The following is a 450562-nucleotide window of genomic DNA, read 5'->3' on the forward strand; positions in this document are numbered from 1 at the left end:
CAGAAAATAGTTGAGTTTCACGTCAGAAAACGTAAAAAAAAAAAAATGGTCAGCTACATCACCACATGTTATTTCTCCACAGGTGTTCTCTAACCACATCAGGCATTATAGGAGAATACCTAGAGCTGTTAAACTGGCAAATAGAGGTTTCAAAAAGCATTGAATAAAAGGATGCTGTCAATTTTGGCCAATGTGTATTTGAGAAAAACATTTATTTCATAATGATTTTTCTTCCCATTTTAAATGTTATTATCCATTGAAAGGTCAAATAAATAAAAGATCAAAAGGATTAACACTGCAGATTAATTTTCACAGCCTTCTTTGATCACATTTACCAAGGGTGCCAATAATTCTGACCACGACAGTATATTCAAATATAAAATTATACTTTTTTTTTCTTGTAATAAATTGTAATATTGTAATACAAATTATTTACCGTTAATGAATGACATTTAAAGGATATTTTCATCCAAATACAAAAACTAAAAGAAAAAACAGAGAAAAAAAAAGAAATATTTAACTGAATTAATTCAGTGGATTACGCAAGCTTATTTAATTAAATGTTACATTACATTTTACTTAAGAGGCGATTCTTAATAAATAATATCCAATTAGTGACCTGTTGTGTGACACCCAGATCTACGTTTAAATCAGACCGTTTCCACGCTAAGTCTTAATCTGTCGTGGTGTGTGGCAGAGGGTTAAACACTTTGGATATTGTAATTAGGGGATTTACATAGAAATGAGGAAAAGGTCATCCAAATGACAGACCCTAAATGAGAGTTTTTTTAGACAGAGGGCGAACGGTTTTGCAAATGTGTCTCAAAGTCAATATTTGAGTCCGCTGATATAGTCCTTCGCCTCTCTGCTTCCATTGTGGGCCTGTCAGACACCGTCGCTTTGTTTATGATGTCTCAATTCAACATCATTTGAAAAGCAATGTGGCACTATAGCAGCCATTTACCTCTGAAAGGAGACGTTTATACGTTACTATTTCGTCTTCGCTTTAACCACTGACTGAAAATTAATCAGCTTCAGCTGTTTCTTTGAATAAACGTTACCTGGACGCTTTTTGCTTACTAATGCAAGTGCTCCCGCGTTAAGGATACTATATAGATCTACACAGAAAATCCATTTCTCCTCAATGAAATCTGAAATATTAATGCTATCCGTCCCCAGAGAGCGCTTTATATGCTCAAAGTGTGAAAATCTTTACTCTGTTCTGAAACAGTCTGGGTTTTCTGCCTTTGTGAGGGATTATTTCTTTATTTATTCTGACTCGCTACATGGCCGCGTCCTGTCGTTCTTGCCAAATTGCTCGAGAAATTTATAAACATTTTCTGAAAGCCTGTGTGCACATTCGAACTGTCAAGTCTCTGAGTATTTCTGGTGCTGAGGCTCTAAAAATACACCCGGGCAGACTGGAGAGACTTCAGCCCCTCGCAGAGCCGACGTCTGCCTTGACTGGAAGCTCCGGAAACCCAAAGAAAGATGTGAACGAGACAGATGACTACCATAGTCCGACCGTGAGTGAGAGGCCTGTACGTGTGTGACGTAACAGTGTAGAGATATCCAACTATCAAGGAGGTGTTTGGAAGGGGCTGTCAGTGCTTGAGTATGCAGACTGAGCCGAAGGGAAAAACATTTCAGAGATGGTGAGTTCTGTGTGTGTGTGTATGTGTGTGTGTGTGTGTGTGCTGTGTTGTATGTGGGTGGTTATTTGTTCGGAGCTGTATGCAATACATATGCAACTGAAAACAAAACCTTAGAGCTGCGGCCTAGTGTGCGCAAATGGAGCAAGTGGGAATGGTGAGTTTGAATCGGACTTTTCTCGCTCGTCATTACTAATTAAAGTAACACAACAGCTAAAAATGTAACAAACAATAGAACAAAAAGGATACGAGTTCATAATGACTTGTGAGTTGATGCAGGTATCGTGAACTTCTGACTTTTCCTCCTGATCATTTCCTGTCTTCTCTTCGCTGTTGTTATAAATAAAAGTGACAGCCGAAAAAGTAAAGATGAGTGTGGCAAGATGAATGCAATGCTTATGTAATTGGAAAACAAAGGAGCCGTGGCCTAGTGGCTTGCACGCGTTTTGAGCTCATATGGGAAATGTGACTTTGAATTGGACTTTTCCACCTTATCGTTTCCTATTTTCCCTTCGAAAAAGTGACAAGTCTAAAAAAAAACATAATACATTTTCTTCTCATCTTTTCATGTCTTCTTTCTCTAAAAAAAGTGGGGGAATGATAGAAGACAGAAGAAGAGGGTGGGAAGATGAATGTAGTATATATATATATATATATATATATATATATATATATATATATATATATATAAAATCAAGAAAATCATCAATAATTACAATAATTACAAAGAAAAGATAAGTAACACATTGAATTAAAGAAGAAACATACACACACATGCACATAAAGGTAAAATAATAATAATAATAATAATAATAATAATAATAATAATAATAATAATAATAATAATAATGGAGGAAGAAGAAACCATGTTTACATTGCTGCACTTTCAGTAATGCATCATTTACTATTTTTAATAATTTTATCCCTCGTGGGGAATGTAAGCCAGTCCCCACAATGTCAAAAGTTCAGGTTTTACTATCTTTGTGGGTACATTTGGTCTCCACAATGTAGCATAAACAAGTACACACACACACACACACACACACACACACACACACACACATTGATTCCACGGAGCTGATTTAATGTTAAAATCTGATCATTTATTCCAGTCCTCTCTCTAATGTTATTAGAAATAACACTAAACGAAGCAAAAAAATAAATAAAACTCAAAAAAGAAAATAAAAGTGGGTGCAGGCTGTAGTAGATCGCTGCGTACTGTATGACATCACAGTGGTATTGTGAGTGTGTATGTGTGGATAAAACGGTGTGTCTGCCCCTGTATGTGAGTTAATACGCCTTATCAGGATCACTGGGAGGAAAGGGAGGACAGCGTACGGCCAATTTAACACATGAAGGCACACACTCACCGCTGGAATGGGTACAGATAGAAGAGATGAGAGATCAGTCTGTTTGTTAGCCCCTTTTACTGCACCTGCATGGTATGTGTGTGTGAGTGTGTGTGTGTGTGTGTGTGGTCGGGGGTTACTGTGGCCTCAGCAATACAATAGACAGCGGGGCACGGTCAAGCCGTTTAGTTCAGCAGTGCAAACACAGCAAGACATAATGGATAGATAATAAACACACGGCTACAGAAAATAAGCATCAGCGTACACACTAACACAACTATTATTTTAATCCGTTCTCACTCTCTTTCTCTGTCCTTCTCTTTATTACAACATTCCTTTACATCGTTTAGCCCATTTGAGTAGCTATGTTACACAGGTTGACTCCCTAGGTTCGTCTTTTTTTTTCTTTTTTTTTTATCGATTCCAAGCCGCTTGCCTTCTAGTCTCCCTATTTGTCCAGATTTATGCTCCCTCTTTCTTTCTGTCCCTCACTCTCTCCCCCGCTCGCTCTCTATGTTCTCCAAGAAGAATAATCCTTCCTCAGTAAAATCTTTAAAAGCCCTCACTGTCCCTTATTGAATTACTGTCATCTGTCTGTCTATGGGGAAGTTTATGTGCAGATGGTTTTTATGCCTACTAAAGATTTTATAACTAAGCATAAGGCCTACTGTGAATTATAAACAGGCTAAATCATTTTGTAATATTATTCTTTTACTCAAATGGATGGAAGATGCCATTGCATTCATGCATGTTTTGAGGAAAAATGTACTTGAGTTCATATCTTCAGTTTCCTTTTGTGATTTCCTCCTTGTATTTTTTATGTAAAATTCATCATTAACCTTTTTATCTTCTTAGCTAATTACAGATGGGATTTCTTGTTCGTTTAATAATTGAATTTAAAAAGTCACATTAATTTAGTAAACATTGATTTGAGGATAAACAAATGTTAATGAATATTCAATGACTAACAATTGTGTTTTTATTTACTTTCAAGGTAATTGTCATGGTAATAGACACTTTTGCATAAAAATGATTAATTAAATTTACATTTAACAAATGCTTTTATCCAAAGGAAAGTATACATTTTGATCAGTTCTTGTTTTCTTTAGGAATCAAACTCATGATCCTGTCATTTTTAGTGATCCTGTTCTACTGTTTGATCTACAGGAATTTAATAAAAACCATCCTCATATGGCACAAAATGGCCACAAAAATAAAGAAAAAATTAGAAAATATTTTCTTATTTTAGTTAAATTGTTTAACTCAAACTAAATATTAACACACAGTCACAATTTACTTTAAATGAGTTTCTTTTTTTGTGTGTTTGTTTGTTCGTCTGGCCCCAAAGGCTTCGTTCTCGTGGGTACACAAATAATTTATTGTAAGGAAATGGAAATTATACTTTAGTTTTATATACTAACTACCCATAAGCTAGTTTAACAGACCCTAAATGTGCTGAACTAGTATTGTGCCGCAAGCATTTAAATATTTAAGCCATTGCCATTTTTCAGAGCAATCGCGCCTCCTTTTATGTAAAATAGGCTTATTATAAATTGGCTTATTTACAATAGTCAGTGTTGTTTGCCTGCTGTAACGAATGTTCCACTATTAAGCAACCAGTAATTTTTGCATACATTTTCAACACAGCAAAAAAAAAAAAAAAAAAACATGTACGCTTGTTTTCAGTACCTGGATTGATGCCAGGGGAAATATTTCTTTTCTCCGCTTGGACACAATGTCAAAACATCTCTCTGTCTCCTCGGTGTCATCCCCAGTACACGAGCGAGCGCCTGACCTCCACATCACCCCGTTCACCTGCTCAGGTGTGCCGAGTTACAAGGTACATCGCAAGGCTGTGTGGACAGCTCTAACAAGACAAGAAAAAAGAGCCATCACTCCTTCCCAAACAGGGTTGAGATGTCAAAGGTCACCCTGCACTTCTTCCCCAGGCTGATTACGTCATCCCATCCACGTCGTTTTTTTCTCTCTTTCCCCAACCCTCTCCTATTTTCTCTAATGGCATTTATGTAAACACAGCTGTGTTCTTAACATTAAAGGGCCTTGTTCTTTTGAACCCCTCTGAAATATTTGCAGCCCTCTCACTACATCAGAGAACACATGCGTCTCCCTCCCATCCGATAAAACAACCACAAGTGCAACTGTATCTGCTTGAACTGCAGGTGCCGTTTTTCATGTTCCGCACGGCATCAAATAAACACATATTGCACCGTTACGAGGGGATCGAGAGGGCCGTTAGCGCTCGTTGCACACAACTGTCATGTGGCCGCCAGTAAACAGCAATCAGGCAAGCGAGGATGCCAGCAAGCCGATCGTTGCGGTGAGACGTACACGTAAATTGAGAGTCAAAGTAATCAGGAGCTTCTCAGCCAAGCATACAGGCTCAAATTTTACCAATGAGGGAAAAAAGAAGATTTGTGGATTAAAAAGGGCAAAGAAAAAAAAGCATCAACAAAAAGTGCTTGCGAAAGAAGTTCAAACACAATAGATGGGTTGCTGTGGGGCCCCCTGGTGTAGACTTTCCCCAGGCTGTTTGACTCATTAGGGACTGTATTGATTAATAACATCCCTGGAAACCAACGGTATTAGCCGAATTAGGGGACCAGGGGGAATTGAGAGGGAAGAGAGGAGGGGATAACCTTGCACCAGCCCAGGGCTCTGTCTCGCGGTATTTCCCTTCTCGTACGATGAATGAAATCAAGCCTGCTAGGCACCCGGTCTCTGAACCCTAATCCAATATCATTAGTATTCTCATGTTTGGCTTGGCAATGCCTGACGTGATTAATGTGGCCATGGAGTTGACAGAGAGAGATCATGAGTTGTGTTGATGGTCCGCTTCACATAATCAGATGTGGGTTTGTGATTGATTCTTTCGTTAATTCGCACACCCTCCCTCCACCGCTCACTTTTCTTCCTGTGATTTTGTCATTTTCTTTTTTTCGTCGGCTACTGTGTCATATTATCTGGCTCATTCACAGTGAAATGCGCTCCAGTTGTTTATGCGCTTGTGTTCTGAGAGTGGAAGTCTAGGGAAGTTTTTATTTCTGTAGAAGCATCTATCTATCTATCTATCTATCTATCTATCTATCTATCTATCTATCTATCTATCTATCTATCTATCTATCTATCTATCTATCTATCTATCTATCTTTTTGTCTGTCTGTTTCTTGGTCTATTTATCTATCTATCTGTCTATGCCCTCATTGTTTCAGCAAGTCGTGCAGCAGATAGCAACTTCTAAAACAATAGAAATAACACTACATTTCATTACATTACATTACTTTTCATTTTTAAAGTGCTCTACTATGTAGAGTGCAGCAGTTTGGTTGCTGTTTAAAAACTTTTTTTTTTATTTGCCAATTAATTAATTAATTAATTATCTCTTTCCTTTTCGAATCAAATTGTGGCTTGTTTAATTTACTTTAGAAGAGAATAACACAACACTGTTTTTGTCAGAATATATTTAATGCTATTTAGTCAGATTACCTAATCAGTTTGAATAATTTGCTTTCTTTACATTGAACTGGATAAGGAAAGTAAATGTATAAATAAAGCTTAGTTTTTTATGTAGTCAAACTAATATGACTAATCATTTAGCATGATAGTTTGTGCTTAGTTAAGTAAGCTAATAGTGAAAAATGAAGCTCTTTTATTTTGACATGCAGGTATATTTAGGTTTGCTTCATTCAGATACACAAAGATCTTGAGCTGAATTAATATGTTAATGTAATGCTAAGAAAATGAATCCATTGTCAATTACTCATTGAATAAATATTTACTAATAAATAAATAATTATTTTATTGTATCATATTTTATTTTATTTTAAAAAATCCCCCAAAACACAAAGCACAGAAGATGTAGAAATCTTGTTTTGGTGTTATTAAGAAGATCTTTCTTACCGGCTGTGATCGGATATTTAAGACTTTCATATTTAACTATACAAGGAATATTCATTAAGCACATTTTTAAATTCATTTCCCAGTATGCATCTCTCATGAGTGCGGCAGAACTTTAAAATTGTGGACTGAGCTGAATATCTGTGGACTTATTAGGTTAGGTATGAGGGCCAGCTGTTTCGGCCGAGTGGGTCTGCTGAGTGGACGCTGATGAATCTAGTCTGATAATGAGCGCTAAGCATGCTGAGAATCCACACACATTTCAATCATTACAACACAACCTCCAGGGAGAGGGGAATGCAGAAAGAGAGAAAATGAAGGGGGATGTCGAGGCAGGAAAACACACAAAGGACCTCCACCACAGAGCGAAAATCTTCATTTTTCTTCTACAGCTTCAACACTTCGAGTCTTGGCGTACACAAACGCCAGGTATCACTTTCTTCCAAGCCTGGCCCAACGCCGTCGCTGCTCTTTACGCACGAAGGAAACGCTTAAAGAAGCTGATGTCTGTGTACGTGTGTGTTTACTCGCTGAAGTAAATCCAGAACCGGAAGTTCCTCAAAGGAGAACCGGATCCAGTCTCATCTAGGGCTATTGAGGGACCCGGACGCGGGGTTGCAAGAACGTAATAATGACGGATGGTGCTGATTGGACATCTTGTGTGAATTAAACCGCGTCTGACTCTGCTTCGTGTCCCTGTGTGCGGCAGATTGGATAACAAAGCTAGGCTTGTGAAGGTAAACCGATCCTATCACCAGACTCCGTTCGGCAGCTCCACGGGTCTGTCCGCAGAAAAGTTTCTCTGTTTCTTTGCGCTGAAAGAGGAGAGCAGTGGATACACACACACACACACAGACAAAAAAGCACCTACATGCTTTGGACACACACAGATATGCTTTTTTGCTTCACACACACATTCAACAGCCGTGAAATGGGGCCTTATCAGGCTGACGGCAAATGAGATGTAAAAGGTCTTTTCAGGTATGCACATTCCTGTCTGTCATCCTCAAGAGCATCATTCATCTTAGTTTCCAGTACAGAAAACTCCACATGATTTCTTTTACATTTTGTCCTTGAGGTACAGTAAAAACCCTGTACGGTAAGCTCTCTGTTCATCAACACTAGTTATAAATCCATTTACACGGTCAGTTAAACCTGTGTAGTCATTTTAAAGTCATTTTAATTATGTATAATACTCATGTAAAGGTAGGATGTCCGTTAATCTATTAAATTACAACACATATCAATTTTGTCTATGCTACTAAATTTGCATTGTATTGTACAATGCTGTTATTTTATAGTATATCGTACTTTATTGTACTATACTGGACTGTGCTCTGCTTTATCATAACGTACTTTACTGTGCCGCATTACATAACTGTTCAAAAATAAAGCGTATGCATATATTCATTGCATACACTTTAATATTTGAGTGTATAATATTTAAGAAAAATATTGAAATGTGACCCTTGGACCACAAAACCTTAAGTCGCTGGGGTATATTTGTTTCAAATTGTTGTATCTCAATCAAATATTGTCTTATCCAAACAAAATTGACAATTATGACTGGTTTTGTGGTCCAGGGTCACAAATATATATATTTTTTTGTGTATAATATTAAAATGCAAAAGATAAATATATAAATGTATACGCGTGTAAATATTTCCAAAATATATATTTTATGCATGTATATATAGATAATAAATATATACATACATATATTATATAAACAAAAACTTTATTTTAGATATGATTAATCTCGATTAATGGTTCGACAGCACACATTTTTCAAATGTAATTTATTTCTGTGATGACAAGCTGAATTTATTCCACTCTTCAGATCAAACAATCCTTCAGAAATCATTCTGATATGAAGATTTGTTACTTAAGATACAATTGATATTAATGAATAAGTATGAAAATAGTTGTGTGGTTTACACAAAATATTAAACAGCAGCTGCTTAATATTTTTTTATGGAAGACATTATTGCATTATACATGTACATCCTTGATGAATAAAAGTAATAATTTCTTCACTACATAATAAATCTTACTGTCCCAAAACATTTGATCTGTATTACACTACTGTACTGTATTATACCATACACTTAACTTTTCTTCTTGTATTTTCCAATAAAACAAGGACACATTTGTTTGAGGAGCATTTTATAAGACTTGTGTTCAGAGTAAATTTCTTGAATTCAGTTTATTTTTGTACCCCCCGGCAAATACTCTTTTCTTATGGTAAGCATAAAACTTACATAATTTTCTTAGATACATGCTTTAAAAAAGAAAAAGCTCCTTTGCCAATTGGGTAAGAAAAGCAAACTTTCAGTCTATCAACCCTCATCTTTACAAATTTTATAAAGTGTAAAATATTCCACCGCTCTGAGCAATTTATGCAGACCGTAACAGCATTCTTGCACAGGAAACATTTTAAGCAAACAACAAAGCAATCTGCTGAACATTCTGACCTTCTTCCAGACCTGCTGCAATATATGACAGTCAATATTCTAGATGTTTCTGCCTTATCGATAAACCAGAATAACAGAATGAACGTAGCGCGCGTCAAGCGGAGAGAAGGATTCACTTGGTAATGCAAATAAATGCTCCGTCAGCGCTTACATTACACATAGAATGAACTAATCCTGCAGCCAGCAGAGCACTCAAGATGGCTGGCATTCTTGGGAGGCCATCGTGTCAACCGAGCTGCTCTCGAAGCAGAAGAGGAGTGCAATTCGATGCTCGGTTCATTCGGACGCACTCACACCATGGTTGCTCTCGTGTCTGTTTCATATTCATTTCTCAGTCGGAGAGGGATTGTGTGGGTGGATCTGGAGGAACAGGGTTGAGAAGCTCACAACTGTAAATACTGCAGAAGATTTAAGTCTCGACGATCATTTTTACATTAGCGCATTAAGAAAATGCATTCTATCTTCATTCTTTGAGTTATATCTGTAGATATAAGTGTCAATAGGGAGATACGATTTTATTATTACTGAATGTTGCGTATTTGGCAAGGGATATGAGATTTTTTTTAGCTTGTTCATTTTTATTGCGCTTTCTTCCCTCCTTCAACTCGTTTGTTTAACGAGCTTAATCTTCATACTGTAGGGTTTTTTTGGGTTTTTTTACAGAACAAGTCTCCAGGTATCTATTGCATAAATCCGCATAATTTGTGTGTGTGAAAAAGAAAGAGACTGTGTGTGTAAAGTCCTCAGCCAACATCATCAGCATCGTGTGATGGATGTGGGAATGAAAGATCACATCTGTGTATTTTCCATTCACCAGTGAAGAATCAACACATGTGGTTATTAATTATGGCCAATTTCAGAAAGCTCTATACTAATACCAGACTGCTTTCAGGAAAGTGCTGTGTGTCTTGGCGCTGTTGTCCTTACTGAAGATATGAGCTGGATAAAGAGCTACACTTTTGATTGGTTGTTGATCAACTCCAACACACAAGTCAAAACATATAGCACTTTGTCTTAATCTAGGGCTGTCAGTCGGCTATAAATGTATTCCAATTATTCAACAATATGCTGATTAACTAAAATTTTAGTTCTAATATCATTTTCTTTGAATTTCTTTTCTGTTATTGTTCTTTGAACACTTAAAATATCTGGTTTCATAATGTTTAAGAATGTTTTTCTTTGGATATACAAATTTTAGAATAATATTATCAAAAGGTTTTATCATATTTTAATGCATTTGATGCCAAAACCATTAATTTAAGATAAGTCCAAGATATTATATTATTTTGGAAGATGGATAAATCACTAAATCAATAGACAAGAACTGGCTAATTTGTTTATCAATATTTTGTATGTTTTGCTTATTTATGTTCACAGTGATCAAACACACTGTAAAATATGGTGTTGCGTTTATGGGTCTTAAAGTAGAATTAAATTTGATGATATGCTGCTTAACCCAGCTTCTGATGTCATTGTCTTAAAGAGGTCATGAGATGCCCATTTTATATTTTTGTTGATTTGATACTGAAAGAGTCTATAACATACTTTGATTAACATTTCTCAATGGGAGTATAAAAACACCTTTACCCTTGTCAAAATCAACTCTGTTTTTATCAAGCCATTCTAGTCCATGTTGATTTAAATGCTAATGAGCTCTGCTGACCCCGCCCCTCTCTTCTGTGAAGTGATGAGCAGGCAGTAAGCTTCAGCCGCGACGCTGGCTAACTAGCACATGATAAGGAAAGGTGATTTGTAAAGTTTCAGAAAAACCCTTAAATTCACTTCTTCTGTAGATAAATCTGGCTCACAAATGATTTTTAAAATTCCCATTAAAATGAAAGTAACGTTAATCCTCTGCATCATCAGCAGCTCAGATGTCGGGAGTAAAAGACCACTGCTGTATTCATTATCACATCCAACAACAAAACGCCTCAATTGCGTAATCTGAGTCATTCTTGTGTTTCTCTGCACCGATGTGGCCACAGGGATGGGCTGGTGACAGCTGACTGAGGGCGGAGCTAATGTAAGAAGGTCTTGTCAATCAACTATCGTGGGAGGGGCTTGTGCAGATCTACTCATTCTGCCAGGAATCTGACCTGCCTGATTTAAAAATTTGGATTTTTTAAAAAGCCATTATAAGATGGATTTGTAGACTGAGTTATACTAACTAATAATATATTACACAATTGTGGCATATTCAGATCACTCAATAAACAAAAATTTTGAATAGGCATGTTTTGTTCCATTTCATTCTATTACTGGCCAACAGTTCACAATGATCCATTTAGCTAATTAAATCCAAATACACAAGTTAAAATATTGCAACATTTATAGGGCTGTCAGTTGTTTAAAATGTAAGTATATAAATTTAGTAATATGCTGATTGACCCAGTATACAATTGTAATGTAAAGACATTTCTCTTAAAGTTCCCATTTGAGAATGTTCTGTGAAAATTAAAAATTTCCATTTCACTGAACATAAGTCTGTTACTGGCATTGGTCCACAACAATCCATTTTGCAATCACTCTCTGAGGTCAACTTATACTGGTAGGAAAATTCATTATTATAGTATTCGCTTACGGGTCAGAGGGCATAAATGTATTGTTTATACTATTAATTAACTACATGAACACATTAAATTGACAGGGCAAATTTTAATACAAAGTCAAATGGACAAGCATAACGGCTGCCAGCGTATATAGTCTTCAGTTCAATCTTTCGTTGAGCAGGAAGTTGTTCCCGGTCCTCGCTGTCCTGGTCTGGACGGCACAGCTGCAGATCATAAGAGCGGCGTTATTTACAGTTCAGGATTGTTCTGACGAGGGCAAAGAAAGGCAATAAATCTCCCTGCGTGCTGTCCGTCCATGGGCCAGCATAACAACAGCAAAAGAGAACTTAACGGGAATCGCTGTCACATTCTGAACCCAAAATATTTTCATTCCTGAGACGAGGACACCGCGTCCAGCTCAAGGGTCATTTGCCCCCTCCCGTCCCCCACACGCAGACACTGGCGAACACAAGCTCAGAAATTGCATATATCGTTTCTAAACGTGTTGTAGGTCTTTTTTTGGAAGACTTCTCGCGTTTTCCGTCACTCTCGCCCCCTGTGAGAAAGCGAGACCCTCCACCCCCTCCGTGTCCAGGCCAGACTCCCTGGCATTTCCCACTTCGCTGTGGCCAGTTGTTGTCGGTGGACTGAAAACCGGAGGAAAATAAAGAGATCTAAATGTCAGCAGGGAAGTGCAGTGCATTCCGCGCCCCTGCATCTCCTGAGCGGTCACCTAGAACAGCGTGTGATCCCGAGACAAAGCTGCCCACGGCGGAAGGTGGGGGTGGAAGTGGAGACATTACCCAGAATGCAAGCCTGCGGGATTGTCACCGAGTCCAGCAGAATATCTCTCTGGTCCATCTCTACCTGCAGGGGCTGGGCCACTTTTTCCATTTAGATTCTTTTACGGGATATTGCGTTTTTCTGGGTCGGGTCGAGGTGACGGGGGACCGGTGGTGACATAAATGGAGAAATCTTGAAAGGAAGAGCTGTACCTGATCCAACGGAAGCCTCCGACACACATAAATGCGCATGCGGCACTATTCTTTTCAGGCACACACACACAGCGTATGGACACATAATGAAAATACATGGAAGGACTACACGGAGGTTTAGAGGTGTGTACTGTACACTGCGGGACATTTTCTTCTCCTCTCCTTCCTTCCCAAGCCCTTTTTTTCCCTCAAAGGTGTTTTCAGCGGAAACATGAAAGATGCATGAGGAAGAGAAAGGTCACCGCTGAAAATAAAAAAAATAAAGGCCTTTTTGTCGCAGCACGAGCGAAAGAGAATGGTAATTTTATTTAGTCTTTTATTTCTTTTTTGTCTCTCTGACAGTTTGTTGGCAAGGAAAGACGTCGAGCCGTAAAAAGGGACCCTTCGACTTGGCAGTTCATCGAGCGGCACGTCACTTTCGAATTAGCTTTGTTTCTTAAACGCTCTAGTAAGAGAACGCCACACTCTCCGTGCCATTGAAAGCTCCAAAGATCATGAATCCCTTGTTTATGTGAACTTGAAAAGATGCTGCCGCATATTACTGGAAGGCGATATTTACATACAGCGTTGCATGGCCGTGCATTTGATTTAGTCACCCAACTGATCTCCGTCCAAAAACACGCTCTCAGCCTCTACTGCCGTCTCATGGAATACATTATTCTATTTTACTCTATATTAGGTTTACCTCAAATGCAACACCAGTCAGTCGGTGCTGGATCTCTGAGCATGTGCAGAATATTATGTGGCCTCGTTTGACTAAAGCTCAGAGTTTTGACTGAAGAATTCAGCTAACCGCAAATGGGGAAAAAAAAATAACATTTACTGCTACTGTGGATGTTTTCAGTTATTCTGCGCAGACCTTTCCCTGTGGGGACCTCACAAAAAAAGACTGCAAATATCTGTAGCCTGGTTGAATTAATTAAAGGGTCACCAGGAAAAAAAAAATTAACTATACAGCATCAGCAAGACATGACATGTTTTGCAAAGTCCAGTCGTAAAGGGAAAGTTCACCTAAAAACAAAAATATTTGCAAGCAGATATTTCGGCACAGGTCACTTGTGCGATTTTGTACGGTTTGTCTAAAACCCCAGTGACGGGTAGCTTTAGGGCCGGGTTTAGGTGTAGGTCAATCTTACAGCTTCATATGAATTGGCAACTTGGAAAATACATACGAATTCGTACGAACTAGCCACCTCATAAATTTTTTTATGAATTGATGTGAGATCGGGCTGGTCATATCCCCCTGGGGCCTTTCAAAACTTGAAAAAATTTGTTTTGTATGCACTATAGTCCATGTCTTACAGTAATATAATATCATACAGGACTCAAATACAGGTCATTCGTTAACTTTAATCTCCCCCTTCACTGGATCACTAAATTTTAGAAATTAATCCACAATTTTGTGAATTAATCATTTAGATCAATTTTGTGAACTAATCAACTGAAGAATTCAAAAGAACTAATTCTTTCATGAATTGAACTTCTGGTCCAGTTCTCTCTATAGTTGGTTATTAACCTATAATCTAATAACATATTGGCTGTTTATTAGTATATATTCTACATTCCTAATCCTACCCAATACCAACAACTACCATACTAACTATTAATAAGCAGCAAATAATTTTATTAAAGAGCAGTGAATGTCAATGGTTGTCAATGGTTTGTTAGCAACAACAATTAGACCTTAAAATAACTGTTTTCTTGAAAAACTATAATGAGTATAAGGATTTTTAGTCAATTAAGATCAAATTTGGATCTGTTTCCCAAACTAATCATATCAAATCAAGATTACGTTTAAGCAGCAATTTATGATGGTTTTTTGGTACCTTTGTGTGTTTTTTTGAAGCTTGAAAGTTTCTTTTTCCATTCAATTGTATGAAAAGTGTAATTACATTCAAATTTCTGTCAAAGAAAAAAAATATAGATTTTTGAACAACACAAGTAAATGATTGCAGAGTTTTTATTTTTAAGAGCATATTGCATGTGTCTCGTTGGGTTGGGTAATGTGTCTAAATCGTGAGCTTGTACTCCCCTTCTCTTTGTCTCTTTCTGGGTTATCTCTCTCTCTCTCTCTCTCTCTCTCTCTCTCTCTCTGTTTCAATTGTCCATCTGTATTTTCTGGTAACTGAAAGCTTGACCAACCAGCCTGGTCTCACTGTTTCTTCTGTCCTGGATCATTTGCTGGCCAACACTTGATACCTGATACATCTTGCAGCCCTACAGCCTAGCTAATCTGGCCTTGCCAAATGGCCACAGACCACCAGTTCTGAAGGTATCCATTGTGGATTAGCTGAACCTTATTCAGGAGCAAGGTCCCTCTAATTAACCCCATATGCTTGTACAAAGTCCACATCCCACCCGCAGGCCAACAGTGTGATTTAGTACAAAAAAAATGTAAAATAAATCTGCTTTAATATGAATGTCACAAGCATCAACCCTTTGCAATTAGAAAACAAAATAGATTTTTTTTCTATTTCTTTAAAAAAAAAAAATAAACAGTAAAATGGTTAGCTCCCTTACATAGCTACATCCTCATTTATTTTTTTAAGACTTAAAAGTAAAATTTAAAAACTACAATTTTCAAGCCATTGTTTTTGTAATGTGATCAAATTAATTAAAAGTAAATTAAAAGTAAATATCACAACATTTAATATATAATTGCCTTTGTACAAAAAAAAATGTGATCATATGTGACCTGGTCCTGAGAACACTCTTCAACTTTCTGTTTAAAATTGAAGTGACTTTAAAAAAATGTAATTGTAGAGGGTTTTGAACTATGTTTGAAACCAATGTCCAAAAAAAATATTCTAGTCAAACTAAGCAGTTGTGTCCTTCGACCCAAAAGTACCTAAAACACAAGTTGATACAACCTATGCATGTGTTTTAATGTGCAACATATGACCGTGTTTATAGTCCAAAAAAGAGGAAGAGAAGACTAGGAGGTTAAAGACAAAAACAAATGGGTAAAGATGAATAAATCAGCAGTGTTTTTACATAAATAGCAGTTTAATGCGTTCTGTGGATTAACAAAGTCACCAGCTTTGGACACGGGTCAGTGTGTGTGAAGACAGCCATCAAAAGCTTGGGCCAGCAAACACAAACCGTTTGGCCTGGCTGCTCTGTCTCTCATTGTGTTGGAAGAGTGATGCTGTGGTTGCAAATTAGCCTTGTGCGATCGAAAAAAAAACCCACTGAGAGTGAGAGACGAGGTGAGGCTGCATGTGGGTCTTAAGGAGTTACAGTATCTCTATATTAAATTCAGAAAAGAGATGAAGAAGGACTACAGTTCAAAGATTCAAGAACTTTGTAAACATAGATGATTCGCATTTACAACATGGTGCTCACACGTGTGTAATTATGTATAATGCTACTTTCTGAATATTAATTTACTTTGATATTCAGCTTCTAAGAAAAATTCAGCACATTTACATCATTAGAATTTCAGCATAATGATGTAATGATGTTTATAAAACAGTTCATTCCAGTCCTTTAATCCCAGAGACTTTCAATCAGTGTGCATGTTATACATGTTCTAATATCGGGGGTAATGAATTACAAGTAATTCGAGTTATGTAATCAGATTACTTTTTTTCTTTTTTTCCCATTTATTGACTGACAAGTCTCCTGTTGGGAGTAATCTGAAGGTCAGAGGCATTGTCTGTGAATATAGTGTAGTTCTAGACTAACCGTGAATGTGCATTAATTCACCTCATTTGCAAAAAAGCAGATGTAGAAACGCAAATGGTGAAACGCAAAAAATAACGCAAATTTGCGATATTTAAATATGGTAACACAAATGTATCTAATCCCATTTTATTAACAAATGTCTTTGCTGCCGAGCTTTGATGATCCAGTTCAATCATATTAATAAGCAAAAATTACTTAAATAAACCAATTGTGCTTCATAGTTTTTTGATTGCTGAAGAGTATTAAACCCTCTTATATTCTACTGCAAAGACGTGAATTAATAAGAAGTTCCATTTATAGCAAATGTAAAAGCCCTTTTACACCAAAAAAGTGTAATGAATAAACCTTGTGCTGAAGGAAAATATTTTTATTTATGTCTGTGCATTGGAATACAGGAAAAGAAGGTTCAATACACTTCAGCAATTAAAAAACAATGAAGCACAATTGTTAGTAAAGTCAAGCCATGCTCATATTTATAAAGTAACATAACGCAAGAGTAATTCAAGTATTACTTTCCATAAAAATTGAGTTACTTTTTTAGGGAGTAACGCAATATTATAACGCATTAGTAAAAGTAACTTTCCCCAACACTGTATGTGTGTGTGTGTGTGTGTGTGTGTGTGATTAAAATATTAAAAATATTGAAAAACTGTAATATTGTAAACATTTATTTTAATATACTTTAATATAGTTTTTAAAGTCTATTTTAATAGACTTTAAAATATAATTTATTCCTAGGATTTTAATCAGCCATTACTTTGGTCTTCTGTGTCATGATAATTCAGAAATCATTTAAATATGCAAATTTTTTATCAATGTTGGAAACAGCTGTGCTGCTTTGTGTGTGTACTAAAATGTTCTAAAAAGTTAAAGAAGAATAGCATAGAAAAAGTTTGAAGGCTTTTCTGAAGGATGTGTTAAAATGATTGCAATTATGACTTATTGTTCAAAAGAAAATAATTTAATCATTGTTTTATATATATATATATATATATATATATATATATATATATATATATATATATATATATATATATATATATATATATATATATATATATAAATAAAATGGAAATACTATATATTCTATTAATATTTTTTATTAATGGATGGATGGATGACGGATGGATGTGTGCATGCATGGACGGACGGAGCGACAGACAAACCTCTGAATCCATTATAACGTCGGTTTATAACAGTGGGTGATCTTTGTAAAGCAGTTTTTTTGGAACATCCTTTTAAAAGACCCATTAAGTGTTGTGGTCTGTAATTAAATGAAATCAGCAGTGTTTTTGTTCATTGTGTGAGGCCAGAGCACACAAAGCAGGATTCCTGACGACAGTGGCTTCAGGGCACAGTGAGGTGGGCCGAAAGCTCATCCGAGCACAGGTGTTGAGTGCCGCTATTTAATGTAACACTTCTCTGTCCTGCTGGCCCGTGAATGGACTCTTCATGCGAGCCTGTCACCGTCACATGAGCAGAGCACTGATGTGGGAAGAGAGGGAACAGACCCTCAGTCACAGCTCATCTCCTGAACTTCCTCCCAGAGGAGGTTATCCGAGGTGAAGGAAAGAGTCACTGGGGAAATCATCAGCAGATTTGTTATTGTTGGATCTTAAAGTGTGTCATTCAGACTCTCCACAGAGCAGTTTGAATACATTAGTTCAGTGTGAGTGTAGGTTTTAATAGTTTAACAGAGCTGTCTGATGTTTCCTCGTTATTGAAACGACTATTTCTTGTTTTGGAAATCATCCATTACTTTTAAAATGTCTGAGGGCAGTTGAAAGACTTCAAAAGTGTTGACAAAATTCACATTAAGCAGATTATCACTGTCGTTCAAAAGTTTGGGGTCATAATTAATACACTTTCACGCCATTTAAAACTAAATGTTTTATATTTGGACATATAGGCTTGAGCTTAAAGCCATTGCTCCAAACAGTGTGACACAATCCTTCAGAAATCACTACAAATTTGATGCTCAAGCGACATTTCTTATTATTGAAACTGTTAAAAACTGTTTCTGCTAAATATTTTTATGGATTCCTTTATGAATTGACACGTTTCCAAACAATAGCTTTTAAGAATTGAAACATTTTGTAACATTACAAATGTTTTACTGTCACTGGATCGATTTAATGTGAACAAAAGTATTAATTTCTTTGAACGATCCATTTAAACACACACAAATACTTGTATGACTCATCCTGTACTACACAGATTTTTGTCCAATCAGACTCACTCTAGAATAAGAACGTCCTGCCCCTTAACCACTGACTAGAAAGTAGCTAGCTTTTAGTTATTTAAAAAATGGAGAAGCCTTTCGATGTCTGTCCAAATGTCACAATATTAAATGCATCAATATAAGAAATAAGTGAAATAAAGTAGCAATTATGAGATAATCAAGTCAAAGAAGTCAAAACTAAAGAACTCATGCTGCTTAACGGGGCATTTAATATTTTATGTATTCGTTTTATTTATTTTTTTACTTTAATTTAATTTAAAAATAAATAAATAAATGCTTTCATTGCTAATGGCCATGATATCTCAACTACGCCGGTCCTCTCCAAAAACCTGAAGATGTACAGATAATCGAATTCGCTTCAGGAAAACTCGCGTAACAAAACTTCTGATTACTCAAGGACTTTGCTGGAAGCTGAAGACAAAGTTAACAAGCATCGGATTTCACATTTCTCGATTTACATGCTATCCGAAGACAAAGAAAACAAAACAAACCACAAAAGAAACAAAAACAGCTTTTCCCACTTGCGCTCCTCTGAGGGAAAGAGGCAGTCCTTATTGTTCTAATTGCCATTGAAACAGCCAAGTAAACAAACGAACGAACTCCATCCGAGCGTTTAAAGACAATAGCGGAGGCTCTGCTCTGAGTCCGGATCTGTGAAATGCTAATCTCCGCGTGTCTTTTGTCCTCTGCCTGGGCCTCACCGAGGGCTGTGACTTCATTCGAATAAGTGGCAGAGGCCTGGCACCTCTCTTTGGGCCGGACTTCATGGAAGGGAGGAGATAGGAGAGAGATCCGTTCGAGTCCATCCAAGCCGCCTGTCAGCTCTGCTTATTGATGCCTGAGCCACCGGCGGCCGGCTGAGTGATTGCTGGACAGGCCTGGGCTGATTGATGTGACGGACGATTGGCCGTTTGTGTGAATGTCACAAACACACACACCAGCACACACTCCTCTCTGAGGTCGTCACAGGAAATACAGAGAGTGACGAGGGGCGTGATTTCATTACACAAAACACTGCCAGTGCGTTGGGGGAGCAGGATGTTCCCCATTGGCTTCCTGACACTCTCGGCTGATTGATAAGGCTGTTTGCTGGATGGATCAGACAGACGTCGTATTCCTACACTTTGTTTATGGTTTAGACAGAAGCAGATGAGCTCTGGGAAAGAGAACGGTTTGAGGGACGAGAACTGACTCATCTCACCGCAGCCTTTGTTGGTCTGAGGAACGACGTGGAGGTTTAGGCCAAAACTAAATAGATTTGTGTTACTGCTGTCGTTAAACGGCGTCGTTGTTAATTAACGCTATTAAAGACTGTTTGTTGAAATAAATAAAATAGACGTATTTTATATATAACGATTCAACTTGAAATACGTTAAGTTTGGGCAAAAGTTTTGTCTTAGTTGAAAACTCAAATCAAATCAAATTCAAATTCAAAATGGAATATATTAAAAGTAAATCTAAATATTTACTAATAATATAAAAAATAGCTAATAATAGCTTAAAAAGCTATAAATACATAATGTTATATTATATAAAGCAACAAAAAAAACAGGTGCATTAATATTTGCATGACATTAGATATTTAGTTTATTCAACTTTGGCCATTTATGATAGAACTGAACATTTGGATAGTATTTCCTTTAAAATAGTGTGTTATCTTTATCTTGTTTTTTGTATTCTAGCTTTACTACTGTTACTACTGTTTAGTACTAATTAAGCACATATTAATGCCTTATTCTACATGACCTTATTCTACATGCCTAACCCTACCCAATGCCTAAACTTAATAACTAATTACTAACCAAATATAAGCAAATTAAGAAGTTTTTAAGAGAAAACTCATAGTTAGTAGTTAACAAGTGTTACCTATTCTAAAGTGTTACCGTATTATTTTTAAACATTTATTTAAAAAAAAAAAAAAAAAAAAAAAAAAAAAAAAGAATTATCATCTCAAGTGAAATAGTCAAATTATTTTAACAAGTTTACTAAATTTAATGACTGTAATATTATTTTTATTTGAGAATTTTTTTATTTTTATTTTATTTTACTTTTTTGTGGCTTGGTCATTTCCACCACAACTATTTTACCCCTCAGGCTTTATAAGACATATTTGACAAAGAGTGTCAGTGAAGATCTTAAAATGAATTGGGGGGAAAATCAAAAACAAAAATTATGGGAAATTATTAACCACTGGCTTTCCGATCATGAAGCTTTTGAAAACACATAAAACACACAATTCCTCTGTGATGCGTGCCATGTACACTACTGGATGTTAGTAGACAAATTACAGAATATGAACAGTTTTTCTAAAAGTCCACAGGGCCGAAAGTGCTCATTTTTGAAGAAACACCCATGTATAGTTGACACTTTGATAGCCGTTCATGTTCTCTTATTTGCTGTGACACTAATAAGACAGTTTAACAGCTACAAAAGACAGGTTTGCTTTTTCAATTATGCTGCAATAAAAAAAGGCCAGAGTAACATAACAAGGTTCTTTCACTCAGTTTCTGACAGAGAAAACCTTTTATTTCTATAGATGAAAATAATGTAAAAGCATCTAAAGAGAAGCAAACTGGCTTTTTTATTTGCTAATGATATTCTGATAAGCCCAGCATGTTTCGACAGATTCTTGATGACCAGCAAAGCCGGTAAGTTTCCATGCATCAAGCATACGCCGGCACCGGTTTAAGGCCTCTAACAGATGTCGGCCATACTGACTAGCATCCATGCCTCATCCATGCAATAAATGAACTCGCTGGATGGATGAAGCTCAAGATGTTGACAGCCTCGACCATCTGGGCCCAGCGTATAGCTCAACTGCCAGAGAGGAGCAAATGTGTGTTGATAAAAGAGAAAGTATGGGATAATTTCGGAGACTTCTCATTAGCAGAGCAGGGCAGGACTATTGGCATTCTGTGGAGTTTTAGTGCTGTTGTATCTCTCTAGATTTCTCTCTCTCTCTCTCTCTATATCCAGCTGGTTTGGTGGGTAATTAGATGGCATGGATGAACTTTGTGCCCATACAGAGGGCAGATGGGTGTCTGGGTCAGAGCCCAGTCACACAGAGTGCCAGCCTTCTCAGTAGTGGCTATAGATCTAAATGAACAAAGTTGAAGGCTCATAACAGCAGGGTTTATTCTATTCAGAGGTGGACACTGATGGTATGTGTGGCAGTAGTTTGTATTATTTGTCGGCACGATAATTGACTAAAAATGTTTAATCGCTTTGATTACAAAAATGCTGCTTATTTTCAAAATATACCTACTTTCTTTTACAGTTTTGCACACTGTAGCTAAATGCAAACCGAGCTGTTATAGTTACATAAAAAACTGGTAGCACTTTAGAATAGGTAACACTTGTTAACTATTAACTACAACTTTTCCCTCAAAATATTCCTAATTTAATGCTCATTAAAAGTTAGTAAGATAATTGATAAAGTTAGGTATTGGGTAGAATTAGGAATGCAGAATAGGTTCATACAGAATAAGGCATTAATGTGTGCTAAATTAGCACTAATAAATGGCTAATATTCTAGTAATATGCATGCTAATAAGAAACCAGTAGGTTTAACTGTAAAATAAAGTGTTACTTTAAAATAAAATAAATAGTAACAAAAAAATGCAATATAAAAAATGAAAATTAGTCTAGTTAAAAGCTAGCTGCCAAGGCAAGATAATTATAATATATATTTATTATTATTATTATTATTATTATTATTATTATTATTATTATTATTATTATTATTATTATTATGGAAACTGCACATAATGAAATTACAAAAAAATTATGAACTTTTACATAAAAAATTAAATAAAAAATACTAATTCAAATCTCAGTTATACTATTTTATGTTTTAGTGAGCTGGTGATGAACTACATCCACCTCACTGAGGTTTAGGGTGGCCTTTTATGCTTATTTTTTACTTATTTGTTTATTTATTTTAAAGCGTACATTGTCGTAGCACACCAATTCAACAAAACTTAACTAGTTCATTTTTCTTGAGATTGGATTCTGTGAGCATCAGTGGAGCTGTGTGTTGTGCGAAGTGCACTGATATTCTTCCTTCAGTTTTAATTTGATCAGTGTTATGCTTTGACAAATTAGATCTTCAGGCAAAGTGAAAATGTATATAAATAAAGCTCATGAATAAAAATTAACTAATGGGATGTTTTAGAGATTTAGGGGGCTGTGTTTATAGAGAGCAAGCAGCTCATTAGGTTGTAGAACAAAGCTGTAGTTAAACAAAATGAAATATCATTAGTATTGTGATTTGTATTGTAAATCCGACTAGTGATACAGTGAGATATACTAGGTGCCTATTCTAAGCATTTCCTTATGTACACATTATAACTAGCTATTTGACCTATATAGTGCAAAGGGACTGAATCAAATTCTCCATGTAAGAGCTGCAGGGAAAAAAATGCACTGAAAATTGTGTGCAAAGGGCAAGAGGCAGCTCTGCGAAACCTCCCTGCAGAAATTTATATCTGACATATCACCAACATCAAGAGGACCTGCAGGAGCCACCTGACAAAGACAAACGTTTCGTTCGAAAGGTTGAAGTAGCAATCCGACGATTCACTCCCTTTATTTTTCAGGGCTCAGGAATCAAAAAGTGAATAAATCAAAAGCAGCCCTGTGACGGATTCAGGTCATAGGCCGAGCAGACACTTAATCACAAGAGACTTGAGAGACATCGAGAGCAATATGTTTGTGTGCAGTTAAGAGTAATGGTGATGGACTGTTATTAAAGACAAGAGTTTATATTAAACTGTTGACAGGGCAAAACCGTGGCATGATTAAATACGCATTACACAAGGTTCCGCAACATTTGCTTAACATGTAAGAGTTCACCAACAGTTGATTTAGATTAAAAGCATAAGTCTGCAGGGGCATCAGGGATGGGAAAACCACTCTGAAAATGTAGCTTGTGATATAGTATAATATAGAAAGTTTTACCAATTATTAACATACTGGCTGTTTAGTATAAAGCACATATTCTGCATGACCGTATTCTACATCCTTACTCCTACCCAATACCTAAACTTAACAACTACCTTGTTATTAATAAGCAGCAAATTTGGAGTTTACTGAGGCAAACGTTGTAGTTAATGTCTTGTTAATAGCGAGAATTGGACCTTAAAATAAAGTGTGACCCAACAAGCTATTTAAAAGCTATTAACATTAAAGCTATAATAATGAGTTATAAATGGACCTCAAATAGCATTAAACAGCTTTTGAACAGTTCAATACACTAAATACCACAGATAAAATGAGAAACGCTATCATTTATATAAATGAGTTCATGTAATATAAAAGAAGATGAGTATAAAATAATTTTGCAATAAGTTAGCGGTCAGTAAAACTTTTGGAAAGAAATTAAATATTTTACTCAGCAACAATGCAGAAAAATATATAACAGTTTTCACAAAAATGTCTGAAGGACTATGTGACACTGAAAAGACAAAATAATGGCATCACAGGAATAAAATCAATTTGTATTAATATATTACCAACAGAAACTTTTTGTATTATATTTTTTATAATATTATAATTATATTTGTTAAAATGTGCATGATATTATTAACTTTTATCTGGAGAATGAGTCAAATTAAGCGATTTATTAAAATGAATCAGTGCTTTTTCCTTTGAGAGATAGAGTGGGAATTTATAAGAGTATGTTCACTTTCTTGTTGTCTGCGAGCACAAAGCACTTGAACGTGCCATACTAATTACGACTTCAGGAGTGGGAAGCAGGATCGCCTGACGTGCACATGAAGGCTGCGTTACTCTTCCTACATTTAAATTAGACTGGATCTGTTGTCACAACTGTCTTCCGGACTCTCTCTCAGCCGTGTCACGTATTTTCAAGTCAATTTGGCTTAGCTGCTCACGCACACTCTTGCATGCATACACACCGTGTCCAGCCTGGGAGATTGGAACAATTGTCTCAGTCCCCTCCCTGCTTGATTCGGGGCAAGCCGTGTGGAGAGCCTGCCCCGGGTGTTATCAGGGACCAGCCAATGAATATACAGTTAAACAAACAGCCATCTAAGTCTAAGACCACCATGGATAACGCTATTATGTCCCGAGTCTGCAGCGGCGTGGGGCGGAAGAAAGAGGCAGGCCCCGTTTGAGAAACTCTTGTGGGGATTTAACCGCAGCAGAATTCTGATCGGGCTTGGAACCGGTCCCAGAAAGCCGAGTTAATAGCCTTTCACTCCATTGAATAATGCTTTGAATCACTAATGTGGCTTGTATGCAGGGCCTGTAGTTTAACGTGCCTTTGAAAAGACTTCATTTCCGACGCCACATTGCCGCAAAGGAGAGAGCAAATGTGTTTGTCAAGGTCAGATTCTGTGCTTACACATGGACACCCAGGGTTGAAAATTAACATCAAGTTTTAAAATGGGTTTTGGTGAGTAAATTGAATGTAACTCGCTAGTGGAAAGTAGACTTATAAGTAACTGCAATGTAGCACATCGTTTGGGTTATAAAAAAAGGCAAATACGGTAGTAAGAATGCTAATCTGTAATGCTAATGCTAATATGTGACTCACTCAAATACAGAAAGAGAAAATATGAACAAAAGTAAATAGGATAGACTACCAAAGTACCAAAAGGCTGAAGGAGAAAACCATTTTTTGTTTGTTTTTGTGCAGTTACACCTTTTATCAATAAACTGATAATACCACAGTTATGCGTTTGTAGCAGTGGTAGCTAAGCTAGCTGACTAATCACCCATTGTTATTCAAAACAGTCTGCTAGTTAGCTTACAAGCTAAATAAAAAAAGTCATAAATCTTCACTTTGACCATTTATAGCTTCTGTTGTGCTCCCTGTTGAAAAAAACAGCATATGCTGGTTGGGTTTTGAAGATTTAGATCTGGGATGCTGGTTAAAGATGGTTTAAGTTGGTCCTTTTGCTGGTTTATGTTGGTCATGTGCTGGCAAAGGACCATCTTAAACCAGCATATCTAACAACCATATGCAGCATTTTTTTAAGCAGCAATATAAGACATAAGTTGTTGTATACATAACAATCACATGCATCTTTAAGAGAATTGCAAGATTTCTAAACAGAGATGTTTTTCAGCAAAGACGATAATCAGGAATGCGTGTAACAAATTTGAGATTATTTGTCTAATTTATGAGCGAAAACATTGTCAAGAGCTATTGAGTACAGATATAGAGAAAATAATCCTCACTCCTGTCTGACCTCTCTGTATTTTTCTCTCACTCCTTTTCTATCTGTGAATATTTCACTCCATTTCTTCAAATGCATCCTTACACAGGCACAAGTCAGAAAAGAATGGTATTCGGGTGCTAAAAGCCTGCCCCATATACCTATAAACCAATCAATAAAACATTTTCCTGCATTTCAGGCTCCAGCACTAAGAAATAAATAAAATCGAAGAATACATTTTTTATTCCTTCATGCTTGGCCAAGGTGCTTGCGCTCAGATACACCCATTAGCAAGATAATGTGATATATTGGGCTAAAGCCTGCTTAACTCTGACTCAATCAACTCACCCATAACACCAGCCCACGTAAACAAGACAATACCGTGATGGAAGGACGCTGAGAACAACAGAGTGCACCCATGATTCAGACAGTAAACAATTGCTTACATAATTGTCACAACGATAGAAAAAAATAATAAGCGTGAATTTTTCACTGGAGCTTATAGGTCCTGTGGATGATGGTGTTTGGAGACGGATGGCTAGAGAGTATTACCAGGCATTCTGCTGAAATGAATGGCTGGGTGAATTCAGAGGCAAGACAAAGCACATGAGCTCAAATAGCTTTCAGACTGACCAGGCCCCTTGTACTAAAACTGCAAAGTCTCAAACCACAAACAATAGATTAATGCTGAACAATAGACATTCATAAGCAGCCCATTTCTCATTTCTGATACTGTATGATTATGAAGTCATTTGTAATTACATAATCCATAAAGAAGTTTACATTTTTACATAATTCTTGAGTGTAGTCAGGTAAACATTTTTTTTTAAAGTCAAAGAAAACCTTTGTAATGGTTCACCCAAAAAAGGCAGAATTATTTTTTTTAGATGAACTACCTCTTTAAGCTTGTCATGATCTTCTATTAACAATTTATGATGAGTCATGGAAACATAAAAAGGAAATGATATCATACAGAGGACCCCACCAGACCCTCATGACTATCGAGGTCAATAAGTATCTTAAAAAGTGTCTTAATTTCACAATTTTATATCAAAGAAAATTCATTGAAGGTATCATATTGTATTGGTATTGATATCGAATTTATTTTAAAATATATATAATTTTTTTGACAGGTACAATGTTGATTATACTGAGACTTTAAATAGGCTATATTGGACAATTTTCATCACATATGTCACATATTAAAAAAAAGTTTCCCACTTGAACAATGTGAGACCACATGCCTTTTCTTGGAAATAATATATATTTTCCAAAAGCATATAAGGCCAACATGAATAAAAGAGAGATTTTCTAACAACTTGGCACATGTGTTTTTAACTAGATTTTTCTGTTCTTTGTTCTAACACTCTCACATGTCATTGACCCATATACAAACGCCGTGATCTCTAGTTGCGCTTTCACATGTGAAAACAAAACTCCTGCACATCCATTTCCATAAACATGGACAAATAAAAACACACTGGAAAATTTTTTTTCGATACTTTTTGTCCTTACGTGGCAGTGGTTACCACACACACAGACACACAAATCCTGTTATGGCAGGTTGTCTTGATTGATGTAGCAGCTCCACTCAGGGTTAATATACGCTCATAAATTATGCATGAGATGATGCCATCTCTCTATTCTCCAGCCCTCCATGGGGTACAACTGAGGCCCAAGTCAAGCCATTTCTCCTGTCTCTGCTCTTCCTCTCTTTATTATGCTCTTCGCACAAAACCGGAGAGGAGGAGGACAGAGGTGGGGGTTTTAGCGGACAGACCTGGTGCATTCTTTTGGTATTTATTATTGAACTGTTGGAAATGGTAGATATCATGAATTAATAACATGTGAATCTTTCTTTGTGTGCCAAAGGGACCCATCCTATTTCACTTTTCATTCTTAACAGGTGCATAAAGAGTGGACAGATTTGTTTGTTTTATTTTTATGTAAGTAATTATATTTCAGGGAGCACTCCGGGTATTGACATTAACCTATTGATTGATTCAGCTGTCACCCGAAGTCCATCTGTTTCCAATAAATTTCTCATTATTAAATATTTCTTAAATAGTTCTTCACTTTAATACAATAAATGAGACTCCTGCCCTTCTAAAACAAAATATACAAATAGCTTAAACCAACCTAAAGGTCCGTTCACATCAAGCACGATAACTATAAAGATAATGATAAAAGTAAAAATGTAAAAATCGTTTTGGTTGATAATGAAAATCGGACTGATATCAGTATTTATCAGTATTTGACACCAATCTTAAATATTTTGACAAATTTTCCTCTAAACAATTTAAAAACAAATACCAACATCTGCTGTCTTTGGTATTCAAGATCAAATGGACATCAAATTAACAGAAATTTAACCAAATCTTTTGAGGTTGTGTGCCAGCTGGGAATTACTTTTCACTCCATTACATTTAATGGTTCCTCATTTTGACCAACTATGTACAAATGAATCCTTTTTTAATGAATCAGTTGGACTGGTTCACATGATTTACTTGTGAACTTGTCTGATTCGATTGCAGTTGACTTTCAAGCCTGATCAGCCGAAAAGTATCCAAAACTTTTAAAAACCATCCACCAAACCAGTCTGAGAGACCAGCTTGTTTTTCCAGCTTAGTTATAAAATAAAACGCACAATAATTTCAAATGGTGTAATGCTACGGAACGATGTCATAAATCAAATGTGGCCTTTGTTAACTGTGAAATACAATTGCAAAAAAAGTTGGAGGTAACGCAGCTCTTAGAGGTTTTGTAGAGAACGTCACCTCTCTATGAACTCTCTGCATTCTCTGATGAGAAGATATCGATTGCTGTCAAAGATAGCTGTAACATTAAATCTTAAATGGTGTATCGCATACAGTACTGATGCATGCCAGGATCCTTGAGGATGAATCAAGGTGGTGCATGTTCATGTGTGTTCACTTAAAGTCGATTATGACTGCTTGCAAAACAGCGTTGAGAAAGGAGGTGTGTCCACACACACATGGAGTGACAGTGGCCACCACTTCTCTAATACCCCCTGGAAGGCGGGACCTATGGCCCGCTGGAATCCCTGATGAGCGTCTTTGACATTGATTGATGAGGCTCAGTTTCATCCAGGGCACAGAAGCCTGGCCCCCTCCTGCTATTTCAGGCCTGTCTTCACGCCGCTCCATTTCTCATAAATGACAATCGTCAAGCTCAGCGGTTTAAAGCTGTCATGATGACCAGTGTTCACATGAGAAAACAATGTTTAAGTTACCATAACAACTGAGAATGAATTAGGGCAACAGGTGCCCATTTTTTAGCAGCAGATGGGCTCAATGTTAAAAAAGAAAAGCTTAAATGGCATGGCTGCTTCGGCAAATACGTTTTTATATCGGTTAGGTTCAGGCTAGTGTAGGTGGTTATTTTCAAATGTGATTTTCCTTTTCGCGTTGCTCACCAGACATTTAGTTTCCCAACTTGAATATATACAAAAAAAAACAGTATATTAAAATGTTTCCAGATTCACATTCCGTTGTTTATGCTAAGACTAAACATAATTTTAACTCCAACAACTGGACAATTGTTATTTGGAATTTTTTTGCAAAATAGAAGCAATATGATAATTTTCAGGAATTGTGTCAAAAGGCACATCAAAAAAAAAAAGACTGGGTTTGACACTTATTGAATTTTAATGACCCTGTGCAAGTGGCTATAGCAGAATATAATACAATTTTATACTTCAATGTACTAAAATAAACGATTGTAGGCCTACTTTACCAATTTCATGATCTATTTTATCTAAATGCCATTTTGACGAACGTGGTGTGAAAGATCACTACAGTTGCCACAGTTCAAATGCAAAAAACTACTAGATAAAGCAAAAAAAAACATTAATGAAAATTAGACGTTATGATGACAGATGCAGTGCAATTTACTGAAATGTATTATGACTTCAGTGGAATTTTCAGTGGTGAAAAGATTCTTGTGAACCCATGACCTAAAAGCCAGGTAATTTCCTTAATAGCGTGCTTGTTAATTCACAAAAAATATATATATATATTTTTTATTAAAGATTTTGTATGTTTGAAATCACCTAACTATCACAAAATGGATTTGGATTGCCACCGTGCTTATATCTTAAAAACAGTTGGAGAAAAATGTAATTACATCCTTAAAAGGCAAAGACGTTTCCTTTTCATAGTGAATAAAACTCTAAATGCGTTTTTGTGTCATAAAATAAAAAGATGGAGCAGGTCACGTTTCCAGCGAGTACAGTCTAATGCAGTGGATTTTCACTGTACTTGGCATGCTGCTTTCACCCAGATTGCCTTGGCAACTCAGAAACGTTTATTGATATGAAATGCATTTGGATAGTTCATTTAAGTGCACCATAAAGGTAATTTGATTTAACACTTCACAACCCTCTGGTCACTCTGTGGTCATCCGTGTTTAACTAACATTTACAGCATTAGTTTTGTGCCAGTGATCATTAACACCCTTAAAACAAAAGCGGAATCATTAATAATCATGTCACATCCCTCTGCCTCCAGTGCTGGACTTGTTTGAGACTTTTATTTCTCACAGATGATGGACTGTGGCCAACTGAATACACTGAGCCAATGCCGCCGGTGCTCACCGAGTGTTGTGCAGTCTGTGTTCAGTAACTGCTCTGGATATTGACATGCATTATAAATCAGGGAGGATGGATGTCAAGCTACTATTTTTACATGCTGTGACCTCTGACCCGCTTGGATAGCTGCATAGATCCTAGTGGGTTGAAAGGCCTCGGTTTGGAGAGAGGAAAGAGATTCTTTGACTGGTTCTGTTGGCTCCAGGCGTGAAAAATAATCAGACTGTTTTTCCGACTGACATTACTGTAGTGGAAGTGTGGTTTGAGCATGCTGGGTGCCGCATTGTTTTGGGTATTGAATTCATAACTCATCCCTCTAAAGAATTGATTTGGTTTTTGAATGGAAGATTCTTGTGCAATCTTACTTTGGAAATTTCATCAAAACCGAAGAAGCATTGAATAGAGCACATTTAATAAGTCGAAGACCGCCTGTAATTTCAAAACAAGGGAATTTCTGAAAATCTCTGGGTCAGGGCAAGCGTTCACATGAATTTAAATGTTCTTAAGTTATTATGAAATAAACTAATGTTATAAATATAATATAGAATGAATTTACATGATCGGAATAATTTTCTGATTTTAATCATTGTTTTATTGTTTCAGTTTTGATAAAAGAAAGTCCATAATATTACAGCAATAGTAAAACGAAGATAATTAAGATTATTAGAATACGTTTTAAAGAGTATGTTTATAAAGACTATAAGAGCATGTTTCATAAGAAAATGCTATTTCAGTTTTTTTTTTCTTCAAAATGTCATGTTTTATTTAGTGTGTTACTTGACATTTCTTTGCAATTATTTTTTAACATACTAACAATTTATGAGTAGAAATAGTACATTTTTGCCAAATACAGAAACTGATTTGCCAAAATAAGCATTCAGTCTCCCATATTTATTTACAGTTCAATTTTATTTGTTTTTTCTGGAGAAATGAGCTATGAAGTTTCAAGTGTTATCCAAACTTTAATAACGGTGAAATTTGCACCGAAACCACAGCTAACCGTGGCGCATAAGCGTCTGACACATACAAAGAATATTTCTAGAAATGGATTAAATCTGAGCACGTTGAGGATCATTCCTCTCAACCCTCCCTCTCTCTGTCAGTTCCCTCCATCAGCTCATTATTCAATGGAAATAAAAAGCAGAACTAAAGTGAGAGAGCTCCCCTCTGTCTGCTGTCATTACGCTCCGTGTTAGCTGCGACGACTTCATTTCCTGAGAGGTGAGCTATGGAACGCGCTGTTGCTCAGTGACGGGAAGAGACAATGGACTGTCACATGTCCGGTCCGATATATTTTATCCACTCATCTATTTTCATTAGCGCCGTCAAGATATACTGTCTTTTTTTTTTTTTTTTTACTGAGCTCTCATAATTTGAACCAGGATAGGAGACAGAAAAGACAGTAAGGAAACAGAATAGCACAAAAAAAAAAAAATGACAGAAAACACTATTTTAGATTTTACACTTGTGTTGTCTTTGGGGTCTCGGAGGCCACGTTAATAGCTAAGAATATTTATCAATTTGAATTAAATGAAAATTCTGTGTTTTCTAAATATTACATATTTTATTGTGATACACTATATATATATATATATATATATATATATATATATATATATATATATATATATATATATATGTGTGTGTGTGTGTGTGTGTGTGTGTGTTAGAGCTGAGATTTTCAGATTCTCTGACTGGTGTAAACTCTGTAGAAATATATTCTTCTGCCACATATATAATTTATTTTATCGTATTTTTCTGCAGTGTCCTTTTTCTGGAGTCAAACACATAATTTACTTTCTATTAATAATAAGGTAGGTTGTTAAATTTAGTTAACCAACGAGTTAATAGCTAGAATTAATCCTTAAGTGATACCACAAATTCAAAAAAAAAAAACCCCAAAAAAACAAGACTTTAATTTTAAACGAAATAATTTTTTTATTTTAAAGATAAAAAAACAGCAGTCAATCTCAACAAAACATGAAAGTTAAGCACTACCGTGTGACACAAAATGAACTGTTTTCTACGATTTTTTTTTCCCCTTCTCTTTTTTTCCCAAACCCACAGCTTCCCAATCAAATGATATAATGCTTCATTAGTGGCCCAGAACTGTCGGCTTTTAGCCCTCTTCTGCATTTGTCATTATCTCAGCTCTATGAGAGAGCGCAAATTGATCTATTCATCATGACTGAAAAATACGAGGAAGAATCTAAAGAGAATGTGGTTCTCCTGAGCGCCGCACATCTACGGTGGGTCGAAGAAATGTCAAATGATACTCCTCCCTGTTATTTATCCATATTTTATTCACCCGGGCTGAATTACAGGAGCATAATATCAGTCTCTGTTCTGACTCTTTGCACCACCGCTGCATATATGCAAACCCACACTGACCCATTGTATTACTACCATAATTGTTACATGGTGCACATTAAAATCCCACCGCTGTGAAGCATCACAAACAGCATCATGGGGCATGTAGACTGTGTGGGCACTCCGGCTTAGATTGACGTGTACAGCACTTTTGGAGGAAAAGATACAGTATATCTTGCAAATTCATGAGACTACTCTGTAAAAGCAATGAAGAAAGGAATGAGAAATCCTTAGCTATTTCAGCCGTTGGTCTGTTGCTGTGGATAAAATTGGGATGAGATGAAGGAATAAATGACATGCGGTGCCGGAGATAATGTTTGTACACTGACAGACAGATGTAAGTCACATCTAATCTAAAAGCTCATCTCCAAATTGTTTGCAAGACTGCTGATATAATCAGATCGTACAGCAAACGTTCTCATATGGCTACAAGAAATAAGTGAGAATGTCGGTCTGTCCTTTAGCTTGAGACAAAAAGAAAGAAGTGCATGGTTTCTGTTTAGTGTACACCGAACAACTGATTCTGATTGGTCAGTGATTGGCGACATTCACTGAATATTTGATAATGCCAGCCAATTTTTTCATTATGCTAGCTTCCCATCTCACATCAAACTGCAGTTTTACATCCAGCTGTAGTCTATTTGTTCAGTAACACTTTAGAATAGGTAACACTTGTTCACTATTAACTATGAATTTTCCATCAATAAATACCTAATTTGCTGCTTATTAATAGTTAGTAAGGTAGTGGTTAAGTTAATTAGGAATAAGGTCATGTAGAATAAGGCATTAATATGTGCTTAATTGCTATTAATAAATAATATTCTAGCAATATGCATGTTAATAAGCAACTAAGTAAGAGACCCTAAAATAAAGTGTTACTATTTATATATATACATATATATATATATATTATATATATATATATATATATATATATATATATATATATACTGTTATAGTACATTATTCATGAATTAGTACAATAACGTAAGATATTAGAGAGGAAAAAGAGGGATGTAAAGTAACAGACAGAATGGTAAAGGAATTAGAAAAAATGTAGAAAATCTCACTCACTCACTCACATAAAACTCACCCAAGTTCACAAAGCAGAAGGAAAACTATGACCCCTTGTGTGTGGAGCAGGTTTTTTAGAAGTACACCACCTAAAAATCCTCAGGACAGTACAAGACATTGTACTGTTTTAATATGCCATAAAAATCATTCAACTGATTGCAAGCCAGACTCAAACTATAAAGTCAAATTATAATGTGCCGGGTTATTAATGCCGTCACTGTATTATCAGCAATCTTTGGCAAAGTCCTGAGCAAAGATGAGTGCAGCATCTGTTGAATTAAATGGCATTGACAACACAGCATCAAAAAAGCTGCATCAATATAACTAACAGATGACTGCTCTCAGCAGAGTTAGATTGGCGAGGAGTTCTCTCAGGGTCACCGCAGGCCTGCCGGTCGACTTTTCTTCCATTAAAATCAATTGTGAAGCTGGCCAGTGTGATGAACCTGAGCATTTGTTTTTCATCATGCATTTCTAGGCCTGTTGTATCTCCTATTTGGAGATATAAGATGAAACCTCTGCTGCAGATGAAATTAAATCAAGCATTCGAAAGCTGAATCTGAAACAAGGCATCTGTTTATGTGTGCATTTTGTTGGTCAGCATGAGGACAACGAACATCGATAAAACAATACGAGTTACGCATAAGAGTACAAGTTTTTTGCATTTTCATAAAACGAAATCCAGTTTCAGCCGTTCCAATGATTTGCCATCTAACGCCGCAAAAAGTGCTGTGCTGTAAAACGGAGCTTGACGCTATTGAGTTACTGTGGTCAAAATGCATAAAACTTTGGAAATGGTACTGACAATCATTTCGGTTGTCTTCACATTGCAATGTTCAGCCCATTATTACAAACACAAAACTGTGTAGTCATGTAATCAAGTTGGCCTCAGGAAGTGGTGACTGATCTATGCCTGTGACGTGTATTGATTTGAAACAAGACATAGTGGGCACAATTATATCTACATTATTTGCTCATTATCTATAACAAGAAAACTAATTGCTTGATCAATAGTCTAAATTAAACAGGCTTGAGTTTTTGCAATGTATGCTGTTCTTTTGCTCCTTCCATGCTGACTGATTGACTGAAACATCGCTCATTGACAAGCAAATTTTCCCCTCTCAAATAGAAATTTGAGCAATAATTAGGAAAATTAGGAAAGATGAGTTTGTTGTGCGTAACAGAAATATACATCAAGGCATTGACACTCGAGTGTTTCACCTTCTGAATGTGCTTTTAAGTAAAATGTTGTAAAATTCAACAATTTAACTCATTCCGGTTGATTTTGACTGTTAACACAGTCTGAGGTGTTATAGCTGAATCTTATCCATCTCAAACTCAGGAAAACCGACGAAAAAAATAGAAAATAAATTAATTAATAAAATCAGGTCAGTGCCGAGCTTCAGTTTAAAATGCGAGCAAACCTGTGTCTGACAGAGTAATATCATGAGTTTGTAAAATCTGAAATAAAACAAAACAAAAAGAATCAATAAAGTAAAATAAACATCATTTGTTTTCCGGCCGATTGAGTGGTTGAAGTTAGGTTGAGTGCACAGCAGTGCTGATTATAGGCTGGTAGGTGGGGCGTTAGCTGACCTTTATGATCATCTCAATTGTTGAAACTATCCCGTGGTTTTCGCAGTTGTTGTTCATCATTAAATCGACAAATCTGCATAGCCAAAGATAAAATATTTATTTGACCTTCTAACAAACCAAAATAAATGCCATTCCAATTTACTTTACAATCAAAACATCCTCAAATTTCCTAAATCAAAGCAGAGTTCATATTCCAGATCAAACTTAAATGTAAAGCCTGCATTTTATATGGAGAAAAAACTAAATCTTGTTTTTAGCAAAAGGATTATTCAAATTGTTTAAGAAGCTACTGCCTCATCTTCTTCTGTTAAATAGTTTTCATTTCATAAAGCGCTAAAGTAAAGTAAAAAGGTACATTTTTTACAGCATCCGTTTTTAATTGCTTTTTTAATAAAAACGTATGGTTGGCCTCATTGTCACAAATGAGAACGATTTCACAGCAGCACAGATTATAGATTGGCAGGAGGGGGATTAGCTGACCTTTCTCATCACATCCAGAACGCCAACTATCTGGAGGTTTTGGAAATGCTGATGACATCAGCGACATGTGGCCCAAAACTAATAATGAAAAAAAAAATCACATATTGAAAATTACATGCTGTACATCTAATTAAAGCTTTAGACATATATGTATGTGTGTGTGTGTGTGTGTGTGTGTGTGTGTGTGTGTGTGTGTGTGTGTGTGTGTGTGTGTGTGTCCCAGGACCACAAAACCACAATTTTTTTTTACATTGAGATTTGAAAATTTTGAATCTGAGGGTGCAAAAAAATCAGTTAAAATACTGAAAAACAATTGTCCAGCTGAGATTTTAGAAATGCATATTACTAATCAGAAATAAGGTTTTACTATATTTACTATAGGAAATTGAAAAAATACCTTCATGGAAAATGATTTTTACTTAATTATTTTTGGCATAAAAGAAAAATCAATCATTTTGACCTATCCGCCTAAAAACTAAAAGCCAGTAAAAGTCGAACAGCATGCAGCAACAAGTCTAAGCCATTTATTTTCAATTCATAGTTCAATATAAGTGATTTCTGGTCAAATTCATAGTAACTGTAGTGTGTAATGTCCCTCACTTTCTGACAGATTTCACTTTCCCTAAAACTATACATAACTGATGATTTTTTTCATGTATTTTTTTTTTTTTTTTTTTTTTTTAAAGAAGTATCTTAAAATTCTGACTAGCCAGCATCTATAAAGCTTCCCGATCATTTTAGCAATATACAGTGTTGCATTTGTATGTGTTTTTTGCATCACTTTTCGTCTCTGTTGAAGAATTCCAGCAATTGACTCGATCATTTTAGCAAATAGTCCCAGTGTTAAATTGCATCTCTCTAATTAGTATTTAAACTGTCTCCTAATAGTATTTAAACTGTTCGCCAGACACCACTGTTGAAAAAAAAAAAAAGCTAAAAAATAAACTTGCAATATTACAGCAGCCTCAAGGGATTACAACTGCATTTTTTTACTGTAGTAATATATATATATATATATTTTTTACTTGCGTGATAAATATTTCAAATAGACTGTAACCACATGCACAATAAGACTAGAAATATGGTTTATACCCTAGATTTGTTTCATGCAAAATATTATTTGTTGCCCGTAGCTAGTTACAAATATAATGCCCATGTGAAGACAGTTTGTCCATTTTTTAATATCTAGCTTTATACACTACAGTAATAATTTTTAAGTGATTTGACTGATTGACTGAAAATTGTATTCTCTATTTCCTTCATAGACTTATACATTTTAAAAGCAGAGGTGCTACTGGAATATTGTAGTCTACGTACATTAGATATCGTTGAGTGAAATTTGTACATATATTTTAATTTGTAATATGCAATATAGATCGCAATTATGTCCTCCAAATTACATTAATTAAGTGAACCAGCGAGCACAAAAAAATCTAAAATCCTCATCGACCAAAAGGACAATTTGAAGCACATGGAGGAGCAGAGCATGTTTACCACAAGCAATACAATCAGTCAGGAGGCTCGAATCAGTTCTGCTTGGGTAAGACAAGACTTCGGTAATGGAGGAGTATTTTGACATTCCAATCAGGTCTTTGCTTAAATTGTGTGGAACTGTGCAAACCCAAATCAATGTTCTAAGTACAATAAGCCTCTCGGCGATGTTATGAATATTTAGTATGGAAGATTACCTTGCGAGATGTACTCTCTGATTAGCATTAGCAGTATTCATTGAGTAAAACTGGCACTTTGCTGGACAGAAATGTGGATGGGGATAAACTAGAGTGTCCTTGCTGAGGACAAGGACCTTGAAAAATAACTAAATGCTACATGGTTTCTGCCAGGTGATACATTTTTTTTTTTTTTTTAAAAAGAAGAATTTTTTTTAGTCTCACATTTATCACATTATCCCCGCAATTGTAAATTTCGAATTGTGAGAGACATACAGTGAGATTTCTGAGCCATAAACTCACAATTCTTGCATTGTTTAGAATTGCAAGATTATTTATTGCTTCAGTGGAAGGCACAAAAAAAGTGCAATATTAACCTATCCACAAGGGATTAACAGCATTTTTTCTTTTGTTGTTTTGGCAGAAAAAAATATTCTCAATTGTCCATATATTGTCCAGATATATTTCATGCACATTATTAAATGCTGCTCTTTAGCTGTTACAAATTTAAATTATATGAGATAATTGTATGTCCCATTTATAATATCTAGCATTATACTTTACAGTAATAAGATTTAAGTGCTTTCATTTATTAATTTACGTCATTTATCACTTTAATCTACTTCATTTACTGCAATCAAACAGCAGTTTATTCCAGTACTGGAATATTGTAATCTATATTACATGCTGTTGTGTGAAAATTATACATATTTTACAAATCTCTTTTTTTATTCATTGCAGTCCTTAGATTAAAGGTTGTACTTGAAACAAACTCTTAACTATGAGAAAACAAATCAGAATTGGGAGATAAAAAAAAGTTCAATTTGTTTTGTTTTGTGAACATTTTTTTTGACATAAACTCAAAAAAGTCAAAAAAAAATTTTCTTTAAGTCTTGCCATTCTGAAAAAAAATTGAGTCCATGTTGTCCATATTATATTAAAGACTAGATATGTTTGATATGCATTACTGCTTTAAAATGTGACGCTAAAGAAAAGCTTAAGTATATTATCTCAAAACTTTTCTTTAAGCTCCGATGTTCGTAACATAAATTATTATGTGCTCCTTTTTAATTCATCAAGATCCGTTTTCAAACTGTCACAACTCCATTGACATCTAAATTGAGAGTGTTTTCACTCCTTCTACCTCCACGGTGCATTGAAAAGCAACCTCACCCACTTTAACTGAGAAACAAGAGAGAGTCGCACTTTTGACAACTCACTGGCGATGACAAGAGTCGCCCTGAGGCATCAACAGGAACTCGAGACTTGAGAAAGATTAATGTCCTTAAACGCACAGTCTGTAGCTGATGTGAATGCTTTCGCTGTCTATCTCAGCGTCTCTCAGCTGAACTTCCCCATGACGTGACAAGGGAGTCGAATGCCAAGTATTACAGACAGATCTGACCTCTGACACCCCGCGATGACACACGGGACCGGTGCATTATAGGACTCGCTGTTTTAGCAAACAAAGCAATTTCCTTCCTCACGCACGCTCTCGCACGCACTGACAGTCTCTTCTCATTTCACTCTCACGGTTTGGATTCCTCGAGAGTGACAGCAGCAGTTGTGCTTGAGATTAAGGATAATAAGAGTCAGACCGCATAAGCTGAAGATGAAACTGAACTCTCCGTCAAACGTCACTAAACGTCCGTGCAACAACAGCTGTCGTGTGTGAAGGATGTTTCCTGGAGGATATTCACACTGATATTAACCCTTCAGTGGACAGATCTTTAGGATGTGATTATTTTTCAGCCGTTAATTGATACTTTGATTCAGGAACAGTGCCTAAAATTGATTTCGAATTTTTTAAGAAACGTTTTAATGTTACAAACGTTTTCTAGTTTTTTTTAAAAAAATCTTTAAAAGGTACAAAACAGATTTCAGTACTTTAATAGGCTGGCATATTAACATTATATCAGTTAATGAAATTATGGCATTTTACTGTAAATTTTAGCTAAAACTGTAAAACCTAAAACGTTGTTACCATATTTTTCCGGCAACTACAGCTTTTTCAGTGTAAATTTTACCTATTTTTTTTACAGTCATTTTGAAAGATAATTGATAGTTGACGCAAGATTTAGGGACACACATTTTTCTAAGACAAAAAAATGTATTTTAAATCATTTCATGTTGTAGAAATAAAATTTCTATAACCTATAACATAACGTACAATGTAATGGTGTTTAAATTATAATGGTTCCTATTTTGTACACAAAGTTTAGAGTTAATTTAACAGGAATAAATTACATTTTCAAACATATGAAAAAGGAAAACGGCTATTTTGACATTTTCATATTTTATTTTATTGTACATTTTTATTGCATTGTACGTCTATTTTCATTGCATTTTGCATGATCATATTAATGAGTAAGAATAAGAAACTTCCCTCAAAATGACAAAACATTTACATTAGTAAAAAATTTGTGAATAAAAATGTACAAAAACACTTAAAAAAACATTATATGCAAACACAAGGGAAGGAGGAGGGTTAAGTTATGCACACAAACAGAAGCTAAGCAGGCTTACACACAAATAAACAAATGCAGGTAAAGCGGGGAGTAACTCCTCATAAAACGCGCTTCTGAGTAACCACAATTTTATGTAGCTTAACAAGCGCCTGAACATCAGTCATGCCTATGTTACATTGGTTTGAAGGATGAAAAAGCGAATGAAATCCTCCAATCCTACAGTAAACACTGCATTATTCCTCAGCTGATGCAAAGCAAACAGATATTTGTCTGAAGTCTGACTCCGACTGTAATGAAAGATATGTGTCAGGACTGAATAGATGAGATTTAGCGCTGTGCAAAGAGGGCTGCGAATTCAGTAAAGCCAGTTAAATCTTTCATCAAATTCTGCTTTTCACCAAAATTATACTGCTGGCACTGTGCTCAAAGCTACAGCACGAGGGCTGAATATGTGCCAAAGACAATTTTTTATGTAATACAATTCATCAGACCTGTAGATTACTAAGAAAATAAAAACAAAATCCCAGCTGAGCCACAACTCCAGAAACACAGAAGCACCTTGACACTTGTTTGTTCACAAAGGTGGGTGGGTGTGTGTGTGTGTGTGTGTGTGTGTGTGTGTGTGTGTGTGTGTGTGTGTCCATGCATGCATGAAGAAAAAGAAAGAATTCAAGATTGACTGATACCACACACGACCTTATTTGACTTCATCACTTAATGAAAACATTCATATTTATTATATTTATAGATGTAAAGAAACTACGGTACTAGCATGTCAAAAGTTTTTTTTGTCAAAATACATTAAAGGTTACAAATAATTTAAATATTTGTAAAAAATCTACAAACATGAGTTTGTGTGTGTGCACATATATATATATATATATATACACACACACACACACACACACACACACACACAAACCCATGTTTATATGCATATATAAATTTATAGATATTTTTGTATTTAGACACTACTTGAATACCAACTGCTACCGGATTTAAATCAGTGTGTAAAGAAATAGCAAATTAGCAGATTTCGCTCTAATAAACTTCAAAGTTTCAGATTGTGCGTCAAAATCTTTGCCGAACAAACATAAATTCATTTTGTGTGTGTGTGTGTGTGTGTGTGAAGCATGGTTATGAAAGAGCATGGTTATTATTACCCAGCTGTGTTTTAGTCAGATCAGGGCGCAGGAATAGCTCTGCAGGAGAGAGAGATGCATGCTGGGAGCTTCCTTCCTTTCCCATTGACAAATGTTACATAAATTATTCACCCTAAAATAAACACCTGGATCATCTCTGCCAGTTCCATGAAAAAGTGTAGTTTGTGTCTTATCTACTCAGTGTTTTAGAGCCAGAGATCACCAAGAGACTGCCGAAAGATGGTATTTCTGCTGTGGGTAAATTACGCCAGCAGGACTGACAAAAGGCTTTTCACATTCAATAAAAATCAGCCGGTTTCATGCATATATAACACCCATAACTTATCATGCTGTGTAATGGATTAGGAGAACAAATTCGAGTTGGAATGGCTAAACACAACTTTTATTTCCGATAATGAAGTACATGTCGGGCAAGAACAGTGAAATATAATTATGTAAAATATAGCTAAATTAATGTGACAATAAAAATTTAATGTAGGGACTCTTAAAGGGGACACATCTCTTATGAGATAAAGATGCTTGAAATAAATAAATCAAAATGTAACTTTCAGAAATTCATTTATTAAGCCACAAAACGGCTCATTCTAAAATAATGCAACAATTGTTCACACTTTCCTCTTGGGTAATAAGAAACTTGACATGCCCAATTACCCTGAGGTAATAAGAAGAAAGCTGAATAGTGTATTTATAAACATTAGTTTACTTGAAGAAACATTATCATTATCATAGAGCACAATTTTTTTTTTTTTTAAACCCACAGCCTGTATATATTTTCAGAATAAAAGTTCCAAATTTCTATGGGCAAAACATAAAAAAAAATCAAAGGCCATAAAGAAGATGCAAAATGTAGTTTTTCAATGTATTTCCATATTTTTATGCCCCTCGTGGAAATATTACATAGCAAAATTAAATATTTAAAAAATGTATAATTGGTCTTTTTTGTCTACAAATGACAAAAACAGACAAAAAAAGAAAAAGAAATTATTTTTTTTTTTATAAAAAAATAACTTAAAAATAAATCAAATAAAAATCAATTTTCCATCAAAAGTCTGATCACAAAAAAACAATGTGAACATCCTGTACAAGTGATTAATGAGCAAATCACAGTTTGTTGTAAGAGCTTTGACAGCCTTTGTTGTTGCAAGAGCAGATGCTTTTTAATTGTGATGCTGTGATGCTTTAGAGCTTTCCTATAAAGTCAGCATGACAACTTGCAAATCAAAGCCTGTTTCAATTGGAAGGCTGACTTCACGCACTGGTGGCGTCCTGCTGGTTTGGTAATGTTTTATTCTCCGGCAAATTTAAAAGCTATACGTGTCAGTCTGTAACCAAAGAGCCTAATTAGTCTGCTTGATCTATGGAAACAACAATGAAATCACTTTATCTCATCAGCTTGGTCTGATTGGCCAATAATTGTTACGTTCCATAAATGTGCATATCACAGCTCAATCATCAGACAAAATAAAAGGAGCCTTATCATGCTTTCGTTTACAGCTAATCATCCTCGGATCACAGTCTTGTGTTTTATGTGTCAGCAGCATTAATGTAGTTGTTTACTCCATAGCATGCTTTGATAATGTTATCAGCAGGCCGAATGCATAGACTAACACGGGTCTGCCTTTGGGAAGGCCATCTTAAATGTCTCCATTAGGAAAACAGTCACAATGATTAGCGAATGTGAAGCATTTTCTTATCTTTGTAATTGTTCTTGCTGCCACTCAACTTGATGCCATAAGCATCGATTTTGACAGGGCTAACTATGAAACACATTTTTGTAATATAAACTCGCAGTCATAACTTTTTGCCAAGATATAAATTAACAATTGTAAGTTAAAATGTCAAAGATACATTTGTTTGAAAAAGATTTGAATAATTGGAAGTTTATAACTCACATTTCTGACTTTATTTCTTGCAACTGTGGGTTTGTACCTCTATGAAAAGTCTTTCATCGTTCCTTTATGAACTATAGTAACTGTGAAGCATCGTAAGGGTTAAAGAAGTCTGTCAACTACACACAGTTCAATAACTTAAAGCTACAGAGCTATTCGAGGACTCCATCGATGGTTAAATCCTTGCACTGATTTATCGATAACAGTAAAAACACTACGCTAGAGTAAATGATAAGTATGTCATATGTTTAATTGATTGACAGCCCTAACTGTAATTTATGACTAACCGTCAAAACTTACATGGTCATGGTTTTATGGATAATTGTCTTAAGAATATGATCTCAGATAGAACAAACAACATCAGTTTGTTTGTATCAAAGAACAGATGATTAATCTGCTAATACATGCGCATGCATTACTCCAGAGATCCTCGAACGCAAAACTTTTGAGTCTCACTTTTGTGCATCATTAAGAAATCAAGCTAAATGACATTCTTTAGCCTAATTTTTGATCGCCGAACACCACAAACCAACAGTGTGGATCTGTCATCTAGATCATAGTTTCTAATAGCTATTTTAAGTTTTAAGCTACAGTAGACATGACACTCTAGCAGGCCGCTGTTTTTCTGCATCAAAAATGAACGTTATGTTTTCGCAGTCTGTTATTTTCTGGCTCAAAAGTGACAAACAGATGACTCAAGAGACGTGCCGCATATAAACACACACTTGCAAATCTGAGTTTATGGGACACAGTACCCATACTTTGATATCCCAGATGTATTTCTACACAAATATTATGTTCGTTTCACTAATTAGACTTAGGAAGGGAATACACTATTTGCAAGATGCAAGTCATATTTTGACGCCACAATATTGTGTTCAGATCCAGTTATACTTGTGTTTCTGCCTAAAATGCTTTCTTATACAGAATATGACACTCCTTATTCCTTAAAAATCTTAAGTACAGTACTTTGTCTGCCGGTCAAAATACCCATGATGCTCTGAGCCAATCAATAGAATTAATTAGACACAAACTGGCACTTGCACTACTGTGATCAATATTTCAACAGCAAGGGGCACGAGAAACAGATCCATTTTTTAAAAACTCAATCTAGAAACAAGATTCATAATAATTGATTCTTCATACTTGGGATGCCTCCATATTGTTGTTCCACTGTGTGTTATCAGTAATGGATTTCATTGCTAATCAGAAGCTCAGAACTCTAACTACAATTCCACACAGTCAACATACTAGCAGCAACACAAAATCAGCTTTATTTACAAAGACAGACTAAATGAAACTCTTCATCAAAACCATTAATCTTGGATTATATCAAATTGCACTTTCATTACCTTCTTTGTATACTCAGTCTTTCCTTCAGCCAAAGTAATTATTCCTTGTGGTCTGCTGCAGGATGTCATCACATTGAACACGTTGAGTGTTTTTTTTCCAAGCTGTATTTGCAAGGTTAGGTTTTGCATTTCATTTTAGAATAATCAGGTGCGCATATCTCCAGACAACTAGATTTGACCTTTTTTTGCCTGATACAAGACATTAAAATAGATAATCAGTGAATGAAAAGTTTTTGAATAATTAGCGCCCATGCAATCCCACAATGCTCTGTGCCGTTGTTCTCTACAACACCAGAAGCTTCGCCTGATAATGTCAAAATCATAATCAGTCGGAATGTTCTTCCAAGTGTGATATGATAATTTTTTTGGCTCCGTTTGCTGAGAGCATCCTATAATATTCTTAATATATTATAGGTTATGGCTTGCTATACCACAGCCTCTCTGCTGTTTTTCAAAACTTCCCTGTGTCAACACAAATAAAGCGTATCAGCTGTAAATTAAAAAAAAGTGCCAACTAAGGAAATACTTATGAAGATAAATGTCTACCTGAGGACAAAGAAAAGAAAAACCAGGCGAAATCAAATGATAAATCTCACGATGCACACTCCAAACCCATTTCTGCCAAATTCTTTAGGGAGATCCTATTGTCTTTCAGAGTAATAAACATGACTAATTGCCCAAACCCAGCTACGTCCCTGGATAGGTGACCTTTAGAGCCTGAAGTATCGTGTGCGAAAGGAGTTTCTTGTTTCTCTGAATTAAGAGCACAAATTCCATCCAGTTATTCTCAACAGAGGCATTACTCATACCAGGCACCTCCACTGACCCCTACGCTGCGGTTTTATTTGCAATTCAGTACCCAAATTAGCTGGAATCAGTTAAGATATAAGCGAAAAGTTTTCTCCCCTGATAATAGAGGCACAGCAGATGATGCTCTACCTACAAAGTCTCTCATTGTTACTATTCACCCTTGTAATTATGGGCAAATCCACAAATACAAATCTCCCTTTAGACTAAAAGGAAAAAAGAATGCATTTCTTGATTTCAGTGCCTATTGTTACGGTGAGGATTAAGAAACGAAGCAAGAAAGCAAGCTGGATGTCACAGACATCCCATTAACTGGCCAGAAGAAAAGTGCCCTTAAAGCTGAGCCCCAAAAGCTGGTCATATTGGGTCCCAGTCTTGCATACCTGCCGTAAGCCAGCCACAATAGGGCGTGCACCCCCTCCCAACCCCTGGACCTGCCAGAGTTTTGTTGTTTTGCATAGGGAGAGTGGGAGATCAGTGCTAAATCCAGTGTAATCTCTCTCTAAGCTACAGAGCAGGCTCAAAAACGCCCTCATGAGCCTGAGAAGCAGGGCCCTGCCTGAGTCTTTGATCCCCGAAGAAACAGATTACATCTGAGGAATGAACCGCCTTTTTAACTGTTACCCCAATTTCATTCAAGTCACATCTGCATTGAGACATCTGAAGGACCCCGGTAACACAGTGGCATAACCTGAAGACATATCAGGAAAACCAGACCTTTCTGTGACTGTGTGCTTGATTTTGCCTGTGGCCTGTGGTCCACAAGGAACCTGAAATCATCCAGATTGTGGACTCCACAAGGAAAATGGCTTCAGCCGAAGGTATACTTTTCTAGCCCATTTTCTGCTCCGGCAGGCTGATTTTTGTGTCCATGTATGTGCAAGTGATTTGAGGGCTTAATAAACATAGATTCACTGGGTAGTGTGCTCCAAAATGTGACTTATGAATGGCTTACGTACAGAAATCAGTGATAGCCTGATATATTACTTAAGACCTACTGTTTAAAAATTATAATGAAACTTTATTTTGAGTATTTCATTATTGCACCACGCACATTTAAAAAAAAAAATGACAGACACAGTGGGCGTGGCGTCAGGCCTCGGAGAGGCTTTTTATTAACAAAAATAGTGTCCTATAATAAATATATATATATATATATATATATATATATATATATATATATATATATATATATATATATATATATATATATATATTAAGCCTAAAATTAGTTTAATGTCAAATGAAGATTGTATGATCTTTGAATAATTTTGGTCTTAGATATTTAAAGTGTACACAAAATACACTTAAATATATCTTTAGTTGGACTTCAGCATTACTTCTGCAGATTTAAAGTGCATTAAATACAAAATCAGTTATTCCAATTTAACAGACTTTAAGTTTACCAGTTAACTATACTAAAAGTACAAGGGCGGGGTATTTTTACTAAGCACATAAATTACATAAATAAAATCGTAGTACTCAGCCTGAAATAAATGTATTTAAAATACATTTAGTATATTTATTGTATACAAAATCTTAAGACTATGTAATTGTTTACTCTCATTTTTTCTAAATTGTTTGACTTTTTAGTATGTAACATTTATATATATATATATATCTGTGTTTGTGTACACAATGTGAGTTGAAAACTCGGGCCGACTTTAGGAAGAAAAAACTAACTGGGTTGTTCATTTGTCCTGAGAGAACCTTTTTCTTTCCTTTAAAAAAAAACAGATTTGGGTCAGTGTCCTCACTGCTGGTCAGAAAAACTAGGGCTATGGCAGAAAAAGTTCAATAGAACTAGCATCAAAATGAATCGGTAACTTCCTGCAAAACAAACATATTCTACAGAGATATTCACTTCCTAAAAGTGTATATGGAGGCAAATGCCATGTATATTGGAAATATCTGTCCTCCAGGAGACATTTCCAGTGTGACCCAATGCTGTATCAGCTGCTTGACTGTTATCCTGTAATATTTAAAAGAAAAAAAATGGAGATGTATCCAGATGATAAAATGGAGTGAAGCTGTTTTTACCTGAGGGCCCACAGTCAAAATCTGACAGAAGCGTAAGACTACAGCCTGTCAGCTTTTACTATGTGTGTGACAGTTTGTGAGTTTTCGAAGTCTCTCGTGATTGAGTGGACTCATCACAAAGCAGACAATCAACAGCTGTTCAAAGGCCAGTGAATTGCGAACTAGACAACATTTCACATCTCAACATTTATAACCATACATAACAACTAACAACTCTCTCTGTATCCTTATAAAAGTTTACAGCCAAACACACACACACACACACACGCGCACACGCAAGCAAACACTCTTCAGGACTCTTGTCTCAACTTTAAACTCTTCAGCTACCTAACACTGTGTTACAATTACTGTCACTCACTCCAACAACGCTTTAGTGGTAACAATTACCCTGTTGTGTCCAATTAGTCCTGTAATCAGGCCTTGGTAATTGCCGCTGCAATTGCAGTTCGTAGTATAAAAGCACATCCGTCACAACACCCTGATTGTCTTCAGGCTCATTGGGCTTCATCTTTAATCTCTATGGAGAAATTCCGCTCCCCCTCCTTTTGCAATAACACTTCCCCATCCCATACCGCCATTTGTCATTTGGATACAATGCATATGTTGCACCAAGGGCAGGTGCACAGTTACTAAAATTAAATAACAAGGTATGAATAATACCTGATAAAAACTGCCCAGTTTTGCATGCAGCACATCTGGTTAGCTGACAAGCTAATGTAATGCTAACACTAAGTGTAGACGACAGATGAAATATTGTTTAGGCATCTCTATGTAGATTTTGAGGCATCTTGGGAAGTAATACTATTTCTATAACCGACTACTGTTGTTTTAGTTTTATAAACGAGTTTTATGAATAAAATGGTTTATGTGGATGATCTATCAACATGTAAAGTCATGTACCTCTTCTTAAACTTTTGTTTTATCAAGGAAAACTTTTGTAAAACTTTGTTTACAAAACATCTTCACAAGGGTTGACTAGGATGAACAATTATTTTTAATCAATAATAATGATTCTACATTTACTTAGTTAACAACATTAGTAAACATGAATTAAGAATGAGCAATAATTATACAGCTTTCATTAATCTTAATTAATGTTAATTTTATAATTTACTAATGCATTTTTAAAATCACAAGTTGTGTTTGTTAACATGAGTTTATGCACTGTGAACTAACAAGAATAAACAATGAACAACTGATTTTTTACATAAACAAACATGAATAAATAGTTATCCGTGGTTTGTTCATGTTAGTTAACACATGAACTAATGTTAACAAATGACACCTCATTGTAAAGTGTTACCAGGAAATCAAACTGTGTTGTTTTACTCATTCAAACAAAAGCCTTTTCCCTTTTATTTTACATAAAGATTACAAAATTAAGATTATAACAATATTAAGCCATGCTTGTTATAAAGAAACTATAAATCGAATGAATTTACATCTAAAAATGGGCTTTTCGTTAAGTTTCGACTAATTTCCGGTTTAAATCCGGTTCTATTAAAAAACAGCTGTAACAAACAGATTGCACTTGCCAAGTTATCAGTGTTTTAATGTACACTCAATTGATTTTCTAGAGGGAACTTCATAAAAGGTATGAAACTGTGAGACAGCTGTCCGCTCTGCTGTCCTTGGCCCTGGGGATGTGCAACCAAGGGGCTACTGACTGGTAACTGGCCAAGGTGTGTGAACACTGTAGTGCGAGCGCCTGTGTGTGTGTGTGTGTGTGTGTGTGTGTGTGTGAGTACTACAGTGAAGCCCAATGGACTGGCAACCATAAAGTTGCATTTTGTCTAGTGCCAAACTTCGGCATGCCAGAAAGAAAATGGCAGAGAAGATACATCTCACTGCGTCTTCAAATGACTGTGTAATATCTATGAATGCCTTCCCGTGGGTTTGAATAGAGCCAATAGGACACCTGCCTCAAATGCTTACCGAAATGGTGAGAATCCAAGAATGCATTTGAGTCCTCACTATTGAGCTAAACCACGTAGCTCGACTAAAAATACCTGAACCAACTGAGGTTCTGTTCCTTTAATGGTTCTCAAAGCATATTTGTCCACCGATATAAACAGAACACAGCACTATGAGCTTATTTTACAAATCAAGTCCAGCCATGCAGTGAGATGACAGAGAACAAATGACTCTCATGAGTCGGTTTCAGTAAATCAAAAGCGTACTGCACAGCTATTAAGGTCCAGCTCCCAAATGAAAGATTATGAGTCAGGTCTTTTCTAATGAATCAAAAATATACAGCATAAACCTCACAGTTTTTAAGTTATTTTATCAATAAGCATTGGAATTGCCTTTTCCCTCAAGTATTTCTTTAAGATATTAATTATCAAATGTCGTACTGGTCCTCGTGTTATTTCACAGAGTTTGAACTGCAAAGGCGGAGGAAAGTCATACGGGTTTGTAAAACACGAGTTGGAGTAATTGATGACAATGTTCATTTTTGAGTAAACTGTCCCTTTAATGGAACAGTTAAGCAAGCAAATTCATTACTATTCCCCTCCAAATCTATTCCCCCTCTGGTTCACATCTGTCACTCTGCGTCCCTCCCTTCCTCATTTGTTTCCTCTTTGTACCTCTTCCTTTCTCTTTATTCACATTCCCACACATAACAGCCTCTCAAAAGAAGAATCTCTGTTGACATCCATCACCCATTTACAAATTTGCAGGGGAATATCATAGCAATTTGCACCCATACGACTCCCCCGCACATTTACTTTTTTTCCTCTTTTACCAGCTTCTCCTAGCAGGAAGTTTTAGTTCTCTTTCTCTCTCTTTCCAGGATGTCACGCAGAGGCCAGATATTTAAAGAGATGAGAGCTGCTTTCTGAAGTAGTGCTTGAGAGAGACGGCAACCTAATTCCACCCGCTAGATGAATGGGAGCTTTTAGTCTGCGTCCCTGTCAATCCGCGAGCTTTGAAGTGTGCCAACTTCACAAGAAAGCGCAACAAAAAGATTGGGGGATGGCGGGTGAGGGAGTAAAGAATGAGGGTGTAAGGTGAAAGAGAGAAAGTTGATGTCTCTATTGAACGAGGGAACACGTTGCGGCTACACGCCACCCTCTCTCAAGCGTCGAAAAGGGAACAAACTGTATAATAAGGGAGACGGATGAAAAATTCCCGTTCCACTGTCATTGGGAAATTAGTGAGCAGATGAAGCTGCAATTCTGATTAGTGCTTTTTCACGTTTCGACAGCTGTTTTAGCAGGCCGTGTGAGAGCTAGCCTACAGCACCCTGACTCACTCGCTCTCTGATAGAAGATTTCTACTAGTAAAGCTCCCAAATCGTGACATGTTTTAACCTTGGGACTATGAGCAGCTAAAGAGACATCGCAGACCCGGCGATGTATACATTTGTAAATAACATCATGTATCTTTATGCATTCATGTGTATAAATGGAGCAGGTCACTATGGAAACTCGCTCTCAGTCTGAACAACATGGCAGTTCTACCTCCTCGATGCATAATGGTCTCACTTTCCATATCAGTACTGCATAAGCAAAAAATGTCCTGACTGACTGACTAATTTGACATTTGTTCAAAGCGGTGGCAGTTGAAGTAGCTGTACAGGAGATTAGTCTAAATCTACCCTGGTAATAGCAGTAGGATTTCTGTAAGGCAGGTATGTCCTGCCGAGCATTTGCATGCTCAGTGTTCCAAATAATTGCCCCTCTGGGACTGTTTTATGTCTGATTGTGAAGAATGTTCCCATTTCACAACAAAAGGAGCACAAGAGGGCTATTATCTGTATCAGGTCCCTTCGCTGATTTAAAATGAGGTTTAGTCTTTTGAGGTGCTTTTTATACATAAAAAGGGCATTTTATCTAAGAAGTCGTGTTCTGAATTATAATTTTAGGCGAAGCATTTTGTTTTGATTTTTTATGTAAAAAGCAAAAAGGTTTATAATATATAAAGATGTTATTTTTACAATTTTGATCACTGAGTAGGACACTCGGACAAATGCCATTTTGGAGGTTCAGTTCAAAAGCCAGGTTGTTTTGAGCCAAACGCAATGTTGTAAATGTCATGTGAATATGATATTGTTCAAACGTTTGGGGTAAGATGTTTATAAGATGCTGAACCCAAAAGTTTGAAGAGTACTATACACATATTTCTAATAATTTAGACGTTAAATATTACGTTATATACTGTGTGATAGACTGGTCGTTCATTCCCTGCTCTGTTAATTGTTTGCCAAGTGGAACAGCAAAAATAACGAAACAATAATTGATCTTGAACAGGTTTTCGAAACACTCATTTTGCTTGCTTAAACAGTTTAGCTCAGCCAAAAGTTGACTGTGAAAGCAAAAAGAGCAATATTTTGAGAGGGCTGCAGAGCTGCAGCCTTCACACTTTTTCAAGTCAACCTAAGAATGGCTTACTTAAAGATGTCTCCGCACATTAAACTAGGTTAGAAGGTATTTCCATTTCGGAAAAAAAATGGCATACTTCACTTGAGTGCCAGACTATGTTTAAGTCGAGATCTGGAAGTCAGAATCATCTTTAATCAGAATGATCTGCGTCAGTCAGATGGATAGCGTGTTCCCATCAGCCTGCAGAGGGATGCTGAGTGACAGTGAGGGGACTCGGGCAGGCATCCTGGCCTAGAGGCAGACCCGAAGGCCATCTGATGATCAACCGACTGTGTGTGTTTAGCTACTGGGTGAGGCACTGTTCACCTTACGGTCATGGTTTGAATCACTGCAGACTGGCAGCCCATTAGTGGTATTTATGTCTCAATATTTGTGAGCTGATTCAACACATTTGGTCTTATTCAATAACAGTATGTACTATATATAAATATATAACAGAACTATTCAAAAAAAAAGTTTGGGGATAGTAGAATTTTTAAAATGAAATCATTTTAATCAAGTATGCATTAGAAGGATTAAATTACAAATAAACTCTGTCATTTTATTCAACCAAACATCATGCAAAAATGCATCACACAATTAAAATTAAAGCAATGGAACTGTTTTAAACTTTGAGAAGATTAAAAAAATACAGCATATTAGAATGTTTTCTGAAGTATTATGTGACACTGAAGACGCTGTCAAAATCTAAATATAAAAAAAGCTACCACATAAACACTGAAATGATCTTATTGGGAGCTAAAATTTCAGCAGACATGTCTGTTCTCTGTTTGGACATTTTTCTTTTAGTTTAGAACAAACCAAAGGGTTAGAAGAGAAGATTATTTTCTACCCCTGGACAGTTGCCATAGAGGGATTATAATGATTTGTAAGGTCCAAACTTCATCTGACCTGACCACAGTCCTACCTACATATCCATTTAAAGACAGAAAGGAGGGTCAAAACATTTGGCTATCCACACAATGATGCCCCTGGAGCAGACAGAGTCTGAAATTTGGTCCAAGGGCCAAAAAAGAAGAAAAAGGAGGATTAAGATAAAACTGTTGGTAACGTGGACTAATGCCAGTTCTTAGTATAAGAAAAAAGGAGTGTGAAAACTGGCAGAGAGCAAATATAGTACGATTTTACTCTATTATTTAAAAGATTAAATATGTTTACGTAAGAGAATGCCAGTCTATTTTTAATGGCCATACATTAGGCAATAAAAGTACATCTTGCAGTGACTGCAACATGACAGGGAAGATATTTAAATGCTTGGTTCAAATCCAAATAAAGACAAAACAGCAGCACTCTAACAAAAATACCATTTGTAAAATCAGTTTACTTTGTTGTCTAATGAAATAATCTGCTTGGGTTGCATCCAAAGATGTCATTACAACCAAAAAATAAATAGCAGATTTGTCAAGCAAAGCGAGTAGTGCATACGAAGAGGCATAAACAGCTAAAATTACATATTCCATTTGGGCAGGGCATTCACATTTATTTCTGGATGGTTTGCATTGTTTATCACACATGGAATTGTGACACTAATGCAAGTGGGGATAATAGACGCAAGAATAGCTCTCAATGGTTGGATTTCCATTGATACAGTCAAACAGTTAAGAGATCGCTCCAGTGGTTTGTTTAAGAATGCACAGCAGTGAATCTTTATGCCTTTGTCTTTAAATGTCTGAATATGAATTATTGTGTGTCATCTTCAGTTGAGTGGCCTAGTGGGAATCCTTGACATCAGAGAGGAGTCCTAGAACCTCCGCGGAGTTTGGCAAGGGGAAAATGATATACTTGAAATGTTCTGTAATAAAGTTAAGCCTGAGAAAGTGCTGTCTTGGGAGCACTAAAGTATACCTTCTGAACTTCTAAGCTGTCATTCCACTCTGAATAAGAATTAAGACCCGTTTTCCCAACTGAGTGTCCAGACAGTTAAACACTGACAGAGAAGCTGAAAGGAGGAGAGGGAAAATCAACAATGCTCCGCCTGTTCCATACAAATAACTTCAAAACACAGGCCGTACAGCTCCAATGGACAGCGCTATTGTTTAATGCATGGACGCCCCTCCTGCCGCAAATTAAGTTTTATGCTTGCTGGATGTTTCTTTGATAGTGTGTGTGTACATGTCTTTTCTGATTTACTGTTGAATCTTGGTCTTTAGAAAAACTAAATACTTGTGGTCTACCTACCTACCACATTTAAGCTTACTGTGCAATATATGCATTATTTATCAGTTGATTAATTGATTGATTTTCTTTTCATAACGGGATTATGAATATATTTATTTATTATTTGATTTTCAGTAGAGGGACTGTTTGTTATGTTTTTCAATTTTTTATTTTCTATAGAGAGATTATTTGTTTTCCAGGATGGATTATTTATTTATTTTACTTTATTTTTATCTCACAGTAACATGGTAACAATGCAAGGACAGAATGGCAATGAAATAATAATGATCGGATGACTTGAATTCTTTATGGTTAGACTACATCCTGGCAGTCATTTTAAGATATTTTCCTGAAAAAATGGCACTTTCTAGTTTTCGTGAGCTACATTCACAAAAGTAAGTAATATTTACATATATAATGGGCTTTTTAATCAAATTAAAAAAGAAAATGCTTAAAATGTGTGCTCTATGTACAAAGACACAAAAAAGATTTTAAAGTGTCCTTGTTAAGCATGTTACATGTACTCACTATTATAATAACAATAAATGATGTGTAATATGCAAGTGACCCAAACCAAACCCTAATCTTTACCCTAATCAAGTACATGAAGCAAATTGTAATTTATTATAAAATAAAGTGCAATCAAAAAGAGGGCTGTGGAATTTCCTTTTGCCAAAAACCTTACCACCTATGCCTGATTGTCTGTGGGCAAGAATATATCATTTCTAAAAAGCTCTGAATCTGTCAAAAGTCCACTATATCGTTCAAGACTTTTGCTGCCAAATAAACTGGGATATCTGGGTGCAGATACAGTAACACAGAGAAAGAGTACATATTGTTCATTTACATAAACTACCGACATTGCAACAATACAAAGGTGGCTGAAAATCGGAGAACTTATCCTCTAAAACCCTGAAGGCAAAAGCGTCATGTTTATAAGCAACAACGATACAGCCAGCACCTCTTTACATTGTACTCAAGCTGAACAAACATGTCAGGCTGTGCTTCCCTGATTCTGAAGGACAGACCTTGCAACTCCCGACAGGGAGAGAATTATTAATCAGGCTGTACCTTTGCCAATGCCTTTTGATACCTGGCAGTATGGAATTAGATTGAATGCCTTAAAATTCCAGTCAGTCGAACAGACAGCTTAGCAACTTGATTTTCTCTCCCACTGACTCTTTCTGTCTCCTCAATTCAGATGTAGTCTACGGGGACAATGAATGGGTTCAATACAGCTAATGAAATAATTTCGCTTCAGTCAATTGTACACTCTCTTTGCTCGACTAATTATTCTCCTGGTGGATCAGTGTGAGGAGTCTCTCAGGCCGATCCTCAGCTGTGAACCCAATCTCACTTCAGACTCGGTGCTTTAAATGTCTCTGTGACAAGCGCGCATGTGCTTATGCAGTGTTTTTGCGCTTAGTGCTTAGTTTATTACATAAACAATTTATACATGTAAAATACTTATATTTTCGATTAATCAAAATATCCACCATTAGCAGCTATTACAGCTTTGTTCCTCCCATAGTAGTTCAATACTGACATGTATATTTTGCCATTATTATGTAATCGAAGTGAAAATTATTATTGCTTCTTGCTGTCAAATTACTTTAATGTACAGTATTTGCACCAAAAAATACTGAATTTACAAAAAATAATACAAAATAAGGATTTATGCTGATATAACCCAAAACCATATATATGTATATATGTATGTGTGTGTGTGTGTGTGTTGGAGTTGTACTGCATTCTGCATGAGCAAATGCATCTTTGCCTTTTTACCTTTGCATAGAGAGTTGTTATTAATTATTATTAGTAGTAGTACTAGTAGTATACAGAGGAGCATGGTCTTTTGTGATTCTGGGTGTCTAATGGTTCCAGTAAGATATTATTATTATTTTTTAATTGGTCTTTTACAACACTACTGACAAAGTGCATAATGTGCATCTTTAACTTGACATATAATCAGACAGATAGCAACCATATTGATAAGGCTCAAAGTTAAGCCACCTTTTCACCATCTTTGTTAAATGACAGACCGGACATACATTTCCAATGGAGAGTGGAATTCTGATCATATATCTATGTACAAATAACTGATCTAATCTGAGTGTCACAGGTGTGGTTTAGTAACAAGTAAAATAAACTTAAACAGATTTAATCCTCTAAACGGGCAAAATAAATAAATATATGCATGCAGGCAGACAGGTAGAACATAAACCACGTATGGACCTCGATGATCGGACAAACTGAATACAAAAACATAGAACTTAAATATACAACGTAATCACTAAATTAACTAGACACAGCTGAAGACAATAATACAATTAATAGGAAGGGAAGGTAGGGCACACAGAGCACATGACAAAAACAACAACAAAAGAGTCCAAAGGCGTGACACTGAGCTTTAGAAATGTTTTAATATATGAACTTTTGTTGCCGCAAGACCAGATGATGTATTACAAACCTAAACTATGAAATATGTACTGCACTGTGCTGTAAAAAAGATGTCTGGAAAAATTATTTTATACTGTTGTAACTGGTGTTTGGCCATATTGGCAGACATTTAATTTTTATACATTCATTTTACCATGGTGAAGCGTAACGGCCAAATTGTTACTAACGCATGTAGTGGAAAATTAACTTTAGTATAGAGTGTTATATTTTTGACCCACTAAAAAAAACTATATGTGCGCTTTTCGATTATGCAGTCTGTTTTTGAAAACAGCAACCAAGCCTATTTTTTAACAGTAACCGTATAATGACACCCTGGTCACACCACTCATTGAACTTTCAGTGAACTTTAAACTGAAACTGTAGACATCATAACTAAAATGTCATATGGTCCAATTTATTTGTTAGTAAATTACAGCATTCAGTGGTTTACCTGCCAAAAGCACCTGTATATAACACAAATCCACATTAAATATCCAGAGAATAGCTGCCATCTGGAGAGCACTCTTTATGAGTTAGTCTTTTCCGTTATTACTGGTACAAAGACTCAGTAAAGCAGTTGGAGTGCCACTCTGTTCTTAATCACTTCCGCTCCCCAGAAGCCTCTCTGAAAGCGATAGGAGGGCTAGAGATGACGTGAGATCTGAAGGGGGCAAGCGAGTGAGCGATTTCTGCTTGTTTTTGTACAAAATATATTTGTGTTAGTTTAGAGTACAGAAAAGGCACAATATTTGCAGTAAATACAAGATGGGTGTGCTGCCTAATGAGGAATATTATTTTTGTGAGCGTGACCTGAATGGCTGGTGCTCGTTTGGTGAAAAATGGTAATCTGAGGTAATTTAATCAGGCAGGCCACAAGCAGGTCAATCTTTTCATTTAGTCAGCATTTTCAGGTGGAAAACTAATGGCGCTAATTAAAGACGAACGTCTAAGTGCTGCGTATAACGCATAAGTTGGTAAAGAACTGATCAAAAAAAAAACATCTGGACGCCTTTGCGACAATGCTCTCTTCACAAAAATGCCAGAAATCAATAGATTTGGCCAACCCTACTCAGTAATGTGAAAATCATATTTCCCCTCTAACTAGACAATCAAGAGTGGACATGTTCATAATTGAAACACTGGAAAGGTGTTATTGAGGGGGGAAAGCATATCTGCAGAAAGACCCTTGAGCATAACACCTTATCTCCTGAGATAATGAGGGGGGAAGGGGATTATGCTATTTTCTTTCTGCTACCCAACTGGGTCAGATGCATGTTAAAATGATTCAGTGCTGAAATGAAGCTGTGGTAAGCCTGGCATCCGTTTAGAAGCACTTAAAAAGAGCGTGTTAATTTAAACCTTAATATTTTCGCTTTTAATCTGGGAAGCAGCGTTTTGGCAGCACTCTCTATGACCCCAGCCTTGAAGCTACTGAGATTATTGCTTAGGAAGTGAAGATCGTAACGCTCGCGGTACAAATGTACAGTACTGTTTTAAAGGATTTTATAAAGTATACATTCGAGGTGAGTTAAACCATCACTTTCGTGTGATAATTACGGTTATCTAAACACTATATGGTTTTAATTAAGTGTTTTCCCAGATAAACACACAGTACAGATAAGCATGATAAGCTTGATGTGTGGGTCGTAAACATAACCAAATTTAATTATTCATAAAGAGTTCTTTAGGAAGACAAATTTCACACCAATATCTTCTTACATCCACGTTGGGGAGTTTAAGACTGGAGTGTAATCACCATCAACAGCCTGTGTTCTCTTTTCCATTCCCCTCTTCTGTTGGGCGACTGTCTCTATAATTATACTTATCATTTTGTTTTTCCTCTAATGAAGACCTTTCATCTCCAAAGCGTAAAAATCAGTAGATATAAAGGCGTCTCAGACAGTACCCCATGGCTCGTCTGACGGAAGCCTTTGAACACACGCAAAGGGAAACGAGACAGATTACTGCCAATGGCACCACCAAAGCAGTTCTCATGCATTTCAAATTAACAAACAACACACTTTTTACATAACAAGCCAGAGGTCATCCAGAGTTCAAGTAAATATTTTGTTGTCCGTTATTGACAGAAGGACACTTAAGAGTTAAATATATAGAGGGTATTATATACACTCTCAGAAATAAAGCTACAAAAGCCACGGCGGTACCTTTTCAAAAGGTACACCTATGTACATATTAGATTCAATATGTACACTTTAAGTACTAATATGTATCCTTAAGGTACCAAAATTGACCCTTTTGGTACAAACATGTACCTTTTGAAAAGGTACTGCCCCAGTGACAGCTTTTGTAGTTTTATTTCTGAAAGTGTTGGTATGTTTGTAAAAAGACATGTATATCCTTATTTAACAAAAACCTAGTCCTGGTTAAATCTAATCCATATCTGGGAAACTGCTCCTAAAAGTTTAAAAGTATAATAGAGGATACAAGGATACATTTTTTTACTTTTTTCACATTAACATGTGTCCTATTTATTTATTTATTTATCCTGAGCAAAAAATAATACTACCTATCATACTCTTTTTTTTTTTTTTTTTTTTTTTACCAGGAATTTTAGAAAGAATCCACTATAATCCCATTCAGTGTAACAATAGTTTTCACTAAAATAATATAATTTAGTATGATCAATTTCTCTTTTATATGTTTTAATAAATACTGGTCATATATATATATATATATATATATATATATATATATATATATATATATATATATATATATATATGACCCTAAGGACCAACTGCAATTTTGACCTATATGCTCTATATAATTTCATTTTTACATACTAACACAATCTTATGCATGACAAACATGAGTCATGACAACATCTATATTGGTGGTAAAAACAATAATAGGAGAGTGATTCTTTTTTTCCTATTTTACCACCAGCATAGAAAGGATCTGCTGTTGCGATTATATCAGCTTCATTGGGCCAGGACAGAACGTCTTCGCCAGGACAAATGTCTTAGTAGAGATTACAACTGAAAGAAGGGAGATTTTAATCAACTATGTCCCCTAAGCCCACATTTATCAGCTCTTAAAGTCTTTGTTTTGCGAGCCAGTGGAACTACATGAATCGGTGCTAAGCTGTGACACTTTTCGCCCTCAACTTTGTTTTGTGTCCCATAAGTCAGTGTGTTTGTCTGAGATCCTTAGTCTCCATCAGCCGGATTTTAAATATGAATCACTTTTAATGCTCTAACTTTAAATAACTTTCTTCATCTTCCGCAGCAATTATCTATAGAGAATGGGATTTATATTCAATTTGGACATCAAACAATTCTTTATTACGCTGTTCTTTGTGAGGACACAAAAAATATATTTAAACGATGTCTCGCTTTGGATGTGCGACTTCAACTTTGATGTATACACTGTGATTAAAGCAAGAAAAGGTTTAACAGCCTAGAGGAGGATGTAGAAAGCGCTTTCCATTTAAATAAGTATGCACATTTTTCAGTGAGTCATAATTGCAAATTAGTCTAATAATGGATAGAATAACAGCAAATGAGCTTCTGGCTATTTGAAATTCTCTTCAGCAAAATTTCATACACTGAAGGCTGCTGGGGTTCACAGCATATTTTATTAATTGGATATGGCATGTAAAGCTGCGTATTCCAAAGTTTGTGTGCATGAATTAAAAAGCTCTGTTTACCTTTAATTCGCTTTCTCTTTTTTACATAAACATGATTCAATATTAGTAAAGCAATCTGTTGTAACAAAGAAATCTTGAGAGGAAGAGCATAGCTTTTATACGGTACAGAACAAGCGCTTCACAAAGAGATTCATTTTTCATGCGTTAATGAGCATGAAACTCCACGCATTGCTTATAAACATCACGAGCACTGCTCGTAACCTCGAAGTGTCTAAAATAATATTGTGAGAATTATTCAAAAAAGAAAAAGGGAAAAAAAAAGCAGCAACCGTGTTCATGTCGTTTGATCAGTTTGCAAAATATGGCCGCAACAGTGCATTAAACATTCCGTTTGATTTAAAAATGCCGATAGATTCACAAACAGGTTTATTCATGATATCTCAATATGTTCGTTTAGAATTTGTAAGGACACAACAGAATTTGTGCGTATTGTTGATTAAAAGATTAGCCTACATCTGTTTGCTGATGGCTGCAGGCGTCAAATGAAGATGCTCTAATTTGCAAATTAAGACATATGAAAATATCTCTGACAGTCCAATCAGTGGCTTGCTTTGGCAGTGGAGCAAAAGCAACGAAAGAAAGTTTGGCAGGAGGAGCAATCCTCAGAGGAACAACCATAATCTCTTTTTCTGCCTCCCAGCCTCTGAAAGACGACTAAATAAATATGACATCAGTAAGAGAGAAAGTGAGAGAGGAGGAAAAACACTCTTTTTCTCCACTATATGCATGGCACATTTCAATGAGAAATGAAAATAGCCATTTTCTCAATGTTGACACAAACGCTAAGCAGATATTATGCAGGAATTGTTTTGTACGGGAGCTTACATTCTATCGCCCATCCGCCTCCTGTATGTGAGAATAGAGCCAACACAACAAAACCAGTTAACACTGAAATCGGGTTTCTCGTCGATGTGTGTGTAAGTGTTTGTGAGAGAGGATTAGCTGATGACTTGCACGAGTGCTGTTCCCCTCTCGAATCTCTCAGCTCACAGTGGCCACAACATGCAGTCAGCTGGTGACAGACACAAGAACAGATGGTGGTAAACTGCAGTTAAAGAAAGTTCACTCGCTTCTGCCACATTCGCCCATGTAAATGCAGCAGATTTTCAGTATTATAAAACTATTATCATATTTAATGTCAGACAGAAAGAAACAAAGAACACTAGATAGATAGATAGATAGATAGATAGATAGATAGATGTCCTGGCACAATACTTTTATCCTTACCGATCCGTCACGATGTTGCTTTCTATCATTTGTGTTTTCTTTTCCGTCAAAAAATGAAGCATATCACAAAAATGAACTGAAACTCATGCAAAGGCTATGTGTACCTTTCCCAATGCTTTTTTGCCCTAGTTTATCTGTTAACTAAATCAAATATATTTCAAGAATGTATTACTTTTTTGTATATATATCTATGTACCGCCGATTATAACATTATAATGTAATATAATATTTTGTATTTTCACAACCAGGTTTATTTTTTACTTTGTACTACTATAAATGAAAAGAAAAACGAGCATAGTATATTTGTTGTTTTCCTGTATCATACTGAACCGTGACCCCCGTACCAAGGTATGAACTGAACTTTGACATTTGTGTATCGTGACACCCCTAATAGATAGATAGATAGATAGATAGATAGATAGATAGATAGATAGATAGATAGATAGATAGATAGATAGATAGATAGATAGATAGATAGCCCCATTAGACTCATTATTTTAAGGATGTATTAAAGATGAACGTTGGTTTATGTTGTAGTTTGAAGTTTTTTGTTTTGAATGATTCTTTGTGAAGGGATTAAAGGATTAAAGCAGCACTGACAGACCTCTCCAGGACAAGCGTGGGTCAGAAGTTCAGCGCTGCCCAGGGGTGTGAGGTTTACACACAGCCAGGCCCAAAACAGGGCTATGATGGGCTGCCAGGGGCGGCCGCCTGGTCTTCCTCACTGCCAGGGACAGCACTCACTGCATAGCAGGAGATTAAGACATCCTGCTGTCTGTCGATAATGGCAGAGGATACTGGTTATGATGCGAGGGCCAAATGTGATCACGTCATCGATGGAGATGCAAAAGTTTAGCATGCAGCCTCAGTGTGAACACCATGTGCAGAAGACCGCCCAGGACAGGACAGCCATGACCTCATACACTAATGCACCGAACTGATGTTTAAGTCTAAACACTTTCTTCAAACTCAGCCACTGGAATTACTGTAGGTTTGAGGTAACTCTGGTACACAATTTAGCTGCTTTAAACGATGACAGCATCACTTCTAACGTTCCCAAGGTGACGTGTCTGTTCTATCATTTGTTGGACCTCATACTGTATAGCACACTAGTGCCTCCTGTCAGTGTCATGTCTGTCAGCGTCCATCTCTCTCCTCAGTCTTTTTTCTGCTCTTGTTTCCTGTCATATGATGAACTGCTAAACCACACAGTGTCACTGAAACAGATAATTTAAAAAAATCTGTAGTTCTTTTTCCAGTAAATGCAAGTAAAACAATATTTATAAACATTTTAATATAACAGGTAGTGTTCATGCTTTGCAAATCTGAATTACTGTACAAGTATAATATGTGAGCTATTTCGAACAGATTTCTGTATCTGCAGAGAAGTAGATTATTTGCTGTCAATATTCCATTGGCAATCCTAATGTTATAAATTGTTTTATACTTTTAAATTATTAAAAGTTTCTTTACTACTGCTATTAATATTACATTTAAAATGCAGCCGTTTTAACTCTATTACGTATATTAATATAATATTTAAAATATATACAGTATATATATAAATAGTTTTTGTTCTGTAAAAATTTGAATTTGCAATGATAATATTTAAAAATGACATAATTTTATTATATTATTTATTAATTAAACGTGGCCTTCATAAAAAAATCAGAAACAAAAAAACCCCTTACTTTTTAACAATAGTTTTGTATAGTTATAAATATCATAATGTTGTACTTAATTCACTTTTTTCAAACAAGACTTCTCTCACATTCTGACCCATTATTTCTCAACAGTGAGGTACAGGCACTGCTATTTTCAAAATCAAGTTTCTTTTCAATAACAATGCTATTTATAGGGCTAATAGCATTGTCGAGCAGAGCTGTTGTTGTTTGTGAAATAATCAGAACTTATTACTTTTGGATGTACAGCAACTCCTAGTGCCTACTGTACATATATTTTCTTCTAATGTGCAACCTGTATCAGAGATTTGCGTGCTATGACTTATTTCAATGCAAGCCTATTATTGTGACCTGCCACTAAAACAGTGCATTAAAAACAAAAGGTGTTACTTTTAGTTTTACTTATCAGTAAGCCAGCCACATCCTGACTATATGGGTGGTTCTTGGCCAGAATAAGCTGCAAAGCAGATTTTATGTTGATAGTCAAAAGTCTGCCACTAATGATCTAAGAGGTCTATTGGGTTTATATCCAATAAGCATATCCGCATTGTTGTTATTATTTGGCCTAGTGGGAACATATACAGATTGAACAGGAGATATGCTAGGATTGAGCCCTGGGGGACTCCACAATAATGTCTAAATAATGCAGAAGAGCCATTTCACGCCTCATGAGGGATATAACAATAACTCGACCGAATGAGATGTTTAGAAGGCCATGACCTAATGGAAATCATTGAAAACTATATCAAGAGCAGCTATGGGTAATGCCAGACTGTGTGAGTGCCCAAGCTTCACACATAATCAAAGACAAGCTATGGTGCCAGCTGACAGTACTCAGCTTGACAAGGTGGAATTGCTCATGCCATGCTCTACAGCATCTGACCTCCATGCTGCCGAGACAACGAAAGCTACATGACACCTGTGAACTGCTCCAGGTGGCTGGACTCAAAGCCACAGAATTCACCTTTGTTCAACAGTATGTTAAGGTAAATGTATGTCACACACCTGTCAAAGCATCACTGCCAACTATCTCAGCTCTCAACTCACAGACTGGAATCTTCTTGTCAGTGGAGTGATGGAACATCCATGCGGTCACTGAGGAACTACCTCTGATTTCTGATTTTTACTATATTTGTGATAAAATATACATACATTTGTTCTTTGTTGTTGTCTTTTTAGAGCCGTTTCTGCTTTTCTTTTTATTGTTTTTTTAGGATTTTCACACATCCTTTCTTATGTGCACATATGATTGAACAGTTCAATAAACTAAAAATTAACATTGAGCAATTTTTAGATATTATCATCATGGTGAAACACACCAAATAGAGAAACTAACAGAACACTGTCTAAGACTTGATGGCTGCTCTTTTAATTCTTCATCATTAATTAGGAACCTAGGTGTGCTGTTTGATTGCAATCTTTCCTTTGCAAACCATGTTTCTAGCATCTGTAAAACTGTGTTTTTCCATCTCAGAAACATATCTAAATTACGATTTATGCTCTCAACGACAAATACAAAAATGTTAATTCATGCATTTATGACCTCGAGGTTAGACTATTAAGGTAAGCCTTTATTGGGTGGTTGTTCTGCACGACTGATAAACAAACTTCAGCTGGTCCAAAAAGCAGCGGCTACAGTCCTTACTAGAACCAGGACGTATGATCATATTAACCAACACTGCTTGTCAACACTGAAATGGCTCCCTATTAAACATCTGATCGTTTTTAAAATATGGTAATAAATTTACTGTGGGCAGCAGATCCTTTACCTTATCAGCACCCAAACACTGGAACAATTTCAATAACCCTGTTCAGGAAGCAGACACACTCTGTGAGTTTAAATCTAGATTAAAGACCCATCTCTTTAACCTGGCTTACATATAACACACTAATACGTTTCTATTATTCAAATCCATTAAAGGATTGTTAGGCTGCATTAATTAGAACAACTGGAACTGGAAACACTCCCCATAGCACATGATGTATTCATTACATTGTAAAAAGAATGGCATCTACACTAATATTAGTCTGTTTCTTTTTTTATTCTGTTCCTCAGTTCGTATCCACATCAGATGGTGGTTTAGCATCAAGAGATGACCTTCATCAGAGACCAGAAAACCTAGATGGGCCAATTGGACAGATCACTAGAACCATACACACACACATGATAAGTACTTTACACAATCAGACATAGCTGCGTTTAAAATTGAACTGGAAATTACGTGCTGGTCGTCCTGCCAGAGGAGAATTGGGCCCCGACTGAGTCTGGTTTCTCCAGAGGTTTTTTTTTTTCTCCATTCTGTGGGATTTTGGTTCCTTGCAGCTATCACCTCTGGCTTTCTTAGGTGGGGAAACTTAATTTCTGGCGATTATCATCAATTTGATTACACAAAATGTCTCTGCATTATTTAATGTTTAATCTTGTCGTTATAAATTACTATCGCTCTATTCTCCTATTTGATGCTGTTCAGTGCTTTGACACAATCTCTATTGTTAAAAGCACTATACAAATAAAAGTGATTGATAGATTGATTGATTACAGATACTAAGTAGCTAAAAAAATAGGAATTTTGATTCTGTTATTTTGAATACTGAAAGAGCATATTACTATTTATCCTCTGTACTTATATGTCGCAAATAGGAAGAATAGTATACTAACATGCTGACCCAAAATTAGTGACTCACTAATTCCTTTTTAAATGAATTGGTTGAATCGTAGGATTACTCACTTAGAGACTTTTCACTTAGTGCCACCTACTGGCGCATCAGATATAATTATGATCCAAAAGCCTATAGATAGCCCACTTTTTTAAAACTTGGATAGAGTAGCTTGACCAGCACTGCCACTAAGCTCTTAACTGATCAGAAATTGCTTAACTACTTAGGTACAGACTGAGAATTAGAGGTATGGGGTTTGAATCTGATCCCTAAGCAGGCTTTAAATGGTTGGCTGAGATAACAAAAAGGTGCTTTTGGGCTTATTGACATGGACAACATCATTGCAATTCTCATAGATTTTTCCATTTGAGGCATCATTGATTAAATCTCATAGCAACTTTTCAATAATCCACTGTTTGACCTCTTACAATGAAACGTGACATTGCGGCTAATATTGTGAATGATTCTAAAGAATGCTTTTGTTTTATCTTGAAAAATGAACACATTGTTTAGTTGGAATTCTGCCTGAATTCATGTCTGAGAAATTTAGAAAACAGGTCAAGGGTTGGATTGTCTCACCCTGGACCTCCCATGTCAAATTAAGTTTCCTGGAAAACAAGAATATTGTTAAGATGATGTAATACTTTAAAACACGACCATGACAGAAAAATATTTTCTTTAAACTATAACATAAATCCCCAGATCAAATCACCTCAGCCAAGCTAATACTCCAGAGAGACACAATTACGTCATGGCTCAAACACAATTTTACTTAAAATACTTTTTAAGATTTCATTTGTCACATTCAGGCTCAAACAATAAGAAATGCAGCTTTACTAAGCCTTCTTTTGAGCCTATAAAAAGCAGACCGAATCTCCTTACCATTCCTCACAGCCAGAGAGGTTATTGAGTTAAGTAGCTGTTTTGACTCAAGAGGGAAACCTCTGAAAAACAGAAGTCACCTGCTGGCCAGCGCAACCCCAGGGCAAGCTCAGGGAGACTTTTTAAACCCCAAAAGCCAATGAGGAGATGCCTTCATATGGTGAATCCAAACAATGTGTCACAGGGATCAAGCATATAATGTTAACGCTCTAAAGCAAATTGTTAGCAGTGCGCTATTTTATTATGTACCCACTGTTACCTCACGCTGAGCTCAAGCACTCACTTAATCTACCCATAAACGCATGAGGTGTGTCCTGAGCTTCATAGGTAGGGGGAATTAGAGCCTGTCCTATGGTTCCACAGTGTGTGTGAAAGATGCTCTGATGCTCATCAAAGAGATGCTTCAGCAGATTAGCATCTGAATCTAAAGAGATGAAGCATGTGGATGGCCGTTTCTCCCTTTGTCTGCTCATACAGGCTCAAACTACTCAGTAAACATGATTTTAATGTAATATTAGCAAGTTTTTGTATGCTTACATGATTCACAGCAAAAACAAGTGGGAAATGCTAGTTGACTGAGAAAAATACACAATTCAAATTTCAAAAAAACAAAACAAAAATACCTTCTGGCTGTCATGTAGATATGTACTCCTGTTCTTTTGGCGGCTTGCATTTTATTTGTTAACAGATCAGCTAAAAGAACTAAACTGTGGAGCATCTGATTAGCACTAGCAGCCCAGCACGCGCTCAAGAGGGTCATATCATGTAATGCAATCAAGGAGCATTCACCGTCAATCTGTTTGATTTAGATCACTTTTACAATACCAAGAGCTGTCTGGGGTGTCTTGATAAGAACTACTGTCACTGCTAATCTGGGTACTGGGTGGCAATCAGTGCTTGAGGTACTCATTATTTGTTCAAAAAATATAATGATAGTTATTAATATAATAATAGTCATTTTAACATTACTTACAATTATATAAATAATGATTTTAGCATTACTCATAATGATTTATTCATTCATTTGATACCTTGGCAAAAACAAGGCACATTTGTTGACGTACTATGAAAAATACATTTTCTACTTTGATTTATGTTAATTTTAACATTTGCTTCTACACATCAAAGCTGTATATGTCTGTCTGTCTGTCTATTTATCTATAAGATCTGATGGGATCTTACTGTAAAGACATGAAAAACAGTCTTACAAAAAAGCGTTAATTTAAAACCAATATAACCATAACTAAAGAAAACGAACTCTCAAGAATAGCACACAGTTACCAAGTTAAAATCCTTTTGACAGCTTCTCCGTGTGACAACCTGCCCCAGTCTCTCCTATATTGACTTTTACAACCAGTGGTGTCGTACACCATGTTATACAGCTCCCTAGCTGATAAAAGTGGATCTGAATAATTAGCTTGTTTCTGATTTGGTTAAAAAACACGTTAAAACATCTGACAGAATCTTGAAGTCGAGTGCAAAGTTACATGTAACCCTCCGCTTCATCACTTGCTAATGAGTGGGTACTTCTCGCAAACATCCAATCTGCTAGTCATAGAGAGCTAAACAGCAGGAGGCTGTTGCTAATGTGTGATACTGGCATGCGTGTCTTACTGTGGAGAGAGATCTAAATATAGATGCGGGTTGGGCGGGGGGAGGGGGGTTGGGGGGTGCTCAGTTACTCTTTCTGGCAAGACTCTGACAGAAAATAGGTATCAGTTAATTCCTCAGAGGGAGCAGGCCCTTCAAATGTCAGGGTAACAGGAAGTTTTTACTCTTTTATGGAGAGGCAGAGCAGACAGTTGATTTCTATACATACCTGTGTGGTTTGTTTCGTTCTATTCTTTTTCTTCAGCTGTAAAGAGTTTGTGGATAAAAGCTTTCCTCAAAAACAACCATAAAATAGCATATTGACGTTAAATATTGAGTCTTGTCTTCTCATCTGCTCGCTTTACATTGTCTGGTTTCTGAAAGACAGAATTGTCACGAAGTTGTGGAAAATGTCTTGTCATGTGTGTTCAACTTCCAGAGGTTACCTGGAGTTCACATGAGTTTAAAAAGTCAAGAGGAATTTACCCCCATATCTCTTCCCGACAATTTGTTCTCATTAATGTCAATTTCACACAAGTGGCCTAAGGGTACAACACACATTAAAGGTACAAGACGAGAGAGGCAACGTGCTGATATGCACCTCTTCAACACAGGATGACTTCCTTTGAGCTATGTTGAACGTGGCATTCTCACTCTCTCCGAGCTCGGGATGATGGGATATAAGCAGTGTTGCTGTTTATTAGCTCTGAACAACATATGTGTTTTATATAGTATTCGAACTGACAGCAAATTGAATGTCTAGTTTAAATTAAACACATTACAGGAGAAAATAGCCACAGCGATTATATGATAATACCGAGTAACTTATGTTATACATTTACAGTTGTATAAATGAATGGTTTAATAGCTCTATTAAATAAATGAATCGATGATCTATTCATAAAGATAGTCAAGTTATTTTTTTTATTCAAGTCAGATGAATTAATGATTCAATGAGTTACTCACTTGTCTTGTTCTGAATTAATTAGCCTTTTGTTGGCACTTATCAACTAACCTGCAGAAATGAGCGAACACAAGCAGATTGATACAAACAATGAAACTGGAAGTGCAAACTACAGTTGTTCTGATAACTCACTTAGGAATTATTAATTATATATATATATATATATATATATATATATATATATGTATATATATATATATATATATATATATATATATATATATATGTGTGTGTGTGTGTGTATATATATATACACACACACACATATATATATTTATTTTTTTTTGTGTGTGTGTGTGTGTGTGTGTGAAACAAGCTTATAAAACATACAGAATAAAATGTTTTGAAAATCTAAAAATGGCAGTAGTTTTCTATAAGGGGTAGGGTTAGGTGTAGAGTTGGTCTATGACAATAATGCATACAGTCTGTAGAGTATAAAAGCCATTACGCTTTATGGAGAGTTACCATAAAACATGGAAACACAACATGTGAAAATCTAATAATGTAAATCTTTCAGTGCTGTCAAATGATTAATCACAATTAACTGCATCCAAAATAAGTTTTTGTTTTCATAATATATGTATGTGTACTGTTTATTTATTATGTGTAAATACACACATAGTATATATTGAAAACATTTTGATGTATATACATGTATATATTTATATTATTATATATTTTTATATATAAATGTTTGTTATTTATAAACATACCATTTTTTAATATATGCATGTATAATATACATATATACATACATAAAAATAAACCGTACACAGTCCTACACTATACAATCAAAAACGTTTATTTTTTGAGATTAATCCCAATTGTTGTAAAACAATTATTAAATAAAAAATAACATGAGGGTATAATTAAATTGACAACCCTGATTAAAATAGGTTAAAATACTACCTTTACTACTTTTATAAATAAATATATGTATAAATGTTTGGTCTACAAAAACAGCTATACTCTATTATAAGCATATCTAAGCACAGTAATTAGGGGTAAAACGACTAAAGATGAGACATCATGGCCTTGACCTCATTTAGTCTCACTGGAATCAGTAAACCAGGGGTGAGTTCAGGGCATGGATCGATTTGTACTTGTGAGAGAGGGTGAAGGTCTGCGTTTTAGAAAAAGCTGACGTTAACCTCACAGCGTCCTTTTTCTGCTTCATTGTTGCTCTACTTATTTTTTTACACATTTTCTTCCCAAGAGCTTTCAGCAGTACCACATATTTTTAGTTTGTAACCCGCTGTGCAATAACACTTGGTTGCCATGGACACGGTAAATTAGAAGAATAGTATGATAGGCTGTCTAGCTCTCATTGTTCCGGAAAAAAAGAAAGTACAACTAAACTTGTCACTCCACGGGGCTATAGGGCGTCCTGACTGCAGTCGTTCAAATGTGCTCTCTGCCTAGAAGAAAAAACACTCAGTGGGGTGAGCTGGTGTTTGTGTGTCATTGTGTGCTGGTGGCCATTTTAGTGCATGACATTGCGTCCACAGCAGGGCTCTTGCGTTGCTCGATGTGGCTGATTGATCTGATGAGTTTTGATCTCATTTTTTGCAAATGAAAGTTTCCCCTCAGCACTGTTGTGTTACACAACAACTTCAATGAAAATGCACACACTGAGCGTTAAAGCAAACACGTGTTCGAGCAACTGTGCTTGTCTATTTTTTCCTCCTCCAGCAGTGTTCATTTTCACAGTTTTTCCTCTCGTAGTTTTTTGTCTTTCGATGAAAATGTCTTAAATATTTCATCATATTGAGTAATTTGTTTAGTAGCAGAAGAAAATAACATTTTAGTTGACAGTTTCTGTCCTAAAACGTCCTTTTTTCAAGTCTGTGCCTAAAGTGAAGCATCCAGGTAAAGGGTTAATTTACCTAAAAATGATAAATCTGTCATTATTTGCCCACCCTTACATCATTCTAGGCCCATGGGGCCCAGTTTTTTCATAAAATATAAAAATAATTTTTACATTCTGTTCCACAATTGAAGCTCCATAAAATTGGAGATTGTCAAACTCCAAAAAGGACAAATACCGTAACCTTTACGAAGACATTATAAAGACAGTCCACATGACATCTGTATTTCTTTGTTTTGTTATATATTTACAGACTAATTTTGACGTATAAAGCTAGTTCAACTTTATGCCTTTATTCCTACTCTTTCCAGGCAGATGGGCTTCAATACAAGTTGTTTCAATACAAGAATATTGTGGGTTCCGAAAATTACAGATTTTTGTTTTTGTCAAAAATAAAGGAAATTTTGATTAATCAGTTCTTAAACCCTTTAATGAGGAGCACAAAAATCTATTATTTTTTAAATAGCATTCACTTTATATTTCTGTTCTATTTTATCCGTACACATACATAGTATTGCTAATACGGTATTATGGTCAGCAGTATGGTCTAATTAAAATCATTAAATTATCATAATGATATTTTTGTCTAGTCTTCATTGCAAACATTTTTAAAAACATATAAAACATATTAAAAACATTTTTAAAAAGGCTAATGAATGTTTTCAAAGTATTACAATGTTTTCAATGTTTTCAAAGGATTCACAGAAACACTAGGAAGCTTATCCAAATGTAAACAAGCTGATTTTTACTTATATGACGAGATCAATGAATGACGGCTTCCTTTTTCTTGCTTTTATTAAATTATTAAAACCTAGGTAGGCCCTATTAGCCCTAATCTAATTCAACTGTGTTTACCCTCTGCTCTCAAAGCAATACCTTCAAGCCTAAGTCATTGTTATGGCTGTATTTACATCACTTTGTATCTAATTGCTTCCTCATGAGGTCCCAGGAAGGGCCTGTGTCCCAGCAGGAAATGCTGTAAATTGCATCCAATATACAAAGCTTTAAAGTGGAAACCTTGGTGGATCCTGTCATGATAGATTGGGAGGAAATCATCTGGAATGGAGTTGCATGGCACGGACTGAAAGCTAATGTGGTCCCTATGTTGATTGATGAGGAAAGAAGTATAAAAAAGGCCTTTTAATTGACATCAGAATGAGCAGGAGACAGGGTTATAATGAACTCGGGCACCAAGCACTGTTGGTAATCACAGGCCCAGCAAAACTCTCCGATTACTTGATTTCAATAGTATATGCCACAGACTTTTTGTGATCAAAGACATAAAAAAAAAAAATAAAACATCTGTCGGGCAGAATTTTACTCTTTAAATAAGCTGACATCTTCAGATCTAATGGGACTTGTATCTGCATCAGTGCAAGAATGCAAAGACATCCGAATCTCCTTTCCTCGCAATATCACCGTGTCTCAAAACTCTGCAGTGGTTTTATGTTTACATAAATATATGCAAAGCAGACTGGGCTCATAACAAGCCATACTGGGACTCTCTGCAAAGAAAAGAGTCGGGCCTGCAATGAATGTGATTGCCGGGCTGCTGTGGGTTTCGTTCTGTTAAATTCTGCTTTGCATTTACTGACCCTGATTCCTGGGTTTGCAGCTATGATTAGGAGCCTCGGGGGGACTGGCTGGGAAGCAGACTGCAGCTAGCAGCACAGGCTTGGGTTTGCTGCTCCTCCCAGGGGCTTTGGAACCTTCTGGGTGTGGAAATAGATTCCAGTCTGGCACAAGTCTGAGTGCTGCTCAAGGTCTCGCACATGTGAGCGTGTCCAATGCACTTGGATCAGAACATTCTCACCCCCCGATCGCCGAGGTACGGCTACGGAGAAACTTTTTGTTTAATGCGCATAGTTTAGAGTCAGCTTAAGGAAATGCAACACTAGAGAAGGGCCATACATCCCGCCATCTCGCTGGGTGCACGGGCCCTCGGAGATCCAGGCTGTTGCTTTTCTGCCCAAACTTCAGAATTATTTAAAAGCCGTACATTGTGAAATGAACTGTCAAACCCCGAAACAAACAAAAAAAATCACCTGGTAAGCACACAGGTAATTAGGCAGGTGGCCAAAGCAAAGTTTTTCATTTCGCCGTTTGCGCCTCGGAGCACAGCTAAAACTTTATTGAAAAAAGGGAGGAAAATCAATCAAAGATTACATTACCTAAACTTGCTGAAGCGGTGCGGTTCATGAACAGCATAGACAGGGGCCACTGAGTGCCCAGTGTAGGAGCTGAACTATGTAGCTGCAAGGGCCTAGGGAAGAATTATGGCATAAAAACGATGCATACAAATCTGGATTAAAAGGCAAATTATTATATTCATGTTAGTTATATGGTTTTGGGGGAAAAAAAATTAAGAAATGTTTCCTAATCACTATTTAAAAAATATTTTTATTTGTTTGTTTGTTTAATAAATTACTAATAAAAATACAGCAGTACTGTTAAAATATTTTTCCTTATGTAACTTCCTAATATGGTTTTCAAGAATTTAATACTTTTAATTAGTTATTTTTCTTCTATACAATCTCTTATGTATCATTCTGAATGCATATGTAAGTGATTAATTATTAATTATCTTATTACTCTGGACCTAGACATTTCTTATGTCACAGGATGTTATTGTTTTAAAATATTAGATTTTTTTTAATGAATTACACATTACATATCACAGCTGCAGATTGCATGACTTTGATTAAGCATTTTTTAATATTAAAAAACATTCAAATTTGTGTGTCACATCATTGGCTCGTTTATTATCAGAATATATATTGGTATATTGGTGCTGTTGTGCTATTTATTTACATTTGAGATAATGAGCAAACTCCAAACATCCAAACAAGTTCACACAGAACAAAACCATCCCATTGTATCTGCGCTGATTCTCTCTCCCTTTACAGGTAGATTAATCGCTGGCCAAGTATGCTATTCTAAACTGAAAGAATAAATCTGGCTGAAGTCATCTACAAACTGCCCTATTTAGTTCCAGTCCCTTGAGTGCAGTATCGTACTATAGGGACATCTTCATTTATGGGCATGTAGATTATACGGGGAGTTTATGACGGGGGGAATGTAGGCGCTAGCCCCGCAAGTTTCTGTCATCAGTGAGTTACACTTCACAAACAGCTTTGTGGTTTGTTTCTACACTTGTCTGCCAGAGAACTCATATAAAAGAGTTACATTTTGAGAACTACCTTTGAGAATCAGGCTGAAGGCTCAGTAAACAAGCCTTTGCTCAGCGTTTCACACCGATTCTGTGACACAGCCCCTGTTTTTTTAATTAGAAGCAGATGGAGGGGAGCTTAACTAATTACGGTGAGATATTAAAGCAGGTTATGCGACTATACAGCCGCACGGAGCGAAATATAATTATTGAGTACTGTTGTATTTATGGAGAAGAAAATAAATGAACGAGAAAGCACAATCAATGTCTCGGAGCGGGGTAACATTTTCAAAGATTCACAAGGTTTTGTGGGCTCGGTAATATTGTTAGCCGTTTTTGGAAATAGGCCAATTGGTAAAAAAAAAAAAATAATCGAGTAACAAAATTACTCGATTTAATGAGGCAGACCTCCATACACACCTTTGTTTAATATTTCTCCAATCAGACCACTGCAGAGACTACAATAAAACATGATAAATGACTGAGGTAATGTGATGAAAAATGAAGCAGAAATGACTTTGGGGAGGACCACTGGGGAGAAATTACTTTTTAATTTGATTTATTGCTATTCCCTCTGAGCATACACCCAAAATAACAATCACGTATGATGTGTAAGGACACAACAGTACTTGCCCACAAACACAAATCCTCTCATGTCCTGCGTTTAAAGCCTAAGGATATTGCAACAGCTGTGTCCGTGCGTGCGTGTGTGTGTGTGTGTGTGTGTGTGTGTGTGCGTGAGAGACTGTGTTTTATCGTCTGTGTGTGAGAGAAAGTGAACATCAAGAGCAGTGTCCCATCAAAAAACTGCAAATTGAACTTGCTTTACATCCACTGCAGAAGACAAAGCTGCTCTCTATTCATGCTGCGCCCAAAGAAATGTGAAGGTGCTGCGTAAACAACGGACAAAAATAAAGATTTATAACAAGAAACATGTTGATAATGTGCTGCACGGAACATAAATATGATCACAAGCCATGATATATGTTACCTCGGTTATAACAGCATACTGACAGAGAGCCTGTTTACTGTTAGGCTGTTTGATTATTAAAGGCATGGTTCAACTTAGAATAAACTATCCTCACCCTCATGTCGCTTCAAACCCGTGTAACTTTCTTTCTTTGTGGAATACAAAAACGGAATTTCTGAAGAACAGCGTAATATTTTAGATTGCTTTGCATTGGTTCAATGAATCAATAAGTTGCTTACAAAACAATGATCTGTTCGTGAATCAAACAGTGCTTCTCTCATTAACTTTTATTTTCGTTTTCATTTAACAACCATGTTCATTTTGGTCCGTTGGCTGTATGACTTAAGAAGAACTCAAATACAAGGAATACAGACCACTTTCGTTATCATTTTTAGGGGCTTTTTACACAAAACGCTTTTAGGCATTACAGCGTAGTTCTGTGTAAAAATCATAAATAATAAAAAAAAAAATGTGGTTGCTTTGTTCTCTATGTGTTTTCGATGTAAAATGTGCTAGACGGTGCGTTTGACAGTCGTGTTTGCATTTTTTACAGTTTCTTCGTGGCATTTTACAAACACGTTGTGCTGTTTTCATGCCACCACCCCATTTCTTACATTTCCTGTTTCTTACTGTTGTTTTCTACGAAAACATGCTAAACAGACCTGACTGTCTGCCAAATCCACATCTCCTGAATGACACAGCATTCTAATAATATGGTGCTCAAGTCAAAAGATGTCTTTTGTAGGTTTTTTTTTATTATTCCACTGCATTGTGCTTTATATTGTGCTCTGTATTTATTACCCTTTGTGGAGTTTTTGTTATTTTACAGCCTGTCATCTGTGGTTTTCATTCACTTTTATAATATTAAAAAGATATTCTTCGTGAATTCATCTTTTATGTTCCACGGAAGAAAGTCAGTCGCACAAGTTTAGAGCGACAGAAGGCTGCGTAAATAACTTTATTTTCCATTTTTAAGTAGCTATTCCTTTAACAACAATCAAAAGTCAATACTTTTCCCCTGCTGCGGTGCCTCTTGGGTCAGAAACGACTCAAACTTTCTCAAAGTGAGGAAGTGCAGTGACTCATCAATGCTCTCAGACGGAGAGCTCTATGAAACTGCAGCGGCTGCATTTTTCGCAGCTTATGTAGACAACCGACATCTTCACCCCGTTCCTATATAACAACAACCCGTCCGATACATTCATGCTTGCATTAACTCCATTTTAAACCAGGCTAGACTGTTTCATTTTCTTCCAGAAAGATAAGCGAAATGGCTGCTGTCTGAGTGACAATGAAAGCCGCGCAGAGTAGCTGCCAAGCCGGCCAGCGAAAATGACGATGGAAAATGGGCCAAAACTGAAAGAACACTAAACACAGACGTACCCAAACAGACAGACACACACACACACACACACACACACACAAATGCAGTATTCCCTGTCCTCTCTCACACACAGCCTTTGATAGAGGGTGCTACAAAGCAATGAGAGAGAGAGAAACTAGCTGTGCATTAATATTTTAAAAAGGGCATCCGCTACTTTTGATGCACAGACCTTTATGTAAATCAGGAGGAAGATACAGGTCCCGGAGGAGCGTGTGCAGCTTTATACTTTGTTCTGGATTTTTCTTTTTTCTTGATGAATCTAAACGAACTTTTCACACTCCCTCTGCAACCTCTGCTCACTGCTGAGGCAAAGTTAAACTCTTTTGCCCACCAGCAGTGTAAGTGTGTAAGCGCACATGACTGCGTGTGTGTGTGTGTTCGGTGCAGTCATGATTCATGTGGGCAGATGTCCCGCTAAATCGCGGACCACGTGGCTCAGCAAAAATATGCATTTGTTTCCTGTTAACATTAATTAAGTCGATGAGAGCTCTGAACAAATTGGAAATAAATGAAAATAGATTGCAGCATTAACAAAAATGGGTTAGAACACAGCTATGCCATTGATCATATTTGACTCAGAGGATCTCAGATTCGGTGTAAAAATTAGATGCTATTATGGGGCCAAATTGTTTTAAAAGGTCTGATTAGTAGTCAAAATTTCTAATTTGACATCTTTTTGTGAAATGTCAAGTCTGTCATTAACATCATTTGTCATCCTACTTCATTTTGTCATTCATAGCTTTGTTAGTGTTTTTTATTATTGTTATATTTCTTGCATAAAATATGCTTTACAAGATAAAGATTCTTCTTCTTATTATTATTATTATTATTATTATTATTATCATTATTATCCCTATTTGCTTGGTACAGGTGGCCAGAAATGGGGAACTAGGGGACCATAACAATTTAAGAAAAACATCGTACAAAATTTGTAATAAAATTATAATATGAATTTCATCTGTTTACCACAATATTTTTACTGAATTTTGCTCACACACACAAACACACAACCACATCGCATTTATAAATCTATTTGTAAAAGTAATTTCATTTTTGATGGGAAAAAAACTCAGTACGGGTCTTTAGGCATGAAAATGCTGCTGAATGGTGCAATTATTTTGCTGTATTAGATTTGCATAGAGCTCAACTTTAGAATAATGCTGTGTTAATTATGCTTAAATTAAAACATCACACTGCTTAAATGCCTGCAATGGGTCCAATAATTTGAAAGTGACTCTCAGCTGGTTTTGAATCTTCATTTTGGCTAATATACCCCTCCTGAGCTTTAAAGGAGATCTCAGGGATGAAATATATCTGCTGAGTGGACAACCGGAGATAATGGGATATAATGTAAATCAGATGTACTGAGAGTTTTTTCAGCCTTGCAGTCATTCAGCTAGACTGATTTTTCCCAACTCTTTCCAGCCACTGAAGGTATAAGACTTGTCTCAGAGGGTTTTTAACTTTTAAACTCCTAGATCTTTAAACCTGTTCTTTTTTTACAGCAGAATATGACTTAACGGATGAAATCTAATGCTTGCTCATGCATAAACATGAGCTGTAAAAATCCACTTTTGCACTTTACCTGTCTGTGTAGTGTTAAAGCCATGAAACCTCCCCATCTGTTTCTGAGGAAGGTGATGGTGTGTCTTACTTCAGCGTATAGAAATTGTCAAACTTTTAATGGCTAAAATGAGGGATAGTGCTACCCAAAGGCTGTTTGCATAGTTGGTTTGCAGTCTTCAAAGGAAATCAGCCTTCCCACACATATCGAGTTTTGCTTCCATTCTCTTTACTTATGTAAGATTTTTGTGTCAGATCTCATTTGAATAATCGACGGAAAAGATTCTTTTCTGTTGTCTACAATACAATCTGAGCAATCTTTTCAATAAACTTCCATTACAATGCAACAGTATCGCGAAATGCTCCGCCAATCAAACAGAAAATTACATAATGTTCTTTTGATGGTGTCCAACATGTGACAGCAATATGTTGCAGCAGACAGAGGTAAAGGCAAATAGATATGCTGCTCTTAGCTGTATTGATACACTGGGTGACAGTGATTAACGATGTCATAAAACCTCACATATTCCGGTCTCCACTGTTTTCAAGACCACGGCTTTTCTGACAGCCCAAGACAGCACTGGGTCAGCATGAGGGGAAGGAGGGTGCAAGTATATTCGCTATCGTGACCATGCGGTTGTTCCAAAACCTGTTTACGGCGTGTGAGAATAGATTGCGTGACACAGCAAGGCGCTTCATAGGTATATTACGCTGCTTTTTGCACATTTCACGGTGAGTGGAGCTAATAGGTTAATGCTTTGTGGTTTGAAAATAACATACCACCTATACTAACCTTAACCTAATGTTAGCAAAAGCAACCATGAGATAAAAAAAAAGCATTCGATGAAGCAACAATCGCAAATGAAGACCATCGCATACCGAAGTGTACCGGGTGAGCTATCAAGCAACTTTACCATTGACGTGATTAAACAAATTAAGCATTTACAAAATGCACTTTGAGAAAAATGTTTTAGGGTAATGATTATATAGTCTGTACAAAAAGAACCATGCAAAAATCTTATTGACCCAGTAATAGTAGTAGAATTTGTAAGAAAAGAAATAAATATCGTTGATGTTTAACTGCCACTATAGATCATTTCAGCAGGATATTGTATGTTACAGTAGTTAAGTTTTGGAGTTTTGCAAAAATATATATAGTGGCACATTTTTACAATAAGTCTATAAATGTAATTCTCACAGGCTAAAGTATAGAGTCTTTATCTCATCCACTGTGTTTTCACATTTTCCCACAGGAGGAAACTAAAACACTCCGCATCAGGCCCCTGCCCTACTGAGGTGCATATTTGGGCCTGCGTAATGGCTGATAAAGGTGTCCAGGCATGGGCATACAACAGATCTTAAATTCTGCATGCTACTAGAGAACAGACTGCCACTCAGACTTAACTGGAGTCTTATTAATTCTGTGTTAGAGTTCATTTTCATCTCAGAGGCCTGAGCGGAAACAGAATGTAAATGACTCACATATGTCAGCTCTGGTCATCTCTCCCTCTCTATCTATTACTTTATATCACTCTTTCACTTACTCTTTTACCTTTTTTTAAAAATCAAGTTGAATTTAGCCGCTTAAGAAAAATGAATATGACATTGGTCTCTGTTGTTTTCAATTTGCAAAACAAATTTTGAAGTTAAGAGCTAAGATTAAGACGGCATCTCAGAAAACATTTGTGGGGACGCCAAAAGGAGTATGAACCGTTCATTTTATTCGAGTAAAATGATTCTGTCAAATTATTTACTAAAAACAGCAATTTTTGAGCGAGTCATTTGAATTATTTACTCAACAGATTTGTTCAAATAACACAATGTCTGTATCTAAGGGTGTATTCAGACCTGTCTTGCTTGGTTCGATTGAAAAAAAATCTAGTTCCTTTCCCCCTTTGGTGGGGACCTTTTGGGCAGCTGTGAATACAGCAATCACACTCTGGTGAGCACCAAACGAACGAACCAAGAACCAGCTAAAGAGGTGGTCTCCAACCTCAATTCAACCCAATTGCAGAAAGCACTGTGCCTGAAATGAGACACATGTGAAAAGCCTGCAATTGTTTTCTTATAAGCGCTCTTTTTGTTAAGTTTCACTTTCTACTTCTTCACACCTAGTCCTTCTTCTGTGCAGTGCCACTATCAGTGTGCCATGTATAAGAGCATGCTCTCTCCGCCGGATTCATATTGCGTTTGTAGGTGATAGCAGAAAATCAGTAAAACAATAACCATTGCGCTACAAAACCAAAAACTTCCTGTTTTGTCCTGCTTGGGAATTTCTAGTTCACTTGCTTTGGTCCGGACCAAATGCAACGTTCGCTTTCAAGACAATCTCATGGCAATTCATACATATTTTATCATTTTTTTGTTAATAAAAAACTATAGAAAATAGCCTCAAATAATACTTATATAAATTAAAATGAATGTAAAAAATAAAAGCAGGACATGTTTGGTTTATAGCCTTAATGGCTGTGGGTTTCATAAAGAATCAATCAAGGTGGAAAATACTGACCTACAAAATCAAATTCACACTCTATCATCCAGACGCCACAGCATCTGTTCACATAAATCATTTCCCTCATATGGTGTGTGGCGTTATACTATATGCAGTAAAATAAGTAAAATAAATAAATATTTAAGCTTTTTTCATTGCTTAACCTCATCTCCAGACATTAGGAGTTCTCCCATGGAAAACCCCAGCTATCTGTCAAGTTGGCTAGAGCGGGCAGCACATGTTCCTGTGGATTCAGATGGCCAGTCAAGGAGATCTCTCAGCAGAGAACCCCTCAGACTGACAGTTGCATGCTGGGACATCACTATGAATCAACCCTCACCAATGCTTTGATGCCACCAAAACACGAAGGAAACTCTTGTTCTTGATAAATTGCCTTAAGGAAAAAAAAAACTTTTTTGACACGTTGTGGAGGAAGAAAAGTCATAGGAAGAAAAATTACAGCCGTAGCATATTATGTTTTACTCTTTTTGCCTCTATGTTCCTGTCACAGGCGTTTGACAGATGTGCTTTTAAACTTGCAAAATTACATTTTGATTTGTGTTTTCCTTCACATACTGTACTGTAGAAGTAATCTCATAACTATGATGTAATTTCTGATACAATAAGGGAAATTGAATCGGTGAGCCAAAATCTATCACTGGTCAGATTCATCTGTTCTCAAAACAGGTATTTAACCAGTGCCGTGGTCTCCACAGGATAGTGTCAAAGATGCTGGTCTAAGTGTGGAACCGGCCGGCCAGTGTCCCCTGGGGCTCCTTTGGTGTAACGGAGCCGATATCTGTTGCTGTGGGCTTCTCTCGCTGTCAGTTAACGGACAGATAAGCTATGGCACGCTGTCCCTGCTGAGGGCAATCAAACCCTGAGTGGCTTCTCGGAATACTTTTGGACCACACCGGGTTGACAGTTTCAGGGGGAAAGAAGAGGAGGAAAGAGATGAAATAAGCTTAAATAAAAGAAAGGGGAAAATGTACTCTTCTCAGACATGTCGGTTTTGCTGAACCTGAGAGCCCTGTCATAAACTGACTATAGCCGGTCCCTATAGAAAACCTGCTGAAGGATAACATAGTTCTCTCAGCTTCTGCACTACAGCTGAGATAGTGTATGGTATACTGACTGTTTTGTGTTCGCTTCAACTTGATATGTTGATTTTGAAAAAATATTTTTGAAAAAACTACTTCAGAGACGTGATATTTTTATCTCATGGCACAGTCACATAGATTTTCCAACATTGGGAAGCAGTGCACCTGATTCATAATTATATCCATTTCTATGTGCGATAAGAAGAGATCGTGTAATCTAGGTTTATCTAATTGCCAAGAGACACAATGTTCAACTAAAGGAACACTGTGTATTTTTCTGCTTGGAGATCAATGCACATATTTTTTAAATGTTTCCAAAAAATGGCTAAAATAGAAAAGTTTTCGAGGCAGTCATTGCGTACAACCTCTAGTTAGTGTTTATGCTTTCTTTGCCCAGTGATTTCAGCACTATTCAGTAGATTATATATTTTTTATGAATGTTAACTTAGACAACATCCCTGATAGCACACGTGCATCTCTGAGACTATTGTCTGCATTTAAATCTGCAAGACGTACTTAGGGGGTTTGCTCATATGCAATACGCCAAGTGGACTTTTCCTTTAAGATGTCAAATAGATGTTTATGTAAAACCGACATCTGTAGACTGCAGATGCTTTCCAGACCAAGAGATCTTTAACAGACATCTTGCAGACGTACCTGAAAATGTCTCAGATAAAATAAGAAAAAAAAGTGAGAAAACAAAAGGTAGCCATTTACATTTGCCAAAACATTAGCATAAGCATGCTATTGCTAGCTGAAAGCAATAGAAAAAGTAATAAAAAAATATTTGCTTACCCTGCCTTTAATATGATGTTTATGCAGTCAAATTGCATAAGTTATCTAAATCAACATTTTAATATAATTGTGAAAAACATGCAAAAAAAGTTCTAAAGTTCTATTAAACTAATCTTTAAGATTATAAATGGATTAACTTACATTTTTGTGAGTTCTGCCAACTGATTAGTGTTTCTGTTAAATCACTTATTATTAGTTTTTCAGAAATGAAGATCATATATAAGGACAGAAGTCACTTTTACTGGCTTCTCGCATACAAAGCCTTAAAAAAAATGTCTTTGTCACATTACTGATGTGTCAATAACTGGGCCCTTCTGGTGAGTCTGTGGGTGTGCGGAAGACAAAAAAGAAATGCTGGACCAGACATAACGGCAGACGTTCATGGTCAAGTGGAGACAGTTATTAAATGAAAGGCTATTCATGACTTCCGACATAGTAAATGACAGCAGCTTTCTCTTTGAGCATGAAAAAAAACGTGAAAAACGAAAACAAATATTCAATTAATACCTGCTATCCCAGGTCTCCTTCCGTAATGCAGCAGCTTCAGGCTAGAAAACAAAATGAATGACTCCAGAAATCAGATTCCCACGCAGACAACCAGGGACAGTTTAAGTCATTTTCTCCTCCACCCATTCACTGCATCTTTCTTGTGACAGGAAAAGTTGTGGTGTTGCTGACCTTAATTTCATCTCCTCATCATGCTGCTATAGATCTCTGTGGAGCGCTTCACCGTGCTAAACAACGACTTCTCCTGCATAACTTATCTCCCTCCCACACGCGCACACACCTCGAGAACACCAGCGTCGGCCTAGCAGCACATTTCTACAACTCAGTGCCTGCCATCAGCATCACTCACAATGAGCTCTATACAGCAGACGACTAGCAATAAAAGGCAGAAAGCTTGACTTCTGGGTAGATGTGGGAGGACAGTAGTACAAGCTGAATGGAAACTCAGATGTGCAACAAATAACCATTTCAACCTCATTAATCATTTCAGCACCATTCGATCTGTCATAATTTGATATATGCATTTAACAGAACGAAGATTATTTATAGATTACATTTTAGATATATTATATATATATCATTTATAAAGTTCATCATTTTTTAATCCGAAATTAATCAGGAGACATTACTATTAATAATAATGCTATTAACATCATTATTGTCAATTGTGTAAATTACAGAAAACTAATTATGTGCTTCTACCCAAACGTCTGATGCTTAATTGGGATGAAAAAAATATCCTAAAACATAAACAATTTATTTACATTTATTATTATTATTATTTCCAAATATGTAAATTACAGAGAAAAATCAATGAAAGTTTGTTCATTGTTAAATTTGAGTTTCTACCCAAAAATAAGTTCTTTAAATACAATAATAATAATAATTTGCTATTTAAATTATTTATTCATATAAATTAAACTGAAGGTAATTATTTATATTATTATAATTATTATTACGGTTAATACTCTTTGTATTAGAGGCACTATAGCTAGATTAGTAAACTGGTACATTTATGCACAATAGAAATCTGACTATTTTGTTATCAATGAATATACTAATTCATTAACTGATTTTTTTTATTAATATAAAATTAAGCATAATGCATACATTATCGTTATTATTATTATAACTAAGTGCATTTTTGTTTTTGACGCTCTGTTTTAGATTAGATTAGTTAACTCCATAGGCCTAATATGCAAATGAAAGTGCAAAAACCAATGAAAGTTATGTGTTTCTACATGCTCTCCTCTGTGATTATATTTCAAAGAGACACCCTCTTAATTTCTAAATCACTGAGAAAACTCGACCTAATTTCTTGAAAGACTGTCTACACATGAAAAAGCCACGGCGGTCTTTGAAGTCTAGAATTAGACGCATGAACTCTTGCCCCTCCTTTAGCGCAATGACGCCTTATCAGTTCTGCTTCTTATTTATTCATAATCTGACTTAATGCTTTTGAGGCATTCAAACAATTGATCCACAGCAAAACACTCCACATGCAGGCGTCTGTAAATGTTAGGACATATATTCAAAGGCAGCGATTAATATTTCATATCAGCCTTCAGGATTAGAAAAAGGGTAACGCAGATGAATTGCCCCAAGACAAAGGTTTCTCACTTTAATGCTGCCGCAGCGTTCCCTTAAATATTTAAGGTAATAAAGTGCCGTTTATTTTCTGTGTCTAGAACAATGGGTTTAGCAGGATAATGAACATCTAAAACAACTTCACCGAATGTAAATCAGTCACACTCAATGGCCACTTTGCTGCCTAACCATACCAGCGAAATAATGTGAAAGCCACCAAGTGTGCCGCGTCTGTAGTCTCCTTCAGGAACGCGCAGGCTACGAAAGCATTTATTCTTTCACTCAGCTCGTGCTCGCAGCTCCTCAGAGGAGACAGCGGGCAGCTGAAGGACTGTAATTAGCACCTGAAGGCTAATTCTCACACGGAGTTTATTTTTCGATTAAGGGAGCATGGTGGTCTTAATGGGTCACAGTGGCCATTCACTGGAAACAGCTCAGGTTAGATTCTTGCACGTGTCCGTACTCTATCACACGCGCGGAAAATTCATTCTCAGTCACAAGCCGTCGATGAAGAAGTCGCTCAAGCTGAAGGCGAAGGTGTCAGAAATGAAGGGAATGGGGGAAAAATTGTGCTGATGTTGGCTCAGTGTTAACACCAATTACATAATTATCTCTAAATGGAGAAAGCTGGGAACACCTAGTAACAGTTTTGCATATGGGTGTTAATGTTCCTTGCCTCTCCAGCTGTTGTGCTCTCACCTGCTTTTGTGCTGCTTGCATTGTTACACTGTGCCTGCAGAGGGAGGCAGATGCATTGCTTATTGTACAGACCACAGACAGTTTCAACTAACGGTTTCAACAATTCCTACGTGAAATTGCAGAATACATATAAAACATCAGCACAGTTTTAAAAAGAACACAGCTGGTAAACATAAGTTATCCTTTCAGTAACACCGCTGACTCCATATACAACCCCCCATAAGTTCAAACTTCAAATGTGAACTATAAATGTATTTGTCTCTTTAAAAGCATGCATTTTCATATGATAAAGGCTGTATCGATGGCTTAACGAAAGCTGTTTTTATTGTAAAATCTTGAGGTCAGACGAACAGCTATATTCTATATACTAACATATTACTCTTTTTCGCTTGCTGAATAATAATTATGGCTTTGAATAGCGCATATTTAAAATGCCACTGTTGACTGAAAACTGCTGTATTACACGACTCTGCAGTTAAGTACATCATTCAGTTTTTGGTTTGTTTTGTTTAGTTTTTTCTAATGCCAATGTATTTCCCCTAAAAGCTTATATTATTGCCATATAGCAAACCATATAGTAGTAGGAAAGTCTTTGTATGTGTGTCTGTGTGTGTTTATAGTAAACATAACATTTTTGTATATGCTATTAAAAACATAGCATTTTTTTGATTGAGAAACTTGAAATAATATTAATATTGCTGTGTCCTGTTAATTCCTCAAGATTATTTAATATTGTAACTATCTCACATGGTGTTCAAATTATGAATTGATCATGTGACGAGTCCATTTTAAGGCCCGTTTACACCAAGAAATCTACACTATAGACAACCATAATAACAATAACTATATTAGTGTTCACACCAACACACAATAAAAATGTTTATAACAGGCACAAGCTGCAGTTTTACCATCTGCCTCTTTAAATTCTTGATCAGGATGTCAATGTTTTTATCGTCCATGAGCTAGAAAAATATATATTCCCTTGATATATTCTTTCTATGCCATTGCTGTTCTAGAACTAACTTTTAAATGGTGAAACTAACAGGCAGAAGCATGTTGTGGTCCATCTGCCAGTGTTGTGCTTGAACAAGGCACTTAACCCAACAACTGGAGTGATGCACAGCAGCTGACTGTGACCTCCTCAGTGTGTGTGTGTGTGTGTGTGTGTGCGTTTCCTGAAGGACATGCACGGCTTTGTTTGTGCTTTCAGTCCAGTGACCAAACTTGTTTTGGTACCTAATGCACGTAAACATTTAATTTCCAACTGCACAATAAAAATAAAATTATACCGTCTTTTTTATTCGCAAAAACTACACTAACATTACTGGCTATGTGTAAAGAAGTGCAGCTCTTATGCCAGATTAATGCCGCGTGAAATCCCAAACCCCATTATTTTAGACCTGGCTGATTTGCTAGAACACAGTGCTAAAGCCTCATAGCATAAGATGTACTATAGTAAACATTTATACACACTCTCTGAGCAGCCCCGATATTACCTGCCAGAAAGCCATTGTTTAGACGCATCAGTGTGTGAGCGGCTCAAATGAAAGAACTCACAGATGGAGAATGAATGTGTTTTGTGTCAGTTTATTATTATTACCAAATGTTTCTTTAGCATAACTGAAACAAGAGTTTATTTCTTTTATCCTTATTCTTTTGTTCACATCACACACTTTCAGGGGACTCTCATCGGGTGGGAGAGTCTGAAATGCATGCGCAGGTATTTCCAATTGTACTTGGAGGAACAGATGGTAAATGAAGTTGATTGAACATTAAAACAACGCTAGCTTATGGTGGCACGCTATAAAAGACGGCAAAAATTAAAAAAGTTCATACGTAACTCACATTTCATGTACGAAAGCCGTGCGACCGGATCTCCTCTCGCAGAGAGAGTGTCCCCTGAAAGCTGCTCGTATTTTATCCACTCTGAGGTGATGGAGGGATATGCCTGGAGGAGAGAAATGAAAAGGATCCGAGTGAAAATTAAATGGCTCCGTCTGGCAGTCAGCTCAGCGGGGGCCTAGGGTTAATCAGAGGGGGTGAGAAAGAGAGAGAGAGAGAGAGAAAGAGAGGGAGAGAAACACTAGGAAGACGACAGTAATGCAGACAGACTGCAAAGCATCAGAGAGACTAAGAGAACAGCGAGTGTGAGACACAGAGTCAAAAACAGACAGGAAGACTCATCAGGATGGAAACTCGCAGGGACAGGAGGCATGTTTAGAGAGACTCGGCTGCCCTCGGAGACCTTTTGAACCCTCCGCAGTGGGTCTGTCTGTGAGTCAGCGCTACACGAGGTGCTGTATGTGTGTGATGTGCATCGGAGAAAACGCAGGTGTTGAGTGTTGAGGAGTGCTACTGCTTCAGTCTCTGTCTCTGTGGAACCACGCCAATGCACGGAGAGACTCATAGTCCTGATTTAAACTTGTATTTGATACTTGAAATGTTGGAACTTATTTGAACCCTGTGTACATGCTAATTCAAGGAATACAGAGATACAATATGCACTTTTTTCCATTAGTGATTAATACAGAAATAGAACAATCGCCTATATTTTGTATTATATATATATATATATATATATATATATATATATATATATATATATATATATATATATATATATATATATATATATATATATATATATAATACAAAAAGCCCTTGAAATAATCAAAATACATTTTTACAACATTTAAAGTACTATTTTATAATTTTATATATATAAAATTTCTTTTTATAAATTATTCACAGTTTATTTATTCTGAAAAATATTATTCCTAACTGTCATATATATTTAATAAAAAAACTGTGAATCTTCCATAATGCAAAACCTAATATTTTATGTCGGAATTTAAGAGGTAGGAACTCAAAAAGACCCGAATTAAATATTAATTTATTATATACTCATTTATTGCTTGTGGAAATAAAGCATAAATATATCTTTTATTCAAAAGCAATATGCATGTTCTTACGGCTTTTGAAACATGGCCAGATTTCTCAGTCTCTTATAATGGAAAATGTCATTTAATTTTTTTTCCCTCGGTTTGAAAATATGCATTCCATATGCTCGTTTTACAAGGATGGGTCAGCATGCATCCATGTGCTTCTGACAGTGTGCTAATCTCAGTCTGGGCAGCTGCTTCTGGTGAAGGCTAAATATCTTCAATGTGATATATATTGAAAGTTCAGCTGAGTAGTCAGAAGCCATTATCAGCAGTTTATCTCTGCACAAGCTTCTGAAGTCAATTATGCTGCATATTATATGCGACTGAAAGCATCCATTTAACGTAAAGTACTTACAGTGTCTATAAAATAGCTGTGCAAATACAGTAATGTCCATTGGCCTAATATATAGGAATATGAGTCAGTCTCGATAAAGAAGCTCACAGAACGATGTTCGAGGCCTCGGGAGAGGAAATCTGCATCACTTGGAAGAAAAGAGTACGTTTTTTAAAAGGCTTTGTCTAACACTTCCTTTTTTGGTGAGGAAATTAAGGAAAGGTGTTTTTATAACAACTTTGAAACTTAGGCGGAGGAGTGTTTTACATTTCCGAAAGAAAAGCAATTTCACGCTTCACTCCAAAATCTGAACACTACCTTGTTGGAATGAACACTATTAAATATCAAGACCAGTAAACTTAGTTTGCACAATTAAAACCCCTTAATTATAAGTATGATAACACGCCATGTTAACAAAACTAGAAGAGTTCGATCTAGCAGCTTCACCAAATATCTAAATTGCCAATTTAAACCGTTTAATTTATACGCATGTCTAAATATCTATTTAGCTTTCGGTGAATTCGTGACTTCAAGCCATGACTTCTCGAATCAACAGCATAATCTAAACAGGTATTTAGTAGGCTATATGTACTTTAGGCCGACTTGCGTGTGCAGGCTTTATGAAGTAGGCCAAAAAAATACAGATATTTTATGAAGTAAATATTTGATACAAACTTTGTCATGGAGTCTCAGCAGGCTAACTTGTCAGTAATACCTCAATCTCAAATTCTGATCGTAACAGCAGGACCTCCAGAAAATAGGCTATTTGAGGAAGACTTACCCAGCAAGTAAATAATTTGTGTCGGATCCCGATCTCATGAAAGTCTGAACTCATATTCTAGGACGAAGAAACGTGTATCCTCCGTGTGAAAAATACATGAGGATGATGATGATGTTCACGCTGTTCAGTTAATCTCTGTCTTCTGCTGTCCTCTAGTGTCTTCACATGAAACTACAAAACAGGCCTATCAGGAATGTCTATGAAAATAGATGGTCCTGCTGTTGTGGATGTAAAGTGTTAATGAGAGGGCAACAACGAAACAAATGAGCCTCAGGTGTTAAACAAAAATACAATTTCTGATATTAAGCCTAAAGAGAAATCATTACTTTCGGCCACGTCAATCTGTTTCCATAACAGCATTCTTAATCATCCAAAGCTAACACCGCTGAGCTAACACACACTTAACGTTTCTTCTGTCCACTAGTTCATGACAAACGCAATATACATCACTTAACACCCTAGTTAAGTATTTACTGAAATCATTCATGCTTTGTCCACCATTTCTAAGATACAGGCCAGAAATTAACTACATTAACTATTAAGAAATTAACTATAATTTGTCTAAAGCAGCAGAAAATGTGTGTTTTTTCCTCACCCTGAATAGGATTTCATGGATGGAAAGATGGATGGATGGATGGATGGATGTTATGTGACCAACATAGCAAGAATTAAAAATTTGTAAAATACAATATGCTTTATGATCAGTAGATGGCAGTCATCAGTCACAAATGTACACAAAGAACAAAATACAAGAGAAAAAATTAAGTTTTTATTGTGCCATTTAAAACAGTATTTCACTAGTAGTAGGATATATATATATATATATATATATATATATATATATATATATATATATATATATATATATATATATATATATATATATATATATATATATAGCTCATATATCTATATCTCTCTTATACAGATACTTGCCAAACTTGATCTACCTTTTTCTCACACAAAACACACGGCACAGTAATTAAACTAGTTTAATAAAGATGAGTCACTGTTTCCACAGTTGTACTATAGTGATATATAAGCACACTGGATGCATAAAGGTCCCAATCTTTCAGACTCAAGGCACCCCACCGTCTACAACAATATTTTAACATCCCATGATCTTCTCAGATGTTTGTGATTGATTGCAAATATTTTTCAATGCAATGAAATATTCAGTGCTTGAGTTTTTAATTGCAAGATTTGTGCAGGCCTAGAAATCACTTTTAAAACGATTCTTTCTCATATGTCGCTAAATAATAGCAGGTATCCTTTGGAAAAACTGTTACCTGTTAAGGCAATTAAAAAGTGAATTAAAATAGTATTATTGCTATTATTGGCTTACTTAACACTTGTTAAGGACCCCTAGGATCCTGAACCCCCCTAGACCTCTAGATGGGCCCCTGGGCCCCTGGCTGAGAGCCACTGCAGGTCATCCTGGTATTCTTCTCATACTATAAATACTGTAGCCTACATTCTAGCATGCGCTCCTTTTCGCATATAATACAAACGAGCTTAAGGCTACGTTTTCGCTTACTTGTGAAGAAATTAATTAGGTTATTAATTGTTTTAATTAAAGCGTATAACCGAGCAAAATAAAACTGCTCGGCGAAGCAGAATTGATCTAAACAACGTTTGTGTCAGTCACCAAACATTTGAGTGAAACACGACACATTGCACGGTTGAACAGTTTATTGTAACGTCGCCGTCGATTCTAATGGCCGTGCGGCAGCTGCTCGATAATAACGCGAGCGTTCTGGTTCCGTCGCGTCGCGCTCGCGGACACGGTGTTCAGCTCTACGCGTCTTTCCACATCAAAGGGAAATCACACAAGTTCCAACAGTTCAGCGGTGGGAGGCTGCCAGCGCTCGAGAGGATCGTTCGCCTCCAATGCACCAAAGCAAACAAACACTCTTGCCCTCGGAAGTTGCATATTTCCATAAACTGCTCTATGGATAAAAAGCGTCATTGAGTGCAGTCGGCGTTGTTTGCGATAAAGCTCGATATGTCTGAGAATCAGCCTCTTTGCGCTCTAGTTTTCCTAACTTCGCTCTTCTGCTCGGCGTGCTCACATGGGACGCGATTCGTTCATTCAGCTTCACTGGATGCGGATGGGAGATACAACGTTAAGTGGGGGTTTGACGAGTCCACGATAACTTTTGAGGTAGAAGTGGAAACGACAGGATATATAGGATTCGGTTTGTCACCGACCGGTGCGATGTCCTCGTCTGATATCGTGATAGGTGGCGTGCTCAACGGAAGTCCATATCTGCTGGTAAGTGTGCACGCACCTTTGGGTTTGAATGCATCTCGCATTCAACGCTGATTATACAGTTAAGAGAACTCTGTCTCACAATTTAAAACCAGTCTGCTGCGCTTGATCTCTGTAAACGTCGGGATGAGTTGATTATTATGATTTCTCTACTGAAGTGGTTCTAGTCATTTGAGTCTTAATTAGTTTGCTTGTTGTTGTTGTTGTTGTTGTTGTTGTTGTTACAAATATGTTTGGGATGGATCGGTTTTGGTCAATATCTTTACCTCCATCCATTTAACTATATAACAATAATTGTAAGAAGAAAAAACGATAGAACAAATAACGTTTTTTTCATTATGCCATAATGCCACTGTGCATTCATCTGAAAGGCAGAATATTTAACTAATAAAGTGATATATAATATATCACTTATATACTAACTTCTCAACATTTTACATTCATTCATTCTCATATGAGCAACACATGGCTTTTTCAACTTAAAAAGAAAGGCCACTACTTTGGATCACAAAGAAATTTGCATTAATACAGCGGATTAAATATAAGTAATTATCAATGTAATTATAATTTGTGTGTGTGCGTCTGTCAATTAAGCAGAAATAAAATGCTTATCTGTATATTGTATTGGCTGTGATCACAAACACTATATCTATATATCTATATATTGTAATTTTTACTAGACCTATATCAATTTTTAACAGTATTTTTACAGAATTTTTATTACAGAGGTTTATTATAAAATTAATGTTAAGAGTGTGAGGCATATTAAAGAGCACTTTCGAACATTTAAATCTGCAGTGATAGCTTTATGTGTCCTAAAATCTGCTGCACTGAGATCATCCACTGACCCACTGACCTGGCTATAATCAACTGCCCTGTTGTGACCTGGATTTCATTCAGATAGTACTCACATAAACACTACTGTTTCAAACGCGAGCAGCGCAATATTTCAATACATCCACACTGCTGTATATTGCCTGCACGCTGTAATCTCCATCCAGCTGACGTATACAGCAGTAGTTTATGATTCGATTTCAACACAGCACTATTCATCAGCAATGTGTAACGAAGGCTCATTTATCTCAATGCATTTCGGTTTTAGTTTTGTAAGCATGAGTCATGACGTCTTTTGTTCCAAAACTTATTCATAATGGTGTCTGAATGCATTGGAAACAAACAGTACGTTTGCCAGTGCAGAAAACCAAGCATTTTGAGCAAAGGTTATCAAACGTGACCACACGCGCATGCATTTACTCACATGATCCCAGCACTCCTTACAAAACAGCTTCTTTTCGAACTCAAACTCGTGAGGGACTAACTTCGTTCCTCCTCACTCTTCTCAGGACTACTACACGGACTCAAACAGAAATGTCCATAAAGATGCGCTGCAGAGCTACCGGCTGCTGTACGCCAGAGAGAATGGCACACATACCGTCCTGGCTTTCAGCAGAAACCTCCAGACCTGCGATGACAACGACAAAGTCATTACGGTACGTTTGACTGCGTGCATTATTACATCCGGCTCTGCAAGAACCGTCAGCGGCAAGGTCTCTTTAATAGATTTTCGAGCCGTTTTCGGATGCAATTTCAACACGCCGCCCTTTGTTCAGGGGAAATAATATCAAGGAGTTAAATAAACTCACTTCCCCGAAATGTTGTCAAATTATTACTTACAAAGAAAGTCTCTTGCACTTAAGTCTGCAATTACCCATAATTTGTCAATGCCCAGGGCAGTACAGTGAGAGTGATCTGGGCGTTCCATGCGGAGGACGTGGGAGTGTCAGGACCGGTCTACCATGGGACGAACAGAGGCAGAAAGAGTCTGAGATTACTCAACCCTGGAACCAGCTCCAGCATCCCAGCAGGAACAGCTTTCTTTGACCTTCAAAACAAGGAGGTGAGGAGAGTGCATTCAGCAGACTGCTGGAGCGTTTGATGAGCTAGGAGTGACAGAGGACGGCTTAGCCCTAGGCAGTGTTATACCTACTGTTTCATCTATTTTTGCATGCTCAGGAATCGAGGTCCTTGCGGTTACATATGAATCCTTTTTAAATACAGACCCTTTCGCTTCCTGATTGGGTCTTTTGAATGAAAACAAGGCCCCTTTTATGCTTGTGGGATACTGCCAAACACCAGATTTTATAAGAGTGTACATATTTACAACCGCATAACAAATACTCAGCATTGAATAGGAAAAAAACAGGAAATGGGATTAATAAAACGTCCATGCTCTCCAGTCCACAATGGAATACTTCTGCTTGTTGCCGTCTCACTGCTGCATTTAACTGTTTTGTGACTGATGCAGATCTTTAATCCATACGTTTGTTAAAATGTTCAAATATTGTAGGTTCCTGTACCTCATAAGGATACAACGTACTGGTGTCAGATATTTGCATTTCCAGAGCTGAAGAAGAAACATCATATAATCAGAGTGAGTAATAAAACTCCTTACATTTCCAAGAGTTCCCATCGTAATCAAATATAACATATATAACATAATTTAATAATATTGTGATATTTTAAATACATGTTTAAATTCATTCAAAAGTCATGTTTTAAACCAAAGAAGATATACAGCGACTATTAATCTAGAAATGCAATCTTAAATATTGTAAATGAAATGCTCCCTGTTGTGAAGAACCTTCTGCTATTTCAGTTTACTTCTTCTATACGTACATTTACAGGCTTTCATGAAGCTTGTGCATTTTCCTGCAGTTTCAAACCGATTCCTGTCAATCGAGTAGTTTAATTAACTGATACGATCTTCACAAATGCCAAGAAAATCTTGATAATATCAGTGTTGGAGCAGCTACTGACTGTTAAGCAGTTAAACTTCAGTCAAACTTCTGTTTTTTAAAAAGTAGCTACATTAAAATACATATTTCCCGGTAAAATAACAATAACTTAAATTGGTGAATCGTTTTTGTCAATCTGTTTCTGGAAGAACAGATTCCCTCAAATGATATGTGAAAGAGGACCACTGCGGACAATTCACAAGACTTAATGAAACGTTACAATCTACAGTATGCTCTGTATATGTATGTTGTTTGACTTAGTTTCCTTTGTTCCTACTTTCCCACCAATAGTTTATCTTTAGTTACCCATTGATTTGATTAGTGTCTGCACCTGTTTAATTGGTTTTGTTTCATTATAAGCCCTTGGGTTTTTTCTGTTCACTGTCTGTTGTCTTTGTGTGTAACCTGGTTCTTCTATTCTGTTCCCGTGTCCAGTTTTGGAGTGTGTGTATATACATCTGAATTGCAGTGTTTAGATCCAATCTCTCAACTTAATTTGCAATTTTTCGTTACTGACGTTGCTCTGCTGAATCGACACATACATAAATTAGATTCATTGTATGGGACTTCATGTCAAAATATGATATGTTTTACCTCGCAGCTGCATTAGATCTCTTTTTGTCTCTCTTTCTCCTTCAGCTTTTTTTTTGTCTCACCTGCTTATTATTGTCTTTTGCAGCTGCTATTTGTAGATCAGACATGTTTCTGAAATTATACTCTCTGACCCAGATGAAAGAGTCTTCCCGTAACTAAGCTTTTCAAGTTTTCCTAATTAGAGGCAGAATTGGTACTTTAATCATATGATAAAATACTACAATTAAGCATCGTCCTTTCAGGCTAATTTTTCAGACGCACTAACCTTTAATTTTAATTTAATTGTTGCAGTCACCCCATGTAAAATGTAGCTGTGGAAGACAGGCATGCATTCATGAATTCATCACTATGGCTACAGATCCACGTTTTTAGCGAAAACATAAGTGCTTGCACATGCAGAAGTGAGCGGCTCGCAGAATGAATGTAACCCATTTAGTTTTTGCTGCAGTGTTCAGTATGTAATGCACCGGATACAAAGACTCTACAGTGAATAGACTTGTGCGTGTTTCACAAAATGATGAAACGTACAGACAAGTGCACACTTGCCACATTCTGACATTCACTAAATGCACTTTAATTGTGGCCTAACTATTGCTTGGGTACCATTTTTGAGTTAGTTATTACAATTACCCTTCGTTTAACCTTTCATTAACATCAACAGAACCCAAACCAGAGAGTGAATAATTATTGTGACCCCTCTTCACCCTCTTTTCCTGTCCTCTCTACATACAGTAGCCTGGTATTCGGAAAGCTCCAAGCTCTGTTAGTCAGATGCCAACAGCTGCCCCATAACCACAGCAGTGTCGGGATGTTTCCTGCTCTGTTCCCACTCAGTTTCATGGAGCAGATGTTGAACTGTCAAACAGGAGCAGATTTTCCAGACACTGTGCTCTCACTGTTTCTATTCAGGCCATATTGTCACTGTCCTTATTCAGTCAAAAACCTCAAGCTAGTGATGCCAGAAGAGGCTGTACTTTATACATTATAGTGCTACTAAGATCCCAAATAAAAGGTACACAAAGGGAAAAAATGGTATAGAATTTATTTTAAAACAATTATCACTCAGTTATTTATAGTAAATTTCACAATAACAAAGAAACACATTGAATTAAGCAAATTTTGAGGTATAAAAGCTTTAAAGGGGCTCTAATAATTTTTTTTTTGTGTGTACTTGATATGAAGGAAAAGCATTACCACAATAACATGCCCATTATTCCCCAAGAGTTAAAAAGTTGAGTTGTACCATTTTTACCATCTGGCGGTGGTACTTTTAGCTATAGCTTAGCATAGATCATTGAATATGATTAGACCATTAGCATCAAGCTCATCAATGCTGGTGCATTTTCAGCAGCCATAGTTAAATTAGCCTACAAAATCACAACTTTTAATTTTCCGTCTGCCTTAGTACACCATTTAACTATAGAAGATTCATGTTTTCAATAGGAAAAATATCGAAACTCTTTGGTAATTTGAGCGAGATGCTAATGGTCTAATCATATTTAACGATTTATGCTAAACTGCCGCTAAAAGTGCTATCGACAGACCTGGGGATCGGCTGAATGGATAAAAAAGGTTAAAGCTCTTTTCTTCAATACAGCCTTTTGTTACATTATAAGTTACATTATTATTTTTTGTGTCAAGTGTCATGTTCCTTTAATCATATTGCAGATGATTTACTACAAATAAATGCGTAAATATGCATACTCACAGTAAATTAGGTTTGTTATCGTGGTAATTTTCACAAACGTTTGTCACCAAGCTCATTTTCTGGGCTCTGTCGTGAGCAATTTAACAGAATACCCCAGTGTGATATTTTTGAATGTTTGTGGGCAATGTTAGTAATATCTCAGTGATAAAATGTTGTTTCATCTTTTAAATCATACTTTTGAGTAACATTGATACAGCCTAATGACAACAGTACAGCATTATAAGGATGGCAAGTTTAGATGGATGGATCTAATCTCATGGATTAGATGGTCATTTGTTAAAAACAACAGAATGCTACTACACAATCTACGTTTATTAGATTTTGGAGCTTCAAAACAAAATGGCTCCCAAAGGGAAAAATAAAGGAGGTGGAAGGGAAATAAAGGAATGTTTGAATATTTATTCAACCACTGTTTGGCCATGGGTCCCACTGCTTCAGACAGAGACCCCTGGATGAGAAGGACACAGTTCACTCTGTTGGAAATGCTTTTATTTAGAATTCCAGTTCCGACAGAAGAAGCCCACTGTGAGGAGAAAAATAATACCAAAATCCCCCACTTCCTATTCCAGAGATATCCAAGCTAGTTTTAGCTCAACAATCCCACACACACACACACACACACACACACACACACACACACACACACAGTTTTCTTGTAGAGGATCAAAATAGAGTGGTTTAAAAAGATAACCTACTTTTATCAAATCTGTATGGTTTATCCCTTTATCAAAGCTTGGAACGGTCTAGTGCAAAGTGTTCTTGTTTTAGATTAAAGAAAATAACTTTTCAGATTCATTAAAGCAAAACTTTTACATGAACATAAACAATATAAACACAAAATGTTTACCACACTGTTTGACATATTTATTGACATTTATGATACAAGTTTCAGATCCAGCCAATAAGTATATAAATGAACTAATATAATAACAATACTGATACTATAATGTTATAATACCACTAATAATGAATAAACATTTCAAAGTCAATTAGTCCTTCATAATAAGAGTTTCTTTACTGCTACAATTTTACTATTTTACCTATTTGAGTTTAATACCATTTAAATTAAATTTTAAACCATTCTGCGTACTATCTAGAATTTGGAAAACAATAAGGCATTCTCAATTTGATTCTGAGACCGCTCAGCGTAGCTATTCATATTCCTCACTGTTTGTTTTCAGATAGAGCCAATGATTCAGAAGGGTCATGAGAATCTGGTTCATCACATTCTGCTCTACCAGTGTGACAGCGATTTGAACAAGAGTGAGATCAACAGAGGACACGAATGCTACCATCCGAATATGCCAGACTCCTTCTTCACCTGTGAAACCGTCCTGTTTGCTTGGGCCATTGGGGGAGAGGTGATATTTCATAACTTCATATTCATTCTAATACCAAAAGGTTTCAGATACTGAATAGAAATTCTTATCCCTTGCAGGGCTTCACCTACCCTCCTCATGTTGGAATGTCTATAGGAACCTCAATAGATCCAGTATACGTACAAATGGAGATTCACTTCGATAACCCATCTTTACAAAGAGGTACTTTATGTTATGATATAGTACAACTAGAGAACCTTACCGTTATTTACTGTAACTTTCAGTAATCAGTATAGTCTCTGTGGTATATTACTGTGATTTTCAAATAAATTATGAGCCTTTCTGTAAGGTTTGAGTCTGATCTTCTCAGAGTTTTGGTCTCGCCACAGGGATAGTGGACAGTTCAGGCCTGCGTTTGTACTACAGCCCCAGCCTGAGGCGATATGATGCTGGGGTCATCGAGACAGGAGTGTGGGTCAGTCTCTACCACATGCTGCCCCCAGGCATGCAGGATTATATTACAGAAGGACACTGTACACAGGAGTGTCTCCAAGAGGTGGGACCACACAAAAAAAACCCAACAGGAATTATTTTGAAACTTTTCTAATCACTGTGAAAGACGCATTAAATTATAGCTAATTGCATTATCACATACCTTATATACAAATGACTATTTATATAAACTGCATTCTAAAAGTCTTTTATGCTCTATTTAATAACATTTTAACATTTAATATTTTTACAATTTAAAATAATAAAACTTTTAATATATCTACTATACTTTACTGTAATTTTTGATCAATTTAATACAAGCTGAATAAAGTTATTTGTTATACATGGTATAAATCTAAAAAAAAATACATTTTTAATAGCGTTATTATTGTTATTATTATTATTATTATATTTACTAAATATATTTACAATTTAAATCACATTACAAGCAATAATTGTCTGCAGAAACAATTACCAACAACATAATTGTCTTGGTAAGTCTTAACATTTGAATGCTAATGCAAGTTTCTAAAAACCCAGATGGAAAAAAAAAGAAGTATAACATGTGTCTCTCTTCCTGTAAGTCATTAGACAGCGAGATGCCCAGTGGAGTTCATGTGTTTGCAGTTCTGCTCCATGCTCACCTGGCAGGACGGGCTATCAGAGCCAGACATTTCCGCCAGCAGGTCGAGCTCCAGCCACTGGCCTCAGACGACGAGTTCGATTTCAACTTCCAGGAGTTCCAGCCGCTCAGCGAGGAGAGGATCGTCCTGCCTGTCAGTCAGAGTCCATTTCAGTTTCATAATCTTCATTGCTCCACCTGAGTGTGAAATTGACGTTGCATTAATCATCAGATAGAGTGAAAGTTTACATTTACCGATTTACGGAAAACCTACAAATAGCAGGGAATTACAAAATGATGAATTCTAGATTTGGAAAAGTAACGGAAAAATCGAATTGTCAGACCTGTCTGAGGGACATGGGTATAGTCTGTTCAATACATCAGAGTGGTGTGTGCCGATAGTGGTTAAACAATTAAATATCTTCCCACAAATTTCCAGGCCTTGTAAGAACTCCAGAAAACATGGTTTATTAAATTTAGACATGAGGGCTTTTATCCATCACAGTCTTGTTTGGGTCAAGGTAAAAATCCTGTTTACTCCGACTAAAGTCTAGATTGTTTTCAGGGCTCCTAGTTTATCGCTGAGTGATTGGTAGCGTTTTAGCAGTTAAGAATAGAGCAGTTATCATTATCTGCTCCAGTGTCTCAGCCCTAGCCAAGCACTTTGCATTACCTAAGAGTAGTGTAATAAATTCAACATGTAAAGAGCACACACACTGTGCATCTGCAGGACTGGTTTGCGTTTAAAAGTGCCCACAGGCGAGAGGTGACTCATGTGTGAGTTGTGACTTGTTATCCTGTTCTGCTGTGTGATAACAATCAGCAAGGTTTTAACAGTTTATACTCAAATGAGTTTCGATGGCCTGTTCTGTTTGGCAAGCCCCCAACAGTGAGCATAATAAATAAGCAAATGATTTTTGTAATTCGCTTTTAATATCTGTGTGTTAACCAACATGTTTTTCTGTCACCAGGGGGATTCTCTAATCACTGAATGTAGATACAACACTAAAGGCAGAATGAACATGACCTGGGTAAGATTAATCACTTGTATGCTTTTACTAACAACAGTATATAGATTCCTGTCATATGGCTTTCTATATGGTTTTCTACAATTACACCAATTATAGAGTTATTCATGAAACTCGGGTTAACAGTAAACTTATTGAAGAATAATACAGCTGTTCTGATTTTGTATGATGTCTGATTTTGTAGGCCATGGTAGAGGCTATTTTAACATGGCTTTCTTATTGGATTTATAAAGGGATTTTAAACTAGTACTTTTTTCTTTCAACTTTCAAAATTAGTTCACCCAAAAATCTTGATTTGCTTGTGCCTTTTTACAAGATGAAATATAAGTCTCAGACGTCCCCCGTCAGTGAGCTCAAAATACCCCACAGATCATTTATAATGCCTATTTTGAGTGGAAGCAGAAACAGGCTATTTTCATGCATGTATTAATGCAAATGCACTGCTGCCTTCTTTTCTGGAATAAGGCTGTGTCTTTACACCTTCTTATAACTGGTCAAAAAAAAACATCTGTTTGGTTTTGATTGTCATGTCTATGATGCAAAAAAGCTTGTTCACAGCAAGCACGATAACTATAAAGATAATAACTGTAACTGTGTTTGAACAGTATCGTCTGTTCATTATAAGCTCAAGTGCATCTGCCGCTCAAGCCGTGATAACATGATTGATTATGATTGGTGGTCAATGATTCTATGGTTCAAAAAAATTTCTCTGTGCCTTTATCGTTAGCTGTAGTGTGGACGTCTTTTTGGTACGTTTCTGTGCATTGATCATGGTAATATCATTGCTGGCTATAGAGGGTGAGAGATCTCTGATTCCATCAAAAATATCTTAATTTGAATTCCAAAGATGAGCGAAGGTCTTATGGTTCAAATATGAATTGTTTACCTTGTACATCTTTAAAAATGTAAGTTGCTGTAAAACAAATGTATTTATTTAATATTAATTAAACATTCTAAAAGCTATTCAGAAGGGACCCACTGCAAGACAGTGCAAATCCTTTTTCACATTATAGGACTACAGACTGAACAGCTCTATTAGAAAAATGCTTTTGAATCTCTTTTTTTCCCTAGCCGGTCTGTGAAAGACTGCATGCTCTTTTGGCTAAACAATGTGTCTGCAAACAGCTGTTGGTCTCTGGAGACAGATCCAGCTGCTGACGTTCTCCCATACACATGCAGCCAGTGAGCCGAACTCCAATAGGCTGAGCTGAGCTGCTTTTTCTCTGTAGACTGTCCACAATCCATAAACATCAGGGCCAAATCACTGGTGTTTTGGATTCATATTAGAGAGATCAAGATATATTTGCTGCACTGTGCATGTCAGTTCAGCTTTGCTCAGTACTGGGCATAATTTGTCACAGGCCTCTGGTTTTAACAGTGATTCAGATGCATTATGTCAGTGTAGCATTTCAAGGTCTTGACCCTAGTAATGTGGATTTTTTGTTTCTACAGGGAGGTCTTAGTACAAGGGATGAGATGTGTTTGTCATATCTGCTGTACTACCCCAGGGTCAACCTAGCCAGGTGTGAAAGTTTACCAGAAATCACCGGCCAGCTTAAATTCATTGGGGTTAAAGAGATCCAGGAGCCTGTTACGTAAGTCGGAGAAACCACTACAGTGAATGCTTTCTTTGTCAGTGGCAAATACACATAGCCTCACGATGAATACGTACATGGTTTATATTATTATTATAAACATCCCTGCATATTTTATGTTACATTCATGTTAAAGCTAGTGTAAGTGATTTAATGCTATGTCAGTCCAGAAATATCTCGATGGCTGTATTAAACATCCAGAAATATCTCTGTGCCTGAAGGCTCATACCCAACGGGACGAATATCACACGTGAATATCGTTACCGTTTTTGCTTTTCATACCGAAGCGATGAACCAACTGCTCCTAGCGAAAAACAAAAATACGGTTTGCGTTTTTATACTTCGGTGTGCACACTCACATTAACGGCCTTTGTTTAACAAGACGTTAAATATCAGCGATATTCGTACGTGATAATCATCCCCGTGAGTACAAGTCTTGAGACTGTGTGAGCTGCAAAATGCGATTTATTTATTGTTTGGTTAAGCAAATTAAAGGACTTTTTTGCACTAATTAGTTGGTCCACAAGGTGGCAACGCTTTCCCAGGCTATTCTTTCAAAGTTTAATAAAAGAAACAGGTGAGATGAAACGACAATAAACTAATGGAGACGGCAAAAACAATCGATGACCATGTTTATAAGCGATTGTGTATTGGTCATAACATTCAGAGAGAAATAACAGACGCAAAGAAAACTTTCTAGCGTGCACATGGAGCATGCATACAAATGGAATATTTTGAAACTATTTTGAAAGCCTCTGCGTTCCACTGTGAAGGTCGAAGTACATTAATGTTATACACAAACACTATGGGTATGCTTACAGTGAGTGTGATGTGAAGTTAGCCTTCACCGCAGTCTACACGCAGCCCGAATTTTGGGTCTAGTAAACCGAAAAGCTATCTGTGCTGCAGACAAGTTTGTTTAAGATTATGATGATAAATGAAAATAATATAACAAATACAATCTGCAATATCGAACAGCATAACAGACTTTTTCTGTACCACTCTTAGGTTAAGCTGGATATTCTGAGTTCTAAGATCACTTACATCTCCTTTAAAATGAAATTTGAAATGACAAAAGGAGGTACAGTAATAAGCAGAAAGCAGAAAACGGAAACATTGGGAGAAGTAAACCAATAAAAAGAAAATTCATGCATGAGAAGATCATTTAAATGAAATCAACTTGAAACAATACTGTGAAATGGGAGACCTTCCAATGACAGCGTAATACCGGTGTCACTATCATAGACCTGTAATAGCTTAACGGTGATTGATTGATGGCTCACTGGATGATTACATGATCAAATGAGGATAAATGTTTTCACTTATCCAAATGTTCTGGTTGTCATGTCAGCACAAGATCTTTATAAGAAGATGTGCCATCTTGCTCCCATCAGAAAGTACAAATTGTTTGTCCAACCCACAGCAACATCTGGAATGGTCATTGTAAAACGTGTTTGTCTCATTCTAAGAGGGCTAAAAAGAAAAGACACTCTAAAACCACAAGCCGCAAGGCTGTCAGACACATGGGAACAAATCTTGTTCATCCCTTTTGCAATTTGAGATAAAACTAAATAAATCCACCAATCTTCAAGACTTCTCTCCTTTCACGTGTTTGTGGATTTTTAGTTAAACATAACATCTGTTATAACACCACTATTGTATAACCCATTATACTAGCAACACATTCAAACACGGGGGTTCTCAGTCGTCTAGGAAGACAAATACATCTTGGCTAGTTTTAGGCGGAACTAGCTCTTTGAGATGTTATCGCAGCCACAGTATAAATCTAAAGATATACTGTATGAGTTTTAAGGAAGGTTCATGTCTCAAAGCAGCTGCGACTCACCGGTTCTGTGGGCGTCTGCTGAGCCGCTGATGTTTTGTACAGATTCCTTTCACTGCATTGTATAGAGAAAGAGAGATGTGTGGTTTGTTATGTCCGCACATGTTTGTTTGTGATTTCGCGTGTGAGCAGGCGAATGTGTGTTTTGGATGGACGTGGGTGTGTGTGTACGTCCATAAATGAGGAACATCTGAAGAGCCCTGCTGGTGGAGTGTGTTTATTCGACCCCCTGAGGCTCAGAGCAGTAATGTGCTCAGATGCTGGAATAAGGGGGATTATAAGGGGATAGACCTGGCAACTCTAAACAGATTTAGTTTCAAAGCTCTGCCCCAAGCGCCCTCTGTCTTTCGATCCCCACACACATGCAGATAAAGCTCATTGAACAGATATAGTTGCCTCAGGAGTATCTTTGATCAGTCTGATGGTTTAATGGCACCATCATATATGTTGTAGGGAAATGGTAGTAATGGTAGTATAATGTAGTAAATGGTACCAAATAAATTTTAAAAATCACATCTATATATTTTAAATTTTAATTTTTAAACAGATGAAGTGCATGTTATTTTAGTAGCAGAAAAGCTAGAAATATTATTACATTTATCTACTATTGCAGATTATTTACTCATTTACATTTAAAAACAAGCTTGAATATACTTACCTAAATTAACTATGATATGTGTGTTAATATGTATAGAGCATAACCTGACTTTCCTATGAAATGCAATTTATGCTGGTAGCTGTTTTCCATGCAGTTATTGTACTGTGTATAAAAATAAGTTTCCAGGATACAACTGATTCGCTTAATATCACAATCTTACCAATAAGGATGCAAAGCATCTGAAAAGTATTATAAATGTGGTTCAAAGTGTCAAATCATTATTCATTTATTTGTTTAAACATATCAATTAGATCCATTTAAAATAATCAGACAACACTTCTTTCATGAGCAAACCAATAAGACGTCATTCAGTAAAATTAAGAATTAAAGAGTAATACGGACATCTTATGGTACTTTTCAGGTGCTTTGCATCCTTATTGGTAAGGTTGTGATAATAGGTAAATCAATCAATGTATGAAGTGAGGTTTTGATATGAAGTAAATTTATACAAACAATTTATTTTGTTCTTTGAAGAACTTGGCCCTTTGTGATTAAGAGTCCAAAGAAATACAGCAACCTCTCCTTCACGGAGGCAATGGATAAATACAAGTGGACAAAGAAGAGAGGGAAAGCGTTCAACGACATTGTACGCAAACTCCCCATGAACGTTCGCTGCTCTAAGATCGGCCAGGATGAGTGGTCGGTGAGTGATTTTGATTACACAGGGGTATACCATATAGTTTTATTTTCTATATATTATGCATAGGCCAATAAATGCATCCTCAGTGAGCATGACAGACTTCTTACTGACCGCAAGGTGGGTAGCTGATTCAACTTCTCTCCGTCTCTATTAGATTCAAGGGGTGATCATCTCTCCTCCGGAGCTGAAGTCAGAGCAGACGTCGGCTGCTGTCGTGGCCTGTAGGAATGTCTCAGAGAATCGATGCGTACGCTCCCTCGCTCTGGTCCTAACTGCGTGTCTCCTGCTCATACTACAGACCTGCTTACACCTCTAATGTCTGCTGTCATCTCAGTCCCCTACTCATAAACATACATACCGCAGGTTTCCCAGAAACTGTGACGCTCAAGATTTAAATCTTACAGATACTATAGAGTAATTGCACTGTGTGGCTCACTCTTACTTTGCCTATGTTTATCACTAACACTGATCACAACTGTGATGCATTCGTGTAGGATGTAGGCATCATGCTTCACATGGAATATCCTTGGTTAGCAGATACTGCGGTCTTGACAGCCTCTCTAACAAAATGTCTCACCATAGTTGTAAATCTTAATAATCTCACCATATGTTTAAAATAGGCTGTCACACTCCGGTACACCACAACTTATGTCTTGTGGGTTAAAGGGATAGTCCACCCCAAAAATTAACATTTTGTCATCATTTACTCACTCTCATGTCATGTATGATGTTCTTCTGTGTTCCACAGAAGAAGAAATTCGAAAACTTGTATTTGTGTTCATTTTTGTGCATTCAAAAAGTCAACGGGTTTCATTATTGTGGTGTACACCATTGACTTTCGTTGTAAGGACAAAAACAGCCAAAACTTCTTTATGAGCACCGTCATGCAAACTTCCTCAGAAGTGGTGTAAATTTTTCAATACACTCAGTCGCACTGGTAGTTTTATTAAAAGTTAAAAAAAAAAAAGTGAAAAATGCTTTTAAAAAGTCACCATCTAACACATGCAAATGCATTCAGTCCAGAGCACTTCGAACTGTGTTTCTCTCATTATAAGCTAAATGTGTGTTTCATAAAGGAATGCTGGCATTATATTCAAAACCATTACATTTTATACGCTGTCTGTGTCTTTTAAAGCAATAAATGTTTATTTCTTATAAATATTTACAGACTTGTTACTGTATTTGTAGCTAGAGTTTTTAATAAAAAGAGTAACAGCATTTTATATAATATATGATAGGTAAGCATGTTTAGTGTGGGGGGTTTTGTATTATTTAATTTAGTTCAGTTGTTTGCTTTTAAGGTTTTGTTTCTTTCGAAAATATAAATTATTCTTCCATGTAATAGAAATTAAGTACATTTTACAAATGTTGAATGTCTTACAAATGTTGAACAGGATCTTCTTCAAGACTAGAACTAGTTTCACACTTAAAGTAGAGATCAAAATTAGAGAACAACCTACAATTTCCTAAATTTTAAGGTCATGCTTAGTCCTATTTGAAGTTATCCTAACAAGAACGGAAGGACATGTTTCATAAATTACTTTTATTCTGAAGCACAGTATAAAAACAATTATTTTATAAATATTTTAAAAAGACCTGATCAAAATTGCAGAACAATTACAGATGCCTACAAATTATTGGTCTAAATCTGGAACCTGTTGCAAATTGCTTCATGACAAACCCTTATAGCATTCCTCTAAGTTTCACTAAGATTGTAAGATGGCAGGCTCCTCTAAGGCTGTAGAGGCCGATGACATGACCCTTTTGGCGCTAATTCATTCAAGCTCCTGAATAAGGCTCGTCTACGAAAAAAAATGAGAAGACAAAACAATGCGGAGAACTGGTTCAACACTGCAGATGAAATGGCTAGTTCAGTGATGAAAAGAGTACAAATCTGTCACATTCAAGAGAATCTGAACTAAAAGCCCACTCTGCAGTGACCAAACCTTTGCTGAGGAGCATGTCGCGTGGCGAGAGAAGAACTCTCCCAAGGAATCTGAAAATCTCTGGAAAAACATTGGGGACAAAGTTACAGTCACTGAACTGTGGAAGAGAGTAGAAGCGTGGACCCAGATCACACTAGAACTGTGTCAGAAACTATGTCACGCGGCTGCAGATGTGCTGACGTCATTCAAAGCAAGGGCCTCTACACTTCCTACTCCTTTCTGACAGCTGTAACCCAATTTCAATTGTAATCTACGCTACAGCGGTTACTATCAATGTAGATCACTGTGTTCTCCTCAAAAATAAAGGCTTTTGTTGAAAAACCTACATTTTGTCAAACATTAGTAGAACAGTGGCATACCTACAGCTGATGCTCCTTTAAAATTTGAGCGATGAAGATCAGCAGTATCTCATGAAAAAAAAAAAAATCAAGAATTTATAAATTGTTCTCTAATTTGATCTCCGCTTTATTTGAGATGGAGAAGCTGAAGCTGAAGGGATGTGATTGTTCTGAAGGCTCGCAGTAGATTTATCCAGTGTTACAGAGGGGTACTGTAAGCCCACTGTTACCGCCTGGGAGTCCCTGGTACAGCAAGGAACATCTCTTGTTAAGGCCTCCAGGCTCTCTCACTCTCGCACACACCAACACGGCAAAAATGTGCCAATGTGTGCTTGAGAATGCCACAGCACGGTGTCCTTCCCTCAGTCTCTCATTCCTAACTTTTTCCAACCAGCCCCAAGATGTTCTTCAAGAGCGGTAAGATTTGTTATTTGTTTACTGTTTCCAGCTTAGCCCACGATGGCTCTAACGAAGGGCTAGTTGTGTTGAAAAGATGACTGTACCACAATTGACAACCTGAGAATGAAAGAGGGAGAGAGAGGAAGTATGATCTCACTTCTTATTCTTTCTCTTCCAAAGAATGCCTTTTATACCTCAAGTCTTTTATGTTGGTGTGTTTAGTCGTATTATAATAGGCATATGGAAAACAGCAGCCAGGCATCATGGGTCTTAATAGTTACCGGCCTTCTATAGGAGGTTGCGGTCATAGCAGAGTTTAGGAGAGGAAGTCACTGATGTAATACAAGTACAATAGCCTTTGGTTTGGGACTACACTTCTTATTCTTGTCAGCTGGAGCCGTGAAAAGAGTTTTTGTGACTGAGACTTTCCAGGCTTTGGTGTGGGGAAAAAAAACGATCTTCATCAGTTTAGCCACATCACAGGAACCACAGATGCTCAGATGGTGTCCAAAATCTCAACTAATGTAAAGAAACAAGGATTAAAGGACAGACTTTTTAAACATGTACAGTATTTGTGGTTGAGTTATTGTTTGTACTGTGGCCTAAACTAAGTTATATAAGGAAGCGAGGATTAGTTGAAAAAGTCGTGTTTGGGAGTCTAACAGTCTGAGCTGAAGTTTAACTGAGGTTTAGATTCTTGTAATGGAACATCGCAGACAGTTGAGAATATGGCAGGGTAACGAGAAAGCTAACACATCCTGTCCTGCCAAGACAACTTCCTGTTGGTTGCGTTTCCATTTCGACTAAGGCTTTATATAAAACTTTGCTGACCTCTATGGTTTTAAAAATGCACGTCCTACCAACTGTTTGGCTTTAAAAAGTTTGCATGTTGTTGATAAATTCTTAATATTTTTAAATTATGTGAATGTCTAAAAAATCTGATATGATATTATTGGCCATTTTGTGCAGTTTCAAGGTTTTTCAGGTCATTCCCATATTAACCAGCAGAGGACAGTGTTTGCAAGGGAAGAAAATTACTGCTTTCTTTATGACACAGATCTCCTAAATGTAGAGAAAAGTGTTTACTAGTGTTTACAGCTCCATGTTTCTAGTATGTTTCACGTATAAACCTATATAGACATGAAACATGTTTTTGGACATGATACCATGGTTTGGACACTTACCCTGACATTTTTTAAGGGGAAAAAAACATGGTAATACTTTAAATTTAAATTTTGGTTTTCTGATATATGCACCTAGTCTGCTTTTTATTAGTTGGTACCATCTGTGTTGTTTATAGCAATTTTTTGTTCCATTCAAAGTGCTTAAGTATGCTTGTAAATGACAAATCCCATCTGCTCCTTTAGTACATTCTGTCCCCCGCTCATGTACTTTTTTATTTTGCCAGTAATTCATGTCACTGAAACTCAGAACAACCAGATAAAAATATTCTATATGTCACTTTAAGGATCAACTATCTTAAAAAAATAGTCAAAGCATTACTGGAATTTGTCCCTGAACGACAAATGACTAATACTTTGCTTAAAATAGATGTCATATTCATTCAACATCCACAAAAGCTTATAACACACCATTAGATTTAGCTAAATACTCTAGGGCTCAGGAATGAGGCGCTTTGAGGCACTGCACATGCTCCAAACTACTGTCGCTGAGGTAAAAACCCACTGTTTGTCTCCCAATCTTGGTTTCCTCATTAGGAGTTTGAGGTCAGCGTTTAAAATGTAACCAGAGTACTGTAGTCTGGGAGCACACTGACCTAAATATTCCTCTACAGGCCTAAAAACCAAACTTTTACTGTTTTCCGGTAAATGGTCCTGTTGAGAAAAAAAACACCAGCCTAATTATCTGCTCAAGCTAGCTTCCCTAGTCCACCAAAATTCTGTCAGAATTATTCAACCTCATGTCTTTCCAAACCTAGAAATTTGTTCATCTTCAGAACACAATTTTTTTTTATTTCCTTCTTATTTGAAAGTTGATGGATGCAAACTGAAACGGTATGAATGACAAGTGGTATGAATACAGTGTTATCTGTACAGATTTGCGAGACAAAGAAAAATGTTGGCACAAAAATTTTTTTGGATTTTCCGTCACAAAAAAATTACACACATTAAGCGGTGCTGTATTAATGGGATTTATTTTTGTTTAAGAATAAGACAAAAACAACAACTTTTTTAGGTGGCTTATAGTCAGGTTGACCTTTGACCTTTAATCCCTTGACCTGTTATTTTCTATATAACTACCCCTCTACAGTCCTACACACAGGATGTACTTCAAAGAATAGAATAGAATAGAATAGAATAGAATGTTGTTTAAAATAAAACATACTCTTAGAAGCATTCGCCTAATTTCTAGGAGACGTGTGACAAACGAATACCACACAATTTTCAGAAATCTGCATACTCTGGCCAAAACCTCTGACTTTGTGAACATTTTATAGAAGTATGGACATTGTTCAAATCAAACATAATTTTATAAAGTACAATATACAAAAAGTATTCTCTTAGCTTTTCAAAATGACAGTTCAACCATTGATGTCACATGTGACTATTTTAACAATGTCCTTGAACATGTCAGTTACGTTGCTGTCTTTGGAGGGTCAGAAAGCTCTCAGATTTCATCAAAATTATCTAAATTTGTGTTCTAAAGATGAGCAATAATGATTAATTAATGACAATATAGTTTTTCTTCATTTTCATCCCTTGTGTCACGTCTAAACCATTTTATCTGTACTGCATTAAAATAATGAAAGTTTTATATTATCAATTTGTATTATTTTTAATGCAGTACACATCCAACAAAGTGCTATTGCAGCATATAAATGATATTAAAACTGAAAAAATAAAAACATAATAAAATAATAAATAAAATAACAACAATAATAATAATAAAACTAATATAGTTTTTCCTTTTTATTGTGGACTTGAAAGCAGAACCCATGCCCAGATTCATTTGTCTTTGATTCCTGTCAGAGTCCCACTGAGAGCTGGGCCAAATGTACCAGAGTGTTCTGCCAGCCATATTTTTAGACACCGTGCCAGCCCACGGGAAATACATTTCTGTATTTATCTTTATCCGGAGGGAAAGGAAATAACTGCAAACCAAAAAGCTACAACTCTAGTTTGAAACGTACATTCCTCTGCTGCCCAATAAAATGGTTCCAGCTAGGATTCGTTTACAGGAGCACCTCCACAACACATTCTGTCAAATTCATCAAAACCTCCACGGAATGCTAACTTTACTTTGGAGCGAAGCCGTTGTCCGTGTTGTAGCAGCTTCATGTGTGCAGATGCTGTGTGTTTGCTCATGAAAGGGCATATTTGAGCTCTGTACAAAATACAGTTCACATCTTGCCTCAGGCCTCAAGCCTTGGTGCTTGAAGGACGGGACCTTTGAGTTAAGTTTAGGACGAGGGGTTAGTCTGCTCCGCAGTGTTTTTGAGTCCGGCAACATGGCCTCGGGATGGTCAGGATTCCTCTCAGGTCTGCAAGGAATGTGGAACATTTGATGTGCCAGCGCTAGTGACGCACACGACTGACGGCAAACATTTCCTTTCACCTGTCCTTTTCCCTTCTGGCCGGAGGCCTGTCCAGAAAAAACATACTGGATGGCATCATTTTATTGTATCTTATTTGGAGGACTCAGCGCTGGAATTTGTCTTGGATTAGGAAGTTAAATGACTCGTGTATTTCATGTTCGGCTGGTTGGACTGCAATACATAGTGCCAGAAGAAATCACGGCAAATTGCGTCAAAGCAAACAGAAAAATGGATTGAAATGAGTGATGTAAATCGGGTACACCCTGCCAAACGAGTGACATCAACTTTGCCAGAGTAAACCATTACGGCCCGAGTTACCATGTCAGCAGACACTGTTTGTTGTTAAAATGGCATGGTGGAAACTCAAAACACAGAGCACTGCTGAGCTGTTGTCCGTGCAAAAACCAGCTTACTTTCCACTTCCAGACAATATCACTTTCAGTCTCAAGACCCAAATGCCCTGAGTTCAGCGCCTTAGGGCAATGTTAACAAATACCACTTTTCCTTTTCCTGTTCTCCATCATGGTAAGAACTGCCACTAACATTAGGCCAGACACAGCACTGCCTTGACCAGGAAAATGCTTTAAAAAGACCATAAATGAAATTGCTGTCATTACTCGCTTGCTCTGATCTTCTTCTATATACTTTTTTTCCATTCATGGAACACAAAAGAAGAAGGTTTGTAAACTATCAGTGCTGCTTTCTTGTTTCTTTCTTCAATGGGTAAAAAAGCATAATAAAAGTTTATAGATGTGCACTATATTCCGTCTTTGAAGCCACACAATAGCTTTCTGAAATAGAAACAGAAATTTAAGTCTAAAAATCATTTTCTTAACTGTATAAAAAAGACGCTTTTTTTTAATTAATCATATAGTTATTTTGGGTAAAATATTCTCTGGGAGACACTATACAACTCTTTATCCGTTTTCTTTTTTCTGTAAGATTTATTTTTTGACATTTTATTATGATAGGACAGATCAGAGCTGACAGGAAGCAAAGTGTGAGCGGATCGGGAAAGGTCATCAAGTTTGGATTTGACAACCTCAGCTCAACACCACTGTATGTCAAATTCAATGACTTTTGGCCTAGATTGTTCTCTCAAGGAGTCAGTGTTAGTTACTGAAAGTCAGAGCTAGTCTACCGGTTTTGGGATGTCAGACTATAATTAGTGTACAATAAGCACAGATTTCTAGCCTCAGACTATGATTCCTTCAAGCCATGTTTGATATTTTGAGCTGATTTTAGAACACACCAACCTCCTATAAATTAGGCAAATACGAGTTAGGTTGGCTTTAAACAACTTAACTTTTCTATTTTATTCTATTCTATGCCTTCATTTACTTCCTGTGTCTACGTATGCACAGGTAGTTATACGGAGAATAACGGACAGACTAAGGGATCAAAAGTCAAAGGTCGGCCTGACACTGAAGCCAGACAGGAAGAAGTTGTTTTCTATGTCCATCTCAGACATATCAGATGCCTCCTATTAAGCTATACTGAACAAATTCTAAACAAAAAATCCCAGTAATAATATAGTCAATAAAAACAGACGCTAAAACTGCTTTGTGAGCCCGGGTAATAACACATATTCATGGTTCCCAGATAGACACACTCTCTCACACTTACACACACAGATTCCCCCACAGCATAGCATTTATTGACTCACAGCATACTGTTACTTTCGTCATGTAACGCCTCCAAACTCACGCAGGCTACTCCGTTTCCGTTTTGTGGTTGTTACCTCCGTCCAGACAGATTAACAGAAGCGCAGACGGGCTAGAGAGATCACAATTGCGTGTCTGAGGAAGTGAGGTGGCATCACGCATGAATTCGACGGGCGAGTGTGCGCGAATACTGTACGTCTCGCTTACATCCTGGGCAAACAGGGATAGATCGCAAAAAATGCTCCCTGGGTTTAGTTGCGAGCGGGGCCTATTTACAGACGCTTCGTTCATTCGCCACAAAGCGTTGTTTCTCCTCGCAAACCAGTTTGAGCCGACCCCACTGCTGGACATAGCTTCAGCATCAAAAGATATTTTTAATAAAGTGGTCAACAGCAGTTGCGCAAACATTCTAAAGTAGCTTACGAAAACAGCCGCTCGAACGGCCGTAGAGAGAGAAGCCTTCTTATGTCCGCTGGAATGTTCGTAGGGCCCCGTTTCACCACCCTCACAGACACAGGGGCTCTTTGTAACCGTTCACTGACCACACGGTACACCAGATCGCTCTGGAATTCTGGGGTTGTTTGTCCTGCAGCATGCAGGGCCTGTTTATTTTCTTTGACATTTTTCAATACAGTATGTACTATTGGAGTTTGTCTAGCTGTCACGGTTAATCCTGTGAACCTTATGAAGTAAAATTAGAAATAGACTTTATCGAGTTTCTGAAGTTAGTTAGGAAAATGTTTGCCTTTAATTTTGAAGTTCAAGTTTAGCTGTAGTGAATACGGCGACCTGCTTTTAACAGCTCCAGAGGTGATGAGGAGAAATCGATGTGGCTTTTCTGAGCTGTTGTGTGTGGTATGAGTAACATTGTGAGATTATTATAGTGGTTTACATTTCCTTAAGACAATGAAGCAGTGTGAGGGGGGGGGGAAACAGTTAACCTTGTGCAGCAAAAAGTGGGTTCTCGGAAACAGAGTGTTTTCTAACCTTTAATGCCCTCATATTTTGAAAAAATCTCCTTTAAATCTTGAACACGAGAAAATGATTAGAGGGCCCCTGTCGGGCCTAATGCGGGTCATTCACTGACGGATAGATTCCGGAAGCTGATGAGATACCAAGAGTTATCTAAGGTGAACGCAATTTATCAAACATACATACATATTTGCATATAATTATGATTTTTAAAAAAACTCAGAATTAACCCTAATTAACCTAACCTGAATTATATTTCATGCATTGAACAAATCTGTGGGTGTATCTGGCATGTTGTAATAAACTAATTATGTTATCTTAGTAGTTTGTGTGTGTGTGTGTGCGTGTGTGTGTGTGTGTGTGTGTATATATATACACATGTAAATAAATAATCCATGGCAATCAATAAGAAATCATAGAAACTGAAAAACATTCATTAAAAGTTTACTTTAAATGTGTGTAGACTTATCTTGAATGTTTTCTTTTGTATGATTTGCATTGATTTTTTTAATGCGTGTAGACTGATTTGATTATATAACTCACAATGAAATCCTATGTATTCAGGAATGTACATAATCTTTCCTAATCCTGATTACTTACGGATCATGACTTCCCAGTTTATTTTCTGTAAATGACTTCAAATCACATGTAAGATGTACTGCTTCTCTGCGCCTTTGAAAATAAAGGCAGACATGTGGCGATGGAATTGTTGCTATCTGAGGCATCTGGGGCAGCGGATAGCTATTGAATGACATCTAAACAGAGTTGCTCTGATGCTAGGCCTGTTTTAAACTTCACCCATGATATACGCCTTAACGTCACATACCTCTCTTCCTCAGTTCATCTTTGGCAGCCTAAACAATTACAATGACTTCACCCCCCTCTCGATTTCTGCCATAATAATAGCAGGGTATGTGTGTGTGAGCGTCTGCACATCCTGGAAGCAGTCTGTTTGTTTTATTTGAACTGCATTAAGTAGGGCTAATACTTGGAACAGTGACTAACCGATCTATGATTAAAGAATGCTGGGCTTTTTTGTCCACGCTGTTACTGTGTGCGCTGCGATGCGGAGAATTATCCCATTTCCCAAGCTTTCCATTCAGCACTGCGCCAAAGACGTTTGAAACAGCACGTACTCTAATCACGGGAGAACCTCGGTTGGGTTTCATTCCACAAAGAGTATGATAAATTAAACCCCTTGATTTATAAAGAAAAAACTAATTCCACAAAAATGTGTTAGCTACTTGTTTTTCATCTGGCCGTGTAATGTACTCCCATCTGGTTTTGTCAGATCAGGGACTACATGTATTTTTCAGGAACTCGGGGTCAAGGGGTTGCAGAGTTACTGAATGCATGGTTATCTCTGGAAACGAACGTGTGGGAGAAAACGTGTTTTTAAGAGATTAAAATAGTCCATAAAAGATCGCTTTTTTCTATTTTCTGCCTATCAGAGAGAGCAGAGGTAAAGTGTCCACACAGGGAGGCTGTAAATCACACTCCCCAAAGGTGGAATGTCCCCTTTCGTGGCAAACAGTACACGCTGTCGTGCAAACAGTCCTGGCATTTACTATGAAGATTTTTACCCCATTGTGCCAAAATGTAAAAAAAAAAGAATTTATCAAGTCAAGAACATACTCAGGCCCTGCATGCTTATGTTTGCCCACTGGGTCCTGTCCTATCTGAGTTTATTCAATATTATTCACACATTCATTACCAAATAGCATAATAAATGCCATATATTATACCAATACCATACTCGGTTGTATGCTGTAGCTCACATATTATAAAATGACAGATTTAGTTTGATTACACACATATTGTAAGGAGTATACTCTTTTTTTTTTTTTTTTTTTGTCTGAAAGAATATACACCTTGTTGTGAATACATTTAGTGAGAGCAGGCCTTCACACTCCAGACTAACTGTAAGTATAATGAGGTTTTTTCATTTTTGCATGCCTGCTGGTCATTTAAAACCTGAGTGAAATGAACAAGTGAATTAACCTGGCAACATAAAAATAAGTCCTTATTTGGACGTTGTTTGTCAGAAGTCTTTTAATGGTTAGCTGAGCGATTTGGCAGTAAAATATAAACCTAAGCATCATGATTTGTTTTCGAAAAGGATTTTTGAGTGTTTTTCACTTAATTTCTGAAACTGGGAGTTTTTCTGTGCCGTAGAAACTCTAACATTGCTGAATGAGGTGCGAGTCCCAGGAGTTCCCAGATGAAAGTTATGTGTTTCAGTAACATAAGGTGGTTTACAAGCTCAGGGATCAGACTATAGGCTTGGAGAATGAGTGGTGGTGAACTCACGGCATAACTGTTTTTATATTCTCACCCTCTTCCCAGGGCTCCAGTTATTAAACTCAAAACGAATGAGACCCAGACCTGACTTCTAGCAGCCTTTTTATCTTGATCCCCAGGCACTGAGATATAAATCTGAAATGCACAAGTCTCAGAGGATGCAGAGAGGGTATTTCCCAAGTTTTCTGCTGACCTCTATTCAAGGTGTGCACCTCTGAAACAATAACTTCAACATGGAGGTGGATACAGACACACACACAAAGTAGTTGTGGAAAAGCCAAAAACATCAAGTCAACCGCTTTTCAGAGATTTTACCCAAGGCCACAGAGATTATGAGAGGTTGGTTTGGATGTTGGGACTGCACAAAACTTATGACGCATATTTTTAATTAAGAATATGTATATTTGCAAACGGCAAAAGCAGCAATAAAAAGAGCAGTACAAATTCAGAGTAATTAAAAAACAGTAGAAACATTTTACCATCATATTTTTAAATTAATAAGATATATGAAATAATTTCAAAAGTACTCCACTTTTTTATACAGACCCCCTTAATTTTTTTTATGTTGCAGCCTGATTGTTTAAATTCATTTTTCCTCTCATTAATCTACACTTTAGACCTCATAATGACACAGAAAAAGAAAAAAACTAATCTGGATTCATTTAAAATACATACTTTATGTAGTACTACATAATTTTTAACTATTATTTATTTGTATTAATACACACACACACACACACACACACACATTATGCCTTAATTAAGAGATATATCACATTTACATAAGTATTCAGAACAATACAATTCATCTTGATATATAACACACACACACAGGTGCTGGTCATATAATTAGATTATCATCAAAAAGTGACAAACATTCAAAAAGTGAAACTTGTATAATATATTCATTCATTACACACAAACTGATGTATTTCAAATGTTTATTTCTTTTCATTTTGATGATTATAACTGAAAACTTTTAATTTTAACTTTAAATTTGATTATTGTGAAAAGGTTCAATATTGAAGACACCTGGAGCCACACTCTAATTAACTCAAAACTAATTAACACCTGCAAAGGCCTTTAAATGGTCTCTCAGTCTAGTTCTGTAGTCTAAACAATCATGGGGAAGACTGCCGACTTGACAGTTGTGCAAAAGACGACCATTGACACCTTACACAAAGAGGACAAGAAAAGATGTGGTAGAAAAAAAAAAGTGGGGATAACCACACCCTGGAGAGGATTGTGAAACAAAACCCATTCAAAAATGTGGGGGAGATTCACAGAGTGGACTGCAGCTGGAGTCAGTGCTTCAAGAACTACTACGCACAGAAATATGGAAGACATGAGTTTCAGCTGTCGCATGTCTTGTGTCAAGCCACTCTTGAACAACAGACAAAAGCGTCAAAAGTGTCTCGCTGGGCTACAGACAAAAAGGACTGAGATCCAAGGTCAACGCAGTCGTATATACCAGGAGGTTTTAGAGCGCTTCATGCTACCTGCTGCTGACCAACTTTATGGAGATGCAGATTTTATTTTCCAACAGGACTTGGCACCTGCACACAATGTCAAAGCTACCAGTACCTGGTTTAAGGACCATGGTATCCCTGTTCTTAATTGGCCAGCAAACTTGCCTGACCTTAACCCCATAAAAAATCTATGGGGTACTGTGAAGAGGAAGATGGGATATGCCAGACCCAACAATGCAGAAGAGCTAAAGGCCATAATCAGAGAAACCTTGGCTCTCATAACACCTGAGCAGTGCCACAGACTCCATGCCACACCACATTGCTGCAGCAATTCAGGCAAAAGGAGCCCCAACTAAGTATTGAGTTCTGTACATGCTTATACTTTTCATGTTCATACTTTTCAGTTGGCCAAGATTTCTAAAAATCCTTTCTTTGTATTAGTATTAAGTAATATTGAAATTTTCTAAGATACTATACATATACTATGCCTTAATTTCCTGTAGGTCAAGTGGTTTATTTGTATTATTTTTAAATGATCTCAAAGTGCTCAAGCATTGTTTACTATATTAATGGTGAAAGTAGACTGATTCGCCTTACTCTGTGACCTGAGCTTTTAAAAACTGCCATTTGTGTTCTTACAGCAAAATCTTTCTTCTGCTCCAGATAGAGGCTGATATACGAACCAAACTAAGTGCCAAACTAAAAACGAGTGCACAGTGCAAAAGAGTAACGTCATTGCATTGCAACGGCTAAGTTCATAAGTTCAAATTGCTATCTGGTCATTCTCTGAATCTGACCTACTTGAGCTCACAAAAAATGCGTGTGTCGTTGCATCATGAGAATCTAAATGTGTTTGAGTGACCCGAAGGCCTGAACTCTTGACACAAAGCAGAATAACCATGACGTAACCCACACACACACCGTGTCTTCGTAATGGCCGTGTTACTAATAACAGCACAGCAGAAACGTACTGGTACAAACAGCTCAAGAAGACCCAACATCTGCACTGCGGCCTGCCCGTGTCCTTGCTTTTGCAAGTGTGTCAGCGAGACGACTACTTTGGTGGTTATTTCCGCCACCCACCGCCGCCGTGTGTGGCTGAGGAGGCCTCAAGACCTCCAGCATGTTCTTGGAAATGTTGCTTAGTAACTTGCGACATGCTTAGAAGAAATAAGTAACTAGAAGGACAGCGTGGTGCTAATATGACAACAGTGGTGGTTTGGCCTACCTGAAGCACCCTTTTTTTATATAAAGTAACTTTAATCTGTTAGTGATGCCAACAAGAGAAATGTTTAAAGACTATTGATTAAACTACAAACTTCCTGCTCAGATCTCTGCGTCATCATACCACACACAGGTTTACATAGATACTAAAAAGCATACTGCTATTAGGCAAAATGACCAACAGACACAAACACTTTTGCCACTAATGTTACGATACATGGTTTTTACCCAAACCCCTGTTATTTTTCAGTCAGTCATGTGTAAAAAAGCCAGACGTGCTCTTTAGTATGCGACCAACTTACCACCAGCAAAGATATATTAATCATTTTGCTGCAGGCTGCTGAAACAGATGGTTACGCATGCACATGCTGCAGCAGACAGAAGCAGACATCTGTTGTGCATCCCCTGTGTGGGCCCATGGTTTCAGGTCAGGTTAGTGATGTAACGGATGTGAGAGCAGGAACTGTTCATTCATAGACAGCTGATGCCTTGGGGTCTTAAGACTCTAAAAATAGCTCTGTTTAGATTCAGCTCACTGACTGAGGAATCTCTTCTTTATTTTTATGAGAGTCTGTTTCGACCTCCCCTGCTGAGTTCCCTCTCTTTTCTTCCGTTCTTGCCCTCATCTGTTTCTAAGACTACGGATGTCCAGCTAAAAATAAAAACAGTTGCACAATATCTTAAATAGGTTTGTGCATTTCTTTATTTAATAACAATGTGTAACTTTGAATTGATTTAGCAAACAGGTTGGAGAGTGTAAATGTAATGAAATAAAATTCATGTTTATGCACAGTTTGACTAAATGAGATAAGTTTGAAAGAAACATGTTTGATGTTGATATTTGAAAGCTTATAGGTTTTATGCATAAAATTAAGAAAACACTGAAAGATGTGGTTGGATGGATGGATATTTACATTATAATAGACAGTGGCAGGCAGGGGATAGATAGATAGATAGATAGATAGATAGATAGATAGATAGATAGATAGAGATAGATAGATAGATAGATAGATAGATAGATAGATGCAATACAAGCAGTCCTCATGTGAGAGACTATGTTATCCCTTCAGGTGTTTACAGATCACAGAAGCAGTCTAAAAGTTTCATCTGTGACCTTTAACCTGTGTTGAAGGTGAGGAAGTGTTGAGTGAATGGTGTGGAAGTGCTCAATGAGGGGTGTGTGAGGAGTGCTGGGTCGTTAAAGCAGTCTAGCCGTACGCCACACAGCTCTAAGCTTCCCATAAGGCAGGAAATTCCTCCTATGGGCCGTTCCACACCTGCACAAACATATCGTGCCATAGCACGAGCGAAACTCTACTACTGACACCCAAACAGGTCATGCAAACCACGCAGATTTAAGATATGTCTGCACTTTATTCTCACTCATGTAAACACATGATTTGGAAGGCCCTAAGAGTGTGAATGTATGCATTTTGTAGAGTAGAGTTTAAGACAATACATTCATCTTATTTGCCATTACTGAATAAATGCTATATATACACATTTTAGCTATATTATGCATAATGGTTCACTGCTGAATTAAAATTCTTGAATTTATTCACCTTGATGTCAAAACCTATATGACTTTTTTTCTTCCATGGAACACAGAAAATTATTTCTATGAATATCCTGCCCATTCTTTTCAATATAATGAAAGTAAATGAGGACTGGGGCTGTCAAGCTTCAAAGTGAATATAACAATAACAATAAATCTATCATAACAATAGATGGCAAAATATCTGTCCTAACTCTCCTAATGTAATAAATAGAGATGCATGATTTATGAACGTATCGTTCTTTAAAAACAGATCTTCTCAATTCAGTTCACAAAACCTGAATGATTTATTCCCAAATTGGATTTGATTTCTCACACAAAGCTATGGTTTAACTTCAGAAGACTTAAAATATATTGTTCAAGTAGTATGCAAGACATTTGTTACTTTTATGTACTTGTATGTCCTTTTTGATTGTTAAAAGCCCCAATCCACCTGCACTGTATTTGGGAAAAATTGGATGTCCTATGGTGTGGCAACAAAAATTAGGGGGGTTTATATTGACTCTTAGAGGTTTTTCTTTAATGTTAGAGAGGGTTTTTTTCTGTCACACCATTGATAAGCCAACTACCAGTAGATTTTTCTAAATATCTTCTTCTGCGTTCCAAAAATGCATATACAGTCTTGATTGACATGATAGTAAGCATTTGAGAACAATTTTAATTTCTGGGCATACTATATCTATAATACCGATATATTTCTATATAAAACTATACCTTTAAAACCTATATAAAAGCATGCAGTCCCTGTGCAAATTAGAAGCAACTTGCAGAATAGAATGCCAACGTTCTTTCTTCTGCTATATATTTAAATTTGACATGTCAGTCAAACCATGACAGTATTGTCTTTGCATCACGTCAAAGGTTAAAATGATAGGCTGTAACACACCAAGATCCTGCTAAATTAGTTTTCAAGTTCTAAAACATAAACACTGCTTGCTATTTTCCTTCATATAATTTGCTATCAGGCCATGCCTCCGTCTCCCTTCTATATCTTTTTTTTCCTGTTATTTTTTTTCCCTGTAGACCCTGCTGTGAGTTATTAAGGCACTTGGGTCTGTCTGGTTTTATTTCCAGAGTCTCGTTTTTCTTCAGCAACAGCAGCTGGAAACAGTGCCGCCTGACACACTGCCAGCTCTCACCGACCGGTTCCTCTGCTTCCTTCTGACAGGAGCGAAGGCTACGGCCCAATGCTTACTCAGATACAGAGACCCTGAGGTACCAGACATAGCGGGATGGAAAGGATATAGGGATTCCAGAAGTGTCTCAAGATCAGGAGACGCAGCAGTATGGACCTAACCCGGGGCTGGAAACCCCACCTTAACCGAACAGCATCAAGTCATATCTACTGTAATACAGAGTGAACGACATGCCGGCTTGGGAAACAAGCACTGCTTCATCATTAAGTAGTGTACAACGTAAGTTAAGATGTTCTTAAGAGCATGATTTGTAATTGTATCGGAAATCCAGCTTAAGTCTTTTATGAACATTCCCTCTGATTCTGTCTGGCCTGTGTGAGTGTGGCAGTGAGTGAGTTTACGGTGAGAGAAGTCAACAGCGAGCTGTGAGAATGAGTGGAGAGCAAACACACATGCAGTGTACTAACATCACTTCAGACGTCATCAGGACCAAACATGAGAAAGCGTAAAAGACCTGTCTCACAAAAATGTCAAAAAGTAAATGGTCTGATAAAGACAAGTTACCTGGGATATTTGAAAAAAGGATTGGAGAATTACAGGCACAACTGTGCGCATTTTTACTGTAAAGCTCATTGAGTTAATCGTATATACCTTGTCAAATAAATCCTAAGGCTGTAACATACATTATATAAAAAAATACACATGAACACATATTTCTTTAACTTCGCTACTTGTCTAAATAAAAAAATGAAGTCTGAAATTGTAGTATTTTATCACTGAAATGTAGGTCTATCGTATAATGTAGAAAAAATGTACACTGTGTAATTTGTAAATTATATATTTTTTAAGTCAAATATAAAACTACTAAGCTTTTTAATTTATTTCTATTTTAGTTGATTTAAGTAATTGTTGATAAATTTTCATATAATATATGAAACATATAAAGTTTCATATAATTACATTATTTTATTCTAGCTTAATTTCAGTTAATGAAAACAAATTTTAATAATTTAGTTAACAAAAATACTAACTGACTAAATCCACTTTTCAAAGCGTAATCTAAGCTTTACTAATATCTTCATCTTCAAATAGCACTGATGTGCAATTAATTGTAATTTGTCTATGGTGCAATTATAATGTGTGATGCAATTGTGAACCGTCAGATTAATCAATCATTCAGAATATAACACAAGTAAATAATTCGTTTTTTACAGCCTTAATAAATTGTACATTTGTCATTTATAATATATCCAGTGATTAAAGTGATAGGCAAGGAACACCAACCTTTAAATTGAAAAAACAAGCATCTTACACAGCATCTTATTTTCCTTCTTTAAAAAAAATAGACATATAGACATTTCAGGAACTTTCCAGAATGTTCAAAAGCAAAGGTGTTGGAATGAATGCCCAGACACAGGGGAATTCTGGGGCTATAGTCAGTGACTACAGTAGGCTCTCAGTAAGGATCCCGAGCAGCAGGACCCCCTGCATCACCATACAATCACATAAATCAACTCAGTATCCAGCAACAAACATTCCCAATCCTCTGTTACAAACAAATCAACTTTCTAGAATATAAACACAACTACCCATAAGGCGCAATGAACAAATCAATGATCTGATTTTAAACGTAGTGCCAATACCTTAAATACTCTTTATTGGTTAATTATTTGCTTAAAAATTTGCCACCATCTATCAAGAACAGGACAAACTGTGTCCAACCCTAAAGCTTCACGTCATTTTGAGCTATTTCCAGAGCATAAATCTCAGGCTTTTAGCACCATTACACATATATGCACGCAAGAAAACAGGCAATTTGATTGAACCATGGGATATCCTAAATAGAAACAGACCTGCTTTTCACAAGCTCACGCAAATTTTACGTAACTCTCACCTAAGTGCCATAGGTTAAATCTTGCTGGAGGGAGAAAAACCCCTTCGTGAGGCCCTAAGATAAAAAAAGCATACTGGTTTTATGAGTTGCTTTTAAATATTAGCTCTACTTGCAGCTCTAGCGCTCAGTTGTGACATCCACTGTATTCACTTTTACTACATAACTTTCTCTCCTGGTTCTTCGCTATTCTCCGCGAGGAAAAGAGCAAGAACATACAGTACTGTAGAGCACAATGATAGATTTTGATGAGACTGTAGGAGGAACTTGAGGGGGGTTTGATTTTTTTGCAGACCACTGACTAGCCCGTGGCGTAGATTTAGTGAAGGTAAAAGCATACTGTTTAGTATGAGTCATGCCCAGACAGACAGTGCAGCACTCAGGGGCTCCTTTACTGACACAGACAATACTGCTCTGCATCCAAATGGGAGTCTGCCAGATAGATCCAGATTCCAAACAGGCCATGTAATCCACCCGCTTATATAATCTTTTTCTTTGTCTCTGGCTTTTGCTGAAAAAGCAACACAAATAATCAAAGCCAAGCTTCATAAATGACATATTCACTTACACGACAGTTTCTAAAATGTATTACACGTATTATTAGTATTATTTACGATTTCATTCAAATGCAATGACACTTTTTGGACTTACTAAATGTGCGCATTTGAATCAATGAATTCTTTTAGAGCACACACACAAAAAGCTTTACACATACATAATTATGAAAAATAATCGTTTTTGCTCAAATAGTTGATTGATTCAATGGTTATGACACTTCTGCCGGGCTTTAACAAACATTTAAGAGAAAGACGTTTTGTCGAGGTCTAAACTCACAGCGTCAGTGGAATGTGCACATAATTATTCAGCTTTGTTTGACTGTGAGGGAAAACGCACCTGTGACTAAACATGACTGACCTCCAAACCCGCGGGTCAAATGATCTATCTCTGTTTGTGATGAACTTTCACTCATCAGATGGAAAGACTCCCTTGAGGCACAATATATTTTAAAGCCTTTCCATTTCAGGAGAAAAATTATAAATAAATTTAAAAAAAAAATCATAAAGAGCAGTGGGGAAACCAATGCTTTAGTCATGAAATCACTCTACTGTTACATAATAACCTATCCACTATTATCTAATATCAGAATTATCCAACTATTTTTTTTTCTTAAAACCCACCTTACCACTATACAATGTTTTTTTTTATTTAAATAACCACATATTGTCCACATGTCTATTTTGGAGGCAAAACAGATGGAGGCAGCCTCCAGAACTAAATTAAAACATGATATCTATAATTTATGTCACACATTTAGAGCTGATGGGGAGTTAATTCTATAACTATCATCTATGTCTATAATTATCTACAATTTTTCAATTACAGATATGATGACATCTCGCATTTTGCATCATTCGTTAGTAATTTGAATAAATTGAATCCCACAAACTGATGTAGGAATCCCAATGTTCGTAGTGCAGCAAGAGTTTGTCCTGAACACACAATTAACATAACTTTCAAAGGTTACATTTACCATTGTTCTGTGAATTTTCACTCAATATTTCAATAGAAATCAATGAGAATGAGAATTTTGCAAGAAGGTGAAAGATTATGAGATTTCTCACAAACAGAAAGCTTCTGCGTGAGATGCGTTTAATGCTTTGCCACAAACTGACAATAAACAATGATACTTTTTGTTGCGGAATGGACCAAAAATTCCGCTAATGTGACCGCACCTCAACTGTTTTGATATCAGGAGCTAAATTATATTTATTTGAGTGTTTCAACTTCTCTGTTTTGCCTTTAAAAATCTTCAAAGTATGCTGATGGTCAATATGAGCTGCAGTTAATCAGACGTTGCCAGGAAGATCTGAGAGGTGATATTACCACTGGAATGAGGGTGTTCAAAACAAAACTATTACAAAGCCCATGAAAAGCCATTTTCCAGCATACTTGGACAATGACTCAAAAACTCAAGGGCGGATCTCTGGGTGTTTGTTATTTTGCCGAAAACGTGCTATGCAATACCATTTTTCAAAGGCTCATGATCAGTCAAGGCTGAGTGACCACACTGCATTAAGACTTTCACCCGGTTACACCCTTAAGACACACAATCAAGCCTGTCTTCTCTTTCCGCAGGTCTGGGTTTTCGGCCTATCACATCTCGTCTGATTCAGCAGCAGTGAGGTGGAGCTCTAATCTGAGCGGTGGCACAAATGCGCAGCATCAGCTAATAAAGTTCAACATCTGAACCAGCATCTGTATCAGATTTGGGTCAGCTGTGTAGACTAAACAGGTGTCGGGTATTCTTGCTCTTTTGATTTTCAGTCTGAGAACGATTCGGAAGGTGTCCAGCGTTATGACTAGTTTCAGATGTTTAACGCTGACATCGCTATTAAAGCACAACGTCATTGTGTAACACTGGGTTGAAGGCCAGCCAAGCTTTAAGCATGATATAACTGAGATTTTTATTGTATTATCTTAACTATGCATGACATAAACAGGAAGCCATAGCAAATGCATGATGTCACTAAAATGAGAGTATCTGTGTACTGTAGATGTCATATGACATTTATCATGTGTTTTTTTTTTCTCACAGTGGCTATATAAAACTATTATGTCAAGTGTCTTGTATATGTGTTTGAAGCTTTACAAGACCTAATTGCTAGTACTTCCATTACTGAAAATAAACATTATGAACGCTTTATGAACAATGACATTAAGGGTTGTTTACAGAGCCGCTCTCATTAACTGTGTCCTCTACAAATGTATCTTTATGGCATGCTCACACTTCCTAATAAAAAGCAAAGCCTCAATTACAGAGTGTAGCTGTTTGATATGAACACACACATCCTGTGAGCCCAAAAAAAGCTTATCTTATGAGGACAGTTGACTCTCAGTTGTAAACTTGCATTCTTCTCTTCCTTTTCTGTTCTTCAATTGATACAAAAAACTCATAAAAAAAATAAATTAATAGAAGAATGGGCTCATTATCTGCAACATTTCAATGCTCCACATATTATTAGTCAATTGATCGCTTGAATTATTTGAAAGAATAATTTGAAGGTGTTAAAAAAACACCAAAAAAAATTGTTGTTTTTTACTGTTAACATACCTGAACGCACTTGAAGTGAGAAGTGAATGTTATTCAAAGTCTGACTGTGACCATTAAGTAAATAAGCCATAACACCTGTAGGTCTTTTTAGGCTGTCAGACTCTGACAGCTCCTTCAGGAAAAGCAAAGCCACATGAATTTACTAGGTGAATGCAATGTTTTGAACTAAATATTCATTGGGGGAAAAAACAACATACCAGGTTCCTTTGATATCTTTGGATCAGGAGCAGTAAAATTGGGAAGGATAGCGGCGTATCACGCTATGAAACACCTGTTTTGGAAAAAATGGTAAAGAAAAACAGTTAAGTCACACTCCCTATGAATGAAACATTTACCTTGGCACATAATGAAACAAAAAAGGTAGATTTGGCCAACAGTACTCAAAGCATTTTCAGGAAATCAGTTAGGAGTACTTGCCAAATTACAACAAGAACGAGAGAGAAAATGGTATTCCTGTTAAATCACCCAAAAGCAAACAGCCGATGTCGGCTTATGAAAGGCGGATAATGACTGTTTGGGTACACTGCTTCCTCGCTTCTAAATGAACGAGGCAAATTACACAAATAAATGAAAGGAAGTCAAGTTTCCGACTTTCTTATTTTCGTGCAGTCTATTGAATGCCAAATGAAGTTAACACCTGGGCAAATTGGAGAACTTGAAAGAAAGAGAGGAAAAAAGTGGTACTGTGGTACTTTTTAGAGCCCAGAACACTGAACGATCATGACCTACTCTGCAACTCAATGTATGAAGGTGGCATGCAAGTAGTTATAGATGACTGAAGACATTGAAAGAAAACAGAGACTGTAGAGTTGACATCTGGCAGGGTAGCGTGCTAGATTGGACATGTTGTTAGTAGGTCAAGACTCGACAGTTGTCTGGAAAATGTCTCTTTTTTGGGCACCTCTGTGGCCTGCTTTAATATTTCTTCTGCTAACATGATTTGCAAGCTATAGCAGCAAGCATAATGATCTAGGTCTGAGCCATCACAAAGACAACTGCTACTGTTTTTTTTCAGTTGCTATTAACTCTTGACGTCACCTTCATATTCAACATTCTGTTTTCATTTGATAATGTCATGCACGGATAACACTGTGTGTCTTCTTTTGTACAGAACGGTAATCCTACCCACGGACCCACATGAATTGCCTTTTAAGGGAAAGTTAAGCACAAAGATGGCCCGAGCTGAATAAGATGCCTTTCCAATGAGGGATTCACCACAAGCAATACTGCTAAAATAAAGACAAAGATTTTTTGTGCACATCCTGTATTTTCAGAACTTGGAATTTCAAAGCAAAACCATTTTGTAACACACAAACTCTGATCTGATTGTGTATAGAAAGTAAACCACAGATCCTTTAGGCATTTTATTGCGCCTATATTGTTTAAACATGACAGAACAAAGCTGGCTCTGAATAAATGAGTGCACTAGCATATAAAACAACAATGAATAATTATGATGAACACATCTTAGACCTCAAATCAGATGTAACAGTTGTGTACTTATATTTACATCATATGTATATTTCATCAAACTCACACATCTTAAAAAATGTAGCCACAAGACTTGTATTTAAATCCATGATGGAAAAAAAAGTTGAAACCATCACAGAAATTCTAATGGTTTCCACTATAAATATCATTACAAACATCATAAACCTTTTTTTCATGGCCTTTTTTCCTAGTTATAACATCAGGCTACATTTTGCCGCTTTTTATTTTGCTCTTGGCTTAAAATGTTGTTATGTAATAATTAAGCTAGCTAACATTTAGCATGTGTGGATAGACATTAACTTGTGTTGAACCCGGAACATTCCTTTACACAAACTGCTGAATGATGCAGTTGAGCCATGAATCATCAGGAAAATGCTGTTGAAGACAGGCCCCAGTGTTGAACGATGGGGCGAGGCGCATTTAAGCAGTTATGTTTGTGAGGATAAGCGCACAGTAGCGGACAGTAAGCTAGCAGTGATAGATTCCTCACCGAATGAGCAGACACTTTCACTCTTTCCTAACCTCACCTCTGCACTGCTCTGACTCATAACATGTCTGTTATTCAGGCTTTCGGCTTGGGGGGAAATACTGGAAAATACTCCTCATTCGCTATGCTACCATTACTAGTCACTATGCTGTTTTGCTAATCTCCATTTTAGACAAAAAGATTTTAAAAGACTACAATGTGTGAGTTTGTAAGCTGTGTTAAATAGACTGTGATGTGTTATTAACTTCATCACATAGTTCTTATTGAGTGATGTGGTGTTATGCCACATGCTACATTGTTTGTTATTTTAACTGTCAGGTACGGATGCATCAGACCTAACTTTGTGGCTGTTTTTGTGTGTGTTGTGTGTCACCCGTCTACTATTTTCACCCTTTTGGGGAAACATTCCTGTTCTGCTTGTGTTGGCACTGAAACTCTGTCCTGTACTGGTCACATGAATCAGAGCTTTTCATGGCTGCTGCCACAGACATCCACCCTTCGCTCTCTGGACACTGTAGAAGGCCAACATTACACATTTAAATAAGGAGATCAACAAAGAGCAATTATATAACAACTAACAGCTAGAAACGGACAGAAAATGCTGTATGTATCAAATCTGTACTTTTTACTGAGCAAGGATGCCTTCAAAAACATAAAACTATTTTTTGTCAAAACATTGAATTAGGAATGTTTCTTGAGCAGTAATTCAGCATATTAGGATGATTTCTGAAGTTTCACGTGACACTGTGAAGTCTAGAGTAATGGCATCACAGATATAAATTACATTTTAAAATATAATAAAATAACACATTTTTCGTATTTAAAAATAATAATACATTTTTACTGTATTTTTGATCCAATAAATGCATCCTTGGTAAGCATGGAGAAAAAATGTTATGTGTATATATTATGTTATACATTTAAGTGTTGTTACAGCATACATACTTTTTAGCCACTAAATATAAATAAGGAATGTCTTAGTCTTTCCTGAAGTTAAAATTTTATTAACCTATACTTACATACAATCTCTTACTTTCCATAAATGCCCAATTACTGTCCAATCAAGAAGACCATAAGAGCGAAGACAGTGAAACAGCCTATAAATGTAGAGTTCACTGGTACAAACTTATCTTCTTGTAAAAGCATCTATCACTCATAAATCTCAGCCTGTTATGACCTTTTAAGTCTCATTGTGGGTGTCTAAATACACATGGCTTGAGACGCCACATACGAACAAAACCATCCTATTTGCATGAGGTCTGCAGAGGCTTCTGCAAACAGCCAATCTCTCTGAGAGATTGAAAATATGGAGCCACATCTATAGAAGGTTCTAGTAACTGCTCTGTGGGGGCAGGAGGAGATGCATACCTTGGCGTTGTCTGGTAAAACAGTAATGTTGGTGTATGTCTAGGGGAATGGGCTGTTCAGAGGCCTATATTTGGAACACTGTTCTTTGTCGTGGCGTTCGAACCACGACCTGAATTGCAGGAGAGGACGCAATAAACTGAGTAAAGTCAGTCAGGCGGCCGTATGGAATATCACTCAGTGTGATTGGTGGAAAGCACAAAATTGTACAGGCTTAGTTCTGTTACTGAGGAGACTTTCTCGCTGTAAATCGTACAAGAACACACAGAAGACCACAACTCTTCCTTAGATGTTCTGTTTTAGTTTGAAAAATACCTTCAAATGTTTACTGACCATGACCATATTTCTTCCAAGAATTCACATTTATCACCATGGCCCAAAGGCCGTTTACCTACTGTAACTACACTGCAGCTATGAGGGGTCATTGTCTTTTTGAAACATAAATATCAAACGATATACAAAATTTGGAAAATAGCTAAGTTATTTGATGTAGTTAAGTTGATAGTGTCTCAAAACTACAAAGTAACTGAACACAAACAGATGGTTACTATAGTCCAAGATATCTAGAAGCAAGAGCTTAGCTGCCACTGTTAAGTTTACGGGCTCCTGTTATCCAGGCTATGAAAAAGAGGGGGAAAACGATCAGATTTTGACCTAAACCCAATGCTTCATTTAGTTGCTGGTAACATTAGACACCTTCAAAACTGGGCTTGTGGCGCAGATGAAATTTAACTGGTTTGCACATATTCCAGCTTCCTCGCTCAGATCAAACCTTTCAACAAATCAACCACTGTTTCCCACCACATTCCATCCTTTAAGTTTCAAACAAAACAAAACACTCAATCCTTGATAGCCTTTTCCACAACCCACCCACCCCATCATGCCCCTTTAGTTGTCTCATAAATCAAGCAACCTATTCTGAGGGACCCAATTTCTACATTTTTTGCTCTCAGACTACCCTAAATGTTCTAATGAGCGGTGTGGGTTTTCGCTTCTAGACATGTGATGTTGTACGGTGGGCTCGGGCCAGTCTGGACTTTGAATCAATGCAGTCTGACCCAGCCGCACCATTTCAAAGGGCCAAAACTGCAGCCCGTAACCACCATTAACTCCGTTTGCCGTGTCTGCCACATGTGGTATTTAAACTGAGGCTGAGGGAGGGTCAGTTTGAAGTTTCAAAGCGCGGAACATTCTTTTAACGGCCAGCCAGAAGCCAATTATAGAGGCAGCCGCTTTAGATGGGAAGGCAAATTGAGGGGCAAATAATCTTTCTTCGAGTTTATTTTATGGTTCAGCACTTATAGCTGCTTGAGCCTTTTGATGATGATAGCTTTTTACACTGAAATATGTGATACCAGTCTAATTTATGTTGTTACATTAAATCCCTCAGCAGCATGGTTTGATCAAGCAGAAGCAATCAAATATGCAAACTGAGGTAGTAATCATGTAATCATCCTAATTTACGATGGTTGATTATTTGGTGTCTGCTGATACTTGCAATATTCAAATCAGTCCACTTACAGTCACCCCACTCTGTTAACAAAAAATATGCTTGTCCCCAGAATTATGATTAATGTTACACTGGAAAATGCTTGTGCAGCAGAGGTGTTAAGTGTGAATTTTATGCCTTCCATATGGTCAATCCAACAGAAGCATTTGTGAATTGTTGTGGTTCAAATACTGTGAGGACGGTTGGAAAATATGGACCATTTTTGGCATTTCTATAAACATAAAGTTAGCATACATCATCGAGGCTTGAAACTTCAACACATGTGAACCCACTGAACCTATAGTAGCCTCTTCTGCAGAAAAGTGTTTCAATCACATATAATATAGGTATATTTAATGAATTTAATGAATGAAATACAATTTTATTAAAAAAATCTCAATTTATCGTCATATTTGTTGACTAGTCATAAGGCTTCCACTATGGCATCATCGCAGATAGGATGGGGGGGGTGGGGGGCTGATGATGTAACTAGAGGAGAAGTGAGAGATGCATGGGCGTGAGGAACGTCAGGAAAATCCCATGAGGAATGCTCCACTGAATCCCACAGGAATGTGGCCGCAAAAACCTCTGCTGCACAACAACCAAGCAACTGAGGGCATCCCTCTACCACCACCTCGCCAGCCAGACATAGGAAGCTCTGAATAGGAAGTGACTTAACAAACCACAACATAGGATTTCCAACTGTTTACTCTTATAAACAGAATTACTCCTTCTTTGTTCCTTGCTAAAGACCATGTCAAAAGCCACAAACCTGAAGACATGTATGACCAAATTGCTTCTGCTGAATAGGAACAATTGTATATAGGAGTGATTATACAGTTTCTGAATTTGATAGGATAGCAAAATTGCAATAGATATCCTATAGAATCTATTATTTTTGAATTTCTTTAGACTGCAGTCACAGCAGGCCTGTTTTCCATCTTTTTAGCCTTCTGTTCAATTAACTTGATACATGAACTCTACACATGTATATTCAAACATACTTGTTTATTGGATGGGTCCAGTCACTTTTCACCAGCCACATTAGACTATACAAAGAGCCAGTCCAAAACAAAGACTTGGTTTGGGTAAAAACACCAGTACTGTATAGAGGCATATTTTGGTTGAACATTGGTAATCCGAGCACTCAAATTAACTGGTCTGGGAGCTGTCCAGACAGAAAGAAAATGGGACCTCGGAATTTTGCAGTGATGGAAAATTGCTTCTGGCAGCCAGAATACAGCTCCGAAGTATTCAAGCTTTGTTCGTTTTTGTCTAGAGAACAATAAACAGACTCCAAATTATGTGCAGAACACCCACCTGCCTCCTAACCCTGACCCTACATGTCTTTGGAGGAAAGTGAAATGAAGTCATGTGACCACACACCCCAGTGACTTCTGTCAACAGGTTTTCATTTCCCTAATGCCTGTCTTTTCCATTACATCATTAGATAGTGACCTTTGACCTTTCTCAGCGACTGATACATGCATACTGTCTTAGTGGGCCAAATTTAGTCCTGTTTGCTGATCGCGTCACTCTTACCAGTTTTAGAACCGGGTCGTCATTTACAGCCACCTTTAACCACCAGTTATTTAGCCCACTCTTTAAACAGTTACCTTTTTCACCTCCCAACATCATCAGCTTTTCCATCATCTTCTTTTAGAGCAGTGTGTCAGCTCGAATAAACTCTATGAGGGGGGTTACAAATATGCCTCTGTTCAAAGAGCTGGCAGAAAGTTGTTTCTGAAATATTCTGTTGGTGGTAAAGTTTCGGTCTTCCTTTATCCTCCTAGGGAGGTAGTAAGCATGACATTAAAGTTTAGCAGAGCTGAAAGTATTTATCTTTGCTTCATTGGGGCAGGAATGTAGCTGCAGGCACTAAAAAAGCTTAATGCAGACTACGAAGGTAAGAACGGGATTCTTACACACACCTGAATTGCGCCACACACAGCTATGTTTATTTAGCCACCAGACTCTGGGCACAGTCCATCCAGCTCAGACACAGAAAAATTTGCACAGACCACCACACGCATAGACCATTGTTAAGGACCAAGACTTAACAGATATTATGCCTGCATTAGAAATACAATATATACGTTAAAAATGTATAAATTGACTGAACATATTATTTCGTTTGATGAAGGTCAAAACCTGAGCCAGGTAACAAATTTAGTATCTCATCGGGGTTCAAGAAAACAAATAACAGTAAAAAACCTTTCTGGCCCATTCAATTCAGTCAAAACTGTAACATAGAAAATACTAAATGCTAATTGTAATTTTTAGCAAATGTCTTTTTATATGTGCCAGAACAAATATCTATTCTCATTAAATATTGTGTTTTATTTCTATCATCAAATTGTTTAAAAAATTGGTCACATAAAAATATGTACCTCTGTGTACTTTTTGCAGAATATCGTTTTTACGACGCAAATGTCCGCTGACTAGAGCTTGAATACAGGCAAATTTTTATTATTTTGATATAACAATGTACTGCTCTGTTCTTATTACGTTGCTTCAGACACATATTGCAACTGTTCAGAATTTAAATATCTGGGTACGGTCGCTAAAAGTTAATGCATGTTGGAAACATGTCGTACAGCAGATCCAGCCCTAGACCCATGCACCCGATAGAGTTAAAAATACAATCTTTTATGCAACCGTGCCATATCAACCTCCTTATATGCTAATTTGAACATAGTTATATGAATAATAGCAAATTGCATTTATAACAAATTTTATGTATTTTTGTTATCAACATTTAGTTGTAGGCCTACATCTCATCTCATCTTTAAGGGGTTTGAAGGGGGGTAGCAGCAGCTTTCAGCCCAGTCAGAATGAGAGGTTGTTGACAGACTGGGTACATTACAATCCTCTACACCGGCAACACTGTTTCCAGACTAGAGGGAAAGAGTGTGGACAAGAGAATGAGCAGGAAGGTGGGGGGGCAACAAGAGCCTAGAGTGAAGATTCCCATATAAGGCAAGTCTTCCTCTGAGACTGTGTGCATGTAGTAACAGTATGTCTGCTGGCAGGGGGATAACATTCCTTCACCTCCCGTTTCTTTGGGAGTTTTTCATTTCCGATTCGCCGGCTGGCAAGAGGCAGTGCTCCCTTTCATAAGAGTGAGGAGGGGAGTCTGGGGATCCTTCTTCTTCTTTTTTTTTGTTAAAAAAAATATACAAACGCTACAGTCTAGCCACTTTCCTGCTGCCTTTCTGTCTGTGCTCTGTCTGCTGTCTGAAGGCGCAAAATAGAATCGCACCTGCACTGTAAAACACACAGCTGACTAAACGTTATTAGCCAGGTGAAAGTATACAATTACAGAAAAACAGTCTGATTAAAGCAATTGGTCAGAATCCAGACAGAAATCCAGTGCCACAAGACAACTTATGTAAGATGTGCAAAAAGGCAAGTTTAATAATAGTAATACATCACAAAGAATTCAAAATAAATGTATATTAGCATTTTGTACATCAAATGATAATTCACCAAGAAATTTTTGTTCTAAACCTGTATGAATTTACTTCTGTGGATCAAAAAAAGAAGATATTTTTCAATAACTAATGCTAATAATGAAAGTCAGTGGGGTCTAACATACAGACCCCAACAACATACAGTAATATGCCACTGACTTTCACTGTATAGCCTATATACAAAAATAAATAAATAAATATATATATATTTATTTCTTATTTAACAAATATATCTTCTTTCTTAAAAAAGAATTTGGAAAAAGCATGAAAGTGACTAAATACTTAAATAATGATGTTCATTTGTTCAATGTTCATTCATAGGTGAACTGTCTTTTAACTGATGCATATCAACCACTAATAAAATGACACTGTCATTATGAGCAACTGTCAATCACCACATAGTTATTTAGGGAACAAAACACTGAAGGCAAAAATCTAGTCTTATTAAATCTGAAAAACATGCAGACATTTAGCAAGACAAATTGCTTAAACTACCACCAAGCAACGCCAATGTAATGCCAAGACTGCACTTTTATTTTGCTATGTGACAGCCCAGGAATGTAGGATGGCAGTGGGTGCAGGTTTAGTGGAGGGGGAGAGGGGAGTGGAGAGTGGAGGGGGGCAGGAAACTAGGAAAGAATGCCAGGAATGCCCATGTTTATCCAGCGTTCCATTGAGGTGGAGGCAGTCCACCGCAGCCCAGCGTGTATAAAGGTAGCTCAGCTGCTGCCGGAGAATCAGAACACTCCAAGTCCTCCAGAGAGAAGCAACAGTCGCTCGACACGGCTCAGCCTAAACTTTATACAGAAGCTAAACTCTAGCTTTCACTCGACACGATCAGGAGGAACTGGAGACTACACAACGAGATCACCTTGATCAAATCTGAAGAGAAGACTGCGTTACAGCGGCAAGACCTTGTAGGATCCCAAAAGAAGATTTTTCTCTTTTTTTAAAGAGATTGAAAAGATCATGTTTTCTGGAATGAATCTAAGAGTAATTTTTCTGCTGTGCCTGACTTTCTGTGGATGGGTAAGTCCTTTTGATGCACTATTATAATAACGAAACTACTATCCTGTTTAAAAGGGATCCAGTCTATTAAGAATTAGCAAGAACAGACTGTAACGTTAGTCTTTTCACAGACATAAACAAAGTTCTCATTTAAACCCATTTTTAAATTCATTGTTGAGCTAATGTTCAATGTCTTACAAGAACATGTGTCTTATTTCTCAGGCTGTGGCTCAGGAGTGCAGTGGACAATGCCAATGCCCTGATGTACCACCCCAGTGTTCGCCCGGTGTGAGCCTGGTGCCGGACACCTGTGGGTGCTGCCGGGTGTGTGCCAAGCAACTGGGCGAACTTTGCACAGAGAGAGACGTTTGCGACCCACACAAAGGCCTTTACTGTGACTACGGCTCCCCAGGCAACCGTCGCATTGGGGTCTGCACAGGTAAGGGTCTTGACCATTGACATACAGATGCTGAATATATAAAATCTACATTTGAATCAGAGTTGTAACCAACTTCTGTCTCCGTCCCACAGCGAGAGACGGTGCCACTTGCGTTTTTAACGGCATGGTGTACCGCAGTGGAGAGTCCTTCCAGAGCAGTTGTAAATACCAGTGCACGTGTCTGGATGGCGCTGTAGGGTGCGTGCCCCTCTGTGGGATGGACATCAGGCTCCCCAGCCCTGACTGCCCAATGCCCCGCAGGGTGAAGGTCCCAGGAAAGTGCTGCGAGGAGTGGGTGTGCGACCCCCCCCACCAGAACACCTTTGTGGGATCAGCTTTGGCAGGTGAGCCTTTCTCAATCTCGAATGTTCCATGAGTCAGAATTGCCAAAGTAGTGATTCAGACATAGTAATGGTTTACGTTAAGGAATGGTGATTGGAATGATATGAACAGTATGATGGCATGGAAGGAATGTGATGAGTAACGTTTTGTCTTGTCTTGTAGCTTACAGAGAGGAGGAAACATATGGACCCGATCCCTCCATGATGAGAGAGAACTGCCTGGTTCAGACCACAGAATGGAGCGCTTGCTCAAAGACCTGCGGATTGGGAATCTCTACCCGTGTCACCAATGACAACCGCGAATGCCGCCTTGAGAAGCAGTCCCGCCTCTGCATGGTCCGCCCTTGCGAGTCACACCTAGAGGAGAAAATCAGGGTAAGGGTATCAGCAACTTACCTCCCTAACCATTGACAGTGCAGCTCCCTCTTGGTTCCACTGGCGCACGATGATGACATGTTGAACTTGAAAGCTAAGTTTTCGTTCTTTGTCTTTACAGAAAGGGAAAAAGTGCATCCGCACCCCACGTGTCTCCAAACCCATGAAGTTTGAGATTTCTGGCTGCACCACTACCAAGTCTTACAGGCCCAAGTTCTGCGGCGTTTGCACGGACGGTCGCTGCTGCACCCCTCACAGAACCGCCACCTTGCCCATGGAGTTCAAGTGCCCTGACGGCCAAGTCATGAAGAAGCAGATGATGTTCATCAAGACCTGCGCGTGCCACTACAACTGCCCTGGGGAGAACGACATCTTTGAGTCCTTGTACTACAAGAAGATGGTCGGTGACATGGCGTAAAGAGAAAGGGGCAATGATGCCAAGGAGTTCCATGCAGTGACTGTCCACTTGAATCGAACAGATATCCATCTCATATCTCAGCACAAAGTACTTGTTTGTCTTTTTATGGTTTGTTGCTTTCATTTTACATCTTTTTGCGTGTATGTGCCTGTATCTTGTACGTGGACTCTGGATTTATGTGCTGTATGTGTATTCATTTGTCAAGGTGGATGTCTAAGGCTAGGGGGTGGGGATTGTAAAATGACCGGGCTCTGTTCGGACGCCCCCTAAAAACAAAACTGCACTATAGTCCGACTCTGTGACGCCCAATGTCACTGATTGGCAGATGACGCCAAGCCCCTCCCCTAAACTGTGGTGGGCCGATTCAGATTCTGAGAGCAAAAATAGTAAGAAACGGAAGGCAGCTTTTAACCCCAGAAGCTAATCGCCTCACCAAGCTGAGAGAAGGCGGAAGAAAGAGACAGAGAGAAACTCATGTGCTCTTATGTTTTAGTTGATTTTGTCAGCTCAGAGTTTGATTGAGCTGAACCGAGACATGAAGTTTGGCCAAGATCTATGAAGGTTAATATAGCACTGAGTGTTTGACTTCGACTGTCTGGCCCCTCCTGATGGGAGAGCGTCAGTAACCCTGTCAAAAAGACTGGATGAATTGTAGCTTCATTCTTTTTTTTTTTTTTTTTATAACAGTATCTATTTTTGAAAGCTGTAAATAATGTACATATTTTGTACAGCTTAAGTTAATTTAAATTCAAAGCATTGTTGTTTTTCTTATTTTCTTGCTTCACCATGTTTAATAATAGCTTCATGTGCTGACTTGACTGTTCTTCTTACGGTTTGTCCAATATTTTATTGAGAAGTGTGACCAAAAAGTTACATGTTTTCACTTTTGTAGTTTGAAATAAAATATTATATTTTTTATATAAACCTTGTCATCTTTTGAGTCATTTTCGACCTGATATAACAGAGTCCCTTCCAATGGCAACTGGGCACCTGATGTCAAGCACACGTTAACACCATGTTTTCACAAAAGGCTTTCATTTTCACACTTACTTCAATGTCATTTTTTTCACCACTGCAAACCACACAGTTACATTGTGTGTGGTCCATCAAGCTCAAGACCACACACAGTAACATCCTGACATATTCATAATCACAGTACATATACAGATAACGTATAAAACAGAAACTAATGTATAGAGACTTTCATGTGCACAGCTATTTCACCGTAACATAAACATATACAACCGATATACACTACCATTCAAGATTTGTGGCCAGTAAGATTTTTTAGAGGTTGAAAGAAACATTGTAATACATACGTAGTATTATTTTTCAAAAAAGTACAAAAAAAAGTATTTAAGTTGAACTTTCAGGAGTTAATCAATGTAATATGCTAATTTGGTGCTTAGGTAAAATATTTTTTTGTGGAAAGGGTTCTTCCGGTAATAGAAAATACAAAAAAAAAAAAGTGCAACGTGCAAATGAGGAAAACAACTAACGAATTATGAAAACACAGAGACTATGTAAACGTTCAGTCAAGTTTACAGTAAGTAGTAAACACGTGATAAGTGGTTTTAGGAAAGGACAAGAACAAAACAGTGGAGGCACTGCTTAAGAGGCTGTAAGTGTTGCAGAGGAGCCTGAGGAGCTCCAATGAACACTGTTAGAGATAAAGCACGCATAGTCGTAGTCATAACACGTGTTGACGAAACAACTCCGCTGGCTAAAAGAAAACGTGCACACGCCTTTTCCAATTTTTCCAATAATAACAACAATATTAATAATGCTATTAATAATAGGTAAATAAACTTACTTAATTGCTTGTTTGGAACGGTTTTCCAAATGACGAGGACGCCCCACAAAGTCAGTTACTCTGTTTTAATGAATTTGCAAACAAACCATTGACGTAGAATGAGCGCCATCTAGTGCATCGACTGTAGTAATACAGTACTCGTGTACAGATAGGATAAACGTACTTGACAGTGAGAAAGTTGGTGAATGGTTTCGCAATGCATAGCTCATCGTCACATATGTTAAGAACATTAAGTGCTCAGTCTTATACTTTTATCTTTTTTTGTTTGCTGGCGTTTTTAATAAAAAGAATTTAGAGCGCATTTGGCTATCAAATATCACGCAGAAGGGTTATTAAAGGTTATTAATGTCTTGTTTTACCTGTGTCTGTGATCCATTTTCTTAGTTGCTGTAGTTTCTGATTAGCATGCTCCTGTTTCTGTTCCTGTTGATTAACTATTTAAAGTTTATTTAAGCCCTTAGTTCTCTTTCTTCTAGGTTGGGCCTTGTTTATAGTAGTGTGTGTATCGCTTTCCTGTTTCTTGTGTTTTATTTCCTGTGTTTATTAAAACTCCTTGTGAACCGTCTTCTTAGTTTTTTTGTTTTGTTTTGCACAAAAAAAAAATTACACAATCAAGCCAAGTCGTAATCAATCCATCTTTATTTTGCTTTTTAATTTGCGTAAAGGAAGGCTTTTTGTGTCAAATATTTCTTTAAATCGTGAAACGTGCTCAATCAAAGTGTTCCTTTTTTTGTTCGTTTAAGCCTTGAAACAAATTAAAAGGAATGGTCCAACGGTGTCCCTCTTCAGGAAATTTTAACGGCCCTGGTAAAAAAAAGAAGACAAAAATCACATATGAGCCTTACAGTTTGTTGAAGTGCATTCGATGAAAGCCTGACACTTTGTAGAGACTATGCAGACTGTGAGTCAGAGTCACTGAATGTGTATGGTTTGATATGGGCACGTTTTCACATCTTAATTGTAGTCTGACACGTAATGACAACTGAGATCCCACAGTGTGGCATGTTTATCATGCTTGTACAGTCTGACAAGCAACAATAAGGACTCTTACTCTCTAAATTGTGCAGTGTGGGTGCTTGTTCTGGGGACCCACCACTTGGCAGATTTCACTGCCTATGTCATGAACCTGATTCAAATCACAAGATCATTAGGCTAATGTGTCAAATATGACATAAATAAAATGTGCAGAGCAGTTGTCCCCAGAACCAGGATTGAAAGCCACTGCTCTAAAACGTTCTGTATGGTGACTGTACCCCTAACATTTCAGTTTAAAAACCTTTTGTCTAACAGTACAGTGAAATAAGCAATAATCATACCTCTCTCCTATGGTTATCTTGTGGTATATTAACATAGCCAATAAGCAGGATGGTGAAATCTTCAAAATCAGCATTCTTGGGGTTGAAATTATCATATCGTAACTTTGAATTATCGTAGAGAATCCATCGATCAAAATGATTTAACCCCACAATCATATGAGTAGGAAGGGATTTCCTCGTCATCAGCAAAAACTGAAGTTCAAAGGCCCTTAAAGAAAAGTGGTTAAAAAGTTTCAGTGGAGGTGTTATGCTCATTAGCAGCTAAAGCAGCAATACAGTGCTGAACCAGAAAAACAACTTGACCAAGAAAATCTGATATAGCAGATGTTGTGGTTCTTGGAATTGACCGTTCGCAAAGACCCGCCCTCCTTAGTTACTGTTGCCATGACTCACAAACAATGCAGCTCTCATACTGCACACGTGTTGTCAAGCAGTGAAAAAAAAATTCCCACCATAATAAGTTTAAACCAACCGTAGTTAATCTACTCTTCTGTGATTAATCTAGTCTTATTTGTGATTGAGGCTAGAAGGGATACAGCAGCGGCTACTTAGCATATTCGTATTTACAAAGTTTCCGAGCCAACAATATAGCGTGAAACATATAAAAATGGTTTTACAAGCACAAGGTGAAGTAGTTTTGCTACTTCTGAGTGTTCCAATGTCTGTCTTTTTGCAATAAAGGACCTGTCATAGGTAGATGCCAGGTCCATGGGTAGATGACATGAAGCGACACGAGGTTATGATGAGCACACATCTGCATAAACATCTCGATTGGGGTGAAGCTCACAGGATTTTGTTCACAGAATGATAGGAGCACACGTTTTAACATATGATTATATATATTATATATAATATATTATATAACATATATAACATCAGCCCTGAAATCCATGCATACAGTGGCAGACATGAGAGGTTTTCTGGTATGTAAAACAAGTACTTTAAAAGAACTGTTCGGCTTATCGCCGTTACTGTGGCAGTCAGAAACAACACAGCTTGACCCTCCACACCCTATTTATATTGAAATTTCTATGAATTTCTATGGGGACCGGCAGTGGATGTCGGTGCAAGATGGAGGATGGCAGCATAATACACACGATCAGATTGGTCAGATAGCCTGTCAATCAAGTTCTTTGCAATCATTCAGTTGTACGATCAGTTTGAGAACAGTGTTACAGCGTTTTTTGCCTTTACCTGCCATAATCGTCATCAATGCATAGAGGTGGCCTTGTATCCATTGCCTGATTTATTTCCACTAGGACCAGCAAAGGATTATGATCACGGAAACCCAGGGCATGCACATTGCCAAGAGATTTAAATGTGCTGGTTAGAGAAAAAAATAAAGCTAAATGATGTGGATCATGTTGGCTCAGAGGTAAGGTAAACTAAAGTTGAGCTTAATATATAAATCTTTTTCAGTTAAATCAACAGTGTGTTCTTATACTGTACACGTTTACATGGTGAAAACATCAAGTATTCCAAAAATACTGATTTCATTTCAGAGGTACTAGTTTAGAAAGGGAAACAATAGCAAATGCAATTACCTTAGTTTGTCGTTGCCGAGTATAAATTCATCAAACATGTGTAAATGGTCCTTTGGGTTACTCCAAGCATCCATTACGTAGTTTTCAGTATTTTCCGTCACAGTAACATTACAGCAAAATAACCAAGATGCTTTAGCTTCATTATACATTCTAGCTCTTAAGAAGACCATAGGTGCCCTCAGTTTTACAAAAGAGTTAAAAAGAGATGCTATATGGTCATACTGAATATAGCAAATAAATAAGGCCATCATAAATGAATCAGGAACGCATGTGTTCACGAATTTAACTGGGCCAAATTCACCATCATCTTTTAAATAGATGGAGTAAATATTGATCCTAGAATCAAACCTGAGGAAAAAGAAAATATTTTAGCATTTTTTTTTTTTTTATGAGATCATGACTGATGCTAACAGAAACTTTTTATCATTTTTATCATTAACATCTCTGACCTTGACACAATCTTCACCAATTCATCGGCTGTTAGAAAAAGGAGAGAGATCATATTTAATATAGAAACTAATTTACATTATTTAGTCCTAACAGCATGCTTATTTGATGAAGCTGGTGTCATTTCATACCTTTTTCTAAGAGTTCATTGTATCTTTTTTGTTTCCAGGAATACAAATCGAATCTATTAGAAAAAACAGACACGGTGTTTACACCTTTTGAAGAAATCAAATAAAAAACCTTTAATAAGAATTTTAGTGGAATGAAAAATCTGTGAATGTTTGTAAAACTTTCTCCTGAGTCTTTATCAGATTAAGAAGTAAAAAGATGGTTCAGTTTTATATTGATAACGAACGTCCATGTTCAGTTGTTTTGACTAGAAGAAACAGCTCTCTATACACTAATCTAGCCGAATACATTGTTTAGTTTGCCCAAGCAATATGTATGATCTTTTCACCGACAAAGCTTTATAATAACAATATAGGATCTGCTATAAGCATCTATTGTTACTTTGACCTTTTAGAAAGGTACTGTTTATGCTTACCTTAACGTCTTCGATTCCATGTCGTAGTGTTTTGCGCTACGTGCCCAAGTGAGTTGCTCCGGAAGTACAACCTTTTTATTTTATCACGTGTAAGGTATGACTCAAACATGTAAAAACATGTATTTACATATTGCATGTAGCATGAGCTGTTCATTGTCTGATTGTTATTGCTGCCTAGTGTTTCATGACATTCATTCTCTGATGAGAAATACAAAAGGCTACTTTATGTCAGGAATTATTGTAACTTAAATCCCTTTCACCTAAGGGACCTAAACCAACAATTCTCAACAATGGGACCAGATGACCACCAGGGGGAGTCAGTAAACCCTTGTGTTTGTGTTGTGGTATGTTGTGGGCTTTGCATAATTCACCAATTAGGCATTAAAGATTACTTCATGATTTTCATTCTTTTTCATTTTGCGGTGAAAGCCTGATTCACAGCTTTGATGGTCCAAGGGGTCCCAGTGCTGCCTCAAAGGTTTCTGCCACAGACACCTGTGTCCCAAAGATCCTGTCAGAGTTGATTCAGTAAACGGGGTGAATACCACCCTAAAGGTTCCGAATGCTCCTGCCCCAGAGCTGGCTGAGGTCAGAGTCACAGGCAGCACAGCGATTACTTGACAGGATGCCTTTCCAGCGCTTGCCTGGTCCCAGAGCTTCCTGTTCCTGTCTGAAGGTTCTTGCTGCTGCAACCCCAGAACCTGCAACAGCTCCAGCGCTCTGTTGTACCAGTGTTTATATCAAAACTTCCCGGGGTTTCAGCCAGTGATGGAGTCCATGGCCGGTCAACCTTTCTGGTCTCAGAGTGTCCTGCTGAAGCCACTCTGGTCCTTGAAGTTTCTTTCTCAACTGCTTTAAAGCATCTTCTCATAGCCCCAGTGTTTCTTGTCAGCGGCGTGATTCCTCTGTACACACCTGGAGCCGTATTAAAACACAAAGTTGGTGAAAATAAAAACAAAATGTGCAGTTTTATCGGGAAAAACTGATGTAACCCCTCTTCTCTGATTACACGAAGTGAAGTATTTCACTAGTGAGAGACCAGATAAACGTTAGAAAGATTTCCTATGGATTTGTAAAGGGCCACATGACAGTTTAATGATAGCCTACAGCAAAATACAGTTTAGAGACAGTTTGGTGATAACTATAAGCAAATATCGAGCCGAAAACAGAGTAGATAAACCTTTAAATGGCTTAAAAGCTAAGACACGCTATGACAATGCCTGCATATCTAAAGGAGCGCGCGCACGGTTCCTCTGAGTTTGAGAGACGTCACCATAGCAACACAAGGGGCGCTCGCTCTGCCGCTAACAGGATCGCTGGGTGCTGCTGCTGCTTCCGCATCGTTTCGACGACGCCGTGAGTATCAACATTAAATATGTGTGCCGATTCATCTTTCATGAGTGTACTAGTAGGGTAAAGTCCACAGATACCCCGTTACTCATTATTAACTTGCTGAGTGACTGAGAGAATCCGTTTGAATACAACTGGCCGTATTAATCCTTTTAAATCTTTAATAAAGCAGTTGTTTTATTGTTGTTTTCAGAGCGATTAAACCTGAAGTTTATCAGACACAATGAGGGAAGCTTGATCTGTTCGTCTAAATCTGTCTGAAGTCTATTTATGGTGGACTGCTCTTGAAGCTGAGTGCAGGCGCTTTGGCTCGAAATTACAATTAAATGTTTGCTTTTCAGTTGCCATTTGGTTAATTGTCCTCTCTAGATAAGTTATGTGCGGGTGGTCCTGCCAGGCGGAGTCTTTCAGCACTGTACAGCTCAGGACTTCATGCACGGATACCCTTTCTTTCTTCCCTGCATGTAGAGAGGTGTCAGGGTGTCCTGTGCTGAAAGCTGCTGGGAACTAGATGCTGCACTTCAGGTTACACTCTCTGAACGCAACTTTCCCGTTATGTCATAGCCTCATTACACCATGGAGACCAGACTTTCACAATACTGAAACCTAATTATTATGAATATGAATTATTATAAACAAATAATAATAATTATTATTATGCTCCCACGGAATAATTATTTTCTAGTATTCTAACATTTGTCGTTCTAATATCATTATGTCAGTGCATTCAGGAGGAAATATTGAGTTGTTCGTTGCAATAAAGATTGGCATATGAAATAATAGATTTTTTTAACTTTTGAATATGCATATGTTTTTAAGCAACATAGCTTTAAAGCAATGGCATCTTTGTAACAGGCTACATAAAAATGCATAAAAATATTATAATTATAATTATCTCTCTCTTTCTCTCTCTCTCTCTCTCTGTCTCTCTCTCTCTCTATATATATATATATGTTATATATTTATATTTATATGTTTCTCCCAATTATGTCTTAGTAATATTTAAATGATTACTTTTTTTGGTCTTAAAGTAAATGTGGTTCTAAATCCTGATGCATCATAATAGATATTTTTTAAATAATGTATGGATAATAAGATAATACTAAAAATATAAATGTTTTTTATGCTTTATAAATTATTTTACTGTAATTCTTTATATGCTGGAATTTCCCAGTTCTCTTCTATTATAAGGCTTTAAATGGTTAAATGCACCAGATTTTCTAACCACAAATGCCAACATATTACTCAACATATTACTTTTAATGTCTGTAAACTGGTTGCTTCTACATCGTAGAGTTGATTTCAGAATATTTATGTATGTTTTTAAATCTCTAAATGGTCTTGCACCCCCATACCTGTCCGAACTTTTAAATCTGAATATGACAGGCAGGTGTCTACTGTCCACAAAATACTTTCTAACTCTACCTCACACACGACAGAAGTCAAGAGGGCATTGTGCATTTGCCGCTGTCATAGCCTTCCCTTTTATCTGAGATCCCTGTCCTCTCATTTTGATCATTTAGAGGCATTGAATATTAAAGCAGGCTTTGAAGGGCACATTCAGCAGAATATTATTCGATTTAGAAGTCAGATGTCAACAAATTAAACTATGTTTATACATAAATTTAGGTGAGTAATGATTGTGGATTGAGACTGTATTCTAAATCTATAAATGTCAGTGTTGTTGCTTTGGTTCTTACAGTGTCTTCAAGCGGCTGTCATCAGTGAACTTGTCAGACTGGAAATTCAAATGCAGTCTCCGACCTACTAGCACAATGACACATACAATTAATGCAGATGACATGCAACATAGTCTTTCTCTCAGCTCCAAAAAACAACTGCAGGTACACCCACATTTGCATACACACCGACCACATATTATATAAATGTTGCAGCAACTCCCTGTTCAACCGCAGGAGCAATTGCATTCTGAACAGCAAGAAGTTGATGCCATTATTCAGCCGCTGCTGGAGACTGAGGCTGGATTCGTAAAGGTAATCTATTTGGCGGCCTTTCAGACGTAAATCTTTTTGTTACCTCAGAATCATTCGTGTTTTTGTGTGTGTAAGTACAGAACCTGGATCGCTACGTCACTCACAGAGGCGCACTGGACCTGAGGAAACGTAAACTGCTCCATAAGCGCTGGACACAGAGTGTGTGGCAGCCGGTACAGCAGAGCATTGAGCAACATTTTACACACCACGGCTACACGGAGACACAGAAGATGAGCTGCATGCATGCACACTACATCAACTACTGCAATGCTAAGGTACAGGTACAGTATCGGAGGCGATGCTGCTCATCAATCTACTTGAAATCTACAAGAAATTATTCCATAAGAGATCAGAACGTCAAATATACAATTTATTATTAGTCAGGTAAAGATTTATCATGCCAATAACATACTCAATTAGAAGCCAATTCAGAATTCATGTCGATATAAAACATTAAATTCCCAAATATTAATCTAAGAGTAAGAGATGCATACAGTGATCTTTTAGAAAAGTGTGAAGTATGGAGACACCCCACACTACGGACTGATCTGGCTATAGAATCACGTCGTCGTGTTTGGTCACTGTCCTTGTATACTCAACTCAAGAGGACAAAGAAATCTTAAAATCTGTTGTAAAACCATAAAAGACCTTTTTGGTATTTGGGTTCCCATGCTCCAGGGTCGGAGATAGATCAACATTCTCAAAGACCCTAACAGAGGACACACCCAACCTACATAATAACTAAATGTATATTGTGTTTTCAGGGTTTTGTGTTTCTAGAGAGTTATGATCCTCTGGAGTACAACCCCTTCCTCCACCATTTCAACACACCACATTATCGCAAAGTAAGTCATCTTTTAACTAAACACAATTCATTAACAGAGGTGTGCAAGTGATTTAGTGAAGGGGGAAAAATCTGCTTTTCTGTGCAAAAACACCCCACCTTTGCAGATTTCCACCCCACCTTTGGAGGATCCCCTGTCTCTTCAGTCACGAGCCAGGATTAAGGAAAAGACAGCAATACTTCGCTGCCAAACAGGTGCTGTCAGCTAATAATTCGTTTTCTTCATCTATTTGCTGTTATTCATGACCAGGCTATTAAACGGCTTTGTGGTTTTCTTTGAGGGAGAATTTATTGAAACACAAGAGGTAAACAAAATGGCTTGCGTTATTACTTTTAAACTGTGTATTCAAGGTCATGCATATCGTCGTCAACAAGTGGAGGAACTTCTTCAGAGTCCACCTGTTTCCCAGCAGAGCTGCAAACAGTCACGGGTCAAAGCCTCCCGAAACACTGCCTCAGAGAGACTTTGGGAGAACCGCGGTCTGTTTAAATCAAGGTACTCGCTTCAGGCTCGATGTTGAGCTGCTTTTGTGTCAATAATATGTTTTTAGCGCTTGTTTTAGTAATACTGAGGTCATTTCTCTGCGTTCAGGAGTACATGCGCTCCATATTGGGCTTTGGCAGAGGAACGGTGCTTTCTCCCTCAGTGCTGGTCCTGTTGCTGATGACATCATTCATTAACTATTTATTGATATGAGTTTGTATGTACACACACAGGTCTTCCTCTATTGAGAATGGTGCTTATTAACATTAAAGTATAATAAATGATCTGGTGTGCAGTGTGTAATTTATCTAGTGCTTATTGAACAATGAATATTCTGTTTTTCCATATAACTGTAAGGTGATCAGATTTTTACAATCAAATGTAGTTTGAGCCATGTTGAACAAAATATATTAGGAATAGTTCCCACTTTAGTTTCACTTTTTAAAAAATGTTTTTCATATTTTTTATTATGTGAAATAAAAACAAAAACCCATTTTATTATAAGCATTAAGTTTTTATTTTTTATTTTTGTCTTTGGTGTATATGAATTGTACCCAAACCCATACAAGAATCTATTCCTATAGATGTTTATACAATTATGCATTAAACAAAGAACAAATAACACACAAACCTTTGACATTCATCATCAACATCCAGATCCAGTCTGTTCATAAAGCAAAATGCTGTTATTAAAATCATCAATGGAAAACCATAAAACCAATATTATACATTCATAAAGAATTAATAAATCTTCCTTAAATTTGTGCAATTTATTTTTAGCATCATTTGTGTTCCATCACACAGTAACATATGAATTTGGTATTTATATAATTAAATATATTAGTGTTTTTTAAAAACTTCAGTATTTAATAATAAAACAATTAAACATGCGCTGAAGGGCTAGGGAACAGGTTAGTGAAATCTACAAATAAATGAATTTCAGCAATTTCAGTGACATAATTTTAGTCCATTTATACATAGGAAGGCTGCGGGTGACTGATAATGCTGAGCTGTGTATTTCAGAGCTGTCTCTACTCTATTGTTACTATCTTTGGCTTTTAAAGAATGAAAAGAAAAGTAAGGCACATTACCAAAGTTTTAAAAAAGGAGTTTTGTTTGAACTAAACGGCCGAAAAGTAGAATATGTTCAGATTACTGATGCGCTTTAAAACCATACAAATTTCAAAGTACAAACCAATTCCTATCCCAAACAAATCATCATGTGATTAATGTTCCCCATTATTCAACATAAAGCCTGTTTGAGAGTAAATACAAGCTTCTATTCCCTGCATGTAAACATCTGTTAAGTGGTTCACCTTTTTCATATCAAAAGTCATTGCTAAACTTTTAAAAATGAACACTAATTAATAAACTTTTATGAAGTGATTTATTAAATGTTGTAGTTCTAATGAAACAGATGTGGTGTTCACGGGTGAGTTGTTTGATCGTAGAGCTGCAGGTCAAGCCGAACTTTGACCTCTCCGGTTGGAACTTCATGAAGCAGCAGACGCCGTGCCAGTGGGCCTTTACCATCTTGATCCTTTTTTATTGTTGCTACGGGAACTTCAGTACGGCCTAGAAAATCTGTGTTGAAAGCACAATCTGTTAAAGAAGTTCATCTGATTGTGTGTATGTATATTTAGTGCGTGTGGAAGCCCACCGTCGGGAGAGAACTGGTCCCTCTCAAAGACGGTGAGGCAGAGGACGTCCTGATACAGGTCTTTGATGAAGAAGTGGCAGTTGAAGTTCCACTTGGGGTTGAGAGTGTCTGGCTGATGACGGGACGTGTAGCACTGAGCGCCCATGGTCAGCTCGCAGTATGGGTTACTCTTCCCTGTAAAATGATCAAAGTTATCTTCAAAACCTAAAACCAAAATGCTTTGATTAACTTTTTTGATCCACTTAAACTTTTTGACTACTGTATACATTATTTTTGAAATATTAAGGTTTACTGAGGCTTAAAATAATAAAAATACTCAGTTTGATATAAATCTCAATAATAAACTGATATATTTGACTTTAAAACGTAATAAAATAAATATACTGTAGCTATTTGTAGTATTCTAGCGATCTATGTAGTATTGTCTAAAACTACAACTGAAAATGTAAATAAATTATAGGGTTGTGCTTTGAAAAATGTAAACATTTTTACATATTGCTAAATAATGAGTGTTAAAAACATAAAAACTACAAAAACTAGAAAACACAAAAAAATAATAATTAAACTACTTTAAAAAACAAACTTAAAATGAGTTTAAACAAAAAAACTTGCAAACTAAAGGCTATATGGTCAGTGATTAATAAAGTAACTCTGGGATGTGAATAGAGCTCAGATTGTGTGTGTGTGTGTGTGTGTGTGTGTTGGTATTTGTGGTTTATGAGGACATAAGTTTGTTTAATGACATGAATGACACATTTATGAGGACATTGCCAATGTTCTCATAATTCAAAAGGCTTAAGAAAACATTGTGCCTATGGAGAGACCCCACAAACTACAAATGTTAGCGTGTGTGTGTGTGTGTGTGTGTGTGTGTTCTAACCGTTTGGTTTGCAGGGCTTTAACTCTGTCCCCTCCAGGACTGTTACCAACAGTCGCCCGATTCCACTGTTCTTCTGCGAACGAGCTAAACAACACACACGGTTTTCACCAGTAAAGCTACATTCAAATCACATTGACTTTGACTCTTAATAGTCATCAAAAAATCCCAACCTTGATATGCCTTTTCTCTTTTCAGCTTCTCAGTCTCTATGAAGTGGTCAGATGCTGCTTTGATCTTCTGTACCCATGTAGTCCTAATTGAACCAGAAAATGATCACTACTGTTCTACAACAGATACTCACTGTAATAAATTAGTATTTCTGTTTCATATCCTAAACTGTGAATGATTTATAGCCTTTATTTTGCTTGACAATTGCAGCTTTAGTTCTTTATCTGAGCATTTCAGCTTTAAAGTTTGTACGCAAGTTGTACCTTTCATTAATAGTGTCAGTCTTAAGAGTGTAAACACGATCGATGTGTGAGATGTGAAAAACAGGATCATCACTGGAAGGGTCAGAGGGCATCTTTACCAAGACCTCATTCAGAAACACTGGCTAGAATAAAAGAGACAGAGAGTTTAACAAAACAGTGTAATGCAGCGAAATACAAGCTCCGGATGGACACCCGTCATGTTGCGTTACCGTTTTATACATCTTGTACTGTGCATTCGAGTTGGGATTGAAGAGTTTGTCAGGCCCAGATGAGAACTGTTTGGAGGTGTAGGTGAGGAGCAGGAAGTCGTTAAACAGGAAGGCCCAAAGCTCCTTGCTGCTCTTGGTCTTGTGTAGTTTGCCGCTGTGCAGCAGTTTTCGAGGGCCCAGGCAGTTCGTCAGAGAGTTAAAAACGAGGTGCTAAAATGAGAATGTTACACAAAACATTTTCATAAATACCATAACACATAGTAAAAGCTGTTGTTTTACACTTAGAGGTCAATACGTAGCACAAAAAGGTCAAGAGCAGCTCTCCTGCAGTGATCTCACCTCGATGAGTCCATCACACAGCACGTGGTTCTGGATCCATTCCAGCCGGTCAGAGTTCTCCTTCTCCCTCACACCCTCGTTCACCTGTGAGCACAACTCCTCGGCCTGCTCCAGGGCCGCCTGCAGGCTGCTTTGATCTGCGTGAGTTGAAGGGGTATTCTCCAGAATCTATACAGTCAGATTACAGAAACAGCAACAAATGATAAATACACGTCATAAAGAATATTTCTGAATTGAATAAAAAAAGGTACATTTTAAAAGATGTTTTTTAATATATTTAGGTTTTTGTTTATAGATTTGTATGTACAGTGTATAAAGATATATATACATATATATATATACATATACATATTCTAAAATGTATTTTTACATTTATAAATTTATATTCATATGATTGACATCACTCATGTTGATATATCACTCGGGTTAATAAACATAATAACACAATATTACTGTATTAATCTTAGCAATAATTAAACTGATCAACACTGTTATTCATTTTAAAGTATTTTACAATATTTGCTGTGCATACTTTTTATTTATTTTTTATTAATTGATGAAAGTTTAAAAGAGCATTTATTTGAAAAATAAATTAACAATGTTGAAGTCCCCTTTGATCAGTTTCAATCTCTGATTTAAAGTGTTTATTTCTTTAAAAATAAATGTCTTCTGGACCCCAAACTTTTGATTTAAATAACAAATATACACACATAGAAAAAAAATTTTATATTATGCTCATCTTTCATAATCTTGTTTTCTATTCTTCAATTTTTAATTTCTTTCCTATTTCCTGTGACTTTCTATAATAGCTATTATTTCTCTCATCATTCTATTATTAAATGTGATCATTGCTTCTCGTACGTTCTTGATCAACAGTGGGTAGCGTGTGATTCTCTGCATGGGTTTCAGGAGGAAGCTGGACAGTGGCATTCCTTTACAGCGGTAATTACTGGCAATTTTCTGTGAAGATAAACAGAATGAAGAGAAGGAAGTGAATCGAATTAATGTCTTATCACTATCAACAGTGAATTCGTCCACAGGGTTCCAAGAGAGAGTAGTAGTAACCAACAGCACCATCTTGTGGACTGCTGTGAAAAATGTACAAAACAACTAGTTTTACTAGTTAGGACACAGCGTAAACAACAAAACAACACTAGACCAAAAATGTATTCAAAATATTTACTGTTATATTATTCGCTTTTGAATACAAACTAGGCTTAGCGCTACACTTGCCTGAAAGTAGTAGAATGTGAAAACTTGCGCTGTTTTACTGTACTCCATTTACCTTCAGGAAGAGTTTGAAGTCAGGCGATTTGTCTGTTTTCTGCTGCAGCAGGGCCGCGGCATTAAGCTGGCAGCTGCAGAGGCGAATGTAGGCCTGCATGTGAGAGAGCTCTGAGGACAGAATATCACCCACCACCTGCACCGGCATCCGCTCTCCAGCCATCTTCTTACGGACACGCAGAGCTCTGAAAAACACACGAGATATCACCTGGAATATGACGCACATATAACATAGACTGAATACATTTGCTCTGGCTTGTCTTGAAATCAAAATGTACTTAGATTCATTATGACTTCAGCCACTCCACTTGTAGATGATACACTAAACATCGTTTTTAGTAATTATTTGTTATACTATGATTATATTATTATCCAATACTTTTTTTAAGTAAAAATAATATCTATGAATAGATTATTTGCAAAATCAAAATGTTCAAAAATCATGTATTTTTTTTATTATTATGATCATGCATTTCTTGTGTTAGCTGAATGAATTTGTTATTTTTACTTTATTAAAATAAACCAAATGCTGTTTGATTAAGATTATTTGAAATCTGAAAAAGTGTGATTTTTGAAAAGCGTAAATAACAGTTATCTGTTTTTTCAAATGTCTCTCTTCATATGTAGTATTGACTTGACAGAAACCTTTTTTCATTTTATTTTTCAGAAGTAATTTTTTTATTTCCATCCATTGGTTCTACTTCATAGTCCTAAGTGTCCCGTAAATGGTTTTCCAAAACATCGAACAGAACTGGAATATGAATGAATTAATCCAAACCAGACGCTGTACATTCAATTCGCTACAGGCTCTAGCAGTCACTGTTAACTCACTTTAGGAGTTTGGTGCTGCACATGATCAGTTCCCGCCAGTTCACAAAGATCATACTCATCTCAGCCTCCGTCAGCCGACCCGACTCTGCCATTGGTTTATAGAAAACCTGAATATTCATAAACACAGCAAACAATTTAACCAGTTGTTACTTTTTTCAAAAGCGAATATAGAATATTGTTAATGCAGCTGTTGGTTCACCTCTAATGCCAGTTCCAGGTCCTCCAGATAGGACTCCTCTGTCTGAATGAGCTCATGGATGTAGCCTTGCCTCTTCCTCTCCTCAGTGCACATAGAGTCTAAACTGAGCAGATCAGCACACCCTACACACACACACACACACACACACACACGCAGGACAAGCCACACGTGCACATGCAATCATCAGCGACCACATCACAACAGCATCTCACAATTAAAAACTTTATTTGTGAAATTCTGCTTTATATAATTGCGAATACTTTCCATACAAAAAATGCATCCAAAGCAAAGGTTACGACATTCAGAGCGAACTCTCTAAAGATCTCTAAGGTCATGACTGTTAGCTGGCTGCATAGCTGGTCAAGTATGAGGACAACACGTGTTGCTGGTCATCAGTTCCTTTGACTACATTTAAACACGCAGAGGCAGACTAACAATCCTGTGATATACAAATATATGATTGTGCTGATGAACAGTGCTGACTTAAAGGGTATAATTCACTTTAAAGGGGCCACGTCATATATGTTTTATTGTTTATCTTTTACCCTGTGGTCCATGTATAATGTTATGTAAGATAGCAGTATTTTTTTGGTTTTTATGTTAAAATTAAACAAGCTGTTTAGATACCGGATATGATCTTTAGCTACGGATGCTATAAAAAGGTTTCTCTGGCACACTGGGATGCACGTTTTCATTTAGGGGTAATAATAAAATCAAAAAAGCGGAAATGCAGAAATTTGTAAAAGGTGAACGAAAAATAAAATAAAAATCCTCACCAGGACTGAGCAGATGATCAAGTTACAGAACAGTAAATCTATAAAATTAATCAATTTATTTAAATATTTTTTTAGATTATAATAACAGCAGAACTTAGGGACTTCATGATAAGTCATTCTTGTATAATATTTAGTTGTCTTTGGGACCGGATAGGACCGTTTAGAATTGGAATTTACAAAATATATAAGAACTTTTATTTAAAATAGATCAAGGAAAGTTCAGTCACTCATGATGTGGCCCCTTTAATTCATGTTACTTAATAAACAGAGAAAAAAGTTTTCCAGATAAAACAAGCAGTAAGAAAGATATGTCCTAAAGCCAGTGGAGGTAAACTCATGGGTTCATTTGTGATTTAAGCCAAGTCTAAACAGAAATAGTAGAAGAGGAGGGGTTAAATCCAAACAAGTCTAGTCAATCTTGAGTCTTGAGGCTGCTTCCTGGACCAGAGGAGTGTTCTCATTGGTCCAGAAAAGAGAGAAGGAAGAGGAAGGAGTGGCCAAAGCTATCGTCCTACAATAAAACACAGATGAGGCAAATGACGTGGAAAAAGGGTGGAACAGAGTAGATAAGGGCAGAGGAGAGAATGAATAATGAAGAGATGGATGGAGAATATATTAGAACTTGTTGAAAAGAGAAAGAAAGAAAGAAAGAAAGAAAGAAAGAAAGAAAGAAAGAAAGAAAGAGACCAAAAAGCCTGTCCATTTCTGTCCATCATCAAAAGTAAAAAAAGTCAAGCATCTTTTTATTTACCTTTTTTAAAAGGTTATTTTACACAATTAATTCCATTTGAGCTTCTATTTTCTCCACCCTTGCCTTATAAACAGACAACTCTCTACTCTGATGTGGAACTGCAAACTTATCAAGTAACTCTCATAGTACTCACATTGCTGGCTGGGATCACATTCTGTGGTCATCTTCACATAATTAGTTGGAAACAGCCCTATGACCCCAGCAACCTCTCCTTTCCACCAGTCAGGGTTGTCCTTGTTGAATACGGTGATCAGCTGACCTTTTTGGAAGCTCATCTCATCCTTATTGGCTGCTTTGTAGTCATACATAGCAATAACCTGACACACTACAGGGGGAAGAGCAGAAAAGACAGAGAGAATGGATGGATGGAGCAGAATGGGCCAGAGGAGGGCAAACAACACATACATACAAACACATACAAAAGAGAGAGTGTGTGTGTATCTTACGTGGTTGAGATGCAGGAGTTATTTTGCCGCTGTTGGCCTCCAGTAATCTGACATTTGAGGAGTGGAACCAGCCCTTTTTACGCTTTTTACCCCGTGCCTACAAACACACGTTGTTTTATAAACTGGTGATTTTCCACTGAGTTCTATTGTTTTTATGCTAAGCTATGAAACTGTCACTTAACATCTGTCTGTCTTTCCATCTATCTATCTATCTATCTATAAATGTAAGCATTTTGAAATGCACTTATATGCACTATAAGCAAATGCTGTCCTGCGGTTAGGTTTACGTCTGGTTATGTGATATACAGTGCTAACCTGTAGTTCACCCAGCCACCAGCTGTTAGCATTCTTATGTAGCACCACGATCAGCTGACCAGGTGTCAGACTCAGTTGTTCCGGTGCTGCGGCGGCACTGGCCGTAGTCACCTGAGCAATCTCTGAAGACCAGTAAAGATGACAAACGAATAATGTCTAAAATGTGAAACAACCAGCCTTGATTTTTGTTTCTGTGTGTTTGTACTCAAATCTCACCTGGTTTTTTAGCAGGAACTCCAGGATTGGCAGTCTGAAATGATAACACAGACACGTCAGATTACACAACAGTCTAAATCTCTTTGAAACAGCAAGTTAGTTTTCTCTGGAAAAGAACAATATACTTATTATAATAATTAACATTAAAGCGTCAAAACAGATGATCTGAATATGCATACGTCAGGCTCTTTGGGTTTAACGTAGTTGGAAGGAAAGAGGCCAGAATGGTCTCCGATGCACCCTCTCCACCATTCTCCTTCCCTCTCTGTTACCAAGACGACATCCTCCGCACAGAACGTCAAGTCCCCTGACTCTGGACTCTCGTATGTGTACAGAGCCACATACTCTAATACAATTAAAACAAACAGAACCATGACAGAAACCTCTGAGATATATCATAATATCTCATCTGGATGACTAGAGATGACTAGAGATGTATAAAATCGTAAACAGACTTCTCACCCTCAAACGGACCAGAATCTGAAAGTTCAATCTCGTCCACTGTAGAATATAATGGCCTAGAAGAGACACAAACCACATTAAAACTTTAGCTAATTAGCATATACTTATTGGCTACTAATTAAATACATAAATGACGCTAAAATGATTTATAACATTAAAAAAATCTGAGCAGGAGAAGTTTCATTTAAACCTTGCATGCAGAGTACTTGAATGAAGTCTACCATCTAAATGTATATTTAGATAAAGGGCAAAGGTATTGAATAAAATATATAAGTTAATTAAATGTTACATTAAATTTCAATCAAATAAAATAATTTAAATTAAAAGTACATATATGGTACTACTAAAGTAGTACCATGTAAAGGTGAAAGCTATTTAAAAGCATTTAAATCATGACAACTCTCCGAACATTTTAGCATGGTAATTGAAATGACAATTTTAACGCATTTGGTCTCTGCAGAACAGATCTGCTACGCTGCTGCTGTTGGTTATCGCTGTAGTTGTAGATTATTGCTGCTGCTGCCAGCATGTACTGGAACTTGCTACTGCCAATGCACACAGCGCTGTATTTAAAACACAAATGGTATATAAAATAATTTGTAGCATATCTTTACTGGTGGAGCTGGGGAAGGTGGAGAGTTTCAGAGAAACTCTAGAAGCACGCTTGCAGCATGAGCCAATCAGCTTGTGCCAAAACGTTTTAACTCTGAATATCATAAGTTACGTTAACAACCCATCAGCCTGCGACATCTAGAGTTTCATGACTGAACTACACCTTTATATGGTACTATTTTAAGCTCTATCAGAAACAATAGAAGTATGATCTTTATTATAGTGTGTTAAATGTGTTAAATGCAGTTTAAATATATATATATATATTCAATATTATATATTATATATAAATATATATTTAAATATATATATATATTTAAATCATCAGTCTTTAATTACACCATAATAATTATTTAATTATGCAAAGTATCCCATTTCTTACTCGGTCTGTGTGTTATTGGTGATAACCATGGAGACATGTGAGCAAGGGAACCAGCCCCGGCTCTCGTTGAGTTCTCCATACCACCAGTTCTCCTGCTTCTCCAGAACCGTAATCACCTCGTCTTTACAGAAGCCCAGGTGACTCTCAGTCTTAGCGCTCCATTCACACAGAGCTACAGCCTATTGCACAAAAACACAGACTAAATTATGTGCAGGGACAACGACTGGAGTACCATAATGATCATTTCCGTGCCAATTATCATATTCTTCCCAGTGATTAAAAAACAATGCTGTTTGTGAGATGTCACATATGGTGTGTGTGTATATTCACATATGCCAACCTGTGAGTGCTGTGTGTTTGAAGACACTGGTGTGTGTGTTGGTGTTGGTCCTTCTATGTCCACCCGAGGAATTCTGGGGGGGAAATAAATGCATTACAATTGTTTAACGTATTGATAAAATATATTGAAGCTAATAAGACAACCCTAAAACATCTTTAAATGCAAGTTAGGCTCAGATCATGTCCCACCAGCTCCACAGCAGTTTAAGGATGTCACACCTACCGAATGTTGCTGAGTCTGACGAAGGTCTTTAACACTCACTGATTAAGAATAGAAGAGGGGTGACAGTCTAAATGACTGCATCTGACTCTTTTTACAGAATGTCTGACACATACTTGTCCTGCTTTTTTGGCAACAAATATAAAACAATATATATATCGCCAAAACAATATGCATGCTAGTAATAGGGCTGGGCAATTAATCAAATATTTACAATATATTTGTGTTAAATATTTTTGTTATATAATGTTATGCAACATTTTGAACGTTGAGACTGTGCCTGTAATATCTTTTTATGTGGCCATTAAATTTGATTAGACTAGTTTTACAATCCTTCTTTGTCTGTTGTAAATTTGATTCATTTCTTCGAATCACTTCAAACGGTATCAGTGAATTGGTTCAAATGTCTAATTGTATGATAAATTGGATCATTACTTTTCATTGAAGTCTCTATGTGAATATTCTAGAGAACAGTGAAATGGCATTAGTAAACATATATTACTGCTTATTGTTATATTTGGTTATGCTGAACATGTTTTTGAGTGTAACTTCAACAATAATATTAATACTTTTTAACCTAATGATCTACTAGATGAAAGATTGAAGGGGACGATTTCTCTGATTAAAAGAAATATTTAAATTTAAATTTAACACCTGTATATTGCAGATGTTAAGCTAAGTTAGTTAGAACCCCTAAAATGCTTTATTAAAAACAGACCAAGTTGGGTTAAATATGGACAAGCCGAGTGATTGGGTAAAATGTTTCATCTACCTGCTGGGTAGTTTTAAAATTACTACTGTTTAAAATTACTCTATTTTTGTTGCTTAAATTAAACCCAAAATAGATTGAAAATTAACATGTATTCACATGTTATTGATGTCTCTAGTAATTAATTAATGGACTTTTAATTTCCAGCCTATCTTGGGTTCATTTTAAGCATTTTAAGTCATATAAATTTTTAAACAACAGTTTACAACAGGTTGGTCGACATCTAACCCAATTGCTGGGTTTGTCCATATTTAAGTTGTTTTTAACCCAGCATTTACTGGAACGATAATGAGAAGTTTTAGTGCCATACCCAGGATAATTGGTAGGGGGAGCTGTGGATTGTGAATCAGCTGCAGTCCGTTCAGTCTGAGTGTCTTTACTGCATCTCTCAGCATAACTCTCTGGAAACCAGCCGCTGTTACCACGGTAACTCCCATAAAGCCAGCCGGTCTCCCTAACTGTTGATTCATCTACCTGTGGATCCGCAGGAAGCCAAATTATATGTATACTTAAATGAGTAAAATTACAACTGCGTGTGCGATTGTATTGACATATGTACAGAACCTGGATGAGACCGTCTGCCTCCAGTGTGAGCTCATCAGAGTTGCGTGCTAGGAAGGGATAGAGAGCTCTGTAGGTGGTGAGGGCAGCTCCTGTAGCTTCAGTAGTCGCCACTGGCTGTAAGCCTGCGTAAAAAAAAACAACAACATTATCACCTTAGAACCATATCACAACCATTGGGCCCATTTACATTTGCACATTTCAACATATTAATACATTTTCAAAAAATAAAGCCCACAGCAAACACAATTTACATAATAACACACAATAAAATCTTACTTATGAAAAAAAAATTCCATTGTTTGTTACAGTTAATTTATTAAATTAATCTACTGAACCAGTTTACAAACTGTGAATGATTCATGTACATATCGGACTGATCCAGCTCTTCTAAGTTTACTTAGAAGTCTATATTAAACCAATAAATAATAAATATGATCAACTTTAATTGCTTAAATTTGAGCCTGTTTGAACAGAATTCAGAAGACTAGCCCACAAACTAATTTGCATGTTTTCTTCTTGCGTTTCAAGTCAATAGAGTGACAAAAAGATGACAGGCTTTTCTATTTTGGGGCGAATTATCCTCAAAGTAACTTTTATAATAAACATAAGACATTGTGTAAATAAGTATTAAAAGAAACCCCAAAATGAGCATTCATTTACTTACCCTCATGCTGTTCCAAACCTGTATACATTACTTTCTCATGTTGAACAGAAAAGAAGATATTTCGAAGAAACAAACAGTTGTCCATCTCCATTGATTTCCATAGTAATGAAAAAAATTCAATAAAAGTCAATGGGGACCATCAACTCTTTGATTACGGTCTACTTTTGTGCTCAATGTAAGTAAGAAACACATACAGGTTTGGAACGGCATGAAGGTGATTAAATGACAACGTTTTCATTTTTTCCGGGGAGAGGTATTCATTTAAGACACAGAACACATTGTGAGTTCAGAGTATTACGTGAAATGAAAATATACATATACATATACTGTATGAAACTCTATATTTAGCAGCCTATTACCTTCCCTCTCTCAAAACACTCACATTCCAAAGGAGTCTGTTATATTACCTCGGATAATTAATGGCAGATAATTAAAGCGAGCCATGAAGCCGGGAGAGTAACGTCATCCTTTATAAAGAATATAATGAAAACATCATATTCATGGCCAAGTGGATGAATACAAGCCATTTTTAAGCTTCGGCAAAGCACCTCACCCACTCTCTCTCTCTCTCACACACACACACACACACACACACACACTCACTTTTGTTCTCTGGGCTATTGTATGTCATGGAAGGCTGAGTGTGTAGAGCCAGTTCATTCCTTTCTCTCTCTTCTCTCTTCTTCTCCTCCCTCTCTCTCTCCTCCGCCCTCCTCTTCTCCTCTTTCTCTCGTGCCTGCTCCTGGGCTTCCTGAAGTCGAGCTTGGGCCTGACGCTGCTGTTCTTCCCTGAGTTTGGCTTCTCGCTCCTGGGCAAGTTTCCTCTGACGCTCCGCTTCCTCCTGCTCCAGACGCTCCTGCTCCAGCTTCGCCTGTCTAATGTACACATGAGCAAAATGTCGAGTGGGTAAAAGAGTGGGTGTTTAATCTTGCTTTTTAAGGGGAGTATTTGATGAAAAATATCACAAGAATCTGCAACAGAAGAAAACTGTACAGAGAAACATGGGTGATAAATAAACGTTTTTGTTTTTTATGAACCTGAACCTATAAAACAAATTAAAATCTAAACTATAAGACTATAATATATTTGCAAATAATAATGTACATGATTTTTTTAAAGCCTATATATCTCAACTACATAACATGTTGTTCAATTATGTGGACACTCTATAGATGGCTTGATAAATATGCAAGTCTGTGTGTTAAATCAAAATTTTACCTGGCAGCCTCCTCCTCTTTCTTCCTCTTCCTCTCCTCCTCCTCTTTCTTCCTCTTCTTCTCCTCCTCCTCTTTCCTGTGTCTCTGTAGCTCTTTGAGTTTCTCAGATCTCACCCTCCTGAGCTGCTCTAGGACATCCTGCTGCTGGCTCTGCCTCTGTCTCAGGTCCTACAATGTTACCCACACACTTATTTAAAACATACATCATATTTATACCAAAACTTAGGATAACATGATGGAGGTTCAAATATACAGTATGAGGCATTGCATTATGTCAGCTTTATGAACTGCTAAAATTAACTTATAGTTATAGTTATACAGAGCTCTTATAAATGATCTGTTTAATTAATGTTATTTCATAAATATATAAATATATCATAAACATGTATGTAAAAATGCATTAAAACAGTAATTTAAAATAAATGTTTTGTATTTTTATACATTTATATATATATATTTATATATATATATATATATATATATATATATATATATATATATATATATATATATATATATGTGTGTGTGTGTGTGTGTGTGTGTGTGTGTGTGTCTGTATGTATAAATATATATGTGTATATATGTTTAGTTGTCTAACATGTTTTCCCAAAGTTAGAAGTAAAAAAAAAAAAGATTTTAGATCCTAGCTATATGCCTAAATTAATTTTTAGTTTCAGTGTAATTTAGTGTAATTAATGACGCCATTATGAGGTGATGAAATGGCAGAGAAACAAAGATGTTATAAGGTCATGCTCGTTTCAGTACACTATGGGTAAAGTGAGACTTCATTCATGGAGAAGAAATAGGGCAAAAGGTGAAATGAATGAAAGGCAGGCGGTTTTGAGATGAGTGTGAGTAAAGGAAATATAAAGACAGGTCAACCTTTATTAGAAGGAAGAGATTGGTTAGGCAGCCCAGCAAAGAGAGAAGTCCTTGAAGCACACAGTCATCCATTTCTACAAACTATAAAGTCAGCCGAGGGAAAAGAGGAAGAGAAGAGAGAAGAGAGACAGTGGGAGGAAAGAAAATGATAAAGTGGGCAAAAAGAAAGAAAAAAAGAAAGGCTTCTAGCAGAAAACATTAGATGTGTACTGAACAATAGACGATTACCACACGTATAATGCTCAGGTTTCCGAGTGTGTTAGTGATAGTGTTTGTGTGTTCAGTTTTCTTTAGTAGTGTGAACTGTGTGAACGTTAGTGTGTTATGAAGTGTTCAATCCTCTGCCTTCAGGGCTGGGAGTTGAGCTGTAGGTTTTAATCACAGGAACATGGAGAACAGTGAACTAGTGAGTCCCTCTCAGGGACATTAAGGTTTAAAATAAATTCGAAGAGAGCAAACCTCCACCCAAAGCCCACATTAGCTTTAATCAAAACACACCACTTTAAATGTTGAGGTTTACACTGGGAATGTAAGAGAAGCCGCTGACCTTAATTTCTCTGTTGTACTGCTCCATTTGTGAGAGTTTGGCAGTGGTCTCTCTCTCCAAAACATCCAGCTGCTCCTTCAGCTTCCGACAGCTCAGATCTTTCTCGCACAAACTCTGTTTTACATCATTTATCAAAGGACCTGAATGAGGCAAAAGATTGAGAGAAAGGAGGACATAAAATTGTCAGTGTTCCCAGGCCTTGAATTCAAAAGAAATGAAATGGACACCGTTGAAATGAGCCATCCACCCGTCCGTCCATTCATAGATGGCTTTAGATATATGCGAGCGCTCACTTGAGTTGTTTTGGGTAAGATGTAGAAGTCTCTCTGTCAGTCGCTGCTTCTCAGGACCAAGATGACTCAGCTGCCTCTGAGTTTCCTGCAAAAACACACGCATAAATACTATTATTCAATTCATTTATTTTAAGAAAAGAAGTCTCTTATTCTGACCGAGGTGGCATTTACAGTATTTGTTTAAAAAGAGAGTAAAAAAAAACTATATTGTGAAATTTATTTCAATTGAGAAATGTTTTCTCCTTGAATCCTTACTCCAGCCTGCATTATCACCAGAAATACATTTCTGCTCAAGAAACAGTTTTTATTATCAACGTTGAAAACAGTACTGCTTAATATTTTTTGTGGACATCATGATTTTTCAGGATTCACTAATAAATAGAAAGTGTAAATGGAAAAAATTAAAACGTTTTTTTGCAACATTCTAAATGTCACTGCTGATTTGAAAAACGCTCAAAATTTGATGCTTTCTATTCATGCAAAAAAAAGAGAAAAAAAACAACTTACCTCAAACTGCAACTGTAGGGAATTGATATCCGTAATACGACTATCTCTCTTCTGATTGATCAGGTCTAGCTCTGTCCTCTGGATCTGCCTCTTACTATTGGCGTCCCGCAGCCTATCAGAGATCTGCTTATGCTTGTTACCCTAGGACACAAAAACACTGAAATGTTTTTAATTTGTAATATAATATAATTAGCATTCCCCTGAGAACAGGGAGTATGAGGCTGAAAAGGGAACAGGTATATGGAAGAAGAAAAATAATCTGACCACGGCCTCCAGCTCCATCTCGAGACTCCTCTTCCTGTCTTTAAGTCTCTGTATGTCACTCTGCTCTTTTTCTTTCTGTGTCTGAAGTTCCACTCGTTTACTCTTCTCCCATTCCATCCGCCTCAGTCGTTCCGCTTCCTGAGAGAGTGATAAAGAGAAGGAGAGGTTAATCAACAGATGTACAGTCTAATCACTCTGGCATCAATATACTACACAATTATGCCCCCCATCATTTTTCCTAGGGTGATGAATCACTCTACTGGTACAGCATATATTAAGGTTAGCCATTACACTTTTAAAGCAATTAACCTAATTTCCTACAGTTACATTCTGTTCTTTATGATTTCTAAAGACCACCAGGACAGGCTATTAACCTACAATTTTGAGAACTCACATTAAACCAATTTTGCTTGTGTAATAAAACATTAGAGAAGCATCAAGCTTTGCATGAAAGAGTACATAAATTTATGACTATAAAATATGATTTCATCATATTATGTATGCAAATTCAGTAAATGTATTAATTTAAATGCATTTATGCTGTTTACCGGCAGCCCAAGTGTACAAACTAGTGACGTCAGATGATTAATGAGGATTAATTGCATTTACACACACAGCGTGTGTTTACTGAGTGTATTTATTATGTATATATAAATGCACACTCATACAGTATATATTTAGAAAATATTTACTTGCATTTAAATGTATATATTTCTATTATATATAAACATATTTCATATAAAAATATATATTTTTTTAAATATATGCATGCATGTGTGTATATCTAGATACGTAATAAAAATGTCAAATGTAAAGGCTTTGCTGTAATATTCTAGTGGTCGTTCAACCTCTGTCTGCCCTTGCATGCTCCACTTGCCTCTCGTCGCTCTAATTCTTTCAGTCTTTCTTCTTCTCTCTGTCGCTCCAGCTCTCTCTGCCTCTCTATTCTCATCTCCTCCTCCCTCTGTCTCCTCAGCTCCATCTCCCGAGCTTCTCTCTCCTTTCGTTCTCTTTCCTCTCTCTCCTTCTGCCGTCTCCTCTCCTCCTCTCGCCTCTCCTCTTCTCTCCTCCTCTCCTCCTCCCTCTTTTGCTCCTCCTGCAGAGCCAAGCGCCGTTTTTCCAGCTCTGCATTTCCTCTCTGGAAATTCTCCTTTAGTTTATCCTCATACGACACTGACAGAGACACAAAGGTGAAGCAAGTGTTATCAACACAATAATATATTTTTATATTATATTACAGAACAGAAAAGCGTATTTAATAAAAGGTAACATCGGAGGGATTTTATCTAACCATAAACTCAAAAAGGAATGGTCAGCTGAATCAGCAATATTTAGAAAGATCATTTATAATACTGTGTAGAAATGAGGACAGTGCTTAGTTTATTTTGCATAATTTATTCAACAAGGATGTAGTAAATCAGAAGTGACAGTGAAGATATTCATAAAGTTACAACAAAACTTAAATATACGCTGTTCTTTTCAACTTTCTATTCATTACATATTCCTAAAATATATCAAGGTTTCCATCAAAATATTAAGCAGCACAATAGTTTAAATATTGATAATAATTATTTCTGAGAACTAAATCAGCATATTAGAATGATTTGTGAAGGATCATGATGATAACTTTCCATATAAATAATTATTTTATATATTATTTTAATGCCGTTGCAATGTGGGCATAATAAAATATGTAAACACATTAGTAAGTTACTAAATGCTTGTTTTTTTTAGATCAAATTTTAAATGGAACAGACTTTTGATTAATAAATGTATCATATAGCTCATATAGCATTATTAAAATGCACTTTAAATATATTATATATATATATGATATAGTAAAGATCTACTGTTAGCCACTAGCATGTATAGTATGTATATGCAAATACCATTACTCTTGCTTTTCTGTGCATGTTCTGGCTCAATCAGCTCAGTGTTAATCAAAGGAACAGGTCCGTTCAGCAGGTCACATGACTTCGCTTGTCTGAAAACAAACACACGCTCACAGAATAAACAGCGTCTCCTCCATAGTTTGCTCATTCCAGCATGGGCGGGTCTGTGTGCGTCTTACCTGAGTGAAGGTGGCACAAGATCAGGAGGTAGAGTCAGAGGTAAGGGCCGCCCAGTCTTGGCCATATCAACCAGGTGCATTGCTAGAATAAACTCTTCGGCTCTCAACTGCCCATCACGATCTACATCAGCAAGAGCCCTGAGGACAGAGATATATGCACATAATGCACCTACGCATAAGCACACACATTTGTGAATAACCTGGAAGCATTTCAAATGTTTAATAGATGAATCAGTTCCTAATTATCCAACTGGCACCTAAACAGCAGAAGCAACACTGTGGAAGTAGGTGTTTAACACACCGCTTCGAGCAATACAGTGCGATCTAGAGTTTAGTATGTGTGCAAGTGATTAATGCCTATTTCACACAATTTTTTATTTAAAAAGTAGGAAATATGTGGCAAACAACACAAAGGGGGAAGGATGTGTATGTAAATAAGGTCATAAAATGCGATTAACGAGTGTTTTATATGATAAGTGCAGTGTTTCTTGAACTCACCATATGGTGGCAAGCTGTGTTTGCGTAAGGTTTGATGCTGTGAGGGCATTTCTGACCTGGGGACCTTCAAATAAACACAAAAGAGTTATTGCATGACACGTATGCAGAGATGCTATCATATGCAAACAAGGCCGCTGCCTACAAACACACACTCACCTGACAGGTATCCGCTCATTAGCTTGTCTAGACTGTTGAACTGCTGACGGTATTTCAGACGAGAAGGCTGAGGCACCGCCCAATCAGATGCATTCATTTTGGGGGAATTACTCGCAAGAGAGGTGGTGGAGGAAGAGTTCGAACTGTGGGAATTTAGAAATGAATGTTTAGTATGCTTTTCTATAAAAGCGATCATTTAATACATAATGCTTTTTTCAATAAATAAACTTACTGAATAAGATTTAAGCTTGCGCCTAATTATTAAATGTATGGTTTGCTCGAATGCATTAACTAATGCTAAATATAGATCGTCTTCATTCCCCAAATCTGCGTGTGTTCAGATAATTCCTGAGAGTTTTCACTTTCACAGCACTCTTGAATCCAGAAATTGCATTTGCATGCCAAATTCTTTTCGATTGAGCTCCATTTAGCAGCTGCTCATTAACACTAATATATATCCTCTCATGAACCAATAACCTAGACCATCATAAAACACAGACAACTGGTCTCAGCCTAGCTGCAAGATCAGCTTTTTCCTGTGACATCACACTTTAAATAAATGATATGTCTGAGCAACATTTGCTGAATCCTTGTTAGTGCAGTAATTATCACTACCGGGACCATTAAAATCATAATTAAAGCTCATTATTATGAGCAATTCCGCAGTATTCTAATTCACTGCTGTCAGTTTACTGATTTTTAAATATTCTTAGATAACACCGGATTCAGCAGCCTTCTGCAGTTCGGCATGGGCTGGAAAGATAGGATGAGAGGTTCAGAAAGCGAGATATCATTCTGGTGACTGCCTAATACACTTACAAACTAACCCAAACATATTTGTGGGTGGACACACAGACAAAATAAGGCTGAGCAGTAGCCAAAAATAAATACTTTTCACTCTTTTGACAGTATTTAGCCCTAGACCCAATAAATAAACCAGACCCGGTAGATTCATGTGGGTAACTTGAATGAATTATTGTGAGGTTTTTATCAGTTTTTTGCATTCTCATTCTGAAGGCACCCTTTCACTGCAGAGGATTCATTAGTTACATATGATGTAATGCTGAATTTATCATAATCTGTTCTGATGAAGAAAGAAACTCATCTACTCATCTTAGACTGGCTATAAGGTATTTGTTTTTTATAATTAATGTTATTAAATAATGTTATACCATAACTAAAAAAACAGTAAAGTTTAAACAGTAAACTTCCAGTAAACGGTAAAGTTCTAGTTCAGAAATTAGTTTATCTAGAGAATAATATTTAGTCATTGTCATTCCTATGCACTGCAACAACACTGCATGAATACAAACATCAATATTTAATATTTAATTAATCAACATATTTTCACTAAATCATTTCTATAAACATTTCTGAGTGAGGACACAAGTGACTTCCTGGTTAATTTTTAAAATGATTCTTTGAAACTGACAAATTTCATTGAAACTGTTAAAACGTTTATGGCTAAATAAAACATGCAGTAAAATGATTGCAACATACATGTGGTTGCTGAAATCGATATTGTCAATATATTTATCCCGAATATATTGTGCATATTAGATATATTGCACAGCCCTAGACCCAAATTCATTTTAAACAGGCACAGAGCAGGAATTAGTGGGTTTATTACAGGCTTCTGTACAACCATGTGGAGGTTGGATGACTCTCAGAGGAACCCTAACAAGATCCTATTAAGATACAAGGAGACAGCTGTGCTATTCAAGCACTCCGTCAGCAAACACACTCTTATTTACTACAAACTTCTAGTGCTGGCAAAATAAGCCCGGAGTAACAGGGTGTCCCAGAGCACAGTTCTAAGAAAATCACTTTCTTTTTTAGCTATCACTGAAACAAACACTCAAACACTTGCATGCAACAGATATTACACCCAATTCTAATACAAACATGGGCATTGAACTTAGTATGCTTGCTTCGCACCTGCTAGAGCCAAGGTCTAAGAGTGAGTGAGATTTACTCAGTCCACTGGAGACTGGAAATGCTGGAAAGATAACACAAGAAAGAGAATTATTTAAGCACTTGCAAATTTTGTAACTGAGTTATAGACTGTGAAATATATCAATGCTTGAGCGTATACGGATTTAATATTACCTGCATATTGAATGCTCGTCTGTGCAAAATGGTGGTTTGCGACTGAATTTAGGATAGAAGGCGTTACAGTACCTGGTGTTGGTGTGAGGAGAGCTGCATTGCCGTTAGGTAAAGCTGGCACGCTGAGAGAGTTGGGCATCTGAGGCAATGGTCCTGACATCAGGGTGGGCACAGGAACCAAAGGGGTCATAGCAGGGGCTGCGGGGATGGGAGTTAGCATGGGCATCACTGACATGGCAGACAGATTTGGCATGGAGCCCATACCTGAAACAAATCAAAGCCAGATAATATAAGATCATTTCTATGTGATATACTGGCACCATATAGATTGTCAGCTGAATATTTTAATAATTTGTATCAATATCACATTTAAGTACATATTGGATATTTAGTCATTTAAACTGTTTTTACATTTATTTTGCTTTTGCCATCATCTAATGCTCAGTTTATAATCACTTTTAAAAAATGACACTAATTTAATGTTTAATTTCTAGATGTTTAAATGGAATTATATCTATTCTTATTTTTATTTATATTTTGTTTAATTTATTTTGTATTTCTATATGGTTATATTTTATTTTTATTTCACTTTCAGTCATTTAAAATTATTAATTTAGGAAAAACATTTTTCATTTTCAAGTTTTTAGTTTAGTTTTTAAGTTTTAAGATTAAGTTTAGCTTTTTCATCTAATATTTATTTATTAAATAGTATTAAACAGACAGACAGACAGACAGACAGACAAGATAGATAGATAGATAGATAGATAGATAGATAGATAGATAGATAGATAGATAGATAGATAGATAGAACATGTTAACAAAGCAAACAAACCTCACATGGCGTTACATAAGCAGCTATTAACTCCTACCAAAGCGTGATGATGATGTCATAGCAGGAGTAGGCGTCTGCTTCATGATGATTGGCAGGCTGGACGGGAGGGGTTGACCCTGCAGCTGCAGTTTAATTAGTTTCATTGCAATGGAGAACTCCAATCTGTCCATCTTCCCATCCTTTCCTATATCCGCCAATGCCCTGAAATAAAGGAAGCAGCCATTCTCATCAAAAGTGGCTTACAGAGCACTAATTGCTAGTAAAATCCCCACGGAAAAACCCAGAAGTTGGTTTGTGATGACTGAGCAGCATTATTATGAGCTCAGAATTTTGTTATGCTGCCATATTTATTTATGAACGAAGAGAATTTTAGAACGAGCTATAAACAACGCTATAAACTCAAATCAGATATTCTGTATCCTGTATCAGTAAATCTACATCCTGTTTGTGGATGGGCGATGTTTACATCAGTAGACTAACCACAGACAGGAAGAGGTTACTTTTGGGAACGCATATAGCTTCAAATGCAACATTGTACCACACACATTCATTTCAAATCTTGTTATGATATATCCAGCCCTGCAATAGCCAACACAACCACACAGTAACATACAGATATCAAAGGGGTCCAAAATACAAAGTGCCACCAGTGAAAATGTTTTTCCAAAAATCGAAAAAAACGAGAAATGGATTAAGTGTGTATGTGTATTAAGGGTGTGTGCCCATGTGTGCACTTACCAGATGTCTGCTAGGACTGCTGTGGGAAGACCAGATTGTAGGAAGAAATTTCGTGCTTGATCTCCTAGAAAGAAAGAAAGTTACTGTACATGCACTGTATATAGAGCATAATTTGCATGTTCATACACTACCTTTCAAAGGTTTTGGGCATTATATATGCGACATAAATACTGCAAAATAACATTACAACATCAGATTGCTATTTTAAAGACATTTTAAACTTCACTTTAATCCTGTGAAGACAAAGCTGATTTTTTTCAGTAGGCTTCAGTTTCACATGATCCCCAGAAATCATTGTAATATCCTGAGTTGCTGCTCAAAAAACTAGATTAAAAAAATGTAATTTTTACTTGTATTTTTTATTTAATTGTCTCTTTACTAAGTAAAACGATATTTTTTTAAGTACACTGTAAAGAATCTTCACATTTTCCTTTTTCTCACATACTAAAAACTCCTATTTTCTTGAAACTATGTAAAAACAATTACCCCAAATGTTGCCCCAACTAGTCAAACACAGTTGTTTGAACAGAGAATTTTATATTGTTGAAATGTTAAGGCTTTGTGATTTCCCACAAAAGTTATTGTTATAAGATTATCGTTTGCTGACTTCATTTAAACATCTTTTGTTGTTGTTTTATCACTATTTTTAGTTATTTGTCGTACTGTGGTGTAAAGGGATCTTCTTTTTTTCAGTCCATGTTTTACACTATATCAAAAATCATACTGATATCAAACATATGAATAATAGTGAATGAACGTGTGTGCTTCTACCTGACAGATAACCCAGAGTGGGAGCCAGAGAGTCAAACTGTTTGTCATGTTTCCCCCTCTCTTCTGGAGAAATAGCCCAAATATTAAAACCACCTGCGACAATGAGAAGGACAGAGAAAGTGAAAGAAATGTTCATTCTTTTGATTATTTTATTCTGTCTTCTCAAATCTCATCCTGGATCAGCTGTTGTTTTTCCTCTTTCTGGGTCTTGAAGTTCCTGCCAGTTCTCAGCGAGATTGTCTGTTTCTTTGACAAAGACTGTTGGCTTGTGTGATCCAGGCATTAGAGATGTCTGGTTGGAGAGAGGCTGCATATTTTACATATTTTAGTGGGATGACAGCGCTATCAATTATTATTTAGAATTTAATGTAAACCATGATGTCTTTTAGAGACAGCAGGCAATGGTCTGATACAACCTGCTAACATGCACAAAATGAGTAAAGCTCAACACAGCTTTCACGCAGAGTGCTGAAGACAAGCCTTTTATCACCTGCTGGTGCTTTGGATCTGTTCTTAATAGATGCGGACAGTACTTGATTTTAAAAATACAGCTGTGTAGCATACTCTGCAGTGTATGGGTGACGTCAGAACGAGAGCTGATAAAAACAGCACAGTAATTCATTGTCCTGTGAATTGAAAAGCTTGGCTTGAGGGAGCATACATTTTCAGCAAATTATAATTCTTGGGTGAACTATTTCTTTAATGAAAGAATGGGGCAAATGTTAACACACCCTCTTGTTCATTCTGTCTTTCTCAGCCTCTCTTTCTCTCTGGGGAGGAAACAAACTACTTTCAGCTCGCGTTTCCTGCATTGTCAGCAGAGCTAAGATTCTGAAAAAGGCCATCATGATTAATTAAGTGCAGGTCTGTGAATTCATGTGATGTCTTTCTTCACAGAAATTTAGCTCATTCAACAAAAGATAAAACTGTTTGACGGTTTGAGCTAATCAGCCTTTACTTCAGGAAAATGGAGCTACTTTTTATGACAAAAAAGCAGCATATAGTCCAACTTTCAACAAACTAGATTAAAAAAGATTGAAGAAAACAATATTACTTTAAATATGTTAAATCACGTTCACTCACATGACTAGTATCAGTAGTTTAATAGTCAGAGGTTTTATTTTTTTACACGAATCATCACCTTCATCGCCAATTTGTTGATGGTGAATCTGAAATGTTCTGAACAACAATTGGAAAACAGATATACTGTCAGCTGATTTTCTAAAACAACTAGCAATAACAAAGCAACAGCTTTTTTCTTCTCTGCAATGTCATTGTGTTGTGAAGAACATATAATACCGGAGGCAGAAACTACAAGGACACTGAGGATACTCGGTGTTAATTCACTGAGCCTAAAAGCGGAACCCAGGACATATTTACAATTTGGTGGAATTGTTGGGACACAGCTCATGAAGCAGAAGCGAGAATACATTTTACACGCGATTCAAGGACAAACGGTTCCACAATCAGGTCTCCTAACATTGAAACGTGGCAACGGACTGTGTCAGTGTGGGAATCGGGGAGTCTGTGTGATGGTGTATTCAGGTGCTCCTTTGGGAAATTTTTATCCCTCCAGGCCACCCAGAGAAGCGTGTACTCAAGGTTTATTACTAATTCAGGCCCAATTAGCTATTAAAGTGGTAAGAGTGAGTGTTCTGAAGATGTAGCATGTTTGTTTTTGTGCTTATTTAGCATTAGCGCTCAGACATAAACAAATACACAAATTTAAGATCCCAACTGATACTTGTAATTTACAGAATCATAGAAAGCATCCAAAAATACCAAACATTACAAGCAGAAAATATCACAGTTCCTCACTGTGCACTTCCAGGTTGATTAAACTGCGAAGAGGCAACCTTTTCCCAAAAGAACTAAGAGGATTAACCATCACACACATATACATAAACAAATGAAGTAGTATTCACTGAGACAAAATAAGCTCACAGACACATTCACATAGAAAACATTCCTAAAAATGTCCAAAATGCTCCTCACAGTGCTGAAATGAGCATTTATTTAGGATGATGTAGCAATTTAGCTTCGGCCTATGTAGCCATTTATATAAATATGGCTTGCGTCAGGAACCAACCACTAATATTTAAACCTGCAACTTCAGCTTTCCTACATTTACCATGCACCACCATGATGCTACCTTCAACAAACGGACCTGAAAATCCCTCCAGGGATTTTCTTAAAGTCAGGAAATTGTAGCTAAAGAATAAATGCTTCAATTGCGCTTTACTTTAAAGTCACACTTCAAAACACACCCAAGATATTAAACAAACTGCACTCACCCTGCCTGCTCACTTTTTAGAGCTTATCTTGGAGTGTAAGATAAATATTTTATTAAAACCTTAGCGAGAGCTGACATGATCCACATCAGACTGTGTCTCAATCAGTACATCTGAAGGCTCCTTCAGATTTCACTCACAAACATATATAACAGATATTAGTTTTTAGAAGCAAATTAATTTTCATTTGTTTGGCGCTTTTATTCAAAATATCTTTCATTGCCTTGTTTTTCTTGTTTTCTACTATTGTACAACTATGACAGTTCCATGTAAAAACAGTGCCATGTAATGACAGTGCCATGTAAAAACTATTAAATTTGAATTTTATAGTAATTCTAATATAGTGATAGTAATTAACACGATGGTATAATCCAAAGCATCATGGTATTACCATGCTTTACCATCACTGCAGAATGTTGCCATGTGGATCTTTTCTCCTGCGTAGATGCATACGTTTGAGTGAAATGGATTATTAAGAAGAAAAAAAAATGTAGGGCAGGGACTTGGCCCAAATCATAGTTGTTTTATTGGACGAAGGCATATTAAAAAGCTTGCAGTTGCTTGTAAGGGGAGGGGTTTATCCAAATGGAATTATTGGAGAAGTCCAACATACGTCACGAGAGACGGGTCTCTCTAACATAAGACAGATCAGTCTAGCACATGCATGGATTATTCATTCATCATAAAATCAATAACTTGAATTTAGAAAAGAGACTAAATATATTCCTTTAAACTACAAACGTGCTCCACGTTGTAACATTCAAATTAATAACTTTATTTTAATATGTCTTGACCATTTTTTACCTTATTTTATTTCATCAAAAATATTAACTTTAGTAAAAATATTACACCTACTAACTTGCAAAAGGTACCTCTTCAAGGTAATTTAAAAAGTATATATTTTTATGAAAGTTTAGCAAATATTAGTCTATCCCTATCTAAATAAGGAAGCAGTCATTAGCAGCTTTCAACTGGGTGTGTTCTGTACAAACCCTGCGCTGAATCTAAAAAATGTGAAAATTCTGATAAGGACATCACTAAGAGTCTGCCCAGCTTTGGAAGATTCTAGAACACATGAACTTTTCATGGTTTTTTTATAGCGCTGAGTCAGATTTTTTTTTCTCTATAGCCTCTTCATCTTTTTAAAGACATAGTTCAACCAAAATTTTATTTCAGCATTGAGCACCCTGTGTTGTTCACCCTATGTTTTTTTGCAGAATAACACAAGATATTTACTAGACTGTCTGAGCTGCTCTCTTCTATAATAAAATTACATGGAGACGAGAAGCTGTCATGGTCCCCCCTAAAAATGCGGTAGCACTTATTTTAAGGTGTCCGTAATTACCTAGTAAGTACTTAGTAGTAGTCATTGTACTTACATGAAGCAAAAATGTTTGTACAGTTTGTAATTATGTTGATGGAACAGACTGCTACTGCTTATGTCACGTATGTGATGAAGACTTTATACAAAGTAATTACAAATTCAAGTGCATAGACTTAAGCTACTTAAAATATCAAGACTGTACTTAAGTGTTCTTCATGTGTATGTATACTGTACACCTTATCAAGCTGCCTTTAGTGCACAGCTTAATTACATGTAATTCCTTTTGTATTACACAGGCATAAGCTACTTAAAAAAAAATGTATCAAGTTTGTACTTAAGTGCAATTACCTGTGTAACAGACTCAATCTGTTACATGTGTAACAGTAGCTGCCTGTTACATCTACGTAATTACAAACTGTAATTACAGACGTTTCCGTAACTTAATTACATGATAAGTACATTTTATTTAATGTACATACAATGGCTACTACTAAGCACCTAATTAGGTAATTACTCTGTATTATGAAAGTGTTACCAAAAATGGTCATAAAAATGGTTCATATGACTATATTCCAAGAAGTATAAAACAATAAGACATATCTCTATAACAAAGTGAAGTGAAATTTAAGTTATGCATTAAAAGTCATGTCTTGGCAGTCATGGTGTGAAGAAAAACAGCTTGAGTATTCTCCTACACATCACCTTTTGTATTTCAGAGAAGATAGAAAACTTTATAGATTTTATAAGATATAAGTAAGGTAATGATCATGGGATTTAAAGAAAGCCAATGCCACTGACACACAAAAGAGCTGTGTTCTTACCATTCATGACTGCAGGTGGGATGTGAGGGACCCTCTACTCGACGGGCTGGCTAATACTCATCTGAAGAAACAGAGAGAGAGAGGATTTTACATGCAGACAAGCAATGATGGGAATAGAAAGAGGTGAAGCGAGAGAGAGAGAGAGACTGTGAACAAGTGAAAAGGATTAAATGGAAAGAAGAGAACAAGTAGAGAGTAATGATGAGAATAGAAAATAGGGCTTTTAAAGGATGGACAAAGGGAGATGCACTTCTTCTCAGGGGCTCTTGAATATTTTGGCCATTGTTTCTATCCATTTTCCTCTTACATTCAATCATGTTGTTTGCCATAGCGCACACACACACACACACGCATACATGCAACAAGCCACATCCCCTGTGCACCATCACGCACTCACACACAAACAGGATATTGATTGTGCCAGAGCATTTTCGCCTAATGCAAAGCGATTGTTCGTCTCTGTCTTTGCTCTAAAGCTCTTTCTGGGAAATCAGCCCTGCGTCTCACAGCTGAATCTAAGTCTGTGCTCCGTGGACAGATTGAACAAACACAAGCGAATCACAAACTCCCATTACAGCTGATGAGGTCTAAGCCCATTTGAACACTTACTGTAAAAATCTAGAAGCCCTGTAAGGCTGAGAGTTGCGGTGGCAACCTGCTACTGGTTGAATGTAGCTGTAATCAGTCCTTAAAGTACTCTAAGTGTAGTAGTCTAAATACTATATAGTCCTTTTTTTCATACACTTTCTTTTTATGTGCTGCATGCATTTTAGTGACAGATGGTAAAGCTTTCAAATTCTCCTGGATTGTTAAAATTAGCGTATGAACTGTTTTCATTTTGCCCTAGCCGAACCTGGATAGACACAGATTCTTCTTAGTTAAACAGTCACCAGTGTGAGAAAGTTTCATGTGTTCTAACACTAAATGTTGGAAGGTGATTTAGTCAGTGACAATATAGGCTAAAATATCTTAAGGTAACGTGTTAAAGTACTTAAAATGAGTTTCTATTATATACTTGACAGTTTACGCAGGCTAATATTAGGCAATATACAGATTTATGAAAGGCAATCCATCAGTTACAATAATTATTAGTATTGACTGCATTTTTGTAGCATTCTAAAAGAAAAAGATATTTAAACAGTTTAGCCAGAGCCTTTCTAACGGTTACTTTAGAGCCATTTTTGCATAGTTGATTTAAGTTCAAATTCCATAACTTATCTTTTGTTTTTAAATGAAAGACATTGGAATGTTTTCAAATGGATTGGCAGTATTTCAACTGAGCCACTGCTATGGGGGAGGCTGTAGTTTGGTGCAGCTCGGTTATTATCCACTCAGAAGTGAGAGACAAAATATCACATCTTTCAGTAACTGCTCTGTTATGCTAGAGTGCATTAGTATACAAATCAGCACGTCTCTGCACTTTAGCTGTCAGCAAATTTTCCTGCAGCATTTGGAGTGTTTGAATCTACTTTTTCAACTTCTAATTAGTCCTGCCTGCCAGTGACTCAAGTAGCGCGCAAACCTCTTCCTGCTCATTTGCTCTAATACCGTTAGATCAGTCTGCTACGTTCAGGCAGCAAATATCTGATTATCAATTGGTTGAGAACATGCTATGCACCAAAAATACTCACTTCTGATGTCCCACAGATCGCTGTATTCAGTATTAACAGTAATGCTCAGTCTCTGAGTCATTAGGCCAATCAAATTCGAAGATAATGATTAGTTCTTGTCTTTGAATTTGATTGGCTTAATGGTTTAGAAATGAGTTGACTAATTTCTAATGAAAAATACCTTCACACAGCTACTATACGAAAAGGCCCACAATCAGTTCATATTGTTTAGAAAGGTTTTCCTGTCAGATCTCTTTACACTGCAACAAACGCTTTTCTTTCACAGTGAGAGTTTCGGTTAACATTTAGCATTAATCACTGATAAAAACAAAAAATGTAGAAATTCATGCTTTTTTGTGATTTTGTTTTTTGCTTGACACAACAGACTTTCAAAACAGCTCTGCATTATTGCATTGCACTGTGTTTTGCTGCTTTTATGGCTCCCAGAAGAATCCGAGCTCCGTAATAGCACTGACTGCTGGATTATCTGTGCTTTTATGCGTAAATCACGTTTTAGATAGCACATGATTTCACACTGTTACAATAGTACAAGGTACTTTTATTACCACTTCACCAGCAGACTGCTATAACAGCAAGTTGCCAAGTCAAAAGTGTCACTCGACTGAACAAACAATAAACTATGCAAAAGAGCATTTATGCATAAAACATTCACAAGGTCTCGACCTTTTTCTGAAGTCGAACTGCCTGATCGGGGTCTCTTCCGAATACTGTTTTCCTCTTCCTTCTCCCATTACTTTGTGTCTAGACTTCATTGTCCTATCTACTAATGTGAATACAGAAGTAAGGCATCATCAGTTTTGCATTAAGCAGTGCCGAGGCTTATGTGCTTAGAGCGATATCTCCGAATATGATTCATGAACACAGTATCATTCATTTCTGCAGACTACAGAGGTTAACAGTATCATTACAGTGTGACTGAAGGGATCAGATACAAAGGCCTTTGTTCATCTCGGGTTTCATTTCATAAAGTCGAATCAAAAGCAGTTTGACCTTAAATCCATCCATCACATGTGCTATAATTGATCTTTTCGCTCATTACAAAACATTTTCAAAGTTAAAAGAATGCTTTATGGCATATCAAACTTACTTTTCAGCAATAATAATAATAATAATAGTAAAAGTTTCACTGTGGTTCATCACCGACTGCAACTAAGCGATAACGTCTTTTTAGCATTCATCTTAATATGCGCTGACACTTTTGAGATTGCCATTTGAGGCAGAAGAGAGGAGAGATGGAGGTAATGAGACTGAAGATGTGACCCAGGGTTTTCGTCGCCTACTAATCTACTGTGTGCAAATAAAGAGTCCATTACAGATCAATAAACGGAGGGTTAATAGACAGATGGATAGATTAAAGAGCTGAAAGCTGAGGCAGACAGGATTGGGTTCTTATACCTTCACACATGCTGAACCTCCAAACCTCCAGGCTGCTGTGATTGCTTTTACTACATAATAATGTTCTTCAGTCTTTTGCTTTGCTGTACTTTGTGTTTCTTATTTTACCTTCTGTCGAAAAACATCACTGAATACCTGCTTTAATTAATGACAACACAAAAAAATTCAATAAAGCATTATTGATAATATTCACTCAATTATCTCTTTTAGTGTTAAAGGGACAGTTCACCCAAATAAATGTAATTGTCATTAATTAGTAACCCTTATGTCTTTCTAAAACCCATGATAAATTTGATAATCTTCATAAGACAAATTAAAAAATCCAAAAGCTTTCTGACCCTGCATACACAATAACGCAACTACCACATTCAAGGTCCAGAAAAGTTGTACGGACATTGTTAAAAGAGTCACATCTGTAGTTCAGTTGTAATTTTATGAAGCTACGGGTAGGATAATAGTAACTCAATACAATAATTATTAATCATTTTTGCGTGAACTATACCTTTAAATATTTATATACATCAAACTAACATGCACAGTTCAACAGGCTTGTCATCAAGCTGAAGTAAAGATGAGAGAAAGATAGACCTCAGTCACAAAAACAAAGTCCTTTAACACACAAACACTTTTCACATTCGATTTGACCCAATTATTTCATTCAGAATCAAAACTGAGATTTTCAGTGGTCAATATCAGTTAATTAAAATGAATATACGCTCCAGTTTCTCTGTTGGCGAAGCTAAAAAAGGGATTTCCAATTTCCATTTATCATTCAACCTAAAATACTTATCTTTAGGAACAAGAGAAAGCCATAATTAAATTTAAAATCCTAGGCTCAGGGTAATATTTGCTGGAAAACGTCCATATGACATATTAGAGAGACTATAAGAGAGATATTAAAACGTAAATTTGATGTTCAAAGCTAAAGCAACTGTTTAACTTTTGTTAAATGTGTAGAAAAAAAACTAAAAAATCCAAAGCACAAAACTAAAGGTCAAAGAAAAAAGATCAAGTCATTTATATGCACATAGTCAATACCTGACATTTGCATGTTATTAGTTGAACAGGGAATATTCTGATTCATTTCTAAATCAGCTTTATATAATCCACCACATAATTTGCATAAAGCCGAACAGACAAACAAATATCATCCACAGTTCATTCAGACACATTGCACATGTTAACTGGAGTGCCGATGCGGATCAGGGAGGGAGTCGTCTCAGTTATTTAATTCTGAAATTTAGCAGCTTGGCAGTGAGGATTTCTAGAGCGACTCGTGCTCTAGAGAGGTTTGGGACGTGGATGAGAGGTTCAGAGGTGTAATGTACCCAGGATGAACTGCTTATTAAAAACTGCTCTCTAAATTCCATTCTCAATTTCACTGTTCTCGTTTAGACTAAACTAGATTGAATATTAAATTGAGTCTCTCCGTCTAATGCTGCAGAGATGAGGTGAGAGAAGAGCAGAGAGGACTTCGTACATCAGTGATCTTATAGCACAGCCTGCAGATCCATGTTTATTAGAGCAATTCCAATATACCTCTCTTGCTTTTTCTGGCCACGTACACACTGCAGCTAAATACACTGTCACTCTTATTCGGAGCGCTTAATCCTATTCTGTGACTGACAACTACATCTACTGTACAAGATCAATCAAATGTTAACACAAGTAACACTGTTAGTTTATTGCCTCGCTCAACAGTAGTTTGCTTAAAAAGTCAGAGTCTGTGATTTGAGGAACGGCTCTTAAAATCCATACGCAGAATGATTATTTGGAGCGAATCCCCACATTCAACTATGCAATGCACTTTCTAACTGGAATTCAAGTCACTGTAAGTCTCACAGTTTTAGTGCAATAAATTTGAGATGGGCAGTAGAAACATTTCTATTTACACCCACACAAATATGTCTCCCAGAAGCTCTGAGAAAACATTACTTGAGATTTGGGCTGTGCTGAAACAGAAACTGATCACTACAAAGACAGAGAAACATGAAGTTAGAAGAAACCGCTCCTTCTCTGAATCAGTAAGTCTGTTTATGACAACCAGAGGGTTTCATTTGATAATACAGACAAGGAGAGGCAGCTACTGTGGATTTTATGACGCATTCAGTAATGCATTGGATTTGCAGCAACCAATAAAACAACCTAAATATACATAGCTGAAATAAAGATTATATCATAAAACTATATATAACAGTTCATGAATAATATATAGTTTAAAACTAATATAGATATTAAAATATGCAAAAATATAAATATGTAGGCTGTCAACAATTATACAAATTTAATTTGTTCATATATATTTACTTGCATATTTCATATGATATATATTCATGTATTTCAAATGCCAGTTCAGAGATGAAGAGAGAGACTTGCTGACTTTTTTACCCACAGCACTGATTGTTCATAAGTAAAGTGTAATAATTAATTACTATAATTCAAGCATGCTAAATAAGATACGTTTGTAGATGTTCTCAAAAGGAGTATTGAATTGTGTATTAAGTCTTACTGTGGGGTACTAGAAAGCCTTTAATTGTCATTTGTTACCTAGAATGCTTCCTCATTTGTGTCACTATGGACAATATCACTATTATGCATGCAGTGTGAATGTGTGTGTGTGTGTGCGAGTCGGCGTTACAAATGCAAACAGAGTCTTAGCCTTCAAACCATGGAACATGATATATAAGCTCTCCTTTACATACACAAACACACTAATACGCCACCCCGCCCAAAATCCTTCAAAACAGCCACATTCAACAAACACTCACGTCAGAAACAACAGGTAACGCTAAATTCTACCAGTCCTCCTAAAAACCTTCCTCTCTCTTTCACTGTGCCAAAGGACTGTGTGTCCCGTCCTTGCATCTTGCATCTTGCAAAGCCACATACAAATGTCCCTTGAAATGTTAGTGATGGACACCTGCGGCACTGGCAAATCAGCATTCAACATATCACTCTCCTCACACAGCACATGTCTGTTCTGAGCGTACTACCCAGCATGCTTTGTGCGAAGAAGGGGAATAAGGACTCCTCTGTCCACACAGGAAACAAGCACATGAAACATGCCAGCAGAGACCACACTAGCCATTCAGAGAGCCGTGCTGAATGATGCTGCAGAGGTGAGAAGGAACAGCAAAACAGCAACACACATTAAAACAGAGCAGCAAATCACTGAATTATATCTGTACGATTAACAGACTCTGACGCTGGCAAAATAAACAGGCAGGTGAAAAGCGAGGCAGCTAAATGAATGCCAATTCCATGAGCGCTAATTAGATGACTATTAATTTAATCTTGCTGAATTTAACGTTGTTGTTGAAAACGAAAAGGTTTCATTTTCAGGATTTCTTTTTTTTTATCCCAAGATGGAAAGTGCATACTTGTCAATTGGGGGCTAATTCGCTAATGGTAGGCTAACCGGCTATGGGTTACCCTTGTGGTTTAAAGACAGGTTTACAAGACTAATTTCACTTTTTAAAAAATATGATGGTTCTTGCTCATTTTGTGAGCAAAGTTAAATATCCAGTGATTGTCACTAAAAGCCTACCATGTATCACGGTGTAAACATAACTTTGTGCACTTTTTAATTGAAACACAAAATACCTACCAACGAGTACACATCACTGCAGTTTCTAAAGAAATGAACAATAGAGGAATTAAAACTCAGACACCTTTTATTACTTTATGATTAATAAGCGTTAATGCATAATAATAAGATTAAATTGCTTGAAGAATATCTTGTCATGACTTGTTACTATGTTGGAATATTTGAAAACTGATGCTTTTGAGCTTCACATATATCCAGCTTTATATCTATGGGTTTTCAAAGATGGTAGGTTTGTTTGGTAGATCAGAGATGTACCTTAGAGGAAAGAGCTCGAAATCCTGTGCAACTACTGTTCAGCAAAACGGTTCTGTGTGAAAGGAAGTTGAAACGGCATGGTTGCATTAACAAATGCGTTTTTATATCAGTTTGGCATTTGTTAACACTATCGGGTAGGTTTTAGGGCTGGATTTGGTGTGGGGAATATTTCCACCATGATAGAGCATTAACTTTTAGCAACAGTCAACAGATATTTTAAGTCTGAACCGCTGCGGTGCACGATAGTAGTAACAACAGAAAACTTGAGACAAAAAACCGAGTTGTTAATACAGAGATGATTTGTACAGTTCTGTACTGAGCATCTCCATTACCCACCTAAAAATAGCTGCCAAATATTATTATCAAGATGGCTGTCAGATGAAATTAACGGATCGGAAGGGAATTTGTCTAAACATGACAGTCGCAAGTACTCCAAGCGTATTTGTGTACACTTTTTTATTCATTGTAATGCATCTTATAAGCTACCTCTCATCTTTTATCACCGACACACATCTAAAGTGGAGTTACCCAAATATCGCTTGTGCTTCAGTTCCCTTTAGCACGCTTTTTCTCACAGTTCACAGCGTACGTGTCTGAATAAACAGTAGCACAGAAGGAGGGGGCCGCGTTCTCTTGAAAAGTGCGCATTCAAGGAACTACTTGTCTTCTCTACTGCACTTCATTTCACTCGAGTCCACCATCCGACTTGCAAACATCTTTTTTTAAGTTGAGAGAGGCACGTCCATTATTCTTATTCCACACAGAATATTTTTTCCCTTAACAGAGGTGCACAACAAGCTCAGAGAAACTTTTCATATTTGAAGGTGAACAAGAACAGTAGGGAAGCTTTGTAACTGTAACTCGGTAACTCGATTGATATTCCCAGTACAAGATCCTGGATGACGCAAGAGAGTTTGACTCTCACAGATTTGATTATATTAAAAAGCGTTTTGAGTACACATTGTCACAACACACCATTTCATTCCTTCTTTATCCCTTTCTCTCCTCTTTATACCTCTCTGGTAAACTCTCACACACACACACAGCTATTGGTATTTAGGGCAGCCAACATCCTCTAGTAGGAAGCAATCCTCTGCGTGTGTGTGACATATAAGGCATATTTCTGGGGCACTCCACCCTGTTCCCACTGGGACATTCGCTCGCGCACACACACACACACACACACACACACATTAGACTGACGACACAACCAGTTTCAGTGTCACATGATTTCAGTGTCTAATTTGGTGTTTGAGAAATAATGTTTTTATTTGTAACCGATAATTTTTCTACTTAACATTTTTGTGTAAATCAAGATTTTTGGTGCACAGCAAGATCAAAAGAACCGCATCCCTGCTGAATAAATGCATTTATCAGTAGTATTCACAAAACGATAACGCACACGGCAATATGATGCACCTTGTATGAACATCACCACTATTAATCTTGCAGGAAATTATGCCATCTTGCCTTGCCTGCATATGCATATGATGTCAGCGCAATTCTGACTTGCAAAGGACTTTCGTTTTCTAAGAACAATCGCAATAGGTTATAAATATACGCTGACATTTACACAAAGATTAGGCCCTCAAAATTCACAGAGAGTGATTTTAACACAGTTTTATTCCAGACCACTGATGCTTTTAAAACAAAATAACTGATCGCCTCCCAAGATCATTATATACGACGTCAAGTCTGTCAGCAAATTAACAACGACTGACGATGATAAATGTAACCATCTTGACGTATTTCACAGTGGTGGATTTATCACCCTGCCGATAAGAGAAAAGAAATGATGGTCAGCATATTTCCCCTGACCAGACTCATCCATTCATCACGCAGGTTATTTACTACTGCGACTGGCCCATGCCCCACATACTGAGAGGATGCAAGAGCCGAAACAGATTGTAGCCTCTGTGCTTTGATTAACAGCGCTAGCCTTGGAGGGAGAGAGTTATGAGAATATATGGCGGTTGGCACGCACTACATAACCTACTTCTACAACAGTCTGTGAATCTAAAAAACTTCAAAGGAAATAGCATGGGTCACACTTCACATTACAAGCTAATCTTATGAGTAAGTTCTGAGTAATACTAATGAACCACATGATGAAACCGACGTTTCTTTTTGACTCACAACTAGGTGTCACAAAGTTGCGTTTGGCCCTCTTGATCCTTTTACATCAGGGTTTTTTTTTTAACAATGCATTAGTTTACATTAATAATGAAAACTCTTTCTAAAGCATTTATGAATCTTTGTTTGTTCATTTCAATATTTACTAATACATTATAGTAATTAAAAACTGTATCTTTTAAGATTATTTAAAGCAGCCGAGATAGCATGAACTAACAAATGCATACTACAAACCCCATAATATTAATATTAGGGGGCAAACAGTGCTGTTTTCAAATGTACAAATGTAATATTTGACGAATAAGCCATTCCTGAATGAGACAATAAAAACAGGAAATGCAAAAATAAGCTAATAAATTAAATAAACGCATCTGTCTACTACAAAATGCCGACAACAGTGGCATGTTTAATATCAGAATTATTTTAATTGACTGAAAAATCTCCTTTTTAAATTACTCATGAAAAAAAAAATCTATCTTTTCTATTTGTTGCTTCACAAGCAAATCTAGTGTTTTACCTCCGCAACATGTGTAACTTAAAGTATATTTTCTACATGAATCGAGTCACTGTAGACGCAGGTATCCTGGAGGCAGGTGCACTTGTGGGACAGGTGTGTTGCATCTGACGACACTTTCAGCGTCCCGCTGGGAAACACTTACAATGATCCAGCTCTTATGTTTCAGCTTATTATAGAGCTTAAACCGGATTGAGTTGCTGTATAAGTTCACAACCTGCACAACAAGTTTGTCCGTTATGCGTTTGAAATCAATGACTGCGATTCCGCTCTTTCTCGAACACGTTACGGGCTCCTGTTCCAAAACTGCGCTCTTTTCTCTCGGACAAAACGACTGTGCTTCTAAAGAAAACGCTCGTTAAACACTGAACATACAGAATATTAAGACGTTTCACGTTAACGGTAGACGGCTACCTTATCGCAAGCATCACAATAGAGTAGCTAACCTACAGGGAACTGCAAAAGATAAGCGCTTACCTTGCATATCGCCAAAAAGAACGACACGGCGTTATTGTGATTTCATGAAAGCACGGCCGGCGCAAGCGGAAATATCCTCGGATAGCGGGCGACGTGTGGTTTCGGTATCCAGGTGAAGGATGGTCTTTACCTGCTCACTGCAGATCGCCGACTGCGGCGACGTTTCACTATCCACAAGTGATAGGGCTGACGTCACGCACAACAGCAGGATGGGCGGAGCTTCGCGCGCGCAGATGTGCGCGAGGATTAGGACGAAGCACCATGTCGCTAAAATAATGTGACAAGTTCCTGCTGCGGATTATAAATATCGAGCGGAGGGCTGGACTGAAGTAGCGCGCCGGGACATTAGATGTCACAGATATAAAAAATAAAATAAAATCTGTGCACCCCTTTGTTTAAGTGGAGTTCATCGAGATCGGGCAGCTATTGTTCTGGAAATTACACTACATTCGTCTAAGGCTGTCCCAGCCTGGGTTTATAGCTTTGGGTTGAAAAGTGCCCAGAAGCACATCGTATCATGCTGCTTTAAATTGTTTCACTCAGCTATTAGCCTATGAATATCAATAATTTTACGCGTTAATAGTCTTTAACCTATAAATATAAAAAAAAAAAAAGCTGTGCATCAATTAATATTATTTCATGCATTCCATTCAATGGAGAAAACTGCCTCCTCCTTTTTATATACATTGGTGTCACCAAGGCCTTATTTATTTGATTTAAAAAAAAAGACAAGGAAAAAAACCTTAAAAACATTAATTTTAGGAAATGCATTTTTCCATTTTAATATATGTAATTTAATAATACATGTACTGCATATCATTACTCTTTTGTTGGTTTTGATTGCTTCCATTGTCTTTGATTGCTTCAGATCAAAGCATTGTCTCATTATGAATTTTAATGATTTTTTGATGAATAAAAAGCATAAAAAGTAAAAAAAAAAAAAAAAAAACCATTTATTTGCAAGCAAAATCTTACGTAACATTATAAATGTGGTTTATTCTAAGTTTATCAGTTTAAAGCATAAAAGCATACTTGCTGAATAAAAGTTTTAATCTTTTTTTAATCTTTCTAATCCCCAACTTTGACTGGTAGCGTAATTTATTTTCAGACTGTAAACAAGCGCAAAATTAGACTATGAAATCTCTTTCAATTTCACTACTTTTGAAAATAGAATTACAGTATAATTATTTAGGATATTTTATTTGCAATTCAAATATCAATTTACATTTTTTTTTTAAGTGTTCTCTGCTGCCCTCTATTGCTCAGAGTGACTAATTGCAAGGTATCACTGCTTGCACAACTGCATATGCAGAAAGTAATGGCACAAATATAAAGATGATAAATAACAGCAAACAAATAATTGCAATTGCTTTAATTTAGGATGGTTATTTGTAGATCAGCAATTGAGCGAGTTCTGATGTATCATACGTAGGCATCTGAATGTATCTCCAAAATCCATTTTGAGGCAAAATCCAGGACCAGAACCACATTGGTATCAGTATCTCTCAAAAGTCTGATCTTTTCAGCATCTTTAGAGGTGTCACCTTACCCTTGTCCCTTCATGTCTCTCATGTCTCTGTCCAGGCTGCAAGTAGTTTCTATGGACTTTTCACTTTGAGATTTTCCTGTACCTCCTTGAAGATCTGCTCCTCTAGTTTGGATGTGTCATACTCCATCAGCATATCATACTGCCTCCACGGTTCTGCCCACTTCTGAGCATGCTCCATCATTTCAGGGGTCAAACATAGGTCAAAGCAGATACCCTTAATGTTAAACTTGGGGCGCTCCCAACGTTTAGACCACGGCTTTGGCTTCATTTTCACTTTTAACTACAAGATAAAGAGAGAAACAGACAGAAAACCTTTCAGTTTAGTGACTAAAAAAAAAGACAGCAGGTGTACAATGTATCATTTCGTAACGTTATAGATGAGAAATATTTTTTACCTGATTGACCGGAACATCTCCTGTTATTTTAGAATAGGCAGGCTGCATGTCAAAGTCGAAGGAGCTGTACTCAGGAAGAGCATCTCTCAAGTATATGAGATTGTCATCCAGCCTCTTCTCCAGCTTCAACACCTCAATCTTACGCATACGTGGACTGTACAATTCGTAGCATATCTCCACTCCTAGAGTGAACAAAAACGCATTTGATAACAAAACGGCAACAAAAGTCAAAAAGCATTAGATTCCATGCATACTGGATATTAAAGTGAAACCAGTACAAATCAGATGAGTTGATGATGACTTGTAATAACTGTATTAAAAGGCACTTGTTATTTTACTATTTTTTATTTAGCTGTTGCGAGAACAGATAATGCAATGAAATTAAAACAAAGTGAAATTAAATGTTACAAGTTTGTTTGTTTTACCTTGGCCATCAACAATGTTCCTAAGTATAAAAGTAGCACCCAATCCTTTTCCAGAGCGTTGAATGCAGATGCCAACAAAGCGATTCAAGTTCCCTTTCACGTGAGGATCAGTCATGTTCACTGCTAAAATACTGCCTAAATGAAACAATACATTTTGAATGTTTGAGGAGAAACAGAGAGGGACACAAACCATCGTAAAACAGAGTAGTCTTGCAGTGCACAAGTATTTCTTACCAACGTAAAACTCTGGAATGTTGAGAACTTTTCGTCTCTGTATCATGTCTTCCCGTTCTGCTGAAAATTTCACAGGGTTTGTGCGCTGACGAGGAGGAATGAACTCTGGACTCAGAAACCTAATCAGACATCATGTAAAACTTTTATGATAATTTTTTTTTTTTTAAAAAGCTGACAGTAAGATCTAATGATGCAAACATTGTCAAATAATGGCATTTTGAATTTAGGCTCTCTTTTAAATGGTTTATATATTTTTTACATATCAGGCATACAACTAAAATTGAATGTTTGCATATTTAAAAAAAAAATACAATCATAATAATCATAATAATAATCAATATATATATATATATATATATATATATATATATATATATATATATATATATATAAACACCATTTAAAAGACAGCCTAAATTTTCCAATTCAAAATACCAACATTTCACAATGTTTGCATCATTAGATATTACTGTCAGCTTTTTACATTTTTTAATCATAAAACTTCATTTGCAAATAACTCAAATAGGCTAGAGTTACTTTTTATGTTTAGTTAACCATTTCTTTATTCCATCAACATACTTACAGGCTTGATAAACATATATATATTCTTGATCATTCATATATCTACATGTTACTATGCAGATTGAGCGACAGGTTCCAATAAACCTTTTCTAATATTCATGTCATACCTCAAAAAGCTGGCAGGAGTAAACTAAAACATAAGCATATACATTCACTCAACAATAACACACATACCGTCGCAGAGACACTTCTTTCTGTGTTTTTTCTAGAATAATAGGTTTGGTTGGAGGAGTGAATTTTGGAGGTCCATCTGACGCTGCAGAGTGCCTCAATACAGACGTTGAAAGAAGTCCTAGGAATAAAACAAACACTGTGTATGTGTACAAATCATGCTAGGAACTAGAACTAGTTATAGTTAACTTGTTCGTTACAACAATTTGTAAAATCTACAAAAGTTAATGCAGAGAAATTCACTTGAGCAGATGATTAGTTAAATTATCGTCTCATTAGTGGGTGTTTTTTTCGTTTATTACCATCTAATGTGAACTCGGTAATGAGGAATATAAAACACAGTAACATACGTTCGTTTTGAGGGAAATATCTTAAAATTCGTAGCAAGCCCATCGTTTCTCGCGTCCTCCTTGCGCACGCCGCCATGTTTGACCTCCGACAAGGGGGAGCGTGTACAAGAAACATTTTGATTGGTTGTCCAACCTTAACAACGACGACTGTGACTGGATGGATGATGTGAAAAATTCGAACGTTTCATACAACGTGAATTATTATTTTAAGTAAAATCTTTGGCGCGCTCAAAACATGAGTAAAATGAATTTGGCACATCTGAAAATATATTGTGTGACTATAATATATGTATTGTGTGACTGTAATATTTTTTAAAACGTTAGAACCGTCCCAACACAAACGAATTGAGCTGTAATAAAGTATTCTCAAAGGTTAATATAGTGTATACTAAAAGGACAAAAGTGTCAAAGACGTGCTAGTGCCCAACTACCCACCCTCATATATGACGAATATATGAAACCCTTTTTTTATTTGAATAGGTCTAAATTAATATCTTAAATGATTAGCTCTGAATTATCAGTATGTTCATCTATTGTCTCGATTCAGATGACATACAGTCAGTAATATTTCTGGTACTACCTAATCGAGCACATATCAGCGCATGCGCAGAAAGCCTGGTCCTTGTGGCGGAAGGTTCGTGTTTAATTCACAGACACACGTGGGTCTGAGTGGTGTCTGCAGTGGTCAACATCACGCATCTGACGACTCTACCTGAAGTCAACTCGAGCAGCCGTCAAGTAAGATGCTTGCTTACCATTTTAATGCAAAGAGAAGTTATAAACATACTTGTTTTGCTAAGTTACCACTACAGTATTTATTCTAATGCCTGTCATATAATATGCACCGACAAGTTTGTCTTTAACTCGCAGGCTGTTAGTTGCATCTCGACAAACTTCTCAGTGTTCGGTTAGTACTTTAAAAGTATATGAATTATTATTGTTTACAGTTCGTAGTTTAAGGGTGTTTGTCGTTGTATTATTCATTTATTCGTGCCATTCAAGTTAAGTTGACCTTTCAATCAAACCCAGTAACACTACTTTTAACAGAATAAGAGACCTCTGACTAGGCTGTGATTGCCTTGTGATGCAACCCACAAATTATTTGTCTGACCCCTGACTTAGTTCATTCCCCATAGAAGCCAATCATTACTAACAGTCTACAACATTTCTCCTTGAAATAAATGGACTACTTTGAAATAAATGGTGAAATAAATGTATAAACTGAGTTGTATTGTTATTAATATTATTATTAAATGCTGATAAATTTAAGGTAAGTCAGGAAATGTTTTCTCTATTGTGCCCCAGTACGCACAGTAAAGAAAGCATGCAGCACTAGTTATAAAAGTCTTTCTTTCAGGATAATGCCTGTCGCTCGGCTCTACAGAAGAGAGGAGGTCGGGGAGGGTCGTGTTGTACAAAGAATTGCACAACTTTATCCAGATGTCACAATAACAACAGAGCTTTGCTACAACGTAGATCTGGACGGTGAGAGAATACTGCATAGAAATAGCAATACGTTTAAATTACAATTATTATTTATTTATATTGCATTTTACAATAAAGATTGTTTCAAAGTCAGTGATAGAAGCAAAACAATAATATTCATGTTGCATATTGAAGTTCTTCAATAGTAAAATGAAAAGATTTCCAGCTGTAAAACAGCTCTAAAAAGACAATAGTCATTATTGAACTTACTTATAAAGCAGATCTGCTTCAGCTGAAGTCAGTTCAGTGTTGATGCAGGTTCAGTAACTATCGTCGTTGCAGAGTTGATCAATTATGAAACAAATTAAATTCATCTATAAAGCAGATCTAAACAAAGCAATGATGTCATCCTGTGGCTCGGTTTTGTGTTGTTTTCATCCAGTAGTGTCTTTCTTCATGTTTGCCATCTCATCACCTTCTGTTTCTCCCCCAGGGTCTGACTCTTTGAGCGTGGAGCAGAAAGGTATTTTGCGCTGGTTGTTCAGTCCTCCTTATTCTGTCAGTCTTTCCGAGGAGCCTACTTTAAAACCAGAGCATGGGGCAAGACTGGTGGAGATCGGACCCAGGTAACCTCCACCACTGTATTATCGTGACGATATGTCATTATGATCTTTATTATAACTCGCATCACACGTTTCAATTATATCTTGACCTTTGTAGGTTGAACTTCTCCACTGCTTGGTCCACCAATGCAGTGTCCATCTGCCGAAGCGCAGGTCTGAGCCGGGTGACGAGAGTGGAGCTCTCCCGCAGGCATTTAATCAAGGTCAGGAGAATAGCTTTTAAATAGCTTTACATTTTAAAGGTTTTTTTTTTTTTTTTTTTTTGCCCATTTTGATTAAACACTCTCTTTTTCATCACCATCTAGCCCCAGGAAGGGCATAACGACATACTGCAGGACGGCGAGATGGATAGACTGATTAGCTGCTTGTATGACACTATGACCGAATGCGTTTACTCCCAGCCAATCACTTCGTTTGCTGTTGATGTTCGGCCACAGGAAGTATTTGATGTGGACATTCTAGGAAAAGGTCGTGTTGCTTTAGAGAAGGCCAATGATGAACTTGGTAAGAGATGTTTTTGGAGTCTGAACAGCAGTTTATTTGATGCACTATCCACATCATCCCATTGGCAAATTAACAGTAGTGGAAAAATATCTGTATCTTTTAAGTATTATTATAAACATCTGAAGCTGTGGTCTTGCGATTTTACCAGTTATATTATGAGTACAAGGTTATAAAACCAGTAGCATGAATGACATGAAATACATTATTGTTAAAGACTAAAGCGAGTGAAATATTTGAAAAATGATTCAATCAACTGCTTTAAGAGCTGTGTGTGTTGGCAGTATTTAGTGATGAGATCTGCAACTCTTCTACAAATAATGATCCAGTATTTTAAGGTCACATACGACTTAACATGATTAGAGGAAGAGTAGATGTCACAAGACGAGAGGGGCCTGTGTGATTAGATCACGAGGTGTGTGAAAGGAAAGAATGAAGGGCTGTATGAGAGACAGTAAGATGGTGAGTTACACCTAAACTCACTGTTTCTACGTCTCAGATTAATGAAGGCCTGCTGGATTAGAAATAAAACAACCACGTGACATCCTTAACAGTCTATTAAAATGTAAATGTATTTCTGTTTTGAGAATAAGTCAGAATATTTTTGCCCCTCGGTTTGACAAGGTTTTGTTCTTTGATTTTGTACACTAATGTTTATAAGTTTGGGGTTGGTTAGATTTATTGTCGTACTTGTATTCAGCAAAGAGTCAAGGCCTTGGTAAAATTACAATTGTTTTCAGCATTGATAATAATAAGAAATGCTCCTTTAAAAACTATTTAGCAAATTAGAGTGATTTCTAAAGCATATAACACTGAAGACTGGAGTACTGGCTGCTAAAAATTCAGATTTACCTTCACAAAAAAAATTATTAAATAAAAAAATGTATTCAAATACAAGTATCTTTTAAATTGTCATTCACTTCCAGCTATTTTTGTTTTACTGCTTGAATTTTCAAACTGGTGTGTCTTTATTATATTATTTTAAAGTATTTTCTTAATTATGAACAAATTAGTTTGTAGTTATTTTTCATGTTATTTCCTGACCGCAGCTAATTCACAGAAAACGGCTCACTTATTCATTTAAAAGAAAAATGGTGGACAGGATGTTCTGTAAAACATATCTGAATAAGCAGCAGGTTAAAGTGAGGAGGTGCTTAGCAATAACCTCATATTTTTTGCTTCTTGTTTGTCTGTCTCTGTTTCTGCACGTACGAGCAGGATTGGCGTTTGACTCTTGGGATCTGGACTACTACGCTGCACTCTTCCAGAGGGTGAAAAGAAATCCCACCAGTGTAGAATGCTTTGATCTTGCTCAGTCCAACAGGTGCTCTCTAGAGAATGAACACCAAAGGAAGCATGTTATCTGCAGTAACATGTACAATGACAATCTTGTGCTGTCTCTGTCCTACAGTGAGCACAGCCGCCACTGGTTCTTCCGAGGGCGAATGATCATTGATGGAGAAGAGCAGAAGGAGACGCTCTTTAGTCTTATTATGGGCACTCAGCACCATAGCAACCAGAACAATGTCATCAAATTCTGTGACAACAGCAGGTTAGATGCTTCTCTGTGAAAGTCAACCCATTTGAACAGTGCTTGGGAAGGATGTCTCAATATGTGGTTCTTGCATGTTTGTAGTGGCATTAAAGGCTTGGAGATGGAGTGCATGTATCCCATAAACCCTGCGCAGGCCAGTCCATATAAAACCCGACATGTTACCAGACACGTCATCTTCACTGCAGAGACACACAACTTCCCCACTGGTCTGATCCTAAATTCATTTAACCTGCTTGCTAAATTCATTCTGATGAGAATTAAAATAGTTTTTACTGTTTTACTGAAAGCATGGTAAATAAGCAGAATATTTTAGTTAATATTTCAACAACATAAGGCATATAATGTGTTTTAGTACACGTTTTATACTATTACAGGATTCAGCTAGAATTAGCTTTTATATATTTTCAGTTTATTTTAATTTCTTAAAGTAGGTTCAGCTAAGCTTTCATAATTTAGTGCTATTTTCGCATAAATGTATTTTATTCATTAAGGTATCATATTTTATTTTAGCTTTATTTCACCTAATGAATTTTTCTTTCGTTCACAATAAAATTTTACAACAATAATGTATATTTGAGTCCTCTTTATTATGCCCAGGTGTTGCTCCATTCAGCGGAGCCACCACAGGCACCGGCGGGCGAATCAGAGATGTGCAGAGCGCTGGAAAGGGTGGTCATGTGATCGCAGGAACTGCTGGATACTGCTTCGGCAACCTGCATATCCCAGGTAAGCCCAAAAGCTCAATACATTCTTTGTTTTGTAAGCAAACCTTCCATTATCTGAATCTTTTCTCTTCTCAGGGTTTGTTCTCCCATGGGAGGAGGATGGTTGGGAGTACCCGTCCAGCTTTGCTCCTCCGCTCCAGGTGGCCATAGAGGCCAGTGATGGAGCCTCAGACTACGGAAATAAATTTGGGGAGCCAGTTCTAGCAGGTGAAATATCTGCCATTTATTTGCTTGTATTTACAGTTGTTAACCGCCATCATGCCTTGCGTACCAAACTAACTGATGTCTAACTGATTTAAAAAAATGTATCACCTGAATGTATTTTAGAATTTTTGGAATACATAAATACACAGTTGTTTACTTAATGTTTTTTGCCCATTAAGGCTTTGCTCGATCCTTTGGGATGCGCTTGGCTAACGGTGAACGACGGGAGTGGATCAAGCCGATCATGTTCAGTGGTGGGTTAGGATCTATTGAGGATCAGCATGTGAAGAAAGAACAGGCTTCACCAGGTACACAAGGAAAAATGTACACCTAAATCACCGTAATTTGTTTTAGAATTTTCATTTAGAAATTGATTTACTTCTGTGGTGGCAAAGGTTAATTTTCAGCAGCAATTTTTCCAGTCTTCATGTCACGTGATCTTTCAGAAATTATTCTGATTAGCTGATTTTGGTGCTCAAGAATAATTTCTTATTATTATCAATGCTGAAAGCAGTTACCGCCATTTTGTGAAAACCATAATACAATTTTCAGTAAAAAAAAATATTTGGTAAATACAATTTTTAATACTAAAATCCTTTTTAAATTAAAGATTTAAAAACTTACTGACAACAAACTGCAATTTCTCTTGATTCATCCTTTTTTCTCTTGTCCTGGGCAGGTATGGAGGTGGTGAAAATTGGAGGTCCTGTATACAGGATCGGTGTTGGTGGAGGGGCTGCCTCTTCTGTACAGGTACACAAAAAAGTGAATTAAATTTAATATAAAAGCTGCTCTGAAGTTCAGGGTTTTTGTGTTTATCGAGAATGACTGTGTTGTATCATTTTTTTCAAAGACTGCAATGATGCAACTTAATAAGTGTGTGTGTGTGTGTGTGTGTTATTCTAGGTTCAAGGTGATAACTCCAGTGCCAGAGATCTTGGTGCAGTTCAAAGAGGAGATGCTGAAATGGAGCAAAAGATGAACCGGGCTCTCAGGGCTTGCCTGGAGCGAGAGGAAGGAAACCCCATCTGCAGCATTCATGACCAGGGTGCTGGAGGCAATGGTACTGGTGCTTTTAAGTTCAGTGCTTCCCTACTCAACAACACAAATTTATTAAAATGTAGAAAAGCATCTTGTTATTTGTTTAGGTAATGTGTTAAAGGAGCTGAGTGAGCCTGCTGGTGCCGTTATCTATACTAGCAAGTTTAAGGTGAGATAAAGACTTTAACAAAACACCTGTATCTTTATTTTGATGTCAAAATATTTTATATGTTTTGCATTAATGCTCAGAGAGGTGACCCAACCCTCAGTGTTTTGGAGCTGTGGGGGGCGGAGTATCAAGAGAGTAATGCATTGTTACTCCGCCCCTCTGACCGGAGCTTCCTAGAGAGGGTGTGTCAGAGGGAGAAATGTCCTGTTGACTTTGTGGGCAAGATAACTGGCGATGGCAAGGTGAGCCAAACTATCTTTTTGTAGCTAAAAATGTATTTTGTGACACTTTTTGGCACACACTCATGTACATTGCTCTTTAGATTGTGCTTTTGGACGACCTGTGTAAACCGACCGATGGGCTTGATAGTGGCAGGTGCCCTGTGGATCTGGAGCTGGATTGGGTCCTGGGAAAGATGCCACAAAAGGTTTAAACTTTACTAGTCATGGCCTAAATCTGCTCAAGACCTCATTAAGAAATTGACAAAGTTAGAAATTGTGGTACACTGCACCCTCTCTTGGCTGATTTTTGTACTGCAAATTTAAATGGTCAAATTATGCTTTTTGGATTTTTATGTTACTTTCCACTCAACATATCTTTTTAGGAGTTTGTATTGGAGCGCATGGCTGTGTCTCTGCAGCCTCTCTCTCTTCCTGTGGGTCTTTCTGTTCTTCCAGCTCTGGAAAGAGTTCTCCGGCTGCCTGCAGTGGCCAGTAAGCGCTACCTCACCAACAAGGTACAATACTCAATGCTTAGCACATGCATAATAATATATAAGTAATGCAATTTTTTACATCTCCAGATATAGCCAGACATTAAAAATGTATTGTTGCCATCTTAAATTTTATTTAGTTTTTTAAGAATTATATTTTAATATTTCAATTAATTTTGTAAGGTCATTATTTAATACACAGGCATTACAAAGGAATTGAAAAAAATAAATGCAAACAATTTTACGCAAAAAAAACCCTCTGTTCCAGGTTGATCGATCTGTGACTGGTCTGGTTGCTCAGCAACAGTGTGTAGGACCTCTTCACACTCCACTGGCTGACGTAGCTGTTGTTGCCCTGTCTCCGTTCAGCCTCCAGGGTGCAGCCACGGCAATAGGCGAGCAGCCAATCAAAGGGCTGGTGTCACCAGCAGCTGGGGCTCGTATGGCTGTGGGAGAAGCTCTCACTAACCTGGTGTTTGCAAGAGTGTCTGCTCTCAAGGTGAAGAAGCCTTTGCATTTTTGAACATGTTAAAGAGAGACTTTATTCAAAAAATGAAAATTCTGTTATTAACTATTTATCCTCATGTCTTTCCAAACTCTGAAAATCTTCATTAGTCTTTAGAAAAAAAAGTATATTATTTATTTTTAAAAATATATTAATTATTATTATTTAACTATTTATTTTCTTTCATGTCAGTCTTTGCTATGCATTCACAATAGTACCACAGGAAAGTGAGAAATTGATTATTCTATGCACACCAAAAGTATTCTGTTAGCTTCATAAAATTACAATTGAACCACTGAATCACATGGATTGCTGTCTAGGCTAAAAATATTTAGTTTTTTTTACATATGCATGTAAATTGGTAAAACACACACACACACACTTGTCACCCAAGGATATCTGTGCATCTTCACAGGATGTAAAGTGCAGCGGTAACTGGATGTGGGCTGCCAAGCTGCCAGGAGAAGGTGCTTGCCTGTGGGATGCGTGTCAGGCCATGTGTGAGGTGATGGGGCAGCTGGGAGTGGCTGTGGATGGAGGAAAAGATTCACTCAGCATGGCTGCACGTGTTAGTGGGGAAACTGTCAAGGCCCCAGGTATCAGTGTTAAGCATATCTGAATTAGGTGTGGACATTAGTCGATTTTTCTAGCACAAGAAAATTTAAAAGTTGTTTACTCATGAATTATAGCAGGCAACGTCTGTCCAGGAGTGCCAGTGTCCTGCAGAGTTTAGCTGCGACCCTGAAAAAAAACCTCACCTGCCTGTAGCTTTATTTAATCTTGAAGACCTTGGATTAGCGTGTTCAGGTGTGTTTGATTAGGGTTGGAGTGAAACACTGCAGGACATTGGCACTCCAGGACTGACATTGCCCACCCCTCAATTATAGCATGAGTATGTCACACATTTATTTTATACTCTATTCTTTAAAGTTTGAATACTGCTAATTTAAACTGACCATAAGTTGTAGTAAATGCATTCAAAATGTTTTTAAAAATCCATATAAATGCTGTTCTTCTGAACACAGTAAACTCCAAATCTGATCTCCTTGTGTTTTAGGCTCTCTGGTTATCTCTGTGTATGCTGTGTGTCCTGATATTACAGCCACTGTGACCCCTGACCTGGACAACCCTGGCGGCAAAGGTTGATCTCAAATCTTTACCATTTTTATCAATTTCAACATATACAAGCAGATATATAAGACTAATTTACGAACGTGCTCTCTCATCCTCTCAGGTGTGCTTCTGTATGTGCCTGTGAGCTCAGGTAAATACAGACTGGGCGGCTCTGCTCTAGCTCAGTGTTACGGACAGCTTGGAGACAGCAGCCCAGATCTGGATCAGCCAGACAAACTCTCTGCTTGCTTCAACACAACACAGATATTGATTCAGGGTTAGTATGTGCTATTATGTTGGGGGTTTTTAACTTCATCTTATATATTGATATATTAATAGCGCCATTATTCCTAAGCTCAAACGGTTAAAAATAAAAACATCCATAAACAGTTTTTGCTCCTCCCAAACTCTGCTGCTCTGATATTTAGTTCACAAACCACTGCAGAATTTTATCTCTAAACAGTCTGTTGATTTTAACTTTATATTGCAGATCGACTGCTGACTGCAGGACATGATGTCAGTGATGGAGGGTTAATTTCCTGTCTGCTGGAGATGGCCTTTGCAGGCAATTGTGGGATGGATGTGGACTTGCCTTTAGAAGGCGTTGACGGTTGGTGATAAAAAAACAAAACATTTATGTTTGGAGGGAAAAATGCTTTTTCCTTAAAGTTACTTGTGCCAGCCATCATAAGGCAGTTTCCATCCACACTTTTATTACAGTCTCCAGAAAAAAATGTGCGTTTCATTCACATAAAAAGTGCTTACAATAATTTGAGGTGAATATTTTTTTAGTTTTTACATTTCTCAGGAAAAATTATTTTGGTATTATTTATATGCTGTTACAGTATTGGTTCATATTTTGAAATTGCATGTATTAAAAATCGCACTTCTTTATTGTATGAGATTTTTATCCAAAGCGAGATATTATCTTTTATAAAAATATTATAAATATAGAAGTATAAATATAATATGTTATTTATAATATCATAATAAATTAATTCAAGGTTGTTGTTTTGGGTTTTTTTTTTTTTTTTTTTTTTTTTTGAGTATTTTTTACTTTTTTTTTTTCTCATTAAAGATAGCTCTAGATATCGCCCCACGAATCATCTCATTCCTCTCTTTCAGTGATGGAGGCTCTTTTTTCAGAGGAGCTCGGCTTGGTTTTGGAAGTGTGTGAGAGTAACGCATTGACTGCGTGTAAGAGATACACAGATGCTGGTCTCCTCTGTCACAGAATTGGCAGAACGTCTGGTTTTGGACCTGATGCCAGGGTGAGCAGAGTTCTTCTCACCTAAAAGAATGTGCATGGATTAATGGCGCTCAGTAGAGTCTTATTAGACCTATTGATTGTAGAGAAAGCATTCAATAACTGATAATTTCTTCTCCACACTGTCTTGTAGGTCAGAGTGAGTCTGTGTGGACAGGAAGTGCTGAACGAGCGTCTACCCACACTTAGGGCGATATGGGAAAGCACTAGTTTTCAGCTGGAGCGACTGCAGGCTAATCCACTGTGTGTCCAAGAGGAGGAAGAAGGGCTCGCTTCTCGCACACAGCAGTACCTCAAGCTCACCTTTGACCCTTCACAAACACCCATCATTAAAGAGCTCTGTAAGAACATGAACCCAATTCACAATCATGAAACTTTCCCGTTTTCATACTTGACCTGTGTGTTAAAATATTTAAGTTGTGTTTCAGCTTCAGGGAAACCTTGCGCAGCTGTTGTAAGAGAGGAAGGCAGTAATGGAGACCGAGAGATGTCTGCTTCTCTGTTCATGGCTGGATTCGAGGTAAAAAAAAAAAAAAAAAAGCATACTTTTTTGCTTTTTAAACTTGTTTTATTTTAACTGATAACCAGGCAGAGTTCAATTAATTTTGACATTTGACCTTTTTTCATGCGTGATCTGTAGGTGTGGGATGTCACAATGCAGGACCTGTGCTCAGGCTCCATGACCCTTGACCCCTTCCGAGCTGTGGTGTTTGTGGGTGGTTTTAGCTATGCAGATGTGCTGGGGTCAGCTAAAGGTGAAAATCAAACTATTGCATGTTGCAGCAATATGGCATATCACTGCTGAACTGTATGTTAGTTTTGCTATATAATGATAACAAGCATTAACTCATCCCCACCATTAAATGTACTTATGATCTAAGATTTGTGGCTAAGGTCATAGGTTATTTAGCCACACTGCATACTGAAAATGACTGGGTCTTTACACTTCTTTGACCTTTTCTTATTCGTCAGGTTGGGCTGCCACAGTGACCTTTAACCCCAAGGCTCGTGAGGAGTTTGAACGCTTCCGCAATCGTGATGACACGCTGAGTCTAGGAGTGTGTAACGGTTGCCAGCTCATGGCTTTGCTGGGCTGGGTGGGTGAAAGAGGGGATGGAGGTGAGAGATAAACCTTTTAGTTTTTTCCATGTGTAAATACCAACAAGAATTTACCTTTGTTCTTTATTTTATTTTGAATTAATGCAGTTATTTTTTTATTCATTTCTATTGTAGGTTCTGATGTTACTCTGACCCATAATAAGTCCGGTCGGTTTGAATCAAGGTTTGTGAGTGTAGGTATCCTGCCTTCTCCGGCCATCATGCTTAAGGGAATGGAGGGATCTTCTCTGGGTGTTTGGGTCGCTCATGGAGAAGGTTAGAAACATGTTTATTGTAACATTCAACTTGTGTGTGTGTGTGTGTGTGTGTGTCTGTGTATGTTTGTTCCTCTTGAGTGACTTCTTTTGTTCTTCAGGTCTGATGCAGTTTCGTTCTCCTGAGGCTCAGAAGAAACTGATCAGTGCCTCTTTGGCTCCTCTGCGTTATGTGGATGATTCGGGAACCCCTACTGAAATCTATCCCATGAACCCCAACGGTTCTGCACAAGGTGTAGCAGGCATCTGCTCAGCAGATGGGCGTCACCTGGCTATGATGCCCCATCCAGAGCGGGCCGTGCTGGGCTGGCAGTGGGCTTGGGCCCCTCAGCACCTCAGGGGATCACTGGAGGCCTCACCCTGGCTTAGCATGTTCCGTAATGCGGCAGTCTGGTGTCAGAACTCATAGAGATATGCTACTGTACAGTTGTGATAGACGACTAAACAAATGAGCCAACTAGACAACTTAAAGGGATAGTTTACCCCCAACCCCCAAAAATGGCAATTACTCACCTTCATGTCATTTTAAACCTGTATGCATCTTTCTTCTGCTGAACACAAAATACAGTATTTTGTAGAATGTTGATAGTTAAACGGTTTTGTTGTTTGGTTTGAAATGACATAAAGGTGAGTGAATGACATAATGTTTATTTTTGGGTGAACCATCCATTTTAAGATCCTTGTTTAGAAATGTTTGGATGTTCTCAGACTGACTTTTTGAAATCTTACATTCCTGCATACTAACTTTCAAGCAGAACTGACATATAAAGTCCTTTTGGAAACCGATGCCTTAACATACACGTCTAAATTCATAACGGGCTCTTACAATTAAAATGTAATGGCTGATTTTCACTGTTTTTCTTTTAAAAATCCAAACTATACATTCCAGAAATTAACTTTGCACTGACTAAAGTTTTACTGAAACATTAACTCTAAATGACATTATTATAACCATTTTTCAGTAAAAAAAAGCAACATATGCATTCCTAATATTATCGTTGAACTGCAGGTTTTTATTGATGAAACACTGCAAACACACTTCAAAGCATTACATTCAAAACATTTAATAAACTCCTGATTATAAATGTTTGTCTTGTCTGCTTTATGTGTTTATGTAAGGGAAAAAGCACATCTAGAATCATGTATTCAGACACCATAAAAAAAAACCGAATGGATTATTTATATATATAAATATTTATTAGAAACTTGCTTATTTACAAACCACTTTACATTTTATTATATACAATCTGTCTTTAATAAAACACCTTAAATTGCTGTTTTTAAAACATCAGAACTCCACTCATCTCATTTAGTGCTGTATGTCTATTCTAGACGCATCATCATTGAAAATCCATGTTCAATATGATCAAAGTGCAGCAGGCCATAACACTGTTAACCTTTGCCAACAAGGTTGATTAGTGTAATTTCAACATGCTAGTAAGCACATTATCCCTGTCCTTTACAACGTGTCGGTCAGCACACCCTGCGAGTGTGTTCTTGTCCTCTGCGGCCCCATCTGCTGGTTGATGTTTATAATGCAGATGAGAAGAAGGAAGACCACTACAAAATCATCCAGCATGCCCAGCACGCTGCTCAGCGGCCCAGGAAGAGTCTCCAGCGGGGAGGCCAAAGACATGGCAGCGCCAAAACCACAGACGGCCACCCTCAAGAGAAACAGCCACACCAGGCCACCCATGTTCCCCAGCCATCGCACCAGAAAGAGCAGGAAGAGGGGTGTATCACACAGGTAGTCCTTCACCTACAAAACCAGAAGATGACAATCACGCTGTAGCATATAACCTAGCACGTGAGATATCGGTGCGTGCTGCATATCTGAACAAAAACACGTCCGTGGGTGTCTTCCAACTAGGAAACCATGTCCTTCCTGACATCAGGAACTAAAATAGGTGTGGTGTGATACATTCCAGAGCTAATAAAGTGATAAACACTGCTGAGAAGTAATAATGCTAATTGTACGAATTCACTGTGGCACGAGTTTGTCAACACAAAGAATGGTTATATAATGCCGCTTTTCAGCTGTCATTCAATCGCATTGTCTGTTAAGTTGGTCTAAAGCAGCATTAGTGCTTTAGCCCATCTTTAAGCACATATTTGTACCTGTCTTGGTGCTCCAGAGTAGCGCTTGTTATAGTCTCTGACGTGTTTGAGCACTTCTGTCTCTTTACAGTCAGCTCTGGTCTCTCTGAAGAGATGGCACATCTTATTCACCTGAGGATAAAGAATAAAAGGCAACAAATAAATTGACAGTTTTACCTTTTCTATACATATACTGTACATACACACGCACATATGTATACATTCAGAAGCAATTGCTTTAGTTTCACATAATTCTTTAAAATACATTTTTAATAAACTTATGGTAATATAGAAAGTATAAATTATTATTAACAATGTTGAAAACATTTATGCAACTTATTAGTTCAGCAGAAAATTGTCATTCATTTATGATAATCAAAGAAAAAGGAAAAAAAGAACATTTTATTCAGAACCACAATATAAAAAAAAACACAAAATACATTTATTTATTTATTTTATTCAAGAAGCGTGCATCAGCTAAGAAATCTCTTACCGTCTGTCTGCACAAAGGACAGCTGATGGCATCTAACCAGGAGCAGTGTTTCCAGTAAGATATCAGACATGGAGCTAGAGAGTGGAAAAAGACAGAAGACAGATAAGCGTGGGCCTCTCCTTCAACATGTGCCTAGTGCCATGTGCCAGAAAACTGTTTTCATCAGATAGATAAAATAAATGTGCTTTTCCTCTGAAATGCATTGGCTTCAGTGATTCAGAAAATTAATTTGGATTCCACCATTCACATCATGTGAAAACCTCACAAAAATATGGTTTGTTGCTATTTATGTTCTGATTCAGGTAAAACCGGTATATAATTTTTTTCTCAATAGCAAGTATTTAACATAAAGTAGCTGTTAAGGTCTACTTCTTTTTCTGTATTTAGTAGAACTGATGTGCCTAGAATGAATAATACAAATAAAAATGTGTATTAAAACAAATCATTATTTTTATGTAAAAATTGTATTGCTTGTTATTTGCTGCTCTTTATTTCAGTCTCTTTAATGTGCTGATTTAAAGCACCCGTGCTACAAGAACAACCTTGTAGTTTACTATTAACAAAATATTCCCTCTCTGAGTGTGTATTCACGTGATCTGGGTCAGGTGAGAGGCTTGGCTATCGTAACTATGGCAACAGTATAATATTAAACTCCATATAAAACACTGTAGAGTCACATGACAGGGTAAGTGTTCAGTGCTGGCCACCATCTGCTCTCTCACAGTGCACCAGTTACATTCAGCTAAAGTAAACCGGCATGATGATGAACGCTGAAAATATTTCGCATGTGCTTTTTTTTCTTTTTTGCAGTGATGTGTTTTAAGGAGGTTGATACGTACCACAGAAAAGATGCCCACAGTTGGTCTCTACAGGATAGCTGGCGATCTGTAAACAGACAGGACAGTGATTGTCCCTGTTGCCTGCTGGCAACCACATTGTAGGTAAATCCTGCAAGCATGAATTTAAGATTATTAATCTGGATTTTTACTTATTTTATAATAAGTAAAACTTTTTAGTACTAAATGATATATGAAATTGTATACAGTATATAAATAGTGTTCTGTTGCGTGTGTCATTCATTTCTAGGGTAATGTTTGATTTTATAGTACTTGAAAATGCCTTGAAATAAAATACACAATATAAGAAGTTTTCTGTGCGTGGCGTGTGTTGTGGGGGGGAGGGGTGTATTCACCTCTCTTTTGTTCACGTGAGGGTTGTGTGGCTGGCCTTGACTCCTTATCTTTGAGAGCAGAGGAGACCTTCAAAAGCGAGAGATGTAGTTATTAAAATACAATACTGGATTTTATGTTCAGCCATTCTGTTGAACTGAAAGACTTCAAATCGCAACGCGGGTCTTTTTCTTTTGAAGTTCTGAGTACGCTGCGTTGAAAAGTACATAGTTGCTTTTCGTTAGAATAAAAACATTTATTCATCTCAACCCTCTATTACATCTACAATACATTATTTCTGTCTTTTTGTTCAATTGTATGGATAGGCTGACTAAGTCTGTAAGGGCACGTACAACATCTAAATGTGGCTGTCTGACACACCTGTGTCCTTTACTCATGCCAGATAATGCAACATCAGACAGCCTTAAAAGTACATAAGCCTTTGAAGTGTCTGACCCTGGAACACAAATCCAGTCATAGCATGGGTATATTTGTAGCAATAGCCAAAAATACACTGCATGGGTCAAAACGATCGATTCTTCTTCTATGCCATAAATTATTACGACATTAAGTAAATCATCTTCCATAAGGGCTAATGGTAAATATATTAAATCTTAATCTTTGATTACTAATATACATCGCTAAGGACTTAATTTGGACAATTTTAGATTTTTGTACCCTCAGATTGCTGATTTTCAAATAGTGGTATATTAGCCAAATATTGTCAAATCCTTAAAAAAGCAATCATTATTTATTCAGCTTTTAGATGATGTAAAACCAGGGTCAATGGTAACATATGTTAGTACTGAACTAACATTTGCTTTTGATATTGAAATAACTACATTTGCATTTTAGCTTGTTATCTTATACAGCAAAATTGTCCTTAAAACACAGCACTGTGCACATGATCCCATGTGAAAGTGCCTGAGAATTGTGTGACTGTGAGTTCAGTTTAGAATTGAATAAAGTTAGACTGACATAACTGCCTGGTGTCATAATATTAATGTCTGTGTGGTGTCTTTACTGCCCCCTAATACCATAACACAATTAACCTGCCGTCTCAGGACACAACACTTCATCATAATACATGAACATAATGCTTGTAATTTTTAAATATAGCCTTATATAAAACACAATCTTAATTTTATATTAAACACAAGTTAAATAATCTGCTCTGTTCATATACACAATGGCATCGTTTAAACATTTAAACAAATTTACATAGCAGACCGTTTCTGAATGGATTCCTGAGCACAAACACGTGCATTAAATGTATTTAATGTGAATCTAACACAGTTTGTCTCTCTCACCTGTTGTGGAAGGTGGGCATGTTTCTCGTTCGTAATTCGGTTGCTTTCTCTCGTGGAAGGCAGAGACTGGAATGCTTTCTCACTGCTGCATTGTACACAGTAAATTTGACAGACGGGTTAATCTTTAACCAGGCCACCGGTCCCCCTTTTTTGGAGATTAGGTAACTACAATGATTTCCTGTTGAATTTTCGTAATTCAGGACACTTGCTTGCAATCTTAGGGGCCTCTACAATACGTTACTGTATGTGAAAATCTGTTTATTGGCTATAGTTCCACTGAACAAAGCCATGGCCATTATTCCATCTCCAGTGTTGTATTTTTGTCATGTGACCATATCGCAGGTTCAAAGACACAGGTTGTAAGTCCCCTCCTATTTTAAGTAGGTTAGGTGTCTGGTTAACCTGTAAATGGTTTACTGTAAGTTTACACAATCTAAGCTGTCCCATATGGATGACCAAAGAAAGCATTTCACGGGGGTGCCTGGAACAATCCAGCAGGTTAAAACAATCTGCACCTGCTTTAATACTATACTAATACTATAGGTTTAATATATCACACGTTGACCCTTAAATAGAGTGTATCACGTGTTGGTTAAGTTTCTTATATCTATCAGTATTCTTTATTGATAAAGCAGTTTTTGTAACTTATTTGCCTCACTTCCAAATTAGTTCCATATCAGTACGTTCGCCCTGCACTGTCAGAAATAAAGGTACAGAAGCGGTCACTGGGGTAGTTCCTTTTCAAAAGGTTCATATTTGCACCTGCAGTAAAGGGTCCATTTTAATACCTTAAAGGTACATGTTAGTACTTTTAACAGGTACAAAAGTGTGAAAAGGTACCGCCCCATTGACAGCTTTTCTACCTTTATTTCTGAGAGTGTGGAGCTAAAAATTTGCTAAAAATTTCCCAAGCTAATATTTACCTTTCTCATTTTTGTCTAAACCACAAGGTCGCTGTGGCTAAAAATAGCAACTGTTGATCCACACGGGACCTTGATGGCACAGGGGTGGGTTAAAGACCCATGGCCCAAATGAGAATCTGGAGGCTGCCGTGGTTTAAAGTCCAGTGTCGTGTCAATCAAGGTATACTGCGACCAGTTATGCTGTCCCATGTGGTTAACATGTTGAAGATGAAACAGAAATAAATCATTTAGGCTTTTCTCTAATTGGCAATGAGCTTTTGTTTTAACATTACCAAAAATTACATGTAAAATTATAAATGGAGTAAATAAAAGTTTATCTAAACTTTATGCAGTTTATTTCTATTTCTATCTGTTATTATCTATTTATATATTATACACTTGTTTGCAACAAGGCCACTAATGTGTCTCTTATTTTGTAAATATGAAATATTCCCACATGTGCTCATCCCATACTGGGTAAATGCATGTGACTTCACATCACGATCTTATCTTGTGTTTTTATTACAAAAAGGTAATAAAAAGCTCGACAGACGTTAATGTTTAAAAACAGAAAACATTAATCAGTGTAAATCTAAAGTATGTACATCCTTATTTTAATTTGCATTTTTTTTCTCAATTCTATTTTTTTTAAAACTTAGTTAATTTGAAGGTTTGGTCATCTTTATTCTGTACCATTACTGTAGCTAGAGTTATACTCGTATATAATTGGCAGTAGAAATAATAAAAAAAAACCTCTTGTTGATCATAAAGCATATATACATAAAGGTGAATGGGATTGCGAGGGAGGCTAAATATAAACTAGGAAAAATTGTAATACATTTATTGGGACAAGATTGTATGGTTTCTGGCTGATATGATAATCATTATAATAGGCTACCTGGTCAAAGATGATCATTATGGTGATATAGCTGCTCATTATTTGGATAACCAATACAGTAGGCTATATTTCAGATTGAAACCCTACTTTGTTAACCTACATCTTAACAGAGAGGTTATTTACGCTTAAATATATCCTTCCAGGCTTAATATTTTCAAAGCCAAAAAAAGGGCTTATTTAAGTGAATCTAGCCTATGATGATAAATCTGAAGCGCATTGTAGGCTATTTCACATTTACATTGTCAAGTGCCCGAATTCGTTTCCCATAGCGTGGAAACCAAACGATCACACCACGTGATCCGCGTTCTCCGCTCTGACGGGCTCCTCGGATCTCTCTTTTGATTGGCTGCACGGTGTCCCGAACTCAATCCGCCATTGGTGTTTTATTTCTTGCTGTTGCGCTCTTGATCTCGTCAATCCCCCAATCCTTGTCAACGCAGCGCGCGCTGCGTCCGCGGCGGACATTCACGAAGCCTCTACGTATCAATTAGTGCGTAGACCCGATAGACGTGAACGTAGCGCCGGTGAGCGCTAAGCAAACACACTCGCAGGTGGGAAGGGGAAGCGCATTGTTGACAGGTGGACGGAAATATTTGCCCGATAGCACAGAGGAGATATGGATTTAAATAAAACGGTGCTGTGCGAGAGCCTGATTATTTGGGTAAGATCCTATCTTTTAGTTTAGCGCGAAAGGTCACTGGAATCAGGAATCGTGTATCTCTCTGCGATCAGCGCTTTGACTGTAGCGTTACCTGTCGCAGGTAGTCGTTTACTTCGGGCACCGTGGTCCAAAAATACCGGAAATAAGAATTTAAATATGTGCGCTCGCTCTTCAAATTCAAACGTCTGCGGTGCATCATTACAACGTTAAAAACGCGTTGTTTTTCCAAGCGGCATCCGTCCAACACGCGACGCCAATATATACAAAAATCATAAAAACAGACTCGGACTGCTGTTAGACATGTACACAACCCCAACATTCACGGCCAACTCTATCCTCATCCGATTTAGTCGTCTAATCTGGTTAGCTAAGTTGGAGTATTTATGGAATTTGTCTTATGCAATCAGATATTTCCTTTCTTAGTTTAATGTTACGGCGTTTTGATGTTTGACTGCGGCGCGTGCTCGCGATTCTCTGTATTTGGCTCTGAGCCACGGCTGTGTTTACATTGCGTTTACGCCAAGGCCCCTTCTGAATAGTTTTCAAAAAAAGATGCTAAATAAAACTGTCTTTCTGGATCGTATGCTCTAAAGCTGCGGTGTCTGTATAATGCATGCCATTCATTCTGCTGCGATGAATTGCATGTCCCTGTTTGGACCGGTAACCTGAAACATGGCACATTTGAAATACTTCAAAGCATTTGTTTGCTAGTATCCCGAGATATGATTTCTGTAGCGATGTCTCATACATTAACTGCGCGCCTAAATGTGTGCAATTATGCTACATAGGTTATAAAAGTCCCTGGAGCTAATAAAAAAATAAGATCATGACTAAATGTATACTTTAACAAAATGATGGTGCATTTTGTTCGCGCTAACTGCATTTTTCGTCGGTGAGGGTGCTCCATGCTTTATCACAGCAGACTGGGTGACAAAACTTAAACGTACAAAACCTGAAGAAATTTTCTATTAAATATCATGCTGCACCCGTAGTGATTTCGAAAAACCTGTAGTAATGCAGGGTTTGCCAAATGTGGATTGACAAGCTGATAGGAAAATAACAAATCTGATGTAAAACGATTAATTACGGGTAGTCTATATATATATATATATATATATATATATATATATATATATATATATATATATATATATATATATATATATATATATATATATATATTAACAATATCTCAAGTAGCCTAAATATACTTACATATAAGGTATATATACATGTAAGGAACCACGTGGTTAAGTGTGAATCCCTGTTGTCATGTATGATCTTGTAGCTTATCATTGTTTATTATGGTACAGTATACATGTGTTTTCTTGTATGTACCTCAGCTGCAAACCTTCAAAACTGCGGCCCCGTGTAAGACAGTGCAGGACCTGACCTCAGGGGCCGCCATGTCTCAGGCTCTGCATCAGATGTGAGTGTGCTTACATTTACTTGACATTTATTCACTGGCATGCTATTATCCAACACCGCTCACATAGCTTTCATTGTATTTATTTCATTACCCGTGACTTCAGTGTTGCTAGTGCGCTGCCAGTTGATCTGCAGTGTTTCTTTGAGTCATTCTTTCATGCTCTCAACTGTTTTACATTTCTCACTTGCCCCCATTTTTTTGTTCCCCTCCTTGTTCTACTAAATCAGATTAGTTTTTTTTTTTTTTTTTCCAGGTCAGCATTACAGATTTATATCTCAGCTTGTCAGTGTGTGAATATTTTATGACTTGCAGTGGGTTGTGGGTAGTCCTCAGAGTCACATTACCTGTAACACATTATTGTTTGTTGAATAAACATTGAATTTTAGTGAAATGTATATATTGTTATCAGAGCGTCAGGAGAACGTTAAACCGTGACATTGTTCTGATTGCATATTTTTATGATAAAACATTATAAAAGGAAGGCTTTTTAGAATAAGAACAAAACATTTGATTGGATTTTGCCAACTGATTTAAATGAAGGCATCTAAAAGTGTCTGAATTAGATAAGTCTGTGCTGCACTGATCGATATATTTCAATTACAGAGATCCTTCATGGTTCAATGAGAGCTGGCTAGCCCGCATTAAAGAGGATGTTGGAGATAATGTGAGACTCAAGGTAGACTTAATTTTCTTTTACGCCTTGGTGCTTAAATCTAATTTTGAGAGCATGCCAAATATAATGTGTTAGTCAAAGCTGAAGTCTGTTTCTCTCCATTTTCACAGATGAACAATCTCAAAAAGATCCTGCAGATGATTGTGGATTATTATAATGAGGTAGGTGACGCACTGTTTTCAGATGTCATCAGTCAGACTTTTAACTATGAGTTCGCCTTTCCTCTGACGCAAAGCATTTTAAATCCGTGCATGCGGTCACATGTTGGGCGGTTAATTATATAACTGTGTTAATGCCTGCCGTTTTTCTCAATTTGTTAGATACAATAACCACGCCGAAACGGATTCGTTCTAATAACGGCTATGTGTTCTGATCACGTTTCGTTCAGGTTTTGACCCAGCAGATCACAGATTTCCCTCTGCCTGATCTGATGCGTGTGGTAGAGCAGTCTGATCAAGTAGAGCTGGGACGCCTCCTGCAGCTCATCCTGGGGTGTGCAGTCAAATGTGACAGGAAACAAGGTGCTTAAATGAATAGTTCACCCAATCCTATCTTAATTTAGTGCCATTTTCCTGGCGATGCATACGTATTTCATTTTAATTTTGTGATATTGTTTTGTTGTTCAGAGTACATCCAGATTATCATGACTTTGGAGGAATCTGTACAGCATGTGGTGATGACTGCTATACAGGAGGTCAGATTCATTCTATTCAGGTGTTTTTAAGTGGTCATAAGTAAATTTTCTTAAAACAAAATTCAAAGCTTTTTGTGTTGATTGCAGCTTATGAGCAAAGAGGCCGTGTCTCAGTTAGGAACAGAACATCCTGGAGATGTTGACCAACAGGTAAGAAATACAGACATATAACATGTTTGGTATGTTGATATGTAATTGTTGATATTTTTGTTAAATGTAGTATCTTGTAGTATTGTTCAATGGTGCTGTTTTGTAATAGTTAAAGAAAGCCTTGGAGGATCTGACTGAAGTGGTGGCAGAGAAAGAAGAGTTGGCACAGCGCTGTCAGGAGCTCGACATGCAGGTGAGATTGCAGTTTCAATATATTAGGAATATATTAGAAAAAGTCAAGTCACAAGTTATAGAATTCGCTTTTCAAAAGACCTTACAGAAATAAACAAGAAAATAAGTGTTAAAATTGATCGGTTATGAAGCAGCTCTACTAAAAGCAGTGTCATTAGCCAATTCAGTTGAGTTTTAATTCAGTTCAGTAAGCGCGTCATTGTAGAAAATCAGTTAATAAACTCAATTCCGCTATAAAGCTGCTTGACAAGTATTGATACTTTTGTGACGGCCTTAAGTAAGATTGTGGGAAATATTGTTCATGCATTGAAACCAAATGGCACATAAATAGTGATTTATTATTAATATATATTTTTATTATTATTATTACTTGTTTTAGATATGAATATGCACAGGTGCAGAGAATATATACAGTAGCTGCTCAGAAAAAACACTGGTCAAAGAAATCCAGAGACAGCATTTGTTTTAGTGGCTGTGTTTGCAGCCTGTAAGTGTCAGTGAACAGCATTTCTCATTTCTGCCGTTCTGTTCATTCACCTTCATGGATGAACAGATTTTGCCTTTGAGTGCAGGTACTTTTTGTTTGTTTCTGCAGAGGCTGATGTGTTTTTAGCTTTACAAAGAAATAATCTGTCATGTACAGTATTTTATTTAGTTTTTAGTTAATATATTGCACTTTTGGAAATAGTGGTAAATATAGCACATTTAAAGGTCACTTGTGGGATTTGAACTGCTGTTAATTTTCCTGTGTAAATAAATGGGTTAGAAATTCATGTGTTGCTGATTCTTGACAGATTGAGTTGTAAAAGTATCCATGACCTATGAGAGGTAAGTCTGAACAAATGCATGGCAACCTAGCCAAACTAAAACTAAACACTGCGTTGCCAACTAACCAATCTAACCACTGAAAACTGGGCGTTTTGTGTGGGGGAAAAAGAGCTCATGGGTTCATTGCTGAAATGATTGGGTAATATATTGGCACACACTGCAAAAGTAAAGAATAAAATGCATTTGCCGTTGGGGTTTAACATGCTTAACATTAACAGTGGATTTGTTTCATTTAAATTGCAAATTAAATATAAAATGTTACATTCAAGAGTTTGAAGTCAGCAAGATTTTTCAAAAAAAGTAATTAATTTATTCAGCAAAGAGGCATTAAATTGATCAAAAGTGACAGTAAATGTATTTTAAATGTAAAAATGTATCATATGTACAAAAATATGTAAGTTATTATTAAGAAGTGTTTATCAGAATATTCAAATGTTTTGTGATGTTATGCGAATGCTTTGATCAATGGCTGTTAAAAATAAATTTTTGCCATCACAAAAATAAATTACAATATATATTAAAATAAAAAACAAAAATTGTACTTTTAAATTGTAATAATTCTGCATTTTTTTAACTGTATTTTTGATCAATTAAATGCAGCTTCGGTGGGCATAAGATACTGACCCCAAATCTTTAAACAGTTGTGTACGTTATACACTTGTGTACTGTAGATGTCTTACTGTACATGTCTTAACATAGTAAACATCAGCTTTTCCAGAAAGCCTTGATGTTTGACCTTTTTGCCATTTAAACAGGTGACAATTCTACAGGAGGAAAGGAACAGCCTCCTGGCAGAAAATGACCTATTGACTGATCGGGCCAGTCAGCTTGACACTTTTGATGACCCCAGCACGCCATCAGGAAGAAAGCACAGCCAGCTACAACTACAGCTAGAGCAGCTTCAGGAGGAGAACTTCAGGTAGACACAGCGTAACTGGCCAAGTATTGCCTGCAACTTGCTTGATATGAACTTGCTGATGTTCAAAATATTGTTGTGGACGCATAAGTAGATCGTGGTAGAACGTGTCAGTTTGAAATAGCATGCAAATGCATATGTAAATAATGAAGGTGTGTGCGTGTGTGTAATGACCAGGCTTGAGGCAGCTAAAGATGACTACCGCATCCACTGTGAAGAGCTGGAGAAACAACTAGTGGAGCTTCAGAATCGTAACGATGAACTGACCAGCCTGGCTGAAGAGTCGCGATCGCTTAAAGACGAATTAGACATATTAAGGTGTGTGCTGGGTCAGTAGCTTTAGCCAGTATACTCTATGGGTGTTTTAGGAAGTCTTTATGATTGATTTCCTTTGTTCAGGAGCTGCTCTGACAGGGCAGTCAAGCTAGAGGCCTCTGTTGAGACGTACAGGAAGAAGTTAGAAGATCTAAGTGACCTCAGACGGCAAGTGAAAGTTCTGGAGGAGAAGAATATGACCTACATGCACAACACGGTCAGCCTTGAAGAGGAGCTACGCAAAGCCAATGCTGCAAGGGCTCAGTTAGAGACATACAAAAGACAGGTAAAAATGCACTAACAGGTTTATTTTTAGGAATTATGAGAAAGGTGGTAAGTGAAAGATGAGGTAAAAGATAAACACTGTTTTTTGAAACTTCAGGGACAGGAGCTCCACAAGAAACTGTCTGATGAGTCCCGTAGGGCTGATAACCTGGCTTTCGAGATGAAGAAATTTCAGGAGAAATACGATGCTTTACAAAAAGAGAAAGAGGTAGACAGACTTATTCACTTGGAGTTACTCACACGTATGCCAGAACTTTGTGATCGTTTTGTTTGTGTGTGATTCATCAGAGGATCAGCATCGAGCGGGACACTCTCAGAGAGACTAATGAAGAGCTGCGATGCACTCAGGCCCAACAGGACCAGCTATTACAAGCAGGTATGTTTGCCGATACCGCACCTGGAGATGGTGCCGTGTGGAAAAGATTGCATTTGAATGAAGACTGCTGCTCACAGACAAGAATCAGTGCGGGCGGGCCCTGCTGAGAGCTCCAGCGATTTGATAATCAAAATTAAATTCAAGCAAATCTGCTAGTTCAGAGGAAGTACTTTCATATTCTGAGTCAATCACAGTGCAGCCTTGAGCCTAGCTCAAGTGATCGGTCTGGGTCACTTCACAACTCGGTAAACTCAAATTGAAAATTTACTGTAGTATAGGAGATGGTGTTATAACTTGTATGTGCGCTTATTTCACACTTCACAGGAAAGTACCAAACAGGAAGTCCAAGCCATGATAACCTGGCAGCAGAGATGTTGCCCATTGAGTACAGGTATGAAGTGGGTATATATAGAAAGCAAAGCATATAGTGCAGTAAAATGCCATTTATTCCTGTTAGGTTAAAATAGTTTTTTTTTTTTTTTTACATCCTTTACTCTAGTCTTAAGTGTCATATGATCCTTCAGAGATCATTATGATACATTATACTACATTTGGTGGTCAAGTAACACATCTTATCATTATTTTATTTATTATGTTGAAAAGAGTTGTGCTGTGTAATAGTTTTGTGGAAACTGTGATAAAAGGTTTTTTGTTGTTGTTTTTTAGGATTTTTGTCTTTGAGTGGAAAGTTCTAATTCATTTTGTGCAGAAATGTCTTAATATTTGGTAGTCTGATCAGATAATGAGTGAAGAAGGATATGGTTGATTACTGTTTTTAATATCACACTTCAAACAGAAGGTGAAAATCAAGACTAGTATTCTAAACGCAATGCCTTTTGTGATTCGCATACATCTTTACATACATCTTAGCTATTATTGTAGTATAAATACATGTATTTTGTATATGTTGATGTGCATTTCTGCTTCTCCAGGGAGAAGTTCATTCGTCTGCAGCATGAGAACAAGATGCTGCGGCTGCAGCAGGAGGAGTCAGAGAACGAACGCATAACTGAGCTCCTGGAGCAGCTGGAGGAGACCCGGCGTGGACGCAGCCAACTGGACACTGAGAACAGGTACAGATTTACATAATACAACAAATACAACCGTACAGAACTATACAGTAGCTTTTCTACATATGAATGTGTTGTTTTATCTGTATTAAGGTTAAACAGAGAAAGAATCAGTGAACTCCAGCAGCAGGTAGAGGATCTGCAGAAGGCCTTGCAGACACAAGGAGCCAAACCTGAAGATGTAAGTTTTTAGGCCACTTGGTTTTGGGGTTGTTTTTTTTTTGCAGTGATACATGAGCATATTCTTTGCTAAATGATCTAATCTGAAATTAGTACTTTTTATTAAAAAGTCACATTGTGTGATTGGTTTCATACAGTCTCATCTGAAGAGGAAACTGGATGCTCACATGTACGTTCAGATGTTTAATCAAATTCAAATTGTTTTAGTTATGTTTGTGCATCCAATGCACTTTCTGACATAGATGATTCTTTTTTTTTCCAGGGTGCAACTGAATGAAGCCCAAGATGAAATCATGAAGAAGAAAGAGTTGTTGGAGGACCTCCAGCCAGATGCTACTCAAACCAGTTAGCCTTTAACTTTCAACCTGACCTTATATTTCATCCCACATAGCTTTTCATAACCTTGGATAAAGACACACTCAAACCATCAACTTTGTGTCCAACTGTAAACTTTGGTGTCTATGATCTAGAGTGACGTTATGATCCTCTTTGTCAAACAAAATTGTCACTTTCAGGTGTGAAGATGGATGAGCTGGTTGCAGCACTGAAGAAGAAAGATGAGGACATGAGAGCAATGGAGGATCGATACAAGATGTACCTGGAGAAAGCCCGAGATGTACTTACATTACCTTCTCTAAAATCATGTTATTGAATCATGTACAATTGAGAGCTAATATATTCTGCATACTGTTAAGCTCTTTTACATGTCTTATTAAACCAGAGAGTTATTACTCATATATTCCAATGATTATACATCATATCGTGCATTTCTAAGGTGATTCGAGCTCTGGATCCCAAGCTAAATCCAGCCTCAGCAGAGATTCAGTCACTGAAAGCGCAGCTCTCTGACAAAGAGAAGAAGATCATTGCTCTGGAGGTAAAAACAGGCCTCTCTTCTGTTATTTAAATCTAGCAAATTTAGATTGACTTTCTCGCTCGCAGATTGAGTTTTTTTGGGTGTTTCTTTCTCTTTTCACTCATGTCTGTTCTCATCTTCTCTTCTTTACTCAGCGGGAATGTGAGCAGGCCAAACTGAGGGAATATGAGGAGAAGTTAATTGTGACGGCTTGGTATAATAAGGTAGAGTGACTGGAATCAATAGTTTACAAAGTACAGTGTAAATTAAAAATTCTGTTATTCATATATTTTTAAGATTCTGTAATCAATTATTTTGTTTGTATATTTCAATGTAGGTGATGCAATTCAAATTAAATTATGCATGTATGTGTTTTTTTTTTTATTCATCTAAAGGGACAGTTTACACAAAAACAAAAATTGTCATAATTTACATTACCTTCTTAGCGAGTTTTTGGTTACCATCACCTATTAGGTTACCAAGATTTTTTTTTTGTGTTCAACAAAACTTTTACAGGTTTGAAATAAATAAAAGGTGGGAAAGTGATGACATGATTCATTTTTGGGTAAACTATCCCTTTAAGTAATGCCAATTAATTTTCCCAGTCTTTGATTGTTTAAATTGAAATAGATGTTTCGAAATATCAAAAACTCTGCAGTAATTAGCTTTCTGACTCTTCTGACTTTTTTCTTTTGTCAAATTGCGCAAAACACAGAGTTTGAGCTTCCAGAAGATGGCAATCGAGTCACGGCTTAGTGGGCGATCCAACTCTCTAGTGCCGCCCGGTCAGTCCTTCCTGGCTCAGCAACGTCAGGTGACCAACGCGCGGCGCACCATGTCCATCAACGTGCCTGCCACTTCTTCCAAGTAACCTCCCAGCTCCCTGCTCTTCTCCTTTCCCTCACATGTACACTCAAGTGACCTTAAGTACACTTCTAAACAAGGGGACAAGCATGCCATGATGAACATTAGCGTGTCCCCATGTGATCACTCTCTACGGTTACACATGTATAATAATGTACATAAGGGGCAGAACTCTCATGAACGTTACTCAGTCAGCACACGATTATGTACAGTAGCAGTCTTTTTCACTTTCAGTACTAAACAAGCACCTGTAACAGTCTGCAGCAGGGTCACTTCTGAACCAGCATCCATACTAACGGTCACAGGTCAGTCTTTTGTCAGGCTCACTCCGATTGTGAGGGAAGAAATGCATTTGATGCGCCCTGTATTGGCAGCATGCATGCTTTTGCTTGAAATGACTTCCAACGATACACTATGCAGCCGTGGGATATATTTGTAATTGCGGCAGGTATGTTATATAAAACATTGAAAGTATATGCAGACTACACATTTTGCCCTAGCCAATCAAAATCCGTCGATCAGGATGACACTGTATTTGGTGCTGGACACCAAAGTTCTTAGTTTGTTCCCACTACATTGACTTTCTCAAACAGCAACAACATGCATTGAAACTACATTAAAGTATACATTAAACAGACATGCATATAATCACTCTGATTGATTAAGTCTGAATCCAGGTGCTTCATTCAGTCGGTTATGGTATTTTATATTCAGTTGACTGTGATAGGACTCTTGCATGCTCTTTTAACAAGCAGAAGGGCCTTTTTTATTCACTTAATGTTTCCTGTCTGTGTGAAGACCTCAAGTATCAGGATTTGAACACCAGCACAGAATTATAGCAGGCCATAGCATACCGCTGTGACGGCTTTGAATGTGTTGTACGCCGCTCTTTATACATATATACATGCGTGACTTGTAAAGCATAGCTGCATTGTGAAATGGCTTTTGCTGTATTGTGAAAATCCGCTCCTGCTTAGGTTGACCCGACTGAGCTCTCTGCTGATAGACTAGCTTTTGCGTTTCAAATAAAACACACACTGTTTTTGTTGGAAGATACAGTACTATTAATTCCGTTTTAAATGGTAAGGTTAATCATTGCGTTTCTGATTTGTCTTTTCTTGTGTTTTATTTGACTGGACGTTTTTGGCCTGTGATGGGTAAATTATAATGGTTTTTTTTGAACTGCTGATATCATGTATGGTGTGTTTCAAGGAAGAACTCTTAAATTTGTGTACTCAATTTTATGAGCACTGTCATTGTTTGTGAGAGATGATAAATAATAAGACTGGATTCATATGGTAGAGTAATATTTGGAGTTAAAGAGCACTTGCAGCCTTCATTTACATGTGACGAATAAACACTGTTTTGCAATACCCCCTTCTTGCGTTGTAATGAATCTTTACTCAAGTCTCACCACTAGATGGCGACTAATTTAAACATTTCCAATTGCGTGTCACGGACCGTTTTAAACAGTTTTTAAATATCTCAGATTTCGTTTAATTGAAGTAAATTAAGCATATGAAAACAAAAAAACACATTTTACATTATGCATGAGTAGCATTTTTCTTGAATACACACTAAAATGCTTGTATACAAATTTGAAATCCAGCCAATACAAATGGAGAAGGCAATATTTCCTCAGCCTTTGAGAGGGCACAAAAAAATGTAACACAAGCAAATTGGGCGACGTGTCAGTATGGATTTCAACATTGTTTATTATTACATAAAAATGTTGCGTATGTTTGCTGACTAATATCATTATCTGCAACCTTAATAACTTGAACTTTATCTCCATTTACCCCATTCAAATCAGTGCTAACAGGTAGCTGATTCTATAATTTTTAACTAGTCGACCTTTTCTCTCCCTTTTTTTCCCTCTAGGGCAATGTTCATCCAACACTATTAGCTTTTGTAAACTAGGCAGGTTTTTGCAGGTTTGATGTGGGAACTTAAGATGTATTCTGTCCACCCGTTAATCAAACAAGAAGCGAGTCTGCAAAAGAAAGGCCATAATCTCCCCTGATCTGTTTTCTTAGACATGTTAAATAGACACGATGTCAAATTAATTAATATGTGTATTATACATATTTTTGTAATGTGGATTTATTTTTATAAAAGAACTGCCATTGTAAATATGCTATGGGTTGTTCAGCGTGTCGTAGCATGGATCTTGAAGGGGTGTGGGGTGCGCGTTACTCCTATCACTCCATCAAGGTTGAGTTTCTCACCCTCTGCGGCTGAAAATCTAAATTTTCTGAATAAAATGACAAAGAAGAGGAAGAGTTCCGTTCTAGCGAGCTGCTCCCCCAAACAGACCCTCTTTCCTGTGAGAGAGACAGAGGAAGTAGATGTGCATATATATAATAATGACTAATTTAAGCATTCATTACTTCAGTCTTTAACTTTCACATTATCCATAAAAAATCATTCTAATTTGGATGATATGCTGCTTAATATTTTTGTGGAAAATGTAATTTTTTTTTTCTTTATGTACAGAGAGTTAAAAGAACTTTATAAAAGTCTTAAATTATTAATTTAATGCATTATTTTTGAAAAAGGTTTTGTTTTTACAAAAAACCTTACAGACTACAAATCTTTGAATGGTTGTGTAATTGATTCATAATAAAGTTTCTTTTTGTACTTCTGTTTTCAGTTTACCTGCAGAAAAGGGCATGAATGCATCCCGCCTCACAAACTTGCCCTCCTTGTCTAAAAAGTGTCCAGGATTAAACTTGTGGGGTGTCTCCCATTCGTTCTCATCAAAGAGAACAGAGTGCAGTATGGGTAGAATTGCTGTTCCCTGGTTAAAACAATAAAATAGGAAAAGTTAGACTTTATATTGTGACATACCATTCCAAATATCCCTTTCAAAGGGAACCATTTTTATCAATAATCCAAATGATCTCTTTTGGAAGTAATGTTTTTTTTATTATTTCTCACCTTTGGGATGAAGCACTCGCCGATGGTTGTGTCTTTGTCAGCCACCCGCAAGCCATTCATTGGTACAACGTCTCCAAATCTGAGGATCTCATGAAGGACAGCTTCAGTGTAGGGCATGTTGGCCTTGTCGGCTGTACTCGGCTCTCTTGAGCGTCCAATCACTCTGTCTATCTCCTCCTGGACCTTTTCTACAGTTAAAAACACAAATTCAAATTAAAAGTCAGTTATCTATGTATTATGCGTAGAATTTTTTTTAAGAGTGTTTTTCACCTTGTACTTCTGGATAAGTGATGAGGTATATAAGACCCCAACACAATGTAGTGTATGTAGTTTCGGTCCCGGCTAGAAACAGGTCTAGAACACATGGAACAATGTTCCCTTCATCAAAACCATCTGTTGTTTCGTGTGGCTTCTGTTCAGGGATGGAAGAAGTTCAATTTAAAGTAAAGATGCTGTATGCTTACAAATAAATGCGAGTGAAAGTGGCTCCTGTAATTTTAATAGTTGCATTACCTGGATCATTTCAATTAGGAAGCTGTCGATGTAGTCCCGAGGCTCTGAGGGATTTAGTTCGGCCTTGTGTTTGACAACAACGTCTTTAACGAAGGCTTGCAATAATTTGTAGTTACTGAACATGTCGTTGTGCGCCCCAGGAAGATGCTTCATAATGGCTGGAAATGCTTCATAGAGCTGAAGGAAAAACGTTTTTATTTACTTGGGTGTCTGCGCTGGTGCTGCATGACCAGAATTAATTATGAATAGATATTTGAAAGAAATAGTTCACCCAAAGATGAAAATGTATTGTTTCTTCAGAACAGATTTGGAGAAATTTGGCATCAGTTGCTCACCAATGGATCCTTCTGAAGGCTCCCATTCATGTGAGTACTGCTAAATATCTCCAAATCTATTCTGATGAAGAAACAAGTTCCTCTACATCTAAGATGAGCTGGGGGTGAGCAGATTTTGAGTGAACTATTTCTATTTTTATCTATTTATTTTACAGACTTCACAAAAAAGTCTTCTTGCTTAATCATTCTTTTCCCAGAGTTTATTTAAAGTAGTAAAATATCTCCAAACACAACTATATGACATAAAGGACAATTATCAGAAAGAAAAAATAATAATTACCTGGCCCCAAATGGAACCTTCTATTTGAATATTTTTAGATATATATTTTAGCATTGTCCTGAATTGGTGGTCTGCATAATCAAATCTCTGGCCGAACACCAGTTGACAGATGATATTGGAAACAGCATTGTTGAGCAGGATTCCTGGGTTAAAAGCAGCTCCTGAGAAGGACAAAAACTAAATGAGTCCTGTTGTTTACCTTAATTTGATTCTTATATACATGCAAACCCGGTACTGTGTACCTTTCTGATTGTCAATCTCATCTAGCAAGAAGCGGCTCTCTTCACAGATGGCCAGCTCCATTGTTTTCTTTCCCAATCCAAAGTTCCTCAGTGCTGACATAGCAAAGCGCCGTTGCTTCTTCCACATTTCACCATTACTGAAGAAGAGTCCAGCTGCCCGCACACAAATAATCAGTGCATAATCATGTTCCATAGGATACTAAAACATTTGTATGTACGTAAGCTTCAGAAGATAGTCTAGTCTAAATATATTATGTTATTTTTTTTTTTATTATTATTAGTTTTAGGTAAGACATTTTTTGTAGCCTTTTACCAAACAGTCTAAACCATATGTGACACTTTTTTAGAAGTAAAAAACAGATCCAAATGACTTAACCCTAGTTTGCTTCTCCAGATTTACAATAAACAATGCTTTTTCCTGAACCCTTTTCATAGGTCATAACCATTTGATCTACCATTGCCCGAATAGACTCGCGACAGCACTGGACTGTAGGGCCGATCCACAAAGTTTTCAGCTTGAGTCACCAGGGCCTCTTTCACTAGTTTATAACCAGTGATAAAGATGACTTTGTCTCTTCCTAATCGCAGACTGAATATGTTGTTGTAGGCATGTCCTAGCTGTGAGAGAAAACAACATTTCAGAAGCTTGAAGCATGTGATTTTGAACTAATGCAAATAATTGGTTCATTAATTTATTTTGTCAGCAAAAAGCAAGCATGATCTAAAATAAATGCACCGTTTAAACCATTGTAATGAGGTTCTACATCTTTATATACAATTAAGTGTGTGTATATATAAGTAAAAGCAATATTCATTATCATTCAGTCTCTTATCTCACAGCTTAGTTTTTTTTGGTTTACTTTCTTCCCCTTGGATTTTAATAGTCCGGTCCTATCAATGCAGAAGTGTCAATATTGTCTGCTCACCTTTGTCAGATATATATGTGGCTCCTTGGAGTCAATGTTGAAGACATTTCCTAGGAATGGAAGAGAGAAAGGGCTTGGTGGGAAATTTGGTGGGTTTCTGTTCTTCACGTAGTCTGCCACCAAGAGAAAAGCCACCATGAAAAGCAGTAGTCCCTTAAAATCAAGAATCTCGAGAACTGCAGTAAACGCCATGACAGGCAAAGAAGGATAATGTGTAGTTTGCAGAATGTATGTTGAACAGGCAGCCTTTGTCCATGTGTTCAGCCTGCCCCTCCCCTCACATCTGGCTCAGTAGCTGTAATGCTTTAACAGAAATGGACTGTTAAATGGATTTACACAAGATTGTGACGGAGTAGATTACTCTTGTGTGAGAAATGTCTGTCATATGTGTGTCAGGTTAGGTGTTCATCGACGTTAATGGGAGTTGTTCCTCAATTTAAGTTATCGCGAGAACCATGCAGTGAGGTGGACTATTGGAGTTTATGCCTTGCAGATTTATTTAACCGAGTTTGATATTTGTCAAGGTGTTAATGATTAAATTCTTTTGAATCCGTAAGTTTGCAGTGTAAACAGTGGACAAACGCTGTCAGTGCAAAATTCATGAAGGCTTTGTCTGTGGTTCTGTTCATGCTGCAAGTTTAGGAGGTTAAGTTCATTGACCGATACTTCACCGAAGTGTAAAATGGTGAGTTAATAGCATACTGCTTTACTCATTTCAGAAACCGGATAGCATATTTGAATAGAGGATAAGACTGGTGTAACCTGATATGGCCAAAACACTTTCCATACAAAGCTTTCACTGGGGCACTGATCAAAGGCACAAAAGAGTGTATTTCTGTATAATATTTACCCTTTACATATCAGTACCTTAAACATACATATTATCACTTTAAAAAGTACATGTTTGTTCTATTAAAAGTACATGAAGTGTATATTAGTGTCTTTTTAAACAATCTTTTTTGTACCAACTGTGCCAATTGCACTAATGATCACTCAGGGAAAAGGTTACATGTATAGGTTTAAAAAAAAAATTCATTTAATGTTTTGAAAAAAGTCTCTTACATAAAAAAATGTATTTGACATACATTTGCTTAAACACATATATTTGCGTTTTTAACCCAATAAAATATTAAACATAATATAATAATGTAAACGGAGCACACACGCTAAGAAGGATAAAACACCTAGCCATTATCATTAGAAGTAATAAGAGTCTGGCAGGCACATATTCATAAGGTTTTAAAATAAGGAAGGAAAGTAATAAAGCATAAAGAGCTAAACAGAGGTTCTATTAAAGGTCCCCACATTCTAACAAATGTTTTATTTTCAGACAGAATCAAATCTTCCCATGTGTAGAGTGATTGAAAATGTTTAAGGCCAGAGCACATTTGAGAACACATCCCGATACAGACCATAATCTATGTAATGGAGGAAACTGCTGGAAAACAGGAGACTCTCTGGAATTTTGTTTATTGAGAGCGCATTGCTTGACTCCACTTACTTTGTTTCCCATGACAACCCTTTTGTTGCCATGTTGAGAGAAATCGGGAGTAGTTGCAGAGACGTTGTGTGCACATGATTTTACTGTAGGTTTAGATATACGTGAACACTGAGCATATTTTAGCATAAATCTTGCTATACTGCTTACACTGCATCACTGAAGCACTGCATACACTCGTCCTTGGCAAAATTTGGCTCCCTTTATCTGAGATGAGCACAGAGCTTGTATGGCAAAGGGGCTTGTGTGAAGCCCACCTGGCTCTCCAGACTGGGCTCCTCACCAAGAGGGGGGCTGAAAATGAAGGTCTGCAAGAGGATGGTAAGTAAGATAAACAGCTCCATGTGAGCCAGGTGCTCTCCTGGACACTGCCTTTTACCTGTCAATCCATCACAGTTGAATTACTAGGCTGAAATACATATTTTTTTAGTCATTTGTTTTACAGGTATAGTTTAAAAATGATTTACAATTAGGCAATGGAAGTACCTGCTGAGAAGGCAAAGAAGGCATTTCTCCTGCAGAACCGGCCTTCAGAGTCGAGAAAGTGTCCAGGGTTAAAGGTGTCCGGTGCTTCCCATTCATGTTTGTCATAAAGCACTGATGTCAGATTAGTGATGATCACAGTCCCCTTAGAACAATACAGGAAGTTGTTGTAATAATAATAATAAAAGTATATATATAAATAAATAAAAACGTTAAACAAACTCAATCTAATTTTTTTTTACCTTTGGTATAAAATAGCCTCCCAGAGTTGTGTCCTTTCTTGCAGTTCTAGCCATATTTAGAGGCACAAGGTTTGCTTTTCTGAGAACCTCATGAAAAAAAGCATTGGTGTAATGCATGTTTGCTTTATCGGACATAGTAGGTGGACGGGAGCCAATCACCTGGTCAATCTCTGCTCTGACCTTCTCTAGTTAAGGAAATTATTTGAGAATATTGTCAAGATACAACAATGCACAATAAGTAGTAAAGTTGTCTTATCCATTTTTCTGCTGGTGTTAAGTATGTAATATAATTGTACCTTGAATATCAGGGTACTTGATCATGTAAAGCAGAGCCCATCGGAGTGTGTTGGTTGTTGTCTCAGTTCCACCCTCAAACAAGTCTACCATGCACCACACCAGACTGGCAATGTTAAACCCGGCCTCGGGATCATTCTTCCTCTAAGGCCAGACATGAATCACAAGGACAAGAAAACGTAGCAATTGTTAAAGAATCCAATTCATTCAGTCATATTCTTGGGTACATCGTCTGTTGTTGATGCAGAGCTCTGAATTATGTTGCTTTACCTTCTCTGTTTCTGTCAGGTAGGCATCAATATAATCTCTGGAATTGTTTCTGTCCCAGTCTTCTGTGTGTTGCTCAACCTTTTTTTTGAGGAAATTTGCTAACTCTTGATAGTTTGAGATTATTGTCTGATGAGGTCCTGGCAACCATTTCATTATACCCGGAAAGGCATCATACAGCTTTAAAAAAAAAAAAAAAAAAAAAAAAAAAAAAAAAACATGAAAGCTTTGTTAAGATGATGAGTAATCTCCATGTGTTTTGTACTTGTAATTTTAAAGGAGTAGTTAAGATATTTTAAGACAGTGTTCGGCAGAACAAAGAAATCCATACAGGTTTGGAACTACTTGAGGGTGAGTAAATGATAACAGAATTTTCAATTTTCATTTTTCATCCTATTTCTTTAAAACAAAATCGCTCACTAATATGTTATAATATGGGAAACATTTTAAGTGCTCTTTTAAATGTGGTATTTTCAATGGATGCTACCTGGTTCCACACAGATCCTGTAAGAAACACTGACTCTGCACTCATTTGTAGACGCTTCTGGAAATCAACATCATTATACTCATATCGATGGCCGAACACCAGGCTACCAATAACATTAGCCACTGCATTGTTGATTTTGACCAGAGGGTTAAATGGGCAGCCTGCATGACAAGGTCAAAACAATAACAGAATCATGAGTAGCTTTGTATAAGATACTTAAAAAAAAGTTTTAAATGATAAACTGTAAGATATTAAATTAAAGTGTACATGTTAAAGAAAGACTATCAAAACAAAGATTTTGTACAGTGATGCCTTAGAGAAGTGAACATTTCTTAAAAGAATGGTGTTGTTATTAGATTAAAGTATATGCCAAAAATCAAAAAAATTAATTTCCACTATGAAAAGTCCCTTTGCCTATTGGAAAGGTTCCATAGATGTTAAAGGTTCCTCATGAAGCATAGATCCAATAAAAAACTGTAGTTGGCTTCCTACCCTGCTCTTCTTTAAAGGCTCCACACAGGAAGTAGCACTCTCGTTGAATATGTTCTTCTAAAGTCTTCCTCCCCTCTCCAAAGTTTTTCAGGTGACTCATGGAAAACTGCTGTTGTTTCCTCCACGAGTAGCCATTGTTAAAGGACAATCCTTTCTCGGTTAGGGGTCGGCGTCAATGACAATAGAAGAAAATTTTGTTTAGACCTGCTGTACAATCAGTGAGGATGTTTTTCTTTACGCAAAATAATTAGCATTAATAAAATGCATCTATTGAGTCAATTATCCTGCTACTTTCATTCCATATACAGTATACAGCAGCTGTTGTGTAATGCGTTTCCTATGGTCTTTGCCTAATAGTCTCTTACCTCTGCCTTTGTAAAGTGTGTCAAATAAAGGTGAAACAGGGCGGTCAGTTAAGGTTTCCCCTTGAGTGATCAAAACATCCTTGACCATTTTAAACCCAGACACATACACTATTTTATCACTTCCATTTCTGACACTGAAGATGTTCCCATACTTCTCAATCAGCTGGAAATATACAAATTAGATAAATTCCTAATAAAGAAGCATATTAACGTTATTAAACAGCAATTATTTCAGTGGTGAAATAAATTCATGAGTGCCTCACCTGGTCTACAGTTCTAAAATTTACATCAGAGAAGACATTTCCTAGGATGGGTAACCGCCAGGGTCCTGGTGGAAAATTTGCTGGATTTTTATGTCTTATCAAATCTATAAGCAGCAGCAGTAAACAAATCAAAAACAAAAAGCTTTTAAAATCCAGGCACTCGTATAAGGAATATAAAATCATGGCTGATTCTATGGGCAGCAGACTCCTCTGAAGCAAACCAACGTATTTTAACTAGGCTGTTGTGAGAGGGTGAGGGTGTGTGCGAGAGAGAGAAAGAGCATGTGTGCTGTTCTTCTGATAAGAGAGAGTTAATGTGGGTCTCGGCAGCAAGGGGCCAGACGAGCAGTGTGGTAGTCATTATTCAACCCTGTTATGTAATCAGTTTTTATACTTCATGCTATGGGTTCCAACAAAAACAGAGCCCCAATTCAGCCTCTGTGTGAACCTTCTACATTCCAAAAGAATCTCTACCAGGAACAGGCCATTAATAATGACTGAACTACAGAGTTGAATTACATGGGACTGAAAAGATAAACCATATGTGTGCTTATGGGTACTTGCCTCTACAAGGCCTTTGTTCTTATATGACTACGTAGTCTAGAGGGTTGGGGAGGTAATAAGCCCTTATTTTGCTCTCTTCCTCTTGTGAGATGTTGTGAAATGTTCTACAGGCTCTCTATTTTCAGGCTTTCTCACACATTTTACACAGGCTTTCACACTCAGGACATTTAATACACTGCAAGAAAAGACTTTCAAATAAGTAGAAAATACTATTTCAGTCTTTCTTCTTGCACATTGAACTAAATTATTAACTAGCCGAAATTGTTTACTGTATATAAAAGACACTATTTAAAAAAAAAATCGGTAGCAGGTGTTGATGGATCAAACAAATGCGTTATGAAGAGATGAATAAATGTGGACTTCTGTGCATATCAGAGAGTAACACACTGAAAAAAGTAAGTTTGCTCCTACTGTGTGTAGTCTGCACACACAAAGGAAGAGGCCTTTCGTGGGGCCCCAGCAAGTTCCATTACAGCTGCTTAAAGGAATGGTTCACTCTTAAAATTACCCCATATTTTATTTACTCAGAAGCCATCCTAGGTGTATGACATTTTTCTTTCAGACGAACACTGTCAGTTTTTTTTTTATTTATCCTCTTTCAAGCTCGATAATGTGGGTGGATAGTGGCCATTAAATCGAATATATTCACAAGTACTAAGACTTAACACTAACCTATACACCTTCAGGGGGTTATCACATGTCCTCTGAAGCAAATCGATTGGTTTTTGTAACACAAATATTTCGTATTACTTTCGTATTACTTTCCGCGAGAACGCTGAGTTACGGCTTCTTGGCTAACTCAACGTATGACGCAACTTACATAATATGCCGTACGTTGAGTCAGAAGTTAGCCAAAAAGCCCCAGCTCTGCGTTCTCGCAGAAAATAACATGAGTCTTCTGGCTGAGTAAAATGTCGGTTAATTTTCATTTTAGGGGGAACTATTCCTTTAAGCAGTTATGTAACTTGCTGGGGCACCAGAACCATGAAAGGCCTGTTCATTTTTTTTTCTAAATCTACCTTAAGGAAGATTTCATTGTAATTTTATTCTGTTAAATAGAGAGAGAGAAATACATATAATTTTTAGGGTAGGCTATTCTTAAACGTAGAGATCCAAGCACCAGAAGCAGCCCACATTCTGTAAGTTTGCAGGCTATATGGTTGAAATAATGTTTTAATTCAGATCTTGTTTTAAAAATGCTTTATTGACTGACATTTCATAGAGCTTCAGTTGTTAAGTTTTCAAATTTCCTGCCATTTTTCACTGACTAAATTAGCCTACTAAACTCACAATTCACAATACATTATGGTATAGTACAAATATTTGGAGCATCCTGTATTCTGTCCCTTACTTTCTTAAAGAACAAACACTTTAAAGAATAAAAGATCAATAAATAAATCACAATTGACAATAGTCCCTTATTTTCCATTTTTGAAGTTAATTGGCAAGCCTAATGATGTAATTATCTTTTGACACATCTGCAAATCATTTACACCCATCAAAATCATTCATACATATAAGAATACATTAACATTATAGTGTTAACATGTTTACATTGCAACAATATTGCATTTTGAAAAATGTGGAAATGACAGTCATATAGAAACATGTCGAAAAGCATACTTTATATCTAATCTTACTGACTTTCTATATTTCTAACGTGAGGTCACACACATACGATATGGACAAGGAACATATGTGAACCATATCTCTCCCTCCAGACTGAGTTCCTCTCCTGGACCTTTGGAGAAGGTGAATCGCTGAAGCAGAGAAGCGAAGAACAGGAAAACTACCTGACGAGCCAGCTGTTCTCCCAAACACGCTCGCTTACCTGTGAGCACAAAACATTTATTGCTATTGGTGTCAAGTAAATTATACATTATAGCATTACTTTTTTAAAATTAATTTATAAAAGCATTTTGCTATCCTAATTCACATCAGAGTAGTTATGTACAGTTGAAAGTTTAAAATGTGTGTGCTAGTTTTGTTCTTCTGTAACATGTCATATGTAAATTGTATAAAACATTACCTGCTGAAAAAGGCAGATATGCATCTCTCTTCCGAAACTGGCCATTTTCAGTCAGGAAGTGTCCGGGGTTAAAGGTGTCTGGTGTCTCCCATTCGTCTGGATCATGAAGGACTGAAGACAGGTTTGCTGAAATTGAGGTGCCCTAAAACGAAAGAAGAAAAACTACTGATTTGTGCAGCAATCAACAATGACTGTAGTCTTTAGAATGAAATAGAATAGAATAAGACTAATACCTTAGGAATGAAGTATTCCCCTAGCTTTGTGTCTTTAACAGATTTTTTAGGGAATCCCATTGGAAGAACATCAGAAAGTCTTTGAACCTCATGGATAACAGCGTCAGTGTAGGGCATATCAGCTCTGTCTTCCACACAGGGTTGACGTGACTGTCCAATCACCTTATCTATCTCTGCCTGGACCTTTTCTGTAGGGAAATACAAGTTTGTCATTAAGTACTAACAATGTGGTTGACAATGTAGATAAAATAAAAATTAAAACCATACTCACTTTGTATTTCTGGATATTTCATCATAAAAAGCAGACCCCAGCGTAATGTAGTAGCAGAGGTCTCTGTCCCAGCCTCAATCAAGTCTAAGCAAGATACCACTAAGCTTTCTACGTTAAAACCGGCTTTGGGGTCACTCTTTTTCTGTGAAAAGTTAAAAAAAAACAGTACTAAATTATTTAAAATTCAAATTCAAAAAGAAAATTTCCCTTTTACTTACTTACTTACCTTTTCCATCTCAGTCAGGTAGCTGTCTATTAAGTCACGTGGGTTTAAAGGGTCCCAGTCCTCTTTGTGTTTAATGATCTCTCCTCTTAAGAAGTCTGTTATTTGAAAGTAGTTTGAAAACAACTTCTGATGGGGGCCAGGGAAGTAATCCAAGAGCCACGGACAGAAGTTATACAACTGTGAAAGAAAGCATTGGCTAGTTAACGGTTAATGACATTTTTGAATAATAAATTATTCACAGATTATATACGTAGTGTCTATTAATACTGTTATAAATCAGTACCTGTGCTTTACAAGTGCCTGCTATTTGAAAACATTCATTGTCAAGACGCAGAATTCTTTGGTAATATTCATCATGGTAGTCAAAGCGTTGTCCAAATGTCAAACAGGCAATAGTATTTGAGACAGCACTGTTTAAGATGGTCATAGGGTTGAAAGGTCCTGTTTGGAAGAAGCCATGGATATTTCTTAAGTTGCAAACTGTTTTTATTTTTCTTTGCCCTAGTGAACTAAAGTTCTCTAGTTAGTGAGACCCATACCCTTTTCTGCCTTAAAAGCATCACAAAGATAGACAGACTCTTGCTGGATGTTGTTCTCAAGGATTTTCTTCTCCTCTCCAAACAGCCGTAAATGGAGGCCACCAAACTTCCTATGTGTCCGCCACCAGTATCCATTACTCATTTTTAAACCTACATATTGCCATAAAGATGAAACTTGATTATCAGTAAGAAATCATCAGCTCCATTTGAGAAGAAATTAGGTTTGGTCAATGTGGTTAGGGTACATACCAAGTCCCTTAAAAATTTTGTGAAACAGAGGGACGTGTGGACGCTCAACAAAAATGTCGAACTGAGTAACGAGGGCCTCCTTTACCATTTTATATCCCGACACGATAATCATTTTCTCACTGCCCACTCTTAAGCTGAATATGTTGCCGTAGATCTTAGCCAACTGAAATTAGAAATAATTATTTTGTTTATATCAATTAGGAACATTAAAAGTTCAAATATTTTAAGTCCAGAAACAACAATAAATTAGACCATCTCTAAAGGCTGAACCTAAACTAACAGACATGCAGAAAAAGAAAGAATTTAGCTCCCACCTTATTCATGCTCCTAAAATCCATCTTAGTGAACACAGTTCCCAGGAATGGCAGGGGCCATGGTCCTGGAGGGTAATTGGAAGGACTTCTATTTTTGATAATATCAGCAAGGAGCAGAAATAGAAAAAATAAAATGATCCAGCTTTTAAAATCAAAGCTGTCATAGAGCAAGTGCAGGAACATAGCGGCGGAGGAAATTACAGGTTTCCTTTGTCTTATTTGTACTCAGTGGTCTGTATTTATATGTGAACTTTTGCACAAGACTAGCAAATGTAAATACATGAGGGGAGGAGTAGAGACATATTACATAAGACACTCCAGATTCCACGAAAGTGGTGAACAAAAATCCTGTGGAAACAGATTTATCAGAGTAATAGTTTAAAGGTAAGAACAAGTTACATTACAGTTAGGCAACATCACAGTTCTGCCTGACATGTCTACATTTTTTCTGGAGGTTTTTAAAATTGTTCATATTTTCCTTTTGCGGCTTTAATCATACAATGAGGCTACATATAGAAATATAGTCTAAATGTTCTTTACTTTTTTATATGTATTTCATATGCATGGATTGAATATGTAGTTGAGAATGTTGGGGAGGTAATAAGACACCCTTGTTTTGCTCTCTTCCTCTTCATTGTAGTTTAATGCTATTAAATAGAGAGAGAGAAGTACATAAAAGTTTTAGGGTAGGCTATTCTTAAACTTAGAGATCCAAGCACCAGAAGCAGCCCACATTCTCTAAGTTCACAGGCTATATGGTTGAAAAAATATAAAATAAGTTCCATTGTTTAAAAAAAAAATGCTTTATTGACTGACGTTTCATAGAGCTTCAGTTGTTAAGTTTTCAAATTTCATGCCTAATGACTAAATTAGCCTACTAAACTTGTGATGTCACAATTCTATAATAGTAAAAGCTTAGAAAAAAAAAATGTACATAAATGGGTTAACAAAAACAAAGCAAAACATTTAAACTGCAGGCAGATTTAGGCCTACATTATGTTATGGTACAAATATTTGGAGCATCCCTTATTCTGTCTCTTTTTTTCTTAAGGAATAAACACTTTTTATATAGCAATACAATAATTAAACATTATTTTCTTAAAGAATAAAAAATAAAGCATCACAATTGACAATTGTTCCTTATTTTCCATGTTTAAAGTTAATTAGAAACCCTAATGATTATGTAATTATCTTTTGACTCCCTTGACAGTGGCACCTTGCTCAAAAAAACAAAACAAACCCCAGTTGTTTGGAAAAAAATGCATAATACATAAACAAACAAAAAAAACAACTCCAGGGCTTAAAATGAGTACCACTTGCCTTGATGACAAATAATTTTTTGCACATCTGTAGATCAATTACACCGAGCATTAACACAGGTATCAATATCTATGTTTTGTCCATCAAAACCATTCATACATGTAATGATACATTAACATTATAATCATGTTTACATTGCAACAATATTACATTTTGAAAAATGTGGAAATGATAATCATTCAGCAACATATCAGAAAGCATACTTTATATGTAATCTTACTGATTTTTTATATTTCTAACGTGAGGTCACACACATACGATATGGACAAGGAACATTTGTGAACCATAGCTCTCCCTCCAGACTGAGTTCCTCTCCTGGACATTTGGAGAAGGTGAATCGCTGAAGAAGAGAGGTGAAAAACAGGAAGATCACCTGACGAGCCAGCTGTTCTCCCAAACACGCTCGCTTACCTGTGAGCACAAAACACTCCTTGCTTTTAGTGTTGGAAAAAATGTCACCGAATTAAATTATACTTTATATAGCGTTATAGTTTTTTATTAAATTATAAAAGCATGTTGCCATCTTAAGTCACTTCTGTGTAGTTATGTACATAACGTTTTAAATGTGTGTGCTAGTTTTGTTCTTCTGTAATATGTTATATGTAAATGTTTATAAAACATTACCTGCTGAAAAAGGAAGAAATGCATCTCTCTTCCAAAACTGGCCATTTTCATTCAGGAAGTGTCCGGGGTTAAAGGTGTCTGGTGTCTCCCATTCGTTTGGATCATGAAGGACTGAAGACAGGTTTGTTGTGATAGAGGTGCCCTTAAAAAAGAAGAAGAATAAAAATGTCACTGTTCGTAGGATCACAATCTCATCCGTGTGCTGTCTGTAGTGTTTGTATGTAAGTGGGTGTGTCTGATTGCCGTGGAGAACTAATCAGTCCTAGCTGTGGCTCATTTGCAGCTTTAAGGTGTCCTGATAACTTATATCTTGTGTTGTCTGATCTTTGGTGTTTGACTCCTTGTGCTTGGCTGGCTGTTTCCTCCAGTTCCTAGTTCCCCGTTCTTCGCCCAGGATCTCTTTGTGGATTATCCACCATTGGAGTCGGTTGCCCATTTGTGCCCTTGCGCTACTGAGTTCGTCCCCAAACTTTTTCCTCTGTTTTGCTTGGAACTGTTTGTTTTGCATCCGCTATTGAATCCAATCAAACAAATGGATTCAGTGGAAACTACTGGACTTCAGGATCTACTGATCAATAACAACGCTCGCATGGATCATCAAGAGGAGCAAATCTTGGCCATGCAATCATTGGTAGTGCAGGTGTCTGATCTTACCCCCCAACTACAGCGCCTACTGCACCACCCACATGCTTGTTCCTCTGGCATCGACATCCCTGCTATTCTTCATTCCACTCCCTTGCAGAAGAGCAGAAGAGGGTTTTCTAGTGTGGTGGCATGTTCCAGACAGTGGAGTGCAAGTGGAACAAGGAGGCGCAGTGGGACATGTTCCTGCATGGGTTGGCTGATCGTTTTTGGAGGAAGACACTCATAGACTTAGCCTTTCCATGGATTCATGTCTACAATAGCGTGATCAGTGAAGTTGTCACATGATGAGTTTCCTGAATGTTCTCCTACGAAATCTAATGGTACAGTCAGCCATCCACCAAAGGGTGAACTCATGCAGGTGGGGAGAGCTTCACTCTCCCAGGAGGAGAGAGAGTGCCAGAGGATGAGAGGTCTTTGCATTTATTGTGGGACTACAGGACATTTCCTGGTCGAAAGGCTCAGTAAAAGAGAAAGCCCCGGTAGTAGGTCTGAGGCTGCAGTTGGGTGGAGTCTCGCTGAGTCAATACTCTCCTCCCAGTAAGACCGCAATGGTAAAATTGCCCTTGCTAGACATTGCCATTGTTAGGGACCCTCGATCATAAGATTTTTGTCAAAAGCCCTTGTATTACACACGTCATGTCCCTAATGACGCTCGTCATGTCTAGCATACAGAGAGGATTACATTTTTTCTTTCTAGCATTATTGGTTATAGGGTTCGGAGGTTCCGTTCATTGTTTGTTCTGATCAAATAATCTGTGAGGATATTGGTCTGCACATGGGGTAAGATTTCCAATCGTCCTCCAGAGGAGTTATCCATTCGAGACCCTGGTCCTACATCACGCTCGATTTCTTGATTGCCCTCCCTTCCTTCCTGGGCAATATGGTTGTTTTTACCATAGTGGACCAGTCCTCAAAGGCAGGTCTTTTCATCTCCTTGCCCAAATTTCCTTCTGCCAAGGATCCAGCTGTTACTGTCGTATATCACATCTTTCGCATTCATGGCCTCCTGGTGGTTTCCAACAGAGAACCTCAGGTTACCGGAAGTGAGAGTAAGTTTGTCTTCTGGGTTTCATCCTCAGACCAACAGCCAGAGTGAGTGGGCCAGCCAGGATCTGGGAAAGGTGTTGCAATGTTTGGTGACACAGAATCCTACTTCCTCTTGTGGGTTGAATACTCACATAACTCGTTACTAGTGTCAGCCACGAGCCTCTCACCTCTCAAATGTACTTTAGGTTACCAGCCACCAATTTTTCTTAATCTGGAATAGTCACTGTCCCCTCTGCTCATGCTGTCATCCAGAGGTGTCTTGAGAAGGGACAGAGAGACTCTGCTCCATATGTAATAAACTTGGCCAGATTCAGTAACAGTCCACCTCAAACTTCCTCAGAATTCATCCCATGTTTCATATTTCCAAATTAAAGCCTGTTTTTCATTCACAGTTTAATCCACCTGCTTCGGTTCCTCCACCACCATCAACTCACAGATGGGGAGCCTACTTATTCGGTCAATCGCATCATGGACTCGATGTGGAGGGAATGTGGTAAGGTCTGGAGGAGAAAAGTTGGGTTCCTGTCTGGGACAAGAGGAACTCTTAGAAGGAGGGGTACTTAGGGGAACTTAGAAGGAGGGGTATTGTACTGAGATACCACTGTTCATGGGATCACAATCTCATCCATGTACTGTTTCTAGTGTTTAGGTGGGTGTGTCTGATTGCCGTTGAGAACTATTCAGTCCCAGCTGTGGCTCGTTTGAGGCTCTCTTTAAGGTGTCCTAATAATATCTTGTGTTGTCATATCCTTAGTGTTTGACTCCTTGTGCTTGACTGGCTGTTTCCTCCAGGTCCTAGTTCCCCGTTGTTCACCCAGGATCACTCCATGGATTATGCAGCATCAGAGTTTACTGACTATTGCATACCTGTACTCTCTGTGAATCTCACTTTCTCTGTGTATCTTTGATCTCTTGATTTGTGACAGAAAACTACTGATTTGTGCAGCAATCAACAATGGCTATAATAGTCTTTAAAATAGGATAGAATAGGAGTCATACCTTAGGAATGAAGTATTCCCCTAGCTTTGTGTCTTTAGCAGAACTTTTAGGGAATCCCAGTGGAACAACATCTCCAAATCTTTGAATCTCATGGATAACAGCCTCAGTGTAGGGCATATCAGCTCTGTCAGCCACACAGGATTGACGTGACTGTCCAATAACCCTGTCTATCTCTTCCTGGACCTTTTCTGTAGGGAAATACAAGTTAATACATACTAACAATGTGATGACAAAATGTAGATTCTTTAAAAAATGAAAACAGACTCACTTTGTATTTCTGGATATTTGATCATAAAAAGCAGACCCCAGCGTAATGTTGAAGCAGAGGTCTCTGTCCCAGCCTCAATCATGTCTAAGCAAGATATCACTAAGGCTTCTATGTTAAAACCAGCCTCAGGGTCGCTCTTTTTCTGTGAAAAATAAAAAAGTACTGAATTATTAAAAATTTTAATTCAAAAATAAAATTTCACCTTTACTTAATGTACCTTTTCCATCTCAGTCAGGTAGTTGTCTATAAAGTCGCGTGGATTTAAAGGGTCCCAGTCCTCTTTGTGTTTAATGATCTCTCCTCTCAGGAAGCCTGTTATTTCCTTGTAGTTTGAAAACATAGTCTGATGGGGGCCAGGAAAGTAATCCAAGAGCCAAGGACAGACATTATAGAGCTGTGAAAGAAAACAGCTAGTTAATGGTTAATGAGAATTTTTATTAATAATTTACTTACAGGTTATGAACTAGTGTCTAATAATACTGTTATAAATCAGTACCTGTGCTCTATAAGAGCCTGCTATTTGAACACACTCATTGTCAAGACGCAGAATTCTTTGGTAATATTCATCATGGTAGTCAAAGCGTTGTCCAAATGTCAAACAGGCAACAGTATTTGAGACAGAACCGTTTAAGATGGTCATAGGGTTGAAAGGTCCTGTTTGGAAGAAGCCATGGATATTTCTTAAGTTGCAAACTGTTTTTATTTTTCTTTGCCCCAGTGAACTAAAGTTCACTAGTTAGTGAGACTCATACCCTTTTCTGCCTTAAAAGCATCACAAAGATAGACAGACTCTTGCTGGATGTTGTTCTCAAGGATTTTCTTCTCCTCTCCAAACAGCCGTAAATGGAGGCCACCAAACTTCCTATGTGTCCGCCACCGGTATCCATTACTCATTGTTAAACCTACATATTGTCAAAAAGATGAAACTTGATTATCAGTAAGAAATCATCAGCTCCATTTGAGAATAAATTTGGTTTCATTTTAGCCATAAAGGTCAATGTGGTTAGTGTACATACCAATTCCCTTGTAAATTTTGTGAAACAGAGGGACGTGTGGACGCTCGACAAAACTGTCAAGATGAGTAACAAGGGCCTCTTTCACCATTTTATATCCCGACACGACAACCATTTTCTCACTGCCCACTCTTAAGCTGAATATGTTGCCATAGACTTCAGCCAACTGAAATTGGATATTGTTTATTTTATTGTTTATATTAGGAACATTAATAGTTGAATAATTTTTTTGTAATTCCAGGAATATAAGAATAAATGAAACCATCTCTAAAAGCTGACAAACTTAATGCTAAACTAACAGACATGCAAAAAATAATAATAAATTAGCTCCCACCTTATTCATGCTCCTAAAATCCATCTTAGTGAACACAGTTCCCAGGAATGGCAGGGGCCATGGTCCTGGAGGGTAATTGGAAGGACTTCTATTTTTGATAATATCAGCAAGAAGCAGAAATAGAAAAAATAAAATGATCCAGCTTTTAAAATCAAAGCTGTCATAGAGCAAGTTCAGGAACATAGCGGCAGAGGAAAGTGTAGGTTCCCTTTGTCTGATCTGTACTCAAGGATCTGTATTTATATATGCACAGGACTGGGAAATGTAAATACATGAGGGGAGGAGTAGAGACATATTACATAAGGCACTCCAGATTCCATGAAAGTGGTGAACAGAACGCTGTGGAAACAAATTTATCAAAGTAATAGTTTAAAGATAAGAATGTTATTACATTACAGCATAACATCACAGTTCTGCCTGATATGTCTACATTTATTCTGGAGGTTTTTAAATCTGTTTACTGTTAACTGTTTTCTGCAGCTTTAGGCTTTATGTTCTTTATATTATTTTGTATACATTTCATATGCATTTTGCATGGATTTTGTCCCATACATGTGCAGTCTGTACATTTAGTGTTTGAGACTACAGAAAGAAGAGCCCTTTCATGGTTCTCCGGCCCCTACAAGTTACATAATACGCCAGCTGTTGTTAGTAATAAATCTGTGAATGTCAAACATTCCTTAACTCTGTTAAAGTTAAAGAATTTGCCTTTTTTAAAACGAAACAGTTCTATTTATTTATATTTATCTATTTGAACAAAGAGATATTTCATATTGCAAATTTTCAACCAAAGTGTAATTTATTTACATGACAAATATCATTATTTACACATTTATAAATTATTTACATTAATCAAGTATCAATACATGTACATTTTATGCAACAAAATAATCACATGCACTGGTACATTTATATTTATATTTTAAAACCAAGTTTGCAACACTACGACCATGTTTCATTTTGAAAAATGTGGAAATAATGCTAACATAAAAGATAATCATCCAGAAATGCATGTCAGACACTACTAAATTTTACTGACTTTGGTTTAATGTGAAAACACACATATATGATATGGAGTAGGATTGTAACAATGTGGTGAAAATATGTAGATTCTTTAAAAAACTAAAATCAGACTTACTATTGTATTTCTGGATATTTGATTATAAAAAGTAGACCCCAGCGTAATGTAGTAGCAGAGGTCTCTGTCACTCATAAGCAAAATATCACTAACCCTTCTATATTAAAACCAGCTTTGGGGTCACTCTTTTTCTGTGAAAAAAAACACTGAATTATCCTAAATTTAATTTCAAAAAGAAAATTTTACCCTTTGTTACTTTACCTTTTCCATCTCAGTCAGGTAGCTGTCTATTAAGTCACATGGGTTTAAAAGGTCCCAGTCCTCTTTGTGTTTAAGGATCTCTCCTCCTAGTTCCTATAGGACATATATTATACAACTGTAAAAGATAACATAATGGATAATGAATATAGATATTTAATTATAATTTTCTCACAGGATATTCGAATTTTAAGCAGCATCTAATCAATACCTGTGCTTTAGGAAAGCAAATTAACTGAACACAAACCGTTTAAGATGTTCAGAGGGTTGAAAGGTCCTGTTTGATAGAAAGCATGGGAATTTATTCAGTTGAAAACTGTTTTCATTTTTCTTTGCCGCGTTGAAATAATTGAAAGGAGGACAGAGATATTACATATTACATAAGGCATTAGGCAACACCACTGTTCTGCCTGACATGTCTACATTTACCTATAGGTTTTTCAAACTGTGTTAATAGTTTTTTCTTTAATCTTGCATGTACATACAGTAATATCATTTGGCTTGTCTTTTTACTTTGCTTTCATATACTTTGGTAGATGTTAATTTGTACAATAATTGCAAACTTATTACAGATTACCAGGGTGAATTATTAACTTGAACCTAAGTAAGGTGCATGACTATCACAATGATGCTGCATTTTGACATTTTGGCTATCTATTGTGAAAAATTACATGCCCAGTTGTGCTCTAGTTACATCAAAATGACACAGCAAATCATATGTAGCATACAACTTTTATTAATACATTAGATATGCGTGTAATATATCTCATACATTTTATTAGTATTAAGTAGCAGTGTACTAAATGGTAACATGAATAATTACTTACATAATAGATATTCTATCATAGCAGATATCCGTAAACATGCTATAAAAAATGTATGTGTATCCTCTAACGTGAGGACAGACATATACGGTATGGAGCAGGAGTATATGTGAACCATATCTCTCCCTCCAGACTGAGTTCCTCTCCTGGACATTTGGAGAAGGTGAATCGCTGAAGCAGAGAGGTGAAGTATAAGAAAAGCTCCTGACGAGCCAGCTGTTCTCCCAAACACGCTCGCTTACCTGTGAGCAGACAGCATCAGCTGAAGTTAAAACCATAACGTGGCGCAGACAAATATTATTAAAAATGAATACGCAAGCATATCAAATTCTGAGAAGTCATCAAATGGTATGTTTGCACATTACCTGCTGAAAATGGCAGGAACGCATCTCTTTTCTGAAACTGGGCATTTTCATTCAGGAAGTGCCTGGGGTTAAAGGTGTCCGGGGTTTCCCATTCATTCGGATCATGCAGGACTGAAGACAGGTTTACTGTAATAGACGTCCCCTAATAAAGAGAGAATTAAAACTTTATTAATCTAGACACGATCCCTGCCCTAAATAAAATAGAATAGAATACCTTAGGAATGAAGTATTCCCCTAGTTTTGTGTCTTTAACAGATTTTTTAGGGAATCCCAGTGGAACAACATCTCCAAATCTTTGAATCTCATGGATAACAGCGTCAGTGTAGGGCATATCAGCTCTGTCAGCCACACAGGGTTGACGTGACTGTCCAATAACCCTGTCTATCTCTTCCTGGACCTTTTCTGAATACGACAGAAAAATGTTACTTGTAAAATGTGTCATTGAAAGATCCAGGACCTAATTCATTTCCAAGCTAACTTAAAGAAGACATGTAATCTTCAGGCTGCAAAAGAGCAACAATGATTTTTCCTGCTTTGGAAAACTCAATACTTACCTTGGATTTCTGGGAACATCATCATAAAAAGCAGACCCCAGCGCAATGTTGTAGTTGCGGTTTCTGTCCCAGCCTCAATCAGGTCTAGACAAGTCACCACTAATCCTTCAATGTTAAAACCAGCCTCAGGGTCACTTTTTTTCTGCAAAAGTGGAAATCAGCACAAAAATATGCAAAAACTATCTTATCAAAGCAGGCTTACTGTACGCTGATCAAATTGCAGTATCAAAACAGATGCCTAAAAATTTGTAAAAAGTAAAATAGCACTTTAGTTACCCTTTCCATCTCAGTCAGGTAGCTGTCTATTAAGTCACGTGGGTTTAAAGGGTCCCAGTCCTCTTTGTGTTTAATGATCTCTTCTCTTAAGAAGTCTGTTATTTGCTTATAGTTGGAAAAAATTGTCTGATGTGGGCCAGGGAAGTAATCCAAGAGCCAAGGACAGACATTATACAACTGTAAAAGATAACATAATAGGTGATGATATAATTAACTTGCAGGTTATAAAAACTGTGTCTAAGGATGCTGTTATGAAAGAGTACCTGTGCTTTAGGAGAGCCAATTAACTGAATGCATTCAGTGTCAAGACGCAGAATTCTTTGGTAATATTCATCATGATAGTCAAAGCGTTGTCCAAATATTAGGCAGGAGATGATATTTGAGACAGCACTGTTTAAGGTGACCATGGGGTTAAAAGGTCCTGTTTAAGAAAAAAACATTGTTTATGTATATGTATAAGTAAATATATATACATTTTTATCTCCAAATTTTTATTTTATTCATAAAATTCTCCAGATTTAAACCATACCCTTTTCTGCCCTAAAGGCATTACAAAGGTGAACACATTCTTCTTGTATTCTGAGCTCAAAGCTTTTCTTCCCATCTCCAAAGGTCCTCAAATGGGAGACAGCAAACTTCCTATGCATCCTCCACAGGTACCCATTACTAAGTATCGTACCTTCATATGAAAGAATTTTAACTAAATGGGTGCTATGAGGGAATAACGAACCTTAATTATATCCATAAAGATCATTATAGTCATTATAGTGTACTTACCTATACCCTTAAAAACTTTGTGAAACAAAGGGACAATTGGACGGTCAACAAAACTGTCAATCTGAGTAATAAGAGCCTCCTTTACCATTTTATATCCAGAAACAACTATCATTTTCTCACTGCCCACTCTTAAGCTGAATATGTTCCCGTAGACTTCAGCCAACTGAAATTCAAATAACAAACAGGTGTATACAGACAACCTGATAACATATCCGCCGGCTGTTTTTACTCAAAAAATAACGCTGTTTAAAAAGACCATTAATTGGCATGCAAACAAATTATGCAATTTCCTCCTACCTTATTCACGTTCCTAAAATCTATCTCAGTGAAGACATTTCCCAGAAACGGTAGGGGCCAGGGTCCTGGTGGGAAACTGGAAGGATTCCTGTATTTGATGATATCTACAAGAAGCAGTAAAACAAAACTTAAAATGATCCAGCTTTTGAAATCAAAGCTTTCATATATAAATTGCAGAATCATGGTGTTGAAGAAAATAGCGTGCTCCCTTTGTCAGAAAGTATTACGTACTGCAGTTATCACATTTTTAAGCTCTAGAGGGAAACGGGGTCATTGTTCGGCTAAGTAACTGGCCCCGCCTTCAACTCTTGGGAGGCCTTCCTGAAAAAATGTAGCATAAACATTGCAGGAAAAATGTGGAGGAATATTCAAAAAGCAAGGAGAAACAGTCCCCTTCTACTAACTATAAATAAACCTTGCCAAGAGAATCTTTGAAAACATGTCTCTTGTGCCCCACTAGACATTTTATTTAGTTTCTTTTTAGTTACACTGAAACAGTTTTGTGTGAGTTTGTGAACGAGTAATTTAGTCACGATTAACCTTTGTTAAAAGTGTGTCTTTATTTAGTCAACTGCTAGGCTTGACTTTTATCATGCTGTTTATTTCTTTCAAGCCTGGTTCAGTCCATCTCGCGGAATCAAAACATCTACTCCCTTTCAGTAAAAAGGGCGTTGCTTCAGTAGATCTAGCCAATGAAATGCTCCCATACACTTCGAACAAGAACGCTATTTGCTCGCGCTAGTGGCAGTCATTCATGGCGGAGTCACATGCACGCGCTTCGAAAGAGAGATTAAACTTCGCTTATTACAAATATGAGCGCGTGAATCGGGCTGTTCGTTTACTTAAAACACTCAAAATCACCGACTCAGATCTCTCGATCTGAATGTTAGATGCCGGGAATGTTTATTGCAAGTCATGTTTTGTCATAGTAAACAGAAAAAAACCAGGAAATAAACAGCTTTAAGTGCAGCATTTCACCGTGCAAAATAAAGGCGATAAACGCGTGAAAATGGTCTTGGAGAACATGTTTTTGTCTTTACTCTCAGTGCTGTGGACAGATGCAAGGATCGTTTTTCTGTTGTTTGTCATCTTTCTGCTGATCTCAGAGCAGCTGAGAAACAGAAAGCCTAGAAACTATCCCCCTGGACCTACACCTCTCCCCTTTATTGGGAATATTTACAACCTGGATACTACACAACCACATATTCAATTAACCAAGGTAATCTACAGCCTATTGGTGATGTTGTTGTGATTTTAAAGCTCTTTAACCTTGATTATGTTTAACTGTTTTTATTTCACCATATTAACTTTTTTCTTGCAGTTGTCAGACCAATATGGCAACATTTTCAGCTTACGTCTGGGAAGCTTAAACACTGTTGTTGTGAATACCTACGGCATAGTCAAGAAAGTTCTTGCCGATCAAGCAGACATTTTCACAGGCCGCCCCACCAATGATGTACTCAAAAGAATAATCAAGTGCCAAGGTACACATGTGCATGTTGGGAAAATATCGCAAAACAGACATCCTAACTCCTGCTAAGTATCTCATCTATTATATTATGTAATGTCTGGCAACAGGTGTGACCTTTAATAATGGATACAGCTGGAAGCAACAGAGGCGTTTCACTGTAAATACTCTTAAATACTTTGGTGTGGGAAAGAGGAGCCTGGAAGTCATCATCATGGAAGAGTACAATTTCCTGCACCAGAGTATCATGGATACAAATGGTAAGTTTCAGAACTGGATCAGAATCAGAACTGGACTTAAATTTAGGTTTATCATGCTTTTTAGTTTGTTATTGCCAGAATTCTGCTTTATATGTTTGCTAGGTTTTTTTGTTGTCTGAACACTGATAAGCGTTTCTAAACACTTAAACCTGAGTAATGCAATTAAAAGGATACTTACATTTACTTACAGTGCCTTGACCTGTTATGCATATGTTTCTATGTGTTTCTCTCTAAATATATATACAATATATATATATATATATATATATCTATATATATATATATATATATATATATATATATATATATATATATGGTTCCTCCAGCAGATGGCACCAGTCTATTTTCCATTCTTACATGCATTGTATTGTAAATGCAAAAAAAAATTAAGGAGTGATTTTTAACTTAAACAGTGATGTTTCTAATGCTTGTATCCTTTTTATATAGAAAAGAAAAAATTGCATAATTCAGTGCTATTTTCCCTTGGGTTATGGACCTTCTCCCAGGCTCAAATACTGCCTAGCACCATGAAATCTTCTCAAAATTCTAAATACCAACCAAAATACAACCACCTAGCAACAGTTGCAAAGCAATGCACTAAAAACTACTCAGAGGCCAGTGGCATGTTGCCACATTTTAAGACTATCTAGCAGTTAATCAGGTTGTAATCAGTGTCTTAAAGGAAAAAAATATGAACAGAAACTTGTAGGATTAGTCTAATCGGTTTATGCAATCGGCATTAGTACTCACAACACTGAATTGCAACACATAGAGAACCTCTGTTAACATGTAAAAAAACAACAAAAAAACTGAAAAATAAAATGAAACTGAAACTAGCTTAACCTGTAATTGTATTTTATTAGGGCTGCCATTCGACCCTCATTACTTTATTAACAATGCTGTTTCCAACGTCATCTGCTCCATGGTATTTGGCAGGAGGTTTGAATACACTGACCAAAGGTTTCTGAATATGCTCGGTCCGATATCTAAAGCCCTTAAACTACAAACGTCTGTGTGGATACAGGTACTGATATGTTCATTCTGAAGATGAGATGAGAATATATAGCAAACTGAACAAAATGCATTATTTCAAAACTCAACTAAAATAAAGGTGCCCACCCAAACTGACCTGCTACTTGTTCATTATAGCTTTACAGTATTTTCCCTTGGGTTATGGACCTTCTCCCAGGACCTCATAAAAGCCTGTTTTCATGCTTCCATCAAGTTTGTGCTTTTATTAAGGAAGAGGTGGACAAGCATTATGCAGACTGGACCCCCTCCTCACCCAGAGATTTTATAGACTGCTATCTCACTGAGATCCAAAAGGTATTATCATTTCCTTCCACAACCTATAAATGTATATACACATATTTAGTAAATGTGTTTATAATGTCTCTGTGTGCCTTATAGAGGAAAGATCATTTGGAAGCAGGGTTTCATGAAGAGGGTCTGCAGTATGCCGTACTTGATTTGTTTGTGGCAGGGACTGAAACCACATCTACCACTCTACTGTGGGCCTTCGTATACATGATGAAATACCCAGAAATCCAAGGTAAAAACATCTCCAGATTACAAATCAACTGTTTGTTAAATTTGTTAGATGCATATTATGACATTGAACATCTTTTTTAACATTCAGAAAAGGTTCAGGAAGAAATAGACAAGGTAGTCGGAAGGTCGCGTCAACCCATCATGAATGACAGATCTAGCATGCCATACACCGATGCCGTTATTCATGAAGTCCAGAGAATGGGCAATGTTGTGCCCCTTAGTGTGCCAAGAATGACCAATGAAGACACAATATTGGAAGGATATTTCATTCCAAAGGTGAGATGATTGACAAAACTCATAACAATGACACAGCTGACTTTGCATCAACATATGCATACCATATCAAAGGTCATATTAATGCTTTTTGTTTGATTTTATTTGTATTAACACAGATCTTATTATGAGAATGATATGCTGATGCTGATGCTGATATCCAATTTATGCTTACCGACCAAATCATACTTCTATATTATATTAAATGTTTTCAAATTAAGTTTAAAAGTGTATTAGATACAACATGGAAACTGTTATGTTAATCCTTAGATGATGTTAGTATTTCATCATCTGATTTGTTTTTCATTCTACATACACAGGGTACACAGATCATTCCTAACCTGACATCAGTACTGTTTGATCAGACCAAGTGGAAGACTCCTCATTCATTTGACCCACAGAATTTTCTAAACACTCAAGGCGAGTTTGAAAAACCTGAAGCTTTTATTCCTTTCTCGGCAGGTGAGCATGGTTGTTTTTTTTTGTTTTTTTTTTCTAGGTAAAAATTTAGTTAAATTATATATGTTAAATCATAAAATCATCTTAAGAGAGATTTTATTTTGCACTTTCAAGGAAAACGCTCTTGTCCAGGAGAAACACTTGCACGTATGGAGCTCTTTCTCTTCTTCACATCATTTCTACAATCCTACACTCTGTCTCCTCCAGAGGGAACCCAAACAAGCTTGGAATTCAAATTTGGGATTACACTCTCCCCAAAGACATTTACAACATGTTTCACTCCTCGTTGATTGATTTATACATTTTCAAAATGATCTATAACCAATTTAAACAGCAGCGTCTAATAGACAAATAAACCTGCTAGCCTGTTTAACAAATGAATTTTATTTAATCCATGAAACCACACAATCATAACATCAAACAACAATTAAAAGTGAGGAAGCTGAGTAAAACAGTAATATTATAAGTTTTGTAAAATTAAGTAATATAAAACATTAATATTATGTAAAGAATTTTAATATATGTTGCATACGAGACATGTCATGGGCAACTAATGGAAAAATGTTGCTATTCATAAGAAAGTAGATGCTAGTCCTTTTGTTTTTTGGACAACTTCTCAGCCCTGAACATTAAAATGACTTCAGTAGCCTAAATATGTGTGGGGTTTTTATTTTCCTTTTTTTTTTTTTTTACAACCACATAAAATATGATTCAGAGTTTGTGCAAAGGATGACGGGAGGGTTTTAAGGATGCACACACTGAATGCATCCTTCAAAATATGCCCAGTGAAGGCCACAAAACAAAGGCTGCCTTTTGAGGATCCTCCAAATAAAGACAGCTTTAAATGGAAGTCAGTGCCTTGTCTGCAAAGAGATGCAGCTGCCTTCTGTTTTGAAAAGCATCCAAATCCTGATAAAGGTCACCAAGCAGACTCGCAGATCTCATAATGCAGAAGATTACTATATCGGCGTCTATGTGATGCTTGCGAATCCCTTGGAATTACATGGGAAGTGCCGTAAAATGAATCCCAGATGTCGCAAAACGATCCCTGACAGCTGTTACAAAGCAACATAGTAACAATTGTAAACTAAATACTGTTCTGTCAAAATAACAGAGTCCATCCATAACCGTTTAAGGTTCAAGCTCAAGCTCTTCCTATACAAAAGCAATTTATTTAGCTTACTGAGGCGTCTCTTGCATTCGCCCAGAAAGCCTTCACAGCTGTCACGGTCAGGGGTGCTTTTTTGAGCGAGTTTCAGCTGAATGTTGATAGCTCTCTAGGGAGGAGGAGTTATGGCAGATACGGTCTGTGTGCAATCAATACATCATATCATGCAAAATCGTCGTATCAAATAAAGAAGGTTAAGGTTTCACACCTGGACAGAATTTCTGCAACGCAGTAAAAGCTTACCGACAGCTCAAGCACGACGTGAACGCGCAAACAGTAATGGACCTGTTGCACCTTTACGAGTGGATCGATATCAAGACCATTTTGCTATTCTCGCTTGTGTTTTTATTACTGTGTGATTGTATGAAAAATAAAGCGCCAAAAAACTTTCCTCCCGGACCATGGTCTTTACCGATTATAGGAGACCTTCATCGTATTGAACACAAAAAGATTCACCTTCAGATGGAAAAGGTAACGCTAAAGCTGTCGTTATTGCTGACTGTTAAGATATAGCTAATGTTTAGGTCCATAAAACCTTTTATTTTTCAGTTTGCAAAAAAAAATACGGAAATATTTTAAGCATTCGAATTCTCGGACCAAGAACTGTGGTTTTGATCGGGTACAAAACAGTGAGAGATGTGTATCTAGCAGAGGGCGACAACCTGGCTGACCGACCCAAGTTACCCATATTTTATGACATCTTTGGAGACAAAGGTCAGTTAATCAGTATGATAAAATAGCGGTTACCTTTCACCATAATTTGTCAGCTCACTGAACTGACGCAACATCCCAACTTTGCTCCTTTTTTATAAAAATGTGATTTTTACCTTGAACTTTGTAATACACATCTTATTAGACAAAATAAAAGCTATATTTGATAGAATTAAAAATTACACAAAATGTGTTCGCGTTGAATGTCATTGGTCCATCACCAACATCAGAAAATATTAAGGCGTTGACAAATTTGGAATTTCTTTCGCAAAACAAAGTTAATTTTAGTAACCATTTTGTGTTTCCTGTTGATGCTAGATAGAACCTTCTCAAGACATGAAAATCGAAATATGTCAAATAATTTCCTCTGAAACTGGAAGATGTTGTTGACATATCATGGTTGTGATACAGGAAATATTAACATTTAAGATTTAAAATATTCTTAAACTATAAAAACAGAGCCTGTCTGACACACTATGCCAAGGGTCTATTATAGTGTAATTTATTTACTTATTGACAGGTTTAGTTGCTGCTAATGGCTACAGTTGGAAGCAACAGAGGAGATTTGCTCTCTCAACTCTCCGAAACTTTGGATTGGGAAAGAAAAGCTTGGAGCCGTCCATCCATCTTGAATGTCACTTTTTGAATGAGGCCTTTTCAAATGAGAATGGTGTGTACTGATTTTGTTTGTTTGAGTAAACTGAGATTTGTCATTTGAAAAGCATTGAAACTATGTTATCCTAAAAAATATTTGGATTGGTAACTTTTTCAGGCCAGCCCTTTAACCCTCATATAATGCTAAACAACGCTTTTTCAAATGTGATCTGTGTGCTTGTGTTTGATCATCGATTTGAGTACAGCAACGATGACTTCCAGTCTCTGCTGAAGAAAATAAATGTTGGTGTGGCTTTCTGGGGAAGCATTTGGGCTCAGGTAGTTTCCTATTTTCTGTCAAATAGGTTATGCATAAGTGTATGATTCTGTTTAAATTTACATCAAATTTGTATTAAATTTGCTTCTTTAGCTTATGTGCTTAGACTTGCCTTATCTTCAGTAGGTGATAGGCAGGAGTGCTGTTACATCTGTTTTTTCTTTTCCTAGCTTTATAACATGTTCCCGTGGCTCATGCGACGAGTGCCTGGGTCGCACCAGAAAATTATTACTCTGTGGCAAGAGGTGATTGACTTTATTCAAGGCAAGGTGAATGCACACAGAGTGGATTTTGATCCATCACATCCTCGAGACTACATTGACTGCTTCCTCTCTGAGATGGAAAAAGTAAGACCCTTTTTGTGGGGAATGTCAATAAGTGTGCTGATATAGGAATGATCTGGTATGCATTCAAAAATAAGTAGTGCATTACATTGTTCTTGTTTAGCCTGACAATGACACAGTCGCTGGGTTTGATGAGGAGACTTTGTGCTTCAGTACATTGGATCTGTTTATTGGGGGAACTGAGACCACCTCCACCACTCTGTACTGGGGTCTTCTCTACATGATGAAATATCCTGAGATACAGGGTTAAAACTTAAAAGTGATATATACTCACTATACATACATTATACTCCAAATACATGCTTTATATTTTCAGCTAGAGTTCAGGAGGAGATTGATCGTGTTGTGGGAGGTTCACGGCAGCCATCTTTATCTGACAAGGACAGCATGCCCTACACCAACGCTGTTATTCATGAGATTTGGAAATATAGTCCCACTAAATTTGGTCCGGTCTACTGTGAAATAAATTCAGATAGGAAAATACTCTATTCCAAAGGTTGGCATAGTCATTTTGAATGAATGTATCTGACAGATTGTTCATTCACATAAATAGTAAAAAAAAAAAAATTAACGCTGAATAATCTGATTTGTATTTAACCCTCTGTGGGTCTTTGATGGAATATTTTACATTTTGAATTGAAACTGTGTGTGATAGATAGATAGATAGATAGACACATAGGTATAGTGTGACCCTTAAATGAAGACAGTCTAATCTCTAATTTCTTTAGGGCACGGCTGTGATCGGCAGTTTGACATCAGTGCTGTTTGATGAGTCTGAGTGGGAGACGCCTCACTCTTTTAACCCGGGTCACTTCCTGGATGCTGAGGGCAAATTGAGAAAGAGAGATGCCTTTTTACCTTTTTCTCTAGGTATAGATATTATTTGGACAATTTTTATTTTGTAAATGCATGTGTGTTCGTGTTTAATGTTTTGTTTGGGGTTTTTTTGTTTATTTTACACAAAAGGGACATGGTAGCGGAATAATTGTATTTAATTTTTGCTGAGCTTGCAAAAATTGGTGTTTTGCTTCATTTTTGTGTTTTTTTCATTAACAAAAACACTCACTGGGGAACTTTTAGGGGATTTGCATGTTAAAATTAAACCTTTTTTTTTTTCTTCCACACCACAATATTTACCTTTTTTAGAAGTGCATGGCATATACAAGCTATTTTCTTTTTTATCTAATTTCAGGAAAGAGAGTGTGTCCTGGAGAGCAACTGGCACGGATGGAGCTGTTCCTCTTTTTCTCCTCTCTGCTGCAGCGCTTCACTTTCTCTTCACCAGATGGAGTGGAACCCAGCATGGATTACAAAGTGGGGACCACTCGATGCCCCTTACCATATAAATTATGTGCAGTGTTACGCTAAGACAAGCAATTTAAACATAACTATGGATTGTGTATGTGTTTGTGAGACATGTACAGAGGGAATATGTATTTTAGTTACTTTTGACAATTTGTGGGAATGGTCATTGACAGTGATTAAGTGCAACTGTAAAGTGGGTCAGTGGGTTAAGATAAGGACTGGTGTCTCAGAGTTCTGGATTCAAAACCCAAGATTGCCCTTAAAATCAAGCAACTCCAGGGAGATTGTCTTTTGCAAAAATGTGGTGTTAATTGGACAGGAAAAACATGTGACGCATATTGTTTTAATTTGCAATACATTGTATAACTTGATATGATATGTGATCCGATCTGATTAGTTAAGAAAAACATACTTTTGAGGTGCTGTGTGAAATAACGTGTGATTCTGGGAATAAGGTCTGCTCATTTTATTGACTGTCATTTGCAATTTGTTATTCTTTAATATTTTCTGGGGTTTTTTTTTTGTTATATTTCGTATATGCCTGCCTTTTTTGTAGCTGTTGAGTTTTAAGCAGGTAAAAAGCAGCCATGGCAGTATAATATATACAGTATAATCACATTGTTTTGGCAGTGAATATTTTGGGAGGAGTTTTCCTGGAGTGGGTGGTATTTTAAGAACTTAAACTATCGTCGACCCAATCTGACAATACGACCTGATCATGGATCTGCTGCGTGTTTACGAGTGGCTCGACGTCAAGACTATTTTGTTATTTTCTTGTGTTTTTTTTATTGCTGGCTGATTATATGAAAAATAAAGCGCCTGAAAAACTTTCCTCCCGGACCATGGTCTCTGCCGATTATTGGAGACCTTCATCATATTAATCACAACAAGATTCATCTTCAGGTGGCAAAGGTAAATAACCTACAGTATGTAATTGCATTCGTTGTGTCTGTGACGGTAATTCAGAATATAATCTTTAGGAACATGAAAGTGAACGACCATTATTATTTTTATTATACTTTTTCAAAACCATATTTCAAGTTTGCAGAAAAATACGGAGACATTTTAAGCCTTCGATTTCTCGGACCAAGAATTGTTATGTTGAGCGGCTACAAACGAGTTAAGGAGGTGTATCTACAACAAGGTGAAAACCTCGTTGATCGACCCATGCTTCCTATGATTTACGACCTGGCCGAAGACAAAGGTCAGTCTTGTAAATAAAATGTAAAATACTAAATGATTTTTTGCAAATCCACGGACAGCTGTCAAACTTGCGTAAAGGTTTAGACTAGTACTTGTGTCAGAGAGTGAGAAATGAGAGTCTTATTTTGTGTCGTGATCAGGTTTAATTGTTGCCAGTGGGTATAAATGGAAGCATCAGAGGAGATTTGCTCTCTCAACTCTCCGAAACTTTGGACTGGGAAAGAAAAGCCTGGAGCCGTCCATCCATCTTGAATGTACCTTTCTGAATGAGGCCATTTCTGATGAGCACGGTATGAACTGAAGTTTGTGTGGTGAAAGAACTGAAATCAACCTTGTTATCATAAAAACATTTAGAATTGGAAGAACAATGTGATTTATTTGGTCATTATAACATTTACAGGTAAACCCTTTAACCCTCAAATCCTGCTGAACAACGCTGTCTCAAATGTCATCTGCTTGTGTTTGATTGTGTTTGGCAACGATGACTTCCAGTCTCTGCTGAAGAAAATGATGTTCCAGACTCTGTTGAAGAACATCAAGAGGCTATGTTTCTGTCAAATGGATGTTTAAGTGTATGAAACTGTTTAAATTTACATCAAATTTGTATTAAATTTGCTTCTTTGCTTATCTTTAGACTGCCTTATCTGCAGTAGGTGAAGGCAGGAGTGCTGTTACATCTCTTTTTCTTATTTTTATAGCTTTATAACATGTTCCCGTGGCTCATGCGGCGAGTGCCTGGGTCGCACAAGAAAATTATTACTCTGTGGCAGAAAGTGATTGACTTTATTCGAGGCAAGTGAATGCACACAGAGTGGATTATGATCCATCACATCCTCGAGACTACATTGACTGCTTCCTCGCTGAAATGGAAAAAGTAAGACCTATTTTGTGGGAATCAAAAATAAGTGTGCTGATATAGTAATGATAATGTATGCATTGAAATGAATAAGAATTGCATTCATTGTTGTTGCTTAGCCTAAACAATGACACAGTCGCTGGGTTTGATGTGGAGACTTTGTGCTTCAGTACTCTGGATCTGTTTGAAGGGAACTGAGACCACCTCCACCACTCTGTACTGGGGTCTTCTCTACATGATGAAATATCCTGAGATACAGGGTTAAAACTGAGAAAGTGATATATACATATACATACATTATACTCCAAATACATGACTTTATATTTTCAGCCAAAGTTCAGGAGGAGATTGATCGTGTTGTGGGAGGTTCACGGCAGCCATCTTTATCTGACAAGGACAGCATGCCCTACACCAACGCTGTTATTCATGAGATACAGAAATATAGTTGGAAATTTGGTCGGTCTACTGTGAAATAAATTCAGATAGGAAAATACTCTATTCCAAAGGTTGGCATAGTCATTTTGAAGATGTATCTGACAGATTGTTCACATACATAAATAGTAAAAAAAAAAAAAAAAAAAATTAGCTGAATAATCTGATTTGTATTTAACCCTCTGTGGGTATTTGATGGAATATTTTACATTTTGAATTGAAACTGTGTGTGATAGATAGATAGATAGATAGACACATAGGTATAGTTTGATTAAATGAAGACAGTCTAATCTCTAATTTCTTTCGACACGGCTGTGATCGGCAGTTTGACATCAGTGCTGTTTGATGAGTCTGAGTGGGAGACGCCTCACTCTTTTAACCCGGGTCACTTCCTGGATGCTGAGGGCAAATTGAGAAAGAGAGATGCCTTTTACCTTTTTCTCTAGGTATAGATATTATTTGGACAATTTCTATTTTGTAAATGCATGTGTGTTCGTGTTTAATGTTTTGTTTTGGTTTTTTTTTTTGTTTATTTTACACAAAAGGGACATGGTAGCGGAATAATTGTATTTAATTTTTGCTGAGCTTGCAAAAATTGGTGTTTTGCTTCATTTTTGTGTTTTTTTCATTAACAAAAACACTCACTGGGGAACTTTTAGGGGATTTGCATGTTAAAATTAAACCTTTTTTTTTTTCTTCCACACCACAATATTTACCTTTTTAGAAGTGCATGGCATATACAAGCTATTTTCTTTTTATCTAATTTCAGGAAAGAGAGTGTGTCCTGGAGAGCAACTGGCACGGATGGAGCTGTTCCTCTTTTTCTCCTCTCTGCTGCAGCGCTTCACTTTCTCTTCACCTGATGGAGTGGAACCCAGCATGGATTACAGACTGGGGACTACTCGATGCCCCTTACCATATAAATTATGTGCAGTGTTACGCTAAGACAAGCAATTTAAACATAACTATGGATTGTGTATGTGTTTGTGAGACATGTACAGAGGGAATATGTATTTTAGTTACTTTTGACAATTTGTGGGAATGGTCATTGACAGTGATTAAGTGCAACTGTAAAGTGGGTCAGTGGGTTAAGATAAGGACTGGTGTCTCAGAGTTCTGGATTCAAAACCCAAGATTGCCCTTAAAATCAAGCAACTCCAGGGAGATTGTCTTTTTGCAAAAATGTGGTGTTAATTGGACAGGAAAAACATGTAGCGCATATTGTTTTAATTTGCAATACATTGTATAACTTGATATGATATGTGATCCGATCTGATTAGTTAAGAAAAAACATACTTTTGAGGTGCTGTGTGAAATAACGTGTGATTCTGGGAATAAGGTCTGCTCATTTTATTGACTGTCATTTGCAATTTGTTATTCTTTAATATTTTCTGGGGTTTTTTTGTTATATTTCGTATATGCCTGCCCTTTTTTGTAGCTGTTGAGTTTTAAGCAGGTAAAAAGCAGCCATGGCAGTATAATATATACAGTATAATCACATTGTTTTGGCAGTGAATATTTTGGGAGGAGTTTTCCTGGAGTGGGTGGTATTTTAAGAACTTAAACTATCGTCGACCCAATCTGACAATACGACCTGATCATGGATCTGCTGCGTGTTTACGAGTGGCTCGACGTCAAGACTATTTTGTTATTTTCTTGTGTTTTTTTATTGCTGGCTGATTATATGAAAAATAAAGCGCCGAAAAACTTTCCTCCCGGACCATGGTCTCTGCCGATTATTGGAGACCTTCATCATATTAATCACAACAAGATTCATCTTCAGGTGGCAAAGGTAAATAACCTACAGTATGTAATTGCATTCGTTGTGTCTGTGACGGTAATTCAGAATATAATCTTTAGGAACATGAAAGTGAACGACCATTATTATTTTTATTATACTTTTTCAAAACCATATTTCAAGTTTGCAGAAAAATACGGAGACATTTTAAGCCTTCGATTTCTCGGACCAAGAATTGTTATGTTGAGCGGCTACAAACGAGTTAAGGAGGTGTATCTACAACAAGGTGAAAACCTCGTTGATCGACCCATGCTTCCTATGATTTACGACCTGGCGAAGACAAAGGTCAGTCTTGTAAATAAAATGTAAAATACTAAATGATTTTTGCAATATCCACGGACAGCTGTCAAACTTGCGTAAAGGTTTAGACTAGTACTTGTGTCAGAGAGTGAGAAATGAGAGTCTTATTTTGTGTCGTGATCAGGTTTAATTGTTGCCAGTGGGTATAAATGGAAGCATCAGAGGAGATTTGCTCTCTCAACTCTCGAAACTTTGGACTGGGGAAAAAAGCCTGGAGCCGTCCATCCATCTTGAATGTACCTTTCTGAATGAGGCCATTTCTGATGAGCACGGTATGAACTGAAGTTTGTGTGGTGAAAAGAACTGAAATCAACCTTGTTATCATAAAAACATTTAGAATTGGAAGAACAATGTGATTTATTCAACAGTCATTATAACATTTACAGGTAAACCCTTTGACCTCAAATCCTGTTGAACAACGCTGTCTCAAATGTCATCTGTGTGCTTGTGTTTGGCAATCGATTTGAGTACAGCGACAATGACTTCCAGACTCTGTTGAAGAACATCAATGAGGCTATGTTTCTGGATGGACGTTTCTGGGCTCAAGTAAACATTTTCACATTTTAAAAAGTTAATTGTGCTCTCTTTAAGCTCTTTATTGCTCAGCTGAAGCCTGTTTTTCTCTTTTTCTTATTTTTATAGCTGTATAACATGTTCCCGTGGCTCATGCGGCGAGTGCCTGGACCACACAACAAATCTTTTACTCTGTGGCAGAAAGTGATTGACTTTGTTCGAGAGAAAGTGAATGCACACAGAGTGGATTATGATCCATCAAATCCTCGAGACTACATTGACTGCTTCCTCGCTGAAATGGAAAAAGTAAGACCTATTCTTAAGGTCAAAAATTGGGCGCACCAGTAATAATAATGTATTGCTATTGAAATGAATGAATTCCCTCTCATTCATGTTGCTTAGCTTAAAGACGACACAGCCGCTGGGTTTGATGTGGAGAACTTGTGCATCTGTGCTCTGGATCTGTTTGTAGCGGGAACTGAGACCACCTCCACCACTCTGTACTGGGGTCTTCTCTACATGATAAAATATCCTGAGATACAGGGTGAGAGATTGAGAAATTGCATGTACATATAAATAAAAACTTCTGTCATGACTTTCTTTATTTTCAGCCAAAGTCCAGGAGGAGATTGATCGTGTTGTGGGAGGGTCACGGCAGCCATCTTTATCTGACAAGGACAGCATGCCCTACACCAACGCTGTTATTCACGAGATACAGAGATTTGGAAATATCGCCCCATTAAATTTGCCCGGGCTACTGTGGAAGATTCTCAGATAGGAACATACTCTATTCCAAAGGTACAATAGGACTAGTAGGTGTAGAACTCTGTATATTTAGTCATTTCTTGTTCAGGTAAGCATTTTGATTTGTTTTGATTTAGAGCACGGCTGTGATCGGCAGTTTGACATCAGTGCTGTTTGATGAGTCTGAGTGGGAGACGCCTCACTCTTTTAACCGGGTCACTTCCTGGATGCTGAGGGCAAATTGAGAAAGAGAGATGCCTTTTACCTTTTTCTCTAGGTATAGATATTATTTGGACAATTTTTATTTTGTAAATGCATGTGTGTTCGTGTTTAATGTTTTGTTTGGGGTTTTTTTGTTTATTTTACACAAAAGGGACATGGTAGCGGAATAATTGTATTTAATTTTTGCTGAGCTTGCAAAAATTGGTGTTTTGCTTCATTTTTGTGTTTTTTTCATTAACAAAAACACTCACTGGGGAACTTTTAGGGGATTTGCATGTTAAAATTAAACCTTTTTTTTTTTCTTCCACACCACAATATTTACCTTTTTTAGAAGTGCATGGCATATACAAGCTATTTTCTTTTTTATCTAATTTCAGGAAAGAGAGTGTGTCCTGGAGAGCAACTGGCACGGATGGAGCTGTTCCTCTTTTTCTCCTCTCTGCTGCAGCGCTTCACTTTCTCTTCACCTGATGGAGTGGAACCCAGCATGGATTACAGACTGGGGACTACTCGATGCCCCTTACCATATAAATTATGTGCAGTGTTACGCTAAGACAAGCAAGTAACAAATACGTGACTCATTTGTGTGTGTTTTATGAGCCATGTGCAAAGAATGTATTCTTTTTTCTTTTTTTTTTTTTTTTTTTTTTACAAATGTTGTGTTTAACCTAATAAAAAGCAGTCTTTAATTTCTGGACAAAACTAACACTTTAATTCACAGAGCTATTCTTCATTCGTATCTAATGATATTATAAAAAGCCTATAATAAATGAAGGTCTTAAAAGCATAAAAAGGTTTTTAAAAAATTCCTTCTACCACATATTAAGTCCTCTAAATATCCTAATTATTTTATAAAATCATGGCATTAAAAGTGGATTGTATTGCATGTATCCTTATTTTCTAATACAAATATAATTAATGAAAGAGGAGAAATAAGAGTTAATATTTTGTAACTTTTTTTTGCTTTTCAAGTTAATATTTCTTAAATTTAAGGTTCTCTAGACATTTGCAGGAAACAAAATACTGAGGAAGAATTCTACTTTTTTGGTAAAATGCACAATAGATATCTGTTAGACCTCTTTGAAAAGTCTTACATTGAACAACCCAGCAAAACCTCTGAAATAATAGGAAATAAAACGGTAAATTCACTGATAATATAAATATACCCCTTCTGAACAAATTACATTTCAGTAATCACTAATAGGCTATAATTTATGTAAAGTTGAAATGTATTAAGCATATAGTACAAACAGAAATATATGTAATTATTATTTGTAAAATAAGTAAATTATCATATATTGTGTGTATCTGAATTGGTTAAAAGATTATGTAAATTCAGGTATTGTGTAAATATGACGTGAAAATGTAATGAATTATTGGTAGCATGGGTCGATTTTTTGTGCGAAAAAATCTAATGCTTAAAATGTCTCTATATCTTTCTGCAAACTGAAAATATGGCACATATTTTACAACTCAAATATAGTCTACTACAAAAATACAGTTACAGTCATTTTCATGAAACTATTGGTGTACTTTATGTACAGCAGGGGAGAAATTTCACCTGTTGTAACTTGGTTTTGTAAATAGGAATGTACTACAATCTTTGGAACATTAAAAAACCCTTCTGGTGAATTACATTTAATCTGCACACTAGGAACATGTATGAACAGCATTTGGATACTTACAGTGTGTATATATATGCATATATATATATCTGTTATTTTAAATGTTAAAAGTCACTTTAATTAAAATACATTAGACGTTTAATCCGCTTGATGGAATTGTCAGCCGGTCCCTTACTCCACGATAGCTTTGAACCCTGCCAACAGTCCACAAAATATTCACCATGGACCTGCTGCGTGTTTACGAGTGGATCGATGTCAAGACTACTTTAATATTTTTGTGTGTGTTTTTACTGTTGAGTGATTATGTGAGAAATAAAGCTCCGAAGAACTTTCCTCCTGGACCGTGGTCTTTACCGATTATTGGACACCTTCATCATATCGATCATGCGAAGATTCATCTTCAGCTGGTAAAGGTAAGTCAAGTCAAGTGGCTTTTTATTGTCATTTCAACTACATATAGCTGTGCAGTACGTAGTGAAATGAGACAACGTTTCTCCAGGACCTGGTGCTACATGAAGTCACACAACAAAATACACAATACAAAAGAACTCCCATACTGAGCTAAGACAGTGTCTTATCCACATAAAGTGCAAAGTGTGCAGACTAGTGCAAACAGCAGGGGAGTAGAGTGCAAACCCAGTGTACAAACTAGTACAAAACAGAGCAAGGCAAAGACATAATCAGTGCAAGAACACAAAATACAAACAACAATAAATATGAAGCGCGCTTTGTATTCTTGTTTTGATGTGTAAGTGTGAAACACTGTGAAGATGAAAGTGTAGGGTAAACTTTTTGTCTTATATGTGCTTATTTTCGAATCATATTTTCAGTTTGCAGAAAAATATGGAGACGTTTTAAGCATTCGATTTTTCGGACTAAGAATTGTTATGCTGAACGGGTACAAAAGAGTGAAGGAAATGTATGTCCAACAAGGAGACAACCTCGTAGATCGACCCATGTTACCAATTTTTTATGACATCTTTGGAGACAAAGGTCGGTTTTGAAAAATCTAAATACTGGTTTTAATATAAGAGAGAATAGGAACATCTTAATTGTTCTCTGGTTGAAATGTGTTGTAAACAGGTTTAGGTAGCTCCAGTGGGTATAAATGGAAGCATCAGAGGAGATTTGCTCTCTCAACTCTAAGGAACTTTGGACTGGGAAAGAAAAGCCTGGAGCCGTCCATCCATCTTGAATGTACCTTTCTGAATGAGGCTCTTTCAAATGAATATGGTATGGACAAAATTTCTTGGAATTAAAAGAACTGAAACTAACTTTATCATTCTGCAAGCACAACCATGGTGTGATTGTGTCACAGTTATTATGGCAACATTTTCAGGTCGAGCCTTTGATCCTCGCTTTCTGCTGAACAACTCAATATCAAATGTGATCTGTGTGCTTGTGTTTGGTCATCGATTTGAATACAGCGACAATGACTTCCAGTCTTTGCTGAACAACATCAATGAGGCTATGTATCTGGAGGGAAGCATGTGTGTTCAAGTAATCCATGCATTTGCAGCATTTTGGCTTAAATTTTGCTCTGTTTATCATCTTTACTGCTCATCTACTCATCTACCTTTTTTCTTTAGGTGTATAACATGTTCCCGTGGCTCATGCGGCAGGTGCCTGGATCACACAAGAAAATGTTTGCTTTATGGCAAGAGGTGATTGACTTTGTTCAAGAGAAAGTGAATGTGCACAGAGTAGATTATGATCCATTAAATCCTCGAGACTACATTGACTGCTTCCTCGCTGAGATGGAAAACGTAAGACCTATTCTTAGGGGGTTATTAGTAAGTAGAATGCTCTGGTAATATTAATGTTACTGATTTATTCATATAAATGTTGTTTAGCTTAAAGACGACACAGTCGCTGGGTTTGATGTGGAGAACTTGTGCATCTGTGCTCTGGATCTGTTTGTGGCGGGAACTGAGACCACCTCCACCACTCTGTACTGGGGTCTTCTCTACATGATAAAATATCCTGAGATACAGGGTGAGAGATGATTATGAGATTTGCAATCACATGCACATAAAACGTAACAGGTTCACACTCTCACTTTTGTCTTGGGCTATCTCTACTTTAATATCTTCAGCCAAAGTCCAGGAGGAGATTGATCGTGTTGTGGGAGGTTCACGGCAGCCATCTTTATCAGACAGAGACACCATGCCCTACACCAACGCTGTTATTCACGAGATACAGAGATTTGGAAATATCGTCCCATTAAATTTGCCCCGAGCTACTGTGGAAGATTCTCAGATAGGAACATACTCTATTCCAAAGGTACAATAGGACTAGTAGGTGTAGAAAACTGTATGTTTATGGATATTTGAACAATTTAGTGTTTAGCTCCAACCTGTGCCAACACAGGACAATATTGAGGCCTTTATATATATATATATCCATAATCGAGTTGATAATATAATGTGAAACCTATGAAAATGGTTTTAAAAAGCATGTGGTGTCATAGTTTCATCACTTTAAAGTGTCACAGTGTCTTTTTAATGCGTGGAAAGATGGCATGAAGTGACTCAAGGTTAGTTGCACTGAAATGGATAAACACACATACAACTCCCGATTGGGTGAAGTTTGTGGGATGTTTTCCACAGAATGATAAGAGCAAAACATTAATTTAACATTTTTTATTATTTTGCACTTGGTATTTTAACTTAAGTGCTGCGAGCCATGCATACAGTGCCAAATATGGACAGATTTTCTGCTACATGAAACATTTTTGCTTATAGGAAATTTTGCTTATAGCCATTATTGTAGAAGCCAACAACACACAGCTTATTTCACATTTTTGTATTTAGTTACACTGAAAAAGTTCTAATTCATTCATGCTTTTTTACCCCATTTTAACATGGATTTCTATGGAGACGGTAGACAAGATCAAACAAACAAGTATATATATATATATATGTGACTATATGTGATTTTGTTGAAAAGTTTTTTTTTTTAATTTGGTTTTGTTGGTTTCTTAAAAAAATATTTAAAGATCAAAAGTTCACAAATACAGGTTTATTTTCACTACCTTTGCTGATCATTTTCATAGGATGCCAGTATAATTCTTAGTATGACTCTCTCTGTCTCTCACACTTTATGTATGGCATAATAAATAATGATTTATGCAAGAATTCCTTACAAATAGATTTATAGGCATTCCTTTTGTTTTATTTGACACCAGATGTGTATATACCTTGCTTGCTTAAAAAAAATCTCTTCTTCAGTAACATTTTTTGTTTGCTTTATTGCAGTCTTTTTTCCACTGCTATTGTTTTCCTAGGATTTGCTTCTCAGTTACATGCAATTTAAAGCTTTTCTTGGTTCATGCCATTTTTTGTAGGCAACAAGTGTGTTCAGCGGCGCACCGTGAGAGCGAATCGAAAGCATAAGGAGTTAGTATTCTGTATTTAAATAAATATAGGAGCTGGCTTAAAGGTGGGAGTATGTATCGAGTCAGGCCGAGTAGCAAAACAAACTTGCAGCCAATCAGCAGTAAGGGTCTAGTTGTGATATGGAGCGACAGAAAGTTACCAAAGACAAAAATGTCTGTGGAACAACAGAAGAATTAGGACCCGTGTAAATATCAGATCAGCTTTCTAGCACTGGAGATAACTCAAGGAGTTAAGATTGGCTACCAGAAATCACTTAACCTACCTTCTAGAATAGTTGATTTTCATGATTTTAGTTTTCTCTCTGGAAAACAACACCTCTATGACTCATTGACAGACTAAAGCTGTTACATTGCTACTAGTCCTTTTTGTTTCTTTAGGGCACGGCTGTGATCGGCAGTTTGACATCAGTGCTGTTTGATGAGTCTGAGTGGGAGACGCCTCACTCTTTTAACCCGGGTCACTTCCTGGATGCAGAGGGCAAATTCAGGAAGAGAGACGCCTTTTTACCTTTTTCTCTAGGTATACAAAACTGATAAATCAGCTTGTACATTTTGACAACTTTTATTGTTCTGCTGCAGACAGCCCTACAAGCACTACAATAAAATGTTAAAGTGTATGGAGCACCAAAAGAGACATGAGCATTTGCTTGCATGAGCATTGAAATGTAGTTTTCCTCCAGTCATATTTTTTCGAACCCAATGTCTATTTAGGGGCTCAGTAGAAACTTGTTTAATGGGAAATTAACATATTAAAATATTTTATATCGGAATACAACTATTTCCCTATTTACTTTGCAGAATTGCAAGTCATACACAAGGTATTTTCTCTGCTTTTAGGAAAGAGAGTGTGTCCTGGAGAGCAACTGGCACGGATGGAGCTGTTCCTCTTTTTCTCCTCTCTGCTGCAGCGCTTCACTTTCTCTTCACCAGATGGAGTGGAGCCCAGCATGGATTACAAAGTGGGGACCACTCGATGCCCCTTACCATATAAATTATGTGCAATATCACGTTAAGTCAGAGTTGTCCAAATTGAATCCTGGAGGGCCAGTGTCCTGCAGAGTTTAGCTCCAACTTTTGACTGAAAATACCTGCCTGAAAGTTTCCAGTATGCGAAGCTGCCTTCACGCCATTTTATGATTGCAAGATAACAACATGTGACATCCTACTTGATTTAAATTATGTGTTTCTATAGCAACACTGAACTTAAAACTTAGAATTGAGACTTGAACCAGTGAAAGATTACTGTTTTGGTACTTTATCTCTCTCTCTCTCTCTCTCTCTCTCTCTCTCTCTCTCTCTCTCTATATATATATATATATATATATATATATATATATATATAATGCACATTCTGCAAATAAACAATGTATTATTGTGACATCACAAAGAGGCACAAAATTATTTTCATCATCAACAACTTGTGGAATGACCTGCCCAACTCTATACGAGAAGCTGGGTCCTTAGCCATCTTCAAGAAACGGAAACACTAGCGTCATCTATTCTAATTATATTTTCTATTGTTTTCTCTTTGTTTATTAAAAAAAGCACACCCTTAGCCCTCTGCATATTTATTCTGTTAGTTTCTTTTAAAAAAACTCAAGCTAACTTTTCTATGTGTTTGTATATTGCTGCTCTTTTATTGGTTTTGATTGCTTCTATTATCCTCATTTGTAAGTTTTTCGCATGAAACGTCATAAAACGTAACACACACGTATATGAAAAATAGAATATTGGCATTTACTTTGAATGTTATATTATTTAGCAAAATATGGAATAATACAATGATGTAATATCTAAAAAAAAAAGGGTGACACTAAAATATATTCTTTACATTCCAAGGGTGGTGAATTTAAGCCGGAGAGAGCCGCAGTTTTGCTTCAACCCTAATCAAACACATTCTGAGCTAGACAAGGTTTAAAAGGTTATTACCAATCTACAGAAATTCTACAGCAGTGTTTCCTGGAGGCACACCAACAGTGCACGTTAAGGATGTCTCCTTTATCTGATCAATATATTTATTTCTAGTCCTGAAGTCTCTAACGGGCTGAAGGTGTGAATGATTAGGAAACGTTGGAAAATGTATAGTGTTGCTAGGAAAAAACTAGGGTTAGTCTTTACCTTTGAACATTCGTGCAGTCCAGAACCCCCTTAGCTTTCTGATGCACTGAAAACTCTTATCTAAGACATGTTCAGTTTAGGTCTGCTAGCTCAGCGGTTCTCAATTCCAGTCTCCCCCGTACCCCCGCTCTTCACATTTTGTACGTTTCTCTTATCGCTTCAATCGTTCGTTCCGTTCGAACGTAAGTGTCCTGCGAAGTGAAAAATTCCAGTTCGAAGCGAACGTTCCATTCAAACGGCATTGAAGCTTGCTTTGAGGGATTCATTGCTTTCTACTCGGGTAGGGAGCAACGAACAATGTGAGGGGCCATTTCAAACCATTGTTTTCATGCACGGAGCTCACTTTTAACGAGCTGATTATTAGAATCAGGTGAGAAAGCTCCAAAAGCAGGGTTGTGATTCACGGCTACGAGCTGTCCCATAAAATAAGAACATTAGCTGACTTTCGCATCGTATTGATTATATTATACATCCGAATCTGGATTTGTGCAAAGCAGCGAGAATATCTACTTGTGAAACGTATTTGATTAATTTGTTTTCCAGGCAGTGACGTGACCAACAATCCAGGAAATGTCAGCCATGGATCTGCTTCACCTTTACGAGTGGCTCGATTTGACGACAATTTTGATATTTTCGTGTGTGTTTTTATTGTTAAGTGATTATTTTAGAAATAAAGCGCCGAAAAATTTCCCTCCCGGACCGTGGTCTTTACCGATTATTGGAAACGTTCATCATATCGACCACACAAAGATTCATCTTCAGTTTTTAAAGGTAAACATTACTGCTACTTAAATTCATTCTAGCTGTAAAACGCCAAGACGTAACTTTTCCGTTATCTTAGACGGTTGTGTGTAGCTATAGTTATACTGGTTGTTAGGCGAATCGTAGAAGTTATTTTTCCACGACGGTGTCACGTGATGTCGATACGCCTTAATTTTGATAAATGTTTACTAAAATGCAGAAAATACTGCTATAAAAGTGCAATTTAAGCCTCAGACTGTATTCCTTGACCTTGAATTGAACTGCTTTGGACTAGTCAGCTTTATACACAGCAAGCTAATTATTTTAAAATATTATAATCTCTTCTAACCTTTGTTCATTTTCAAAACATTTTTGAAGTTTGCGAAAAAATATGGCAAGCTTTTTAACATTAGGCTTTTTGGAACAAGAATTGTTGTGCTGGATGGATATAAACTCGTGAAGGAGGTGTATTTACAACAAGGTGACAACCTTGCTGATCGACCCATATTACCTTCATTTTATGACATCACTGGAGACAAAGGTCAGTCTAATATCAAAATGTTTTATTGGTGATTTAAAATATTCTCCAGAAATAATGTTGTTGGTTCGTAATAAAATAAATCATCACATATGTAATGTAAATTAAAAAATATGTTGTTAATCTGCTGCTTCAAATGAATTGATTCTATGAAGGGATTGTTCAGAAAATTAATAGAGCCTAACTTGTGTTCAGAGAGGAATTAATAAGCGTAGTTAAACCTCAAATATAAGAGGTCTGTTTTATAAACAGGTTTAATTGGTGCCAATGGGTATAAATGGAAGCATCAGAGGAGATTTGCACTTTCAACTCTTCGGACATTTGGATTAGGAAAGAAAAGCCTGGAGCCGTCCATGCATCTTGAATGTACCTTTCTGAATGAGGCATTTTTGAATGAACAAGGTATGCACGGGGGTGCCAACTGAAAATAATTGAATATAATGTTTGAAATTAGGAAGCATGTTGTGTATAAAGTTGTACTGTTCCAGGTCGACCTTTTGACCCTCGCTTACTGCTGAACAACGCTGTCTCAAATGTGATCTGCACCCTTGTGTTTGGTAATCGTTTTGAGTACAGCGACAATGACTTCCAGACTCTGTTGAAGAACATCAATGACGCTTTATATCTAGAAGGAAGCATCTGGGCTCAAGTAAGCATTTTATTGGGTAGTACAAATACACTACATTTTGTTTGAAATAATAAGCTGTGCTAAATGACATTTTTGCATTTAGCCAATTTTGCCTGTTTAGCTTTACAACTCCTTCCCATGGCTCATGCGGCGAGTGCCTGGACCACACCACAAATTATTTCTTCTGTTGAACAAGGTGATTAACTTTGTTCGAGAGAAAGTGAATGCACACAGAGTGGATTATGATGCATCAAATCCTCGAGACTACATTGACTGCTTCCTCGCTGAAATGGAAAAAGTAAGATGCTTTCTTACTAGAGGAGCATCAGATATTGAATGATCTGGTATGCTTGTAGAAGTTATTATTGTCCTCATCTATGTTGCTTAGCTTAAAGACGACACAGCCGCTGGGTTTGATGTGGAGAACTTGTGCATCTGTGCTCTGGATCTGTTTGTAGCGGGAACTGAGACCACCTCCACCACTCTGTACTGGGGTCTTCTCTACATGATAAAATATCCTGAGATACAGGGTGAGAGATTGAGGAAAATGTTATCTATGCTCACACATACACAAAGTCTTTAAAATTATGTCTTCAACTATCTCTATTTTATCTTCAGCCAAAGTCCAGGAGGAGATTGATCGTGTTGTGGGAGGGTCACGGCAGCCATCTTTATCTGACAAGGACAACATGCCCTACACCAACGCTGTTATTCATGAGATACAGAGATTTGGAAATATCGTCCCATTAAATGTGTTTCGAATTACTGTAGAAGATACTCAGATAGGAACATACTCTATTCCAAAGGTGGGCCTACTGTTAAAAGCACTGTGTATTTATGGACATTGCATCAGTTGCTGTGTGTTTCTTTAGGGCACACCAGTGATTGGCAGTTTGACATCAGTGCTGTTTGATGAGTCTGAGTGGGAGACGCCTCACTCTTTTAACCCGGGTCACTTCCTGGATGCTGAGGGCAAATTTAGGAGAAGAGATGCCTTTTTACCTTTTTCTCTAGGTATTGAAAGACTGTTTTAACAAAGTAATGCCCAGTTTTGTTTACAATATGTGCATAATATAAACAATTAAAATATTAATATACACAAATGGTTAAAGTAAGAAACAAAGGCTTTAAGAGTGACAACCTATGTTTTTTTTTTTTTTTTTTAGGAAAGAGAGTGTGTCTAGGGGAGCAGCTGGCACGGATGGAGCTGTTTCTTTTTTTCTCTTCTCTGCTTCAGCGCTTAACTTTCTCTTCACCAGATGGAGTGGAGCCGAGCTTGGCTTTTAGAATGGGGGGAACTCACTGTCCCCAGCCATATGAGCTGCGTGCAGTGCCACGCTAATATAACAAAAAAAAAAAATGCGAATAAGTCACCGCTTTTAGCCCTGTTTGCAAATTATTGTAATAGTAATTTTCAGTCATTTAAAAAAAAAAAAAAAAAAAAAAAAAAAAAGTATTTGACAGGTGGCTTTGGTGTTGATTATGAAATGAATTTGTGTCATCAGAAAATAAATAATTAGTAGAAATAAACAAAACGTATGTTTTGTAACTGCCCCGTTTAATAATTTAACCCTATATAAATATATGCTGTGTGCCAATACTAACGAAGTCAGTGGGGATCAGCTGTTAAGTTACCAACATTCTTTAAAATATGTTATTTTCCACAGAGAAACTTGAACATGTTTGAAACGGCTATAGAACAAGTAGATGATGACTGAGTCATTACTTCATTTTTTGGGTAGACTATGCCGTTTGGAAAAGAACTTCTAAATTTGAGTATTTATACTATAAATGGTAGGTCAAAATTTCTTAATCATACTTAAATGCTAGAGAGAAGTAGACTACGAAAGAAATCACTGGAGGACATTGGAAAAGTATTACTTGATAAATAGCTATGAAATTATTAAATAGCGCAACGTAAAATGTCTGAAGCAGAATTTGTGGCAAAAAAAAATGAACATAGCAGTCAGAGGACATCTACTGGATGCACAATGTGAAAGCATTGGACCTTTGGGAGGGGCCTAGCTCCGACTGCTTTTTAGGTAGCCTAAGTCAAGGGTGTCATACTCGATTCCTGGAGGGCCACAGCCCTGCACAGTTTAGATGCAACCCTAACGAAACCCTCCTCATCCAGCTAAAGTCACACATACATGGTATTTGTTTTGGAGCAGGGTTGGAATTAAACTCTGGAACGGAGTTTGACTTCACTGACCTATGTGAAGTAGGTAAATAAAATATTTAATAGTGCAAACATAAATAACAAAAACAACATTAAATAACATCATATAAGACACTTTAACTATAAAAGTTAAGGCTACTAGGGTAGTGCACAAATGGGTGTATTGCACATAAATGTGAGTGTATAATCAATTCTGCTCATAGCTCATATATATCAGAACAGAAGATTCAACCAGTCTGTACATTTAACAACAGTCCCATCAGGTAGAAGCATAGCGAAGAATAACTATAATAAAATAGTAAAAAACTAAATTAGTCTTTACCTTTGTATTCAGCAGTCCAGCAACCTATCTCGATATGTTTAAAAAGACCAAAAAAGATTGGGTGAACTAAACTTTCAATGAACTTTTAATATTTAATACGTATATCAATATAGGGGTAGAGTCATGGACTCAATCACTGCGCTCTGAATAGTTAAAGACAAAACTTTGAAAGTCTTTATTCTCCATTCCCAAAGTGTATACAGTGCATAGATACACATAACTCACATTTCTTTATGCTCTGTACGTGAACACCCGAGTCCAATGAAAGAGTGTCCCTGTTTGTACAGCCTATTTGGACCCTGCCTACTTAGAGCTTCCTGGTTAAGAGCCTCTTTTTAACTGTTCGCTCACGGCAAACCGATCCAACAAGGATCAGTCATGGATCTGTTGCATCTTTACGAGTGGGTCGATATCAAGAGTATTTTGATATTTTCCTGTGTGTTTTTGCTGTTGAGTGATTATGTCAGAAATAAAGCGCCAAAGAACTTTCCACCTGGACCGTGGTCTTTACCGATTATAGGAGACCTTCATCATATGGACAATAGTAGGACGCATCTTCAGTTCTCAGAGGTAAAAACAATTTCATCCAAATGTTATAGCTAAACTAAATACGTCTGAACATGCATAATAGTAATAACGGCGTTTAATCAAGTCGAAAGCGGTTTGTTTTTAACTAACACGCCGATAAGACACTGCGTTACGCAAAATGATATACTTTAGTCATAACCTGGTTGTGACGCAGTTGACGTCGTGACGCTGTTTGCGTAATGCTGGGCACGCGCCACAAGATAATAGGGTTAATTTCGAGCCGATTTCTCCACTTCTTAGGTAATGTCCCGATTACTTTAGGAGAGCAATATCCAATCATAAAAGGTCTGTTTGTGCGTGGTGTGCTGTGTTTGTCACATTGCTGCACACTATAAGAGCAAAACGGTGAAATCTGGGATTTTTTTTTTTGATTTTCATTTTTGTGGTCTCTCACATTTTGAAAATCTCATAAAAAAAACAAACAAACAAAAAAAACGCTCGTGCAGCACACCGACAACACAGCGCCCTCTAAGGTCAGAAAATACGGAGTAATTTATAATATTGTAAATATGCTCCCACCAGAGCCTTGTTTTTCATATTTATATGGAAAATGATGTAAATGTAGTGTTAGGGCAAGCCTGGGAACAGATATGCTCCGGCTGATGTGCTGTGCAATGTTATGTAAAAAGAATCAAAGTATAAAGATGTTAATTTCTAAACAGTTACGTATTAGTATGCCAAAGCATTTTAGGAGCTCCGGCTCTGACAGCAAATCGTATTTTACAGTTTGCAGAAAAATATGGCAAGATTTTCAGCCTTAAAATTCTTGGACCGAGAATTGTTGTGTTGAATGGATATAAACTTGTGAAGGAAGTGTATTTGCAAGAAGGTGACAACCTTGCTGATCGACCCATGTTACCTTTATTTTATGAAATCGTTGGAGACAAAGGTAAGTCCAATGGTCATCTGAATATTAAACAGGTAATTTAACATTTTACCACAAATGATCAATTATTATTTGATGAGCAATCAAATTTTATCCTAAACGGTTAACAGGTTTAGTTGCTGCCAGTGGGTATAAATGGAAGCATCAGAGGAGATTTGCTCTCTCAACTCTAAGGAACTTTGGACTGGGAAAGAAAAGCCTGGAGCCGTCCATCAGTCTTGAATGTACCTTTCTGAATGAGGCTATATCTAATGAACAAGGTATTTATCGAGGTTTGCTTATTAAAAACAATTAAAAATGACATTTAAAATTGGAAGCAGTGTGATTAACAGCTTCTGTTTCAGGTCGACCTTTTGACCCTCGCTTCCTGCTGAACAACTCAGTATCAAATGTGATCTGTGTGCTTGTGTTTGGTAATCGTTTTGAGTACAGCGACAATGACTTCCAGTCTCTGTTGAAGAACATCAATGAAGCTATATATCTGGAGGAGGCATCTGTGCTCAAGTAAACATTTTGACATTTTAACATTTTTACAGAAATTTTCCTCTTTTTTCAATCTTCGGCTGCTTCTTTTTCTTCTTTCTTTAGCTTTATAACATGTTCCCGTGGCTCATGCGGCGAGTGCCTGGATCACACAAGAAAATTTTTACTCTGTGGCAAAAGGTGATTGACTTTGTTCGAGAGAAAGTGAATGTGCACAGAGTAGATTATGATCCATTAAATCCTCGAGACTACATTGACTGCTTCCTCGCTGAGATGGAAAAAGTAAGATCCTTTCTTAGGGGTTATTAGTATAAGTGGAATGCTCTGGTAATATTAATGTTACTGAACTGAAATGGCACGCAATTATGTTGCTTAGCTTAAAGACGACACAGTCGCTGGGTTTGATGTGGAGAACTTGTGCATCTGTGCTCTGGATCTGTTGTGGCGGGAACTGAGACCACCTCCACCACTCTGTACTGGGGTCTTCTCTACATGATAAAATATCCTGAGATACAGGGTGAGAGATGAGTGAGAGAAACAAAATCATATGCACATACAATGTATATGTCCACACATCTCTACCTTACGTCTTCAGCCAGAGTCCAGGAGGAGATTGATCGTGTTGTGGGAGGTTCACGGCAGCCATCTTTATCTGACAGAGACAACATGCCCTACACCAACGCTGTTATTCACGAGATACAGAGATTTGGAAATATTCTACCAATAAATGTGGTCCGGTCTACTGTGGAAGATACTCAGATAGGATCATACTCAATTCCAAAGGTTTGCCTAGTAATGTATCATGCACTAAATATGTGAATTTAAGTGAATCTAATTGACATTTATGTTTAGGATGAATAAGTTTGTAAGTTTACTTTTGCAGGGAACAATAGTGACCAGCAATTTGACATCAGTGCTGTTTGATGAGTCTGAGTGGGAGACGCCTCACTCTTTTAACCGGGTCACTTCCTGGATGCTGAGAGCAAATTCAGGAGAAGAGATGCCTTTTACCTTTTTCTTTAGGTACAGGACGACTCTGCTTTCATAAAACTACTACAAAGATGTTTACAGTTCTTTACAAGCCCCTATAAAAAGAAACATATTATGACAACCTATAATTTTTTTTATTTTCAGGAAAGAGAGTGTGTCTAGGGGAGCAGCTGGCACGGATGGAGCTGTTTCTTTTTTTCTCTTCTCTGCTTCAGCGCTTAACTTTCTCTTCACCAGATGGAGTGGAGCCGAGCTTGGCTTTTAGAATGGGGGAACTCACTGTCCCCAGCCATATGAGCTGCGTGCAGTGCCACGCTAATATAACAAAAAAAAATGCGAATAAGTCACCGCTTTTAGCCCTGTTTGCAAATTATTGTAATAGTAATTTTCAGTCATTTTTAAAAAAAAAAAAAAAAAAAAAAAAAAAGTATTTGACAGGTGGCTTTGGTGTTGATTATGAAATGAATTTGTGTCATCAGAAAATAAATAATTAGTAGAAATAAACAAAACGTATGTTTTGTAACTGCCCCGTTTAATAATTTAACCCTATATAAATATATGCTGTGTGCCAATACTAACGAAGTCAGTGGGGATCAGCTGTTAAGTTACCAACATTCTTTAAAATATGTTATTTTCCACAGAGAAACTTGAACATGTTTGAAACGGCTATAGAACAAGTAGATGATGACTGAGTCATTACTTCATTTTTTGGGTAGACTATGCCGTTTGGAAAAGAACTTCTAAATTTGAGTATTTATACTATAAATGGTAGGTCAAAATTTCTTAATCATACTTAAATGCTAGAGAGAAGTAGACTACGAAAGAAATCACTGGAGGACATTGGAAAAGTATTACTTGATAAATAGCTATGAAATTATTAAATAGCGCAACGTAAAATGTCTGAAGCAGAATTTGTGGCAAAAAAAAAAATGAACATAGCAGTCAGAGGACATCTACTGGATGCACAATGTGAAAGCATTGGACCTTTGGGAGGGGCCTAGCTCCGACTGCTTTTTTAGGTAGCCTAAGTCAAGGGTGTCATACTCGATTCCTGGAGGGCCACAGCCCTGCACAGTTTAGATGCAACCCTAACGAAACCCTCCTCATCCAGCTAAAGTCACACATACATGGTATTTGTTTTGGAGCAGGGTTGGAATTAAACTCTGGAACGGAGTTTGACTTCACTGACCTATGTGAAGTAGGTAAATAAAATATTTAATAGTGCAAACATAAATAACAAAAACAACATTAAATAACATCATATAAGACACTTTAACTATAAAAGTTAAGGCTACTAGGGTAGTGCACAAATGGGTGTATTGCACATAAATGTGAGTGTATAATCAATTCTGCTCATAGCTCATATATATCAGAACAGAAGATTCAACCAGTCTGTACATTTAACAACAGTCCCATCAGGTAGAAGCATAGCGAAGAATAACTATAATAAAATAGTAAAAAACTAAATTAGTCTTTACCTTTGTATTCAGCAGTCCAGCAACCTATCTCGATATGTTTAAAAAGACCAAAAAAGATTGGGTGAACTAAACTTTCAATGAACTTTTAATATTTAATACGTATATCAATATAGGGTAGAGTCATGGACTCAATCACTGCGCTCTGAATAGTTAAAGACAAAACTTTGAAAGTCTTTATTCTCCATTCCCAAAGTGTATACAGTGCATAGATACACATAACTCACATTTCTTTATGCTCTGTACGTGAACACCCGAGTCCAATGAAAGAGTGTCCCTGTTTGTACAGCCTATTTGGACCCTGCCTACTTAGAGCTTCCTGGTTAAGAGCCTCTTTTTAACTGTTCGCTCACGGCAAACCGATCCAACAAGGATCAGTCATGGATCTGTTGCATCTTTACGAGTGGGTCGATATCAAGAGTATTTTGATATTTTCCTGTGTGTTTTTGCTGTTGAGTGATTATGTCAGAAATAAAGCGCCAAAGAACTTTCCACCTGGACCGTGGTCTTTACCGATTATAGGAGACCTTCATCATATGGACAATAGTAGGACGCATCTTCAGTTCTCAGAGGTAAAAACAATTTCATCCAAATGTTATAGCTAAAACTAAATACGTCTGAACATGCATAATAGTAATAACGGCGTTTAATCAAGTCGAAAGCGGTTTGTTTTTAACTAACACGCCGATAAGACACTGCGTTACGCAAAATGATATACTTTAGTCATAACCTGGTTGTGACGCAGTTGACGTCGTGACGCTGTTTGCGTAATGCTGGGCACGCGCCACAAGATAATAGGGTTAATTTCGAGCCGATTTCTCCACTTCTTAGGTAATGTCCCGATTACTTTAGGAGAGCAATATCCAATCATAAAAGGTCTGTTTGTGCGTGGTGTGCTGTGTTTGTCACATTGCTGCACACTATAAGAGCAAAACGGTGAAATCTGGGATTTTTTTTTGATTTTCATTTTTGTGGTCTCTCACATTTTGAAAATCTCATAAAAAAAACAAACAAACAAAAAAAACGCTCGTGCAGCACACCGACAACACAGCGCCCTCTAAGGTCAGAAAATACGGAGTAATTTATAATATTGTAAATATGCTCCCACCAGAGCCTTGTTTTTCATATTTATATGGAAAATGATGTAAATGTAGTGTTAGGGCAAGCCTGGGAACAGATATGCTCCGGCTGATGTGCTGTGCAATGTTATGTAAAAAGAATCAAAGTATAAAGATGTTAATTTCTAAACAGTTACGTATTAGTATGCCAAAGCATTTTAGGAGCTCGGCTCTGACAGCAAATCGTATTTTACAGTTTGCAGAAAAATATGGCAAGATTTTCAGCCTTAAAATTCTTGGACCGAGAATTGTTGTGTTGAATGGATATAAACTTGTGAAGGAAGTGTATTTGCAAGAAGGTGACAACCTTGCTGATCGACCCATGTTACCTTTATTTTATGAAATCGTTGGAGACAAAGGTAAGTCCAATGGTCATCTGAATATTAAACAGGTAATTTAACATTTTACCACAAATGATCAATTATTATTTGATGAGCAATCAAATTTTATCCTAAACGGTTAACAGGTTTAGTTGCTGCCAGTGGGTATAAATGGAAGCATCAGAGGAGATTTGCTCTCTCAACTCTAAGGAACTTTGGACTGGGAAAGAAAAGCCTGGAGCCGTCCATCAGTCTTGAATGTACCTTTCTGAATGAGGCTATATCTAATGAACAAGGTATTTATCGAGGTTTGCTTATTAAAAACAATTAAAAATGACATTTAAAATTGGAAGCAGTGTGATTAACAGCTTCTGTTTCAGGTCGACCTTTTGACCCTCGCTTCCTGCTGAACAACTCAGTATCAAATGTGATTTGTGTGCTTGTGTTTGGTAATCGATTTGAATACAGTGACGATGACTTCCAGTCTCTGCTGAAGAACATCAATGAGGCTATGTATCTGGAAGGAGGCATCTGTGCTCAAGTAAACATTTTGACATTTTAACATTTTTACAGAAATTTTCCTCTTTTTCAATCTTCGAGCTGCTTCTTTTTCTTCTTTCTTTAGCTTTATAACATGTTCCCGTGGCTCATGCGGCGAGTGCCTGGATCACACAAGAAAATTTTTACTCTGTGGCAAGAGGTGATTGACTTTGTTCGAGAGAAAGTGAATGCACACAGAGTGGATTATGATCCATCAAATCCTCGAGACTACATTGACTGCTTCCTCGCTGAGATGGAAAAAGTAAGATCCTTTCTTAGGGGGTTATTAGTATAAGTGGAATGCTCTGGTAATATTAATGTTACTGAACTGAAATGGCACGCAATTATGTTGCTTAGCTTAAAGACGACACATCCGCTGGGTTTGATGTGGAGAACTTGTGCATCTGTGCTCTGGATCTGTTTGTAGCGGGAACTGAGACCACCTCCACCACTCTGTACTGGGGTCTTCTCTACATGATAAAATATCCTGAGATACAGGGTGAGAGATTGAGGAAAATGTTATCTATGCTCACACATACACAAAGTCTTTAAAATTATGTCTTCAACTATCTCTATTTTATCTTCAGCCAAAGTCCAGGAGGAGATTGATCGTGTTGTGGGAGGGTCACGGCAGCCATCTTTATCTGACAAGGACAACATGCCCTACACCAACGCTGTTATTCACGAGATACAGAGATTTGGAAATATTCTACCAATAAATGTGGTCCGGTCTACTGTGGAAGATACTCAGATAGGAACATACTCTATTCCAAAGGTTTGCCTAGTAATGTATCATGCACTAAATATGTGAATTTAAGTGAATCTAATTGACATTTATGTTTAGAATTAATAAGTTTGTAAGTTTACTTTTGCAGGGAACAATAGTGACCAGCAATTTGACATCAGTGCTGTTTGATGAGTCTGAGTGGGAGACGCCTCACTCTTTTAACCCGGGTCACTTCCTGGATGCTGAGAGCAAATTCAGGAGAAGAGATGCCTTTTTACCTTTTTCTTTAGGTACAGGACGACTCTGCTTTCATAAAACTACTACAAAGATGTTTACAGTTCTTTACAAGCCCCTATAAAAAGAAACATATTATGACAACCTATAATTTTTTTTTATTTTCAGGAAAGAGAGTGTGTCTTGGAGAGCAACTGGCACGGATGGAGCTCTTCCTCTTTTTCTCCTCTCTGCTGCAGCGCTTCACTTTCTCTTCACCAGATGGTGTGGAACCGATTCTGGATTTTAAACTGGGAGCCACTCTATGTCCTCAAGCATATGAATTATGTGCAGTGCCACGTTAAAACAAGAACCCAAAACATGTAGGTTTGGTTGCCAACAGGATGATGCATTTATTGGTTGGTTGAAGTTTTACTCGCTTGGTGGTTTTGTATGATACAAAAACAAATTAACAAATAAATCTACTAGTAAAAGGATTATGAATGGCATAAATGGTAAGAAAAATAAATCTATTTTTTAAAAAAAGCTCAAAATGTGACCTACTGTGATAAACTACACTAAATGCAAGTAATAAAAAAAAAAAGAAATTATTTCAGTGTAAATAAGGGATCAGTAGGAATTCAATATAACGCATTACCATCCTTTAAAGAGTATTTCCTTTTTACATAATACTGGAGCCCTTGTGTTTTACCATTTTAGATGTGCTGATACACATAAGATCAATAAAGGCTTTAAACAACTCTTATTCATTTTTAATTACAGTTCATTTCAGTTGAAACGTTGCCGATTGAGAGCAAACATTTTTTAAATGTCTAAAGTTGCATCAAACAGAATGAAATCTGTACCAGATAACGTTCAGCAGGCAGACCTGTAAATCTGTGCATATCGTAAAATATATAATCATTCATATACTACTTACTAATGAGTGTTTTTACTGTTAAATGCGCAATAAAACACGACACAGATCTAATCCAGTGAAGCGGGTGTTATGCTGAAAGCTGACACTTGGTGGCGCTGTTCACTAAGCTTTTACTGTAGATTTACTTTACGAGCGGTGGACACGCATACAATACATGGTGTTTTGTGCTGTTCAGAGCTGTCCAGCCTTTAATTTGAGCAGTTATCTGTCAGTTATACTCTATGGACGAGACATTGTACAAAGGATTTTTTCAGAGGATTCACACGGTTTCATATAACACACACTTCCTGTGAATCTTAGACATAGGATATATCACATATGTGACTCTGGACCATAAAACCAGTTATAATGGTAAAAAAAAAGATTTATATACAATCTGAAACCTGAATAAGTAAGTTTTCTATTTATTAGGGTCCAACAATATTTAAATAGTTGAGATACTAATATTTAAAAGTTGCACAAATTAAGTTCTTGTCGACGCATATTGCTAAATCAAAAATTAAGTTTTGATATATTTATGGTAGGAAATGTACAAAATATCCTCATGGATCATAATCTTTTCCTCATAATCCTAATAATGTTCATCTCACACACCCTTGGGCTTTATGTTTTGTCCCCCCATTTTTGCTGAACAACCACCACCAAGAGAACCGTGACTGAGGAATGTTTATTGACACAATGTACACCTGAAAGGGAATTATTGCAAATAAGCTCTAAGTCAGCATTTCACATAGGCTTGTTCAAAAAGGCAATGACAGGAGCGTACACAAAAATGTAAGCGGAAATGTACAAAAGTGATTGAAGGGAATGAAAATGCTGGTTTATTACAGGCTGCACTCTTGCAGCTTCTTGTCAGCCTGCTTCAGGGAGACCCAGGTGTTCAGCATGGATGCTCGAAGTCTGGCCCAAACCAAATGGTCATTTAGACCCAGGATCTGCGCTGCGAACTGAGCAGCAGCTTCTGGAGAAAGAACGGTGGAGCAACCCAGACCTAAAAAGAGTAAGAATCATAATGTCTAGTTTTACTGCACTGTACGCTTTCATTTAAACAGTTGGGGTCAGTAAAATTAGGCAGTAAAAAAAAAAAAAAAAAAAATTATAATACTCATTTTGTAAAAATTCATTAGAGAGTCTTTTTTTTTGCTTCATGCAATGCCATACATTTTATTGACAGGTTATATCAGGTTTTTTTACTACTTATTTTTGCTAAAACTGTATTTGGCCAAACTTTGGTAAAATTGAATCTAAATTTAAAAAAAAAAGTTTTATAAAAAAATATATTTTTATTTGCATTAAATTTAAAGATTTCATTTTCAATTGTAATATTAAGGCAAAGTTTTCTATTTTCTATTAAAATAGAAAAAAAAGTTTTTAAATTGTATTATTTCATAAAATACCCTTTTACTATTTTTTTTTTTAATTTTTATAAATAGATAAATCGCATCATATTTAAATACATTTAAATTGTTCTGTACCGCTAGGCATGCGAAGAGATGACCAAATGTCCTGAGCACCCCAGTCAGGAGTAATAGGGGGACAGTTAATAACTGGATACGCAGTGTTTCCAGACATCACAGGACCCAAGCCATTACTTCTGCCTGCCACTGCAACAAAGATGGTGGGTACACCATCACCTGAGAGAGAGAGAAAAAAAAAGGACAGATTTAATTAGTTCAGTTAGGCAATAAACCTTCTCTACAGCGTTCTGGATTAAAATACAATTTTTTAAAACATTAGCTACTTTTTAAATCAGCAGAAGGGAGATTCTGTTCTTAGAGTCATACCCTCATATTCAGCTTTGATGCGAAGTGTCTCATCAGGGCCTTTATGGGCAGAGGTGACTCTAAGGTGGCAGGGAATCCCATAAGAGCCACAAGCCTTACGGATCTTCTCACAGTGAGCCACATCTGAAGTAGAGCCCATTAGAACGACGACCCTTCCTTTTGCTTGTGACTCCAGAAGCAGCTATATACATAAACAGATTCTCATCAGTCACCAATGTTTCAGTTAGGATCCTCCTCCAAAAAAAATTGCATTTATGTGATATGTGAAGCATTGTGATGTCACTGTCAATAGCAAAACAACAACAATCATCCCTTTAATCTCTTAGTACTCCAAAGTGAAATGTTTTGGTCAGGATAGCTGGTGAGATTCATTTAAACTGGAAAAATGCATTTAGGTGATGTAAAAGACTAGAGAAAGGGGTATGGTGACGTCATTACAGTGTTCAGAGGTTATTGAGGTGAAAGCATGATAGCACGAGGTCACAGAGCTCTATATCAATGTTCAATTTCTTGACGCAGGTTATGATAAATTATATTGACTTAATCGTATCTTTTTTCTTTTTTTTTTAGTTTACATGAAGCAGTCTAGAGGCATATATATTCTTCCATACATGCAAGTGTAATGAATTAAAAAGCAAAAAACAAAAACAAAACAAGCCATATACTTGGTTATATTATTGGTTGCACAGGCACAGGCAAGCTATAAGGGGTGACAAGTAAAGAAAACAAAAATTTATATTAAATTCTTCATTTATGCATATGTACAAATTAATTGGTCAAAATCGAGAATGTGAATTTAAAATGAGAAAAGGTTCAATATTTACGTTTTACTATGAATGGAGAAAAACAGTGTGAACTATATCCCTAAACTGCAGGAAGTGTAGAAATGTAACAGAATAACATTTTGTAAAACATTGTACCTTGACTCGCTCTGCGACCCACTCAAAGTTTCTCTTCACCACCTGCATGGCCTCAGGAGTGACTTCTTTCAGGTCACGGTACACCTGCACAGACAACACCATGTTAAACAATCATACTCGTATAGGTCACAATAGAGCTTGGCTATTTCTCTGTAATATATATATAGTTTTGACTTGCACGGATGCATTGTTCATCACAAAATAGCAGTGTGAGCTAACAAAATAAATGTATTCAGATTTCATACTGACTTTTAGCTAGTTTTATTCCAGTAAAGAAGCCGTGTAAATCCTTCTCATGGCTGACATGTACAGTACAGGTGTTTGGTTGTTTACCTGTTTGTCTTTCTGCTGACTGCGATCCCCAGCAGGCCAGAGCCTCCACGAGTCGTTGTCAATCACATCAGCCAACACAACTTCTTTAGTGGTCACATTCACACCAAATTCAATCTAAAATTAAAAGTTTATGGCCATTAAAGATTTACTGTAGGGGTCAATAGTAGCAAACATCACCACCACCAGTTACACCAACAGAAACAACCTTAAAAAGTGTTAGTCCAATACGCTTAGGTTTCTTACTTTCATATCCACCAGTGTGCAGTCCTGTGTGGCCCAAGCCTTCTCCAGGACTTCAAAAATGGCCACCGTGCTTTTGCTCATGATGTCCACTTCACAGCGTCCAATAGTCAAACCTGCCAGCTCAAAACCAGCTGCTAAAAGCTGCTCCTCTGACCACTGAGGGTCATTATTGGCATCGTCCTGAACAAAGAACAATAGAAGAGAAACTGAGGGCATCAATATGTGAAATGGCATGACATTACTTTGAAATGGCATGTATAAAATCAAGTTGACAATGTTTGTTTTCTAAATAACAAAACCTCACCTTAAAGAACATCTCCATTTTTAGAGGAGAGAAGCGGTAGCCCTCTTTGACCCCAGGGTTGCGTTTGAGGAAGGACCCTGTGGCTATCCGTCTGCACACCCACTCAATGGGTATCATCTCGCATCGAGACGCCACAAAAGCAGTCTCAGAATGCTGTCTGACAAATGCAGTCTTTAACCCTGAAGGAAAGTGGTAGAGTCATGATTACTGTGTGCATCCTATTAGAAATGGTAAAATTATTGGTCTAGTACATTAATTGCACTTTTTAGCGGAGTACGGTGATATATTGACACTGACTGTGCGGAGTATAGGTATGACAGACAAAGCCACAACATGCTTTCACACAGTGAAACTGGGACGGCCATCTTAATAGCCTGAACACAGCAAGCATGTGTGTAAAATTAAGTTTAATTAAAGGAAGTATGGCTGTCACAAGGCAGGCATTTCCCCGGAGTAAAACCTTCATCAGGAGCTGCACACCAAAATTGCTGAGGTTGTGGCAACCATTTTAAAGTAAATGCCCTCTAGAAACCTCTTGCAACCATCTCATGAATGTTTTTAAAAATATATAGTATATAGAAATATAATATAGATATAAATGGTGACCCAAAACAGCCTGGTGTACAGTACAGTACACCACCATCATTTTGAATTGATATTGATTCTGCAAATAAATTAACCAGCTTGTCCAAAGATAAAAAAAAAAAAAAATCAATCAACAAAAAGGCAAACTCACCAGCATCCTGTAAAAGTTTGAACACGCAGCTGGTGGTCTTGTTGGCAATAGCTGCTTTGCCCTCCATCTGGTCCTTTCGAACTGCATTGCCCGCTGTGATCTGATCTTTAGACTGGACCAGAACATGACCCGGCTCATCCACAAGCTCAAAGATCTGCTTGGTCTTACCCTCGTTCAGTTTTTGACCTAGTTTCAGTTCTACAAATAAAAACCAAGGCAACAATACACATTAACTGATGTCAGTGTATTTGGGCTTCAGATGTAAATCACTGCAAATTAACATAATTATAGGTAATACTAATATTTGCAAGGGGCAGGGGTACTTTTTGTGTGCATTTTTAGTAATTTATTTTCTGTTTATTTATTTTTTTGTGATTACATCCTTATATTATTTTTAAGAACAAAAAACACCAACAGAAAGAATAAGTAAAAAAAAAAACCCAAGTGATTCAAACTACTTTATTTTTTACAGATCTGACAATGATCCATATTCTGATTTAGCCTGGCTGAAAATACTTATTCCACCATATTGCCTCTGGTAATATTACTGCTTCTGGTTAGACAAAAGAGCTGAAGTATTCATTCCCGCATTATGGGTGCATTTTATTCACTGCGCAACTGCACTGTGGTCCAACATGGTGAAGAGGGCAATAATCGAGCAGGAAAATAAAACCAAACTTACCTGTTGCGTTTGACATTGTTGCTGAGCTTCGTTTTTCCTGCAAAAAGATCAGAAAAGTGATTATTCTGTAACTCTGGGTTTCAGGCAAACGTTTGAACAAGCACTCGGACTTCAGAGAAAGGAAGGTTGATGTAAAATGCCTCTCGGAGGAGCGAGACTCAACTCATTTATTTTCACAAGAGCAACGCGTTACGACACTCTGCCGATTCATAAACGCCAATCAGAGTAATGCCATCCTTATCACGTGGGCGAAATCTTAACATGCATGGTTTAAAAGACAAAAGACTTATCTATTGATATTATTTAGAAGCAAACAACCACCCTAAACCTTTGCAAACTAGTTACATTAAAGTTAGGGCGCGTTGCGCAAAAAACATCGATCGCATTCGTCACAACCAGACTTTGGACGTTTTAAGTTATCGATTGGACAAAACTCGGTCTTTTTTTTCCCAAAAAAACTTTTCTATTTTTCATCTTCTGCGACTTCGGAGCTCAAGTTTTTGTTCGTTTGAGCATTTGTGTTGCCAGATCCTCCGCCGCATGCTCCGCTGTGTGTGGAAACACGTGCTTCGAGTGACTCCAGCCAGCGTGGAAACGCACGCTAACACTACAGACCCACAGAGCTCGCCCCGGAGAGGAGGACATGGAGTTTGAGGAGTCGGGTATTGGGGAGGAATGCGGGGTGTTCGGCTGTGTGGCAGCGGGAGAATGGCCAACACAACTGGAGGTCGCGCAGATTTTGACACTTGGACTTGTTGCTTTGCAACATAGGTAAGTGTGCTGCTGCTTCCTATATAGGCGACTTGTGGAGGTCTTGGAGACTTTTACTATAGAGCAAACATTTTAAGATAATCTCTGCTGGAAAATATTACTTGGTTTGCTGGTTTTCCATCCTGGTGCGGAAGTTTTGGGGGATTTTAAAGGGGTGGGTGAGGTGGAAGACCGTCGTAAACAAGCTAAAACCCGCAAGCATCTTAGATTTGTTTAAGATTAGGTTTTTTTCAGCAGGGATATGTTTGACCTCATTTGAATCTCACCTAGAGACTGAGCAATTAAACTGTGTTAAAATCGTTTTTTTTTTCAGCCTGGTCAGACACAAGGACCACCCACCCCTGACCCCAGTCAACCTGGGTAGCCCTGTATTCAAGAAGTTTTATCTTAATCATTACCTTCTTTAAATCTTAACAGATGGTATGTTACTGTACTGTGCACATTTAGAAATAGAGCTTTTTTATTCCTTGTAGGCCTCTATATTATTTTATTTTATTATTATTATTATTATTATATTGCATTAGGAATTTTAAAGCGTATAAGATGCATTGTGTCACATTGTCAGTCATAAGGGTGTCTTTTTTGAAATTGAGATTTATATATAACATGAAAGCTGAATTAACACACTTTCCAATATTTGTCAGAGATACAACTATTTAAACAACTGGTATCTGAGGGTGAAAAAAAATCTAAATATTGAGAAAATCACCTTTTAATGTTGGACAAATTCAGTTTTTTTTTTTACTTATTATTGTAATGATTTTTCGCAATAAAAGAGAAATTGATAATTTTTATCCATACAATACATTTTTAGCTAGTGCTATAAATATAGCCAACCTGTGCTACTTACGACTGGTTTTGTAGTCCAGAGTCAGATATAATTTATAAATCCTTACTGGGGCTATCTAATCATGCTTGTTTTATCTGTTCTCCTGGTCTGATCAGGTTAATTTTTGAGGATTTCTTTTGCAGTTTTCAGATGGTCCGGCTGAAAGACCAGTTTACTCTAGCTAAGACAAGCAAATAATCTCCAAGCTGTTTTGACTTGGGTTTTTTTTTTGCGTGGATCTCCTTGTGGTTGGAAAACTTGCCCGTTACAAAACAGCAACATTAAATGGACCCATTTCACATATGCTTTGCATGGAATACAAGCTAAGGATGTAGTGCTCTTTTATCATGCATATGCATAATTGACTTGGGTGCGACTTTTGCAGTTGCCTGCTTTTGTTCTCTTACTGTTACATAGTAATGCAAATGTTGTTATAGCTCATAGTTAAAAAGATGCGATAATGGTTTGCAATACCATTGCAAGCTTTGCAGTTAAATCACAGCTCAATAGACTTCCATTGTCCTGCCATCTCACCGTTTGTTCAGACGCGATTGCATTAGATGCCATTGAACACACAGAGGTGATCTCCATAATCGGAATGTATTGATCCTCCTCTTCTTTGCACTGGAAGTCTATATTCTCAGACCAGTCTGTGCTGCTATCTCCATCATCAGTGCTCTGATGAAACTGTTTAGAAAGTAAACCATCCCCTAAACACACAAGATATAGTGTTAAATGGGTCAAAGAACATGTTTGTTTACTGACAATTTCTTAATGTGCTACTTTTGAAAGATTTTTGACCTTTAAATGACAGAACAGTTCAGGATTGTTTACCACTGTTCATTAATTCATTAATTTTCTTCTGTGAAATGAAATGTTGTCTATGTATCCTGTGAATGTGTTCTTGTTCCTGTCTTGATACTATTAAGCAAACTGAAGTCACAAGATCGACTGGCACTTGAGTCTCACCCTGCTCGTTACAAATTTCAGTATCAGTCTCTGTAATAAGGAGAAACTAATGAAAAACCTTCATCTGCAGCTTTCCTCTTTCTTCCTTTGGTAGCTGCCGCATGCTCTTCACTGTATGATGGTTCACTGCTGTCTGCATTGGAAATATTGGACATATTAAGACACACACAAAAGTATAATTTAAAAGCATAATAAGTCGGTGGTTCTCAACTGGTGGGCCCTGTGCAAAAAAGCAGTGTTGCTACCAGCAGAGGAAAAAGCAATACAAAGGGCAAATAATAAAATACGATCGCAAAATAAATGGGCCTTTTTGCTTAGGGAAGGAAAAAGCTTTCCAAATCTTGTGCTTATGACGTTAGAGGCTTTGTCATTTTACAAATTAATTTGTCAGAAAATACAATATCGTATTGTTTGCATTACTCTCAAACAAAACTAATAAAAGCAATATAAATATAATAAATAAAATTATAATAAATATGTATTCAATAATTGGATCATTGTATTGATGCAGTGTATTATTGTCTTAAAAATTCATGTTACATGTGTTTTGTTTGTTTAATCTTACAAACTTTTGTTTTTTATTTAGTTTACTCTTATTTTATAAAAAATTATTTGGCCCACCACATAACTAATTTCAAACCTGATGCAAAACCAGTTGAGAAACACAATTAATTCTATTACCTGGGATCCTTCTGTATTTATGGCTGTCATCGTATATAACTGCTGTGAAGGAGTCAGAGGAGACATGCTGTTCATATTCTATCTGAGGGCTGCCAGTTGACCTCACAATCGTTGCATTCATTTCAGGCATCCCATATTCAACTTTTGACACTTCCTTCGGTCTTGTTAAAATGCCTTCGTTCTCAACTTGGTTCTGAAAGACCCTTGCAGAAATGCCAGGAGATCTCAAAGTTGGCTCGTCCATGGGTGGCTGGTCATATCTAACCGCAACAATGTCATTGTCCTCCTGTGGAAGTCCACCCATGGACTGCTCCTCAAATGCTGGTGGAGCAAACATCCTGGAGTTTCTCATTAAATTGTTTGTGTCAGAAAACTTGGCATAGCTCAGTCGACTTCTAGGAGGCTTGGACAAAAGGGCATCCAGCTGTTCGTAAAATCTCATGACACGTCGAGGATCTCCGATATCGGCTTTTCCTCTCTGCAGAGAACGGTAGAGGTACTTCAGGTTTTTGTACTTGGTGCGACACTGTTTCCAGTCTCTTTCCACGCCCTGCTGAAGAAGTCTGCGTGAAATCTGCACGAATATGTCTTTGTTTCTGGTTGAGCCCTGTAGCTGTCGCTGAATGCCTTCTTCGGCCCAGATCTGAAGCAGTGCGGCCACCTCTTCCTCACTCCAGTTTCTTCCCGAGTCGTGCACGGTGATTATGTTCATCTCGTTTGTGGCTGCTGCTGTAGTTGCTGAAGCACAAACCAGTTTTTTAACAAGCTGAAGATGCTGAAACAGCATCGAACATTTCAGTTTATATCAGAACTCACCTGTCTCTCTCGCAATCAGTGGATGAGTGGCGGCATTCATTATTGTTTGCATCTCTGCCAGACTTTCATCTTTTAAAGAAGGGCATGAAGATGCAGGAGGTAAAAATAATGGCAATCTTGAACTATCATGATTTTGTAATTAATAACACAAATCTTACCATCATCGATCTTGATAACCTGTTCTTCGACAGGTTCACGCCTCATGGCCACCTGGTCCCTGTCTGGAACATTCCTAGATGACTCTTCCTCTTCAAATCCACCCTCGATGTCTTTACCCTGCATTATAGCATCAAGCTCAGCAAAGAACCTTATCGGCCGGCCTTGACTCTTGCTTACTTTGTAGTCATATTTCATGTTCTTGTATTTGGTGCGGCACTGTCTCCAGTCTCGCACCACACCATGCTGCCGCTCCAGGCGACGTGCCATCTCCTGGAAGATGGCCTTGTTTCTGTGGGAGCGTTGAAGCTGTTTGTGAACCTCCTTGTCGGACCAGACGGTAAGGAGGGCCCTAACCTCCTTGTCAGACCAGTGCCTTCCTCCTTCCAGTCCTAGAAGTAAATTCATTCTCGCTTAAAAACTGGTTTGGCAACATTAGTATTTAGTATAAACAATAGGGGTTGGATTTATACAACCACCACGTGAGTTTTTAAAATTCAACCAGGTTTTTGTTCAGTTTTTCCACTTTTTGACAATAAGGCCCTAAATAGACCTCAACTAAATTGAGTCTAATGGCTTTTCCAGTTGTTTGTGACTTTGTTTTTTGTTTCACACACAATTTCTACCAACTAATTTATTTTAGTGTTTGGCATAGCTAAAACGGATGAATCATAAAGAAATGACCGTGGAATAAAGATGTTGTTGTTGTTTTGTTTTTTATGACCATGTAAGTCCTGTTTTTTCAGACTGCATTGAGGGGGGAAGGGGATGGGGGTTAACATTAGAATTATCTCTCTTTTTTTGTTGTGGCATTTTAAGTTGTTTTAGCATTTTGGCCTAGTTTCATGGGCAGGACTTAGTTTAAGCCTGGATTAGTCCATAGTTCAATTACAACATTTAAGCAGTAAATTATAAAAACATGCTTTAGATAAAAAACATTAATGGTGTGCATCTTGAGACGAAACAAAAGCACTGACATGTTTTAAGATTGGTCAGCTCATGTTTTTTTTCAAGTTTTAACAGTTCAGATTTATATGTAGTCTTGGACTAGGCCTAAGTCTTGTCTGCGTTGGTTTTAGAATGAAAGTTACTTTTTACAACTATTTAATTCTTTATATTTTTGTAATTATTTAATTATGCCCGATGCATATAAAATCAAAAGAGAGCAAATATCCAACTGTAACTCGAATGCTTCATCCCAAAAGGTTGTAGTTTTGTTAATTTTGTGATTGTTACCTTCCTGAAGAGCTGGTAGTGAAGCAGGCTCCTCTCTTCTGGCAGTTGACTCTTCATCTGCTATGTAAGGTCTTTGAGTCGGCGGCCTGCTATCTGCAGAAGAGTGTTTGTAGACGGTCTGCGTAGGCCTCCAGTCTGGAAGAGCCATGCTCCTACTCTGGGCCTTGCAGTCAAGCCAGTCCCTACACACACCAAGCTCTTTCAGACGGCTTGAGATGGCCTCATACTTGGCCCTGCTTTCTTCTTCTTCCCAGGCTTGTCTCTCCCTCCACACGGAAAGTAGAGCTTTCACTTCCTCCCCTCTCCAGTGTCCAGCTGTGTCCCTCTGCCTCTTGTCCTTGTCCCCAGCATGCCTTTGTTGGTCTGTTTCAGGCTCCATGTTTCTAAGCTTGCCTAGAAATGGCTTCTGTTTGTTCGCCTCTGCCTTTATCCTCTCTCCTCCCCCTCCCTGTTGACTTTAAGCTCAGTGTCCAAGGCAACCAGACGACTGAGCCAGTTAGGAACAGCCACGTGACAAAGAACAGCCTCATGACTGGCTTAAGCTGCGTGCAGTGGGGGAGGGCTGGGGAAGAAATGTGAGAAGTGGCTTGGCGAATGAGCTGCACTTGCTGCGTCGATCTTACTCAATAAGACACGTGGAAAGGCTCAGAGGCGTTTGGCTGTGCTAACATGTCTATTTTAATGTCTTTTGTGGTCATATCTTTGTGATTCTCTCTCTCTGACTCTCTCTTTCTCTCTCTCTCTCTCTCTCTCTCTCTCTCTCTCTCTGACTCTCTCTCTCTCTCTCTCTCTCTCTCTGACACTCTCTCTCTCTCTCTCTCTCTCTCTCTCTCTCTCTCTCTGACTCTCTCTCTCTCTCTCTCTCTCTCTGACTCTCTCTCTCTCTCTGACTCTCACTCTCCCCCTCCCCCCCTTTCTCATTCTCTGGCTAACCGCTTCACATAAACCAGTTTGATCTGCTTTAGTCATACTCTGTGCAGTCATTCACTCATAAAAACAAATTTGGCTTGATTTTGTTGGTGTAAAATAGCAATAAGAAAGAATGGGAGGGACACATTCTCAATTCAAACTCTAGTCTTGCAAAGACATGTTTTCTAATAGATTATTACATGCAATATCACCAGTAAACAGTGATTTTTATGATTTAATAATAATAATAATATTATTATTGTTATTATCCTTTGGAAGTTATTGTGATATGTTGATTTGCTGCTGAAGAAACATTTTGCTTTATTGTTAAGAAATATTTTTGTGAAATATTATTTAATGAAGACAAAAACACCAATTTTTGATTGGTAGGTCTTTGTAAATTTGTGTAAGACCATTGTTAAAACTACATAATTTATTGATAATAATAATAAAACAAATGAAAAACCTTTATTCAATAGGGGTCAGGAGAGTGCTGGAATTGTCACGAGTACTGGAACAAACCCACCGACATATACCACCCTGAAGGTAAGGTACCAGGAATAGCACAGTATTTCAGTGCGTATAGCATCTTCTTACTTTAAAACAAAACATGATTGAGATAAAACATTTCAACTTACAGCAATGAATGCAAGATTAGACATGCCTGACATAATTACTCCTCACAGGGCATGGGTTTAGTGAATACAGCTTTTAAAGCAGAGGATTTGCTGAAGCTGCGCTATGGTAACCTCGGCATCGGGCACACACGTTACTCCACCACGGGCATCTCAGAGCTGCAGAACTGCCAGCCTTTTGTGGTAGACACGCTGCATGGCAAGATTGCTGTGGCACACAATGGAGAACTGGTCAATGCCTCCGCACTGCGCAAAAAGGTGGGCTTTAATTCAAAAGTTTCAGGAAAAGAGAGGACTTTTTTTTTCTATTTGATGTAATGTATGTTGTAGGTTATGCGCCATGGCGTTGGCCTCTCCACCAGCTCAGACAGTGAACTCATTACCCAGCTCCTTGCTTTGACTCCACCCATGGAGGAGCTCGATACTCCTGATTGGGTGGCTCGGTATGTTCTGCATGTCCTACCCCATCTGCTTGGGTCACCACCATCTCAGTTTTTCAGGTCTTAATTTTGATGTATTTATACTGTTTGTTTTCTTAGCATAAAGAATCTGATGACAGAGACGCCTACATCATATTCATTGCTAGTTATGTATAAAGATGTAATCTATGCTGTGAGAGACCCCTATGGAAACAGGCCTCTATCGATTGGACGTCTAGTACCCATCTCCAAATTACACAGCTCAGGTGTGTGGTTCAGCGGTGAGGGGGAAAAAAAGCTGCTTTAGCTTAGGTCTAGAATAGTGCTAAACTTTTTTTTTTCTTTCTGTAGGAGCTGGAGAAGCAGACACCGAAGGTTGGGTGGTGTCTTCTGAGTCCTGCAGCTTCCAGTCCATTGGAGCAAAGTATGTTCCCCTCATTTCAACAGAAAACCTTTGATTACTCTTTTTGGCTGTCCTGCACACAGTAGCTGTTTTATTAGTTTATTAGTTTGTTCATGGGTTTTTTGTTGCCAGGTATTATCGTGAAGTACAGCCTGGAGAGATCGTCCAGATCTCTAAAAACGGAGTGAAGAGCCTAAGCATTGTCCCACGGCCAGAGGGAGACCCTCCTGCCTTCTGCATATTTGAGTATGTTTACTTTGCCAGACCAGACTCCATATTTGAAGGCAAGTTTATAAAGTTAAAAATCATTGTTTTGAGTGAAAGGAAAGATTGAGATATGACTGTAATGTTTGGGTTAAACCAAATAATTGGGGTCAGTTAGACTTTGTATTGTTATAGATGCCAGTAGTATATGTAAATAAACCAGGTGTACACTTTCTCCACGTTTCCTGCACTCAGATCTCCTGGTTTATTTTTCTGTAAATGTCTGTTATATGATATTTCTATATTTTTGTATCCCAGCTTAAAATAGTCAGATGAAACACTGCACTGTGGGTATTACGGTTTCTATACTCGTGGGGAATCAATTCTGCAATTTTCTGAATGCATTGTGCTTCTCTCTTGAATCGATTCAGAACTTTTTTTTAACTGCTGATGGCGCTCTTGCCTAGTTAAGTCCAAGCTAAAATGCTTAAGAATAAGAGCAGTTCAAGTTCAACTGAGTAATTTAAGAAGATAAATGTATTTGCACCGCGGCTATTATGACATGAGATTAATGTAAATGCAGGCCACTATGAACACTCTGGTAATTCACGTTAATCTTTTTGAACTTAATTAATGGTAATCTTTAAGGTCAAGTGGTGTTTTGGTAGGGAACTGGAAGCAGTCAGAGTACAGTGGTTTCTAGCATGCAGTGCCATCTGCTGTTAAAAACTAAGCTCAACATCAATTCAAGAGAGAATCCCAAAGCATTCACAAAAGAGTAGAATTAATCCCCAAATTGATTTATCATGACACTGCTACTTTTAAGTAAAACAGAAAACAGTAGGCATTTTGCTCTTTCTCTAGTTTTTTTTATATTTTTTTAACAAACTACACTTTTTTTTTTTATTTATTAAAACATCTTGCCAGCAATGAATTAACCAAGACAGTCAACATTTCTAACAATTCTTTTTATCAGAGAACCTGGTTTCTATTAAAATATTAATTAGCACGACCATTCAACATGTTAGATTTTTTGTTTTTGTGACTCATGTGACAAGATTGGAGTAATGGCTGCTGAAAAGCTTTGCCATCACAGAAATAAAATTTATTTTAAAATAAAATGCTAAGAGATATAAAAAAACTTACTGACCACAATTTCTTTTAACAGTAGTAAATATTAAAGCTGTGACATTATAGTTATAGAGTTTTTTTCTTACAGGTCAGATGGTATATACAGTGAGGCAGCGCTGTGGACGGCAGTTGGCCATTGAGGCTCCCACTGATGCTGATGTAGTGAGCACTGTTCCAGAATCAGCCACACCTGCAGCATTAGGATATGCACAAGAAGTGAGTAATGACGCTGTACTCATCAGTCTTAATGTTTTATTGGTTCGTGGTGTTCTCTTACAAAAATGTACATTCTCTTTCTCAGTCTGGCCTTCCATATGTAGAGGTTCTGTGTAAGAACCGCTACGTGGGCAGAACCTTCATTCAACCAAACACTCGCCTACGTCAGCTTGGAGTTGCCAAGAAGTTTGGGGCATTGACTGATAACTTTGCTGGCAAACGAGTGGTGCTTATCGATGATTCCATTGTAAGGGGCAACACCATCTCCCCTATTATTAAACTGCTGAAGGAAGCAGGTGCAACAGAGGTAAACAAAAAAAGGTTTTAATCAGTACTGCATGTTTAATGCTTTGATCGGTTTAAATCACCGCAGTGTCTTTGTGATGTCACATGAAACACCACAGGTCCACATTCGAGTTGCATCACCTCCAATCCGGTTCCCATGCTACATGGGTATTAACATTCCTACCAAAGAGGAGCTAATTGCTAATAAACCAGAGTTTGAAGATATAGCGGGTTATATTGGTAAGTCAAGAGAAGAGATTTGCTTAGTCACTTATCATTATCATTGACACTTCCCGAATGTCAATGATAATTGTATTTTCTTTGCTTTGAACAGGTGCTACAAGTGTCCGTTATCTGTCAGTTGAAGGCCTGGTGTCTGCTGTTCAAGGTGGGATAGAGTCACATGGGAAAGATGAGAGGATCAGCACTAAGACTACTAGATTTGGTCATTGCACAGCCTGTCTCACAGGAAAATACCCAGTGGAGCTGGAGTGGTGAACTTCGGCCCAAAAAAAGGCTACTAATTTCTGTATAGAATAATTTTTTTTGTTTGTCTTTTGAAATCATTTGTTAAAATGACTGTGGTGCTGCTTTAACATTTGTTGTAGTTGGACATGTCATCAGGCAGGCTATATACTCTGTTAGAATTAAAATAAAACATTCCAAGCATTTCAGTTTTCAAACATTCCTTTTAAAAGTTGCATTAAAAGCATTCTTGTTGCTGTCAGACTTCAGACTGCTAGTTTGATTCTTGTCTAGTAAAAACACTATCTTGTAAATATCAACACTTACTGGAAGTCTCAGTATCCGTGTAAGCTTTTTTTCTTTACTTTTGAATCAATGTGAGGTTCAGCGGCTATGCTTCTTAAAGAAACAGATTCTTGCTTTACTGTTAATCCTCAAGAATGCACACAATGAAACTCTGTATGTGAAATGTACACGTTTATTAAAAAAATCTGTTGAAACAACATTTGACAAACAACATTCATCAACGCACATGTACTTAGACACTTGTTTAAAAACAACAATGGATCCTATTAAAATTGATCATTAAAACAATAATTATATTTACATAAAAACAATGTAAAACAGTGTTTATAGGCACATTTCAAAAAGTAAACAGGACTACTGATTTTTAAGCATTGTGTCTACACATGTCATCCCATGTTTTTTCACTAGGGTAAACTTTATATAGTCATTGTATATATATATATATATATATACACACACACACACACACACACACAGTTTGTCCCACAAAGGTTAACAGGCAGGGTGTGGGATGCATTCAGGAAAGCTCATGGCACAAAACTGTACTGCAGCCGCCTCCTGGAGAGACTGAAGAAAACAGATTCTTAATCACACAGAATCTTATTACACAGAATTTTATATTGGTACATCTATAAAAATAAAAATCATGAATCAAAACAAAGTCTTCAAGAAATTAACATAGTATTTAATGCTCAAATTACCTAGGAGAGAGTGGAGAGGTACCCTGATTAAAGAGTCTCATGGGTGACACAGCTGTTGAAATAAAATATTGTAAACATTTTGTAATGCCATGATGATGCAGAGCAAGTATTTACAAGAGATTAATATGTGATTACAAACCCTCCACTGGATTGACTCCACTTGGGGCATCTCTCTGCAAAATCAAGTGGGAAAACTATTGTTTTACTGCATAAACTTTCTATTAAAAATTACTTTTATTAACACATACCATTAAAATGAAATAAAATGTGAAATTAAAAAAAATAATAATTTGTAATCAATAATGCTCTTACCCAAGGCAAAGCACGTGGGTTCATTTGCATGCTTAATTTAGCCTCCCTGATTCTCCTGAGGTTTCCGGTGCCCCTGAGGAACCGTGGACTAGGGCACTGCAGCAGGACGGCTCTATCCCAGGTGTGTTTGTCTTCAGTAGGTTCTGACAAGCCAGGGCTCATATATTGGTCTCTCAGCTGGAGATGCTTCAGTGGAGAACGACTCTCTCGGAAACGTTTGAATCGGAGTGACTCTTCCACTTCAGGCTGACGCCGGCGTTTCTTGAGCTTGGCCCTCAGGGGTGTCAGAGCGAGAGCGGACATGCTGGAGGAGGAAAAGCTGGGGCTTCGGGTCGTCTCCTTTATGCGTTTCTCACACAGGTGACACTGGGAGGAAGGACACGGTGATGATGTGCCACGACAGATGAAGTGGTGATACAGCCTTCTGAACTCTGCATCAATCTGCGGTTCGCTGAATGAGCACGTGGACTGGGGGCCAGAAAGAGAGCGTTGGCGGTTGGAGAGAGTAAAATGGGATGGTTTCTCCACTTTGGATAAGCTTCGGTCATAAATAGGTGAGGACAACGGAACCGGTTTGACACCATAAGGAGATCGGAGGACCACAGAATGGGATAGATGGTGGACAGGAGACCTTCGCTTCAGACTTGCTGTTGTATTCAATTGCCTTTCTTTGCTCAGCATACTAGGTCTGGAACCACTTTTCCCACTAGGAGACAAAACACCAATGAGACTGCGCTGCGGGGAATAGACAGGAGAGGTTATGCGGTCCCTTAAACAGTCTTTGTCCAATGAGAAAGGTCGGGAGGTGACCGATATTCCTCTCTGGTCAATTAGAGACAGATCTGCTCTGCTATGTCGAGGAGAGCTAAGGACCGATGAGGCTGGAACAGCATGAGATGTTGGCCCAACATCATATGTTTGGTCCAGATCTGGAGATTGGTCACTAAATGAGAGGGATTCTGAATGTGGAGGTGTGGACAAGTCAATCACACGCGCAGGTTTACTGCTTAAAGTCCATGGACACTCATCCGTCACACCGCTCACATCCGCACAGTTCCTCCTGGGTGAGTAAAAACAGGCACTGGCCTCGCAGGATACATTTTTGAGCGGAGTAGACCTTGGTTTGTTCTTTAGCAAATGTTCAAGTTGGTCACTGCTCTTGAAACAGTGGCTAATGTTTCTTTGAACTGGACTTTGACTGGTAAAGGAGATCTCTGCTGTTTTGTTTAGAGTGTAATTGTGTCTGTTGTTAAAGGATGTGTTGCGATGCCTCGGGCTGGCTTGCCAGTGTTTGCGGCGGTACTTCTGCACCACGGCCCTCGCTGTGTCAGTCACATGCTGTCGCCGGTATGCTTCACCGATCTGGTTGAGCATGCTGGGATAGACATCCAGGAGGGTACTGCCATGGCTACTCAGTGTTTTCTCCAGTTCTTCATCCTCTTCTTCAGGTGGAGACAGCTCAGCCCACACAGATTCAGGAGGTGTGTTATTCAGAATCATGGACTGGAGGACTGATTCACCTCCGTGCCCTAAAAGATCATCATTAAGACTAAATGAATGTTTGCTTATGAATGAACACAAGATCATGCGTGTAGTTCATAAATATCTTACTGTAAACAACACAGAAATACTAAAACATTTATTTTGTGCTAAATTGCAAAGTTACTTGTTTGTTTTACATGTATAGAAATATTGCTTACACAGATTTTCCGTGTTTTCCTTTTGACCCGAGCCATTAAGATCATCCTCTGTGACCCCTGACACATCCATCTGAAACTGGTGGGACAAACAATTTATATATATATATATATATATATATATATATATATATATATATATATATATATATATATATATATCGAGAGAGAGAGATAGAGATTTATTTTTACTACCTGATAATTTTCCTGGTCCTCAAACTCTAAAATACAAAACAAAAAGATCAAGTATGAGAAAAGAGGACACATGTTATTATACTCAGATAAAAATGACCAAAACTAACAAAATAATATCTTACCCCTCATTGTTGAATAGTCAGCTTTAACTCGAGTCTGCATATAAGAAAATAAATGTAATATCCCAATACAACCATGGTGCAAACTAACACACATATGGGCTAAGAAACCCCCCCAAAAAACGTTTAGATCAAAACTAATGTAAACTAGTGTATAACTCATACTTTTGTTATCACATATACTAAAGAACACCAACATCTTATTTGCAGCTGGAATGTATAAGGGTATTTGATAATCACAGACATACAGTATATCTAGACATAAGTTGTGTAGGTTATATTTACAACAATGTCTCTCACCTTTAATGCTTCCAACTCACGTTCTCCCTCTACACTGTCAATGGGCACAGGACCTGTAGCCACATAATACACAACCTCAGAGACAAATCTGAATGTTTAGGTGAAAACGATTTATTATTTTTTTATTTTATTTTAACCTAACTCACTCAGCGAGTAGATATCCGTTTTTCGTTTAGATATTTTGACTTACCTCTACCAGTCTTGCAGGTCATTGTTTTCAGGCAGACGTCTATCCCAGGATCATTTAGACTAGAATACTATAAAGGACGCAATAAGCATGCTCTGTTAAAGTAACGTTACTACGTGGATTTAGAAATAAAACATTGTGTAAGAAATGCGCCAGTACAAATAACGTTAATTCATCTTAAGAGTTCGTATGTTTGCTTTGACTCTAACGCTACTTACCTTCTGAAAAATAGCTTCCATCGCGTTTCTGAACACATCGTCGTTTCTCTTGAATTGATCGGCATATAAATGATTTGCAGACATGATGCAGTAACAATATATATTGCTAACTAATTTATTTGACCGGCATAGGTCGATTTTTGCACTCAGCAACCTTTAAACTTTCAAATTTTGAAAGCTGGACTTTCAAATTTTTTGCGAGAAAAAAACCGAGCGGTGATTGGACGCTTCTTCAAGCAACACGAAACGTCATCTTAAAGCGCGAATGTGACTGTGCTGGAGTCATTTCCACGAATCGGTTCTTTTGAACGGTTCGTTTTAAAAGGCAGGCACAACGAGGCTATTTGTCGATGTGGTTGTCTGCAATTTTTTTGGCACAAGTAACTGTTTATTTCTGCTTTGCGATTACGTTTCATTTTAATTTTGTGTGGTGTACTGTAATATAATGTGCGCTAGATACGTGTTGCAGCGATGATTCAGCAGATAAATAAATTTAGAACTTAAATATATGTTCACATTAAACAATACGAAAATATACAATATGTCTGAATAAAACTTTTTTTTTTTACTGTTTACTAATTATTTTAAAGAGAACAGCTCGGACAGAACAAATTACGCGATTCGGTCGAGTAGTTCAAACCTTTGTGAACCGGTTCAAAAAGCATTTGACTCATTTCGTTCACGAGTCGGTAATGGCTAGCTTGCAAAACGGGCATCGCTAAACTGATGGGAATAAATGGGAAAATCACGTTGCGATTTGTCCGATTAGCATTTTTTTATAATTCTCGCTCAAATATGACAGTAAAACTGCTTCATGAATTGGTACACGAGGCAGCGCGAGCTAATGGTAATAAACCCGCTGTCGCGTTCGACAGCAGCATCGCCTCGCGCGTCTGCCTGACATATGATGAAGTTATTTCGCTCTCCACTGAATTAACTGAACACTTGCGCATCTCTGTTCAGAAGCATGTTGGTGCCATAGGGTTATTTTGTCACGCAGATGTCCTCCTTCCTGTCTGGATTGTTGGGTACGATTAGTTTTATGCAGTGCGTGCATTAGATAACATTTAGTGTCATCTTATTATTACACTAAACTAATGTCTTGTAGTTTAGTGCATGCAATTAAAAAATGTTTTCCTCTCTGAACAGTATTCTGCAGTTTCCTGCTGCATATGTACCTCTTGATCCTGCATCACCACCTTTGTGCAGCCTGAGAATGATAAACAAGTGCAGACTGAAATACTGCTTATTACAAAACGAACTGCTTAATGTAGGTATATTATTACACTGTACGTTGTATTCTATTACTCGTTACGTATTATTACTAATGCTTTTGTTTCATAATCGACAGCAATTCCAGAGTGCATTCTCCAACCTGCTATCCTTGAAAATATGTGCAACGTCGTCTCAACGGCTTACTTTAATAAAAATACAAAGTAAGCAGGACGCAAATAATCAAGCGGTCGAGCAGCGTCCCAGCGCTGCTATGAACAAAGACGTCCAGCAGAGGGAGCCCTTGGCTTATGTTTTGCACACATCCGGAACAACAGGGCTTCCCAAAATAGTGAAGGTCCCACACAGGTGTATTGTGCCTAATATTACACATTTAAGGTACGAACACGTTAAACTTTTAGTTCAAAAGTGCGTTTATAATGTAGTTTTATTGCGTCTGACCGTATGACACTTGATGTGTTTACTTGACAGCTATAGCAAAAATATTGCGTTGTAATTGGAGAACAGAATTCATAAAAGTAAATAATAATAAATGTTTTTTTTAAATACAGATCTGTCTTTAAGATGACGGCAGAAGATGTTGTATTTCTGTCCTCTCCGTTAACCTTTGACCCCTCTGTGGTGGAGGTGTTTTTGGCCCTGTCCTCCGGAGCGTGCGTCCTAATTGTCCCCTCAGCTGTTAAAAAGATGCCACGCAGACTTGCAAATGTGCTGTTTAGAAGAAACAAAACGACAGTCTTGCAGGCGAGTAACTTCATTCGTCACCGACCCATCAATCGCGGGGACAGACATCAGTGTTTACGACAGCCAACAATTAGAGATTTTACTAATCAGTTCACTTCATCTGTCTGTTTATCTCGTGAGCGCGTACACACTGTGAAGAGGAGATGATGGTAGTGGGTGTAGTGAGCTGAAAATCCTGCGTTATACAGCTTACAGAGATAATGAGTGTGCTCCTTGGCATTTTTTATTTTATCTACACGCACCGGCAATTTGTTTTCAATGTGTTACTGTAACATAATTTGCATCACTCAGAATTCCATTTCACCCTCGAGTTCGCCCAAAAATGTAAATTCTGTCATTAATTACCAACTCTTAATATGTTCCAAACTCGTAAGAACTATACAATATTTTTGATGAAATCTGAAGGCTCAAGTACGTAGTATGAGCGTGTCCACTGACGTCACACAGTCCATGAGACACCAGTGGACAGTGGGCTGTTTAGTTACACATGACTGACAATGAATAACATTTTTCTGACTCCGCATTTATACAGCGGCTGACACCCTTTACGTAAAGCTTCCTCCACACCACTAGGTGTCAGTCTGTTCTATACTAAAATATTATAATGAACTTTTATTAATTTTCCAGGCAACTCCCACTCTAGTGAGGCGCTTTGGAAAGCATGTCCTTCAGGAGGAGGTGCTTAGTGCTACTTCACCCCTGAGGTTACTGGCTTTTGGAGGAGAACCGTGTCCATCTATAAGTCTTCTCAAGAGCTGGAGGCAGGAAGGCAATGGCACACGCATCTGTAATCTTTACGGCACCACAGAGGTTTCTTGCTGGGCAAGCTGTTACGAAGTCCCAGATGAACACCTGTGCTCGGAAGACATGTGAGTAACACACAGAAATGAAAAAAAATGACAAGCACATCACAAAATGACAAAAAAAATTGTGGACACTGAAAATATGACCGCTAATTCAAAATATGTACGAAAAACACGAATAGTACGTAAATAATACTGAAATAACACTGGTAAAGATGACTCAGCCACAATAACAGTCATATTACCAGTCTATAGAGAATGTTTTCTCAAAGTACACTGCTTTATTTTGAATTGACGTAAATTATGCAAAATTATTATTATTGTTATTATTTAGCCATTTCTTGTAATGCATTGTTTGTTTATGTGTCATGTGTGTTATTTTAAAGAACTGATGAATTTGTGCCTCTTGGAGAGCCGATGTTGGATACCGTAATGGAGGTGAGAGACGAGACCGGACGTCCCGTCACTAAAGGAGAAGGACAGCTTTTCATTGGTATGGTACAGTTGTCTGAAAGACAAAAAAAATACAGTGAAAACGGTGAAATCATGAAATATTTGTTTTTGGTTTTACATTGTAATTTCGAATATATTTTATGTGATTTTTGAAGTTGAAATTTCAACAGCCATTACTTCAGTCTTCTGTGTCACATGAACCTTCAGAAATCATTATAATCTGCTGATTCGGCGCTCAAGAAACATTACTTCTTATCATAAAAGAACATTATTTAATTTATATGTATTTTGTTTGTAGCATTATAAACATTTTTATTGTCATTTTAATGCATCATTGCTCTATAAAAGCAATTATAAAAAAAAAAAAAAAAAAATTCTACTGACCCCAAACTTGTGAATGGTAGCGTACTTTAACATTCAGTTGTTGTTTTGCTTGTTCTTGTGTTTGTACAGTGAATCTCTGTCATTTTATTTAGGTGGTCAAGAGAGGGTGTGTCTGCTTGATGATGAAGAAACTGTAGCCGAGGGAACGATGCGTGCTACAGGGGACTGGGTGCAGGCGCGTGATTCCCAGGTGTATTTCCTGGGGAGGAAGGATCGACTCATCAAACGCTTTGGTCAGAGGGTACACCTAGATGCCTTGCAGCAGGTGGGTGATAAATAAAATCAAATCTAGGAGTGTTTCTAATAAAATATAAGAGTATTTACAGATACATATAATCTTATGTAATGATTTCTTTCTGCGTTCAGACCATTGAGAATTTGCCTCAGGTGGAGGCGTGTGCAGTGACCCTGAGTGAAGGTGATAGGCTGCTGGCGTTCATAGTGCTCACATCAGGCCAACCAGGAACCCTTTCGTCCTCTGAATTTCCTGATCGAAAACCTTTCCGATATTCTACACAGTCCTCTGAAGACCTCACCAACATCTCGAGAATCTCCGCCTCCCCCTCAATCAGAGTTATTGAAGGAGAGATTCGCCAGAGGTTATCGGAGCTTTTGGCCAGTCACAGCATTCCAGATACGATATTCTTCATCCCTGCTCTTCCACTCACCTCTCATGGCAAGTGAGCACCATGCTCCGAAGGCCTGTCCGTGCTAAGATCGATAACTATAAAGATAACTAACAGAAATTAAAATTCCAGTGATATTTTTCTCTTTGTGCTGTTATAGCTGTTGTGTGCACAATGTCTTCGAAAGTACCCTAATAGTTTAATTAAATTAATTTAAATTAAATAATTTAACCTTTTAATTAAATTAATCTTTTATGCTGCCAACCATTTATTCATTTATCTGTTTTAATTATACATTATGTATTAAATTTCAAATTTATATATATACATATATTTAACCCTAAAAGCATAAATAAAAATATTATTATTATTATTATTGTTAATAGACATTATTATTAAATAGTTATTATTGTTGTACTTTTTCCTTTTGTTTCATTAAGCTTTGGTATTTCTATAAACGTGTTTTCTGTGGTAATTTGTTACATGTATTTTTTTTTAGGAAAAATAGCCATTGACGAATTGCTGAGGATTTGTGACACTCAAAAACAAGATATAAATACACAAACTGTATGGAAAGACATTGAATCTGTGAGACTGAAGATAAAGACCTTGTGGAAGGTATAAATGGCATTTACACTTTTTGCACAAAATGTACTAGTCTTAATGTTCACACTTTATTTTACGGTCCAGTTCTTTATATTTATTAACTGTTATGACTTTTGCCGCAATAAACTCCTAATTACTGCTTAGTAAGAAAGTTGTTAAGTTCAGGTATTGTGTAGAATTAAGAATATAGAATATGATCATGAGAATTGGTCTCTGTACTGAAGTGTCACTGTTCTAATTGATTGATACATGGAAGTACTTCTTAAATAATATCTTTCACATTGCCTACTGAGTGAAACTGCCCTTGTGTGTCTGTCTGTGCATATTAGGAATGTCTTGGCCTCCCGAATGACACAGTGGTTTTAGAAGATGCACACTTCATGTTAAGTGGAGGAGACTCCCTTCAGGCCCTGCGTCTCTGTGATGAGATCACTGTTGCCATGGGGACAACCTCTGTGGGCTTGCTGGAGGTCATATTAGATGGCTCTTTCTCAGATGTGGTTAGCCACGTCATGTCAGAAACACATAACAATGTAATTCAGCCACCAAAGAAGAGATTGCTGGATGATTCAGGCTCGATAGTTTCACCCAAAAGACAACAGAAGGAAATGAACACAGCGAATGCTACAGAAAGCACGGTGGGTGTTGTAGTTCCCTCAGTGAGAAGGACTATGGGATTTGTAGTTGTCAGACGAGCTGGTGAGGTTAGTGATTGGGGTTGTTTTCGGAAAATGCTAGAAACAAACGAGAGCAAGCTTACAGTGACAAATACTTCGGAAGGCAGTTTAATATCTAATCCCGCTCGTGAATTTCTTAATATATCTCCTGCTATTAAAAAGATCAGAGAACACCATGTTCCTCAAGAAGTTACTGAGACATTATCTGTCAGTAAGAGCCCAGGTGAAGGTTTAAAGGAAGACCGTTCCATTTCTGATGTCCTTCCGCTGAGCCTGCGGGTCCTCTGGAGCTCAGACACAGGCAGGTGTGTGGATGCCTCTCCAGTGCTGCTGGTGGGTCCTGACAGGACCACCGTGTTCATTGGCTCTCACTCGCACAGATTGCAGGCGCTTGACCTGTCCAATGGAGAGGTCATCTGGGAGCGTATCCTTGGAGATCGACTGGAGTCTTCAGCTGCCATTTCCAGATGTGGAAGTCTTGTAGCAGTTGGTTTGTACTTGATTTTAGAATGCTTAATTTAATTTCTTTGTCATCCACATTTGTAACCTGAGTTGGACCCTTTTTCTCAGGCTGCTATGACAGACAGATATATTTCCTGGATGTCTCCTGTGGGAACACTGTGTGGACGTTTGAGACGGGGGATGTGGTGAAATGTTCCCCTACTGCAGACCCTAAAACTGGGCTGATGTTCACAGGGTCCCATGATGGTTTTGTTTATGCATTAGACCCACTGGTAATATATAAGATTTTTTTTTATATATATAGATTTTGTTAATCTTTTCATTTTTAGTTTAGTAACTTGTTTTGTGTCAATTAGTCTACAATAGAAAAAATAGTTTTAGTTAACACTAACAATATTTTTACAACTAAATATTTATTATTATTGTTTTTGTATATTACCTTGACATTTTACACACCTGTCTAAATTTCTCCCAGGCTAAAACTTGTATATGGCAGCATTTTTGTGGTGGAGGTGCTGTGTTTTCATCCCCTTGCATTCAGTCGTCTCCTAGACAATTATATTGTAGTACTCTGGGAGGGAATCTGCACTGTCTTGATCCAGTGAGTACATTTTTCATCTTCAGTAGAGTGAAAAAGACATATTGGTATTGAATGTTTAGGTTTAAACCAAGTTCTCTGATATGAAAGGTCTTAAGAATGGTGTGTATTCTGTAGGATCAGAGGTCATGTTTAAGGCCAATACGTGTCATTCTCCATTAATTGTCTGTACAGGACAGTGGAAAACACTTGTGGACACATTCCAGCAGTGTCCCGTTTTTCTCATCTCCATTCTGCTCTGATTCCTCTGTCTTCATTGGTTCTGTAAATGGACAAATTATTGGAATAAATCATTCTGGAGATAAGGTGAGGGAAAAAAGTAAAAGTTGCTCTAAAAGTAGATAAATGTACGTGACTTTCTTATTATGGACTTCACAGGTAGAGCAATAAACAACAATGCTTTGCTATTCTACTATGTATACTGCACTCATTTTTAAACCTTACTTTTAGCAAATTAAAAAGAGGCTTATGGTCTTTTACTCTTCAAATGTAATCCAGTAATATTACAGTTTACAGATTATTATGAGAATGCCTCCATTGATTTAAAATTATGAGATTGCATTTTGAGCACCAAAGCAACATTTCTTTTTTATTTTGTAGTTATGGGAATTCTCCACTAAAGGACCCATCTTCTCATCGCCATGCGTTTCCTCTTCGACATTTTGGACTAATCAGCAGGTTTCTATAACACCCAACAGAAGCACATCATCATTATCCAATCACACAGTCACATGTGGGTCACATGATGGTTATGTGTACTGTATAAATGGTGATAACGGATCATTACTGTGGCAGTTCCAGACCACAGGCAAGGTGTTCTCTACTCCCTTTGTGTTTGATGGTGATCCATGGGGTTTGAGGACACTAGTGGCTGTGTGCTCCACTGATGGAAAGGTGTGGATTTTAGATGGGGAAACCGGCACACTGAAGGCCACCCTGTCTTTGTCAGGCGAGCTTTTTTCCTCTCCTGTCATATGGGGGCAAAAGTTAGTAGTGGGATGTCGCAATGATTATGTTTACTGTCTAGAACTGACCAAACAGTGATTAATCACAATATGCAACTGGATGAACGTATTTTTATGGGTGACTCTCAAAGGCGCCTATTAAAAAAATACATGGATGTATTTCGTATGTATTATATTTACATATATCTTGCAAAATGCATACATTTTAGCTTTAATGTTCATGTTTGCTTTTGTACAAAAACAGGAGTTTCAATCCACCGAGTTCAAACAGCTTCCTTTAATTTTCTCTACATATTTCATAACATTTGCGTCACTTTTTCTGTAATGGGTTTTTCTAAAGTGGAACCAAAAAAAAAGTGCAATTATCAACAAACTTTTTGTTTTATTTCACATACAACACTGTTTACGCTACACTATTGCACACGACCAATGTAAAAACAAAGTGATGTGACTGCAGTTCAGGAGATCTCCATAGGAATACAGTCCGCTTCATTTCACTTCTATACATACATACATACCTACATACATTACATACATACAACATTACATTAGAGAGTGGAGTCAGTGGCTCTGCTGAGAGATCAAGGCTTCCATTTAATAACCATCATATAGCTTTTCATCCAGAGCAACTTCATCTACAAGGACAATCCCCCTTGGAGCGAACTGGGGTTAGCTGCCTTATTCAATGACGTAAAGGTGATATCCGTTAATAGTCTGTATGTTTTCTCACTAAAAATGCTTCCTTTTTTTGTAAAGGATTTTCCATTGGCTAGACCTCTTGTTCTTACTACCCTCCACCCTGGGACGTTGCATTTGAAACACTGATCTCCCATCACTTAGCCATGATGCATGTTTTGTTAATTAGCGGTAAAAGAGATGCTAGCACACGCTACGCTAGGATAGCATTGTTTATGTTACAGCAAGCAGGCGGAACCCAGGCAACCAATTCTACAGAAACAGGCGGGTATAGACACTGCAAGAAGTAGATTTATCATCGATTGACAGCACGGCTCAAGTGCATATATATATATATACTATGTCATGGAAACTTGAAGGAAAAATTCATTGTTAGTTAATTACATGAGTAAACAGTGCTGACGTGTCATTATCATGATGAGTTTTAGCAATAGTTAAAGTAGTACTCACAGTTGTCACGGACACAGTGAAGATCTTTTTACTTTGCCAAGATATCAAATATAATAAGTTAAGAAATAAAGTGACACCGCCTGTCCATTGACAAGGTCTATGAATGTTAACTCAGTTGAGTGTACACATGGGAAAAAAGAAACAACAAAAATTACAAAGCTGTTTGTCTGATTTACATGCTTGTGGGAGAGGAGTGGAATTTGTGAAATATTTCATCAGCTGTTATTATTAGCCCTTGAATTGCTTCCCAGATTTATCACCAATAGCAATAACACACCATCTTGTTTTACTTGAAATGTTACATTTGTACTTAATATGAACCACTCGTATTGTTTTAGCAATATCTAGAATCAACAGTTCGACATGCATTGTGTATATACACTGTTAACCAGTGGCAACTTCAAAGATATGAAGGGCTGCAACTTCTATGAAGATTATAGGGCTTGTTTGATTGGCTGTGACACAAATGAGTAAATATACTTTTGATGCATGTTGTTGCAATAATCCGGTATATTGAAAACCGGACAGGTGGGTTGATGTAAAGTTTATTCTTAGTGCGTCTGAATATTGGTACAATATTTTGTTTTTAAAATACCAAATACCAAATAGGACTTTTTGTTCAGAGTAAGAGGTGAGCTGGGGTGCTATTATGGCTAAATGATGTGGATGAAGGAGATGACTTATTTGCTTTTTCACTAGTCAGCAGCAATGGATCACTTGATGATCTGTGGGCAGTCACTCCAGGCTTTGGCCTTACGCTTTGCAAGGGCAAGCCACGCAGGCTCAGTAGAAACCTGGGTATTGTCACCAGGAGGGAAGCGCTTTGTCACATCTTTTGTTGCTGGCGGAGATGGTGTAGAGTCTGTTATTTCAACTGTCAAGAAAGAAAGAAAATCACTATAAAGAGTTGGATTTATAAAGAGATGGTTCTTTCATGCTTTTGTTGTGGTTAGAAGCCTCCATTTTAAAAACATCACATCATGATGGGAACCATGTCTAAATCCCACTCTGATGTCAGTTGCATTTCAGCTAGGAGAAAGTATGTGAAAGAAATAACAAAGCCTAACAACTGAGCATAAGACACAAAGTTAACAAAAACAGAGTAGTATAAAGCTACTGAAGGGAAATTTTGAATGATAATCCAGAATGAAAACTTCCTGACTTCCTGAGCCCATGTCATCCAAAATGTTCATATCTTTTTTCTTCAGTCTAAATGGAATTACCTGATTTTTGAGGAAAACATTCCAGGATTGTTCTCCATATAGTGGACCTAAAAGATGGCCAATGGGTTGAAGGTCCAAATTTCCGTTTCAATGTAGCTTTAAAGAGCTCTACATGATCCCAGCCGAGGAATAAGGGTCTTATCTGGAGAAACGATCTGTCATTTTTCTAAAAAAATAAAATAAAATAAATAAAAAAATATTTTTAACCACAAATTTTTGTCTTGTACTAGCTCTGCAATGTGTATGCACGACTTCTCACATAATTACATCGGAAAGGTCATGTGTGGTTAGTTCTTCCAAAAACTAATGTTAAACTAAGTTCAAAAAGGTACTATAGGGCAAAAAAAATCCATCACACTTTTTCCTCTAGCTTCAAAATTATCTGACATCATTGTTTTACCTTTTTTTTGCAAAAGAGAGTGACTTTCTTTGCATGTTCACTGTGTAAACACCATAAAGAGCCCTTTTATTGCTGCATTGAAAATGCAGTTTGGAGCTTCAACCCAGTGGCTTCTTTTTAAGTCCACTATATGGAGAAAAATCCTGGAATGTTTCCCTCAAAAACCTTTATTTATTTTTGACTAAAGAAAAAGGACAGAAATATCTTGGATGACTGGGGAGTAAATGTTCAGGATTTTTTTTCTCGAAGTGAACTACTCCTTTAATCAAATACACTTTTTGGCAACACTTTATTTTAAGGTATCATAATATAGAGTAATTACCTAATTAGTTACTTAGCAGTAGCCATTGTGTTTAAAATAAAAATAAAATGTACTTATCATGTAACTAAGTTATGGAACAGTCTGTAATTATGTAGACGTAACAGGCAGCTACTGTTACACATGTGAAAGTCTGCAACACATATGTGACAATCTTTTGGTTACATAAGTAGCTGTGCAGCAGATTCAGTCTGTTACAAATGTGACACAGTATCATCAACAAAATTACAAAATGTAAGTACAAACTGTTCCATAATTAAGTAACATGTACAACTACTACTACTAATTATTTACTGGGTGTATTATGAATATCTTAAAATAAAGTGATAACCTTTTTTTTTGTTTTTTTTTTACCTGTAACGGAGCTGGGCAAGGTATTGGCTTTCTTTAAGTTGTCGCGACGTTCAAAACGGGCCAGGAGTGTGTCTGGTCTCTTATTCTCATCTGCTGTTTGATGTTTAGGAGGGCTAGAACTTCCACTGCCCTTATCCTCTGTTGGACTGAGCATTCCAGCCTTTTAGAGACAAACAACACCATATTGTAATTATATTATGGCAAGATTTTGGACCAACAAGATTTCCTAAAGCACAAGGTTACCCAGCACAACATCACACAGAAGTATAAAACAAGTGATCAACAAAATGTTACTTGTGGCTGGTAAAATTTATGTAAAATTGAAAGCTGTTATTGCATTATATTGTATTGCATGTGGTTAAAGCACAATGCGATTACAATTTTACGTATAGTACCAACAGTGTAGCTAGTTAATGATAGTAGATTGTGTGGTTATATTGATAATCTATACATACGCTATCTCTGTCCTTAGCCTGTTTCTCAGCCAGCTTAGCTTCTCTCTGGCTCTTCCTATCCTCTCGGTTTTGCTGCTGTTCTCTGAAGCCTTTCTGTTTTTGTAGTGCTAGTGTTATCCAAAGTGGTCCTGTCTCTTTCTCGTGTGTCCGTGAGCTGTCCAGAGAGTGTCTAGCCTGCAAGGAGGGTTTTTCTGTGAAAGAGAACAAATGTAGAAGGTGTCAAATTGACAAACAAGTTTAGAAAGCATTTTTGAGTCTTCTATTCCTCTGTTGAAAAGGATTGTTGAATAAAGTTATTTTTGTTTTCACGCACACAAAATGTATACTTGTAGCTTCATAAAATTATGGTTGTACCACTGATGTCACATGGACTATTTTAACTATGTCCTTACTACCTTTCCAAACCCTGATCATGGTAGAAGTTCACGGAATATAAATAAATTGATGCTTCGCAAACATTATAATAATTGTGAAATTATTTCCAACCTTTTTTAATGAGTTCTGTCCTGCGATCTGTTTTTTCTCTCCATGGGATGCTGATGGATGGAAAAAATGACTTCTTTTCTTTAAGCTCCTCTTCGTTTTTTTGGGATGGTAGAGATGCTGCAACTTCTTCCTTATGATCGCTGCTCTGCTCAGTATCTACCTGTTCTGGTTGCCCTGTCCTTTGTGAAATCATATCCCCTGAAGTCCTTCTGCCTGGTTTCGGGAGCGGAGAGGGTGGAGGTGTGGCACCTTCAGATGGTTTGGGGGAGGTAGCTGGTTTTTGGTAAAGTGGAGGTTTGGGGACAAAGTTGTCACCTTCAGTGCGTGCCAAAGGGAGAGTATTTCTGCTAAACTTACTTCGAGATTCTTTACTGGGTGCTGCAGCAGTTCGAAATCCTGCAATGTCTTGTTGCGGAGAAACAGGGCTAGACTTTTCTGAGAGCGTAGAAGTGTCAGAATCCTGGTCAATGGAGGTCAGAGGCACTGGGACACCTTCAAAACTGTCTCCTGCACTGTACCTTTTTTTTCTCTTCTCTGCAGATTGTTCGTTATGAAAGCGAAGAGAGTAGTTGGTTCTTCTCAGTTTGATCCCAAAAGGTGAGGGCCGCTCATCACTACTCTGATCCTTCTGGTCCCCTTCATCCTTTGCATCCAAATCCTCTGATTCTGCCTGACTTGAGGATCCAGTCTCGGACCTCTGTGACTTGGGAGATCCATGTGGCGGACTGGGAACAAGGAAGGAGGGGAGGTCTTTGGCAAACATGCATTCTTCAGCACTATCTGCAATGCGGACAACTTTGCTTCCCCTGTTCTGGATCTTTGTACCTAAAGAGGGCAACTCTGATTTTTGGACAGAGGAAGTTTCCATAGATGCTGATTCTATTTTCACACCTTCTTTGTCTTCCTGACCAAAACTTTCTGAGTTCCTGTTGGAATCAGCAAATTTCTTTCTAGCTGGTGTGATTGAAAACTTAGCACTGGCTGACATGGTTTTCCTGAGGTTGGTGTGAGAGAATGGCACTGTATTTAGATCCTCACTTATTGGCCTGCGACTCTGATCTGGATATTCTGGATATTTTCCATCCTCAGCACCTTTAAAAATTTTTGACCGGATACTTGCCCATTCTGCCAGGACAGCAGCGTTGGATTGGTCTACAGATAAGGAAGACTCATACAAGGATTTGGTTTTTCCAGATTTACGATCTGGAGAAGTCTTGCTCTTAGTAGGAGGAGTGCCCATGCCCTTTTTGCCTTCTGAAAGACCAAGAAGGGACTTGCAGGCTGTGTCCTTGATCTGATCTAGATTGACTGCAGTTCCACAAAGTTGGGCTCCTGTCACAAGAATTGCAGTGTGTGGGACATAAAGAGATGAAGACAGAGTTGGTGAATCTGTGCAACCTGGTGAAGAAGCTTTGGCTCCCTCCCTAGTTTCAGCTGTTGTTTCACCTTGTTGACCAGTTGTTGGAGTAACAGGAGTGAGGTTGACCTTCTGGAATAGAATCTGCTTCTCGCCTGAAGAGACCTTGAAAGTGAAGGGTCTCTGTCGCTCCTCCATCTCTCTCCATCTCAGTTCCTCTGCTTTTCTTTTCCATTCTGGGTCAGTAGCTCCAGCTTTCTCCTCTTGCCTATTTCTTTCCTCCTCCTCCTCCTCTAATCTTTTCCTCTCAGCCTCCTCTTTTCGGCTCCTTTCCTCCTCACGGAGACGTTGCTCTTCCTCTCTCTGCTGTTTCTCCTCTAACTCTTGAATCCTACGTTGTTCTGCCTCCTCCTCCTCTTTTCTTCTTTTCTCCTCCTGCTCCCTTTTTCTTTCCTCTTCCAGACGGAGACGCTCTGCCTCAAGTTCCTGCTGTCTTCTCTCCTCTGCTCTTTTTCTTTCCTCTTCCTCTTTCCTCCTCCTTTCCTCCTCTTGCCTTTTTCGCTCTTCCTCTTCTCTTTGTCTTTCTTCCTCTTCCCTTTCTTTTCTCGCCTCTTCCTCTTGTTGCTTCCTCTCCTCTTCCTCCTTTTGCAGCCTTTCCTCTTCCTGTCTGCGCTGCCTTTCTTCTTCTAGCCTTTGCACCTCGATTCTCCTCTGTTCCTCCATCTTTCTCTCTTCCTCTTGTTCCCTTCTCTGAAGCTCAAGGCGTTCTAGCTCCTCTTCATCAAATCTTCGCCTCATCGATTTCTCAGTGGGTTCATAATCCTCTTTGCTTCTAATGTTATAGTCTTCTCTTGACAAATCAAAGACATCATCGTCTTTTTGTGTTTCCGATTCCTCTTGCATTTCAGAGAGATCATCTTCGTGAAACTCCTGAAATATGTGAAATTTACAGAAGTTATTGCCTACTCTCACAGCAGCTGAAATAATTAAATGTCAAAACATAATTTTGATGGCGAATTGTAATCCAGAAAGGATTTTATGAAACACATGTGAATGAAATTATGTTCCATTTACAGTATATTTGTATTCAAAAAAACAACCAGTTTGAAGGGAGCATATTTTGCTTTTTGGGTTAATATGGGTTTCAAATTCTTAACATGAAATTCAAAAACATCACATCACTGACTCAAGCATAAGACAATTAGAGATTAGACTGTACAGAAATTTTAATCTACATGCTAATATACACTATATAGTGTATAATATACTTATAGTCACGCAATACTGATGTTGTTAACATTAATAATTTGAAAATAAAGTACAACAATAATTTGCAGGGTTTGATTTGATTATGAGCTAACTAACCGTGCAATTTAATCACCATTAGTAGCACAATTTTATGTAATGCTTTTTCCCTCAGTTGGTCAGAACAAAGAGTGGCAGACCTATTGTTCAGATGACAATAATATCTGGTAAAAATTCTTATTTGTGCCATATATTCCAAGATGTGGTTCAGAATCTGTAATTACTAATTACAGGATTCCCACTGGTGCGATGACTGACAGCTACACATTCACCTTAAAACATTAGATTCATCCATGTTACTACACTAGAGCACAAGGAACCGCAATACCAAGTTTTCAAACATAGATGGCGACAAAGAGGCAAAACTTATGAACTACCGTTTTAAATAAAGAAGGAATAACAAAATAAAAGTGATCCATCTTTCATACAGCGTTATTGTGTGTGTCATGTGAAAAGCATGATGCATTGCCATAGAAACAGTAAGGGGAAATTATCTAAAATAAGGGTTGCCTAAAAAAAAAACTCACTCTGGGGGGACCGCTAGAATACATACACAATACATAAAAACTATCCCAACAAACACTGTTCACATTTTAATGAAGGCCTTTCTCTTTACCTGTGTGAACCTTCTGTGTTTGCGTGACACCCTCTGGTTCTTCGGTTTGACAGAAAGTTTATGTTTGGCAGCAGTGTTGTCCAAGCGGGGGACAGATTGAGGGACAGCATCGAGATTGATGGACTCAATTGTGCCAGGGGGAAGGGGGCGCTTGGTGCGTGGGGATTTGACTGGAGTTCTGTGCTGGACCATGTCATGGCTAACAGCCTAATTGTGAAGCAAAAACACAAACAAGTTTGTGGCTATGCAGAGCAGAAAGCATGTAATAGAAATCAATCTATTCACACTCTGACAGTTTCCTACAGATTAACTAGAGTACACCATTAGTAACAAGGTTACTGAAAAAATGTGTATCTTGAATGCACTAAAAGTTGCTTTCAATAAAAATGCCTGACAAATGCATAAATGTACATTTTTGCAAGTGAGGTAATCTGTCTTATAACATTACACTCTAAAAATAGAGCAATGATTGTTAATAGTCCATATAAATGGTCAAAGCTAGTATATAAACTTTTAGTGTTGCATCATTTATGCAACTAGTGGGCACATCAATTTGGAGATTAACTTACTTTTTCCTTGGCTTCAGGCTCTGGTGGCTCTGGTGGCTCCACCTGAGCAAGAACCCTCAGTGGACTTTGTGGTAACTCTTCTTCATCTGAGCTACCTTCATCTCCCTCACTCTTTCTAAGTGAAGGAGGTCTCTGACCAAACTTGATATTATGTCCAATTTGCCTCTATCAAGAAAAGCATACAGAGTGCATTTTTTGTTTGTTGGTTAGTTTGTTTTTTTGCCTTGTTAGTCATATTAGAGAAAACATGACAAAAACATGACAGGTCCTAAAGATACCAACATAAAACTGTTTAAAAGAAAGTGTACAAATTTGGTGCAATGCTTATATGAATGTTGTGTTAGTGAAGTTTAGTGCTTAATTAAAAATGTTCATATGCCAAAGACTTGTTGGCATATGAACATTTTTAATTATAACCTGTTTGAGTGAAAAGTCTCACCTGAATGTTCCTAACTTTGTCTGAAACGTTCTCCTGGGACATCGTCTGTCCTGGATATGTCTTCTCAGAGTCCTCTGGGATAAATACACTCTCGTGTGAAAAAGCTCTGGACCCAAGGGTGTTTATCTCCCTGTGAACGTAGATGTTAACTCACTGTTTAATTAGAACATTTCTGTTCATGTTTTTAGTATGCACTTCAACAAATAAACTGAGCATCTAAAATAAACACAATATATTTTGCATACATTACAAAAGACAGACCCAGCTAAAATGGTTATAAAGTTTTACCTTAGACACTCATCATTTTCCTCCTTAACTGAGGCCACCCCATTGCAAACATCATCAGTGGAATGGCTAGGTTTAAGTTCAGATGCCTCAAACCCACGTTCTGCTTCCCTTCTTTTCTTTTTTCCAAATAGACGCCGGAATGGCTGGAATTTGCCCTGCCGTCGCCGCTCTGGTAAAAATGGGGTCGGTGGGGGCAAAGAAAGGTGATAAGTAGTAAGTAGCAATAACCGTACAGTTTATTTTGCTAATTGAAGTTCATGAAATGTAGGACCATAAACTTTACTCTCACACATTTTTTACGTTAATGTCAGCCCTGTAATCCACATGAGCAACCGTAGATGAGACACAATAGATGCAGCAACCACACAACTGTTTTTTGCTTTTAAATAATACTCCAGTCTACACGTATAAACAACTGAGCATCTAATATATCGTCCAGATTTTTGAAGGGCAGGATGACCGGGGTCTACTCTTAACATCTTAACTTCACTGGAAGCTTAGCTTATGCTTAAAACTGCTTGGATGGATATGTATTGTGAAGTGGTATACAAATAAATGAACTCTACTGGGTTGTGGGTTTTATTTAATGCTAATGCTAAACTACTTTCTTTCTCATCGGTTACTTCTGATAACGTATACACTGAGGATATAATCTGGGCTTCATAACCAACAAACACTAAACAATTTATTTCTAATCACAACCCACAACAACCTTAAAGAAAACAGAATCATTTTCAACCTACCAATTAAAGTGGAAATCTGCAGGTGCAAAGTGTCTCTGGCATGACTGAATCATACAGTTCCCATGTAACAGCGTTAAACCAATGATAAGGCAAGGGACCTTTGGTTTGTAAAGAGTGCTGTGGAGAGGCTCCACTTCCTGAGACTAGAAAGTTATTAGGAATCATAAACACTACGGAGATAAGAGTAGCTTAAAAACACTTTTTATGAATTTTTATGAAATTACATATAAAACATGTCAAACTAAATATTAGCTATATTAAAAGTTTGTGACCTGTAAGATTTCTTTGTTTTTGAGATAAGTCTCTCCATAGCTGTTTATTTGATCAAAGAATCATTAACACAGCAATATGGCGATGCATTATTGCAATTTAAAATATCTTTTCTATTTATCTAAAATAATTTTTTTCTGATGATAAAGCTGAATTTTCACATGATTATTCATAAATCATTCTAATATCTACATATCTACATTATAATATATGTCTGTGTGAATTTTATAATATAATATTATAATATCTTTTTTGGTCTCTCTGAAGGTATTATAAGTACAGCACTGTGCCAGCCAAGAGCGAAACATCTCCAGACTCTGTTTTCTGTTTTTGTGGATGTCTGTGTGTATGAAGGCTCAAGAGTGTGTATGTGACCGACTCTAAGTGAAATGGCTGGGGTGACAAGGCCACTCTACACCACAGAGTAGATAAATTCAGCGGGAGATCAGCGTGGATCTGTTACAGGCTAAAAGTGGAAAGTAGTGTGGAGTTACACAGCAAGTAAGTGTTACTGCTCAAAACGCAGTGGAACAATAACAAAGAAAGTAAGTAATGTGGTACCTGTTGTCAGTGACTGCTTCTGTTGTTATTCTCATGCGAATTCCTGACGTTATTACCGCTCCAGAGTTTACTGCTTTATGAGCGTATATGACTGGATGATTTTATGATTTCTCATATTTTCTCTCGTCATTTCCCTCTCAAAGCCCCGTCCAAGTCACAGTCTGTTCCCAGCTGCTACTACTCCATTTCTCTGGCCCACAATGCAGTGCTGCAGGCGTCCTCAATCGCTGAGGCATATGATGTGAGTGGACACCACTCAGCCAGAGAAACAGCCCTCAATGCGTCTCCCTTGCACTCCTCCGTACTACAACCACTGTACACTCAAACACAGCCTACCTGCTCCTATGAGTGTCAGTATTAGTGCTAAATAAAGTCACTCAGACCTGACTGTTCCCCTCACTTCTTCACAAAAGCCAAAACACACACCCGTCCCACTTGACAACATAAGAATACTCAACCTTGCTCCTCGCACTCTTGTCATACAATGTTTCTCACTAGTGCAGCAAAGCCAGTAACTTGTTTTTTTGTCCCACCTGAACCTGACTGTTCCCCTCACATTCGAAATTTCAGCATTAGTACATGACTAATTGATATTTATCATAACAACATAATTGGCACTGTTCCTTTTGTTGCACTTGATTGCCTAATATTAGTCTACTTCTAACAACATGAAGAAACAAGTTCAAACTAAAGCATGCCGCACTTCAGCTGGAACCATGAAATAAGTCACACGTGAGATACATTAATGTTAATAAGTTAAATGAGGTTATAAAGTTTGAGGGCACAAGGTTCACTCGAAAAGGTGTGTAATACTGAACAACAACAACACGCGATTAAGTCACTTTTAAAGGAATAATTCACACAGAAATGAAAATCGTTTACTCACGCTCATTCCTTTCAAATCAGTGTAACTCTCATTGTTCCCAGGAACAAAAAGGAGAAATTTTGGAGAATGTGATGGTCACTCTGCAGAATAAGGACTGGAGACAAAAAATTTACAAAAGCACCATAAAAGTGGTTCATGTGACCTATAAAGCCAATAGATCAAAGTTTTTTATGAAAGATTTCGGCAGTCAACTCTTATTGGATTGTAAATGAGTTAGCAATGTCTTAAAAGCTCTAATTCAAATTTAGCTCATGTTTTCAAATATCTTGTACAAGTCACATGAATCACTTTTGTGGTGGGTTTGCATCCTTCTTAAAGCTTGAAATGTCCTGTCTTCCCATCCTCTTTCATTGTAATGGCATGGAAAACAAATTCAAAGAAAATCTATACAATTTCTACTTTTGTGTTCCACAGAAGGAGAAAGAAGTCATATAGGTTTTTAAAGAAATGTGGGTGAGTAAATACTGAGACTATTGTCATTTTTGAATGAATTTTCCTTTAAAGACACACAGGCACATGCACACAGACACAGCACGCAGTTTATGTTTTTGTGCCCCATTTTGAAACAGCGCACAGTTCCTAAAGAGACAGCACTGATGTTTTGAGGCATTTAGTCACTGTCACTTTAAGAGCAGGCGGTTTGCAAAGATCCTCACTCTGTTTTTGTTTACCTGGGCCTTCAGATACTGTTACCTCTACCCGCGCGTCAAGCTTAGCCTCCTTACTGTCCGTCGCCATGGTTGCGACAGGCTTTGTCTGCAGCAAGGGTAGAGGGGGGGATAAGCGTGAACACAGAGGTATTTTCCTCATTGATGTGTTTGGTTTGTGTGTGCAAGTCTGCGTAGAAATGGAAGGAGATGACGACAATGATAGCAGATATAAAGGCTTACAGAGATCATGAGACACTTATATAGCCTTTCTTTTTTCCCCTTGGCTCTTCTGGGCCCTTTTTGTTATTATCATCATAGTCTGTTTGTGTTTGTACACAGTCTAGTTTGCTTTTTGTCCTGGGTTTATATTTTTGCAATGACTTGTTTGTTTGCAAAGAACAGGAGCATCTCTTTGTCTTTTCTCAGTGGGAACTGAAGAATGAAATTCCTCATATTTCAAGCATATCACAACCTTATACTAAGGGGACATATTCATATGAATATATGTTATAATGTCATAGCTGTCTGTAATGCCTCTACAACTATTGCAACTTAACATTAAATCAATGTCCATTTTATTTATTTAGTTTTTATTTTATTTAGTAGCCAATAAATTGGCTAATACTGTAATCTGGACATTATTGCAAAATAAATCTCTTCAGGATAATATATGACAACCGTCCTGACAGGATTTTTTGTTGTTTTTGTTTTTTTTTTTTTAATAATCAGCTGACTGAAAGAACAATGTGTGAACAATACTTCTAATTTATATACAATTCTAATGTAGATAGAAAAAATGCCATGTGCTTCAAAAATATGGTTGTGTTAATGCAAAGCAGTATATATAAAAATGTTTTGTTAACAGCTTACCACAGATTCCATTCAAATTCTCATGCATAATATCATGTTGATAAGTCAGTGTTAATTAAGTACTAAAGTACAATGAGGTTTTATTCTTCCATATTGCTGCTGGGATTTTTACATGTGTTCATTCAGAATGCCAGGACACGAACTGCCAAGATTTAAAATGTCGTTGGTTTTCAAAACACATTCCCTCAAAACCTGCCTTCCTTTTGGCAAACAAAAACCTTTGGGCAGCACAGTATTGCACTAACTGTTAAACACAGCAAACTGTAAATGATTACAGTCTTACATCATCATTATGTGCAATTGTGCTGTTTCTCTTTGTATGAGAGGACGGTCTCCTCTAACGGCTCACAGGGTCGTCCTGAAAGTCTCTCTGTCTGAGCAGGCCCAGCTGTGACAAAAAAATGACTGTCTGTTTTTGATTCTGGTCCAGATGTGTTTGTGCACGTGCATCTGAGACTGCAACGCAAGAGTGCAAGAGTGCTGTGTTTTTAGTTCACATGTTAGCCAATGATCTTGCCTGTATTGTGTGCATAATAGAAGCTCCAGACAAAATAATGATGGCATAAGCACAAGTCGCAGCCACATGCACTGCAGCAGGACATTGAAAATACCTCAGACAAACAGAAAAGGCAGTAAGTTAGCTGCTAAGTTAGCATTAGCTGCTATAGCGCTAATTTACCCCACTGCTGATGTTTAAAGGTACAGTCTGACCTCACTACCAGGCTATAAAACCAAGAGCAGCTCTAACCATCATTACAAACATTTCTAGCCCAGACCTGCCTCTGTTTGAGCAAACCAGTGGACTATAAAATGTAAGTGGATTCCTGGAATGGTGCCCCTGTAACTCCTGAACCTAAAAGCTATGCGAGTCATTATAGATGCCATAATGACCCTTATATATAAGATGACACACCCAATGAGTGTTCCTAAATACTGCAAATAAAATTTAGGAAAGATGAGGTAGCACTAGTAAGCTGCCAACGGCTAAAGTTAGTGACTAAACAAAATACAATACTGTTCAAACATGGTATTTAACAGAAGAAATTAATATTTTTATTTAACAAGGATGCATTAAATTGATCAAAGTTAAATTAAATTAGCACCACATAAGCATATTAGAATGATTACTGAATACTGTAGCAATGGCTGCTGAAAAAATAAATGCAGCAGTAAGAAATGTAATGTTTTGAAATCTATTTTGTTTTTTCAAAGAACCTCAAGTATTTGAACAGTAGTGTAAATGAAATGTTTCCAGTTCATTTACACTCTTTCCAGGATGCTGTCTTAAAAGAATTAACACTAATTGAGCAACCTTTCCACAAAAGAAGCATAAAGTATTTGAAGCAGAATAGACAATGTTTGTAATGTGGCCTAGAGGCAACATGCATGCATTTACACAGAAATCACAATTTTACAACATTGTTCGTGGCCATTTTTTAACATAATGTTGCCTTCTGTGTTGATTCTCATGTACAGCTGATAGAACACAGCATGTGTGGATATTGCTATGACAACAGCAACATTACGGGTGATTCTGATGTAGCATTTCATCTATACAGAACGAAAGGCTACTACAGGATGATGGTCGGAGCTGGCCTTTTTAAATAAAGTCGGGCTACGTAGCTGTGATTTTATCCTAAATCAAATGTAATGAATTAAGTATTAAGGGTGAAATGTTCTTGTTTTGCACAAAAGGCTGTATATTATAATGATAACAAGGTAGCTTCACTTGTATAATGGAACGGCTTGAAGGAACAGCTAGAAATCACTGAAGCAAAATGGGATGGCTGACTGCACAGCGTATAGCAAAGCTTGTCTAGCTGCCTGTGCTTACTGAGCACAAAAGCACTTTTACCTAGTTCAGCCGCGCAGCTGGAAAGAGCTGCACACCACTGAAGGAAAACCTTAGGGAACATGGATTCAACCTTCTGCACCTTGTTTTACAAAGCTCTGTTGCTGCTCCTTGGTGCTTTAGGGAAAAATATAACAAAACCATTGAATCACAGCTTATAGAGCTCTATAAAATATAGTAATAATAGCATGCCATATCTTAAAAGTCTTTATTGAAGTATGAATAAATATAATTGTGTTGGTTCTGGATGAATGATGGTTATGGAGATCAGATGAACACAGATATTTCATCAATAGCCCATAAGACTTAATTGGATGTCAGGGTTGCCTTTCAAGCTTGACGTCAGCATTATGAACCAGGCAATTCTGATCCAAACATTACTCTTATGAACTGAACCCTGTGCAACTTGCAGTAATATAAATAGGAATCGGGGCTAGTTGTCACACTTTTTGGTTTGCTCAGTCAACCTTGAACAGTATTAACCAGAAAAAAAAACATATAGCGCTTTTTGGGTTACTTTTGTCCCATTCGGAAGCTTTCAACCAAATATACATGTGAAATATTTTAGCATATAATAAAGCATGAAAATATCAAATTATATTAGATTATAACATATAAAACATGACAGCTTGCCCCAGCATATCATTTCTACTGTATGAAAATGTCTAGAACATAGTTCAAACTTTATTCAAATAAATAGTTGAATTAATTTTTTTAAAATAACAACTGCTAACAAACAAACTTCACTACAAATTGTAAAAACCTAGATAAGGAAATATACAGTATGGTCATTGCGATAACTTCCCCATGTGACAACGAGTCCCAGTCTCCCTTATAATATAACATATATATTAAGTATATAACATATATGGCAAATTATGATTTTAAACACTACTTCAACATTACACCGCTTCATTAGCCTCCCGATCCGCCAAATAGACATTTTATGCAACTGCTTTGACTCAGAACTCAGCCTGCAGTCACAGACATGAACAAGCTCTTTAGTCAGCCCTTCTTTCTCTTTCTAAGTCATTTAGAATTGAGAAAAAAAAACAGTGTAGAAGGTTGGTTGTGTGAATCTGCCAGGTGCTAGTCTAGGCTCTTTTGAAAAACAATGATTCTGTAATGCATAAAGGTAGAATTTCCTTTTGGTTTAAGTTGTTAAATGAATTATTATTGATGTATACTACTGTTCAAACATCTAGGTTCTGAATTGTTTTTGAAAGAAGTCTCTTATGCTCATCAAGGTGGCATTTATTTAATCAGAAACATAGTAATATTGAGAAACATTAATGTGTAATATATTCCTGTGTTAGCAAAGCTGAATTACTCAATTGAAGTCACTGTCACACAATCCTTCATAAATCGTTCTAATACGATGATTTGCTTTGACATTTATTACTATTAATGATGTTGAAAACAGTTTCTGAAGGTTCTCTGATAAAGAGAAAGTTCAAATGAACAATTACAAATGCCTCCTTGCTGAAAACAAGTATTCCCTTCAAAAAAGAATGAAAATCTTACCGATACCAAAGTTCTAAATACCATATATGAAGATAAAAGGAACAAAGACATAATTAAGAGGTCTGAAACACCTATAAAACAAAAGAAAAATTCATGGCAAGAATTGTTGAGTATTCATGTGTACCGAGACACACAAACATGAGGCATTTCATGAACTTAGTCACTAACAACTCACTTTAATATATATTTTACACCAAAATAAGTAAAAAGCTATTGGCTAGTACACTGTTATCATTAAATGTGCGTACATTTACAAATTACAATACAATACATACAATAAGACGGACACAATGAGCCTTTGAGGATGTGGGGCTGGCGAGAGATAATGGCAGTTCATGAACAGAGGCCTATTGTGTTTAACGCTATCATGCCACATGCATTACAAAAAGGAAACCCCCAAAAAACACTATCGCATATATGGTCGAAGGTTTTCGCAAGAATAAAGGCTTACCTGGTTGTCGAATAATCTGGGTAAGAGGCTAGAATGTATGCGTGTATGAATGTGTGGCTGTTCCACTTGCCTGCTGTTACTGTGGAGCTACGCTATTACCTAGAGTCAGGTGTCACATTGCACAGGTGCACAGAGAACTCACGAATGCTCACATCCGTGCGTGTTGTGCTGCGAGCACGGGGACGCATATATCTGCGACGAGTGACGAATTCACGAATGACGAATCCACAAACATCTCCGTTATTGAATACAGTGTGAAAAATGACAGTACGCATATTGATAGCGCCATAAAACTCATACAATGTGTGTTTTGTGCGTTCCTCGTGGGATTTTTGTTTGCATGATGTCCCATGTGAGAGCTTCGCGGCCTATGCTCGAGATGCGTTTACACATGCGACTGAAAACAATCCTAGAATGTGTTTGAGAGAGGAGAAAGTGGGTGATGATGGTGAGGTAGTGTGCCGCTTCATACTGCCGTCTCTGTTGCTGCTCACAGAATGGCACTTTGTTCATTGGCCAGCTTACCAGGGGCAGGAAGAACAGACATGCATTGATCATTTCGAACTGCCCAGCACACACAAAGACTGTGACTGTAAGCTTGTTTGTCAGCGTATGTGAGGATGCGTGTGTGTATTGTGTTAAAACAATTTCACAGAACAAGGCCCTTCATTAACTGAGTAAAGACATGTGGCGATCAATAGTGGCGGAAACTGCTTATCTGTTTCCAGTGTCACAAATCAACTGTATTATTAAGGAGCAATCTTAAGTAGGCATATTTATTTAGGCATATGTAAAACATGGCAGATTATGCATTTAAGCAGAAATATATTACTCAATTAACACTCTCAATTACAATCTTAATGGCTGTCACTTATAAAGTTAAACGTTAAATACAAAAGTAGCACTACATAATGCAGATCATTACATTATAGTTTTATATAAAAAGTAGTACATAGTAGTATTTTTGTTGACATGATGAATGGTCCCACGTCAAAAACAAATTTAGTGTACTTATGCTGTATTTTGAAACACTGCTATTAAAGGGATAGTTCACCCAAAAATTTACATTTTGTCATTAATTACCCTCATGTCATTCTAAACCTTTGTTTGTCTTCAGAACACAAATTAACTTTTTTTTTTAATTATTATTAAATTTGATACTTTTCTTTCTGACCCTGCATAGATAGCAACATAACCACCATGTTCAAGCCACAAGGAAGTAGTAAGAACATTGTTAAAATAGTCAACATGACATCAGTGGTTTAACACCTTTTACAAAGCTACATGAATACTTAAATTATTGATTATAGTGCCCGTCTTTATCACAAGTTTAAGAGAGTACTGATTTAGGATACGGTTTTGTGATAGGATTAGGAGTGGGTTAAGGGTTATAGAAATTAATTCAAAATGTAATTGCATGCAATAAGTGCATTTTCTCAAATGATTCATTTAAATGTTAAAACAGTAGTGAAAGGCACTTAATATAAAGTATGTCCTAATTAATTGTAATTAAGTTATTCTGATTCTCAAATCTGACAGGTCAAGAGATGATAATAAAAATTTATATTAAAAGGGACTTTTCACAGCTCGTATCACTTGGTTTGATGATCCAGACTGTCTGTCTTTGCATCAGTGGTGGGGCTAGGCTAGGGTCAATCTTTCTGCCACACCTGTAGGTAACTAAAATTGACTGTCTTTATTAATTATTCCTTAATCTATTTGTTCAGCAAGGCTGATTCGTTTAGAAGTGAAGGAGCAGACTGTCACACGGCAGGATTTTAGCCCCGATTTCCACTCGCTTAAAGGTTTTACGAAATCACTGACAAATGCTTAAAATCAAACAGTACATTTGTGCTTGTTCACATGAGTGACAATCACATAGTGTGATTTATCAAAGACGCGATCTGAAAGAACTGCCCGTGAAATATTTGGCAATTCCAAATCCTGCCGTGTGAAATGAGTTCTGACTGAAAAACACATTGCAGATGAAGTACAGCTGATGAGAGAGCGAGATACAGGGCTAACCAGCATATGATGGTCTTTTTCAACAGGGTTATATGAAATCTCATACCTTGCCTGCCCCTCGTGCTGCACTCAGTCAAAATATGCTGTTCAGTAATACTTATGTAAACGTCTATGTTACTGGAAAGTAATTATAGATTTTATTGGATAACATGCAGTCTCAAACGACAAGAACACTTAGCAGTTGGCATAAACAATAATGAATGTCATTTCTGCTGTCCTCAGCCCTACTGACAGACACGTTAACATGTGTTAACATGATGAACTATATTTACTAATAGACTATGAACATGCAATGCCTTGCAAAAGTATTTAGACCCTGTAAGCTGATGTGTGCAGTTTACTTGATGTAAAAATCAATTCTCCTGTCTCAGTTTAATGAGGAGAGACATCTGTTAGTAAACCACTTGCAAACTAGCTTGCTAGACAAACATGTCAGCGCGTGGCTTAACCATTGGCGTGAGTTTGGAGCAGGAGTTCTTGGTTGGGCAGGGAGAAATGTGTAGTATTTATTTGGAAACAGTCATTATTGCATCAGTGTTGTGGGAATTGTACGCTGCTGCTTCAACAATGCTACTTTCAATTGTTTGTTTTCAGCTCTAAAAATAAGTTCATTATCTTGATGGTGTTTTCGAGATTCAGAATCGCTCCCGCACTGAAAGGCTGAGTCTTTTTTAGATGTGTTAAACTTCGGAGACTGTAGTGACTCACTCTGGCAGTGAATATCTGCGTTTAATAAAAACTCCCACAGAACAGACACAGAAGGGAATCATTGAGGAATCAATCTCAATCTCAAAACATTACCTTTCAAGATCTGCAGAAGAGCAGGCCAAGACCAGCAACCCACTCCAATAAAAGACATGGCCCGTAGTGATCCCTAACTCTAGAATATGAATCCACCGAGAACCACTTTATGGTCTCGGTTTTAATTGATATGTTGGAAATGTGATTTCCAGTCAGTTGTTAATAATTTCTCAACTTGACGTTACACGATAAAGACTATAACTCCTTTTCTGATAAAGTGCCTGTGTGTACAAGACTAGTGTGGAGCAGCAAATTCAAAGTCTTGCAACTGCATTGTAATTGTATAACAGGTCAAAGTTTTGTGTACCCAAGGACCGACCTGTGTTCAATTTTCTGTACAACATGACTTTGTGGTCGGGGTGAAATTAGAGAAGCTTTAATGTTGAAATAATTGATGTGGGGCACTAGTTATTGTATGATAGTGCAGCTAAAACGTCTTACTTACAGCATACAGCGTTGCTGATTAAAATGAGAGGAGGAACTGGGTTGAGGCAGATAATGTAATTACAGCGCGTTCCCTGACAGACACACATTTCCTAACTGTGTCCTGTCGCAGTCTCCATCAAACAAGCAAATATGCAGTCCCTGTTTTTAGTCAGGATGAACAAAAACAAAAAGCATCTGTGCATCAAAATTTCGCAATGCATTCGAATCTGAAAATCATGGCCTTTGTTTTGCCACTGTGCCCTTCTAACCCCTCCATTCATGTGTCTAGGTCTTAAAATATCCCTCTTTTTGTACAGAAATTTGTGCAGTGTCATTGTTAACAGCGGTCTGTACAGATTGGGTTCTGCTACTTGAGATGCATGTCAATAGTTAAGTGCGTGCATGTCTCCTGGTCTTCCACACAAGTTTTAGTATATTTTTTCTTTAAGCAGTTTTGGCTTGAAAAACAAAATGACCAGGAGTGATTACTTTGTTAGTGCAGTTCATTTGAGTAATGAGACCCACCTTTTCAGGGGATTTCATTCCACTTCCAAACAAACTTTGGTGTGGTTCAACTGATATAAGCATGCAGCACTGATCAGGGATCCTTAAATGAACCCGGAAACAAGAAGTGATGTCACAACATACAACTCTAAAATGTACAAAACGCTCAAGCGTACCTCTATCTTCTAGTCCTAGCTATTACCAATACAGATCTGTACAGACACTGGAACAGCCAACTTCTTGCAGCAGAGCTCAGCGCAATGGAAGACTGCTGTATGTGAGTTTTAAGATGGTAAAAATACCACCATATATACACACATAAGTGCATTGAGACCTTATCCTCACGTCTTTTGTTTTGTATCTGAAAGTTCTGTTTCAAAAAATTACCTAAATAAACCAGGACTAAATCAATCATTTTCTTTTCTTTCTTTTTTTTTTTTGTCTGGACCAAAAGGGAGACCCGAACTTCATGTGCAAACACACCCTTAGTAAAAAGCAACATTCCTCCGGATGAATTATTAATTGACAATTCATTATTAATTATGAAATTATTCAGATAGATCTAGGCCTAGCAGATCATTTAAAAAACGAAACCATATAAAAGTATAAGCATGTTAAATATGCACAAATGGTCTAGTTTACACTAATAAGGACAGAAAACCAACTGAATTTCTAAAGCTTGTAACCTCTACTGCATGTAAAACGCTACTTGCCCCGACTAATTGACTGACCTACATGTCAGCAATGGTGTGTTCTAGTGTCTAGGCAACATTTGCCTGTTTTCATACATGCATTCGATCGAATATCAATTCAGATGCAACACATCTTACTGTCTTCTGAAATCTCGGCTCATGAAAGATCATTTTCTAATGATGCTAAAGTGCAGATTGCGTTACCTCATATCTAGGGGTAATGTTACTGTAAGTGCCTATTAAGACACTGTTTGGTCGTGTCTATTGATGCCCATCTATTTTAATATCTGCAGCCAAAGGCAATACGAATTCCTCTAGGGATCAATGGATGACTCTATATTAGTATTGTCTATCTGAGTCGTGCTACACTAGAGGGCAATGTTATACCACATAATGTTTTGGGGCCAGTGTCTGTCACGTCCGATCCATGAGCATACTAAAGTGGGTTTAATCAGGTCATATTGTGGTGGAAAATAACATCCTGTATAGTCAAGCATGCTTAAGGCACACCCACTGATGTTTAAAGATGTGTAACCTTATTCAGATTATGCTGTGGGATCATCTGTCGCACAAACAAAAGCACGGACACTCCAGTCAAACACACAAGGCCTTTCCCCTTCACTGGTCAACTTGTATTGACGCAGTACTTTTTATGGATTAATATTAATTGGCCTTTTAATGAATTATTAACAGCGGGAGGAAGCCTCGGGAGCAGTTTCTCTGGTTTCCTCTACTCGAACGCACAAATCTCCAGGGTGAATACGAGGAACATGCCACCAAACTGAGGTCAGCAGTGGGAACTTCTGAGGCTGTCTGGCGGGCCCAAGAATGTAACATTCTTTTTATCATTCATGCTGTTGTTATGTGCCAATTCAGTGTGGGTTTTCATCATTCCAATTTTTATATATTTTATCTGATTTTTCCATCAAGAATCCATGACCTTTCGGTTTAAATTATGATTTCATTACTGGGTTTTTATGATGCAAAAAAATATAAGTAAATTTTTTGGATAAGAATAAATGGATAAAAATGTATAATATGTCATATTGGTTACAAACCAGTATGGTTGTCTTTAGTCAGTGTTGAATTTTGCATGCTTATTTCTACTATTCTTTACCTCTCAAACACTCACCAAAAGTACATTTTGAAAATGCACATAATTTAATAGCATGGTTAAATTTAATATTTGGCTAATCTGAGTGAATATCAATTTTCATGCTGCACATTAAAATGTTGTGAAGTCTAAATTAATTGTATTTAGTTCTCAGTGTTTCATTTTTATTATTTTTATGTTATAATTATTATTATTTATTTATTTTTTTACAAAAGTTTAAATACTTCTTAGCTTATCATATGAGCCATAAATTCTAATAGCAGTGCATATCTAATCCTAAAAGCATGCAATCCAAGAAATTCAGATTGCAATGACTTTGATTCAATTTCATTTCCATGCAAGAAGTTACAGCTAAGACTGCTGAATATTGTCCATGTGTAAAGTGAGAAAATAAAATCCTAACCTTCTATAGTAACTGGCAGTTGTAAGGTTTGCGAATGTTTTTGATCAGTGAGCCTTCGACAATATAAGAGCAATGTTAGTTACGCAATAAACAACTCATGCATGTGCACCACGCCAGTGTGTTTATATGGTGTGAACCTGATAGCAAACACAAACAAAGAAACAAACTGAAATTCAATTTACAGTTAGGCATTACATCATCGTTACGTCATGACAAAAGAAGTAAAATTAGGCCAGACACTGTCTATTAAAAATATTTTTGGTATTATGAACACTGAAGCCTATCTTGCTTTAAATAATGATAATAAAGCGTACCGGTGATGTATATTTGGCTTATTTAAATAGTGACTAGCCATCATGTTCTTTTTAGGAACGGGCAATGCTATCGATGGCATCTTTTGCCACAAAAGCATGCACTGTGGCAGGTATGCATCGTGAGAGGAAACGACACTAAAGCTCGGGGCACCATCAATTGCCTGCACCAATTCCCGTAAGCGTATTATGAATGACTGACGACTCATAATTCAAATATTGTCATTGTTTTGCGGACATATCTAAGCAATCCACAGCATCGCCTAATCAAAACGACTGTCATTCATAAATAAGCTAATAAGAGGCAACATACGGAGGGGGCAGATTGATGTGATGATGCAAACGTATCGACGGCGTTTTCTATACAATGACAGATCTTATCGTGCATTTCAACGCCAAATGCAGCCCGAGACATCTCCATGCCTCCCCAGCTGAGCACACATCTGTGAAGAATGGTGGATTTTGGAAGATGGGCTATATGACAAGGTCAGTATCACCGACAAAGCTATGCAGTTCAAACAAATGTTTGATCGTCTCCTACCTCTCTAGAGTGTGACGGCACGGCACGCCGATCGGGTCCTATGCTTCCTTTATTGTGTCTCGCGGTACTCGGTTATCTTCCATTCAAGTCGCAGCACGCGAGCTGACCTCTTTGTGTGTGTGTGCATGCGTGTGTGTGTGTGTGCGCGCGCGCGCGCGTGTTGCTGATGCTGCGAGTGCTTGCCTCCTCCTCGCGACGGTTCTGTACGCATTCAGTGCGCGCGGAGGCGCTGCTTCTCGCCCAGCTGCACGTGAAGCACGAGGGTGTGGCAGAGGCTGCTCGCACAATAAAAACACAGCGTTCTGCTCTGACATTTCTGTTTATAAATATACACCCTTTTAATTTGATGAATGCTGCACAAGCCTCTAAATGCAGGCCACGGTCTGAAAGAGTTAGAGGCTGAAAGAATTGCCCTCGGTATTTGTTTGCCAATTAAAAAGGCTTCACGCCTAAATGCACAGCACTTAAATCATAATATACAATTATTCTATATGAATTCACGAGACATAATTTTAAACATCTGTCGGTCCAAGAATGTTATTTCTGCGTCCGTAGATAAAAAAGCAACCAACGACAACATCAGGTTTACTAGAAGAGTGTGCTGCAGTTTGTTATCTGTCGCTTTAAATGCCTGAGCTTAAAATAGGTGCCTTCCGATTGGCTGTAAGTGTTTTACTGTTTGTGTGCTGTAAAAAAAGGTCGTTCAGAACGTGGATCCAATTAAATCGTTTCTCTCTACCGCTTATAATAAAACTACAAATACATGTCCTCTCACTAATTCATATTATTGGACAATGACTGACAACTGATATTTATATGCATTGTAATGCATTAGTATGTACTGAAATAGAAATAAAATAGCATATTTCAACATTCCAGTAAAAGTAAATTTTCTTCATATTTAGGGGCTTGCATAAATATTCTTTAAGCTTGAATTCTCTTAAACAGCAAATATATGACCATGGGCCAAAAAAACAGTTACAATGTCGTTTTAATCGATTCGATTTATTTAGTTGCTGAATATATCACGCTTTCCACGGACGCGTTGTGCGTTTTTGCAGTTACTGATACAAATATACCCGTGCTACATACGACCGGTAGTCCAGTCACGTGATTTCAACCACTTTTATCTGTCCTTTCAACCAGTCTCCACTAGATGGCGCAGTTTCAGTGACGGGAATGAGCAGGACTGGTCTTTCCTTCTCCTCGGCGCCATTTTCAAACAGCGTTACCGCCACCGGAAGACCGTTCGCCGTGGGGAGGGGAGGAAATCTGCGGGAGACGGTGATTCTCAGCAAACCTCGACACTGTTTCACGCTATGAACGCACCGAGCAGAAGCACCCAAACAACGAATAGCAAGCAGACGTTAAGGGTTATCGGCTGTCGTGTTCACCTTGAGGAGAGAAGCTTTATTTCCGTGGCGCTGCTAATGTTATGATTACTACAGAATGAAGACTGAGGCTGAGACAGCGAACTGCCCCCCGAAGAGCGACTGACAGTTTACGCGAACAACAACAAGGGTAAGAGTTTTGTGAACAACGTGTGTGTGTGTGTGTGTGTGTGTGTGTGTATGCGCGCTACTAAATTAAATGGCTGAATGTAAGTTAGCTTTATGGTCGCGTTTTATACGTGAGCTACCTAACTTTGCATAGAAAGCTATCAAACGTACGCGGTGCGTCCAAAAGTGCTGTCTAGGGGTCTGTTTCCCAAAAGCATCTATGGTTCATTAAGCTCTATTGGTAACGACGAAACTTGCAACCATCTGACAGACGCGGATCATTTTGAAACGGAACGGACGCGTCTCCTCCTTAAAGTCTGTTTGGAAATGCTTAAAGTATAAAATAAGGAAATGAAATCAACCAGTGGCCTGCCTGTGTCACTGTGTGCATGCAGAGCGGAGCGTGTATTTGTGTTGGACGACCATGACGACCAGCGCCGAGCGGAAGTTTATCAGCCTGCGGAAACGCTTGGATCAGCTGGGCTACAGACAGCCACTAGCCATCGAGAGCCTGCCCCTGGTCGAGAAACTGTTCAGGTGATTATACAGTATTATTCATGCTGAAAGATTTTTGTTATCTGGATCAATATTTTAGATACCCCCCACACACACGCACGCATCTTTATTTGTTTTAAAAGGTGCGTTTGTGTGTGCCAAAAAGTCGTAATATTTAATTGGACTGCCTTTAGCTTTGATTATGGCACGCATTCCAATCCATATGTGAAAATGGTCTCATGCTCCCTAAACTACTCTTTCACAATTTGAGCCTGCCCTTGCCATCAGGGAAGAAAAAATATCCACTGATGGAATAACCAGGTCATTCAGGATATTCATGTAGTCAGCTGACAAAATTTTTTTGACATAACATTGCTGAACCTAGACCATTTGCTTGGTTAAATCCAGGTGGTATATCTGCGTGATTTGTCAGTAACAATTACACGTCACACAAAACCACATATTTATTTAATTTTTATAAACTTTTTTCGTGGCATTAAGACAAAAATACACTATTATATTAGAATGTGACATGGCTATACTGGTCAAATGGGGCAAGAAAAGCTCTGAACATAGATGTTCATCATAGGAATTACAAAATGTCTGAAAATCATGTTATCTTTCTAATGGAAATAGTCTTCATGAAAACCATGATATACATTTTAGTAATGTGTTTATTATGTGAAACATGACTTGACAGGAGCAAAATTATTCTGTTTCATTTATATCTCAGTGACCTGGTCCACACCACAGAGAGTCTCAGGAACGCCAAGCTTGCTGCAGGGAAGACGGAAAAAGAAAGCCGAAATGTCGATGCTGTTCTGGAGCCATATAAAGCTGAAAATGCCCGGTTAGTCAGAGAAAACAATGAACTGCACCTTGGGCTGTTGAAACTGAGAGAGGACAAGGATCGGATCGGCAGGGGTATGAACTGAGTCTAATGCCTCAAATCCTGTTGCTAAAGGGAATGGTTATATAATAAACATTTTTCCATTAACAGAGCTGAAAGCTTACATCAGGAAACTGGACCATGAAACCTCAGATCTGAAGTTCCTCAATAATCAGTATGTGCACAAAGTCCGGTCTCTTGAGCAGGACAGCAAAGCTAAGACAGAGCGCATCCTACAGCTCCAGGATAAGAACATGCAAGCTGTTGTTCAGACACCTGGTTCGTACATTTTATTCAACACTGCAGCTGTGATCAGTTTAGCAATTTTTGATCAATGACTCATTTACTTAGGAGGGAAGAAACGATCAATCCCGTTTAGACGTCAGCGGATGCAGATAGATGAACTCCTCCCACCCTCCAGTGGCCCCATCTCTTCATCTGTGGTGCAACCAGACGATCCTTACATCGCTGACCTTCTTCAGGTGGCTGATGACAGGTGTGGGGGAGGAAGCAAAACAGTCATTTTGTAATTAATGCATTTGAACAGAAAAAAAGAAAATGCTTAAACATGTATTAATTTGCATTACTGCATTAATTAGCACAGCTTCTAACACATTATAATATTTTATGATATATTTATGAAGTGCTGTAAATATAGTTCTAAATAACTTTGTGTGTGTTTGCATATATATATATATATATATATATATATATATATATATATATATATATATATATATATATATATATATATATAAGGCATTTTAATAATTGTGGTGTTCATAGTTTATAAATGTGAATACAATTATATAAATAGCTTTTCCTAAAGAAAAATATTATGACTAGGATTCAGGAGCTTCAAAAGGAAATGGCACAGATGAAGATTGACCTGGAGAGAGCACAGATGGGAATCAAACATCTCAACACACAGGTAAGCATGCACACGCTCAAGCCTATCTAATTAAATTGGATGTACTGTGAATACTTAGGCCGAATCCCAATTCTATTTTATACCCCTTCCCCTAGCCCTCCGCCTGGCCCTTGCCTTGTCCAGAGTGTTAATTTGAAGGGCTGTCTGGCTTTTCTCTATACCCCTATCCTCATTATCTGATGAGAGTGAAGGCATGATTATAGTTGTGATTATACTTTTTTTTTTGCAACATCCTTTATGTCTGGGTATTCAGAACTGTTAAAATAATTTCTATAATAATGTCGTCTCATTTTAAAAGTGTTACTGCTTTTATTCATAACCTGCACCCTAAGAAATGTTGTCATGCCTTGTGTACAGGTGGAAGAGCGAGATAAAGAGATCGATCGTCTGAATCGAGCTCTAGATGGTGGGCGACCAAATGATGTCATCTCTCTAGAGGCTCAAAACATCAGTAATGAAAAACTTATCGCTCATCTGAACCTGCAGGTAAATAGATATCCCTCTAATAATTACATTTACTTTATCTTGTCTGGTAGATTATCTGACTGAGACCACCGAACCAAGCATATGCCTTTAGGATTAAGAGTTCAGTCTGATGTCCATCACTTCTTATTTCTTTTTGCTTTGTTGATTGGTGTTTATCTCTAGGTAGATTAGCTGTAATAACTCAATAATAACAAATAATATCCTCCCTCAGATAGAGTATCTGCAGGAGACCAACAGATCCTTGGAGCAGAGGATTGATGGACTGCAGCAGAGGAAGAAGACTGTGTCCAGTGAGGTGGCTGATCTGAGCGCTCGAAACCAAGAGCTGTGTCAGGAACTCACTGAGATAGACCAGCTCGCCCAGCAGCTAGAGAAAGACAAAGAGATGGTTCTAGAGACCGCCGACATGGAGCTGCAAGAGGCCAAGGTAAACTCCATGGTCAGGGTCTATGCTTGTGATCACCCTTTTAAAGTTATAAAATAAACCTCAGTTCTTCGCTGAAGGATTACAGTTGAAGTTAATTGGATGGATTAACACACTGTAGTTTTGTGGAATCTTCTTATGTGAAATTAATGTTGGATTAACGTTGCATATAAGTGATTTAAGCAGGGTTTTTTTTATTTGCCTTTAATTATATTTTGTTGCTAATAGATCCTGGGGCAGTCACATAGACAAAGGCATTTTAGTAATATTAGATGACATTCGATATGCAAAGAATCTTAATCTGGTTTTGTGAAATTATTTTACAGTTATTTTTTTATCACAATTGCATAAATTGAATAGCCAAAATGTGCTTTTTACCGTATTGTCTAGCTTTTCAAAAAGCATATAATATTAATATTTACTTAACTCTAAACATGTCTTGCTGAGCAGAAAAGAATTCTTTCAAAACATGTTACAGATCCCATTTGGAGTGTTATAAGAAAAAAATGTATTAATAGAGCTATTGATGACTATGATCATTATTGCTGTCTTATTTTATTTTAAAACTGCACAAAATGTTACTGAGCAGCTGGCTAGTAACAATGTTTCAGCACAGATTTGGGCTTAAAACCATGGCTAACAAGCCGATAGCCTACGTCACTGTTGGAATAAGGTTATCTGTGCATGTATTAAAAAAAAAAAAACTGTCTGCTGTTTATTTACTAATCATTTGCAATTTCGTGAATTCAGTCATCACACAGGAACCAGCAACAGCTACCGTTACTCTTCCCATTACATGACATGAGATGCAGTGCTAAACAGTCTGTCGCTGTCAGTGTTTCAAAAAAATTCTCAGACACTTTTAAATGCCTTTACACCGTCAACATGTTTGCTGCATTAGTGAGCGCCTATATTTAATCACATCACAATATTGTTCGGGATAATTATTTGGTGTTTCGGTTATTCAGTTGCACACCGGAAATTTTTTTTTTTGCTATTTTCAGCCAAATAATTTTGGTTGCCGAACATTTGATGCATGCTTTAATTTTCATATATTTTAAATACTTAAACATATTAAATATAGTTTTACGCAATGATACTTACACCTGCCCTCTTTCTATCTCTAGAAAGAGATTCAGAGTCAACAGCAGGAGCTAGAGAACCTGGAGGAGGTCATCGCTACATTAAGACGGGTATGTGCATGGGTCCACACTGCAGCATGTGAAATGAGCTGTTAAATTAACCATCTGGTTCAGAACAGCACATTTATTCTGTCTGGCCTGACATGACATGGATGGTTCAGTATAGCTTCTGGATATAAAGCTTATATTTTTATGTTACTTTAAAACATTTATTAAAAGATTCCTGACTATAAGGAAGTATCAGTCAAATTAAATTTTATTTATATAGAAAAAAATTAAACCATACCAGTACTTGGTCATTGTGCTGGACTAAAATACAAAGGATAAATTTAAAAAAGGGACAAGAAGCATATAAAGACAGCAAAGCGACAATAAATGTCAATAAATTAACATTAAGTAAAAAAAAAAAAACTGAAAATTTGAATTTAAAAATAAATGACATTTGTTAGCCTTAGAATTAGCCTTAAAGTTGTTTTTAGCTTGAATTTAAATTCAGACACTGTGGAATGGAATCTTATACCAAATAAATATTATAATGTCGATTAAATAATTTAAAGCACACACCATCGCCACTTATCAGGTCATGTCCACAGTGCCACCCAGTGCATTCAGGTTTAACTGTGATTTGGGTGAGATTCGTTAAAAAAAAAAAGTAATACCTTTTTTTGCAATGATTTGTTGAAGGACATGGCAGAGGGAGATCATGTGAAAGACCGTCTGAGGGATCAGCTGCTTGATCTTCAAGAACAGAATGACAAGATGGAGGGCCTGGTACACTTTCTGGAAGAAGACAAAAATAGACTTCAGGATAAAGTAGAAGCAATGACACAGGCCGGTGAGATGTAACACTGCTCTCTATGTTTAATTTGCAGGTGGAGTGGTGTGTGTGTGTGCATATGTGATATGTCATTCACCTGATTTTGTCACTCTGCTTGTTACAGACAAGGAGATAATTCTGGAATTGGAGCGGATGCGTGCAAGGCATGGTATGTGTGGCAAGGAGCGGTCTCCATCCCGTCTGGATGGCTTTGTGAAAAGTTTAGAGGAGGAAAGGAATTACTACAAACAGGAGCTGGAGCGTTACCGGCTGCTCAGGGGCAGGGCAGACAAAAGCCCCACCCCTAGTCCAAGCAGAGGGAGGAGCCCCAGAGGAAGAGGCAGCTGGCTTGGAAAGGTTGGAGCTGACATCTCACTATTGATTATCAAAATAAAGATAATCAAAGTTGTTATTATAGATTTTATGCAAGCATTATTTTCTTATAACCTTTTATTTTATATGTCATGATTGATTTTGTAGCAAGGCTGCATTTAGTGATTAATTCTTTAATAAATAACAATTATTTTAGAAAGTAGTTACCAAATATACCAAAACAACATGATTACATCACACCTTGCTGGGAAACAAGTGGCTGTTTTTTGTATATCTAGAAAGATGGTGATGCAGAACTTTCAAATGCCCTGAAGGAGAGGGATGAGCTGCAGTCCGTGCTGCTGGGCTTTGAGAAACACATGGAGGAAATCCAGAGCAGAGTGAGATTACTGACTGCAGAAAGAGACCAGCTCAGCTCTCAGTTCCAGCAGGTGAGAAGAAATGTGGAAATGCATTTATTTTAAAGTGTAATATCCCTTTAAGATTAGACACAGCTAGGTGTTTTCCTTTAAGGTTGTGCATGTGTTTTAAATATAGGCTCAGGAGGAGCTAAGACGTGTCCAAAGGGAGCTTGAGTCCTCTGAACTCCAGCACAGGATCAGAGGTGACAGGGAACACACTGAAGCTGAACTCCTGAGAGTTACTGCAGAGAGAGATGCACTTAGAGACAGACTTAAGGTTTGCGAGTGTTTGTGTTTACAAATTAAGATTTTTTTTTTTTTGCAGACCATAAATAACTGTGGTTAGAGTTGTATGTTTGAGATTCCACACAGCACTTCTAAGGTACAATTTACTTGTAGGGTGAGTGATATAGCTGTGTGTTAAAGGGAGAGTTGCCAGGATAATTCTTCATTCTGTCTTTGCAGGTTGCACAGAGCACAGCTCTGACAGACCGAGAACAGGAGGAGATCAGGATTCTTGACCTGGAGAACACTGTTCAGATGGTATTACACTAACAGAGCTTGCGCCTTTTATAGTTTCACAAACATTACTGCAGGAAGAGGGCAGTGCTTGTAGGGTTGTTAAAAATGATTGTGAACAACTGAATCACTTCCGAAAGGCATTTAGTGAGCTGTATATTTGTAATCTGCTATTAATTATCATTTGATCCTGGGTGGGAAGTTTTTATTTCTTATTACGAGACGTGAATTGCTCTCATGCATACAAATTGGATTATACTTAGTATACTAATAGCAGAATACTTTCTGCACATATTTCTTATTTCCTAGTCCTAAGTAGTTGAAGTAAACTTGGGTTAAACCCATTTGGATGTTTGACACACAACTTATTCACAGCGACCTAAACATTTAAAAATAGGTTTTGATTGTATGTTATGATAGTAACCTTCTGGAAGCAGTAAGGTTTAGATTGATGTAGGATTTAACAAAATGGCACATATATGAGAGCAATGCAGTCATTCGTCTAATTGTGGGTAGGCCAAAGTAATGCTCACTTATGAATTAGCCCTATATGTGAGGTTATTTTTTTTCAGGTTTAAAAAAAAAAAATCCTATTGTGATACATTACTCTGTGTGTGTAGTTGGAAAGAGAAAGGGCTGATCTACGCGCTCAGGTGTCTGTACTGAAGGAGAGTCATGTTGCAGTTGAGAAGGAGTTGAAGGCTCAGTCAGCGGTGCTGCTGCAGAAAGTAGAAGAGGCCACACAGCAGAGAGCCGAGAACTGTGCACTAAGGTGTGTGTGTGTGTGTGTAGCACTGCTGTAGACAGACATTTCTGCCTGTCTTGGTTGTGCTTAAATAAGTGGCAGCAGTTGTACACAAAATTCAAAACCCGCTTGATATTGTGTGTGTGTGTGTACTTGTGTGTTTAGGCTTCTGCAGGAGCAGATGGAGCAGTCTCTCTCAGATGTTCAGCACAGATTATCTGTCAAGACCAATGAACTGCAGGCAGCTCACCAACAGATCGACAAACTAGAAGAGAAAATTGGTGGGTGTCAGAACATTGTCTTGTTGTGTTCTCTTTGAATTTTCTCAAGTGCACATCTTTATCCAATTATTAGATGTTCTGTGTCTTCCTTCCTGTTTTCTCTCATGCGTCTCTCTCTGTATTAGGCATGTCAGAAATACCTTTTCTATGGTATCTAGCCAACACATTTATTTCATTATTCTTACTGTATTAACTAATTGAGAAAGTTACTTAACTTATGTTATTTCGATATGCCACTGTTTCAAATTAATTAATTATTGTTATTAATGTTTCTTTAACACCAAATTGTTTTATACATCAGAATGAATTTTTAGAATTCTAATATGCGATTTGTGGAATATGATAAAATTCAAATGAATTTATCAATGTGTGTTCAATACCGTATTTCAATAGCCTCAAGCAGAACAAGCAAATATGTTACCTGCTCTTACATGCACAGTTGCTCAATTTAAAGGGTTAGGATTAAGGTGTTACGGCTTAAATCTGTATTTTGAAATTAAATGAAATCATGACATCCTTTCACTGTACAGTTGTAAATTTTCTCATAGAAAGAATTTGTGCGTTCTTGTTTTTGTGTGTGTAGCTGATCTGAGTAGACATGGTTCATCTCGAAAGGATGAGGTTGCAGGTCTGCAGAGCACAATAGCCTCTCTAGACCGAGAGAAAGATTCCCTTCAGGATGCTGTGGACCAGAAGACTGAGAGTATGGTGCTGCTACAAGATGAGATCCACAGGAAGGTACTGCTAATACATGACACGCAATGTGAGGGGATGTCTTATTGCATTCCTGTTCCCAATACAGAATGTTTTATAGAATTTGTAATCAGTAAATCATGAAAATTGTGGTACTGCTTTATAAAATTGGTTTTGCTCTACAGGAAAAAACTCTTTTGGAGGTCCGGCTTACAGTCACAGACTTGGAGAACTCTCTGGAGTAAGTAATATGAATGTTTTTAGGATGAGACGTTTAGTCTTTCTGTGGAAGAATAGAGACTTTAAATGTCATACGTCATGTATTTTAGTCAGCTGAAGGTGACATTGAGCAGTCGAGAGAGGGAGATTGCTAGTCTGCGCAGACAGCTGGACAAATCACAAGAGGAGCTCTCGGCTGTCAGTCGAGAGAGAGAGGTCGTGCTGAGAGAGAACCGCAGGTTACAGGACGATCTGTCCACCATGACCAGAGAAAACCAGGTGCATACATCCACACCACTAGACCTCTCCTCTTTTGTTTTTTTTCTTCTTCCTACCCCTTCCAGATAGTAAAAGTGAATGCACTTCTATGACAAGTAAACATACAGACATGCTCACATTCTTGGGGTCTTTTCTCCAGGCGGTGCACGCAGAGATGCAGGAAGCTTTGAATGAGAGGGATGAACTGAAGCACAGGGTTCACTCGTATATCTCGGAGGTGGCACGGATTGAAAGCATGATGGCTGCCAAGGTGAGAAATGGAGAGGAAAAACACCAAAAATTAGGAATTGGGACAAAATTAAGTAAACAGTTAAATTAAACAAACCACTTTTACAGTGGCCAGTGTTTACAATTATTAATCTCAAACTAGAAAATTAAAGTATGTGATGAAAGTATTACATTAACAAAAAATATTCAGAGTTAAAAATCAGGTAAATAATTTTGTGAAGCAGAAGTGTCAGTTTTATCCGGTTCAATTTATGATTTTGGGGGGTTTATGTTGTGTATAGGAACAGGAAAACAGAGACATGCTGGAGCGTTTCCGGACTGTCCACACGGAGTCAGAGGACCGAGAGCTGAAGCTGCAGCAGGCCGAGGGTCTAAACAGCTCTATCAGACTAGAGCTGCTCTCATCTGACACAGAACGCAGACACCTCCGAGAGAGAGTCTCACTGCAAGACAGAGAGATACAGGAGGTATGAGTGACTCTGGGCAGGAGGAGCACATTAAAGCTTGTTTTTCAGTGCCTCATCACCTCTGTTTTCCTTCAGCACTTGAACGCTCTGCAAGCATATGAAGCTCAGGTGTCGTCGCTGGCACGGGCGATGTCTCGTTTGGAAGAGGAGGTCCAGGAGTCTCGAGCTGAGAAAGCTTCAGTGTTGGCAGATCTGGGCTCTGTCAGAGAACTGTGCGTCAAACTCGACTCCAGCAAAGAGCTCACCATTCGCCAACTGACGGCTAAGAGCATGGAGCTGGAGAGAGTAAGAGAAACATCCTGCTGCGTCTTTAGGAAGGGTTTGAAAAAGAGCAAATATGCAAGTAACCATCGCTAACCTTTGAATGTGAACCTCAGGTGACGGGTGAACTGGAGGATGTGCGCTCTGAGGCAGAGCTCCTGAAAAAGCAGCTGGCCAGCGAGCGGCTGGCAGTACGCAATCTAGAGACACTGCTCTCCACCAATCGGCAGAAGGAGTTTCAAACACACCTGAGTGCCAGCGAGAAAGAGTCTGAGCTCAAAGTGCTGAAGGACCGCCTGACTCTTGCTGACAGCAAAACGTAAGTGGAAAAATAGTGGGCAAAAGGACCGTTCATAATGCATTTGTGACTGTTACACAACCTTTCAAAAGTTTCCAAGTTGCTTGGTTTTTAAAGTGAAAGTATTTGATATGTAACAATCAAATATTTTTCAAATTTATTTATGTGTATGATATATAAATATTTTTATAATATGTATATTTATATATATATATATATATATATATATATATATATATATATATATGTATATATATATATGTATATATATATGTGTGTGTGTGTATGTATAATATAATACAGAAAGGTATATGCAAAATATAATGTAGTACTTCAATGTAACCTTTTTGCGCACAATGTATAATTTATACATTTGTATAGTTTTTTATATATATATATTTGTCACTGGCGAACACAGAGGACTGTGTCCTCTTTAAGGGTGCATGAAGAGTCAACAAGCAGTTTCTCATCAGTATTGCCTAGTGTGAGTGCAGTTGCCATGGCGATCACTGATAAAAGCATGTTGAACAAACAGACATCAATCAAACGAGGATGTCTTCATCTTAATGTCTTAATGCACTCGAGCACAGTTTGAAAGCAGTACAAAATGGTAATAAAAATATTTTTGCCCTGTCTTCCAAGGTCTCAAAATGTGTTTATTTGTAGGGCTGGCCATGCCAGAGAGGTTTCTCAGCTGCGCGGAAAAGTGTCTCAGCTACAGACAGAAATGGACGTCCTCAAGAGGCAGCTAACCACTGAGCGCTTTGAAAGGTTAGACCTTGGCTTTATTGCAAAACCTAGTAAGCTGCCTAACCGTGATCGAGTGTATTGTAAGTGACCCATTTAAAACATTCTACCTCCTACATTAACTTTATAGCCAGACAAAAAGTGCTTGAGATTAGCATGTTGCTACGTAAAGGGCTAATAAGAATATAAATGGATGAGGCAAATATTATGTGGCTGCTGTGATCTTGGTGAGATGTTTGTTGATGTGTGGCAGGGAGAGAGCTGTGCAGGAAATGCGCAGACAGGGCTTATCTTTCTCTTCACTGCGGAGCTCCTCCCCTCTCAGTCCCCGGCCTGCTTCTCCCGAGCGCTCCATCCTCCGCACACCGGAGCTTTCCGTAGACAAAATATCAGAAAAGTGAGTAATATAATTCATCTGCAGCAGGTACCAGTTCTTATGTGATTTTTATGGAAAGCCATTTCTGCCATTGAATAAAAAATAATGCTTTTTTTTTTTCTTGCAACTGCGAGCTTACACTTCACAATTTAGACTTTATTTCCCAGAATTGTGTGATGCGTACTTGAAATTCTGCCTTTTTTTTATATAGAAGTGAGATATGAACTTGTAATTGCAAGTTAGTCAGAATTTTTTTATTTTTCTCAAAGTAGCATCATGTTAAACTAAACATTGCACAATATAAACTTTTAGCTGTGTGAAATAAACTTGCTTATTCTAGCAATTCAGATTTTCTGAGTTTCTCACTCTTTCAGAATTGTTTATATTCGTTATCTTTATCTGGTTTATATCTAAAAGTTTACAAATCTGACTATAACTCGCCGTTGTGATTTTTGTCTGACAATTCTGAGAAGTGAAAAAGTCAGAATTGCGAGTGTGTTTCATGTAATTCTGAGAAAAATTCAGTCACAATTTTATTTTTATATGGCTTTATTCAGCGGAAACAGGCTTCCATAGATATTCATAACCTTGCGTATTTGATTTTAAATTAACCCCTGTTTACTTTACATTTTTTAGAAGTGTGAGCTTTAAGGAGTAGAGGAAATGATTCAGCCTGTCCTATTTTCACTGACAAAAGACACAAATGTTGTGTGGAAGATTCCTGTGTTTTAGTCAGTTCTGAGGAAACGTTTGTGTTGGGCCAGAAATGTCTCTGAGATCAGTCCAGAAGATATTTGCTTGCGCTTCTAAAAGGGAAATACTTGTATATCTATAAGGTCAAAGGAAGAATTATGCCACCAAAGCCAATATGTTGTCAATTTATACACTTTGTAATAACTTGAAAGAAATGGTTTTGCAGTAGTTGTGTTGTCATTATTGTTATTAATAATAGTGTTAGATTTGTGAATGGAAAAAGAAGCAGCTTGTAGCACTCTATATATTTTATTATCCTTACATGGCAGACTTGTTGTGAAATGAACTGGGAATGTAAGAGACCCAGGAGGTCTTCAGAAGTTGATATGGCCATGTTACTCAGGGCTGTTAATGTGACACTACCACTCCAACGTGTTTTATGTGTATGTATGTATGTATGTATAACAGAACGTATGTCGACTGATTAATTTATGAATAAACGTGATTAGTTATCCGTTTCAGGTTTAGTATTTACTCTTCACACTAATATAAACAACACTACACGGTGTCATCATTCTTTTGTTTGGATATCAGTGACATACCCTTTGGTCTGATAAAAATTCAGTCCGTTTTTTTTTTTTTTTATAAAATAGGAAAGAAAAAACATGAATGCTTTTGATATTCAAAAGTTTAACGAGTATTCAACATGCCTTCCTGAATTGTTCTTAAATTTGTTATTAACAGCATGTCATGTATCCAACTCGGTTTGAACGGATACAAGCAGTCGGATACGGATGTCCCTGAGCTGAATTTTTCTTAAATTTGTTTTAATTGGTGATACTAAGCTGTGCTCATCAATGCAACGTATTACATTGGTATGTAACTCATTCTACGTGAATGAGCGGTTTATTGAAGTGTGCTATTATGTCAAGTGACTTTTGTTAGCCATGAAAAAATCTCACTGGAATAACCAGTAAGAAATATATATAAAAGTGCATGATTAAGACTTGTACGCAGATGCCCGTAACACCCTAATGAGTTGACTCTAACCCTAACTTCACGTTGGCATACGGTTCCAGGAGAAGCAAATAATAACGTTCTGGTAATGCGCTCTGTTCGTTTTTCTTTTTTTAAACAAAAATGAACATTCGCAGAGCATTTCGAGAACCAAAGACTGGGCTGATAACCAATCATAACATCCCACAATTAAATCATAACCTCTGATAGAAATGCTCACAAAAAAAAGAAGTGAATCAGTAATATTGTTCATCATCTTTGCTATTCTTAAACACAGCATTTTTTTTTTTTTTTTTTTTTTTTTTTTTTTTTTTTTTTAATATATACTTTATGGTGTAGTTTCTGTTGTACTTCTAGGTGTGAACAGCCCTTAAAAAGGATACTTCCTGTGTTTTAATCAGACTGTCCTTTTGGGTTTCAGCTGAGCTTTTACATCCCCTCATGTTTTGCCCGTAGGATTTTAATCACTATTTCTTTAATATGAATATTGTGCTCAGACCAAGGAAAAAAAAAACATCTGAGGAAATCCAGCTTGTGGATTTAAAAGGTTTTTTATTTTCTCTTTGTACAGTACTTCTGCTTTTGGATGTGAAACTGCATTCCTCGTAATCTCTTAAGGGATTCAACTCGGTCTCATCTTTTCAGAGGAAGTGGCAGATGGGAGGGGTTCAAGTTTGTGGTCAGAAATATTTGTTTTGCTGTATGAAAGTCAACACGCTCGCAACACAATTGAATCTGTATAGTTACAGATAGGAATTTAGAGTCTCGTTTTCTCTCTGGGTTTTTCATTTCATTTTGTAAAAGGATTTATCTGCAACATTGTATGGGTGACAGAGGTAATGATCATCTGAATAATAATTAAAAAAAAAGAAGACACTGGATGCTTTATTACTGCAATGACAAGTGAAAAAAAATGTGGTCGCTTGTGCTTACTAATATAAAACTCTCACGATAGTCTTGCGCACAGCACAATGTGTTCATGTTATTCCCATTAATAACAACCTACTGCATATCATGAATAAAAATAGCTGATTGAGTATTTCCAGTTTTAAATAGTGGTTTGAACTTAAATAGCTCTCAAATACACTGTACCGAGGCTTATATTCAAATATATTTTCAATTCTGTACAGGTAAAAAAAAAAAAAAACCAAAGTATTAAAATATTAACATATTGAAAGATTATAGACAATCTCACAATGCTGGTTTAAGACAATGCCTTTGTTAATGCCGACAGTATTCAGTGGTTGTGTTGGGTAAAGGGTAACCGAACAGAGAGAAGTCCAAAATATACTTGGGCAAGAGCTCTTTGAGAAACTTCTGTGGGACAGTGCATAAGTAATAATGCAGCGTTTCTTTGGTGACGGGTTTGTACCATGTTTGGCGTTCAGGGAAGCGCACGTGTCGCGGCGCTCCGACGCGCTCCAGCACGTAAGAGGCGTCCGTCTCCAGCCTCTCGTACGAGCCTATAAAGTCGTATTCTATGGCGCAGGGCTGGCACAGGTTGTAGATGGGCATCCAGTGTTCGTTCATTCGCTCCGGGTCTTCGTCGAGCAAATAACGCACAAACTCTGTGAACGTCACGTCGTTCCCCGCTATTTTTTTCTCCTTCGCGTAGCCTTTTCTATAGCGACGTATGATCTCCGCGCCGTACTTCCGCTGGTACGCCTCAATTTCGCCAAACTTGTTGCGGTAGGCCGAAAGCAAGCGCGCCATCGGCTCCCGCACGAACATGAACTTGTAGTAGTGTCGCAGTCGATGGCGGATCTCTTCGGGAGGAAAGTCAGAGAGGAAGAGCAAATCGGCACGATGGTCCATCTTCACTTTGACCTCCACGTTGGCCAGAGCGCCACTCAGCACCTTCAGCACTCGTTTCCAGTTGGAACAGGCCACTTTGGGCACGTAGCAGTAGAGGAAGCGATGCTCGTCGTTCACTAGTATGTGCTGGAGGAGAGTCTTCCTCTGAGGCGGATTCAGAGACCACACGCTGTGAGGCATGTTCTTCTGACCACACATCGATCTTATGGTGCGATTGCGGATCTCTTGTATAATCTGAAGGGGGAGAGGCATAATACGTCACTTTAGAACGATACAGTTCTTTCAAACACCTTCAACGCTTCTCACAGTTTATTCGCTGTAGTTGTAAAACGGTAATAAAATAGGTCAACAACTCAGAGATAAACTCTTTCAGAATATCAGGTAGCATGAAAGATATCATGAACATATGGGTCGAATAGTTTGCCGCTGTTAAAATGTAAGTGCACACTTAAATGATACCAGTTTGCCGACAAATGGCCGAAATCACAGGCCAATCGGTGCTCGAGTCACACAGTGTGAACTATCGAGGACGCGATCTGAGAGAATCGCCGATGAGTCGCCTACACCAGTGAGATCCTTGGCATGCTAAATATCTGGACCTGTCGGCGAATCAAAATCATTGACTGAAGATGACCTACAGCCAATGAGAGAGCAGCATCAAAGGCAGCAGTTTCAAAACACACAATCCTCCCTAAACATTTCCTAAAAACGAACGCACATGCAATTTATATGACAAGGTTCCTGTGGGACACCAATTTTATTAATAAATCCCGGTCTCACGTGAGATTTTGTAGGTTGCGGACCGGGACAAAGTTGTCTGTGATCCTTGCAGTGTGAAACCCCCTGTAGCCGACCCATGGTGCATTGTGACCCAGCAGCGGCTGAACGCTACACCAGATAGCTTAATTCTGTTCAGGCTGTGGTGCATTTGCTAAATAAAGAAAAACACTCGGTCAGGTCAAAGCGTAAGTTTGTTTTTGCAATCTTGGTAGTACACTGAAAAAAAATCGGGTATAGTATGTCAGTTTATTTAGCTATCCTCACTTAAATGAACTGTAGTTTCCTGCGCCCACTAGTTTAAAAGGTTTTAAACTGTTGAAAATTACTTCATGGGATTGAATTTTTTTTTCCCCACTCAGAACTATACAGTTCGTCTTTTTTGTGTCAATTTTTTTTGCCAATGTTATGATTCGCCCTGTTGTTCAATGATGATGATGGCTTGTCATGCGTTAAGAAGACTTAAAAATTGCAATAGTTAAAAATGGAAATAGGACGTGCTCCAACATGGTGTACCAACAAAGTCACTTCACTAGAAAGACTCCACTCACTCAGTCTGCTCCACATGTACACTTAAATATTTGCAGAGAAAAATAGCAAACTATGTTTGGCGAGCACGATTTCTATAAACATCTTTCCATCAACCCAAAAGCAGATGAAGCATTTTTTGGGTGACCAAACATCACGTGAACCGCACTTAAAACCAAATCATCAATCCTTTTTCAGGATACATGGATACAACCAGCGGAAAACAGTCATGTTGCAAAATATACAAATACATATGCTGAAGATTTTCTATCAGCATCAGGTCTAGTTTTCATGTCAGTGGTTGAGAGAGATCAGAGAAGGTAGCTGCTCATGTGATTGTGCTTCTGTCTAAAGCGCAGCAGGGATCTTAACTTGAAAGTTTCATACCTTGGCTTGAAGGTAAGAAGCTGTTTAATATTTTCTAGAATGAAATAAAAGGAGTGTGGTGGCTTCTGCCAAGTTTTTGTCAGCTGTCCTTTTTATGCCGTTATATGGCGTGGTTTATAAATTTACTACAATTGTCCCTACGTGTAGAATTAACTCTTCCATAGAGAGAAGGGGCCCCAACCACACGTTATGGCAAATAAAGAAGCCCTTTTACAGGTAATTCCTATCCTGCGTGCACATTTCAGGCCTCTACCCTGACACAGACATGATTATATGGAATAAATCACATGATGTATAATTGCTGAGAATCACGTTGATTTCACTTTTGACCAATAAAAAAAACCCTACAGGAGTTTCTCGGTTCCATCAAAGATCCTTTTCACCAAGTCTAACTAAATCCATCCTCCAGTGGGGTAACAGTATAAGGCAGTATAACAGGATGAATCAGAAACAAATATGAATAATCTGATTGTACGCCCAATTACTTTTACTCTACTGTCCAAAAACTACACAGACAAGAAATAACGTGTAATAGCAAAGGAAAAAATGTTGAGACTCCTTGACAAATGTCTGAGAGTCTTGATTGTTTCTTTTTATTCCCCATAAATTGTTCTCTCATTTCTATTCAACAATTCTCGAGACACTTCAGGAGTCATTCTTTCTTACGTCTGTCTGAAAAACTTTTTCCCCCCTGATCAACATACTCCTTTTGACGTTTTAAAAGTGAATTTATAGTCTACAAGCCTTTATTTGTATTAAACGCCTCGCTCGGAAGGCGAGTTTGGCATTATTTGTATAAAACAACCGCTTGCTTTCGAGTAATTTAACGCAACGCCATTTAAACATTTCTTTCGTGTCTAAATCGCCCGAGTAATAATTGCTGACGCTGTACTGAACTGAGTAGTGACCGTCTCCAGATGCTGTCTGGGTAGGAGGCTCACCGGGTTTTGAGACTCGCGAAACTCAAAGTCTGATGCCTTCATGCAAACATATCGAAATATTCAAGAGTCTATCAGAAAGCGTCGCTGTTTGTTCACGAGCCCGTGTCTCTTTCGGACTCCGTTAACTTTACCTGAGACTCCACGTCCACGGCCGCGTCGCCGTTCCTCGGTCGGTACTCCACTTTGTTCCCGTTGGCGCGTGGCGGCGGAGTCTGCACGCTGTTCAGCATTCCCTTCTCTATCATGAGCAACAGGCCTCCGGATGCCACGATCACGGCGAACGTCAGCACCGAGGGAACGACGGCGGAGTGTCGGCGAACGGTGGTCGCGCTTACTGGAGATCTGAAGTGGACCGGGGATCCGCTCTCTCGTTTAATCCCGTACTCCTTCTTTCGAGGCGGCATGGTGAATCACATGCGTACAGGAGTCGCTCCGGTTGTTGATGCTCAGTGAATTCAAATACTGACAGATCACAACACGTCCATCGCTTCGGCGAGGCGAAGGCTAATCGACCCTTTGAAGAAGGGGGGAGGCTTTTTGAGAGAGCATGATGGGAAATGGAGTATTGCTTAATGGGGGCGGGGAGACAGATTTTGGGGGAAACTTTGGTCACGCTCTGTTCGTGATTGATTGCAATTTTGTGTCGTTAACTGGATTGTAGCTTTACCTATCCTCATAGACATAATGACTATTAATGTTTACATCTTCTGTGTGATAAGGCCTTAATGAAGACTTCCACCTCACAACGATAAAGACAGCACTTTTAACTGTTGAAAAATAAAAACTATCCAACAATTTGATATTATGGTCCATTGTTGTGGACGCTAATATAGTTATTTATATTGTTATATTACTGTTTTTTTTCTTTTGTGAACATACATGCATCTGTTTTCTAAGAATATTGTTTCAAAATAAATTACAAAAACAGGAAATTTACTCTTAAAAGTATGCTTTATTTTTTGCACATGAATCCAGTACTTTTTGTAATGTGTTCATGTGCATGAAATACCAGCCAACATATTTAGTGTTGAGGTTTTGTAGAAATAATGAGAACGTTCAGCCACGTGTGATTTTTCTATACTAATGAGTTATAAAGAAATTTTAGTAAAAAAAAAAAAAAAAAAAAATGAAATGAGTAACAACAGAAACTCAATTTGCACGTTACCAACAAGGTCTCAGTGTTAGTTATGACACAACATGACAAGCAAAACTGCACTTTATAGTAATATATGTACAATCTCACAATCATTCAGCTTCCTGTATTAGTGCGACTGAGCGATACTGGAGAAGTACTCCAGCATGTCTTGAATGGTGAACTCCATAGTGATGCCAGACCCCGGGTAGCAGCGGTTTATCAGGCCCTCAAAGTGCTTGTATTGGCGAATGAACTCGTCTTGCATGGAGTGCCACACGACCTATCGGACAGAGCGTCCACGTTAACGCTCTTAACGAATCGCAAAAACATTGGAAATGCCATTTGGTGTTATTTTCCTCGTTTTATTCACCTGTAACAGACTCTCCTCTTCACACAGATGCTTATCCACCTTCTTGTAGAGGTTGTCCAGGCCCTTTTTCACCTCCTTCCCAGGGTATTCTTTGATGACCTTACGGAGTTCCTGTTTATTGAAGGCCAGTTGGTAGCTCACTTCCTCTTCACGGACACCCTGAGCTACACGGGCTTCCACTCCCTCAAAGAAGTGCTGCAAAATGGGAAGAATGTTAATGTCCCTAAACAAAACGGCTGAAGAATCCATTTACATTTATAGTCCAAAAGCATTTTTGTTTCATTTCTAAAATTGTAAATTTATACAGATTTTCTGCTGTCCTGGACCCCGTAAAGATTTGGCTTACATTAAGTTTCTCAAGCGGCTGGCCCAGTGAGTTGATGACGTAGGACTGCAGGTGTTCTGTGTATTTCTGCTTGGCCTCCTTCCTCTCAGCCTCCAGACAGGAGATCTTGAGGCTGGACAGCGTTGAGAAGATATGGTGGAAGTTCTCCATCATCACCACATCACGTGGAGTCTTCTGACTCTCGTTGGCCACTTTCTCCACTGTAGATATGAAAACAGTAATAGACCAATCAGTGAAAATGTACATAAAGGATTAGTTACGTTTTCTATTAATAGACGGTTCTTAAGAGAGGTTTTATTAGTTTACAGCAATTGAATTAAAGAGATAATAAAAATATAAATAATTTAGAAGATGAACTTGAAAACATAAAAATGTAGTTGTGGTGCAATATATTGAAGCAAAAAACAAAATGATTAAAAGTAGTGAAAGCACAATGACTAAAACAAAGAAATAAAAATGAGCTAAACTGCAAATATAAAATTGTGACAATATTTTATGTGTATTTTGATATGTTCACAAAAATAACAAATATTTGGAAAAATGCAAAATAATGTGTGTATAAGTATAAAAAAAATAATGTCATCATGCTTGCTTTCTCTTCTTTCTTTTAAAAAATAATTCTAAAAGCAGCATTTCAAGAAATGTAGGGCACATTCTCACAACTAGTTATGATCCTCACCGTTATGGAAGACAGCTCTGATGAGTTTGATGTAGGCTTTATCCAGATCACCCCGTCTTTCTGCGTTTCGGAAAATAGCCTCAGCTAGCTTAGCAAACTCCTCAAAGCCGGTGACAAACGGCAGGATGCCCACTTTACTCTTCTTTGAAATCTTCACCTCCTCCATCTGACGAATCTGTCCAGACTAAAGCCGCAACAAACACATCCCATTTAAATGATGGCCTCACCATCGATGCATCAAACAGTGCTTGACACGAGCTCCACTTACAATGCATTTATCAAAGTTTCTCTTGACAGTGACCAGCACGTTGCCCAGCGTTGTGCTGAGATAAGAAGCGGGATCAACATTTTCGGCCGTCCAGACGTGGTGACTCATCTTCACCAGCATGTAGAGGGAGTTGAAACTATCGATCTTATCGCCCAAAGCTATCAGACTGTTCAGCTCCGTCTCGATGCTCTGAAAGATCTTATTCATCATCATCCGAACCATGTCCTTTCTGCAAGAGAAATGGATGTATTGTCGTTTTTTGTAATATGCTTAAAAACTAAATTTCAATGAACTAAAGAGAGCTCAAGAGAAGTGTCACTCACTCAGATATTGAGTGTCTGTGTTCGCTGGGAGGTCTGGAGTGAACCATGCCATCGCTGTCATCCACGTTCTCTGCCTAACGAGGGATTTGTAACATCATTAAATCACATATAAATACAATACACTCACGGATCTGAGCCGTACTGTATCTGATACTCGCCTGAGCTAGTGTGGGATTTTGCTGCAGCTTAAAGAACTTGCTGATAAAGTCCTGTTCAGCCAGACACAGCGGCTCTAGCTCACTCAAAACCTGCTCAAAGATCTACAAAAGAAAAAACAACACTCTCAATGTGCATTCGTATCATACGTGTCGTTCAAACGTGTAAGCTTGAAAGATGAAATATAGCAAAAATGGTAATATTGTGAAATATTACAATTTAAAATAACTATTAACTCATGTTATCAGGGTCACATTATCATGACTTTTGATTAAAAAACTGACCTCAAACATTTAAACATCAGTGTATATATAGATTATACTCCAGACAACAATTTTCAATATTTAGCCACATTTAGAGGTGGCGCACCTTATCAAACCTGGTCCTGTCTGCTACGTCCAGGTCAGAGGCAGACATGTTGCCCATATCAAGAAGAGAAGACGACTGAGAGCGCCTGCTGTTGGAGCTGCTCACAGCGAGTTTATTCAGACTTGACGTGGAGCCTGTAAGCTTCCCAGAGCTCCCATGCAGGCCTGAGAGAGACCATCAGAAGAGAAACCATCAGAATGTGAACTCCATATAAAAACACACAATTCATTTGTACTTGATTTATGTTAAAATCACCTCATTTATATGGGCGTTTAAACTTACCTTGTAAAGTACATGCTGACCTGAAAGAGGTCATAACATGCATGCAACCCAAATACTAAAAATCTCATAGAGATCACAGAGACTTCATGGCCTGATTAAACAATCCATCTCCCCTTTAACCACTGGTGCATTAACATTAAAGATTGAAACATTTGACAAACTGGTAGACATGTTTAGTTAGGTTTAATTGAGAAAAAAGAGAGTTTTGCATATCCATGAAACATTAAAACTGAAGCTCAGATAATGGTTTACTCTGCTTATGAGGAAGAGACGCCCTTTGACTAAGAATGAAGCAAGGCATTATGGGATAGGCATGGCATGTGGCGCTGATACTTACTCTCCGTCTCCTGTTTGAGAGCACTCTCTTTCCGCGGAAGCGTGGCTGGAGGCCGGTTAGAAAGGCAGGCATCAGAGACAGAGACACGTTAGGCTTACAACATGCAGCATGGTGCCAGAGTTAGGGGTTAAAGGTCAAAGTTTTCAAATATGACATGCACTGCAGTGGCTGAATTTAGGCTTTGGGCTCTTAAGCCATTTGGAAACAAAAAGCTAATTTCATTTCATCACACGGCGGAACAAAAAGCTGAGAATTTGACTGCTAATGACAGCTTTCTGAAACAACTTGTACACAAGCAGTGATCAATCATGAAAGACAAACATTAACATTTTACATTCAGTTATAATTATATGCAAACATGCCAAAAATGGCCTAATATATTAATTAGTGCTGTCAAACGATTAATAACAGTTTTTTTTCCATAATACGTGAGTGTACTGTACATGTATTCAGACACACACATACAGCATATTTTTTGAAAATATTTACATGTATTGACATTTATACAGAAATATATTTAATATATAAACAAAACATTTCTCTTAAATGTATACATGCATGTGTTTGTATTAATATATATACACACTCATTTATTATGTAAAGAAAAACATTTATTTTGGATGCAATTAATCATTTGACAGCAATAATATTAATTTGATTTAATATGAAGCTGTATTTATTTACTTATTAGAAACAGTTCAAAAGTACTGTTATTGTTGTTGTTGTTGTTGTTATTACTGTATCTAAAGTCTTATTTTGTGCTAATGGTGTAGATTAAAAAAATGCTGAAATACTACAAATATAAAAACACAACGTTTATGTCATAAGGTTTCTTTTTATAGCATTTGCAGGAATTCTGAGAAATGCACTACACTGTTCTAATCACCCTGAAATCTTATGTATTCATGTATGCCATGTGTAATAGCACACACGCTGTGGGCCTTGCAGCACATGTCAAAACATTACACAATTAAAACATGTGACACTGACCACCATCATATCAGAGACAAGCAATGACTGACATCTCAGTGATTTTACTAGAGAGCTGTTGAATCATTTCAGTTGAGCTCTACCTGTCTGTAATGTAGTGTAACATGTAGTTTGAGAAAAAAATACATATTACAAATGACACACACACACACACACACACACACACACACAGAGAGACAACACTCAACGTAGCATACACAGGACATACATAGACCGAAGAAAACAGCATGGACACAAATCCCTTTCCAAGAGCAGGTTACCTGATAAACAAATGTATAAAAAGTTTTTATTGAGTTCTTACCGAATTTTCCTTTCCCATCCTTACTAGTGCCTGCCATTTTGATCTTTGCCACTTCAAAGAAGTCCTTTATTTCCCGTTCATACAGTCGGGTCATGTAATCCACATAGGTCTATAAAAACATAAGGGAAGATCGGCAATTTGACTAAATTTGGCTTTTAACTATCAGCATTTTCTCATTTAGAGGAAGCTAGAAAGATCACAGGAAATAACAGTGAGTGAGACAGACAGAGAGAACATGACTGGGAACCGGACACAAATACAATTTGCCAGAGCAAACACAGCAGCATCCAGGCCATGTCTGCCGTCACGTTTGGGTTTCAAAGACAGTTTAATAATAGAGAGCCGAGATAAATGCATCTAAAACATTTGGGAATCAGATTAGCACTGAGCGATGATCAAAAAAGGACTAATCGCTCTGATGAAACCCTTAAATATGGCCTTGTCCTTGGTCAAATGTTTGTAGAATAACATTAACAGTACCATTAAGTCTGAGCAGAGCTAACATTAAATATAACCGCTACTATAAGGCACTTCTCTAAGGCTCTCAGAAGACATCAGGATAAGAAATTGCAGCCTTCTTATGATGGCATTTTAATGTTTACTGTAACTGATGATAAGGATACTGTGTTAGAGGTCACAGCAATAATGGGATTGTTAATGTCTTATTAAAGGTGCACTATGTAACGTTTTTGTTGAAAATCTACAAAAATTATATGAGAAAGTACATCTACATGAAATCATCTTTAAATGTGTGCCTTATCCTGAACTACTGTACTTCCACAATATATTTTTCCTTTTTACATGTATTATTATTTGGCTTTCTGATGTCTATGCAACACACTTTTTTCCAAGTGCAGTGTTAAATAAAATCTAGCATTTCACTTAAATACACGAAAGGGAAGTAGGTAAAATTAGTTGCAAACAACAGCTATGGATATTGAGATATTGCAAGAGTCTCGATAATTCTACATGTTAATAATGTTTTTGTCCTTGACTTTTGTCACACGGTTTATGATTAGGGTTTCCATTCACTTTATGACTTTATGAGTACAAACTATTTAATGACACTTTAATGGTTTCTGACATCCGCCATGATAACAATTATTGTGATAATCAGCAGAGTAATGTAAGCGATAAACACTCACCCTGGAAAGACCCTCGTATTTCTCTCTCTGGGTGTTCTTCAGCCACTCCATGAGTTTGGCGTACCTGAGCAGGTCTCTGTGCAGAGGGCTGTGTTTGGGTAGTGTCAGCTCAGCGGTGTGCTGAGACAGTGTGGAGCTCTGATCATGTCCCTACACACACACAAACACACAGATACACTCAGTCAGTGGAAACTCTGTATGAAAAAGGTTCACTGTCCAAGCAAGTTAATATTATGAAAAAAAAAAAAAAAAAAAAACACACACATACACACTCACTCCCATTCCTAGAGCTAGGTAAAAATACAGATTTTCCCCCCAAAAAATTATTTGGACTTGTTTAGTCATTTTACATTTGTGTTTTGAACATCTGTTCACAATCTATATTGATTGTGATGCAATGCAAAAACATCTTTCTCTTAAACAGTCATTTCATTCATAAAAAATTTTTACTTTTAAGCAGGTTCTTTTGAGTCTGATTCATGAAAAAATGACTTATGAACTAGTTCTTTAGTGAATTAAAAGCGAACAGCAAATATTACCAGATGCTTCTTTTCAGTAAACTAAAAACTAAGTATGATTGTAAAAAAAAAGAAAAAAAAAAAAAAAAAACATTAATAGGATACTTAAAAAAATACTTAGTTACTTAGTGATTCAAAGTCAAACACTGTCCTGCAGTATCTTTCCACATAGAGAAAATCTGTATAGACACCCAGTTCTCCTTCCACACAAAAGGTTGCTGTTACATTACATTAATTAGTTGGGCAAAAAACACCAAGCCTCACAAATCCATAAACCCTGCCACGAAACCGACAGCAGTGCTATTCTCACAGTCAAGCAGTTCCTTCTCAATGCATCTGTGAAACATCCACATCATAAAAGCAAACACTGCTGGAACTGCATGCTGACCAGGCCATTTCTTCTCACGAGCACCTCACATCTCCATCAGAGAGTGAGCAAAACAAGGCAATGAAGACCCCCTTTACATATTCAAGGGTCAAATTTAACAGCTACTAACACGAGAATGGTGTTGGCTGGGAGGTTTATGGGGCGATCATCTTAGAAACCCTAAGATGAGAATGTCTGGATTACATCGCCATGAACATGCTTAAACGGGATGTTTCCATGAAGAGAGAAAAGCATCGATGAGACAGTTAGGTCTAAAGAAGTGGAGTTGCGTGACTGTTAGAGTGGGCGGGTCAAACGGGGTGCTGGAGTGGGCGTACTCACAGGGAGTGACAGACAGGACGACCTATAGAACTGAGGGATGGTCATTTTGAAGTGACTGAAGTGGTTGAACTGACAGAGGAACAAAGAGCACAGTGAAGCAAAGTGATATAGAGAGACACAAGTGGTGGCCAAACAGGAACACAGGAGAAAGAATCAGTCAGACAGAGGCAAATAAAAGACTCAGGAAAAGGAAAAGAAAGCCTAACACTCATTATATATGCAAGCTGTACGTGTTCTTTACCTGGAACATGTGTAATAAAGTTACCTGGTGCACAAACACGTTGTTGAGGTGGTTGGTGAGACGTCGGGCAAAAGTGTCTCTGAGCTCAGAAAACAGATGCTGCTGCTGCTTGACTGCCATCAGCTTATCATGGCCTGTAAAAGAGCATCACATAAACATGATTACTGCCTCTAATTGGACAACTTTAAGTGCAACTTTAAGTTTTCACAGAGTGGGTGAAGTTTGAGAGCAGTACCTGGTTTGAGCGCTACGTTCATGCACTGTGACAGAGCCTCAGAAGCGTTGATGCAAGCCTCGATACCCTTAGGAGAAGACAAATCCCCTTCCTGCAAAGCCTTGATGTGCCCTTTAGATAGATCCATGTAGTTCTATCATTGAAAAAAAACGCACAAATATTAACAAAGAGATAATTATAAACATATCAGAATTCTAATCATGCCAGTAGAGATTTGTTTTAGTATCAAACTAAAGCAGTACTGAAGACATCCAGAACTTTGTTCACCCTTTGCCGAAAAGTAACAAAGGGAAGTTTCCTGGGATCTATCACTACTGTGTCCCAACCTACCACGAGGAACTGGATCTCATCCAGCAGTTTGCCATTGTTGGTGTTGCTGATTTGGATGAGACGGTTGCTCTGGGAAATCTGGTCCATCTGTTCCTTCACGCTCTGCAGCATCTCCTCATAACTGAGCAACTTCCCCTCTATGTTGTCCACCTCTGCCAGAGCCTGATCCAGCAGCTGCATCAGGATGTTCACCTGTTTCTCAGAGGCCATGATGGATTGGATGTTAGCCTAAGGAGAGAAGAACAAAGATTACTATTCACAACAGCAAAATAAACTCATAACAAGTGCAATCAATATTTTCCACTGTATCTAGTGCTAACACACCAGTGTTTTACTTTAGAAAATGATTAAACTCACCCCATCCAGGACCTGCAGTTCACGGGAAAGTTTCTCAGCAAAGGCCTCTGCATTGGAAATGGCGTACTCACAGACCTCCATCATGCCCTCAATGTCCTGCTCCTCACGGGCATTCAGCTCCTGGTAGTCATCCAGAGCATCCTCATCTCCCCCTGCAACACTCTGACTCTCTCCACTCGGGACCGACTCTGAGAAAAAGGAAAGATACATAAAAATAGTGCTCTTAGTAAAGAAATCCACTACTTAGGCTATTTTTCCAACTCCCTTAAAGGTAAACAGTTGAGTTTTGCCATTTTTGAAGCAATTCAGCCGATCTCCAGGCCTGGCAGTTACTTCTTTTTTTTTTTTACTATTAGCTGTAGCTTAGCATAGATCATTGAATATGATGACAAAAAAAATGACAAAAGAGTTTCAATATTTTTTGGTTTTTAAAACCTAACTCTTCTATAGTTACCCTGTGTACTTGGACTGACGGAAAATGCTAAGCTACAGCTAAAAGTGCTACCGCCAGACCCGGAAAACGTCTGAACGAATTCAAAAATGGTAAAGCTCAACTGTCTAACTATAGGTAAACTGGAAAATGTGACGATTTCCAAAAAAGTGGCATGTTCCTTTAACGTCAAATTACTGTATATGCTATCATTCAAAAGTCAACAAGATTTTTTTTTTTTAAAGAAACTATTATATATGTTATATGACATAATATTTACTGTTATATGACAGTAAAGACTTTTAATAATCCAAATGAATGCTGTTAAATTTTGAAAATGTTGCTTTGCTGTTACATGTTTAAATATCATTTAAAAATATATACATTTACATATATATATATTTACAACATTACTATTTTTACTGTATTTGTGATTTAATAAATGCAGCCTTACTGAGCATGTTGTACTTTCATAAAACATATCCAAACTTTTGAATGGTAGTGTATGTGTGCATATGAGTATATGAACTAAACTACTCCAAGTATCACACGTACACAAACACATCTAAAGAGTGAGCAGTGGGTAAATGTTCCCAGAAATCTGTGGGATTAAGCAAAATGAATTAATGTGAAGAACGAAAAACAATTAATAATGGGAAAATAATAGCAGGAGGTGGAAACTGGATCAGGGAAACAGATGAGGATGAAAGATGGATGAAAAAATAGGGTACAAACCTTCAGCTTTAGGAAGCTCTGGCCAGTGAGAGATTTAGAAAGAACAGCAGAGATCAGTTTAAAGCATTAAGGGACACTCAAAAAGACACACTGTAGAATCCCAAAGAGCTCAGAAAAAGACAGAGAGAGAATACTAGCAAGAGAAACTAGTTTGAGTGCTACCACTGCAAATGTAATAGTTCTACATTCAAGCTTTCAGACTCTTTTAGAATTACATATTAGAAACACACTGGTAGTCTTATCAACATGCTATTCATCTCTCACAACACCAGGAGCAGCAGTGACACACACCTTCCAGCAGCTGTGGACTGACGTTCACAAACTCCACTTTCTTCCGAAGGTAGCGCTGGTTCAGCTTCCAGATACACGAGATGAACGAATTTTTTTCTGCGGTGCTGCTCGCCACCCAGCGATAAACCTTCTCAAAATGAAGGTCAAACTCTGGGTTCTCCTGAAGGATGGAGAAGTCCAAGATATGCTTTTTAAAAATGTATTTTAAGTGAGTCTTCAGTGGTGGAAAAAGTAATGTTACATTTAAATTAAATTGGCAACTGGTGCCAATATTGGAAACTAAACTAATATCAAAATTAATTTGTTAAATAAAAGTATGAATATTGAAATGAAAAAGAAAAAAGAAAAGACTGAAATAAATTTAAACGTGAAGCACTAAAATACTAAATTGAAGCTTGTATGTTTTTAATTAGTATATAAATTATAGCAAAGTAGAACTATTAAGTAACTAAATATGTATATGTATTTAAGTTAACTTCAAAATTTAAATATATATACATTAATATTGAATATTATGAATATATAATAAATAATTTTATAGCATACAAATAACACCCAAATAATGAAATAATACTGTATGCAATATCATCCAATTAACAAACTGAAACAGTTCATATATATGTATTCATAATATTTAGTAACAGTTATTTTATTGCTGATCGTTAGTTCATGTTTGAATTGAACCCTTTCGCTCTGACCTTATTGGCATCTTTGGCATCAACTTCTGTCAGGTCCCGTAGTTCCCATGCCATCTGTCTCTTATAGAAATCTCCTTTATCGGACTTCTTCACTTTCACCACCTTCACCTGCACTGGGCGCTCTGTGGTCACTAGATGACAACAGAATTGACAGGTAAAATAAACCATAAAGATAGTTTATGGATCTGTGACATGGATCTGTGTTTCTACCCTACCTGTAGCACACAGGAAACAGTTCTTCTTCTTTTTCCCTGCCTTGCAGACATTGACGATGCTCAGCAGACGCTCATCGTTGGGGGTTAAAATATCCCTCTGAAGGGCATGCTTGATGGCAGTCATGTTTAATCCTGAAATAAAAGCACAACTGGCTCAATGCATTTGTTTTTACTAAACAAATGTAAGCTGGAAGGGCCCTCTGCTCGTTCTTTATTATGCAAAATTCTGATTATTGCAGACAGGTCATCTGTTCGGAACAATAACCGAGTATACAAAACACAATATAACATTAAAAACATGGCTGAAGCATGAAGGCAAACAAAGGTGTTTACTACAATTAAAAGATCACATTTATTCATGTAGGTAAAGGTATATTTGCCCTTCATTAAGAGAAATGTACTAGAATCTATTATAGTGATTCCATGTAAATACCACAGTATATGAATATGCTAATTATTGATCAATATGACATACATCCGAATAATAGGTAAATACCGTCAGCTGCAGAGTAACGTTAATACTTTTCTTAAAAGCAGAGTTCGCGATCGATTTTCGTGACGATTCTTTAAATCTCAGTTTATATAACTATGTTTCGTACATAGATGAATATGTCTTTATTGTTGTAGGTAGATGTTTTATGAAAGGTCAGCTGACAGAGTAAACAGCGCAGCGCTCTTTTCCGGAAGCAAATAAACTGCGACGTTAGTCGAATCTTACCTTACGTTTATCCACCTGAGCAATGAAAATGGCTTTAACCTGTATTTGTTCAGAATAAAAGCTTTTTATATATATATAAATATCACATCAGCTGTCAGGGACCCAGCCCTGAGAGCAGTGTGAACACGAAAACTGTATGCTTCCTGCTTCCGGTTGGAGTTTCCAAAGTAAAAGTCTCTTAATACCACGTCGTGTGTTAAAATAATTATTGTGGATGATATGTTTACGATATATTGGAGAATGATTTTAATTCAAAATATCCTGTGTTCATATAACGTTAATGTGAACTGATGATCAGTAATATATCAGAGCTGTAAGCATATCATCCAGACAGTTTATCAGCTCTGTCCCTATCTCTTGCGGTAAAATAAAGATAAATCGGCTCATGGCCCATGTGGTCAAAAATGCAAACTATAAAAAGGAGCTGATTTGTGTGTGGATGGTAATAATAAAATGAAATCAAAGAACACACAACAACTTCCTACTTTTCCGTACAGTGCATTTAAGATTAAGTGTTTAATCTTAGCATTATTAATTACTAGCACTCTATTTGATACTGTTCAGTGCTTTGACACAAACTACATCGTTAAAAAAGCTATATAAATAAAAGTGATTGTTTGATTGAATTAATCATTTATTAGTGCTTTGGCAATAAACTGACTACAGGAAATAGATAATCTTATCAGTGCCCTGATAATGCTTATATAAAACTAAGATCCCCTCTACTCAGCAGCATCTCAAGATGAAGTCAGAACTTCTGCTGGTGTTGGTCTTGTCTCTCTGTGTGAGCAGTAAACCCTTTTCCAAAAGAACGACGTATAATAAGTTGCTGCTTATCTCCTTTGATGGTTTCAGGTGGGATTATGATCAAGATGCGAACACACCAAATCTAGACGAACTGGTCAAAGAAGGAGTCAAGGCAAAATACATAAATCCCCCAGCGATCACCATGACATCTCCATCACACTTTACAACTATTACTGGTAAGGCTCGACTTTCTGCTTATTTATATCTGATTGGCTTTGTGTGTAGCCAGAATACAAAAAAATAAATCAAAATCAATTCAGATGCCTAATTCATTCAGTCACACAGTTGGTAGCTATAATTTTGTAATCCGTACTGAATATTATGACATTTAAAACAATGGTTGATTTAAATTCAGATATGATTTGGTCTGGTTACAGTATCACTGTATGTTTTGCATCAGTAAAAAATCAGACACTGACAGAAACAACTCATACTTCCAGTAATTTGATATTTTAATAAACTGAGTTTAATAAACTTAATAATTTAATGAATACAAATACATACATATATATATATATATTACACATTTAATAAATTTTAAATTAACCAAAAAATGATGTAATGAATGTCTATAATATTATAACTTATACTGTTTAATACAATTTATATATATTATTTATATATGTTATATATATATTATTTATTATATTATTTTATGTAATTTTGTAAAAAGAATAATAATAATAAAATAAATATTAATTATAAGTGCATATATTTATGCATCTGCTTTACCAGTTTGCTCTGTGTTAATGTACATATTCTTGTCCAGTATGCAATATCATGTTCAAAGTCTGTCTTGTAAAAGCTGCTGAGCACACACTGTCTGGGTCAATTACCTAAACCTCATTAAATGACATGCAAAATCTCACAGTAAGCACAAGCTCCAACTTCAAGGTTATTTACATAATCAGTGTTCCTTGTTCATAAACCTTGCTCAGTTGGCCAATTTACAGTTGACATTATGTGTATCATGTCATGTGTAAGAAAGCGGTAAGAAAAGTGGGTTTACATGCATACTGCCATCACAAGTAACCACAGTTTATTTAAACACACAATTTGACCACAAAAACGTATCTGTGTTAAATGTTAAAATGTTAAATGTATGCTTATTATATATAGTAAGATATAATAGTATGATTGTACCTTATTCTTTTTTTTCTCAGGGAGATGGATAGAGGATCATGGTGTCGTCCATAACCTAATGTTTAATGATAAAACTGGCTTGAGAGTTCCTCACAAGGCAACACTGAAAAGATCCGAATGGTGGGATAATGGCGCCTTGCCCCTGTGGATAACAGCTCAGAATCAGGTGAACTTCACATTCCTTGTATGACACTTTACATTAAGTGGCCTTTCTTTTTCTTTTCTTATCAGTTAAGTACATTAGGATTTAATGTTGTATCTTATGTTACTAAATAAATAGTTATTGCATTGTTGTGTATGTAATGTTATGTAACACCATGATGGTGTTTTGTATTTGTGTGCACCTTATATAGCAATTATTTAGCATTTAGCTGGAAAAGCTACATGTTCGGTCATGTGGTTTTCTCTTTGGCCAGTGTTTTGGATATTAGTGTTTTATGAAAGGTACTAAACAGATTTTAGTATTTCAGTAGGTTGGTACTTACATTATTTCAGTTAATCAAATATAATCAATGTTTTTTACTGAAAATGTTAGTTAAATCACTAAACCCTAAAAACTTGCAATGTTCTGGTAACCACAGCTGTTGTTACTGTTGGGTTTTGTTTTTGTTGTTTTTTTGCCATAAATTTTACAGATGCTCCTTAACATGTTCCTTACATATTTACTTACAGTGTAATTAAATATGTCAAATAGAAGCATTTCTCATTCAAAATGAATTAACAAGCAATACCAGACTGCTCTTAAATAATGTCTCCTATATATTTCAAAGGGTCTGAAAACAGCATCTTTCTTTTACCCTGGTGGAGGAGTGAATTACAGTGGCCAAGCTGTGGATCGTTTCCTGGTGGAAGATCACGGGCTACCTGATGACAATGAGACAGAGTGGCGGCAGAACATCGACACTGTGATGGGATGGTTCGCAAAAGAGGACTTTGACTTTGTCACCCTTTACTATGGAGAACCAGACAACGTTGGTCACAATTTTGGCCCCGAAACCCCAGAGAGAATAAAGATCATTGAACAGATCGACCGCACTGTTGGTTACCTCAGGGAGGCGATTCACAAAAACGGTCTGACTGATCATCTTAACGTCATTCTGACCTCAGACCATGGCATGACCACCGTTAAAATGGCTAATACGGTTAATGAGATAAAACTTAGCAATTACATGAGTTTATTAAATCTATCCCGCTTTGACCTGCTCGACTACGGTGGGTTTGGGATGATCACACCTAGGGAGGGCAAACAACAGGAAGTGTATGATGCCCTGAAGAACGCACACCCCAATCTGACGGTCTATAAGAAAGAAGAGATACCAGAACACTTTCACATACGCAAACATGAGAGAATTCAGCCCATCGTTCTCCTGGCTGACCTGGGCTTCAATATCAACTCTGTAAGTTTCTCTTTGAAAATAAATAAATCACTCATTTCAGTCAGTTTGAAAAAAAAAGCTTAAATAATACAATTCTGTAGTCAAACGTGCTAATTGTGATAATAGCGTCACGTTATTTAGCCAGTTTACAGTCTGTATTAGTAAAATAAATAATACTGTATATCATAAACCATTCAAATTGTGAAAGACTTTATGATTGAAACATTATTTCGTTTCTATTTGAAATAGAAATCTTTTAGAACATTATAAATGTCTTTGCTGTCACGTTTAAATAGTAATTACTGCTTAAAGCTAAATATAGATCACTGTACGGAGGTAGGGTACATTTATTACTCTAACTTTTTGTTTGCTGTTTGTGCAGAGGATCATTTTGCATATCAACAAAGGAGATCATGGATTCAGTAATGAGGAAATTGATATGAAAATGATCTTTCGAGCCTTTGGGCCAGACTTCAGGAACAACTTCTTGGCTGAGCCATTTGACAGCGTCAGCATCTATCCGTTGATGTGCAAGCTGTTGGGTGTAGTCCCCGAAGCAAACAATGGAAGTCTCAGCGACACCAGAGACATGCTAGTGGATAACTCTGATGCTGGTAAGCATTTGAATTGACTTTCAGAAGGAGTTTCATTCAAAAAAAAAAGTTGTGTCTCATCAGTAGGAAAGATCATTTCAACCATTTAGCTTTAGAAAATGTAATACCAGAATAATGACATTAACTGTTATTTTTTTTGCAGGTGGGAGCGGTGAAAGAATCAAGGTGTCTTTTAGTCTTCTGGCACTAATGATAATTATCTTAACCTTAATTTGAAGAGATCTGCAATCAGCAAGACCAGAATACATTTAAACTAACAATACTACCAATCACGAATGCCAGTTAAACACTCGTTTCAGTGATGAATGCGAAGGTGATAAGTGAACTTTTCCTTTCATATTTATTATATAAAGTAAAATAATACAAGTTGGACGTTTGTTTTATTGTGCACACATTTATGAAATATATCAAACATGGTCACAATGGTCGCCAAAAGTGAAAGTGAAAAATGTAATTATGTTTAAAATGTATTTGTGATTTGCTAAACTTCAGATTTTATTTACATGCGAGTTTTTATAAAAATCCCTTAACCCCACATATTCCACTTCCCTTTAAGTGCATTCAAAACATAAATACACATTCCTTTTAAGCTTAGAGTACTGAAAAAAATAGGAAAGCAATATTGTACACAGTATAATACACAGAAGTCAACATATATATATTTCTAGGCATTATGTACATTTCATGCACAAGAAATATTACATTTAAATTATCCATAGGTACATGAGGGTGGATTTTAGTTTGTGTTCTTGATTACATATTACTGTATGTATATTACATAAACTTGTTAAAAAAATACTCACAAGTTTCACTGAATGCAAACAAAATTTGTTTGGGTATTTTGATCGAAATCAAACCCAGTTCTGCAAACCTTTTTACATCTGTTATCGTATTCACTGCGTCACTGTTTCGTAAGCATCTCATTAATGATGCTAAACTGACATCTGCCCGTTTTAAAAATATATACCAAATGAAAAATTCATATAAAATGTTGGTAAAAAATTAAAGATATTTCAGACATCTTTTCAAACATACCAACTGCCCTTAACTAGGATGCACAGGTGGCAGATTTTTGGTACCGACTGGTACTAAAGAAGAGTACTAAAAGAGTCATGCCAGTCATGCTCATTGCCAGTCTTCATCCTGCTCATCATCCAGCTCTACGGAGCTTTCCTCAGCTCCACTACTCTCTTCGTGCCCTCCTCTTTGGGTCTCCTTCCTCCTCGCTGCCTCCAGCATCTCCTGCCGTGCCTTAGCAGCCCGCTCCTCCTCTTCTCTTTGGCGCTGAGCTGCTGCCTTCTTCTCCTGCTCGGCGTGACTCTTCATGTGAGCGCTGCGACTCTTCACCTTATAGAACACCCTGTAAATACAGAGCTCATTAGAATTTATTCAAGTCAGGAAACTGCTTAAAAACATGAAAAACCCACACTGATTAGCATGATATCTTGTGCAATTAATGGTATGACTATAGCCATGGCCTAATGGTTAAAGAGTCTGACTTTTGTGTGTGTCAAAACATTAATTTTAATAATAATTTCAATGAATGCTATTTAATTAATTACATATTAAAGTAAGTTCAATAAATAACACTGTTTAGATGTTACTATATATTAGGATATTACTATTATTATTAAAACAATATTTTCTTTTGAAATACTGAATTGTAATATAGTTTATCATTATAAAACATGAATTCATATTAATAATTGTAATGATAATAAGAAGAAGAAAAAGAGGAAGAACAACAACAACAACAACATGCATATATTAAAATATTAATATATTAAGTATATTGGAGAAAACTTACAGCCTAGATGTTATAATATTGGGAAATTACTATCATATATTTTTAGAACATTAAAATAAAGTACTGCTATATTTTAATAAACTAATTGTGATAGTAATATTAACACTGGCGACTTGATATTCAAACATAGAAATATTACTTTCAATATTTCAGAGAAACTATATTGGAGGTCAGAGAATATAGGGAGCAGAATTCTGGAACAAAACGGTTCTCAACTATCTTTTGAAGTAAATGTAACTAGGACAAGCTGGGTTCCTTCAAATTTAATGTGTAGAAATTCAAAGACACATGCTCTTATATAAAAACTGACTCACCTACTGCACTTCTTGCAAGGGAAAATACCCTCTGGCTCGCCCTGACTTTTGTTGCCAGTCGAGGCCCTGTTTTTCTTGCCGGTACTGTCCGAGAGAGGCTTCTGAGGTGCAGGGGAAGGAGTTTTGAAGGAGGGCTGAGGAGCTGGCATCAGGCCACAAGGCTCCTGCGCAGAGATGTTCTTCTGGTCCAGATGAACCACGTCTGCCCTCTCCTGGACGGATGAGTAAACAAAACCATAAGTTCAGATTGAGCTATTCATTTGCATCTTTAACTGAAAATTTATGCCCGGTTTCACAAACAGGGCTTAGCTTAAGCCAGGACTAGGCCTTAGTTAAAATAAGATATATTTAAGCAACTTTAATAAAAATGCCTTATAAGAAAACATTATAGCTGTGCATCTTGACACAGAACAATGACACTGAAATATTTTAAGATGTCAGAGAAAGATATTTTCAGTTAAGGCACGCATTTTAGTCTGGGACTAGCTTAAGCCTTGTCCGTGAAACCGGGGTTAATATTCCAGCCCAGACAATCGTGTCTTTATGATGCATTCATTATATACAAACTTTAACCCGAATACTCACATTCGTAATGTTTTGAAATGTCTTAGTCACATTTAGAACACTGCCATCCCTATTGTCTTGTGTTCCTTCCTGTTGTCTGCTCTCATTTTCTTCTTCTTGTTTTGCTTTAATCTTGTTGGACAACAGACAAAGATGACAAAGATGTCTCACAGAGGCAAGTACAATCAGCACTTGCAAATTGCATGACGATTAACTCTTTACACAAAACAACACATAAAAACAGCAAACAGTAATAGCCTTTACCACAGGGATGTTATCCTCCGGCTCTAAAGGTCCATATGTATACGTGCCATTGCGGCCAACCTTTGCTTGTTTTTTATAGGTGTAGTAGAACTCCACACACTGCGCCATTGTTTTACTCCTCACCTGCAAAAATAGAAACACAATGTCACCTTAAAAAGGGGAGATTTGATTTATATGAATCAATATATGACCAGTAAACAAAAAGACTGTATACCAGTTTTTGCACCAAGAAGAAATCTTTCCTATAAGCAGAAATTCCCTTGTTGAAGTATCGTTTTTCATCCACCGTCCAGCTGTCTGATCCTGCCAATATTTGAGGGACATCAAGTTTTTTCTATCCACCATACAACATTACAAACATTCTGCTGCATTGCAATACTCTTCATTTACAGTCACAGCATGTGGAATCGTTTTTTAATGTTTCTAATAGAATACAGTGAGCTGTGCATTTCAATGAATTTCAACCTGCGTAATGGTAGTTCGCCAGATGGTGGTTCCTGGAGAAGATGGGATTCTTCATCAACATCATTTCCAGAGCTTCCTACAGAGACAAAATATACTTGTTGTTTATCCTTAAAACATGTATATGCATTATATACAGTGTCCTCAAGCATCTGGAGACTTCTAGATGCATACACTACACTTAACGTTAGAGGTTATTAAGAAAGAAATTAACGCATTATGCAGAAACATAAAATGAAAAGGAAAACTCACCATGACATCCCCTCTGCACTCATGCAGGCAGTGCATTGCTAGCTCTGGGTTGGTTCCTCCTCCATACATGACACTAGAGCAGACCAGGTTCATCAGATCATCAACTGAAAAATAATGGGAATAAAAGGATTGGAATGGATATATGCGAGATTTGTCTGTGAACATCGGCTATGTCAATGCAGTTTAAAGATAAGTTACGTTTTGAATCCTGGGAGGGCGTAGAATCAGCCTTTGAATTAGGGAGCCAGACCAAAGTGGCTTTATGCTGGTCCTTTAGGGCTAGTGTTCCGTCCAATAGCTCTGGAATTTCTGCCTGATACTGAGAGCCAATGTTTATGCGCCTAAAATGTGCAAAAAAAAGAGAGTATATATTAGAATAAAGGGCAATGATTGTGATGAACAGTTTTTGTTTTAAATAAATGCTCACGGTTCTAGGCTGACAGGCGTTGCTTCTCCGATCACTGAGAGCACAGGAGGGGTGATTTCAGAACTGCCTAAAGGGCAGAAAATAAAGTCAGCAAGAGAGAAATGAATCGTTTCAATGATGAACTACAATAAATCTACACTTGCAATTCATTAAGCGAGAATAAACACAAATAAACAAATTGTGAAAAACATAACGCTTTACATTAAAGCTGTAAAAGTTACCATTATTTAACATAAAACTAACAGATAGTAATACAGTAACACGATAAAACATTTGTTAACATCATTAATTCATTAAGCATTATGTATGATGTGTTACCTAAAACCTATACACTGTTTTTACATACCCCATTTAAAAACAAATACTAAAATTATGAATTTATTTCACGCCAAGTATATAACAAATACATTTACATATTTATATGTATATATAAAAAAAATACCCTGCAATGCTAAACATTTAACTTTATACTTAATGCACTTTAATTGTGAAGAAATAGTGCTAAAGTCCAACTAAAGATATACTGAAGTACATTTCATTGTATCAGGTACACTTATGATAGATAGTATTCAAAGATCAAACCGCCTAGTTTATTAATGGTTCAGGACATCTAATTCATATTAGTTTCTATGTATGTTAATATGTATGAATAATCAAAGAATGAAGTTAAAAAGGTTAAACTTTACAATAAGGTTGCATAAGTTAGTCTGTACAAATATCTAATAATGCATTATATTACCATGCCTTCTCGTTAAAAGTTCTGTTACAAACATTATGAACCATCAAGGAACAATACTTAGTTTTTACTGTAAATTAATATGAAACTAGATTATATAAATATATAAAGTACTGAAAGAAATATAACACTTCACATTAAGGCTGTAAAAGTTACCATTAGCAAATGTTTAGAACCTTACTGTAAATCACTACTAATGCAAAAAGTCCTTTAAAACTAAAAAGATATGGAACGCACTTGAATGTAGCAGACTTCGAGTGGCGCTGCGGGGTGTGGATGGAGGAGGCAGGACCTGGCTGCCTGCCGCCATAGAAGAGAGGACAGCAGAGAAGTACAGCCCAGAGCCTTCCCGCACAGGTGAAAGAATGGGTGGAGGGGTGTAAGGCGGGATGATACTGGCATGGTCTAGCAGGCGTATTGGGGAGCGCAGATTGCTCTGATAGGAAGTGATGCTGGAGTAAACAGAAGGTGTGATGAATGTGCATGGCTGAGGTATGACCAGAGGCTCAGGACGTGGGCGCCGCCTGGATTTGTCCTCTTGCCCTTTACCCTGATTCAAACATAAATGGCAGAATGTATATTTTCACACAAATGACACGGTCAGAAAAAAATAAGCCCAAAGTAAACAACCCCTAGTTTAGGTGGAGGGGCATAAATATATAATGCAAACCTTATTAAAAAAATGTTACAGAAATGTCTTGCTGTTCCATCAAAAGCAGCTTGAGATGGTATAAAGATGCTTAATTAAATTACTACAAACGTCATAAATTTGCATTATTTTGATGGAAAAAGAGGGGGGGGCAATGCATGTCAGTAGCGTTTATAGACAAAGGGCCATTATCACATAATGATAAAGCGGTTCAGTAGTGCAGACCACTAAAAAACAAGCCCAAATAACACAACTTCCCTAATCTATAAGGGTTTGAATACACAAGCCTAAAATTGCTTAACATAAGTGGATCTGGCAACACTGTATTAACCTGGATGAAGCTGTCGGTTGCAGAGTTCTTTATTGAATGACGGTGTGCTACAATAACCGAGGGTTTACAATCAGGCTGGTTTTGTTGATGTGAAATCTCTGAGGGCGGTCGGACTTTATCCAGCTGTGTCCAGCTGCCCGGCGCTTCCATCTGACCTTTCCGAACTGGCACAGAGACTGGGATGACTAGGGGTGCCATACCAGCTGGTCTACCAGGGGTAACGTCTTCACACTATTAAGAGAAGATAGAAGAAAACAGAATAAAATGGATAAAGGATAGAGAATCTCAAAAAAAAAAAAAAAAAAAAAAAGCAACTGGCACCGTTTAAGTGAGTCATGGAGCAAGCTGAGTTACTCTGCCCTAAAAACACCTTTACAGGCCAAGTTTTAAAAATACATACATTTTTTTTAAACAACCATCTTAAGCAAATAGAGCCATCTCTGCCTTGTTACTTTACACCGAAATATCTGAAATCTACAACGTTTTAAAGAATAAATTCATACCATGAATGTCTTGGATCAGATAGATTTTTGAAAATAGGGCTTGGTGAATCAACCCCTCCCAAATCCAACTGAATGGATTTTGAGAGAGTGTGGAATGTGAAGAAGGTGTGCAGACATGCAGCAGCTCACCAGGCTGCTTCGCAAGGCTCAATAACTCCATAAACTCTACTGTACTTCATACTGTATATGATTGGGGAAACCTGATAGCGAGCACTACTATGAGCAGAGTTTGTACAGTGATGTTTACTCTTATAGTTCGAATGGCTATGAAGCTGGTGACACGTTTCACCCAGCTTCAAATTCTTACTAGATTCAGCAATGGAAATTTTTAGGTTTTGAATTCATAAGCTGGTGTAAACCACAAAGACAACTCAGGAGACCATCAAAGCAGCAAAACAATCCCGCATATATTTAATGCACGCTAACCTTTCACAGGTTTGTGGTCAGCAAGATAACTTTTTTAAAATAAATACTTCTATTCAGCAAAGACACATTATCAAACATGTAAATACATTTATTATGTCACAAAAGATTTCTATTTCAAATAAATGCCGTTGTTTTAAAATCAAAGAGTCCTGGAGAAAAAAAAGTGTCAGAGTTTACACAAAGTAGCAAAATAACAGAAAAGGTTTCCCAAGCACCATATCAGCATATTGTTTCCATGCATGTTACATTTAATATTAAAACAAATATTCCACTGTTGTCAAAATAGGTTTCAAATGGATTTCCAAAAGAAACAAGCTTACCTTTGCTGGCAAAAACTCCATCTCTGAAGCCTTTTGAGCAAGGGTCTCAAGGTTGATCTCCTTTGAGGCCCTCCGTCGTCTCGGAGTGCTTTGGATGACCCCTACTGCGGGTCCTTGGACTCCACCAACTCCTCCATTCTGAGCAGAAACCTTGTCCTTGGATGTTTGGTTTCCTTGAGGAGAGAGTCCATCTTTGGAAAGCCGCCGGGAGCGTCGAGGGGGAACCTGACGTTTGGTCTGGGTCTCCCGGAGTTCTGAAGAGGCCTCTGCGGGATCCGATTCCTGATAATTAGCTCCCTGAGGAACAGGATGTTGTGTTTGAGAGCTGGTGAGCTGAGTCTGGCTTGAATCCTTTTTCACCTGAGTACTGGTCAGAGCCGGAGGCTCGATTTCTTGTTTCACTCGCTGCTTTTCTATAGTCTCCGGGTTTTGAAAACCTTGTGCATGCTGTTGCAGTTGCTGCTGCATCTGTTGCAGCTGGTATTGCTGTTGCATTTGATGCAGCCGCTGCTGCTGTTGCAGTTGATGCTGCTGTTGTTGTTGTTGCTGCTGCAACTGATGCATTTGTTGCATCTGGTGCTGGCGATGCAGCTGCTGCTGTTGCAACTGCATGAGGTGCTGTTGCGATTTTGGTTTCTCGGTATAATTCATATTTAGAGATGCATTGGTGCCTTGGAAGACTTGTTGGAAACCAGGTGCCTGCGGTTGCTTGGTGGGTCCGAAAGCCAGCTGGAAGGGTTGCAGAGTAGAGTCTGACATATCGTGATGCATTCCCTGAGGCTGATACTGGAGGTCTGCAGGTCTGTGACCTTGTTGGAGCGCCTGATATTGAGCGTGATGCATGGCTGCCATCGTGTGATGGTCCCAATCCACCCCAGGGATATGAGCGGTGTCTGTGTAGGACTGTGAGGAACTTGGTGAATGCTTCTCCAGCTTCATAGCCTCCATTTCTTGACTTTTGTGAAAAGCTCTTGGGTCATCCATACCACCTAGAGAAGGTCCAAAGTTCTGTGACCACTTATTCAGGTTTGGGGCACCCTGAAACCAAGTTGTGGTCTGCACTTGGTTTTGAGGCATCCACTTTACTGGTCCCGTTTGCTGAAAATTGCCCCGGACCTGATATGCTTTATCGGATTTGTAAACGCTCTGGACTTCAGGGCTAGAATCCACCAAAACCTCTGGGCTGCTGTGAGTTTGCTCCAAAGAGGGAGCACCTACGTTGTAGAACAGAGCTCCTGAATGCTGCATTGCTTCACCAGCGGCTTCAACATTCTGCTTGCTAATACTGTTTATGGTTCCTCTCTGGTGTGGAGAAAGACTCATGGCAATTGTGTGAAACTATAAGACAAGTAAAACCTGGGGCTTTCAATACTTTTTACTACAGTTTTAAGTAAGCCTATTACAAGACTGGATGAAAAAAAAAAGTTTTACAGTGCAGAAGACATGCAAGATTTTGTGGGGTCTAGGAGCCCCACCTCTCTTCTTACATTCAAACTGCAGTATAAAGGTGGTGTAAATATTTAAAAACTCAGTCATTCCTCAGTCACAGGAAATGTTCTAAAAAGGAGAGAAAGACAAAAAGTAAGGTCCTAAACTTAAATCACAACAGAAGTACAATACTATATGCAAAATGACACATATTTTCGTTTGTCTCGAATATTTTAAAAAATACATTTAAAAAAGCATCTTAAAAAGTGTAAATGCATAAGAATTGAAATGTTTTTTTTTTCATCATTATGTTCCCTTAGGGGCTCCATAACGATTTTAGTTTCTGAATTAAAATTAGTTGTATTATTTATGGGGGGCATACATTTCAAGATGTTAAGGTAATTTAGAATCATTAAAAGAAATCATTTAAAATAATAATAATAATAAATAATAATAATAATAATAATATATATATATATATATATATATATATATATATATATATATATATATATATATATATATAATTTTTTCCCCAAAGACAATATATATGTATAATCTTAATTTAATGGATGCTCTTATTTAGATCCCAGAACAGCAACACAACAGTTCTAATGAATTATAAATAGAAAAAGTTTTCTAGTAAACTTTAGGTCACCAATAAGAAAACAGGCCATGGCAAGTAAAACCTGACTCAGACAATGACAGGACACTAAATGCAAATAATTCCTTTTGCATCATTAATGAATGACTGTTTAGTAAGACCTGTGCTTAGAGAAGAAAAAAAACACGGCGGCCTAAAACCAGGAAACTTGACAACACAAATGCAGAAGGCAAGAGCACACAGAACGGGAGGGGCATGAAAAGTGCAATGCAAGACAACAAGAATTACAGGAAGTGAAGAGGGAAAGGGAGAGAGAGATGTGGAAAGAACACAGGAGAGAGAGAACAAGCAGAACTACTTTTCAGCCCATCGGTGACCCCTCCCAAACCAGCAACTATTATGAAAACATTTGTTATATAAAAATGTATATGTGTAGAATCAGCGCTGCACAGCAATGCAAACGACACTAGTTACTTCCCTGTAAGACGACAACGTATCAGTATTCGCGTTTACTGAACGACAGGTCGTGTGTGAAAACAGATTAAAACTGTAGCGTACTTACACTGTTGCAGTGTGGTACCGACGTCCTCCTTCGTTGCTTTTCAAGTTCGGGTGACAGCAGCTTACAAAACTGTTCCAACCCTGGGCAAAGTCAACAGCGTGCATGACCATATACACACCACGAACAATGCAGCCTGTCGTAATCTTCTAGACGTAAGTGCGCACATTTGATACGCTAGAATACCGTGTCACAATGCATCGAGAGGCCTTTCCAACGCGCAAGGCTGACAGATTTAACAACTTTTGGTTTCCGAACACATTTGAACTCCTCAGCTGTAGCCACCAAATCTGTTCTCCCCCCCTAACATTCTGCTGTTTCAGCGCGGTTTTACCCCTACCGGTTGCAGGACGTGCAGAGTTCGAGGATCCTCTTGAAAAATAATCAATCCATCAAAGTTATTTATCAACAAAACAGTTCGCACTGACGCAGCCAATCAGCGCGTGTCGGATTGAAGGCGAGGCGAGACAAGGCGCAAAAGCGAAGGCTGTGATTGGACGGAAGGAACTTCTCGCTCACTGCTGGAATGTGTAATATTTAATTAGTGAAATCAAGTGAAACAGGAGACCTTTATGCTTCCATACCACTTTCGTATTTCATGACTTTAATATATATATATATATATATATATATATATATATATATATATATATATATATATATATATATATATATATATATATATAGGTTATTTTAAACATATAATTATAATCCATCAAGCTCTCTACCACACAAATGTATCAAATTCAATCAATAAGTAAGAAACTTCAGATAAACAGCGTCACCTCGTGTGCTTAACTTAAAACACGGACATGTGGCAAGTCATTTTAACATTAAATCCTTCAACCTAAATACTAGTTTAGATAGATAGATTAAATTAAATTAAATTAAAATTAAATTAAAACTAGTCACTATTTGAGAAAGATCTAGTACTTAACGAATTGGCAATGGAATAGCATATAATAATACAAATATATAGTATATTTCGAGTTGTATGTTATGGCTTGCCACAACATGTATGGACCTACTGGATAAAAATATTAATCTTATTTTTAAATTACTTATTCCGTATTTCTTTAAGTGGGCGATTAATCATTTTTGTGATTCATTTATTCATCGGACCATAATGGACATACCACAAGAGTACCACAAAAATACATAGGCATAATACATATATATATATATATATATATATATATATATATATATATATATATATATATATATATATATATATATATATATATATATAATTTTTATTATTATTATTATTAATTTATTTTTCTATTTTGCTCAAATAGCTAAATTAAAGTGATTTGAACGCCGCACAAACATATAACACATCATTTGGAAGAAAGAAATCCTTTAATAAGAATTCACAGTATAATATTCAGAAGAAATTGAGGTTTTCAGCTAAAATCTACTTATATACTGCTGTAAATTAAAACATATCCTTTATTATTATTTATTTAACCAACAAGTGAGGAAACGAACACGCTGCGGTAAACGTTATACATTAATTTCATCAACTCAGTGTGGCGTTCGGATGCTTAGCTGCTCATATGATTCACGTATCAAACAAGACAAAGATCAGCGCACATCTACATTGAAAATCTGCGGAAATGCGTCAGCTGAAGAGTCACATGATCGCCATCATATGATTTGCATACAGGGGAACGACCTGTTTAAGATAGCTGAACTCATCATCAGCGAGAAAGACACATCTCAAGACAGTTTGAGAGTTTGATGATCGGAGTCATCCACCATGGCTTGGACAAAATACCAGCTCTTTCTCGCCGGTCTGATGCTCACCACGGGCTCTATCAACACGCTCTCCGCAAAGTAAGTAGCACGCACGCGCTACACGGTGTTTGTTTACATGCGGCCGTTGCTTACTTTTAGTAGTTGCCCGCACTTCTGCCTCTACTAATAGGCCAGGCAAGGATGCTTTCACGTTTTGATTTACAAAACTGCGCGTGTCCTTATTATTTTGTGGAGACGTGTGTTTTTATTGCGTGATATCTCGAAACGAGATGTTTTAGTGAGCAAAGATTAGATGGAAAAGATCATTCTCCTTCTGTCTTTCAGTATTAATGCGTGCACTTAACATGTAAATAAAGAAGATCGAACATTTCAGGACAACTGATGAGTAGACGACTCACGTGCAGTTGATGATCCGACGTGTCGTGACTTGTTGATGCTGCAAAATCAGCAATTCTGCCCAAAGCCTTGTGACTATTAGTCAATAGTGCAATCGCAGCAATAAACATCTTACATCGGAATTAGGCAGTCCGTTTAGTCAAGATGTCTGCTGTAAATGCTTAAGTAACTTGTAAGTCGATACAGCTTTGTATCTAAAACAGAAGCCTGATGTTTCTAGGCAGACGGTATTTGATACCACACTTTACTCAGTATCTGCTGAAAAACCGACGCTCGGGTTCATGATGATGCATCTCTGTTTTAAAGCTCTTTATTACACATTAATAAACATTGTGTACACTCGTTTTTACAGTGCCATAACCACTTCTATTTGTAACAATTAACTTAGTTAAAATCAAGCGACTCAAATGGCTAAATCCCCCCAAAAAAGTTTTGTTAAAGACCTTTCTTCACCACGAGGCTTTATGCTAGTCACACATAGTCATTTTATGGTTGTAAAAATGGCATTAGTGCACCATGTGCATAGTTACTTATTAAACCTACAGTGACTGGCAGCTGAACTTTTTTCGTAGCGTGAATTGATAAAGAGAAATGCTCATAATAATTAGCATAAGTAATGAATCATTTAGTAAAAAATCCCTTTTTTTATTTCTTTGTTCTGCCTTCAAGTTATCTTTTGAGTCAGTGTTTGCTATGAGGGCTTTGTTTATTGTTATACTGCATATGAATGCACTTTAATTAGGCTGAATTGTAAAATTCATAAAATGACACACTTAATGACCTTTCATTTGTTCATCTCCTAGATGGGCTGATATGTTCTCTGCACCTGGTTGTCATGGTTCCCCAAATCATGCCTTCTCCCACCCTTTTGTACAGGTAATGATATTCATCGATCCTCAACACACCATTCACATTAAACTTCCCTCTCAGCACATTGTTCTCAGTACCTCTAAGAAAACAGAACTGAAAGTGTTATTTATGTTTTGGCCAAGTGAGAACTGGTTTTTAGCTGTATCCCTCTCTTCATATCACTTTTTCTTCACCTCTGTTACTTTTCCTGAAAGCATCTTAATAATAAAATAAAACATTTCTTTCTTCACCACAACATCATCTTCTCTCACCCTTCCAGGCTGTGGGGATGTTTCTGGGAGAGCTTTCCTGTCTGGTGGTGTTCTACATTCTCCTTTGTCATGATCGGCACAAACCTGAGCCCACAATGGATCCGGGCCAAAGTTTCAACCCCCTGCTTTTTCTCCCCCCTGCCCTTTGTGACATGTTGGGAACATCCATCATGTATGTTGGTGAGTATCCGACATGTGAAGTATATTGTGTCAATAGTATTTAGTTCTTAAAGGGTAGGTTCCCTGATTTACAACCATATGTAACCATTAAAGTGACAGCACTATAACTAAATGAACAATGTTTATTACCTTACTACATATAGACATGTATGTAAGTTATAATAGCTGAAACATACATTGAATCAAACAGGATCTTTACTTGCGTTTTCTCTCTCAAGCACTGAACATGACCAGTGCCTCCAGTTTCCAGATGCTGCGAGGAGCTGTGATCATCTTCACTGGACTCTTGTCTGTAGCGTTTTTAGGACGCCGACTTCAGCCCAGTCAGTGGGTTGGGATACTAGTCACCATCTTTGGACTGGTGGTGGTTGGCCTAGCTGATTTCATGAGTGGCCATGGGGATGACTCCCATAAGCTCAGTGAGGTTATCACAGGTCAGAACCTTTTAATCATACCTAATGATTATCTTTTAAACACATCAATATATCTTGTATGCTTGATATCAAGATTTTTTTTTCTGCATTTCATTTGATCTTTCATTTTTATCTGACAGTTTGTTTTTTCTATTGATCTTGTTTTATAGGGGACCTTTTGATCATCATGGCACAAATTATTGTTGCAGTCCAAATGGTCCTGGAGGAGAAGTTTGTTTACAAGCACAATGTGCATCCACTGAAGGCTGTTGGGACTGAAGGTAAAAATAAAAAATAAAAACATATATATAAATAAACTACATTATTTATACATAGCTATAATATAAAAACTAGTCATTATATATATATATATATATATATATATGTATGTATGTATATATATATATATATATATATATATATATATATATATATATATATATATATATATATATATATATATATATATATATATATATATATATATATATATATATATATATGTATGTATATGTGTGTGTGTGTGTGTATATAAATAATGTAGTTTATTTATTTTATGTTACAAATTACAGTTTAAAAGCTTCAGGACAGTAAGATTTTTGAAAGAAGTCTTCAATAAAATTCATGATGTTTTAAATGAAGAGAAAGTATAAAAGACAAACATGTCTTTATTTTGTATGATCAATCACTAGAAAGGCTAACTGTTAAAAAGATTAACTCAAAAGGAGTATAGATTAATGAAACAATCTAATCTGATTGATTTAGAACCTAATGTTGTCATTACCGTAGGTAGACCTCATTCAGGAAACCTCTTAGCCCCTAAAAAAGTCTGTGAATAACTTATTTGTCAATGCCATTTCAAATGAAGCAGCAGCTGCATATCGAAGGTTATTTTACTCTCAATCATCCAAAATGCAGCCAGATATGCCTTTGTTAATGAACATCTACTGACAAACAGGCAATTTGATTGGCCTATTTTAAATCAGTTTGGTAACACTTCAGTGGTCTATTTCCCAGTGGCTAAGTTGTCTTTTCTCTCTTTCTTAGGTTTTTTCGGATTTGTCATCCTCTCTTTGCTTCTTATCCCAATGTTCTACATCCACGTGGGAAGTTTTGCTGATAACCCACGGCAGGTCCTTGAAGACGCGCTGGATGCCTTCTGTCAGATTGGCCATAAGCCCCTTATTTTACTGGCACTGCTGGGCAACACCGTGAGCATCGCCTTCTTTAACTTCGCTGGCATCAGCGTCACCAAGGAAATAAGTGCCACTACTCGCATGGTTCTGGACAGTCTGCGTACTCTGGTCATCTGGGTTGTGAGTTTACTGCTGGGTTGGGAGGTATTCCATGGCCTACAGATTTTAGGCTTCATCATCCTACTCGTGGGTACAGCACTATACAATGGACTCCACAAGCCCTTGATGGCCAAACTGCCCTGCTGCCACGGAGAGCAGAGAGTAGAGGAGGGAGAGGCTCCAGAGAGAGAGAGACTGCTTGGTGCAGGAAAAGCTGCAAACGAGAGCTAATATTGGACTTTGATCAAAATGCTGCTCGCAAAGCATTTTATTTTAGTTTTAACTGTTATTTCAATTTTAAGAATCACAATGTTTTTAGAGTTTGATTCAACACTTGGAAACCATCACTACTAATTGCCTACAGCCATTTTTGTGGGCATGTCTCAACAGTTTTTTTTTTTTAAAAAAAAAAAAAAAAAGAACAGTTGTGCTTTAGATTTTAAAATGGTGGAATGCACATTTTTACTTTAGGAAAGGGAATTATATTTCATGATTTTGATGCCAAAAATCTTAATATTTTAAATTTTTTAATCCTGTGGTTTTTAATACCACAATTTATAGGTTTTAAAACATCTTGTTTATGTGCTGTTGTTTGGGAGGACATTATTTCTCTAACCATTTTATTTGAATAATATTTTTAGTGATCTGTGAAACGGGTATTGTGTACTCACAAAAAAAAAAAATCTTCTGTTAGTTGAAGTATATTTGGTTTATAAAAATATGGAAGGCTCGCTGAGTTTACTGCAAGTAAATATTACAATGTTGTTGTTGTTTTTTAGCACATGGAACCATAATCTCAAACAGTGTATCTGCATAAATCAGATAATTTGAAATTATCTATTCTTTTTATATATATATATATATGAATGAATGAATGAATATTTGTTTGTTGTTAATGAAAACATGAAGAAGAAAGAACTGAATGACTATGATGGATTAAATGCAAGTAATGTCTGTGTGACATATCTAAGCATGTGTAACCACCCTATTATTAATGTTTGACCTGCATAATTCTACAATGACAAATGTGAATGATAACGTTTCACTTTATGTAAATCGTAATTTACACATGCATACCCTTTCACACAAATGTCCATCTTGTGAGAATTAGCTGTATATCCCAACGCAGTTGGAAAAATGGCCATCAATACGAAATATAAGATCCGTTGACTAACTAGCTGACGATGAGCAATACCAAAGGCTACAGAATAAAACAAGCCCTTAAAGGGACTTCAGTAATACATAACTTGCACTATTCATTCTTTTTAACGATAGTTAAACAACAGCATAAGGGATACGAAGACATACCGCTTTTAGATTTAATAACGTATTAGTATGTTGAGTCCGTATTAAATAATGTTAACAAAATAAAAATATGTATTTATTAAATGATAATGTTACGATTAGCCCAAAAGCGGTTTGAAGTCAAACCCATTGGACGAGGTGTGACGTCACACGTCGGTCCGCTCGCTCAGTCGTCGCCGCCGCTGCGAGAAGTGAGGCAAACAACGCGAACTTCAGTCGTTATCGTGCGCTTCGAAACGTTATGGGATTGCTATGTCCAACGATCTATGTCACCATGGCCTATAGAACAAAACAAAATGCTCTGAAGTCTTCGGAAACATCTTGGACCGCCGCTGCAGACAGAGGTAACGAGCACACCGGGTCCCGGAATGAACGCGTGCGGTCCGCTCGGAGAGCTAACGATAGTCCGCATTATTAGCGGGATTACAGCTGTCACAACATTGCGTTGCAGTTGTGTAACCTGGCAACCGTATGTTCAATAATAGCTTTGAGTCGCGGTGGCCTTATTCGGTTCGGCTAATTAGCTAGCGCGGTGTCGCTTCATTGCGCTTTTTTTTGTTTTAGTGATTTGGCTCTGGCTGATGCTTTAGCTTTAGCTAGCCCGTGTCCCGTGTCTCCCTCTGTTATCGCTGGATGCGGAAAGGACAGAGAACGCCTCGACCAACATCTACAAGGCGGCGGCAGATTTCAGCGTAGCGTGTGGATGTTAGCATAAAAATTCAGCCACACAGCCAGCTAAGTCACTTAAGACATGAAACAGGCCAGCTGCAGTCATCCTTCAGATGATCCTCATTAAAAACAGTGCTGCATGCAGCTAGTATGGCAGTTCCTTTGGGCTGTCATCTATCATTTCTGGCTGCTGGGAAAAGATAGTATTGGCAATACAGTACAGATTTAATGATTAAAAAGTAAAACCCTTTTAATAGCGTGGAGTCATTTTTAAGATAATAACGCCCTTTAAAGCAACGATTTGTTATATTTTAAACTATATTTTTTTTGTGCTCGTATTCAAATGTAAAATTTACAGGTAAATTGTTTTATGCAAATTAACATGCTGGCATGCATATTTATGTTTATTAAAAAAAAAAACCTAGCAGCATAACATACACAGAGATGCACATGCATGCATACACATGTAAACATTTTGATACAATGTTTTGTGTGTGTCAGAATGTTTTAGTAATTAGTAAAAAACATATTTTAATTGTCTACACAATTTAAGTGAGTCCCACAATGAATAAAATTCATAAATTACCAACACTGCAGTCAAACTATGACAATATAGGATTTATGGATTATACTGTGACTGTATGCAATAAGTATAAAACAAACAACATACGTACGTGAGTAATATACAGAAAAATATATATTGCTCAAGATAATGCATATATTTACCATTTCAACAGACATGTGTACATGACTTGCAGAATGTTTCATTTAACCTTTTAGCAAATTGCATTTTTATTTTATCATTGACCTCAAATAGAGCCAAGTTTCTCTGTCTTACAGCTAAGCATGCATATAAGATTGTATTTTGTGGTCTTTGCAGTGTAGATTTTCAGTTTTTATTTCCCTGAGTCACTGTCTTGCAGGTATAGTGAATTTTGTTCTTGTTTCAGGCCTACAGTAAGCCTGTTCCTTAAGGATTTGACTGTATTTAGCTCCTTTAGTTTCTGCACCATAGCAGTGACAGTCATAAAAGGAATCAGGACAGGTCCTTCTACAGATCTTACATATTCTGCTCAAAAGACAAGCTTAGAACAGGTCAGATTGATATAGCTTGGCTGGCTTCACCGAAGGCCTTTTTAAGTATATGGATGGAGCCAATAAAACACATTTTTGTCTTGTCTACAGCCCTGTAGGTAAATCTCCCTTATGTCTACAAATGCCTTAAAGCCTTTCATTTCTGATGTAACAGTGCAGGTCCAACTAAATGAGGCATCTTTAAATTCTACATATGTTTTTTTTTTTTTTTTTTTTTTATCTTTTCAGCGAGGACTCGAGCTCACTGATGTGAGGTGTAGATCTTCTCTGAGTGTGCTCAGTCCACTCTTGAGCCTCAGGATGAGTGGGTCCGGGGAGCAGACTGATATCTTGGCTGTTGGTAGCATGGTCCGGGAGCGATGGAGAGTGGTGAGTCGTTTTGAAGGAGCTGTATTTAGGAGGACAAGGCTTCAGGACTATTCAAATACTCAATGTTAGTTTCGTAGAGATGTTCTGATAGCTGTCAGATTCTTTCATGTAAACTTTCTCACAGGCAAGGAGTTTTTTTTTTTTTTTCAGCTCAGTCAAATGATACACTGCAGGTGTGTTGAGCAGTGCTGACATCAGCAGAGAAAACTGTACAGCGTGCTGACAAATAGTCACGAGACACAGCATTTTATTCATGACAAAAGTGTTGTTTTGCTAGGACAAATATTAAGAAATGTATATGTATACAGTATGTATATATATATATATATATATATATATATATATATATATATATATATATATATATATATATATATTATATTTATTTTTTTTATTATATTATATTACACACATAATACCTACATAAGTACATTATTGTTAAATGGTTTGTGGTCAAATCATTTTATTTTTATTTAGAAGTGATGCATCAGATTGATCTAAAGTGACAGAAATGCTGTTTTTTGCACTTTATTCCTCAAAGAATCCTGTAAGAAACTAAATTGTCACAGATTCTACAAAAATATAAAACTAAGCCACTGTTTTCAGCATTGATAATGACAACAAATGTTTCTTGAGCATCAAATCAGCTAATCAGAATGATTTCTGAAGGATCGTGTGACACTAAAGTAATGGCTGCTATAAATTAAGCTAATATTTTGCTATGTTACTGTGATTTGAATTAATACATGCAACCTTGGTTAGCATAAGAGACTTCTTAAGCAATTTTTTCCGGTCAAAAAGTTTTGCACAGTAGTCATTCATCAAAAATTTATTTTCTAACTAGTTGAAGAAAATTGGCGGGGGTGGATTTGGTGAGATCTATGAAGTCCTGGACCAGGTGAGCCAAGTCAGTGTGGCTCTAAAAGTGGAGTCTGCCCAGCAACCCAAACAAGTCCTGAAGATGGAAGTAGCGGTTTTAAAAAGACTTCAGGGTAAAAATGAACATTTTAAGATATTTAAGATGCATTTTTTTATCCATTAAAAAAACAAGCATGAAAACAATTTCAAACACAAGGGAATATTACTTAAATGTAAAAAAATATATAATTTCTATATATATAACCATTTTTGCCTTGATCCATTTCATAGGTAAAGACCATGTTTGTCGTTTTGTTGGCTGTGGACGCAATGACCGATTCAACTATGTGGTTATGGAGCTTCAGGTACGCCACTGAATGATTTATTCTTGTTTTTGAATTTATGAATGTTATCACACACAAATTAAAGGAACACAACAACCTTGATTTCAGTCACCTGAAGTGTTGTTTGTCCATTGAACTGCAGGGAAGGAACTTGGCAGACCTTCGACGCAACATGAGTCGTGGCACATTCAGCTTCTCTACCACACTCCGACTCGGCCGACAAATCTTAGAAGCCATCGAGAGCATCCACTCTGTGGGCTTCCTGCACAGAGACATAAAACCCGTAAGAGTTCTATACAGAGTGTACAGCTCTGGCCCTAAAAGCACCTCTAATGTTGACTATAATTCATGTTTAATAGGGCCTCGTTATTTCTTTTTGGACAATAAAAACTAGTCATTAATTTATTTATTTTTCCCTCAAATAGTCTAACTTCGCAATGGGTCGGCTTTCCACTACGTGCCGAACCTGTTATATGCTTGATTTTGGGTTGGCACGCCAATTTACAAACTCATGTCAAGAAGTCCGTCCAGTAAGTAATCACAGTGAATCAAGTCTTTTTAAGCTTATGTTTATCAAATTTCATATTAGTGTTGCTTAAACAAACAGTTCACCCCAAAATGTAAATTCAGTCACGAGTTACTCAAAATCTTTTCTAACTTGTGTGACTTTATTTCTGCGTACAGCACAAAAGTAGAAATTTTAAGCAGTTACTGAAAAAAATAGGGATGTTTGATTTGAGAATAAATGAAAAAAAACAAAAAAAACAAAATGGTCACAATTATTAATTGTTACATCTCAGACTCTCATGAACGCACCAAAAAGGCAGTGGTGGAGATCAAGATTTTAAAATACAAATTTCAATGTCAGAAATTTTACAGAATTTTCATTTTTGGGGAATTGTTCCTGTAATGTGTTTCTGTATTTTTACTGAACCTATGTCTTCTCTGTTTCTATCTGAAGCCACGTCCAGTGGCAGGATTTAGAGGAACCGTCCGTTATGCTTCAATTAATGCTCACAAGAATAGGGTAAATTCTCTCTCTTACATTCTCAAGCCAATGGTGGATACCGGTCAGGTGTTTTATAGACAGCAGATCGTGTTACTTTAGGTATTCATATTTCACTAAAATGTACATTCTTGTTCTTTAAAAAGGAAATGGGTCGACATGATGACCTGTGGTCTTTATTTTATATGCTTGTGGAGTTCATGGTGGGTCAGCTACCCTGGAGAAAAATCAAAGATAAAGTAAGTTCTGCTCTGACCATAATTTTCCATGGATAAGAGATTTGCTGTTCTCAGTCCTGCCATCAATACAGGAACAAGTCGGAAATATGAAGGAGACGTACAACCATCGCCTCATGCTCAAACAACTCCCAGATGAGTTTAGCGTTTTTCTCGACCATATCTCCAACCTGGACTACTTCACTAAACCAGATTATCAGGTACCGAACTTTCTTAGCCTTTTTTGACCATAGATTTTGTAAATGTAGGCAATCACTAACATGCTCTCTCACTGGGTTGCAGCTCCTGATGTCAGTCTTTGAAAACAGCATGAAGAGCTACAATGTGGTGGAAAATGATCCATACGACTGGGAAAGAACAGATTCAGAGGACACACTTAATGTAGGAACCCTGGCAACCACAGCCCAGCAGTTGACCCGCCTCACACCGGCATATTTGGGGTAGATATCCAGCATCTACAATGAGATAACGAGTCTCTGTATAAACTGTTTAAAGTCTGCATGGTTGAATGAATACATTTCCTTCCAGCATGGCCAATGCCTCTGCTATCCCGGGTGATCTGCAGCGTGAGAACACAGAGGACGTCCTTCAGGGTGAGCGCCTCAGTGAGGCTGATAATTGCGCCCCCATCCCAATGCAGCCTGTACATGGAGCGGATGTCTGGGAGGATATGGAGCATAGCCGTGACCGAAACCTCAATCATGTTCAGCCTCTAATCAGAAAGGTACTACTCATCACTCAGCGATACACCTGCAAACTTGTCACTTTTCATCGAAATTACTTGTCAAATAAAGTAGTGTTTATAAGCACAGCACTTCTTTGTAGGTGAATAGATTTTATTCCATAAAACTTTATTTATTTCAATGATACTGTAATTGAACTGAATCACTCTAATATATATATATATATATAGTGACTTGACTCATACAGTGGTAACTGAGCTAACCACCATATAACTGTCTGCTGTTATGGATGTGCATCGATATTGCTTCAAAACAACATTGCTACTTAACATAGTTTCTATTTCCAAAATGATTTCAACTGCCCCATTTAAATTAGAAGGCTTAGTGTCACCCATCAACTTTTTGCCCATCTGGAGTTTGCAAGTAGTTTTCAAGTTGAAGCTTCTGTTTCTGCTTCAGGTGGCTAGTGAGGAGGAACGAAGCAAAGAAGGTAACCAGAGCCCCAACAGTGGCTCCATCCAGGGCTCTCCTAGACGTGTGCGCTCAGAGACCTTGCTCATCGACCGTGTTGCTCCTCTACTGAGAAGGATGCGCCATAGTCAGAGCATGGGGCTAGACAAAAGACTGACCCCTGAGCCCAAACCCACCATTGAACGCTTTCTTGAGGCCTAGTCAGTATACAAAATCCTAATATTCTCCTAATATAAATATGAATTGGTCTCTAAAGACATCATAACCACTTCTCCTTCTTTATCTCATCAGTTTAGGGAAGCAACGTCCGATTCTGCCCCAAGATAGGTCTGTCTGTCGAGTTGAGCAGGGCTCATTGGAGGATGAGGAGGGTGCTGCCAGCAGTGGTTATGTTGCCGTCAACCTCAGTCCCGTCCCACAAGAGGGTGACTCACAGGAGTGGGTCCTAGTGGAGCTTGAGGGCGGTAGCGGTTCAGCAGGATCTAAACCGGATGAGGAGGAACGCTCAGGGATCTCACCACGCTCCTCCAGTCCCCTCGCCCTGCCTCGCACCTGGTCTGACCCCTTGCCTCAGCGCACTAGCAGTCTGACTGGTTCAGCAGAATTTCACACAGGCGTCTGCCACACTGGACCTCCCTTCGCCAGACTACCAGGTTTACCTGGAGTGATAGGCCTGTCAGGATTAAGAAGACTGCCCGCAGTACAGCCTGCGTCAGTGGTCCTAAGCAGGGCTCATCTTGAGCAGGTCAGTATCTGATGTTTTAGCGTTTCAAAACATTGTGAAATATACAGCGGGAATTGTGAGACAACAATTATATTTACAAAATTCCTTGTCAATAATTTTAACATAATAGTGTAATTATGTCACAACATATGACCCTGGAAGACAAAACTAGACATGGGTATATTTGTAGCAATAGCCAACAATGCATTGTACAGGTCAAAATCATTAGGAAATTAAGTACAGATTATGTTCTTATAGTAAATATACCTAATCATAATTTGTGATTAGTAATAAGCATTGCTGTGGTCTTAATTTGGACAATTTTAAAGGTGATTTTCTGAGTATTTTTGCACCTTTTGTTATTTTATTAAATTTTTTTGGCACAGATCCCAGATTTTCAAATGGTTGTTTCTCGGCTAAATATTGTCCTAACTAATTTTACACAAAAACCTTACAAAAAAAGCTTATTTATTCATCTTTTAGATGACGTATAAATCTAAATAATAAAAAAAAAAAATCCTTATGACTGCTTTTGTATTTGTATCGGTTACAAATATGTTTATTTGTATATAAAAAAACTGTAGCAGGTAAGCAGTGATCATTTATGGGTGCATTGCAGTGTTTCACTGCAACATCACCATGACTTTTGGATTTTGGCCAGCAACTTGGATTTATACATTTGTGTATCAAAAACATCAATAGACTCAGAGTAAAGCTGACACAAAGCTCACTGGATGATGGTACCACTGACAAAATCAGATGTATAAGAGTTTTTCCCCCACAGAGCTCCATTAATAATGTCCTGTCTCCTAATGTTATTCCCTTCAGTCATCCAATGCAGTACTACAACCTGTTCAGTCTCAGCAGAAGACGGGAGACGACTCTCAGCCTGACAATCCATCAGGCCCTGCAGAAAAAGAGCACAACCAGGTGCCAGGGATTTCACCCTCTAAAAGCCCTAACAAGCCAGATGAAAACATTATGTCTGTTAAGGCCTCTGACAAGGATGTGGAGAGCGACTCGGGCTGTCCTGATGGTGGGCCTTCTTCAACACCCAACCAGGGTGAGATGACTGGACACAGCGTTGATGCAGCTCCGGCATCACCTCGTGAACTCTCACCCCGAGCCAGTCGCATCCCCATCCGTGACCCAGACTCTCCGACCCGTAGGGGCTTTCCAGCACCGCTTTCTCCGTCTCTGTCTCTGTCATGTGAGCACTTCCCCTCAGCGCTGCTGCGCGACAAGTTCACCTTTCCCACCGGTTCTCGAGGGTCAGACTGGCAGGCGGAGGAACCACTCTCTCTGTCTTCCTCCTCAGGACCTGTGTCAAGCAGGAGTAAAATACCAAGACCTATAAGCCCCACACTAGTGCCGGATCAGCTGTCTGCACGATTTATTCCACGGCCGCCACCAGGCAAACCTCCCCTTCGCACAGGTGGTGAGAACAGGTGAGAAGACCAAGAATTTTAAAATGTATACTTTTATCAAGTACTAAGTTAGAAGGTTCCCTGTGTCAGTGTATTACGTTGTGTCTTCACAGGCTGCATGCAAAGACAAAAGCTGGTTCTTTTTAGAGAATTAAAAACATAAAGTTGTAGTCAATTGTTGTAGTTGCAATTTGTAGTCAATTCATGAACAAATGATACTTACAAACCTTTCTTTTTAGTGAATCCAAAACATATGAGACAGCGTTGTCTAATTTACAACAAATGACTATTATGAGCTAGATCATTTTAGTGGATGCAGTGAGTGTGATCAGTGTAATTTGATTCATGATTAAATTATTCGTATGAACCAGTTCTTTTTACTCTGTCCAAAACTTCCAAAAAATCTTTTTAGTGAATCAAAGACATACTGGATGAACGGGGTTGTCCAATTAACAAACTATTCGAAAAAAACAAAAGGCTATTAAGAGCTGGATCTTTTTTAGTGAATCAAATACAATGAGTATGATCAGTGTAATTTCATTTATTAATAATAAATGACTCTTTATAATGAATCAAAAACACAGCATAGTCTAATTCAGTCTATTTTTATTTTTTATAAATTAAAGACAATATGTAACGAACAGTGTTTTCTGATTGTTGACCTTTTATAAAGCTGCTTTTAATGAAGAGTCTGAAAAAACACGTCTGATTTATAAACAATCAACTCTCATCCTCACCTAGTTCTTCTTAGTTAACATAAAACAACAGCACAACCGGTGTAGTCCCATTCCTAAATATACAAATACACGATGAGTGTGATATTGAATCTTTTGTCTTTTCAGACGTAGGCGCTACCGCATTCGTGCTAGCAGCACCGGTGACACGGACCTCTTGGACAACCTCTCTCAGCTCATGCAGGAGCGAGGAAGCCTGGCCGTCAGCACCTCCCGTTACCAACGCACCACCGCCTCCTCTCTGCAGCGCTCCTTAAGCTCCTCGCCTTCCCGTTTTGAGGGGGGCCACAGCCAGTCACCAAGTAGCTGCTCGGCCTCCCCGCCTCCTCGAATCAGTGACTTAACACTAAATCACGGGTCAGGATTCTGCCCCAGAGTCAGAGCAGGAAGTCCTGAAAGCAAAACCACAACCAAAATAAGCAAATAAAGAGAGCTTTGTAACCGACGGCATGAGTTGCCAGTAATTTGACAACCAGGTTCAAAAGTAGCGTTTGATGAACTGTAGCGTTTTTTCAAGTGGTGTTTTGATAAGTAGAGCGATTAAAGGACCAGGTATTTGTGGTTGGTTGTGATTACTTGAAAGCATCATGTTTTGGACATTTTTGAAAAACATGAAATATTAACATGCTAAGTGTTCCAGTGACGCCGTGTAACTTTCTTCTAAACAAATTGGCCATGGCATTTCATTCCAATTGGTTTTTAGATTTTTTTTTAAATATTCTATAGTTTGTGCCATATGTTCTTTATAATTTTGCTATGTAAATGATCTGTTTACTTTTTCATGTTTTTTTTGTTTGTTTGTTTACATACCTTACATGTGTCAGATTTTGACCATTACCTATCAGTTGCTATCAGCGAGGACGTTCGAAATCTGAAAACAATGGGGCTCCTCTTAGTAACTCATTGTATTCTGTCAAACAGATGCATGTTTTGTAGGCACTTCAGATACTCTAGCCTTACATTTTCTATAATTTTTTCTGTTTTTCGATCATTGGTCAAAGCGTTTAGGGTTAAATGCTCTTTTCAACAGATAGCTATCTATACAGTGTAATATCATTCATGTATAGGTACATCTGGTGCAAGCAAGCATGTGTATATATGTATTTCAGGGAATGTATGTACTGTAAACTGTATCATCTATAGAATGTATTTATTTATTTATTGGACGTGGTTACATACCTGATGATGTAGCTTTATTACTTGCTACTGAGTGAATTCACCATCACATTAAGGGTCAGCAACCTTGCAATTGCCAAGTATAATCTCTTCCATGCCTGCAATATCATACTAACAATCCCTGTAAATAGTCATAACATCAACTTATCAATATATTGCAGTGAAACACTACGGACCCTTAAAGGAACTCTTGATTCAGACACTATAGTCCCATTAACATTACTTGAACACATCAGCAAGATGTCTGTTTGATGAGTTGGCTGCTCATGCCAAGACGCTTCTGCCATTTTTGGAACTGAATTCTCCATCATGGCATTTGTTGAAAGTTGTCTGAGGAGCGCGAGACCCATGTGATGTACAAAGAAAAGGACTGTAGCTATCGAGTCATTACCACGACTTCATTGTGTGCCGTGCAGCTAGAATAGTAGTTTTGTTCTGGATCGTCTCTATTTTGTCCTCTGGAAGTACTTTTACTTTAAAAGCATCAGTATAGGCCCACAACTATTGGTACGACGGATGGTTTATCTTTAGAATTGTACATAACCTGAACTGTATATAGATATAAATATATTAAGAAGTTCCACCTCATGCTTCATGTACTGTATTTTGCTAACAAGCATTTCAATCATGCAAAAGACAGTTGCCATGTTGGAATGTATATGTATTCATATCAATGGAATAAATAAGTACTCTTAAGTACTTGATGCTTGATGTTGTTACAATATTATGCTGTCATTAGCTTAATAAACATATAATGCATCGTTTCATAGTTTATTTAAACAAAGCATACAAAATATTTAGTTGCATTAACGATGGAAATACAGTGAAACAGTTACGTTAAATGTAAGTATCAGTAATAACAAGCAGGAATCTTTTTTGTTTTCTTGTGTGTCATTTTAAACATTTTAACGTCTAATTCAGTCTTGACTTGTGTGTATCTAAAGCTGCATAGAAACAAAAATCCTGTCTGTGGTTAACAAACTGCTAATCCGCTCAAACCTAACCTTTCTTGGTTAGTCAAACAAGGATATTCCTACTGCAGACTCATATTTTGCAGCAGAACAACATTGTGCATATTAAGATGGGATAAGAGAAAGCATTTAACATGGGAAATAAATAACACTTATGGAAGCCTGTTTCAGCCGTGGAACAAAATAGACAAAGTAACTTTATCTCAAAATGTAAAAAAAAACATCTGAATTGTGAAAAATCAGAGTTACTGTGCCTATTGTTTATAGCATAGCAGAAAACAAAACGTTATTGCAATTATGAGTGAATTCTTTGAAAATTCAGGAAAATTAATTGTGAGATTAAATTTAGCAATTACCTTTTTAATTATTCTATTTGGCATAAACGGGGGTTTCCATACACTCTTGAGTGAACCACACAGGATGATCACAAGATAAACAGGCGATTCCTAATTAGGTTTGTGAATGACTCTCAAATTCACGCGTCTTTATGAGTCAGAGCTGTGCTGCGAACCTTAAAGCCTCCCTTGAAACAAAAGAAATAAAGAGCAAAATGAATTCTGCTGTATGTTCTGGATTGATCGTGACAGCGTGTCGCTCTCCAGTGCTAAGCGTATATAAAATGTTGCATGTGTCTTGGCTCCCTTCATCATGCATAACCATGCTCTTTACAAAGAAGTCAATTCCCTGTCTCTTGTGTCTGGGCAAATGCTCTAGAACAGAGGCGCTGTTTGTCTGGGATCGTCTGGCAGCACACTGATGGAATCCTCTGCTTTTCCACACAGCATGCACAACATTGTGTATTCCTGCGATACGGAATTAGAAAATAAGAAAAAAATATCCTGTAAATGTCTAAACAAACTTAAAAAAATACCTTATTAATTTGCCACACATTGTAGTTTTTATTTACTATTTATATGCAGTTTTAAACTTATTGGACTGAGAGCTCTGCTCACCTGATAGTCATCCACCACAGTGAAGGTGTACTCGTGTCTGGCTATGACATGATCACAGTTCTTGCACATATCTGAGGAAAACCTGACGTTAGCCACGACATACTGATGGCAAACTTAAGAGTATTTACGTTTACTGAAGTCACGTGACTCACGCAGGTAAGTGACAATCTCCTCTTCATCTTCATTCACCGTCGTCCTGTCGCTGATCAGCACAAAGTCCCGCTGGTGACAGTTGGCGCAGCCGAGAAAGTTCATAAGATATGAACCGTTCTCCAGACAGGTATGACCCTATGCACGTTAGAGAGAAAATAAACAGCAAAATATTCATTTATGTATGCGTACAACATGAACAACCCGATTAAACTGAAGTTTGGTGCTATCACGTGTTTTTTTTAGAAAGAGGTATCGCTAATGCAAGTACAGTTGGGTTTTTAGAGTATTTTAAACTTTTAGAGTATTCAGCACACAGGAGTGCGCTGCATTTGCTTCTGTGATGCCGTTAAAGGAGCAGGTAGCAATTTAATTGTGCAGTCAGCATTGATCTTGAACTCACCCTGTCAGGATACTGTTTCTGCACACAGCCAGTACACATTTCGTATCAAATAAAATGAATATATACGGTACAGATTAGAAGCAAGACACTTCCGTGTTCGTCTTCTTCTTCGGTGAATTCTCTGTGCGAACTTTAGAGTAGTGCCTCCATCGGTGCATTCATCGTATGCGATATTACAGTTAATAAGGACTTTAACAACACTTTAAAAAATGAGAACAGCGCTAAACGATTTCTACAGTAAACTGTACATTACAAAGAGCTCAACCCATTTTATAGCATTTTGACTGTAAGGGTAAAAGGGAAATGTTTTTAATGTGCATATGTGCAATTAAATATTTTTGGCAGATTTGCACCAGAATTGTTCAGTAACATAAAGGAGAATATATTATTTTCTTTAATTGTAAAATTAATTTCAGCCACACCACTAGGGGAAGCATTCTCCAAGTTCTCGCGATTTTTGTAGTAGTGAAAGAGCACTGTCGGCGCTTACTGCAGTGTTGCCATGTCTTTAGAAAATGAACGGAAATTAGTTTATAGACGAGTAAAGTCACTAATTACGCTTTCCCAACATACATTTACCAAAATATTTTTTGTCTTAAAATTTTAAATTAAAATTGATTGCTTACTTGAACTTACTTTGATCAGAGAATATGCATATGTTGGACACTTAACATCTTGTTTTAGGAGATCTGGCAACAGTCTCCAGTCAACATGGACTGATTCAGCAAGCACGTGGACGGGCAACGCAACACTCTGAAAACTGATAAAAAAAACTGTCCTTTTGAGAGGACCGTCTTTGTGACTGCTATTTATTAAGATTGACATTAAATTGGTCGGCAACCTCTCAGTTTGAGATTATCTGTGGGCGGCCTGTTTGCTGTTAATGACAGGAGTCGTTCTTCCAGCTTGAGCTAAACTCTGAATGCCTAGCATCGATTTAAACGTACACATATAACCGCTAGCTTTATTTTGTAACTTACATTTTTTTCACTGACGTTAAGAAAGACCACAGCGATGCAGCGGACCAACATTGGCGTCAAATGTTTTATCTGCGGGGAGACGTACGGACACCGGGTTTGTTTCTTTAACTATTTCTGTTTGAAGTGTTTTAAGCCTAAAATGTGTTGTTCTCCTTTAAACAGGGTTCGGCCACTTTACTACTGTAGCTTCAGATACTTGAGGAAAAAAAACACATTAAATATAGTTTATTTTATTTTATATGTGGAGGATAGATATATCGAAGGACCCGTGGCCTGTTTCATTAAACACGTTTACCAAATAAGTCAGGCTTATTTCAGTTAGTTACTGTAAATTGGCTTGGCTTGTTTGGTTAACTTTTTTTTTTTTTTTTTTTTTTTTTTTTTTTTTTTTAATTTAACAGCCTCCTCACCCTTTTGCGATTTTTATGTCATAGACTTGAACTATATTATTCGGTAATTGTTAGTTTGTTGCAGCTATAACAGGGCGAGGCACTATATATATATATATATATATATATATATATATATATATATATATATATATATATATATATATGATTGATTGGACCACACCAGCGAGTGCAGAATGAGTAATCAAAAAAAAGCTTTAATATATTAAATGCATTGCAATACTCAGTGGAGAGGAAGTTCAGAATAAATACATTGCGTGAGAACAATTATGAGCTTTCGTCTATGCCTCTCAGTACTTGATGAAACATATTTATGTCTATACTTTGTTTTTACAGTATATGGATATGCACATGCATTCTTATTTCCACCATGAAGCAATCGAGAAGATAAAGGGCAGGTATGGAGTTACGTTGCTCTGATTATCATGTCTTTCTCTGCAAAATAAGGTCATTGGAAATAAGCACTTTTGTTGTTGCAGTGAACAGCTGCATAAGTGCTGGGCCTGTGATGTGACTGTGATGGGACTGCAGCAGTACAAGGAGCATATCACCCTCCCCAAACACAGGCATAATTTGTTTAAACTTAAACATAAAAGACTAAAAAGAAAACCTTTAGACGTGAACTACAATACCGAGATGACCGATGATGAAATGAAAGCCCTTTATGATCTAAGACGGCAAAATCAGTGAGTATGTTACCTTATATGTTAAATGCATCTGTCTGTGTTGTTAATAATGCGTGCTTTTGGAAAATGAATGCTGGATGAATTCGCTGTTTTTATTATTATTGCTTATTATTCTGTTTACAATAATTAGTTTTTGTACCGGATCTAAAGATTTTTTTTTTTTTTTTTAAGATCTAGGTCAAAAAAAACAGATTTGAAAAAATGTTATATCTGCCATCATGGTTTCCTTGAACAGGTCAGTGACTTTACGTTTGAAGTCATTTTAGGCTGTAAAGTTCAGGCACATTATGACTATGTCTGTGTATGTGTTCTTTTAGCATGAACTTTTGTCTTTGTTGTAACAGGAGTTCGACAAACACATGCACAGTGTTGTTCACCGCCTGGCAGTTGAGCAGTTGAAGGGCAGGTATGGAACTAAAAAGTGTTTGTCATGCTCTGTTTTTAAAAAAAGTTCACACAGAAATAAATTATTTTACTATTTACTCATCATTGAAAAATGGACGGTAAAGGCTTTTCTAACCTTACAAAATGTTCTTCTTAACTTTCTATTCATCGTATAATCCTGAAAAAAGACAGTTTGAAACATTAATAATGATATGAAATGCCTATTTCTTAAGCAAATAAAATAAATGCAGCCTTGGTCAAGCTTTAAAAAAAAAAAGTAACATTCTGCTTAATACGTCTTTTTGACTTCTATGGAAAAAAGACGCAAGAGTAAGTAAATGATTACAAGCTGAATTTCATCTTAATTAACGCAATGACAATTACATGCTTTTATCACAGCAAACAGGAGCATAGGTGTTGGGCCTGTGAAGCGACTCAGACGGGAATAGCTGAGTTTAAGAAGCATATTTCCACCCAAAATCACAAATTGAAGCTAGCGGAATTTGTAAAGAATAGAGAACTTGGAAACAATACAGTGGACTACAGTTTTGAATTTGATGAGCTTAAAGACCTATGTGCCCAAAGAGACCAAGAAATGTAAGTTCATTGTCAGCCCATTCATTATATATATATATATATATATATATATATATATATATATATATTTTATTTATATATATATATATATATATATATATATATATATATATATATATATATAATATTTATTTATATATATATAATATTTATTTATTTTATATATATAATATTTATTTATTTAAATGCATTTGTGGTAATAGCATAAATTTTTGTGCTGTAAGACTTGTTTCTTTCTTGTTAGGTTTATGAAAAAAAGAGAGAAAATCGATAAGTGGAAAGAAACAAAAAGGCAGAAAACAATGAAGTTCATTGAGACAAAAATCAAGCATTATGCAACATCTTTAATGATGAATAATGATTTAGAAGCTGAGCAGTTTCCACCACAGTACCATTTCCTGTCTTTTTGGGAAAATGAAGATGACCATCCAGCATCTACCCAGCATAACCAAAACCTGCCTACAGAGACACAAGAGAGCGCGCTTGATACGGACGGATCAAATGAGCCGCCCGTGAAAAGGCCTTGTCTCGAAAGACCATCAGAAAATATTCCCCAAGAAATGTCTGCTCAGGGCACTCTACCTAACCCTGGAGGAAACAGTACAGATGTTTCTGTAAATGATGTGACTCCAGAAACTGAGCTGCCGTGTGCCCCAGGACTTGTCCAAAGCGTGACGGAGACCAATATACCCCATTCATCAGCAGCAAGGGGAGTTTGTATAGAAACTGGGAGTGAAGCTGCTGTACTTAATCCTCCACTACACACTGGTTTCAAAAAACCTATGTTGAAAATAAAAAGAGCAGCATCAACGAGTGAACAGGGCACGACCAGGTGGATAAATAATTTGCTTAAATTCTTTGAGACTCGATTTGTGGTTTCTACATGTATTTCCGCTTTGATTTAAATTAAAAATTAAGTTGAATTGAATGAAGTACATCCACACGCAAAAGAGTACACAGTTTGCGTTCAGCTGATACTCTCCAAAATGGTGCTACGGTGCAGAATCGTTGAATAAAGTTATATTTGTTTTCTTTCCTTACAAAAAGTATTCTCGTAGCTTTGTAACAATGTGGTTGAACCACCGATGGCAGATGGAGTGTTCTGACAATGTCTTTCATACTTTACTGGATGCTAGACGGAAATTGTTTAGCGGTAACTGGAACAGTCACAACAAACCTTTCAGTTTTCATCCAGAATATAAACAAATATGTTCCAAACAAAACAAAGCTTTTACAGGTTTGAACCGGCATGGGGGTGATTAATGACAAAATGTTCATTTTTGGGGTGGAGTAACCCTCTAAAAGTCGTCTTAATATCTTTTTTTTTTGCTCTAGAGAATGCATGAGTGAACAAGAACCAAACACAGATTCTATGCCACCTTTATCTGTCCTGGCTGAGATGTTCACAAGCCAGGCTTCGGAAAAGGATTTGGAGGTTGTTGAGAACGTTCAGCCTCATACTGCTCGTGTTCAGAAAAACAAATCAAACGAGTGTGAGACGGAACGGGGAGAAACGTCACAGGAGCATCACAGCAGCAGTGTTAAAGCCATCTCTTGCAACGCCCATAAAACCAAGAAAAAAACCAAAAAACAAGTAAAAGAGTTTTAGAGTGATGTGTTTAACATAAATATCTGAAATTCATTAAAGTATATCTTCGTTTCATTTATTTTACAGGACAATTTGCATGTTCTGAATCCTGAGAAAAACAAAATATGCAGGAAAAGTGAGTATTAAATTTAATTGAATTATTTTTATTTAAATTATCTAATGCGAATGCCTATTTAAAATTTTATTGGGAGAATAAGTGAAATATTTTAAAACATCCTTGTTTTATATAACACATTTAGTCATGAATTATTTAGTTAGTAACTGATCATTTATCTGCGTGTATATTATTCTCAGGAAAAGTGAATAAGCTGATATCGCTGTCTTTGAAAGAAGAGGAGTTAAGCCGCTCTCTGGAGAATGTAGGAGAGGAGCTGTTCCAGGCGTACTCCACCCTACAGAACTCATACACTGAAGTTCAGCGTCTACTGGCTGTTAAACAGGAGGTACATGGCTGCTCCTCAATCTGCATTGCAGGCTATTTACATGCTTCATGAGCAACTTTGCTTATAGTAAGAAAAAGATGTTTTCCCACTTTTCTTTTTGCTAGCCAATTTATATTGCAATCGTACACTTAAAATATATAATGCACTGTAATGTATGTACAGTTGAAGACAAATTATTAGTTCCCTATAATATATTTCATTATTTTCTTTTAAATAATTCCCAAGTGCTGTTTTTACAGAGAGAACATTTCAACACAGCATTTAGTTTATTTATAAGCAAGAATAAAAATGTAAATTGAAAGGCTTTGAGGATTGTATGTATATAATGCACACTAATGCAATAGAATATTATTATACAGTAAGTTGTACAACGAATACATTGTGTAATTTATTTATTTACATTTGTTTGAAAATATTTTATACAATGTAAATTTCCTCTGTTGTCAGGTAACATCAGAAATGGCCTCTCTCAGGGCAAATCGCATAAAGATTCTGCAGGACATGAAAGGTAAGAGCTCTTGTAACATCTTTAATATATATGTTCAGTTCTACTCATTAACTGACAGCATATTCCTACTTAATTTTTTTTTAGGTCTGAGATCATGCATAATTATTGTTTGTGCTCGAAATGTTTTGTCAGATTCCGGTGACCAGCAGGAGGTGCTAAATGATTCTTGACAGGATTGGTCTAAAGCAACCGAATGAGCTTCACAGAGCAGCTGCAACACAGGACCCACTCCCAGACGTACTTCTGTGTGAAAGTATCGCATTGCAAAGCCCATAAAGTCATCCTTTTTATCTCTGATTCTGGCATGAAAAACATTAATTTCTATCTCGACATGTTTAAAAAATGTTTGCTTGCCTACAGTTTTGAAAAAAGGAAATGCAGAGCTTCCAGCCAGCTAAAGTTTCAGGCCGCTTAAAACATTTGCACTCAGAGCGCAACAACCATTTTATTCACCGGAATCTGAATAATATTTTAATGTTCAACACATTTGGTTGGTTTTATCATTTGCATTCTTGTTTCTCCAGCACAAGATATTTTGTTCATATTAGAGGTTAATAATATGTTGGTCATTTGCTTGCAGTCAATGTTTGCATGACGAACATCTGTTGTACTATTATGTATTGTTTGTTCATGCTTTGCAAATCATGGTAAAAACTGGAATAGAACGGTTCAATGTTAAACTCTTTATTTAAATTATTTACAGTTGCATTGCACCGCACAAATTTTTCCAGAATGGGTTCAGATGAGTTATTTTAGGCATGACATTGTATATAACATTCTGTGATCTTAAAGGCATAGTTGAGCACTAAATTGTTTTTACAAGGCCTAAGTGAGCCGTGATAGGCCATTCAGTAGCTCCTCATCAATCCAATTTGTTTTTGACCAGGATTTGGTAAAGAAAGAAGCTGCAGTGGTGTACAGTACAATTGATAATTGATTCCGATCATTCTCCATTTAATAAAGGTTGAAAACAGGAAAAGACCACTGCATTTCCACCAGGCTGACCTCTTACATCCGTGTCTTTAAGCATACATGGTCAGTTGAAGCCACTGTGTATATAGTGTAGAAAAGAGGGACTTGTTAGCGTGTAAACAGCAGTGATCAGAAAGAATAATGCAAATATTATTAAAAAAAACATGCTGCTTGTAAATCTTTATTCTTTTAATATTCAATAAAAAAAAATCCTACTCACCTCAAAAACATTGAGCTTGATAATGCCATCTCCATCTCTGTCAAAGGCTCTGAATGCCCCTGTACGAGAATCTCTTTTACTACAAGTATCTGATTTCTACAGGTTTTAATGGCGGAATGAAAGTAGCAGCACTTTAGAATAATGTCTGAATAAAAAAGACCATCACACTTACTGAACATTCCCTCGAGGCGAACTAAGCAGCTAATGTAGCTGTCGAAATCTAGCTCCATGTGTTCATTGGCGTATCGCATACAAATAATGTCATACAGCTGATTGTTGAGCTGAAAACCTGAAGTACAGAGAAATATCTCAGGGATCGGACCAATGAAAAGGCGCATATCATCAAATTAGAAAGTAAATAAAGACGTCTGACTGCCTGACCTGCTTCAGTGAGAGCGTTCCTCATCTCAAAACTGCTGATCGTACTGGATTTGTCCGTATCAAATCGTGTGAACACCAGCTGAAACAAATATATAAACCATGATTCTATGGCTTTAACTAATACAGTCTATTACAAAACATGCTTTATAAAGGCAAAGACAATAGCGTACCTTCCACTTTTTAATCTTGTTCCATAAATGTTTAAACTCTTGCAGGTTTAGGTGGCCTGTCCCATCAGTCTAAGGTGTCATGGTTAAGTTACATTTCTGAGCCTTTGTTTGACACATGCCATTATTTATGACAAATTTTGAACTTTAAAACTATTTCTGACAAATCATCCAGTCCACAACGGGCTCTGTTCACATGCACGATGCAAAAAATTTCAATCTGCAGAAAAAAGGGGAGAGGGTGCATAGGTCCTGTCCGAATACCCACACATGCAATCTTTGCACCGGTCTGCTTAACGTATTTCCTGTATTTGGCCCAAATGTTTAAGTTGACATGTGAACCACAAGTCTGTGTAGAACATTTCATTACCCAATGGGACATACTTTTGCAAGTGTTTACTGAGTTTTCTTTTGATTTTCAATACTTTGCATTTTAAAGTAACTTCAAATTATTGTTGTTTCTAATTAAGTAATAAAGGACAAATAATATGAAAGTGAGTGAGCTAGTGTTTGTGCATACAATATATAAATTATTTGGCCATAATTCACAGTGAAGAATACATCCAGAAGTGCGATCATACTTCTGCAGCTCTCCAGACTGAAACCCTCTGTTTTCAGCTCTTTATCTGAGAAAAAGAAGGACTAGATCAGTGTTTTTCAACCCTGGTCCTGGGGACCCCCCCCAACAATGCACATTTTCTGTCTCCCTTATCTGACAGGGAGACACACAAAATGTGCCGTTGTGGGGGGAGCCCAGGACCAGGGTTGAGAAACACTGGGATAGATTATCAAAACCCTCCAGACAGACATAGATCAGGGAATCAGTAGCAGAAAATACAATTTAACATACGTTTGGCAACCACTCTGTTAAGGACAGTTCTGAGTTCATTGGCATTAATCTGCATGTCCTGCAAAAAACAAAAAAAAGTAATTATATGAGAAGTGAACGTGGCATTCAAGCTTGCGTTTTCATAACTGCACTCACATCTCCAGCTATCTGCTGAAAAATGGCTCTGAACTGCTTTTCTTCTTCAGTCTCCTCCTCCTCAAATGGCTAAACATGAGAAATAAGAAATGCTGAATGTTAATTAAATTAGGGGACATCCTAAAATGTGTGCATGTCCCTTTAAATAGTTTACATGTATTAGGTTTACAGAGCTTAATCTTTGCTTATAAGTGGTCTTGGAGATTTTACATTTTCCCTTTTCTATGGCTGTTGCAAGTAAAATTACATCACAACAAGGCTGTATTGTGGTTATTATTATTACGATTTTGAGTGTCATTATGAATTATAGTTTTGACATATTGTACCAGCTCATGCTGTGCACATGCTGTTTGTCATTACTGAAGCAGAACTGAAGACGAAAACAGAGCTGCATGTCTACAGCAGTGCAGCTAATTAATAGAACGTCACATCAATATGATTTTTCATCTCCTTTTTTATATTTTTGATCCATCATCTGTCATGGGCCGACAATGAATATCAAACAGAAAAGAAATTGATGGAACATCTTAATCTCATTTCCATATTTACCTTGATTTTCTTCTTGACATCCGTCTGTTGAAAATAGAAAGAAGAAAGTAAAACATTAGATATAAAAATAGCTTTTTTATTCTCTTTTGTGATTATGGAGAGGAAGAAAAAACTGAACTGCGTCATTTTTTTCGGTTACAACAAATTAATGATCTACTAGACTAAACCACTTGACGTAGTGATTCATAGACAAGAACAGAGACAGGATGAAGTATGTGGTGCCACTGAACATGACGGACAGACAGAGACAGGTGAGGACTCACCACAGGCTCCACCTCGATTTCTCCATCTATAACCCTGAGAGAAAGCATGCAGCTGTCAGCCAAACGCATGAACATTAGGAGGTCAAGAGGTTCCTTTAAAAACATTTGACTGTACTTAAATTTTAAATTTATAATAGCTTAACTCACACATGTACATTTGTATCCGATAATATACACACACACACACACACACACACATATATATATATATATATATATATATATATATATATATATATATATATATATATAATATGTTGTAAAAATTATGTATTGGTAAGTGACTGATTTATCACGTCCAATTAATCTTAAGACTCACTCTGAGGTGCTCCTGTTCTCAGAGAAGACTCTGAGCAGAAACTCAGACTCCTTGTGAGGATCGAAGGTGGATGGAATGATGACATACTCGCCCGGTTTCAGGCAAAAACGCTCCGTCACCTCACGCATGTTGACGTAAGACTTACAGCGAGCTGTAGAAGCATTATACAGGAAGAAATCCTTTGGCAGCTGTTGTTGGTTGCCCTTCATCTGAAATAAGTGAAATAAGGATAGCAAATAAAACATTCAAGGCAAAGAAATGTGTGACTTTATATATATATATATATATATATATATATATATATATATATATATATATATATATATATATATATATATAAAATGATCAAGTTGTTACTTTTTATTAGTATCCCAGGCAATTTAAAAATAGTATTTCAAACCTAAAATCACAACTTAAATTTAATGAAGTACTGGCGATCAACAAAGATGTTTAAATGCAGTCGCACTGAAATGTGATCATCATTGCAGTCTCTTCATGACGTAGTCATACCTCTTTAGGAACCTGAGAAAGACAGTGGGTAAAACAGTGTTGAACTGAAACAGCAACGGGTTAAATGAAAAGGTTTATGTAACTAAACAAAAAACAAAAATAGACCATTTAGCCTTGCATAGTCTAAAACGTAAGATTTCAAAAAGGGGCTTTCACACCAGTGCCATAGAAGAACCTTCCAGTGAACAGTTCTCAGTTTTTAGTGCGATGAACAGAATTATAAAGAATGTTTTGCACATTTAAAAGGTTCTATGGGTGTCAAAAGTTCTTTATGGAACCATGATTGCTAACATGTATCTACTGTATATTGAAATATTCTTTGTACCGAGGGTGTCTTTAGTTGATCGCACCTCATAGATGGCAAACCCAATGTTGTACAGGGTGGCACCTGAGCAGCGCTCTTGTCTTCTGCCCTTCTGCATTAATGCCACCACCACTGTGCAGGTCTTCTCTTTAGCGTCCGCCTCCAGAAGAACCAGGCGGAACTGAGGGTTTGTCCAGTATGTATCTGTGACCAAATGGACAGAAAGCTATTATTGTGAAATTTCCAAATAAATAAATAATATAACTACACACCATAAACACTTCCATTACTAGAAATGGAATAAAATCTATCTGAAATAGAATAATATATAAAAAAGGCAAATCTAAAAAAAATGATATATAGTATATATAATGTGTAATCCACAACTCATACAATATTGCAAAAAAAATACTAAATACCCGGAAAGTTTCTGCAGCCACCAGCAGAGCAGCCTTTCACCCATCGGCCCTCGTGCGTGGTCACATTCCACTTAAACATCTGGTCTTCCTCAAGAGTGTCTGGGGTGAGATTACAGATCTCCAGTTTGGTGAAGTTCTTCTTGAACTCTTCAAAACACATCCTTGAGTGAAGAAGAATGAGCAAAATGATAAGAGGTACCAGCTTCCATTTATGAGTATTAAATGAAGGATGTTCTAAAAACCTAGGGGACCCGTAAAGCTGTGAACTGACCAGAACTCCCCTTGCTCTGTAGGCCGGAGTCTCTCTTTGTCTTGCTCAGATGTGGCCAGTGCAGCCCAGTCATTAGACTTACAGGTAGGAGGGGGGGCAACTCCCCAGGGGTCTCGCACACGAACCAGACGGATCATTAGGTCTTTACCATCCTTACGTTTACCCTGTGAACAAGGTTTTAGCTATTGCATTGAAAGATGCCGCTGCCGCAAAGGCCAGGGTTAAAACTAAAACCATATAAAAAACATTTTGTAAATTTAAATTTTGTAAATAAATTGTAATAACATTTTTTATGTAGTTACCTATAGACATGATTTTAAAAAATAATAATAATAAATAAAATGAAAATATATAATAAACTATAAACTATAATAGTATCTAAATTATACTAAAATCATACTGCTAGTTAGTCAGATACAAATGCTGGATTACATGACAAGCCCACCTGCTCAACTCCAGTGACTGAATATGCATGGCCTGTCACAAGTCCAGATGCTGTTTTAGTCCTTTGAGCAGTTGGAACCAAAACCTGTGCAGAAGCAGGAAATTGGAGTCACATTAATGTCACAATAATGCAGTATTTTTTTAATGAAATGTTTCATTATGTATGTTATTTCAGTTAAAGATATCATTAATTAATATCATATGAGCAATGAGTTGGGCTGTGATTTTGTAATAGTTCAGTCATTTTAGAATTTTACTTCACTGTTTATTTTCGCTTCATCAATAAAATAGTTCAAAACCTACCTCAAGCAACCAATTTCACATTTTGACGCAAATAAAACATAGTAGGGATTCGTTCCTAAAAGAATCATTGTATCTGAATGAATCCAGTTGATTACATTAGCTGCATTCAAAATCTGTGAGACAAGTATTATGACCAAATTTATATTATTCTTAAAACAGATCAATTACACACTAATTACATTTGCTGCCACTTACTGGCATATCTATGTAACCTGGAGAAATACTGAGTGAAGAATTCCTAGCACTAATGCACAGAATGACAGCCGCTCTGAAGTGTGCAGACACAGACAAGTGGAGTAACAGTAAGCTCAATAGTTAGCACATTTTAGATACTGCACACACAGAGAAGCATCAGATATATTTAGCAGCTGGTTTTTAACCAGAACAGCATCTAGTTAATTTAGAACAATACGTACATCTATGGCACAACTCATGAGGGACCCTCTCTTCAGAGCCTTTCTCATGATGTTGTACAGCTCCTTCGGTGCCTCTGTAATCTCATAGAACTCAGTTACTCCTCCAGTGAAGTCCTCCATGGCTTCCAGTGAGTTTCCTCCCTTTAAAGCCTCATAAGAGCCGTGTAGTCTAGGATCCAGAAGTCAAACCATCACATTTAGCACACTGGACTGATTTCTGACACGCACTAAGCATATATAGAAAAGCATACACGTGCCTGCAAAGTATTATGGTGTGACTGTTTAAATAAACAAACAAAAACTTACTTTGCATATGCCTTCTCCAGAAGAGCACTCCAAAATTCATTCTTCTGCCCAGACCTGGTGAACACCAACTGGTTTTTGTATGTAGGAAGTCGATCGTCCACAACCACATCCACCCACTCCCCATAGCGCCAGAACTAGAAGAACATGCAAAGAACAAGTTAAGTTTGTGCTTTATTCATCAGACTGTAAAGCGTGATCCAGTTTTGACAGTCATACCTGGAAATGGAAAATGCCAGCATAGTTTTCAGTGAAGCTCTGGTCATGAGGAACCACCCTCTTCAGAACTATATCATTAAGGGTCAGGCAAGCAATGGCAGCCAGCAACCAGCAGTCTCCTGCAAAAGTCAATATACCACCAAAAATTAGGTTTTAGCATTATATATACATTATATATATATATATATATATATATATATATATATATATATATATATATATATATATATATATATATATTCTATTTATTTTATTTTCAACATAGAAATGTAAGGTAAAAATGTATGAATTTGCTCAAAGTCAAAATTTGTTGGTCATCAGTTAAATTTAATCATCATACAAATACAAATAAAAACAGAAATACAATATTAGCGATATGGTCATACAAATATAAATAAAAACGAAATAAAGAAATACAATATTAGCAATATTATCATGTATTAATTGTAATACATTTTGAAAAATGCCATAGTTTTGGATTTCGCTCAGCATCAGTCCTCAATGCACTTCAAGATATTAGATATCAAGATATCACTTCAGTTAGATCTTGTATAATATCAAATATTTTATGCTTGAAATATAACACATTACACATACGTTGTACTTATTCACTTTCGTTATTTAAAATAGTGGACTCCGTTACCGAAGTAAAATTTCAAAACACATTAAAGGTTTAAGTTTAAACGAACAAACAAAAATAAAATGAACCGAAAATCCGTTGGATATACAAATCTGTATACTGTACAGGTGCAGAGATGAAGGCCTTTGCTCTATGCGCCTCTTGCATGCACTGGATGCCTCTGTGGAACGCAGCACCGCAACACAGATACCACAGCAGACACTTTATTCATTTCTCCAAGCCTTCTGTGTCATGCAACCGATCTATTTTGGATACACTGAGAGGAAAGGAAATCCCTGTACGCAGGTCACAAGCAGGTGCTATGTAGTTAGATTACCTTTAGTGATCCGAATTTAAGTCACCTTTGGAATCTTTTCAATTACTTCTACATAATGATTGAATTATAAACGATTGACTTATATATCATCCCCATAAACATTATGTATTTGCACTTTCATACCCAGGTCTCCTTGGCAGATATCTGTCCTGTTGGCTCCCCCAAGAATGAACTGTGGATTACTACAAATTTCCTATTTAGAAAGAAGAAACATATATTTATAATTGTCATAAATAATATGCTACATGATAGCTGTATTTTTAGACTTCTACTAGCTTTGGAAAAAGAATATAACTATATCTGTGAAGTTCAGCAACACCACAGAAATTCAGCAGCTGTCCATGGCTCGTAAAGTTTGCTGGAACTTTGCTAGTGCGTTTTTTATGAGCTGCATCTCAAAAGAGGTCAAGGCACGATAACGTACAGTATGTAAATCCTTCTCATTATTTTAAAGTGTCAGTAAATGCATATGAAAATGCGGGAGTGACTTTTTGAAGCACCAGTCCAAAAATTGATTTAACGAACAAGCAAAGGCCTTGCAGGCAGTGTCCAGTAACCTGATTCTCTTCAGTATTATGATGTAAAGCTAGTAAATGTCCGTCACACATCACTCAAAATAAATAAAGTTACATGAGATGGACTGACAAAAAACACCACATAACTATCCTCTCAGAACACTAATGCAAATGACACATTTCTATTTCTAATAAGAAAATAGAGCCACATATCAAACCTACTGACAGAACCTTATCAGCTAGAGCTCTGCTTTATAAAGCACTGCCACAACATAGCATGCATGATTTGGCACGTCAGCTGCCAGAGCGTGCTAAACCGCAAACCGTGTCCCTAACACACACACACACACACTACAGAAACCCTGCCACATTATAAATGACATGCCTGCAAAAAATATCTCATGTCATGCTCATGATTGTTGCGTAGGTATATGAAACCAATTAAAAAAGGGAACACTGCAAAATACATTATTTTTTATGCGTGTAAGGGGGAAATGTATGGAGATGGTCATGCAAGGAAATAGAGTCACATTCTAACAAAATGGCAAAAATGAAATAAAACAATATTTTAAAAACACCAATAAATAAAAAATCAATTAAAATACATTTTTCAATTGTGAATAAGCCAGGTGGTAAATATGTTAAATGAGCCCATATTAGTGATCTCATGCACAGTGCCACCTTACGGTAGGTCACTCACCGACGGCCGCTTCCATTCAAGCTTTAGAGGGAACTTTTCACTGTAAAAGAGAGAGGAATCCTGGGCAGGGAACAGTGGGTCTTCAAACAGCACTTTCTTAAGTGCATATTTGTCTCTGAGCTCCTGAAAGTCCTTGAGACGCCTAGCATCTTTAACAGCCTCGTTGCGGCTTAAAATGGCTGAATAAATGTTTCCCGGGGCAGTAAAACCACTGCCCACGGTCTGTGGAGCAGCTTCAGTCAGTTGGACAGATGTTTCTGAGAACTTCTGTTCTTTTGCCATATTGCTACTTGATGACAGATGCCAAAGAAGCGATGAATGGATAGGGCTCAGTATCAGTGTCCGAGATAGCTCAGTTTTCTCTTAGTCCTTAATCCTTATTTCACTCCTCAGTTCCTTTATTTTCTGGTGGAGGCACACCCCTGGTCATGTGCACTGATAAACACTCAGGCTAAGGCAAATGCTCTACAACGGTTCACACACATGCTCACATGTGCTTGCAACTTTTTCCTGTTCCTCTTGGAAGCTAGCTCTATTTATAGGCCTTCTACAGGGACGTGAGGGTTTCTCTAATTCTGCCTGTCTAATGGGGGCATGATTCCCAGCTGGTGACCTCAGACATTTCCAATGCAGATAATGGGAATAACAGAGGCACGGTTAAAGATTAGTATTAGCCCTGAGCGCTGTACCTCAAACCTCAATGTATATATGTTTTTAGATATTTACAGATGAGCATGCAGGTGTTAAAGTTCATGGAAATGTAATTTCTACACTACTTAATATGCACTTTGCATATTTTATATACTCAGAAATTATATTTATCTCTCGTATCATATAAGAAAAAGACAAAAAATAAAAAGGCAATAGATTTAGCCTCTGTGTTAAATAAATACCCCATCACTGTACAGTGTATAAACAATTTTAACAATAAAAATAAATAAATAAATCCATCTTAGAGGACAGAAAGTTGCATTATGAATTTAGATGGGGTTTTTTGTATACCCATATCTCCATATAACCTATGCTAAACATATCAGATGCAATATCATATAATATATAAATACATTATATTTAATAACCTCTCTATATGTAGTGAATTAATACACAAAGGATGAACGACTAAACGTGTTATTTTCTCTCCATCGCTCATTGAGGGTTAAATCCTGAGAAGTGAAGGTGTCAGGATAATATCATCCAGCAGATGGCGCTGTGTGAACCTGGTCGGCTTTCCACTCGCTTTATAAACCACGGAGCGGTTCACACAGGAATAAGCAACAGCGCACCACAAAACTCGGAGCTGTCGCCATTTACTCGTAGCTTTTTCAGGGTTATCGGTGTTTCGTTAACGTGAGTCCATTCGTGTCATAATATTTAAGTGTTACCAGAGAAACGAATCGTTCTTTAAGGACTTCGGCGAAGAAGGCGAATATCCGGGAGTGTAGCATCCGCGGCTATCGGGACTAAATGCATCAAATCTTGACAGACAGCTAGCGAAATTTGTTTCTGTTTTAGCTGATTTTGCCGCCCGGGAAGTTTCTACATTTAGTTTATTTAATTTAACATTTAGCATATCGTCCAGGGAAGTGCAGTTCTCAGATCTAATAATCGCGAAGGCTCCGGAGGCCGCGGAGCTGCGCTGCTAGCTTCTCACTCGTGAGTCGGCAAAGGGGAAAATTGAACAGTCCTTTCATATCTGGACATTTGTTTTGGCCCCTAACTCTCCCCTCGACAGCTGCACGCCCGCACGGACTCGTATTGTTTGCGGATTTATATTTTTGCTCTCCTTGCCTGAAGATTTTTCTCCTCCGTGTCTCTAACTTCCAACGACTAGCTGCTTCCGGCGAGCTGGCGACGCCGCTCTTCTCAGGATCAACTAAAGTGAGGTAATTGACAATACGGTTCATGTGGTGGTTTTCAGCGCGTTGCAGTTGCTGTGTTTGTTTCTTTCCAGCGAGCAGGGAAGGCCGGTACTGTATATTTTGAATGCTTGAATATAAACCGGGGCCTGGTTTGACTTAAGGACAAGACTGAGGGAAGAGAAATGATGTAAACATCACAAAAGCGTGTGCTTGTTCGTGCCCTAGCAGCGGTTACGGTCTTGGCGGGTCTTGGAGGTCGCAGTTACCTTAGATTTAATGAAGACTGACACAGAGGCACTCAGACGAAAGTTGAAGTCATTCAGTTTCTGCTACTTAGGTTTATCATTTATTTGAAGTTGTTAGATTTTTAGTATTTTAGAGTGAATGTTTTGACGGCTCTCTTTCGTATGAGACTTAAAATCTATTATTTACATGGGATACAAATGTTAACCAGCAAAGTGTAATGTATTTTGTTTCCAGTTGTCTTCGTTAATTTTCAGGTCACAGAAAGTAACAAAACAATACATAAAAGAAATGGTAACACTTTACAATAAGGTGTCATTTGTTAATAATGGTTAATGTATTAACTAAGATTAACAAAAAAAAATTATCAATGCATTTAATACAATATTGGTCTTTGGTTATGTTATAGGTGTTCATTGTTTATTCTTGTTCAGTCCATTAACTTGTGTTAACAAACACAACTTGTGATTTTTAAATATCCATTAGTAAATGCTGAAATTAACATGAACTAAGATTAATAAATGCTGTAGAAGTATTGTTCATGTGTACTAGTGTTGTTAGCTAGTAAGTCATATTGTAAAGTGTTGTAATAAATAAATAATAATAGTAGTAATAATAATAAAAGTACAAATTCAATATTTTATTAGCTAGCTTTATGATTGCAGTCTCTATTTGAGAGACTGGCTGGAGGAGGAAAATTTGAATTTGTGACATTTCACTTCTTATTAAAAGTAGTAATTAGTTTTTAAATTGAATGCATATTTATACTGTTTGCTGTTTCTACTCCTTGTGATGAATCACTCTTTTGCAGCTCTCTGCCTCCTGCCTTTGAGGTGTGAGTCAGCCAGGCTGCTTCTGTGCGGGGGTTCAGGACAGGGCTGTCAGTTATCAGTCAGTAATGTCAGAAGAAGGAAAGCAGAGCGCCACACCTGCCCCTGCATCCACTATGGACACCAAGTCTGAGTCCACAGCCTCCCCTCCTACCGGCCAGGGGGTTTCATCTGTCTCTCCTCCAGTGTCCACGGTAACACAGCCTGCGCCACCTGCGACTGAGGATGAGGAGGAAGAGAGCGAAGATGAGTCCGAGATCCTGGAGGAGAGCCCCTGTGGACGCTGGCAGAAACGGAGAGAAGAGGTTTGTTCCAAGTCTTCCCGTAGCTTTGTATACAGAATGGATCAAAGTTTGAGAAAACATTTACTGATAAGGTTTCCCTCCTCTACAGGTTAACCAGCGTAACGTCCCAGGTATCGACAATGCTTATCTTGCCATGGACACAGAGGAAGGTGTGGAGGTGGTGTGGAATGAGGTCATGTTTTCCGAAAGGAAGAACTTCAAACTACAAGAGGTAAAACGCCTCATTTTGTGCCACCTTTGCTGTGAGAAATATTTGCAGTGACGGCTAGATGTGAAGTCTATGGCTGGTATTTCAATGATATTCTTTAAGAAAAGATGTGGGGTGTGACTTGGGTTTATGCCTCTGTTATATACCAGAAATGTTTTTTTTTTTTTTTTTTTTTTTTTAAGTTTCTTTCAGATTGTGTCAGATCTTGTCATTGTGATAGAAACTTATTTAAGATTAACATTTATGTAAAGTCCAGGACCAATGTTATTTTATTTATAAATTTTTTTTTAACGAAATTCATAGTTTTATTCAGCAAAGATGGATTCAAGTTGATAAACTGACAGTAAAGACAGTTTTAAGATTTATGTTTGAAATCAATTGTTATTTTGTACGCTATATTCTTAAAAAAATACAAAAAAAAATGTTGCAGTTTCCACTAACATTATTAAGCAGCACAAAGGTGTTTTTGTTTTGTTTTAACATATTAACATATTAGTGTGTGTGTGTGTGTGTGTGTGTGTGTATATATATATATATATATATATATATATATATATATATATATATATATATATATATATATATATATATATATATATATATATATAAGGAACATGCATTGAAGTAAATAAGGTGAGGTTTAATATCATGTTGATTTTAGTTGTAAGCAGTGTGAGTGAACTGATAGTTTGCTGCTGAATGTTTATTTAAACACGTGATGTGAGCCTTCTGGTGTGAAAGTTCACTGGTGATGATTATCTCCATACACAGCCACAGATTCAACTGTACTGCTTCCTGTGTTCTTGCTTACTAATATGTTAAACCTTGAATTAGCAATACCAATGAGTATTTAACCACGAGTGTTAGGACAGCTTGATTGCTTCACAGAATGAGTGTGCTTACCTTCATTTCTTGGGTGTAAGCTCCTTACATAAAGTTGTCTGACCTGTTTGCTACCAAGCCTTTATGGAAACGGCAATCTCGCTCAGAGCCTTCAGCTACTTATGAAAAGTATTGTAAAAAAATAAACGTTCTCTGTGGTTATGTAACTATCTCTTAAGTGTTGAAATATCTAAAAGGTCATTCTTCTCTTTCTAATACAGCATGCTTCACTCTGTCATTGCCTGTGAGCGCTTTTAATCAAACTTGATTCATTAATGCCTGGCATAGAGTCGTGGACAGCCATCTGTTTGGCCCGTCCACATACTGCGCTCCGCTCTGCTTGGCAGACGCCGTTAGTGGAATTCAATAAGTAATTTTAGAGGTTGAGTTTTGACAGGCTTTGCCGTCTACGCAGCTGATTGCATTTCCTATAAACACATGTGACTAGTGCAGTGAGTCCAGCCATAAAAAGCAATGCCGTTTTTCCCTTGATCCTTTTAATAAGTTTGTTATTGCATAATAAAATGATAAAGCGAGAGTACAGTATTATGTTATAACAACCTGTTATTTTTTTATCAAAGAGCTCCTTCAGGGTTAATCAAATTTTCTTCTTTTTTTTTATTTCTCAGGAAAAAGTCAAAGCGGTGTTTGATAACCTCATCCAGCTGGAACATGTGAATATAGTAAAGTTTCACAAGTACTGGGCAGACGTGAAGGAGAACAGAGCCAGGGTATGAAACGCAACATCAAAAATAGTAAATATCCCCATTTTTGGAGTGTAATAATTTTTTTTGTCACCCCCTTCAGGTTATTTTCATTACAGAGTACATGTCTTCTGGGAGCCTGAAGCAGTTTCTAAAGAAGACAAAGAAGAATCATAAGACCATGAATGAAAAGGTAACCTAGTATTCAGAGAAATGGACAAAAAAGGTGTTAAGACATAATGCACCTAAAGATGCATATGATCATGGTTTATCAGTTTGGCCCAAGTCATATTTGTTTTAAACTCTGAATTATTATCTTTGAGACAAGATGTATAAACAAAATGTTATATACATAGTTGGGATTAATGAAGTAACCTTATATTCTCATGGTTGTTAATTTTTTATTTATTTTTTTTCCTGGGAATCTTCTAGGCATGGAAACGCTGGTGCACTCAGATATTATCCGCCTTAAGGTGTGTGTACTTTTCTCTATCTCTCTATTATTTATTTTGTTTACTGGTAAACAACCTAGTATCTAATGTGGAAATCTAATTGGAAATCTTGGCTAAAATTCCTCATTGGCTGTTACAGCTGTCCATTTGTTTTGTTTTGTTTTGATGTTCCACTCTGCCTCGTAGAGAGATCCTATTACACTCACATTTCTCACCGTTCTTCCTTCAGCTATCTGCATTCGTGTGAACCTCCCATTATCCACGGGAACCTGACCTGTGACACAATTTTCATACAGCACAATGGACTCATCAAAATCGGCTCGGGTAGGCCAAAGCACGCGTTTCAGTATGACCGTTTAAACGTTGCACGTTTTATTATTGTGGCTGATGTTTTTTTCTTTCTTTTTGTAGTGGCCCCAGACACCATTAATAACCATGTGAAAACATGTCGGGAGGAACAAAAGAGTTTGCACTTCTTTGCTCCAGAGTATGGAGGTAAAACTAGGTTTTTAAAACCCATTCTACAGTTTTGTTTTTTATGAACTTAAGTAAAACATGTCTTTGTACAATTTTCTTCTTATCTTTTGTCTACTTCAGCTGTTGCCAATGTCACTACAGCCGTGGACATCTATTCCTTTGGAATGTGCGCCTTAGAGGTGAGTGCTGTTTATTGTTCAGTCAGCAGGTTATTGAACTGACCAGACCAGTGATTCAGGTTTTTCTCCCGCTGGTTTAGATGGCTGTGCTGGAAATCCAAAGTAATGGAGAGTCCTCATATGTGTCACAAGAAGCCATTAATAGTGCCATTCAGTCTCTGGAGGACCCACTGCAGAGAGTGAGTACAGTTTGTCGGTACTTCAATTATTTGCATTCAAAGATTGGCTATTGTTCAAATGGAGCCAGTCTCTTACACTCAGCAATACTCCATTCAGTTGATTAAAAATACAGTAAACATTTGAATGTTGTGTATCATTATTATTATTATTATTATTATTATTATTATATAAAATAATATTCCTAAAATTATCCTGATGTTTGGACTCAAACCAAAAAATGATATTGCAATTTTTATTTCTGAAATGTAATAATTGAAAAATTCTGTAAGATGAGATGCATGTGATATTTGAATATGCATATCAGCAACAGACTTTTCATATTATAAACAAAATAATTGGTAAAATCGGATAAATTGGTTCTCCCACACTAGTATGTGATTTTTTTTATTTATTTATTTTTTTAAACACGTATCCAACCAAATTTAAATAATTTATAAATATTCAGCAGTAAATTTGAGTCTCGCGGTATAGCTGAAATATGAATAATTATGCATACAGTAGCATAACACCATGTCTTAATTACATGCGACCCAACAAGATTCCAGCGGCACGCATTTATTGGTTTGCAGTGAGTTCACAGTTTTAATGGACATCTTTAATTTATTTCCAAGGTCTTAGGTAAACTGTTGTAGCTGTCAGTATGGCTGTAAAGTATCGCAGTATTATATTTAAACGTTTTGAACAGACCTTGAATGAAGCACATATTCCCCTGATATTACTATCATATAGTCTGTATGCTGTTCTTTCAGCCACAGTGTTGTGGAAATAGAAACACTTTCTAAATTCACGTGTCACAGCTAGTTAGAACAAAAACTCAGAATAACATGAAAATTATACCTTTTATCGCTCGTTGTGTCATGTGTAGTTAGAACACTGTGTAACACAACACCTGACCTCAACAATTTATGGTTAAATATTGTAATTTTTTTTTTTGCCATTACCATTTCCCGGTAATGACTGTGTCTGTAAGAGCCGATCAACTTTTCAACATAATATTATTCTTAATATGTAGGCCTATGTTCTAATGGATGTGAAGTGTCATGTTTCTATGTATATGTGTGTGTTTTAGGAGTTTATTCAGAAGTGTCTGGAGGTGGACCCCAGTAAGAGGCCCACAGCCAGAGAGCTACTTTTCCATCAAGCTCTGTTTGAAGTGCCTCTTTTGAAACTATTGGCAGCACACTGTATCGTCAGTCACCAGCGTGAGTCATGAGCTAATCTCATTATCATTCAGACATTTCATTTTATGTCAGCTTCATGAATGGAATACAATGAAGCTAAACACATTGAAACCATTTTGCCTTTTGGCTTCTAGACATGATCCCTGAAAATGCTTTAGAGGAAATGACCAAGAACATGGACCCCAACCAGGTCATTATGGAAAGGAAAGAGGTCCAACTAAAGTGAGTCTCCTCTTTTGATTCATTTGTGCCTTGTTTTTTGGATAAACTGTCTTCTGTAACCCTGCCTCTCGTCCCATCAGACTCTCACAGTTTCCTGCTTTAGAGCTTGACAAGTTTCTTGAAGATGTGAGGTGAGCAAAAAAATAATAATCTTGCCAATTTAAAAAAAAAAAAAAAAAAAAAAAGCAACTAGTTGGGTGAGATTCAAATGTTAAGAAAGCAGTCACAGTTTTTAAACAAGCACAAATATAATATTGACACGTGCTGTTGGTTCTGGTGATGTAGGAACGGGATCTATCCGCTGACTGCCTTCGGCGTGCCCTGCCCACAGCAGCCTCAGCAAGAGGCTGTCAAGTCCCCCATCGTGCCACCCTCTGTGAAAACGCCTACGCCTGAGCCTGCGGAGCTAGAGACCAGGAAGGTGAGAAATGGACTGATTTAAGAGACAGCGACCGACTGTCAATGATTAAGAATAAATCGGTTTTCCCACCTTCCCCCGCTGTCGATCAGGCCGTCTCTGTGTGGCGCATTACTACATGTTTACTCCCCTCTCAGACAAACCTAGATGGGTGGTTCTGTTCAAATCAACGGGATTTGCAGTCGTTTAACATGGTGTGTTTGTGTTAAACATAATCTCTCTCCTTTAAGGTTGTGCAAATGCAGTGCAACATCGAGCCTGTGGAGGAAGGAGCAAAACATCACGTAAGCCGTTTTCCTGTTTATTGATGGAATGTCGTTGAAGTCAGACAATAATTCTGTGTTTATATCTCCTCTCTGCTCTTTTTATAGCTGACCTTACTGCTAAAACTGGAAGATAAGCTGAACCGACACTTGAGTTGTGATTTGGCACCAAGTGAGTACTTTATCAGGCCCCAAACACACTACACGAGCATGTAAACTCTTCCAGCTACACAGCTTGATTTCACATGCCGTTGTGTTCTGAAGTGTGTCAGAATGAAGCACGAGTATGCGGTGCATTCTCAGCTGGAAGAGAAGCAGCTATAATGGGCGTCAGCTCTGGCCGGTTTTGTCTTTCAAGTCAAGTAGTTTAGAATCAAGAAGCTTGCTGAGGTGGATGAACTGTCAACACGTTTATAGCGAGCTACTTGAACACACTTAATTCAACACCGATGTTTAATACCAGCACAAAAATACAAGAATCTGTCACATAAGTGAATTACAATTACCATCTGCATCATTTGTTTCTGGTGTAATATGCTTGTTTTTGTTCTAATTTGCGACTTATAAAATAATTAACACATGGCACATTTTCCCCAGCAGCATTTTGACTTAGCACCAACAGAGTATTAGTGAAACTTAAGAATCTTGTTGTTCGTGCTTTAGATGAGAATGTACAGGAGTTGGCCGTGGAACTGGTCCAGCTGGGATTCATTAGTGAGGTAAGATGTTTAATTCAATGTTTGATGTACACTACCATCCTTCTTTTTTGAAAGAAATGACCTATTGTAACATGACGTCTTTACTGTAACTTATAAAAAAAAAGTTCCTAACTTCCTATTCATCATAATAAAATGCATCACTGCTTCATATCACCACAATAATGTTAAGGTGGACGTAGGTATTCCAGATTTGTTTTAATTTAATTTAGCTTGAATAATTTATAATTGGCACCCGGAATGAACCACTCACGTGTAATGCGCTCTGTGAGGAACCAGAAGTAAAATATATCGCTACATTTACATTTACAGTTACATTTAGTCATTTTGCAAACGCTTTTTTTTTTTTTTTTTTTTTCTCTTCAAAAGCGATTTACATGAAGCAATTCATCTTAAAGAGGCAACATTTAGGATAAATTCGAATCAAAAGAGATGAGTTTTGAGTTGTTTAAAGATTGACAATTTATTCTAAAGCACAGTCATCACTGGATGGATCTTTGCTTTGGTGTTGACAAAGATGCAACATGGACAGTGGAATAGAAAAAAAAAGCAAGATAGAGCCAAACTACTTTTAACTAGAACGCAAATTTTAATTATTTTTTTTTGAGTAGCGCTTCATATGTGTCCATGTTTAAATTTATTTTTATTTTTTTTAAATGGAAAAGCAGCACAATCAATCTTAAATTTGAAGCATTTTCTTTGTATGATTGCTAAACATATATGTATAAGACAAGTTTGTACAAGATGTAGTTGTAGTTTATGCATCTTTTCTGCAAAGATATGTAATTAACATTTACATTTGACATTTTACATCATGTTGACAACTTTAAATGTGGTGCACATGGAATAGATATTTTTTCAACTAGATGATTAATTAAAAAAAAAAGTTACTTGATTTGTGTTGTAGTTACATTAAGATAACTAGGTTACAATTGAGGTTTTTGAGATTTTTAAGCCTTTTATTGTGAAAGTATATGTATGTATGTATATATATATATATATATATATATATATATATATATATATATATATATATATATATATATATATATATATATATATATATTTATATATTTTTTCAATTTTATTTAACAACATAAAAAAATGAATGTTAGTATAGTTTGTCACTGACAGAAGGAATATTTCTGTTTACACCAGTTACACTACACCAGTGTGTTTTGATTTTCATAACCTTTACACTACTCCAGCACACTTTTGAAAACAATACAGAGCCCATTTTAGCTTAAACTCTGAGATAGCGTTTCAGTGTAAACGGACCAAAACTTAGACCTTTGGAAAAAGATGGCGTGACTGCCCACATTCTCTGCCCATCCTTGTTGACCGCGCAAACAATAACATGCTCACTGTTGTACCCATTGATATGTCAAGATAAATTCCCATTTGACTGTTCCAAGCACGCAAAAGCATCTGCAGTCCAAATAATAGGGAATCTGCCTATACACATATATGATTGTCATGTGACATGTGATTTCTAAAATGCAGTAAAAAATGCCAGTGTAGAAAATCGTTTTCATTTTAAAATGCAGTTTTGTAATAAGAAGGCAAACGGCTATGAATGTGATTATAATGAAACTGAACTCATCTGTCACAAGAAAGATTTTAGTATAATGAAGTGTGAGAATAGATTTTTTTTTTTTTAATTTTAAGGGATTTTTTTTTCTTGTTGGCATGGTTACTGTGTATAGCCAGTATTGGTGAGAAAGCACTCACGCACTATACGTTTTATTTAAACATTTGTCACCAGGTTCAAATTAGCAAAGCACTACTTAGTGCCAGCATTAATAAAATGTTTCCGATCAATAATTTAGTTGCTTGAGAAAATGTTTGCATCAGTGGTGATTCCTGGAAGGGTAAGAAAAGTATTAAGATCAGAAGATGATCAGAAGAACAGTCCATGGATAAGATGTACCCAGAAAGCAGAAATGAAAAGTTTCTCTGTTAATGCATAAACCAGGGCCAGACCTCTCCCAGAGAATACCACAATAGAGACTTGGCGCTCTAACAGCAGTGCAGATTAGCATACGGCAGCTTTCTCATCTGTACCACCATGGCTTTTTGTTAGGGAGTTTCTGCGGGTTCACAGCCATCTTTCTTCATTTAAAGAGATTTCCCTCCAGTCTTAATGAGCGATTCATGCTCTTTCTTGACTACAAGCAAGGACTTCTCTCACTTCTTCTCATTGGTATTGTCATCTGTCAGATTTGGCACTTTTGTAAGGAATGCTGCTGTACCATCTGTGCTAACTCCAGTATTTTTTCCCTTTTCATCGCTCTGCCTTTAATATCTGACCCTGCACAATAGTTAATTCATCTTTTAACAGCCACTTCTATACTAGGGATTCCAGTTCTTTTTTTTTAATCTATTTAAATCTATTTACATACGAGTATTTACTTATTTTTTTTTGTTCAGTATTTTTTTTTTCCTTTCAGTTCCTGCTTCCACTTTGTTGTAAACTAGGTTGTTTTTTGCTCTGTCAAGGGGGATCAGCCGCGTCTCACTACTGTGCTGGAGGAGGCGTTCTCTAGGTTCTACAGCCGTAACGGTTCTCTGAATCCCGTAACCGTTTCCTCATAGCAGAGGGTCAAATCTGCCAGCTCCTCTCCACCATCCTTTATCTTCATGCACGGGACGGGACGGGACTCTCTCATCACTCAGAGAATCGTGTGCGAGTTATGTAGGAAGAGATCAGAAAGCCTCGGAAAGAAAAGCACTCGTGCGCTCTGTTATTCACACGGCTTTAGGTGTTGGAAAAGTGTTGGCCGATGGTTCCCGTGTACATTTACTCTGTCAGTGTAGCAGTCTGCTTCTCTGTTTTAAAAGAAGAAAAAATGACTCTTATTATTTAAATCAGTATTACGAGCTGTATTTTGGAACGTTTTTGCTTACAGTATGTGTGGGATGGGTTACTTCTGGTTTGCACTTTAGCAAATCTTTTTTTTTTTTTTTTTTTCCTTTTTAGGCACATCACATGCATATTTCATGATCTTTTATCACACTTTCAATCATTCATGTATTCTGTTTTATTGTAAGAGGAATGCGTTACCGTGTTATTTTGAAATTACCAAATAACATTGTATTTGTACCTTTTAAGGCACACATTAATTGTGGTTAACTTTGGTCTGCAATGCAAGATCTACGACGACTGTGAAAGGAAGGGGGTTCTCGAAACAAAAAGCAAACAGATTATTTATCTATATGCGTATGGTCTATCTTAAAGCGTGTTTCACTTTCATCATTGTGGCGGCTGTTTGTTTTTGTTTTTCCTCTTTATTACCTGTGAATGTATACTGTAAGTTTTCATTTTAATGGTTTCTAAGCAAAGGGCACTTGATTTGACTTGTCTGTTTTCCCTGTATGTGACACAGTTATGAGTTTCGGTATAAAGAAACGCTCTCCAGTGCACCAGACATGTTAAAATGTGCCTTCAACAGACACAATCAATCCATGTTCAGAAGACCCATAGACTGACACAAACATTGTATTATTCCTTTTCTTTCATTGAGCAGATCCTGTAGTGTTTTCTTTGTCAACTGGTCTGCATGCTAGTATACTGTAACAATTTTTTGGCATATTTGGAGTATATTAAAAACTCTTGAGGGGTTTCTGGTGGTGCGTTTTTTTGGGGGGTAACGTCTCTTCAGTTTGCACCAGTTTGTTTTGTTGATGGCAATAAGTCTCATATTCACTTGGACGGTACATCAACACCCTCTGTTACAAGCAGCTCATTTGAAATTACGCATGAAATGCAGTTCAACAACTGAGAAACGCTAGATTTCTCCCGATTGATAATTGTGTTGCTTGTTTCTTTTTAATTACGTAATGGTTCGAATTGCAAATTGCTTCAGATATCAGACAGCGGAGTAGAAATGATGCCTGAAACATTGAAAAGCACACAACAATGTGTTTTGTTAATGCAGACCAGCGATGACAAATTTAAAAAAAAATTAAATGGATGATTCATTCTGTGCTTGTTTTGAAAGAAACAACATGCTTTGTATCAATTCCTCTTTCTGTTTGATCTGTCTGACGGGAAGAAACTATTGCCCAGAATCATTTTGAATTGCCTAGTTTGTCTCATGCAGAACATTCAGAAACTCATAACTGCTTTTACTCTGTTAAATCTTTTCGATTTGCACCGTTCGTTCATATAAAGATGAGATACTGAGTACTTCTATTCTTTGTCTGTTTCATTTCAGCTCCTAAGTACGATATTAAAAGGAGTAGTTGACACAAAACAGCTAAATTCTGTCAGTTTTTTATTCACCCTCATTCTATACTCATGTTACTTTTTTTATGGAATACCGTAAATATAGTATAGTAATATATAGTAAGGTTAGTGGATGACACTAAGCTGCATTGGCTTTCACTTTATATAGATTTGGGGAGGAAAAAATAATGACAGAACTTTGTGTCTTGTGTCAGAATAAAAAAAAAGTACAAGATTATCATTGAAAATGACTTTATTACTGCTTCCAGAATTATTGGAAGAAAACAGCCCTTGCACAAATGCACAATTAGACATCAATTTTTTTTTCTCAAAACAATCAGTTTACATAAATCGGCATGCAGACCAACAAGTAGAATTACAAAATTAAACCATTATTTCATTTTGGTTTAGGAAAAAAAAGTAGGTCAAGCCAGAAAAATAAACTTCTCATAAAAAACATCCCATTGATACATAAAAAAGGCAACAATTTCAGAAACATGAAAACCTACAAACCTTTTTTTTTTTTTTGTTTTTTTTTGGGGGGTGTTGGTCACTTCTGTTGTAACGTGTGTAATGTAAAAAGAATACAAAACGGTACAAAGCACTCGAAATATTCACATACTGACTTACGTTTGATATTGGCTTGTTATATAAATTGAATTCACATAAATAATGAGGCACAGAATGACCAAGTGAGGCATTGGCCTGTTATTGTCATGGCTGAAGAAGAGCCTCTTCGTTTGAAACCCAACACAGGATATCCTGTCGTAATGATAAACTGTGCTCCTCATCAAGTTCGCGCATCTTATTAAACTGATATCTTGCCGTTTACGCAGCTTGCAGCGGTTTGCTCAGCATTCGATGGTCATCCGCTGGTCAACGATATATTTACAGTCAACTTTGATTTCATCTGGAAAGGATCTCAAAGCAAGGTCACCTAAAAGCGGCCTCAATGTCTCTGCCGAAAACAGTAAACACAGCCGTAGACGCACCAGAGGCTGTTGGCATTGTCAAAAGGCAAAGTTTTTGGGCGAACCTTGAAGCAGAGATGCCCTCGTGTTTGGAATGTCGAGTCAAAACAATCCTTCAAAAGCCGCCCCTTCCGATTTGTCCTCGCTGGTCTTATTTCTTAAGACACTGGTACATGAGCGCTCTGGGATTCAGCATGTAGCGCTCAGAGTTGAAGAACTTGAGGTACTGAGGCATAGAGGACCTGGGGGCCATGTATGACATACCTGGAGCCACGGCCATCGCTTCAGCGAGCTTCTGCTTCATTTCTTTGACCTCGTGGTCTTGTTTCAGAATTTTAACTATGAAGGAAAAACAGCACAAAATTCAAGTCATTTTTTTCGCATGCACGCGTAAATGGCTTAATTTGAAATGAGATAAACCTTGGGCTATCTCCAGCTGCCTGCGTGCGTCTCCGAGCGCGGAGAAGAGGTCTAGCTTGAGACGGGTTTCTGCACTCAGGTTGTACTCTAGATGCTGAGCCTTGTCCTGCAGCGAGGAGAGAGCCGAGAGCAAAGCGTCCGCTTCCTGCTCCGTGCATCTGTTCCTCTGGAGGGTCTGGGGAGGAGCAGGACAATATTGCATGTGTGAGACAGGAACAGAGCAGAACAGTACAAAACAAAAGTGATATGAAAGTTTTGGGTGAGTGATTCAGGTGAACATTTGAATCCCAGTTCCTTAGTTACAACAGGGCTTTTTTCAACCTTATAACGTTTAAAGGGTTAGTTCCGCCAGAAATCATCATTTACTCATCATTTTCCAAACCTGTGGCTTCTTTCTTCTGCTGAATGTTTGTGACCAAACAAGTTGATGGGAACTGAAACTGATTTTCAAAATATTTTCTTTTGTTCCACAGAAGAAAATACGTCACATAGCTTTGGAACAACATGAGGATGAGTAAATGAAGACAGATTTTCATTTTGGGGTGAACTGTCCCTTTGTTTCAGCCTGTATTCTTAATATCATAAAGTGTTTAAGTAAATTATTTGAATATGCACATGAACGTTCTACTAACGTAATACATTCTTAGAATGCTTTCTGCCAGTTTCTGTTGAATCTGACAGCTCAAGTGATATTGTAGGACAACAAAGTATCCGCTGATCACATATTTCAGAATTTTTGTAAATGCAGTATTTTATTCTTTTTTTTTTTACCACAATTTCATAAATTCTGGATATTTGGGCATGCAACTCATTTGTCACATTGCTTTTTCATCTAGTAAAGTACCCAGATTTTTTCTCCCCCAATTTCCATTTCCTTTGCTTGCTACTTGATGCCAAAAAAATACACTTCATCTTTAAAGCAACTGTATGTAGTTTTGTGCATGTATGCTACTTTAAAGCCCTCTACAGTTAAGTGAGTGGAATTACTCTCAATAGCCACACTTTTTATTTCAAAATAAAAAAAAAACAAAACAAAGCAAAACAAAAAAGTTTTTAAATGTCATTATATGAGAATATACCTTACATACTTGAATTACATACCGTCAATACCAAAACAAAACAAAACTATTAATAACTATACAAAAATTCTCAGGTTGCACAATGGTTTCTGTTTTGGCATGGTTTATATAGCAGATGGCAATAGCAGCATTTAAACTGGGCGAGGAACAAGAAATAATGACAACAAAATAAAAAAAAAAAAGTCAGAATCAGCATTCGGCACAGAAACGTTCACCCACACCAGCCAAAAAATAAAAAAGAGCCATAGGCTGAACACCATAGACAGCTAGCTACCGGATCCACATGTGTCAGAACATGAAGAACATAAAAAATATGAATCACAAACATCCAGCACAGCACAAATATTCAATGCAGTATGTAACTGAACAGATCTACGAACCGCGTCCTTTACCTCCACTTCATTCTCTAGAGCTATCATTCGATTTTCTTTCTCCTGATATTCCAGCTGTAGTTGTTTGTATTCTGAGTCTAGATCTTTAGCTTTTTTCCTCAACATTTGAGTTTCACTGTGTTCTTGCCTACAGTGGATGGAAAAAATACAACATTTTACAGGCTTATTTTGTCATTGCTGTTTTGCATTGAGAATTCTTCTGCCATTTATAATATCATTAAAAAGCGGGACATTTAGAGCTAGTCTCAAAGACACAGATTAATAATCAGCAGTGACTGAAATAAAACATTTTTAAATCACTCTGATAAGATTAGTATACACATATGTACGCCTCTCGCGCTATTGCTTTATTAATACGATTACCTGTGCGATGCGCTCCGAAGCAAAATCGTTGCTTCATCAAATTTTTGGGCTCTGACTTCTGCAAGTTGTTTTTCTACTGCAACTCGAGCCTCTGTTTCCATTCTGATTTTCTTTTCCAGCAAGGAACAGTTTTGTTTGTCCTTCTGTCTGGATTTTGTGAGACACTGAATCCTGCACAGCAGAGCGCCACAGAATTTAAAGGAACAGAGTTAGATTTTTGTCAGGTTGCGCTTACTCTTACGGTAAAAACGTGAGCTTCGCAGCCATCTTTAAAGCACATCATTCATTTCTAATGTGCACAGTATTGTTCAAGAGATTATTCGATGTTGTTGAAAAAAATCTCATGCTCAGCAAGGCTGCCTTTTTATGATCAAAAACACATGCTGCTTTCTGCTCAGTAAACATTTCTAAGGATAAATGTTAAAAACAGTTGTACTGCTTAATATTTTTTAAAGTTTAAAAGAAAAGCATATATTTGACATTTTTAGCAACATTAAAAATGTCACTTTTTTTGCAGAAACACACACACACACACACACACATATATATACTATATATATAGTTTCTTCAACAAAATGCAATCTGGCCACTTTTTCTTTAAATTAGTTCGTTTGGAAGTACCAGACAAAATATTCTTTTCACAAATCATATTTATTCTCCTACTTTCTTGTTTTTCTTTGTAACCAAGAACACTAATGTTTGGCAGGAAAAACACTTTAATGGAATAAAATTTGGTGGTCGTGACGGAAATGTTTGGAGAATTGATTATGTAATTATTACAGTTTTTGCTTTTCATTATTAAATTATAATAACAATTTTTTATGATGCATCTCACCTAAAAGTCTGAGACAAAATATCAAACATCTATGCATAAAAGTGTCAAGTAAGAAACACCCGTACGTTTGATATATAAAATGCAAACATCAGTCAAATATGAAGCAGCGTGACCTAACATCAACCCAGATCTCTAATGCCAAGACCAACAGGAAGAGATCAGAGGACTCACTTGTTTTGCAGCAGTTCATTTGCATGTCTGAGCAGAGAGACTTCGGGGCGCAGACTGTGCTCACTGTTGGTCAGATTACAAATATGACTGCGCAGCTCCTGCTCGCTCTGTCTGCTCGCCTGCAGCTCTCCCTTCAGCTTCCTCATTTCTTGTTCCAACCTGTGGAGCAGATGAAAATCCCAGCGTCAATGCACTCCAAGTTCATTAACCGTCTTCCACGGTCCATTACACTTTTGCAAACGTGCGAATTTTGAGCTGAAGCTGTGAATATAGAAACGAAACATCATGAACATACCTCAGCATCTGCTCGGCGTGTGGGTTCGGAGGACTTGGGGAGGTGTTTGTCGAGCACCTTTCAGCAGAGTCCCCTGTTGTGTTGATGGCTTTGGGGACTTTCTGCCTCTTCTCCCCTTTGCTGTTAGAGATATTCACTGAACCTCGATGCACTTTAGGCAAGGAGCTCTTGGAGGGTCTTTGAGCTTTGCTGCTCTGATCCTCCTGAGGTAGGTTTTCAGTCATTTCTAACATGGACGCGGAGTCCAAATGAAGTTCACCTCCGCGGTGTTTGGGTCCTGAAGGTTGTGGATTTGTTGTGGGTTCTCTTTCGGGTCTCGCAGGAAGTCTGTGGATCTGAAGGCAGTCTTCCATGTTTTGTTTGTCCTCTGAGGTGATGGATTCGGATGGACACTGGTATTGCGTCGGCCTAGATTTGGCCACCTTATATTTGGGATCTGTGCAAAGACATTTGTCACAATTTTACACTTTTCAACTTCACGTTTTTATTAGTTTTGAACGCGTTTTTTAAAAATGTGCAGAAGAGAGGAAACTTGTTGAATAAAGTTGTTATTTTTGTTTTCTTTGCACACAAAAAGCATTCTTGTAGCTTCAAAATATTATGGTTGAACACATGGACTATTTTAATGATGTCCTTAAAACCTTTTCGGGCCTTGAGTGTGTCAGTTGCATTTATGTCTATGCAAGGTCAGGAAGCTCTTGTGTCTCAACAAAAAAAAAAAAAAAAGTTCTTATGCGTGAGACTTTTTTTGTCAACTATACCTTTTAACTGTTGAACTTTTTAGAAAGATAGCTACATATTACATGTTACGTTAAACATAATTATGCATACCTTCCATCCACAATTTTGGGTACAGGTGCATGTAAGGAGGTAGGGATTGTTGCAGGAGATCCATGTGGAGGTCATTCTCACTCTGAACTGATTTCTGAGTGCGCAGTTTAAACATACTGGAGAAGTAGCATGTTGCATCAAAACCCATGTACACTAACGGATAACCGATGCTGGAAGAGATAATAATAGCGTGTGTTAAATTACAGTATCGAACATAGCTGGTAAAATTAGTGTTGATTTAAAACCCCCTGTTACATCCAGCTCTAAAATAAATTGCCAATCAGAACCTACCAGTGTGCAGCAAATAGATGGGACAGATTTGCATGAGGGCTTTTCAGGTCCCGCAGCCGTAGAGAGGCCTCCATATACACTAAGAGTATCCATAATGTCACAGTTGACATACAGATTCCCTTTTCTGCAAATAAATAATGTATATATGTAAATGAACGTATATTGTTTATATACATTAATGCTTCCGGGTGAAGCGTCTTAATTAAATGCAATTTAATTTAGGGCTCACCTGTATGCCACATATAGTTGAGTAAGACATACGTGCTGGCTGCAAAAAACAGCCAGTGTAAGGGTACAAAAATTAAACAGAATAAGTCCAGGGTAAATGCTGCACACACGAAAACAACACAGATGGCCTGGAATAGAAAAGCAGAGGTTTGTTGGTTTAATAGTCCTATTTAGAATCTATTTCATTCTTTGTCTTTGTAATATGAAATGTAATAAAAAATATGCGGCAAAGCAACAATAAACAAAAAAAATGGAGCAAGAAAATGCGTTTATAATCATAGATGGGGTTTTGTTATTATTTTAAAAGCAATCGATGCAGCGACATGTGCAGAGCAGAAAGTTGCCTACCAGTCCGTGACAGTGAAATGTGGTGTAGACGGTCCCTAGAAAGAGCCAGCATGGCCACAGGTATTCCAGTCTGAACTCCAGAACAAAGTCAGCTAACAGCACCAGCATCCAGACGATCATGAACTTCAGAACAGAGTACGCGCTGGAAACAGGACATTTAAATGATTTAACATTATTATAATTTAAAAAAAAGAAGAAAATATCATCAGTGTTACAAATGCTATGTACTTTGTTTTTAATTAAAAATAATCATATAACTCTCTCTCTCTCTCTCTCTCTCTCTCTCTCTCTCTCTCTCTATATATATATATATATATATATATATATATATATATATATATATAAATAAATAAATGCATCTTTCTAAAGTCAAAACAGCCTGTCTAAACAAAAGTCCTTCTACAACTAGAAAAACCGCGCGTCCTCCGTGTTTATACGTTTTGTTTATAACTTCACGTTGACAAAAAGACAATAATTTTTTTTTCTGTATTTCAAAAGAAAAATGAACGAGCATATACGTGACATGCAAAGGCTCGGAAAGTAAGTTCGTGAAGACGTTGCAATCCATGTTTTGGTCACAGAGTCTATTGTGCTCCGTTCCTTTGTTCAGGCGTTCTGCGCTCCACATCCCTTTGTGTTTGGTAACCATGGCAACATTTCATCTTCTGCATCAGCACCTAAACGTCGAATCTACAGTGTTGCCATGGCTATTTAAAGAACAAGAACCCGTTTCGGGAGAAATCTGCGCACGTTCGTTTCACTACGAAGCGTATAAACACAGGAGGCTATTGTCCAGATCATCCGCTACATAAATAAGAGACGGGGTCCGTCCAGACTACACTGTCTTGTGTTTACCTCACTAGAAACAATAGTCTGGAATCAGCGAACCCGACAAAATACAAAACGCACCAACAACTTGCGAACACAGCTCAGAATATTATTAAATATTATATGCAATTATAATCGTGCATAAAGGTACAAATAATCCCTAAGAAAAATGTCTTGCATGAACGACATTCCAGCGCGCATATTGTCTAGTCAGAGGCCCTTGTCAGTTTGTCTGTGTTCTCAGGCAGTCTGTTTTTTCAGACATCGTATTGTCATGAAGAAATAACATGACTACTTGTTAGCTGACGCTGCATCAAATCACATTATTAATAGACAGATTTACCGATACCACAGCACGAAATAAGAAAAACGCTGTAGCATTTTTAATATGCAACGCTAAACTCAATTGGAAGCATATACTGTTATTAAAATATTTTGTTAGCAGCATAGCCCGCCGCACTGTTTTTACGCGAAATGTTATAGAATCGGCCTTGTTTGTATCCGTTAAATCACAGCGAGCATTAGCATTAGGAATAAACCCTGGTTTGTCACCGTATCGGTGGACGCTGTTTGTTTATCGTTCGGCGCGCTACGGATAGCCAAGCGCGAGCTATTCAGGTGAAAACGGATAAGAGCAATAACAAAACAACAGAGCTGCGCGCGGTGTCGTACCTTTCGGAAATCTTCTCTGTGAGTTTAATCTTTTTCATTTTCCGTAGCCTGCCTATATCCATGTAGCGTTTCTTCATATTATGGCTTCTGGTCCTCCTGGCAATTTAGTCCATTAAACAGGTAATTGTAGTAAGACTGGAGGTCTCATTTACAGTAACCTGAGCAGAAGCGCTTTGTGCGTTAGTGGAGGTGGATGTGCGCACGCTCGAGAACTTCGCACGGAGCCCAGCGCCACGACGAGGTGCGTGGAAGTGCATCTGCGCTGTCTGGAGAACAAGAGACTCGGGAAAATGTTGCAAAGACGTCGTGGCCAATGATAGGAAGATGCGCTTCGATCCTGATCGCGGTCAACAACGTGCATCGGTTCTTAAAATCAATCGCAAAAGGTTATGAGGCCGACCAAATCATAGTGAAATTTCCATTTTAAATAATAAACAGCTCTCCTGTTTGTATTACTGCTATTAGGCTGACGCACACAGGCAGGCAGATATGTGAATATGCCATTGCTGTATTTTAGGGCAATGCAACAAACTGGATGCAACACTACAAAGCTGTAGGTCTGACACAAAATAACACTTCCTGTTACCTGCACACGATGATCTTCTTAAAGAGAGGAAATTGTACCTTATTTCCAGATAATGGCATTGTATAGCCAGTCAGTTTTAATAGGTGAACTACTAGGTACTTCCATGAATGCGCCGCTCCACTCAAGGAAGGGTATCCTTAATCAAAACATGCTGGATATTTTGGAAATGGTAACTATTTTGATTTTGCGGTTTGTTGCTCTCACACCACAAGGCGAAGTCTTTCACCGACTTCCTGATTACGGACAAATCTCAGTTGACTAAATGCCCAATCATACCCTTGTGTGTGTGTGTGGCTTGAGCTGGTTTTTTATCACTAGAAAGAGTACAATCAGAAAAGGGAAGTGGAATTTTGTAAACTGGCACCTATTAGTACAGTAGTGTTCTAATTTTTAAGGCTAGTTGTATACAGGAAACAAAATCACATTTTAAAGTTTTTTATTTGATGCATGTATAGAAATCACACGGTTATCAACCATCTGCTTTCAGTTTGTGTACAAACTGTGAAATGCTGAAAAACACATTAAACGCTCCTTTCTGCAGCTAATTCCATCTTGTGCGCAAAACACAATTCATTGACCATGCTGGCAAAACAGAGCAAAGATTCAAGAAGCTGTCTTTGAAACATATGCGACGTAAAGCATATAATGTATGCATCACAGTCAAACTAAAACAGGGATAACAGGCATCATCTTGGTAGCCAGTCATCTATATATTTCAGTTACATCTGTGTTTGTGCAATTGCGCAGAAAGAATCTCTACATCCATCTGCTCCCACAGATTGTAAGGTCTGCTGTCAGATTCAGACATTTATTTCTGGGTGATGGGGAATGAATTCTGGTCCATCAGTTCTCCTACTCGCTCCTGGAGAATCTGCACAACTCCGGCTAGGATGAAAACATGCGTGTCGTCCAAATCCTGGATGATAAATTTCTTCCCCAGTGCCGACGTTTCATCCAGATATAGAAGAAATTGCTTCATAGCTGGGTCACTGTTTCATTAAAAAAAAAAAAGGATCATAAATGATGGTGCACTGGTATGCACAGCTTTATTTTGAAAGTGCACGGATACATGTGTATATATGTAATTTTTTTATTGATATCTTGTGTTACAGGTAACATTTAATAAACACTCCAGTCAGTCAACCACAAATATTAATATATTGATTGTACAAGCAAGTATAAAAGTGGTCACGCGATGCTGCGACCAGGTCCTGTAAACTAAAACGGCTTTAGACTACTCGTATCTTCATATGCTGGAATTCCACACGACTTCACGTGGTTTTTAATTATTTATTTCCAAGTTAAACAAATTCAAAATACTGAATACTATCTTTAAATAGGCCCGTGTTTAATACTTACCATTCAATGAGAACTCCTTTCAAGACATTAACCATTTTAGAAGGGACGTGTAAACGCTTCCGGTTCTTCGGTTTTAAGTTTTCTGAACATTAGAAATAACAACAAAAACTGAACAGATTAACGTTACCGTGAATGTTCGTAATCGTTACAAACATTTCACATACTTTGCGTATCTCCAAAGATATATTCACAAATCATATATATCTTAAAAACACGCCACTTTTGGAAAAAAAAAGTTATCTTACGTGATTTTTGTTTATCTGTCAATTGTCAGTGTGTTTTAGCCCTAGCGTCCACCGTCTACTAACAAAGGTCTTCTTCTACTAAGAGTGATGTTTGATCTGTGAGCTCTACTGCACTCTGCTGGAAGGGAGCACAATGCTGCTATATAAAAACAAAGGCCGCCACAGTAAAAGTATATTATATTACGCTGAATATAAGGTTAGGACACACAACTTTATTCAGTGTGATAAAGATTTGGCAATAATTGTGTCTTACACAAACTCAACATCAAAATAAAAGTAGTATGGTCCAACGCAATTACTACAATTAATCAATTAGTACAAAAATAGTGGCAAATTACAGCCAGCGTCAGTACCAACTTTGAGGTAGGGATACAAAGAAGGCTGGTGAGTTAAGAAAAAGGCTAGTTTTCAGCTTCATCCAAGAAAATAAATAATATAAATACAATGGATTTTCTATAAATGATTTTTTAAAATATGCATTGATATTTTAAACATAATATACTTGATACTCATTTCTATTTGTTATAGCTTCCAGTTAAAATGAATGCCGAAAAGTGCTTGTTCAAAAAATGAAATACAGTACAAGGCAACAGTGAGGTGGGCAAAATACAGTAAAAGTTAAACCCAGAGGTTTTAACACAAAAAGAAAAACCCAGTTGCAATTGTAGAACTTCCTTCTAGTTCTAGTTAACACTATCTTTTAAAATGTAACTGTTGTACCCTCGAGAAGCAATGAAATGGCAAGAGACCAACTTTGGATCGTGAACTTCCGAGTTCACTTCATCCTCTGTCCTCCAAGTGCATTCTGAATAAACTGTAAAGTGTGTCTATAGAGAAATGAGTCTTTTCTTTCTGGCTTGCAGATGTTAAGGTGATCAACATCCACTTGAATGAGGTCCCCAATACCCAGATCTGAAAGAGAAAAAGGAGAGGTTTTGTTTTCTGATAGAAGGTACCTATGATTCGTTGTATAATTTTTTTTTTATCTACCTGCTGACTGTGATGGAACTACCAATAATTTGAGCATGGGCCCAATGTAAGTTGGCAGAGTTTCTGCAAAGCTAAGGACCTTGAAATCTTGTTCCTTCGCGATATTTAGGAAATTTTCATTCAAGTCCCGTAAGGCTGGAGAGTCTGAGTCAAAACAGGTTTTTAAAATGTTAATCTTAACAAGAGGAATTAATACAGTCTTAATATTTAAAGAACAAAAATAAATCACATTATACCTCTACATAGTTCTTTTACTTCAATGGAGGGAAAAAGGAGGTATCGGACATTTACAGAATACTCTGCCATGAACGTGCCGTGATGAGGAACGCTGTAGAACAGAATTCCCTTTGTGTTCTTGATCAGCGGACTGAGATCAGGATCTTTAGAGGCATCTAAGAGCATCTTTTTCACCAGTAAACCTGTGAGACAAGTTTTGATTTAGAGTCAATGGATTTTTTTTCCCCTCGCAATTAATTAAAATACTGAAATCACAATATGGCCTTGTGACAATATTAAATGTCTAAAATAAGTATTAAACCCCATTTCGAAATTGAAATCGCATTTTGTTATATATATATAAGCTGTTGCAATGTAAAGAACTATTACACTGCAAATAGTTTTGACAGGATCACAAATATTATGCAGGAAAATTGTAGAGATAGTTGGGTGCTGGTTATTCTAAGACCCACCATGGACTAACCTCCCATACTGTGGGCTACCCACACCACAGGCCTATCCCCTACACCTGCATCCTTCAATTTCCTCAGCAGTTCCTGACTTCTGTAGGCCAAGGACTTCCTGTATAACACAAAAATCAGGGACAAACAGGCATATTCGGTATGCTACATGGAGCTGTTCAGATGATTCAGTAATGCACAGCACACAGAAATCGACTGTTTACCTTTGGTTTTCAGCAGGACACTTAGCCTTCCAGTCACTTAAATGGGTGTCATACTCAACCGACAGGATTCTGAGGTTTGGACAGTCTGCAGCCAACCACGACTGTGAAAAATGCAAAAAAAAAAAAAAAAACCTCAAATAAACTGACTTTAGACTTTGGCTAGACTTTCAAAATACCTCTGATACCCTGTAATGCCATTACACTGCAAGTAATATTTGGGTACTTATAAGCTTGTTAAAAAAAACAAAACAAATTATATATATATATCTGACCTTAGGCCAGCATTCAGTGTAGTCCTCTCGAACCCCCTCCACCTTGTCATCTTCTGTCACATCAAGGTCCTTTTGACGCCAAGTTTTAAAAGCTGCTCCCAAGAGGCCGTGCACAAAGAGAACATCGGCTTTGATTGGCTGACTGAATATGAAGGATGGAAATCATAATTAATCCTCACTAAACAAAAGACATTTCATACATATTCAGCAAAGACGTATAAAACTGATCAAAAGTTAGACTTTTCTAGGACTTTTATAACAGATTTTGCCACAGTATTAAGCAGCACAATAGTTTTGAACACTGATAAGATATTGCTTAAGCAGCAAATTAGCATAAGCATACATACTTGGTGCGGCATTGTGGGTGCAATATGTAAACACCATCCTGGTACTTCTGCCTAACAGCATCTCTGTCCAAATTGGCTAAAGCACGGGCGGCATGAGATGCCTGCATGATATGTGGTGACTGGATCATTTCAGCCAGGACAGCCACCCAACCTAAAGATCAACCACAAAACAGATTAAAGAACTACCTTTTTCAACATCAAATCAGTTACTTTAAAATACAAAGCTAACCTGACTGTACTATGGATGTGTGCAAGCTCTCATTCAGGGTGAGGTTTCCAATAATTCGCACAATGTTTCGCTGAATTTTCGGCGAGTCTCTGCGAAGCTGATAGACTCTTTGTAAAAGCTGCAGTCCTCCATTAGCAACAATGTGATCACAATGACTCTGGACCTGTGAACAAAGAACGATTAAATGCTTTTAATTGATTCATTAAAGTCAAATTAAAATCGATCAACAGATATACCTTAAGAATATCTACAAAACATCACTTAACACACACACACACACACAAGCATCCTGTTGTCTTTGATCATTGCTTACTTCCTTGCTACACAAATACATGTCACTTTGCAGAGTTTGTAAATCTTCACCTTTGAGTGCTGCACCAGGGCCTGCAGGCAGAACGTCTCCACCTTCTCAGAAGGGGTGGAAGTCAGACTTTGGGCGTAGGGCAACCCATTTCCTCCAAAACACCACAGCCCTCCCTATAATCACAGACCAGAATTCACAGCTAACAGGATATACATTTGATTAAATGACAACATTGTGCTTAAAATCTTTGATTCCAGGAGTGTTTTTTCCATTCATTTTCCCATAGAGAATATCACAATATTACAAAGCCAACATGTGTTTGAAAGAATGCTTTCTGAGAGATAAATAATGTTTAGGACCGCTGCAATCTATAGTTGGACCATGTATGTCTCACCCGCTGAGAGGCTAGTGATTGGCTGCTCTCTCTTAGTGCCAGAGATGTGAAGTACTGCACACACTGATCCACCTCCGACTGGGGCAGAGACGCCAGTAACTGCCTAAGCCCGTCCTCTATCGATATATCCTATACATGCACACAACATCAGCACAAAAATCTGACATTATACAGCAGTTCAATTTGGCCACTGTCTGAACGATAGCTACCCACATCATCAGTGTGCGGCAGTGGAGGTGGAGGGAGAAAGAAGCGCAGGTCCACGTAAGGTATGCGGGCGAGAGCCACAGCTGTGCGCTGATCTACCGCCTGCGCTGCGGTCTGGTACTGGTAATCTGTCAAAAGACCATTCAAAACCTCTTTAGGTAGGCACAGGGGTCTGCGCAGTAGAAATAGGTTTCGCTCAGCAAGAACGAGATTCAGCAGAACTTTTAATTTATAATAATGACAAAGTCTGAAACAGACCGAAGCGTGCTCCCATTTCTCACCCTGCCAGTGGTGATTCTGGGCCAGTTCCTGCACCGCCTGCTGTCTCACGGCCCGGTCGGCAGAGCGCGTTTTCTTCAGCAGCACCCACAGCGCGCATTCATGAGGGTCCGCGTCTAGATGACTGAGATGCTCTGATATAAACAAACACCAGCACATGCACATTTCACATAATTGCAAACACAGAAATATAGTAGAAATTACTTATTCATGGAGCACATTTACATACAACCGAGGTTTACCACAGTGCTGTACAATGAATGAATGTATGCCAATAAATTCAAAGTATACAATCAGTTTAATACAAGGAAAGCATTGATGGATGAGGCTGGTCTAATGTAAATTAGAAGAATAAGCCTATGATATAAAAAGTTTGACTTTTGAAGAGCAAAAGTCAAACAGAAACAGATGCCTTCAATTAAATATATAAACTTCTAATAAGTAAACATTTTTCTATAGTCTCAGCCTATTACGATTGCTTACTCTGCTAAACTTTTTATTCTAAATGTACACTACCATTAAGGTTTAGAGTCAATAGGATTTTAACTTTTTTTTTGTCATCTTACTGACCCCAAACATTTCACATATAGTGTATATTATAAACTACTTTTCAGCCTCAAACCTGGTGCCACGTATGCTGCGATTCAAAACAAGAGAATAAAACAGACATTAAAATACCTGCCCTATTTAAAACAGAACAACATTTCATGTCAGTTCCTCTCTGTGCAGATACAGGTGACTTCTAGGTCAAAAATACAGTCAAGTTATCTTTCAACAGAAAGCAGATGTTTCCTGAGATGCAATAACTATACTGTCCACAAATGTCCTCAATTATAACCATGCTGTTTCACAAACTGCCTACTGTCAATCAATATTTTAAAACAGCAAGACTTGTCAAAGCCATCAAATAGAGAAGAAACTTCTCACCATCCAAAGGGCGAAGAAGAACTCTTGATGACATTTCAAGAAATTTTCTAGCAGCTTTATGAAGTTCCTTCCTCGTCTTGATAGTAAAGCCTAGAAAAGAAATAAAGTCTGTTGTGAGCAATCAATACATTCCTATACATTAACTGTGAAACAAAATATATGAATGGACTGAATCTCAAACAATACATCTACAATATACCAGCAAAAAAGAAAATCTAATCTAAAAAAAAGAAAGAAAGGATGAATCATTTATGGTGTAGTATTCCTTTGTTTTTGAGGAATAAATGTAAATGAGAATGCAAATGAATCTTTTGGCTCCCTGATATTTACACGCTATCTCCAATATAAACACACATGGTAAAGATGGATCCAGATTGTACCAGAAGCAAGGCTCTCCTGTTCTCTGTTAGTGGTGTAAGTCGGGTATATGTAGGACTTGTGCTTCTCCTGTTGTATGGCGCTGGTGTCGATAGTGAGGGCCTGGTTCAGAGTAACCACCTCGTACGTGATGAAAACACAGCCTCTGTGTAAGCAAACTTGACAGAGTCAGAATGTGTTTCTGGAAAGGGTAACAAACCTGCATGGCTTAGTATCACTATTAACAGCTGCTTTTTATTCTTTGCATACGTGTTACATGATACTGCACAATATAGTTTTACTGATGGCTTGTTAAGTCAATGGAAAAAATTAAAGCGATATAATAATAATAAACCTACCCCAATACTATCGCTCCTGTCACTTTTGCTATTTTTCCTGATGACAAAAAATAGAGGAAGAAAATGATTAATCTGACAATTTATGATATTTAACACAAAGCTGAATTTTCAGCAGTCAACAATCCAGTTTTCAAGTGTGCTTCCTAATATTTTTTTGGAAACCACAATCTTTTTTTCTGGATTCTTTGATGAATAGAAAGAACAAATTTATTTGAAACAGAAATGTTCTGTAACATTCACTGTAACCCATCCTAATTTTATATATATATATATATAGACCCATTTTAAACAATGTTTAAAATTACAAAATCTGTTTTAGTTTAATCTATATTATTTTCATTTTATTTTTATCGTTATAAAATTACAGTAACGGTTTTAAAATGTACTTATCCGACCCAAAGTTACAAGTTACAAACAATTCTAAAGAATTTTAAGCCCTAAAATTAAAGTTAAACATATAGCTGTTTCAAAAACTAAGAGAACTGCCTTCCTACTAGACAGTAATAAATAAATACCATAAACGCCGTGTAGGTAGGTTCAGAGTCTTACTGAGGTCTCTCCATGGCAGTGCTCTCTTCACAGCAGGTCCGGTGCTGCTCAGCTTCCGGACGCGGATCAGCCGCAGGGCGGACGCAGACATTGGCGGCTTGGCGAGCAGAAATCCGACGATGGCACACATTAATGTTGGTCAGAGGGCCGGTGAGACATGTATGCCCTCTGTTTGCTGGCGATTTAAAGTAATCTTCTCACGTCGACTATAATAACCTAAATACTAAAAAAATGAAGGAAAGAGGTGGTGGAATCAAGACATGCCAGCAGATCCACTGCCAGCTGTTTGTGAAAGATTTCGCGCACTTCTTGACCGATAGAGACTGCTGATATTGATACTGCTCTAAAATATCTTCACTGGATGCTAATTCCTTATTTAAAATGGTGCAGTAACTAGCGGGCTTGGAGCCTGAGGTAGTTTGTTAACGTTCGTAACTTACTCTAGCGAAATGCATTCTGTGCGCCCAAGATTGACATTTAACGGTCGAAACTGTACGTTAAACGTGCATTTTACCTATAAAAATAGAAGTTCCTTCCGATGAACGCTGTATGAAAAATCACTTTGACAGTAAATATAAACAGGAACTGCTTTTAGATTGAACGCACATCAACGTAGAGCGTCATTACCGTAAGTAACGTAAATATGTCCCGCGGCTAAAATGTCCTACCGTAATACCACAATGCGCACAAACATTAGTGTAACTTGTTTACGAGGATATTTAACCATTATACATTTTCAGACCACTGTTTTAATTGAACAGGTATATTGCATTTATATTAAAAGAATGTTATAACATTACTATTATTTTCATATAATTTTACACTCCTGCAAATTAACATGGATGCTTGACAGAACAATTACTAGACCTAGATCTGTCAAAGCGTAGATGGCACATTTAGCATACATTTTAACATGTTGAGTCAATTCCTTCCTCTTGTCAGGGAATTCACCACTTACCCATGGGTGCGTAGGATGCCAGGTCACTTCCAGGATGTGTGTGCTCTAAACACTCTGTAACACATTTGTCGTCCTTGGTCTGTTCATTCCCTCAGCACCCATTTTCAATGATAGATTAGGGACATGCGTAGCTCTCTAAAATGGACAAATTAAAAAGCATCGTTTACACAAAAAATGAAAATGCTGTCATTTATGTTTCAAACCTGTGTGACTGAAAATATTTGTTTTGTGTTCCAGAAGAAAGTCAGCAGAAATAAAGTGATGGCAAAATAAAGGTGGTTAAAGAAAGAGAGAATTTAACTTTTGAGTGAATTATATCCATTTTGTGGTAAGTATATAAAGCTTTCTGAGAATATGCAGGAATTAAAACATTCAGATGCAAAAGGCTATTGCAAAATGCTTGGTGTCAGTTTATTTTTATGAGTACAATTGCGTTGAGAAATACAATGATTCCAAAAGACTAGAGTTCACAGAAAACAAACCAATAAATACACAATCTAATGAGTTTGTTGCTAAACGATTTTAAATTAGTGTTTGCAATAGAGTTCAGCAATCCTCTCACATTTGTCCCCATGCTTACTACGACTTTCGGTATCTCTTACTGTATCTCTCTCCCTCCACTTATCACATTTTTTCATCATTTTCTCACACTCTACACAAACTCTCCCCATAAAATAAAGGTATTTTGTCTTTACTAAGTCAATAAAGCAGACCCGTTGAAGCCAAAAAGTTACCTAACTCTCCCGTTCAAACAATCTCTCATATGAGTATTTCAGAATAACCTGAAAAAAGATTCCAAAAAGTTGTTTTTTGCAATGATGCCATAAAATAACTATTTTTTGGTTCCTCAAAGAACTTTTTATGGAAGAGTTCTTAAAAGAACCATTTCTTTTCCATTGAGAAGAAAATTTTCATATTCTAAAGAAACTTTTTATTCCACAATAAACTTTTATTTAATGGAATGTTCCCTGGAAATGGTCCCTCATGGATAGATGGCAAAAAAATAACCTTTATTTTTAATAAAAATACAAACAAACGCAAATATACAAACATTGAAAAACTGGCCATGTCAGTTTAAGATGCAAGACATCTATATTGCTTTCAGCTGTCCAATTGTCTAGTCCAAGTCTATTAATACATTTATCTTCCTCCATCACTGTAGCATCTCCTCTCCCTTCACGTAGTTGTCTCCTGATAGGCTCGTATGATGCTCTCATAGGCAGGTGGCGGAGTCTGGCCAACGTGAAAGCCTCTTAGATTGCTGTTGCCCCAGAAGGAATCTGGCCTGGTTCTGGCCAGGGGTGGAGTGACCATGGAGCTGACAGTGCTGGTGGAGCCAGCCGCTCCAGGGTTGGTAGTGAGAGTGGGGGTCCGTGGCAAGCTGCCCTGGGCACCCTCTTCTGCCTCACGAGCTATCTGGCTACACTGGAGAAGAGGATGAAAAGTAGAGGCCCGGAAGCTCGACTTGCGGCCTGGTGAGTCACCATAGTCTATCGGCGAGGACGAGGTTTGCCGATGGAAGGAGAAGGCAGCGCTGGCCAGACTGTTGTTGCTGCGTCGGTCGTAGGCACTGCTGTGTCGACTGTAGCCTGGCCGAGAACGCGGCGAGGATGAACGGGTGGTGGAGCGGGACTGGTGGATGGGTACACGAGTAATGGTGGCCGAAGCTCGTCGACGAGACATCCAGATCAAGATCATGTAGACCAGAGCTCCCAGCAGAAGACCGACAACCATAGAAAGACAGAAGGCCAGAATCACATCCCCTAGAGTGGTTAAACAAAAGTGGTTAAAACTCAATAAGTGAACTTGGCAACTTTCTAAGAGCAAGCTTCAAAGCAACGTTCCGAACATAAACAAAAACTAAAGACCGTCCATGATGGTTTTGTTAAAATTATAATACTAGTAACAAGTCTTGTAATGTAATATTACTTTTGCCAAAAAAAGGTGGGTAGCAAAGCAAAATTTAGCTTATGTCACCACAGTGTCAGTCATGGCAAAATGAGAGTGAGCTTGGTTGCTATTGTCATTCCTACAAATTTAGTGTTAGTCTAAAATGAGGTTTAAGGAATACACTTAATGACTTAAAATATGAACAGTTTTTTTTTTAAAACGCTAGGCTTCATACACTACACGACTTTAAAGTGGTTCCATTCACAACAGACTCAAGCAGAATATGCGCGCCCTGTTGCTAGGAGACCCACGGCAAACGAAAACATTTTTTTTTTTTTAATCGGCTGAAATATCAAACGTGTTTGATAACCTCCGACTGAATGGAGTCAAACTTAAAAAAAAATCCTTAAAAAAAAAAATCGGAGTCTATGTAAACATGCGATAGACTGAAAAGTAATAAACAGAAAAGAAAAACCCGTCACATTTGTAATAATTTCACTGCGTGCGTTGGTGAACTTTCACCTCAGGAAATAACCATAGCAGCAGGATCAGTTTTAAGCAGAGTCAAGTAAACATGAGATGCTCGACGCTTTTCTGACCGCGCTAGGGGCGCCAAAATACAGTTTGCATAGCGGAAGATGAACTTCACAGAAAATGACAAACAAAATGTCGACCAGTCTATAAGCGTAATAATTGTATTGTTTTATTTTTTTATGGAACGTGCTGCTAAACGACTGGTTACCTGTAATCCACGAACAAAGTTTTTTATATGATAAAGATTTTATATGTTTCAAATGGCTAATGAGTTTTTGACGGCGTTCTACTCCAACGACAGAGATACTTGCCTCTGTAAGATCATTAAGGTGAAAATATCAGGGGATTGAAGGTCTATCCTGACAACTCAAAGTGGGCGGGGACAAATTCCACAATAGAAGGCGCACCCAATGTTTTCTTATCCTTTACAGTTAAAATAAATTAAATAATTAGTTTTTTAGGAAGCTTCCTGTTATGGCATTTCATTGTCTACAGAAATGCCAGTTTCATTAGGGCACAGGGCTTCTGTCTGGCAGAGGCCATTTAAGGTCATTTGAAACTTAAAAAAACCCCAAACAAAACAATTATTTTTGTGAGAAAATTCGTTTTTTAAAAGAGTATAAATATTCATTGATAGGAGCCAGAGTTTTAGTAATGTTTTGATTAAAGGGGGCAAATTATAGTCATTTTTAACTGCAGCACCTAAAAATTTTACTGATTATTATTACTATTATAAGAATATGACATCTAAACCTCTTTAGAGACGTGTGTGTAAAATAATGTGGATGTTTATGTGCAATTTTCTCCCTAGGTGAAAGGAATCACAGTCCAGAGTGAAGGATCATCTGGAAATGACATTTGGAAAGACCGAATGGAAAAAGCTGCACACTGGCGGTGTTGTTTTTTTATGGACCACTTTTGCCAATATATTTTGCCACTAGTTACTACAGTCTGCATTTCTGTTTCTTAAAAGACTCTTTTCTGCACTCTCCAGATTATTTTAGAAGTATAAAGTTGACATTGTAACACTGTGAGGTAATTGGTTTGTAGACTTTATAAAGAGTGTAAATATGATAAAATATCTTACTCAATCCGAAGGACTCCAGTATCTCCACAATAGGATGAGTGCTGTTATCCGCCATAGCTCCCTCCAGAGATACAGGGGAGACAAGAGAGGACACAGTCTCTCCCCTCCAAATCTTTTCTTCTTTCACTCTTCCTTTGAACTTTTTCTTGTGTCTCTCTCCGTGTCTATCCAACTCCTCAATTCCAGGGACCCTCCTCTCTCACTTTCTCTTTTTGTGTCTCTTTTTCAGTCCCAGACTGCTCAGCACCGTGGCACACAGGATCCTCGCCAAGGCCGGGGTCGCTAGTCAGTTGTTTGTGGAAAAGCAAAGTCTTCACTTTACGTTTCCTGCCTTTCCTGCGTAAAATTAGCAGCAGGCTGTCCTTATCTACGCAGACCAGGGTTCCTGTGGGATGGAGAGGAAAGGGAGGAGGGTACAGAGAGGAGGAGAGTCAAGGTGTGTGTGAAATCATTTGCTCCAATCATTTGTCCCCTTTCCCCTGACCAATGGCTCGGTCCTAAAGTCCTGTGACCATCATATTTTTACCTTTTATTTCTTTTTCACTTCCAGACACTTGACATGAATAATGGCATGAACATACTGTGTCACCACTGATGGCATTTTGCCAGTTTGCAGTGACAAAGAGCTACACAAAATATTTCATCCTCTGATCAAAATTACACTAAAACTAATATTGTGGAATATTATTACTTTATTAGCATTACTGTACTTTATTCATAAAAATGGTGTGTGTGTACAATTTTAAATATATTTATTTGAAAATTATAAATCTTTTGTAACATTATCAATATCTTTACTGTCACTTTTGATCAATTTAATGCATTCTTGCTTAATAGAAGTGTTAATGACTTAGAAAGAAATGTCTTGCTCCAAAACTGTAGCATATTGTATAATAAAAAAATATACAATACAATATAAATACGATATATAAATATATATATATATATATATATATATATATATATATATATATATATATATATATATATATATATATTTAATAATTTGTTTTTAATATGACTGTCCAAAACAAAACATTAGAAGAACACAAACACATTCTCGTGTTAACTTTTTTTCTTTTTTCACACATAACCACTGTCAACATAGTCATGGCAACGGAAGCACTTAAAAGCGTCCAGAATTCTTTCAGGATTCCAGCACAGGAAACCAAGTCCAAGCAGATGAAACCCTTGCATTTTTATAACTTTTGTCATAACAAAAGATTTTGTAACACAATTTCCAAGATTTTTGAGCTTTTACTGTTCCATTTTGTCTGCTCTAGTAGTCGTGCTGATCATCAGAACACTTCAGATTTTCCATGTAGAGTGCCAGTTCTGTGCTGGGTTATCCTGACCAGGCTAACTTTTACAAAAACAATCCTGATAAGATCCTGCAAAGAAAGCAGGGTTTTGCACCGAACCGGACCACTTTCACCTCTGTGAGAATTGTGTTCATAGTGTTCATTAAGGGTATCTGAAGGTTAGTGATTAAAGACAGTAGATAGCACAGGATTTTAGGACAGAGCCATTGATCTGGGAGGAGCGGGACAGGCCCTGGACTGACATTTCCTCTCATTGTTGCTTTGTGCTGTGGAGTGCAGATATCAACTGTTGCCAAACACAGGACTGAAGTATGCATTACACTTTATTTTCAGCCTATTGTATATTTAAGATTCTCTATGCCAAAAACTTGCCTAGTTCATGTTTGGGAATATTTAACTTAGTTTAATTTGAAATGTTATTGTATTCATATTAAAAAGTACACACACACACACACACACACACACACACACACACACACACACATATATACACATATATGCTTGTGTGTATACTATACTGTAGTGCAGTGTATAATAATTTTGTGCATAAAATATATTCTTTTTGTATTTTGTGATTCATGGCTGCTCCACTAACCTGTCCTGTCCTGTCCTTTGTTGCATTTCATATAAATCTTATTTTAAATAACATTTAGTATTTCAAAATAATATACATTCAAATATTCTTTTGTAATTTTTAAAATGTAGTTTAATACACATTGTATAATATATTACATTAGCGTTTTCTTCTTCTTTCTTTCTAATTCTGTGATTTATGGCTGCTGTAACTCCTATCCTATCCTCTCCTACCCTATCCTATTCTATCCTATCCTGTCCATCTTCTCTTGATGAACAGCAGATGGCTCTGTTACTCTTTAGAAAACATGTTGCAGCATAACAGCACTGCAGGCTGAATTTAGATGTTGTCTGATTTGCATTTCAAATAATTCCCTGGACATCAGCATTCTTGATCTAATTTGCTAATTGGTTTGTTTGTTTGCTTGTCAGCATGAAACCCACTCTTTCTCCCTTATCTACTCCCAGGAAAACATTTAGCAAAATGTTAATGTTTGTCGCCTAATGGGGTCTTCCGAACGACGTACGTTACATAGGCTTCACGGTGACTCTTTGAAGAAGGTGCGTGAACGAGAATGACATAAGATCCTCTGCGCATAAGGACTTGTGTCAGTAACTTCACACTGTGCTCTCTCTCTCACATTCATCTGCAGTGACTGTGTAGAGGTCATTGCTAAGCATCGTTCTTTGAAAACCAGCAGACTCAGCAGAGTGGTCTCTGAATCCCGAGCCTAATGCTCTAGTCAGGCATTTCACTTTGCGCTTTTTCCTATAACACGCATGTGTGTGATTGAACCGGTAATGGAAGTGAAAAGCATAACGGCGTGTCTCTGGCACGAGAGTTTTAACTGCCCCTCTTGAATTTCACTTAACGGAGTCCCATGTTTGAGACATGCCGTATTCCAACATCTTTCGCATTTTCCATCAGTGAAAGCTCAGACATGTAACATGTTTTAATCAAATCGCTTTGAGTAATGTCGTCTGGCACTGCTAAAGTAACACACTCACAAACAGCAGCACTCGACTTGGCCCTCACTATTGGACTGCACTTGAGATCTGCACTCTGATTGGACACAAGGTGGCAGTGAAAACTTATGCTGATGCCTACAGTAGAGAGTGAGAGGCAGAAAGAGAGAGAGTGCAAAGGGAAGAGGCTGCTTCCTGCAGAAGCCACAGAACTTCAAGGGGAGGAAAGAAATCGTATGTTTGGATGACATGCGCCGATTGAAAACAATTCCTCTTTTTCATGTAGACTTCAGCTGATCCTGGATCGCCGGAGAAATTTCGGGTGGAGCCGCATCCGATGACCTGCATCAGCACCACTGACTTCAAATCAGTGGAATGGCATCTGCTCAGCGCTATGGCCGTTCAGACCGGGAGATTGCCAATGAGATGCAGAGGCTGCAGGGTAGGTGCTTACGCATGCTTTCTCTTAAAGGTGACCTCGCCACTGTGAAGGATGACACAGCATATACGTACTCAAGATGTCGTTTTCTTTAAAGGCTGTGATGACTTCTGTATGGATTCTGGCTTGGATTGTAGTGTGCGTGCATGTTTTGTTTGACGTCTGCATCTGTGAATCAGTAGGTTTCTGCTAGTGTTTTTTGGCTGCCCGGGGGTCAGTACAGTACGTCTCTCTGCAGCTGTGTGTTGTGAGACATGTGATGCAATTGCCAGGATTCTCACAGCCGCATGCAAAGTTTTACGCATGGTTTCCGATTGATGCTTTGCAGTGCTTATGACGTCTCCTGTTGCAAAATCATCCTTGGGGAGACTTGAGAAGAGTTTGTTTGTGTCTCATTTTTCAGAAGTTTAAAGCATTTAAAATATAGATACTCTTTAGAAAGCCAGTGCATCTTCGGTCAGTTTGTTATTGACCTGGATTGTAGTGGTCGTGTGCCCTTTGTGTGGACCGTTTTTAAGATTGAATCAGAGGCAGAGAGAGAGTGTATGAATGGAGAAATGAGATTAGGATGAAGAATTGCCCAGAGAGAGAGACAGCAGGAAGGGTTTAGCAGCAGAAGAGCTGACTGTGGAAGTTTATTCTGCAATAGACAAGGTACAGTGTTTCACCTCTAAAGTAAATCACAGTGATTATGAAATGCTCTGTCATAGCATTTCATAACGTTCATAGAGTAATGGTATAATAACAAAATTCCAATTATCATTGTTTAATTAATCTCATGTTGTTCCAAATATGTGCAACTTTTTCTGTAGAACACACACTGAGAGATTTTGGAGATGTGGATTTTTTTCCTGCAATAAGGATAAATAGGGATAGAAGAGTTATGTAAGTACTATAAAAGTATTATAAAAGTGATCCAAATGACTCATTAAGCGTATTTTGTCTGAAGACATTAGACCACTTTGTGTGATTAGTAAGTTGTTCGCATTCAGACAGTCAAACATTTGCTACAAGCCAACTGTTTAGTATATATTCAGTTCATAAATAAGTTATTTCAGGTCTTTTTTATTAATTTTTTTTGTATTATTTATGTACTGTTATAATATTTATTATAAAACTTTAAAGTAACTTTGAATTAATTGCAATTTTAGTAATTTTACGGTTTGGAATTACATGAGGGTGAGTAATTAATGACAGAATTAGCATTTTTGGTCTATCACTTTTAACTCTCTGATTGATTGAGTGATCTGATTGTAGTGTTTTCAAGTTAAAAGCTCAAAAGTAAAAAAAATTTTCACAGAAGAAAAGGTATATGAAAATAACGACTATTGAATTTTTTGAGTTTAGGTCAACTGTCCCTTTAAGAACTTTCTGTTGTACTTGTAGGTATAAACTACCATATTATTACCATTATATAATTTTTTAACCACTTTTTATTACTACATAATATGCTTGTCTTCGCCTTCATATCCAGAGTGACAAAACTGATAAGTGTTTTACTCATTATCGGTCTGACTATGATCTTGATCATCTGCAGTTTAACTGTAGCACTGTTGCACACTATACTGTATTTTCTGTAGGTAACATGTTGGAGGTTTAAGCTTTGGTCGCCCTAGAAACCAGAAGTAGAGCAGTGTGTTGAGTGTCAGACTAGATTGATGGCGTGTAAAGATGCTTGTGGGGGGAATGAAACATGCGATGCTAAGTATGTTATTCGGCATGCCATTACTTTCTTACGCCTCATTGGTCGCAAAATTAAGGCAGAGCAGGAAACAGCCCTAATGACATGCTCGTGTGTGTGTGTGTGTTCATGACTAATATGAAACAGCAGTGGTAAAGCTGTCACATCATGATACTGCTTTAAGAAAAAAATGGTCGCCTCTTTAAAGTAGTTTACATATATAACAATCATATATTTATCATATTTGACTCCACAAACAGTAAGACATCAGCTACTTTGAACTGAAAAAGTTCAATACACAACACTGTATGTGTGAAGATTGGGTAGCCGTAGAGGAGAAACCCCTATTTGTTTGTCTGAATATGAAGATCAAATGTAATGTAGCCTATACATAATCCATTTTTCTTGTCTTGCATTTTTATGCATAAATGTAACATTCAACATTAATTTTGCACTTGAGTTGAGTTTTCCCTCTCCTCCTGAGTGAGCAGATTAGAGTTGCTAATCAGACCAATTTGATCCCCTGCTTTGATCAGATTAGATTACCATTTCTGTGTGTGCAAGTGTGACGCTGAGAGCTTCCCTTCCTGCCTTAAACAAAGAGCTCATCAGCAGCAATATTCATTGGGATCAAAACATTTTAAAGCATCATTTAAATTTCCTGCTTTATTTCTGAAAATAGAGAAGGAAAGTCTGGCTAATGAGCACCTGTTTTGGTAATGGGAGAGCATGCAGGCGCTGAACACTTACACACGGGCCACATTAGATATCCTTAAGATCTTGTTTATTCTTATTAATCATAGCATGTCATGGATTTAGTTAGAATAAGGTGTACTGACAAAGAATGAAGGTAATAAAAACCGATTAATTAATTATTTTTTTACCTCTGCTGCAATATTAATAGACATTTAAATATCTATATATAATATAAACATATATTCATTCATATAAATTGCTATAAGACATTTGCACATGCTTATATTCAAATGAGCCCATATTTAACAGTAACTAGCACATATAATGTCTATGCATTGTTTCTTTCTTTGTCCTCTTTTTTTTTTGGATACAGTACCTCACATCCAAACATTGGCAGGTTGTTAAAATAACAGCAATTAGTGGCACCATATGGCAGAAAACAGCAAGTCTGCTTTGAAGCCCTCCCAGGCTAAAAATCTTTCCATATGCTAAGGAATTTTGCTATTTATTATCTCTCGTTATCCAGACAGAAACGCCTCTTCTCTGCATACATCCTATATTTCTGTGTTTTTAGTGGTCATCGTGTAGGCGGTCATAAGACCACTTCTCCGTCTACCTGCTGGTGGGTTTAAATGAGCTTCACGTGTATCTGGGGAATGGGTCACACTCTCCTGCATTTGTTTGTTTTTTTTTCTTCTCTGTGATTGATGTGTGCAGCGATGGAGGAAGTTAGTTTGGAACTGTAGTTAACTGTACAAATTAGTGTGTAGTTACCTACAGTCAAGGGTCTCTGAAAATATAGTTACTTTGCACTGTTGTTGTTACTGGAAAAGTCACAAACTGCCATCCATCCATCCATCCATCCATCCATCCATCTATCTATCCATATATCCATATATCCATCTATCCATCTATCCATCTATCTATCTATCTATCTATCTATCTATCTATCTATCTATCTATCTATCTATCTATCTATCTATCTATCTATCTATCTATCTATCTATCTGTCCGTCTGTTTCTCTTTCTGTTTTTCTTTGTATAGCTGTTTTTCTCTATTTGTGTCTGTATGTCTCTTTTTCTGTCTGTCTGTCTGTCTGTCTGTCTCTTTATGTATGTGTCTATCTGTCTTGTCTGTTTCTCTTTCAAATACCACAGCAATAGATTTATGAAATCTATGAATATCTTTGATCTTCTGTTTTTGAAATTGTCTTAATTTTGCATTATAGGACTGCACTGGAACTGAGAACCATTGCCTTAACTTGTTGGGTCTAGTCAGGTTTTTTGCTCATAGTAACTTTTATTTTTATAATAACATGCTTTTTAAGCTTTTTGAAAGCTCCAGATATTATTTGTGGTAAAGAGCAACCAGCACATTCTTCCGAATTTCTCCTTTTGTGTTCCACAGAAGAAAAAGTCACACGAGGAACAGTGACAGTGGGTACATGACAATGTTAAGTGCTCTTCCAGCTGAACTGCACTTCTAAAATACTGCATTCTCCACATGCACAGACTAAGACATAATGAGGAGGTCATCTCATGTGCTCCAGCTCTCTCTCTTTATGTCTACTCACACCACTACTGGCACAGTGCCACACATAAATGGAGCAGGACAGAAAGAGAGGGAGAGAAATGGGTCAGTTTTGGCACTCTGCCACAATGGCTGTGTAATGATGTGCCAGATATGGCAGAGACCGGCCCATTCTCCACTGACCAACATGAGCACAGACGGTCACCTTGAACGCCACGGAGCTGTGAGCTCCTATGGATGCAGTCCTACTCCATCAGTGTCTCCCTCATCTCTCTCTCTCTCTTTCTCTCTCTCTGTTTCACCACACAGACTCAGCATTCTGTTTTACCCCTGAGCTGCACAAAGACGTAATACAATAGAGGTGGAAACACAAAACAAGGTGCTGTAGGTCAGCAAAGTACAAAACAGATGCTGTGTGCAATAAAATTAAAGACATAGATCACCCCAAAATGTATTTTTGTCCATACGTTCTCATCCTCATATTGTTCCAAAAGTCTATTCCGCGGAGCATAAAAGGAATTCTTTCTGAGGAATGTGCCAGTAGCTATTTTCCTACGCAAGTGCAATGTATGTGGACTGAAGCTTTCATTTGAAAATAAATGATGAATGTTTCTATGCAAAAAAATTGACATGGTTAAGAATATTGTCGTTTTTTTTTTTTTTTTTTTTATTATGTTAATAATATACATTAGGCATCTGGTCTCTACTGTTCTTTTTTTTTTAAGCTTGCAGGAAGCTGTTGTTACTAATGACATTGTGATCTTGACTCAGCTTCCAGTCCGAGTGATGGATCACAATCACTGAAGCATCACCATACAATACAAAGACCACCGATGTCCATTAGACATGAGTACATGATGATACTGTGTTCTGTTAAAAAAAAAAAACAGTCTAACTAGAGCCAGAGGCTTTCTGTGGTCAAGTGTGAATTAACATCTGTATGAGATCTAAAAAAAAAAATCTAATTTTGATGTTTAGAGTAATTTCTGGCAACACAAAAATAATTGTGTGGGAGCGGGCTGTTAAGTACGAGAGTCATAATAAAAAGGTATTTTTTAAAGCAGTGTATACTATTCTTAATGTATAGCTAAAATGCATTATATTGATTAATAACACCAATAATCCAATAAATACATGCGTAATGTTAGGAAATATTTCACTTTCATGCTGTTATTTTGAACCTTCAAAGAATCCTAAAAAAAGGTTTTCACCAAATATTAAGCATCACAACTCTTTGTATTGATAATAATAGAAATGTTCTTGTGATCCAAATCGGAACAACAGCATATATTTCTGTAAGATGATGCGACCCCGAAGATCGTAGTAATGCCGGTGAAAATTCTGCTTTACCATCACAGGAATGTATTATATTTATAAAATATTCAATCAGAAAATACTATTATATAATAATAATATTTCACAGTATTTATGGTTTTGGTGAAATAAATGCAGTAGTGAGCATAAGATGCTTCCTTCTTTCAAATACCTTAAATGGCTGTTACTGACTCAAACATTTAAATGTTATGGGCTAGTGATAGCTTGTTTTAGGTTCAAGGGCACTCCTAAGTGTTCTCTTTGCAGCCGCTATGGGTTATAGCCGTTCTGGGACAAGAGACTGATTGCCCATGATGGTGATATTGCATTGGCACTTGTGTGTGACATTAACTGATTAGATGTGTTATTAGATTGCGCTTAACTTCTCATTTAGCTAGTAGAAACAGCCGTGACACTCACAATAGCCTGCAGACGGAGCAAGAATCCTCGTAATACGTGAATGTCTTATCTTTCAGGAGCAGGTTGACCTTGGCTGCTTTATTCAGCCAGTATCAAACCTGGTCACTAAAAGCCAATGTGACACTTTGCCTCTAGCAAGCTGTGTGAAATACTGAAGGTCAGCTGGGCATCAGTATTTCACACACCTTCTGAAGTAGATCAGATTTGCACAGTTGCCTGATTTGTGGCATGTGAGTACACCTTTGATTGCTTCAGTGTAATCTAAGACAGAACGTGGGCTCCTTCGATAACCTGAGTATGCTAATCCTGAGCCTCTATACTTAATCAGTGTGTCTGAATTGCATTGTAATGCAGACCATGTACAATAAGACTGAATGATTTTCCATGTGAGTAGTATATTTGGGGATGGTTCAGAATTTCTCAAAGTGGATGAAAAGCTTAGACTGTCTGACCTACTTCTGTCCTGTTCCTGACCACAACATCATTTCATTACACAAGCCAACAGGAGATCTTTTAATACTCTTCAGATAGCATGATTGGCATCCGCTGAGAGCTAGTGGCCACTAAAGCACTGTAGCACATCTTTCTTTCTTTCTTTTTTTCTATTTTTTGTTCATTTATTTGTTTGTATTTTTATTTCATTTTATTTAATAATTTGTAACTTTATTTTAAATATTATATATATATCGATTTATATATATATATATATATATATATATATATATATATATATATATATATATATATATATATATATATATATATATATATTTTTTTTTTAACAATCAGATGAGTGAATAAAAACATATGAACCGAATAAAGTACATTTGCTAAGCCTTGAAAAAGTGATTGACTTTTGAAGTGATTTTTTTTTTATTTCACTGAATACGTCTAGACACTGTCCAAATTTTAGGTGTATTGTGTACACATCTGTCTTGTCAAGAGCACAAATTGTCTGAAACCACAGGAGAGGAAGTTCCCGTTATAATAATCATCCTGAGTTATTCATAAAATCATTTGTGTCTTTGGACTGTAATTAGTAATGCTAATTTGGCAGCATTAGGGATTGGAGCTGATGTAGAATTATTCACATTTGAAAGATTCACATGTCTGAATGAATAAGCATTAGACGCTCTCAAGACTTCTGTTTTCAATAAGAGTGAAGCGCTAATACCGGTCAGAGATAAAAAAAAAAATAATGGCCATATGTGTAGAAAGAGGTGTTGGTGTAGTGATGTGTGGAATTGGACATTAATGGAAAAAAAGACTTGCAGCACATGTGAAGGAATAGAAGAGTTTAGGGTTAGGGGAAGGTTATAGTTAATATAAATAAGATATATTCAAAACATTATTAAAAAGGTGATTCCTGTACAAGTAGGTGTATTAGGAGTCAAGTTGAGATACACAAAAGTATTTTTGAAATTTGTGATTGTAAGTGTGGTAAGGGGTTGCGTGAAATTCAGAATTAAACTCTTGTTTGAGTCGTTGTTTTGAAATTTGAGTGGAATTTTTTTCAGTTAACACAATTTACAGGAAGTGGAGTGTAATTAAATGTAAGTCTTATAAACAATGATCATTTGACTTTTGAAATGAAAGTTTTTCATTTCTGTTAATTTGAATTAAAACGGTTCTGTTCAAATGAAAAAAAATACATGTTCAGTTAGATGCAATAGTGCACATCTGGTTTAAGACGCACAGGTTTTCTTGCGTCAATGAATATGTGTACATTCATAAATAACAAAAAAGAAAATTAATTGCCAAGCATAGAATAAAACTCTTGGGAAATCATCAGGTACAGAGTGCTACATTTACAGTTAGTGAGGCTAACCATAGCTTCAACAACAATATAATAAATATAGTATGTTTGAATTCTTAAATACACCACTAGATGGTGTAGTGTCTTTCTTTCTTTCTTTCTTTCTTTCTTTCTTTCTTTCTGTCTTTCTTTCTTTCTTTCTTTCTTTCTTTCTTTCTTTCTTTCTTTCTTTTCTTTCTTTCTTTCTTTCTTTCTTTCTTTCTGTAACTGGAGACCTGTCCTTTTTCGAGCGTTAGAGGGGGAGACCCCTGAGGTTAGTTGGTTAGCCTCAGGTCTTAGGCACGCTAACCCAGCATCTGTTTGTACTCTAACCTCTGCAGATCTTTAGTCCAGAATAGCCCTCAGCCTTCACACAACCTTCTTTTAATAACTCAAAATCCCATGTTGAAAAGGATTGCCTTCCAAAACGCTGTCTTTTGTCTTTCTCATGTGGAACGTTCTTTAGCTGATAGGGGCTCCTATATCATCACCTCCAAATGTGACTTGGCTGTATAGTATATAAATATGGATAGATATCTTTTACTGTAGGTTTTACTGTATTAAAATATGTTATTCTTTTGTTTCAAAGGAGTGATGATGAGTCTTTTGCTCAGTGCAGTATCCAGATTGTAGTTCAGGACCATGGACAGAGACTAGCCACGTCCACAGCGAAGCATTGCTGGCTCCTCATATATAAATATTTATGTACAGTACAATAAATACACACACACACACTATATATATATATATATATATATATATATATATATATATATATATATATATATATATATATATATATATATATATATATATATATATATATATATATCAATTCCTTACCAAGTCCAGTCTTCTGTCAGCAGAGAACATTATCCACTAAAAATATATAAATACATGTAGCAGATCACACATATACTGACATGTTTACTGCTTTATTCTAAATTTTATAGTAAGTATTTAAAACAATACACCTATACCTGTCAGGGAAAGATTTTCATTAAAGATTTTGCAGGCCAGATTTAAGGCTTGAGAATTTGAAGATAACTGAAGACTGATAGCATATGACAGGAGCCATTTGATATTAATGACTTCCATCATTAAAAACCCTTTTGGGAAGAGACGAATAAAGGAGAAAATTATACCCATGATTAATGAAACTATCATAATTTTAGAGATTATCCTTTTCCCCAGGCTTTTCATTTTCTCTTATCTTTATTTTCAAAACCTGCAACAATGGCGTAGGGCTAGTATTCACTCTTCTATAAAACATTTCTTTCATGCGTCTCAAGCCAAAATGCAACCCGTACTTCATTCTGAAATATTAATTTCATATGTATTACAATTCCAGCAATACAGCTTGTTTGTTTAAAGCACAACGTGACAATAAAGGCCCCGTTGCATCTCAATAATGCATCTAGCAGTGGAGGGCTGTTTGTTTTGTTAGACTGTTCTAGTAGCTTTATAAAGCCGCTGGGAGCGCTAAATCAGATCGAGCAGTGTTTTCAGGCAAAGTTAATCAGCTCAGGCCAGCGGCTTTTCCTAAACCCTAGAATCCAATACATTTAGAGGGAGGAGAGAGAGAATTCAGCTGATCTTGGGGAATTTCAGTGCCGAGCACGTCCTGCCCGGTTCGGTCTTTAAAGACAGTGCGTACAGGCTGTGTGACTCACAACACATACACACACACCACTCCCCCTCCCGTCATACGCTCAGATCTGTGATGACGTCACACATTCCCATACAAACGATTGGCTGGAGGCGCGAGAGCAATCATTCCTGCAGAGAGAGTAAAGACAGAGGGATGTTGAGACCGGTGCGGCACACATGCACACGTTCCCAC

The 450562-nt window shown here is 37.3% G+C and overlaps 38 protein-coding genes, 2 long non-coding RNA genes and 4 pseudogenes across 70 annotated transcripts; 22 read left to right on the top strand and 22 right to left on the bottom strand.

Annotated features, from left to right (window-relative positions):
* The first annotated feature begins 90759 nt into the window (after window positions 1-90759).
* Window positions 90760-106135, top strand: moxd1 (monooxygenase, DBH-like 1). Its single transcript, XM_043219870.1, has 12 exons — window positions 90760-91683; window positions 93024-93170; window positions 93410-93577; window positions 94028-94111; window positions 97959-98138; window positions 98216-98318; window positions 98486-98652; window positions 99173-99364; window positions 100182-100241; window positions 101691-101833; window positions 104809-104977; window positions 105129-106135. The coding sequence occupies exons 1-12, from the start codon at window positions 91414-91416 to the stop codon at window positions 105288-105290; spliced, it is 1845 nt and encodes a 614-aa protein (XP_043075805.1). The 5' UTR covers window positions 90760-91413; the 3' UTR covers window positions 105291-106135.
* Window positions 93004-139413, bottom strand: LOC122325041. Its single transcript, XR_006247251.1, has 5 exons — window positions 139237-139413; window positions 126735-126808; window positions 99233-99408; window positions 93389-93562; window positions 93004-93142 (listed from the first exon to the last, which is right to left on the bottom strand). It is a non-coding gene; the product is annotated as an uncharacterized LOC122325041 (long non-coding RNA).
* Window positions 107498-126464, top strand: LOC122325040. 2 transcript variants are annotated; one of them, XR_006247249.1, is made up of 3 exons: window positions 107498-107675; window positions 121473-121813; window positions 125562-126464. It is a non-coding gene; the product is annotated as an uncharacterized LOC122325040 (long non-coding RNA). The 2 variants fall into 2 exon arrangements; XR_006247250.1 differs by having other exon boundaries at window positions 121567-121813; window positions 125562-126463.
* On the top strand, window positions 135570-138347 carry ccn2a (cellular communication network factor 2a). Its single transcript, XM_043219871.1, has 5 exons — window positions 135570-135871; window positions 136073-136289; window positions 136382-136633; window positions 136794-137005; window positions 137127-138347. Exons 1-5 carry the CDS (start codon window positions 135812-135814, stop codon window positions 137421-137423), a joined length of 1038 nt encoding a protein of 345 aa, XP_043075806.1. The 5' UTR covers window positions 135570-135811; the 3' UTR covers window positions 137424-138347.
* A 440-nt stretch (window positions 139414-139853) lies between the features above and the next one.
* LOC122324483 lies at window positions 139854-143217 on the bottom strand. Of its 2 annotated transcripts, XM_043218917.1 has the most exons (7): window positions 143088-143217; window positions 142675-142727; window positions 142546-142573; window positions 142097-142444; window positions 141747-141875; window positions 140553-140760; window positions 139854-140040 (listed from the first exon to the last, which is right to left on the bottom strand). In XM_043218917.1, exons 1-7 carry the CDS (start codon window positions 143105-143107, stop codon window positions 140032-140034), a joined length of 795 nt encoding a protein of 264 aa, XP_043074852.1. In that variant the 5' UTR covers window positions 143108-143217; the 3' UTR covers window positions 139854-140031. The 2 variants fall into 2 exon arrangements, with proteins under 2 accessions (XP_043074852.1, XP_043074853.1); XM_043218918.1 differs by lacking the exon at window positions 141747-141875.
* Window positions 143218-144378: 1161 nt separating this feature from the next.
* fam228a (family with sequence similarity 228 member A) lies at window positions 144379-148043 on the top strand. Of its 2 annotated transcripts, none has more exons than XM_043220074.1 (8): window positions 144379-144443; window positions 146140-146281; window positions 146354-146431; window positions 146512-146706; window positions 147196-147276; window positions 147383-147470; window positions 147627-147771; window positions 147868-148043. In XM_043220074.1, the coding sequence occupies exons 2-8, from the start codon at window positions 146213-146215 to the stop codon at window positions 147938-147940; spliced, it is 729 nt and encodes a 242-aa protein (XP_043076009.1). In that variant the 5' UTR covers window positions 144379-144443; window positions 146140-146212; the 3' UTR covers window positions 147941-148043. The 2 variants fall into 2 exon arrangements, with proteins under 2 accessions (XP_043076009.1, XP_043076008.1); XM_043220073.1 differs by having other exon boundaries at window positions 144387-144962.
* A 209-nt stretch (window positions 148044-148252) lies between these two features.
* itsn2a (intersectin 2a) lies at window positions 148253-185619 on the bottom strand. 3 transcript variants are annotated; one of them, XM_043220070.1, is made up of 40 exons: window positions 185442-185619; window positions 175430-175490; window positions 170994-171086; window positions 170223-170286; window positions 169522-169685; window positions 168725-168850; window positions 168482-168542; window positions 166544-166686; window positions 166388-166451; window positions 165890-166027; window positions 165708-165802; window positions 164696-164991; window positions 163819-163956; window positions 163555-163695; window positions 163048-163132; window positions 162755-162894; window positions 162208-162288; window positions 161327-161493; window positions 160712-160983; window positions 159445-159566; window positions 159191-159354; window positions 157893-157965; window positions 157553-157731; window positions 156559-156614; window positions 156276-156442; window positions 156097-156130; window positions 155881-156002; window positions 155566-155662; window positions 155253-155444; window positions 153593-153714; window positions 153394-153500; window positions 152564-152747; window positions 152140-152238; window positions 151279-151446; window positions 150940-151149; window positions 150731-150852; window positions 150470-150552; window positions 150300-150383; window positions 149420-149593; window positions 148253-149343 (listed from the first exon to the last, which is right to left on the bottom strand). In XM_043220070.1, exons 2-40 carry the CDS (start codon window positions 175434-175436, stop codon window positions 149186-149188), a joined length of 4992 nt encoding a protein of 1663 aa, XP_043076005.1. In that variant the 5' UTR covers window positions 175437-175490; window positions 185442-185619; the 3' UTR covers window positions 148253-149185. The 3 variants fall into 3 exon arrangements, with proteins under 3 accessions (XP_043076005.1, XP_043076004.1, XP_043076006.1); XM_043220069.1 differs by having other exon boundaries at window positions 168725-168916; window positions 185442-185618; XM_043220071.1 differs by lacking the exon at window positions 162208-162288 and having other exon boundaries at window positions 168725-168916; window positions 185442-185618.
* Window positions 185620-186798: 1179 nt separating this feature from the next.
* Window positions 186799-189299, bottom strand: mrpl19 (mitochondrial ribosomal protein L19). Its single transcript, XM_043218636.1, has 6 exons — window positions 189148-189299; window positions 188801-188918; window positions 188045-188163; window positions 187811-187945; window positions 187386-187567; window positions 186799-187270 (listed from the first exon to the last, which is right to left on the bottom strand). The coding sequence occupies exons 1-6, from the start codon at window positions 189260-189262 to the stop codon at window positions 187040-187042; spliced, it is 900 nt and encodes a 299-aa protein (XP_043074571.1). The 5' UTR covers window positions 189263-189299; the 3' UTR covers window positions 186799-187039.
* A 461-nt stretch (window positions 189300-189760) lies between these two features.
* Window positions 189761-201449, top strand: pfas (phosphoribosylformylglycinamidine synthase). The gene is made up of 29 exons (XM_043220326.1): window positions 189761-189885; window positions 190505-190632; window positions 191066-191198; window positions 191293-191398; window positions 191501-191699; window positions 192915-193020; window positions 193108-193248; window positions 193333-193457; window positions 193849-193977; window positions 194052-194183; window positions 194360-194488; window positions 194860-194933; window positions 195087-195243; window positions 195329-195390; window positions 195471-195632; window positions 195713-195817; window positions 195995-196126; window positions 196371-196601; window positions 197023-197203; window positions 197665-197748; window positions 197842-197997; window positions 198211-198330; window positions 198846-198991; window positions 199121-199328; window positions 199416-199507; window positions 199628-199742; window positions 199960-200106; window positions 200221-200361; window positions 200462-201449. Exons 2-29 carry the CDS (start codon window positions 190509-190511, stop codon window positions 200767-200769), a joined length of 3945 nt encoding a protein of 1314 aa, XP_043076261.1. The 5' UTR covers window positions 189761-189885; window positions 190505-190508; the 3' UTR covers window positions 200770-201449.
* A 142-nt stretch (window positions 201450-201591) lies between these two features.
* si:dkey-183n20.15 (RING-HC_RNF170 domain-containing protein) lies at window positions 201592-205511 on the bottom strand. Its single transcript, XM_043220327.1, has 6 exons — window positions 205430-205511; window positions 204143-204209; window positions 203790-203898; window positions 202951-203024; window positions 202479-202589; window positions 201592-202119 (listed from the first exon to the last, which is right to left on the bottom strand). The coding sequence occupies exons 1-6, from the start codon at window positions 205447-205449 to the stop codon at window positions 201820-201822; spliced, it is 681 nt and encodes a 226-aa protein (XP_043076262.1). The 5' UTR covers window positions 205450-205511; the 3' UTR covers window positions 201592-201819.
* A 2153-nt stretch (window positions 205512-207664) lies between these two features.
* On the top strand, window positions 207665-218091 carry hook1 (hook microtubule-tethering protein 1). Its single transcript, XM_043219301.1, has 22 exons — window positions 207665-207890; window positions 209234-209319; window positions 209923-209995; window positions 210103-210153; window positions 210381-210513; window positions 210619-210686; window positions 210774-210836; window positions 210946-211029; window positions 212612-212775; window positions 212950-213090; window positions 213172-213373; window positions 213470-213580; window positions 213661-213748; window positions 214073-214139; window positions 214681-214821; window positions 214912-214999; window positions 215136-215167; window positions 215261-215343; window positions 215514-215614; window positions 215774-215875; window positions 216010-216078; window positions 216570-218091. Exons 1-22 carry the CDS (start codon window positions 207846-207848, stop codon window positions 216723-216725), a joined length of 2148 nt encoding a protein of 715 aa, XP_043075236.1. The 5' UTR covers window positions 207665-207845; the 3' UTR covers window positions 216726-218091.
* A 324-nt stretch (window positions 218092-218415) lies between these two features.
* On the bottom strand, window positions 218416-222147 carry LOC122324693 (cytochrome P450 2J2). The gene is made up of 9 exons (XM_043219302.1): window positions 221955-222147; window positions 221484-221646; window positions 221029-221181; window positions 220787-220947; window positions 220172-220348; window positions 219929-220070; window positions 219659-219846; window positions 219377-219518; window positions 218416-219042 (listed from the first exon to the last, which is right to left on the bottom strand). Exons 1-9 carry the CDS (start codon window positions 222144-222146, stop codon window positions 218867-218869), a joined length of 1494 nt encoding a protein of 497 aa, XP_043075237.1. The 5' UTR covers window position 222147; the 3' UTR covers window positions 218416-218866.
* Window positions 222083-226618, bottom strand: LOC122324694 (cytochrome P450 2J2). Its single transcript, XM_043219303.1, has 9 exons — window positions 226346-226618; window positions 226083-226245; window positions 225718-225867; window positions 225226-225386; window positions 224742-224918; window positions 224474-224615; window positions 224178-224362; window positions 223939-224080; window positions 222083-223831 (listed from the first exon to the last, which is right to left on the bottom strand). The coding sequence occupies exons 1-9, from the start codon at window positions 226526-226528 to the stop codon at window positions 223656-223658; spliced, it is 1479 nt and encodes a 492-aa protein (XP_043075238.1). The 5' UTR covers window positions 226529-226618; the 3' UTR covers window positions 222083-223655.
* A 1476-nt stretch (window positions 226619-228094) lies between these two features.
* LOC122325388 (cytochrome P450 2J2-like) lies at window positions 228095-230998 on the bottom strand. Its single transcript, XM_043220428.1, has 9 exons — window positions 230771-230998; window positions 230457-230619; window positions 230208-230357; window positions 229952-230109; window positions 229669-229845; window positions 229443-229584; window positions 229172-229359; window positions 228939-229080; window positions 228095-228740 (listed from the first exon to the last, which is right to left on the bottom strand). Exons 1-9 carry the CDS (start codon window positions 230951-230953, stop codon window positions 228565-228567), a joined length of 1479 nt encoding a protein of 492 aa, XP_043076363.1. The 5' UTR covers window positions 230954-230998; the 3' UTR covers window positions 228095-228564.
* A 137-nt stretch (window positions 230999-231135) lies between these two features.
* LOC122325389 (cytochrome P450 2J2-like) lies at window positions 231136-237250 on the bottom strand. The gene is made up of 9 exons (XM_043220429.1): window positions 237021-237250; window positions 236690-236852; window positions 236426-236575; window positions 236170-236327; window positions 235891-236067; window positions 235674-235815; window positions 235406-235593; window positions 232715-232856; window positions 231136-232501 (listed from the first exon to the last, which is right to left on the bottom strand). The coding sequence occupies exons 1-9, from the start codon at window positions 237201-237203 to the stop codon at window positions 232326-232328; spliced, it is 1479 nt and encodes a 492-aa protein (XP_043076364.1). The 5' UTR covers window positions 237204-237250; the 3' UTR covers window positions 231136-232325.
* Window positions 237251-238692: 1442 nt separating this feature from the next.
* On the bottom strand, window positions 238693-241733 carry LOC122325390 (cytochrome P450 2J2). Of its 2 annotated transcripts, XM_043220431.1 has the most exons (10): window positions 241681-241733; window positions 241450-241553; window positions 241153-241315; window positions 240905-241054; window positions 240639-240796; window positions 240376-240552; window positions 240100-240241; window positions 239760-239947; window positions 239546-239687; window positions 238693-239422 (listed from the first exon to the last, which is right to left on the bottom strand). In XM_043220431.1, exons 3-10 carry the CDS (start codon window positions 241262-241264, stop codon window positions 239247-239249), a joined length of 1245 nt encoding a protein of 414 aa, XP_043076366.1. In that variant the 5' UTR covers window positions 241265-241315; window positions 241450-241553; window positions 241681-241733; the 3' UTR covers window positions 238693-239246. The 2 variants fall into 2 exon arrangements, with proteins under 2 accessions (XP_043076366.1, XP_043076365.1); XM_043220430.1 differs by lacking the exon at window positions 241681-241733 and having other exon boundaries at window positions 241450-241674.
* A 478-nt stretch (window positions 241734-242211) lies between these two features.
* On the top strand, window positions 242212-246106 carry LOC122325382 (cytochrome P450 2J2). Of its 2 annotated transcripts, XM_043220420.1 has the most exons (9): window positions 242212-242668; window positions 242771-242933; window positions 243028-243177; window positions 244041-244201; window positions 244327-244503; window positions 244588-244729; window positions 244817-245004; window positions 245322-245463; window positions 245575-246106. In XM_043220420.1, exons 1-9 carry the CDS (start codon window positions 242459-242461, stop codon window positions 245748-245750), a joined length of 1509 nt encoding a protein of 502 aa, XP_043076355.1. In that variant the 5' UTR covers window positions 242212-242458; the 3' UTR covers window positions 245751-246106. The 2 variants fall into 2 exon arrangements, with proteins under 2 accessions (XP_043076355.1, XP_043076356.1); XM_043220421.1 differs by lacking the exon at window positions 244041-244201 and having other exon boundaries at window positions 244424-244503.
* A 724-nt stretch (window positions 246107-246830) lies between these two features.
* LOC122325394 lies at window positions 246831-250208 on the top strand (annotated as a pseudogene).
* A 249-nt stretch (window positions 250209-250457) lies between these two features.
* On the top strand, window positions 250458-252243 carry LOC122325392 (annotated as a pseudogene).
* Window positions 252244-252723: 480 nt separating this feature from the next.
* LOC122325393 lies at window positions 252724-257378 on the top strand (annotated as a pseudogene).
* A 422-nt stretch (window positions 257379-257800) lies between these two features.
* Window positions 257801-262564, top strand: LOC122325385 (cytochrome P450 2J3-like). Its single transcript, XM_043220426.1, has 9 exons — window positions 257801-258025; window positions 258443-258605; window positions 258696-258845; window positions 258952-259112; window positions 259202-259378; window positions 259466-259607; window positions 259708-259895; window positions 261388-261529; window positions 261847-262564. Exons 1-9 carry the CDS (start codon window positions 257834-257836, stop codon window positions 262020-262022), a joined length of 1491 nt encoding a protein of 496 aa, XP_043076361.1. The 5' UTR covers window positions 257801-257833; the 3' UTR covers window positions 262023-262564.
* Window positions 262565-263297: 733 nt separating this feature from the next.
* Window positions 263298-266583, top strand: LOC122325384 (cytochrome P450 2J4-like). Of its 4 annotated transcripts, none has more exons than XR_006247294.1 (10): window positions 263298-263497; window positions 263671-263898; window positions 264247-264409; window positions 264659-264808; window positions 264895-265055; window positions 265156-265332; window positions 265423-265564; window positions 265653-265840; window positions 265888-266048; window positions 266201-266333. XR_006247294.1 is itself a non-coding variant. In XM_043220423.1 (10 exons), the coding sequence occupies exons 2-10, from the start codon at window positions 263698-263700 to the stop codon at window positions 266374-266376; spliced, it is 1500 nt and encodes a 499-aa protein (XP_043076358.1). In that variant the 5' UTR covers window positions 263298-263426; window positions 263671-263697; the 3' UTR covers window positions 266377-266583. The 4 variants fall into 4 exon arrangements, 3 of the variants coding, with proteins under 3 accessions (XP_043076358.1, XP_043076357.1, XP_043076359.1); XM_043220423.1 differs by having other exon boundaries at window positions 263298-263426; window positions 265907-266048; window positions 266201-266583; XM_043220422.1 differs by having other exon boundaries at window positions 263306-263497; window positions 265907-266048; window positions 266201-266583.
* A 561-nt stretch (window positions 266584-267144) lies between these two features.
* LOC122325387 lies at window positions 267145-270818 on the top strand (annotated as a pseudogene).
* A 1326-nt stretch (window positions 270819-272144) lies between these two features.
* LOC122325386 (cytochrome P450 2J4-like) lies at window positions 272145-275641 on the top strand. Its single transcript, XM_043220427.1, has 9 exons — window positions 272145-272529; window positions 273272-273434; window positions 273542-273691; window positions 273776-273936; window positions 274021-274197; window positions 274293-274434; window positions 274523-274710; window positions 274811-274952; window positions 275065-275641. The coding sequence occupies exons 1-9, from the start codon at window positions 272338-272340 to the stop codon at window positions 275238-275240; spliced, it is 1491 nt and encodes a 496-aa protein (XP_043076362.1). The 5' UTR covers window positions 272145-272337; the 3' UTR covers window positions 275241-275641.
* Window positions 275642-276463: 822 nt separating this feature from the next.
* On the bottom strand, window positions 276464-286977 carry paics (phosphoribosylaminoimidazole carboxylase, phosphoribosylaminoimidazole succinocarboxamide synthetase). Of its 2 annotated transcripts, XM_043220410.1 has the most exons (15): window positions 286276-286977; window positions 285042-285431; window positions 284884-284952; window positions 284068-284805; window positions 283445-283519; window positions 282952-283127; window positions 280818-280854; window positions 280136-280333; window positions 279400-279578; window positions 279096-279275; window positions 278853-278966; window positions 278520-278603; window positions 277600-277780; window positions 277291-277449; window positions 276464-276806 (listed from the first exon to the last, which is right to left on the bottom strand). In XM_043220410.1, exons 1-15 carry the CDS (start codon window positions 286652-286654, stop codon window positions 276640-276642), a joined length of 3126 nt encoding a protein of 1041 aa, XP_043076345.1. In that variant the 5' UTR covers window positions 286655-286977; the 3' UTR covers window positions 276464-276639. The 2 variants fall into 2 exon arrangements, with proteins under 2 accessions (XP_043076345.1, XP_043076346.1); XM_043220411.1 differs by lacking the exons at window positions 282952-283127; window positions 283445-283519; window positions 284068-284805; ... (1 more) ...; window positions 285042-285431; window positions 286276-286977 and adding an exon at window positions 280981-281116.
* Window positions 281457-291445, top strand: ppat (phosphoribosyl pyrophosphate amidotransferase). The gene is made up of 11 exons (XM_043220419.1): window positions 281457-281588; window positions 287664-287730; window positions 287871-288077; window positions 288150-288262; window positions 288359-288504; window positions 288590-288662; window positions 288774-288925; window positions 290065-290192; window positions 290278-290499; window positions 290597-290717; window positions 290812-291445. Exons 1-11 carry the CDS (start codon window positions 281461-281463, stop codon window positions 290973-290975), a joined length of 1521 nt encoding a protein of 506 aa, XP_043076354.1. The 5' UTR covers window positions 281457-281460; the 3' UTR covers window positions 290976-291445.
* Window positions 291446-291585: 140 nt separating this feature from the next.
* si:dkeyp-117h8.4 (uncharacterized protein LOC572032 homolog) lies at window positions 291586-295190 on the bottom strand. Its single transcript, XM_043220418.1, has 10 exons — window positions 294978-295190; window positions 294763-294829; window positions 294573-294625; window positions 294276-294309; window positions 294154-294179; window positions 293962-294037; window positions 292262-293790; window positions 292089-292122; window positions 291950-292001; window positions 291586-291815 (listed from the first exon to the last, which is right to left on the bottom strand). The coding sequence occupies exons 1-10, from the start codon at window positions 295059-295061 to the stop codon at window positions 291776-291778; spliced, it is 1995 nt and encodes a 664-aa protein (XP_043076353.1). The 5' UTR covers window positions 295062-295190; the 3' UTR covers window positions 291586-291775.
* Window positions 295191-295612: 422 nt separating this feature from the next.
* aasdh (aminoadipate-semialdehyde dehydrogenase) lies at window positions 295613-313446 on the top strand. Of its 4 annotated transcripts, XR_006247292.1 has the most exons (17): window positions 295614-296005; window positions 296127-296247; window positions 296329-296588; window positions 296762-296954; window positions 297582-297823; window positions 298144-298250; window positions 298687-298859; window positions 298961-299270; window positions 299720-299838; window positions 300156-300993; window positions 301074-301237; window positions 301441-301566; window positions 301738-301869; window positions 302164-302241; window positions 311617-311698; window positions 312853-312999; window positions 313203-313446. XR_006247292.1 is itself a non-coding variant. In XM_043220404.1 (15 exons), exons 1-15 carry the CDS (start codon window positions 295792-295794, stop codon window positions 302605-302607), a joined length of 3327 nt encoding a protein of 1108 aa, XP_043076339.1. In that variant the 5' UTR covers window positions 295613-295791; the 3' UTR covers window positions 302608-302796. The 4 variants fall into 4 exon arrangements, 3 of the variants coding, with proteins under 3 accessions (XP_043076339.1, XP_043076338.1, XP_043076340.1); XM_043220404.1 differs by lacking the exons at window positions 311617-311698; window positions 312853-312999; window positions 313203-313446 and having other exon boundaries at window positions 295613-295824; window positions 295941-296005; window positions 302164-302796; XM_043220405.1 differs by lacking the exons at window positions 312853-312999; window positions 313203-313446 and having other exon boundaries at window positions 311617-312222.
* Window positions 302891-326321, bottom strand: cracd (capping protein inhibiting regulator of actin dynamics). 2 transcript variants are annotated; one of them, XM_043220402.1, is made up of 10 exons: window positions 326110-326321; window positions 317321-317434; window positions 311486-311654; window positions 311198-311327; window positions 310759-310923; window positions 310190-310396; window positions 306912-309198; window positions 306426-306616; window positions 305971-306130; window positions 302891-304548 (listed from the first exon to the last, which is right to left on the bottom strand). In XM_043220402.1, exons 2-10 carry the CDS (start codon window positions 317379-317381, stop codon window positions 304388-304390), a joined length of 3531 nt encoding a protein of 1176 aa, XP_043076337.1. In that variant the 5' UTR covers window positions 317382-317434; window positions 326110-326321; the 3' UTR covers window positions 302891-304387. The 2 variants fall into 2 exon arrangements, 1 of the variants encoding a protein (XP_043076337.1); XR_006247291.1 differs by lacking the exons at window positions 317321-317434; window positions 326110-326321 and adding exons at window positions 304898-305063; window positions 314617-315284 and having other exon boundaries at window positions 304408-304548.
* On the top strand, window positions 325543-340636 carry cep135 (centrosomal protein 135). 3 transcript variants are annotated; one of them, XM_043220406.1, is made up of 27 exons: window positions 325544-326054; window positions 327256-327630; window positions 328004-328145; window positions 328837-329027; window positions 329104-329271; window positions 329344-329488; window positions 329839-329923; window positions 330281-330409; window positions 330621-330836; window positions 331961-332026; window positions 332660-332810; window positions 332917-333149; window positions 333404-333556; window positions 333663-333803; window positions 333992-334069; window positions 334666-334817; window positions 334956-335071; window positions 335655-335809; window positions 335950-336005; window positions 336094-336262; window positions 336402-336512; window positions 336772-336957; window positions 337033-337242; window positions 337335-337537; window positions 338183-338287; window positions 338517-338660; window positions 339276-340633. In XM_043220406.1, the coding sequence occupies exons 3-27, from the start codon at window positions 328033-328035 to the stop codon at window positions 339295-339297; spliced, it is 3498 nt and encodes a 1165-aa protein (XP_043076341.1). In that variant the 5' UTR covers window positions 325544-326054; window positions 327256-327630; window positions 328004-328032; the 3' UTR covers window positions 339298-340633. The 3 variants fall into 3 exon arrangements, with proteins under 3 accessions (XP_043076342.1, XP_043076341.1, XP_043076344.1); XM_043220407.1 differs by having other exon boundaries at window positions 325543-326054; window positions 338517-340636; XM_043220409.1 differs by lacking the exons at window positions 325544-326054; window positions 327256-327630; window positions 328004-328145; window positions 328837-329027 and having other exon boundaries at window positions 329141-329271; window positions 329372-329488; window positions 339276-340635.
* A 573-nt stretch (window positions 340637-341209) lies between these two features.
* On the bottom strand, window positions 341210-345328 carry chst14 (carbohydrate (N-acetylgalactosamine 4-0) sulfotransferase 14). The gene is made up of 2 exons (XM_043220433.1): window positions 344929-345328; window positions 341210-342398 (listed from the first exon to the last, which is right to left on the bottom strand). The coding sequence occupies exons 1-2, from the start codon at window positions 345199-345201 to the stop codon at window positions 341571-341573; spliced, it is 1101 nt and encodes a 366-aa protein (XP_043076368.1). The 5' UTR covers window positions 345202-345328; the 3' UTR covers window positions 341210-341570.
* A 401-nt stretch (window positions 345329-345729) lies between these two features.
* Window positions 345730-357125, bottom strand: exoc1 (exocyst complex component 1). Of its 6 annotated transcripts, XM_043220412.1 has the most exons (21): window positions 356976-357125; window positions 356258-356389; window positions 356043-356173; window positions 355345-355504; window positions 355054-355071; window positions 353889-354076; window positions 353532-353759; window positions 353202-353334; window positions 352991-353100; window positions 352726-352794; window positions 351499-351648; window positions 350354-350462; window positions 349063-349107; window positions 348444-348607; window positions 348077-348178; window positions 347919-347992; window positions 347596-347824; window positions 347328-347511; window positions 346649-346848; window positions 346303-346497; window positions 345730-346212 (listed from the first exon to the last, which is right to left on the bottom strand). In XM_043220412.1, the coding sequence occupies exons 2-21, from the start codon at window positions 356379-356381 to the stop codon at window positions 346060-346062; spliced, it is 2766 nt and encodes a 921-aa protein (XP_043076347.1). In that variant the 5' UTR covers window positions 356382-356389; window positions 356976-357125; the 3' UTR covers window positions 345730-346059. The 6 variants fall into 6 exon arrangements, with proteins under 6 accessions (XP_043076347.1, XP_043076348.1, XP_043076350.1 ...); XM_043220413.1 differs by lacking the exon at window positions 355054-355071; XM_043220415.1 differs by lacking the exon at window positions 352726-352794.
* Window positions 357126-357717: 592 nt separating this feature from the next.
* On the top strand, window positions 357718-361274 carry zgc:153896 (uncharacterized protein LOC569930 homolog). The gene is made up of 5 exons (XM_043219494.1): window positions 357718-357958; window positions 358946-359091; window positions 359696-360322; window positions 360684-360915; window positions 361058-361274. The coding sequence occupies exons 1-5, from the start codon at window positions 357718-357720 to the stop codon at window positions 361129-361131; spliced, it is 1320 nt and encodes a 439-aa protein (XP_043075429.1). The 3' UTR covers window positions 361132-361274.
* A 63-nt stretch (window positions 361275-361337) lies between these two features.
* mideasa (mitotic deacetylase associated SANT domain protein a) lies at window positions 361338-371026 on the bottom strand. Of its 4 annotated transcripts, none has more exons than XM_043219492.1 (14): window positions 370902-371026; window positions 370565-370644; window positions 367971-369527; window positions 366722-366952; window positions 365979-366291; window positions 365006-365072; window positions 364777-364919; window positions 364579-364682; window positions 364330-364405; window positions 364079-364167; window positions 363865-363987; window positions 363622-363732; window positions 363037-363248; window positions 361338-362275 (listed from the first exon to the last, which is right to left on the bottom strand). In XM_043219492.1, exons 3-14 carry the CDS (start codon window positions 369291-369293, stop codon window positions 362041-362043), a joined length of 3027 nt encoding a protein of 1008 aa, XP_043075427.1. In that variant the 5' UTR covers window positions 369294-369527; window positions 370565-370644; window positions 370902-371026; the 3' UTR covers window positions 361338-362040. The 4 variants fall into 4 exon arrangements, with proteins under 4 accessions (XP_043075427.1, XP_043075426.1, XP_043075428.1 ...); XM_043219491.1 differs by having other exon boundaries at window positions 370729-371017; XM_043219493.1 differs by having other exon boundaries at window positions 367971-369272; window positions 369458-369527; window positions 370565-371017.
* Window positions 371027-372196: 1170 nt separating this feature from the next.
* slc35f6 (solute carrier family 35 member F6) lies at window positions 372197-376700 on the top strand. Its single transcript, XM_043219194.1, has 6 exons — window positions 372197-372403; window positions 373525-373597; window positions 373851-374022; window positions 374241-374456; window positions 374606-374716; window positions 375483-376700. The coding sequence occupies exons 1-6, from the start codon at window positions 372327-372329 to the stop codon at window positions 375959-375961; spliced, it is 1128 nt and encodes a 375-aa protein (XP_043075129.1). The 5' UTR covers window positions 372197-372326; the 3' UTR covers window positions 375962-376700.
* Window positions 376701-377176: 476 nt separating this feature from the next.
* On the top strand, window positions 377177-387536 carry ttbk2b (tau tubulin kinase 2b). Its single transcript, XM_043219182.1, has 15 exons — window positions 377177-377379; window positions 379028-379168; window positions 380013-380160; window positions 380318-380391; window positions 380513-380653; window positions 380796-380900; window positions 381332-381397; window positions 381523-381615; window positions 381687-381812; window positions 381895-382052; window positions 382141-382336; window positions 382755-382966; window positions 383058-383511; window positions 384319-384938; window positions 385760-387536. Exons 2-15 carry the CDS (start codon window positions 379100-379102, stop codon window positions 386076-386078), a joined length of 2781 nt encoding a protein of 926 aa, XP_043075117.1. The 5' UTR covers window positions 377177-377379; window positions 379028-379099; the 3' UTR covers window positions 386079-387536.
* Window positions 387537-387584: 48 nt separating this feature from the next.
* churc1 (churchill domain containing 1) lies at window positions 387585-389451 on the bottom strand. Its single transcript, XM_043219195.1, has 4 exons — window positions 389305-389451; window positions 388904-389039; window positions 388752-388822; window positions 387585-388601 (listed from the first exon to the last, which is right to left on the bottom strand). Exons 1-4 carry the CDS (start codon window positions 389341-389343, stop codon window positions 388509-388511), a joined length of 339 nt encoding a protein of 112 aa, XP_043075130.1. The 5' UTR covers window positions 389344-389451; the 3' UTR covers window positions 387585-388508.
* A 390-nt stretch (window positions 389452-389841) lies between these two features.
* znf106b (zinc finger protein 106b) lies at window positions 389842-396121 on the top strand. Its single transcript, XM_043219190.1, has 12 exons — window positions 389842-390378; window positions 391031-391092; window positions 391174-391380; window positions 391552-391615; window positions 391725-391786; window positions 392164-392361; window positions 392606-393193; window positions 393697-393955; window positions 394037-394085; window positions 394265-394413; window positions 394861-394921; window positions 395054-396121. The coding sequence occupies exons 1-12, from the start codon at window positions 390319-390321 to the stop codon at window positions 395089-395091; spliced, it is 1797 nt and encodes a 598-aa protein (XP_043075125.1). The 5' UTR covers window positions 389842-390318; the 3' UTR covers window positions 395092-396121.
* capn3b (calpain 3b) lies at window positions 395590-405206 on the bottom strand. The gene is made up of 21 exons (XM_043219183.1): window positions 404138-405206; window positions 403046-403115; window positions 401967-402085; window positions 401751-401884; window positions 401445-401613; window positions 400727-400810; window positions 400282-400445; window positions 400011-400171; window positions 399638-399795; window positions 399288-399299; window positions 398778-398986; window positions 398459-398492; window positions 398196-398219; window positions 397647-397715; window positions 397512-397569; window positions 397223-397287; window positions 396665-396733; window positions 396495-396573; window positions 396286-396402; window positions 396114-396172; window positions 395590-395970 (listed from the first exon to the last, which is right to left on the bottom strand). The coding sequence occupies exons 1-21, from the start codon at window positions 404417-404419 to the stop codon at window positions 395944-395946; spliced, it is 2163 nt and encodes a 720-aa protein (XP_043075118.1). The 5' UTR covers window positions 404420-405206; the 3' UTR covers window positions 395590-395943.
* A 175-nt stretch (window positions 405207-405381) lies between these two features.
* Window positions 405382-417445, top strand: nrbp1 (nuclear receptor binding protein 1). 2 transcript variants are annotated; one of them, XM_043219193.1, is made up of 18 exons: window positions 405385-406020; window positions 407051-407374; window positions 407463-407585; window positions 409094-409195; window positions 409272-409361; window positions 409601-409641; window positions 409850-409944; window positions 410032-410115; window positions 410218-410276; window positions 410357-410455; window positions 411526-411658; window positions 411772-411859; window positions 411940-411990; window positions 412145-412280; window positions 412508-412561; window positions 412649-412712; window positions 413204-413259; window positions 415756-417445. In XM_043219193.1, exons 2-18 carry the CDS (start codon window positions 407138-407140, stop codon window positions 415849-415851), a joined length of 1608 nt encoding a protein of 535 aa, XP_043075128.1. In that variant the 5' UTR covers window positions 405385-406020; window positions 407051-407137; the 3' UTR covers window positions 415852-417445. The 2 variants fall into 2 exon arrangements, with proteins under 2 accessions (XP_043075126.1, XP_043075128.1); XM_043219191.1 differs by having other exon boundaries at window positions 405382-406020; window positions 409850-410115.
* Window positions 417446-417719: 274 nt separating this feature from the next.
* si:dkey-12h9.6 (macoilin) lies at window positions 417720-425977 on the bottom strand. 3 transcript variants are annotated; one of them, XM_043219189.1, is made up of 11 exons: window positions 425209-425977; window positions 423709-423850; window positions 423362-423400; window positions 423133-423256; window positions 422842-423011; window positions 422011-422446; window positions 421716-421874; window positions 420710-420880; window positions 420335-420473; window positions 418876-419050; window positions 417720-418794 (listed from the first exon to the last, which is right to left on the bottom strand). In XM_043219189.1, the coding sequence occupies exons 2-11, from the start codon at window positions 423758-423760 to the stop codon at window positions 418607-418609; spliced, it is 1653 nt and encodes a 550-aa protein (XP_043075124.1). In that variant the 5' UTR covers window positions 423761-423850; window positions 425209-425977; the 3' UTR covers window positions 417720-418606. The 3 variants fall into 3 exon arrangements, with proteins under 3 accessions (XP_043075124.1, XP_043075122.1, XP_043075123.1); XM_043219187.1 differs by having other exon boundaries at window positions 423362-423488; window positions 425209-425975; XM_043219188.1 differs by having other exon boundaries at window positions 420347-420473; window positions 423362-423488; window positions 425209-425973.
* Window positions 425978-426213: 236 nt separating this feature from the next.
* Window positions 426214-427524, bottom strand: gtf2h5 (general transcription factor IIH, polypeptide 5). Its single transcript, XM_043219196.1, has 3 exons — window positions 427399-427524; window positions 427154-427235; window positions 426214-426783 (listed from the first exon to the last, which is right to left on the bottom strand). The coding sequence occupies exons 2-3, from the start codon at window positions 427186-427188 to the stop codon at window positions 426603-426605; spliced, it is 216 nt and encodes a 71-aa protein (XP_043075131.1). The 5' UTR covers window positions 427189-427235; window positions 427399-427524; the 3' UTR covers window positions 426214-426602.
* Window positions 427525-427590: 66 nt separating this feature from the next.
* On the bottom strand, window positions 427591-434358 carry serac1 (serine active site containing 1). 3 transcript variants are annotated; one of them, XM_043219185.1, is made up of 17 exons: window positions 434028-434358; window positions 433514-433736; window positions 432965-433001; window positions 432629-432771; window positions 432249-432338; window positions 431324-431455; window positions 431049-431170; window positions 430836-430964; window positions 430501-430614; window positions 430138-430300; window positions 429909-430059; window positions 429562-429703; window positions 429290-429390; window positions 429089-429186; window positions 428625-428807; window positions 428389-428532; window positions 427591-428310 (listed from the first exon to the last, which is right to left on the bottom strand). In XM_043219185.1, exons 2-17 carry the CDS (start codon window positions 433641-433643, stop codon window positions 428174-428176), a joined length of 2016 nt encoding a protein of 671 aa, XP_043075120.1. In that variant the 5' UTR covers window positions 433644-433736; window positions 434028-434358; the 3' UTR covers window positions 427591-428173. The 3 variants fall into 3 exon arrangements, with proteins under 3 accessions (XP_043075120.1, XP_043075119.1, XP_043075121.1); XM_043219184.1 differs by having other exon boundaries at window positions 433514-434358; XM_043219186.1 differs by having other exon boundaries at window positions 433480-434354.
* Window positions 434359-434858: 500 nt separating this feature from the next.
* Window positions 434859-438328, bottom strand: myct1a (myc target 1a). The gene is made up of 2 exons (XM_043218696.1): window positions 437983-438328; window positions 434859-436234 (listed from the first exon to the last, which is right to left on the bottom strand). The coding sequence occupies exons 1-2, from the start codon at window positions 438035-438037 to the stop codon at window positions 435648-435650; spliced, it is 642 nt and encodes a 213-aa protein (XP_043074631.1). The 5' UTR covers window positions 438038-438328; the 3' UTR covers window positions 434859-435647.
* Between the last annotated feature and the right edge of the window lie 12234 nt (window positions 438329-450562).

Source organism: Puntigrus tetrazona, chromosome 20 (assembly GCF_018831695.1).
Source record: "Puntigrus tetrazona isolate hp1 chromosome 20, ASM1883169v1, whole genome shotgun sequence".
NCBI lineage: Eukaryota > Metazoa > Chordata > Actinopteri > Cypriniformes > Cyprinidae > Puntigrus > Puntigrus tetrazona.

Excerpts from the sequence above, each read along its gene's own strand:
- cep135 (XM_043220406.1), top strand. The coding sequence starts at position 328,033 with ATGACGACCAGCGCCGAGCGGAAGTTTATCAGCCTGCGGAAACGCTTG. Across the intron at positions 329,028-329,103 it reads CAAGGATCGGATCGGCAGGG|AGCTGAAAGCTTACATCAGG; the intron begins GTATGAACTGAG and ends TTCCATTAACAG. Across the intron at positions 330,410-330,620 it reads TCGCTCATCTGAACCTGCAG|ATAGAGTATCTGCAGGAGAC; the intron begins GTAAATAGATAT and ends ATCCTCCCTCAG.
- si:dkey-183n20.15 (XM_043220327.1), bottom strand. The coding sequence starts at position 205,449 with ATGCCCACCTTCCACAACAG. Across the intron at positions 204,210-205,429 it reads ATGCCCACCTTCCACAACAG|GTCTCCTCTGCTCTCAAAGA; the intron begins GTGAGAGAGACA and ends TCGCTTTTGAAG. Across the intron at positions 202,120-202,478 it reads ACTCTGGAGCACCAAGACAG|GTGAAGGACTACCTGTGTGA; the intron begins GTACAAATATGT and ends CTGGTTTTGTAG.
- zgc:153896 (XM_043219494.1), top strand. The coding sequence starts at position 357,718 with ATGAAGTCAGAACTTCTGCTGGTGTTGGTCTTGTCTCTCTGTGTGAGC. Across the intron at positions 360,323-360,683 it reads TGGGCTTCAATATCAACTCT|AGGATCATTTTGCATATCAA; the intron begins GTAAGTTTCTCT and ends CTGTTTGTGCAG. Across the intron at positions 360,916-361,057 it reads AGTGGATAACTCTGATGCTG|GTGGGAGCGGTGAAAGAATC; the intron begins GTAAGCATTTGA and ends TTTTTTTTGCAG.
- paics (XM_043220410.1), bottom strand. The coding sequence starts at position 286,654 with ATGGAGCCTGAAACAGACCAACAAAGGCATGCTGGGGACAAGGACAAG. Across the intron at positions 284,953-285,041 it reads GGTTATCAAGATCGATGATG|ATGAAAGTCTGGCAGAGATG; the intron begins GTAAGATTTGTG and ends CTTCTTTAAAAG. Across the intron at positions 277,781-278,519 it reads GGGTCGCAGAGCGAGTCAAG|CTGCTTCTGGAGTCACAAGC; the intron begins GTACAATGTTTT and ends TTATGTATATAG.
- LOC122324694 (XM_043219303.1), bottom strand. The coding sequence starts at position 226,528 with ATGATTTTATATTCCTTATACGAGTGCCTGGATTTTAAAAGCTTTTTG. Across the intron at positions 225,868-226,082 it reads CACACTTTACAAAGGCAGAG|GATTGTCCTTTAACAATGGC; the intron begins GTAAGAGACTAT and ends TAACCGAGAAAG. Across the intron at positions 223,832-223,938 it reads CTTCTTTGCCTTCTCAGCAG|GTAAAAGGCAGTGTCCAGGA; the intron begins GTACTTCCATTG and ends ATGGATTGACAG.
- serac1 (XM_043219185.1), bottom strand. The coding sequence starts at position 433,643 with ATGTGTGCCATCGTCGGATTTCTGCTCGCCAAGCCGCCAATGTCTGCG. Across the intron at positions 430,615-430,835 it reads AATCACTAGCCTCTCAGCGG|GGAGGGCTGTGGTGTTTTGG; the intron begins GTGAGACATACA and ends CTGTGATTATAG. Across the intron at positions 429,704-429,908 it reads CACCCACAATGCCGCACCAA|TCAGCCAATCAAAGCCGATG; the intron begins GTATGTATGCTT and ends CTTCATATTCAG.
- exoc1 (XM_043220412.1), bottom strand. The coding sequence starts at position 356,381 with ATGACTGCCATCAAGCATGCCCTTCAGAGGGATATTTTAACCCCCAAC. Across the intron at positions 348,179-348,443 it reads ACAGGACCAGGTTTGATAAG|ATCTTTGAGCAGGTTTTGAG; the intron begins GTGCGCCACCTC and ends TTTCTTTTGTAG. Across the intron at positions 347,993-348,076 it reads AAAATCCCACACTAGCTCAG|GCAGAGAACGTGGATGACAG; the intron begins GCGAGTATCAGA and ends ATCCCTCGTTAG.
- LOC122324483 (XM_043218917.1), bottom strand. The coding sequence starts at position 143,107 with ATGGAATCGAAGACGTTAAG. Across the intron at positions 141,876-142,096 it reads CTCGGCAACGACAAACTAAG|CACATTTAAATCTCTTGGCA; the intron begins GTAATTGCATTT and ends TTCTCTAACCAG. Across the intron at positions 140,761-141,746 it reads ATTGATGACGATTATGGCAG|GGCCTTTGAACTTCAGTTTT; the intron begins GTAAAGGCAAAA and ends CTTTTCTTTAAG.
- LOC122325390 (XM_043220430.1), bottom strand. The coding sequence starts at position 241,632 with ATGATTCTGCAATTTATATATGAAAGCTTTGATTTCAAAAGCTGGATC. Across the intron at positions 240,242-240,375 it reads ACCTGACTGAGATGGAAAGG|AAAAAAAGTGACCCTGAGGC; the intron begins GTAACTAAAGTG and ends CCACTTTTGCAG. Across the intron at positions 239,688-239,759 it reads GGGAATACTTCATTCCTAAG|GGGACGTCTATTACAGTAAA; the intron begins GTATTCTATTCT and ends TCTCTTTATTAG.
- gtf2h5 (XM_043219196.1), bottom strand. The coding sequence starts at position 427,188 with ATGGTTAATGTCTTGAAAGGAGTTCTCATTGAATG. Across the intron at positions 426,784-427,153 it reads AAAGGAGTTCTCATTGAATG|TGACCCAGCTATGAAGCAAT; the intron begins GTAAGTATTAAA and ends TTAATGAAACAG.
- ppat (XM_043220419.1), top strand. The coding sequence starts at position 281,461 with ATGGAGTTTGAGGAGTCGGGTATTGGGGAGGAATGCGGGGTGTTCGGC. Across the intron at positions 290,500-290,596 it reads AGGAAGCAGGTGCAACAGAG|GTCCACATTCGAGTTGCATC; the intron begins GTAAACAAAAAA and ends GAAACACCACAG. Across the intron at positions 290,718-290,811 it reads AGATATAGCGGGTTATATTG|GTGCTACAAGTGTCCGTTAT; the intron begins GTAAGTCAAGAG and ends TGCTTTGAACAG.
- itsn2a (XM_043220069.1), bottom strand. Across the intron at positions 163,957-164,695 it reads AAGAATTAGAGCGACGAGAG|GAAGCGGAACGACTGAGGCG; the intron begins GCAAGTGGAGCA and ends TCACTCTCTCAG. Across the intron at positions 152,748-153,393 it reads TGCAGCACCAAACTCCTAAA|AGCTCTGCGTGTCCGTAAGA; the intron begins GTGAGTTAACAG and ends TGTGTTTTTCAG.
- cracd (XM_043220402.1), bottom strand. The coding sequence starts at position 317,381 with ATGTTCCCTAAGGTTTTCCTTCAGTGGTGTGCAGCTCTTTCCAGCTGC. Across the intron at positions 311,655-317,320 it reads CAGCTGCGCGGCTGAACTAG|AGCGGCGACGGCAGGGCAAA; the intron begins GTAAAAGTGCTT and ends CATTTTTACCAG. Across the intron at positions 309,199-310,189 it reads AACACAGAAGGTTCACACAG|GAGTTTCACGAAGATGATCT; the intron begins GTAAAGAGAAAG and ends CACATATTTCAG.
- LOC122325384 (XM_043220423.1), top strand. The coding sequence starts at position 263,698 with ATGTCAGCCATGGATCTGCTTCACCTTTACGAGTGGCTCGATTTGACG. Across the intron at positions 263,899-264,246 it reads TTCATCTTCAGTTTTTAAAG|TTTGCGAAAAAATATGGCAA; the intron begins GTAAACATTACT and ends ACATTTTTGAAG. Across the intron at positions 266,049-266,200 it reads CTTTTTACCTTTTTCTCTAG|GAAAGAGAGTGTGTCTAGGG; the intron begins GTATTGAAAGAC and ends TTTTTTTTTTAG.
- nrbp1 (XM_043219191.1), top strand. The coding sequence starts at position 407,138 with ATGTCAGAAGAAGGAAAGCAGAGCGCCACACCTGCCCCTGCATCCACT. Across the intron at positions 409,196-409,271 it reads TGAAGGAGAACAGAGCCAGG|GTTATTTTCATTACAGAGTA; the intron begins GTATGAAACGCA and ends CACCCCCTTCAG. Across the intron at positions 412,562-412,648 it reads AGGAAGGAGCAAAACATCAC|CTGACCTTACTGCTAAAACT; the intron begins GTAAGCCGTTTT and ends CTCTTTTTATAG.
- moxd1 (XM_043219870.1), top strand. The coding sequence starts at position 91,414 with ATGTCTGAGAATCAGCCTCTTTGCGCTCTAGTTTTCCTAACTTCGCTC. Across the intron at positions 99,365-100,181 it reads AGGAGAGGATCGTCCTGCCT|GGGGATTCTCTAATCACTGA; the intron begins GTCAGTCAGAGT and ends TTCTGTCACCAG. Across the intron at positions 100,242-101,690 it reads GCAGAATGAACATGACCTGG|GGAGGTCTTAGTACAAGGGA; the intron begins GTAAGATTAATC and ends TTGTTTCTACAG.
- LOC122325389 (XM_043220429.1), bottom strand. The coding sequence starts at position 237,203 with ATGTTCCTGAACTTGCTCTATGACAGCTTTGATTTTAAAAGCTGGATC. Across the intron at positions 236,576-236,689 it reads CAAAATTTACAAGGGAATTG|GTTTAACAATGAGTAATGGA; the intron begins GTATGTACACTA and ends GACAATATGTAG. Across the intron at positions 236,328-236,425 it reads TGCTTTTAAGGCAGAAAAGG|GACCTTTCAACCCTATGACC; the intron begins GTATGAGTCTCA and ends TCTTCCAAACAG.
- mideasa (XM_043219492.1), bottom strand. The coding sequence starts at position 369,293 with ATGAGTCTTTCTCCACACCAGAGAGGAACCATAAACAGTATTAGCAAG. Across the intron at positions 365,073-365,978 it reads TCGAAGTCTGCTACATTCAA|GCAGTTCTGAAATCACCCCT; the intron begins GTGCGTTCCATA and ends TCTGCCCTTTAG. Across the intron at positions 363,249-363,621 it reads CATTTCAAAACATTACGAAT|GAGAGGGCAGACGTGGTTCA; the intron begins GTGAGTATTCGG and ends TCATCCGTCCAG.
- fam228a (XM_043220073.1), top strand. Across the intron at positions 146,282-146,353 it reads GCTCCAAAAAACAACTGCAG|GAGCAATTGCATTCTGAACA; the intron begins GTACACCCACAT and ends GTTCAACCGCAG. Across the intron at positions 147,772-147,867 it reads CGCGGTCTGTTTAAATCAAG|GAGTACATGCGCTCCATATT; the intron begins GTACTCGCTTCA and ends CTCTGCGTTCAG.
- pfas (XM_043220326.1), top strand. The coding sequence starts at position 190,509 with ATGCCTGTCGCTCGGCTCTACAGAAGAGAGGAGGTCGGGGAGGGTCGT. Across the intron at positions 193,458-193,848 it reads GACACACAACTTCCCCACTG|GTGTTGCTCCATTCAGCGGA; the intron begins GTCTGATCCTAA and ends TATTATGCCCAG. Across the intron at positions 197,204-197,664 it reads GGAAACTGTCAAGGCCCCAG|GCTCTCTGGTTATCTCTGTG; the intron begins GTATCAGTGTTA and ends CTTGTGTTTTAG.
- ttbk2b (XM_043219182.1), top strand. The coding sequence starts at position 379,100 with ATGAGTGGGTCCGGGGAGCAGACTGATATCTTGGCTGTTGGTAGCATG. Across the intron at positions 380,392-380,512 it reads ATGTGGTTATGGAGCTTCAG|GGAAGGAACTTGGCAGACCT; the intron begins GTACGCCACTGA and ends ATTGAACTGCAG. Across the intron at positions 382,967-383,057 it reads GAACGCTTTCTTGAGGCCTA|TTTAGGGAAGCAACGTCCGA; the intron begins GTCAGTATACAA and ends TTATCTCATCAG.
- LOC122325388 (XM_043220428.1), bottom strand. The coding sequence starts at position 230,953 with ATGTTCCTGCACTTGCTCTATGACAGCTTTGATTTTAAAAGCTGGATC. Across the intron at positions 229,846-229,951 it reads CAGGCACTTGTAAAGCACAG|TTGTATAACTTCTGTCCGTG; the intron begins GTACTGATTTAT and ends TTTCTTTCACAG. Across the intron at positions 228,741-228,938 it reads ATATCTGCCTTTTTCAGCAG|GTAAGCGAGCGTGTTTGGGA; the intron begins GTAATGTTTTAT and ends TTGTGCTCACAG.
- churc1 (XM_043219195.1), bottom strand. The coding sequence starts at position 389,343 with ATGTGTACTGGCTGTGTGCAGAAACAGTATCCTGACAGG. Across the intron at positions 388,823-388,903 it reads GGAGATTGTCACTTACCTGC|ATATGTGCAAGAACTGTGAT; the intron begins GTGAGTCACGTG and ends GGTTTTCCTCAG. Across the intron at positions 388,602-388,751 it reads CTGTGGTGGATGACTATCAG|GAATACACAATGTTGTGCAT; the intron begins GTGAGCAGAGCT and ends TCCGTATCGCAG.
- LOC122325386 (XM_043220427.1), top strand. The coding sequence starts at position 272,338 with ATGGATCTGTTGCATCTTTACGAGTGGGTCGATATCAAGAGTATTTTG. Across the intron at positions 272,530-273,271 it reads CGCATCTTCAGTTCTCAGAG|TTTGCAGAAAAATATGGCAA; the intron begins GTAAAAACAATT and ends CGTATTTTACAG. Across the intron at positions 273,937-274,020 it reads AAGGAGGCATCTGTGCTCAA|CTTTATAACATGTTCCCGTG; the intron begins GTAAACATTTTG and ends TTCTTTCTTTAG.
- chst14 (XM_043220433.1), bottom strand. The coding sequence starts at position 345,201 with ATGCCGCCTCGAAAGAAGGAGTACGGGATTAAACGAGAGAGCGGATCC. Across the intron at positions 342,399-344,928 it reads CCGTGGACGTGGAGTCTCAG|ATTATACAAGAGATCCGCAA; the intron begins GTAAAGTTAACG and ends CTCCCCCTTCAG.
- ccn2a (XM_043219871.1), top strand. The coding sequence starts at position 135,812 with ATGTTTTCTGGAATGAATCTAAGAGTAATTTTTCTGCTGTGCCTGACT. Across the intron at positions 136,290-136,381 it reads TCGCATTGGGGTCTGCACAG|CGAGAGACGGTGCCACTTGC; the intron begins GTAAGGGTCTTG and ends TCCGTCCCACAG. Across the intron at positions 137,006-137,126 it reads ACCTAGAGGAGAAAATCAGG|AAAGGGAAAAAGTGCATCCG; the intron begins GTAAGGGTATCA and ends TTGTCTTTACAG.
- slc35f6 (XM_043219194.1), top strand. The coding sequence starts at position 372,327 with ATGGCTTGGACAAAATACCAGCTCTTTCTCGCCGGTCTGATGCTCACC. Across the intron at positions 373,598-373,850 it reads TCTCCCACCCTTTTGTACAG|GCTGTGGGGATGTTTCTGGG; the intron begins GTAATGATATTC and ends TCACCCTTCCAG. Across the intron at positions 374,717-375,482 it reads GAAGGCTGTTGGGACTGAAG|GTTTTTTCGGATTTGTCATC; the intron begins GTAAAAATAAAA and ends TCTCTTTCTTAG.
- znf106b (XM_043219190.1), top strand. The coding sequence starts at position 390,319 with ATGCAGCGGACCAACATTGGCGTCAAATGTTTTATCTGCGGGGAGACG. Across the intron at positions 391,093-391,173 it reads ATCGAGAAGATAAAGGGCAG|TGAACAGCTGCATAAGTGCT; the intron begins GTATGGAGTTAC and ends TTGTTGTTGCAG. Across the intron at positions 394,922-395,053 it reads GATTCTGCAGGACATGAAAG|ATTCCGGTGACCAGCAGGAG; the intron begins GTAAGAGCTCTT and ends ATGTTTTGTCAG.
- hook1 (XM_043219301.1), top strand. The coding sequence starts at position 207,846 with ATGGATTTAAATAAAACGGTGCTGTGCGAGAGCCTGATTATTTGG. Across the intron at positions 210,154-210,380 it reads TTGTGGATTATTATAATGAG|GTTTTGACCCAGCAGATCAC; the intron begins GTAGGTGACGCA and ends CGTTTCGTTCAG. Across the intron at positions 213,091-213,171 it reads GACGAATTAGACATATTAAG|GAGCTGCTCTGACAGGGCAG; the intron begins GTGTGTGCTGGG and ends TCCTTTGTTCAG.
- mrpl19 (XM_043218636.1), bottom strand. The coding sequence starts at position 189,262 with ATGTTTCTTGTACACGCTCCCCCTTGTCGGAGGTCAAACATGGCGGCG. Across the intron at positions 188,164-188,800 it reads AAAGAAGTGTCTCTGCGACG|GTTTCTGAGTCCAGAGTTCA; the intron begins GTATGTGTGTTA and ends ATGTCTGATTAG. Across the intron at positions 187,271-187,385 it reads GAGATGTTCCGGTCAATCAG|TTAAAAGTGAAAATGAAGCC; the intron begins GTAAAAAATATT and ends TTTATCTTGTAG.
- myct1a (XM_043218696.1), bottom strand. The coding sequence starts at position 438,037 with ATGGCGGATAACAGCACTCATCCTATTGTGGAGATACTGGAGTCCTTC. Across the intron at positions 436,235-437,982 it reads ACTGGAGTCCTTCGGATTGA|GGGATGTGATTCTGGCCTTC; the intron begins GTAAGATATTTT and ends TAACCACTCTAG.
- capn3b (XM_043219183.1), bottom strand. The coding sequence starts at position 404,419 with ATGGCAAAAGAACAGAAGTTCTCAGAAACATCTGTCCAACTGACTGAA. Across the intron at positions 397,570-397,646 it reads TTCAGCAGATAGCTGGAGAT|GACATGCAGATTAATGCCAA; the intron begins GTGAGTGCAGTT and ends TGTTTTTTGCAG. Across the intron at positions 395,971-396,113 it reads TCAAGCTCAATGTTTTTGAG|TGGCTTCAACTGACCATGTA; the intron begins GTGAGTAGGATT and ends CTATATACACAG.
- si:dkeyp-117h8.4 (XM_043220418.1), bottom strand. The coding sequence starts at position 295,061 with ATGTCTGCAAATCATTTATATGCCGATCAATTCAAGAGAAACGACGAT. Across the intron at positions 294,830-294,977 it reads TGGAAGCTATTTTTCAGAAG|TATTCTAGTCTAAATGATCC; the intron begins GTAAGTAGCGTT and ends CGTCCTTTATAG. Across the intron at positions 293,791-293,961 it reads GGAAAACACGGAAAATCTGT|GGCACGGAGGTGAATCAGTC; the intron begins GTAAGCAATATT and ends ATGATCTTTTAG.
- LOC122324693 (XM_043219302.1), bottom strand. The coding sequence starts at position 222,146 with ATGGCGTTTACTGCAGTTCTCGAGATTCTTGATTTTAAGGGACTACTG. Across the intron at positions 221,182-221,483 it reads GCGAGTCTATTCGGGCAATG|CTGGACTCTTCTTCAGTAAT; the intron begins GTAGATCAAATG and ends GTGTGCGGGCAG. Across the intron at positions 219,043-219,376 it reads ATTCATGCCCTTTTCTGCAG|GAAAGAGGGTCTGTTTGGGG; the intron begins GTAAACTGAAAA and ends TCTCTCTCACAG.
- LOC122325382 (XM_043220420.1), top strand. The coding sequence starts at position 242,459 with ATGGTCTTGGAGAACATGTTTTTGTCTTTACTCTCAGTGCTGTGGACA. Across the intron at positions 242,934-243,027 it reads AAGAATAATCAAGTGCCAAG|GTGTGACCTTTAATAATGGA; the intron begins GTACACATGTGC and ends GTCTGGCAACAG. Across the intron at positions 244,730-244,816 it reads GAAATACCCAGAAATCCAAG|AAAAGGTTCAGGAAGAAATA; the intron begins GTAAAAACATCT and ends TTTAACATTCAG.
- aasdh (XM_043220403.1), top strand. The coding sequence starts at position 295,704 with ATGGGAATAAATGGGAAAATCACGTTGCGATTTGTCCGATTAGCATTT. Across the intron at positions 296,006-296,126 it reads CTTCCTGTCTGGATTGTTGG|TATTCTGCAGTTTCCTGCTG; the intron begins GTACGATTAGTT and ends CTCTCTGAACAG. Across the intron at positions 299,839-300,155 it reads AGATAAAGACCTTGTGGAAG|GAATGTCTTGGCCTCCCGAA; the intron begins GTATAAATGGCA and ends TGTGCATATTAG.
- LOC122325385 (XM_043220426.1), top strand. The coding sequence starts at position 257,834 with ATGGACCTGCTGCGTGTTTACGAGTGGATCGATGTCAAGACTACTTTA. Across the intron at positions 259,113-259,201 it reads AGGGAAGCATGTGTGTTCAA|GTGTATAACATGTTCCCGTG; the intron begins GTAATCCATGCA and ends TTTTTTCTTTAG. Across the intron at positions 261,530-261,846 it reads CTTTTTACCTTTTTCTCTAG|GAAAGAGAGTGTGTCCTGGA; the intron begins GTATACAAAACT and ends CTCTGCTTTTAG.
- si:dkey-12h9.6 (XM_043219187.1), bottom strand. The coding sequence starts at position 425,285 with ATGAAGAAACGCTACATGGATATAGGCAGGCTACGGAAAATGAAAAAG. Across the intron at positions 423,851-425,208 it reads ACAGAGAAGATTTCCGAAAG|CGCGTACTCTGTTCTGAAGT; the intron begins GTACGACACCGC and ends TCCTGTTTCCAG. Across the intron at positions 418,795-418,875 it reads GCAGCTGGAGATAGCCCAAG|TTAAAATTCTGAAACAAGAC; the intron begins GTTTATCTCATT and ends TTTCCTTCATAG.